The 576,716-nt window shown below is 38.2% G+C and overlaps 4 protein-coding genes, 1 long non-coding RNA gene and 1 pseudogene across 6 annotated transcripts in view; 5 read left to right on the top strand and 1 right to left on the bottom strand.

Annotated features, from left to right (window-relative positions):
* The first annotated feature begins 124,682 nt into the window (after positions 1-124,682).
* Positions 124,683-508,557, top strand: LOC131675251 (target of rapamycin complex subunit lst8). 2 transcript variants are annotated; one of them, XR_009303023.1, is made up of 7 exons: positions 124,683-125,200; positions 265,592-265,744; positions 314,895-314,956; positions 347,535-347,685; positions 428,589-428,788; positions 489,283-489,518; positions 507,863-507,995. XR_009303023.1 is itself a non-coding variant. In XM_058954158.1 (7 exons), exons 1-7 carry the CDS (start codon positions 125,078-125,080, stop codon positions 508,191-508,193), a joined length of 957 nt encoding a protein of 318 aa, XP_058810141.1. In that variant the 5' UTR covers positions 124,686-125,077; the 3' UTR covers positions 508,194-508,557. The 2 variants fall into 2 exon arrangements, 1 of the variants encoding a protein (XP_058810141.1); XM_058954158.1 differs by lacking the exon at positions 489,283-489,518 and adding an exon at positions 508,069-508,557 and having other exon boundaries at positions 124,686-125,200; positions 507,863-508,005.
* LOC131675253 (uncharacterized) lies at positions 126,057-140,352 on the top strand. The gene is made up of 4 exons (XM_058954160.1): positions 126,057-126,359; positions 139,666-139,744; positions 139,810-139,976; positions 140,216-140,352. Exons 1-4 carry the CDS (start codon positions 126,347-126,349, stop codon positions 140,302-140,304), a joined length of 348 nt encoding a protein of 115 aa, XP_058810143.1. The 5' UTR covers positions 126,057-126,346; the 3' UTR covers positions 140,305-140,352.
* On the top strand, positions 198,120-198,851 carry LOC131675254 (uncharacterized). The gene is made up of 3 exons (XM_058954161.1): positions 198,120-198,243; positions 198,309-198,475; positions 198,715-198,851. Exons 1-3 carry the CDS (start codon positions 198,170-198,172, stop codon positions 198,801-198,803), a joined length of 330 nt encoding a protein of 109 aa, XP_058810144.1. The 5' UTR covers positions 198,120-198,169; the 3' UTR covers positions 198,804-198,851.
* LOC131675252 (uncharacterized) lies at positions 258,787-259,377 on the top strand (annotated as a pseudogene).
* A 20,823-nt stretch (positions 508,558-529,380) lies between the features above and the next one.
* Positions 529,381-530,905, top strand: LOC131675275 (uncharacterized). Its single transcript, XR_009303029.1, has 3 exons — positions 529,381-529,828; positions 529,894-530,005; positions 530,765-530,905. It is a non-coding gene; the product is annotated as an uncharacterized LOC131675275 (long non-coding RNA).
* A 45,437-nt stretch (positions 530,906-576,342) lies between these two features.
* LOC131675293 (piggyBac transposable element-derived protein 3-like) overlaps positions 576,343-576,716 on the bottom strand; it is a 1,149-nt gene continuing 775 nt past the window's right edge. The window contains exon 1 of the mRNA XM_058954222.1: positions 576,343-576,716. This exon is cut by the window's right edge and continues 775 nt beyond it. Within this exon, the coding sequence (XP_058810205.1) occupies positions 576,343-576,716 (374 nt within the window).

The raw sequence follows: 576,716 nt of genomic DNA, 5'->3' as shown, positions 1-576,716 counted from the left end.
TGAGAAAAAAGAGCGTACACGCTATCGCGATCCTGTATTAATACACATTGGCGTCTTTTCTCCGCACTAATCACATTTTCTTTAGCTACTCCTCCCACCACTAATTATGATCGTCTTATGCGCGCGACAAAATCAGTGCTGTCGCGTAGTCTCGCACCCCCCCCCCCCTTCTCCCAAATCTTCAACCAATGACCGAAGCGCGGCAAGTGTTTCCAAAAATGAATAAAATTCGAACGCCTCGCAACGTTACGTCATAGTTATTTTTTTGGTTGGAAAGTCAACTTTGGTGAAGGAAAATGTAGCGCGAATACAATAGTTAAGTGCGTGATCGAGTTCTGCAGCAATTGTTTGCGCCAGACGATAGGCCGTGGCAAGACGCATTAGAACAAGCTATGAAAGCATTTGGCGAGGACAGCGATCTTTCCGAAGATGAAGTCTTCGGCGTGAATGAAGCAGCGGGGGACGAAGTCGTGTAGCAGCCGCGAACACCTTCGCCGAGAAGAAACGGCGATGACATCCACAAAGCGGCAACAATTCGGATGCCACTGACACCTCCACCTACAATATTATTATTGTAAGTACCTATTTTTTTTTAATTCTCTTTTACTCTCACTCTCTCATCCTGTTTTTTATAATATAAAGAACAAAATCATTTAAATGTAAATAGATATGTTCTTATTATTATAAAATTTTATATATAATTAACTAATAACACAATTATATTTAAATTTTATTAATTTATCAATATAATGGTATTAGTTATACATAAATTTTTTATAATAATAAGAGCATATATGTTCTTTACATTAAAAAAGAGGTTCTGTTCATTTTTTTCATTGAATAATATTGTATTATTCGTTATATAATATGTATGTACGTGTGTATATGAGAGAGAGAGAGAGTATTTCCAATTTCAAATTTAATGTCCCTTTCTCTCACGTAGTTAAAATTTCTTGTTTTGTTTTTGGATCGCGTTCTTTTTTTTACGATGTCTGGTTTTCGTCGTCGTAGTCATTATCGGCATAGTACACTGTTACTCTCACAGTTTTATTATACAGGGAATTTCAGTACAAATACATGTATTTCCTATTATAGCAGGCATCGGTCGCCACTTGAATTACTGCCACCGTCTCCAAGCTCGCGATCGCTTCCAATGGTGAATGTGTACGTTGAATATTGTTATATATAGATAGATGTATGAATTGATTTTTTTTCAATTAAAGAATCTTTTTTTTGCAGGTCTGATGACGACGACGACGTGGAGATGGTCTGTCAGGTAATTGTCTCGCGTCGACCACCACCACCACCACCACCATCATTACGACACGTGACACACGTCGACCTGGTGACGCCTCGAGCAGTACCCGTGATCATCAACATCACAACGCCACAACAGCCGCTCTTGGTGAACTTAGTTTCACCAGAGATACAAGAAACGCCCTGCCGCCAACGAGAACAGGTATGATTTTTTTTCTCTTTTCTTTTTTTTCTAATCAGCGGTAGTATGTTCTAAGTTTTTTTCATTTTTTGTTGCAGGTCGACGATCACGACGACGACAACAACAACAACAACAACACCATGCCAGTATGCGAGGGCTGGGAGTGCGTATACTGCGCCGCTGGTCGCTGCAGTCGACAGCCGCAGTGGGTGGAACCACTACCGCAGCGCGGCAGCAGGCGGCACGTCAATCGGAATGGGCCGGTCAGACACGTGGTGCGCAGATTATTTACATCGAGGTCGTGCAGTCCCGAAAGTTCCCCCGCTGTGCGCCAGCTTTCTCCATCGCCATCGCCAGCTCCCTTGAACCACCCGTCCGCGGAATCACCCACAACGGCACTCATGCAGAATCTCCACATCACGGGGAAAAAAAGTGCCTGTTCGTCATGGACGAAACGGTCGACGGCGCTCTGCGATATAAAATTGCCAAATTTTTCACCGCTGATCACGACGACGACGACGACAACGACGACGAAGACGACGACGACGGCGATGATGATGATGATGATGATGACGATAACTAAGCGTCAGTTTTTTATAAATTTTTATACATTTTTTGTATTTTTATGTACATTTTTTATATTTTGTTGTATTTTTTATATAATAAATAATTATTAATAATAATATGTCTTTTTTTTATTTCAGCGATCAGACACGCACACACGCACACACACACGCGCGCGCGCACACACATTGAACATAAAAAAAAATTGTTATTATTCGTTATATACCAATTATAATAAATATTTATGTACCATATTTATTATAATTAGTATATTTATTAAAATTTATTGTATTAGCGCTTGGGCCCTCCCCAGCAGCAGCCGCCGGCGGCGCCGCCGCTCCCCACATATCAATCGTGTAGCTAGTATACACCATACGGTATTGCTCGTAGTAACAGTGGCTGTAGCTCTAGCGGTAGAGCATCGGCCTGCGGATCCGGAGGACGCGCGTTCGATCCCCCGATCCGTCCGTTTTTTTTCCGATAAATTCAAAAATTTAACACACACAATAAAAAATCAAAACTCGTAACACAGAATGCGCTCGCGTATCGAGAATACATTAGATCACGAGGAGAGAGAGAGAAGGAGGAGGAGGGAGGGGGAAGTACAGAGAACGCACGTTGCGTCAGAACACATCAGCACACAGTGCATAGGAATTAAATTAGTAGGCTGGGAGAGGGGGGAGTGCGTAGAACGCACCGGTATAACTCAGTAGGAGGAGGGGGGAGGTGAGTCGATAATGCACGGGCCGATTAGTAAGAGGGGGGGGGGGGTGAGATGAACATGCACACACCTCAACTCACACGCTTCAACTCAGTGAGCTAATACCCCTCTACGTTGAGGCCCCTCTGGTTTACCTACTTAAGCATTATAATAGCGTTATAAATGGAATTTTCCACGTGGGAACTGACTTCAAACAATGCGATTATTATAATATGCTTAAACGAGATAATCACTGGTTTAAAGTTGCTAATTTATACGTCAATAAGAAACAATGGCTAAAGTGCGCTAAGGGTGCCTATATACTTTTCCTCCGCGAAATTCCTAGCTCAAAATATATGAAATAAGTCTTTTAAAACACGATTAGTCTTTGCATTATATTACATAAAAAATAAGAATGTTAGTCAAATATGCGCATGATAAATAAATATATATTGTAATGTAGTAAAACATTTTTAGAAGATAACAAGACAATTACATAAATTTAGAAAATGAAATATCAACTACAGAAAAAACGCATAAGGATCAAATTTCATTTGAACGTTTTTTTAATGAATTATGCATTTTTTCATACATTTTCCATGGACCTAGTCCAGTAAATGAAATCTCCCCCCCCCCCCCTCACATCTTTCAAGAAAGGTTCTTCTGTAGGCGAGTAGGCATGAGGATTATACAATTTTTTTATTATACTTTAACTTCTTCTTCAGTAGTTTTGCATGCAATCTTGGTTTCTGTGAACAATTTTATTCCAGACTTTTTTATTGAATATAATGCTGTAATCATAAGAACAATCAAATTGGCTCTAGTGGTAGAGCGCTAGCCTGCCAATCCAAAGGACTCCGGTTCGATTCTCCGGTCTGTCTCTACATTTTTTTCAAAAATCGTTACTATTTTCTACTCCCGCGTTTAAAATTTCCAGATCAGTTTTATATGAAATTTCATATGAAATTTCATATGAAAATCACTATAAAATTCATATAAAATTCATATGAATTTCACATAACATTCGTATGAAATTCATATGATATTCACATAACATTTTCGGACAAATTTTATATGTTATTTATGTGAATATCATATGGATATCATATGAATGTTATGTGAAATTCATATGAATTTTATATGAAATTTCATATGAAATATCTACATATATATTTGCTTAGCTTCATCAGAGAAATATGTTAATTGAAAAAATACTCAATTTTTAATACATAGTTTTTTCATTTTTTATTTTTCTAAAAACATATAAAATATAAAAAATATAAAAAACAATCAATAATGTACCATATTAGGAAGTTCAGTGAGATACTGATTAGAATTTGCAGTTACAAAAACGGCAATGCTCTCAATATCGTCTGTATTCAACATAGAAACCTGTTCATCAATTTTCATAATTTTTTTGATTTTATCACACTTAAAAAATTCATTATCAGTTTGTATAATGTTACATAGAATATATTCTCTGCATTTTTTTTCGTCGACTATGTACTCTAGAATTTTTGCAAAATTACCGCATTTCATTTTTACAAAAGAATTATTTGATCGATTTTCGCGATTAATCTTTGAACCAAACAAGCAATTTTTTTTTATTAGTCGATGATATGATTTTGTATGGGTTTTAGAAAGTTTTTTTAATTGAATGAACTCATATTTCGTATACGATGATTTCCCAATATATATGTTTTCCCCTACTTTCACTGTTTTTTGTGTAAATATTTTTTCTAATGACTGGACAAAATCTAATACTGGTGAGTCTTTGAATTTCTTTAAAATAATTTGTTCCAACGAAATTGAACTATTTTTATACTCAAGTCTACGGCACACTTGATGCAAGACTCCTCTAGCTGTTTTGATCGTACGTAAAATTTTCCCATTACAGATTCAAAAGGGTAACCGTGATGTACAAAAAGTGGTCCTCAATTTAAAACGCTTTCAGGAATATGCAACAACTGATGGACAAGTTGTACATTTCTCCCATTCTCTCGATTTCCAATTTTTTCTTTCATCTAAAGAGCGAGGTAGTCGAGATATTTGCTTTGGCGCTAGAATTTTTTAATAGTATTTCGTTAATAAAGGGAATGAGACGCTTAAGAGAATATGATTGTTTTGTTTCGTCAAATCAATAGTACGCAAACTGTTTACAAATTCCTAGAAAGATGCAGTGCATCGCATCAGGCACAAATCTTGAAATGATATTGAACCATAAAAGATGAATAAGGGTTGATATTTCTCGCACGCCTTTCATTGACACTGGGGAAAACGCTGATACTTTACTCATTAAATTATAAATTTCTTGAGCCGTGCGATTTTGTGGTTGATTTTCGAGAAGTACATATTTGATAACTTTTTTTTTTAGTTTTTACAGGTTCGCCTGGGTGAACACCAATTACAGCCGTAACGGCCATTGAATTGAATAACACCTTGCATTGGTGCTCGCGCAATCGCGTCGACACAACAACAAATTGGATAGAGTTTAATAGTTTTTACATTGCCATTAATTTTACAATGGATTCCTTCAGTATTCATTGAATGAATTTTTTTAATAAACGTCTTCAAAAAATTATTCATATTTGGCTTACTTTTGTCAAACCATAATCCGCTTATTATGGTATTCTTATTTCTTTCTGCAATAGGAAGTTCATTTAGTAACATTTGAATGGGCCAAATATAGAACAATTAGTACTTTTAGAAGTCGGCGACCCATCAGTGTTAAATATACTTGTAATAAATGTCTTTTTTTCATGAACAGGCAATGATTCAACAAATTCTTTATAAAGTTTTCCGTTATAAATATCTTTGGATATTTTGTCACGCTCTTCTAAATTATTCATTAGCGTAGTATAATATTCATGATTTTTTTCGATTAAAAACTTAACTTCTTTTTCAATATTAAAAATAACAAAATAATTTACGTCATTGCCTTTCACTGAAATTCTCTGTTGGCATTTATCACAAAATACATAATTTTCAATAGGACTAAATTTACGAAGATAAATACAACACTTATTACACACAGCGTGATATTCAGCATGATCTTTACGCCTAAGCATCTGATCTAACTTATAACGCGTGTCAGGCAAAATAGGAGAGCTTACAAAACTATTTATCATGGAGCATATATTTTCTATACAATTAATTGGCAATTCAAAATGATCAGCTAATTTGGTAATAGCAAACATCATTTCTGTAGTGGATACAGCAAAACGAACATTCGACTTTTTATTGAAATCACAGTTTTGCAATTTGTTTTCAAGTTCAAGATCTTCTCCATTCTATCTTTTTCCAAAACTCTTCTTCACATTCAAAATCATCCTCGAAATAATCAGTGGCAAAAAAAGACGGCGTTGATTCCAATTTGTCTTCAGATACCTGTAACACAAAATATTTTAAAATTCAATTCATGCTATTGACACCTCTGTTGATTAAATGTAAAATATAAAAAAGGAAAAAATTATTCATTGTGTATATAAATCTTAAATTCATTAAAAATGTGCATGTAAACACTGATAAAAAATTCCAAAATGGAAAACTACATTTTATTCACATTACAAACGCATCAGTGAACTGATTATTTGTTTATTTAGGTGGCTTCTTTTCAATAGACATTTTTTGTAATTTCTTTCTAGGTTTTAATAATTACTCACGAATTCATCATAATACATAACTCCTATTGGTTGCTCATAGTTTTCCACATCAAACAATTCACGTTCAGTCTCCTCGTTAGACGACTGACTTGTATATCCTATGATATTATAATTAGAAAGTGCAACAGCGCACTGATCACTACTTTGCTCATAAGTTCCTGCTGATTTTGAGTTTTGAGTTTCTTTGTTTTGAAGTGCATGCCCATGTTAAATGTTATGTACAATAAACTGATAGCATTCCTATAATAAGTATTTATTATATTCAAACATTATTTCATAAAAACTATGAAACTTTACAAACCCTGTTGTTACTGTCCTCCGAACTGTCACTTTCACTGCACATTTTTCTTTTAGCATCGTACTTCGTTGATCTGGGAGGACTGGTACCTGATTTAAGATAATGTTTATATTTTCTGGGCCGTGACATTTGGAGAGCTAGTTGTCCATTCAAATGTAGAAAACAATCAATATACACTTACAAGATATTAGTGAACTATGCAGTGAATAGTAAATAGTATATACTTGACCAGCGGTTTAAGATTAATTGAGAGCTGCAATTGTGTGTCCGGCTCAATCTGAGTTTATATGTATGTAATAGCAATGAATATAGACGTTTAATTAAGCGCCTATATTCGTTAGTAATAGTCCCGCGATGGAAATTTTTTTTAACCTTGATCACACAAATAAAAATTAGTGTTATAATTTGTTTTTATCTAAAGCATACTGTCATACAATAGTCGCAATTGCAATATGTAAAAAATATAAATACGTTTAGTTAATAACTAACTTGTAGGTTATCAACACGTACTTTCAGTTATTTACAAATATCAAGAGTCACATACGCATTTCTTATTCTTGTAATTCACTTTGGTAGTATTACGCTATTGTTATCAGTGGTCGAACGTTCAGCACTGGTTTCAATTATAAATTATAATTCGTAATGTATATATATAATAAAGATACACGTGTAAATGAAAATTATTATCATTATTTTAAAGATTAATTATTTTTAATTAATATTTTCGTATATTTTATAAACTTTAGTATGATTGAAGAGTATTTGTTTTCAAGTGAGGATGAATTGGAAGGTGGAATGGTTGCAATCAAAGTAAGTATCAGCGTGATGGGTTACCTCTTCTTTGTTTCTAAAATGTAGACACGCGTGTATATACAAATTAATTTTAAGTTCATTAGTTATAGTTATTGTTTAAAATAATTATATTTATTGAATAGTTAGAACTGTTAGTAGTACTAACTCTTAATAGTACTAATAACAATTAATTAAATGTTAAATAATTAATTAACATGACAGGCACGATTACTCATGCATTAGCCTATATGTATGAGGTTATGCAATTTGCGGTTTTGCGCATAAAACATATTCAAAGCTTGTTACTAAAAAATTACGAGGATTATGAAGAAGATACAACTTATTTCTATAAGCATCCAGGTTCGAAAAGACAAGATGAAATCAAAATTTTTGAACTGGGAGGTAAGAAAATTAATAAATTTTGAAAGGTTCAATTTTTATAACCTATAAAACATTATCATGCCAATAATGATTTTTTTTAGATGAGAAGTCAATGCAAGATAGTTTAAAAAAAATTAGAGCACTGGTTTTTTCCCATGCCTTGATAGATGACGTTGACATTGAAGAATTAACCGTTATTCACATTAACAACATCCATGAATTTTCTACATCTAAACCTAAATATAAAAGCAACTTTGAGAAAGGAACATTGTATACGTATATTGATCAAGATGGAAGTAAACGAAAAGTATACATACTGGCCATCGGAGGTAGAAAATTAATTAATTTATTCGTTGTTTTTTTTTTAGATTACTGAGTTTTGACTGATTAGTGTATTATTTATTGTATTTTGGTTTTTTTAGATGAACGTGAGATAATCAGTATACATACGGAAATACAAAAAAAAGTGCATTTACACAATGCAAAATCATTATATGCTTTAGTAAGATTTGTCAAGGATGATGCTGTACACGTCATCAATATAGATGATATCGAAGGATTCATTTTAAACAATAATACTTTAGATTTTAACAATGATGTTGTATATCAAAAGAAATACGATGATGATGAAAGCGAGGACATACAGATTTTAAAATTAGGTGGTAAGAAAGTTAAAACCATTAGTTTCTGATATTGCACTGTTAATATAATTTGCAATGTATTGCTTAGTGGAAATCTTAATATATTTTTAGACTTTACAACTTGTGCATCGGCTATTGATATGTTCAATAAAATTGAATTTGCTTTGGTGTGGTGTATAAAGCAAAAGATATATGCAGTTCATAAAATAATAGATATAAAGGAGTTAAAAAACCAAGATGACTTATCACATACAGACTTCGACAAAAATAAAATATACAGTGCTAAACTGAAGGTCGAAAATACTACTTACACAGCAGTACAAATTCTAGCTTTAGGCAGTATATATTGGATAAATTTGATTACATATGATAACTTGATATCATACCTCATTAATTTTCTTTATTCTTAGGTAAACAAGTCTTGGAGTTTAAGAAAAAACATGCTCAAAAACGACTGAAGAAAAAAGTTTTTAATTCAAGTGATGTTGATGCCATAGAAAAGATGATAACTGATTATTGCAGCAAAAACGAGGCGTTTGACAATTTTATGGAAGACACAGATTCTGAAGAGTTAGCAACAAATCAAAGCAATACAAAACAAAAAAAAAATAAGAAAAGGCTATCAAAAATATCATTTTTATGAATAGTTTCTGAAACATAAATGATAAAAAAAACTAAATGTAATTGGACTTATTAATTTTTATTCTTTTTAGGTGAAAAAGAGTAATAATGTTATTGATACAGATGATGAGGAAGAAGATAACGAAATATTGTTAAGAAAATGCAATGCTTTGATAAACAAAGAACCAGTCGTATGCTTTTCGGATAACAATAATGTTCATGATGATTTAATTGATAATAATAATAGGGCAACGAATGCATCATACGAAGAGCCAAGAGATGTATTCCATCTAAGACAACTCTTTTGTACAGGTATAGCAAAGAATTTTTTATTCTAATTTTGAATTTTACAATGTAAATAGTAATTATCACCTATCAAACAATTGTTCTATAGGTAATCAATCGACTAACACAGCATATAAAAATGGGTTGAAGAAAAGAAGATCAAATGAATCACACCAGACAGCTAAAAAATCCAGAAATTACTTTCTCCCAGTTCCACTAAAACCTGGTGTGGGGATCTACAATTCAATCTTTTCTAGAAATGATGACAAGCATAACTTTTCATTAATAGATTGGTCAGATGATGATTGCGGGGACACTCCCAATCACCATATATTCAGCTCATTTGCCGAGGAAAAATCCGAAGAGGAAGAATTGAATGGGGTAGTAAGAAATCATGTCTTATATAAATATTTAAAGTATCACTGACTAAAGTATAATTTTTTTTCAGACTGTCAAGAAAATTAAGAAAATCCATTTAGGTTGGAACGTAACCATTCCTAAGAAAACTTGGCAATCTTTAAAAAAAAAAAGATGTGATGAAATTTGTCAAGGATATATGTATACCTTTATGGGGATGCAACATTGTAAACAGATGTCTCAAGAAAACACCATACTTGCAAGTAATTGATAAACCAAGAACGATAGTGAGCCCATCTAAATTGAATGCTATTACTCATAAGTAATCTTATCTTAAATACCTAAAAAATAGGTTTTTCACAATTTTACTTACCGTAAATTTTTTATTCGTTAGAATGTGTAAAATATTGGATATATGTCAAGCATCCAGACTGGCTAGAGGATAAAGATATAGATAAATATTTAGAAAATATTTACCCTGCCCTGACTCAAAAAATCAATGGAGAAATTCAAAAGTATAAATTAGAGACAAAAATTAAGTAAATTATTATTTATTTTATATGAAACTAAAACGTTCTGTCAATTATTAACTTAGTAAAGTAAACCTTTTAAGTTATTATTTATTTTATATGAAACTAAAAAGTTCTGTGAATCCTTTTGTAAATTATTAGCTAAATTAATAAACCTTTTTCTAATAATACATTTTTTAATATTACCAATAATTTCATTTCTTGTTTATTATTTTTATCATATAGATCTAAGCATTTCTATTTCAGATAACCAGACAAATACATATGTATTTCATATGAAAATTAATCTAAACTTCATATGAATTTCACATAACATTTATATGACATCCATATGATATTCACATAAAAAACATATAAAATTTGTCCGAAAATGTTATGTGTATATCATATGATTTCCATATGAATGTTGTGTGAAATTCGTATGAATTTTATATCAATTTTATATCAATTTTCATATGACATTTCATATGAAATTTCATATAAAATTGATCTAGAAATTTTTTTTTTCAATGTAGCAAGTAAATTGACAATAATATATATTTATAACTTTTAAAAAAAATACATTTGAATTTAATTAGACTGAAAGCACTAGGTATAGGGTCCCTAGGGACTAGAAGCTCGAGGGACTAAGAGCCCTAGAAACCTTCCTCAAAAAATTATAAACAATTATTAACATTAATAATAATTAAAATGGAAGGGTTAGGCCGGGGAATCAAACGGTTAAACCAGGGACCCCCCACGAATATTGTTAATAATAATTGTTAACATTAACAATTATTATTAACATGAAGGGGTTAAGCCAGGGGGGGCCAAAGGGTTACGGACCCCCCGCAGGTGTGCTGGAACATACATTGCTATACTACTGCTGTTGAATCAATTTTTCAATCTTTTTGAGTTAGTCACGATCCGGTAGGTATATATGAATTAATGAAAAATAAAATATATCTGCAGTCCACCATAAGCTTCTGTCGACTATCTTGTGCTTTTTCTTGAATGTGACTGAGCTTCCATTGACAGACTTCTGTTTTTCCTAAAGTTGAAATGAAAAAAAAAATTGATAATTGACTGGCGAAGGGCGGCGAAACTTTTTGTTTTCTGACGCTATATATGTATATTATTATGTAATTTATGTAGATTACTCTAGAAATGAATAAATAAATAAATAAAAATAGTTACCTCGGCTCCAACTTCCGTTCTTTTTTCCAACTCTTTAATTCTTTCTTCTAGGTAAAGGTTCTTAACCTGTAACCTTTCGTTGATAATTCTGTAGGTTTCCAGTCTTTTCTGTTGAATTTCTAAAGATATTTTAAGTTTTTCTTTACTACTACGGAGGCTTTCTATTTTTTTTTTCTAGCGCACTGATCGTTTCATTGTCATTACTTCTGTTACCATATTGGAATACCGGTGGTACCATAAGAGGTGATGTGATTATGCTCTTTGGGTTTTCATTTATTAAATTTGTGTCCAGCACAAGTGTTTCGACATGTTGAAATCTTTCCAAGATGTCTTTTTGCCCATCTTTATTACATTTCTGAAATCATTAGCAGTATTATAATATTGTACAGTAAAAGACATATTTTAAGAAATGAAATTCAAGTTGCAATTATACAGATACTGATTTTCAGATAATATACGTAATTAGTATTCTGTATAAGCAATTTCAAAGCGCCAGAGCGGACAGAAACGAACTAGGCGAAAGTAAGTTTAAGTATCCAGTAGGCTATCCGAAAATAATATTTTTATGATCGTCACATTGCTTAACATAAAAATGAAGGAATTAATATTTACATGCCCTATCATAACTTTCGTTGAAATATCAACAGACTTACTTTCATCCATTCATATTGATTAACGACTGCTGTTACCGTTGAGGTCGCATATAGCTTATTTATTTTCAGTAGGAAAATAAATAAACACCAAAAAGAAGTCTCTAGAAGTAATAAAATTATATAGATATTCAACTCACAAACTGCTGATGTTTGAAATCTTTATGAACGTTATTAGTCCTGGTATTTATTTTTGTAATTTTTTTTGGTGGACTATTTTTTGGTTGACTATCCTCTTCTGATAGCTGATCATAATACTTATTAACGACGGTATTATTGATAATATTGAATACACCTCTTTTGTTTTCAAACTCTTCCATCTCGGAACTAGTAGTGATCACTAAAAATAATCATTATTATTATTATAATGGAATGAAAATCTTTTTCATTCCATCATTCATCCAGCTTCATCCTCAAAAACAACAATACTAGGATAATTCAAGAAATATATTTCTCACACAACGTGCGTAAAGTTCGATTTTGCACATGCTTTTCTGTGTGCAAAGCCGTTGGTTTTCGCACGGTCGTCGTAATACGGAACTGCGCATGCGCAGTAGTCTACTCTGGTTTGAAGTTGTAAGGCGAGCATCTGGCTGACACACAGTTAGTGTTGTTAGCCAGTCACCAGCGAACGCCACAGCGTACTATATAAAAAACGACTACATACTATGTTACGTTTGACAACGAATATAAATGCTTATAGAAGAACAGTTCTTACGGCGCACGTTTTAAGCCGCTAGGTAACCTGAGAGTTAGTGAGGTGACCGAGCTACCAGCGGGCGCTGACATCGCCAATGTAAAGAGTTATACTATATTACAACTTCGATTCGTTAGTGCAGCCTGGGTCCATGGAGACTACATAGAGGAGACGAAGCGCGCTATTCCTGCCTGTGTTGAAGTCCTCCAAGGTGCCTTAGAGGCCGAGCACCCTCTAGCGGTGACTGCCGGCGCGTCGGTAACTCGACGCGCGCTATCGCATGGTATCTGGTCGGCGTTACCGCCGGTATAGTAGTACCCGCAGAAAGTTCAAACACAAGCTCTGAAACTCGAGTGCCCTGTACTCTGCGAGTTTACAACGCCAAGACGCATTGGACCAAGCTCTAAACCCCGAGTGCCCTGTACTCTGCGAGTTGTACGCGCTCCAAATTTCAAATCACATGCACCCTGTACTCGGCGAGTTAATAACGCCAAGACGGGTCGGACCAAGCTCTGAACCCCGAGTGTCCTGTACTCTGCGAGTTTACAACGCCAAGCCGGATCCGACCAAGCTCTAAACCCCGAGTGCCCTGTACTCTGCGAGTTGTACGCGCTCCAAACTTCAAACCACAAGCACCCTGTACTCGGCATATCTTACATATTTTCGCCATTTTTTATCGTAATGAAAATCTGAAAAGTACTATGACAAGCAAGCAGAAAAAATAATATTTTTTAAACAAATATGAATTTATATATATATGTATACATTAAGATAAACGCTCGGATAAAATACATACTCGTCTTCTCTCAAATAGACTCAACCTCTTTTGTTCAATAATTATGCTTAAACTATACATTTTGGATCTTTTCTATATATGTGCTTAGCCCGGTTAGCTGTGGACGATCCGCGCCGCAAGCTGTAATATCATTCTTCATGATATTTTTGACCGATTCCAGCAAAACAGTATTAATATATCAGATATTTGTTGTATAAATATTCAAAACTTGAAAGTAAAAAATTGACTTTTTTCTAGTTATATTAATTTTACTCGTTAATTATGCATTAAAACACAAATATGTATTGAAGTAAAGTTTTAGAGTGGCCAATTTGCAATCGACTTCTCTAGTTGAAATGTTTTATGTATTATTTTCCGCGTTCACAATAATCGCTAAAGTAAAAAAAATTAGAAAAGAATGGGTACCCAGGTCTATCCTTCTATAAGCGTCTATACATATATACTGGTTTATATATAATTTAAATCATCTACAATAAGTTCCATATCTATACTTAAATTAATACACTGGTAGCTGATACTTTAAATTTCGAATGATATATATCATAAACTACAAGAAACAAATCACATATATATATTTGAACTATCATTCCTTCAATAACTTATAAAGTAGTTTATAATATCATTCAAAATTTAAGATTCAAAATTAGTTACCAGAGTATTAATTTAAGTATACGTATCAAACTTACAATAAGTTTGATACGTATACGTTTGAACCACAATGGTTGATTTAAATTAGAATATGAAATAAAATTATTAATGAGTACTCTTGTTATTATTTCAGTCAAGTGTTTGATTGAAAGCTCATACATACAAGATTTTATTCAATAATTTAAAAAGCTACAATTAATTCAAACAGTATTTTTCACTTAAATATCATTCGTATAGAATATTAGAGATTTTCTTTGAACACCTAAAACATGAAGAATACATTGGTAGTTGATACTTTTGATATTTTTAATTTTGATACTTTAAATGAAATTAGAGATTTCCTTCGAACACCTAAAAACTGAACAATACATTGGTAGTTGATACTTTTGATATCTTAAATTTTGATACTTTAAATGAGATTTCCTTCGAACACCTAAAAAATGAACAATAAATTGGTAGTTGATACTATACATTTCATTTAAACATGTAATCAACATTGTGTATTTCTTTTTCAGATATTAATGCCATGAAATATGTGAGATTAGATGCCTCTAATCAATCTGAATTAAATGCAGGAAATCGCTTAGTAAGTTAACAATCAAGAATTTTTTTTATTATTTTTTTTATCAAGCTTCAGATCTACATAGATCTATTCGCTGGGAAATTAAAGCATATTTAGTGCCTACTTTCGCTATTTACTAATAATGTTTCTTTTGTTGCAAATGTGTTTGCTTTGATAAACAACTAATTGTAATTATTGGTTTCTATGTATAATAAAATATATATGTATTGTAACAGGCTGCCTCTTGGCCGCAAACCCCGGGTAATAATAATCATTAATACAGCCAGACGGTGCACTGTTAACTGTGTGCTTCTAGCACACTTGCTCACCTTGTCCCAGTGTGCGCCTGCGCCGAGTTTTCTTACCGATCTAACCTGGGTTCGCGATCTCTCCGCAAGGGGCGCTGCTGCGCTAGCTCACCAGCGCTCCGTCGGTCACTGCTGACAACTCGGTTGGCGGGCAGCTTCTCCTGTTGCTTCCGTGATTCGTGCTGTACTACCGGCGCGTTCAAATCAAACGTAAACAATAACACCGATATCGAACAAAGGGAAGACGAAATAATAAGAGTGTTTCGTATTGATCTCTAACCAATTTATTTACTCAGAACGTATATAAGGGAGGGATTTCCCGAGAGACTTTTGCACGCTATTCCGACACAGTAATTCGAACGGGGAGAGAGAGAGAGTATATCTCGCAGACGTCGCGGACTATTTGCACGCTCGCTGACTATAAATACACCGTGCACGCTGCGCGAGATCGCACGCTAGACAAGATTAAAAAATGCTGTGCACCTACCGCTAAATCTACGAGGATATGGTGGCCAACCATATCCGATTAAATTAACTGACGATGAACTGCCTCTGCAACTGCTGCTCCGCTGATGTTACGTCGCCGCTGAAGCTGCCGAGGTTGAGCTCGCAGCTGCCGAGGCCGCACACGTTCAGCAATGTGCGCACTCGGCACTCCACTCGCAGCTGTTATTACCGATGTCGGAGCCACACACGTTGTGCAGTGTGTGCACTCGTTCCACCGTACCGATTGTTGTTGACAATTGTTGATGCACACGTTGCGCAGTGTGCACACCCACCTCCACACTCACTAACAATGTACATAACTCCCTGGATCTCACTCAGAAACAATAGAACACGTCGTTGCTTCTGACTCGTTAACTACGATGTAGCCGGACTGAAGGACACAGTCATACTGGCTAGCTCACTCTCCCCTCCCGGTCATTGCCCCTTACGCGCCCTCTCGCTCTCTCTCTCTCTCAAACCGATCGCGGCTGTTACGCTCAGCCACGCTTAGTAGCCCACGCGAGTCCAAACGATTTTCGGCAATCGTTGCAGTATATAAAAGTAGAGTAAAAATTAATGCATACATTTTTTTAGTAAAAATAAAATTTAGTAAAAATAATATATATATATGGGTAAAATTCAAAAAATTGCTAAAATGACATTTTTTAAAAATGAAAAAAAATTTTTTTAAATTTTACTTTACATCTTTTTATATGTTTATATATATCATAAATAAAAAGAAAACAAGAATGGGCGAGCTATTTTTGAATTTTTTTAAAAACGGCGGCGTAAAAAAGTTTTTTAATTTCTTTTTTTTTAGAGTTTCAAGTTTAAACTTAAATAACTCAGGAACGACTTGATGAATTTAAAGAAATCCAACGGCATTCGAAAGGTACGGGTAAATACTATTATTTTCTGCATTTTAAAATATTTTTAATACTTTTTACTTTATTTTTTTGCAGTTACAATTTTTTACTCAGAAATTTTTACCATAAATAAATAAAGTTAAAAAATTATAAAATATACTATGTAATATTGAAATACATAAAATTGCAGTATTTGCTGTCGCCTTTAAAATGCCGTTCAATTATTTCAAATTCATCAAACAGTTCTTGAAATACTAAACTTTAAAAGCGTGACACGAGGATATTTATATTTCTTTTTTTTATTCAATGCTGTTACTTTGTAATCGATACATTGTGACGGTAAACGTCAAATTAGCGCTGATTATTTAACTTAATTGCTGTCTGTGAGGGCAGCACCTCCCGGGGGGACAAAATAGGTAACGAAGGAATTCGGCACGCGAGCAGACGGAACGCGCGCAATAGAATTTGAACCAATGAAGCTTAGTCCATCATAGTGTCCGCCCGCCTTCATTTTGAGCTACCGATTCACGTGCCGTAAAATATCGAAACCCGACGAGAACGACAAGTGCCAGCTAGCTGTGTCCGCTGATCACGAGGAGCTGCTCGTCTGCAGAGGAAAGGGAGCACGTGCCATCCAAAGAGTGTGTGTGTGTGTGAGGTTTCGCCATCGAGGGCGAAACCACTCCGTGCGCGCATTCGCGACTCGCGAGCAAAACAAACAATACAAAAACTGTTCCGTGCTGTGCGACTTGTCGTGGTTTTCTCCGATCGCCTGCAAGTAGAAGGTAAGCTGGCCAGCTTAATTTCGCGATCGCGATCATATGAATAATAATTTGATTCTAACATTCGATGCGTGCATGTAACAGCGTCTCTATTAACAAAGAACAGCGAGCGTACCGGCAAAGCGTGTTGTCGACGAGTGAGCGTTCATGTAAACAAACGCGCGGGCCGACCTTTTGTGAATTTTGAGGAATAATAAAGGATACCATTCATATTACTAACAAGTGTTTTTCGATCCGCTTTTACCTCATAGCTTCCACTCATTTTAGTATAGGTTATTAACAATTATTGGTTGACTGACGCATACTTTCTATACATGCTCTCTGTTTCGTGAACTGAGCATAATTAATTACGCGCGTCCCTTTAGTGTGATTGCGCGATTTAATTAATTAAACGGTTTTACCCCGTTACAACATATAATAATAATATATACTTTATAGTCATTTTCAAGCTCTTGGCGTGTACTTTCTTTTCCCCGCTACTCGATCGCGGTAATATTTTTTTTTCGTAAAAAAGTAAGCGTGATACGAGGACATGAGAAAAGGTACGTTTTTTTACGATCTTATTTAAGTGTATTTTTTCACCTAACATACAACTTATCATACCAATAACCCCTTCAATTGATAGAAAATAAACAAATGTTAATATTTAAAATCATTTAGCATTGAATTTTTGACTTCTTAAATATTTATACCATAAAATATCGAAAGCGTGACACGAGGACAAAAAAAAAAACATAACTTTAAGCTTAATTTTGAACACTATTTATTAAGTTATTGCATTTCTGCACCCCACCATTCGATTCCTTGTTGTAAGACCTTCAAAAATCATTGTAGTAGATTTTTAATAAATATTTATTTGAATACATTTTTCTTTGAAAAACAAATACTTCTGCGCGCACGACGCGTGATACGAGGACATTTTTGCTTGTTTTTCGGTCATGCAGACCAAAATTAGTGTTTTAAATAATGTTTTAGTATCTGAACAAGTTGTTTAGGGTTGTTGTTAACGAACTATATCAAGTAGACATGTGGATATAGTTTCCATAAAAAACTTAGGGCCCAAAAACATGTATTTACAATTTTTTGAATTTCACCCATATATATATATATATTGTAACAGGCTGCCGTTTAGCCTATAATACCTCTTGAACGTACCTATATAATGACTAAACGACGCCTAGTTATCTATGTGCTCGAAGCACATCAACCTACCTTGTCTTGGAGTGCGCCTGCGCAGAGTCCGTTCGCTACTCCGAGTTGGGTTCCCCCAACTCGCCGCTTGGCGGCGCTGTCGCCCTTGCTTAGTAGCGCTCGCGCGGCCGCTGCTGGAAACTCTGTTGACGATTCCCGTCTACCGGTATCCGCGTGATCCGTGCTACGCTACCGGCGAATTCGAATCGAATGTAAACAAATATAGACGCGACCTCCGGACGAAGGAAAGACTAAATAACGATGACTAGATTTAGTAAAGATTAACGTTCACTTTATTCATGCGATTCAATTACACGGGGGATTTGCCGAGAGTCTTGCGCACGCTAGCGCGAATGACAATATACGCTGTATGAGAGAGAGAGAGAGAAAACCCGTTCGCCGCGAACTAACCGCTCGCACGCAACAATTAATCCCTTCGCGCACGCTACGCGGGATCGCACGCTATTAACAATAATAGGGGAAGGTGCACCTACCGCGAGATAGTAGAGGATACGGTGGCCAACCGTATCCGATCAACAAGCCGCTGAAAAGCTGCTTCGCTGCTCGCTGCACCGCCGCGATTACTGTTGTTTCTGTTGCTGTTGCTACTGTCGCTGCTACTGCTGTTGCTGCTATTGTTGCTGCAGCTATTGCTGCTGCTATTGCTGCTGCCAGCACACCGTACCAAAGTTCGCACCTCTGTCCGATTTAGCACCACCAAACGAAAACGCGTTGAAGGCACGGAAAAGGGTTAGCTCCACGATACAGGCGGACTGAGTGACACAGTCATACTGCCTGTTGAACGCTCCCCTCCCGGTCATTGCCCCTACACGCCCTCTCTCTCTCGCGAACCGATCGCGGCTTCTCTCGTTCAGCCGCTCATTAACCTCGCGCGAGTCGAACGATTTTCGGTAATCGTTGCAATATATATATATACAAGGTATCAAATAAGTAACGGAACAAGGCTGTAGCTTTTTAGGTACAGATTATTAGACCAAGGTCAAGGTCATTCCTTTAGTAACTTTCAACGCGGAATCCGATGGTGACCTTGGATTTGACATTGAGATTGACCTTCGAGGTTATTTCAAGGTCAACTTTGTTTTTTTAAATGGGACCCCCTATTTTTGACAACGGCAATCGAAAGAGCGGAAAATTTTACGTCCAAAACGGTATTTTAAAATTTTTTTTCATGGCCTTGAGAAGGTCGATTTAAGGTCAAATGCTTGAAAAACTGCCTAAAAGCGTTTTTTTAATTTTTAAGATATCGAAAAATGACCTCTACAAAATTTGTTCAGAACAGAGTGGGCCACCCAATGCACCAAAAACCTTTGACCTTTAACCTCATTTTGAAGGTCATTTCAAGGTCGAAGTGTTTTTTGTAATGGAAACCCCTCTTTTTGACCCCGGATTAGCTAATAGCGCGAAATCCGACGTTTGGATAAGGTATTATGTTGAGTTTCGATTGATCCACGACGTTCATCGCTAAGGTCATGTGAAATTTAGATCCAATATTATTCGCGAAACATTTACAAAATGTTTCGGGCTAAATTTATTAAATTCTACTGAGAGCATGTTACAGTGACCTTATCTTTGACCTTTGATTGTTTGAATAATAAAGTAACGGGTTATCCAAACCGAAAGTCAAGTTGTTTTAAATGAGGAGCAAGCAGAGACATAGGTACAGTTTTTTTGCCGGATAAGTTTTTTCCACTCACTGCGTTTTGAATGTTTCTTTCTGATTTCGCGCTATATGCGAATCCGAGGTCAAAAATAGGGGTTTCCATTACAAAAAACACTTCGACCTTGAAATGACCTTCAAAATGAGGTTAAAGGTCAAAGGTTTTTGGTGCATTGGGTGGCCCACTCTATTATGAACAAATTATGTAGAGGTCATTTTTCGATATCTTAAAAATTAAAAAAACGCTTTTAGGCAGTTTTTCAAGCATTTGACCTTAAATCGACCTTCTCAAGGCCATGAAAAAAAATTTAAAAATACCGTTTTGGACGTATAATTTTCCGCTCTTTCCATTGCCGTTGTCAAAAATAGGGGTTCCCATTTAAAAAAACAAAGTTGACCTTGAAATAACCTTGAAGGTCAATCTCAAGGTCAAATCCAAGGTCACCATCGGATTCCGCGTTGAAAGTTACTAAAGGAATGACCTTGACCTTAGTCTAATAATCTGTACCTAAAAAGCTACAGCCTTGTTCCGTTACTTATTTGACACCTTGTATATATAAAATAATAACAAAAATAATATATATAGTATTTTCACTAAATTTTATTTCTACTCAAAAAAATGTATGAATTAATTTTTACTCTACTTTTATCTATAAAATCAATTCTATTTATTTTGATTTATTATTAACTATTACAGACCAAATAATAAATTACAATTAACGTTGTACCATACCAACTTATACAAAAAATCTTGAAAATATATTTCTCTTATACTTGTGATTCTTTCAATTAATGACAATTACATGTAAATAATAAATCATTTTTCATTTTACGAGTAAAGAAGAAAATTTCATGATGCATATGATTTTTTTACTTTTTTTTGGAACTGACTACAGGAAATTTTGAAAAAAATTTTATTTAATTTTAAAAAATTTGGGTTTAGTAAAAGGAAGAAAATGTTTTGATCAAAATTTCTGTGATATTTTTTCCCTAGAAATGGCAAGATATAAAAAATTGACTGAAATTTCGAAATTTTCATTGGCGAACTTTCGATTGAAAAAATTAGAAAAACCATTTTGTAAAATAGAAATCAAGGTTGGATTTCCACTTGGATTTCCATATGGATATCTATTTGGATATCCTACCTGGATTTCCAGCTGGATTTTTTCAACAGGGTCCTATTTGTTTCAAGCGGTGCATACTATTCGAAAGCTCTTGAAAATAGGATGCACCGCGAATTTTACAAAATAGTTTTTCTAATGTTTTCAATCGTCGAGTTGAGCGCGCGAAGCGCGCGTGCGATTTTACTAGTTTCAATAAAAACTGTATAGTCTGAAATACAAATCCGTTTGAACCACAATATTTTAATAAGATAGTAACCGGTGTTTTTATACTTTGTACTCGTCTCTCTTCCTTTCACACGCAGCATATATAACGTAAACTTCATGTCACGTCGATCACTGTCCCTTGGATAAATGCGCATGCGCATTTTTGTTAAAATGACTGTTATTACTGTTTTAAGATCGCGAAATTTTGGTCGTGTATGATGAAAAATAGCATACGTCCCTCGGTTAAAAACTAGAGGACATCATACTCGCGTGTTTACCTCTGAGCTTTGCCCGGATAACTCATCACGCGAGTGTAATATAATACTTTCCGATCTAGGTACTTAATATACTATTTTGCAGATAATTATTAATATATAAATGAATCCATGATGAAATTAAAAAAATTGTTCTGCTTTACGTAAATAGTGGCTATCCTTGGATGGCAGCAGAATTAAACTGCTTGCTGAAATTGGAGATTATGTTTTTGTCGAGTATAAATTGTATTTTGCAGTAATATGGCAGGCTCTAACTGATCGTAAAAATTGATAGTTGCTGATGTGCAGATTTTGCGTTGGAATAGGTCGCTGAATGAATAGTCGTTACACAGTATAATTTGTAATAATTGCGAGTTGATTGTAAACGATTACGGTATAACTCTTACAGAAAGTAAAAAGATAAAATGTAACAATTAATAATAGAAGTTGAAATATAAGTAAGTCACCAAATTGTCGGACAGGCGTATACGAATAAAAGAAATCGCTAACGAATGGTACGTAGACGGCGTTACCGCCGGTATGGAAGAGCCCGCACCTGTAGTCTGTACAAGTCCCAAGCACGTCAAAACCCAAGAAGCACAAAATTCGATTCCGTCTCATTATATATATATATATGTGTGTGTGTGTGTGTGTGTGTGTGTGTGTGTGTGTGTGTGTGTGTGTGTGTGTGTGTGTGTGTATGTGTGTGTAATATTTAAAATGATACGGAATTGAATTTTGGCTCGGGTGCTTGGGACTCATAGAGACTACAGGTGCGGGCTCTTCCATATCAGCGGTAACGCCATCCATTTACCATTCGTTAGCGCGCATCGAATTACCGCGCGCCGGTAGTTACTACTAGGAGCACTGGGTCTCTAACAAGGGAAGGCAGGGAGGTGTCCGTCACCGATTTTCTTTAAACTTTGCATACGATTAGAGTATCAAAAAATATTAGACACGTATTTTTTTTTAGCGGCCCATACGGTAATTTAGGTGGTAAAAATGGGATTGCCAATTATAATTATCTACATACGCTTGAAGTGCATAAGTTGGCGAGACGCTAAATTCAAATTATCATATCTCGGTGAAAGAAAAAGATATCTGAACAATTCAAAATTCATTTTGAAAGGAAAGACTCATACTTTAAGATATATTATTTAGTTTGACCGAAAAAAATTATCTTATGATCTTACATAACCTCAAATATGTGTAAAAGTCGTATTTTTTGCACTTGAAAAGATTTACAGTGTTTCTTTTGTAATGTTTTTCGTTCTTTCAAATGGGAAACTCAGTTTTTTGGGTCCAATTCCAAAAACTGGCCCAAATCTGGCTCAACTTGAAAATTTCAAATGGAAACTACTGTTGCTTATGACGGATTCGAATTATGGGGGAAATTACACGTTTAAACGTGATATCAAATTTTACCGAAAAAATTTGTATTTTGAGTCCCAAAGTTGCACCAAAAATAAAAACCTGTGGTTTTTGGGACTTTTTGAATTTCACAAACTTCGCTTGTTTTTGTTTCTTAATTTTTTTCTATTTTTTATTATAACTATTATGCAAATTTTTTTGAAAAATGATTTTTACGCAGTTTCTCTGGCTCAAAAAATAATTTTATTTTAGTTAAAAATTTTTCTGAAAAAACTATTATCAACCAGTTAACAGTTTATCATGATTTCTGTTATTATTATTATTATTATATTGTTATTATTAGGAGATGTATTATTATGAATTGTTATTGATTTTCTTAATCCATGTATTACATTGATGTGCATATGAATATAAAATCTTATCATCAAATAAATAATTTTGTATTTTGACAGCATTAATTATATATATAACAATAATAGTAATAAAAATATTGCAGACACTTTGTTGTTATTCTTTTATTGACCACTGCAAATGCGGAAACTGCGATTGATTAATCATATTGATACTATTATGCGGAAGCAGTGCCGCAATAATTAATCACTGGATATTTTTGACAATGTTGTTCGGTTTTTGTTATCTTTATAATATTATTTTATTTTACTCATAAGGAAAAATATAAAAACACGTTTTATGAAAGGTCGAGTTCAGTTTAAAATTGTACTTGTATCACATAACACCTGTATATATTCAGTAAGTGCCAATGCATTTAGATATACAATTCATATAAAAGATTGTTCATAAAATTGTTAAGACCACTTGAAAATAATTAGTTTTACTATCATCGAAAATTCTGTGCTCAGAATTTGATTGCGTGACTTTTCAAATCAGACTTTTCACTATTCGTACATATTGGATACTATATATATTTAAAAAATGCCTGTTGATGCAAAAGTTGTAACAACCTTACTTTCAATGACATTTGATCGGAGCAATAAAGGCGAACCAAAGTTTTTAATCAGTGACGAAGAAATGCAATTGCACAACATACTTGAGAAAATAATAAGACAGCATGCAGAAAATTCTGATGTTGATGTTCAAGAAGAAACGACATTGTATTTTTGCGATGAAAATGAAATTTATCCAGAAGCTATTGAGTACATGGAAAACGAAGAATCTAAGGATTTTCTAGAAGAATTAAATAATCCATGTGAGCAAGACAAAATTGACTTTAAATATAAAGAAGAAGCAGTAAAGTTTTGGTTGAGTGGAAAAGGTAAGCCTTATTCATTTAATACTGTAAGGCACAAAAACAAACAAATAACTAGCGAGCGACAATTACGACGATGGAAAAAGCAAGTTGAAGCAGGAGGCAGTAGATATGATAAATTATTCAAGATCTCAGAATATGTTTTTAATAATTTTAATGAAGCTATGATATCGAAGATGACTGTACATGATATTGATTTGAAAAGATGGGCTTTACAAAAAAAAGCTGAAATAGCTATGCCTTTGTTCAAAGCATCGAATTGGTGGATCTGGCAATTTAAAAAAAAACATAATATAGTATCTCGAAAAATCACTAAATTTGTTACAACAGATTCATTGAAAAATATTGATGAAATTGAAAATCAATGTGAAACTTTTAGAGTTGAAATTAAACAATTGCTTACAAGATACGGTGCAAGCAATGTATATAATTCTGATCAGAGTGGATTTAATTTGGAGATTCACAGTGGTAGAACATTAAATTATAGAGGACTGAAATAAATTCAAAGCATGGCACAATCACTGTCTTCCTTAACACACGGCTACACTATTCAACCTTTTATATGAGTAGAGGGTAATTTGCTTTCACCTTTATTTTTAGTATTGAAAGAAGCAAGTGGAGACTTTGGGCCTCGAGTTAGACAGATATTATTTACACCAGAAAATGTATTAATACGAGCTTCTACATCTGGAAAGCTTTCTAAACAACTGCTTCAGAAGTGGATGCAAGAAGTATTTTTAAAAAATACTGGGAATTCATCGGTCTTACCTTTAGAAGTTGTACCGGAACAAGTAAGTTTAATGGTAATGACAATACCGCCTGGCACTACAGGTAAAATTCAGCCTTTGGATGTTTATGGTTTTCGATTCTGGAAGAATTTTGTAAGAAAGCTATCTGATTTTATTATTTTAATGCAATACAATATCAATTTACACGAAAGAAATTTTATCATAAAAATGCAATCCCTCGTACATAATCAATTATCTTCTCCGAAGTATCATAATACTTTAAGTATGCATGGCTCAAAAGTGGTTATATTGATAGACCTCCAAAATTTGATAATCCTGTTGAATTTTGCTTTGCCATAAAAATACGTGTCCAATATTTTTCGATACTCTAATCGTATGCAAAGTTTGAAGAAAATCGGTGACGGACACCTACCTGCCTTTCCTTGTAAGACTGTTTGGGGGACTTGGGCTGGAGAATTCTTATACATTGCGCTTGGTCTCCTGTATACAGTCTCCATGTGCTGACATATCGAGACTAATTTAAAATCGCTGGAGTTTAGGGATATTAGCGTCTAACACTTTTTGCTAAGGTATCATGATCCTAGGACCTATGAGTATACGAGGTGTGATCAAAAAGTAAGGTGAATTTTGAAATTTAGCGGGCTACGTCCGTTCGATCTTCGACTTTTTTATTTGGTTATGTCGATACACTCATCTAGAACATACGTTCCAAATTTCAGCTTTGTAGTATGTTTGGTTTGTTTGTGAGAGGCATTAAGGTTAGAAGTGTTTTGCGTGCTCCACGATTTGCTGCTGTCTAAAAACATGGATCAAAGAGTTTGCATTAAATTTTGTGTGAAAAATGGAATCAAATGTTCCAAAACACTTGAAATGCTGAAAATGGCATACGGTGAGTCTACATTAAGCCAAAAAAATGTTTACAAGTGGTATAAACTCTTCCAAGAAGGCCGAGAAGACACCGACGACGAACCTCGTTCTGGACGCCCCAGCACATCAACAACTGATGAGAATGTTGAAGAAGTGAAGAAAATAGTGTTGGGAAATCGTCGAATTACCATTAGAGAAATTGCTGATGATATTGGCATCTCATTTGGTTCGTGCCAATCAATTTTGACGAGTGTTTTAGACGTGAGACGTGTGTCAGCGAAGTTTGTTCCGAAATTGCTCAATTTCGACCAAAAGAAACGTCACATGAGCATCGCCCAAGAGCTACTGAATGACGTCAACGATGATCCAGATTTACTCAACAGGGTTATAACAGGTGACGAAACATGGGTATACGGTTATGACGTCGAGACTAAGACTCAATCGTCCCAGTGGAGGTATTCTGGATCACCAAGACCAAAAAAAGCAAGCCAAGTTCGATCAAATGTAAAGGTTTTGCTTACAGTTTTCTTTGACTGCAGGGGCGTGGTGCATTATGAGTTCTTGCCACAGGGTAAATAAGGAATATTACCTGCAAGTTATGCGCAATTTGCGCGAAGCAATCCGCTAGAAACGTCCGAATTTGTGGAAAAATAAAAATTGGCTTTTGCACCATGATAACGCCCCTGCTCACACATCGTTGCTTGTGCGCGAATTTTTGGCTAAAACCAACACAGTAACGATGCCACAGACACCGTATTCCCCAGATCTGGCCCCCTGTGACTTCTTCTTGTTCCCAAAACTGAAGAGGCCCATGAAAGGACGGCGTTTTGCCACGATTGAGGAGATAAAGACGGCATCGCAGGATGAACTAAACAAAATCACAAAAAATGATTTTTTGAAATGCTTCGAGGATTGGAAAAAGCGTTGGCACAAGTGCATTATATCTGAGAGGGATTACTTTGAAGGAGATAAAATAAAAATTGATGAATAAATAAATATTTTTTGAGAAAAATAAAAATTCACCTTACTTTTTGATCACACCTCGTATAAGTTCAGCCCTCATAGTTATCATCTCCTGGAAGTAGCGACTGTGGCATAATTTATGCATAATTTTTGTTATAATACATATGGCATTATTGTCAATAATTAATAGAGATTGTCTAGGGGGCAAGCAAACTCGCGCGCGAAGACACTTTCGCACGCGAAAATATCACTGGCTCTAGTTCTTTCTTCGCCTACTTTTCGCGTCCGAAAGACGGAAAATTCATTTCGCACGCGAAAACGAGTATCATCTTCCTATGCGTATAAGAGCCTTGACCAGACGTAGAGTAATATATGGCTATTTGGGTTATTTGGATTTTTTTCGCGTGCGAAACGAATTTTCCGTCTTTCGGAGGCGAAAAATAGGTGAAGAAAGAACTAGGGCCAGTGATATTTTCGCGTGCGAAAGTAGCTTCGCGCGCGAGTTTGCTCGCCCCCTAGACAGACTCTATATATTATTACTTGTTTTATTTATTTTAGGACAGTTATCCGGTATCGGAAGATATAGAGGACTTTGCAGGTAGTAGTGATGAAGAAGAAGATTTTAATAATCTATCTGTTAATGACGATGAGATCGACAATAGTAAATATGACAAATTAGCTAATATTTTACGTGATGAACAATATAATATGGTGGATCTTTTACAAATAGGTGTTAGTAAATTGGAAATGATTTTATCCATAATGAATTATTGTCAAAAATATAATATCCCGACTACAGGAATAGTAGATTTGTTCAAGATGCAAAATATGTTTCTTAACAAGAAAATTTTTCCTGAGAATCGGTATCAAGTCGATAACCTATTCAATCCTGAAGGTGGGATTGATTATCACGCTGTATATCCGACGTGTAATGTTTATATTGGAATATTTTATAAAAAACAGCGAACAATTTTTTGTGAAGTATGCGATAAGGACATAAACTTGAAAGATCCGTCGTTTACTAATTATTTTGTGATTATTGATGTGATAAGTAAGATAAGAAATCTGATCGAAGCAAATAGTGATTTTTATATTGATCTTGTATCTCGACGAAACAAAGAACCTACAGTTTATTTTAGAGATATTTGCGATGGTCAGATATATAAAAACTTTGTAGCGTCATTGCCAATTAATCGTAAAGAGTCATATATCAGTGTTACATTTAATAGCGATGGATCGCCAACTTTTAAAAGTTCCAAATATTCCATATGGCCAATACAAATTGTTTTAAATGAAATACCGCAAGATATTCGTAATATGCAAAGCATAACTTGTGCTTTGTGGTTTGGTCGTGACAAGCCAAATACGACATATTTTCTACGTCCTTTTGTTGATTATATCAATGAACTTACGAAAAATGGTATAACATGTCAACTGCAAAATGAAAAAAGAAATCTCTTTCTTTACGCATTATGTTGTTGTGTGGATTCTGTAGCACGGGCACCTATGCAGGGTACCGTTCAATTTAATGGACATTATGGTTGTAATTGGTGTTAGCATCCAGGTGTACGTATTCGCCATGATACTGGATACGCTATGAAGTATCCAATAATTGAGGAATATCCTGAAAGGAGAACAGCAGATGATACATCTGAACTAATGCAAAGATCAGTTGATTTGAATGCACCTATTTTCGGTATCAAAAACGTAACTTGTTTGTTACTTCTGAACAATTTTAACATCATTGATGGATTTCTTCCAGATCCACTGCACTGCGTTGATGCAGGTGTAGCTAAAGAATTTGGCAACTATTGGATGACTTCATCTGGTATGCCGTATTCAATAACGAAGAGTGAAATGAAAGAAATTGATCGATACATAAAAAACTTCAAGGTACCTACACAACTTGTACGATTGTCACGTTCCGTATATAAGCGAGCCTATTGGAAAGCAGCAGAATGGTCCAACTGGATCCTTTTTTATAGTTTACCAACATTGAAATATATATCACAAAAAATTCCAGATTTTTATGTGTATATGAATCACTGGTTTCTGTTAGTTGAAGCATATTACATATTATTAAAAAATGGAGTAAATGTAACAGAGTTACGAAGAGCAGATTTACTGTTGAAAGAATTTATATTCAAAGTCCAAATTCTGTATGGTGAAGACGCAATGTCGTTTAACGTTCATCAACTGCTGCACTTAACTCAAAGTGTTGCTGATTGGGGACCGTTGTATGCGCATAGCGGTTACGTATTTGAATCGGGCAATGGTAAATTAAAAAGAACTATTTATGCAGCCAAAGATGTATTGAGTCAGGTATGTCGGCATGTATGTTTTGAAGAAAGCATTATGATATTACAAAAACATGTTGAAACTATTGAATATTCAACGTTTTTAGATTATGTGAGATACTTAGAAAATGGATTTGTTAAAAAAACTGTCAAGTTCACTTACAGATATTTTGGAAGAACAGTTGTCAATACAAATTTTATCGAAAAGTTTCAGTTACCGATAAATCAAATGAGAGCGTACTTAAAAATGGTTAAGGATGGGTCTTTATTCAAGTCATGTGAAAAATCATTGTATAGATCAGATAATGCTTTTGCAGTGCTGAATAATGGTTGTTTTATACAGGTTCAGCAGTTTCTTGTTAATTTTGAGGATAGAAAAGAGTATACTGCATACAGAAAAATAGAAGTAAATGATGATCCAATATGTAACGAGTTAAACTGCATAAAACAAGTCCTTGGAATGAGCTTAGATATTCATATAACACAAACGAAAAATATAGATAAACTATGTGTTTATTCGAGTATTGACTGCAACGATTACATTTTATCTGTTCCTAACATGTATTGGAAATAAAATATGAATTTATAGCTTTTGTACTTTCCATTAAATTGAATTTTTACTGAATTTCGGAGCTGAATTATTTAATTGATTAATATGATTAACAACCTATATACTGTTAGACCCTTGTTCTTATTGAATATGTATTGAACTTAACTTGTAACTGAACCGCTGAGTACATTTGAATTGATTTAGCTATCCTTGATTCCAAACTCGTTCGGACAAGCCAAGAGACCCCACAACGAAAGGTGCTTCGCTGAGACTAACTCATGACTAACGTAAGAAAAAGACACGCTACTGCTTTGGCCAATAATTACATTTTCGCTCTCGTTTTCTTCACCATCTCATACGATAATTGACCGTGTAATTAATAGGCTACGTACTTTCAGGTATACAGTTCCGGCAGCCATGGTTTGGTCCTAGGAATGGATACAATCGATGTGAACTGACTGAGAAGGCAGACCTACAATTATTACCAAATCGACATATATAACATATAGAAGATTATGAAAACCGTTCGATCCATTTCGATATTCTTAAAAAAATTAATAGAGAAAGACCTAGAACCCAACCTAAAATTTTGTACAAAATCCATATAGAAAGCCACTAACAAATCTACCTAGATTATATTTAAAAATCCATTCCATTGTAGATCGACCGACAAATCCACCTGGATTCTGATCGAAAATCCATGTAGAACAACCAAAGAAATTCATCTGGATTTCGCTTTAAAATCCATGTAGATGAACAGAGAAATCCACCTGGATTCCACTAAAAAATCCATGTGAATGGACAGAGAAATCCACCTGGATTGGGATCAAAAATCCATGTGGATAGACCGCAAAATCCACTTGGATTCTGTTTAAAAATTCATCTGGAATCCTCCTGAAAATCCAGCCTGAAATCCTCATGGAAATCCAGCCTGGAATCCTCCTGGCAATCCAGTTTGGAATCCTCCTGGAAATCCACATGGGAAATCCATATGGAATTCATGTAAAATCCAAGTGGAATCCATATAAAATCCAACTGGATTTCCAGCTGGATTTTTTCAATAGGGATATCATTTTACGCTGGCAAGTTAGAAAATCTACGACGGTTACGGCGGTGACCACCAGTAAAGCATCTTTAGCAACCGAGCAGTATGCATTTGCTTCCCTCAGGCCGCTTCATCATTGAAGTTCCGTCAGACTATCTCAATACTTACCCCCTCCATCGCAGCGCAAAAAGAAACGTAGAGTTTAAGTTATAGCGTCGCAGCTTACAGGATTCAAGGGTCGAGGATATTATGCCACAAGAGTCTGGGGTTATAGCGTCGCAGGTTACAAGTCTCGAGAGTTAAAGAATTAGGGTTTGAAGGGTCTGAGGCTATGGCGTCGTAGTTTATAGTGCTCGGGAGTTTTGGAAATTAGGGTATAAAAGCGTGAGGTTATAGCCTTGCATGTGCTATATATCTGCGCATCCGGGAAATTGGCTATTTCGGGACTGCTAAAATACTTTATTCCAATCAACGATATCTTTATGAAAAAAAAATATATCTTAAATCTGAAATATGGAATTTAAAGGGTAAGGATATAACTTGCAGATGGTTTACTCCGTTTTTAGAAAATTAATTTTTCCGCGTTGTTATGGGACCTCAAATATACCAAAAAATTATCTTTTTTGCCCTTTTAGGTTAGGATATCTAAAAAACCTAACGTGATGGACAAATTCTGACTCTAGATTCGAATTCTACGCAAAAAGTTACTTCGAAAATGATCTTCCGTTGGCTAACAACAATCACAACCCCTTATTTTGCTGATCTTTATGATTATTACAGTTTCTCAAATATTAATAGAATCCAATCACTTGATATAATTTGATGATTTTCAATAAACACATCGATGAAAATTAAATCATTATTAATCATATCTAATTGAAATCACAAACAATATCAAGAAGTAGAATTAATTAAAATACTATTTAATCACTTTTTATAGTACCTTTAAAAATTATCAGTTAATCACATTTTACCTAATACTGTAAAATATATTTCAATACTTTTTGACAGGACATACTGCTAAATCACACTTAGTTCTATATATTCAAATTATTTCTAATGATTTTTAGTTAATTAGCTCTTGAATCATTTTTTTTCTTATATTCAATATATTCCAATAATTCCAATAATAAAAAGAAAAAACTTTCAATTATCTAATCTAATAATTTTTAATATATTCTAATAACTTGTTAGCATTAGAATTTTCCATCATATTTTATTGTATAATATCTCTAAGCTAGCACATATTACATATCATCTTTTGCCTATCGTAATATTTTTCATTACTTATTTAAAATTTTAAAAGGTCTCCAATTGTAATAAAAATTAAAAACGATTAGATTTTATTAAATGTACTGGGGTAATATATTTGGTGGGCTATGTAGTGTTTACTTTCGCGGCCATGTCTCTTCGCTTGCGTACGGATATGAGATATACGGATATTTACTGTTTTAACTCTGTTTGAAAATTTTACTACGTTTTTCTGAGGCTCTTTGTTTGAGCATAGCCAGTTCACCCGACAGTTGATTGAAGGTTTTATCTGATCCTAATAGATAATCTAAATACATTTCAATTTCACTAATTGTCACAGAATGTTTTTCACGCATACTTTTTAATGCATCCCCGAACAATCTCATTTTATCTATTGTTCCGTTGTCATATCTGTATGGGTGTGTGTGAATGTGCGAAAGCGAAGGGTTAGGTGGCGTCACCAACCGGATGTCGGTTTTGGTGCCACGCGGAACGGCTCGCCGCGCGAGCGAGCGGGAACGAGCAGGCATTCTGGATTGAGCTGTCTCTCGGGCGCGTAATTACAATGAATTTCTAATTGTTTCACGACTTAAAACCGCCTCATTAGGGCAAGTATCTGCGATAGCAATATCGTGTTTAGCAACGAATGATTTTTTTTTCTCTCAATCAGTCTTTTTCTCTCTCCCTGCTCTCTCTCTTGGTGTGCGGAGGTGTGCGGCTTTGCTCCGTCAACTGGCAGCTGGAATCGGCTACTCGTCTCACTCCTGTGGGTGTGTGTGTTTTGCGGACATTCCGGTCTCCCGCAGGCTCCACGTGCCGGAAGCGTTATCTGCTAGGTTCCATTGGAGGAACCAGGGAGCCCGTTATTTAAAGTGCTACCGGAGAGAGAGGTTAAGGAAGGCCGTGCGATTCTTGGCGAATTTTTGGCGCAAAAATTTCGCATCTTCGCGCCTGCGCCGATCGACCATAACAGCTCCACCTCGCTGATACCCGCCAAAATTTGAATCGCTCAAGCAACATGAGCGAATTCAAGTGTGTTGTCTGCGGGGAAACGTCAAACCGGAGGCTGAAAAATTGCACGGTGTGCCAGAAGCCACGGCACAGCAAGTGTTCTGGCAACAAAAAGGATGGCCCCTGTGACAACTGCCGAACTGACCCGTCGAAGCCAGCAACAACAACAGCAACGTCGAGCATCGCAGCGCGCAAATCGGCTACTCGAAAATCAGCGGATGGAAACATGAGTGCCGCGCCAATCCCATCGTCAGCGAAAAATCAGGTGAGCAAGTTGCGTGCAAACACCAACATGAGCGTACCAATCCATCGTCGCTCGTGCGCTCTATCTATGCCCTCACCTACGATGGGGCGTGGCCTATCGCCGAAACGAACATCTCGCCCGCCGAGTCGGCCGGCTGGCGATAAGCAGACGACAGTTCGGCTGGTTGCAGGTGAGAGGGCGCCTACCGAAATTCAAGGTGTGTCTGAACCTGTTGCCGCTATTCAGGCGCCTGAATTTGACCAGAGTGTTAACGCGGAAGTGACAAAAAAGAACGATGCGCACAAAAGTGTAGATGAGCACTTCCTAGGGACGCCGGAGCTGCCAAGTATTAATAATATACTGATTCCGGTAAGCACCCTGGAATTATTATTCCAGCGTTTCGATACCATCGAGCGACAAGTCGATGAAGTAAAGGCCCTTGTGAAGCGGCATCCGGAACTGGAAAATCCTCCTATGGTCACCACATTACCTGTGACTGAAGGAGAAATTACCGGTGAAGGGCGCATTGCAACACTAGAGGGCATGATCCGAGATCAGTCCTCGATGGTCAAAGACCTGCAAAAATTATGCGGTACTCTTCTGGAGAGCAACCGCTCTCTAGAAGAAAGATTAATACAAGCTTGTACCAGGTCTGGTGATGTCCGGTGTGCTTGCCGGGTCACCAACATAAAATGCAGCCCAAAGAACGTTAATCATGACAAGGCCAAAGCCAGCATTGACAAAGGGGTTATCAATGTAACACCCGCTTCAAGCTCCAGAGGTGCAGCTTTGAACCTGGAAGGGGACGCAGTGCGGTCTGGTGTGCTTGAGGGGGTTTCGTTACCACAAAGTGGAGGCGCTGAAGGCCATGAGGTCATAATACATGGCCTTCTGGACGAAGCGTCCAACGTTTCCCCTGATGACTTGCGTGGGCTGGCTCTTGCGGCCCTGAAGGTCGTTCTGCCTTCGGTGACGCCAGAGGGCGTGACGAGGGTTAGGGTCTCGCGGCCTCGTCGCCGGCCAGCTGAGGGCGCTGTGGGTGCGGGGGCGGTGAGTCAGGAGGGACAACGGAGAGCAGGGTTATCCCAGCCCTCCTGCATTGTAGGGGTTAGAGACGAGGGACTCTTGCGCGATATAATGAAGGCGAAGCGTGGCATGCCCCGTGCTTGCATTACGACTGAGGACCTAGACAAGGACCTTCTCGGGCCGGAGTTGTCTGCCAAGGTGCCACGGAGGAAATTATTTATTAATGAACTCCTGCCCCAAGCTCAATTTACAACATTCCTGACCCTGAAGCCGGTAGCAAAGGGGCTTGGCTTCAAGTATGTGTGGCACAGTGGTGGGAGATTTCTGGTCCGACGAAGGACAGGAGAGAGGGCGTACGCGTTCGAGACGGCAGCGGATCTGCAGGCGATTAGGTCGGCGTGGAAGTCGACTGGCGGGTCACAGTCGTCAGCGGAGTTGAGCACCGACTCGAGGGGCGCTACGCTATCGGGAGGAGAGAGCATGCAGCGGATCAGAGAGGGCACTGATGTCAACTCGCCAATGGCATGACTCGGGACGGTGAGCACCAGAGATGTTGCATGTCGCGGTGGTTTCCTCAGGGCTGGGTTTCTCAACATTAACTCGCTTAGAGCGCGTGTTGAGAGGCTTCGTCTGTTCCTGGCTGGGGATGCCATCTATCATGTTTTTGGGGTTGCTGAGACCTGGCTGGGACCTGTGGTTGATGATCACATCATACGGGTTCCGGGGTACTCGGTGATAAGAAGCGATCGCAACATTAATGGGGGCGGTGTTGCCCTCTTCATACGTGAAGAATTTAAAATTACAAGGCTGGCTTCATCCGCCACCCAAGGGCCTGGCAAACCGGGAATACCAGAGTACCTGTTTTGCAGTATTGAGACGGGCAATTCTCCTCCGGTGCTTATAGGCGTCATCTATCGTCCGCCTAAGGTGCCCTTGCAGCAGGGCTCGGATCTTTTTGAGGTGTTGAGGGATCTCTGTGGTGATTTCAGTCATAAAATCATCATGGGTGATCTCAATGCCGATATGAGTTCGGGCTCGGATGATGCTCTCTCTATCGCGCGTTTGGGTGGGGAGTTGTCGCTGAGTTTGGTTCGGCATGGCCCGACTCATCACGTGGGTAATTCCCACACATGGATTGATGTCATGCTGACCGACGCATGCGACACGATCACGGACCAGAAGAACGAATTGCTCCCCGAATTCGGTAAGCACGCGATTATTGAGGTCATGATTGACATCCGTGTGCCTTCTCCTTCGGCGGGTAGCTTTACCTATCGCAGCTTTCGTGACATTCGCCCGGATATGCTTTTAGACTTCTTGACACGCTGCGATTGGGCATCTGTTGGTGCTGCTGAGTCGGATTTGGAGGGAGCGCTGGAATGCCTCAACCATAATTTAACTGAGGCCATAAATAAATTTGCATCTAAGAAGACAATATGCCTTAGGAAAAAGTATGCTCCTTGGTTTGGTCCAGAGCTGAGGAGGCTTGTCGACAGACGTGATGCCTCGCGGAGACGCTATAAGCGTACTGGGCGGGCGGATGTCTTGGAGGAGTCTCTTAGGCTTAGCAGGGAGGTCGAGGTTCGTTTGGAACAGGAGCGCCTTAATTTCCTTCAAAATCATCTGTCTAGCGCTCTTGATGAAGGTAAAAATATTTGGAAGGAAATGCGGAACCTCGGCCTCTTGCCAGGGGCGGGTGGGGATGGCCTTCATGGGTTTACCTTGGACGAGCTGAATGACCACTTCGCTGGGGTTTCGGCCTCGCCGCTTGAGGATATAGATAGTGGGATGATTGGGGTTGATGTCGCGGATAAGCGAGGTTTTACCTTCAAACCTGTTGGCATCGATGACGTCATCTTAGCTGTCTCCCATTTTACATCGCAGGCGAGCGGCGTAGACGGGATTCCCCATGGGGTGGTGGTGAAGGCTCTTCCAGTCATAGGTGAGCACCTGAGGTTAATATTTAATTCCTCATTTGCTAAGGGGGAGTTCCCGGGAGCCTGGAAGCGGGCGCAGCTGATTGCCTTGAGGAAGAACAACACCCCTTCCTCGGCCTCGGACTTTCGTCCGATAGCTTTGCTTTGCTTTCTTTCAAAGGTTCTCGAGAAGCTTGCCCATGACCAGATCACGGAGTATCTGAATAGAGAAAATCTTTTTGATCCCCTCCAGGCCGGCTTTAGGCGGGGCCACAGTACTCAGACAGCGTTATTAAAGTTGACGGATGACATACGAATGGGCGTTGACAAAAGGATGATGACGCTCTTGCTGTTATTCGATTTCAGCAAGGCGTTCGACACCATATCACCCTCGAGACTTTTGCGCAGGCTCCGTGCTCTTGGTTTCTCTGGTTCTGCTCTCCAGTGGCTGAGGTCCTACCTCGGTGGTCGTTCGCAAAGGGTTACCGCTGGGGGTGGGGGCTCGGAGTGGCGGGAGACGAATCTGGGGGTTCCACAGGGCTCGGTGCTGGGACCGCTCTTGTTTTGCCTATATGTCGGCGATCTGAAAGATGTGCTCCGTGGACATGAGGTTTCATACCTTTTCTATGCGGATGACTTGCAGATTTATCTGCATATACATAAAAATGAATTGACAAAGGGCATCCGAATGTTAACGGAGGCTGCGAGATTGGTGGCGAACTGGGCCCGGGATTCGGATCTGCGCCTGAACGCGGGCAAGACCAAAGCTATCATGTTTGGTACTAACAAACATGTCAATGACATTTGCGCTGAGGTCTTGCCTGGTGTTGAGGTGCAAGAGGGAGTATTTATTCCCTTTAGTAATGAAGTGACCAGTCTCGGGGTCGTTCTCGATAGCAAGCTGTCGTGGAGATGGCACATTGACCGGGTCGCGGCGAAGGTTTGGAGAGCTCTGTACGGCCTGCGTTTTGTTAGGCCGTGTACTACGGAGCTGCTCCGGCACAGACTGGTGGAGTCCATGGTCCAGCCTCACCTGGACTACTGCACCGTGGTGTGTCTGGGGGCCTCGGCGGAGCAGAGGGAGCGGCTGCAGAGACTGAGCAACGCGTGCGTAAGATACATCTATGGTATCCCGCGTGATGTCTCGGTCTCTTCATATAGGTCGCGGTTAGGTTGGCTTCGCGTGGACGTACGCAGGGAATATTTCATGTCCCTGCTAATGTACAGGTGCTTGACCATGCGCGAGCCTGGCTACCTGGCTGAGCTCTTCATAGGGCACAAGTCAAGGTATCCGGGTAGGGCGGGGCAGGCTGAGCTTAGAGTTGCTAAGGTTAGAACGGAGACGGCTCGCAGGTCTTTCCAGGTGATGGGTGCCCATCTCTGGAACACTCTTCCATCTGACCTGCGGCACGCGCCGTCCCTTAGCAGTTTTAAGAGGGGGGCGCGCGGATACTTTGCGTCATTGAGGGCGTAGGGTGGTACCTCTGGAGTATTTTTATTTGTATTAGATTACTGTATAAATGTTTGTACAGTTATTTATTTTCGTGTTGTAGTGAATTATATTTATTTATTTATTTTTTGTGCTGTTTCGTGTCTGTATGACGAAAACTAGCCTAAACTTTTGACTGCATTACTAGTTATAAGCAAGCTAGACTGTAGTGATAAGAATTATTGTTTCCTCTGGAATATCGAACTGTGAACTAGTCAAATCCTAGTCTATTTATTTTAATGTAATAACTACAATCATAATTTTATTTATTGACTGAGGAACTAAAATTGTAATCGAACTGTGATGAAATGTGATGCCGGTACGGCATAATGTAAACTAAAGCTGTGACAATTACTGTATATATTTATATATTATTGTATTTTATGTTTTGCCATCACGGTGAATAAATTTTTATCTATCTATCTATCTATCAGTAATTTAGCTTTACAAAAAACATCTTTACGTGAACGGCCTCTTGGACGTTCATCTTTGTATTGTCGCCCTTGACGACAAAGCCCATCAAAATTTGTATCGTTGACTGACGGCGATGAAACTTTGGGGATGGTGCATTAGCACCTATCTAATTGGGAAAACTAATCAACATTGGCATTGTATCAAATGTTTGTGAGTGAGTATGTAGGAGCTCCGTCGCGGTTTTCCGCTTATCGTTTCAAACGCCGGCCACGTGGTCGGCCATATTGTTTCCATTGTCTAAGTACATGTGGGCGTGAAATCCTTCGGCTGGTACGTGCGTGCGCTCACTTTGCGATTAGATGTTTTCGCGATCATTCCAGTGTTTTCTTTATGTAAGAATTCAATTGTAGCATGATTTACAGAATCATCTCGTCTTTCTCAATCTAGTGTTGAATTCAATAATTTCGGTTTTTTTATGTCTTCTAAGGCTTTTTTCCCATTACGTGCGTGTAAATTCATTTACTATTCCTTTATTCCTTTCTAACATTTTACCAGTATTGCATAACAAATCGAGTGGTCCGCGATTTTCACTAAACCAATAAAAATAATAGTGACAAGAATACCATCGGCGGTATTTTTGAATTCCTTCAAATAAGAACATCTTATCTTGCGAGATCCACTTCATTTCCAGGTGGAATAATATTATAAGCTTCCCAACAACCGCCTAAAAAATCATGTAGCGGAATACAGTATTCGTCAATCCGGTTGAATGTCCATGTTTTAGCAGGGTAGAAATGAAATCTACGATATCTTTCACACCTACATTTCTCATAGAGATAATTGTAGAATTTTGTTCTGTACACATTGAATCTTATGGAGTTGAATGGTAAATCGGTCTAGTATTGGCAAATGATCTAAATGTCGACTTAGGTGTAAAATATTCCATATTACTACTTTTCTAGTTTTGATTTATTACTCGATCACTTTTTTCATTAAAATTTTATATTGAAAATTTTACGTTTTTCTGATTCGTAACAGGAATTTTGTTTCTTTTTTTATTTATTTCGTCGTCGTTTTGCCAGAGATTGGAAAAATTCTCTTGACTCGTTGTCTGTTATTTCCGCGGTTGATCCAATTATTGGTATCAAATTTATTTTCAATTTGTACTACTTTGTCAGTACGGGTTACTGCTTCTAAAATTTCTTTCGGACTTACATTGCGTTTTGTTTATTATTCTGCAATAAGTAGTAAAAGTAGATCTTGACATGTATGTCTTATTCTCTATCTATATAATGTTCTAAAATTTTTATTAATTTATCTAGTTGTTGTTGTTTGTTGTCTTCTATTTCAAAACCTACATCCAGACGAGCGTGCAGAAATTTTATGCATTTCAATAATGTTGGTTCTCTACTGGTTATAAAATTCGCATTTCCTATGCAGCTTTTTAAAACTATTTATACTTCCGCATTTCGTTTGCATCTCGAATCGGCCACCGTAGCCATGTCTAAAGAGAGAAAAAATAATTTGGCCTAACCCTGACTTACGTTAATAAAAAATACCCGGAGGGGTCCCCAATTGTTACGTCTCACCCAACGATCGCGAATTGACAATAGTTACTCAACCGCGACTATCTCTTTTCGGTCAAGGCGTAAGCGCTTTACTACGGGTACGAGACTAAACAAGAGCAGACTGGCAATCAAACTAAAGCACCGATCAGAAAAGTAAAAGTTAATTAAATACCTGTAAGTTTACTCGTCCTAAAACTTGTACTGCAGAATGGAGTAGGCATAAGACTTTTTCTAATTAATAATAAACCTTCTAAAACAAGGACATTCAACCGGATTGAAAATCCACTCCGCTTCGAGTCTATTTCTAAATCCTACAAATGACAATTTAAATTTATCAAACTGGAATCGATCTGAATACCCTTTAATATTCTTCTATCCTGAAATTAACTATTATAATATGTAAAATTAATTTCGGGATAAAAAAACATTAAATTGAATTAAGATTGGTTCTACTTTAAGGGGTTAGGTCCAGTTGTAAGGATAAAAAAACGCTTTTTTTGTACATTTTTTGTGAAGACGGGTTTTATTATTCATGAATAAATCTTTTTGTACATTAAAGATACACATTTCAAGAAGTTACAGAAAAATTTTTATGTCAAAATGTCCATAATATTAGGAGATATAGTCAATTTGCCGAGACTCCAAAAAAAAAGACGTTTTGCGGTGATCACGATTGCAGCAGTCTGGATCATCTGAAATAAAAAAAAATGAACGAGGATCTTTAGTAAATCAGTTAATGCTCCGAATGGACGAAGGGTTTAGTCATATTTTGATTTTTCGTAACGTGGCGGACGTTCAAAGTCAAATTTTTTTTTTACCCAAATTTTCGTCACTTTTTCGGCTGTAAAAAAAAAATCTTTCATCGTACGAAAAAATCCTTCGTCCATCCGGAGGACAATTATACGCAATATAAGTCGTTAAAATTTCAAGAGGATCGATATAACCGTTTTCGAGTTTCAGTGATCACCGACTTGGAGAACGTGGTTTCGAGAAAAACGCCTTTAAAGTTTTGAGTATAGTTAAAAATTTGCAGATAAAAATTTTTTTTACATACCTATACAGTATCATCTATTCTATCATCCAGGACCATACAATGTACCTTCCTTTTGCTTATCAGCTGCCCCAGCAGCGATTTTCTTCCGTCTCAGAGCAACTCTGGCCTCTTATGCCATGCTCACGCTTATGCCATGTTCCGTCTCCAGAAACTGTTATGTCACTATCTGCTTTTGCACCGTGCATTTCAGCATTTGACGCAATTTCTTCTCTAACCGCCTTTTTCATAAACAATTCTGCGATGTGTTTACTCACTTGAGAAAGTTGATTTAGTATCATGCTGTACGTATTTTTAGCTAGAAACGGTGGCAAGTCCATCAATGCACAAAATTTTGTTGCTCCTTGATAACCAATACCTAATACTCGCATTGCTAATATAAATCTACGATTTATACCATAACTGTGACCAATATATTCACATGATGGTATATATTGAGGCGCGGAACTCTTACACGTCACAGAAATTTTAAATCCAAGGCCACGTTCGCTGACGATGCCAAAAGCCACTGCTCTGCTGCATTTCGCACACTTAACAAGACTCGAAATCATTGAAAAAACAGTCAAAAAATTCAAAATTCTAAATTCAATCGAACCGTCTTTAGGCACATGGTATTCATGTTGATCCTTGAGTTTTTCTGCTACGCACTCGTTCCATTGTCTGAAGCCTCTGCAGCTTTGGGATTAAACGACTGCTTTCTTTTTCTACTTCTTGCCTTATAAACGTGGTCACTTTTTCTTGACTCTCTCGACACTTTTTTATCCATTTTACACTCAAAACATCGAAGTTATTTGAAAATACAGATGCGCCCGGACCGAGCAATGCAACGTGCGTTCAGCTCAAAGTTTCAAGTTCTACTGCTGCGTAAGCAGCTGTTAGCCGAAAATGTACATTAAAATCTTTCAAAATTATACAATAGAGATGTATTTCAATGTAGTACAATGTATTTAAGCTATGTATATGCCAGGCAGGTAAGAAAAAGACCCCTATAACACGAACAACGGTCGAACGCACAGCTGACGCTACCTACCTGTTTTTAAGCACTCGAGGTAGGTGTGTTCTAAGTTGTATATCTCGGTGAATATTGGTCCGATTGGTCTAATAATTTCAGGGAATACTTTCAAAATGTTATACTTTTAGAAAATGTAATAAAAAGAAAATCGATTTTTTGAAAATCATGACTGGACCTAACCCAACCCCTTAATGAATTTCAATTGTCATTTGTATGATTCAGAAATACACTCAAAGCGGATTAGATTTTCAATCCGGTTGAATGTTCTTGTTTTAGCAGGGAAATAACTCGTAGAAATTTAGTTTAAGTATTTATTACTCAAAATAAGTGATACAGAGACTTCCGGAGTCTTTCAAAGTAGAATACTGAGTTCTATCGACAGTTGCTAATGCACCTCTTTTATAAGGCAAAACACATAAAAAGTAGGCTATAAAGGGTTAAACCCATAAGGGGAACGCGCGTCACTAAGAACAAGGTCAAACTTTAATTAGCCATCACTCTAATTGAGGGAATTCCACTTTCATAAAAATAAAAATTTGCCGCTATTATTAGGCCTGACCTGTTCCCAACGTTACCTCCTTTACCTCTTCTTCCTGCACTTCTTATACGTTTTGTAGCTCCTAAAGATTGTTTGTGTTTGAAAAACTGAATATTTATTTCCTCTTAATTTTACATACTTGTGATTGACGACGTATTTTAAGTTTGTATAGTTTGTTTATTAGTTTACTATTCTTTTATTTGTTTTTTCAAAAATACGCGTCCCTCTAAAATCCCTAGAACTGGTCTGCGCACAGTGTCTGCACATTGCACAATGACTCTTGGCAATCATCAGACTCTTATATTGAGATAAATACAGTGAGATAGAACGATTAAGAAATTAATTAATTAAATTAATATAGAACTAAAATTAATATATAGATTTAGTTTTTATATTGTATTAATATACAGGGTGTCCAAAAAGTAACGATACACCTCAGAAATTTTCTAAGCCGGTTTTTTTTTTAACCGGGTGAAGGTTGTTCTTGAAGTAACTTTTTACGAGGAATCCGATGGTATCCTTGGATTTGACCTTGAACCTCATTTTCAAGGTTATTTTGAGGTCAACCTCATTTTTTTAAATGGAAACCCCTATTTTTTATGGCGGAATCGGAAAGAGCGGATAATTTTACGTCCAGATATGTATTGAGGTATGAGGTTGAGGTAACCCCTAGAGGTCAACTAGAGGTCAAAGTATGAATTCTTAAAAATCTCGCGAATTGAGTGGTTAAACAAAACAAACAAAAGGATAACCCCAGGTAACTTTCAGCGGTGCTCTTTAATTTGTCCTTGGACCTCATTTGCAAGGTTATTTTGAGGTCAACCTCATTTTTTTTAATGGGTATCCCTATTTTTTATGGCGGAATCGAAAAAAGTGAAGACTCTCACGTATGGATGAGTTGAGGTTTGAGGTTAATGTGACCTCTAGGGGTCAGATGAAGGTCGAACTGTGGCTTTGTAATAGTACCGGGATTTTAGTGGTACAAGGAAACAAATAAAGGTCATGGAAACCCCCATTTTCGACAGCGGCAATCGAAAGAGCGGAAAATTTCACATCCAAATATCTACTTAGATCATAAGTCAAGGGCGAACTTAAAGTTTAAGGTCAGTCGAAGGTCATCCAAACTTAAAGACGCCCTAAAATTTTTTAAAGTTTTTTTCATAAAGGAGAAGGGTATTTATTTAGTAATTGCCCATCGGAGATCCGTAACCTTGAATTTAACCTTCAACCTCATTATCAAGGTTTTTTCAAGATCAATTTTTTTTACTTTTAGCGTTACCCAGGAACAACGACGTGGACGTAGTAAAACTCACGATCGGGGTGCTTGATTTTCGTGAGTTCCCCTCGCCTATCAACAATGAGTTTTTACGCTTATTTTCTTAATAACTTGATTAGCCGGTTAAACTTTTTAAGGTTACTATCCCATACCTATTCATTGAAAATTTCTCTAACAATTTCACTTGGTTCTATCCTTAGGAAATGTACTATGCCTAACTTTATCGTTTTGAGCTTATTCTTCGGGACAATTGCATTTTCAAAAATTAATATTTAAAAAACCAACATATTTGAAAAGATTTTACCATTCGAAAATCTCCATAAAGCATTAGTGCATTAGTCGGACTGTAGTAGAACTTTTTTGTAAAAGTACTCAAATTATAATTTTCATTTTTTGAAAACATTTATTTGGGTTGCAAACTTTTTGTTTTTAATTCTGATTGATTTTTGAGTAAATTTCGATTCGCTGACTTAAAATGGAACGCCTCACTGAACGAGAAAGAATATCACTTCTTATGATGAGAGGCTGGGGTGGAGTAGAAAGATCTTACAGGGCAGTGAGAAATCTTTTTAATGAGACATTTCGGGTTAATAGAACTCCAATTGCTGTGTCTACTGTTCAGAATACTATTTCAAGGTTTGTAAATTTTGGCCATGTCAGAAATCTACCTAAGTCAGGCAGACCACGCTCAGCAACAAATGAAGAGAATTTATTAAATGTTCTATTATCATTCACTGAAAATCCACATAATTCCATCCGCAGAGTTGCTCAAGAGCATGACATAAGTACATCGTCCGTACATATCATTTTCAAAACAGCAAAATTCCATCCGTTTAAAGTACACCTGGTTCGCAAGTTGAATAAACACGATTTCGATCGTCGTGTTGAGTTTTGTGAAGATATGATGGCACGCATAATTGAAAATCCAAATCTTCCATCAAACATAGTTTTCTCTGATGAAGCAACTTTTCAACTTGACGGAACATTAAATCGACATAATTGCAGGTACTGGGCTGCGGAAAATCGACACTGGATGCGAGAAGATAAATCGCAATATCCGCAGAAGTTGAATGTTTGGCTGGAATAGCGAATAATCGAATTATAGGGCCATTCTTTATTGATGGTAACTTAAACGCTCAAAATTATGAAGAGATGCTTCGTAATCAAATAGTTCCAGCAATTAGAGAAATAGTCAGAGACAACTACGAAAATACATGGTATCAGCAGGATGGTGCTGCAGCTCACTATGGACGAGACGTTCGAATTTACTTAGATGAGGTGTTTGATAATTGGTGGATAGGAAGGAGAGGCACAATTGAATGGCCAGCTAGGTTCCCCGATTTGACGACTTTAGATTATTTCTATTGGGGTTATCTAAAGGATCGGGTATACAAAACTAAACCCCAAAACTTGGACGAATTACGTCAAAGGATCATAGACGAATCAGCTCTCATTCTCACTGAAATGATCCAAAATGCTGTTGATGCTTTTTACCACCGATTAGCTTACTGTCAAGAAGTGAACGGTGAACAATTCGAGCACTTAAAATAAGATGTGCTGATGTAAGATAAATCATACGTGAGAGGCCAGGGGAACTCACGAAAATCAAGCACCCCGATCGTAAGAGGCGAGGGGAACTCACGAAAATCAAGCACCCCGATCGTGAGAGGCGAGGGGAATTCACGAAAATCAAGCACCCCGATCGTGAGAGGCGTGGGGAACTCACGAAAATCAAGCACCCCGATCGTGAAAGGCGAGGGGAACTCACGAAAATCAAGCACCCCGATCGTGAGAGACGAGGGGAACTCACGAAAATCAAGCACCCCGATCGTGAAAGGCGAGGGGAACTCACGAAAATCAAGCACCCGGATCGTGAGAGGCGAGGGGAACTCACAAAAATAAAGCACCCCAAGGGGACCGATTTTACTACGTCCACGTCGTTGTTCCTGGGTAACGCTAAAAGTAAAAAAAATTGATCTTGAAAAAACCTTGATAATGAGGTTGAAGGTTAAATTCATGGTTACGGATCTCCGATGGGCTATTACTAAATAAATACCCTTCTCCATTATGAAAAAAACTTTAAAAAATTTTAGGGCGTCTTTAAGTTTGGATGACCTTCGACTGACATTAAACTTTAAGTTGGCCCTTGACTTATGATCTAAGTAGATATTTGGATGTAAAATTTTCCGCTCTTTCGATTGCCGCTGTCGAAAATGGGGGTTTCCATGACCTTTATTTGCTTCCTTGTACCACTAAAATCCCGGTACTATTACAAAGCCACAGTTTGACCTTCATCTGACCTCTAGAGGTCACATTAACCTCAAACCTCAACTCATCCATACATGAGAGTCTTCACTTTTTTCGATTCCGCCATAAAAAATAGGGGTACCCATAAAAAATATGAGGTTGACCTCAAAATAACCTTGAAAATGAGGGTCAAGGACAAATTAAAGAGCACCGTTGAAAGTTACCTGGGGTTATCCTTTTGTTTGTTTTGTTTAACCACTCAATTCGCGAGATTTTTAAGAATTCATACTTTGACCTCCAGTTGACCTCTAGGGGTTACCTCAACCTCATACCTCAATACATATATGGACGTAAAATTTTCCGCTCTTTCCGATTCCGCCATAAAAAATAGGGGTTTCCATTTAAAAAAATGAGGTTGACCTCAAAATAACCTTGAAAATGAGGTTCAAGGTCAAATCCAAGGTTACCATCGGATTCCTCTTAAAAAGTTACTTCAAGAACAACCTTCACCCGGTTAAAAAAATAACCGGCTTAGAAAATTTCTCAGGTGTATCGTTACTTTTTGGACACCCTGTAGAAAGAAATATAGAAAAAATATAAGATTATGTTAAATAAACTATTGTGACGTCGTGGCAACGACACAGCTCAGGTGCGGCTGAGGCTTAGCGCAGTCTCAGGATTCGTTGTCGCCAGAACTGCAATTTCTCGCCTAAACTGGCGTGGATCACTCATCAAGAAATTGTCTAAATCGAGGGGGAAAGTGCCACAGAGCCTATACTTCCGCTCTCAGATTCCGATCGAAAGTCGTAATCTTTGAGCTAGAAGCACCACGGGTCCTATCAATAGTAGTACCCGGATTTTCTAATAATATTATTACCTGGAGCCTATCAAAAGTAGTCTCCAGCTAATAAAAAAAAGGGGGAAACACGAGCTATTACTTCGCTAGAGAAAAGAGAGAGGAAAGTATAGAAATAAAGGATTTTTCTTATTCGCTTACTGTCTTTTTTTTATTAAGAAGTTTTGTTGAGTTTGGTGTTGGATGTCTTCTCCTTGTTCAATTCCAGATTTATTCTGTTATTTGGCTGCTTGGCTCTCTGCTCCTTCACTGATAGCACAATGTTGAATTTTCTTCTCTTGATTTTTTTTTCACGACTCTGATTTTTTTCTCCACGACTCTGATTTTTTTCTCCACGACTCTGATTTTTTTCTCCACGACTGTCGCTCGAAGCTCGTACATCTCTTTTTATACACTGGGGGTGGCTGGGTGGTAAGTCCCTCTCTTAGCGTCTTAGCTTTGGGAGGAGTGGAGTAAGCGATGATGCTTTCATTGGCCCATTTGTCTCTTCTCATTTTCTTCACTGATTTTTCGGGCCCTAATTGGAGCGGGGGCGTGGAGAAAATCGGAGGAGCGAACGCAGAGGTACAGGCCTTGGCTCGTGAGATGGCTCCTCGAGTACCATTCTCAACTAAGATTTATCCAATAAGCGGATTTACAATAACTTAAAAATTATTCTTTTTTGTAAACTCGATAACTTACAAGCTACTTAGTGCTAGGAACAATATTGTATTAAATTTTTCACTAATCATACAATTCTATTTCAGTTTTAATCGGAGTATTAATACAAAACTTATGTAACTTAACAAGGCGATTATCTCCTAATTTCTTACAATAAAAATCCGTTTAACAATATAGTGCGCGTATATAATAATTTTTTTCTTGGATTTTTCTCTGTTTTTCTTATTTTCTAACTAATCCTAGCTTTGAAATGAGAACTCGATGAGAGGTTTGAGAAGTAATAATTATCCGGGATGTATTGCGATAATGAAACAATTGTATTTAGATAATTTTAATTTTATTTCATTTCAATGGTAAATTTTTGAGCATTCTAAAAGGAGGAAAAATCCGTTGGAAAAGTGGCTTACAGGATGTTAGTCGCAGTTTTATGACTCTCTCCTCTCATCGACATGTTGACACGTGTTAAACACATACAACGGGCTACACGCTCTTTGCATGCGTTTGAGAACGCTGGCTCGGATGCAGTCGCGGTTTTATTGTTTTTCGGGGAAAAATTCTAATAACTTGTTTCGGTCCCCCTCGCTTTTGAGCGACTGTTCTCGTTTCTCCGCTTGTCTTAAATGCTATACAGAAATATTAAAATTTTAAGAAAAAAAATGGTCCGCCGTCACACCCCCACACTAAAACGGTTGCTTAAGGAGCGCAGTGAGGCAAAGTAATCGTTTATTAAGATGTAGTTGCGGAGCATGGTAACCAAGATTTATTAACATTCATTGTCGGGAAAAGAAACTATTGTTAGATTGGATTGAGGACACTGGATTTTCTTTTGGTACATTGGCATCTGCTTCTTGCGTTTTAATCGGTATATAATGGGGCATTTGCATTGGTATGGGAACTCTACTTGTTTCTTCCTGGGGTTTTTCATTTTCTTTTTGCATTGAATGGCCTAGGTGGATAAGGAAAGTTGTGAGGCTGTTCCATATGGCTCCAAAAAGTTGGTAAGACCACCCATAAATGCTATGTAATGCCATACCGTTGATGAAGATTTCTATCACCTTTTTAATTATTTGAATGATAAAAAGGATAGCTATCACTCCTGCGCTGAACGTTCCAAACGTCATGAATTTGCCCCACATTCGATTCCAAGTAGTAAGAACTAAGCGTTCTAAAGTGTCCTCGTTGAGCAATTTATTAATTATTCCTTCTTGATCTCTTATTGCATGTCCTTTGATTTCTCGAGCAACATCGTTGATGACAGCTGATTGTTCAAGAGGGTACATGATTCGATTTAGAAGATCCTGCAGATCTTGTTCAGTATAAATACCACTTGTAGCAAGAGTGGGAATATCTTGATATTTCCATGTCATCTGGGAAAAAGGCTTCAGGATTTCAGGTGTTCTGGCATCTACAGGACGTGGCATGAACTTGTACCAGTTTTCGTTGACATAAAAGTGAGTGGACAGTAAAGCGTTACAATCCACTATTGTTCCTTGAGTCTTGAGTATATGTGTTTTGGGTGTCATAAATTTGGTGACATTGTTATGGACCACTTTTAATTCTTCATAGCATTCGGTCCCCGGTGAAATCTTTACATCTACTGGGATACATTTGACGACATGAACTACTTCGCCAGCCGTTACCGCCATATATCCAGGTCCTTTCATTAAATTGTACGCGAATTGATCGGGTGAATACGTGGCTATTGCTAAAGCATTTTTTAAAATCTCACGTTCTTGCCTACAACGCTGTACAACTACATCTCTGTACAAACTATTTATTTGATTTTTTATGTAACGTTCGACAAATACAAACTTAGAATTAACATATGCGAATATGTCTAAATTACTTAATGATAATTTCTTTGCTACAACAAAGGATGAGACTCCTCTAGTGGTTTCAAAAATGAATAATTTTGGGTGTTCGGTTTGAACAATTTCATACCCACAGATTTGTCTTTTCCCTTTTGCCATTAACGCGAAGGTAATATCTTCTGTTATCAAGGAGTATATGCGGTTTTGGTGCTCGTCTATTATTTTGTTGGCTATTCCTTCATATAATATCCCGTAATGATTGAATTTGCATATGTCTCGTGGTATTGTTTTCCAGAAGGTATTACCTCCTTCCGGGTCTATACAAGTTTCTTCGGTTAATGTACATTTGATACCTGAGCGTAGTTTTACTTGATCATTATTTAAGTCAACTGGTGCAGTGTAATCTTGCACGGTTATTTTCACTAAACCTTGAACTACAACATTCTCCCAGGTACCATACGCATCAGAATATACACCGCCGTTGCAACTACCATCGGTTTTTAGACTACCAGCTAGCGTTAATGGTCGGATTACGGTTTGATTAACTTTAATATCGCGTAATATACGTATTTCATCGAAATATAATGTACCGCTATTAAACAAGTCTGAACAGCGTTTTTGGCTAACCTCGACCATATATTCGTGTATTCCATCTTTAACAGCCGAATTATGGGAATGCATTCCACAGTGAAAGATATGACGTTGTAGTTGTATCTTGCATTGTATCACATGTACTTCCTCGAATTGGTTTAATTGTAATAATTGTACATGGATCTGAGTGCTATTAATTTTTCCAGGAGGTATATCGCATTCTTCTACCTCAAGCAAAGAAACGGTGGTGATGTTTAATGATCGCGCTCCGCAATCGTATCCTATGATGGTTTGGCCTTGATATGGAATGGTAGATAAAATTAGTATGTAGAGTCCAAATTTATTCATACCCATTTTCTGAAAAATAAATAATGTTAATTCCTGTGTTAACTATTAATTACTGAAAAGGTAAACCAATAATTAATTTGGTATGTTTGTTCCTATTTATCTTATTACTATTATTTTTCTGGAAAAAGATATTGTTCATTAGATTGATATTCTGGCCCTGTTCGCGTGGAATACTTTTATTTCCCTCTTTTTTTGATATTGTTTCTCGGTAGGATGTCTATTATTATTTTTTCTTTATATGGGTAGATTGATTAATGTGTGATATTCTTAATCGATTGGCGTGGACAATTTTTGTTGTATTTTTGACTTCAATTTTTATATTGTGGTTAGGCAACATTCCAACAATTTTAAATGGCCTGGAATAATGATTGCCAAACTTGCCAGGTTTAGGTCCCGATTTTAAAAATACAAAGTCACCTATTTTAAAATTCTTTGGATTAATATGTTGGTCATAATACCTTTTAGATTTTTCTTTGGATGTGATTAGATTATCGTAAGCTAGTTTTTGTATTCCGTTCAATCGGGTGACCAGATCGGTAATGTAACCTTTATAGCTTGGTAGCATATCTCCTTCCCGTAACGGGTTACTTGAAGGTAGGCGCGCTAGGCGGCCAAATACTACTTCGTAGGGAGTGTGCTTGGTGCTTTCTTGCACACAAGTATTATAATTGAGCATGGCTAGGTCAAGCCAGTCGTCCCAATTATTGTCAGCTTCCGTATATTGTTTTAGGAATTCTGCAAGCACATGATGGGAACGTTCCAAAGAGCCATTTGATTGCGGTCGGAAAGCCGTAGTTCTTAATTTTTTTATCTTAAATCTTTTCGCAATCCGTGTCATTAATTGACTTAGAAAGTTTTTTCCTTGATCAGTCAGAACCGATTTAGGGCATCCGAAAACACAAATAAATTTTTTAATAAAGGCATCGGCAATAGAGCTAGAGGTAGTGTCATACAAAGGTACAGCAAGACAGAATTTACTTAGGTGATCTTGTAGTGTCAAAATATATTCGCACCCTTTAGGGGTTCTTTTTAGTGGTCCTACTATATCCATTGCTATTTTATCGAAAACCGAGGCACACGTGTCTGTTATTATCATGGGTTGTTTTGTTTGTAAGCGGGTGAGCTTTTTAAGCTGACACTCAAGACATTGTTGGATACGTCGTTGGATATCATCTTTTAAGTTTTCCCAGTAATATTGTTGTCGTATACGATAAAACGTTTTCGAGACACCGCGGTGGCCACCTACAGGAGATTTATGCAATTCGTAAAAGATTTCATCTCGTTTTTCTTTGGGCACGTACTTTATGGTTCCTAAACAGATTATAATTTTAATCCCGGTTCTATGAAATATTTCATCGATTAGGTTTATGCACTCTATCCATTGTAAATTCGCTATAGATTCTGATTTAGCAATACAAATCTCTGTTTGGCCCAAACTAATTAGCAAGTCTTTCAAAATATTTAAAGTATACCGGATATTCTCCCTAATTTGAGTTAAGGATTCAGGATTTTCGTCTCGTATACATAAACCAAACTGGTAATATTTTTTATTTTTTTTATTTTTTTCGACTTCGCCGACTTTCAAGGTTTCATTTAACACTAGTTTGTGATATTTAATCAACTCGCGCGCTCCTTCATCGCAAGGTTGCCCATTTGAGCTTATAAAATAAAGTACATTATTGTTACAATTATGTAAAGGATCACGGATTTTTACGATATTTCTATTCATATTATAAAATAGTTCATCTGAGTCGCAGGATTCATCGGAACTATCATCTTCTTCATTCGCGATTTCTGTATCCTCTGTTGTATCTGTATTTTCTCGATTCAAGTTTTTATCCTCCAAGTTCTGATTTGATTTAGTGACTCTGGTAAGGTCACGTCTTTCTTTTTCGGAATTTAATGAGGATTCGTCTTTTCTGGAGTAAGCTACTGAGTTAGTAGCAGGAGCAGGTATCTTTTTAGGTCTTCCCCTAGGTCTTTTGGTTGGCAAAACTAGTTTTATAGCGTCTTGCATATTTTTTCGCGGTCGGCCCGGGGGTCTCTTGGAAGTCGTAATTTCGGGTGCCGTATTTCGGATCGGTAAAGATGGATTTTCGAGAATTTGTTTCTGTCGTCTCGTAATTACGTTAGTACTAATATATGTGTCTGATTTATCTACCACCAAACTTTTTACCTCAAACAACTTACTTTTTACAATTGTATCAATTAATTTATTACGTTTACCTAATGGAACAATTATGTCGCCTGTGCGCAGTGTTTTTGTGTTTAAATTAACCAAAGCTTTACTTTTATATAGAAGATCATTTCCCATTATTCCCTCTGGGGAAATGGGAAAGTCGTTTTGGACAACTTCGAACCTTGCTGGTAAAGAAAATATTTCGATAATGGTATAACCTATTGTTTCATAGTGTTTTCCACTGATATCTTTTATTATCAATTTATCAGTGGTTTTGACAAGTGCTTCTTCTGCAACAAATCGTCTCTTAATAAGGCTAATTTCAGAAATCGTACTTATCGAAAGCTGTATAGTGCATTCAAATTCTGGATTATATATGTTCATACAGGGTAAGTCATCATTAATTATATTTAGATCTATGCTTCTAATCTTTCTATTCTCCATGAAATGTTCATTTTCTAAAAATCTCAAAGGTCTAACAATTCTCGATGAAATTAAATCTAATTTGTCAAAATCTATTTTTGCGTTGATTTCGTCCAGGAATTTATAACTTATGACACCGTGGCAAGGTAGATCGTATTTATCTTCGATGATGTAGAATTCTATCACATGTCCCAGTATAGGCATTTCTACACTATACTTCACTTCTATATCTTCTGTAAATAATCCAGATAACATAATGTTTTTATTCAAATGATTTAATAATCCTTGAGGGACCACAGCATGTTTCAAAACGTTTATTGAGGTAGTTGTGTCAATCAAAAATTCTAGTTCATTGTTTGTTAAATGATCATTTATGGTTAGGATCAGATTTCTTGGTTCTAATTCTTCGCAACAGTTTCTTATCGTGTTTATCTCTGACATGTCCACGGGATTGCGTGATAATGCATCAGCGGCTGAATTAGAAGACCCAGGCTTGTAAATTATTTTATAATCATATTGTGATATCCAAAATCGCCATTTGTGTACTCTCGTATTTAGGTCGGCTGTCTTAAACCAGACTAAGGGTTGATGATCGGTTATTATGGTAATTGGCCTGTCGTATACATAGGACTTAAAAGCTTTTATGCTTTGCACAATGGCTAAGGCTTCTTTTTCGTATACTTCGTAATTAAGTTCAGGTCCTCGCAGAACTCGAGAATAATAAGCGATAGGACGATCAGAACCTATGGGGCCCTGTGATAAAATCCCAGCTATCGCTATACCTGAGGCGTCAGTTCTAATATTGTATCCTTTTGACAAATCTGGAAATTGCAATAAAGGAGCATTACATAACATATCTTTTAGTTTACAAAAGCTTTCTTCAGCTTTATCATTCCATTCGAATCTTACGTCCTTTTGTAGTAGTTTAGTAAGAGGTTTTGCTATCTTTGCAAAATCTCTTATAAATCGTCGGTAATAACCCAAGAGGCCGAGGAATCCACGAACTCCTTTAACGTTTCTAGGTCTCGGAAAATCTTTTACCGCTTCGACCTTCTTTGGATCAACTTCTAACCCATGTTCACTAATGACATGGCCAAGATATGTAACTTTGCGCTTCAAAAATTTACATTTAGATATTTGTAATTTTAGACCAGCCCTTTTTAGCCGATCTACAAGTAATTTGAATTTTTTATCGTGTTCTTCAATGGTGTCTGCGTAAATTACTATATCGTCCAGATATACGAATAATTCTATTCCTTGTAGCCCTCGAAGAAGTGTATCCATTAAACGTTGAAAGGTAGCTGGTGCATTTTTCAATCCGAAAGGCATTCTTACAAATTCATAATGACCAAACGGAGTACTAAAGGCAGTTTTATGGGCATGGTCGGGATGCATCTGAATTTGGAAAAATCCCATGGCTAAATCTAAGACAGTATAGAATTTGGCTCCTCCTACTTGATCAAAAATGTCATTTATATTCGGTATAGGGTAAGAATCTGCGATAGTTTTCTCATTTAATTCTCTCATATCAAGAACCATCCTGCCATTTCTATCATTAGCTTTCGGAACTATCCAAATAGGTGAATTGTACTCGGATTTTGATTCTCTAATGATACCAGCCTTTAAAAGTTTGTCTATATGATATTTTAATTTATCCTTCATTGCGTGCGGAAACTGATATTGCTTACAATTGATCGCTTGATTATCAGTGGTCTTGATCTCATGAGTAACTAAATCGGTACCCAGCAAGTCGTCACCAGGCAGATAAAAAACGTCTTTAGTTGTATTCACTAGATTAATTACATGACGCTTCTCTTCTTCCTCTAAATAAGTAAGGTCTAAGTAATCTTCTATCTTTGTATTTGGATTTTGATTGTCACTTTCTATTATTAGATCAGCAAAATTGTGTTCGTCGAGATCTTCAAATTCATTGATATCGAGTTCCCGAAACATTCCGCATTCTTCCATAGAGAATGTGTGTTGCATAGTTAGGTTCATATCTTCTTGTGATTTCGAATTTATCGATGTATGCGAATTTCGGTTGATTCCAACGATATTTATTCCAGAGATAGTATTTTCATTCTCTAATATCATAGGTAAACGATGGCAATTCGCAGTGATCGTATCATTTGGAAAGTCAAGTATTGCTCTCGAGTCTTCAAAAAACAAGGATCCTAATATTCCTCCATACCTTATGTCGAAGTCATCTTCCACAACGTGAAATATAGTATACATCCCGCATAAATGGATTTCGGTAGTTCCTAAAGTTGTGTGTACTTCATTACTAATTCCTTTTACTCGAGTTATTTTCGTGTGATCTATTTCATTGTCTTGTGGAACTAAATATTTCTTTATTATATTAATTTCTGATCCTGTATCTAGCAATAAAAATTCTTTACTATCCAACGAATTCAAAATTCTAATTTTCCGACAAAATTTCTCGGAGGAATTTGTCACAGAGTTGAAAATTGTGAAGTCGTGATTAGGTGATACATCATCGATCACTTGTAAATCTAGTACAAGCCCTGGTAATATAAATTTTCTCTTGTAATAGTCTATTACAGCCTGGTTATAAGAGAAATAGTTTGCACCAAATAAACCATCACCTGGCATAGGAAAATTCTCAGGTACTAAATGAAAGTCTGTAGGTATTCCTAATATAATTAGTTGGATTACTCCCAAGGTAGGAATAGGGTTTAGGCCAACGCCTTTTAATAAACGTCGTTTTGACTGATCGATTTGATTCAAATGTTTTCGAGCTAATCCGATTTTAAGTAGGTTAGTCTCAGACCCAGTATCCAACATGATTTTAATTATTTCTCCATTTTCATGTTTAACAGAAATTAAAGGTACCTTTGCGAATACTCTTTTAATTGTGGGGTCGGGCAATTGCTTTTTACTTTGTTCAACAGTAGAAATGACTAATTCATCTTCGGATTCGTAGTTTATTGGAACATAAATATTTTCGTTGAATGTTATGAGTTCTTGTAACATATTATCGTTATATTGTTCAATTTCCCCCTTTTTTATTTCGGGCTTCGCTTCAGAATCAATTTTCAAGATCATCGGAACGGAATGATTCTGAACCTTGAGTGTGTAATGTTCAAAATCTATAGTAGCTTCGGCATCCTCAAAGAATAGTGATCCTAAAATACCTTCATAAGGCATTTCAAAGTTTTCATCCACTATATGAAATATCGTGTTCGTATCAAAGAGTTTTATTTCCGTTGTTCCCAGAGTTTTCTTTGAGTCGTTTCCAGCCCCTTTTATAGTTATAGCCTTTGAATTATCAATTATATTACTATCTGGTATCAATCGTTTTTTTATTAAATTCACTTCGGATCCAGTATCTAATAAAAAGTGTTCTTCGGATCTAGTTGGTGGGTTTTTTATTCTAATTTTTGGGGTGGCTTTTAAATCCGATTTTGTAGTTGCATTATATATGGAGCAAACCTTGGTGTTTACGTAATTTTTATCTATTTCGAAATTAATTTGATTTTGCCTAATTTTAAGTTTATGGTTCTGGTAATCTATTATGGCTTGATTGTTTGAGAAATAACTCGCTCCGAGTATAGCATCTACCGGTATAGGGAAATCATTAGATACTAAGTGAAATTCGGTTTTATGTCCAAACACGGGAAACCAAGCCACTCCTAAGGTAGGAAAAGCTTTTAGGCCTAACCCTTTCAACCAACGACAGTTCGTATCATCAAGTTGATGCAAGTGATCTTTTATTAGGTTAGCTTTCATTATGTTTACTTCTGAACCGGTGTCTAGCATGATTTGAAATTTAAACAAGTCGTTGAAATTGGCATTCACTATTGGTACTCTTGTAAGGATTTTAGTTTCCTTTAAACTATTGGACCGAAAAGCACCTCGTTCTTCTGATTCTCTTGGCGCAGTGGTGTTAAATTCGTCCTCCGAGCTGCGCTTGCCTGGGAAGACACTTGTTCGTTTCCCGATCGTTGCATATTTCCTATCCTTCTGAAGCATTCTGACATCAAATGTCCTCTTCTTTGACAATATTGACATTGCATATCGGATCTATTAGGAGGTTGATTACAAGGGGCCCTATCTCTGCAATTTTTTGCGGTATGTCCGGTTTTGTCGCAAATTTGACAAATTACATTACTTATGGTATTTACTCGTGCTTGTAATCTGCAATCTTTAGCAATATGTCCAGTCCTACCACAAGCTTGGCATTTTAGGTGTGTTTTACATTCGGTTGCTATATGTCCCCTTCGATTACAAATTTGGCACATAGAATTAAATTTATTTCTAGAAAAACAATCTTCCTCTACATGACCCTTCTTATTACAAAGAGAGCATTGTTTCTGATTTCGCACAAATAAACTGCATTTCAGGGCGTTATGCCCTTTTTGTTGACAAATTTGACATTGATCGAATTTCATTTTTGTCGTTAGCTCGGGTTCACGCTCGTTCCTTAAAAGGTTTTGAAGCTCTAATTCATTTTCCATTTTGATAGCTTCCTTTAAAATGGTAAGCATAGTAAGGTTAGGAGGTAAGTGTACTCGTATTTCTCTTTTTAATCCTCGTTTAAAACATTCAAATCCGTTTTCATCAATGGCTTGCTTTTCTGCAATTGATAATTCTTCGATATCTTCTTGCCTTTTTTTTGCTTCTTTAATTTTCGCGGTTAAAACACGTATTCTATTTGCGAATGTCAGCACTTTTTCATGTTCCCTTTGATATTCGTTACCTAGTTATCCTAACAATTGATTTACCGTTTGGGGAGGAGCAAATATGTCTGTCAAATGGTGTATTAGTTCTGAAACTGTGTTGAATTCAATGCCGATAATCGTATTACGGGCTTCCCTTAATAATTTTCCTTTAATTAATTTCACTAGGTCAGGTTCGCAAGCTTTAAGGAGCATAGACCAGGCTTCTCTGCAACCTTCCGTGAATGGTATCCATTGTTCCGAACTTCCGTCAAATGCAGGTACGACCTGTAACGCGTCTTTTAGGTTTATGATTCTACCGGCACTTTCAATTAGTTCAGCGGGATGCGAATTTGTGTTTGAGGGCGATTTACCGTCGAATGTCGCCATTGTAGGTTTATTTACCGTAAATTCTCTTAACTCTTCAGGCGGTTTATTATTTCTTAAGGAGTCATCAGTGTGTTGGTTTTGCTCGTCCGAATTTGTAGAACTGTTTGTTCTATCTAGTTCTAAGTTTCCTAAATTTGAACAAAGACTTTCACTTTTCGCGATATCAGTCGGGGTGGTTTGAGATTCCCTATATTCGCTTAATCCTGGAAATTCACCTGAATGCCTTAGTCCTCCAGTATTACTGCCTATTGTCCAAGCTTGCGCTCTTTTCGCCGCTTGACTACGTGTCAATGGTTTTTCTTTATCGTCACCGTTATTCATGAAGAATCATAAAAAAGATTCTATCGTTTAATGATTGCGTTTTCGGGTCTTTTTCAATTATATATAAAAAACTAATAATTTATTTACCCGTTTAGCGAGTATAACTAAAAAATATATATATATTTTTTTTTGTACTTGTGATCTAGTTCACTATTCCAGCATCTAATATTTTTATTTATTCTTTTATGCTTTACTTATATAAAAAAAAATTTGCTGTTGCGATAAAAATCCCTTTTTCCTTTTTAATTTAGGTTTCGTTTGAGGATAGGGTTAGGTTATTTATAAATAATTTATTCAATTTTAAATTTTATTTATTGTTTTCTTTTTATTTATTTATTTATATATATTTTTTTTTTGAGCTTTTATTAATTGATTTATTTCTTTTTGCTTCTCTGCTATTCTTTTGTCGAGCTTCGTTATTTCTTCTTGAATCCTTTTTTTGCTGCTTTGGGTATTTTGTTTCGCTATTTCAATATTTTTTAGAATTCTCTTTTCCGGCTTAAATAAGTCCCGGTGTAATTTCTTTATTTTTTCCTCACTATATTCTTTAATCTTCTTTTGATTTTTATTAGGGCGATCAATGCGCTCTATGTTGGTTTGATTTTCCTTTAAAACAGTCTTCTGGTTTTCTGACCTTTTTTCGGAATCCGTCCGAGTTCTCGAAAACTTCTAATGCAATCTAGGCATTGCTGGGAATCCTTACCATGCTTGCAAGCTAGATTGATATTACTGGATAATAAAAGATTTATCCTATCATCTAAGCTCGGTCTTGCTTCGTGCCTTGGTCCGCTGTCTACTGTTTCCGTATTTTTCCTTTGTATTTCTAATATCTTGAATATGCGTTGCTCTTCAGGAGTGCGTGCTCCAGGTGTATTAGCGTAAATCCGTGCTATTTGCTTCCTTCGCTTTTTGGAGAAATTGCACCTTTTGCCTTGGATTTTCACTTTTTTTTGAAAAAGAAGAAAAACAGGGACATATATTATTTTTTGTGTAACGATTTTTCTAATCTAATCTATTTTTACTTATTTTCTATGCTAAACTTAATTTTTCGAGAGCCTTTGTTAATTTTTCAATTTTTGTTCTTAAAACGTTGGTGGAAATTTTTTGTTGTGCAATTAATTTTTTATTAATTTTCGCGTGCTTTATTACCGTTCTTATCTGTTTTTTATAAATCTTGTTAATTTTAATTAAATCCACGCAAAGATTTCCTAAACTAGCTATCTGCTCGATCCTATTTTTATTTTCTAATTCTAGTTTTGCGACGCGTGCACTTAAACTACGACCGTTATTATTAATTTTTGAAATGTCGGCACTATGATTATTTACCCTATCTATTACGGTTATTTGATTATCTCTTAACGATTGAATATCCTCGATTATTTCGTCTAGCGTATCAACCGTTTCGTGGGAAAAACTATTAAAATTTACGAACGGGAGCATAATGGAAAACAAATTTTTTTTAAAGTCATTCGCGACGCGGGGAGTGGAAATATTCCATTCGTTTAGTCCTACCGATATTGTGCTGCAAGTTTTTTATTTATCGATGTAAACCTTATTATCTATTCCTGAATTGAGTCAGTGATTTTTTTTCTTTTTAGGACTTATAATCGTTATTAATTTTTTTATTTTTATTTCTTTCTTATATTTTTATCATTTTTATGTATATTTTTTCACTGACGCAAGTCACAAAAAGGAAAACCCTACTAATATCCTTTCCTTAAAAATTATTTTTATTTAAGGAAAGAATATTCCTATAATTTTTCTTGACAGTGATCCCTCCGGGGCCTCCAAAATTTTATGTGACGTCGTGGCAACGACACAGCTCAGGTGCGGCTGAGGCTTAGCGCAGTCTCAGGATTCGTTGTCGCCAGAACTGCGATTTCTCGCCTAAACTGGCGTGGATCACTCGTCAAGAAATTGTCTAAATCGAGGGGGAAAGTGCCACAGAGCCTATACTTCCGCTCTCAGATTCCGATCGAAAGTCGTAATCTTTGAGCTAGAAGCACCACGGGTCCTATCAATAGTAGTACCCGGATTTTCTAATAATATTATTACCTGGAGCCTATCAAAAGTAGTCTCCAGCTAATAAAAAAAAGGGGGAAACACGAGCTATTACTTCGCTAGAGAAAAGAGAGAGGAAAGTATAGAAATAAAGGATTTTTCTTATTCGCTTACTGTCTTTTTTTTATTAAGAAGTTTTGTTGAGTTTGGTGTTGGATGTCTTCTCCTTGTTCAATTCCAGATTTATTCTGTTATTTGGCTGCTTGGCTCTCTGCTCCTTCACTGATAGCACAATGTTGAATTTTCTTCTCTTGATTTTTTTTTTCACGACTCTGATTTTTTTCTCCACGACTCTGATTTTTTTCTCCACGACTCTGATTTTTTTCTCCACGACTGTCGCTCGAAGCTCGTACATCTCTTTTTATACACTGGGGGTGGCTGGGTGGTAAGTCCCTCTCTTAGCGTCTTAGCTTTGGGAGGAGTGGAGTAAGCGATGATGCTTTCATTGGCCCATTTGTCTCTTCTCATTTTCTTCACTGATTTTTCGGGCCCTAATTGGAGCGGGGGCGTGGAGAAAATCGGAGGAGCGAACGCAGAGGTACAGGCCTTGGCTCGTGAGATGGCTCCTCGAGTACCATTCTCAACTAAGATTTATCCAATAAGCGGATTTACAATAACTTAAAAATTATTCTTTTTTGTAAACTCGATAACTTACAAGCTACTTAGTGCTAGGAACAATATTGTATTAAATTTTTCACTAATCATACAATTCTATTTCAGTTTTAATCGGAGTATTAATACAAAACTTATGTAACTTAACAAGGCGATTATCTCCTAATTTCTTACAATAAAAATCCGTTTAACAATATAGTGCGCGTATATAATAATTTTTTTCTTGGATTTTTCTCTGTTTTTCTTATTTTCTAACTAATCCTAGCTTTGAAATGAGAACTCGATGAGAGGTTTGAGAAGTAATAATTATCCGGGATGTATTGCGATAATGAAACAATTGTATTTAGATAATTTTAATTTTATTTCATTTCAATGGTAAATTTTTGAGCATTCTAAAAGGAGGAAAAATCCGTTGGAAAAGTGGCTTACAGGATGTTAGTCGCAGTTTTATGACTCTCTCCTCTCATCGACATGTTGACACGTGTTAAACACATACAACGGGCTACACGCTCTTTGCATGCGTTTGAGAACGCTGGCTCGGATGCAGTCGCGGTTTTATTGTTTTTCGGGGAAAAATTCTAATAACTTGTTTCGGTCCCCCTCGCTTTTGAGCGACTGTTCTCGTTTCTCCGCTTGTCTTAAATGCTATACAGAAATATTAAAATTTTAAGAAAAAAAATGGTCCGCCGTCACACTATTAAAACCACACCACCCAAATTTTTATGCTAGTGTCACGTCGATACAAAAGAAAAAGTACGTGACGAATTATGATAAGTAAATAACGGGTATCGGTAATTTAATTTCCCCTCGTATCAACCCTCCCGGGAACGTTTGTAAATCTATCTAGCAGGATAGATTAGTCTAAGCACGTACTCCATAATATTTCCGCGAATATATTACTCACCGCATATTAATTCGGCGAAAACACAGGAAGGGGCACATCAGCCTATGGTATAAAAAGGCTGGATCGGGATCCGCAATAGTTAGTTCAGCAGTTCAGGGTAATTCAGTTCGCATGGCATACGTTTCGCGTAGTACTCGCTACTCAGAACCGGAGTTATACCCTGCTAAGCATTATAAAAATTGTCTTTAAACAATAAATCTTAAAATCAAGCGCAAACACCTGAGACTGTTTGTAAAAACCTCTTCTGAAATCCCATCCTAATAAGGTAAGAAACTAAGTTATCTACCTAAACACGCTACATATAATAAAGGCGCTATCCCTTTAACCAGCCTCTGCTTAACTCCTGACTAAGATTCAACTTTTACCAAGGCGACAGAATTTTATACATTATTACATCTAGCAGTAGCATCTCCTCGCTTAGACATAACAATTAGGGGCCCCTCATTTCTTGGTAATTAGGATATTATCGCAAAAAAATTACAATGGTCGAAACACCTTACGAACGAAAACTAATTACACTCAAAATACTAATTAAAAAAATTAGCGAATTAGAACCAAACTTTGCAACGAACAGGGAACCTACGCTTACAGATTGTCTCACATATCTACATCAAAGATATCCACCCACCGAAACAAAGCAAAATTAGCCGAGGCGAAGAATTACAAAGATTAAAATATAATTTACAAGACTACATTGATACAAACCCATTGGACTATCTATGTAAAGATGACCTAATATTCGACATCCTTATTGAAATGACTAGTAAAAATTTAAATCCAGCATTTCTCCTTAACGCTATTACGGATATAAACTTTGAAAAATTAAAATGAGATAAAACTGAAATTCCATTACTTGAGCTCATAGAAAATCCAACAGGTTACTAGACAGCAATTGAAAATTCAGACACGTATAACGCGCCCACTACAAACATATCTATGACTAACACACCATCCGCTTCCAAATCACCAGAAATGGCTCATAATAAATCGGAAAAAGTTGATTTCACTCCAACTCGACATTTTGCCACTACAAACAAAACTAATTTTGCAAGCAGCCCATTTACTATGTATTATACGCCGGGGACGTTCAGAACAGGACTAATGGATTCCACACAAAACATAGTATCGCCAGTAAAAAATTTTAGTTTGAAAGACGCTGTTAACTTCGTACCTAAATTCGATGGATTTAACATACCCTTACACTTATTTATCGACAGTTCTCGAGAGGCACGCAGCATAGTCCCGACAATCAATGAAAATGATCTCACCAAGTTAATTAAAATTAAACTAAGCGGTGAGGCACTTAAAAGCGTGCAAGGAAAAACGTTTGATAATGTAGAACAAATGATTAAATTTTTAGACCTACTGTTCGGATCAGCAAAAACTTGTAATCAATTAACAGGCGAATTAGCAACCTTAAAACAAAAACGTGGTGAGAATGTAGTCACATTTTCTAATAGAGTGAAAACAGTAGCTGACGAACTTTTTGAAGCAGCAGTAAGGGAAAATCGTAACTATGCTGAATTTAAAAGTCAACTTGAAAAAGATAAAGTAAAATTCTTCATCCGCGGTTTATATTGGGTCATCAAAGCACGTATGGGGGAAGCCGAAAATTTAGAATTAGCTACAACTAAAGCAATAGAAATTGAACGAGAATTCAACGTACAGGAACCTGAGGAAATCACCGAAACAGTAAAAGCGCTAATCCAACCTAAAATAGAACCGGTTCGATTAATGAAAGCGGAATATACTAACACCTGCCAAATTTGCAATAGGTCAAAACATACAGCTAAAGAATGTTGGTATCGGATACCGCAGAATCAAAATCAGACTCGGCCAACTACGCAACAGCAACGATAGCAGCCCAAACAGCAGCCGTGGGTGGAGCCGCGGCGGCTAACAATAGCACTAATCCCCGCTCCAACCATTAGCCACATTAGGCCGCCCAAAATCAAGTAAAAACAAGCGCCCCAGTCAATTTAAATTCGCAAGAAAAATTGCAACAAACTAATTCTTCGATTTGCAATTACTGTAAAGAAACAGGATACTGGAAGAATGATTGCGAAAAACGAAAACTCAGAAATCAAAAATTACAACAGGCGGAAAAAGACAAGGATTCCCAGACACCGGCGCTACCCGAGAGCCCCTGTAAATACAGCGTCTCAAACATCGTACGCACAAAAAATCATTCTTTTACATTTTAACAGTCAGTCACCCACAATTCAACTTAAAATAAACACAACTAAACAAAAAACTCTCACTACTTAAAATTTCAAGCAAACCAGACGGTGTCCACATAAATATCTTAGACAGATACGAACTACGAGGGATCTCGCAAGAAAGTATCTCGACTTGGGAAGAGTTTCATTAACTTTTCATAACTTTGTACTAGATTTTCACCTAGTATCGGAAAATTTTCCTATATTAGAAAACGGTGTAATAGGAAGCGAGTCATTAAAAGAATACAGAGCGCATATTGATTACGCCAGGAATCTCTTAAAAATTAATGACTTGTTTTTCCCAATTCTCACCGAAAGTAAATCCTGTTACATTGGAGCTATTCCCGTAATAAAAAAAATTAACCAGGCACCCAGCAAGATACCTCTCGCAAACGAAGGGCAGGCACAGCTTGGGGATAACTCCTCGTATTCGGTCGACGACCCTACTAGGAAACTGCTGGACCTAGCGGTCGAAACTCGGAGGACGAACGCACCATTATACAAAACCCATATAAAAAAATGGTCACGATGCCATAAAATAAAATGACATACTGACTCCTAAAGAGTATATACCTCAGCTGTCTGAAAACAAAATCCGAGAAACACCAAAAAAATCAGATTTCGACAATCTATACAACCTGTCAGTTAAGTACCTTTCCGAGAACTCAAAAAAAATTAACTCTGTATCTGTAACCTCTGGCATGCGCAAGAAAATTCTGTAAAACGAATCCAATTTACTCTACGCTTTAAACAAAGCATCAGAAATGATGAAAAAATCAGAATCAGATTATCCGTCAATACAAGAATTAACTAACAGTATTATTAATTATTAAATAATAAAGAATCTGAAATTAATAGCGATCGTGTATACTTGCTCGAAATACTAAATAGGTACCTCGATCCAATTATTATCACAAAGGAACTTACAAAAGCCAAATATAGTTAGTAATGCATTAAATGCATTATTAACAACCCGTTCGATTATTAGAGGAAAAGTACCTAGAGCGCATTGCGCAGCACTGCTTTTTAACCCAGAAACTAATGATCGTCACGAAAGAGTCAAACAGTTACTTCAGTTGATTAAATTGGACAATATCAAACAAGATCAACGAACAAAAATTGAAGAAATCGTCGAAAATTACAGCGACAGATTTTTTGTTAAGGGCGACAAGCTCGGGTACGTAAGTATTATCGAGCACGAGATCTATACTACCTCCGAAGTACCAATCAGACTCCGACAGGTTAGGCACCCCCCCGCAGATCAGTAAATTTATAAATGAACAAATGCAGGAATTGCTAGAAAGAGGTATTATCGAAAAATCAACTAGCGCATATTGCGCACCGGTCTTTTGCGTGCCCAAGAAGAATACGGAAGATGGCGAACCGCAACCGCCGCGCATCGTATTTGACTATCACGCGCTAAATAAAATTATATTCCTGATTATAATTTCCCAGTCCCTCTACCTGTCGACTTATTTGAACGAATGGCCGGTGTACAACTATTCTCATCATTCGATATGTATTCATCATATCATCAAATAAGCATTAAAAAAGAACACAGGCATAAAACGGCATTCCAATGCGAATCAGGCCTATATCAGTTTTTTCGCTCCCCCTTTGGACTTAAAACTAGCGCACCAGTTTTTCTGTCACTAATAAATATACTAGTATCACATTTAAAAAATTTAGTAGCATTTTTCGATGATATTTGCGTATATTTTAAAACATTCGAAGAACACTGCGAGAGCATCATCGAGTTAATGAAACGCCTTCGTGAAACTAATCTGGTCCTTCATCCGAAGAAATTCAAAATTCTACGCCCGAAAATCGAATATCTCGGACATATAATCTCGAAAGACGGACTACGCCCGTGCAACGACAAACTGCACGCAGTAAAAAAATTCCCGGTCCCACCCATGCCAAAGAATGTTAAAGAATGGCTCGGCCTGGCAGGATACTATAGACGATTCATAGAAAATTTTGCTAAAATCGCTAAACCACTTACTATCCTATTAAAGAAACGCCAGCCGTTCGTTTGGACGGAAGAGCAGCAAAAGGCTTTCGAGATAATACGCGATAAATTGTGTGAACCTCCGGTGCTCAGGCACCCGGATTTCGACAGAACATTTTTCTTACCACTGACGCATCCAAAATCGGAATCGCAGGGTCGCTTTCTTAATTTGACGACCAAGAGCGAGAACACGCTGTAGCATACATCTTACATACCCTCACACCTGCTGAAAGTAATTACCCCGCTATCCGACTCGAACTATTAACTATTGTTAGAATTATATGTGCGCTTGCCTCCATACACACTCTGCTTCCCCCCTCTACAGCGCTACCGTCGCAGCTAGTCGGCCAGCAGCGCTACCTTAACTGCTATACGCCGTCGCCTACGATACAGTTTGGTCGCGTTGTCACTTCCCATAGCTTTTCTTTGTTACAATAAAGTTCCTTTTATACTTTTCTACACCTGGTATAGTTATTTACACACACCTGTCTTTGCGATACTTTAAAAGGTTATGGGCCCATCACGCTTCCCCTGCGCGAATGAAAGTGAAAAGTTCGCAAGTTGAAGTGTAGAAAAGGTGAGATGGCTAGCAAAGAGCCAGAAGACTTAGATAAAGGTGCGACGATAGAGGTGTGACATCGCCAAGAAGTTCTTTGGTCGAGAGAAACTGGGAAGTAAAGGAAATAGCTAAATTAAAATTGCGTGAAAAAGAAAATTCGGAAACTTCTGTTGAACAAACCCCTATGGAAATTGATGGTGAGAGCTTAAAGGAGAAAAATAATTCAGATCAGGTGTGTATTGAAAAATTAGGTGGGAATACAGAAAATTCCGAATTGAGTGAAAATGTAGAACCAAAACTTTACGAAATGTCTAACTTCGACGTGACCATCTGGGACCGAAAAATACATGGTGTAGAGGAGATGCCTACAGAGGAAATTGCAGAAGCCGAGTCGGTTTTCTCTGCGGAAAATAAGAGATTTCAGAAAAATAATAAAGCGATGTTATGGCATATGAGGTTTGGACATGCGTCCATTTCTTATTTGAAGGCTTTGCAGAAAAGATTTCCTGATAACAAAGAACTAAACAAAGCAATTTTCAATGAGTCTATTTTAGATTGCGAGGTGTGTCAAATTGCTAAGTTCAAAAGATTGCCCTTTAGGCTCACTCGTACTCGAGCCACAGCTCCTTTGCAAGTGATTCACTCTGATGTGATGGGGCTAATTACCCTGGCGGCATACTCAAAAGGTGGCAAGTACATTTCAGTATTTATTGATGATTATTCACGACTGGCAATGGCATACTCTATGAAAGCTAAGAGTGACACTGGCTACTGTTTTGAAATGTTTGTAAGAAGCGCGCGAAACCTGCTGGGTTATGACGCGAAGGTGTGTTATCTCAGGTCAGATCAGGGCACTGAGTATACGGGTGGATACACGGTAGAGGTGCTACAAAAATTAGGTGCGGAACAACAGTTAGCCTCTCCAGATACTCCTCAGCATAACGGTGTGAGCGAACGCTTTAACGCAACGTTACAAAATAAAATAAGGTCGTATGTGTTCGATTCAAGATTGCCAGAACACCAGTGGGATTTGGCCATGAATGCGGCTGTTTATGCATACAATCGTACACCCCATTCGGCAAATGATATGATAGCACCCCTGCAAAAATTTGCGCCGAATCATTATTTCAATATAAATCAAATAAAGAGGTTAGGTTGCTTGACATATATAAAGGTACATAGAAAGGTGGGTCCTAAATTCAAAGCTGAGGGAAGGCGCGTTATATTGGTAGGCTACACACCCACTAGCTATCAATTTCTGAGACCTGAAGATGGTAAATTTTACGAAAGCAGAAATGTACATTTTAACGAAAAGTTAGTATATGGCGATAAATATGGCAAAGACGAGATTGTGGGTTTGCCCCCTGTTCAAGAAGAAATTAATCAGGAAAAATGGATTGTTGAGTTTGACAATAAAGACCAAAATGAACAAGAAGTGCTAAAATCGGAGGGAGTGACGGTGCGAAAACGAGGGAGACTGAGGAAAATTATTGCGAGTGAGAGTAAAGAGTGTGATCCTGACAAAAATACCGATCCGACAATAAATGATACGAGCTTTGCCAAAATTAAGGTGGGTGAAAATGCTAAGGCAACTGCTTTATTGTCCTGTCCGGTCGAGTATGCGAGTGAATCGGGGCCTAAAACTCAATCTGATGTCGAGCGAGACGAAATATATTATGCTCTGTTGTGTGAAATAAATGCTGATCCGTCTGATTACTGGGAGGCCATGTCAAGTGAGGAGAGAGAACATTGGTTAAAAGCTATGGCTGAAGAGTTGAGATCATTGATTAAAAATAAGGTGTGGTTGATAGTTGACAGGCCATTTGGAATACAAACCATAGATGCAAGATGGTTATTTAAGCGCAAAATGACAGCTGAAGATGAACTCAGATATATGGCGCGGTTAGTAGTGCGTGGCTTCAAGGACAGACATCCATACGTGCTGAGAGAGACATATGCTCCTGTCTCGAGATTACCTTTGGTGCGTTTAATTCTAGCCTTGGCTAATAAATATGATTTTGAGATGTGCCAATTAGATGTGAAAACCGCTTTTCTCAACGGTTTGTTAGATGAGGAAATATACATGGAGATACCGGAAGGTGCGGGTTTTTCTGAGGAAGAAAGAAAAACTAAGGTGTGTAAATTACAAAAGGCTCTGTATGGACTGCGAGTTAGTCCTAAGAAATGGTATGACCGTTTTACAGATGAAGTGTCCAAAATGGGATTGAACAACTCCGAGGTTGAACCTTGTCTGTTTATTTGGAGCGATGGAGTAAGCCTATTATTATTGCTGCTGTACGTTGATGATATCTTGATGGTGAGCAACAACAAAGATAAAATGAAAGAGGTACATGCGAAGTTAAGTGAGGCATTCGAGATGACAGTGTTAGGTGAGCCAAAAGAATTCTTAGGTATAAGCATAAGGAGAGACAAATCGAATAAGACCATTCGACTATGTCAGGAGAAATATATTAACAAAATACTAAAAAGATTTGACTTCGACAACTCAAAACCAAAGGACACGCCTATGGTCACTACACAAATCTCAAATCGTAAAAGAAAGGTGAGAGAGACTGAAGCCTCCGAGAGCATGATCGACAAAACTGAGACTCCTGAAAATGCTCACAGAGAGATTGTGGGTAGCTTGCTTTACCTGGTGGGTGCGACAAGGCCAGACATATCATATTCAGTGAATGTATTAAGCAGACACCAAATCGAACCAAAGGTGAGCGACTTGGCTATGGCGAAACGAGTCCTTCGTTACTTAAAAGACACTAAAAGTCTGGCTCTGGTATATAAAGGTGAGTCTGAAGGTGTGGAAGGATACGCAGATGCGAGTTTTGCAGACTGCAAGGGCTCTCTCACTACTTGTGGTTTCCTTGTAAAACTGTTTGAAGATACTATTCATTGGCGAACTCAAAAACAAACTTATGTCTCTCTCGGTACTCGGGAAGCTAAGTACGTGGCAATGTGCGAGGCTACTGAAGAATTGCTGGCAACATATAATACATTGAGAATGATAGTTAGCAACCCAGGTGTGTTTTTACCTATGAAATTGTGGTGTGATAATCAGCCAGCTATAGCGACGGCAGAGACGGATGGTGGGAATAAAATAAGGCACATGATAGAAATTAAAGAGCATTTTGTTAAACAATGGATAGCTATGAAGCATATTGTACTTGGTTGGGTCAGCTCTAAGGATCAGTTGGCTGATGTATTTACAAAACCGCTAGCTCGCGAACTACATATAAGTTTCGTGCGAAAAATCATGAACATAAAATGAATTTGTCTAATCTTTAATTGTTTATTTGTTTCAGGCACTATGCGCTAATTTGAAAGGTAAGATTGATAACTAAGGTGCGATAATCAAGGTGTGAAGCTGATCATGATGAAGGCAATCGGGAGGGAGTGTTAGAATTATATGTGCGCTTGCCTCCATACACGCTCTGCTTCCCCCCTCTACAGCGCTACCGTCGCAGCTAGTCGACCAGCAGCGCTACCTTAACTGCTATACGCTGTCGCCTGTGATACAGTTCGGTCGCGTTGTCACTTCCCATAGCTTTTTTTTGTTACAATAAAGTTTCTTTTATACTTTTCTACACTTGGCATAGTTATTTACACACACCTGTCCTTGCGATACTCTAAAAGCTATAGTATGGAGTATTTCACAATTCAGACCTTATCTGTACGGCCGAAAATTCATCATCATTACTGACCATAGACTTTTGGTACATTTATATTTAATAAGTGACCCAAATTCACAAGCAACTCATCAGCGACTATTGTTACAAAAGCTTAATTTCGAAGTCAGATATAAAAAAGGCGCGTCGAATGTCAATGTAGATGCACTCTCTCGAAATCCTATACAGGAAGTCGAATAGCTCAATAAGCATTTACAAGCAACTGGGCAAAATCCGGTTCAAGCACTAGTCTTGACAGCTCAACTAGATGATGACACAGAAAAGCTAGGAAATGCGCACGCCATGACCACGCGACGCGCGAGGGGCCAACAACCAAGTATAAAATACTTGTAAGCTATCAAGTCTCTCCTGCCGCGTCAGAAGAAGAATCCGCCTCCTCAGGAAGTAAACACGCCAGTAACGGAAACCGACTCGAATATTAATTATCCTACTGCTGCTGAAAACACGTACTGCTCCGAAGGCAATAAAATTGGCACACAATATAATACGCATAATGAAGACTCTAAAAATAAACAGGACTCACAACCAAAACAGGATATGACCTCTTTAAAAGACGTGATGCTTGAAGACTCAATCAACTCCCCTACCGAACCCGTGACTTTACCCAATGAAAACATTATCTATTGTCGAGACGCACTATTTATGAAGCGAGACAATTACTTGTACTTCACTGACACCTTTGGTACCCCCCTGGATGAAGGTGCACTCAGTTTATTTAAACATGATAAATTACCACAAATGAACAAATTACAATTAGCCATTCCCACTATAATCAAAATAGGAAGTAAGATGCATTTTATTATCCCAATCCGTCATGAAAATAGAGAGACTACCGACAACATTAGAAATTTTATATACCAGGCACTGAAGCAATTAGTAATAAATTTAACTGAAAATAAAATTAAAACCGTCAGTATAGCCCAAAGTAAAAAAATTGAACTCGTCGGTTTCTTTGAAATTTTACGAATGATAAAAAAATACACTGGGCCCTTCTGAATTCAAGATTATAGTATGTCAGGGACTTATAATTTTCGCCCCCACCGAGCATCGTCAACAAATAATCGAAGAGGCCCACTGTTCAGCGATAGGTTGCAATAGAACTTACAAACGTATCAAGAATAAATACTACTGGGTACATTTGAAGGAAGATGTGCAAGAGTTCATTCAAAAATGCTTACCATGCCAATTGAGAAAATTAAATAGACATAATGTCAAACAAAAAATGATCATAACCGATACCCCGCCGGTCCCCTTCTTTAAAGTCAGCATAGACGTAGTAGGCCGCCTCGAACCTACCGAAACGACAAACGTTTACTTACTTACCTGCATGTGCACGTTTACCAAATACGCCATAGCGGCACCCATGCCACACCAAACAGCTACTACTGTAGCTGATAACCTTATTAAAAAACTAATATGTTCCTTTGGATCACCTAACGTCATACTAAGTGACAGAGGCACTAACTTCACTTCAAAACTAATGAAACGTATTGCAGCTCGCTCCAAAATTAAGCATATTACTTCAACGGTTTATCACTCACAGGCTAACAATGTTGAACGAATTCATTTATCATTAATTGAATATCTAAAAATGTTCACGTCCAAGACCAAAAATTGGAATGAGTATGTCGAATTTGCTATGTTTAATTATAATACAAGCTGGCACAGCAGCCACTAGTTCTCGCCATGGGAACTGCTGTTCGCTCGCAAGCCACGCCTACCAAGCGCAGAGCCCCTACTAGAGCAAGATTTACTACCTACCTACGAAAGCTACGTAGAAAACTTGGTCAAACAATTACATAATATACATGAAATAGCTAGAGAAAAATTAATAACATCTAAAGAAAAAACCAAAATGTAATATGATAAAAAAACAAATCCTAGCAAATTCAAAGTCGGTCAATGGGTTTTTCTAAAAAGCGGCCCAAAGCCTCATAAACTCACAGGCAGTCACTTTGCCGGTCCCTACTTGGTCCTGGAAGTGGGAGAAAAAGAAAATATTAAAATAAAAATAAACGAAAAAGAAACTCGAACAGTCCACGCCAATCGTTTAAAAAAATTGTACATCGAAACAAGTAGTAATTGAAAAATTATGTTTCAGATGAAAGCAGTAATTCTCAGCATCTTTTTCCAACAATACTTCAAAATAGTCACTCCTCTCATAGCCTACGATTGTTTTCAACGTTTTACTAACTTCACTAACTTCTCTCTTGTAGACATTGCTGAATGCGACATTTCTAATCCGATAATCAATTCTACTGTAACTGAAATATCCTTCCTCCAACTTAATGATTTTGCAACTGTAAAAGTTCGTTATTGCAAAATAGAGGTCAAACGATCAGCCAAGACATGCGGTGCGCTCTCTCACGAATGGTCCCCCCCTTTTTCCGAAATAGAATATATTAAGGAAATAACACGAGAAAAATGCATTAAAATGCACTCTTATCGAATAAAGACGATCGGCGATAATATAGTACAAAACTTAATAATAAATCAAACAACCGTACACCCGATAGAATTAGCAGGATACATTGCTCCATACGGCACTTGCACTAACGCAGGAAGTTTCTCCGACCCTTACGGCACATTCAGCAATGTACACGTTACCGGCTATGTTAACGTATCACTCGAAGAAAGATTTAACTCTGTAACACTGGAAACAAATAAAATCAAACTTGAGTCCGGAACTTCTTGTCAATTTACTGAAAAACGTTGCATTGATAGCATATTCGGATACACATTCTGAGACAGAACCGAGTCTTCGGCATGCCAAGCCAGCAAGTATACTAATTTATATTCAGGATCCGTCACTAAAGTAACAGAGATCGTCAATGAACGAAGACCACTTTATGTATTAGATTCTGAGGATATATCTTTTGCTTTCAAAGACCTCGGTAGAATGATACAGTGCGGTTTTGAAATTATTAAAACAGAACACCCGAGATTATTCATATTAGAAAATCGGCTCGGTGAACATTTCATTTCTAACAGAGTTAAAAATATGCACGATCTAGATCTTTTCACTTATGTAAATTCAAAAATATTATTTGTTGAAAAACATTAAAAATCATCTGCAAAAGTTATACCATGACGTACTATTACAGCAATACGAGTTACAAAGAAAGGTTATTACCAATGCATTAAATATTGCCACTCTATCACTGGATCTTTTAGCATATTATTTAATGAGAGAACCCGGATACATGGCCATGATGGCGGGTAAAGTAGTACACATCAAATGCGTACCTGCAGAAGTCAACGCTAGAAAGGCTGAAACTTGCTACCAAGAATTACCGGTCACGCGCGGCGAGACTCCAATGTTTATCACACCTTGTACGCATATAATAAAACAATACGGAACCAAAACTGCTTGCGATACTAAAATATCGGTGATGTATAATAAGTTCGGTGACTCATGGGTAAAAGTTATTCCGGATGTCACTAGTCAAGAAACCCCGCACATAATCAAACCTCAGGCCAAGCAAAGTTGGGAATATAATAGCCCCATAAACACGGAAACAAGCGGAATTTACATATATAACGACATCGAACACCTTCGTACGTTTATAATGTTCCCTACAGAACGGAACGCGGTCCTTAATCAAATCGCGCTCGGCTTCGCTGGAAAATCCAATCTAGCTCCGGGAATTTCCATATCTAAACTACTCTGAATCGTATTGTGAATTCCACGTAGGAATCGATATGGAGCCGATTCATTACCTTCGGATCAGCGAGTGCCGCTGTTTTGGCTATCCTTATGATCTTTAGAGCAATTAAATTTGTCCTTAATACCATTATACATGTTTATGCCCTTCATTCCCTCTATGGCTTTAGCATACACCTACTTGGCGCATTCTGGAATTCTTTGACTAACTTGCTACTATACCTAGCTAGGAAACCTGAAAGAGAAACAAACCCAGACAAGCTAAACAAGGAAGCCCCGCCGGCAATACAGCCCGAAGAGCGAACTGCTATCTTTAAAATCGAACGTGACGATCAACTGACCCAGAAACCGAGCTACACACGGAGACAGATCTACCCAGTATTATCAGAACCAGAAATTCCACCATTAATCAACAAAACATAAAAATCAACAATAGCTATATGTCTGAAAACATGGATCACACAGCTAAAAGAAAATTACTCGAAGACTTAATAATAGAAAAAAAGAGACTATGTGTATCAACACAAATGCAGGAAGAAACCGCAATGGAATTCGGACACAGAATAAATACATATTTACAAAAATACATTGTCATGGGAAAGGCCGCGCAAACGTTCTTATACGAAGTTACAGAAGACGAAACTCAGAGAGAAAAATTGGCTATTTACATTTTTATTAAGGGCCTCAAACATGAAATCAGACGTTACATTTGCTCTTTTACTTTTTACGACAAATTACAAGACGCACGCTTACATGCCATAAAAATAGAAAAAAATCTAATAGACATTAATCTCATCAAAAGAAATTCGATCCGCCCCATATCAGAGTCTTTTAGAAAATAATAACACTGAACATTACACAAAAAAATAACTGTTTTGCATTATTTTCTTTTTTAAGATACTGACAAGTAACTACAAGACATTGCAGTAGCCACCAGCTGCTAAACACCGAAAGATCTCACGTGTTATCAATTTCCTTCCGTATAATCCCACAAAAATGTACAAAAATAACACTAATGAACAATCCCCCCCCCCCCCCCCGCCCCCCCCCCAGAAAAATACCTCATACTAAAAACACATTGCATAACAAATCAAATTTAATGGAAGCAGAAGTTACTTATTATGTAAATAGTAATTTTTTACCTACTTGCACAAATTGTCATTACACCCTACCCGTACAACAACAATTATCATATAACCTTGTCTATGTCAAAATCATCGGCCTTCACAAACCACCATACGCCATACGATGCATTAAATGCACAGACTGCATACATCATGTCGTTCTGCACTATCCCAACCTCGAGCTACCTATAGACTCAATTCCTAAAACACCTTTTCGAACAAAAAATATCCGCACTTTAAAACAATTTCATGAACGCTACTCTAACTGCTTACACATAGCCATGAAATATATAGCAGAGATAAGAGATATCTTTGAGAAATGCACTAACCAAAACACCTCTATACAAACACATTATACCGCTAGTCATCAACGCGACATCCAAGATAAAAATACAATACTCGGCAAGCTACTCAAACCCAGTACTAATTACCCTTCTGACACGCCCCCACGAGTAGCACCGCTCCTGCTCCGTAGAAATTATAACACCTTCCAACCACTAATAAATATTTTTGACCAAATTGACTAAATAGACAGCTGTCAACGCTAGACAAAATTTAAAAAAAAAAAAAAAAAACTCTTCCAGCTAACACCAGCAAAATGCCCTTATCCAGAGTACTTTTCATCGGTCTACTAACTACCGTTATATGCCTAAACCAGCCAACTACAAAGCAATATGATAGTTAACCTGGGATCGCCTTTGAAAAAGGACCTACCATACTATTTGTTCAAGAAAAATGGAATATTATCACCGCGCTCTTGACATCAACTTGGTGCTTAACTCTCATTACAATTTCACCCAAACACTGAAAAAAATATCTTCAGCTTGCAACACAATCGAGATAAACGATTTCATCAAAAGTTCTATATACACAGCCTACGAAGAAACAAAAAAACTCCAACACATCAACGAAGCAGTCAGCACCTCTCTCAACGCGTACGCTTTTGATATACCCAACGGGTGGGCGGGATGCTCTATCATCACCAGACAGCCTCTTACTGGAACATGCCGATAAGGCCCTTGAAGATGTTTTGTATATGCGCGAGAGTGATTTGACCGAACTAATGGGCGAGTATGACTTATCTTATATTACCGAAAATAATTTACAATCAGAAACAAATCTTGCTTTTTAGAAAAACTCGCGTAGATTTCATTACTGGCGCAATGAGCCCAGTATATAATTCTATACACATTAGCCTTATTTTAGCAGAAATTAACGACATTTTACATAAGTTTATTTACATATCAACTGAAGTACGTCAACTCCTGCAAAACAAACAATTTTCTTTCAATCCGCAATTTTTCCTAAACGCGATAAAAACTATCAAGGCAATTACTAATTCAAAGTTGCCAGTACACATGTCAAAAATCAATATCATAACACTACAATAAATTGCAGAAGTTAACGTAGTCTATTTTCGTAAGAACATCATTGTCGAAGTAATTTTTCCCCTTGTCGCAAGCAGCAATACACAGAGTTTCAAACTATATTCACTACCAGTATTTCAGTATCTTAACAAAACTAACCAAATCGCTAAGTTTATTAGACCACAAAGTAATTACCTGACTGTGACAGAGGGAGAAACTACCCATGCATTTGTAAGCAAGGATTTAATTGATAACGAGTGTAAACGTATTTTTTTCTTCTATCTGTGCCCGCGCCCGACTATACGCAAGCCAAACAATAATTCCTGCGAGTTTAGTCTGTTAACATCACCGGAAGAGTCAAATCTTGTATTTTGCCAACTTGAAACTAGCTCTGAAACTGACTACTATCTTATACCAACGTTATAAAATAATGTTTTGCTATACTCAGTGACTCTCAATACTTCCTTTAATGTGAATTGTAACGGCGTAGTACAACCCTTTCCTTTGAATGGCACTGGATTAATACAGATTCCCCAGCTGTGCGAACTTAGAATAAACCACCGTATTTATTTAGGGGCTGAGAAAAAACTAAAGGCAGAAAATTTTGTAATTCCGAAAATCTCTCTGATAACTACAAACAAAATAGTAATAAAAAGCCCAATAACAAATAATAATCAGAACAGATACGAACACTCGGACCGAGCGAAATTATTACACGCGTATTTAGCGTTAGGAGTAACCATTGTAATTGTTATCGCATCCATAATCGCAGTAAGTTGCATACTCTGCGTATATAGAGTGTGTAGTGACAAAGACCGCAAGCTCGAAAATATATCAATGCAAGAACTGAATCAGCCCTTAACTCCTCAAAAAAGAATGATCTGCAAATCTGCACAGACATTACTTGACGGAAAATATCTTAGGCTACCAATCAACTACGACACTCCTCACTCCCCACCCACAGCAGTCCCACTCCAAGAATCCGAAACAACAGACGCTCCTCCAACTCTCCCCACTTTCTAAAATAAAAAAGGGTATTAAAACACTAACATGCCCCCCCCCGTCAGACACTCCATAAACCAGCACGATGAAACGCACAGCAACTACCACACTCGGCCCGCCGCACAAGAAGGCCAATAGATCCTGGATGACGGAACAGGTGTTAAACAACCGGACGTCGACAGCAACTTTCGAACGACTAATTACAAGATGGGAGAACCGGGAGGCCCAAATGAGCATGCAACATCCTGAGCTGCCACTATTGGAGGACGATGGAGGCTGGAACCACCACCAGCTGACGCAGTATATTTTCCAAGAGGCTCATTACGGACACCTGCACCTAAGATTCCTCTTCGAGGAAACCTATGGAGGAGAGGGGTTCGGACGAGCCCCTTTCAATCCATGCCGAGTGTGCGGACAAGAAACCGCACATTTGCAAGGGTGTTTCTTCTGCCGGGCGTGCGTCGCAGCCGCTCAAAAGACCAACAACTGGCCATGGAGGCCGAATGTGTCCGCACGGAGCATTTTATGCTCAGTAGTGCTCCTTGTGCCAGATGTATCGGCAAGGAGGTTTTATGTAGGTTCCAGAAGAGTTTGCAGATTCATCGTTTGGAATTGCTGTAATTCTATCCCACGTCCTTCCTACTCTTAGAATAATTAAATAATAATAATAATAACAGGGTTAGCTTTCACTCGAGGGGAGTGTGGACGTGTCTTGGATGTGAGCGCGAGTTTTGGTGAGAAAGTTAAAGAGGAAAAGTGTTTGAGGAGAGAAATAGAGGTGAAAAGAGCGTGGAGGCGGAGGAGGAGTGGAGAAGAGAGAGAGAGGCCTGGAGAAGAGCAGGAAAAAGCAGAGAGAGAGGAATAAAGAAAAAAAAAAGTTGAGGTTAAGAGAGAAAATCAGAAAGCGGGAAAGGCAGGCAGAAAGGAGGGGCGGTAAAAAGTAAAGGCAGAGACAGAAAAGGTAAGTCAGGGAATAAAGGTGGGATCACGGGTAGATATAGAGAGTCGAATTAAGGCGTATGGGATAGAATGGAAAGAATTGTGACAACAGAAAAATTAGGAGATAAAGGTGGAAGGTTGGATAAAAAAGGCACAGAGAAGGAAAAGAAGAAAAGAGTAAAGGTGGTGAGGGGGAGAGAGAGCGGGGAGGGGCTGAGGGAGAATAATAGAGGAGAAATGAGAGAGGCAAAGAGATGCAAGAGTGAAAGCGAGGGAAGCGAGATGGATGGGGAGGGGGAGAAGGATTGGACAACACGATAAGAGAAGTGGGAAAAAGTAGTGGTGTAGAAGATACAATGGAAAAGATACGGACAGATATAAGGGAATTAAGAGAGGTATGAGAGGAGGAAAGAAAAGAATGGACAGAAATGTTTAAAGAAATAATGGGAAAAATGGAAAGAATAGAGGCAGAGGGGAAAAGAAGAGAAGAAAGATGGGAGAAGGAAATAGGAAAAGTTAGGAAAGAACAAGAGAGAGAGAGAAAGAAGAAAGAAAGAAAGAGACGAAAGAAGAAAGGGAAAAAGCAGAACGCAGAGAAAAGAAACTGCAGGAAAAATGGGGAGAGGGGATGGACCAGCTGGAAGAGGAGTGCGTGAAACTAAAAGAAAGCATAGAAGGAGGAAACAAGAAGCAAAGAGGAAGGGAAATAGGCAATAAGGAAGAATTAGAGTATATGAGAGAAAAAATGGATAGAGAAAATAGGATAAACAATATAATAGTGACAGACTTATAGAGTGAGTTAAGATGGGAAAAGTAGGGAGAGGCAGAGGTCTGGTTAAGGGAGGTACTAGAAATGAAAGGAGAGATAGTAAATCTGAGAATAATAGGAGGAACAGCGGAGAGGGATGATCGGAGAGAAAGATAAAAAACATGTGGCAAATTAGATGCGCTTCATGGGAACAAAAAGAAGGAATTATGAAGAAGAAAAAGAATCTGACACAGAAAAAGATATACATAGATCAGGACTGGACGTGGAAGCAGAGAAGGATAAGAGAGGAAGTAAGAAGGAAAGCGAAAGAAAAGGTAAAGAGTAAGTAAGAAGGAAAGCGAAAGAAAAGGTAAAGAGGTAAAGATGTGGCATAACGGGGTGAAGTCAGAGGAAGAAGAATGGTGCTGGAGCGAGAGAGAGGAAAAATGGTAGGAAAGGGGGTGGAAGGGTTTCGAAAACAATAGGGATAAAAGAGAGGGAGAGGAGAGAAAGGAGAGAGAGGGGAGAAAGGCAGTAAAAATACTATTCTAGAACGTGGCGGGGGTGAGGAGCATGGAAGAAGACGACTGGGAATATGTTAGGGAATTCGACATAATAGGGCTAACGGAAACCTGGGTGAAAAGGCAAGGGGCAAGAACTGGTGTGGAGAAGCAACTGAAAGGGTACAGCATAGAGTGGAGGGAATCAAGAAGGGAAGAAAGAAGGGGGAGAGAAATAGGGGGAGGAATAATGGCGGTAAAAGAGAGGAAAGGGATGAGTAAGGTTGAATGGAAGAAAGATAGGATAAGTAAGGTAATAGTAGGAGAAATAAAGATCGGAGGGAGGGAATACATGATAGCATCGGTTTATATGCAACATGAGAAGAAGGAAAACTATGAATACCTAAGCGAAGAGATAGAGGAGAACAGAGGAAAAACAATAATTATAGGAGGAGACTTCAACGCAAGAATAGGAAACGAAGGAAGAGAATGGGAGACAGAAGAAAACCTAGAAGAAATAAAGGCCAAGGATAAAGTGTTAAACGCAGAGGGAGAAGAAATGATAAAATGGCTAGGTGAAATGGGCTTAGTGATAACGAATGGGAGAAAAGAAGGAGATGAAGAGGGAGAAATAACATATATAGGAGCGAGAGGAATGTCAACGATAGAATATGTAGTAGGTAACGAGGAAGGTGATGAGGCGATAAAAAGGGTTCAAATAAAGAAGAGGGTAAAGTCGGACCACTTATCAATAGAAGTGGAATTAGGAGACAAAATAGTGGAAGAAAGAAAAGAAGAGGAAGAAAGTATGATAGATGACTGAAGCGAAGAAGGTATAAGGGAGTATCAGAGATGGATAGACGCAATAGAGGGAACAGAAAAATGGAAAGATATAAAAAATAGAGTGAAGAACGCAGTTGTAAAAAAGAAGATAAGGGAAAAAAAAGGATAAAAAAAAAGCTGGTGGAGAAAAGAATGTAAGGCAAAAAGGGATAGGGTGATGGCAGAGTTAAATTAGGTAAGAAAAGGGGAAGGAGACAGAGGCAAATACTTAGAAGCAAAGAGAGAATACAGAGAGGAAATAAGAAAAGCAAAAGAAGATGAGGGGAAAAGAGTGGCAGAAGAAATAAGAAAAGATTAGACGAGATGAAAATTCTGGGATAAAGTGAATGGTAATAGGAAGAAAAGAATTGGATTAGATGAAAATATAGGAAAAGAAGAATGGATAAAGCACTTCAAGGAACAATTGGGAGAGAAAGAAAAGGAAGAAAGCAAAGAGGAAGAAACCGAAGACAGCGAAAGAGAGGAAGGTGAAGAAATCAAAGAAAGAGAAGTAAAAGAGGTAATAAAAAAAATGAAAAAGAAAAAGGCGATAGGAGAAGATGGTATAGTAAATGAAGCGTGGGTGGAAGGCACGGAAGGCTTGATAAAAGACATGACAAAATGCTTAAACGGAATATGAACGGAGAAGGATATTCGGAAGAATGGAGGAAGGGAATAATAGTACCAATATATAAGAAAGGGAGGTAAGAAGAAGTAGGAAACTATAGAGGAATAACGCTGATGGATACGGGATATAAAATATATGCGGAAATACTGAGGAAAAAGCTGGAAAGAGAACTAGATGCAAAAGAAACGCTAAGCGATACGCAGATGGGATTCAGGAAGAAAAGAGGAACAATGGACGCAATATATATATTAAAAACAATAATAGGGAAGGAAATAAGGGAAAAAGGAGGAAAACTGTATGTATTCTTTGCCGACATGAAGGCTGCTTTTGACAAGATAAATAGGAAGAAAATATGGGAAATCATGAAAGAGAAAGGGATAAATGGGAAAATCAGAAAAAGAATAGAAGAAATATACAATAAAACAGGGAGTAAGGTAAAAGTTGGAGGAGAAATAATTGGGGAGTTTGAGACTTACAAAGGCGTAAGGCAAGGGTGCCCTTTGAGCACCACGCTATTTAATCTTGCCTTCGCCGACCTGGAAGTGAAGATCAAGCAGGTGCAGGAAGGAGGGGTAGTGATAGGAAGGAAGACAATATGGACATTAGGATATGCAGATGATATAGTGATGATGGCAAAGAGTGAAAGTGGAATGAAAGCAATGCTGAAAAAATTAAAAAGATACCTGGAAGAAAGGGGATTAGAGTTAAATGTAGGAAAATCAAAGATGATGAAATGCAGGAGAGGAGGAGGAAGGGGGAAGGAACAAGAATTCGAATAGGAAGATGAGAAGATAGAGATGGTGAAAGAGTACAACTACTTGGGATATGTGATAAGCAGAAATAGCGGAAATAAAAAGCAGATAAAGAAGGTAGAAGGGAAAATAAATATGGGACTCGGAAAGCTATGGGGGCGCTAGGAGAAAAGCTATTTAGAAAAAACTGGGAGCTAAGGATGAACCTGTTCGATGCTCTGGTGAAAAGCGTGATTATGTATGGAGCAGAAATCTGGGGATGGAAGAGATATGAGGAAATAGAGAGACTACAACTAAAATACATAAAGTGGGTATTAAGATTAGATAGAAACACGCCAAGTTATCTAATACGATGGGAAACAGGAAGACAAGAAATGAAAGAAACAACATTAGAAAGAGCAATGAAGTATGAAAACAAAATAAGAGAAGAAAGAGATGGCTCAATAAAAAAAGAAGCATGGAGAGAATTAAAGAAAGGGGAAAGAAATGAAAAAGATAAAAAGGGTAAGAAGGAGGAGAGAGAGGAAAAACTGGAAAAAAGTAAAATATACAGTGAGAGGGAAGAGGGAGATGAAATGAGGGAAGAGTTTTGGTAAGAAATAAGAGATGAGCTAAAGAAAAAAGATGAAAAAGAACTAGAAGAAAAACTAGAAAAATCAAGATACATAAACGAGTGGAAAGAGCTGGAAGAAGAAAGGAAAAGGTATAGGTTAAAGGAAATTCAAGGAGAGTGAAGAATAAAAGGCCTGCAAATAAGGGAAAGGTTTAGGTAATGAAACGAGAGGAAGCAGGTATTGGGAAAAAGAAGAAAATAAGAGATGCAGAATGTGTATGAAAGAGGAAGAAAATTGGAAGCACATGGTAGAAAAATGTGAAAAAAACAGAAAGGAAGGGGAAGAATGGGAAAAAATAATAATAGGAATCAAAGAAAAGATAGCGTGGATGATGGAGATAAAATGGAAAAGAAGAAAAAACGAAGAGAAGAAAGAAAAAGAAAAGCAAGAAGACGAAGCTGCAAGACCCTAAGGAGAGACGGAAACAGAAGACAGAGAAGCAAGACTCGCAGACACATCTACACACACATACATACACACACATACACACAAAACAGGAACATACGCGCAAACATAAACATACACATGCACACACACACACACACACACACACACACACACACACACACACACACACACACACACACACACACACACACACACACACACACACACACACACACACACACACAATACACGACTAACGGCAACTACACAAGCGAGAGGAAGCAGGTATTGGAGGATGGAGCAAAATGGAAAAGAAGAAGAATCGAAGAAGAGAAAGATAAAGGTAAACTAGAAGATAAAGCATAAGATACTAAGGAAAAATAAATGAGGTTGAGGAAAGGAAAGGCAGAGGGAGCAATAGGAAACAAGAAAAAGGTGTCAAAGTCTTAATAAGGAAAAAGATAGATGAAATGATTAGCAAGAGGGAGAGCAAAAGCAAAGGAAAGGCAAAGGTGAAAAGGCAAAAGAAAGTAATAAAGAAAAAGCTGAAAAGAAAATATGCAAGAAAGAAAAAGAAAACAGAAGAGCGGAAAAGGCAGATCTTGGAGAGAGAAAGAGGAAGAGAAGATTAATCAGAAGAAAAATGAGAAAAAAAGAGAAACAGACAGGCGCAGAAGACAGGGACACAAGAGTTGCAGACACACCTACAATTGCACATATTTATACAACACACACACACACACGCACGCGCGCACTCACACACACAAAACACATACATAATCAACTACACAAACTGGATACGAGACACATATAGCTATATAAGAAATGTAAACCAAATGTAACATATAAGTTGTAAATAAATAAACTAAACTAACTAAACTAAACTAATAATAATAACAAACAAAAAAAATATATATATAATAAGATATAAAAAAGGGGGATATATATATTGTTATAACCACTACTAACTAATGAAATTAAATACAACGATATGTAAAAGAAACTAAAACTTGTATTAGAATCGTTGAAAATAGCGTGTGTATATAATATCAGCTCATGAACACAACTAACTAACTAATAATAATACAGATTACTTAGCAACCAAACAATCACTTGGTAACCAACAAATTGGAACGTATCGAATATACTACAATATATATATATATAAACCAACACAAAAAATATTTAACAAATATGTATGTAGAATGATAAGACACAAAAGAACAGATAACAAAATATATATACTCCAACAAAATAGTTATAGTAGCGCTCGGAGAGCGCTAGACCCTTGCTTTATCAGCAAATGACTCCGAGGGGTGGGCATGTCACGTCGATACAAAAGAAAAAGTACGTAACGAATTATGATAAGTAAATAACGGGTTATGGTAACAAACCGGGTATCGGTAATTTAATTTCCTATCGTATCAACCCTCCCGGGAACGTTTGTAAATCTATCTAGCAGGATAGATTAGCCTAATCACGTACTCCATAATATTTCCGCGAATATATTACTCACCGCATATTAATTCGGCGAAAACACAGGAAGGGGCACATCAGCCTATGGTATAAAAAGGCTGGATCGGGATCCGCAAAAGTTAGTTCAACAGTTGAGAGCAATTCAGTTCGCACGGCATACGTTTCGCGCAGTACTCGCTATCCGGCTACTCACAACCGGAGTTATACTTTGCTAAGCATTATAAAAATCGTCTTTAAACAATAACTCTTAAAATCAAGCGCAAACACCTGAGACTGTTTGTAAAAACCTCTTCTGAAATCCCATCCTAATAAGGTAAGAAACTAAGTTATCTACCTATACACGCTACATATAATAAAGGCGCTATCCCTTTAACCAGCCTCTGCTTAACTCCTGACTAAGATAGCTCCATCGACTTAGCAACCATATCGTCGGAAAATTGAAAAAAAAAATACCCTATCAAAGGATATTCAATGCTCTTTCCGAATATCCTTTCAAAAAATTTTCTCTTCTTATAGTTTACCAGATAAAAAATAAAATTGCAGTTGCTGGCGCTGACCCGTTTTTAATCCCTATCTTGACCTACGGATGAGCAATTCAAAATATGATTATGCCAATCGAATGCTCCTAATTTTCTCTTTCGATTTCTATATTCCTTTTTCAATTATCTACAAACCAAACGGCTGGAATAAATAAACAATAAAATCGTGTTTTGGCTATTGGTATACCCCACTTTCATGACGTACTGCGCATGCGAGCTCTACGTCACCGCTGTCGTCGACCATGATCACCTAACCTTTATGTTTATTTACATACGTGACTGTCGACTGGGCAGAGCTGTCGATTAATTATATAATTAATTAAGGCACTTACTTAATTACTTAAGATTAATTACATAATTAATTAAGGCACTCTGCCTTTAGTTTCGCGTATCGACAGTGTGAGTACTGAATACTGATTTGAGTGCTTTAAATGGTCATTGTTTTTTCATTTGAATCTCGTAACTTTGAGAGAAATATTTTCTGGAGTATTTGAGCAATGAATTTCTCAGTTATTCAAAGAATCAGCTAAACAAAGTTCATTGGCTAATATTTTTGAACTTGCTTATTTTTTTGAGGTAACATTTGCCAATCTATTTAATGAAGATCAGTACTCTAACTTATCTCTCCACTCATATGCATGCAGCTGGGTGAAAGAGAGGAACAACATTAACTGGAGTGCATTTTCAGAGGACAGATCGTTTGAGAGTTGTGCAGCAGACAACAGCGGTGAAACCTACATTAAGTGTTTGAAGAATATGGTGCTTCCAAGTACAAGTACTTGAAAGCATGAGTATATACAGGATTTAACTCACACAAATCCAGGAAATACTGGGATTATGAGTCCTGCGTTGTTAATTGGAGGTAAGATTGCACATTCTACAGTTGAATTGGTTTTGAGCGATTTGGTAGATGGATTGTTTAATTGTATCATTTTAGTGTGCAGTCAGCAGGATGACTATCAATTAGTCAGAAAATTAGGCTGTGACAAATACTGTGAAGTACATAAAGCTATTAATATCACAAAGTAATGAAAAGTGTATAGTTAAAATATTCTTATCAAGTTTGAATAAATAAAAAAAGTTGGAAGAGTATCAATGACTTGTATTTTTGACAATTGCATCCATTTAAGAACAAGAATATCAAGCGAGAAATCAAGATCCTGGCGAATCTGAGGAGAGGGGCCAACATAATAACACTCCAAGTTGTCAAATATCTAGTATCTAGGACAGTAGGATAACAGCGTTAATAAAGTAACACCACGGTACTCATTTCTTTTCTTTTGCGCAATGATTCTATTGTATGGTCACTCATTTGTTTACGAATGTATTCTTGCAGCCACTGGGTATTGACACAGCATGAGTATTATTGTATTTGAACTTGCTTATTATTATTTTGTTTTGGGGGTAATATTTGTTAATCTATTTAATGAAGATCAAAACTTTTTAACTTATCTCTCCACTCATATGCAGGTAGCAGGGTGAAAGAGAGGAACAGCATTATTAACTGGCATGCATTTTCAGAGGGCAGATCGTTCGAGAAACCTAGATTAAAAAGGTAGAAAAAAGAGATAACGACGCCAAGGACAAAGAGAACGGCGGGAAAGCAAAGGGACAGTTCATGTTCAATATCTCTGATGGTGGTTTCACCGAGCTTTACACGTTGTGGCTCAATGTGGAGAAGGCTGCGGTCTCAGGCCGCGAGTACGAAATCTGGCACAGGCGACACGACTACTGGCCGGTATCATCACCCACGGCCATGGTCGCAGGCAAGACATCTAAAATAACCATTATCAACGAGCCCTTCAAAAGGATTTCGGCAAAGGCGATTTGAGCAGGCTCTCGTTATCGAGGAATAACTGCGGAGAGCTGCCTATCTCATCTTTAGTGCCACCAACATCTGAGCAAGGAGAGCTTGTCTGTTAACAAACCTGCCAATGCAGTATTTTAGAAGGTAAAACTTGTTAACATAAACGAGTAGTAGCATTTCTTATATTTGAAAAGTGGATCATTTGTATATTCGATATTGAGACTTTAATGATGGATAATGATGAATTACAATACGATGCTTCATGCTTCATTCGAACGATTGATAGCAATGGAATGTTCGTGGTTTCAGGTGCTCAATCAATTGGAGGAACAGAGAAAGACATTAAAATTGGTAATCTATTTCCAGGGGAAAATTAACTGGGCAAAGCAACATGTAAAAGCGCGGACCGTTAGTGAATGGCAACATTATCTTCGGCGAGGCGGTCGACAAAAAGATTCAACTGACTAGCTGATTACTCACATATTCAAAGCCTACATACAGGTAACTGAAATTAGAATAGACGCTTGTGATTCGAAAACACGTTGCATCGTTATTTCAGGCGCACGCAGCGACTCGTGCAGCAATAGAAAAAACATTCGCCAAATGAATCTCTAGAAGGAGGAGTTATGATAAATTAGGAACTTTGTTTCAAAAATCTCTTCAATCCCCGCTTCACATTCAAGAAATATATATCAATGAATTTTTATTTTCTTTAGATCGTGTTACGTCTGTCTTGGAGTTTCGGACGATCTCGAGAAATGATCCTTCAATACCGAAGAGGTTCCAAGGTGGCTGTGGATCTGTAGTCTTTGTGGCCATCGATGCGGCTAAGCTGAAAGTACCGGAAAACTAGACCTGTCCTGGCATTTCTGGCTCATGAAATCAGTTTGGATTCGATGCACTCAACAAGGAGAGTTTTTTGTTCATTGGGGAAGGTAAAAACAGTATCGATACATCTTACAGCGTGAATAAGCTTCAATTAGATTTAGATACGTATTGTAGAACAATAAAAATTTTTCTCGCACAGCGTGCGCAAAGTTCGATTTTGCGCACGCTTTTCCGTGTGCAAAACTCTTGATTCCCGCACGCTTATCGTAACACGGAACTGCGCATGCGCAAACCCATTCCCGCACGGGGAAATACTTTGCACACGCTAACTGCGTGGGGGAAATACTTTGCGCACGGAGAAAATGCGTCAATGCCTACAAAGTTTAACGAGGGAATACTGGGGAAGATACATTTTTCCCGATTACTGTAATTGGCGAAGACAAATTTTCGCCAGTTACTGTAATTAAGGAAGATAAATTTTCTCCAATGAAAAAAATCTAGGAAAAATCAATTTTATTTTTTATCTCCAGACATATTTATGATTACATTACAGTTATAAAAATTTAATGTAATTTAAATGTTTTTAAATTTAATGTTTATTTAAATCTATTGTATTTGCCAAATTTATTTCTGTAGCACCTTTTGTTTAGACATTTTTGTTGAATTGAAAGGAACTAGAAAGGACAAACGCGAAAGGACAACTGCCAAATTTGTACTGGCAGAATGTTTTCCGTCGGACCTCAAGAACATAGTTTTTGAATTTTCATTTTTAAAAATGAGTTGCGTGGAGTGGGAAAGGACTTCGTTTTCCCAATATTTTTCGCCATCTACATTGTCAATGGGGAAAAAAAATGTTTTGCGTGTTTTTCCACATTTATTCCTTAATTATAAAACCTTCTTTTTCCACCCATCTCATAAATTGAAAGTATAATCGAACTTTTCGCATCTAGTACGAGAAAATAGTATACGATACGCGTGCGAAAAGTAGGCGATCATGCACGCGCGTTACCGACCTCGCTTCGCTCGGTCGGTAACCCTTGCGCGTGCGGGAATCGCCTACTTTGCGCACTTGTATCGTAATGTACTATTTTTCTAGGTGTAACTATGCTTGGATAATGCTAAAAATCGAAGTCCTGCCATGTCTCCGACATTGAGAGTTTTAACGAAGAAATGCTGAAAAGATTTGCAAAAAGGATGTTTTCATTAGGCGATAATGACTCATTTTAAAAACTTTATTATGCATCAGTCTGTCAAAATTAGTTGCATTTGATATGGATGATTGATATTTTAATGCAAAAACTCGCAATCACACTTCTCGCTATCGATCTATTCGTCGATCATCACATACATTAACGTGCAAATGCTTAAGTTGCGCGGCAAAGTTTTGGTGAACGTAGATTTAACTTGTAAATCATCTTTTATCTCGTAACTGTCACTAAGATGGTTATAGCAGTAGGTAAAGTAGTGGCCAGGTACCCTAACGATAAATCCTGCCAAAATTAAATTTATATCTTGAATCATTAATCTAGTTGGAATGTAGGTGTTTGGCAGTTCATAGTCTTCGAAAACTTTGCTGATATCAATCATCAAAAAAGATCCCAATGAGGTTGAACCATATGCTGTCTGCTCTTGTATGCGACATTGTCTGCAGTACAAAATTTCTTCATCAAATAGATTTTCTATGCAATCACGTACGAAATTTTGGCTTCCTTTCTCTGGATAGTTTCTTACATACTCATCGTTTACAATTAAATTGCGCAGTTTCTCTACTCTCTTGTGATGGCAGCGTTTGCAGCGTACAATTTTACCGCAAGACATTTGATTCTTTAACAAGTATGCTATTAGAGTGTTAACGCTGCACTCACAATCGTAATAGATTTTGTTTTTGTTTGTTTGATAGTCTTGAAGAATCAGTCCTCGGTTTTTGTAGAACGTTTGCATGTTCATCTGTCTCGACGAATATCCAGTAATACTCTAAAAAAATAAATTATCCTTGAGATTCTCATCCACGTAATTTTTAAAGATAGTATTACGTTGATAAGCAAATATCAATAGCTCTATTGCACTGTCATACGCACAAGTTTTTGCAAATGTCACCCGTTGGTTATTTATTATCACGGGATCGATTAAATAACCATTTCGCAAATGAGCATGGTACATCGTTTCCATTCCATTGCTAGTAGAATTCGTGGATTCTTTGTAATCAACTTTTAGATTATCGATTAATCTACATTCTACAGGGGTCTTTTTTGATGGTATCTTTTCGTTACTTACATTTTCTTGAACTTTTTCTGTGTTAGTATTGTTTTTACCATCTGCTGAACTATCATAAATGATCAGAGAGATTTCAGATTCTAGTTTGGAAATTTCCTTTTGAATTTTATCTTCATCTGTTTTTTTAAAAATATTCATGAATTTGCAATTGGCTATTTTGATTTGAGGATCGAGAATTCGAGCGTGATGCATAACGAACGTGTGAGCTCCAATGACATTTTTGAGATTGTGTGTATTTTTCAAATCTTTAAAGTACGCCTCTATATCTGCTGAGGTTGAGAATTCATACGGGCTTTGAAAATATTCTCGCATTACCCTTGTCCATGCTGGAAACTGGCTGCCCTGCTAAAAAAGTTCCATTCATTCCTATTCGGGATCATTCATATTCAATGGTAATCAATGAACTGAATGGTTCAATGTTCCGATGACGATTGAAACTGAATGATTTTCAATAATACTTCATGGTAAGCATAACTAATAGTAAAACTTACCATTAAATTTAATAGAATTCAATCTTTCTGAATAATACTTTGTATAGGAATGGTTTCAATGATAATCTATCCAATTGCATTGAATGAATATCAATCACAGTTCAATAAAATAATTAATCAATGATATTTTATTGTATATCTTTCTATGAATTTTAATAATTTTTCGATACAATAATTGTCCAATCATATTTTATGGAATCATATTATATGGATATTAATTTTTATCTAATTACACGGTTGGTCAATAATATCTTATAGAATGGTTTTCCATATATGCCAATATGAGCAAAAGCAATACTGTAACTTTAGCAATATTTCATTTAATAGTTTTTTTTTTTAATCTTAATGATTGGTCAATATAAAAATAACCCAATCGCATTCAATGAGGTATAGTATTCTATAATTTCTTATGAAAGGCAAACAAAAAAATTTCAAATATTTTCAATTGAATATTTTTTAATGAAATCTAATGATTGGTAAATGCAAGTAAAACTCAATCGTATTCTATTGAGAAGTTGTTTGTATAGTTTTGAATAATCCTTGATTCTACAAACTTATCAAATATAATTTTATTCTATAATTTTTCATTAGATGATGAAAGAAAAAATTTCCATAATTGAATGATTTTTTATAAATTTGAATAGTTGTTCGATACTATAATTGAAGAATCGTATCTTATGCTTTGGATATTATAATTTTATATAGGTCATGAATGAAAAAACTCCGGATATGATTGAAATGTTAGGACTTTCATATTCAAAACTATTGAAAATTATTCAACGATACGAGACTTGAATGTTGCAATAACAAACCATTGATATCAATTCAATCAAATTGATTATCGCATTCGAATGGTTTCAAATCTTCGATTTGACCACGAATTTTACCATTGAAATCGATTGGGTAACATACATGAGAAATTTCATTGAATCCTATTGAAAACCATTACTTTAATAGTATATTTTTCTATTGATAATGATTAATCTCGATTAGGAATCAATAGTAATCTATATTATTGGAACCAATAGTATTTAATATCTTGACATTTCTTGTTGGATGAGGAATCATATTCAATGGTCATTTGGAGTGTTCAGATCGAAGATTGAAAACCATTCAGAAATTCTTCAATGGTTTTCAATGGAACTTTTATAGCAGGGTGTACAGAAAATATAAATTTTCTTTTATAACTGGACAATAAAATTCATTTTTATTTTGATCGGTTTCGACGACTTCGCTCTCTTGCTCTATTAATTTAACGGCTTCATCATGTATAGCTTCAATATATTCTCTCACAATATTACTGTCCATGTGCAGAGTTATTTCAACTTCAGTGCTACCCATTTTCATCAAGTTTTCATCATCATCTACTTTTTGTACAGGTTCATCCTTTTCGTTCAAAGATATACCAAAATTTTCCAATTCATCCATTAACCATTCATATTTCAAGTCACATACAGATCCCGCCACCATCATCTTACTTTCAAAAATAATGAATGTTGCAAGTAGAATGTCCCTCACCCCTTGAAGTGTTTGGCATACTGAAGCCAGGGCTATTGTCCTCGTTACAAAATCTGTGAAAGCTTTGTTATTTTTTGCTTTCACACATTTCCAGTTGGAAGGAGATTTTATAATGTGCGCTCTGTCTAGACCCATTAGACACTTCAATGTTGGTGTATTTTTATATCCGAGCAGAATTAATAAACATGTCGATAAATACATTTTGTATTAACAATCATTAAAAGTTTCACTCATGGAATAGAGCAAAGCCAAGCCATCGTCGCAAACAACTTCATTCGGTAAAACTTTTACATTGCTTTTCCACTCGTTCAACCATTGATTTATGACGTTTGTATCGTGCCTAGAGCTTATCATTTGAGAGAGTGGAGCATAACTGTTGTCCACACTCGTCATCAACTGATATAAATAAATGTAACCACTAGGCTCTTCGTTTAAGCACACTTTTTTCACCAGACTACCTGTTGCATCTAGTTTTACAACAGGATTCAATGCTGACAAGTTATTCCACAGGTCTATCTGCTTGTCAAACCAGTACGAAACTCGAAATGGTTTTAGGCAAACTTCTTTGATAAAATGAAATTTGTTCATTAAATGTAAAAGACTTTTCACTGGGTCTTTTGGCCCGGAAATGCCTAAATAGTTTCGTAATCCTTCCGCTTTGACAGTTCTTAGGATTGCTCCTGAAGGTATATCTGGACGTTCCTGATTTTCTGAAAAGCTCATTTGGTCGTGCACCATTTCATGTCTGTAACGGCCAGCTGTCATGTAGACTAACTTTTCACCAGCTCTTTTCCGACGTGCACTCATGAATGGCCTTTTAGTATTATGGTACAGCTCAGTTGTGTCATATGTAAAAATATCGAAGTCAATCCCGTCTTCGTCGCTCACGGGTTTTTTCATGCTTACGCCGTACATGTACATTTTGCAATCTTTTTGCTTACAGTATGCATAAAAATCTATATATTTGTCAGCCCAGTTGGTGTACACTTTTCCGACTTTGAAAATATAGGCACATCTTAGCGGCGTATTATCATAAATATTACATGCTATCACTGGTGTCCATTGATACTTAGGTAGTACTCCCTTTACTGGCTTGATACACTCCCATTCTTTTTTATTGCGGTGAATCTTGAAGTTGAGTGGAGTGAAATTTTGTGGATTCTGATTTGTCACTACAGTTGGGCAGCTAACAATGTCTTTGTCACATGATTCATTATCGCATTCCAATAAACCTGAGTCGTGATCAGAAGATGCGTCAAGCTCAAGAGATTCTACACTACGTTGCAAATGTATCAACGTTTGGAGTTTAGCAATTTCGTGTTCATATTCATGTTTTTTAGAGTCTTCACAATCAACTACATTTGTGGATGGCACTTTTTCTGTCTTCTTCGTCTGTGAATCAACGAAACCTTTTTTTATAAAATATTCCAAAAGATCTGATTTGATACGATTCCTGTTTTTAAAGACATCCAAATAAATACTTTTTATCTGTAATCTTTTCAGTTTTTCATGAACTTTTTTCCAACTAGGATGTAAAAGTTTTTTAAGCGATCCATCGCGATTGAAAATGTCGGGATGTTTTTTCAATATTTTTAATTTGTTCTTCCAAGTTGTAATGTTAATTTTTCCCATTGTATCGCAGAAAAGTTTTTTTGGCGTGCCTAATATTTGTGAAAAAAATACATACATTGTAATTTCATAAAAATCGAACGATTTGTATTAACGAGACATTGAATACCTACATTAAAGTTCGCGGTATCTCTATCGAAATACCTATTATCTACCGTGTAATATAGCCAACTAATTACTTCATTCAAGATTATCAAACCACTATCTCTGTAAATAATATTGTTATTGTAACGATTGTAGTAAAAAACTGCATTTATATTCAAACGATGAAATCATTTTTTCAGCGCAAGATTCATTTCTACAAATTATCAGGCCCTAGACGTCACAGGAATAAAAATATAGTCTATAAGCCTTCTGAAAGTCATCAATGTTAACTTAGTCTTCGTCTTTTGTCAATTTTCAAGTTTTTCGAACATTATATTCGGTGTTGCAATAAAACGAAGTAGACGCTTATAACGCTTTTGTATAAATTGCAAACCGAAATCTATTTTTTATTTTTGAGCACATGATGCTGCTAATATATTTTATGTATAATGCCAATAAAATATACCTATAATTTAAAAAAATTGTCTCAATAAATTAATGATCGTGTTTCCATTCCTCCGTACCTGAAAATTTGAATAACCTTTCATACATATTTGCTGATTTTTTTTATTTTCAAACAACCGTCGTAAACTTTGATATACCTACTTAATTTGAAGTTGATGTAACTTATTATCAACAGCACAGAGATGACAAATCACAATCGAATGATCAAGTTTGATACTTGAAACTGAATCAGCTACGTCAAATTCGTACAGTTCTATTTCATCTAGCAGACAACGTGTGAGCGTGTTGATGCTTGCAAAGGATTGTCACGACGTTCATTTGTTTCGACTCAAGTGGCAGAAGATGTTTGAATCGCTGTCGCCCAGCAAGGCCACAATTTTTCTCTGCTTAAATTACAATCGATAATATTTATCTTAGCGAGGTTACTATCAACGCTATATTCCCTTTTTGCGATATTGCACAATTACAAATTTCTACGGTAAGACAATACTAATCATTTTTTTTAGATTCATTGACGTTATTTTGATAACAATGAAGAAAAGAGTAGGCCGCCCCGCAGCAGTACCCATAGAGACGCTGTTTAATGCACTAATTAAATATGAAATATTTGATTTGACGAATGTTTTGAAGCCAGAAAGTGATCCAGTATGGAATACTATAATAGAAAAGGAAGGATTCAAAATTCATGTTAAAACGTTGTACACAAATGTAAACAGCAGAAGAAAAAGTGAGAAAAAAACACTATTGCAGAGATTGCAGGATCATTTTTTCCGAACAGAAAATAGCGAAAGTACTTTGATATCAAAATTAAATGTAGAAGCGCAAGAATCGAGGAAGAATAATGACATGCTAGATAACTTATATTCTTTGTTATTAAATGCAGAATTCAACTCTATGATTAGTGAAATATGTGCGCGCAAATTCCACATGATCTATTGCTCGCCTCTCCAAAAAGATACGTGGAAACAAATCAATAGAAAATTTGATAATCCGCTGATTTTTACTATATCACGAAATTATATTGAAAAAGTACAAATTTCTAATTATCACAGTGATGACATTTTATTATATTCATTTCTATCTTTGCTTGAAGATGATCTTATACCTATATTCCAAGTAATTTCAAAGAAAACGGACAAAAATTTTATTGAGTATAGCATCAAAGAATGGTCACGACTAGAATTGACTACACCAAGTTCTGTTCTCGTGCCACCTTATCTATCTGCAATAGAAGGTGCTATAAAAGGCTTCAATAGGTGCTCTTTAGAGTTTTACGTTAATCAAATATTACAAAATGATACAAAAGTGAGCATTGCAAATTTTTGTTTCATACGTTTTGATATTCTACCTATTTTGATATATATAGAGACATTGAACAAAGACGATGTTGTTAAAACATTTTACAGTAAATTTATGATCTACTTGAGTTTAATCCAAGATTGGGAAACTTTCAAGTTACAAGTTAGAAATTTATACGTTTTTATGCTGAGTAATCGGCGAAACGATTATTTAATCAATGAGCGAAAAGCTTTGGATGACAGTTTTAATAAAAATCCGAACATTCAAACACTGTATGACAAGTACAACAATATCAAGAAAAACCATAACGACAAGTTTATTAACAGTGATTTAATTAACAATAACAGCTGCTAGTCAATTTATGCATCCTTAAAAGAAATTGAAGATGAAGCCAAAGAAATCTGCAGCCCCTACACGGGTGACTTGCGAATGAGATCAAATACTTGTTATATGAGGATATCCACGGAACTTTTAACTTTCGGGAAACCGCTATGTTTCAGCATGACGTGGAAGTGTTTCATAATTTAAAAAAAAAGTTTCTAGAAGGGAATAATAATAAAATAAGGGTACTCTATTCAATTCATGGTCAAGTGTTATATAACTTACGGGAAAAAATAGAATATGCTCATTTTTAGATAATTTGAAAAAGAACTGCCACATAATTTTTTTTTCTTAAGGCCATTATAAAAATAACTCTTTTCCAAAAAATCTAATAAAATTATTTTACTACAATTTAGACTTGAATAACCCAAAGAAATAGTTTTCACGAGAGTGCCTAGTCTCAGAGTGCGAAAATCAGTTTAAATGTAAAGGAAACTGCATTTTTCAATATTTCAAACAAAATCGGGTTTAGTCGAATTAAAAAAATAACTTTTCCGATAACCGGGTGTAATATTTTTTTTTTCGTTACTCTTCAAAAAACTCTATCTAAATCTGCTTTATTTTTTGATGTGCGACTTTTGAGTAAAAAGTTAGAGCGGTCCAAAATGTGATTACTCTGTTGTCCACTCGGTAGAAAAAATTCGTTTTTTTACTTGCACAATTAAAGTTTAACAGATAAATACTTGAAAGTACTTGCCACTTTTACTTTATAGTCTAAGAAAATATATATCAAAAGATTCCAAAACCAATTTCATATGGGACTGAGATAAGAGCTAACAAAAAAATTCAAAATTTGTGTTCATTTGATCTAAATGAATTCATTATATCCGACACAAATATACAGGGTGATTCAAAAACATATGTAACTAATAATTCCATTCGATTCGTTTCGAAAAATTAATTTAGAATTGTGTTCTTAGTTTTTCGATTAAATAATTAGGTAATTAGATAATTAGCTTCAAAGATCGGCCAATCAGCGCACAGCTTTAGAAGAACGAGCGCTTGGTGGCGAGCGCGGAGCAGTGAGGGGAGGCCAGCGGCGCGCGCCGCCGCTGATTGCAAGCGGTGCTCAACCCAATCTTGCAACACGGAGCTCCCACGTCTACATACTGATATACGTATTCATTGATTGAACGCGTATCAATAAAAAGAACGGTTCAATACCGATTGACTAATAACAATGATGTACGTGAAAGCTTTTGTGTTTATTTTGCGAAATAGGTTATTTAGTATTCGTAATCGTCGAATTCAAACTCGCTGTCTTACTTAAGAATTATGTTCATTTAATGCTGAAAATCGCTGTGATCGGCTACTACATCATTGCCTTTTTTTGCTTTTGAGAAAATTGAGATCAATAGGTAGAGGCGTACAGTGTGTTTCCAATTAGCTTGGTTATACATTTTTTTAAGATTAAGAAATAAAATAATAATAAATAAATACTGACAACCCTCGGCTGAAAATTTCCATGAGGGAAATTCACTCCTGATGTGTCATCACACTTGGAACAAAGTCTCAATTCGCGTGTGCGAGACGATTTACACTAGTCACACACAGGAAATCCATTCTAAAATTTCTCACGCGTGCGAATCGTATCACATCTGAATTGGAGACTACGGGTGAGACTCTAATAGAGCCTATAATAGAAGGAGCTTTAAATCTCCGAGAAAAAACGCATTTTGGCAAGTAGGCGGCTCGTAAACAAAAATACTGTAGCTACGATGGCTTGTAGCAACTCGGCGCCTCAAATCAGGTAAGTAAAATTTGAATTTCAGTAATGATCATTAGTCATGAAATTATTTCCAGCACATAATAATTATAAAGAAAATATCGCAATGCTGAAGACTAGATCTACAATACATTGCGCATTTCTGAAATATTATTATCAATCTGACGAGCAAGCTACAATTATCAAAATAATAAGGATTATTGTAGAACGCATTAGAACTTTAAGTCGTAGTCTGGGAAGCGAAACGCTTTTCATAAAGTGCGTAAATGTGTGTACATCAATTTTTCCACGTTGAATTAAGAATTATAAATAATAAAAAACTGAAAATTATAAAAGTCGTCGCCACTTTTCGGTGAAAAGAAATTCCAAAAACAAATTTCCATAATTTTTTTGAAAATCAATCTCTCGTTGCCCTGTTCCGTATGGTAACTTCATCGTTTAAAAAACCGACATACGAAAGAAGATCCGTAATGATTCAAAGGTGTCAGGCTGCTCGCAGTGAGTAGTGGATGTGGCGAAGGTGCGGATTTTGAGAAGAATAAACGAAACGGGGGATGAGGCTGGGGGGCATTAGGACAGACGAACGCAGTGCGACCTAAGAAATTAGACGGACGGTGGGAGGGATTCGTCCAAATAAGATGGACGAGCGGAAGGCAAGGTGTAAAAAGGCGGACGAGCGGAGGGCAGAGTATAAAAAGAGGTACGAGCGGAGGGCTGGGTGGAATAAGACGGACGAGCGGAGGGCAGCGTCTAAAAGGGCAGACGAGCAGAGGGCTACGTCGATATTAGACGGACGGCGAGAGGGAGACGTCGAAATGAGACGGACGGACAGACGGCTGTGTGAAATAGGACACACGAGCGGAGGGCTGTGTAAAATAAGACGGACGAGCGGAGGGCTGCGTCCAAAAGGGTAGACGATCGGAGGGCTATGTTAAAACAGGACAGACGAGCGGAGGGCTGCGTTTAATAGGGCATACGAGCAGAGGGCTGCGTCGAAATTAGACGGACGGTGAAAGGGATTCGTCGAAATAAGACGGACGGGCAGAGGGCAGCGTCATGAAAGGCAGCCGAGCAGAGGGCTACGTCATAAAGGGTAGACGAGCTGGGGGCTGGGCGGAATAGGGCAGACGAGCGGAAGTCAAGGCGAAATGACACGGACGAGCTGGGGGTACGTCGAAATATGACGGACGAGCTGGGGGCGGCTCGTAATAGAACGGACGAGCGGAGGGCTATGTAGGAAAGGGCAAACGAGCTGTGGGCTTGATGAAATAGGGCAGACGAGCGGAGGGCAGAGTAAAAGGAGACGGACGGGTCGGGGGGCCGTGTGAAACAAGGCGAAGATGCGAAGGGCTGCGTCTAAAAGGGCAGACGAGCAGAGGGCTACGTCGATATTAGACGGACGGCGAGAGGGAGACGTCGAAATAAGACGGACGGGCAGAGGGCTGTGTGAAATAGGACACACGAGCCGAGGGCTGTGTAAAATAAGACGGATGAGCGGAGGGCTGCGTCCAAAAGGGTAGACGATCGGAAGGCTATGTTAAAACAGGACAGACGAGCACAGGGCTGCGTCTAAAAGGGCAGACGAGCAGAGGGCTGCGTCGAAATTAGACGGACGGTGAAAGGGATTCGTCGAAATAATACGGACGGGCAGAGGGCAGCGTCATGAAAGGCAGCCGAGCAGAGGGCTACGTCATAAAGGATAGATGAGCTGGGGGCTGGGCGGAATAGGGCAGACGAGCGGAAGTCAAGGCGAAATGACACGGACGAGCGGAAGTCAAGGCGAAATGACACGGACGAGCTGGGGGCTACGTCGAAATGTGACGGACGAGCTGGGGGCGGCTCGTAATAGAACGGACGAGCGGAGGGCTATGTAGGAAAGGGCAAACGAGCTGTGGGCTGTGTGAAATAGGACGGACGAGCAGATATCTGCATCCTCAAGGGCAGACGAGCAGAGCGCTATGTCAAAAAGGGCAGGCGAACAGAGACCTAGGTCCTAATATGACGAACGAGTGGAGGGCTGCGTCCAAAAGGGCAGACGATAACAGGGCTATGTTAAAACAAGACGGACGAGCGGAGGGCTGGGTGAAATAAGACGGACGGTGAACGGGAGACATCGGAATAAGACGGACGAGCGGAGGGCTACGTCGAAAGTAGACGGTCGGTGAAAGGGAGACATCGGAATAAGACGGACGAGCGGAGGGCTACGTCGAAATTAGACGGACGGTGAAAGGGAGACATCGAAATAAGACGGACGGGCAGAGGGCAGCGTCATGAAAGGCAGCCGAGCAGAGGGCTACGTCATAAAGGGTAGACGAGCTGGGGGCTGGGCGGAATAGGGCGGAGAAGCGGTGGGCTGCATCCTGAAGCCTAGTGTGGCCTCAGAGGAAATGCAGGCGAAGTCGGAGTTTTGTAACAAGCTTAAGACTAGCGCAGACTGCCCTTGCAATAGATTTGGACGGAATTGAGGCTCGGAAAAAAGGGCTATGCATAGTGAGTAATAAGTAAAAACAAATGAGCATCTCTCCGGGGTACATGCGATTTTTGTGTTAATTGTTTGTGGAAAAAATTACAAATAAAAACAATTGCGAAAGAAGAAAGTTTTTATATTAATGTCACGTGTACTGCGTACCCATCCATACTAGCCACCATAAAAATTCGTCGGAAAATGATCGGCGCGTATTTATTTATTTGTAAGCAGAAGATTTAAACCCATGTAAACAACGATGCTTAAAGACGTAACTCGATTTTAGAAAATTAGTACCCGGCATAACAGCGTAAACTCGGCAAGCTTTTCAATTTGAATAAAGGATATGGGTGAACTCATGAAACTAAATTCGCCATCGTATTCTTCGTAAGAAAACTACGTTAAAGTCATGTACGTATATGAGTTGAAAAAAACGTTTCATGGATTGTCTTGGAATTTGGAGGAAAACTTTCGCCTGTGGATCGATCGACGTATGGAATTTGTTTTGTTGATATTCTTAAACTTTCAAATAATTTTTTTAACAATGTGATACGTGTTTTTCAAGTATTATTTATCGCAGAACACTATGGTATAATTTGTTGCAAAACTGAACTGCAAATTACTAGAAACGATAATTCGAATTTGTCAGAAAATTTTTTTGATTTATTAAAGGTTTTTTAGTTCTAGTTCTATTTTTTCAAACTATACAACAAATCTAATTATACCATCGTATTCTATATCTGTAAAAATTACATCGAAAACAGGTATCGAATTGTTATAAATAATTTTAGGAACCCTCGAATATTCTACAAATAAAAGTACCATATACTGATTAACTGAGATAGCAACACAACTCACCCAACATATCATCATATCAACACAAACGAGCTTTTATAAATTGGTGGATCTACCATTCAAAAAGTTCTGTACAATTGATATTTTTTGGAAAATATCAAGTTTTAAACATAATTTCCCAATTTTTTGAACTTTAAACTCGAATATCTCAAAAACACGAATGACGGTTATGGCTGGATGCCACAGAAATAACTGTAGATATGTACAGATACATGTCAAAAGTTTATTAAGAGTAAATGGAGAAGTCAATTACATCAGTCAACGCTTTAATTTTCATGTGTGCATCATTTTCTTTGTGAAATGTTCTCATGTACTCTTTAAAAAGCTCTTTATCGGCAGCTTTTTCATAGAGCTGCAAGTGATCTTTCAGTTCAAACGGATAGCAATTTCTTTTGTAACATTTGTACGAGGTATTCGTGCCATTGTAAAATATTATTTTTAGAGACCCCGCATCAACTCTATCAATTTTGCTGGGCAAAATATCATACGTGCCGTATTTTGCCCATACGATTTGCCCCGATACAAAATCCTTCGTGGATTGACGACCCTTTTTTTTCCTTGAATTTCGATCAGTAGCTGAGGGTGGAGCATCTCTTTCCAGCGGCAATGATGGATTCGCCATGCTTGATGTCTAAAACATTTTTTTTTAATTATTTTAAGGACTAACCAATGTTTCAAACTAAAAAATTTAAGAAAAGCGTGGCAAAGATGAATTTAAAAAAAAAATATAGCTTTGTGTTTGTATGTCCTTATTAGGTGTACAATTGATATTTTGAAACTTGTGACAAAGAAAAACAAAACTTATTTTGAGAATTTGAGCTGAAAAAAGTCCTGAGTCGATATTTTTATTAGAATAGTTTCTTCGCAGCAATAAACAAAGGTCTCAATTTTCACTTCGAGACCGACTGAAACTCTATTGGCATTACTTTGACTGGTTCCGTATCAATGATTCCATTTTCATGAGAATTTGTAGAGAGATTCTCGATTGGTGTATTAGTCCTTAAAGGATTGGAGTTGATCGAAGCCGGCAATTGCATTCCTTCAGGTGGCAATGATTCGTTGTCTAAAGTGTTGTTATCTGAAAGCGACTGTCTTCTATAAAACAACATAAAAACGATCATTGCCTAATAAGTATTATCCTTACCATAATCACTAAAACAATGTTCGAGATGCAGTCCATGGTCGTCAATGAGATGGTTACACGTTAGTGTTTATGCGAGGAAATAAATGCATTTTCCGCGGTCTTTCGTGTTCAACTTCCTTGTAAAAAAAAATCGCTATTAGGCTGAACCAAAAAAAGGGAGATATATGTCGTAGATTCTACTTTTTCATAGTCTTCTATGAAATTATTTTATCAATTTTTTTTCTCAACAAAATTGTAATCTCAAAGTATTGATATAAAAGCTACAAGCAACAGAAGTAAATTAAAATTTTTAAAAAAGCAGATTTTTTCATTAGTAAATTGTTTGTTAACACTTACAAATACGTACATTAATTTAGGAATTTTAATTTTCACAAGATAAAATTATTGAAACGCTTTTATGAATAATTCGGCGAAGTCGGCTGAGGGCACAACGCGTTTATTCATAAAGGCATTTTTAAGTTTTTTCTTATGAAAATTAAAGTTCAAAATTGATATCCGTATTCTTAAAGCGTCAACAATCAATGTGTAATGAAAAAATGAAAAAAATTATTTTTTCTGGAAATTTAGAATACCTATTTGTAGTCTTACGTTTGTTCATTAGTACTTTTGAAGTTATAATTTTGTATGAAGAAACAAAACTACGAAATAAAGATTGTAAAAACTAAAATTTACGAAGAATATTTCCTACTTTTTTTTTGTTCAAGCCATCAGTATTTCATCTTTCACGACCGAATCGAAAACGAGAAACCGCGCGTAGAGACTATTGAGTAATCTTCACTTGACGTCCGGCGTATGCAACTCGAATATCGTTTAGTAGTTCCCCTGATGCCTTACAAAGATCGACCATCATAATCAAAATCAGCGTTGCTGCGCTGCTCTGTTGCCAAAGAACACAACTGGGATACATTGCTCAATGAAGATATAATTTTTCTATGTCTTCTTCTCCCCATACTTAGTATAGGCGATTGCGAAAGACCCGATGTGCTGATTTCACTTCTAACCGCGGTAGCAGATGGTAGAGAAGATGGTATATTAATAGAGCTTCTTGACTTTTTTTTATAATTCTATTTAATATTTATAGGGTTGAAAAATACTCGTGAGCTTACGGATTTATATTGTTTTTAGAAAAATTATTTGGAGGTGACCGGATTCTCTTCCTACTGACTTTTATTAGTGTGGGAGGTGATGGAGGATCCAGAAAATTATTTTCTTTTTGAGCCATATCAGCACTAGACGCACTTGATGTTTCACTGATTGTAAAAAGAGAAAATAATTATAAAATAGAGGAATCATTTTCAGTTATGATTCAGATTATAGTTTGTGTGTATACGTGCGTGCACGCACATAACGAAATTTACAAAAAATTTAACTTTTCTGAAGAATGGAATTGAAATAAATGTTTTTAACGCTAGAGCTTCCGGACTTTTATGCCTTATTGCTTAAAAAATACTCGTAAAAATTTGAAAAGTAACTGGCAACTTTTTTCTGCGCTTTTAAATAAAAAGTTGACACGGGCACGCCCTCCTATACAATTTTATTTTACAATCAAATTGCATACATGATCTGCGATAAGCTGAGTGCTGCTCTACGTTCGCGCCCCTTATATCTTTCTCAGACAAGGCACAAACTCACACACACACACACACACACACACACACACACACACACACACACACACACACACACACACACACACACACACACACACGCGCACGCACGCACGCACGCAAGTGGGAAACTCGAGCCACGGCCGTGTACATACGCAACCCTATCACGCAACGCTCCCGCCTACACTTCGGCTCGTGTCCAAAAGGTTGAGAGCTGATTTGTGCAGGCTGAACACTTTTTCAGGGACCACGAGTAGCCGAAGTTTTAACTCGAGAAGGGAACTTCCCGAGAGTGGAGTCTTTAGTTACTTAACGCCTCGCGCGCCCCATAAATGTCTTCCTCGCGGAACTCACCACTCTCCGGGTGGCCTGGAACTGACGCTAGAGCACAGCCTCGTAGCTCCAAAGCCGCCCCCGTGGTCGAGTCCTGCACCTCCGGGCAACCGTGAGCTGTCCCTAGAGCTATTTCCCCTCGCAGCTCCTGTTGCCCCGAGCTCGATCACGCTGAGCTTGTGAACCTTGCAGCCGAGTTAGGGCAACGACGTGCCAGTACAGAATACTTGCACCCCTGCTCATTTTCAATCTACACACACCGTCCTCATCCCGCACGACTCGGGCTCATGTTCGCTGACCCACACCGCTAGCCGCGGCAGCACAAGGACCTTTGCGCCACCCAGGACGAGAGCAGCAACACCGCCGCCGGAGCAGCAGCGGCGAGCGTAGAATCAGTGCTCACCCTCTCGCTCACCTCCGCGATCGTGTCCGCGTTAATGCCCAAAACCCGGGCGTAACGCAAGGTCATATTTTTTAAAAATTATTAGCGATTTTGCCCTTCTTGAGTCGTTGGTGAGTGTCCGATCATCAAAAGCACCATCGTATTCTACATTAAAAAATACATGGAAATCATCTATCATAAGTTATGAAAATAGTGTTTGATGTTCATGAAATTCAGAATAAGCGCATACCTATCACTTACCAACAGCTGAATAAGGGCAAAACCGGTGAATAGTTTTTAAAAAATAGGACTTTTTTCATTTAAAAAAGGAAAAAATGTAGTTTTCTGTCCCTATAAATGCTAAGCACTAAGGCGAAAAAAGTCCGGAAGCTCTAGTATTGAACATTTTTTTTCAATTCCATTATTTAAAGAAGTGCATTTTTGACAATTTTGAGTGTCTTGGGTGCGTGCTTTTTGCAATTCGTTCCGCGGGAGTGTTTGGGTGCGAGCTTTTTGCAATTCATAAATTGTTACCGATCCTCTTCGACCAGTGAGGGTCCAGCCGATTGCTTCTTTGCCTTCTTTGTTCCCACAGTTCTGTTAAGACATGCACGAATATAATTTTGTATCTGGAGTACATCATCTGGTGTGACGACGCCATGAGAATTTTGAAAGGAGAGGAGTGCATCTATATTTTTTTCTTCTCTTCTCAACCAGTTTCTGAAAACGTTCACCCAAGGATCATTCGCAGATAACTTGCAGCCATATATTTTTTCTAATGCCCACACTGTCTTGTGCAAACCAATATTTCTTGGATCTTGGTTTATGTTATGTTGACTATACAAACTGAAAAAAAAATGTAATATTCACATTACGAATAGGGAAGCTAAGAATAAAGCTTCAGAATTTTCGAAGATTAGAGAAAGAAAACTGTCTGACTTTTTTTATATGTTAAACTTGAAAGTATTCCACGTCAGCATGAATTTTTTCAGTGTTTTTTTCCGTTGAAATATTAATGGAAAAAAATGACAAAGTAAGTTGCTTATATACGGGCTCTTACGAAGAGCAAAATAAACAAAACGAATTGATAGAGTGAATATTATGAAAACCGTCTACGAAGTTAGAATGGCGATTTCCGTTGAAAATCATTATTAAATAATTAAAACGCGAGTGGAAATTATTGGTTGTTCGGAAAGGTGCGCGGGGAGCATAGCGACGCGCGCGGCCAGAGCGGACACCCGGTCCTGCCCATCCCGCGGAACACCATCGAATATACATTAATTTAATATTTAAATTGATGTTCTTTCAATTATTTGTTAAAATTTCGTCTCGAAAAATCATAGATTAAGGTAACAATTATACCTATACATTCATGTTTTGCGTTACATCACAGCCATCTAATTTAAAAAGTTTATATTTTTTAATAAAGATTCCGATGGGACCTTAAATCAGAAACGAAACGTTAATGAATAATTTAGAGTTTTTATTTGAACATCAGGGTTAGCTATCACGACTCAAAGAATATCAATTTAAACACACAACGATGGAGAGTGGAACAAAATCAAGTTTAATTTGTGACAGGGCTGATAGCGATGTTCGCTAACCCTGTGCGCGGAACTCTCCTCGTACGGATATAGCGGCCGAGCGTGGCTGTGGTTAACATAGCATTCACGTGCTCGTGTCGTTGCAGGGCCTGGAGAGGGGAGAGTGCGGCTGGCGGAGAAGACGGCGCGGGAAGGAGCGAGAGCGTGAGAGAGAGAGAGAGCGAGAGAGGAAGAGGAATGGGCGAGAACGCGGAAAGCGCGGCTCCCGCCGCGAGAATTAAGAGAGCGGGAGAGATTGAGGACAGTGAGAGAGTGACCGTACGCTAATAAGGTCACGGCGCGAGATACACTAGAGCACGGAGAAAGACACCCCAGGACGAGAGAAAGAGTTTTGTGGCGAGTCTCCGGCTGCTGTTCGTGCAGCCTTCCCCGGCGATCATCATCAGACGCCTGAGGAGCCGATCCCGGCCGCCAGCTGCCAACCAGCCGCCGCCGGTGATCCAACGATCTCCACTACCGGCAGGACTGCGATTTCGCCGTCGCCGGCTCTCCACCAGCGAGCCGCGGGAGGGGCCACCCGGTGGGTTTGTTGCATCTCTATTCCGCGACTCTCTCTCACGTACCAGCTTTCGCCCGGTGTAGCGCCGCGAATTGAATTGTAGCGATTGTTAGTTGAGCGAATCCGCTCCTAAATGTTATACACTCGCCGCGTATGATAGTTGAGCGTATTACGCTCCTAGTCGCCGCCTGCTGTCGCGTTCTGTGGATTGAGCGAACGCGCTCACCATTATTTTGAGGGTGCGAGTGTATGTCTGCGCGAGTGCAAGGGCGTATGCGTGTATTCGGACACGGGAGATTGTGCATTCGCTCACGCACTGCACTTTTGCGTGCGCGCGTGCGTGTGTGTGCCTACGTATGCGTGCGTGTGTGTGTGCGCGCGTGTGATAAGATTTTACTTACTTTTGCGTGATCATGCGTGCTGCAATACTTATATCCAACAGCCATACTGGTTTTTCAATGAATCCTCTTACACCACCATGTGACACGAGGAATGATCCCAGACAAAGTGTATCTTGTATAGACACGTGAGAACTTGTAACAGCCTTTCTCAATAGCACTAACTGACTTGCACTCATCAAGTCCAAATTTACATACTTGTCAAGATTGTTTGTCAGAGCAATTTTAAGTTTTAAAAGTTGGTCGAGATGTCTGTGAAAATATAAACTACTAAACCTTCCTTCGTTCTTTGACATGACGTTAATGAAAGTTGACTATACCACTTTTAGCCTACTAAAATTATTTCAATTACCGGTTTTACTGCGAAAGTTGTTATGACAGATGTTGAAAATATTTACCCGTTGCCACTGTTGATACCTGTTGCATTAGTTACGAATACATAGTTTTAAGTAACATCGTAGCAACGTTAGTAGTTCTGCTAATTATGGAACCTGTTTACGGTATAATATATATGCGCCTGGGTGTCCGAAGCGTCTGTGGTTCTCGTGTAGCGCGGCTGCATCGCACATGCATCACATACGCGGAAAGTTGTAAGGGCGAAAGCTCAAAGGCGAGCGACGCCTCTGCGCCGGACTTATTTCGATGTTTGTGTTCTATTTGGTTGTAATTTTTATCAATAAAGTTGCCGCATTTAAAAGGCTTTTCCCCACTTGTGACTGGGGTTTTTATGCCGGCTAGGTGCGGTCTCTTCCCTAATCCATGGGATAAAAAACTGCGACTCTTCTCTGTATATAGAACCTCTAAACAACATACACTTCCTTGATCCTACCTAGTACTCACTCACTCTTTCTCTCTCTTCTGCATATACTATTAAAGTTGTTCAGAACCAATATTGCAAGCTGGAAATAGTGTTACAAATTTTTATTTTAAACGATATACAACTCGATATACAAAGAACAGGGGAAGCTTGAGAATAAAGAAGAAGACCCTTAAAAAACGATTTTTTCCTGAAAAAAGCCTAGAAAAGCTATTCATATTTTAATAACCAATACATATATTATGTGCCTAGTTGTTTTGCGAGTCGTAGCTACAAAACTGCAGAACGTGTGGCACAGAGAAAGAAAAGCGTCCTAATTAGCGCGTGGAGTGATGCGCGTTTGCAATTAATCAATAATTATAATTTTTTTTTTAAGTTATTACCTTTTTTCAAATACATTTTTCTCGTAGCTTGACCGTATGGGTTTAAACAATTTTTATACCATCTTGTTCCCTGTACTTTTCTACAAAGACATATAATTGACATCTCTTGGCATTTAATAAACAACAAGCCTGCAATAAATAATAAACCGAAGCGCCTCATTCGTACCGACTCGCTGCGAGCGATGTGGCTATGACAGGCTGAGGTCAAGTTACTGATTACCTAATTATTGAATCGAAACTAACACAATTCTACAAGCAATTCTGAATTTATTTATCGAGACGAAACTAATGGAAAGCTTTGTTACATATGGTTTTAAATTATCATCTATCAATGAACAAAATTTGAACGACACACGACAATGACATGCCTGTCGAAATAAAAGTTTAAAACCATCATCGTCGTTCGCCGACTGACGCTGAGCCGTTACTCCCGCAACCTCCAAGTTTACTTATGCGAGTTATTGTCAATGCTTTAATAATTTTCACGTTATACTATAATATTTTGGTACACAGTTAGGACTTTCCATACATGTCTATAGATGCATAAATCAATGGATAATTTTTTATTCATGTTTTATTTTCACGAGACTATAACTTTACCACGTTATGTCATATTATTTTTTCGTTAATTAATTGGAAACGTGTGTAAAACCTTGACCTGTGAGTCAAATAATTTATAATTAATTTTCTTGCAAGAAATAAATTAATTATTACGGTCCTGTGAATTATTCGCTGTCATGTTGATTTTTCCATCAAAATATTTTCATAAGCCAGTGAAATATCCTGATGTACGTCAACGGAAAAATAAATTGTGATTGTTATATAAGTGATGCGGGCATATCACTGTACAATTGATATGAAGTAATTCAACTCTACATTTTTAGCCACACCCACTGTTCGCGAGGTTATTTTTAGTCGATTGGTTTCTTCTAAAGAAATCACACTCGCCAGGAAATGCCGATTTGATCGAGGAGTGATAGGGTCGCCGATATGAGAGATGTCACCGTCGTACAGAACACTCAGATTTATTCACCTTTACTTTTATACAATGAAGAGAGTATAATTAAATAAATGAAAACACTTTCCCGAATTCGCGAGATCACACGGAGATGACAGAAGGGCTCTCCCGTGAGTATCACCCAGATGCGAACGCGAACCGCGATCTCCTCGCCAGACTAAGAGGCTTCCAACCTGGGGACGACAGCGCTGATTGACACGAGCAACCAGACAAGTCACTGTCACATCAGGTGAGCAGGCGCCAGGGCCGTCACGAAGATGAGCAGGGATAGTTGCCGGAGGAGTCGTTGTGAAGCAGATGCCGGAGCGTTCGCTGGTTGTTCGACCAGATCTCAGGGGAGAAGAGGGGGCAAGCGCTGCACACCCCAGTGATAGACACGTCGAGAGCTCACTATCACCGCCGTGTCGAGAGCCGGAAGTAGAGATGACCGATCCGTTGGTGATCAGGAACAGAACTGGCTGGTCAGCTCTTTTGTCTCTCAGGCATCAACTCTGGTGAGCGCCTCGACGCCGTCTCCTACTCCAGTGAATGGGTCTATGGAAGGGGTACCAGCGTTACTCCCACCTCTGCGATCGCTGACGAAAACCATCATGCTCGCTGAGAAGTGCTGCTCTCTTGAAGTCTACAGAGAACGTAGTAGCCTGTTTGCTGACGTCACCAGGCGAGTTGGAACAAGTAGCAAAAATAGGAATACAAAAAAAGAAAACAAAAGTGTTATTAATTCATTCAAAAACAGGAAGCAAAACAGAAAACAAGTTTATGGACAATCGTTGACCCTTAGGTGAAACCGGTGTAAATTCTCTTCGAGTGACGTCACGACCTCCTGTTATGCAGTAGGCCAAAATAAATTTGGGCAAAACTGACCTTGCGACGTGCATTCCGGCCCGAACACCCACTTTAGCCAACTTATTGTATTATAGTGTCCGTTGCGGTCAGGCTTCATAGACATTTCATTCCTACTCGCCTGCGTGTCGCTAACGCGACACTTGATATGTGTAATGTTGACACGGTAAGGAACTTGTTCGGGTTGAGGAGTGAAATGACGAAATTAGTAAAAGGCGAATTACAGGTTTATTACCAACAACACAATCAATAATACAAAGATAAAGCTAACACTAGGTACAAACGTATTACAGATTTATTACGAACAAAAAACAACAAGTTGCTGCAGACAACTATCGCACGAAAAAACGACGCTAACCTGCCTGGGCGAAAGGTCGAACGGTTCTGCCTGAATCCGCTGAGCGAGTCCAAAAAGAAGCATATAGTTTTTTCCCTCTCCCGCTTTCTCGTTAATTTTCCTTCTCTCGCGGCTCAAGGGCCGCGGGGCGTCGCTTGTTTTCGCTTTGCCGCCAATGATGGTGTTTTTCAGCCTGCTGTCCTGCTCGCGTCACGTTTCACGATGAGTTTTCGAGAGGGACCCACGGCCCCCGCTCTCAACCTTTTCAACCTTCGAGTCTTTATCTCAATGTGAGATTTGGAAATACACGTTTCCGATCTTCTGGTTTGATTCGCAAGCTAGCATCAATTCTGGCGATGCGTATGCTTAATCGAGCTTGATGGACAGCGGCTTTCGCACACGGGTGCAGGTTTCCTATTTGAACAATTTAAAGTTTGAGGATCTCAATGTCTCGTTTGATTAGTTCTTTATTATAATTAAAATCGACTCATGTCAGCGCGCATCACGCAGAATCGCTCATAACCCGTTTAAACTCGCCACTCGACCTCTCACAAATTTGAAATTCTATGGTGCTTATCCTTAATCTTAATATTAATATAGCGTCGCTGGCTTACAATATTTCTTATGACTATAGAAATTCAACGTCACATTTCTTATCCGATCCGTAACATATTGTTTGTAAAAGGAAACTAGTCGGAAAGGTCTTTGCGCGTCGGGAAGGCCCGCGGAAACCTGAGTGAAAACATGTGCGCTATCAGCGGTCATCGTCGGGTCGGATTTTCTTGCAGGCGCTACTCTTAGGTGAGGCTGTAAATCATTCTTAGGCGCACTCTGCTTGTTTTTAAAAACGTTTCCCACAGATTTGGATATCGGGTGATTAACGGTTCGAAATGCGGTTGCGCCTTGGTCTAAGAAAAATATATCGCGAACGGGCATTCTGTAACTAGCGCGTGATTTTGATTCCGACTATTTTCCTCACTTAGCATACGAACGCGTAAATACTTAGTCATCCGGAACAGAACTTACAAACCAAAAAATTTCAAAATTCAAGAAAGAATTCAAAAATGACCATGGAGAGACGCATTTGTTTTTGTCTTCATTTTTTTCTAACGAAAATCAAGTTGTATGTCGACGATTACGGCACGAGCGCGACTTCCATCGTAGGCAACAGAATGGCTGGTCAATTCACGATTGACGAGTACGTCGACATGGTGATTTATTTTGATGAGGCTGGGCCTGGGCTTGGAAGATCTCGACGAGCTGCTGAACTATGGTCGGCACAACACGGAAGGCCAGTTAACCCCCGAACCATCGACACCACAGTTCGGAGGTTAAGAAATACTGGTTGTGTGGCGGTGACGAATGCAGATGGAGGTCGTCCACGCGAGCTGCGAAATCAACTGCATGAGCCGATCGTTGAAGTTTTCGAAGAGGACCCGACGAAGAGTTTGCGTGTAGCTGCCCGTGAAGTCTCCGAAAATCTAGGAGTCATATGTTCGTACAGTATGGCACAAAGAGTCATGCGGGATGATGGACAACACGCATATCACTACAGAGCCGTTCAGGAACTTCGTAAGTTATACATGAAAATATAGATTTCTTTTATTATTTTATGGCTGTTACTGCAGTTTTGCTTCCTTGAAGAGGAAGCATTGTAAAGGGTTTTGTCAAAAAATTTTTTTTTTCGCTCTAACTTTTTTATTTCTGCAGTTTTCGGGTCGATTTTTTTTATTCGATAGATGTAATTGTTCTACACCGAAATAGAACGATCATTTAAGATTGTAGTTGAACTGGAATTCGTGAGAAGCTTTCAAAATCGTTTTTTCAGGTTGTCCATTTTCATTTTTTTCCAAGTTCACTTAATTTAGAAATAAACGAATCGAAATTTCTTGGAAAATTTTCCTGCAATTTCTCGAATCAAACCTTAAACTATGAGATGAGTTTTTTGCAGTAGTTTAAGCTTTTTTGACCAAATGGCAAATAGGCAAAGTAGCTATAGTCTCGAAATCAGCTCAGAAATCCGTGTTTTTTTCTTTTCCTTTGCTGTCATAAATTTGTCAATTATCCCAATAGATTGTTGGCAAATTGATCGACACGAAAGATCTCAAGCTTCATTGCATTTTATTACCATTCATTTTTCACGGAGATCACCTGACCATCATTTTCAAACCGATAGGAGTAACTTCGTCGTTTTGTTTTTCTAGTAATCTTTGATGACCATGAGTTAGAATGATTTTTATAAGAAATAAATGACAAAAAAAAGTAGGGTTACTTCTTTCGATTAAGTTATAAATAGAATAGTTTGTTTGATAACTTATTTAGTTTTGGTCTGTATCTTAATAAATTTAAAACAATTCGGCCGAAAAAAATTTGAAAAAAATCCATTTTTAATTGTTTCATAGAAAGTTTATTCAAGTTTTGAAGTAGTAGTTAGTTTAAAATAACCTACTATAGTCTAAAAACAGTTTTACTCAAGTTTAATTTACAAAAAACTTAATTGATGAATGCATTGGATTTTATAGGAATCTGTTTGTTAAACTTGGATTGCCTACTTGATTTTTCTTTCTTCAAAATGATCCATGTCTATTAGAAGTTTATGAATTTTTTTAGAAATTTGGGGTATCAAAAGACGTATATTCAAATAAAATACCTCGGCTACTTTACTTTAAAAAGTACACATTTTTTAGCTTTCAAGCTAAACTCTTATGTAAAATTCTAATCAAGAAATTTCGTTAATTCGCATTCATAGAATCTCTCAATTTTTCTATGTAGCATAGATGGTTATTTTGAATATTACTTATACATTCTCAAAACAGATGAAAGAGATGCCCAGAACCGTATTGCGTTCTGTCAATTCTTGCTGAATGAAATAGATGCTGATCCAGGCTTTATGGATCGAATTCTCTGGACTGACGAATCAACATACGTACGGAAGGGAATATTTAATCAGCACAATGAACATCAGTGGGCTCATGAAAATCCGCATGTGGCTCGGGAAGGTAATTGTTTTGAATAGTTAAAGACCCCATATTCTAAAAAAAATCATTCCCATGAAAATTTTCCTATGCGTGTGCGTCTTCTATTGAAAGAAAATTTATTTTTAGGATACGCTTAATAACAAACATTTTTTAAGCATTTTTCAAACACTTTTTCTATACCCCCTGCACGAAGACGCGACTCTTCGCATACTTCAAAAAGCAATGGTACTCCAAGTCGCATCTTTGCGTTCAGAAAACCGAAAATGTTAAAAAGATATATCTAAAAATGTATATTATTACGAGTAGAATAAAATAGTACATTATGCAACGAGTGCGCAAAGTAGGTGATTCCCGCACGTGCGCGATCACTTGCTTTACGCACAAGTTGCGTATACTATTTTTCCTACTAAGTTGCGCAAAGTTCGACAACTACAATTAAAAATGAAGAGAGGGTCGGTCAAAAATTCATAGTCAAAATACTTACGTTAATACTTATCTATAAAGAAGATGTTTGTATACATGGGGTTTCCCCAAGTTTTCCCCAAGTTTTCCCCGAATGTTTTCCCCAAATTTTTTTCCCAAATGTTTTCCCCGCACGCGAACAGAAACGAAGTACTACACAAATTCTTCTACTACATTATTTTTTATTGATATTAATATTAATCGTTACATTGCAGTTATTGAATTGAAATGGCATATTTCGCAAAACATCTAAATCATTTATTATCACATTTCTATTAGATACTGCAATGGGCTCCTCTTCATTGACTGCATTTTGCTGTTTCCCAAAAGTCATTTCAGGACTTGCATCTTAATTAGGGAAATTTTAATCGGATCAGCAGTTTATTTTGGAATACGAGGTCTCCGTACCGGGATCCGGCCGTGAATTTGTCATTGGGTACGTTAGTTATGATTTATAAAAAAAAACAGTCTACGATCTCTAGCGATTGGCAAAAAAATTTTTCCCTATCGAAATAAAATTTGTATTTATAGGTCTATAAACAATTATTAATGAAAACGTTATTTAGTTCGTTCGAATTGCTTTTTCAGTTTATCCACATGGAGGTCCGTTTCGTGGGTGAATATATTAAATAAATATAGCGATGATTTAAGTGTAAAGGAAAACTTGATGTTTTATTAAAATTAGACTAACTACTACAAATACTTAATAGTAGAGACTTAGTCTACGCAAAGACCGCGCATCTCGCAGAGAGTAGAGATGTAAGCGTGTCGGAAGTTCTAGCGTGAGTGACGATTCACTCGTCATACCTCAGCGAAGACCCTTCCCTTGGGCATGGGGGAAGGTAAGTCCCACCCACGAAGTCCGTGAAAAGGGTAGCTGAGGACCAACGGGAAAGCAGGGTGATGAGACGTGTTTTGTCGCTAACAATAAGGGATTAGCGAGAGCGCAAAGCAATTTTCATTTATTGCGGGCGCGCCATAAAAATCGAAATTCGGCGCGGCAGTTAAGCGGCAGCCGCGCGACAGCTGAACTAAATTATTTTATTGATGCTGAGGAAAAACTGAAAGTTTTAACCAAGTAGATCAATAGATAAAGCACGTCCGCCACATACATTTAAACAATGGGACGATAAAGTCAAAACTGATTCACAGTTCATACATTATTAGGAGTATTAATCTAAATCACGAAGAAAATGTAGTTCGTATATGCATCTATAAGTGCGAAAGACTATTTAAGAGCAATAATTTTTTGTGAAGCGAGATGTTCATTCGCCGTTTTTAAAAATTATCATGCACTGATACTTTATTTCGTAGTACGAATGTATACAATTCCTCACGTATTTTTCAGTCCAATTTTCCTTTAATAGCCTTAAGATTGTGGGCACGTAGAAGAGAAAAAATGAAACAGAACAAATGCAATCATAAAAGATCAAAATATTAACATAAATATTACTTTTTCTAAATAATATGGTTAAATTATCAAACTGCAATTCTTTGTACGGTATGACTCGCTTCGCTCACGTTGTCTCAAAAAACACAATACGACATATACGTGGATAGGAGACGTCTTGCGTCGCCAAACGTCTATCAAAATGTGCTATAAACTGGAAAATTTATAAATTTTGTTCATTATTTCCAGATCGATTTCAAAATCGGTTTTCAGTCAATATGTGGACAGGCTTGATTGGTAATCAAATTATTGGTCCGGTACAACTTCCAAACCCACTAAACGCTGTAAATTACCTTGAGTTCCTGCAGGATATACTTCCAGGATTGCTTGATGGTGTGCCAGAAGAATTGCAAGAAAATCTTATTTTCATGCATGACGGTGCACCAGCACATACTGCTGTGAATGTTAGGAATTATCTTGATCAGGTAATTATTATAGTATACATTTGTAACAGCATGGGCCTTCAATGCCAACAATTTCGCTACTATTACCGAATTATTTAAGGGGAGGGTAAGGGAGGCGGTGTATTGCTCCTAGCAAAGCAGGAAAGAGAAGGTGTAGACTTAATAATTTCACACACTCGACTTCGTTAATCTACCGTTTATTACAAACACACTACCTCGAGTGCCGACGAGAATACAAAACTACTTATCATTAATAATACGCAAAACTTACACTAAATGAGATGACCGGCACGTTAGCGCCATGTCACCTCATTAACCGACTCAAACTAAATTAAGTGACGAAGATACGTTGCGCCGGCTCGTGAGAGCCTGGCGCCGCACACAAACCGCGAGACAATGCCGAGGGAAATAGAGAGAGAAAAGAGAGGAGAGAAAACTAAACCTGACCAAAAGGGTGATGGCTGCTTGGCAGGTGGGCTGCAGGTGAGGTGGCTAGCGCGAGACGTAGCCCAGTTCTCGTTGTCACGGCTCTCACACTCTTTCTCGGGTTCGAGGCAAAGAAGATGACAATTCCACCCAGTGCGGCCGATCTCTCTCGCGTGCGCCGATCTAGTAACGAGTGCGTGCGAGTCGGCTTCTCACGCCTTCCCCACCACTGTCCTCCTAATCGACGGCACGCGGCACACGGCCGCGCGCCGAGCCTCACCAAACTACATATAATTTCTTTCTCTCTCTCTCTCTCTCTCTTACTCTTGACATATCTTCCCTTTCGCTTGCTCGCTGCTTGCCTTTTCTCCCTCTCTCTTCTAGCTGCAATACTAGAAAGAATAAAGGCAGGCATCAGACACGTAAAATAACGTGCGTCCGATGCCAGCCGTGCGCCTTTGCCTAGGATGGAGGGGGAAGCAAGCATACGGTGCAGGCCATGACCAGCCTACACCGTCACACATTGTTGTTGGAAATATGTAAAAGCATCTCACCTATTTTGCTCTGCGCATGTGCGTGACTACACGTCTCGCTCTCTCTTGGCGGCTAGCGGCGTTGCCACTCAATTCGTTCTAGTCTCTTCCGTGACGCGGACGCCAAAGGCTTTCTCTCGAATAAAGCATTTCTTTTCTACAACTGCTTATTTACTTATTCTGCCTGCTTTACCCTTCCTTACCAAAAATTGTATTACGCAATTTCTCCTAATGAAAGTCTTAACGCTCTGAAATTTCATGTAGGATAATTTTGTCGTGGCTTTATGCCAATTATTTGCTGAAGGGAATATTGCTCTGACTTGAAAGGAAATTTAATTACTTTTATATTATTCTTTATAACAAATATAAAAGTCGTTCTAGCACAGATAGCCTTATGAAAATTTTCTACTTTGTATCATACTTGACGAGTTTTATTTCCGTCGCTCAAAGATTCTCAAATCTCAATTAAAATCCGCTCTCCTCCTCTTTCCCTTTTATTTCAACTCTACTTTAAATATAAAATTTTTTAATCTCTTCGTATGTTGCCAGTATTTTGATTACTCGTACTACTTCAGTCTACAGAAGTTTTAAAACCAACACGGCTTCATTAGTATACTTCGGGGAGCATGTGAGAGTGCATTCACATTACAGCGCTAGAAACCAAATATGTATATGTCTGTACTTGCACCTGCATGTACAACTGTCGGCTAGAAAAATTGGTTTCATAACAAATTTTACGCAGGTATATTAAAATCACTTATAAAATATTTTAATTCTTCAAGGTATATGGCGGCCATTGGATAGGCAATAATGGTCCAGTACGCTGGCCAGCAAGATCTCCTGATTTAAACCCATTGGATTACTTTTACTGGGGGACATCCAAAGAAGCAGTTTACCACAATGGCGGCCTCAATGATCCAAATGAAATGATACGAAGAATTCAACATCACGCCCAGCATCTAGAACCCGAAAAAATACATGCAGCTACACATCAGATACGACGTAGAGCTATTTTGTGTATTCAGCAACAGGGGGGGCACTTCGAACAATGCTTGGATGGTGATAATGGTGGTAATGGTGATGATGGTGGTAATGGTGATGGTGGTGGTAATGGTGATGATGGTGGTAATGGTGATGATGGTGGTAATGGTGATGATGGCGGTAATGGTGATGATGATGTTGTTGAGGAGGAGGACGAGAATGGTGATGATGTTGATGTTGATGGCAATGATGAAAATGGTGATGATGATGATATGAACAACGATGGTGAAAATGATGGCAGCGAAGACGGTGAGGCTGATGATAGTATGGATGAAGATGATGACGACGTTGGAAACGATCCGGATTGGGAGATATGAATTGACATGTTTTTTATATTTTTTCTTTTCTACTAAGGTTTTACTAAAAACTAGTAGACGAAATTCGAATAATTCGATAAAACGTTATAGTCTGTGTAAATAAAGATGATTTGTTATATAAATCTGTTTTTTCAATCATCTCCCTTAGCTGTTTTGGTTGTTCTCAATACGGGCCTCAATTATTTAAATTTTCATACACCACTGAGTTCATCACAAATAGTTATGGATAAGTGGACTTATGAAAAATTTTTTCTAGAATTGAGGTAATTAGATAAATAATTAAAAAGAAGAGTGATAATTTACTCGTTCAACTTCTAAAACTGGAATCAAGACAAATAATTGTGGGTGAGGTGACAGAATGTCAACTGACGAAAGGTTAAATAAGCGTAGGGTGGTGAGACCGTTATCGTTATTCTACCTTTTTTTCCGCTCTCGTCCTTCCTTTCCCATATTTCCCAAAACATAGACTACGTCTAACTCTTGATCATTAACACTTATACCACAGCTTACCTTTGATCTGTTACATTACCTGTTCCGCCCGTTGCTTTTGTCTTTTCAATATTATCTTCACGTCTTCTACGGCTAAACCAGGCCACACTATGCTCCTTTGCCTTTCTACCAAAGTCCATGTTTGACTCTGACTCTTCTATGAAGCAGCACTGAGCACACAGCCCTCTGCCCGTCCGTCTTATTTCGACGTCTCCCTCTCGCCGTCCGTCTAATTTCGACGCAGCCCTCTGCTCGTCTGCCCTTTTAGACGCAGCCCTCCGCTCGTCTGTCCTGTTTTAACATAGCCCTCCGATCGTCTACCCTTTTGGACGCAGCCCTCCGCTCGTCCGTCTTATTTTACACAGCCCTCCGCTCGTGTGTCCTATTTCACACAGCCCTCTGCCCGTCCGTCTCATTTCGACGTCTCCCTCTCGCCGTCCGTCTAATATCGACGTAGCCCTCTGCTCGTCTGCCCTTTTAGACGCTGCCCTCCGCTCGTCCGTCTTATTCCACCCAGCCCTCCACTCGTACCTCTTTTTATACTCTGCCCTCCGCTCGTCCGCCTTTTTACACCTTGCCTTCCGCTCGTCCATCTTATTTGGACGAATCCCTCCCACCGTCCGTCTAATTTCTTAGGTCGCACTGCGTTCGTCTGTTCTGATGCCCCCCAGCCTCATCCCCCGTTTCGTTTATTCTTCTCAAAATCCGCACCTTCGCCACATCCACTACTCTCTCCGAGCAGCCTGACACCTTTGAATCATTACGGATCTTCTTTCGTATGTCGGTTTTTTAAACGATGAAGTTACCATACGGAACAGGGCAACGAGAGATTGATTTTTAAAAAAATTATGGAAATTTGTTTTTGGAATTTCTTTTCACCGAAAAGTGGCGACGACTTTTATAATTTTCAGTTTTTTATTATTTATAATTCTTAATTCAACTTGGAAAAATTGATGTACACACATTTACGCACTTTATGAAAAGCGTTTCGCTTCCCAGACTACGACTTAAAGTTCTAATGCATTCTACAATAATCCTAATTATTTTGATAATTGTAGCTTGCTCGTCAGATTGATAATAATATTTCAGAAATGCGCAATGTATTGTAGATCTAGTCTTCAGCATTGCGATATTTTCTTTATAATTATTATGTGCTGGAAATAATTTCATGACTAATGATCATTACTGAAATTCAAATTTTACTTACCTGATTCGAGGCGCCGAGTTGCTGCAAGCCATCGTAGCGACAGTATTTTTGTTTACGAGCCACCTACTTGCCAAAATGCGTTTTTTCTCGGAGATTTAAAGCTCCTTCTATTATAGGCTCTATTAGAGTCTCACCCATAGTCTCAAATTCAGATGTGATACGATTCGCACGCGTGAGAAATTTTAGAATGGATTTCCTGTGTGTGACTAGTGTAAATCGTCTCGCACACGCGAATTGAGACTTTGTTCCAAGTGTGATGACACATCAGGAGTGAATTTCCCTCATGGAAATTTTCAGCCGAGGGTTGTCAGTATTTATTTATTATTATTTTATTTCTTAATCTTAAAAAAACGTATAACCAAGCTAATTGGAAACACACTGTACGCCTCTACCTATTGATCTCAATTTTCTCAAAAGCAAAAAAAGGCAATGATGTAGTAGCCGATCACAGCGATTTTCAGCATTAAATGAACATAATTCTTAAGTAAGACAGCGAGTTTGAATTCGACGATTACGAATACTAAATAACCTATTTCGCAAAATAAACACAAAAGCTTTCACGTACATCATTGTTATTAGTCAATCGGTATTGAACCGTTCTTTTTATTGATACGCGTTCAATCAATGAATACGTATATCAGTATGTAGACGTGGGAGCTCCGTGTTGCAAGATTGGGTTGAGCACCGCTTGCAATCAGCGGCGGCGCGCGCCGCTGGCCTCCCCTCACTGCTCCGCGCTCGCCACCAAGCGCTCGTTCTTCTAAAGCTGTGCACTGATTGGCCGATCTTTGAAGCTAATTATCTAATTACCTAATTATTTAATCGAAAAACTAAGAACACAATTCTAAATTAATTTTTCGAGACGAATCGAATGGAATTATTAGTTACATATGTTTTTGAATCACCCTGTATATTTGTTTTGAACTGGAATAAGTGCTCATCGCAAATCATTTCATGTGTTCATATGTAAACAAACATTTTGAGTGTCTTCAGCTTGAGTAAGCAGAGCACGCGGTCAGTTGAACGTAGGTACTAGCAGGCGAATGTTCTCGATATTCATACTGAATATTTATTTCATAATGAAAGAGAAGTTTTTGAAAAAAGTTACAAATGGATTGCAAAAAAAACGAAGATGAGCTGAAAAGAGTGAAAAGAGAAAAGACTAATGAAAAGAGGCAGCTGTTAAAAACTAAGCAGGAACTACAAAAAATTAAACTTCAAAAATTCAATCGAGAGAAAACTAACATCAAATATGACACGTAAGTAGTTTAAAATATAATATTACTTGTTGCCGGATAATTATAGATAAAGTTTATATTTTGCTCAAATGCTTCAAGTGCACTTTTAATTCAATGCAGTTTTTTTAGTTTGATTATATTTTCATTATTCTAGTTTCCATTCTGGTATAAATAATGGAGTGTTGGAAAACAGTGCAAGTATTAGCAGTTGCCTCCGGGAAACCAAACCAGTAACTTATTTTAATCATCGAAAGCGTAAATCTTCTACAATAAATGAAACTCCTGCCCAAAAAAAAACTGCACATACTTCTTATACTCCTGATTCTGTTGATAATTGTGATAATTATGTGAACAAACATGATTCAGATGAAGAGCTAAATTCTTGCATTTCTCATCACAGTGGTTGTTGTGAATTTATGAGCGTAAATTCAACTAACAATGTAACACAATGTTCTTCAGAATACTCAAAAAAACTAAATATTGAACTTGGTAAATTAAAAACTTCTTTGAATTGTGCCAAAAATAGAGAAAGAAGACTCAGAAGAACTATTATCGAATTACATAATGTTATTAAAAAAAAAGAAATCAAAAGTCAGAAATGGAAAAATAAATACTTCAAATTGCTGAAAAAAAATTCTGACGAAAACAATGATGAAACTAACAAGAACGTAAATTATATAATGAGCAAAGGAGAATCTGAAATATGTAAAAGCTTAATAATAGGTGAAGTCATCAAATCACAAATACTAATTAATAAAAAATAGTGTAAAAATGAAAAGGATAAATCCATGTATGCTCAGTTGATATCGGGTAGAGTCGCAAAAAAAAATAAGTGTGTTAAAAAAATGAATAAATATGTCAGCAGTTATTATCAGCGAAAATTCTCAAGATACAGTAAATTAGTTTTTAGTCGCTCCAATAAAAAGAAGACAATTAAAACTGAATTAATCCGTAAGATCATATGTGATTTTTTTGAAAGAGATGAAAATTCATCAGTAGCTCCAGGTAAAAATGATATTATATCAAAGAAAGGTATCACTAAAACCAAACGATTTTTGACAGATACTCTCGATAATTTGTATAAAAAGTTCCTTAAAGAAGAAACTTTGAAGATAGGTAGGTCAACATTTTTTCGATACAAACCGTTTTGGATTCTAAAAAAGAAATTATCTGCTCGAGACACATGTTTATGCAAAGTACATGCGAATTTTGATTATTTATTACAGAAATTATTCTATCATTCAATTGTCGAAACTGCAAATGCAAATATGTTTATTAAACGTATTGTATGTGATCTGAATAGTAAAGCATGCATTTATAGAGAGTGTTCAATATGTAAGAGAAGAATTGTTAAAAGAGCTGAAAATAGACAGCAGTCTTATTACTATAAATGGGTTACTGACAAAGAAAGTAGAATAGGCAAACATAATAAAACTTATGTTGTTAATATCACTAAAAAGACTAAAATAGAATGTTCAGTTTCTAAAATAATTGAAGATTTAAATCTACTGTTACCGTCATATTTGAAACATGTTTACAATACAAGCCATCAGATGAATTTCTTTCACATGATAAAATCTAACTTGAGAGCAAATGAAGCATATGTTATTATAGATTTTTCGGAAAACTATGTATGTAAATACGCAAGCGAGATACAAGCAGTACATTTTGGTGCCTCTGCAAAACAGTTAACTATGCATACTGGGGTTTTCTATTATAAACGATCTAATGGCGACATTATTTGTAAATCATTTTGTACGATATCTGAGAGTTTGAGACACGATGCAGCGGCTGTGTGGGCTCATATGCAGCCAATTATTGCCTTGATAAAATCGGTTGTACCGGATGTAGAAAGTATTCATTTTAGGAGCGATGGGCCTACAACCCAATATAAGAATAAAACAAATTTCCAACTATTTCATCATTTCTGCAACAAGCTCAAACTCAAGCGAGCATCCTGGAATATCTCGACGCCAGGTCATGGAAAGAGCAGTGCCGATGCTATAGGTGGAACAATAAAGCGATTATGTGATGATCATGTTTTGTTAGGAAACGATATTACTTCAGTCAAAGATATAATAACAGCACTGAAAAAAGAATCGAAAACTAAAATTGAAACCTTTGAAGTAGAGTTATGTGATATTGAAGCTATAGACTTACTCGTTAGATCTGATTTAAAAGCAGCTCCAAATTCAAACCAAATCTTTCAATTGTTGTGGAGTGAAGAAAAAAAAGAATTATTGTATTTAAATTATCTTTCTTGTAATACATGTTCTGAAAAACTGCCATGCGATCATTATGCTTTGAAACCTCAAAGCTGGAATTTATCTCCCTCAACAATAAAAAGAGAACTAAAGAAAAAACCAAAGAAAGTAGCGCCTAAGAAGAGAAGCTTGTAAAAAAAATGATTTGGTTATATTTTATATTGTTATTTTGACGTTATATAAATAATATATTTATTTATAAGATTTATAATATATTGATATGTTTCGAAAATCATTTTTGAATAATAAAGTGACAGTTATTGAGTTTAAAAACAACTATACTATCTCATTGGAAACCGTAATCGTTAAAGTGAATAATTTTAATTTTTAATTTTTTTATTAATTTTTTTAAAAAAATAACTATTTAAAAAAATCGTGAGCACTATTTTTTTCTTCCTTTGTGGACATAATACTGTACAAAAAATTTTTGTTTAGAGTGTGCTATCAAAAAAAAAAATTTTTTTTTTCTTTCCCGAAAGTTAAAAGTTCCGTGGATATCCTCATATCGGCGATGACATGGCAAACGCTTTCACAAATTTTTTATCTTTCTATTCTTTCTGGACAAGCATTCACTTCAAACATGACTTGATTAACAGCTTCACTCAATTGCAGTCATCGATAAAATATGATGAATTTATGAATGATTACTTCACCGTTAGTATGGCGAATGATACAGATGTGAACGTATCAAAGGCAAGAAAAGCAGTTTCAAGTGGTTTGAGGGATGATAAAGGTTCTCCTTCAAAACTTACTATTTCAGCTAACAACCTTTTCACAATGAAATTGGATGATTTCGTCATTTCACATTCTGAACTTCTACAACAGAAACTTGTGGGAAAATTCGAGTTTGAAAAAAAATGCATGCTAAATCGATGAGAATCCTTCAGAGGACTCTAAGGAACCATTCTCATCGATTTAGTTTGTTTAAAAAATTATCCCACCCATCTCTCTTTAGATAACACGTCGATACTCTGCACTACCTGTAGGCCAAGCTCGCTGCTCGTATGAGGAAACTTGTGGGAAAATTCGAGTTTGAAAAATAATGCATGCTAAATCGATGAGAATCCTTCAGAGGACTCTAAGGAACCATTCTCATCGATTTAGTTTGTTTGAAAAATTATCCCACCCATCTCTCTTAAGATAACAGCTCGACACTCTGTACTACCTGTAGGCCAAGCTCGCTGCTAGTATAAGGAAACTTGTGGGAAAATTCGAGTTTGAAAAATAATGCATGCTAAATCGATGAGAATCCTTCAGCAGGCTTTAAGTGGGGATTCTCATCGATTTAGTTCGTTTCTGAAAATTATCACCCACATATATGAGTATAATACGTAACTCTTTGATAACTGGAATACTCCAAACTATCTGCACAATGAATTTGCCCCTCGTATAAGAAAACTGCTGAAGAAAATTGAGATTCTACAAATGCCTTTATTTATAGGAATAATAAATTAGCAGAAAAAGTAATATATTAAACTATACGAACGCCAGGATAAATTATTTCAAACGTAAGCCCATCTGCTTAGGGTGTCATGGCGGCGCGCTCGCGCATGCGTATGACTGCATTTGATGGCCGTATCATTTAACATGGAATAATTTATTAATTATTTCTGAGGCTACGGTTGAAGATATTTAAAAACTAATGATACCAATCGAAAGAGAAAATTAGGAGCATTCGATTGGCATAATCATATTTTAATTGCTCATCCGTAGGTCAAGATAGGGATTAAAAACGGGTCAGCGCCAGCAACTGCAATTTTACTTTTTATCTGGTAAACTATAAGAAGAGAAAATTTTTTGGAAGAATATTCGGAAAGAGCATTGAAAATCCTTTGATAGGGTATTTTTTTTTTCAATTTTCCGACGATATGGTTGCTAAGTCGATGGAGCTGACTAAGATCCAACCTTTACCAACGCGACAGTATTTTATACATTATTATGTCTAGCAGTAACATCTCCTCGTTTAGACATACCACTAGCTGTTCCGTCTCCTTTATACAATATCTATAGTATAATCAAATATTTTAATTAGTATATCTAAATTAAGTTGATCGAAAACGAGCAATTCGCTGAGCTTGTGAAACGTCATAAGGTACTTATAACATCGTACAAATGAAAGAATGAAAACTGAGTATAAGTAGTACTGCATCAGTAAAGAATATGTATGAAACAGACATTTTAGACAAAAAATGTATAAATTGATGATTAATTAGAAGATTATTTTTTAGTTAGTTGGTCATCAATTAGGTTATTCATTCTGAATAATTGTAAAAATTTATTTTCTTAACAAAGTTGAAGTTGATAATCGAATTCATAATTATAATTTATAATTAAATGATTGATAATTAAATAATGATCGAAACAGAATTCCATAATAGTCATGTAATTCTTGCCACTGGTAGTTATGATCATACTATTAAAATTTGGCAAGCACATACAGGGATTTGTCAACGTAATTTACAACATGCTGATTCTGTATCCTTTTTTATATGAATAGAGTGTCAGTGAATACGGATGATCAATATTAATTTATGGTGATCAAGGAAGGTTAAGCTATAATTAAAAGTCAAGTTTTACTTTTTTTAAACAGAATATTGTTTGTTTTATAGTTTGCATAATATATTATACTTACTGAGTTTCTAGTTTGTACAAATTCATATATTTTACTTAAAATATATTTTTTACAGAATATATTTTCAGCGTATCATAGTTGCTATGAAGCATATATACTTAGAGACAGATATTGGATAAAAAATTATGTATATATATATATATGTAGTATAAAAATTTTGGTATATTTGATATTTTATCAAAAATGCTTTGGCAAGATGTTTTTATTAAATTTGTAGTTAACTGCAAATTTTGATAACGTGATAACATTAAAACTAATTATTAGCTACTTGTTATCAGAAGGTTTTAGTCTTATGGCAATGGAATTTATTCAAGCTGAAATTCTTCCATTTATATCAATGAAATCATATTGTAGACCAATTTTTTTATAGACCTATTATCTATGTATGCTTTTGTAACTTCCTTACTATTTATAGCCTAAGATTTCTGTAAAATTGACAAGGATGCTATAAATTACTTATAAATATTTTCAGAAATAACAAAAATAGTATTACTACTATGTTATTATGTACGATCCCAAAAATGGATTATATATGTTAGTATCATATACAATTTTTCATGATCTATGGCATATTGTGGCTATATTATTATTTATTTATGTATTTAGTTATTTATATATAAAATGTTCACAGCATGCATTAGTGCACTTTCTTGACTGAAATCACTTTTGACTAAGAGTAAGCCCCCTTTGTTATTTTTATTATTTATAGTTTAATGTAGTAGTGACTTTGAAATAGTTTGAGCACTGACTAAACAATTATTTGTGAGAAAAGCTACCTAACATTTCAAATAGTATTGGTGGCATTTTGCAAAGTAGATTTTCTATGAAAATATAAAATTTTCCAAGAATAATTATAAGTGTTTTTAAAGGATTACAATCATTTTATTAACCATATCAAACTGTAATATAGTGATCTAAATATGAAATAACCTTGAGTAATAACCTCTAAACTATCTTACTTTCTTTGATTATAAGAAAGTACAGTACAGATGACTATTCGAGGTAATACTTTATAATTTTGAGACTATCTAGGGGGCAAAAAATTTGTGTGGAAAACTATCTTCACTTGCAACAAATTATTTCATTTCCACAAATTTCTTCCTCCATCCCATTTCATGTATTAATAGTGGAAAAGTGTTTAATACGTAAAAAAGTTTTCTAGAAGTTTTTGTATACACAATCCTTGTTCCGCTTTATGAATTTTGTTGATATTATTTTCGGGTACGAAATAATGAAGGTCACTTTCGCATGTGAAAAAAATATTAGTTCTTTATTTATAATTAACACAAAAGAAGTTATTACCGCTTTATCTATCATCAATACTCTCCTAAAAATATCAAGTAAGTTCTTATGCAAGTTCTTACATAAGTTTTTACGTAAGAACTTATCAACAATTTCATTTAAAAAAAATTTGTTACTTATTATTTTTATTATTGTAGTAATTTGACACAAACTATATGAATGTGAAAATAATTTCTCTCCACAATGACAACTAAAAAAAAGATTAGAGAAACCAAAGATATATAAAATGTGCATATATTTGAAATACGCTTATAAAGTAAATAATTTAAGGAAGTGATCAAGATTAAGCTGATTAATAAAGATTATATTGAAATACAAAAATGATTTATTACAGTTACAAAATCATAAAGTAATAGCGTGAAATAATATTCAATTGATTATAATTATTATTTATTCTGTACAAAAATAATGCAAAAATATATTATATTTAACCATGCGCTATTATTCATAAAAAATAAGCATAAGGTATTTTAGTAAACATTAATATTGCAATGTATTAGTAAAATAACAAATTTGACAATGGACAAATGTATTCCTGTTTATTCACTTCCATATAAATACCAACAGTTTTTATAGTATATAATAGTTAGTGAATTTTCTATTCTTGCAATCCTACGAAGCGCTTGATAATTATTAATTAAATTATTCTGAATGGTGCAAATAATATTATATAAAGTATATTCTTCTTTATTATGATGATCAATAATAAATTGATTGATCTTTAAAAAACATCCGTTGACCAACTGAGCAAAGGCATTATCTGAGCGTTTATTAACTTTTAAAGACGATGAGTATAAACAATTGTCTTTGTGCATTCTTTTAAAACATTTGCTTGCTTCTGGTAATTGATAATTATTAGCCATATTGAATTTTATCGAAACAGCTTTTCCAAAGTATGTTATTTCATTAATTTTAATATTTTTTTTAATTTTCAACTTCAATTATTGTTTAAATATACTTTCACAATTTCTGGAGCAGTGGAAAAAATTTTCTTTTCCAAAATTAATGTAATGTGATTAACATTAATATACCTTAGAATTTGTAAACTTACTCCATATGCACAATGAATGCCTTGTAAAATATAATGGTTTCCTGCTTCGAAAGAAAAAATGGAATGTGCTCAAAGCTGGCCTCAGTTCACAACATTTCTTGCAAGGTGCAATAGTGCATGAATATTAGATGTCATATCAGTAATTCCAAAGTTTTTTTGAGTTTTAAAAACGAATTCTTAGAGCATTTCATCTGCTTTGTGTGCAATACTAACTTTAGTTGACAATATTAGGTACAGACTCGCAACAAATAAAGTCTAATAATGAATTAAAGTAGGCGATAGGACTAATGAAAATATTGGTGCACTAGGATATAATATCCAGTTTTCCCATTCTCTACATTTTCAGAACTTATAATCACTCAAAGACCTTCTTAACCGTGAAACCTGATTAGGGAAATTTTATTTTTTGTAACAGCAACTAAATAATATTCAAATCTTGATTTTGAAATAGAAGATTCGTTATTTGCTGGCCAACTCCTATCAAACTATTGTGCATGTAATCAGGACCAAATCTTTTTTCTATTATATCAAATTTTTTCAAGTACATGAAAAGAGAAGGATGTTTGATCCTATCAATAGGTTTGTAATCATCGTCTACAGATTTTTTCATATACTCAATTGTAGATTGAACGTTTCTTTGACGAATATCATCTAGAGCATCTTCACCATACGCAGAATATTTCATGCTACCCGCCCATTTACCCGGATGCAAACATCAGTTGCATCCGAATTTTCCGTTGAATTGTTTTATTCCTTGAATTTGTGCTCTTGCGACTGTATCTACGCAAGTTCTTACGTAAGTTTTTATGTAAGTCTACGCAAATGACTAGCGTGTATCCTTTTATCTGCCTCACCTCTTCTTTTATAGTACATGTTGTACCTTTACTTACTTTGTTATTTATCATGTCTACAAAACTGTCTAAAAATACCATGATGTTAGGTTTTGTTTTATTAAACCATAATCCACAAGGGATCAAGTTATTAAACCGTTCTTGTGGGGGTATTTTGTTCACCATTAAATATATAGGTTATAATGAGGAAAGGGTAGATTTGAAAGGAGAAGCTCCATCGGTATTAAATATTGTCGATACTGTGACGTCGGGGTCACTCTCAGGTACGCTTGGAGTAAGCGTAAACTCAGGGTTGCTCTGATTTGGCTATCGTGTAACACATAAGCTGGGATGAGCAATATTGTTGCGTGGAGAAAACTGTATGCTAGCGCGGTATGTAATAATCAAATGTTATTATGAACACACCAGACTCACGCTTAATGTGTTCTTAAGGGACTTTAATGAAAATTCACCAGACTCACGCTTAATGAATTTCCAAAAAACGGATTGCTTAAAGAAAGAAAAGGATAGCCAGATATAAGGTTTTAATTACTTTTATTTTATTTAATTACTTATTATTAAGGCTGCGCTCTCTCTGCTCATTAACCTCTTTCTCTCTCTTTCTCTCTATTCTGGATGTAGTTGGGTGACTTCTTGATTGAATTTTGGCTGACTTCTTCAAAATTTTCTTCTCTGATGCTTCCTCCAGCACTTACTCACTGGTAGTCACTTCTTATTAGGCACTTCCTGGTACTCACTCCACTCCTCCAGTCTTATACAGAGCTTTTTATAAGCAGTGGGTGGTTGGGTGGAAATTTCTTTCCTCAGGCCCATGAAGCGATAACGGCCAAATTTTGTATTGGTGGGAAATTTTCTAATCATATCTAGGATTTCTTTATTGGTCTGTGGGCGTGAATTTTCAGAGAGAGAAAGCCCTTTTTAACTTGGGCCCTTTTCTCTAGATGGCTCTCGGAGTGCTACTTTTAAGAGCAAGAGTAACGCTATAGTTTATAATTACTTATATAAAATCGTACTAAACTTAGTTAATTTTAACGATACATAGTTATTATTACAATAATTCAATTATTATAAATATTTAGAAAAATCCAAAACTTCTACGATTTATTATAAAATGCATTATTGTTCTAATATAAAATTATTTATTGGTTATTTGGTGACTAAAAGATGCGCATTATAATAACTAACAAAATTAATTAAAATCTATTTAATATTACGGATATTTTCTTAAAATTCGGTGGGAAAAAAAGATAAATTGCATTTTTATGGCCCCCTTCCATTATGAGCGCGATAACGCTTCGCGATGTATACGCGATGATCGTAGGCTCCTGTCAACATATCCGCGTGGGACAAAGCAGGATAGAGCGTCGCAGGCTCGGGCCACAATCAAGTTTTATATAAACTCTTTATCTCGAATGCTTTTTCATCGTAGGAAATCAGGAAAATTCCCGCTCCGTTCTTGATATTTATTTCTATTGATTAATATTGAAAAAGAACTAAGTTACGGCTGGCCGTTACAATACATATTTGTGTTTGTCTTCATCTGGTAGGGAATCCACGAACTCATATTTTTTACCGTTATAGATATCTTTTATGATATTTTCCTCATTAGGTCGGTGATTTACAATATAATCGTAATAATTTTTGTGACAATCTAATAATTCTATTATTGGAAACGATGGATTAATTATTACAAATAAGTATTCTCATGCTAAACCAGAAATATCTACAGATTTGTTGCATGTTGTACAAGTTGCGTTATCCTCAAGATCTTCTGATTGACCTAAGTATCCATTATACGTCAGATAATCCTGCTAGAACAAGAACATTCAACCGGATTGAAAATCCAATCAGCTTCGAGTCTATTTCTGAATCCTACAAATGACAATTTAAATTTATCAAACTGGAATCGATCTGAATCCCCTTTAATATTTTTCAATCCTGAAATTAATTATTATAATATGTAAAATTAATTTCGGGATAAAAAAACATTAAAGTGAATTAAGATTCATTCTACTTTAATGAATTTCAATTGTTATTTGTAGGATTCAGAAACAGACTCAAAGCGGATTGGATTTTCAATCCGGTTGAATGTCCTTGTTTTAGCAGGGAAACTGTATGAAACTTCACATCATTTTCATTATTGAAAATCTAACTAATTTTGTATTTTGATTATGGTAAAATAGGTTTTTCGAAAATAGAATTGATTAAGGTGAGTACCTTGCAAGGGAAAAACTCATTAGCTACGGTACGTCACAGCTATGCCCCGTGATTTTGAGTCCTATCTCGGTTAAGGAAGCCGGCGCTAACTCCCATAAACTCAAACTTTAAGCGAATGGCCGACAAAAGGAAATTAAAACACATCATACATTATTTTCGTATATATATGTATATATATATATATAGTGGGTTTCGACTCGGGGAAGGGAGTGGACGTGTTTTGACTATAAGTACGAGTTTTGGTGAGAAAGTTAGAGAGAAAAAGTGTTTGAGGAGAGAGAGATATAGGTGAAAAGAGCGTGGAGGTGGAGGAGAAGTGGAGTAGAGAGAGAGAGAGGCTTGGAGAAGAGCAGGAAAAAGCAGAGAGAGAGAGATAAAGAAAAAAAAAAGTTGAGGTTAAGAGAGAAAATTAGGAAGCGGAAAAGGCAGACAGAGAGGAGGGGCGGTTTGAATTAAAGGCGGAGACAGAAAAGGTAAGACAGGGAATAAAGGTGAGATCACGAGTAGTGATAAAAAGATTTGTGACAACAGAAAAATTAAGAGATAAAGGTGGAAAGATGGATAAGAAAGCCCAGAGGAGGAAAAGAAGAAAAGAGTAAGGGCGGTGAGGGGGAGAGAGAGCGGAGGAGAGGGGCTGAGGGGATTAGAGGAGAAATGAGAGAGACAAAAAGATGCAAGAGTGAAAATGAGAGGAGCGTGATGGAAGGCGAGGGGGAAGAGGGATTAGACAACACGATAAGAAAAGTGGGAAAAAGTAGTGGTGTAGAAGATATAATGGAAAAGATACGGGCAAATATTTAAGAGAGGTATGGGAGGAAGAAAGGAGAGAATGGGCAGAAATGTTTAAAGAAATAATGGGAAAAATGGAAAGAATGGAGGCAGAGGGGAAAAGAAGAGAAGAAAGATGGGAGAAGGAAATAGGAAAAGTTAGGAAAGAACAAGAGAGAAAGAGAAAGAAGAAAGAAAGAAAGAGACGAAAGAAGAAAGGGAAAAAGCAGAACGCAGAGAAAAGAAACTGCAGGAAAAATGGGGAGAGAGAATGAACCAGTTGGAATAAGAGTGCATGAAACTAAAAGAAAGTATAGAAGTAGGAAACGAGAAACAAAGAGGAAGAGAAGTAGGCAATAAGGAAGAAATTGAGTATATGAGAGAAAAAATGGATAGAGAAAGTAGGTTAAACAATATAATAGTGACAGACTTAGAGGGTGGGTTAAGATGGGAAAAGAAGGGAGAGGTAGAGGACTGGTTGAGGGAGGAATTAGAAATGAAAGGGGAGATAGTGAATCTGAGAAGAATAAGAGGGACAGCGGGGAGGGATAATCGGAGAGAAAGAGGATAAAAGATGTGGCAAATTAGATGCGCTTCATGGGAACAAAAAGGAGGAATTATGAAGAGGAAAAAGAAGCTGGATCAGAAACAGATCTTCATAGATCAGAACTGAACGTGGAAGCAGAGGAAGATAAGAGAGGAATTAAGAAGGAAAGCGAGAGAAATAAAAAGTAAAGGTAAAGAGGTAAAGATGTGGCACAACGGGTCGAAGTCAAAGGAAGAAGAATGGTGGTGTGGTGGAGCGAGTAAGAGGGAAAAATGGCAGGAAAAAGGGCGAAAGTGTTTCGAAAACAATAGGGAAAAAAGAGAGAGAGAGAGAGAGGAGGGAGGGGAGAGAGAGGAAAGAGAGGCAGTAAAGATACTGTTCTGGAACGTGGCGGGGATTAGGAGCATGGAGGAAGACGACTGGGAATATGTTAGAGAATTTGATATAATAGGGTTAAGCGAAACTTGGGTGAAGAGGCAAGGGGCAAAAACGGGTGGAGAAGCAACTGAAAGGGTATAACATAGAGTAGAGAGACTCAAGAAGGGAAGGAAGAACGGGGGGGGGGGAATAGGGGGAGGAATAATGGCGGTAAGAGAGAGGAAAGTGATGAGTAAGGTTGAATGGAAGAAAGATAGAACAAGTGAGGTAATAGTAGGAGAAATAAAGATCCGAGGGAGGAAACACATAATAGCAACGGTGTATATGCAACATGAGAAAAAGGAAAACTATGAATACCTAATTGAAGAGAGAGAGGAGAACAGAGGAAAAACAATAATTATAGGAGGAGACTTCAACGCAAGAACAGGAAATGAAGGGAGAGAATGGGAGACCTAGAAGAAATAAAGGCCGAGGATAAAGTGTTAAACGCAGGGGGAGAAGAAATGATAAAATGGCTGGAAGAAATGAGTTTAGTGATAACGAATGGGAGAAAAGAAGGAGATGAAGAGGGAGAAATAACATATATAGAAGCGAGAGGAATGTCAACGATAGATTATGTAGTAGGTAACGAGGAAAGTGATGAGGCAATAAAAAAGGTTTAAATAAAAGAGAGGGTAATGTTGCATCACTTACCAGAAGAAGTGAAATTAGGAGATAAAGTAGTAGAAGAAAGAAAAGAAGAGGAAGAAATAATGATAGACGACTGAAGCGAAGAAGGTATAAGAGTGTATCAGAGATGGATAGACGCAATAGGGGGAACAGAAAAATGGAAAGATATAAAAAATAGAGTGAAGAACGCAGTTGTAAAAAAGAAGATAAGGGAAAAAAAAGGATAAAAAAAAAGCTGGTGGAGAAAAGAATGTAAGGCAAAAAGGGATAGGGTGATGGCAGAGTTAAATAAGGTAAGAAAAGGGGAAGGAGACAGAGGCAAATACCTTGAAGCAAAGAGATAATACAGAGTATTTCTTACATAAAAATAAGAAATGCGAAAGAAGCTGAGGGGAAAAGAGTGGCAGAATAAATAAGAAAAGATAAGACGAGAAGATAATTCTGGGGTAAAGTGAATTGCAATAGGAAGAAAAGAATTGGATTAGATGAAAACCTAGGAAAAAAGTATGTTCTAGACGAGTGTACCGACATAACCAAATAAAAAATTCGAAGATCGAACGGACGTAGCCCGCTAAATTTCAAAATTCACCTTACTTTTTGATCACACCTCGTATATTGCTATCAAGATATTGAAACGACAACCCTTTATTGTTGTAATAAAAGCTATTCTATAGTTTTATATCAAGTTACTTTCAAAAAATTGTCCCGAATCAATTTAATTTGTCCAATAACAAAAAGGATGTTGAATAATTTTTTCAAAAATTATTTATTAACCATTATCCAGCATTATGCACGCATTTAAAAATAAAAATGCAAATTTCTTATTCAATGTGCGAATTCAATTAATAACCATATATATTGGTAATTTTACAACTTCAAACAGAAAAATAACATTTGCATTGAATATCTTGAAAATATTTGTATTTTTGGAAATTTTAATCATCAAACCATATTAATCTAAAAAAAATATATTATTATTCAATATTATGAATTTCGACTATATTATTTAAATGTTTCACTCAAACATATCTATATACTAATAAATTAAATGACCGCAGACATGTCATATTGAAGAACATGATTAATGATAAAGCCTACTGTGTATTACGCATGCTTAGTGGAAGAATAATTAATCGTCAATGAGTTGATCGGTTTGGCAATAGTTAATGAATGTTGAAAAACAAAAATTATTCATTATAGTTTATGTTATTTAATAGAGCAACATCGATCGGGTCAGAAGAAGGAAAAAAAAGTTTTGCGTATGTAATTTTTTTTATTTTTCAACATAATCTCCTTGAAGGTCGATACATTTTATTCGGCCTTCCAGTTTTTTTAAGCCATAAAAAAATATGATCTCTGAAAACCCTCAAAATAGGCATTTGTTTCGGCGATGACTTCTTCATTCGACATGAATCGTTGTCCGACAAGCCATTTTTTGAGGTTAGAAAATAAGAAAAAGTCACTGGGAGCCAAATCAGGCGAATATGGTGGATGGTCCATTAATTCGAACTTTGAATCGTTAATTTTTGCCATCGAAACTGCACACGTGTGAACTCGAGCATTGTTTTGAAGAAAGAAGTATTTTTTTTGTTCAAGTGAGGACGTTTTTCTCTAATTTTTTCTTTCAGCTAACCTAATAATGACGCATAATATTGTCCAGTGATCGTTTGACCCTTTTCCAAGTAGTCGATGAAGATGATTCCATACGCATCCCAGAAAACCGTGGCCATAATATTTCCAGTTGACTTTACTGTCATTGCCTTCTTTGGGGCTGGTTCTTCTGCGGCAATCCATTGTTTGGACTATTCTTTGATTTCAGGAGTGTAGCGGTGTACCCATGTTTCGTCTACAGTTACGAGTCGACGCCAAAAGTCTTCCGGATTACGACAGATGTGTCAAAAGAGCCTCAGAGGTGACCACGCGAGTTTGTTTGTTTTCAACAGTGAGCAAACGCGGCACCCATCTGGCTGATATTTTTTTCATGCAAAATTGAAATGATTGTACCCTTTGATACCCCTGTGGCCTCAACTAATTCTCACAATTTGAATTTTCTATCACTCAACACCATATCGTGGATTTTGTTGACCATTTCAGGCGTACTAGCTTCTACGGGGCGTCCTGAACGAGGTTCATCTTTTGTTGTTGTAGGGCCGCATTTAAATTCATTTACCGAGTTATAAACAGTCTTAGACACAGGGGCAGATTTGCCATGAACGGCGTTCAACTCAACTGTGATTTCTTTTGGTATAAGGCCTTTCAAATGAAAATGTTTTATAACCGCTCGAAACTCTGTTTTTTCCATTTTTCAAATAAACCAATAACTTTTTTTTTAACCAACGCTCACAAAAAATTGACTTAATGAATCGAGCTGAAACTTTGTACGATATCTAGTTAGTAATATTGCTTGCCAAAATCATCATAATTTAAGCGTGACGAGCGCCATCTCTTGGATTTTGTAAAGACTTGTTGACCCTCCCTTATAATAACAGAGGTATTTGAAGTCTTCAGTCATAGTAATAGTTAATATTTATTTTTTTAAGAAAAAACTATAACGGAGTAAATAAATCTGATTATATATTGAAATAAACAAATTGAAATCTGTTAATTACAATTTTTATTTTTAATTTTGCATTTTTAATCTTTAATTTTTTCACACGATCATTTATAATTCACTATTCAAAGGCGTAACAGTATCTGCAGGTGCTATGTTTATACATTATTTATAAAAAGCCAGAAATAAATATTAGTCATGTGACAAAATTCTCTCGTTACCACCAATTCTTGTTGCGTGGGTCAGTGAGGCGCTTTCGCTTACGGCAATTGAGGGAGAAAAGAGAGAAAAGGTCTCAAAACAAATAACACAAAGACAAATTCAGATTAAACTTACAACCTATTATTACTAACAGTTATTCAAATTAAAATATGTACGAGCGCGAGATAATACAGAATTACCAACTAACTGACTAAGAAACGATTTAGCGTAATCGCGAATAAATGTATCGCTGTCTTTCTTAACTAAACAATTAATCACGCACTTATCCTATTTACAAACTTACTTAAAAATTACGTAAAACCTATACTGGATGAGTTGTCCGGCACGTGAGCGCCTTGACAACCCATAGTCCTATAATTATACAAACTAACCGTAACAGTAAAAGGAAGCAATATAAAACTAAAATTAATGTAATACACTAACGAGCGTACGTAATTAAGTAGCCGGCACGTGAGCGCCTCGCTACCTATCTGCACGCGTTTATCAGTCGTACCATGGGAGAGAGAGAGAGAGAGAGAGAGAGAGAGAGAGAGAGAGAGAGAGATTCAAGACAAAGGAAACTCGACCTTTCTGGGCGCTGGGCTGCCAACCAAGTGAAGGAGAGTTGTCGCTGGCAAAGCTGGCGTCCTGGGCCTCTAGTGAAGGGTCACCGTAATCGACGCAGAAAAGCCGTTGCTGCAGGCGACGATAACTCTTTGTCTGGCTAAGGACTGCGACCTTGGGCTCCTTTTACTCTCTATCCTACTAACTATCCAAAACTGCACTGACTCGCGCACGTATTTTTTCTCGCGTTGACCGTCTCGCGGTCGCTCAGCGGTGCTCGCTCCCATCCCTTCTTGACCTATTAGTTAGTTGGCAGGCGACGCGCCGCTTATCGGTCGCGTGTCGCGCGCCTGCCTAACCCTGCATAGGTCTAATGCTCTCTCTCTCTCTCTCCTTCTCTCTCTCTCTCTCTCTCTCTCTCTCTCTCTCTCTCTCTCTCTCTGCGCTCCTCAACTTCTCGGCCCGTTCTTGGCGCTAAAACAAAAGGCCGAATGTTAGGCGCATATTTTAATGCGCCCAACGTTGGCCACCACGCCTTGTCGAGCGGAGAAGGATGGAGAAACGCAGACGAGAAGCTAGCACACGGCCTGCTCTCGTCACAGTCAGATAAGTTCAATATTTTTTAAGTTATTTAATGAATGACTGACCTGAATGAATGTCTAGAATACTTTGTGTGCCTTATACTTTTTTTCATGATCAAGTTGCTATAGCTGTTTAAGGAGAAGAAGTAATTTAAGTGAAAATTGTTGAAATAAGGGCGTTCATGCCCACTTCTGCTTGACTCCCCCCTCTACCTTCGCCGTCGTGGCGGCGCGCAGCTCGGCGCAGCTCGCCTGACATTGCACTGTCCGTGCCGCACTTTTTGAATGAAGTGTCTCCTATTAAGACGCCTTCCTTTTGTACTCAATAAATATCTTTTCTACAGATTTAAAGCTGGACTGATTTATTTTTGAATCGCTCTGCGTTGTGTTACTGACAGGTTATGGCCTAGCACGCTTCCACTGCGTGAGTACAATGAATAGTGAAAAACGTTCGCGAGTGTTTTCTTATACCAAGCAGGGAGAATAAAATGCCAAACGGTGAGAAAGAAAAGCCACAATTAAGTGGCAGTGGCGAGACTTCAAATGGTGGGACAAAAGAGGTGAACAGCAAAGAATCACGTAAGTATTTACAAAGAATAGAGAATGTTGTAATATGGCGTATCAGAAGTAATGACTTAAAGAACAGAAAAGGTGCGCGATTTGTCTATGTAAAAGTTTGATTCATAAAAAGGTTAAAAATGAAAAAGAAAACTTGTAAAATTCGATTAAAAGTAAAAGAAAGAATCCAAAGAGACAAAGTGGTGCGAGAACATTAGTACGTCATATGTTTGACTTTTGGAAAAACAAAAGCGCGCGAGCTGTGACAAGTGCCGGCCGGCGAGCACAAGCGCGTGGCGCAGCAGTAAAAGAGAAAAGATAGATAGAGACAAAACTGCAGCAACTATGGTCACGTGACACTTGAGTGCAAGGAGTGTGCTATATGAGCAAGAGAGAGAAAGAATATACACGATGGTGAGTCAAGTATGTTTTTACCTAACCGCGGACGTTCTTGTGCTTTCCGATAAAAGTCCAACAAATAAAGGAATTCGGGAGAAACAAAAATATTACTGAAAAGATAAAAATACAACAAATGCAAAATACAAAACTAATCAGCGAAATAAAATTTCATAGCAGTCCTAATTCAATCTAAACGAAACTCACGGAGACGAGTTTTATCCTGCCTGCTGATACTGAATTGGGCACTCTCAGACTTACAAGCGAAACGTGACAAAACTACTGTACTGGTGAGTTATTTATAAGGTGTGAAACATCAATCGCCATATGGCATATATGTGTATATGTGATACATTAAAACACACCTGTGAAGGATCTATGAAATTCTAATAAAATATTCGAAAATGGTTCGTGATTGATTAAGTACACACATCTGACATTTAGATTATGTATTTGATTAAATCGTGACGGAAGCAGAAAGTTTCGATGTTCGAAATTTAATGCTCATCCATCTCATTCTCTTAACCAGTCATGCGTGTCTGTGACTGCCAACTGATCTTGAGATGCACGTCCTTGGCAATACACAAATATTAAAGTCTATATGTTTACAGTAAAATAGAAGTTTCCCGAGCTCATCGAAGAGAACTGAAAGCTGCTGAAAAAATGGCACGAAGCATACATAATCGAGGGTACCGAAGCTACACTGTCAAGGACTACTGAAAATGAATCACCTGTGTGCACCGAGCATGCAATGGAGATTGAGAACACAAACAATGAAGGAGAGCAAAAAGATACGGATGGTGAGGTTACCGGTAACAAATAAGATGAAGATGGTGAGGATGGTGCGAAAGAAAGAAAAATTGCAGACAAGCTCGGTGCACTAAAAATTGATCTTGAAAAAGGTAAAGGAAACCCACGTCGTCCTCTTATATCTAAAACGAAGGTAGTTAAATACGGGGATAGATATCATTGGACAAATTTAAAAAGATATAATAAAAGTGAAATTAATTTATCAAACATTAATGATGGGAAATCTGTAATTAAAATTAAAATCAACGATCCAAGCGCTCAGTTGGCCGAATGGAAGACCTTGGTGTCAAAGTCAAAGTCATTAAGTGGACGACAGAGAGAGGTGTTAGAAAAAGAGAAAGAGAGAGAGGCGTGCGTGCCCCACGCAGGTTTAGGCAGGCACGTGACGCGTAACCAATTAGCGTATTGGTCGTGCGCCGCCTAATAAGTAGGTCAAGTGGGGAGAAAAAAAGTGAGCGAGGAAGCTGTCGATTACGGAAGCGAGCGAGCAGTCAGACGGTTCTAAGTCGGTCAGCGGTGCAGTCAGTGCAGAGTACAGAGGTAGAAGTCAGCCAAACACGCACACGCCAAGGAGCTGAGACGGAGAAGGCAAAGGACAAGTGCCTTTCACCAACATTTTTTTTATGCGTAGTATGTGTTAGTGACACCGTTGTGTTCAATAGAATTTAAGGCGTGTTAATCTTCGTTGTTCGATAGTTTAAGGTTTTGTAAGTTGCGGTAATAATAATAAGGTAAAAATTATTTAATGATATTTGAAACGTGATTTTAATTGTATTTCTTGACCTTTCCCTTCCTCTCCTTGATTGCGAGTGCGCCTCACTTATCCACCTTTGAAAATTGATAACGATGCGAATTTCGTTACAGACGTAATGGGTCCAATTACACCTGCGAGTTTTCCCAAAGGTCATCAGTACATTTCTGTGTTCATGGACCACTTTTCAAGGTTAGTTATGGCTTATTCCATGAAAGCAAAAAGCGACACGAGTCATTGCCTAGAGGTAAAAACAGGAGCAGTAGAAATTTGCTGGGCTATGATGCGATGGTGTGTTATCTCAGGACCGATCAAGGAACCGAATATACGGGTGGATACGCGGTAGAGGTGCTTCAGAAATTAGGTGCGGAACTGCAGCTAATTTCTGAAGTCCTGGCCCCACAGGATACGCCAGAACATAACGGTGTGAGTGAGCGCGTTCATCTTCAAAATTTATAACACCATTGTTTCTGCCTTTTTGGACTTTTTTGATATTGTTGCTTGATTTTTTGCTTAGCTGTACAATTAATGCCATTTTGTAGAGATCATGTTTTATTTCTTTTGCTTATAGCGTTTAAGTTTTTTTTCTTTTTTGTATATTTTCTTGGCTGATAGAGCTATCAGACGAGTAGGATAATTGTAATTTATATGTTCTGTTTTTAGGAATATTCAGCTCACTTTTGCTGTCAAGTGAATGCAATTCCTTATTGACTTCTTGTTCATTAAGTTTTTCAAGACAAGATTCTGTATAAGAGTCACTCAAACTTTTATGGTCTGACGTCTTATTTGGTACATATTTTGATCCAGATGTTCCTGATTCTGATTCAAATTCTTCAAAGTCGTTGTCAGATATCGTTTCCTAAATTGTAGAAATTGAAAAATAGAACAATGTTGGAACAATACATTTTATCTACTTCATACTTATGAAATTTTTTATTAAAACTTTTAAACTTAAATGAATATCAGGTATTTAAGCCAATAAAACAATTATTGCAATATTAAAACTTTTTAAAACTAAATTTTTAATCTATAAAAAACAATCTTAAAGTAAAATTGTTAATCTGTAAAATCTCAGGATCGTATATATTCAATTCAAAGCTCAAATAATAAGTTACGTATTCTCAGTTATGAAGTGCGATCATGACCATGGCAAATCCAGACAAAAGAATTTCACTAGAATAACGAGCATAGATTTTAGATTGTCATTTAAATTGCATGAACAATTACAGATTTGGTTTTGCATATGACGTTAGTCCATGGCTGAGTTATTGCACGAAGAAATCATTGGACCTGTTAGACATTCTAACACGGTGTGAGCAGCTTTATATTTTATTACATTATTAATAGGTTAACTATTTTAATACCATGTAAGCAGCGTTATATTTTATTTATTACGTTATTTCACTATTTCACGTCTGAAAATGCAGTTGATTATAATTGAACTTTAAAGAAAACAATGAATGCAAGAATTCTATGTAACTTGGATGATTTAACGAAATTGTTGAATGTTGATTGTTAATTTCTGGGGTATGGATCAATTAATAAATTAATTGATAGCCATGTTTCATAGTAATAATAATATAAGAACGATTATTTATTGAAAATTTGTAAAGATTACTATGATACAAAATGATTACATATTTCACTTATACACTCACGGAAATGCTCTCGCTTGTTAGCTATATGGCTTAGTATATTCCTACAGATTATATCATACGTACACTCTATACAGGGTGATTCAAAAATATATGTAAGTATGGATACCGTTGGATTCGTCTTGAAAAGTTATTCAAGACGCCATTATTAGTTTTTTTCCGATAATTAGGTAATTAGATAATTAACTTGAAAGATCGATCAATCAGCGCGCGGCTAGGTGGGCTAGCCAGCGCGCGTCGCGGCTATATGGAAGCGGTGCTCAACCTTGATGCGCGACATGAGTTCCCCAAGCCGACAGACTCATATTCATTTTATAGATCGAGTCCTATCGATTGATCGACAATAATATAAAATTATGAGGACGCACGATTAAGTGACAAAATAAATAATCCAATTATAATTATTTCATAGACCATGTAAATATTGTAGCATCACATACGCTTTAATTCATGCGAAAAGCAGCGCCCAAAAGCCAGATTAAAATGATAAATTTGTCAATGTGATTATTCGCACCAAGATTATGGTAATTACAAGACTGCAATCATGTAATTACGTCACTTGTAGAGTAATGTTCTTGGGGTTGGATTCTGAGTGTCAGGTTAATTTTTCGACTAGCCTGGAGAAAAATTTCAGTTCCTGAGAAAATTTCTCCCCGAAATACTGGAAAATTTCTATTTTCGTTTTACGGCCGTTAAGATGAGTCTAGTAAAATAATGTTAATTGAATAAAATATGTTACGTGACAGTTTTGATGTCTTTTCAAAACGGCCACGTGTTAGACCGTTTTTAGCTCCGAGTGGTCCTGAATCGGGCGAATTGAACCTTCAGTACGGTACCCCGACCGTGTCAGCGAATGGATCGCGTTTTTGCCGATAATATCCGAAATTCGTCCACACGAGCGGTAAGCGAGAGTAATGGGAAAAAAGGGGGGGGGGGCTCGCTGGTTTATTAAAATGAACTTACACGGGTACGTAGGATAGATTTATATATATTTTGATACATAAGATAACACGTCTAGTAATGATATCGCGCTACTATCTAGTTCACGATTTATTAAAGAAATGTTCTAAAATGCGCGGTCGGTCGTCCTTACACACCTGGTCCCGGTACGCAAACAAATGGATTCACCGAAAGGGGAACCTTGAATATGATAAGTAGTAGTGATAAGTAGTAGAGAGAGAAAAAAAAATACAAGGAAGAGATTTCGGTTTATCGAGAATAGAGGCCGGAAGTACTCACTCTGTTGTTTTGGTCCGAAATATTGTTTGGTTCGTTATGTGGGTAATCACTCCTTTTGAATTCGGTTAGATTAACTGGTCCAATATATATTTCTTTTATCCAATAATATTCCAATACGAAATAAAGTGAATATTGCTATGATTTTCGTTTACACAAAATTGTTAGAAATAATGGTACTCGGTATTTCGAATATTTAATTATAACTCTTATATTCTCAAACTCTTAAATTATAGATTTAACTTTAGTAGGAAAATTGCAGGCTTCTTAGTCGAGCGCTCACTCCTGACTGATTAATTCGCTGGCTCTGCTTTCGCTGGTTTATTATATAGCCTTTGTCCCTAGCATACCGTCTCTCTCTCGCGCATATGCTTTAGACGTTTACGCTTCTCGTAGTGGCTCGTCTTACCTAGCTAAGCACGCCGACTGCAGTATGCTGTCACAGCATGCTGACGCAGCGTGAATCAGCCTCTGCCGCTCATTCCCACCGAGTCGTGCCTACGAATACTGCTAGCTATACTGTGTCCGAACGGAAATCCCGAAAGGAAAATATTATTCGATAGTATATAATTGTAATATAATAGGCCGTCACGTAACAAAATAATATTCATTTTAAGCTCCGAATTAAATCATAGTATTTAAAACTAAACAAATGTTGTAATTAATATTATAAAAAAAAACTAAATAGTGTTTTAGCAGCCATAGTAGTTTCATAATAAATCAGACGAGTTCACAAATAATTAATCATAAGATTTCTGTATTTTTGCGTGATATAAATTTATTATTGATTTCCTAGTCTTAAGTAACAATGTTGAATTGCAATTAAGTACTGCGACAAACACCTATTTGCTGAAATTAATTAATAATTATTGATAATAAGAGGACTTTTTCCAGGACTTTTTCGAGGACTTGTTTGAGGACTTTTTCGAGGACTTTTTTGAGGACTATTTTGAGGACTTTTTTGAGGACTTTTTCGAGGACTTTTTTGAGGACTTTTTTGAGAACTTTTTCATTTTGAAATATGATATTTATTTTCAAAATTATTTTCGAACATCATTTTGACATTTTTTAATAACTATACTTTTATTATTTTATTGACAAAATTAAATACTTATTATATTGCTATACTTTTTATAGCTAGTTATTTTTATTTCGGTTACGTAAATTATTACACATTTTGGTGAGTAATTTTCTGTAATCTTCACTCACGAGCCTTCGATCTGCTGCCAATTGATTACACAGGTTTACAAAATAAAAAAAGTTGATGCCTATTTGACCAGACCATATAACTTTTATGTATTTTGATGCGCTGAACACGAATCCGAGGTCCGTTGATCTCCATCACGTCAGGTTCAAGGTTTTTCGAAGGTCAAATGTATTTAATACAACGGAATTTAAAATTTGACTACGGATTCGGAAAGAGCGGGAAATTTTACGTTCAAATACATATTGTTGGTTTTTTCCAACATGACCTTTGAAGGACATCTAGAGCTCAAACAAATAATAAATAGACCTTATTTGCTTTTTATCCATATGAACTTGTTTTTGAGACCTCCGATGGGCTTCTATTGTATACTGTCATGTATCTTTGTATTCTGAATACAAACCTGGAATCCATTTGACCTCATCCAGTTAAGATCAAGGTCACTTCAAGGTTAATTCGTTAATTTTGCACAAAAAAAACAAATATAACCCTAGTCTTTGAACCCTGGTTGCTTTAACCCTCGAGTCCTGCATCTCTGCGTGACTATAACCCTTTACTCTCAACCTCCGATCTCCATATCTTAATTTTTTCAGCCCCGAGCCCGGTAACCTGCAACTCTACAACCCCGACCTTCACATCCTAATTTCATGAACCCCTGATGCGATGAACTTCGATCTATATCGCGAAAGGCTTTTGAGCGTACAGAGGCGAGGGGCCTTGAGGACATCTAGCGCATACTGGACGGTCTCGAGGGAAGCTATTCTGGTTGTCGATAGTGTAATCCCCGTAGATCTTCTTACTAGGGAGCGCAAGAGGATCTATGACAGAAGATTAAACGAAAATAAAGTAGAAGTAGCCAAGGAGGAGAGTAATAGAATAATAGAAGTATGGCGAGAACGGTGGTCGAGAGATGGTAAAGGCGTATGGACGAGAAGCTCAATTCCCGACATTAGGGCGTGGATGGAGAGGAGCTTCGGAGAAGTGAACTTCTACCTTACGCAGATGCTTACGTGCTATGGGTACTTCAAATGCTACCGGGATTCTTCGAATAGTAAAGTAGAGAACAGGGTTGTAGATAGGAGGATTCGCTTGCTTTTTACCACTGCATAAAAAATCTCGAACACGGCATAGCAAATTCTACACGCCCCGACCTTGATATTCTCGAAATCGAATTGAAATCCAATCGAAATTTAAGATCTTCTAACTTTCTAAAGTCAGTTAAAGGTATGAAAATCAGGAAATCTCTGAAATTTATATTAAGTATTTCAATGTCATGGTGAAACAATCATTTTTTATTATAATCTCATGGAGGGTACTTCTTAACATAGAGGTTTATGTCTCTTACTCTGTTAAGCCACCACTCTTCAATGTAAACGTGCTTTCTTGCTAGGTCTACATCTTTCATCGAATGTTCTTTTCAGCGCTTTTCTCTTGTGCTTAACTGAAGTATCCCTCTTATGGTTCCAGCAGTAATCTGACATCATATTGACATCCCAAAATCCTTGATAGTGCCTTTCCATCTCTTTAATGTCTTGATGAAATCTTTCACCTTGCTCTTCACTATAATCTCCTAGATTTTCTGGAAATTTGTCCAAATGAGAATCTAAAAAGTGGAGCTTCAGACTCATGAGACATTGAACAGCTTTGTGGTTTACGACCAAGTCGTTGACTATTTCTTTATAATTTTGATCTCTGTTGTTACCTAAAAATTTTGTACAAACGTCAATAAAGCTCTGCCAAGCTTTTCGTTCATCTTCTGACATTATTTTCGGGAATTCGAGATCTTTTATGAGTTCTCTTATTTGAGGTCCATCAAAAATTCCCTCTTTGAGTTTTGCTTCGGATAACTTTGGGAATTTCAAGAAGAGACATTGAAAAGCTTTACTATCTCTTTTCTTTAAAGCTTTTACCAGCTGTTTAATCAAGCCTAATTTTATATGAAGAGGAGGCAGTATTATTTTATCAGGATCAACCAATTTATTGTATTTGAGATTTTTGTTTCCTACAACAAAACTATCTCTTGCTGGCCACTCCTTTACATCATAATGCTTTTCACGAGCTCTGCTGTCCCATTCACATAGAAAACATGGGTATTTCGTAAAACCAGATTGTTGTCCCAAAATGATTGTGACAACTATTAAATCCGTGCAGATTTTCCATTTATACAACTCGTAATTAATTTTATCAAGTAAATATTCCATATTCAAGTAATTTTCATCCATTGTCGTAGAGTGAGCCAATGGAACAGAAGCTAGTTTATTCCCATTGTTTAGTAATACAGCTTTAAGGCTTCTCTTAGAAGAATCAATAAATAACCGCCATTCTTTAGGATCATGTTCAACTCCAAATGTTCTAAACAACTCGTCTATATCACTACAATATACCAAAGAACCACCTTGAACAAAATATTTTCGAAAAGGCTCAATTTTGTTTCTGTAGTATGTTTCTTTTGTTTTTTTGTGTAAACAACCTTTTTCTTTCAGCCGTGATGCCAATAGTTCCGATTGCGCTTTAGATAGCCCTAAATCTCTTACCAAATCGTTGAGTTCACTCTGATTGAACTTTGAAGGGGTTATCTCGTTACCCGTTGTACTAACATCACAATCAGTTTCTTCGTCATCTTCTTCGTAACATTCTCGGTCATTCATTTCATCATGTTCTGCGTCATCTTCTTCTTTATCTTCTTTGTCATTTTCTTGGTCCGTGTTCCCCAAAGATTCTGTAATGTTTTCATCACTTATATCGATTTCCATTGCTTCATCTTCATCATGACTGGTATCGCTTACTAAGACTGGCATTGTGACAGACAAAGTAGTTGTGTAAAGCACAGATCGAATGTTTCTTGAATTAAATCCAAATTTGGTGTTTATACAAAAATAGCAATCATTATCATGATCTCGAGGTGCGCGCCAAATCATAGGCGACGAAAATATCATTTGTCGCTCTCCACTTTTCGAACGTCTTAAACGTGAATCGCAAACTCGACAGATGAGTTTTGGAATCCAGGGTTGGTTTAGATCCACATCAGTGGTTTTAAAACACTCGTCGTAGATCATGCGAAGTTTCTTAGAGAAAGAAATTAAGTTTCTATGAACGTTGTATAGTATTTGCCGCACAGAACACAGAAACTTTTTGAGCACTCATCCATTTTTGCAGATCATAAATCAAGTCCTGCTGTATTTGTACAAAATAACTAAATAAAAACTGGAGAAATCGCTGCTGCACCGGATATCCAACTATCCTGAAAAGGACCGTCGGACGGAGCCGCTGCTGCACCGAATATCCAACTATCCTCAAAAGGACCGTCGGACGGAGCCGCTGGTGCACGCTTATAGTTTATAGGACTCGGTTATTAAGGAAAATGTAGTATTAGGGATTGGGTGTAAGATGTCTCAGAGTTAAGTGCTGGCGAGTTAAGAACATTGAAGTATGGGGAATCGGGTCTTAGGATTAAGTGCTCGGTGGTTATGGAATTGGGGGTATGAGGGATTGGTTCAAAGCGTTTTAAGGTCAAGTTCTCGGGGTTTTAGGAAATTAGGATGCAGAGGTCGAAGGTCATAGAGAGTTGCAGGGCTCGAGGGTTAAAGCAACCATGGTTCAAAGACTAGGGTTATATTTGTTTTTTTGTGCAAAATTAACGAATTAACCTTGAAATGATCTTGATCCTAACTGGATGAGGTCAAATGGATTCCAGGTTTGTATTCAGAATACAAAGATACGTGACAGTATACAATAGAAGCCCATCGGACGTCTCAAAAACAAGTTCATATGGATAAAAAGCAAATAAGGTCTATTTATTATTTGTTTGAGCTCTAGATGTCCTTCAAAGGTCATGTTGGAAAAAACCAACATATGTATTTGAACGTAAAATTTCCCGCTCTTTCCGAATCCGTAGTCAAATTTTAAATTCCGTTGTATTAAATACATTTGACCTTCAAAAGACCTTGAACCTGACGTGATGGAGATCAACGAACCTCGGATTCGTGTTCAGCGCATCGAAATACATAAAAGTTATATGGTCTGGTCAAATAGGCATCAACTTTTTTTATTTTGTAAACCTGTGTCATTGACGAATCCTAAAATGCATAAAGGTGGAAGTATAAAATCCAATATTTTCAGAATTCAACATCTACGTAATACTCCATTGTAGATCATTTGCGGGATTGCCGGTGTCTTTCCTTTACCAGTTGGGATCATTTTGAGAAGCTCTTCTTTTTTTATTATTAGCTTCATTAACTGGGTTACCATCTTATGGCTATCTGTCCCGAATTTGGTAGCCACGTTTTCCAATTCTTACTTAGCTATGTAAATGTTAGAACCTTCAACTAGTGGTATCTATGAAATTTTTTGATCATAAATAAATGTATTAATATGTGCATATGCCTGTAAACTTACGTTTCAAGGATAGCACGAGTAACTGCGGTGCATGTAAGTTCGTGCGTCTTATATTACGCGTAGTGTAAGTGATGGGCGTACACTGCCGTCCATATTTATTTGCCCACCCAGAGAAAAAATTACATAAAATTAAAAGTTTTGTTACTAAGGAAGTATTCACCCTATCGAAGCCTCCGGGAGCTCATTTTGTAGGTTCTGGCGAGTACTTTAAGATACATGTCCTCCCGAATCGATTAATAATTTTTTTCCATGTTTTATCAAGACATAAAGGTAAGTAAAAAATCAAAAATTTTTTGCCCACTTTTAAGTCCGAACATTTTTATGGGAAAAATTTCCACGATAAATCTAAAAGGAGTATTTCGAAGCTTGTTCGAAGAGCTTTCGAATGCGAGGTAGCAGGATGTTTTTTCATAATTAGCTTAAAAGTTACAGACGTTTGAAAGAAAAAAAAACACTTTTTTTCGAGAATTATTATTTTGGTACCATCTACTCGCATGGAAAAACTTTACTCGGAAAAAACGTGTAATTTGTAGCGTAGAATCAACCTAAATTTTCTCAGATTTATTTCGTAAAATTTTTTTTCCTACATTTTGGAGTCGATTATTGTACGACTTTGTGGTATTCCATGAATGAAAAAATCGTTATTTTTATTTTCTACGGTTTTTCAATTCTTTGAAGCCGAAAGCAATCTAGGAATTTTCATAAATACAGCAAGAAAATTATCACAAAAGGTTTTTATCATCTCTAAATTACAAAGTATAAGTAATATAAAATCATATCCAATGAATCAACAACGTTGAATTCTTTCGGAATCATAAAAATAAGATAGACTCTAAGAATTGGTCACTTCACTTCAAGCGTAATTCAGCTTTGTTTATAAACATACGATGACACCGTGATACTCTAGGTAAACTCAGTTAATAAACTGCCAGTTCATTCATACAATCTCTTTAGTCGTCAGCATGGGAAAAACTGCGAATTTATCAATAGAGAGCCGTAGTGAGATCGTGGCTCTTCACAAAATCGGAAAGAGCAATAGGGATATAGCTAAAACGCTCAAGTTATCACGGCGTACGGTTGATTATAACGTAAAAAAGTTTTTAAAATTTGGCACAGTGACCACAAGAAAAAATGCAGGCAGACCGAGGAAAACGACGAAGAAACAAGATGATAATATAGTTCACTTGAGTACTCGAAATCGCCGCCTAACAGCTGTAGAATTATCATCAGAAGTAAGTAAAAGTATTGGTAAATCGATTAGTGTCACTACAGTCAAACGAAGGCTCGCAGAAAAAGGGCTTCATGGAAGAATAGCAGTCAAAAAACCACTTTTAAGAAAAGTAAATGTGGCTAAGAGATTGAAATGGGCCAAAGAGCATAAGGATTGGACTGTGAACGATTGGAGGAAAGTATTGTGGAGTGACGAATCGAAATTTGAAGTTTTTGGTTCAAAAAGAAAAGTTTATGTTAGGAGGCGCAAGAATGAGAGTCATTCTCGGGAGTGCATTGTACCTTCTGTCAAACACGGTGGAGGATCTGTGATGGTTTGGGGATGTTTTGGAGGGTCCAGAGTAGGGGATTGCATCCGAATTAAAGGAATATTAAATAAAGAAAAATACAAAAGTATACTTCAAAGGAACGTAGTGCCTTCTGGAAGACGTCTGCTCGGTCCCAATTTTATTTTCCAACAGGACAATGATCCGAAACATACCTCGAACATTTGTAAAAATTATTTGGAGAGCTTGCAGAACCGGCAAATACTACAAGTCATGACATGGCCTCCTCAATCACCTGATCTGAATCCTATTGAATTATTATGGGAAGAACTCGACCGAGCAGTACGGAAAATTTGCCCTACGTCTAGAGAACATTTATGGACGATCCTGCAAGAAGAATGGAAAAAGATTCCAGCTTCCACCTTGGAAAATTTGATCCTGAGAATGCCAAGAATCTGCAAAGCAGTTATCAAGAACAAAGGTTGGCATTTTGATGAAAAAAACATTTAATTACAGTATTATAATTTTATAGTTCAATCAAATTCAAATAGATAATTTTTTGTGAGATTCTCATACTGTTATGTTATTAGGAGTGACTTGACTGTTTAGATGTTTCTCTTAATATTTATATATACATATATGTATTATTATTATTACTATTATTATTATTACTACCAAGAAACATGAATTTCTAAAGCTATCAAAACGTATGGATTGATAATTTATTTATTTATTATATTTATTTCGATAATGGACTAATAAAAACTGAATATTTGATATTTTCTATACTATTGATTTTTTTATTGTTCCTTGTTAAGAAAATGATCATTTCAATCTATAATAAAGTATTCCAGTTATTACAGAATACCACAAAGTCGTACAATAATCGACTCCAAAATGTAGGAAAAAAAATTTTACGAAATAAATCTGAGAAAATTTAGGTTGATTCTACGCTACAAATTACACGTTTTTTCCGAGTAAAGTTTTTCCATGCGAGTAGATGGTACCAAAATAATAATTCTCGAAAAAAAGTGTTTTTTTTTTCTTTCAAACGTCTGTAACTTTTAAGCTAATTATGAAAAAACATCCTGCTACCTCGCATTCGAAAGCTCTTCGAACAAGCTTCGAAATACTCCTTTTAGATTTATCGTGGAAATTTATCCCATAAAAATGTTCGGACTTAAAAGTGGGCAAAAAATTTTTGATTTTTTACTTACCTTTATGTCTTGATAAAACATGGAAAAAAATTATTAATCGATTCGGGAGGACATGTATCTTAAAGTACTCGCCAGAACCTACAAAATGAGCTCCCGGAGGCTTCGATAGGGTGAATACTTCCTTAGTAACAAAACTTTTAATTTTATGTAATTTTTTCTCTGGGTGGGCAAATAAATATGGACGGCAGTGTATGTGTGTATGTGCGCGCGCACGTGTATGTGAGTGTGCGTGCGTGCGCGCGCGCTTGTATGTGTGTGTGTATGTGTATGTCTTTATTTACGCGTACGTGCGTATCAACGTGTTTGTCATTGTATTTCTGTGAGTCTTTGTCCTTATGCGTCATAAATGTTTAGTATATACTTTGCTATCCCCTGCTTCGCAAGCTGCGACCTCCAGCCTCAATATGTCCTTTAAATCGTGTAATTTATCTTTTTTATACAAGAATAGAGAGTGCCATAAGTATTTATAATCTAATATGAAAGATGAAATGATGCAAATCAGACTATTTTATTTAATTCCGTTCAATGGTAAATTTTAAAGCTTCTTCCAAAGAGGAATTTCGGTGGGAAATGAAATAAAGATCAAATTTCTATGGCCCACACTCTTATCGGCGTGATAGCGCTTCAAGACACATACGCGATGATCGGAGGATCCTATCAACACATGCTAATGGGACAAAGCAGGATAGAACATCGATTGTACGGGCGGGTATACGCAGGCTTGGGCCACAATCCAGATTTACATAAACACTTTATTCCTGATGTGTTTTCATCATGGAAAAAATTAAAAAACCCTCAACGAAGTCCTCAAAAAAGTCCTCAAGAAAGTCCTCCAAAAAGCCCTCCGAAAAGTCCTCTTATTATCAATTATTATTAATAAATTTTCGAAAATAGGTGTTTGTCGCAGTACTTAATTGCAATTCAACATTGTTACTTAAGACTAGGGAATCAATAATATATTTATATGACGCTAACGGGTGACAACTCGCGCGAGGCGAGTTTGTCCCGTGCGAAGGCCTTTCAACAGCCGAGCGGTCTTTGATTTGGGCGGCAATCAGGCTCTCGGGCACCCCGTCCCGTTCGCGCGTCAATGGGATATTCGATCGGATGTATATATCTATCCGTAATCGGTTATATATAAAATAAACAATGGGGAAGCATATGGATATACTCGAGTGTGTTTAATAATACTTATAAAATTTATTGTTTAAAGCTCGAGTTCATGAATAAATGATAAAGCGAGAATAGAAAAAGATATAAATAAATAAGCGCGTGCCCTTCGCCTCGTATTGTCTATGATTTATAAGCAATATGGTACTCACTTATATTTTTTTAAATAGTGTTACTGACGTTCGATCCTTTATATATTAATATTATTTCCTATTCATATGGTCCTCTCTCCTTTCTATTTTCAAGCGGATCGTATGGTCCGTTATATGTATGTGTATTATAAATATGTGTCCAGTGGATTAATATATTCTCTTCGGTCCTAACAGCATGAACAAATTTCCTATATAACGGTTGTGTTTCTTGGGCTTTCTATTAACACTAGAACTCTGCTGACGTAAACTGAACTAAAACTTTCAATTAACTAAAAGAATGATATCGAATAACACGGACAAATCAAACTAAATTTATATTTTAGTCGGCGAGATAAACTCTATAATGCGGCCTACTTGCTCTGGCGCTCAGTCCTGACTGACTAATCCTCTCCCGTTGTTCAGCATGCTGCAGCAGCGTGTATCAGCTTCTGCCGCTCATTCCCACCGAGCCGCGCACACGAATACTGCTAGCTATAGTGTTTTATTGCTATGTTCGAACGGGACTCTCGAGAGCGAAATCTTAATCGTAAAATATAATTATAACATAATGGAACGTCACGTAACATCCCTCCTCCCTTAGAATCGTTGCCGTCCTCGGTAACGTTTTGGGTCCAATTAGGGTAGTACAGGAAGAAAATAATAATATACATAATAATGATAAATAATAATAGTAAAATAATATAAATGGTCCTCTTTATTGATATAGGAGTACAAACAAAATAGTTAATGGAAGGAGGAAAAAACTCGTCAATTTGGTCCAATCTTTATTTGCGCAACACAAGTTGGCGGTTATCCTGTTCGGTTGTTAGATCTAGCCCCTCTAAGTCTTGTAGACAGGAAGCTTGGTCCTGGAGTAACAAGATTTGGTCCTTTGGTTTGGTTGAGGGAATTTACAAAAACAAGGTCAGCTTGTTTATGCTATCAAAGGGGGAGCCGTTGTAGTCGTAGGTCCCTAGATTACAGTCTTGCAAATGTTGGTCCCAATTGGAAAGATACACTGCTCTTCCACAGAACCAATGCGTTCTCAACACATTTCTGTTTTGATATTGGCAAATGGTCTTATGTGCTTCCAATTCTGTTTTGGTAATATAGTGTCTCCAGGCACTATGATAAACGTACATGGACCTGTTCCGGAGTTTGGCTGTCACATGTCGACGTGGCGAATGTTTCGCCTTATAACGTCTATTTAAGTTACTTAATGCCGAAATGACACTCCAACTAAATACGTATTTGATTACTTCCCTAGGCCCGCAAGAACTTTGCAATGTTTTAATATAATCTACTGTTCCAAATTGTATGAAGTCGTCGTGGACCCGCTGTTCTGGCCATAGTTTACCCTATTTATCGCGGTGCGGTATGAGGAAATGCAGTCGTCGGTCGGCGTCATCCTCCTTCGCATAGGCCGGTGTAGTTGATCGTGGCGTGAACCCAATTGGGTCCGTTGTTTCCTCGTCTTCGTCTTCCGAAGAATGCTCATCTGTAGTATAAGGTGACCATTCCTCTACGGTACACGGGAAGAATCTTAGTATCGCCGCAAGGTAATCATCCTCAAGAAGAAATTCTATAATGATTTCTCCATAATGTGAGGAGGATGGGGCTGCTATCGTTGTAGTAGAGCGTATGGTCCCCACAGTATTAAATAATTTGATGACCGCAGCTTCTTGTTGAGGGTCATCAAATTTGATTCGAATTGCAGTGGAGGAGTCATCTACTGGTGCCACAGCACGGAGGCGAATTCCGTTAATTTCTTCCATCCTAAGGTAGAAATATGGTCCAGTTAGTTGCATGGTCGAGAGGAGAAAAAAAAAGTACAAAGATTTAAGACTAGACATAAACAAGAGTGAAGAAATAGGTCAAAGATTAAAGAGTTATGGGTCCGTTAAGTAAAATAATAATAATACAATTGAATGGTTTAATAGTTTTTATCCTACGACTTATAATTTATACAGCTGATTCGAAGTATCTTTTATCTTCAGGGTCAATTCCTGTTATCACGTCTTCTTCCGTTCGGTCAATTCGTCGGGCTTTTTGTAAGGTTGCCCGTGGATTAGGAGTAGGGTCCATTAATTTAATTTCCGTGAGCGTAACAAGATCTGTAGAGGGTTCATTTTTGTCTAATCCTATGTTAGGTCGGCTTGTTTTGGTAGAATTCACCTTATACACTCTTCTCACTTCTGATTTAGGTTATTGTCTTTTCATTTCTCCTTTCCTGAGTTTATTTTGGTGCTGCCACCTGCAGGCAGTATCGTGATCCTCATAGATTGATGCGTCTATCCATTCGTCACAAAGCCAGTGGTGCCGAGTTTCATCACTGTGGTCCCATCTTCTTTTCCTTATGTCAGCATATCTAGCGCCGTAAATAGGGTCGCATTCTTTTAAGGCTGTTGCGGCATCAGCAGCTTTGTAATACTGAGCGTAGCCTATAGCAAGGGCTCCTTTGTTATCTCGCACCACTTTATGATACACTAAGGGTCCGAATTGTACGAAGTGTTGGAAAAATGAGATTTCCCTATAACTCTCTTCGATTGTCCAGGGAAGTCGACAAAATAATCGGGTTTTCTCCGTGGCCCTAGAATCGTTTGTTCGCAAAGGTTTCGGTTTTCCAATACGGGCACGATTTATCGCGCTTATGTTCCAATTTTTTATTTTTCTTGCTTCAACTGCATATTTAATCCTAGTAAATTTGCAGAGAATAATTCTTGTACTGTTGTTTGTGAGATTTTGTAGTGAATGAAACTCCTCTATGGGTCCGATACTCTCTAATGATGTCAAGAGTTCGCTCAGCGGCTTATGTTTTAAGTACCGTATCTTGATGCAAGTCGGGTCTATTATGAAGTGCTCGGACATGTCACTCATGACGATATTGGATACTGAAACAAATGATCAATAATTTATTGATTAAAAAAATATTTACACAGACTCCGCTGTCTGGATTTGTAAACCCGAAGAATTTTCAGATTTTATCAACGGATTAGGTATAGTCGCGGTGGGTTTCGGTTTCTTCGAGGGTTGAATGTGAAGGGTTTCGATTTGAGCTTATTTCTTAGATCGTTCTTCAGATATCCGGGCAGGCGTTTGCTTATTCGTAATCAGTCCGAAGCTATGAAGAATTGATCTGCGTCGAGGGTCCGGCGTATGCATGTGAGGTGATTCGTGTACTATGGTATTATTTAACGCTTTCGTGCGTACGATGCAACATTTATAAATTATACTGATAATATAATTATTATGATTAGGATATTAATACTGAACTCTCCATAAATTAGTCCTGATTGCGTTGTTGTGATTTTTTTATGATTTCTTATCATTTGCGTTATAACGTGTGATAAATCACTCGTTATGTCTCTCTTTCTCAGACGACCATATTTATTTATGTACATATATACATATGTATCTATATTCATTATTTAGTATAATCCTAACTTATGTACAATGCTTAGCAGTAGCAGCTGCAGCGGGCAGTAGAATACAAGGTAAGAAAGAGAGAGAATATAAACAATACAACGCGAAGCAGCAAGAGAATAGACTCGCGTAGGCTTAAACTGAGTATATGCTCATGTGCGAGAGGGGGAATGAGGAGAGACTGTCGCGCTATACGAACTGATATATGTTCGGCAGAAAAGGTGAGAGAGTCGGGAGCTCTTCCGCGGGAATAGCTCGTTGATCGTGTCCCAACGGGCACGTGTTCTCGCCGGCCGGCTTTCATTTTGTAGTTCAACAACTCTTTTTCCAATCTCAACTTGGTCTTGAGGTATCTCGAAAAAGAGACATTTGATGGCAAATCGTGCATCGAGAGAGCTGTGTGAGAGAGTGCGTTGAATTGAGTGAGTGCAAGGCCGTCGCCAGGTTTGCTACGTTCAAGAGCCAAGCGGGGTTCATCCGAGGCTCCGTCGTTCTTTGTAAGTACCTTCTCGTATCTACTGTCTCTCTCTCTCGCTAGCTTGTTACTCCCTCTCTCTCTTTATCGCTGCGCTGTACTCCTTGTAAACTCTTACGTTATATAAACACCATTTTATCTTATATGTGCTTTCCTCTTATTTACACCTAACTCTACTGCCTCTCACGTTCACCCGTCGATGTATTAATACGAAGATTAGTTGCTTGATCCACGACGCTCCCGCGGGCCTTGAGGCATAACTGGACATCCGGGCATAGCTTCGTGCGGCTACTGCACGCCCGCAACGAGCTGCATATTATATCCTTCGTTCTGTCGCGAAATAACGCGGGCAAGTAACAACCCCGTTATAGCGTCTTTTCCATAATGTCGCTTAATGTTTTTTCTTGGCTGGTCCAGGTTTCAGCTTGTGGAGTCCATTCTTCTAATTTAATATCTGTTTCAGATAAGTAGGTTAGTGTCTATTAGCTAAAGATTCGTTAGGTTAAGGGTTAAGTTTGGTTGATATAGGTAAACATTTGTATTGTCTTTGCCCAATTCCGTAAACAAGGTCGCATCCTTGGTATAACAGGTGCACCCCGGGGTAATTCTTAGTATTCCTACCCCTTGTATTTCGGTTTTTTGGTCCACTTGATTCGGGCAGACAATTCGGACTGTATCTTGTTGGTTGGCTGAGTATATCCATGACACATCCGTTGATATATAATTCCAACTGGTAATTCGTTGTATTCTCAGAACTATGTCACAATGGTATAGTTCATGACTGGATGGTTGTAATAGCAGTCCTAGTTCGCATTTACTATTTAGATTAGTATCTAAAACAGGTCCTCCTACTAGACACATAAAGGTATAGTGTGTTCGCACATAACTTTGCAATGAATGGTGGTCCATTTCTATATACTGTTTTTAATCCGAACTTAATGCCAAGTACGGGTATTCGTGTCTAATATAGTATGCAGATTTTCCAGTTGAGCTCGGTGATTGCGGTATCAATACTGAGTGCAGAAGGTATAGATTATAGTAATTTCTGTAAACTAGAGGTAAATGAATGACAATATACAGGGTGTCCAAAAAGTTCTGGGACACCCCAGTAAATCCTGAGATATAATTTTTTCCGAGGAGATTAAGGTCATTCCTGTAGTAACGTTGAACGAGGAATCCAGTGATGACCTTGGTTTTGACCTTGAGCATGACCTTCAAGGTCATTTCAAGGTCAACTTTTTTTTTTCAAATGGGAACCCCTATTTTTGACAACGGTAATCGAAAGAGCGGGAAATTTTACGTCCAAAACGGTATTTTACAATTTTTTTTCATGGCCTTGAGAAGGTCGATTTAAGGTCAAATGCTTGAAAAACTGCCTAAAAGCGTTTTTTTAATTTTTAAGATATCGAAAAATGGCCTCTACAAAATTTGTTCAGAACAGAGTGGGCCACTCAATGCACCAAAAACCTTTGACCTTTAACCTCATTTTGGAGGTCATTTCAAGGTCGAAGTGTTTTTTGTAATGGAAACTCCTATTTTTGACCCCGGATTCACATATAGCGCGAAATCAGAAAGAAACATTCAAAACGCAGTGAGTGGAAAAAACTTATCCGGCAAAAAAACTGTACCTATGTCTCTGTTTGCTCCTCATTTAAAACAACTTGACTTTCGGTTTGGATAACCCGTTACTTTATTATTCAAAAAATCAAAGATGACCTTGAAATAACCTTAAAATGATCTTGAAGGTCAAAGATAAGGTCACTGTAACATGCTCCAGTAGAATTTAATAAATTTAGCCCGAAACATTTTGTAAATGTTTGGCGAATAATATTGGATCTAAATTTCTCATGACCTTAGCGATGAACGTCGTGGATCAATCGAAACTCAACATAATACCTTATCCAAACGTCGAATTTCGCGCTATGTGCGAATCCGGGGTCAAAATGAGGGGTTTCCATTACAAAAAACACTTCGACCTTGAAATGACCTTCAAAATGAGGTTAATGGTCAAAGGTTTTTGGTACATTGAGTGGCCCACTCTGTTCTGAACAAATTTTGTAGAGGTCATTTTTCGATATCGTAAAATTAAAAAAACACTTAGGCAGTTTTTCAAGCATTTGACCTTAAATCGACCTTCTCAAGGCCATGAAAAAAAATTTTAAAATACCGTTTTGGACGTAAAATTTCCCGCTCTTTCGATTACCGTTGTCAAAAATAGAAGTTCCCACTTGAAAAAAAAGTTGAACTTGAAATGACCTTGAAGGTCAAGCTCAAGGTCAAAACCAAGGTCACCACTGGATTCCTCGTTCAAAGTTACTACAGGAATGACCTTAATCTCCTCGGAATAATTATATCTCAGGACTTACTGGGGTGTCCCGGAACTTTTTGGACACCCTGTATGTCTTCCTTTCTCGCTGGATCGCGTAAATGCTGGAAATTTTAATAATTTCTTCAATTCGGAGGTGTTCGGTTAGAATTGGGAAATTGAGGTCCGTTACCATGAATTTGATATCATTTGCTATCTGGCGCAACATGTTAGAATCTATAAGGTCCGGATATATTTTGCCCCTTTTCAACGCATTAATAATTTCAAGAAGTTTTTCCGAGCTTTTGATAAATGATCTAATTTTGCCTCTAGCATTCTTCCAAGTGAATGTACTGAAATCATGTATTCCAGTCGGGCATTCTCATTTTCTAATTTCCTGAATTTTTGTCATATTTGGAGGTTTAAATTATAAATTCTGTCCCCGTGGACGTCCATCGTTTTATATAGTTTATCCATTCCTGTGTTAATTATATGGGTCCTATCATTGAAGAGTTTAGTGATATCTTTTTGGTCTGCATATAATTGATTTATGTTGGCTTCTATTTTATCAGTTTCGTCAATGGTCACTAATCCAAATAAACTATGACTCAGTCTTCCTATGCCTTCAAAAAGTACCAGTATTTTTGGCCTGATATTTTTAGGTCCTTGGACATCGGGTGGCTGAATATGTCCCATGTTCTCAAGACCTCCTTGAATCTTGATTCGTATTTGTTCAAGAGCGAATGTCTTCAGATCAATGTGATCCTTGCGGATTATATTACTGCAAGTTTCCTCATTGAGATGCCCAGTACAATTTTGTAGTAGAAGCGTAGGTCAATTATAGCAGTGGTCTTCGCCAGGAACAAATTGAGGTCGATGGATATATTCCAATCTGGCCTCTTTATTCTCATTGGATCTATTCTTTTGTAGTAAATTCCTGGGTTGCTGTCTAACTTTTCTATAGAATAAGCTTGGGGGTCCATAATAGACGGGGCGAATACGTAGAGAAAGGAAAGTAAGATTAGATACATATTAAATGAAAGGAAGTATATTAAAAGAAATAGTACCTGAAAGAACAGCACAAAGTAAATAGTATAGACGAAGAATATAGAACAGATAAGATAAGTGAGTAATTGAATTTATATAGCTACGCCTGAAGCTTAAGTTTATCCATATGCTTCCGTATTGTTTTTCCATTGGGTAATTCTAATAAAACGTTCTTATGATTTAAAATTTCGACGATTTTTAGGGATTTTTTATAATACTTATCGGCCTTTCCCACCCGAGGTTCGTTTAATATCCAGGCGTAATCACCGACTTTCCCTTTAAAGGGTCGAGCGTGTTTATCATATTGGTTTTTAGATTTTTCCTTTTCACGAATTGGATTATCACCCGCCGCTATCTTTAGTTCTGTCAATCGTAAGACTAGATCGCGTAGGTATTGGTTATAGATCCCTAATTTTTCCTCTCTAGGTATCTTCATGGGGAAACGAGCGATTCGTCCGTAAACTAGTACAAAGGGGATGTAACTAGTTCCATTATGTATTATATGTAAAAACCGCAAAGGGGGTTAACCAATCCCAGTCGTCAAATCGCCCCGAATATATTCGTAAGAAATCGATTAATGGTGCATGACTTCTCTCAAGAGACCCATTAGTCTGACGTCTATGTATAGTATATCCGGACGTTGTTAAATGATGAATTTTGAATAAGTGTAATAGTGATTCTACAATCTCCGAAAGACAGCTTGTCCCGCGATCTGACAATATTGCTCTAGGGGCACCGAATTGGCATATTAAGTGTCTGGCTAATGCGTCAGCGATAGTGGTTGCTCTAAGGTACTTTATTGGTACTACAATTAAGTATTTGGTCAGATTGCATTGCATGGCCAGCAGGTGAGAATTTCCACTAGGAGTGGTTCGTAATTTTCCTACAGTGTCTATCGATACCTTGTCGAACGCCTCGATTGGTGTATCCGTAATTAGCATCGGTTCCTTAGTCTTGTGACGATCAATTTTCTTCTCAAGACAACTCGGACATTTCCGTACGTAATTTAATATGTCCTTTCGTAGTCCTGGCCAATAATATCTTGCTCGAATTTTCTGGTATGTCTGGTTAATACCCTTATGGCCACCCACTAGGCTGTCATGTAGTGTTTTAATTATTTCCGTCCGCTAGTTTGCCGGTGGGAGAACCATGTTCCCATAACAAACAATTACTTTTATAGGACTCTTCTCAAAAATTCTTATTAATATTTCAGTTAGTAATCCAGGTCCAAGGTCATCGGTATAGTCCCCTCGTCTATCAATCCGAAAATTTACTATATTTCTTTTAATCAGTATCTTCTTTAAATTTTTAAGTCCGACTTTTATAGCCTCTATAGTAATGGAGTCATTATATCTGTCTTTTATGACTACAGAGAAAATATTATGGTTTTTATATTTGGTCGTTAGTATTTGTCCGACCTTAGGTTTCAAAGATTTCATATTGCGTAGGTCTATAACCCCAATTTCACTTAATAATTTCGAGATAGCAGTTTGGTCATTACAGTCTCGTGATATAAAATGTACAATGTTATCTCGTTGATAGGTTAAACATTGTTGGCTCGTGCTTACATTATTTTGTAAGATATATTTTGCAGGTCCTATTGAAGAATTTCCGCTCCTGGTTTCACTGCTTGAACTTGGGTTCTTATAGTCTTCCGGTCTTCAATATTGATTAATTGGTCCTGTTGGCGGTAACAAGAAGAATAATTCATCATCTACGGGTGTTTTTGAAAAGTGTAATTCTACAGGGCTCTTTTTTCTAGGATCTGACTCTTCGGGTATACCCTCAAGCCCTTCGAATTTTATCATAAGTCGAGGTCCTTTAACCATAGGAGTACTTCTAGTTCCCGGTATTCCTGTTTTAATAGTTGGGGTTACTGATATCTCTCGATATCGTGGCTGCCTTAAAGTTTCTTCAGCTTCCTTAATTCTTTCGGAACTTGCTTCTTCAGTTCTATCCGAGAGACGTTGATTTTCATCTTCATCCGGGCGATCTGTGTCCGAGCCACTGTCGTGTTCTAGGTGAGTTTCCATTAATTTTTGCGAATCTTCCACTAGCTTCGTTATCCTATTCGCCATTACCTCATCAGAATAATTTATTTCATCATATGGGTCAAGCCTCCATAGTGTCTCTTGTAGTTCTTTGGGAGGGGGAGGTCTCCATCTGAGAAATGAGAAGGCATTTCTATGGTTCGGTTGTCTCGCGCAAGGCCCATGTCGTCCCAATAGTACGATTCATTATGTAACTTTTATGTCTTCGCAAACTGGCTTCGAATTTTTCTGCTGATTTCCACACTTCGTTTACCGATAAACTAGTCCTCTGTGTCGGGGCTCATTCTTCGCATCTTTTAGTAGAACTTTCATTTTCTGTCAATTCATCGTGTTCTCCAGAGTTCCCGCTAGTTTGAGGTCCATTAACTTCTAACTCTATTCGTTTAATAAATTCCGATTTATCACTCTGAACTTCATCACTTGAGTTGTCCCCTTCCGTTTCGGTTTCCTTTCTCAGCCCACTATGTCGCGGATCTTCTATCGGCGGTCTGTCATCCGTACTGTCTTGGACATTTTTTGGATCTTTATCCTCCATCCTAGTTAAGGATAACATCCTCAACTATCCTAGTTGGGGGTCCCCGAGAGAAGCTTGCCTGTTTCAATCCGATCTCGCTATCAGAATCCGAAACACTGGCGCTAATGTTTTCCCTTTCCAGTCGATCTAAAATATCCTGTACCCGTTTGTGTCGACCACTCGGCAGATATTGTCCAAAAGACGAATCTTTAACGGACTCGTTGCTATCGACCTCCTTCATGGCAACTTCGATAGCAGATTCATCAGTCGACGTTACTCCTTCTCGCTCTGTAACTTTAGGCGGGGTTTCCTTGTCCGATTCACTAGTTTTCAATCCGAAATCATCTATTGCCGCATCCGATGTAGTTTTTCATAACGCCTTTAGCCTCTTGGATAAGGGTTTATCCTTGTCTAATTTGGCCCCTTTTTCAACCTCCAATTTAAGTTTGGAAGTGCCGGGTCTGGGTTTATTCGGTAGTCGGAGAGTTTTTTCTGCGGTTTTCACAGACTTCTTGCTTCGAGTTCTTTCAGCAATGGTACTGTGATCTAAATTTGGTTTTTCTTTATTCGTCTTGGCCCCAGCAGGCCTTCCTCTTGTCCTTGGTTCGTTCGAGATAGTATGATCCCTCCTCACTTTACCAATCATTCCCGTGGCTCTACTTTCTCTTTCTCATCAGTTTCTTTTCCTCCAGTCTTACGCTTTAGCATCATTACCTGAATCTTCGGGATATTTTCATTCAGCTCCTTTTCTTTCTGAACCTTTTCGTTTAAATACTCTTGCAAGTTAATCGGGTTCCTTGAGAGTGCATCTGCGTTGCAATTTAATTTCCCGGGTTTATACTTGAATGTATATTGATAGTCTGTGAATTTAAACATCCACCTCATTAGCCTTTGTTCTGGGTCCTTGCGATTATACATAAAGTTTAAAGGTTCATAATCAGCAATCAGGGTAAATTTCTTGCATAAGAGATAAGGTCTAAATTGATTCATCGCGTATAAAACTGCAACACACTCCTTTTCCGTGGTAGTATAGTTTCTTTCCGCTTTATTCAACAACCTTGAAAGATACGCTACAGGCCTTTCATGACCATCCACTTCTTGTGATAAAACTGCTCCTATTGCATAGTCCGAAGCATCTGTGGTTAAGGTAAAGGTCTTTTCAAAATCAGGAAAAGCTAGGATAGGAGCCTCACAAAGCATTTGCTTCAGCTTTTCGAATGCCTCTTCCTGTGACGGTCCCCAGTTATATGCTTGGTCTTTTTTCGTTAAATCATTAAGAGGCTTGGCTATCTTCGAGTAGTCCTGGATAAAGCGACGGTAATATCCGGAGAGTCCAAGAAAAGATCTGACACTTTTCACTCCATTGGGCGTTGGAAATTTCTTTACGGCCTCAATCAATTTAGAGTCCGGCTCAACTCCTTGCGCACTAACAATGTGTCTCAAGAATTTTACTTCTTGACATAGGAAATTTACCTTGTCTGGTTGTAAGACTGATCCTGCATCGGTAAGTTTTTCAAACAATTTTCATACTTTAACTTCACGTTCGTGTAAATTCTTAGCGTAAACTATCACGTCATCCAAATACACTAACATTCCTACGTTCAACAGTCCTCGCAGCAACGCATTCATCATTCGTTGAAAAGTAGCTGGCATTCTGATATAATGAAAATGTTCATCAAAAATTGAAAATGCCGTCTTCTCCCTGTTCTCAACTCTTAAGGAAATTTGTTGAAATCCACTGATTAAGTCAAACGTCGAGAAATACTTCGAACCTCCCAACTGATCTAGAATATCAGCAATATTAGGTAAAAGGTAGGCATCACCAATAGTCTTTTTATTTAATTCTCTAAAGTCGATAGTCATCCTCCACCTTGGTGTGCCATCACTCGCCGGGCTCTTAGGGATAATCCAGAGCGGCGAATTATAAGGTGAGTTAGATTCTTCGATTATTCCTTCCCTTAAACGTTTTTTAATTTGCTCCGATATAAATTCTCGGTGCACAGGAGGATCCCTATACTGTTTGGTATTAACTGGTACTTTGTTCTCTAAATGTATTTCATGTTCTATCAAGTTAGTACATGGTAAATGTTCTCCAGGGAGTAAAAACACATTCGGATATTTCTTCAATAAGCGTTTAACACTCTTGAGTTCATGCGAGCTAAGGTGTTTTCTTCTAATCAATTGCAATAATTGATTACGCCGTTTCTCGGATTGATCCATAGTCCGTGGTCCCTGAAGGCTACCTTTCTGATCTGAATTCGTGTCACTAGAGAATTCCAATTTGTAATATTCAAATGGAATAATTTCCTTTGGGTCCACTTCTATGGTTACTTCTCTCACATGGATATTGATAGCCATAATCTTGCAGGTCTCATGATCATTAATGACTATGCCTTCCCCAAGAAACACTTTTTCGTCGGCTACATTTATTCTAGTTAAATACCCTTCTGCGAGCGTACTCTTCAGCAAATTAATCTGTATAACTTGACAAGTCCTTGGTGCTAATATATATCGTACCGTGCCAACCGCTAGTCTCTTTTAGCTATCTGTAATCTTATTACTCGCATTAGGTAGGTCCACTGCAGTTTCAATATTCGATATTTCATCCTCACGAGCTCTAATACTCATTGTTTGTATCAGATCATCTTGTAATCGGTCAATGGGAACATCATTCGGTAAGAACGGTATCGGGTTCATTACATCACTATTTACCATTAGGCTGTTATGATAATACGAAATCACTGCGCTGGTGTCGATCAAATAATCTCTGCCTAACATTCCATCCTCTTCAATAGAAAAATTGTTCCCTACTATGTGGAATTTTGCGGATTTTCCATTAATGGTTAATATTGCCGTACCTATGGTCGGAACGGTGTGTGCCGTAATACCGCTCAAATTAGTGACCACCCTCGGATCAAACCTCGTAGTTCAATTTAATGCACTAAACTTAATTAAGTTCACGGCTGATCCATTATCAACCATGAACACGGTCCTTTTTTTACAGGTTTCTGGTATGCGAAACCTTACTCTTGTTGGCGCATAGATCTGATTATTTCCTGTGCCAAGTCCCCAATTTGAGGCAACTGCGATGACTGGTTCATTAACGATTGCGGATTCCTTAGTATCGTCATCACTTTTGCCGGAGGTACTCTCGGTTTTTCGGCCCCATCCGTGTTTAAATTATTTGCATTAGTCTGTTACTGGTACTTTGGATTAGGTCTAAGCTCACCTCTTTGCTGCTGGTCATAGGCTATTGTTCCATAACATTTTCCAGAGGGATGGTGATACGAGTCTGTATCCGGGTTATATAACCGTCCTGCATGCGGTCCATTATCCTAATAATTTTTGTAACGAGGCTTCCAGTTCCTATTTTGGTACGGTCTCTGCTCTTGAAATCGATTCTGTTGCTGTCTTTTATTTCTTTGTGCGAACAATTGTTGAATTTCTGCGGGTAATTCCTCCCACTCGTTCTCTAATTGTTTCTCTTAATCATTTTGTTGGTCTTGTACGAAGTTAACATTGAGGCTGCGCAATAAATTTGTCCATTTGTTAGGGTTCAACTCCCCATGCCTTGCCCTTGACTTATTTCTTGTTTCTATACGCAATGCTTCTTTATAAGCATCCTCCAAGGTTTTAGGCTGTTTAATGTCCACTAAGTCTCCAATTTCTTTTGGCAATCCATCTATGAAAGACTTAATAGTCGAGTTGCGCATTGGAGTCATCATCGTCTCAGTGTACTCTTCTCCGTGCTCTTCTTTCAGCGCATTCTGTGCACAGTTCAACAGAATGTTTATCCTGTCGTGAAAGTCTCCAACAGTGTCCCCTTGCTTCATACGCAGACTATGGATTTTGGAATCGTAGTATGCGAAGTCTTTGCAAGGTGCGAACCGTTCCTTTAAGATTCTGATTAAGTCATCAACTGCTTTAATAGATTCTCCATCAATGTAGTCACGTGTGGGTCCTCGTAGTTTAGCAATTATTAACCGGACAAAATTTTGTTCCTGTGTATCTGTTATTAATTCTCTTCCATTGCAAATATCCTGGATGAAGTCTTTAAGCGGCACATTTTTTCCATCGAACCCTGTAATTCCTTGTACTATATTCTGTAGGGTAAAACTGGCCGACATACTAGTCAATAAATGTAAAGTAGCAAACTCCATTTTGTTATGGTCCTATGTACGTTGCTATCTTGCTATGTATCTTGCTTTCTTTTCCATATAAGGTCGCACTAAATTTTCCCCGCAGTAGTTTATAGATTATATGTGGCTCAGGGTCTCATTTTTATTTTTAATATTGCAGATAAAAAAAAATAAAATAATAATAAAAAAAATAAATAAAGGCGACAACACAATAAAATTTTCCGTTGTCAATAAAAATAATAATAATAATAGTAATAATAATTCCTAACAAGGTAATAATTAGTCTATTAAATTATTTGAATAATAATTAATCAACTAATTATTCGCGATCAATTTACTAATCAATAATTTAATTTAATTATTCAAATAATAATTATTAACAAAATACTAATTATTAATAATGTAACAGGCTGCCGTTTAACCTGTAATTTCCCTTGATTATACCTATTTGATGGCTAAACGACGCCTAGTTATCTATGTGCTCGAAGCACATCAACCTACCTTGTCCGAGAGTGCGCCTGCGCAGAGCCTCCTCGCCAATCCGAGTTGGGTTCCCCAACTCGCCACTTGGCGGCGCTGTCGCTCTTGTTTAGCAGCGCTCCTGCGGCTGCTGCTCGAAACTAGGTTGGCGATTCGCTTCTACCGATCTCTGCGTGATCCTTGCTACGCTACCGGCTTATTCGAATCGAAAGTAAATAAACGCGACCTCCGGACAAAGGAAAGACAAAATAACGATAACTTAGTTTAGTAATAACTATCGATCACTTTATTTAATTAAATCAAATACACGGGGGATTTGCCGAGAGACTTGCGCACGCAAACACAATTGACAATACGCCTAGGTGGGAGAGAGAGGGAAAATCGCGACCGACGCCAACTAACCGCTCGCACGCAACAAATTATCTCTTCGCGCACGCTGCGCGGGATCGCACGCTAACAACAATAAAGGGAAGGTGCACCTACCGCGAGTTAGTTGAGGATACGGTGGCCAACCGTATCCGATTTACAAGCCGCTGATAAGCTGCTTCGCCGCTCGCTGCACTGCCGCTATTACTGTTGTTGTTGTTGTTGCTGCTACAGTTGTTGCTGTTGCTGTTGTTGCTGTTGCTGCTGCTGCTGTTGCTGCTGCTCTCGCCGCACTCAGCACACCACACTCAATTTCTCGTCTCTGGATCTCGCACCACCAAAAGAAACGCGTTAACGGCTCGGAAAACAATTTATCTCGACGCAGACGGACTGAGTGACACAGCCATACTGGCTACCGAGCTCTCCCCTCCCGGTCATTGCCCCTACGCGCCCTCTCTCTCTCTCGTACCGATCGCGGCTATTCCGCTCAGCCGCTTATTAACCTCCGCGAGTCGAACGATTTTCGGTAATCGTTGCAATAGTTAATATTGTAACGGGGTGAATACCGTTTAATTAATTTATCCGCGTAATCGTATCGAAAAGCGCACGTAATTACCTATGTTAAATACGAAAATCGGAGGACGGGTGTCAGTCAACCAACTAGCTACAAATACGAAAAGAACACTTCGAAAGTACTGTTAATATCACATACGAGAACTTTTATTACCTCTTAACATTACATCGTATTCGGCCCGCGTGTTTATGTTTACATGCCGAGCGCACGACAACAACGTGCAGTGTCAGATCGCTCGCCGCTCTTTGTTTGCCGAGATGTTACATGTATGCTTTTTGTTGAATCGAGGGATTAGTCGTGTAGCAATTATATCGTGACCGCAAAATTAAGCTGGCCAGCTTACCTTTTCTTTTTTTTTGCAGTCGTGCGAAGAACGAAAGAAACGGTTCGCACTCTCGTTGCGGGAAAGTCTGTCTTTATTACGAGGAAGCTCGCGTTTTCGGTTTCGCCCTCGCTGGCGAAACTCCTCACACGCGCACTCTCACACACACGCTTTTCAGGCAGGCGGAGGCACCGCTGTCGCAGCTCCGACTCGGCTCGTATCGGCACTCGGGAAAAGCTCGGGAAACGTCAAGAGTCTTGGTAGCGCAGCTCTGCGATCGGGTTCTAATCCTTGACTTTTGGCTCACGTATCGGTAGCTGATTCTGCACTTTCGGCTAAGCGTGTCGATGGCGGATCCTTCACTGGTTCGTTTTCAATCGCGCGCGTTCCGCCTCGTCGCGTGCCGAATTCCCTCATTACATTTTTTGTCTACCGGTAAGTGCTGCCTCCGCAGGCAGCCACTAGGTTAGGCTATTAGCGCTAATTCGACGTTTACCGTCACAATATATATACCTACAATAAAAAGGGTAAAATGGTTAAGAGAAATTTAATAGCAGGATGGTACGGTATAATGTCAAGTATCAATCCCCTATTAGAACAGAATAAAAAAAAATAAATTCGTCTATTTCACAGAAGGGAAATATTTCGCAAACGCGCACATCAAATTTCGAAGGATCGTTCATGAATTAATATTCCAAAGAAATTTTGCTAAGCCGCGTTTAAAATTTCACGTTGCCAATACTAGTTGGTCAACTAACCACAAAATGTGGGAACGGAAGAAGCACACACCCGATCTTAGAAGCAAAAACTCTAATTATGCTCACGCGACCAAAAACGAAACTCCGTTGAATTCCGGAGCGTCCGATCGCCTGAAAACGTTTTCCACGTCTCCGGCGTGGCCTTTTGCCTGCTGGTGAAACGAGCGTCTTATTCACCCGTATCGCGTTTCATCAGCACAGGAAAGAAGTTATATTTTTCTGATCGCAATTATAATTAAATATAACTTAAATATTACATAAAATTGAAGGGAAAACAATAAAAAAAATATTAATAATAATGATAATGACGGCGGATTAATTAATATGTATCAATATTAATTAATACGCGTCAACATATACTAACACTATGTAACAATATATATATTTAACACACTAGACAACACGTATAGTCTATTAATACCAATTACATTAATACACGTGCTAGCCAATATACATATATAAATCAATATGAAATAAATTTATTAAGTTATTCAATAAATTAGTAAAAATTTTATCAACGCGAGAGAAAAGCGAAAAGATAAAGCCTGAGTAACCACGCTCTGCTACCAGTTAATGGATGACAACTCGCACGAGGCGAGTTTGTCCCGTGCGAAAGCCTTTCAACAGCCGAGCGGCCTTTGACTCGGGCGGCAATCAGGCTCTCGGGCACCCCGTCTCGTTCGCGCGTCAATGGGATATTCGATCGGACGTATATATCTATCCGTAATCGGTTATATATAAAATAAACAGTGGGAAAGCATATGGATATACTCGAGTGTGTTTAATAATACTTATAAAATTTATTGTTTAAAGCTCGAGTACATGAATAAATGATAAAGCGAGAATAGAAAAAGATATAAATAAATAAGCGCGTGCCCTTCGCCTCGTATTGTCTATGATTTATAAACAATATGGTACTCACTTATATTTTTTTAAATAGTGTTACTGACGTTCGGTCCTTCATATATTAATATTATTTCCTATTCATATGGTCCTCTCTCCTTTCTGTTTTCAAGCAGATCGTATGGTCCGTTATATGTATGAGGGTGGTCCGATAAGTACTTAGCCTACAAAAGAAAAACGAAAATTTTGGAAAAGTGGCGTTTTATTTTTCAACATAGTCTCCTTTTAGTTCAATAGATTTGGCCCAGCGATGCTCCAACTTCTTTAACCCGTCTGAAAAATACGTTTCCTCGAGGTCTGAAAAGTAGGCTTCCGTGGCAGCGATTACCTCCTCATTCGACTCAAATTTCTACCCGGCGAGTGACTTTTTCAAGTTTTGAAACAAAAAGAAGTCGCACGGGGCTAAATCTGGAGAATACGGTGGATGGGGCAGCAGTTCGTAGCCTAATTCGACCAACTTGGCCATGGCGACGGCGGAGGTGTGAGCCGGTGCGTTGTCATGGTGGAAGAGCACTTTTTTCTTCGCCAAATGGGGCCGTTTTTTCTGCAATTCGACGTCGAATCGGTCCAATAATTCGGCATAGTACAGCTCTGTGACCGTTTTGCCCCTCTCCTGGTACGTAGTCGATGTAGATCATACCTTGTGAATCCCAGAAGACGGTGGCCATCACCTTTCCGGCTGATGGGGCAGTCTTCGCCTTCTTCGGAGCACTTTCGCCGGGTAAAGTCCACTGTTTCGACTGTTCCTTGGTCTCTGGTGTATACCAGTGGATCCATGTTTCGTCGACTGTCACGAAACGACGCAGAAACTCCTTCAGATTGCGCTTAAACAGCGTCAGACATTGCTCTGAAGTTGTCTCACGGTTGCGCTTGTTGTCCGGAGTGAGCAAACGCGGCACCCATCGCGCCGACAGCTTTCTCATGCCCAAAATTTCATGCAGGACATGACCCACGCGGTCTTTTGAGATGCCTACGATCTTAGCTATCTCGCGCACCTTCAATCGTCGATCTGCCAATACGAGATCGTGAATTTTTGTCACGTTATCCTCCGTGGTAGCCGTTTTCGGAGCACCTGGACGTGGCTCTTCAAAAATCGACGTGCGACCACGTTGGAACTCGTTAAACCAATTTTTGACGGTCGCCATCGAAGGAGAAGAGTCACCGTACACAGCATCCAAGCGCTTTTTGATTTCGCTGCGCGATTTCCCTTCCAAAAACAAGAATCGACCGATACTGCTCTTTTTCCATTTTTCAAAAATCAACGGACACACTTGCTTTCACACGCTCTCAAAAATAAACTACAACTCCGATCCGGCTGAAATCTTGACAGTAACCATCGAGAATGTTGTGCTACATGATAGAATATTTCTTTTGAGTGGCGCCATCGGGCGGTGAGGCTAAGTACTTATCGGACCACCCTCGTATATGTATTATAAATATGTGTCCAGTGGATTAATATATTCTCTTCGGTCCTAACAGCGTGAACAACTTTTCTGTATAACGGTTGTGTTTCTTGGGCTTTCTATTAACACTAGAACTGTGCTGACGTAAACTGAACTAAAACTTTCAATTAACTAAAAGAATGATGCCGAATAACACGGACAAATCAAACTAAATTTATATTTTAGTCGGCGAGATAAACTCTATAATGCGGCCTACTTGCTCTGGCGCTCAGTCCTGACTGACTAATCCTCTCCCGTTGTTCAGCATGCTGTAGCAGCGTGAATCAGCTTCTGCCGCTCATTCCCACCGAGCCGCGCACACGAATACTGCTAGTTATAGTGTTTTATTGCTATGTTCGAACGGGACTCTCGAGAGCGAAATCTTAATCGTAAAATATAATTATAACATAATGGAACGTCACGTAACAGACGCAAAAATACAGAAATCTTATTATTAATTGTTTGTGAACTCGTCTGACTTATTATGAAACTACTATGGCTGCTAAAACACTATTTAGTTTTTTTTTATAATATTAATTACAATATTTGTTTAGTTTTAAATACTATGATTTGATTCGGAGCTTAAAATAAATATTATTTTATTCATTTAACATTATTTTAATAGACTCATCTTAACGGCCGTAAAACGAAAATAGAAATTCTCCAGTATTTCAGGGAGAAATTTTCTCAGGAAAATTTACGCAACTCCAGGCTATTCGAAAATTAACCTGACACTCAGAACCCATCCCCAAGAACATCACTCTACAAGTGGCGTAATTACATGATTGCAGTCTTGTAATTACCATAATCTTGGTGCGAATAATCACATTGACGAATTTATCATTTTAATCTGGCTTTTGGGCGCTGCTTTTCGCATGGATTAAAGCGTATGTGATGCTACATTATTTGCATGGTCTATGAAATAATTATAATTGGATTATTGATTTTGTCACTTAATCGTGCGTCCTCATAATTTTATATTATTGTCGATTAATCGATAGGACTCGATCTATAAAATGAATATGAGTCTGTCGGCTTGGGAACTCATGTCGCGCATCAAGGTTGAGCACCGCTTCCATATAGCCGCGGCGCGCGCTGGCTAGCCCCCCTAGCCGCTCCACGCTCACCATGGCCTTTAAAGCTGCGCGCTGATTGGTCGATCTTTCAAGTTAATTATCTAATTACCTAATTATCGGAAAACAAACTAATAATGGCGTCTTGAATAACTTTTCTAGACGAATCCAACGGTATCCATACTTAGATATGTTTTTGAATCACCCTGTATACATGCACACATACATACATCATGCTGCGAGCGTACATCTCGCTTGTAGCGCACTTTCATATATATACTCTCGTACACATACATATACAGTATACAAATTACTGTTATTTCAACACACCTCCTTAATTTTTTGGAGTAAATAAATTTAGTATCAAGTTTTTTTTCGGAATACAATTAATCCATATAATTTTAAGAATTAATTAACAAATGTTGTACCGTAATATATTTCAAGTTATATATGTAATTCTTAAATCATAATTTTTTTTATCTTTTCAAATTTAACTTGAATTTCATTTTCTCAAACTTATTTTTTCCTAGAGCTTTTGTAAAAATATCCGCTAAATTCTTTTCTATATCTATTTTTACAATATCAATTTCTTTTTTTATCGTAGTATTCATTTACAATATGATAATGAATTTCAATGTATTTTGATCGTTTAGTTAAATTTCCATATTTCGCAATGAGTACTGTACCTGTATTGTCTTCATAAATTTTAATAGATAAATCGATTTTTATCTTAAAATCATTTATCAAATCATTTATAAATTTTATTTCGCTAACTGCTTCTGATAAAGCTACATATTCTGCAGGCATAGACGACTTGGCCACGCTGTTCTGCTTTTTTTTGTTTTCCAATAAATTACATTTCTAAAAAATCTAATCACAAAACCAATTGTTAATTTTCTATCTTGTGTATCGCCTACCCAATAAGCATCTACACAGCAATCCAATATTTTGGCTTTTAAAGGACCCCGCACAAACATTACGGAAAAGGACTTTCTGTCGAAATGGTTCAAAATTTGGGTAGGTAGCCAACATCATGTAGATCAAAAGTCTCCATGGGCGCATCGACCGGCTATGACTAGGTTTCGAGATATGATGCCTCAAATGTAGGCCAAATGATGGATTTCTAAATTACCGGTAACGTCTGCGTGATCAACTTTTAGTATGCATATGTTGATACGCGCACCCATACAAATAACACAGCAAACAAATAAAGAATTATTAATATATGTATGCATATATATATGCGTATATATATATATATTTTTTTTTTTTTTTTTTTTTTTAAGGGGTTGGGTAAAAAATCTTTTAAAGACCAGACGGCCATTGTTGACGAAGCCGTCGAAACGATCTCGGCACCAATGTGCCGTCTTGTGTCGGAGTCTCCAATATGTGGTATACCGACTAAAAACCCTTCGTCCTACGGCCATGTTATAACGCATAGCCGCAACACGAAATTCCCCTGTCGACTTCTAGCACCCACCGGTACTCCTTTTCAGTATTACTTCGGTGGGGCCTGTTCTGATCCCGAAGGATCCCTCTTCGTTTGCTGTGATTCTCAGCCCATCAGTCTTGTAATCTCTTCAGTCTCTTCCTCGCGTTTCTCTCTCCTTTTCTTCTTTGGTCTTCATAGCTCCCCTAATAAAGGTAGCTATATGGTCCCATCTCTCTCGCGTCGTCAACATGGTCAGTATCAGGTTGTCCTTCGTTATCCGAGTCAATCCTAGTTCTACTGTCAGTCTTTGTCTCTCACATTCGTTTGCAGGGCACTCAAACAGTGTGTGCTCGGCGTCGTCCTTTTCTTCTCCGCAAAAAGTGCACTTGCTGTCTGGACGAAACCCTCTCTTGGCCCGGTAAGCTCCAAAGGATCCATGTCCACTTAGTGCCTGGGTGAGGTAATAGTCAACCACTCCGTGTCCTCTGAGTACCCATTCTCTTAGTCTTGGAATGAGCTCGTAGGTCCATCTTCCGTCTTTTGTTGCCTCCCAATTCTGTTGCCATCTTATCAAAAGTGTTTCTCGCGCTTCTCTTCGTATACGATTCCTCTCTTCCTCAGAGAGGTCTCCATGTCGCTGCCGTTGTTCCTCTTCGCTCTTCCAGATCTCTCCTCTTTCTATGGCTAACAGTCTCACTGGAGGTACTCCTGCCAATACATTCGCTGCGTCCCTTGAGACCGACCGCCATGCGCTGATAATGCGTAGGTTCATCTTATGCTGAACTGATCCCATATGTCTGTCTACATCCGCTGGCAAGGCCCGTGCTGCCCACGTAGAGGCGCCATACAGTTGGATGGAGTCCACCACTGTTGACAGTAATTTTCTACGTGTTGGCCATGGGCCTCCTATATTAGGCATGATCCTCATGAGTGATGTGCAAGCCATCGATGCTTTCGTTGCTGCCTGCTTGACATGGTGTTTAAAAGACCACTTGTTATCTAGCCATACTCCTAGGTATTTTATTTCACTCTTTAAAGGAATAATTTCTCCGTTTATTATAAACTGGGGAGGGTTGAACTTTCTTCTCCGCGTCACTAAGATAGCTTCACATTTCCGAACCGTTAGCTGTAACAGCCTGTTAGCTAGCCACTCAGCGATCAGCTCCAGGGCTTCATTTGCAATGACCTCCACCTGCTCTACCATTTCTGCTACCACAAACAATGCCAAGTTATCAGCAAACCCAACTAACAATGCTCCATTAGGTAGTTTCAGTCTCAGTAATCCGTCGTACATACATATCCACAGGAAGGGTCCCTTTATTGATCCCTGCGGCACTCCCGCTGTCAGGTCGATAGTTATTCTGCCGTTTTCGGCAATTATAACTAGTGTTCTATCCTTCAGGTAACTATCCAACATCTTCAGCATATAATACGGCATCTTTTTCTCTTTTTCGAGAGATTGGTATATTCGCTCCCAGCTAGCCGAGTTAAACGCATTCTTGACGTCCAGGGCTATTATAGCACAGTACCCCCCTCGATCTGGCAATTTGTAGAGGGCTTCTGATACCCGATCCTGTACTTTCTGTAGTGCATGGTGGGTAGACACTCCCTTCCGAAATCCGAACTGGTTTGGAGAAATCCCCTCGCTTTCTTCTCCTGCGATCCATATCTCCATTCTGTTGAGAATGAGTCTTTCGAGCAGCTTCCCCGTTGTATCTATCATTCCCAATGGTCTGTACGTTGAAGGATCCGCGGCAGAGCTTGTTTCCCCCTTCGGTATCAGTACCAGCTTTTGTCTCTTCCACCTGGTTGGGAAGATTCCTTCAGCTAGACATTTGTTAAAAACATTTAGCAGCATCTGAGGGTTCCTGAGAACTATCAATCGCAAAACCTCGTTTGGAATATCGTCTAATCCTGGGCTTTTTCCAGCATTTAATCTTTTGGCTGCGTTCGTCAGTTCCTGTAGGGTAAATGGTTCTCCCGGTGAACCACTTGCTTCTTTTGGAAAGCTCGTCCGAACTTCGCCTGCAGGGAATAATACTTTAACTATTCGACGCAGGCTCGGTTCATCGTTTGGAACGTTCGTCCCGAATGTCTTTCGTAGCTTTCTCATCACTATCTTATACGGTAATCCCCAAGGGTCACGATTTATCGTCTCTATTAAATCCTTCCAACATTTATTCTTGCTTGAGATGATTGCAATTCGCAGAGTTCTTCTGGCTTGTTTATAGTCCTGCTGGTATTCTGACATATTTGGCCGGTTCGCTCTTCTCGCTCGCTGATACTTGCGTCTGCATTTATTGCATTCTTTCCTCAGCTCCGCCAACTCTTCACTCCACCAGTAAGCCGGTTTCCTATGGTATTGTGCTGGTCTGCACGGCATGGACGCGTTACATGCGTCCGTGATGTCCTGCATAAGTCTTTCTGCTGCCTCTTCCGCTGTACATCCCTCCATGCTAGCTATTATGCTAATTTTCTGCCCGAAGATTTCCTTATCTATTTTTGTTAGACTCCATCCTCCTCTCGTTTTGTACTGCTTCCGTGAACATCCTGTAATTTTGACCAATATATATCGATGATCGCTTAATGGCTCCTCTTCTAGCACCTCCCACGATGTGATGACTTTTGTCGCTATCGTCGAGGCAAAAGTGAGGTCCAAGACCGACCTGGAGCATCCTCTTTCGAAGGTGTGGACCCCTGGTGTATTTATCACCGTGAGATTGAGTGTTGCCATCATTTCCTCTAACAGGTTGCCTCTATGGTCTTGGGGCCCTCCCGTCCAAGCCCTTGCTTTGGCGTTGAAGTCCCCTGCCGCTATAAGTGGGCCTTTCCATTTGCTGATTTCTTGCAATAGCGCGTTTATATCTTGCTCCACTATGACATCTGTGGCGTTTGGAGAAAAGTAGCAGCTGTATATGGCCAGCTGTCCTATCGCCACACCTACAAATCCGTTTCCAGCTGCCAGCACTCTTGTGTCTTGGTTCTCAATTTTCCATGCGTATATTGCCGCGTTTCCTCTAGCGTCCCGAAACCACATCACGTCTTGCATGTCGTAATTCTGCTCTGAGATGATGAGGATGCCTGCCTCTCTTTCTCTCGCGGTCTGTAAGGCAAGATTTTGGGCTGCCCGGGACCGGTTGAGGTTTATCTGCAGGATGTTTGTGTTAAGAAGCTCGGCCATTTCCATGTTTCGGATCTAGCTTCTCCCTTGCTTCCTTCAATGCAGCGCACATTGTATCACCCGTCCTATGATTGTGTGGTTTACCTTCCGCTTCACAGGCTAGGCACTTATACGATTTTTCGCATCCTGCCGCTAAGTGTCCTGGTTCCCCACATCTATAGCATAGCTTTCCCTGAATCTTCTTTGTGCACTCAGCCGCAATGTGTCCGTATTCTAGGCACTTGTAACATCTGGTTACCATCTTGTTTTCACGCGCGCGAGCGTAGACCCATCCTACCCTAACTTTTCCCGGTTTCAGGATCTTTTCTGACGCCAGGTCTCTTGGCGCTTTCACGAGTGCCACTTGGGTACCTCTCGGTCCTGTTCGGAGTACTTTTATCTCGATTTGGTCAGGGTCAGATCCTTCTAGGGCTGTTGACAGGGCTTGTTTGACCTCCTCTTTTGTGATCCCATCTTCCAGATCTCGTAGCTCCATCGTCACTGTCGGGACCAAAGCTCTTACACTCAACTGGTCACCGACAGCCGAGCGTATCGCCACACTGATGTCCTCGAGTTTGGAGCCTTTTATCAACTCTAGCAATAGGTTGCCATCCTTTGTTTCCCGCACCTTACCAACCTGGGACCCCACCTGTTCGGTGCTAACCTTTTTTTTAACTTCCTTCAGCATATCCGAATAAGAGATTTTATTTTCTCCATTTGCTCTTATCAGCACTGTTTCCGGCCTTGACCTTGGAAGGTTTTTCCTTGGCGGAACTTTTCTAAGAGTTGGTTCTCCTCTGCCTTCTTGACGTCTTTCTTCTTTCTTCTTAGGCTTTTTTTGCCTTCGAGCCACTTGCCAGTCTTCTTCAGCACGTCCTTGTGGTATTTCTTCCGTCTCCTCGCGGTTGCTCTGGGATTGCCTTCTTACCGCTCTGATTTTCCGGCTAGCCTGATCTGCTGGTATATCTTTGTAGCCTTCGATCCGGCTAACAGCCCTACGACCCTCTGTGGCACTCACCTTGGCGGCCCTACATTCAACAGGAGGACTATTTGCAGGTCTCTTTTTATTCCTATCTTCATCCTCATTTGTTGTCTGTCTCAGCGTATCCTCTAATCTATCTTCGAATACCTTCTTTGCCTCTGAATTTTTTTGCCGCACTTTCTGCAGTCGCCTAAGGTACGACATGGCCGCTTCGTGATCGCTCTTCACATTCTTGTGAATGTTTTTAGCAGGCACTATCACCTTCTCGATAGCAAGCATCCTGTGCTCCAGCGCATTTAAGAGCTCTTGCTCTCGGTTGTCGCCCTCTATTAGCTGCTTCCACAAGCTCACCATCGAGTCTGCACATTGCTGGCCATCGTCCCCTTCTTTTGTCCGTTCCACGTCTTCTTTTGTTGTTTGTTTTTCTTTTGTATCATCCATTCTGATCCCACGAGCAGCTAGGGAAGATGTCGTCGATCCCACGCAGAGCCCCGCATGCTCTGTTACGAGGGAGTTTCGCCAGGTGCTCCCAAGGCTCCGTTTGAGACTCTCTGTTACCCCCGAGAGCCAACAAGGCTACATCGGCACGGGTCGCTTCACACCTTCAGCTTGGGGGTCCGTTACCCTGAACGGGGACCCTTTAACAAGGTGCTATCATCCGGGTCAGATGAGCCTTGGTTTTTTAACGAGGTTGATACTCCTCCCCCTCCTCCTTCCCTGCATCTTGAGTAGCAGGGTCCCGGGCTTGGGACCGGCGGTGGCGGAGTTATGGATATATATATATATATGTGTGTGTGTAGACATGTATATATACATACATATATCTCTCAAAAAATCATATCGACGGCCAGGCAACCGCATACGTGTAGTATTGGGTTATCAACATCATATATATATATATATATATATACATATATATATTATAACGGGGTTTTAGCTCGAGATCTTTTCGGGCTAAATCAGCTATATAAATAAATAATTCTCGCGGATTAATATTTTAATAAAGCGAAGTGCGCTATCCAAGGCCACCCTGTGCGCCAGCGCGAACAGTGCCTGGGTCCAGCTCCATCAGCTTGCCTCCTTCCTTACATAGAAATTCGGCCCGCGGAGAGTGTCGTGAGCTACAGGTCACTTGACGAGAGACAACCTAAAGAGTCTCGCTGCGAAGTGGTTATGCAATAAGGCAGGTGTATCGGAATAAGACACTGCGGATTTTAGTAAAAATGAATCGTGTATTTAGGCACTCGCGAGTATATGCAAGCGCGCGTGTCGACGAAATGTGAGCAGCAGCGAACAAGGCGACAACAAAACGCGACGCGCCGATCTTGTCAGCGACCGAGCAAGATCGGACGACGAATTTGCTTAAAGCGGCTCGAGGCAAGACGCAATGCCGAGCAAAATGACAGAGTGCGTTGGTTTGGCGAAAACCTAAAGTAATAAATGCAACTCGCAAGCAATAGGAGAGAGAGAGATAGCCAAGGGAGAGAGAAAAGAATCGACCACGTTTACTTCTAGCCTACGCTCGCGAGGGTGTTCTCGCTTTTAAGCTGTATAGCTGACGGAATTCCTGTCAGCATTCACTATGAGTCTTCGCTCTTCACTGGCGATATTCGGGCTTGTATAATCGCCACTGCGTACTCGCTTACTCCTCCGTAATCTCTCGTAACGCAAAAAAAGGATGTTGCTGTCAGACTAAGCTAGCGTCCCTACCGGTCTCTGCTCGCATGTCAACTGCTTATTGCGCGCTCTCTTTCTCTCTCCCCTTCGCGATCGCGGTCTCTCCGCAACATCCGCGCTAATGACTATCGATAGTATAGATCGTAGGGCTCGACTCTTACCTTGTTCGCTGACATTTCAACTGCACTACAAATTACAAATTATTATAATGCATGGTAAGGTATAAATATGATTAATAAATAGACTGGCCGCAGGGAGAGAGAGACATAACGAGAATGTGACTCGTTATAATATATAAAGGAAGATTCTTGCTGATAGAAATGGTAAACGAACAATTCACATTAATATCAATCCATTATTGATTCAGATTATTCGGATCTACTATTTCAATATCATTGGGATTGTCTATTTCCATTTGAGCATCCATTATGGTACGTAAAAGTCGAAGCGATGGATAATGAACGTTTCCGTGGTGTTTTGAGTATCCAAGGTACCAGATAACAGCAGCTACGTGACCACAGGTACCTAAAGTTCGAGCTCCTGCTTTGCAGGTACAATAATATCCGTTTATATCGTTATTTTCTTCTTCGGCGTCATATTCTGGATTAAAAGCAATCCATAATTGATGTTTAGTAGCATTTCTGAAATGGGAAAGCAACCTGACTCTTATAAATCCTATTTCGTTCGTATTTGAGTCGATTTGGAAAGTCATGTCTTCTTGTTCACCGTCTTCCTGATCGGCTCTTAAAGAACTGTTTTGTATATAAGAAGGTGCTAAGTTACCTTGATACGTTCCATATGTCAGATAACGTAAATCATCTACAGTTAATTCGGGAAATAGCGGAACATGCTCTGGAATAAGCAGAACCCAGCGCGCTCTTCTTTGTCTTAAATTTTCAGCCTCTACTCTTGCCTGTACTACATTTTCTTCTTCTGCTCGATGAAGCATTTGGTTGGCCAAATCTACGTCTGCGTTTGGCATGGTTATGGGTCCATAGTACTTATTTATAATTGCACCAGCAATGCAAAGAAAGTCAGACAAGTTTGCAGCATGAGACGTTGGTACAGTATTTGAAAATATTTTAAAAATACTTTTCAAGTGACCATTCCGTGCTTCAACAATCTACCTGGTTTTAGTAATTAAACGTGAAGCATTTGCTTCTACAGTTCGAAACTGATTTTCGTTGCGATCTATCAATGGTGGCATCTTCGTAATGAGGCCTGTTTCTTGTAAAGTTTGAATTGAGTCTTGATACCCACGATCAACTATAGCAATATCGCCCTCTTGAAACCAATCCCGCATTCCATTTACGTCTCGATTAAGCTCATTCAAAAGTATGCGAGCATCATTGTTAGCTGCGTTGGAAAAATATGGTCCTTGGATACCCAAAAAATAGCCATCGGGAGCAACAATCATTGATGGTTTAACAAGATGCTTATGCTTATGAACACAATACGATTGACGTAGAACTTGAAAATAGGAACTCTTCTCAATATCTATGTAAGTGCAATCAATGTAAACAATGGCTTTTGGATCTTCTGGCGTAGGATTGTACAATTGGTTTGCAAAAGGTGTGATATGTCTTTCTATGTATTCGTTCCTGGTAATGGCTTCAAATCCAATATTTTCGATACAAAATCTATTTGATAATGATTGTCTGACTGTACTTATTGCCATGCTTGTAGCCTGTCTCGAAGTATAACGAAACATTACACATAAAAATTCGTCACTAAGACCTTGAGTTAACTTGCATAAAAAACAGAGAAGATCCTTTTTGCTAATATACCTGTATCCTCCTGGTATAGGTATTGGATCACAATAAGAAAATAGATCATTAAAATCAACTTTAGTTATAGAATAAAACGTGCGAAACTCTTCGTCAGATACGTCGTGCTCATCTGCGTACCTGCGACGATCACCTTGTTCTATTTCTCCACGCATACCTTCTAAAAATGATTGCAACTCTTGACCATTTATAATGTATGGCCTATTGATATATCTCAATTCGTCTATCTGAGCTTCTGTCAACAATTCTCTATCATTCAAATGATTTCTACAACACACATATTTTCTGGGAACATATATCTTTCTCTTTATGAAAATATGTATCCTACATTCTGATGTCAATCTGTGGATATCATTATGACCATTACATATAAGGCACGATTGAGAAGCAGTCTGTGATAAAACATTTAATCTCAAGCATTGAGGATCATTGGCCATAATCTCTATTTCTCGAAGCATTGTCACTATACAATTATTACACACGCGAGTATTGGGAGTTATCTCAGCTGGTGGTATACCATTTTCATCGCGTCTTGCAATTGCGATTTCACATAGAAGAGCATTGTTATCACCACCAATAAATACGTGGTATCTGACGATTACTACAGACATAACACTGTATTAATGCGCGGAAAGCCATTATTTAGGTGCTTTGATAGGAACTCTCGGAAATAAAACCAAATATCAAAGATTCAACAGGATTTTAAAAAGCTGTACAAAAACAATCACCGCCGTGCAGAGAGTATCTCCAACTATCCTGAAAAGTACTGTCGAAGAGGGAATCACCACCGTGCAGAGAGTATCTCCAACTATCCTGAAAAGGACTGTCGAAGAGGGAATCACCACCGTGCAGAGAGTATCTCTAACTATCCTGAAAAGGACTGTCGAAGAGAAAATCACCGCCGTGCAGAGAGTATCTCCAACTATCCTGACAAGGACTGTAGAAGAGAAAATCACCGCAGTACAGTGAAGATCTCCAACTATCCTGAAAAGGACTATCGAAGAGAAAATCACCGCCGTGCAGAGGGTATCTCCAACTATCCTGAAAAGGACTGTCGAAGAGAAAATCACCGCCGTGCAGAGAGTATCTCCAACTATCCTGACAAGGACTGTAGAAGAGAAAATCACCGCAGTACAGTGAAGATCTCCAACTATCCTGAAAAGGACTGTCGAAGAGAAAATCACCGCCGTGCAGAAAGTATCTCCAACTATCCTGAAAAGGACTGCCGAAGAAAAAATCACCGCCGTGCAGAGAGTATCTCCAACTATCCTGAAAAGGACTGTCGAAGAGAAAATCACCGCAGTACAGTGTAGGTCTCCAACTGCCCTGAACAGGGCTACACATATATATCGTATATATATGATGTTGATAACCCATTAATACACGTATGCGGTTGCCTGGCCGTCGATATGATTTTTTGAGAGATATATGTATGTATATATACATGTCTATATATATGCATACATATATTAATAATTCTTTATTTGTTTGCTGTGTTATTTGTATGGGTGCGCGTATCAACATATGCATACTAAAAGTTGATCACGCAGACGTTACCGGTAATTCAGGAATCCATCATTTGGCCTACATTTGAGGCATCATATCTCGAAACCTAGTCATAGCCGGTCGATGCGCCCATGGAGACTTTTGATCTACATAATGTTGGCTACTTAATCCCAAATTTTGAACCATTTCGACAGAAATTCCTTTTCCGTAAGTTTTGTGCGGGGTCCTTTCTTTTAAATGTTAGTTTCAAATCTTTGCTTAAATATAAATATTTTAATACCCATAATGCATATTTATAATGTGTATCATCATAACAGTTTTAATACTTACTTAAATAGTTTACGCTATAACTTATATTACCTCGTGTATAAGCGTACATATATAAAGTCATGTATATATTAAATTTCGATATTTTATATCACTGGATGCTAATTGCGCGGGTTCCATATTCAAGTTTTGTTCCATCGGTGTATTATACAATATATTATCAATTATTCTATAATATTTTGCTAAAGAATCAATATAATCGCTTTGGTCTAACGTCATTGTTTCATTTTCATAATTGTAATGCGGTACATCTAAGGCTTTTCCTGAGAATGTTGTATTATTTGCAACACCTCAGGCAAGCCATTCCCGTCCCTTGCCACTACGTAACCAGTCGTACAACACGAACACAGACGCGCCCTAAAATAAACATTCAACTTTTTTCATATCCAAACAACAAAACGGGAGATATTGGCGAAGCAAGCTAGACGAACGCGATCTGACGGACACTCAAAAAAAAAGGAGCGCACCACGAAATAAGAGAGCGCACGCACACACTCACTCACGACCACGTGTTGCTGACTGGAGAAAAAGCACGGAAAACTTAACTGGGAAATGCAACGGAAATGCATGTTGATGACACATGCAGATCCGTTACACTCCCAGGCACTAACACTAATACTCGTGAAACACTGACACACCTGGGGCGAGTAGAAAATCGCCGATGAAGTGGCAGTCGGCAATCAGCCGTGTCAGGCTGCCGAACACCATCGGCGACATCCTGAGCGCCACACACTCACAACGATGACCACTAACAAACACCCGGAAACACATCACCTGACCGAAACAGGAGCGCTCCTGGAGGCGCTGCAAAGAACGTTACGGGAACACGAGGTACACGCGCGAGAGAGCGAGCCGCCTTTTTGAAGCGCCGAGACAAACTGAGCATGAGCGAGCGAGACAGACTGAGAGCGAGCGAGATAGATTATATGAAATACATGAAATGATGAATAGAATTATATGTAAATGCGAAGATGAGGGCGCTACGAATGAGATAACTTAAATTATATTATTATTCGCATCTAATTAAAATTAAAATTAAAAATGAACATGGAAAAATACCGAGTTATGAAAATTCGTATGCGACCGACACACTCTTTATTATAGCGAGCGACAAATACTCCGACAAATTTAATTGATAAATTAACCGACGAAATTCGCTGATGACGTCACGACCAATAAGCGAATTAGAATAAAAGTTAATTTCCGTCCGCATAGAAAAATAGATAAGAGTAGGGGTAGATCTTTCCCATCAATTAATGCTAGCCAACTTAGTAGGGGGGTGAAAGAGGCTAAATAGCGACGAAAGTAGGAGAATCAAGGAGGGCGCTGTATCTTTCTAATTTACATACGGACCAATAATGAAATATTCGGAGGGCGCTACCGATACCCGAATTAGCATAACGACCAATAATAGTATTTCTTCTCAGAAAGAGGAGAAGAAGAGCGATCTTTGACTGCGAAAAGCCGATTATCGTCCATTTTGCCGCTGCTCTTCTAGCCAGAAGGAGTTATTGTGCTAGCATTTTCCCACACTAATTTCGCTCGCCGAATCTTGTCGCCGACAACTGTGAGTAGGCAAAGTGCCACTCACTAGTAATAATCGCTGAGTGCGGATGTGGATTTCTTGGTACAATAGATCGTCGCGACGCGTGGATCCGTCGACGCCGGTGCTTCTTGTTTCGAGTGATTCGCGCTGACCTTTCCGCCATTTCTTGGAATCGAACGTGAATGTTAGAATCAGGTAAAAGAAATCGGTGCTTAGATTATTCGTGCTGACCTTTCGCCAGAATCTTAAATTGTCGCGAGTGTTAGAATTATACGAATAAACTCAGTGATTAAATTATTCGCGCTGACCTTTCGCCAGTATATTAATTTACCGCGATTGTTAGGATTAGACGAGTAAAATCAGTGATTAGATTATTTGCGCTGACCTTTCGCCAGTATATTAATTCACCGTGAGATTTAGATGCAAGGAAGATTAAAATTTAATTAACTTGTGCTGACCTTTCGCTTAATCCGAAGTTAATGTCAATGTTCAATTAATCGGAGGGTAATTAATAGTGGCTCAGGTCGCGCTAACTAATTATTCGATTATTAGGACTTATGAATATTAACTAATAATTATTAACTAATTATTCGATTAAATTATAATTATTAACTAATTATTCGATTATTGAAAATCGAACCAGGTAATAATTCTTTGATTGTGTCGCGCTGACCATTCCGTCATCTTCGTTAATCAAAAGCCGATTGAGAGAACCTTAGCTTTTCTATTATTTCATGTCCATGCTATTACGTATAATTATGCAGAATTATACTGACTTCTAATTAATTAGACCACGTGCGTATGAAGGGTAAAATAAGTCAATAAAGAGTGATTAATTTTTCTTTATAAATTTTTGCTTCTTGTTACCCTACCTTATTTGCATGCTGATTATTTTCAGCCGCGAACGGTTATAATCGGATAACGCTGATTCGTTATTTTTCGGTTCCCACGATAGGTGACATACGCGCGAATTCGAACGAACTTCCGACCCGAGGTAGAGTATCATAACCTGAGCTGCCGACATATTAGAAACAACAAGACGGAAAGAAACTAAATTGTTGGACATCGAGGCCTGGAGTACAGGAGTTCGCGAGTATCCATACGTTTGCCCACACTGCGCAGTCGCCCTGAAAGCAAACCGGAGTACGCTGCGACCTAGTTAAACGGTGTTCTGGTGCCCTAAATAATCCGGGATAAAGAGCCAAACAGGCCTTGTGGCGGAAGAGATTCGAGAGCGCGATTATGACCCCCCAAAATTCCCCGCCACATAATTGTAATCAACGTTAATTCCAAGATATGTTTTTATTTTATCCAAATCTTTCATTGAGAATCTCTGTTGTAATTGTATATTTATTTTATTTTTTTTTTCTATATTTTTTCCGCAAATTAATAAATCATCTACAAACAAAATAATATCAATTTTCTCACCATTTTTGTCTTCAAAAATATAAAAACAATAATCGTTATTAATCCTTTGAAAATTCAGACTTAATATAAATTTATCAAAACACTCTTACCAAGCTCTTGGACTCTCTCACAAACCATATAATGCTTTTTCTAATTTGTATACTATATCTGTTTTATCATTATACCCGTCTTATTGTTTTACATATATTTCAGATTTGATCGCACCATTTAAAAATGCCGTTTCTACATCCATCTGTTTTATCAAATAATTGTTTTGTACACAGAATGCTAATAGTAATTTCAGTGTTTGTAATCTCGTCACCGGTGAATAAATGTCTTCTAAAATTTCTTTTTGTTGAAACCCCTTTACAACTAATCTAGCCCTTTTCAAATTATTAGCCTTATTTGTAGAAACTCATTTTAACTCTATTATCTTTTTATCATTTGGTCTATTTACTAATTTCTAAGTTTTGTTTTTATTTATGCAATCTATTTCTCTTTGCATTGCATTTTTTCATAAATCAAACTCGCAACTACTCAACGCTTCGTCATATGTTCTAGGACTATTCGCACTTACGTAATTTACATAAACATAATAGGTCTCACCTTAAACATATCTATCTAGTTTTCTTGTTTCTCTTTTTGATCTACGAGGTGTCAATACTTCCTTATCACATTCGACAAACTCACATTATCACTACTCAATTTTCTCTCTTTCAAATTTTTGACTAATTACTTTTTTCGGACTAAGTTTTTCAATTTTCTCATTTAATTCATTTTCAAACTTATCTTCTCCATTAAAGCCTACTAAAATTTTTTCTTCCTCAATAATGTCAACATGTCTTGCTACTGTTACTCTACCTTTATATAACACTATATCCCACGTTTTCGTATCCGACTAAAATTCCAAAATCAGATTTTCTATCCCACTTACTATCACTCTTTGATTCAGGTGTACTAATGAAAACTTTACTACTATACAATTTTAAATTCTCAATATTTGACCTTTTTCCAAAAAAATATTTCATAAGGACTTTTGATTTGAATTGTATTTGCTATGGTACGATTTTTCAAATAACATACTGTTAAAATTACCTCGGGCCAATATCGAATATTTAAATTTGCTTCCGCAAGTAAGCATCGTACCGAGTCCATAATAGTTCTGTTATACCGTTCTATTGTGCCATTTAATTCTTGTACATAAGGAGGTTACCTGTCCATAAGAATACCTTTCTTTCTTATCAAATTAAAAATTTCATTATTTGTATATTCTTTTCTATGATCGTACCGTATTATTTTTATTTTTTTTCCTCTGTAATTTTCGACTTTATTTATATAATCTAAAAAAACATGAATAATCTTCGTTTTTGAATTTAATTAAACAATAGAACATTTACCATAGTCGTCTATGAAGGTAATAAAATATATGGATCCATCATAACCTGTGTTTTTATGTGGTCCATTTAAATCTGTGTGATCTAATTTTAATATACCTCCCGCTCTACTTCTATCATTCTTGAAGGATAAATTATGCATTTCGTTATGTAAACAAGTTCCACATTAAATAAATTTTTTCTAAATTTTTCGATAAACCGTCTACTAAGTTGTTTTTACACATTCTATTTAGATACTCAAAATTCACATGACTCAGCATTTTGTGAAATTTGTCTTTATCAGTCATTTTGTTTGAATTGTTTACATAATTGCTTTGTTATAGTATAAAACTTTCTAGGACATATCAACTATTTTCTTTCTTAGCTACACCACTAACTTTTCCATTTCTATTGTAAATAAACGATTGGTTTTGAATTGAAACAATTTTCTAATTATCTGTGATTCTCGCATAACTCAATCAATTTCTATGCATCTCTCTGACAAAAAATACATTTGACACTGTTACCCCATGTTCAATTCCATTCACATATAAATATATCAAAATTTTACCAACTTTTGTCACCTTCTATGGTCTACCATCTCCTACTTTTACAAATACAGGTTTTTCTAATTTATATTGTTCAATAAAAAATAATTTATCATTTACGATGGGATCTGAACAGTCATTATCCAGTATCTAATCTATTTTTTGAAAATCATTCATACACGCATTGTGACAAATTTTTATTTCACTCTCATAATTATATTCATTCTCTCTACTTAATTGTACCTATGCGTAAAATTTTTCGTTTCTTCTTGAACCTGTTTCTTCATTGTAGATGTGTCTTGCGTTCGGTTGATACTATCCTTTACCTCTGGACCCATTACCTCTATTACTGTAGCCTCTTCCTTGGCTATTGTTCCTATGACTGTTGTCATACCCTCGGTCGACATTCTTTGAATAACCTTTAGCTGGATAACTGCCACCGTTCTCATGTTTTTGGAATTTTTGTTGTTGTTTTTGTTGGTAATAATCACCTCCTGGCCATTGTACTCTTTAATTAGCACCTCCTCAAATATGGTTGTGGCATTCTCTTCCGTAATGCCCTTGTTTGTGGCACCTATGATACTCAATATCAAGTTTTTTTTATTTAAACGCACTTGCTTTAACATTATCATTATTAGTTTGATTTTTCAATTTTACAATTTTATTACATTTTTATTTTTAACGTATTCACACGTTTTCTCTCGGTTATCATCTAACACATCAATCATATCACCAAAATTACTGAATGACTCCGGTAGTGTTTTTAATAAGTATTGTAATTTTTCACTTTCTGTTACTGTTGCTCCCGCACTTTTTAATTCATTCGTGAGTTTTTCAAGCTCTAAAAAGAAAGCACTAAAATTTTCAAAATTTTTCATTCTCAATCGATCAAATCTATTTCTAACACAAATTTGTAATGCTGTAGATGATTTTAAGTATGGACTGTCAAACTTTTGCATAATTTTAAATGCACTTTTTTCAATACCCACGAACTCTAATTGTTTATTCGATATACTCGAATATATATAATTCATTGCCCGTATATTCCCTTTATCTCACTCATCTTTCTTTTCACTAGTCAGCATTTCACGTGTTGCATGTATTTTAAAGTCTTTCTATGCTAAAAATAATGAAACTCTTTTCTTTTCATTGAGCAAATCTTTACCGTCAAATACGGGAACCTTGATATCGTCCGGCTCCGTCATTTCATTTGAATCCATAACACGTGTGTTTGAGTACGATATAGTACATTACGATACAAGTGCGGGAAAGTAGATTTTTGTCTCGTGTAGCGTTTACACTCCAGCGAGGCGAGGCACATTGGAGCTATAGAGGCGGGTTGGTTCAAAACCACCTAGATGAAACAATATTTAATGGAATTAAAAATTTCTTGAACGAGATTATTGGTAATTCAATTCGTCAGAGATCTAAGAAGCGTTATTTTTGTAAATCATAAACCTTAAGCCCTGAAACCATGAATTCTAAACCCCAAATCCATAACCCCTTAGCTATATAGTCGAACATATATATGTCCACTTCATATCCGTTCCTAAGCATGGTTCCAGAACATGTTTTAGGCAAAATAAATTTAGGATAATCAGAGTCATCTGTCTGTGCAAATATATTTGACTTTAGAATAATTTTCAGGGTCATTTGAAGGTCAGAGTTTTTTAATAGAAAACCTCTATTTTGACACCGAATTCGAAAAGAGCGAGAAATTTTAAGTCTGAAATTGTACTTTAAAATTTCATTTTTCACAAGTGCTCAGAAGCTGTTGCTTTAAATGAGCTAATCTTACTTTTAGCGCTACCCAGAAACAACGACGTGGACGTAGTAAGGACTGTTTCCTTTGGGGTGCTTGATTAAAGTGAGTCCCCTCGTCTCTCACTGTTTGGGGTGCTTAATTAAAACTAAAAAGGTTCTTCTTGTAATCATAATTTACCATTATTCCAATATTAACATATTTTTTGCAGCCTTATCTATTTTAAGTTTAGTGTTTTTCATTTTGTATCTCAAACTAGAGATGTATGGATTAGATGAAATAGGTAATTTATGGATCAAATCGGTATTAGTGACGATTCTACTATACTTTCTTGTATTGAACTTTCGGTAATGCTTCACGTCCTTGTTTCGAGATTCCTGAGATTCTTCAGACAATAAACCTATTGGAGTTAGTGTAAAATGGTCAATGATTTTATCTCCATGATAAAGTATCTTATGCACAGATGCTGGCAAATAGTACCAATTATATAAATTTATATATAATTGTAAAGTTTCTTTTGCATAAAACTTGAATTTCATGGTGTCAATTTCTATACCACATGCAATAGTTTGTAATATGATTCCAAATCTGACGATTAATTGTTTGTCGACACCTGTTATTTGGGATGCCAAGTCAGGATCACGAAAAAATCTTCTTGCAGTATTACCGTCATTGGAAGATCCTGTCCCTTGTTTTGGGTAATCTATAAGTAAACCTGTTTTATCTTTGAACATTTTTTGGATCCTAGTTTTAGCTAATTTCGTTTGTTCTTTTTCTTCAATCGATTTTGCAGCCCACTTGCAGAAATCTAATCTATATGCTATATGAAGAATACATTCCATAAACCGTATCCATGCATGCAAACTTGATAAGCCATATTTAAAATTATCAAGTATCTCAATTTTTTTTGATAACTCATTCAAATTATTCATTTGTGATGGTGTTGCTTTACATATTACACAAGATGCGGATGAAAGTGTATCTGTTAATGTCTGTACGACTTTTCCATCTATCATAGTTAGATGTAGCGAGTGCTTTACATGAATTTTTATACCAGCAATCTTTAGTGACGTTGGTGATAGAGCGTTGATTTCAGATTTTATTCGAGGTACTTTATCACGAGTGTTCTCTGGTGTTTCTTTGATATATTCGAAACTGATAACTCAGCAATATCTAGTCGAGCCAGATTGTGGATTAGACCAAATTTTTTTTCTTAAATTTGGTATATTTTCTTCTAATGTAAGCGGTACCATAGAGATCATAAAAATACTACTGTCTGATATAATGCCATCAGTAAATTTTTGTTTATATTCACTCTGATCAGAAGCACCATCATATCCCCATTTACAAGTCATTATAAGAGATACTTCAGTTACATTTTTAGATATGAGAGAAATAACAGTAGGTATTTGTAGTAACCGCTTACATGTATGATCTAATAAAGCTTGCAAATCAATGGAAACGTGTTTCTCAGTTATTAATATACTTGAAGGTACAGGATAGCATTCTGCTTTTGCTTCTGCAAGCTTTTTATAAGGTATAAAAATATCTGCATTCTTTTCTTTAGATCGTTTTCGAATCGTATCATACTGCCACCGAGATAACTTTGTATCCTCAATAAGAGCTAATGATTCAGTTTCGGTAAATGTAAGTAAGTTGCATTCTTTATTGTTTAAAAGGCATTCAATAACATGTATTAAATGTTTCTTTCCAGAATCTCTTAAGTTTTTATAAAAAGCCTGTTTTATTTCTTTTTCTGAATAACTTTCAGACAGAAGTAGTATTTTTCTGCGCTTAGTAGATTTAGAACTACCTTCGTAATTATCTAATGATGGTCTGCCACCACTTGGGGCACCCTTTTTAAGATCAATAATAACATTTTCTGATAACCACTGGCAATTTTTATTTCTAAATACATTTTCTTTGTAAAATGCAGAAGATAATTTCATTTTGAAGATGCGCAGAAAACTAAAACTAAGTTTTATTTTCACGCGCGATAACTGTTCTTCGTCCAAGTCAGGATAAATCGTATTAACATAATTGATTAAGCAATCAACATTTTGTTCATTTTTATCGACTTTGAACAATACGTCACATAAGTTTAAGTGGGGTAGAGTAAGAGATTCCATTTTAAATTATTAAGTGTGATGTAAGTGTGATGTAAGAATACTAATAATACTGCAAGTATGCACAAGTCTTTATTTTTTTTAAATACACTAAAATTAAAAAAAATGGGCTCTCGAATGATTGTGATGAATGAATGTGATGTGAATGATTATAGATAATACAATACAAATATGACTTATAAGTATTACTAATGAATATTACTAATATTAAAGGAAATTATTTAGCAAATTTTAACTTATACGTTATATGTGGGTAAATTTTTTATACATCTTATTCTTATTGATAACGACTACTGTTATTCCATTTCATTTACAATTTGAGTTACTTGAATTTGACATATTCAATTGTGCTTGTTCTAATTATAAAAATATTATTTTATCTATAGTTTTTTCTTGTAATATAACTGATTTAGGTTTGTAAATCGATCTACTCGCAATACATTATAATAAGTTGTGTACTATAGAAAGGAAAATAGACAGCCATATATAGTTGTTTTAGATTTTCACCATAAACATAAAACAGTAACTTTCAAACTTTCACCATTATAAGCTTCAATGATGTAGAATAAATTGGGATTACAATTTATTGTATAAGTATTTGAAATTACAAGATTAAGAAATTTAAATTTATAATTGACACAGAGCTTACATATTGAAATCTGTTATTTAAAAAAAAAATGATGAAGTCAGGATAAAAAGACATAATGAAGTGCAATGTGTTAAATGAATTCTACGAGAGAGAGAGGTTTGTGGGTTTGTGGGTTTGGGGTTTGTGGGTTTGAGGTTTGTGGGTTTGGGAGTTTGGGGTTTGGGGTTTGGGGTTTGTAGGTTTGGAGTATTGGGTTTGTGGATTTGGAGTATTGGGTTTGAGGTTTTGGGTTTGTGGGTTTGGAGTATTGGGTTTGTGGGTTTGTGGATTTGTGGGTTTGAGGGTTTGGATTTGTGGGTTTGGGTTTGTGGGTTTGGTGTTTGTGGGTTTGGGGGTTTGGGGTTTTGGGTTTGTGGGTTTGGTGTTTGTGGGTTTGGCGTTTTGGGTTTGTGAGTTTGGAGAATGGGTTTCGTAGCTCTCTTCCATATAGTAGCCGAATTTTATCCAAATACTTCCGAGCATGGCTGTGGCTACCGAACAAAGTAACGGTAGCAACCAACGGGGACTTCGTCTGGAGATAAGTGTCTACGCCCGAGGTTAGGTATCGGCGGGAGGATTGCCGCGGTGAAGACGCTCGTGATTGCCGATGTGGGCAATCTCTTAGAAAATTTCAATGCGTTGCTAAAGTGTGCGCCATTGCGTGGCGCAGCGGCAACTTTCTCGCAGCTCGCGCATTTGCGCACATATACGAGGCGAACCTACAACCGTGCCCGGCGTAGCCCTCATAAAATCATACCCCGTTTCAGTAGTTTTACCCCGCTTTACGCAAGGTTGCTGTGCTTTCAGATTTTTGATTTCCATATTTGCAACCGTATTCAATACGAGGTCTGTCCGGAAAGTATCGGGCCTACGTTTATATCTTCGCTCCATAGTGTTCGAGCGACCTCTACCGGACAGAAACGTCAACAGTAAAGCCTCAGGAATCTATTGGTTACTTATTGACACCTGCCGGACGTATAGTTCATGCGCAGCGTGTCTTTGTTTACAGTGCGTTTTTGAAATGATGCAAAAGGCCTTTGAAAGCGAATGTATGAGCAATACTCGAATAAAAGAGTGGTATAAACGGTTCAAGGATGGTCACACTTATGTCGATAGTGATTCTCGTTCCGGCCGACCATCGACGACAAAAATCGCAGATAATATTGAGCGGGTGCCACTTGCAATCAAACAAGATCGTCGTATGACTGTGCGACAACTAGAAGAAGACCTTGGGATACCAAAAACTATCATTTCAGAAATTACAACCGAAAATTTAGGAATGAAACGCGTGTGTGCGAAATTCATCCCAAAATTGCTCACAGCAGAGCAGAAGAACATTCGCTTAGAAATCGCTCTGGACAATCTGGAAATGGTCAATAATGATGATAATGTGCTTAGAAAAGTTATTACAGGTGATGAATCATGGGTTTATGGTTATGATCCTGAAACAAAACAACAATCTTCACAGTGGAAGCATTCTGAATCACCAAGACCAAAAAAGCACGTCAAAGTCGGAGCAATGTTAAGTCAATGTTGATTGTTTTTTTTTCGATTGTGAAGGTGTTTTACATCACGAATATGCACCAACAAGTCAGACAATCAATAAAGAATACTACGTTCAAATTTAAAACGTTTGCGTGATACAGTATGAAGAAAACGGCCGCACTTTTGGGAAAGTGTGACTGGATTCTCCATCACGATAATGCGCTAGCGCATTCATACAATCTTGTGCAGCAGTTTTTGAGCAAACACAATATCGCATTGCTTCGACAACCTCCATACAGTCCCGACATAGGCCCCTGGTGACTTACCCACGTGTTATTCAATCAAGTGGGGATTACTTTGAAGGATGCCACCCACCAGATGATAAAGAATAAGGCTAGCACGAAAATATAAAGGTAGGCCCGATACTTTCCGGACAGACCTCGTATAGTAGTTGCTACAATCTTTATTTATTCGAGCTTTGAATTTTCATGTCGTTGATACTAATGATTGTGATCGAAATATCACATTTGTTTATGTTCAACGCAATATTTTTTGATGAATTGTTTTATTTCAAGATCAATATTAAAAATATCGTTTTTCTTCAAAATCAGCTATCTACAATATTTTTTATTGAAAATGCAAACTTGGTATATTGTAAATAATTTGTACTTACCTTCGCTCATCTTAAATAAATAAATGTGCAATCAGTCTATGTATAGTCGTTAAATTAAGTCACTGCCTCTATAAGTTAAAGGCGCAATTTTTATGGATTCTGTATAATAATTGTATAATAATAACATTTGTGTTATATGTTCTTTAGAAAGTAGCTTTCACATTAACCTTTGTATTTGTTTTTATCTGAATTAAATGACTGAGTCCCATCAATTGTGGGGAAACCAACGCCACCTCAATCATATCATACGATTCACAATCATATATCGCATCACTGCATGTATATGCGACGACGGGTGGTGACACGCGTGGTTGCCATGTGACAGACACCTACATATGTTACACATGTGCTATCGCCTATTTCTTAGCATTGGCGCATTCTTCAAAGTTCATTGTCCAAGTAGATATCCTACAGAAAACAAAACACTATCATTTTACAGCTTTGTGTTGTCTTCTAAGGTACTAAGGTACTGACTAAATATTTGTTCTCATAGAAATTTATTGTATAAACATGGATGGAATAATGTTTAATATTAAACAGAAATTTTGAAATTATGAAGATTTTGACAATCAACTTGCGAAATATTAACAATCAACAGGTTACAGAATGGTAGCTATCGACAGTAAAAAAAATAAAGAAGGTTTCGAATTTTTGTACAAAGTCCTCAAATGGACCAAGTCTGGTACTGCGAACAGCGAGAGTAAAGGTTACAGACATTAAAGAGTAATAAATTAAAAGATAATATTTATTTTTTGCCTATGGGTAAACATTTACATATTTTGGCAACGTAATTTTTCAATTTGTTTTACATCATCTAGATCTCAAAAAGTGAACTGCCCTTTTATTATATGCATCAAAATAACAAAAGATAAAAAATCTTTAGTGATCAGCCAATTATATTTATTGTACAATCATATTGCAGATGTGAGTATTATATTGTATCTCTTTTGGTGCATTAAATACGTTATATTTATACTGTTATATCTGTTTATTTTCAGTATGATGTATTAAACACTACTGATGGTAATAACAAATCTTTGATGTAAATGTACAATTTACTGAAAGCAATAAATCATTGGCTATATGTTCAGAAAACAATAACTCTTATGAGATAAAAATGTTCATTAAGATATATAAAATGTTTAAATATAGTATTCTCTGCTACAAATTATTAGCCAAACTTGTTAAATAAATTAATTTTATAGTAAAATTGCACAGTATACGAGGTGTGTTCAAAAATTAAGGTGACTTTTCAAATTTCACGGGGAACGTACTTTCGATTATCGATTTTTTTGTTTTGTTATGTTGGTAAACTTTTCCCGAACATCTGTACCAAGTTTCAAGTGAATAGCATTTTTTGTTTGGTTGTGAGAGCCGTAAAGGTTATAAGTGTTTTGCATGCTCGGCGATTTCTTGCTATCGAAAAATATGGATCAAAGGATTTGCATCAAATTTTGTGTAAAAAATAAAATAAAGTGCTCCGAAACACTTGAAATATTGACGGTGGCATACGGTGAAACTGTTCTGAGTAAAAAAAAGTGTTTACAAGTGGTACAAACTCTTACAAGATGGCCGGGAAGATGCCAATGACGAGCCTCGCTCTGGACGCCCAAGCACGTCAACAACTGATGAAAACGTTCAAGCAGTGAAGAAAATTGTTCTGGAAAATCGTCGATTCACTATCAGAGAAGTTGCTGAGGATGTTGGTATATCGCTTGGCTCGTGCCATGAAATTTTTTCTAACGTTTTGGGCATGAGACGTGTGTCAGCGAAGTTTGTTCCGAAATTGCTAAATTTTGACCAAAAGAACCGTCGCATGAGCATTGCTCTAGAACTGTTGAATGACGTCAACGACGACCCAGAATACTCAAAAACGTCATAACTGGTGATGAATCATGGGTATATGGTTATGATATCGAAACCAAAGTCCAATCGTCCCAATGGAAGAGCCCAGATGAGCCAAGACCGAAAAAAGCACGCCAAGTTCGATCAAATGTCAAAATTTTGCACACTGTTTTCTTCGATTACCATGGCGTGGTGCATCAGGCGTTCTTACCATTTGGACGTACAGTCAATAAACAGTATTATCTTGAAGTTATGCGCCGTTTGCGAGAAGCAATACCAAGAAAACGCCCAAAATTGTGGAAAAACAATTCATGGCTTTTGCATTACGATAATGCCCCTGCTCACTCATCTTTGCTTGTGAGAGATTTTTTGGCCAAAAACAAAACCACAATCGTGCCTCAGCCACCATATTCACCGGATTTGGCCCCATGTGACTTTTTCTTGTTCCCAAAACTAAAGAGTCCTATGAAAGGACGGAGATTGGCAACGATTGAAGAGATAAAGACTGCATCGCTGGAAGAGCTCAAGGCTATACCGAAAAGTGCATATGAGAAGTGCTTTGAGGATTGGAAAAACCGTTGGCATAAGTGTATTATATCTGAGGGGGTTTACTTTGAAGGAGACAACATAAATATTGATAAATAAATAAATATTTTTTCTTAAAAATACAACGTCACCTTACTTTTTGAACACACCTCGTATAATTTGTTTTTATACTGGGACATTGAAAGTAATATAATCTATTTTATAGGTCTTCATTTGTAACGCTTTGTATTTTGTGGAAATAGACAAAATATCCACAAAAGAAAATGTAACTGACACTGAGAACGGATATTTAAGCATAAAAGACGGTTATAATGGTACAGATAATCAATATGAAAATATAAATTTAATTAACGTTCCCAAAAATAATGATAAATAAGATATTAAGGTCATTGGTGGAAAAAATGATAATGACAACAGAGAAGAGAATCTAAATGAAGTTGATAACAATGACAAGAAAATAGATACAGTCGAACCTACGGCACTGCACGCTTTCGGGAGTAGCCGACCCAAGGCACTGCACGCTGGCGGTAGCCAATCACAGCGCTGAGCCAGGTACGGGCATATGTAGCACTAAAAGAGCCCCAAAAAAATTTTCGCGCAATTGTTCGTAGTTGTTTAATTAAGCAGGATAATTTTTTTATTTAATAGAACAATATTGGATTTTGTCGGCATTAAAATAATTCAATTAAAATTACTTTTTTTAGTTTTAATAAAAAATTTGAAAAGTTGAATGAATAAAACCATTTTAAATACAAAAATATAGGAGTTAAAGCTCGGTAAAGAGGGCCCCCCCGGTGGCCAAAATCAACGATCCAAGCGCTCAGTTGGCCGAATGGAAGACCTTGGTGTCAAAGTCAAAGTCATTAAGTGGACGACAGAGAGAGGTGTTAGAAAAAGAGAAAGAGAGAGAGGCGTGCGTGCCCCACGCAGGTTTAGGCAGGCACGTGACGCGTAACCAATTAGCGTATTGGTCGTGCGCCGCCTAATAAGTAGGTCAAGTGGGGAGAAAAAAAGTGAGCGAGGAAGCTGTCGATTACGGAAGCGAGCGAGCAGTCAGACGGTTCTAAGTCGGTCAGCGGTGCAGTCAGTGCAGAGTACAGAGGTAGAAGTCAGCCAAACACGCACACGCCAAGGAGCTGAGACGGAGAAGGCAAAGGACAAGTGCCTTTCACCAACATTTTTTTTATGCGTAGTATGTGTTAGTGACACCGTTGTGTTCAATAGAATTTAAGGCGTGTTAATCTTCGTTGTTCGATAGTTTAAGGTTTTGTAAGTTGCGGTAATAATAATAAGGTAAAAATTATTTAATGATATTTGAAACGTGATTTTAATTGTATTTCTTGACCTTTCCCTTCCTCTCCTTGATTGCGAGTGCGCCTCACTTATCCACCTTTGAAAATTGATAACGATGCGAATTTCGTTACAGACGTAATGGGTCCAATTACACCTGCGAGTTTTCCCAAAGGTCATCAGTACATTTCTGTGTTCATGGACCACTTTTCAAGGTTAGTTATGGCTTATTCCATGAAAGCAAAAAGCGACACGAGTCATTGCCTAGAGGTAAAAACAGGAGCAGTAGAAATTTGCTGGGCTATGATGCGATGGTGTGTTATCTCAGGACCGATCAAGGAACCGAATATACGGGTGGATACGCGGTAGAGGTGCTTCAGAAATTAGGTGCGGAACTGCAGCTAATTTCTGAAGTCCTGGCCCCACAGGATACGCCAGAACATAACGGTGTGAGTGAGCGCGTTCATCTTCAAAATTTATAACACCATTGTTTCTGCCTTTTTGGACTTTTTTGATATTGTTGCTTGATTTTTTGCTTAGCTGTACAATTAATGCCATTTTGTAGAGATCATGTTTTATTTCTTTTGCTTATAGCGTTTAAGTTTTTTTTCTTTTTTGTATATTTTCTTGGCTGATAGAGCTATCAGACGAGTAGGATAATTGTAATTTATATGTTCTGTTTTTAGGAATATTCAGCTCACTTTTGCTGTCAAGTGAATGCAATTCCTTATTGACTTCTTGTTCATTAAGTTTTTCAAGACAAGATTCTGTATAAGAGTCACTCAAACTTTTATGGTCTGACGTCTTATTTGGTACATATTTTGATCCAGATGTTCCTGATTCTGATTCAAATTCTTCAAAGTCGTTGTCAGATATCGTTTCCTAAATTGTAGAAATTGAAAAATAGAACAATGTTGGAACAATACATTTTATCTACTTCATACTTATGAAATTTTTTATTAAAACTTTTAAACTTAAATGAATATCAGGTATTTAAGCCAATAAAACAATTATTGCAATATTAAAACTTTTTAAAACTAAATTTTTAATCTATAAAAAACAATCTTAAAGTAAAATTGTTAATCTGTAAAATCTCAGGATCGTATATATTCAATTCAAAGCTCAAATAATAAGTTACGTATTCTCAGTTATGAAGTGCGATCATGACCATGGCAAATCCAGACAAAAGAATTTCACTAGAATAACGAGCATAGATTTTAGATTGTCATTTAAATTGCATGAACAATTACAGATTTGGTTTTGCATATGACGTTAGTCCATGGCTGAGTTATTGCACGAAGAAATCATTGGACCTGTTAGACATTCTAACACGGTGTGAGCAGCTTTATATTTTATTACATTATTAATAGGTTAACTATTTTAATACCATGTAAGCAGCGTTATATTTTATTTATTACGTTATTTCACTATTTCACGTCTGAAAATGCAGTTGATTATAATTGAACTTTAAAGAAAACAATGAATGCAAGAATTCTATGTAACTTGGATGATTTAACGAAATTGTTGAATGTTGATTGTTAATTTCTGGGGTATGGATCAATTAATAAATTAATTGATAGCCATGTTTCATAGTAATAATAATATAAGAACGATTATTTATTGAAAATTTGTAAAGATTACTATGATACAAAATGATTACATATTTCACTTATACACTCACGGAAATGCTCTCGCTTGTTAGCTATATGGCTTAGTATATTCCTACAGATTATATCATACGTACACTCTATACAGGGTGATTCAAAAATATATGTAAGTATGGATACCGTTGGATTCGTCTTGAAAAGTTATTCAAGACGCCATTATTAGTTTTTTTCCGATAATTAGGTAATTAGATAATTAACTTGAAAGATCGATCAATCAGCGCGCGGCTAGGTGGGCTAGCCAGCGCGCGTCGCGGCTATATGGAAGCGGTGCTCAACCTTGATGCGCGACATGAGTTCCCCAAGCCGACAGACTCATATTCATTTTATAGATCGAGTCCTATCGATTGATCGACAATAATATAAAATTATGAGGACGCACGATTAAGTGACAAAATAAATAATCCAATTATAATTATTTCATAGACCATGTAAATATTGTAGCATCACATACGCTTTAATTCATGCGAAAAGCAGCGCCCAAAAGCCAGATTAAAATGATAAATTTGTCAATGTGATTATTCGCACCAAGATTATGGTAATTACAAGACTGCAATCATGTAATTACGTCACTTGTAGAGTAATGTTCTTGGGGTTGGATTCTGAGTGTCAGGTTAATTTTTCGACTAGCCTGGAGAAAAATTTCAGTTCCTGAGAAAATTTCTCCCCGAAATACTGGAAAATTTCTATTTTCGTTTTACGGCCGTTAAGATGAGTCTAGTAAAATAATGTTAATTGAATAAAATATGTTACGTGACAGTTTTGATGTCTTTTCAAAACGGCCACGTGTTAGACCGTTTTTAGCTCCGAGTGGTCCTGAATCGGGCGAATTGAACCTTCAGTACGGTACCCCGACCGTGTCAGCGAATGGATCGCGTTTTTGCCGATAATATCCGAAATTCGTCCACACGAGCGGTAAGCGAGAGTAATGGGAAAAAAGGGGGGGGGGGGGCTCGCTGGTTTATTAAAATGAACTTACACGGGTACGTAGGATAGATTTATATATATTTTGATACATAAGATAACACGTCTAGTAATGATATCGCGCTACTATCTAGTTCACGATTTATTAAAGAAATGTTCTAAAATGCGCGGTCGGTCGTCCTTACACACCTGGTCCCGGTACGCAAACAAATGGATTCACCGAAAGGGGAACCTTGAATATGATAAGTAGTAGTGATAAGTAGTAGAGAGAGAAAAAAAAATACAAGGAAGAGATTTCGGTTTATCGAGAATAGAGGCCGGAAGTACTCACTCTGTTGTTTTGGTCCGAAATATTGTTTGGTTCGTTATGTGGGTAATCACTCCTTTTGAATTCGGTTAGATTAACTGGTCCAATATATATTTCTTTTATCCAATAATATTCCAATACGAAATAAAGTGAATATTGCTATGATTTTCGTTTACACAAAATTGTTAGAAATAATGGTACTCGGTATTTCGAATATTTAATTATAACTCTTATATTCTCAAACTCTTAAATTATAGATTTAACTTTAGTAGGAAAATTGCAGGCTTCTTAGTCGAGCGCTCACTCCTGACTGATTAATTCGCTGGCTCTGCTTTCGCTGGTTTATTATATAGCCTTTGTCCCTAGCATACCGTCTCTCTCTCGCGCATATGCTTTAGACGTTTACGCTTCTCGTAGTGGCTCGTCTTACCTAGCTAAGCACGCCGACTGCAGTATGCTGTCACAGCATGCTGACGCAGCGTGAATCAGCCTCTGCCGCTCATTCCCACCGAGTCGTGCCTACGAATACTGCTAGCTATACTGTGTCCGAACGGAAATCCCGAAAGGAAAATATTATTCGATAGTATATAATTGTAATATAATAGGCCGTCACGTAACAAAATAATATTCATTTTAAGCTCCGAATTAAATCATAGTATTTAAAACTAAACAAATGTTGTAATTAATATTATAAAAAAAAACTAAATAGTGTTTTAGCAGCCATAGTAGTTTCATAATAAATCAGACGAGTTCACAAATAATTAATCATAAGATTTCTGTATTTTTGCGTGATATAAATTTATTATTGATTTCCTAGTCTTAAGTAACAATGTTGAATTGCAATTAAGTACTGCGACAAACACCTATTTGCTGAAATTAATTAATAATTATTGATAATAAGAGGACTTTTTCCAGGACTTTTTCGAGGACTTGTTTGAGGACTTTTTCGAGGACTTTTTTGAGGACTATTTTGAGGACTTTTTTGAGGACTTTTTCGAGGACTTTTTTGAGGACTTTTTTGAGAACTTTTTCATTTTGAAATATGATATTTATTTTCAAAATTATTTTCGAACATCATTTTGACATTTTTTAATAACTATACTTTTATTATTTTATTGACAAAATTAAATACTTATTATATTGCTATACTTTTTATAGCTAGTTATTTTTATTTCGGTTACGTAAATTATTACACATTTTGGTGAGTAATTTTCTGTAATCTTCACTCACGAGCCTTCGATCTGCTGCCAATTGATTACACAGGTTTACAAAATAAAAAAAGTTGATGCCTATTTGACCAGACCATATAACTTTTATGTATTTTGATGCGCTGAACACGAATCCGAGGTCCGTTGATCTCCATCACGTCAGGTTCAAGGTTTTTCGAAGGTCAAATGTATTTAATACAACGGAATTTAAAATTTGACTACGGATTCGGAAAGAGCGGGAAATTTTACGTTCAAATACATATTGTTGGTTTTTTCCAACATGACCTTTGAAGGACATCTAGAGCTCAAACAAATAATAAATAGACCTTATTTGCTTTTTATCCATATGAACTTGTTTTTGAGACCTCCGATGGGCTTCTATTGTATACTGTCATGTATCTTTGTATTCTGAATACAAACCTGGAATCCATTTGACCTCATCCAGTTAAGATCAAGGTCACTTCAAGGTTAATTCGTTAATTTTGCACAAAAAAAACAAATATAACCCTAGTCTTTGAACCCTGGTTGCTTTAACCCTCGAGTCCTGCATCTCTGCGTGACTATAACCCTTTACTCTCAACCTCCGATCTCCATATCTTAATTTTTTCAGCCCCGAGCCCGGTAACCTGCAACTCTACAACCCCGACCTTCACATCCTAATTTCATGAACCCCTGATGCGATGAACTTCGATCTATATCGCGAAAGGCTTTTGAGCGTACAGAGGCGAGGGGCCTTGAGGACATCTAGCGCATACTGGACGGTCTCGAGGGAAGCTATTCTGGTTGTCGATAGTGTAATCCCCGTAGATCTTCTTACTAGGGAGCGCAAGAGGATCTATGACAGAAGATTAAACGAAAATAAAGTAGAAGTAGCCAAGGAGGAGAGTAATAGAATAATAGAAGTATGGCGAGAACGGTGGTCGAGAGATGGTAAAGGCGTATGGACGAGAAGCTCAATTCCCGACATTAGGGCGTGGATGGAGAGGAGCTTCGGAGAAGTGAACTTCTACCTTACGCAGATGCTTACGTGCTATGGGTACTTCAAATGCTACCGGGATTCTTCGAATAGTAAAGTAGAGAACAGGGTTGTAGATAGGAGGATTCGCTTGCTTTTTACCACTGCATAAAAAATCTCGAACACGGCATAGCAAATTCTACACGCCCCGACCTTGATATTCTCGAAATCGAATTGAAATCCAATCGAAATTTAAGATCTTCTAACTTTCTAAAGTCAGTTAAAGGTATGAAAATCAGGAAATCTCTGAAATTTATATTAAGTATTTCAATGTCATGGTGAAACAATCATTTTTTATTATAATCTCATGGAGGGTACTTCTTAACATAGAGGTTTATGTCTCTTACTCTGTTAAGCCACCACTCTTCAATGTAAACGTGCTTTCTTGCTAGGTCTACATCTTTCATCGAATGTTCTTTTCAGCGCTTTTCTCTTGTGCTTAACTGAAGTATCCCTCTTATGGTTCCAGCAGTAATCTGACATCATATTGACATCCCAAAATCCTTGATAGTGCCTTTCCATCTCTTTAATGTCTTGATGAAATCTTTCACCTTGCTCTTCACTATAATCTCCTAGATTTTCTGGAAATTTGTCCAAATGAGAATCTAAAAAGTGGAGCTTCAGACTCATGAGACATTGAACAGCTTTGTGGTTTACGACCAAGTCGTTGACTATTTCTTTATAATTTTGATCTCTGTTGTTACCTAAAAATTTTGTACAAACGTCAATAAAGCTCTGCCAAGCTTTTCGTTCATCTTCTGACATTATTTTCGGGAATTCGAGATCTTTTATGAGTTCTCTTATTTGAGGTCCATCAAAAATTCCCTCTTTGAGTTTTGCTTCGGATAACTTTGGGAATTTCAAGAAGAGACATTGAAAAGCTTTACTATCTCTTTTCTTTAAAGCTTTTACCAGCTGTTTAATCAAGCCTAATTTTATATGAAGAGGAGGCAGTATTATTTTATCAGGATCAACCAATTTATTGTATTTGAGATTTTTGTTTCCTACAACAAAACTATCTCTTGCTGGCCACTCCTTTACATCATAATGCTTTTCACGAGCTCTGCTGTCCCATTCACATAGAAAACATGGGTATTTCGTAAAACCAGATTGTTGTCCCAAAATGATTGTGACAACTATTAAATCCGTGCAGATTTTCCATTTATACAACTCGTAATTAATTTTATCAAGTAAATATTCCATATTCAAGTAATTTTCATCCATTGTCGTAGAGTGAGCCAATGGAACAGAAGCTAGTTTATTCCCATTGTTTAGTAATACAGCTTTAAGGCTTCTCTTAGAAGAATCAATAAATAACCGCCATTCTTTAGGATCATGTTCAACTCCAAATGTTCTAAACAACTCGTCTATATCACTACAATATACCAAAGAACCACCTTGAACAAAATATTTTCGAAAAGGCTCAATTTTGTTTCTGTAGTATGTTTCTTTTGTTTTTTTGTGTAAACAACCTTTTTCTTTCAGCCGTGATGCCAATAGTTCCGATTGCGCTTTAGATAGCCCTAAATCTCTTACCAAATCGTTGAGTTCACTCTGATTGAACTTTGAAGGGGTTATCTCGTTACCCGTTGTACTAACATCACAATCAGTTTCTTCGTCATCTTCTTCGTAACATTCTCGGTCATTCATTTCATCATGTTCTGCGTCATCTTCTTCTTTATCTTCTTTGTCATTTTCTTGGTCCGTGTTCCCCAAAGATTCTGTAATGTTTTCATCACTTATATCGATTTCCATTGCTTCATCTTCATCATGACTGGTATCGCTTACTAAGACTGGCATTGTGACAGACAAAGTAGTTGTGTAAAGCACAGATCGAATGTTTCTTGAATTAAATCCAAATTTGGTGTTTATACAAAAATAGCAATCATTATCATGATCTCGAGGTGCGCGCCAAATCATAGGCGACGAAAATATCATTTGTCGCTCTCCACTTTTCGAACGTCTTAAACGTGAATCGCAAACTCGACAGATGAGTTTTGGAATCCAGGGTTGGTTTAGATCCACATCAGTGGTTTTAAAACACTCGTCGTAGATCATGCGAAGTTTCTTAGAGAAAGAAATTAAGTTTCTATGAACGTTGTATAGTATTTGCCGCACAGAACACAGAAACTTTTTGAGCACTCATCCATTTTTGCAAATCATAAATCAAGTCCTGCTGTATTTGTACAAAATAACTAAATAAAAACTGGAGAAATCGCTGCTGCACCGGATATCCAACTATCCTGAAAAGGACCGTCGGACGGAGCCGCTGCTGCACCGAATATCCAACTATCCTCAAAAGGACCGTCGGACGGAGCCGCTGGTGCACGCTTATAGTTTATAGGACTCGGTTATTAAGGAAAATGTAGTATTAGGGATTGGGTGTAAGATGTCTCAGAGTTAAGTGCTGGCGAGTTAAGAACATTGAAGTATGGGGAATCGGGTCTTAGGATTAAGTGCTCGGTGGTTATGGAATTGGGGGTATGAGGGATTGGTTCAAAGCGTTTTAAGGTCAAGTTCTCGGGGTTTTAGGAAATTAGGATGCAGAGGTCGAAGGTCATAGAGAGTTGCAGGGCTCGAGGGTTAAAGCAACCATGGTTCAAAGACTAGGGTTATATTTGTTTTTTTGTGCAAAATTAACGAATTAACCTTGAAATGATCTTGATCCTAACTGGATGAGGTCAAATGGATTCCAGGTTTGTATTCAGAATACAAAGATACGTGACAGTATACAATAGAAGCCCATCGGACGTCTCAAAAACAAGTTCATATGGATAAAAAGCAAATAAGGTCTATTTATTATTTGTTTGAGCTCTAGATGTCCTTCAAAGGTCATGTTGGAAAAAACCAACATATGTATTTGAACGTAAAATTTCCCGCTCTTTCCGAATCCGTAGTCAAATTTTAAATTCCGTTGTATTAAATACATTTGACCTTCAAAAGACCTTGAACCTGACGTGATGGAGATCAACGAACCTCGGATTCGTGTTCAGCGCATCGAAATACATAAAAGTTATATGGTCTGGTCAAATAGGCATCAACTTTTTTTATTTTGTAAACCTGTGTCATTGACGAATCCTAAAATGCATAAAGGTGGAAGTATAAAATCCAATATTTTCAGAATTCAACATCTACGTAATACTCCATTGTAGATCATTTGCGGGATTGCCGGTGTCTTTCCTTTACCAGTTGGGATCATTTTGAGAAGCTCTTCTTTTTTTATTATTAGCTTCATTAACTGGGTTACCATCTTATGGCTATCTGTCCCGAATTTGGTAGCCACGTTTTCCAATTCTTACTTAGCTATGTAAATGTTAGAACCTTCAACTAGTGGTATCTATGAAATTTTTTGATCATAAATAAATGTATTAATATGTGCATATGCCTGTAAACTTACGTTTCAAGGATAGCACGAGTAACTGCGGTGCATGTAAGTTCGTGCGTCTTATATTACGCGTAGTGTAAGTGATGGGCGTACACTGCCGTCCATATTTATTTGCCCACCCAGAGAAAAAATTACATAAAATTAAAAGTTTTGTTACTAAGGAAGTATTCACCCTATCGAAGCCTCCGGGAGCTCATTTTGTAGGTTCTGGCGAGTACTTTAAGATACATGTCCTCCCGAATCGATTAATAATTTTTTTCCATGTTTTATCAAGACATAAAGGTAAGTAAAAAATCAAAAATTTTTTGCCCACTTTTAAGTCCGAACATTTTTATGGGAAAAATTTCCACGATAAATCTAAAAGGAGTATTTCGAAGCTTGTTCGAAGAGCTTTCGAATGCGAGGTAGCAGGATGTTTTTTCATAATTAGCTTAAAAGTTACAGACGTTTGAAAGAAAAAAAAACACTTTTTTTCGAGAATTATTATTTTGGTACCATCTACTCGCATGGAAAAACTTTACTCGGAAAAAACGTGTAATTTGTAGCGTAGAATCAACCTAAATTTTCTCAGATTTATTTCGTAAAATTTTTTTTCCTACATTTTGGAGTCGATTATTGTACGACTTTGTGGTATTCCATGAATGAAAAAATCGTTATTTTTATTTTCTACGGTTTTTCAATTCTTTGAAGCCGAAAGCAATCTAGGAATTTTCATAAATACAGCAAGAAAATTATCACAAAAGGTTTTTATCATCTCTAAATTACAAAGTATAAGTAATATAAAATCATATCCAATGAATCAACAACGTTGAATTCTTTCGGAATCATAAAAATAAGATAGACTCTAAGAATTGGTCACTTCACTTCAAGCGTAATTCAGCTTTGTTTATAAACATACGATGACACCGTGATACTCTAGGTAAACTCAGTTAATAAACTGCCAGTTCATTCATACAATCTCTTTAGTCGTCAGCATGGGAAAAACTGCGAATTTATCAATAGAGAGCCGTAGTGAGATCGTGGCTCTTCACAAAATCGGAAAGAGCAATAGGGATATAGCTAAAACGCTCAAGTTATCACGGCGTACGGTTGATTATAACGTAAAAAAGTTTTTAAAATTTGGCACAGTGACCACAAGAAAAAATGCAGGCAGACCGAGGAAAACGACGAAGAAACAAGATGATAATATAGTTCACTTGAGTACTCGAAATCGCCGCCTAACAGCTGTAGAATTATCATCAGAAGTAAGTAAAAGTATTGGTAAATCGATTAGTGTCACTACAGTCAAACGAAGGCTCGCAGAAAAAGGGCTTCATGGAAGAATAGCAGTCAAAAAACCACTTTTAAGAAAAGTAAATGTGGCTAAGAGATTGAAATGGGCCAAAGAGCATAAGGATTGGACTGTGAACGATTGGAGGAAAGTATTGTGGAGTGACGAATCGAAATTTGAAGTTTTTGGTTCAAAAAGAAAAGTTTATGTTAGGAGGCGCAAGAATGAGAGTCATTCTCGGGAGTGCATTGTACCTTCTGTCAAACACGGTGGAGGATCTGTGATGGTTTGGGGATGTTTTGGAGGGTCCAGAGTAGGGGATTGCATCCGAATTAAAGGAATATTAAATAAAGAAAAATACAAAAGTATACTTCAAAGGAACGTAGTGCCTTCTGGAAGACGTCTGCTCGGTCCCAATTTTATTTTCCAACAGGACAATGATCCGAAACATACCTCGAACATTTGTAAAAATTATTTGGAGAGCTTGCAGAACCGGCAAATACTACAAGTCATGACATGGCCTCCTCAATCACCTGATCTGAATCCTATTGAATTATTATGGGAAGAACTCGACCGAGCAGTACGGAAAATTTGCCCTACGTCTAGAGAACATTTATGGACGATCCTGCAAGAAGAATGGAAAAAGATTCCAGCTTCCACCTTGGAAAATTTGATCCTGAGAATGCCAAGAATCTGCAAAGCAGTTATCAAGAACAAAGGTTGGCATTTTGATGAAAAAAACATTTAATTACAGTATTATAATTTTATAGTTCAATCAAATTCAAATAGATAATTTTTTGTGAGATTCTCATACTGTTATGTTATTAGGAGTGACTTGACTGTTTAGATGTTTCTCTTAATATTTATATATACATATATGTATTATTATTATTACTATTATTATTATTACTACCAAGAAACATGAATTTCTAAAGCTATCAAAACGTATGGATTGATAATTTATTTATTTATTATATTTATTTCGATAATGGACTAATAAAAACTGAATATTTGATATTTTCTATACTATTGATTTTTTTATTGTTCCTTGTTAAGAAAATGATCATTTCAATCTATAATAAAGTATTCCAGTTATTACAGAATACCACAAAGTCGTACAATAATCGACTCCAAAATGTAGGAAAAAAAATTTTACGAAATAAATCTGAGAAAATTTAGGTTGATTCTACGCTACAAATTACACGTTTTTTCCGAGTAAAGTTTTTCCATGCGAGTAGATGGTACCAAAATAATAATTCTCGAAAAAAAGTGTTTTTTTTTTCTTTCAAACGTCTGTAACTTTTAAGCTAATTATGAAAAAACATCCTGCTACCTCGCATTCGAAAGCTCTTCGAACAAGCTTCGAAATACTCCTTTTAGATTTATCGTGGAAATTTATCCCATAAAAATGTTCGGACTTAAAAGTGGGCAAAAAATTTTTGATTTTTTACTTACCTTTATGTCTTGATAAAACATGGAAAAAAATTATTAATCGATTCGGGAGGACATGTATCTTAAAGTACTCGCCAGAACCTACAAAATGAGCTCCCGGAGGCTTCGATAGGGTGAATACTTCCTTAGTAACAAAACTTTTAATTTTATGTAATTTTTTCTCTGGGTGGGCAAATAAATATGGACGGCAGTGTATGTGTGTATGTGCGCGCGCACGTGTATGTGAGTGTGCGTGCGTGCGCGCGCGCTTGTATGTGTGTGTGTATGTGTATGTCTTTATTTACGCGTACGTGCGTATCAACGTGTTTGTCATTGTATTTCTGTGAGTCTTTGTCCTTATGCGTCATAAATGTTTAGTATATACTTTGCTATCCCCTGCTTCGCAAGCTGCGACCTCCAGCCTCAATATGTCCTTTAAATCGTGTAATTTATCTTTTTTATACAAGAATAGAGAGTGCCATAAGTATTTATAATCTAATATGAAAGATGAAATGATGCAAATCAGACTATTTTATTTAATTCCGTTCAATGGTAAATTTTAAAGCTTCTTCCAAAGAGGAATTTCGGTGGGAAATGAAATAAAGATCAAATTTCTATGGCCCACACTCTTATCGGCGTGATAGCGCTTCAAGACACATACGCGATGATCGGAGGATCCTATCAACACATGCTAATGGGACAAAGCAGGATAGAACATCGATTGTACGGGCGGGTATACGCAGGCTTGGGCCACAATCCAGATTTACATAAACACTTTATTCCTGATGTGTTTTCATCATGGAAAAAATTAAAAAACCCTCAACGAAGTCCTCAAAAAAGTCCTCAAGAAAGTCCTCCAAAAAGCCCTCCGAAAAGTCCTCTTATTATCAATTATTATTAATAAATTTTCGAAAATAGGTGTTTGTCGCAGTACTTAATTGCAATTCAACATTGTTACTTAAGACTAGGGAATCAATAATATATTTATATGACGCTAACGGGTGACAACTCGCGCGAGGCGAGTTTGTCCCGTGCGAAGGCCTTTCAACAGCCGAGCGGTCTTTGATTTGGGCGGCAATCAGGCTCTCGGGCACCCCGTCCCGTTCGCGCGTCAATGGGATATTCGATCGGATGTATATATCTATCCGTAATCGGTTATATATAAAATAAACAATGGGGAAGCATATGGATATACTCGAGTGTGTTTAATAATACTTATAAAATTTATTGTTTAAAGCTCGAGTTCATGAATAAATGATAAAGCGAGAATAGAAAAAGATATAAATAAATAAGCGCGTGCCCTTCGCCTCGTATTGTCTATGATTTATAAGCAATATGGTACTCACTTATATTTTTTTAAATAGTGTTACTGACGTTCGATCCTTTATATATTAATATTATTTCCTATTCATATGGTCCTCTCTCCTTTCTATTTTCAAGCGGATCGTATGGTCCGTTATATGTATGTGTATTATAAATATGTGTCCAGTGGATTAATATATTCTCTTCGGTCCTAACAGCATGAACAAATTTCCTATATAACGGTTGTGTTTCTTGGGCTTTCTATTAACACTAGAACTCTGCTGACGTAAACTGAACTAAAACTTTCAATTAACTAAAAGAATGATATCGAATAACACGGACAAATCAAACTAAATTTATATTTTAGTCGGCGAGATAAACTCTATAATGCGGCCTACTTGCTCTGGCGCTCAGTCCTGACTGACTAATCCTCTCCCGTTGTTCAGCATGCTGCAGCAGCGTGTATCAGCTTCTGCCGCTCATTCCCACCGAGCCGCGCACACGAATACTGCTAGCTATAGTGTTTTATTGCTATGTTCGAACGGGACTCTCGAGAGCGAAATCTTAATCGTAAAATATAATTATAACATAATGGAACGTCACGTAACATCCCTCCTCCCTTAGAATCGTTGCCGTCCTCGGTAACGTTTTGGGTCCAATTAGGGTAGTACAGGAAGAAAATAATAATATACATAATAATGATAAATAATAATAGTAAAATAATATAAATGGTCCTCTTTATTGATATAGGAGTACAAACAAAATAGTTAATGGAAGGAGGAAAAAACTCGTCAATTTGGTCCAATCTTTATTTGCGCAACACAAGTTGGCGGTTATCCTGTTCGGTTGTTAGATCTAGCCCCTCTAAGTCTTGTAGACAGGAAGCTTGGTCCTGGAGTAACAAGATTTGGTCCTTTGGTTTGGTTGAGGGAATTTACAAAAACAAGGTCAGCTTGTTTATGCTATCAAAGGGGGAGCCGTTGTAGTCGTAGGTCCCTAGATTACAGTCTTGCAAATGTTGGTCCCAATTGGAAAGATACACTGCTCTTCCACAGAACCAATGCGTTCTCAACACATTTCTGTTTTGATATTGGCAAATGGTCTTATGTGCTTCCAATTCTGTTTTGGTAATATAGTGTCTCCAGGCACTATGATAAACGTACATGGACCTGTTCCGGAGTTTGGCTGTCACATGTCGACGTGGCGAATGTTTCGCCTTATAACGTCTATTTAAGTTACTTAATGCCGAAATGACACTCCAACTAAATACGTATTTGATTACTTCCCTAGGCCCGCAAGAACTTTGCAATGTTTTAATATAATCTACTGTTCCAAATTGTATGAAGTCGTCGTGGACCCGCTGTTCTGGCCATAGTTTACCCTATTTATCGCGGTGCGGTATGAGGAAATGCAGTCGTCGGTCGGCGTCATCCTCCTTCGCATAGGCCGGTGTAGTTGATCGTGGCGTGAACCCAATTGGGTCCGTTGTTTCCTCGTCTTCGTCTTCCGAAGAATGCTCATCTGTAGTATAAGGTGACCATTCCTCTACGGTACACGGGAAGAATCTTAGTATCGCCGCAAGGTAATCATCCTCAAGAAGAAATTCTATAATGATTTCTCCATAATGTGAGGAGGATGGGGCTGCTATCGTTGTAGTAGAGCGTATGGTCCCCACAGTATTAAATAATTTGATGACCGCAGCTTCTTGTTGAGGGTCATCAAATTTGATTCGAATTGCAGTGGAGGAGTCATCTACTGGTGCCACAGCACGGAGGCGAATTCCGTTAATTTCTTCCATCCTAAGGTAGAAATATGGTCCAGTTAGTTGCATGGTCGAGAGGAGAAAAAAAAAGTACAAAGATTTAAGACTAGACATAAACAAGAGTGAAGAAATAGGTCAAAGATTAAAGAGTTATGGGTCCGTTAAGTAAAATAATAATAATACAATTGAATGGTTTAATAGTTTTTATCCTACGACTTATAATTTATACAGCTGATTCGAAGTATCTTTTATCTTCAGGGTCAATTCCTGTTATCACGTCTTCTTCCGTTCGGTCAATTCGTCGGGCTTTTTGTAAGGTTGCCCGTGGATTAGGAGTAGGGTCCATTAATTTAATTTCCGTGAGCGTAACAAGATCTGTAGAGGGTTCATTTTTGTCTAATCCTATGTTAGGTCGGCTTGTTTTGGTAGAATTCACCTTATACACTCTTCTCACTTCTGATTTAGGTTATTGTCTTTTCATTTCTCCTTTCCTGAGTTTATTTTGGTGCTGCCACCTGCAGGCAGTATCGTGATCCTCATAGATTGATGCGTCTATCCATTCGTCACAAAGCCAGTGGTGCCGAGTTTCATCACTGTGGTCCCATCTTCTTTTCCTTATGTCAGCATATCTAGCGCCGTAAATAGGGTCGCATTCTTTTAAGGCTGTTGCGGCATCAGCAGCTTTGTAATACTGAGCGTAGCCTATAGCAAGGGCTCCTTTGTTATCTCGCACCACTTTATGATACACTAAGGGTCCGAATTGTACGAAGTGTTGGAAAAATGAGATTTCCCTATAACTCTCTTCGATTGTCCAGGGAAGTCGACAAAATAATCGGGTTTTCTCCGTGGCCCTAGAATCGTTTGTTCGCAAAGGTTTCGGTTTTCCAATACGGGCACGATTTATCGCGCTTATGTTCCAATTTTTTATTTTTCTTGCTTCAACTGCATATTTAATCCTAGTAAATTTGCAGAGAATAATTCTTGTACTGTTGTTTGTGAGATTTTGTAGTGAATGAAACTCCTCTATGGGTCCGATACTCTCTAATGATGTCAAGAGTTCGCTCAGCGGCTTATGTTTTAAGTACCGTATCTTGATGCAAGTCGGGTCTATTATGAAGTGCTCGGACATGTCACTCATGACGATATTGGATACTGAAACAAATGATCAATAATTTATTGATTAAAAAAATATTTACACAGACTCCGCTGTCTGGATTTGTAAACCCGAAGAATTTTCAGATTTTATCAACGGATTAGGTATAGTCGCGGTGGGTTTCGGTTTCTTCGAGGGTTGAATGTGAAGGGTTTCGATTTGAGCTTATTTCTTAGATCGTTCTTCAGATATCCGGGCAGGCGTTTGCTTATTCGTAATCAGTCCGAAGCTATGAAGAATTGATCTGCGTCGAGGGTCCGGCGTATGCATGTGAGGTGATTCGTGTACTATGGTATTATTTAACGCTTTCGTGCGTACGATGCAACATTTATAAATTATACTGATAATATAATTATTATGATTAGGATATTAATACTGAACTCTCCATAAATTAGTCCTGATTGCGTTGTTGTGATTTTTTTATGATTTCTTATCATTTGCGTTATAACGTGTGATAAATCACTCGTTATGTCTCTCTTTCTCAGACGACCATATTTATTTATGTACATATATACATATGTATCTATATTCATTATTTAGTATAATCCTAACTTATGTACAATGCTTAGCAGTAGCAGCTGCAGCGGGCAGTAGAATACAAGGTAAGAAAGAGAGAGAATATAAACAATACAACGCGAAGCAGCAAGAGAATAGACTCGCGTAGGCTTAAACTGAGTATATGCTCATGTGCGAGAGGGGGAATGAGGAGAGACTGTCGCGCTATACGAACTGATATATGTTCGGCAGAAAAGGTGAGAGAGTCGGGAGCTCTTCCGCGGGAATAGCTCGTTGATCGTGTCCCAACGGGCACGTGTTCTCGCCGGCCGGCTTTCATTTTGTAGTTCAACAACTCTTTTTCCAATCTCAACTTGGTCTTGAGGTATCTCGAAAAAGAGACATTTGATGGCAAATCGTGCATCGAGAGAGCTGTGTGAGAGAGTGCGTTGAATTGAGTGAGTGCAAGGCCGTCGCCAGGTTTGCTACGTTCAAGAGCCAAGCGGGGTTCATCCGAGGCTCCGTCGTTCTTTGTAAGTACCTTCTCGTATCTACTGTCTCTCTCTCTCGCTAGCTTGTTACTCCCTCTCTCTCTTTATCGCTGCGCTGTACTCCTTGTAAACTCTTACGTTATATAAACACCATTTTATCTTATATGTGCTTTCCTCTTATTTACACCTAACTCTACTGCCTCTCACGTTCACCCGTCGATGTATTAATACGAAGATTAGTTGCTTGATCCACGACGCTCCCGCGGGCCTTGAGGCATAACTGGACATCCGGGCATAGCTTCGTGCGGCTACTGCACGCCCGCAACGAGCTGCATATTATATCCTTCGTTCTGTCGCGAAATAACGCGGGCAAGTAACAACCCCGTTATAGCGTCTTTTCCATAATGTCGCTTAATGTTTTTTCTTGGCTGGTCCAGGTTTCAGCTTGTGGAGTCCATTCTTCTAATTTAATATCTGTTTCAGATAAGTAGGTTAGTGTCTATTAGCTAAAGATTCGTTAGGTTAAGGGTTAAGTTTGGTTGATATAGGTAAACATTTGTATTGTCTTTGCCCAATTCCGTAAACAAGGTCGCATCCTTGGTATAACAGGTGCACCCCGGGGTAATTCTTAGTATTCCTACCCCTTGTATTTCGGTTTTTTGGTCCACTTGATTCGGGCAGACAATTCGGACTGTATCTTGTTGGTTGGCTGAGTATATCCATGACACATCCGTTGATATATAATTCCAACTGGTAATTCGTTGTATTCTCAGAACTATGTCACAATGGTATAGTTCATGACTGGATGGTTGTAATAGCAGTCCTAGTTCGCATTTACTATTTAGATTAGTATCTAAAACAGGTCCTCCTACTAGACACATAAAGGTATAGTGTGTTCGCACATAACTTTGCAATGAATGGTGGTCCATTTCTATATACTGTTTTTAATCCGAACTTAATGCCAAGTACGGGTATTCGTGTCTAATATAGTATGCAGATTTTCCAGTTGAGCTCGGTGATTGCGGTATCAATACTGAGTGCAGAAGGTATAGATTATAGTAATTTCTGTAAACTAGAGGTAAATGAATGACAATATACAGGGTGTCCAAAAAGTTCTGGGACACCCCAGTAAATCCTGAGATATAATTTTTTCCGAGGAGATTAAGGTCATTCCTGTAGTAACTTTGAACGAGGAATCCAGTGATGACCTTGGTTTTGACCTTGAGCATGACCTTCAAGGTCATTTCAAGGTCAACTTTTTTTTTTCAAATGGGAACCCCTATTTTTGACAACGGTAATCGAAAGAGCGGGAAATTTTACGTCCAAAACGGTATTTTACAATTTTTTTTCATGGCCTTGAGAAGGTCGATTTAAGGTCAAATGCTTGAAAAACTGCCTAAAAGCGTTTTTTTAATTTTTAAGATATCGAAAAATGGCCTCTACAAAATTTGTTCAGAACAGAGTGGGCCACTCAATGCACCAAAAACCTTTGACCTTTAACCTCATTTTGGAGGTCATTTCAAGGTCGAAGTGTTTTTTGTAATGGAAACTCCTATTTTTGACCCCGGATTCACATATAGCGCGAAATCAGAAAGAAACATTCAAAACGCAGTGAGTGGAAAAAACTTATCCGGCAAAAAAACTGTACCTATGTCTCTGTTTGCTCCTCATTTAAAACAACTTGACTTTCGGTTTGGATAACCCGTTACTTTATTATTCAAAAAATCAAAGATGACCTTGAAATAACCTTAAAATGATCTTGAAGGTCAAAGATAAGGTCACTGTAACATGCTCCAGTAGAATTTAATAAATTTAGCCCGAAACATTTTGTAAATGTTTGGCGAATAATATTGGATCTAAATTTCTCATGACCTTAGCGATGAACGTCGTGGATCAATCGAAACTCAACATAATACCTTATCCAAACGTCGAATTTCGCGCTATGTGCGAATCCGGGGTCAAAATGAGGGGTTTCCATTACAAAAAACACTTCGACCTTGAAATGACCTTCAAAATGAGGTTAATGGTCAAAGGTTTTTGGTACATTGAGTGGCCCACTCTGTTCTGAACAAATTTTGTAGAGGTCATTTTTCGATATCGTAAAATTAAAAAAACACTTAGGCAGTTTTTCAAGCATTTGACCTTAAATCGACCTTCTCAAGGCCATGAAAAAAAATTTTAAAATACCGTTTTGGACGTAAAATTTCCCGCTCTTTCGATTACCGTTGTCAAAAATAGAAGTTCCCACTTGAAAAAAAAGTTGAACTTGAAATGACCTTGAAGGTCAAGCTCAAGGTCAAAACCAAGGTCACCACTGGATTCCTCGTTCAAAGTTACTACAGGAATGACCTTAATCTCCTCGGAATAATTATATCTCAGGACTTACTGGGGTGTCCCGGAACTTTTTGGACACCCTGTATGTCTTCCTTTCTCGCTGGATCGCGTAAATGCTGGAAATTTTAATAATTTCTTCAATTCGGAGGTGTTCGGTTAGAATTGGGAAATTGAGGTCCGTTACCATGAATTTGATATCATTTGCTATCTGGCGCAACATGTTAGAATCTATAAGGTCCGGATATATTTTGCCCCTTTTCAACGCATTAATAATTTCAAGAAGTTTTTCCGAGCTTTTGATAAATGATCTAATTTTGCCTCTAGCATTCTTCCAAGTGAATGTACTGAAATCATGTATTCCAGTCGGGCATTCTCATTTTCTAATTTCCTGAATTTTTGTCATATTTGGAGGTTTAAATTATAAATTCTGTCCCCGTGGACGTCCATCGTTTTATATAGTTTATCCATTCCTGTGTTAATTATATGGGTCCTATCATTGAAGAGTTTAGTGATATCTTTTTGGTCTGCATATAATTGATTTATGTTGGCTTCTATTTTATCAGTTTCGTCAATGGTCACTAATCCAAATAAACTATGACTCAGTCTTCCTATGCCTTCAAAAAGTACCAGTATTTTTGGCCTGATATTTTTAGGTCCTTGGACATCGGGTGGCTGAATATGTCCCATGTTCTCAAGACCTCCTTGAATCTTGATTCGTATTTGTTCAAGAGCGAATGTCTTCAGATCAATGTGATCCTTGCGGATTATATTACTGCAAGTTTCCTCATTGAGATGCCCAGTACAATTTTGTAGTAGAAGCGTAGGTCAATTATAGCAGTGGTCTTCGCCAGGAACAAATTGAGGTCGATGGATATATTCCAATCTGGCCTCTTTATTCTCATTGGATCTATTCTTTTGTAGTAAATTCCTGGGTTGCTGTCTAACTTTTCTATAGAATAAGCTTGGGGGTCCATAATAGACGGGGCGAATACGTAGAGAAAGGAAAGTAAGATTAGATACATATTAAATGAAAGGAAGTATATTAAAAGAAATAGTACCTGAAAGAACAGCACAAAGTAAATAGTATAGACGAAGAATATAGAACAGATAAGATAAGTGAGTAATTGAATTTATATAGCTACGCCTGAAGCTTAAGTTTATCCACATGCTTCCGTATTGTTTTTCCATTGGGTAATTCTAATAAAACGTTCTTATGATTTAAAATTTCGACGATTTTTAGGGATTTTTTATAATACTTATCGGCCTTTCCCACCCGAGGTTCGTTTAATATCCAGGCGTAATCACCGACTTTCCCTTTAAAGGGTCGAGCGTGTTTATCATATTGGTTTTTAGATTTTTCCTTTTCACGAATTGGATTATCACCCGCCGCTATCTTTAGTTCTGTCAATCGTAAGACTAGATCGCGTAGGTATTGGTTATAGATCCCTAATTTTTCCTCTCTAGGTATCTTCATGGGGAAACGAGCGATTCGTCCGTAAACTAGTACAAAGGGGATGTAACTAGTTCCATTATGTATTATATGTAAAAACCGCAAAGGGGGTTAACCAATCCCAGTCGTCAAATCGCCCCGAATATATTCGTAAGAAATCGATTAATGGTGCATGACTTCTCTCAAGAGACCCATTAGTCTGACGTCTATGTATAGTATATCCGGACGTTGTTAAATGATGAATTTTGAATAAGTGTAATAGTGATTCTACAATCTCCGAAAGACAGCTTGTCCCGCGATCTGACAATATTGCTCTAGGGGCACCGAATTGGCATATTAAGTGTCTGGCTAATGCGTCAGCGATAGTGGTTGCTCTAAGGTACTTTATTGGTACTACAATTAAGTATTTGGTCAGATTGCATTGCATGGCCAGCAGGTGAGAATTTCCACTAGGAGTGGTTCGTAATTTTCCTACAGTGTCTATCGATACCTTGTCGAACGCCTCGATTGGTGTATCCGTAATTAGCATCGGTTCCTTAGTCTTGTGACGATCAATTTTCTTCTCAAGACAACTCGGACATTTCCGTACGTAATTTAATATGTCCTTTCGTAGTCCTGGCCAATAATATCTTGCTCGAATTTTCTGGTATGTCTGGTTAATACCCTTATGGCCACCCACTAGGCTGTCATGTAGTGTTTTAATTATTTCCGTCCGCTAGTTTGCCGGTGGGAGAACCATGTTCCCATAACAAACAATTACTTTTATAGGACTCTTCTCAAAAATTCTTATTAATATTTCAGTTAGTAATCCAGGTCCAAGGTCATCGGTATAGTCCCCTCGTCTATCAATCCGAAAATTTACTATATTTCTTTTAATCAGTATCTTCTTTAAATTTTTAAGTCCGACTTTTATAGCCTCTATAGTAATGGAGTCATTATATCTGTCTTTTATGACTACAGAGAAAATATTATGGTTTTTATATTTGGTCGTTAGTATTTGTCCGACCTTAGGTTTCAAAGATTTCATATTGCGTAGGTCTATAACCCCAATTTCACTTAATAATTTCGAGATAGCAGTTTGGTCATTACAGTCTCGTGATATAAAATGTACAATGTTATCTCGTTGATAGGTTAAACATTGTTGGCTCGTGCTTACATTATTTTGTAAGATATATTTTGCAGGTCCTATTGAAGAATTTCCGCTCCTGGTTTCACTGCTTGAACTTGGGTTCTTATAGTCTTCCGGTCTTCAATATTGATTAATTGGTCCTGTTGGCGGTAACAAGAAGAATAATTCATCATCTACGGGTGTTTTTGAAAAGTGTAATTCTACAGGGCTCTTTTTTCTAGGATCTGACTCTTCGGGTATACCCTCAAGCCCTTCGAATTTTATCATAAGTCGAGGTCCTTTAACCATAGGAGTACTTCTAGTTCCCGGTATTCCTGTTTTAATAGTTGGGGTTACTGATATCTCTCGATATCGTGGCTGCCTTAAAGTTTCTTCAGCTTCCTTAATTCTTTCGGAACTTGCTTCTTCAGTTCTATCCGAGAGACGTTGATTTTCATCTTCATCCGGGCGATCTGTGTCCGAGCCACTGTCGTGTTCTAGGTGAGTTTCCATTAATTTTTGCGAATCTTCCACTAGCTTCGTTATCCTATTCGCCATTACCTCATCAGAATAATTTATTTCATCATATGGGTCAAGCCTCCATAGTGTCTCTTGTAGTTCTTTGGGAGGGGGAGGTCTCCATCTGAGAAATGAGAAGGCATTTCTATGGTTCGGTTGTCTCGCGCAAGGCCCATGTCGTCCCAATAGTACGATTCATTATGTAACTTTTATGTCTTCGCAAACTGGCTTCGAATTTTTCTGCTGATTTCCACACTTCGTTTACCGATAAACTAGTCCTCTGTGTCGGGGCTCATTCTTCGCATCTTTTAGTAGAACTTTCATTTTCTGTCAATTCATCGTGTTCTCCAGAGTTCCCGCTAGTTTGAGGTCCATTAACTTCTAACTCTATTCGTTTAATAAATTCCGATTTATCACTCTGAACTTCATCACTTGAGTTGTCCCCTTCCGTTTCGGTTTCCTTTCTCAGCCCACTATGTCGCGGATCTTCTATCGGCGGTCTGTCATCCGTACTGTCTTGGACATTTTTTGGATCTTTATCCTCCATCCTAGTTAAGGATAACATCCTCAACTATCCTAGTTGGGGGTCCCCGAGAGAAGCTTGCCTGTTTCAATCCGATCTCGCTATCAGAATCCGAAACACTGGCGCTAATGTTTTCCCTTTCCAGTCGATCTAAAATATCCTGTACCCGTTTGTGTCGACCACTCGGCAGATATTGTCCAAAAGACGAATCTTTAACGGACTCGTTGCTATCGACCTCCTTCATGGCAACTTCGATAGCAGATTCATCAGTCGACGTTACTCCTTCTCGCTCTGTAACTTTAGGCGGGGTTTCCTTGTCCGATTCACTAGTTTTCAATCCGAAATCATCTATTGCCGCATCCGATGTAGTTTTTCATAACGCCTTTAGCCTCTTGGATAAGGGTTTATCCTTGTCTAATTTGGCCCCTTTTTCAACCTCCAATTTAAGTTTGGAAGTGCCGGGTCTGGGTTTATTCGGTAGTCGGAGAGTTTTTTCTGCGGTTTTCACAGACTTCTTGCTTCGAGTTCTTTCAGCAATGGTACTGTGATCTAAATTTGGTTTTTCTTTATTCGTCTTGGCCCCAGCAGGCCTTCCTCTTGTCCTTGGTTCGTTCGAGATAGTATGATCCCTCCTCACTTTACCAATCATTCCCGTGGCTCTACTTTCTCTTTCTCATCAGTTTCTTTTCCTCCAGTCTTACGCTTTAGCATCATTACCTGAATCTTCGGGATATTTTCATTCAGCTCCTTTTCTTTCTGAACCTTTTCGTTTAAATACTCTTGCAAGTTAATCGGGTTCCTTGAGAGTGCATCTGCGTTGCAATTTAATTTCCCGGGTTTATACTTGAATGTATATTGATAGTCTGTGAATTTAAACATCCACCTCATTAGCCTTTGTTCTGGGTCCTTGCGATTATACATAAAGTTTAAAGGTTCATAATCAGCAATCAGGGTAAATTTCTTGCATAAGAGATAAGGTCTAAATTGATTCATCGCGTATAAAACTGCAACACACTCCTTTTCCGTGGTAGTATAGTTTCTTTCCGCTTTATTCAACAACCTTGAAAGATACGCTACAGGCCTTTCATGACCATCCACTTCTTGTGATAAAACTGCTCCTATTGCATAGTCCGAAGCATCTGTGGTTAAGGTAAAGGTCTTTTCAAAATCAGGAAAAGCTAGGATAGGAGCCTCACAAAGCATTTGCTTCAGCTTTTCGAATGCCTCTTCCTGTGACGGTCCCCAGTTATATGCTTGGTCTTTTTTCGTTAAATCATTAAGAGGCTTGGCTATCTTCGAGTAGTCCTGGATAAAGCGACGGTAATATCCGGAGAGTCCAAGAAAAGATCTGACACTTTTCACTCCATTGGGCGTTGGAAATTTCTTTACGGCCTCAATCAATTTAGAGTCCGGCTCAACTCCTTGCGCACTAACAATGTGTCTCAAGAATTTTACTTCTTGACATAGGAAATTTACCTTGTCTGGTTGTAAGACTGATCCTGCATCGGTAAGTTTTTCAAACAATTTTCATACTTTAACTTCACGTTCGTGTAAATTCTTAGCGTAAACTATCACGTCATCCAAATACACTAACATTCCTACGTTCAACAGTCCTCGCAGCAACGCATTCATCATTCGTTGAAAAGTAGCTGGCATTCTGATATAATGAAAATGTTCATCAAAAATTGAAAATGCCGTCTTCTCCCTGTTCTCAACTCTTAAGGAAATTTGTTGAAATCCACTGATTAAGTCAAACGTCGAGAAATACTTCGAACCTCCCAACTGATCTAGAATATCAGCAATATTAGGTAAAAGGTAGGCATCACCAATAGTCTTTTTATTTAATTCTCTAAAGTCGATAGTCATCCTCCACCTTGGTGTGCCATCACTCGCCGGGCTCTTAGGGATAATCCAGAGCGGCGAATTATAAGGTGAGTTAGATTCTTCGATTATTCCTTCCCTTAAACGTTTTTTAATTTGCTCCGATATAAATTCTCGGTGCACAGGAGGATGCCTATACTGTTTGGTATTAACTGGTACTTTGTTCTCTAAATGTATTTCATGTTCTATCAAGTTAGTACATGGTAAATGTTCTCCAGGGAGTAAAAACACATTCGGATATTTCTTCAATAAGCGTTTAACACTCTTGAGTTCATGCGAGCTAAGGTGTTTTCTTCTAATCAATTGCAATAATTGATTACGCCGTTTCTCGGATTGATCCATAGTCCGTGGTCCCTGAAGGCTACCTTTCTGATCTGAATTCGTGTCACTAGAGAATTCCAATTTGTAATATTCAAATGGAATAATTTCCTTTGGGTCCACTTCTATGGTTACTTCTCTCACATGGATATTGATAGCCATAATCTTGCAGGTCTCATGATCATTAATGACTATGCCTTCCCCAAGAAACACTTTTTCGTCGGCTACATTTATTCTAGTTAAATACCCTTCTGCGAGCGTACTCTTCAGCAAATTAATCTGTATAACTTGACAAGTCCTTGGTGCTAATATATATCGTACCGTGCCAACCGCTAGTCTCTTTTAGCTATCTGTAATCTTATTACTCGCATTAGGTAGGTCCACTGCAGTTTCAATATTCGATATTTCATCCTCACGAGCTCTAATACTCATTGTTTGTATCAGATCATCTTGTAATCGGTCAATGGGAACATCATTCGGTAAGAACGGTATCGGGTTCATTACATCACTATTTACCATTAGGCTGTTATGATAATACGAAATCACTGCGCTGGTGTCGATCAAATAATCTCTGCCTAACATTCCATCCTCTTCAATAGAAAAATTGTTCCCTACTATGTGGAATTTTGCGGATTTTCCATTAATGGTTAATATTGCCGTACCTATGGTCGGAACGGTGTGTGCCGTAATACCGCTCAAATTAGTGACCACCCTCGGATCAAACCTCGTAGTTCAATTTAATGCACTAAACTTAATTAAGTTCACGGCTGATCCATTATCAACCATGAACACGGTCCTTTTTTTACAGGTTTCTGGTATGCGAAACCTTACTCTTGTTGGCGCATAGATCTGATTATTTCCTGTGCCAAGTCCCCAATTTGAGGCAACTGCGATGACTGGTTCATTAACGATTGCGGATTCCTTAGTATCGTCATCACTTTTGCCGGAGGTACTCTCGGTTTTTCGGCCCCATCCGTGTTTAAATTATTTGCATTAGTCTGTTACTGGTACTTTGGATTAGGTCTAAGCTCACCTCTTTGCTGCTGGTCATAGGCTATTGTTCCATAACATTTTCCAGAGGGATGGTGATACGAGTCTGTATCCGGGTTATATAACCGTCCTGCATGCGGTCCATTATCCTAATAATTTTTGTAACGAGGCTTCCAGTTCCTATTTTGGTACGGTCTCTGCTCTTGAAATCGATTCTGTTGCTGTCTTTTATTTCTTTGTGCGAACAATTGTTGAATTTCTGCGGGTAATTCCTCCCACTCGTTCTCTAATTGTTCCTCTTAATCATTTTGTTGGTCTTGTACGAAGTTAACATTGAGGCTGCGCAATAAATTTGTCCATTTGTTAGGGTTCAACTCCCCATGCCTTGCCCTTGACTTATTTCTTGTTTCTATACGCAATGCTTCTTTATAAGCATCCTCCAAGGTTTTAGGCTGTTTAATGTCCACTAAGTCTCCAATTTCTTTTGGCAATCCATCTATGAAAGACTTAATAGTCGAGTTGCGCATTGGAGTCATCATCGTCTCAGTGTACTCTTCTCCGTGCTCTTCTTTCAGCGCATTCTGTGCACAGTTCAACAGAATGTTTATCCTGTCGTGAAAGTCTCCAACAGTGTCCCCTTGCTTCATACGCAGACTATGGATTTTGGAATCGTAGTATGCGAAGTCTTTGCAAGGTGCGAACCGTTCCTTTAAGATTCTGATTAAGTCATCAACTGCTTTAATAGATTCTCCATCAATGTAGTCACGTGTGGGTCCTCGTAGTTTAGCAATTATTAACCGGACAAAATTTTGTTCCTGTGTATCTGTTATTAATTCTCTTCCATTGCAAATATCCTGGATGAAGTCTTTAAGCGGCACATTTTTTCCATCGAACCCTGTAATTCCTTGTACTATATTCTGTAGGGTAAAACTGGCCGACATACTAGTCAATAAATGTAAAGTAGCAAACTCCATTTTGTTATGGTCCTATGTACGTTGCTATCTTGCTATGTATCTTGCTTTCTTTTCCATATAAGGTCGCACTAAATTTTCCCCGCAGTAGTTTATAGATTATATGTGGCTCAGGGTCTCATTTTTATTTTTAATATTGCAGATAAAAAAAAATAAAATAATAATAAAAAAAATAAATAAAGGCGACAACACAATAAAATTTTCCGTTGTCAATAAAAATAATAATAATAATAGTAATAATAATTCCTAACAAGGTAATAATTAGTCTATTAAATTATTTGAATAATAATTAATCAACTAATTATTCGCGATCAATTTACTAATCAATAATTTAATTTAATTATTCAAATAATAATTATTAACAAAATACTAATTATTAATAATGTAACAGGCTGCCGTTTAACCTGTAATTTCCCTTGATTATACCTATTTGATGGCTAAACGACGCCTAGTTATCTATGTGCTCGAAGCACATCAACCTACCTTGTCCGAGAGTGCGCCTGCGCAGAGCCTCCTCGCCAATCCGAGTTGGGTTCCCCAACTCGCCACTTGGCGGCGCTGTCGCTCTTGTTTAGCAGCGCTCCTGCGGCTGCTGCTCGAAACTAGGTTGGCGATTCGCTTCTACCGATCTCTGCGTGATCCTTGCTACGCTACCGGCTTATTCGAATCGAAAGTAAATAAACGCGACCTCCGGACAAAGGAAAGACAAAATAACGATAACTTAGTTTAGTAATAACTATCGATCACTTTATTTAATTAAATCAAATACACGGGGGATTTGCCGAGAGACTTGCGCACGCAAACACAATTGACAATACGCCTAGGTGGGAGAGAGAGGGAAAATCGCGACCGACGCCAACTAACCGCTCGCACGCAACAAATTATCTCTTCGCGCACGCTGCGCGGGATCGCACGCTAACAACAATAAAGGGAAGGTGCACCTACCGCGAGTTAGTTGAGGATACGGTGGCCAACCGTATCCGATTTACAAGCCGCTGATAAGCTGCTTCGCCGCTCGCTGCACTGCCGCTATTACTGTTGTTGTTGTTGTTGCTGCTACAGTTGTTGCTGTTGCTGTTGTTGCTGTTGCTGCTGCTGCTGTTGCTGCTGCTCTCGCCGCACTCAGCACACCACACTCAATTTCTCGTCTCTGGATCTCGCACCACCAAAAGAAACGCGTTAACGGCTCGGAAAACAATTTATCTCGACGCAGACGGACTGAGTGACACAGCCATACTGGCTACCGAGCTCTCCCCTCCCGGTCATTGCCCCTACGCGCCCTCTCTCTCTCTCGTACCGATCGCGGCTATTCCGCTCAGCCGCTTATTAACCTCCGCGAGTCGAACGATTTTCGGTAATCGTTGCAATAGTTAATATTGTAACGGGGTGAATACCGTTTAATTAATTTATCCGCGTAATCGTATCGAAAAGCGCACGTAATTACCTATGTTAAATACGAAAATCGGAGGACGGGTGTCAGTCAACCAACTAGCTACAAATACGAAAAGAACACTTCGAAAGTACTGTTAATATCACATACGAGAACTTTTATTACCTCTTAACATTACATCGTATTCGGCCCGCGTGTTTATGTTTACATGCCGAGCGCACGACAACAACGTGCAGTGTCAGATCGCTCGCCGCTCTTTGTTTGCCGAGATGTTACATGTATGCTTTTTGTTGAATCGAGGGATTAGTCGTGTAGCAATTATATCGTGACCGCAAAATTAAGCTGGCCAGCTTACCTTTTCTTTTTTTTTGCAGTCGTGCGAAGAACGAAAGAAACGGTTCGCACTCTCGTTGCGGGAAAGTCTGTCTTTATTACGAGGAAGCTCGCGTTTTCGGTTTCGCCCTCGCTGGCGAAACTCCTCACACGCGCACTCTCACACACACGCTTTTCAGGCAGGCGGAGGCACCGCTGTCGCAGCTCCGACTCGGCTCGTATCGGCACTCGGGAAAAGCTCGGGAAACGTCAAGAGTCTTGGTAGCGCAGCTCTGCGATCGGGTTCTAATCCTTGACTTTTGGCTCACGTATCGGTAGCTGATTCTGCACTTTCGGCTAAGCGTGTCGATGGCGGATCCTTCACTGGTTCGTTTTCAATCGCGCGCGTTCCGCCTCGTCGCGTGCCGAATTCCCTCATTACATTTTTTGTCTACCGGTAAGTGCTGCCTCCGCAGGCAGCCACTAGGTTAGGCTATTAGCGCTAATTCGACGTTTACCGTCACAATATATATACCTACAATAAAAAGGGTAAAATGGTTAAGAGAAATTTAATAGCAGGATGGTACGGTATAATGTCAAGTATCAATCCCCTATTAGAACAGAATAAAAAAAAATAAATTCGTCTATTTCACAGAAGGGAAATATTTCGCAAACGCGCACATCAAATTTCGAAGGATCGTTCATGAATTAATATTCCAAAGAAATTTTGCTAAGCCGCGTTTAAAATTTCACGTTGCCAATACTAGTTGGTCAACTAAGCACAAAATGTGGGAACGGAAGAAGCACACACCCGATCTTAGAAGCAAAAACTCTAATTATGCTCACGCGACCAAAAACGAAACTCCGTTGAATTCCGGAGCGTCCGATCGCCTGAAAAAGTTTTCCACGTCTCCGGCGTGGCCTTTTGCCTGCTGGTGAAACGAGCGTCTTATTCACCCGTATCGCGTTTCATCAGCACAGGAAAGAAGTTATATTTTTCTGATCGCAATTATAATTAAATATAACTTAAATATTACATAAAATTGAAGGGAAAACAATAAAAAAAATATTAATAATAATGATAATGACGGCGGATTAATTAATATGTATCAATATTAATTAATACGCGTCAACATATACTAACACTATGTAACAATATATATATTTAACACACTAGACAACACGTATAGTCTATTAATACCAATTACATTAATACACGTGCTAGCCAATATACATATATAAATCAATATGAAATAAATTTATTAAGTTATTCAATAAATTAGTAAAAATTTTATCAACGCGAGAGAAAAGCGAAAAGATAAAGCCTGAGTAACCACGCTCTGCTACCAGTTAATGGATGACAACTCGCACGAGGCGAGTTTGTCCCGTGCGAAAGCCTTTCAACAGCCGAGCGGCCTTTGACTCGGGCGGCAATCAGGCTCTCGGGCACCCCGTCTCGTTCGCGCGTCAATGGGATATTCGATCGGACGTATATATCTATCCGTAATCGGTTATATATAAAATAAACAGTGGGAAAGCATATGGATATACTCGAGTGTGTTTAATAATACTTATAAAATTTATTGTTTAAAGCTCGAGTACATGAATAAATGATAAAGCGAGAATAGAAAAAGATATAAATAAATAAGCGCGTGCCCTTCGCCTCGTATTGTCTATGATTTATAAACAATATGGTACTCACTTATATTTTTTTAAATAGTGTTACTGACGTTCGGTCCTTCATATATTAATATTATTTCCTATTCATATGGTCCTCTCTCCTTTCTGTTTTCAAGCAGATCGTATGGTCCGTTATATGTATGAGGGTGGTCCGATAAGTACTTAGCCTACAAAAGAAAAACGAAAATTTTGGAAAAGTGGCGTTTTATTTTTCAACATAGTCTCCTTTTAGTTCAATAGATTTGGCCCAGCGATGCTCCAACTTCTTTAACCCGTCTGAAAAATACGTTTCCTCGAGGTCTGAAAAGTAGGCTTCCGTGGCAGCGATTACCTCCTCATTCGACTCAAATTTCTACCCGGCGAGTGACTTTTTCAAGTTTTGAAACAAAAAGAAGTCGCACGGGGCTAAATCTGGAGAATACGGTGGATGGGGCAGCAGTTCGTAGCCTAATTCGACCAACTTGGCCATGGCGACGGCGGAGGTGTGAGCCGGTGCGTTGTCATGGTGGAAGAGCACTTTTTTCTTCGCCAAATGGGGCCGTTTTTTCTGCAATTCGACGTCGAATCGGTCCAATAATTCGGCATAGTACAGCTCTGTGACCGTTTTGCCCCTCTCCTGGTACGTAGTCGATGTAGATCATACCTTGTGAATCCCAGAAGACGGTGGCCATCACCTTTCCGGCTGATGGGGCAGTCTTCGCCTTCTTCGGAGCACTTTCGCCGGGTAAAGTCCACTGTTTCGACTGTTCCTTGGTCTCTGGTGTATACCAGTGGATCCATGTTTCGTCGACTGTCACGAAACGACGCAGAAACTCCTTCAGATTGCGCTTAAACAGCGTCAGACATTGCTCTGAAGTTGTCTCACGGTTGCGCTTGTTGTCCGGAGTGAGCAAACGCGGCACCCATCGCGCCGACAGCTTTCTCATGCCCAAAATTTCATGCAGGACATGACCCACGCGGTCTTTTGAGATGCCTACGATCTTAGCTATCTCGCGCACCTTCAATCGTCGATCTGCCAATACGAGATCGTGAATTTTTGTCACGTTATCCTCCGTGGTAGCCGTTTTCGGAGCACCTGGACGTGGCTCTTCAAAAATCGACGTGCGACCACGTTGGAACTCGTTAAACCAATTTTTGACGGTCGCCATCGAAGGAGAAGAGTCACCGTACACAGCATCCAAGCGCTTTTTGATTTCGCTGCGCGATTTCCCTTCCAAAAACAAGAATCGACCGATACTGCTCTTTTTCCATTTTTCAAAAATCAACGGACACACTTGCTTTCACACGCTCTCAAAAATAAACTACAACTCCGATCCGGCTGAAATCTTGACAGTAACCATCGAGAATGTTGTGCTACATGATAGAATATTTCTTTTGAGTGGCGCCATCGGGCGGTGAGGCTAAGTACTTATCGGACCACCCTCGTATATGTATTATAAATATGTGTCCAGTGGATTAATATATTCTCTTCGGTCCTAACAGCGTGAACAACTTTTCTGTATAACGGTTGTGTTTCTTGGGCTTTCTATTAACACTAGAACTGTGCTGACGTAAACTGAACTAAAACTTTCAATTAACTAAAAGAATGATGCCGAATAACACGGACAAATCAAACTAAATTTATATTTTAGTCGGCGAGATAAACTCTATAATGCGGCCTACTTGCTCTGGCGCTCAGTCCTGACTGACTAATCCTCTCCCGTTGTTCAGCATGCTGTAGCAGCGTGAATCAGCTTCTGCCGCTCATTCCCACCGAGCCGCGCACACGAATACTGCTAGTTATAGTGTTTTATTGCTATGTTCGAACGGGACTCTCGAGAGCGAAATCTTAATCGTAAAATATAATTATAACATAATGGAACGTCACGTAACAGACGCAAAAATACAGAAATCTTATTATTAATTGTTTGTGAACTCGTCTGACTTATTATGAAACTACTATGGCTGCTAAAACACTATTTAGTTTTTTTTTATAATATTAATTACAATATTTGTTTAGTTTTAAATACTATGATTTGATTCGGAGCTTAAAATAAATATTATTTTATTCATTTAACATTATTTTAAAAGACTCATCTTAACGGCCGTAAAACGAAAATAGAAATTCTCCAGTATTTCAGGGAGAAATTTTCTCAGGAAAATTTACGCAACTCCAGGCTATTCGAAAATTAACCTGACACTCAGAACCCATCCCCAAGAACATCACTCTACAAGTGGCGTAATTACATGATTGCAGTCTTGTAATTACCATAATCTTGGTGCGAATAATCACATTGACGAATTTATCATTTTAATCTGGCTTTTGGGCGCTGCTTTTCGCATGGATTAAAGCGTATGTGATGCTACATTATTTGCATGGTCTATGAAATAATTATAATTGGATTATTGATTTTGTCACTTAATCGTGCGTCCTCATAATTTTATATTATTGTCGATTAATCGATAGGACTCGATCTATAAAATGAATATGAGTCTGTCGGCTTGGGAACTCATGTCGCGCATCAAGGTTGAGCACCGCTTCCATATAGCCGCGGCGCGCGCTGGCTAGCCCCCCTAGCCGCTCCACGCTCACCATGGCCTTTAAAGCTGCGCGCTGATTGGTCGATCTTTCAAGTTAATTATCTAATTACCTAATTATCGGAAAACAAACTAATAATGGCGTCTTGAATAACTTTTCTAGACGAATCCAACGGTATCCATACTTAGATATGTTTTTGAATCACCCTGTATACATGCACACATACATACATCATGCTGCGAGCGTACATCTCGCTTGTAGCGCACTTTCATATATATACTCTCGTACACATACATATACAGTATACAAATTACTGTTATTTCAACACACCTCCTTAATTTTTTGGAGTAAATAAATTTAGTATCAAGTTTTTTTTCGGAATACAATTAATCCATATAATTTTAAGAATTAATTAACAAATGTTGTACCGTAATATATTTCAAGTTATATATGTAATTCTTAAATCATAATTTTTTTTATCTTTTCAAATTTAACTTGAATTTCATTTTCTCAAACTTATTTTTTCCTAGAGCTTTTGTAAAAATATCCGCTAAATTCTTTTCTATATCTATTTTTACAATATCAATTTCTTTTTTTATCGTAGTATTCATTTACAATATGATAATGAATTTCAATGTATTTTGATCGTTTAGTTAAATTTCCATATTTCGCAATGAGTACTGTACCTGTATTGTCTTCATAAATTTTAATAGATAAATCGATTTTTATCTTAAAATCATTTATCAAATCATTTATAAATTTTATTTCGCTAACTGCTTCTGATAAAGCTACATATTCTGCAGGCATAGACGACTTGGCCACGCTGTTCTGCTTTTTTTTGTTTTCCAATAAATTACATTTCTAAAAAATCTAATCACAAAACCAATTGTTAATTTTCTATCTTGTGTATCGCCTACCCAATAAGCATCTACACAGCAATCCAATATTTTGGCTTTTAAAGGACCCCGCACAAACATTACGGAAAAGGACTTTCTGTCGAAATGGTTCAAAATTTGGGTAGGTAGCCAACATCATGTAGATCAAAAGTCTCCATGGGCGCATCGACCGGCTATGACTAGGTTTCGAGATATGATGCCTCAAATGTAGGCCAAATGATGGATTTCTAAATTACCGGTAACGTCTGCGTGATCAACTTTTAGTATGCATATGTTGATACGCGCACCCATACAAATAACACAGCAAACAAATAAAGAATTATTAATATATGTATGCATATATATATGCGTATATATATATATATTTTTTTTTTTTTTTTTTTTTTTAAGGGGTTGGGTAAAAAATCTTTTAAAGACCAGACGGCCATTGTTGACGAAGCCGTCGAAACGATCTCGGCACCAATGTGCCGTCTTGTGTCGGAGTCTCCAATATGTGGTATACCGACTAAAAACCCTTCGTCCTACGGCCATGTTATAACGCATAGCCGCAACACGAAATTCCCCTGTCGACTTCTAGCACCCACCGGTACTCCTTTTCAGTATTACTTCGGTGGGGCCTGTTCTGATCCCGAAGGATCCCTCTTCGTTTGCTGTGATTCTCAGCCCATCAGTCTTGTAATCTCTTCAGTCTCTTCCTCGCGTTTCTCTCTCCTTTTCTTCTTTGGTCTTCATAGCTCCCCTAATAAAGGTAGCTATATGGTCCCATCTCTCTCGCGTCGTCAACATGGTCAGTATCAGGTTGTCCTTCGTTATCCGAGTCAATCCTAGTTCTACTGTCAGTCTTTGTCTCTCACATTCGTTTGCAGGGCACTCAAACAGTGTGTGCTCGGCGTCGTCCTTTTCTTCTCCGCAAAAAGTGCACTTGCTGTCTGGACGAAACCCTCTCTTGGCCCGGTAAGCTCCAAAGGATCCATGTCCACTTAGTGCCTGGGTGAGGTAATAGTCAACCACTCCGTGTCCTCTGAGTACCCATTCTCTTAGTCTTGGAATGAGCTCGTAGGTCCATCTTCCGTCTTTTGTTGCCTCCCAATTCTGTTGCCATCTTATCAAAAGTGTTTCTCGCGCTTCTCTTCGTATACGATTCCTCTCTTCCTCAGAGAGGTCTCCATGTCGCTGCCGTTGTTCCTCTTCGCTCTTCCAGATCTCTCCTCTTTCTATGGCTAACAGTCTCACTGGAGGTACTCCTGCCAATACATTCGCTGCGTCCCTTGAGACCGACCGCCATGCGCTGATAATGCGTAGGTTCATCTTATGCTGAACTGATCCCATATGTCTGTCTACATCCGCTGGCAAGGCCCGTGCTGCCCACGTAGAGGCGCCATACAGTTGGATGGAGTCCACCACTGTTGACAGTAATTTTCTACGTGTTGGCCATGGGCCTCCTATATTAGGCATGATCCTCATGAGTGATGTGCAAGCCATCGATGCTTTCGTTGCTGCCTGCTTGACATGGTGTTTAAAAGACCACTTGTTATCTAGCCATACTCCTAGGTATTTTATTTCACTCTTTAAAGGAATAATTTCTCCGTTTATTATAAACTGGGGAGGGTTGAACTTTCTTCTCCGCGTCACTAAGATAGCTTCACATTTCCGAACCGTTAGCTGTAACAGCCTGTTAGCTAGCCACTCAGCGATCAGCTCCAGGGCTTCATTTGCAATGACCTCCACCTGCTCTACCATTTCTGCTACCACAAACAATGCCAAGTTATCAGCAAACCCAACTAACAATGCTCCATTAGGTAGTTTCAGTCTCAGTAATCCGTCGTACATACATATCCACAGGAAGGGTCCCTTTATTGATCCCTGCGGCACTCCCGCTGTCAGGTCGATAGTTATTCTGCCGTTTTCGGCAATTATAACTAGTGTTCTATCCTTCAGGTAACTATCCAACATCTTCAGCATATAATACGGCATCTTTTTCTCTTTTTCGAGAGATTGGTATATTCGCTCCCAGCTAGCCGAGTTAAACGCATTCTTGACGTCCAGGGCTATTATAGCACAGTACCCCCCTCGATCTGGCAATTTGTAGAGGGCTTCTGATACCCGATCCTGTACTTTCTGTAGTGCATGGTGGGTAGACACTCCCTTCCGAAATCCGAACTGGTTTGGAGAAATCCCCTCGCTTTCTTCTCCTGCGATCCATATCTCCATTCTGTTGAGAATGAGTCTTTCGAGCAGCTTCCCCGTTGTATCTATCATTCCCAATGGTCTGTACGTTGAAGGATCCGCGGCAGAGCTTGTTTCCCCCTTCGGTATCAGTACCAGCTTTTGTCTCTTCCACCTGGTTGGGAAGATTCCTTCAGCTAGACATTTGTTAAAAACATTTAGCAGCATCTGAGGGTTCCTGAGAACTATCAATCGCAAAACCTCGTTTGGAATATCGTCTAATCCTGGGCTTTTTCCAGCATTTAATCTTTTGGCTGCGTTCGTCAGTTCCTGTAGGGTAAATGGTTCTCCCGGTGAACCACTTGCTTCTTTTGGAAAGCTCGTCCGAACTTCGCCTGCAGGGAATAATACTTTAACTATTCGACGCAGGCTCGGTTCATCGTTTGGAACGTTCGTCCCGAATGTCTTTCGTAGCTTTCTCATCACTATCTTATACGGTAATCCCCAAGGGTCACGATTTATCGTCTCTATTAAATCCTTCCAACATTTATTCTTGCTTGAGATGATTGCAATTCGCAGAGTTCTTCTGGCTTGTTTATAGTCCTGCTGGTATTCTGACATATTTGGCCGGTTCGCTCTTCTCGCTCGCTGATACTTGCGTCTGCATTTATTGCATTCTTTCCTCAGCTCCGCCAACTCTTCACTCCACCAGTAAGCCGGTTTCCTATGGTATTGTGCTGGTCTGCACGGCATGGACGCGTTACATGCGTCCGTGATGTCCTGCATAAGTCTTTCTGCTGCCTCTTCCGCTGTACATCCCTCCATGCTAGCTATTATGCTAATTTTCTGCCCGAAGATTTCCTTATCTATTTTTGTTAGACTCCATCCTCCTCTCGTTTTGTACTGCTTCCGTGAACATCCTGTAATTTTGACCAATATATATCGATGATCGCTTAATGGCTCCTCTTCTAGCACCTCCCACGATGTGATGACTTTTGTCGCTATCGTCGAGGCAAAAGTGAGGTCCAAGACCGACCTGGAGCATCCTCTTTCGAAGGTGTGGACCCCTGGTGTATTTATCACCGTGAGATTGAGTGTTGCCATCATTTCCTCTAACAGGTTGCCTCTATGGTCTTGGGGCCCTCCCGTCCAAGCCCTTGCTTTGGCGTTGAAGTCCCCTGCCGCTATAAGTGGGCCTTTCCATTTGCTGATTTCTTGCAATAGCGCGTTTATATCTTGCTCCACTATGACATCTGTGGCGTTTGGAGAAAAGTAGCAGCTGTATATGGCCAGCTGTCCTATCGCCACACCTACAAATCCGTTTCCAGCTGCCAGCACTCTTGTGTCTTGGTTCTCAATTTTCCATGCGTATATTGCCGCGTTTCCTCTAGCGTCCCGAAACCACATCACGTCTTGCATGTCGTAATTCTGCTCTGAGATGATGAGGATGCCTGCCTCTCTTTCTCTCGCGGTCTGTAAGGCAAGATTTTGGGCTGCCCGGGACCGGTTGAGGTTTATCTGCAGGATGTTTGTGTTAAGAAGCTCGGCCATTTCCATGTTTCGGATCTAGCTTCTCCCTTGCTTCCTTCAATGCAGCGCACATTGTATCACCCGTCCTATGATTGTGTGGTTTACCTTCCGCTTCACAGGCTAGGCACTTATACGATTTTTCGCATCCTGCCGCTAAGTGTCCTGGTTCCCCACATCTATAGCATAGCTTTCCCTGAATCTTCTTTGTGCACTCAGCCGCAATGTGTCCGTATTCTAGGCACTTGTAACATCTGGTTACCATCTTGTTTTCACGCGCGCGAGCGTAGACCCATCCTACCCTAACTTTTCCCGGTTTCAGGATCTTTTCTGACGCCAGGTCTCTTGGCGCTTTCACGAGTGCCACTTGGGTACCTCTCGGTCCTGTTCGGAGTACTTTTATCTCGATTTGGTCAGGGTCAGATCCTTCTAGGGCTGTTGACAGGGCTTGTTTGACCTCCTCTTTTGTGATCCCATCTTCCAGATCTCGTAGCTCCATCGTCACTGTCGGGACCAAAGCTCTTACACTCAACTGGTCACCGACAGCCGAGCGTATCGCCACACTGATGTCCTCGAGTTTGGAGCCTTTTATCAACTCTAGCAATAGGTTGCCATCCTTTGTTTCCCGCACCTTACCAACCTGGGACCCCACCTGTTCGGTGCTAACCTTTTTTTTAACTTCCTTCAGCATATCCGAATAAGAGATTTTATTTTCTCCATTTGCTCTTATCAGCACTGTTTCCGGCCTTGACCTTGGAAGGTTTTTCCTTGGCGGAACTTTTCTAAGAGTTGGTTCTCCTCTGCCTTCTTGACGTCTTTCTTCTTTCTTCTTAGGCTTTTTTTGCCTTCGAGCCACTTGCCAGTCTTCTTCAGCACGTCCTTGTGGTATTTCTTCCGTCTCCTCGCGGTTGCTCTGGGATTGCCTTCTTACCGCTCTGATTTTCCGGCTAGCCTGATCTGCTGGTATATCTTTGTAGCCTTCGATCCGGCTAACAGCCCTACGACCCTCTGTGGCACTCACCTTGGCGGCCCTACATTCAACAGGAGGACTATTTGCAGGTCTCTTTTTATTCCTATCTTCATCCTCATTTGTTGTCTGTCTCAGCGTATCCTCTAATCTATCTTCGAATACCTTCTTTGCCTCTGAATTTTTTTGCCGCACTTTCTGCAGTCGCCTAAGGTACGACATGGCCGCTTCGTGATCGCTCTTCACATTCTTGTGAATGTTTTTAGCAGGCACTATCACCTTCTCGATAGCAAGCATCCTGTGCTCCAGCGCATTTAAGAGCTCTTGCTCTCGGTTGTCGCCCTCTATTAGCTGCTTCCACAAGCTCACCATCGAGTCTGCACATTGCTGGCCATCGTCCCCTTCTTTTGTCCGTTCCACGTCTTCTTTTGTTGTTTGTTTTTCTTTTGTATCATCCATTCTGATCCCACGAGCAGCTAGGGAAGATGTCGTCGATCCCACGCAGAGCCCCGCATGCTCTGTTACGAGGGAGTTTCGCCAGGTGCTCCCAAGGCTCCGTTTGAGACTCTCTGTTACCCCCGAGAGCCAACAAGGCTACATCGGCACGGGTCGCTTCACACCTTCAGCTTGGGGGTCCGTTACCCTGAACGGGGACCCTTTAACAAGGTGCTATCATCCGGGTCAGATGAGCCTTGGTTTTTTAACGAGGTTGATACTCCTCCCCCTCCTCCTTCCCTGCATCTTGAGTAGCAGGGTCCCGGGCTTGGGACCGGCGGTGGCGGAGTTATGGATATATATATATATATGTGTGTGTGTAGACATGTATATATACATACATATATCTCTCAAAAAATCATATCGACGGCCAGGCAACCGCATACGTGTAGTATTGGGTTATCAACATCATATATATATATATATATATATACATATATATATTATAACGGGGTTTTAGCTCGAGATCTTTTCGGGCTAAATCAGCTATATAAATAAATAATTCTCGCGGATTAATATTTTAATAAAGCGAAGTGCGCTATCCAAGGCCACCCTGTGCGCCAGCGCGAACAGTGCCTGGGTCCAGCTCCATCAGCTTGCCTCCTTCCTTACATAGAAATTCGGCCCGCGGAGAGTGTCGTGAGCTACAGGTCACTTGACGAGAGACAACCTAAAGAGTCTCGCTGCGAAGTGGTTATGCAATAAGGCAGGTGTATCGGAATAAGACACTGCGGATTTTAGTAAAAATGAATCGTGTATTTAGGCACTCGCGAGTATATGCAAGCGCGCGTGTCGACGAAATGTGAGCAGCAGCGAACAAGGCGACAACAAAACGCGACGCGCCGATCTTGTCAGCGACCGAGCAAGATCGGACGACGAATTTGCTTAAAGCGGCTCGAGGCAAGACGCAATGCCGAGCAAAATGACAGAGTGCGTTGGTTTGGCGAAAACCTAAAGTAATAAATGCAACTCGCAAGCAATAGGAGAGAGAGAGATAGCCAAGGGAGAGAGAAAAGAATCGACCACGTTTACTTCTAGCCTACGCTCGCGAGGGTGTTCTCGCTTTTAAGCTGTATAGCTGACGGAATTCCTGTCAGCATTCACTATGAGTCTTCGCTCTTCACTGGCGATATTCGGGCTTGTATAATCGCCACTGCGTACTCGCTTACTCCTCCGTAATCTCTCGTAACGCAAAAAAAGGATGTTGCTGTCAGACTAAGCTAGCGTCCCTACCGGTCTCTGCTCGCATGTCAACTGCTTATTGCGCGCTCTCTTTCTCTCTCCCCTTCGCGATCGCGGTCTCTCCGCAACATCCGCGCTAATGACTATCGATAGTATAGATCGTAGGGCTCGACTCTTACCTTGTTCGCTGACATTTCAACTGCACTACAAATTACAAATTATTATAATGCATGGTAAGGTATAAATATGATTAATAAATAGACTGGCCGCAGGGAGAGAGAGACATAACGAGAATGTGACTCGTTATAATATATAAAGGAAGATTCTTGCTGATAGAAATGGTAAACGAACAATTCACATTAATATCAATCCATTATTGATTCAGATTATTCGGATCTACTATTTCAATATCATTGGGATTGTCTATTTCCATTTGAGCATCCATTATGGTACGTAAAAGTCGAAGCGATGGATAATGAACGTTTCCGTGGTGTTTTGAGTATCCAAGGTACCAGATAACAGCAGCTACGTGACCACAGGTACCTAAAGTTCGAGCTCCTGCTTTGCAGGTACAATAATATCCGTTTATATCGTTATTTTCTTCTTCGGCGTCATATTCTGGATTAAAAGCAATCCATAATTGATGTTTAGTAGCATTTCTGAAATGGGAAAGCAACCTGACTCTTATAAATCCTATTTCGTTCGTATTTGAGTCGATTTGGAAAGTCATGTCTTCTTGTTCACCGTCTTCCTGATCGGCTCTTAAAGAACTGTTTTGTATATAAGAAGGTGCTAAGTTACCTTGATACGTTCCATATGTCAGATAACGTAAATCATCTACAGTTAATTCGGGAAATAGCGGAACATGCTCTGGAATAAGCAGAACCCAGCGCGCTCTTCTTTGTCTTAAATTTTCAGCCTCTACTCTTGCCTGTACTACATTTTCTTCTTCTGCTCGATGAAGCATTTGGTTGGCCAAATCTACGTCTGCGTTTGGCATGGTTATGGGTCCATAGTACTTATTTATAATTGCACCAGCAATGCAAAGAAAGTCAGACAAGTTTGCAGCATGAGACGTTGGTACAGTATTTGAAAATATTTTAAAAATACTTTTCAAGTGACCATTCCGTGCTTCAACAATCTACCTGGTTTTAGTAATTAAACGTGAAGCATTTGCTTCTACAGTTCGAAACTGATTTTCGTTGCGATCTATCAATGGTGGCATCTTCGTAATGAGGCCTGTTTCTTGTAAAGTTTGAATTGAGTCTTGATACCCACGATCAACTATAGCAATATCGCCCTCTTGAAACCAATCCCGCATTCCATTTACGTCTCGATTAAGCTCATTCAAAAGTATGCGAGCATCATTGTTAGCTGCGTTGGAAAAATATGGTCCTTGGATACCCAAAAAATAGCCATCGGGAGCAACAATCATTGATGGTTTAACAAGATGCTTATGCTTATGAACACAATACGATTGACGTAGAACTTGAAAATAGGAACTCTTCTCAATATCTATGTAAGTGCAATCAATGTAAACAATGGCTTTTGGATCTTCTGGCGTAGGATTGTACAATTGGTTTGCAAAAGGTGTGATATGTCTTTCTATGTATTCGTTCCTGGTAATGGCTTCAAATCCAATATTTTCGATACAAAATCTATTTGATAATGATTGTCTGACTGTACTTATTGCCATGCTTGTAGCCTGTCTCGAAGTATAACGAAACATTACACATAAAAATTCGTCACTAAGACCTTGAGTTAACTTGCATAAAAAACAGAGAAGATCCTTTTTGCTAATATACCTGTATCCTCCTGGTATAGGTATTGGATCACAATAAGAAAATAGATCATTAAAATCAACTTTAGTTATAGAATAAAACGTGCGAAACTCTTCGTCAGATACGTCGTGCTCATCTGCGTACCTGCGACGATCACCTTGTTCTATTTCTCCACGCATACCTTCTAAAAATGATTGCAACTCTTGACCATTTATAATGTATGGCCTATTGATATATCTCAATTCGTCTATCTGAGCTTCTGTCAACAATTCTCTATCATTCAAATGATTTCTACAACACACATATTTTCTGGGAACATATATCTTTCTCTTTATGAAAATATGTATCCTACATTCTGATGTCAATCTGTGGATATCATTATGACCATTACATATAAGGCACGATTGAGAAGCAGTCTGTGATAAAACATTTAATCTCAAGCATTGAGGATCATTGGCCATAATCTCTATTTCTCGAAGCATTGTCACTATACAATTATTACACACGCGAGTATTGGGAGTTATCTCAGCTGGTGGTATACCATTTTCATCGCGTCTTGCAATTGCGATTTCACATAGAAGAGCATTGTTATCACCACCAATAAATACGTGGTATCTGACGATTACTACAGACATAACACTGTATTAATGCGCGGAAAGCCATTATTTAGGTGCTTTGATAGGAACTCTCGGAAATAAAACCAAATATCAAAGATTCAACAGGATTTTAAAAAGCTGTACAAAAACAATCACCGCCGTGCAGAGAGTATCTCCAACTATCCTGAAAAGTACTGTCGAAGAGGGAATCACCACCGTGCAGAGAGTATCTCCAACTATCCTGAAAAGGACTGTCGAAGAGGGAATCACCACCGTGCAGAGAGTATCTCTAACTATCCTGAAAAGGACTGTCGAAGAGAAAATCACCGCCGTGCAGAGAGTATCTCCAACTATCCTGACAAGGACTGTAGAAGAGAAAATCACCGCAGTACAGTGAAGATCTCCAACTATCCTGAAAAGGACTATCGAAGAGAAAATCACCGCCGTGCAGAGGGTATCTCCAACTATCCTGAAAAGGACTGTCGAAGAGAAAATCACCGCCGTGCAGAGAGTATCTCCAACTATCCTGACAAGGACTGTAGAAGAGAAAATCACCGCAGTACAGTGAAGATCTCCAACTATCCTGAAAAGGACTGTCGAAGAGAAAATCACCGCCGTGCAGAAAGTATCTCCAACTATCCTGAAAAGGACTGCCGAAGAAAAAATCACCGCCGTGCAGAGAGTATCTCCAACTATCCTGAAAAGGACTGTCGAAGAGAAAATCACCGCAGTACAGTGTAGGTCTCCAACTGCCCTGAACAGGGCTACACATATATATCGTATATATATGATGTTGATAACCCATTAATACACGTATGCGGTTGCCTGGCCGTCGATATGATTTTTTGAGAGATATATGTATGTATATATACATGTCTATATATATGCATACATATATTAATAATTCTTTATTTGTTTGCTGTGTTATTTGTATGGGTGCGCGTATCAACATATGCATACTAAAAGTTGATCACGCAGACGTTACCGGTAATTCAGGAATCCATCATTTGGCCTACATTTGAGGCATCATATCTCGAAACCTAGTCATAGCCGGTCGATGCGCCCATGGAGACTTTTGATCTACATAATGTTGGCTACTTAATCCCAAATTTTGAACCATTTCGACAGAAATTCCTTTTCCGTAAGTTTTGTGCGGGGTCCTTTCTTTTAAATGTTAGTTTCAAATCTTTGCTTAAATATAAATATTTTAATACCTATAATGCATATTTATAATGTGTATCATCATAACAGTTTTAATACTTACTTAAATAGTTTACGCTATAACTTATATTACCTCGTGTATAAGCGTACATATATAAAGTCATGTATATATTAAATTTCGATATTTTATATCACTGGATGCTAATTGCGCGGGTTCCATATTCAAGTTTTGTTCCATCGGTGTATTATACAATATATTATCAATTATTCTATAATATTTTGCTAAAGAATCAATATAATCGCTTTGGTCTAACGTCATTGTTTCATTTTCATAATTGTAATGCGGTACATCTAAGGCTTTTCCTGAGAATGTTGTATTATTTGCAACACCTCAGGCAAGCCATTCCCGTCCCTTGCCACTACGTAACCAGTCGTACAACACGAACACAGACGCGCCCTAAAATAAACATTCAACTTTTTTCATATCCAAACAACAAAACGGGAGATATTGGCGAAGCAAGCTAGACGAACGCGATCTGACGGACACTCAAAAAAAAAGGAGCGCACCACGAAATAAGAGAGCGCACGCACACACTCACTCACGACCACGTGTTGCTGACTGGAGAAAAAGCACGGAAAACTTAACTGGGAAATGCAACGGAAATGCATGTTGATGACACATGCAGATCCGTTACACTCCCAGGCACTAACACTAATACTCGTGAAACACTGACACACCTGGGGCGAGTAGAAAATCGCCGATGAAGTGGCAGTCGGCAATCAGCCGTGTCAGGCTGCCGAACACCATCGGCGACATCCTGAGCGCCACACACTCACAACGATGACCACTAACAAACACCCGGAAACACATCACCTGACCGAAACAGGAGCGCTCCTGGAGGCGCTGCAAAGAACGTTACGGGAACACGAGGTACACGCGCGAGAGAGCGAGCCGCCTTTTTGAAGCGCCGAGACAAACTGAGCATGAGCGAGCGAGACAGACTGAGAGCGAGCGAGATAGATTATATGAAATACATGAAATGATGAATAGAATTATATGTAAATGCGAAGATGAGGGCGCTACGAATGAGATAACTTAAATTATATTATTATTCGCATCTAATTAAAATTAAAATTAAAAATGAACATGGAAAAATACCGAGTTATGAAAATTCGTATGCGACCGACACACTCTTTATTATAGCGAGCGACAAATACTCCGACAAATTTAATTGATAAATTAACCGACGAAATTCGCTGATGACGTCACGACCAATAAGCGAATTAGAATAAAAGTTAATTTCCGTCCGCATAGAAAAATAGATAAGAGTAGGGGTAGATCTTTCCCATCAATTAATGCTAGCCAACTTAGTAGGGGGGTGAAAGAGGCTAAATAGCGACGAAAGTAGGAGAATCAAGGAGGGCGCTGTATCTTTCTAATTTACATACGGACCAATAATGAAATATTCGGAGGGCGCTACCGATACCCGAATTAGCATAACGACCAATAATAGTATTTCTTCTCAGAAAGAGGAGAAGAAGAGCGATCTTTGACTGCGAAAAGCCGATTATCGTCCATTTTGCCGCTGCTCTTCTAGCCAGAAGGAGTTATTGTGCTAGCATTTTCCCACACTAATTTCGCTCGCCGAATCTTGTCGCCGACAACTGTGAGTAGGCAAAGTGCCACTCACTAGTAATAATCGCTGAGTGCGGATGTGGATTTCTTGGTACAATAGATCGTCGCGACGCGTGGATCCGTCGACGCCGGTGCTTCTTGTTTCGAGTGATTCGCGCTGACCTTTCCGCCATTTCTTGGAATCGAACGTGAATGTTAGAATCAGGTAAAAGAAATCGGTGCTTAGATTATTCGTGCTGACCTTTCGCCAGAATCTTAAATTGTCGCGAGTGTTAGAATTATACGAATAAACTCAGTGATTAAATTATTCGCGCTGACCTTTCGCCAGTATATTAATTTACCGCGATTGTTAGGATTAGACGAGTAAAATCAGTGATTAGATTATTTGCGCTGACCTTTCGCCAGTATATTAATTCACCGTGAGATTTAGATGCAAGGAAGATTAAAATTTAATTAACTTGTGCTGACCTTTCGCTTAATCCGAAGTTAATGTCAATGTTCAATTAATCGGAGGGTAATTAATAGTGGCTCAGGTCGCGCTAACTAATTATTCGATTATTAGGACTTATGAATATTAACTAATAATTATTAACTAATTATTCGATTAAATTATAATTATTAACTAATTATTCGATTATTGAAAATCGAACCAGGTAATAATTCTTTGATTGTGTCGCGCTGACCATTCCGTCATCTTCGTTAATCAAAAGCCGATTGAGAGAACCTTAGCTTTTCTATTATTTCATGTCCATGCTATTACGTATAATTATGCAGAATTATACTGACTTCTAATTAATTAGACCACGTGCGTATGAAGGGTAAAATAAGTCAATAAAGAGTGATTAATTTTTCTTTATAAATTTTTGCTTCTTGTTACCCTACCTTATTTGCATGCTGATTATTTTCAGCCGCGAACGGTTATAATCGGATAACGCTGATTCGTTATTTTTCGGTTCCCACGATAGGTGACATACGCGCGAATTCGAACGAACTTCCGACCCGAGGTAGAGTATCATAACCTGAGCTGCCGACATATTAGAAACAACAAGACGGAAAGAAACTAAATTGTTGGACATCGAGGCCTGGAGTACAGGAGTTCGCGAGTATCCATACGTTTGCCCACACTGCGCAGTCGCCCTGAAAGCAAACCGGAGTACGCTGCGACCTAGTTAAACGGTGTTCTGGTGCCCTAAATAATCCGGGATAAAGAGCCAAACAGGCCTTGTGGCGGAAGAGATTCGAGAGCGCGATTATGACCCCCCAAAATTCCCCGCCACATAATTGTAATCAACGTTAATTCCAAGATATGTTTTTATTTTATCCAAATCTTTCATTGAGAATCTCTGTTGTAATTGTATATTTATTTTATTTTTTTTTTCTATATTTTTTCCGCAAATTAATAAATCATCTACAAACAAAATAATATCAATTTTCTCACCATTTTTGTCTTCAAAAATATAAAAACAATAATCGTTATTAATCCTTTGAAAATTCAGACTTAATATAAATTTATCAAAACACTCTTACCAAGCTCTTGGACTCTCTCACAAACCATATAATGCTTTTTCTAATTTGTATACTATATCTGTTTTATCATTATACCCGTCTTATTGTTTTACATATATTTCAGATTTGATCGCACCATTTAAAAATGCCGTTTCTACATCCATCTGTTTTATCAAATAATTGTTTTGTACACAGAATGCTAATAGTAATTTCAGTGTTTGTAATCTCGTCACCGGTGAATAAATGTCTTCTAAAATTTCTTTTTGTTGAAACCCCTTTACAACTAATCTAGCCCTTTTCAAATTATTAGCCTTATTTGTAGAAACTCATTTTAACTCTATTATCTTTTTATCATTTGGTCTATTTACTAATTTCTAAGTTTTGTTTTTATTTATGCAATCTATTTCTCTTTGCATTGCATTTTTTCATAAATCAAACTCGCAACTACTCAACGCTTCGTCATATGTTCTAGGACTATTCGCACTTACGTAATTTACATAAACATAATAGGTCTCACCTTAAACATATCTATCTAGTTTTCTTGTTTCTCTTTTTGATCTACGAGGTGTCAATACTTCCTTATCACATTCGACAAACTCACATTATCACTACTCAATTTTCTCTCTTTCAAATTTTTGACTAATTACTTTTTTCGGACTAAGTTTTTCAATTTTCTCATTTAATTCATTTTCAAACTTATCTTCTCCATTAAAGCCTACTAAAATTTTTTCTTCCTCAATAATGTCAACATGTCTTGCTACTGTTACTCTACCTTTATATAACACTATATCCCACGTTTTCGTATCCGACTAAAATTCCAAAATCAGATTTTCTATCCCACTTACTATCACTCTTTGATTCAGGTGTACTAATGAAAACTTTACTACTATACAATTTTAAATTCTCAATATTTGACCTTTTTCCAAAAAAATATTTCATAAGGACTTTTGATTTGAATTGTATTTGCTATGGTACGATTTTTCAAATAACATACTGTTAAAATTACCTCGGGCCAATATCGAATATTTAAATTTGCTTCCGCAAGTAAGCATCGTACCGAGTCCATAATAGTTCTGTTATACCGTTCTATTGTGCCATTTAATTCTTGTACATAAGGAGGTTACCTGTCCATAAGAATACCTTTCTTTCTTATCAAATTAAAAATTTCATTATTTGTATATTCTTTTCTATGATCGTACCGTATTATTTTTATTTTTTTTCCTCTGTAATTTTCGACTTTATTTATATAATCTAAAAAAACATGAATAATCTTCGTTTTTGAATTTAATTAAACAATAGAACATTTACCATAGTCGTCTATGAAGGTAATAAAATATATGGATCCATCATAACCTGTGTTTTTATGTGGTCCATTTAAATCTGTGTGATCTAATTTTAATATACCTCCCGCTCTACTTCTATCATTCTTGAAGGATAAATTATGCATTTCGTTATGTAAACAAGTTCCACATTAAATAAATTTTTTCTAAATTTTTCGATAAACCGTCTACTAAGTTGTTTTTACACATTCTATTTAGATACTCAAAATTCACATGACTCAGCATTTTGTGAAATTTGTCTTTATCAGTCATTTTGTTTGAATTGTTTACATAATTGCTTTGTTATAGTATAAAACTTTCTAGGACATATCAACTATTTTCTTTCTTAGCTACACCACTAACTTTTCCATTTCTATTGTAAATAAACGATTGGTTTTGAATTGAAACAATTTTCTAATTATCTGTGATTCTCGCATAACTCAATCAATTTCTATGCATCTCTCTGACAAAAAATACATTTGACACTGTTACCCCATGTTCAATTCCATTCACATATAAATATATCAAAATTTTACCAACTTTTGTCACCTTCTATGGTCTACCATCTCCTACTTTTACAAATACAGGTTTTTCTAATTTATATTGTTCAATAAAAAATAATTTATCATTTACGATGGGATCTGAACAGTCATTATCCAGTATCTAATCTATTTTTTGAAAATCATTCATACACGCATTGTGACAAATTTTTATTTCACTCTCATAATTATATTCATTCTCTCTACTTAATTGTACCTATGCGTAAAATTTTTCGTTTCTTCTTGAACCTGTTTCTTCATTGTAGATGTGTCTTGCGTTCGGTTGATACTATCCTTTACCTCTGGACCCATTACCTCTATTACTGTAGCCTCTTCCTTGGCTATTGTTCCTATGACTGTTGTCATACCCTCGGTCGACATTCTTTGAATAACCTTTAGCTGGATAACTGCCACCGTTCTCATGTTTTTGGAATTTTTGTTGTTGTTTTTGTTGGTAATAATCACCTCCTGGCCATTGTACTCTTTAATTAGCACCTCCTCAAATATGGTTGTGGCATTCTCTTCCGTAATGCCCTTGTTTGTGGCACCTATGATACTCAATATCAAGTTTTTTTTATTTAAACGCACTTGCTTTAACATTATCATTATTAGTTTGATTTTTCAATTTTACAATTTTATTACATTTTTATTTTTAACGTATTCACACGTTTTCTCTCGGTTATCATCTAACACATCAATCATATCACCAAAATTACTGAATGACTCCGGTAGTGTTTTTAATAAGTATTGTAATTTTTCACTTTCTGTTACTGTTGCTCCCGCACTTTTTAATTCATTCGTGAGTTTTTCAAGCTCTAAAAAGAAAGCACTAAAATTTTCAAAATTTTTCATTCTCAATCGATCAAATCTATTTCTAACACAAATTTGTAATGCTGTAGATGATTTTAAGTATGGACTGTCAAACTTTTGCATAATTTTAAATGCACTTTTTTCAATACCCACGAACTCTAATTGTTTATTCGATATACTCGAATATATATAATTCATTGCCCGTATATTCCCTTTATCTCACTCATCTTTCTTTTCACTAGTCAGCATTTCACGTGTTGCATGTATTTTAAAGTCTTTCTATGCTAAAAATAATGAAACTCTTTTCTTTTCATTGAGCAAATCTTTACCGTCAAATACGGGAACCTTGATATCGTCCGGCTCCGTCATTTCATTTGAATCCATAACACGTGTGTTTGAGTACGATATAGTACATTACGATACAAGTGCGGGAAAGTAGATTTTTGTCTCGTGTAGCGTTTACACTCCAGCGAGGCGAGGCACATTGGAGCTATAGAGGCGGGTTGGTTCAAAACCACCTAGATGAAACAATATTTAATGGAATTAAAAATTTCTTGAACGAGATTATTGGTAATTCAATTCGTCAGAGATCTAAGAAGCGTTATTTTTGTAAATCATAAACCTTAAGCCCTGAAACCATGAATTCTAAACCCCAAATCCATAACCCCTTAGCTATATAGTCGAACATATATATGTCCACTTCATATCCGTTCCTAAGCATGGTTCCAGAACATGTTTTAGGCAAAATAAATTTAGGATAATCAGAGTCATCTGTCTGTGCAAATATATTTGACTTTAGAATAATTTTCAGGGTCATTTGAAGGTCAGAGTTTTTTAATAGAAAACCTCTATTTTGACACCGAATTCGAAAAGAGCGAGAAATTTTAAGTCTGAAATTGTACTTTAAAATTTCATTTTTCACAAGTGCTCAGAAGCTGTTGCTTTAAATGAGCTAATCTTACTTTTAGCGCTACCCAGAAACAACGACGTGGACGTAGTAAGGACTGTTTCCTTTGGGGTGCTTGATTAAAGTGAGTCCCCTCGTCTCTCACTGTTTGGGGTGCTTAATTAAAACTAAAAAGGTTCTTCTTGTAATCATAATTTACCATTATTCCAATATTAACATATTTTTTGCAGCCTTATCTATTTTAAGTTTAGTGTTTTTCATTTTGTATCTCAAACTAGAGATGTATGGATTAGATGAAATAGGTAATTTATGGATCAAATCGGTATTAGTGACGATTCTACTATACTTTCTTGTATTGAACTTTCGGTAATGCTTCACGTCCTTGTTTCGAGATTCCTGAGATTCTTCAGACAATAAACCTATTGGAGTTAGTGTAAAATGGTCAATGATTTTATCTCCATGATAAAGTATCTTATGCACAGATGCTGGCAAATAGTACCAATTATATAAATTTATATATAATTGTAAAGTTTCTTTTGCATAAAACTTGAATTTCATGGTGTCAATTTCTATACCACATGCAATAGTTTGTAATATGATTCCAAATCTGACGATTAATTGTTTGTCGACACCTGTTATTTGGGATGCCAAGTCAGGATCACGAAAAAATCTTCTTGCAGTATTACCGTCATTGGAAGATCCTGTCCCTTGTTTTGGGTAATCTATAAGTAAACCTGTTTTATCTTTGAACATTTTTTGGATCCTAGTTTTAGCTAATTTCGTTTGTTCTTTTTCTTCAATCGATTTTGCAGCCCACTTGCAGAAATCTAATCTATATGCTATATGAAGAATACATTCCATAAACCGTATCCATGCATGCAAACTTGATAAGCCATATTTAAAATTATCAAGTATCTCAATTTTTTTTGATAACTCATTCAAATTATTCATTTGTGATGGTGTTGCTTTACATATTACACAAGATGCGGATGAAAGTGTATCTGTTAATGTCTGTACGACTTTTCCATCTATCATAGTTAGATGTAGCGAGTGCTTTACATGAATTTTTATACCAGCAATCTTTAGTGACGTTGGTGATAGAGCGTTGATTTCAGATTTTATTCGAGGTACTTTATCACGAGTGTTCTCTGGTGTTTCTTTGATATATTCGAAACTGATAACTCAGCAATATCTAGTCGAGCCAGATTGTGGATTAGACCAAATTTTTTTTCTTAAATTTGGTATATTTTCTTCTAATGTAAGCGGTACCATAGAGATCATAAAAATACTACTGTCTGATATAATGCCATCAGTAAATTTTTGTTTATATTCACTCTGATCAGAAGCACCATCATATCCCCATTTACAAGTCATTATAAGAGATACTTCAGTTACATTTTTAGATATGAGAGAAATAACAGTAGGTATTTGTAGTAACCGCTTACATGTATGATCTAATAAAGCTTGCAAATCAATGGAAACGTGTTTCTCAGTTATTAATATACTTGAAGGTACAGGATAGCATTCTGCTTTTGCTTCTGCAAGCTTTTTATAAGGTATAAAAATATCTGCATTCTTTTCTTTAGATCGTTTTCGAATCGTATCATACTGCCACCGAGATAACTTTGTATCCTCAATAAGAGCTAATGATTCAGTTTCGGTAAATGTAAGTAAGTTGCATTCTTTATTGTTTAAAAGGCATTCAATAACATGTATTAAATGTTTCTTTCCAGAATCTCTTAAGTTTTTATAAAAAGCCTGTTTTATTTCTTTTTCTGAATAACTTTCAGACAGAAGTAGTATTTTTCTGCGCTTAGTAGATTTAGAACTACCTTCGTAATTATCTAATGATGGTCTGCCACCACTTGGGGCACCCTTTTTAAGATCAATAATAACATTTTCTGATAACCACTGGCAATTTTTATTTCTAAATACATTTTCTTTGTAAAATGCAGAAGATAATTTCATTTTGAAGATGCGCAGAAAACTAAAACTAAGTTTTATTTTCACGCGCGATAACTGTTCTTCGTCCAAGTCAGGATAAATCGTATTAACATAATTGATTAAGCAATCAACATTTTGTTCATTTTTATCGACTTTGAACAATACGTCACATAAGTTTAAGTGGGGTAGAGTAAGAGATTCCATTTTAAATTATTAAGTGTGATGTAAGTGTGATGTAAGAATACTAATAATACTGCAAGTATGCACAAGTCTTTATTTTTTTTAAATACACTAAAATTAAAAAAAATGGGCTCTCGAATGATTGTGATGAATGAATGTGATGTGAATGATTATAGATAATACAATACAAATATGACTTATAAGTATTACTAATGAATATTACTAATATTAAAGGAAATTATTTAGCAAATTTTAACTTATACGTTATATGTGGGTAAATTTTTTATACATCTTATTCTTATTGATAACGACTACTGTTATTCCATTTCATTTACAATTTGAGTTACTTGAATTTGACATATTCAATTGTGCTTGTTCTAATTATAAAAATATTATTTTATCTATAGTTTTTTCTTGTAATATAACTGATTTAGGTTTGTAAATCGATCTACTCGCAATACATTATAATAAGTTGTGTACTATAGAAAGGAAAATAGACAGCCATATATAGTTGTTTTAGATTTTCACCATAAACATAAAACAGTAACTTTCAAACTTTCACCATTATAAGCTTCAATGATGTAGAATAAATTGGGATTACAATTTATTGTATAAGTATTTGAAATTACAAGATTAAGAAATTTAAATTTATAATTGACACAGAGCTTACATATTGAAATCTGTTATTTAAAAAAAAAATGATGAAGTCAGGATAAAAAGACATAATGAAGTGCAATGTGTTAAATGAATTCTACGAGAGAGAGAGGTTTGTGGGTTTGTGGGTTTGGGGTTTGTGGGTTTGAGGTTTGTGGGTTTGGGAGTTTGGGGTTTGGGGTTTGGGGTTTGTAGGTTTGGAGTATTGGGTTTGTGGATTTGGAGTATTGGGTTTGAGGTTTTGGGTTTGTGGGTTTGGAGTATTGGGTTTGTGGGTTTGTGGATTTGTGGGTTTGAGGGTTTGGATTTGTGGGTTTGGGTTTGTGGGTTTGGTGTTTGTGGGTTTGGGGGTTTGGGGTTTTGGGTTTGTGGGTTTGGTGTTTGTGGGTTTGGCGTTTTGGGTTTGTGAGTTTGGAGAATGGGTTTCGTAGCTCTCTTCCATATAGTAGCCGAATTTTATCCAAATACTTCCGAGCATGGCTGTGGCTACCGAACAAAGTAACGGTAGCAACCAACGGGGACTTCGTCTGGAGATAAGTGTCTACGCCCGAGGTTAGGTATCGGCGGGAGGATTGCCGCGGTGAAGACGCTCGTGATTGCCGATGTGGGCAATCTCTTAGAAAATTTCAATGCGTTGCTAAAGTGTGCGCCATTGCGTGGCGCAGCGGCAACTTTCTCGCAGCTCGCGCATTTGCGCACATATACGAGGCGAACCTACAACCGTGCCCGGCGTAGCCCTCATAAAATCATACCCCGTTTCAGTAGTTTTACCCCGCTTTACGCAAGGTTGCTGTGCTTTCAGATTTTTGATTTCCATATTTGCAACCGTATTCAATACGAGGTCTGTCCGGAAAGTATCGGGCCTACGTTTATATCTTCGCTCCATAGTGTTCGAGCGACCTCTACCGGACAGAAACGTCAACAGTAAAGCCTCAGGAATCTATTGGTTACTTATTGACACCTGCCGGACGTATAGTTCATGCGCAGCGTGTCTTTGTTTACAGTGCGTTTTTGAAATGATGCAAAAGGCCTTTGAAAGCGAATGTATGAGCAATACTCGAATAAAAGAGTGGTATAAACGGTTCAAGGATGGTCACACTTATGTCGATAGTGATTCTCGTTCCGGCCGACCATCGACGACAAAAATCGCAGATAATATTGAGCGGGTGCCACTTGCAATCAAACAAGATCGTCGTATGACTGTGCGACAACTAGAAGAAGACCTTGGGATACCAAAAACTATCATTTCAGAAATTACAACCGAAAATTTAGGAATGAAACGCGTGTGTGCGAAATTCATCCCAAAATTGCTCACAGCAGAGCAGAAGAACATTCGCTTAGAAATCGCTCTGGACAATCTGGAAATGGTCAATAATGATGATAATGTGCTTAGAAAAGTTATTACAGGTGATGAATCATGGGTTTATGGTTATGATCCTGAAACAAAACAACAATCTTCACAGTGGAAGCATTCTGAATCACCAAGACCAAAAAAGCACGTCAAAGTCGGAGCAATGTTAAGTCAATGTTGATTGTTTTTTTTTCGATTGTGAAGGTGTTTTACATCACGAATATGCACCAACAAGTCAGACAATCAATAAAGAATACTACGTTCAAATTTAAAACGTTTGCGTGATACAGTATGAAGAAAACGGCCGCACTTTTGGGAAAGTGTGACTGGATTCTCCATCACGATAATGCGCTAGCGCATTCATACAATCTTGTGCAGCAGTTTTTGAGCAAACACAATATCGCATTGCTTCGACAACCTCCATACAGTCCCGACATAGGCCCCTGGTGACTTACCCACGTGTTATTCAATCAAGTGGGGATTACTTTGAAGGATGCCACCCACCAGATGATAAAGAATAAGGCTAGCACGAAAATATAAAGGTAGGCCCGATACTTTCCGGACAGACCTCGTATAGTAGTTGCTACAATCTTTATTTATTCGAGCTTTGAATTTTCATGTCGTTGATACTAATGATTGTGATCGAAATATCACATTTGTTTATGTTCAACGCAATATTTTTTGATGAATTGTTTTATTTCAAGATCAATATTAAAAATATCGTTTTTCTTCAAAATCAGCTATCTACAATATTTTTTATTGAAAATGCAAACTTGGTATATTGTAAATAATTTGTACTTACCTTCGCTCATCTTAAATAAATAAATGTGCAATCAGTCTATGTATAGTCGTTAAATTAAGTCACTGCCTCTATAAGTTAAAGGCGCAATTTTTATGGATTCTGTATAATAATTGTATAATAATAACATTTGTGTTATATGTTCTTTAGAAAGTAGCTTTCACATTAACCTTTGTATTTGTTTTTATCTGAATTAAATGACTGAGTCCCATCAATTGTGGGGAAACCAACGCCACCTCAATCATATCATACGATTCACAATCATATATCGCATCACTGCATGTATATGCGACGACGGGTGGTGACACGCGTGGTTGCCATGTGACAGACACCTACATATGTTACACATGTGCTATCGCCTATTTCTTAGCATTGGCGCATTCTTCAAAGTTCATTGTCCAAGTAGATATCCTACAGAAAACAAAACACTATCATTTTACAGCTTTGTGTTGTCTTCTAAGGTACTAAGGTACTGACTAAATATTTGTTCTCATAGAAATTTATTGTATAAACATGGATGGAATAATGTTTAATATTAAACAGAAATTTTGAAATTATGAAGATTTTGACAATCAACTTGCGAAATATTAACAATCAACAGGTTACAGAATGGTAGCTATCGACAGTAAAAAAAATAAAGAAGGTTTCGAATTTTTGTACAAAGTCCTCAAATGGACCAAGTCTGGTACTGCGAACAGCGAGAGTAAAGGTTACAGACATTAAAGAGTAATAAATTAAAAGATAATATTTATTTTTTGCCTATGGGTAAACATTTACATATTTTGGCAACGTAATTTTTCAATTTGTTTTACATCATCTAGATCTCAAAAAGTGAACTGCCCTTTTATTATATGCATCAAAATAACAAAAGATAAAAAATCTTTAGTGATCAGCCAATTATATTTATTGTACAATCATATTGCAGATGTGAGTATTATATTGTATCTCTTTTGGTGCATTAAATACGTTATATTTATACTGTTATATCTGTTTATTTTCAGTATGATGTATTAAACACTACTGATGGTAATAACAAATCTTTGATGTAAATGTACAATTTACTGAAAGCAATAAATCATTGGCTATATGTTCAGAAAACAATAACTCTTATGAGATAAAAATGTTCATTAAGATATATAAAATGTTTAAATATAGTATTCTCTGCTACAAATTATTAGCCAAACTTGTTAAATAAATTAATTTTATAGTAAAATTGCACAGTATACGAGGTGTGTTCAAAAATTAAGGTGACTTTTCAAATTTCACGGGGAACGTACTTTCGATTATCGATTTTTTTGTTTTGTTATGTTGGTAAACTTTTCCCGAACATCTGTACCAAGTTTCAAGTGAATAGCATTTTTTGTTTGGTTGTGAGAGCCGTAAAGGTTATAAGTGTTTTGCATGCTCGGCGATTTCTTGCTATCGAAAAATATGGATCAAAGGATTTGCATCAAATTTTGTGTAAAAAATAAAATAAAGTGCTCCGAAACACTTGAAATATTGACGGTGGCATACGGTGAAACTGTTCTGAGTAAAAAAAAGTGTTTACAAGTGGTACAAACTCTTACAAGATGGCCGGGAAGATGCCAATGACGAGCCTCGCTCTGGACGCCCAAGCACGTCAACAACTGATGAAAACGTTCAAGCAGTGAAGAAAATTGTTCTGGAAAATCGTCGATTCACTATCAGAGAAGTTGCTGAGGATGTTGGTATATCGCTTGGCTCGTGCCATGAAATTTTTTCTAACGTTTTGGGCATGAGACGTGTGTCAGCGAAGTTTGTTCCGAAATTGCTAAATTTTGACCAAAAGAACCGTCGCATGAGCATTGCTCTAGAACTGTTGAATGACGTCAACGACGACCCAGAATACTCAAAAACGTCATAACTGGTGATGAATCATGGGTATATGGTTATGATATCGAAACCAAAGTCCAATCGTCCCAATGGAAGAGCCCAGATGAGCCAAGACCGAAAAAAGCACGCCAAGTTCGATCAAATGTCAAAATTTTGCACACTGTTTTCTTCGATTACCATGGCGTGGTGCATCAGGCGTTCTTACCATTTGGACGTACAGTCAATAAACAGTATTATCTTGAAGTTATGCGCCGTTTGCGAGAAGCAATACCAAGAAAACGCCCAAAATTGTGGAAAAACAATTCATGGCTTTTGCATTACGATAATGCCCCTGCTCACTCATCTTTGCTTGTGAGAGATTTTTTGGCCAAAAACAAAACCACAATCGTGCCTCAGCCACCATATTCACCGGATTTGGCCCCATGTGACTTTTTCTTGTTCCCAAAACTAAAGAGTCCTATGAAAGGACGGAGATTGGCAACGATTGAAGAGATAAAGACTGCATCGCTGGAAGAGCTCAAGGCTATACCGAAAAGTGCATATGAGAAGTGCTTTGAGGATTGGAAAAACCGTTGGCATAAGTGTATTATATCTGAGGGGGTTTACTTTGAAGGAGACAACATAAATATTGATAAATAAATAAATATTTTTTCTTAAAAATACAACGTCACCTTACTTTTTGAACACACCTCGTATAATTTGTTTTTATACTGGGACATTGAAAGTAATATAATCTATTTTATAGGTCTTCATTTGTAACGCTTTGTATTTTGTGGAAATAGACAAAATATCCACAAAAGAAAATGTAACTGACACTGAGAACGGATATTTAAGCATAAAAGACGGTTATAATGGTACAGATAATCAATATGAAAATATAAATTTAATTAACGTTCCCAAAAATAATGATAAATAAGATATTAAGGTCATTGGTGGAAAAAATGATAATGACAACAGAGAAGAGAATCTAAATGAAGTTGATAACAATGACAAGAAAATAGATACAGTCGAACCTACGGCACTGCACGCTTTCGGGAGTAGCCGACCCAAGGCACTGCACGCTGGCGGTAGCCAATCACAGCGCTGAGCCAGGTACGGGCATATGTAGCACTAAAAGAGCCCCAAAAAAATTTTCGCGCAATTGTTCGTAGTTGTTTAATTAAGCAGGATAATTTTTTTATTTAATAGAACAATATTGGATTTTGTCGGCATTAAAATAATTCAATTAAAATTACTTTTTTTAGTTTTAATAAAAAATTTGAAAAGTTGAATGAATAAAACCATTTTAAATACAAAAATATAGGAGTTAAAGCTCGGTAAAGAGGGCCCCCCCGGTGAGTGGGCTACTAGTGACGGTACTGCGCAGCGTGCAGTTTCTAGGGTATAGAGGCGCGCAGTGATTCGGGCAATGCAGTGCCGAAGGGTGCAGTGCCGTAGGTTCGACTGTAGAATATGTTTAGTATCAAAAAATAATGATGAAACAAAAGATAAAGTCGTGGAAAGAACAAAAAAGATAATATAGAAATAAAATAAAACATGATAAAAAGATCAAAGAAATAGAACATAATAATGAAAATACCAACATTTGTACTGAGAGTACAGTAATTGAAAAAACTAGAGGACTACTTAAGGGACCAGCTGAAACAGCAATTGGATTGCTATTAAAAAAAGATGTCAGTTGCATATGAAGACTTACTTGATAAAGGAAAATTACGAAAAAACTTATCATGGTTACAGTTGCCATACATTGTTGAACTACTTTTGAGGAGTGAAGCTAAAGTTCCATATTCCACTGATTTAATAGATAAGTTAAAAAATCTGACAAGTGATTCATTTTTATCAGAAAAGATTAACTTTGATAAATTGGTAGAATACTTTTAACCGTAAGCATTCCGATTTAAAAAAATTGCAATTATCAAGTTGAGAAATGAGCAAAAATATACGTGTAAGAAATGCAGCATATTAATTATGGAAAATCAAACAAGTATTGCTTGTAATAGTTGTCTAATTTGGTATCACGTTGATTGTGTGCAAGTAAGATTAAGTAAAAAATTATTGTCTTCAAAGTGGTTCTGTAATTTCTGCACAGAATAAAACATCTACCATTACATAAATATATTTATAAATAATGTAGTACTTACAATATTTAAAAAGAAAAGAATTTCCTGTAATAAGTACTCTTTCACTTATAAATAACCTTATACTTTTTCATGTATAAAGATGGTAACCTTTTACCTTGGTCAGTGCCATAAAATATCTACAAAGATTGTTGTAATTTTTCACAAAATTATTTTATTACCATTTGACAGTATCTGAAAGATGTCCGATTATAATATATAATAAAATTATTTTCATTAAATAAGTTGAATGAAAAGTACCTTTATACAGAAATATTCCTCTTGTTGAAGACTGACTGTCGTTGCAATTTTATTATTATACAACGAGATGTTACAATAATGCCATGTAACAGCATTACGTATAACACTGATAGTATAAACATTTCCTTAGACCGAAATTTCTTGCAAAACTAATCAAATCTAAGTGTAATGGAATTCCATTACTCTTAGATTAATTAGTTGCTTAACTAATTAGTTGCTTAAGTATGATCCTGTTAAAACTAAATAGCATGCGTACCAAAAATTTGACAGCTAATCGATGATTTATATCCGGGTTTCTGGAGGATCTGTGATTAAGGTCTGAACTCTTAACAGCAACAATAACTTTTCCTTGTAAATATAGAAAGTATACAACTTACCGAAACTGAACTGCAATATCAAATATATCTTAAGAATTAAGGGGTATCCTGTTTTGTAACGTTAAAAAAATCGATGTTTTTTTATTGCTTAAATCTATTCCTTATATGTATAAGAATATACGTATATCCTAAGTTATAGTCAGATTCTCAATATTTCCGAAGATATAACATTAAACGCAGCGGGGCATCGAGCAAGTGCCAGTGCTCAGTTAGACCGAAACGTGCGTGCTCCTCCCCTCGTCTCTAAACTCGAAACTATATACCTGAAAAAGTTCAGCAGCTATTCGAAATAATATTTTGCTTTCCCAGAAGCATCTTTTGAACCTTGGTATATGTCATATCGGTATATAATCTGTGTGTACGTGTTTTCTACAGAGCTGTTTGTGGCGTAACGGTTGGTTTTGCTCTGACTACTGACGAGTGCGCTTCAATATAGTCATGTCAAGTTATCCGAAAAGTGACAAATCGAGTAGAAATCGTGCTGCAAAACCACGGAAACGAAAATTCTATGGTAATCAATTCACAACAGAATCAGACGATACAGAGTGCAACATAAGTAGTACTAAGAGAAAATTAGCCACCGCTAGCACCGAAAACATCATTGTGCATCCAACTCACTGCTATCGAATAATCGAGTCTGTCACATTATTTTTTGCAATTTCTGATATCGTAATTTGCAGATCTTGCAAACAAAATATAAAATTTTCAGAGAGCGGACATCGAGGCTTAGGTTTCAAAATTGTATTATCGTGGATGTGTAGTCATCGAGAAATAAATTCAGGACCGTTTATAAGCACTGGATTCGAAATAAATAGACGAATTGTTTTTGTTATGAGGCTTTTCGCTCTTAGAGGAGAAGGTATCAATGTATTTTGTGGACTTATAGATATGTGTCAAGGTTTAGCAAAATTAACATATGATCAAATTGTGCAGCATTTATATACAGTGTCAAAATCAATGTTCAAAAGTGTTTGTGAAAAAGCTGTCAAAGAAGAGAAAGAAAAAAATATAGAACATGATAAATCTGCTGATTGTTTGAAAGTTTCTGGCGATGGATCCTGGAAAATTTTGGAGTAAAGTGTACGAATTACATCGGCGACAGTGATTCGAAAACTTTCAATGGTATGGTAAAAATGAATCCATATGGTGATGATTGCCCTGTATCAAAAAATGAGTGTGGGACACGTACAAAAGCGCATGGGTACTCGACTCCGAAATAAAAGGAAGGAAGAGAAGCTTGAAGAAAAAAAGCATCTAACAGAGAGTCTCATAAAAAAGTTGACAATATATTATGGTTTGGCAATTTGAAGGAATATACATTCTGTCCAAGATATGAAAAAAGCTGTGATGGCAACGTTAGATCATTATTGTTCAAATGATAAATCTCCTCATCACGAGAATTGTCTGACAGGAACTAACAGCTGGTATGAATGGCATAAAGTCGAAGCTACGAATCGTCTTGCATCTTTCAAACATTCTGCTCGATTGATTGACGAAAAAGTGGAGGAATATGTTTGTCCAATCTAGGAAGAACTTTCGAATGACAATCTCATGACGCGATGCTTAGGTGGATACACGCAAAATTCGAAAGAATCGTTCTACTCCACTGATTGGCGCATAACTACGAAACATCTCAATTCTAGTCAAAAAATCGTAGAAATTGCTGCGTACATGGCTGCAGGAATTTTTAATGAGGGATATTCATCAGTTCTGTATACCATGCAATTACTCCATTTGAAAATTGGCCAGCAATGTAAGATGTTTGCGGATAATGTCGACATACAACGGATTGAACGAGAAAGACGACATTCGACTCTTTTCACTAAGAAAGCTCGTACGGACCGTAGACTTGAACAACTTCAACGAAATGAGTTCCATGAGGAATCTGAAGGTCTATCGTATGGCACAGGAATAGCTGATTAGCGAATTATTGCCGTAAGTAGTCGAAAATTAATATTTTTCTAGTTCATAAACTTTAAAGCGCTTTTCCTCGAGTTTACGTTTTTCTACTTTTTCTAAACTGGCGGGCGTGTTTGCAAAAAATATAAATAAGCTATCGTAACGATACGAAGTTTTTTAGCTTCAGTTTTATCTACTCTTCTATATGAACCAAAAAGATTTTTAAAAATAAGTTTCTAAAAGACTTTTTCAGCATATTGAAGAGATTCTTTTTTCTCTGAAAAAGCACTTTTTGCTTCAAATTTGGAAAAAATTTTAAATTTCACAATTTCTTCGGATTTTTCTTGGTTGAAATAGAAAATACATGTATGAAAATGAAATATTTTTTTGGCTTTCTGTTTCAGATCAAAATTGAGAGCTCTATCACTCCCGACAATAGGAGACTCGGATTATGGATTGCCCAACAAATTTATCTAATAATCGGCTGCATTTTGATATTTTTCTTTAAAAAAATTTTTTTATAATGTTCAATTATATAATAAAATATTCCTAAAATTTTGCTGGAGTTGATTATTTTTTTCTATCTTAAAACAATTTCCTAAAAAAATGATTTTTTCAGGCCTTCTAAGGCAGGAAACCCCCTTAATGAATTTGTCCTATAAATTTGCAATATTTATTCTATAATTTTTTCACGCCTTTCTCTTTTTGTGGCTTAAAGGCTTTTTTCACGTTGAACAACTATTATATTAGCAAATTTTCAAAAAAATTTTCTATGCAAATATACAAGTTGCAGATTCATGTTAACCTGTAAATAAAATATAGAATTCACAATGCAACGAGTTTTTCATTTTGACTTGAATGAAATTGAATAAATTTTAATAACTTATTCAATAAGATGGTAGCATAATTCTTTTCACTGATAACTCTACTGAAAATTACGTTCAAAATAGTATTTCTATTCAATTTGTATAGGCCAAGTATACATTTGCATTCATTAAAAAAATATAACCAATCTGTACTAGCAGTACTCTTGTAAACCATAGAGCATGGACTCATGGAACGAGTCACTGAAACGACACAGTGACATTTTCTCTATGTAGATAACTCTCTCTTTTTCACTTCTCGGATGAAATTAGCTCGCGGTCGTTAGCGCAAGAGCACATCTTTTTTAATAAAAATGAGATAAATTATTAGTAACGAAAATTAATATCCTTGTTTGATGAAAGAGTCGTTTGTAATTTTTTTGTAAATCAAAATTTTGAAAGTTAAGTTTTTAAACGCTGAATTTTCAATCAGTCCAGTCTGGTTAGCTTAAAATATTCATTCAACAATAATATAGAGAATGATAATCCATCATCTCCACATGATTTTAAGCTGTACTACGAGGTGTGTTTAAAAAGTAAGGTGAATTTTTATTTTTAGGAAAAAAATGTATTTATTCATCAATATTTATATTGTCCCCTTCAACGTAATCCCCCTCAGATATAATATACTTGTACCAACGTTTTTTCCAAGCCTCGAAGTACTTCTGGTAAGCACTTTCTGGTACAGCCTTGAATTCTTCCAGCGATTTTGTGGTACCTCACATGAACTTTATTGAAAAAGTGCAATCAAGAGTAGATATTACTACAAAGAAAGACGAATTGATCTTGAAATTAACCTCCAAGGTCAGGTGAAAGATCAACAATAAAGGCTAGAAAAAAAATTGATCTTCATACGATCTTGGAATTTTAATAGACCCTACATATAATACGATATTTGAACGTAAAATTTTCCGTTCTTTCTGAATTTGCGGTTAAAAATTAAATATTATATTGGAAAAAACAAAGTTGACTTTGAGATAACCTTGAACATGATCTGCAAGGTCAATATGCCACTCGGCATTGGAAAGCTTTATTTTTTTTAATGAATTTCAAGTATTTTTAACAATTTTTTAAGTTACAAGAAAAGTGGGCAGAGGGGAGGTAACGTTCAGAATGAATGCCCCATATACGAAGTCTGTTTAAAAAGTATCGCGAATTTGGTATGTTTTGTAACGGGGTAAAACCGTTTAATTATTTTAATCGCGCAATTATACTAAAAGGACGCGCGTAATTATGTATGCTCAATACATAAATCGGAGAGCATGTAGAAACGTGCGTCAGTCAACCAGTAAGTCCTCTAATCTAGGAAAAGTGAGTGGAAGCTATATGAAATGAGCGAGTCGAAAAATACTTGTTAATAACACGGACGGAGCCTTTTATTACCATTCAAACACTACGTAAAGTCGGCCCGCGCGTTTGTTTACATTGGCGCTCGCTCATCGACAACACGTTTTGCCGGGACGCTCGCTGCTCTTTGTTATTAGAGTCGTCGCATGCACACTTCGAATGTCGGAAATTAATAATTAATCATGCAACCGCGATCGCGAAATTAAGCTGGCCAGCTTACCTTATTATTGCAGACGATCGAAGGAAACTCAGAGAAATCGCACAGAGCGGAACAGTTTTATTGTTTATTTCGCGGGTCGCGAGTTCGCGCACGTTATGGTTTCGCCCTCGATGGCGAAACCTCACACACACACACACTCTCGTCCTGGCCTCGAACTGATAGCTGCTTGGCACCTTGGCGGCTATAATCACGGATAACTGGCTGTTGCTGCTTTAACGTGTTGATGTTGACGACACGTGGATCGGCGATAGCGATAGCGAAAGCGGGCGGACTCAACGATAGTCGAAGCTTCACTAGTTCGGTTTCAATCGCGCGCGTTCCGTCTGTGCGCGTGCCGAATTCCTTCGTTACGAATTTCGTCCCCCCGGCAGGTGCTGTCCTCACAGGCAACAATTAAGTTATATTATCAGCGCTAACTTGACGTTTACCGTCACAGTTTTCAAAAATTATTTATTTATTCATGAATATCTATTTTATCTCCTTCAAAGTAATCCCCCTTTGATATATGCACTTGTGCCAATGTTTTTTCCAATCCTCAAAGCACTTAAAAAAATCATTTTTTGTGATCTTGTTCAGCTCCTCCTTCCATGCCATTTTTATCTCCTCAAGGTGTAGCGTCGTCCTTTCATGGGCCTCTTCAGATTTGGGAACAGGAAAAAGTTACAAGGGGCTAGATCTGAGGAATACGGTGGCTGCGGCGCCATTACTGTGTTGTTTTTGGCCAAATATTCGCGCACATGCAACGATGTGTGAGCAGGGGCGTTATAATGGTGCAAAAGCCTGTTTTTGTTCTTCCACAAATCCGAACATTTCTGGGGGATTGCTTCGCGCTAATTACGCATAACTTACAGGTAATATTCGTTATTGACCGTACTACCCTAAGGCAAGAACTTATGATCCACTATGCTCCTGTAATCAAAGAAAACTGTGAGCAAAACCTTCACGTTCGACCGAACTTAGCGGTCTTTTTCCGGTTTTGGGTCATGCGGCAGCTTCCGTTGGGATGATTGAGCTTTGGTTTCCACATCATTACCATAAACCCATGATTCATCACTAGTTATGATCTTCTGGAACACATTTAGATCGTTACGGACCGAGTCCAACATCTACTGAGCAATGTTAACGCGATGCTGTTTTTGATCGAAATTGAGTCGAAATCGACTCATGCCCAAATCATTGGTTAAAATAGAATGGCATCAGCCAATCGATACGTTTAGATCCTCAAAAACTAGTCTAACGGTGATTCGATGATTGGCCAATACTATTTTCTTCACTTTATCAATGTTTTCGTCTGTTGACGTGCTCGAGCGCCCGCCACGTTATTCGTCGTTCACATCTTCTCGGCCCTCTGAGAACATATTGAGAGAATGTACCACCGATAAATGTTGCTTTGATCCAAGGTAGCTTCACCATATGCCACAGTCAACATTCGGAACGCGTCCGCGTATTTTATTTTGTTTTTCACACAAAATTTGATTCAGATTCTTTGATCCATTTTTTAGAATAAGTAAAAATCGAAGACGAGCCAAAACACATCCAAGCAAAACAGCTGTCAAAAATTAACTAAACATTTAAAATGGCCGATCTTGTCAGCACAAGTAAGGGACACGAGTACCAACATAACGCTACAAAAAAATCAAAAATCAAATTTACGTAGACCGCGGATCAAAATTCGCGATACTTTTTGAACAGACTTCGTATATGTCTGTAATAATATTTGTATAAGCGTTACATATAACAGATACCATTGGTCGAGTATTCAACACCATAAACAAAATAATTTATACCACTATAATATTTAATTGAATACAGAAATATAATTTTGAACATCATGTCATTAATACCAAAAATATGACACCACTATATCATATTGATGACACCCAAAATTCAATTAAAATTAGAAATATATGTACAGTGCCGCTTACGCACTTTTACCCCCCCACGGGCAAAATCAGTCTAACTTCAAAGTTTTATATCCCTGGTAGAAATTAACGTACAGAGACGCGCGTGGGTGCGTTTGAAAGGTCTTTCGGAGAGATTTCAAATGATATGATTCACGGTTGCCATCGATTGTTTTTTTAAATTTTGCAACAATTATGCAAAATTGAAAATTCTGAAATTTTTTTATTATTTTTGACAATTAGCCAATTTTGGAAAAAAAATCGTACGAAAATTTGAAGTACACCATTTTTTAGCTATTACCAAGCCCTATCTGAATCACTCATCAAAAATTTATTTTCGTCAAATATGACGCGCGCACGGACATTTTTTCCTGGAAGTGACAGTTTTTTTCAACATTTTTTATCTCCATCAAATTGTAACAATCGAAAAAAATTTATAGGAGAAAAAATGTTTGTTTTTTCACGTAGAATACTGCAATAATTTTTTTTTTGGTTTTTCGAAAAATTTTTTTTTTCGGTTTTTATCAATTTTTTTTTCTCACAGTCGGTACGCTAAAAAGATGAGAAACCACAAAAAAAAATTTTTTTCCACCCATTCAATAATACTACATAACAAGTATCGTAAATTACATAAAAAAGAAATCTTTTTTTTTTCGACCTTGAAAAATAATTTAAACCGAAAAAAGAAATTTTTCGAAAAACCAAAAAAAAAATTATTGCAGTATTCTACGTGAAACAACAAACATTTTTTCTCCTATAAATTTTTTTCGATTGTTACAATTTGACGGAGATAAAAAATGTTGAAAAAAACTGTCACTTCCAGGAAAAAATGTCCGTGCGCGCGTCATATTTGACGAAAATAAATTTTTGATGAGTGATTCAGATAGGGCTTGGTAATAGCTAAAAAATGGTGTACTTCAAATTTTCGTACGATTTTTTTTCCAAAATTGGCTAATTGTCAAAAATAATAAAAAAATTTCAGAATTTTCAATTTTGCATAATTGTTGCAAAATTTAAAAAAACAATCGATGGCAACCGTGAATCATATCATTTGAAAGCTCTCCGAAAGACCTTTCAAACGCACCCACGCGCGTCTCTGTACGTTAATTTCTACCAGAGATATAAAACTTTGAAGTTAGACTGATTTTGTCCGTGGGGGGGTAAAAGTGCGTGAGCGGCACTGTAAATTATATGCAAAATTAATTAAATTTAGGTAAATTATATATTTAATAAAGTGATGTATTAAAATTTATTTTAAAAAATCATTTCATTTTTATATTTGATACTCCAACGGACCCTGCATTAGGATTCATCGGATTCAGCGACACATGAAACTTGTGGGTATCCTAATCTTATCAAAAAAATAAAAGATATCCTCAATTTGACCTTCAAATGACCTTGTTGGAGACCTGGTAAGACTGAACGGATATCAAATTTGTATTCAGTGACTCGAAATACTTATGAGTATCTTCATTTCCTCGCTAATCAGCATTAATTAAATAGTAATTCAAGAAATAACTATTGTTTCCCGATCTGACCTTCAAATAACATTATAAAATATTTTTACCTCGAGTGATACACTATATTCCTATATAAAATTGAATGTTGAATTTAATGTTGTCTTAAAAATATTGATAGAATCATAATTGAATAATTCACAATAGAATTTTGAAAATTTATTACGAAATCTCTAGGTTTGCGCTGCTATATTGGAGCCGCCATTTTTAATTCTTCAAAGTCACCACAGTGCAAATGAAAGTAGAGCATAAGGCGAAATTTTGAGCGCATCCATAATTTTTTTGGTGTTCTTCATTTTTGAAGAGACATTATCCGTTTGACGCGGATTGACCCAAATATACGTTAACATACATGGAATATTGAATTCTTAATAGTATTATTTTTCTCAGCAAGTTAATTCTCTGGCAATCACTCCGAATAAAAACATAATCGCAGCAGCTGGTTATCAGCACATCAGAATGTATGATTTAAATTCTAACAGTACTAATCCAATCATCAATTATGAAGGAGTTTCAAAAAATATTAGTGGACTTGGATTTCAAGTAAGTGATAATTACAGATTTGATGTTTTCTTTACATATAAACTTTAAGATAGTGTAAATTTAACTTACAAACTTTGATTTTATTTCAATGAGCGATATAAATAGAACATGTTTCATGTAATAAAACATAGAAAAAAATTTATTTAACCAATAATGTAATTGGTTTTTTATTAAAAATAACAGAAAAGAATTTATATGATGTTGAAAAGTAATTGGATAAAAACTGTTGAGAGATCATTAAATTTAAGTTCCTCGCTGATTTTTCCGAAATAAACTTTGCTTATTTTACTATACTTTCGTTATACTCTCATTTAGCAGCAATTCTTTTCAAGTTCAAATATCGTCAATTATCACCAAATAACAAGTAATTTCACATATTTATTTACACTGCTTGTCAATTGCTTTTGTCTAGCCTTTTGCATAAATGATCCATTGATATAGTGATTGAGTCTTTTCCAATAAGTTAGTCCTGTAGCATAAATTAATCCATAGCGCGGAAACATTTATTGGTATTGTAAATTTGAGTTACATTTAGAAAAGGATGTGAAGACTATGTCGTCAACAACTGTTTGGTCTTTATTTTTTTTGCAATTGTTTTTTGCAATTTTCCTTACCTGGGTCTCATCCAGGGCCAACCCTTCATCCGTCATTCCCAACTTTGAAAATCTTATGCGCAGATTCTACGAACCCCAGCCGTCGTTTTCGCTGTTGTTTGGCACTGACATGGTTACAATGTTACGTCCGAATTTTACGTCTACCGCGGTGTTTGCTCTTGCCGGTTTCATGCGGAGATCATCAGACGGTTGGCCCCCGCAGCACCGTATTTTGCCACCATCCAAATCATTTCGCAATTCAAGTACGTTTGGAACGTTTAGTACATCGTACAATACGGTAGAAGGAGGTAATATAGTCGGCAATTGACTCGTCCTCAACCTAAGTGCGTCGGTGTAGCCGATCATACACATATTTGCGGTCAAGTCTGCAGTAGAATTGTTGAACATCGTCTTCAAAATCCGCGAAGTTATTCCATTCACTGTTGTTCTTGATGAATCATACCGTCTCTCCACATAATTTCTCCTTCATAGAACTTGTAGAAGCGTAGGCACTTCCACAACTTTTCTAGGAAGTGTTCGGTAATGGATTCTCAAAATATTCAGTCCCTAAGCTCGAAACAACCCTGGTTCCTTATTATTAACATTGTGTCCTTTGTTATTTTAATTGCCTCCAAAAGTTGTAATAAATTTCGTTATTTTTTTTCTTTTCATTTTGCTATTTTTCATAACGTTAATTTCAACCTCGCCAGAACAAGGACCTGCCTTTGATTAAATCGACTCGATAAACTGCTGAGCACGGATTCCTAAACTTAATTCTGACAACCAAAAGCTTTCAAATCCAAACAATACATTACAATTTGCCTGACCTACAACACACACTAATCCAACGGTGAGACTTATGTAAACGCTTCAATCACATAAGTGATGTGTTCGAAAAAAAAAGCACACGGAAATAGATGCCTGGTCGCTTCAAATGAATTCGTACCAAAGTGCCCACGGTCATCAATCGGTGAACTCACTTACGCTACGCCCGTAATCCTTGAAACTGGATATTCACACAATGGAGAAATGTATTGTTTACTACTCTATCATTTGGTGAAGAATCCATTATGATATGAGGCGGAATATCAATGGACCATCAAACTAATCCGGTAATTCTTCCACCCCAGGATTGACAGTGATACGTTACATTAACGAAGTTTTATGTTCTTATATGATTCCCATGAGTCGACGAATGGGACATAATTTTATCTTCATGCAGAATAATAGGCACCCTATCTTGAGAGAGTAACTAGTCATCTTGCTAGTAGTTCAGGTCAGATCTCAATCTTATTGAGCATGTATGGGACATGATGGGAAGGAGGCTACGTAACTTAGAGAGAGCTCCTGCAACTCTTCTAGAGCTTCAAATAGTTTTAAATAAAATCTACCATGAAATAACTCAAGATTTTGTAAGAGCATGCATAAATATGCAGAAACAAATAGAAGAGGTTATCCGACGCCGAAATAGCAATTAACATTATTAAATACTTTTCCTTTCAAAGTTTTCATTTCCATATTAAACAATCAGTTTTATGTGACAGACCATATATACAGGGTGAGTCGTTTTAATTTTTGGACCCCAATATCTCAAATTCTATGCATAGTACAGAAAAATAGTTCAGACAAATGTTGCTCAATACCAAGGAGACCATATTTTGGTGACCTTAAATTCGACCTTGAATATGATGGGTCAAGGCCATTCCAAGGTCAATGTTTTTTTTAAATGGGAACCCTTACTTTTTATCTCGGATTCGGATTTTGCGTTAAACTCTACGTTCAAATCATGTAATATGTGTGGGGTCCAAATGACCCCCCACTCCACCCCAAAGTATTTTCAAGATCAACCTTACTTTTTTAATGGAAACCCCTATTTCTCATACCGGGCTTAGAAAACGCAGGAAATTATTCGTCCGGAATAATATTTGAAGATTTATTTGCGTGACCTTCCGAGGGTCATTTCCAGGGCAAAATTTAAAAAAGTTGGATAATGAGTTTTCTGACGAAGCAGTCGCATTAAAAGTAGCTTTCTAAGACATATTGAGAAGTTATTGAGGGGTTATTGAGGTATTATTGAGAGATTATTGAGAAGCGTTATTAAAGGGTTGACTTTCACGTTTGGGGTGCTTGATTAACGTGAATCTCCTTTCCTCTCACGTTTGCAACAATTGATTTCATTAGTCACGGATAAACTATTCAAAGTTTCCTCCACTATTTTCAATATACAATAGTATTCGTCTTTAAAAGTTATCCACAGTTTTAAGCAACATCGCTCGAGGGATAGCTTCACAAGTTATTCGAATTCTGTGCCTTATATCGTCTATGGTCGTGGGCTTTAGAGCATAAACAACATTTTTTAAATATCCCCATAAATAATCAGACGATGTCAGAGCTGGAGAGCAAGCAAGCCATTCAACTGGGCCTTGTCGTCCAATCCATCTGATTTGTAATTTTCATTCAAAAACTGACGCACAATGAGTGAAAAATGCGCTGGAGCACCATCATGTTGAAACCACATTCTTACTCGCGTTGCTAAGTCTTCTAATAGTCTCGATAGGTCCCGTAGCAACTCTTAGTAAGTATGTCTATCAACGTTTACGATAAAAAATAGCGTCCAATCAAATAGTCATTACTACTCCGCACCATACCATTAGACTCCATCGATTGTGATGGTCCAAAGTTCTATACCAGTAGGAATTTTCGTCCGATCAGTAGTGACAGTTATGCCTATTGAGCTGTCCATTGCTGTGAAATATAGCTTCATCTCATAAAAGTACATATCGACAGAAGTATGGATCATCGTCTATAGTTTGCAAAGCCCATTGATGGAAATTAACATGTGTCAAAAGATGATGTGGTCTCAAGGCTTGCCGAAGAGTAATGTGATAAGCGTGAAAGCGATGAACTCTTAAAATTCTTGAGATTGTACGTTGTGGAATTCCTGTTTCTCTTTCAATCTGTCTGGTACTAATATGTGGATCAAGATGAACAGCTGCTAGAACAATCAATACTCGCACGTCATTTCAGACAACTTTCTTATTATTATATCAGTAGGATGTCTTCGGTCTCGGTACCGTTCAGCGTACAGTCTCGATGAAGCGGCATAATTGTTATGACATTCCCCTGAAATCATCATCATATCGACAATTTCAGTAGGCGTATAATTTGCCATCTCTATTGAGTATGCGTCCACAAAATAACTCAAGGACTTGGAACCTTAACTTTATAACGGTGTTCCTGCTCAGCTTCGCTCGAGCGGGACACGCTATATAAAAGTAACCGCGGAAAAGTAGGTGAATGGCTCTCCAGAGCAGATCGGCACTCCTGCACCGAACGTCCTGGGTCCAGCAGCTCAGTTGCCTCCTTCTCGAGTCGAAAACTTGGCCCGCGGAGAGTGTCGTAAGCTTTCGTGTGACAAGGCGCGACAGCCAAAGAGAAGCTAAAGCGCGTAATCGCATGTACGACTAGGAATCGAGGAAAATGATAGACAGCAAAGGGATGAGTTCAATTCATTTATTTAACAAACAAACGGTAGCGTGATTCGCACGCAGTATAAGCGGCAGCGTGGATGGTCTCGCGTCAAATTTCAGTGCAGCCGACGAGTTGCGCACACGCTACGCAGCGAGGACTTGCACGCGCACGCCCTGTTAAGAGCGGTTAGGCACAATGGCGACGGCTAACCGGCGCGCACCGTTCGAACGAGAAAACAACGTCGCTTGCTCGTGTCGGCTCTTTAGCCGGTCGAAATGTCTCGGTAACTTGACTGAGATGGAAACGGCAACCGCACTTGCTCGTTGTAAACCGGACGAAGCGACAGTACGCGTATAACGGAATCCTATTCGTAGGCCGAACGAAAACAAAAAAGAAATAATCAACCATGCGGAAAAGTATCGATGAGGATACACAGTTTAAGCAACGCAGGAGGAGAGAGCCGTAGAGAGAGAAGCCAAGTTAACAAACTGGTACTTACAGTGCTGAAACGGACGAGTCGCTCTATAGTTAATTCGTGAGTAACTCACGGCGCGCTCGCCTATAAAGGATTGGGTAGTCGCGTTATCGCTTCTTGCGTTCACGCTTTTTCTCCCTGCCGCTATCACCGAATGTTCACAAGACTCTTCGGGAACAACGTTGGCGGTTGTCACGTGTGTGGCTACTTAACTTAATTGCTCTCTCCGGTAATTAGCGAGCTTGCGTTGCCGGTTGCTTCTCCGTTGCCGGTCGGAAGCAGACTTACTTTTTCTTTGTTACCGCTCTCTCTCTCTCCTCGAAGGGGGCCGCCTTTCAGCGGGGTCCGCGCCGCGAGTCGATATCGATGATCGATCGATAGTCGCGTCACTTACCCGTTCGCTGACGTCCACGCTGTAATTACTTAAACACGTTTACATGATAATTAATTATTATTATTTGTTGGCTTCCTGGGAAGAGAGAGGCATAACGAACTTACATGCCGTTCGTTATAACTTACATATGTAATAATCTGATCAAATTTCAATAATGAATACAAGATTTTAGAAAAAAGTAATACCAATCAGAAACTTTCTAGTTTATAATTATGAAAGTATTATGCATGACTTTGCGTATTAACAATATTACTGGCAAATTTTTCATTCCTCGGAATTTATTATTTTGCAATGCATAACTAGAAGATATTTACATCTACATTTTTTTGCATTGATTAATTTAAAATTAAATAAATTTAATTAAATCTTAAGTTCTTTTAAATGAAACCGATAATTTTCAATTTATTCATCTTTCAAATCGAACACGGTTAAACAGCTTCATATGACTAATCACATGAAGAGAGAGGGAGGGGAAAAGAGGAGCAAGATAATACGAGAGGTAGAGTAGGGTGAGGGATGAGTAAGCGAGGGGGTGGAAAGAAGAGGGTGAGAACAGGAAAAGGGGAAGGGATAGGTCGATTTTTTCTTATTTGAGTTACTTTCGAAGTCGACAGTGTCACACTTACTTTCACAGCGACTGCTTCGTTAGAGAACGTAAAAAAATACTGTCTAATTTAAAAAAATTTTGCTCTTGAATTAACTCTCTGAACATCACGAAAAAAAAAACCTTTGAATATTATTCCGGTCAAATAATTTTCCGCTGTTTCCAAATCCGGTGTGAGAAACAGGGGTTTCCATTAAAAAAGTAAGGTTAAATTTGAATAATTTTGGGGGTGTGGTGGGGGTCATTCGGACTCTATTAATATCCCATCATCTAAAGGTACAATTTCAAGTAGAATTCAAACCTGTGACGAAGAATGAGGGGTCCCATTTAAGAAGTACGGTTGACCTTGAAATGACTTTGGGGGTGGGGTGGGGGTAATTTGGACCCCACACATATTACATGATTTAAACATAGAATATAACGCAGAATCCAAATCCGAGATGATCTGAAAAGTAAGGGCTCCATTTAAAAAAACATTGGCCTTGGAAATGACCTGGACCCATCATGTTCAAGATCAAATTTAAGGTTACTAAGATATGGCCCCCTTGGTATTGAGCAATTTTTGTCTGAACTATTTTTCTGTACTATGCATAGAATTTGAGATAAGGGTGTCCATAGATTAAAATGACTCACCCTGTATATACATATATATAAATATGGTCTGTATATATACACAGAGTTCGTCTGCTACTTTCGTTGCGTCAAGACCAAGACCATAGCGAGAAGATATTATGGTCAGCAGCACACGTGTACGCGTGTTGGAAAGAGAGATTATGGGAAGAAATGAGTGAGAAGAACCGAATGCGCACTGCAGCGATAGCATACTGTAGTCAGCATGCAGACCGGGACAAAGGCAGCGATTAGAAAAGCGCGAGAAAGAGAGAGACAATGTGAAGAACAGGGAGAGTGAAACGGAGTGTATACGGTATTAGCAAGGGGCAAGATTGAGTTAGTCAGAAGTGAGCGCTCAAATAGTAAGGCTGCATTTTTATTTCCTCTGACATTAATTTCGTTCCGCATAGTCATATACATACACACGCGCGCGCGCGTAACATTATTTCTCTTTGTAATAGATAGTGTGAGGCGAAATTATACCTATCTTTTTTGTTTCTCTCTATTTTATTGTATATGTTATATGTTATTTTATGAGCATAAGTTATACCCACGTGTTTACGTACGAATTTGACGATTATTAGTTGATATGGACCCTGTCCTTTTAGATTATTAAATTAATTATTCCCGATTTACGTATATTTATTAACGACAAGACATAAAACGACAATTTCAGATATATTCATATGTGTTTCTCCGATCACCATGTTTATACTTAAATTCCTCCTCGACCAGTGACTTTGATGTTTATTGCTTAGTTAATAGTTACTAATAAAATTTAAGTGCCTGGACCGCAATATCCTGCGATCCTCTCTTCCCCTTACAATCAAATTTTCTACAATTAAAGCGCGTGCGCGGGGCGGGGTGCCCGTAGAGATTATTATTCGCCCGAGTCTAAGACTCCACTCGGCTGTTAAAAGGGTCTACATTTCATGAGGCGAATTCGCTTCGCAGGAATTTGCACTTATCACAGGGCTTGGAGTCACAAAATACTGTGAAAATAACAAGTCAAAGAATCCATAATTTATGTCATGTTTCACATTATCAACCCATTTCAAGGCGACTATGATGCGATGGCTGACCAGTAATCTTCCACGGTAGATATTGAATAATGTTGATACTGGCGATATTTATTAAAAATGAACAAATAAATTACAAAAGGCATAAATCATTAAAAAAATCATAAATAGTTGATTTTTGTTAAATGCTTGTTGAAAAACTCAATTTACTGTGGTTTATGTAGTATTAAAAAAAAGTTACTTGTTCTTGATAAATGAATACGTTTAAAACGCGTAATGAAACGAGAAATGACTATTATATAGGTCATTCTTTGTGAACCGAACTTCTCACCCTTTCTAAAATTGGTGATGCCCAAAAAAAATCACGCTACAGCTCAAAATTATTCTTTTCTCCTCTAATTTATAGCACCTTATGGCCTTTTCTAAAAATTAAAAATGGTAGACTCGATACGGTGACTAAAACTTGAGATGCTCCTAAAAATTTTCTAAAATTTGAAAATATCTTGTCTAATTTAAAAGCTATATTTTTTTGAAGTCTGAAATGAATTTAGCGTCAAATTTCACAAAGCAATATGGTATTGCGCTCCAGATCAACCTTTATTTTCAAGGTCATTTGAAGGTCAATATCTACATTTTAATTGGACATCTATTTGTAACTGGATTAATCATCGTACTTGTATGTTAGTAGTATAGCAATGTATGTTTCAGCTCACCTGCGGATGCGCCGTAACCCTTTGGTTCCCTGGCCTAACCCTTCCATATTAATTATTATTAATGATAATAATAATTATTTATAATTTTTTGAGGAAGGTTCTTAGGGCTCCTACTCCCTAGGGATTCTATACCTATTGCTTTCTGTCTAATTTAATTAAATGTATTTTAAGAAAGTTACAAATATTATTGATAATTTACTTGCTCCATTGAAAATGAATGAAGTGAAATAAAATGAATAGAAAGCGACGATTGAAAAAAATGAAGAGACAGATCGGAGAATCGAACCGACATCCTCTTGGTTGGCAGGTTAGCGCTCTACCGCTAGAGCCAATACCACCTGTATCTTAAAGGATGCTTAATGTGTATATTAGCTACATGCGCATACATTTGGTATAGGGCCCGAGCTTGCGGAGGAGGGGAGGCGCATGCTGTCTATAGTTCTAACTTGAGGATGCGATTCTATAGTGTTAGTAAACGTGTGCTCTCTCTCTCTCTCTCTCTCTCTCTCTCTCCTACGCTCTAGCTAAGCGTGGACCACGGTGCGCGAAGGTGAGCTTATGCTGTCTATAGCCAATGCGTGCTCTCTCCACGAAGGGAACTTCACTTAATACCATAGCTGTTTCCGTGAGAGTGTTAGAGACTACGAGTGCAGTCGCTCGACTGTCACCTCTTTGAGATGATCCTCCTAAACATCTCTACTAGGAGAGAACCTTATTTTCATCCGTTCACCCTTTCTTGCAATCGCAATGATTATTTTATTATTTAAATAAATTCGCATTTTATTATTTATTTAATATTTATTATTTTTTAATTAAACATTGAGTAGAGTATACTTTGTCTATAATCTTTCTGTTCAATGCCTGACATAGCTATTTTTAAATATTCAGTCGAATTTTTATATGAATTATAGTCGTCTGTAAATCTTTCGACTGTATCGATCCCTTTTGATTTTGCTTGTTTTTGTCTTTCCATCATCCAATCGTATATCTTTTGTGTATTTACCGCAGCACATACTATATTCTCGCGATTTTGACTATGATGTATGCATGATGATTTAAATTTAAGACTTAAATCTTCTAATCGTGGACATCTCATTTCAGTTTCGATATCTAAAATCTTTCTGTAATTAAGAAAAAATAATTAAATTCGAATTTAGAATTTTGTATTATTATATATTATTTGAACCTACTTTTCTGGAATAATTTTTTTGAGCCATTGCTTCTTTTGTAATCCTTTCACATAAATATTTCTACAATTATGTAAATGACTGCGTATAATACAATTTGAAAAATTATATGGTAAAATACCATTTCTCCATAATATACCTATAAAATTGATTATATTAAATTTTTCAAATAAAATCAATGTTAATTAACGATAATAAAAAATAAATACCACGATGATGTAATTCCAACCACTTATTCACACTTTCATATTCAATAGGCGGTTTGAGCCAATGATATGGAGGTTTAAAAAGTAGTTCTGTAGGTGAAGTATTAAAACATACTGGTAAATAGGCAAACTCCTTACAAATAAAAATATTATTAGGACTCTGAAAGCCTTGAATATTTAAAATATAGTCCATCTTAGAGTATAAATCCAATTATTCTCTATGATAAGTGAACTGAATCGTATCTCAAAGCAATAATGACTATATTTTTATTCGAAAGATCTATATATAAATCCTTTAATACGAAATTAATAAGTTGGAGGGTGCTACAGTCGGTTCACCCTCACCCTTTCGTTTTAGCTATCCCTTCCATATACTACCTACAGAGATAATAGTCTTGCTTGCAGCGCCCTCACTTTGTAGGCAGCGCTCTCAGTTTGCTGACAGCGCCCTCACTTAACCTTTATAAGCCGCTTCGGCCTAGCAAAAGAGCGCAGTCTCTCGAGACAGCCTGCGAGCTAAGCTTGTCTTACCTTACTCCATCTGCAAGTAATTTCTCAGTAGTTAGTTGAATCTTTATTGATTTGTTCAACAAAGCAATATTAATTACCAACTGAAAACGAGTTCATTTTAGAGCTGTTCACTACCCTTTCCATCATTTCATTATAATAACCCTTTATACAGCTGCAGACAAGTGACTCTACAAGACAATAAAAACCAGATAACTAACAACGGCACTTCTATTGCCTATTTTGAAGAACCAATTAAAAATTTGTGGAAAGCTTATCATCATTCGGACGATTTAGATGTAGACGATTGCATTAGACGGCGAAATCTAGCAATTAATGCTATAATTTCAGTTAATGAATTTATAAAATTTTACCTGATTTAAGTAGAGCAATTCGACAAAGGTGTCAAACTTGTGCTTGTCATTTGAATTTTATTGAAGTCAATTTAAGTAAAACTATAAAAGTTGGTGGAAGTATACATCCATTAACAGCTATTCAGGATGAAATTCCAGGAGATGGAGTTGTTTGGAGGCCAATTCATTCAGCCTTTGAAAATCGAATTAGTACAGTCTGTATAGTTAATCAACATCATTTAGATATAAAAACATTTCTAGTTGCTACAAATCAACTTTTACAAATTAAAATACCTCAATTTCTTGCTATCCATAATAACTTGAAAATAAATACAGAAATGGCATCACAATTTATCATAAAGAAAAATCAAGAAGATATTCACATCAAGTACTTCAATACAGAAAATGTTTGCATTTATAAGATTACTGATCTTGATAGATGGTTTCAAAATAACGTTAAAGATATTATACCTAAACAAATCGAAGAATTTTAAGAAAGACTGTCAGGCTGGTCGTTAAAAACTATTGTTGGACTCACTATTAATATACGAGGTGTGTTCAAAAAGTAAGGTGACTTTGTATTTTTAAGAAAAAATATTTATTTATTTATCAATATTTATGTTGTTCCCTTCAAAGTAATCCCCCTCAGATACAATACACTTATGCCAACGGGTTTTCCAATCCTCAAAGCACTTCTCATAAGCACTTTTCGGTATAGCCTTGAGCTCCTCCAGCGATGCAGTCTTTATCTCTTCAATCGTTGCAAATCTCCGTTCTTTCATAGGTCTCTTTAGTTTTGGGAACAAGAAAAGGTCACATGGCCAAATCCGGTGAATATGGTGGCTGAGGCATGATAGTGATGTTGTTTTTGGCCAAAAAATCTCTCACAAGCAAAGATGAGTAAGCAGGGGCATTATCGTGATGCAAAAGCCATGAATTGTTTTTCCACAATTATGGGCGTTTTCTTCTTATTGCTTCTCGCAAACGGCGCATAACTTTGAGATAATACTGTTTATTGACCGTACGTCTATATGGCAAGAACTCCTGATGCACCACGCTATGGTAATCGAAGAAAACATGAGCAAAATTTTGACATTTGATCGAACTTGGCGTGCTTTTTTCGGTGTTGGCTCATCTGGGCTCTTCCATTGGGACGATTGGACTTTGGTTTCGATATCATAACCATATACCCATGATTCGTCACCAGTTATGACCCTTTTAAGTAAATCTGGGTCGTCGTTGACGTCATTCAACAGTTCTTGAGCGATGCTCATGCGATGGTTCTTTTGGTCAAAATTTAGCAATTTCGGAACAAACTTCGCTGACACACGTCTCATGCCCAAAACGTTAGAAAAAATTTCATGGCAACTTCTCTAATAGTGATTCGATGATTTTTCAGAACAATTTTCTGCACTGCTTGAACGTTTTCATCAGTTGTTGACGTGCTTGGGCGTTCAGAGCGAGGCTCGTCATTGGCATCTTTCCGGCCATCTTGGAAGAGTTTGTACCACTTGTAAACATTTTTTTACTCAGAACAGTTTCACCGTATACCACCAACATTTCAAGTGTTTCGGAGCACGTTATTTTATTTTTTACACAAAATTTGATGCAAATCCTTTGATCCATATTTTTCGATAGCAAAAAATCGCCGAGCACGCAAAACACTTATAACCTTTACGCCTCTCACAACCAAACAAAAAATGCTATACACTTGAAACTTGGTACAGATGTTCGGGAAGAGTGTACCAACATAACAAAACAAAAAATCGATAATCGAAAGTACGTTGACCGTGAAATTTGAAAAGTCACCTTACTTTTTGAACACACCTCGTAAATAAGTACAATCCATTTAAGCCATGCTCATATATACCATTACCGTCAAGCTTAAATGATAAAAGAGCCTGTGTTAATGTTAAAAATGAAGACAATGAATGTTTTAAGTGGGCTGTACTTTCATGCCTTCATCCAGTTGAAAAAAATTCAAACAGAGTAAATAAATACAAGCCCTATGAGAATGAACTGAATTTTGACGGTATAAGCTTTCCTGTAAAAACAAAAAGTATACCTAAATTTGAGAAGTTGCATAATATAAAAGTAAATTTATATGTACTTAAAAAATATGGATCGAAATATGAAGTCTCACCATGCTATATAACGAAATTAACCCTTTCAGGGGTGGGTACCAGTATTTTGACACCCTATTTTTTCTCAATTTTTTCTTTATAGCTTGAATAATCTGAGCTCTAGATCACTTTAATCTTTTTTGTTTGAACACTGGATGCTTGGGAAACAGGTTTCTTCGGACAAAATTCGGAATAGCACTATATATAATTCTTTATAAACAATAAACAAACAGAAAAAGGAAAGATTTTTAATGAAATTCGGTTTTGAGCTCATTTTACGACTAAATTTGCTGATATTTTGTATTCGGGGGTTTCCCAGGTCGCTGATTACGAATCCAGTATCAGATTTTGGAAATTTAAAATGGCGTATCCAATATGGCGGCTTTGTCGCAAGACAAGTTCACAAAATTCAATTATTTGAGCTGGTATCTATGTAGGGGTTTATGAAGGTGCTGAATACAGCCTGATTGTAAGGAAAATTCACAAAATTTTGTTATCTTAGTTGTTATCACTTGTTTTTGAGGTCGCTGATGATGAAATGAGTCTTGGGTGTAGAAAACCCAAAACGATGGTTCAAATATGGTGGTAAAGTTTTCATAAAATGTACTTATTATTATGTATTATTTTTCGGCTAGATATTTGATTGCATCCGAATTATCCCGATAGGATGGATAAAATTATTTTGATGACGATTTTTAGTATACTAGAAAAAGAATATCTGAGAAAGAAAAAACAAGCTTTCATGTATGTGAAATTTTGTCCGTGTTAGAGATCACGTTTGAGTGGCGGGCTAACGGTCATAATAGTGTGATCCTAGTTTTCACTTTGTATTGAATTTTCTTACTGATTAATTGAATAAAAAAAAACAAATAATTTTGAATAAAAAAATGTGTGATTCTGAAGAAGAATATGAAGGAGATCAAATCCCATCAGACGATGAATCTGTCAATGGAAATGACATAAGCGGTGATGAAGGTTGTGACCTGAATGTAAACTCTGAAAAACATTATGAGAATGATTCTCGTAGGTTCGAAAACAGTAAAATTTCATCAGATGAAACTTGGTCAAACCAATCTTTACCTTTCTATAACTTACCTTTCACACAGAGCGTTGGGCCAAAGAATATTCCTGATACTGTCAGAACACTTGGGGATATTTTCTTGATGCTCTTATCGGTAGAAAATATCGAAAACATGGTTCAACAAATATATCTATATTATCAACAGAATAAAATTAAGAATGACGTTCCTGTGACTGGAGATGAGACAAAGAAATTTATTGGAGTGAACATAATTATAGGTGTCAAACGTTTACCGTCTTATCGTGATTATTGATCTTCAAATCCTCAGTTGAATGATGCTTACATAAGCTCGTCAATGCCGGTCAAAAGATTCTCTTTTCTGCTTAGTAATTTGCATTTGAATGATCAAACTAAAGAACCTAAAAAAGGAGAAGCTAATTTCGACAAATTATACAAAATAAGGTCATTTATTGCCAGAATTTCTGAAACTTACGAGGTGTGATCAAAAAGTAAGGTGAATTTTGAAATTTAGCGGGCTACGTCCGTTCGATCTTCGACTTTTTTATTTGGTTATGTCGGTACAATCGTCTAGAACATACGTTCCAAATTTCAGCTTTGTAGTATGTTTGGTTTGTTTGTGAGAGGCATCAAGGTTAGAAGTGTTTTGCGTGCTCCACGATTTGCTGCTGTCTAAAAACATGGATCAAAGAGTTTGCATTAAATTTTGTGTGAAAAATTGAATCAAATGTTCCAAAACACTTGAAATACTGAAAGTGGCATACGGTGAGTCTACTTTAAGCCAAAAAAATGTTTACAAGTGGTATAAACTCTTCCAAGAAGGCCGAGAAGACATCGACGACGAACCTCGTTCTGGACGCCCCAGCACATCAACAACTGATGAGAAAGTTGAAGAAGTGAAGAAAATAGTGTTGGGAAATCGTCGAATTGCCATTAGAGAAATTGCTGATGATATTGGCATCTCATTTGGTTCGTGCCAATCAATTTTGACGAGTGTTTTAGACATGAGACGTGTGTCAGCGAAGATTGTTCCGAAATTGCTCAATTTCGACCAAAAGAAACGTCGCATGAGCATCGCCCAAGAGCTTACAGATTTTTCCCGTGATTTTCCTAGAATCGAAGCGCATTTATTTAAAAGCACCATAGCTCGCTCGTGCTTACCGTTCCTTATTTGGGAATTGTATAAGAATCACGTTGCTAAATACTGGAGACACTAAGCTGACGATAGAAAGTTTAAATTGAATAAACCTGTCAACTTTACCCTAGTCTAAAAAGGAGTACTGCATGACTTATTGTTAACCTGTAACTTCATGCTTCTTTATTTTACTGCATCGCGCATCAGCGAAGTTAAGAGTTAGGTAAATAATACAAAGAGGAGTACGTAACAGCATGTCAGCGTTCGAAATTCATTGTACGTGTGCCTAATTACAAAGTTTAAAATTTGTTCGTTGTTATTAGCGTTAAGTTACGTGTGCCTAACCAAAAGGTTATTCCTGTTGTTATTAGTTTTATACAATATAATTATACAGATTGTTATTTAATAAATCGGCTCAATTTTATACTACTCGAATTACTTTACTTATTCCAATAACCTGCTTCCTCTGTCTATCCGACCTTGAGTATTATTCAAAAGTCCCCAGAGAATAAAGGAAGTTAGTAAATACGGAGGGGGGGGGGGGGGTCAATAAGTCTTTACAAAAAGAAGGAAAAAAAAGTTTTGCGTATGTAATTTTTTTTAATTTTTCAACATAATCTCCTTGAAGGTCGATACATTTTATTAAACGGCCTTCCAGTGTTTTTAAGCCATCAGAAAAATATGATTTTTGAAAACCCTCAAAATAGGCATTTGTTTCGGCGATGACTTCTTCATTCGACGTGAATCGTTGTCCGGCAAGCTATTTTTTGAGGTTAGGATACAAGAAGAAGTCACTGGGAACCAAATCAGGCGAATATGGTGGATGGTCAATTAATTCGAACTTTGAATCGTTAATTTTTGCCATCGAAACTGCACACGTGTGAACTCGAGCATTGTTTTGAAGAAAGAAGTATTTTTTTTGTTCAAGTGAGGACGTTTTTCTCTGATTTTTTCTTTCAGCTAACCTAATAATGACGCATAATATTGTCCAGTGATCGTTTGACCCTTTTCCAAGTAGTCGATGTAGATGATTCCATACGCATCCCAGAAAACCGTACCAAAAGTCTTCCGGATTACGACGTATGCGTGCCAAAAGAGCCTCAGTGTTGACCACGCGGGTTCGTTTGTTTTCAACAGTGAGCAAACGCGGCACCCATCTTGCTGATATTTTTTTCATCCCCAATTTTTCGTGCAAAATTGATATGATTGTACCCTTTGATACCCCTGTTGCCTCAACTAATTCTCGCAATTTTAATCTTCTATCACTCAACACCATATCGTGGATTTTGTTGACCATTTCGCACGTACTCACTTCTACGGGGCGCCCTGAACGAGGTTCATTTTTTGCTGTTGTACGGCTGCGTTTAAATTCATTTACCCAGTTATAAACAGTCTTAAACACAGGGGCAGACTTGCCATGAACGGCGTTCAACTCAACTGTGATTTCTTTTGGTATAAGGCCTTTCAAATGAAAATGTTTTATAACCGCTCGAAACTCTGTTTTTTCCATTTTTCAAATAACCCAATAATTTTTTGTTCAACCAACGCTCACAAAAAAACGACTTAATGAATCGAGCTGAAATATTGTACGATATCTAGTTAGTAATATTGCTTGCCAGAAACATAATTTAAGCGTGACGAGCGCCATCTTTTGGATTTTGTAAAAACTTATTGACCTCCCCTCGTATCTCCGAAATGAATTGGTTATGAATGTACATTGTTTATTCACAGTTTTATATTTACATCGTGAATATACTGATTCTAATCCAAAATTCAAAGTTAAACTTTTCAAAGTGAAAATTATTCCTATTTACTCGGCTTCCACATATCGAAGATGGTTCTACGTAAAAGTTCTACAACCTCTGAAAACCAAGACTGAAAATGATCAAATACAGAATCCAGATTACTCTCTTGGCTGTGTAACTAATGTAGTTGTCAGCTAAGACAACGCAAGGATCAGTTCATTCATCAGCCAACATTCGAATAAAATGGACCGCTACCCTTCAGTCAAGTATTCTCGTCTTCCCCAAGAAGATCCAGATGAAAACAAAAAAAAATCTACACCAAAATAAATCACTTCCAAATATTCAGCCAACACTAGTCATTTTCCAGAACAAAAAGGCTACCAACAGTTCGACAATGAAAAGAAGAAATACAAATGATCATGTTACAGAACTTGTATAAGTATTATAATATAATAGCTATGTATACTTTTTATCAAATAAATGTTTTTTTTTTATTTTTAAATGTATTCAAAATTTTGGTAATTTTTTGTTGATTTTTCAATAATAATAAACCTAATCCTACGGGGCATGCGGACGAGTAGTACACCGCTAAATCCGGAACACTCCACGAGATATACCGACTGGGCATCATGCCAGTACGCCGTCGTCGATACCATTAATCATATATTTTTTTTAATTTCACTCTTATCGATCGATCATCGGGGGAGGAGCATGGGGCCTGGGGGCATCATCCATCCACGTCGATAACTACCGACCGGCGGAGCCTGCATATCGGAACATACACACAACGATCGGCTATAATGCAAACCGTCGATAAAAAATCTGCCGATAAAACATCCCATTAGTCAATAACACGTGATTGATAATGTTACCGACTACTGGTAAGGAAGAAATAAAAACTCGCATGGTAAAAGTGGCTTAGAACCCTTATAGCCTATACTACTCGTACAATATCGGAAATTGCATATCTCAGAGTAGTGACCATTCCAACAATTTATCTTAATGTAATATAAAGTTTCTAATAATTAATTGTATATGCTGAAGTAGGAATCAGTTCGTCCAGGATAGGCCCTAATACCGTATGAGATAAGCCATTTTGATGGCAGATTGTTTTGCCTTAATTTTTTTACTGAACTTTATTTGAGAGGATAGTCATCTGCATCTTACTGATTTCTCGACGATTTCGCGCTACAACTGTGACACTTAATTGTGAATTGGTAACATATTAGTGGTAGTACAACGACAGAAAGGTATTTTGAAAACATGGAAACAGAAGCTGAAATTAATTTTGGTGAGTAAATAAAAATTATGTTTAATCCAATAAATTATCAATTTCTTATATCAAATCGTTTTAGGTTCTATCTTTAGTTAATAAAGAATAGTTTTTCTAACCCATTTATAAATAAAATCCAGTTTTGTGTTAATTTTGCTACAAATTATTCAATTTTAGCACAATATTTTCTTGAAGTAAATTAACTTAGCGAGTGTTTGGCCAATCTCAAAGATTAAAATGCTATGCAATTAGGTATGTATATAGATATATATGTATGTAGATATATATATATATATATATATATATATATATATATATATATATATAAACAAATTATCAAATAAAATTATATATAATAATTAAATAAATTTTAGGTTCTTTGCGAAAAGGTTTTGAAACACATCAAGATGGATGGATGTCAATGATTCTGGCATCAATGACGCTGTTTCATCTTGTACTCCATCGCAAAGAACGCCACTAAGTATCGAACAGAATGCTGTATAGCATGGTACTAAAACCCTTTTTTGTCAACTGCTGCTCGATAGAAGTATTGTTACGTATATGATTAATTTTCTTTATTTAAAGTAGCTTTACTAATAACTGGTTAGAATATATGACTATGCATGGATTAAAGCGCTACGCTTATTCAATTTGCGCGTAAAGAAAGAATGGCTACTGTAATTGTTCTAATTATTATTTCTTGAGATATAGGTAATAACTGAATATTTTTTTAGATCTTTGCCACCAGTATCCCGTTGAAGAAGGAGTTTATTTAGATTTGGCTGATAACTGGACCGGTGCTTGTTATTTAGCAGCATATGCCCGTGATAAGAGTAATGGACATTTTGATACAAATTTATTGAACCCATATTCCAAAAAACAAGTTATAAAGGAAGATTCTGATGATGAAGAATTGGGTGACGTAGATTTATGCAATTTAATTACTAAGAACGATAATCGGTAAAAAAAAATTTTTAAACTAGCGAAAGTCGCTAATATAATAGTTAACAAGCATTTGAGTCAGGCATTCGGAAAATACAGAATCGTTCGTTATTAATTTCAAAACTGGGCAGAGCAATTGGAAAAGCTGTTTCCACTGTTAGAACCTGCGTCGTTATGGTACAGGAAAAGTGAAACATGCAAATACAAGTATACAATCACTGCTCGTGGTTACCTTTTTGACAAGTATAGGCAGTTGACAGGTTTAGGCATTCAAGTGGGATTAGTTGAAAAACGCAAATATCTTATCGTTGAAGGTATAGTATATTTTTAAATACACACACACACATACACGCACACACACACACACACACACACACACATACACATATATCTAAAAAAATATTAAATGAATAAATTAATTTTTTTTTTACAATTTTAAATAATATAATTCACAAGATAATAAAGTAAGCCTATTAATCCAATGACTATTAATTTCGAACCCGAATGTTCATTCTATCTTGAAATACAAATGTTGTTTAATATAAAAAAAGTATTAAAATTTCTCATTAAAACTGCTCAAGTTATATTGATAAAATGTAAGTAGTGATTTTAAAAAAAGATATATTATTAAGTATCCAGATTTTACATATAAGTGCACAGATATTTACTATAAGAAACATTTTTCAATAAAGTTTTATTTGAGTAATTGTTAGACGTATCTTTCTTTTAATAACTACATCAAAGTTTAGTTGATTCTTGGTAATACTTTCCACTGGCAATAGAAAAAACAAAAATTATAACAGTTACCTGGAATACAATCCTTTACCAACAAAAATGCAACCTCCTGAAAGTAGTTGGCAGCTGGATAGATTTCAATCACATTGGCAAGGCCTCTCAAGTCAAGTTTATATTTATTAATGTGAAACAGGGTGGTTATCTACTAAAAATGAGAAATTTATTTAAGTACGAACTCCCGCGATGCAGAGCTTACCACCGCTCCGTTAAACACGTATAGTTATACGTGTATTCGCCTTTACGTCTGATGATTTCGTTTCAATGTCTTCTTTTAAACCAAGTTGAACTCACCTTAAGTCACTTGACTTGTGACACTCGATCTATCTTAGGTGTGACTGACTTTATGCCTAATTCGCCTAATTCCCTAGATAAAATCGGATTAAAACCTAAGCCTTTATAGATCGATTAAGCTAATAGGAAACGAAATGACGTAAACGGCGAATAAAATTAACAAAATTTAATCCATAAAAACTATAGTCTTTTATGGGCCGAAAGACTAACGCACGCTAATAAGATTCACAATTAATTATTAATATTCGGTGAGAGAGAGAGAGAGAGAGAGAGAGAGAGAGAGAGAGAGAGAGAAAGAGAGAGAATTCGGAAATTGCTGCGAAAACTAACGCTCGGCGCGAATACAAAAATTTAAGATCGTGATTGACAAAATACTTACGAAAGTATTTTGTCGCGCAATAATAAAGGAAGGTGCATCTACCCTGCGGTGCAATTACGCTGATCAGCCGTAATTATTGTTGAAGAAAATCAACGGTCGATGCTCCTCTAATTGGTCAGCTGCGCTGCCTCGCTCTCCAGCCTACTGCTATTTGCTGCTGCTTGCTACCGCTATAATGTTGTTGCACTCACGCACGTAAAAAATAGTCCCAGAAAACGGCGAAACAAGTTGGCGGTATTCTCGGGAAAGTAGCTGAGGTTTAACTGCCTATTTTCAATTTCTCGCGCGCCCTCCTTCTCTCTTAATCGTTCGAACTAACACGCGAGTAAAAGAATCGCGAACGGATCGATTAATTGAATCGACTACCGTTGCAAATGTTATGTTTGTAAAAAAACAAAAAAATTATCACTCTACCTTAAACAAGACATAGCATTTATTTATCTTCCCATCATAATTAAAAATTAACTATCAAATTTGTAAATGTTAAAGTTAACCTAAAAATAATAATTTTGGCATTCTACGTATAATTTATAAATAATTGCTAATTAGCACATTTTTTATATTTATTATATTTTAAAACAAAATCAAGAAAATATTTATCATTTGTAAATAGTAAACTAACATGAAAGAATTGTAAATTAATGCTGATTGATTATTAAATTTGTAAATAATGTAATAAATAATATTGTTATGTATGCGAACCAAGAAGATCAAATTATACAATTTAATAGATTTTTAATAAGAGAAAATATATTCTATACAATGAAAATCTATTTTACATAGTTATGAAAATATCTTACCAGAAAAAGTCAGAAAGACATGATAGCACTTCTGCCGTCTCTTGCCGTTGTCTTCTGAAATATGACTAATCCGAGTTATTCTTTTAGGGTCGTTACGGAACGATTCTGACACCACCGAAAGGACACGTCTTTCTGATATGACACGCACCACTGCGCAGCTATCCATGCGCAGGTCACTTTTGTAGGGATATCTATAAGCCTTACAGTCAGTGAATAGTGAACGCTACCGCTCAGCACGCAAAATTTATTTTATATTAACGAATTATTTTATACACGAACAAACAACCGACAATAACGAAACTCATTGTGCAAATGAGAAACAATATAATGAAATAGTGAGTTTGTCAAATGTTAATAAAATCTAATCTGGATGCCCCGCTTTTACGAGCCGGTAAAGACAGCTTTCAGCAGGAACGTGAATGTATTTGTACTAACCCCGCAAAGAAAAATATTTTAATCTTCAAGTAATTAGTGAACCCCCGAAATTACCATTATTATCTAATCATCAATTATTGTGTAGATTGGTGAAACAGATATCAAGATTTAAAAGTAAGTAAGAATATTATCTCTATAACTACTTGTATATACTGCAACGATTGCCGAAAATCGTTTAGACTCGCGTGTTACGCTCAGCCGCGATCGGTTTGAGAGAGAGAGAGAGGGCGCGTTAGGGGAAATGACCGGGAGGGGAGAGTTAGCTAGCCAGTATGACTGTGACCTTCAGTCCGGCTGCATCATAGCGATTGAATTCGAGATCCCAACGTGTTTTATCGTTTTCTGAGTGAGATGCAGGGAGTGCAGCACATAATTAGTGAGAGTGGAGCGAGAGGAGTGTCGAGTACGCGCACTGCTAAACGTGCGTGGCTTCAGCAGCTGCTAGAGCAACCTCGGCAACATCAGCAGCAGCGAGTCAGCCCCAGCGTAGGAGCAGACGCAGAGGCGGTTCGTCATCCAACAAGTTTAGAAGTATACGGTTGGCCACCATATCCCCTTCGATTCCGCGCTAGGTGCACAGCACTATTTATTCTAATTAGCGGGCGATCCCGCGCAGCGTGCGCGGCGAAATTATTATAAGCGTGCGAGCGAATAGTCCGCGACGATCGCGAGATTCACCCTCTCTCTTCCCGATTAAATCGTCATTCGAAATAGCGTGCGAAAGTCTCTCGGCAAATCCCTCTCTTATATACGTTTTAAGTAAATAAAGTGATCAGAGATTAACACGCAACGATCTCATTGTTTTGTCTTCCCTTTGTCCGAAAGCGGTGTTATTGTTTACGTTTGATTCTAACGCGCCAGTAGTTCAGCACGAATCACGTAAGCAACCTACGAAGCTGCTCGCCAACCGAGTTGTCAGCAGTGGCCGACGGAGCGCTGCTAAGCGAGCGCGCCAGCGCCCCTAGCGGAGAGATCGAGAACCCAACTTAGATCGGTAAGGGAACTCGGCGCAGGCGCACACCGGGACAAGGTAAGTTAGTGTGCTTACAACACATAGATAACACGGCGTCGTTTGATCATACGAATAATTATATTCGCTAGGGATTAGAGGTTAAATGGCAGCCTGTTACAATACCTACGAATAAATTATGCCATGAAAGGCCCCATTTATACTTATATTATATATTTTGTTATTATTATAATTATGATGTGATAATTAAAATTTCTTACAACTTTTATTAATCTGTTTTAATGCAATTGTATAAATAGTCAAAATCAATTTATAGTTCTAATTACCATTTATATTAATTATTCAGTTTCATATAAATTTCATGGTTTCATTTCCAGATTGCTACATAATGGCTTATAATTTGGGTCGGTTTGATCATACTATTAGAACATCTAGATAAACTAGACACAATCGACGAAGAAGGAGACAAATGGATACATCGGAATCAGATTCCAGAGTTGAAAACAAAACTGGCAGAATGAATATCAAGATTTTACATATTTAAAATGTATAGTTTGTTAATTTTCTTTAGCTAAAGCCTCTCTCTCTCTCTCTCTCTCTATAAATATATATATATATATATCTGTTTGTCTCTCTGATTATCTCTATTTTAATAAATAGATCATTTCAAATCTAAAGAAAGATATTTCAAATATCGAGTCAATTTTGTACTTATTTAATCGTTTGAAAAATCCGTGCAAAGTCAGAGAGATGGCGCTAGTAGTGCGTATCAAGGTTATTTTTAGTTAGTGGCATATCTTGGAAGAGCACACACCAAGTTTCAGCCAGATCGGCCAATTACTTTGCGTTTTACATTCGTTTCAATCAAAGAAATCGAGTGGTTGTAAAAAAATGGACGAAAAAGAATTTTGTGTATTGATTAAACATTACTTTTTCAAAGGCAAAACGCCTCAAGAAATTAAACAGAAGCTTGATAAACATTATGTTAATTGTGCACCTTCGATTAGAATGGTTTATAAGTGGTTTCAAAATTTTCGGAGTGGCCATATGAGCACAAAAGACGCTGAACGTTCTGGACGCCCTGTTGAGGTTACCACTTCAGAAATCATTGATAAAATCCATGATATGGTGATGGCTGACAGAAGAGTGAAGGTGCGTGAGATTGTTAGTACTGTAGGCATCTTGAGCGAACGGCTACATAATATTTAGCACCAACATTTGGACATGAAAAAGCTATCCGCTAGATGGATACCGCAATTGCTCACGATTGACCAAAAACGAGATCGTGTGAAGTGTTGCAAGAATGGTTTGCAGCTGTTCCAGCAAAATCCGCAAGATTTTAAGCGTCGTTTCATCACTGTAGATGAAACATGGATACATCACTACACTCCTGAGACCAAAGAACAGTCTAAACAACGGGTTACCAAGGGGGAATCTCCTCCGAAAAAGGCGAAGACAATTCCTTCGGGCGGGAAGGTTATGGCGACTGTCTTTTGAGATTCGCAAGGAATAATCTTCATCGACTATCTGGAAAAGGGTAAAACCATTACAGGCGAATATTATTCATCGCTATTGGATCGTTTGAAAACCGAGTTGCTAGAGAAACATCCATGATTGGCCCACAAAAATGTCCTCTTCCACCACGACAATGCGCCAGCTCACGCCTCAGCAGTTGTGGTCGCAAAACTGATGGAGACAGGGTTTCAACTCATTTGACATCCCCCCTATTCTCCAGACTTGGCGCCGTCGAACTACTATTTGTTCCCTAATATGAAAAAATGGCTGGCGGGGAAAAGATTTTATTCAAACGAGGAGGTGATTGCAGAAACGAATGCCTATTTTACAGACTTAGACAAACCCTATTATTTGGAAGGGATTAACAAACTAGAGCAGCGTTGGATGAAGTCTATAAGCCTAAAAGGAGACTACGTTGAAAAATAAAAAAGATTTATTAAAAAAATCAAGCAGTTTTTTTTTTGCACGGTTTTTTCAAATGACCCTAGTACATCACATCTTTAGGCCAATCAAATGTAATAATTGCTATTTCATTTGACGAAACACAATCAATAGAGGCTGCATTCTTCATCATTCTCTTATAGCATGCATAGCATTATTTTCTAAAAATATTACTTTCTTGAAAAATATAATCACGTTAGTTCCTTTTTATAATGACGTTATTCACAGCATAAAATATTTTCAAATTACTTATTTAACGCTGCTAGTCCCTTGTTGTTTAAGGAGCAATTTTGAGATAATGCCATACTTCTTTTAACATACTAGAAAATTCATTCTATTAATAAATACGTAATATAATTTTTAAGGGTCACCAAAGAGTAAATGTACGTGAACAGCTGCTCAACCAGCAAGATGATGACGACGCGAGCGATGATGATTTTATCGAGTATCGACATATTCTGGAAGAACAAAATCCAAATACACCGCAGAATCGTTTACATGAAATGCTTAATAGTGAAGATGTACATGATATCATCAATGTTATAGTGAATGTATCGAAAGCCGAGATTTTTTAGCAGTTTTAAAGTTTTCCTTAGTTTATAAATTGCCGCAAACTGCTATAGCAGATCTTTTCAAGATGTTAAACATATTTTTTGATACGACAGTTTTACCACAATCGCGTTATCTAATTGATCAAACGTTTAATTTAGAAGATAATGTTAAATATCATGCGCTGTGCCCTATCTGTATGAACTACGTTGCACAGTTTCATAGGGAACAGGATCATCGAGCACGTTGCGAGCTTTGTAATTTAGATTTTTGTTGAACAGATCTCACGTACAGAGATTTTTTTTGCATGATTAATCCGGAGAATGAAATTATTCATTATCTTGAAAACAATTAGGGTTATTACAAATCTATAATTGAAGCAAGAGCAGATGATTCATAGGATATAATTGGATGTTACAGTGGTTTGCTGTATAAAAAATTAAGAAATTCCTTACCAAATAACCGAAAAGATCAATTTATAACTGTAACGTTTAATACCAATGGATAGCCTGTTTTTGAAAGCTCTGCCTTTTCGGTTTGGCTTATACGAATAATAATAAATGAGTTACCTTTCAAAGTAAAAACATTGTATCCATTAGTGTGCGGTTTGTGATTTGGAAGAAACAAACCGAATATGAATATATTCTTAGATCCATTTGTTTTGCAAATGAATATACTCCAATGCAAGGCCTTACTTAGTTTAAAGGATATTTTGGATGTAACTGGTGTTTGTATCCAGGTTATTACATTACGATAGGAAGAGGCGGTAGCATTAAGGGGGTATCCCTCAATAGATCGCAGAAAATCGACGAAAACTTTGGGAATTTTTTAAAAGAAAACTGTTCAATATTTTTTCATGAAATTTAGACTGTGTTTTATTGAAATTTTAACAACTTAGAAAAAATTTTTTTTAGAGAAATATTGTAATAAACAAATGTGCAGTACTCGTTCAAAGTTATAAACTTTTTTTTTTTTTCCTTTTTGGCGGTTCAAATCCTGGCTTTCCAATCACTCTGAAACATACAGAAAACATTTTTTTAGTTTCATTAGACATATTTCTCGTCGATGAACCTAAATTTATTGCTCGGAAAAATTATTTAACAAAATGGCGGACTTTTAAAAAAAAAATATATTTTTTTTTTTATTGTTCATGCAAAAAAGCGGTTAACAAACAATATTTGACAGAATTTTATAGGTACATCGACGAGATTATTTAATTTCCGTTCAAATGGTATTTTTTTTTTTTTTAAGTTGAAAATTCGCTGAGTAAGAGCGCCCGCCAAATCGACAAATCGAAAAAAAATGATTCGGAGATAAACGCGTTTAAAGTTTGCGGCAGGCGAAAACGGCATTTTTTTTCATACTCACATCGAATAAAATTGGTTTTCACTCAATCAGCAATACCAGCACCATAAAGGATACCTTCTTCTTCATCATACTGTTGATTTGACTTCGCAGCTTTTAGTTTTTTAGCAGTCCTAGCTACTTTTGTGGATTCTTGGCTGCGGATTTCTTGACGCTTCACGCGCTCATCGTCAGCGCTCTTCGCGTAGTTGGCTGCGGATAGCCCGGTCTTGAACTGCAGCGATTTCATAATTCTTAGTACACCATAGAATCCGTCATTGAAGAGTACAGCAGCTGTATGAGCGGCAATTTCAACAGTTTTTGGCTCACAGTGTAAATGCTTCGGAGCTAATCGCCAAATGACTGAGTTGAAACTTTCGTTTGCATTTTGCGTGTAGCCACCTAAGCATCTTTTCAATAAATCATCTTTCGATAAAACTTGATAAATCGGGATTAAATGTTTTTGTACATCTGGGTGTAGTGGAGCTGGATGCTCATAAACATCCTACTTGCTCGCCTTCTTCAGTTGAGAATTGATTACTGCGGAAAGATCTTCGTCTCTTTGCGGCACGATAGCCTTCTTCTTTTTCGCCCTTAGGATAACTAGTACTCATTTTCAAATTGTGAAAACTAGAAACACGATGCTCACTACCCAAAAGCCGAAATAAAACTGAGCAAACTGTAGTAACGGTCTCCCAAACGAATCCCTACCTTTCCCCAGAAATCTTTGTACCTACTATGCTACACCTAGCCTGACCCTGTAAACGAACGTACAGTTTATACAAAGGAAGATCGAGAAACATCTAATCCATTGTATATTATAAGTAGGAAGCGAACTGCAGCGCACCGCCCAGCGGGGCGCCTTGCCGCTCGAGCGCAGCTGCCTACCTGCTCTGCGCGCCAGAGTTTCTATACGAAAATAGCTATAGCGGCTGAACCGCTCTGAATTTCGGTCCAATATTTTAACAGTACATTCTTGAAATGATGTACTTTCGATCTATGCAAAAAACAAAAAAGACTTTTTTCATCGATCTATTGAGGGATACCCCCTTAAGTATATATTGTTACACAGTATTACAGTTCCGTCCTGTATTATTATAAACTTGGATTCGCCTAGAAAGACGTTAGTTGGAGTGCTCATCCTCATACCCACTGCCATTCTGATTGCCGAGTATTGCAGTCTTTCAATCTTATCTTTAAGTCCCTTTTGGGTGGGGTAATATATAAACGATCCATAGTCTATAATAGGCCTAATAAAACTTTTATAGAAAGTTAGGAGGGTTTCCGGATGAGCACCCCACCTGATTCCTCTAAAAAATTTAACGATGTTGAGTGATCGGTTGGCTTTTTCTAAAACGTGTCGAATATGGCGGAGATAGTTAAGCTGATAGTCAAAATATATACCGAGAAACTTTGCGTCACTAGAAGAGGTGATGATTTCGTTGGTTACTGATATTTCTGATTCTCCGGGGTAGTTATTGTCTTTATTAAAATGGACATATTTCGTCTTCACGGGGGATACATCTAAACCGATTAATCTTAGATTATTCTCAATCTGGATCAAAGCTTTTTCAAAAATGAGTCTCCCAGATACCGGATTTTTTGTTCTAAGATATAAGGCAATGTCATCCGCAAACTGCAAAACGCTGATATCTGGGCACAGATCATCAAAGATATCTGTAACATATAGCACATACAAAAGGGGGCTCAAAACCCCGCCTTCAGGGAGGCCTTTGTATATAGACCGTGGGTTATTTACGTCGTTTTCAGAGAAAATAGACCGTGAATAAGTGAGAAATTTGATGAACTTCAAGACTTTAGTAGAAAAACCTGCATTGGCGAGTTTGCTTAATAGTATGGAGCTATGTACTTCGTTATATGCATTGCTGATATCAAGAAATATCGCGAGGACATGCTCCTTGTTATCTAATGCATCTTCAACTTATAGTTTGAATGTGATCAAGTTATCTGCACAGGATAGACCGTTTCTAAATCCTGTTTGGCTAGCCGGTAAAATATAATTTTTTTCAAGCCACCATCGGAGTCTATATGATACTATAAGTTCAAAAATTTTGCAAACAGAGGATGTGAGAGCTAACAGTCTAAGGCCATTGCCACACGATTTTTCAACAAAATGGATATATGTGTCGATCTAGCAGTTAGGGTATAAGTCGTTGGCATACAATTCATTCATAAGATCAAGCAGAATTAAATGATATTTAATAGGGAGATTATTAAGAACTTCATAATTTATTCCATCCATGCCAGGAGCTGATTTGTTATCGCGTGAGTTCAACGCTGTATTGAATTCGGTGTAAGTGAAAGGCTCATCGAAGAAACTGTTGTCGTTTGCCTCCGGAATGGCTTTAAGATCAGATGGAACCCATTCTGGACATATGTTATTCAGCAATATTTCAATTTTATCAGTTTTCTTATTGTACTCTTCAAGACTAAAGGGTTTGACTTTGGTCCATTTATTTTTGAGTAATTTAGCGATATTCCAAGTGTGAGTCAAATTAACATTAAAATTGATATTTTCAGTGAATTCACGATAGCTTCCATTTCTTTTTTGTTTGAACAACCTTCTAGCCATGGCTATCCGTCTTTTATACTCAATCCAGTCTGCATCGTTATTAGTAAATTTCCACTTCTTGAAAGTTGCCTGTCGAAGACGTTTGGATCGTTCGCATTCAGAGTTCCACCAGGGTACTGGATTTCTGTGTTTTTCTTATCAACAGTTTTTTTAATGGGTGTGAATCTGCTAACTGTTTCTTTCAAAATATTAACAAAATAATGATACTTATCTAGTGTATTAAGTTCGACAAATTCCTTGTCCAATAATTTGTCGTAGTCTTTTAGTAGAGAGTCGTGTACCAAGTCCCAATTTGTTCATTTGGGCTGTATTTTGAACGTTTTCTGATAATAGTATTCTTTTTCTGTGTCAAAAATTATGTATATCGGGAAATGGTCAGAGCCTTGAGAGTCATCACATACTCGTACAAAGAAATTATGTGCTATGTTCATGGAACTAAAGATAAGATCTATATTGGAGTCAGATTTAGGAAATTTATCGTATCGAGTGATAGTATTGGCATTGTGTAAATAAAGATTGTGTTTTTCGGCTTGATCATATAGAAATTTACCGTTATTATCTGTTTTTTTGCAGTTCCAGTACATATTATGGGAGTTAAAATCGCCAAGTAAAATGGGGTTCTTACTTTTCTTAGTGATACTCATAAGAGTGCCCCACTCATCGTCAGTTAAATTTATATCAGGAGGTTTGTAACAGGCTATTAAAAATAACGGTTCTTTTAGGTTAGTGATTTCTACTCCACATAATTCAGTGAATTCGTTTATTTGATCAATATTAATTAAATTATAATAGAGCTTTTTTTTAATCAAAATAACAATGCCGCCACCAGTCTTGTCAAGGCGGTCTAGCCTAACAGTATTGTATCCTGCGAAATCAAAATTATTGGCGTTTTTGAGCCACGACTCGACAAAGATCAATATATCGTGTTCTGATATTAGCTTTTGAATCTCTTCTTTTTTGTTGAGTACGCTACGCGCATTCCAAAAAAGAATTTTCTACTGAAAGCTCTCAGCGTCTCTGAATATCTAGGATCACTATTAAAAAGTATGTCACGAGTATTATAACCGATCGAAAAAAAAAAGTTAACGTACTTAAGAAATGTATTAGAAGTGTACTGTGTATAGAACATTTAATTAAAGTCAATGAATTGCCTAGTCTATACAACCACGATTACTCTATTATGAAAACTGTCATATTCACAGATATCGAAGAAGGGCAGAAATTACTAAATAGTGAGAAACCTAATGAGCTATTCGCAGAGTTATTCGACAAAAGAGATTCAATTCAAATTTTTACTAATGGAAGCAAAAGAGAAACTGGAATGTCCGTAGGTACTGCCTGTATATGCACTGAATTAAACGTTATTAAAACACGTAGTGTCAACAGTAAAGCCATAGTATTCACGGCGGAGTGTATGGCAATTGTTGACGCTTTGGATATTGCACTGTTACATACCAATCGTAATGTAGATATTTTTACCGATTCCCTAAGTGTTGTTCAATCTTTGAGTAATATTAAAAATAAAGTAGATACCAATCCTTATTTATTGGATATACGAGCCAAACATATAGAGTTCTATCAAAACAGCACAGGAAACAGCACTATAAGTATCTGTTGGATACCATCACACGTTGGAATTAACGGTAATGAGATTGCTGATGAAAACGCCAAAAAAGCTACGCAACACCCTCCACAGCCCCATCTTTTGCCATACACTAATTTGAAATCTATATTTAAAAAATTAGCTATTGTTGAAATAAATAAGTCGTGGTTATGAAGAAATAAGAATGTTTTATTTAATAGAAACATGTATTTTAATTACAAGAGGTGCAAGCCTCATGCTTGCCGTGCTGTTCTTACGACGGTAGACTAACTGACAGAAGGAGAAAGTTTTGGAGACGGCGGGCGACTGCCGGCTCGCGCACCGATAGCGTGATGCACGCGGGAGGGGATGAGCATGTGTCGAGCTTGGGCTTGCTAAGTAAGTCCGAGCTCGAGCTCGACGGGCTCGCGTTTACAAGCTATCTGTACAATATGATATGTACTTTTACAACACGCCTTCTTACATTTATATTGTACATTTCTTATTGCTAATTTACATTTAGTAATTTTCTTAATTTTATAAATTTCTCTTTACATAGACTTTTCGTTAGTATGTCTGCAATATTTTTTTTTGTTTCTATTTTTATAATGTCGATCACACCTTTTTCATAGTTTTCGTTTACATAGTGGTGTTGCACTTCGATGTGCTTGGAATTTTTTGTAAAATTTCCGAATTTTCCTATAGCTACTGCACCTGAATTATTTTCGTACATTTTAATTCGCTCTTTTACATTTATATTAAACGCATCTTCCAGCAAATCTTTGACAAATAGAATTTCAGTTACAGCATTAGACAATGCGACATATTCAGCGAATGTTGAGCTTTTAGTTACAATTTTCTATTTTTGTGTTTTCCAATAAATTACATTTCCGTACAACCTTATAATGAATCCAGTCGTGGATTTTCGATCAATGTGATCTCCCGCATAATCTGAATCAACCATGCAGTCAAGTTCTTCATTTATTTTGTTAGTATAAGTTAATTTTAAATCCTTCGTTTTATATAAATATTTTAATATTCTTAATGCATATTTAAAGTGTCTGTAATCATAGCAATTTTGATATCTACTTAAGTAATTTACACTAAATGCTATGTCAGGTCTTGTGCCTGTACTTATGTATAAAAGTTCTCCAATTAAATTTCTATATTTTATGTTTTCATCGAGTTCTGTAGCTTGTTCGAGCTTTAAATTCGTCTCCATTGGAGTGTCATATAATTTTACGTTTTCTAGGTTGTATTTTTCGGCCAATGATTCTATATACTTTTGTTGGCATAGTGTCATAGTGCTTTTGTTTCTATTGTGTTCAATTTCGATTCCTATGTATGTTTTTAATTTTCCTATATCTTTCATTACGAATCTTTTCATTAATTGTAATTTTATTTCTTTGATTTTATGTAAATCTTTATAACATATTATTATGTCATCTACAAATACCAAGATGTATATAGTATTATTGCTTTCTTTGTTTACATATAGACAATAATCGTGTTTACTTCGCACGAAGTTTAACTTTTCTAGATATTTATGTAGCCTTTCGTACCATGCTCTGGGGCTTTCTTTGAGACCGTATAGAGCTTTCAATAATTTGTACACTTTATTTTTGCCAATTTCATAACCCTTTGGTTCATGTACATACACCTCTGACTTTACTGGACCGTTTAAAAACGCCGTTTCAACGTCCATTTGTTCAATATACAAGTTGTTTACGCAACAATAACTTAATAAAATTTTTAGAGTTTGCATTTTTCCTACAGGTAAATATACATTCTCCAAGGTTTCTCTTTGTTGAAAGCCTCTTACTACTAAACGCGCTTTATACGAATTATCGCCTTTTCTCTTATAGACCCATTTTACGTCAATAATTTTCTTATCTTTAGGTTTGTCTACAATGATCCAAGTTTTGTTTATATTTAGGCTTTCTATTTCAGAATTCATAGCCTTTTGCCAATTTTTATGGTCGTTTGATTTTAACGCTGTAACGGGGTTCTTGCTACCCCGTTAAGGGTGATGCTAAGTAGCTACTCGACTTGCGGGTAACTCGTTATGGGGTCACTCGAGACTCAGCCCAGTGGCTCAGATATGCCCCTTGAAGGCACCCTTACCTTCGGCCCGCGTAGAGCGTCGTAGGTCAGGTAGCAGCGGGCGGTGCGAGCCAGCGCGCGTATATCACGGGAGAGGGAAGTGCTGAGAGGAAAGACGCAGCGGTCAGCAGAAAGAGTGTTTATTAAAACGAAGATAACAAGGGAAGCATACAAGTAGCATTCGCAGTGAGAGAGGCAAGCGAGAAGCAAGCGAGAGAGAGAGAGTCTTATGACCGAGCGGGCACTTACATGACGGGTTCGCAGTAGCCTCGGATTTACTCCTGACACGCGCAGGTGTTCAGCCACGAGGCAGTTCTCTCAGGCTGATTGACAATTATCTGCACGCACGCACGCACGCACTCTACACCCTCGGTCCTTATCGACGAAAAATACTAGCTGCGTAGCACAAGGCACTTATTCGAAGGCGGGCCGCAAATTGTCGCTCGCACGCGGAAGGGGTCCCCCTCTCTCGCGCTGCCTATTCGGCAGCGGCGCGTCTCAGCCAATTAGGTAAACGTGTGCAACACTCAAGCGTCCACGCACTCACGTACACGCGGATCTCTCTCTCTACTCGGTGCTCTCTTACTTACCTCGTGCCGCATCCACAGCTGCGGCAAGACAAAATTACATAAATAGAATATAGGTACATAGAACATAGGTTGTTAATAAATTATGATTGGCTTAAGGGGAGAGAGAGACATAACGAGACTCGGCTCGTTATAACGCCTCCTCAAATGTATTCGGTACATTTGCGTTTACATAATTTACATAGATAAAATGTGTAATCGGATCACCGTATCTCTGAACGGGACTTTTCCTTCGATTTGATATTCTTGGAACCGTTAGATTTTTATTTTGTTCTATAGGTACATTTGTTGGATTTTCAGTTTCAATACTTGTATCATCGTTATTTACAATTTCATCATCGTTATTATTACTTTCATTTTCAATATTTTCGTCTATTTGTTCATTCTCGCTATCTAGATTTAATTCAGTATAGTTATCATTTTCAATTTTCTCTAGGCAGATTAATTCCTTACCTTCTTCGATTATGTTTACGTGTCTAGCGTTTATTATTTTGTTATCAATAAGAACTCTATAGCTATCGTGATTGTAACCTACTAATTTTCCTATGTTGGATTTATTATCCTATTTACTATTTCTTTTTACTTCTGGATTTCTTACAAAAACTAAACTACCATGAATTTTCAAATGTTCTACGTTTGGTTTTTTGTTAAACATTATTTCAAAAGGTGTTTTGTTTTCTACAGCATTCGCTATTGTACGATTTTTTAAACACGATACTGTTTTGATTATTTCGGGCCAATATTTAGCATGTATTTTAGCCTCTCTTTGTAAACATCTGCCCATGTCCATCGCGGCTCTATTAAATCTTTCTGCCACTCCATTTAATTCATGGACATATGGTGGGCAAGGTATTAGTTCAATTCCTTTATCTTTTATAAATTTAAAGATTTTGTGATTTAGATATTCTTTTCCGTTATCACATCGTAATTTTTTAATTTTTTTGTTTACTTGATTTTCGACTAAATTTACATAATTTTCAAAACAATCAGCTACTTCAGCTTTACTTTTAATGCAATAAATTCTACTGCATTTACTATAATTATCAATAAAACTTAAAAAATACTTTTCTCCACCGTTGCCTGTGGTACTATGTGGACCGTTAAGATCCGTATGAATTAATTCTAAAATTTCATTTGCGCGATTTCTCTTGTTTTGAAATGGTACATTAGCCATCTTACTTTGTGTACAATTTTCGCATTTCATTTCATTATTTTGTAATTTTTCTGGTAAACCGTCAAGTAATTTTTCATCAACTAATTTCTTTAAGTATTGAAAATTTATGTGGCCTAATGCTCTGTGCTATTTTTCTTTATTTGTTATTGGGAGTACAAATAGAAAATCGCCGTTTTTTCTAATAATTTGAGGTTTTATTGTAAAAAACTCGTTATAATCTCATTCTTCAAAATAATTTCCATCCTTAGTCACAACTTTTTCCCATCTTTCTGGCAGCTTCTGAATTCCTCTTCGAAAAAACTGTTCGTCTTTTGACGTGATCCACGAATCGATCCAATTTTTGGTTTCTTCGTAAGAACGAAAGTGCTGTTCGGCCAGGTCATGCGTCATCAGTCGGAACAAGTAGAAATCAGAAGGGGCGATGTCAGGAGAGTACGGCGGGTGCGATAGGATGTCCCATTTCAAAGTTTCCAGGTATGTTTTCACGACCTTGGAAACATGTGGCCGAGCGTTGTCATGCAGAAATATGACCTTGTCGTGCCTTTCCACGTACTTTGGGCGTTTTTCCTTTAACGCTCGACTCAAACGAATCAATTGCGTCCGATAGAGGGCTCCTATGATGGTTTCGCGTGGTTGCAGGAGTTCATAGTAAATTACGCCAAGCTGGTCCCACCAAATACACAGTATCAGCTTCAAGCCATGAATGTTTGGTTTCGCTGTCGAAGTTGATGCATGGCCGGGAAGACCCCACGATTTTCTCCGCTTTGGGTTGTCATAGTGTATCCACTTTTCATCGCCGGTCACAATGCGATGCAAAAAACCCTTCCTTTTTTGCCGTTGGAGGAGTTGTTCGCACGTGACAAGACGCCGTTCGATGTCCCTCGGCTTCAGCTCGTACGGCACCCAACATCCCACTTTCTGGATCATTCCTAAGCATTTTAAGCGATGGGAAACGGCTTGCTGAGTTACGCCCAATAAATTCGCAAGTTCCTGTTGCGTTCTGCAAGAATCTTCATCAAGCTAAGCCTCCAATTTCGCATCCTCGAACTTTTTTACGGGTCCGGGACGATCCTTGTCATCTACGTCATACTCGCCATTTCTAAACTTTTGGAACCATTTCCGACACGTTCTTTCACTAATACAGCTGTTACCATAAGTTTCTACAATCATTCGACGCGCCTCAGCTGCATTTTTTCCCGAATGAAATGCAAAAAGCAACACTTCCCGCAAATGTCTCCTGTTCGGCTCGAATTTTGCCATTTTTGCGCACGAACAAAACAAAGCACAGTAAAAATAGACAAACGAGGTGATGAAGAGTTGTTGACAAATGCCTCAGCTGGCTATGTAACGTTTCTGTTAACAATTTTTTACCGACGTGCAATGCTGACGCCACCTATGGGAAAACGGCGGTTTTCTATTTGTACTCCCAATAATTTTACGGAATTTGCAAAAATGTTTTTCTCAAAATCTTTATACATAAAGCTTTTCATTAAATATAAACCGTTTACTTTTGCAGCTTTTGCTACTAGTTTTCGATTGTTAATATAAATCTTTGCATTTTGATTTCTAGATACAATAGTATTATTTACTGTAATTTTTGAGAAGCTTAATAAATTTCTATTTATTCCATTAACATAGTAAACATTCTTTAACACAATTTCATTTTCTCCGTAATAAGTTTTAAAATAAGTTCTTATATTTCCTAACTTAGTAGCTTTTAAATTTTTGCCGTCTGGCATTTTTACATCAATTGGTTTATTCAAACGAAATTTTCAAAATATTTATCGTCATTTACAATATGGTCAGTGCATACACTGTCCAATAACCAATTTATTTCATTACATTTTTCTCTAAGCCCTGTTACATGATTTATCTGAATTACATTAATTTCGCGGTCATTTGGATTAGCTCTACTAGACTCGAGAGTCATAGTAGGGACTAAGAAATTTGTTTGTTTACAGCCGGTTACCTGCTTTGCTTTTGTGTGTTTGACCTCCGTCAGCCAGGTTTCCGATGAAGTGTCCTCGTAGGCTTGTTTTGTTTCCCGGCCTTGTTGACTTGTTGCTCGGCCTCGTCCTTGGCCGCGGTGATAGCTGTTTGTTGTGGGATACATGCTTTTAAATTTCTCCATTATCTCGAGTGTAGTTTTGCAATCTCTAATGTATTCTAACTATTTATCGGATATCGAACCTATCACGATAGTTTTTGCTTTTCGGTCATTTTTGTTCCACGTTGCTTCTGCATCGTCTCTTGTCCTTTCTCTTGTAGCTTGATCCTTACATTCTTTATATTCGAGAATGTTTAATATTCCAAATTCCCAGCTGGAATAATTTGTACCGTCAAATACTGGAATGTGTACGTCGTCTATTGACTTGGTTGTCTTCAGCACGTTTTTCAATGTTCTCAGAAACACTTTTCTTATGTGATTTCTTCTTTCCTTACTTAATTCGAAGTTTTCACTGATTTCCTCTGGTTTCTCTAGTTCATTTTTCTAATCTGTTTCACGATCAACTGACTTCTTAGCTTCTTCTTTCTTTGAGAACGTCATAAATTTCTATTTTGTCTTGCGTTATCTAAAAGATAAACGCATGGCAAAAGGAAATTTGAAAACTTCTAAACCACGCTCTGCTACCATGTTGAAATAAATGAGTCGTGGTTATGAAGAAATAAGAATGTTTTATTTAATAGAAACATGTATTTTAATTACAAGAGGTGCAAGCCTCATGCTTGCCGTGCTGTTCTTACAACGGTAGACTAACTGACAGAAGGAGAAAGCCGGCGAGTGACTGCCGGCTCGCGCACCGATAGCGTGATGCACGCGGGAGAGGATGAGCATGTGTCGAGCTTGGGCTTGCTAAGTAAGTCCGAGCTCGAGCTCGACGGGCTCGCGTTTACAAGCTATCTGTACAATATGATATGTACTTTTACAACAGCTATAAATGAAACAAGAAACACTATCAAAGAACAGGGGAAACATAAAGGGCAACACTATTTTTTGTTTTATTATCAACCCACTGTAAAACCTTGGTATCAAGGTTTAAATTTAAGTAGGACATTTATAGTCACACTATGTAGGGCCCGCAGCGGCCATATAAACCTCAACGAATCTCTAAATAACATTAATTTGGTTCCCGATACGAAGTGTACATGTGGCGCAGATACACAGGACCTCAATCACGTTATATGGCAATGTTCTAAATTTGATATTCAAAGGGCATGTTTGTTGAAAGAGTTATCCAAGCTTAAACATCATCCACCATTTGACGTTAAGACCTTTATATTTTCTCCTGATATTGAAACAATGAAAGTAATAAATGTATATTTAGATAAGTGCGAACTTCAAATCTAATATCAAGATATTGTGATAACCATATTTTTACTCAACCAATGTATTATTGACTAACTAAACAATTACTACTATTCCTATGTAAAGTACTAGATATAATTAAATCTCCTGTAGCTAAATAACTTTTGTAAGTTAATAAAGCATATATTAAAAAAAAAAAGTATATATTGTTAGAGAAACCAATAAATGAAAGAAATCATGTGGATACTGTACGAGATGCACGACTGGCCGTTGATACTGAAGAAGCTGTTAATGGCGTTGTTAATAAATCGGTGCTTACTCGTTTAACTCAGTTCGATGTTATAGCTGATTTCATTTCTGATTCTATGTATTTCCTTGATTTAGAAGTTGGTAAGCAATTTCTTAAATACTGGATTGATTCTAGTTACATGCCTTACTCATTAACAAATGCTGAAAATTATATTAGTAATCTTGATCTTAGGAGTCGTCCCTATAAGATCAAGATTACTAATATAATTATCAAACATCAGGAGTGGAAAAAATTAACAATAATTTATAACAAATGCTGAAATTGATCTTATCGATAATATGCTAAGAACCTTAACAGTTCCTAGCAATCTTATGCGTAATTGTCGTTCTATAAAAGACAGAAACTATTGGAAAGCGAAGGAACTACAAAACTGGATTCTTTATTACAGTACTATTGCTCTTTTTATAATTCCCCGAATGAGGTGTTATGCTATACACTGGTCTTACTTGGTGAGAGCTTATCATATTATGTTATAAAGTAACATAAGTCGAAATGAAATAGGTGAAGCACATCGTTTATTGAGAATATTTGTTGCCTTAACTGAATTTTACAATTCCAGAAGTGCAATGACGTTTAACATGCATCAATTGCTCCACGCGACACAAAGTGTTATTAACTGGGGTTCTTTGTACTGCAATTCTGGATATGGTTTCGAGAATGGCAACGGGGAAATTGTAAATATGATAAAGGCGGCGAAAGGTGTTTTATATCAAATTGTTAGAATTCTTAGCATTATCAAGAGCGATTGGATACTAACGAAATTCATGGTGCAACACAATCCCGATTCAGACATTCTTAATTATGTTCATTATTTAGACGTGAGGGAATGCTCAAAAGTATTACAAACTGATATTGGAAGGTATTTTGGTAAATTTTATCGGCCAAAACCGCGATGGGTAAGAGAACTAAATTTAACCGATGCAGCTATAGTTTATAAAAAACTTGTAAAGATGGAAATTACCTACTTATCATGCAATACAATAAGATTAAGATTTAATAATTCATTCAAAATGATGACAATTTTAGTGAATTTCCCATTAATGGAATAACAACTATCAATCAAGAAATGAGAGCTATCAATACCAATACTTTAGACAAAGTTTGCGTGTATATGAATTGTAATAATGAAAGATACGTGAGTCCCATTCCGAATGTATACTCTTATTGAGGAATGTATATTTGTATTACACAACAAAAATTGTATTTGGAAAATAGTAAATATTATTATCCAACAGAATAAACTATATTAAATAAATAAACTTTTTACATATACAGAAACCAACGTTATTTTTTAAGACAAGTTTGATTCGAAATAATGATGTTACAAAAATAGCATCAATTTTCGTAAATATTATATTGTACGGAAAAAATGACGTTATTTTATTCACAATAGTAAAAATGCATGGACAACACGTCACTTTCCGAAAAGACGTTATTTGCGAGCATAAAATGACATCATTTTATGAAAATACGTCATTCGTAGAAAATTAATGACTTCATTTTATTCGATTGGAAATAAGAAATTGGGAAAAATGACGTCATTCTATGAAAATACGTCATTCGGAGAAAATGAATGACGTCATTTTATTCGATTGGAAATAAGAAATTGGGGAAAATCACGTCATTTTGCTTCAGTCAAATTTAATTTTAAAAAAATGACGTGAATTTTGTCCCAAATCCTAACATGACCAATGACGTTAAAAAATTACGTTATTTTTCAACGTCATTATTTTCAAGAGGATCTACCAATATCGAAAGCTCTATAACAATTCACATTAGATTCGCCAATCACCTCGGAATAAATGCTAATGATCTTGTCAGTGTCTGGGAAAGGATCGTACATGTTGAAAAAATTAAGTATTTTTACTAAATCTTTGGCATCTCTTGACATACGCGAAACAGGATTGTCTACGCGTTGTTCGGAAGATGAAAACGTTATGTTGTAGAATAATTCCATAGTGCTTCCGACTTCTAACACAGCGACTCGCGATAGAATCCATTTGGCAATAACGTTTTCAGTTAATCCGCAATCGTGGGTTAATCCTCCACTACATTTCATTACGCGCATAAGAACCTGCTGGATTGTCATGTCTGACCAAATTCTCCACCAAAATCTGTTAGAACGCCTAATTGTAAAGTATCCTTAAATGCAAAATTTGTCATATTCAATTTCATCTATTATATTTTCTAAATTCAACATTTGTTGTGTATATCACAGGCACGCTTTCGCGTATAAGTGATGGCCCGACGCAAAAAAAAACGTTATCATAAGTAATACGGATTCAATGTATAAATTAAAATTAGTTGACCTTTCAGGGTCGACGTATCGACACAATAAGGAAATTAGTTTAAAATAAAGAACCCATAATTGGGTAGTGGGACATAATCTTCAATTTTGCTAACAGTAGCAATAAACTTATTGTTTACATTTTCTATTATCAGATCCAACAAATAATCATTCATACTTTCATCTTCCATTTTTTTAGACCATTTTATAAATAATTTTTTTCATCATTATCAAGTTCAACAGTTGAAAAAATAATCGAAGTTAAAGCAGCTTGCACTACTCTTACAGCCCTTGCGAAAGTATGACCCGTTAACGCTTTATCTGAAGATAATTCCGCATAAATTGTGTAAAATACTTCTTGGAGACCACTTCCCTTCATGATTGTATTTATCGCGCCGTGAAAGGACATGAGGAGATGGAAACCTCCGAGTCTAATTATAACAGATAACAAATTATAGTGATCCTGTTCAGGATCAATAGAAGCAAGGACTTCATTCACCTTCATATAAAGGGGTAAGTCAAATGTCACGAAGCAGTGAATTTGATTATTTTTATTTGCTCTCAGTCTCGCATCGATTAAAGCTGTTAAAATTGAAGTGTGATTACTGGGTGGCGCTTTAATAAAAGGTAATGGAATTACTTTTGACGTACAAAATGCACTATTAAAATTATGGTATTTGTTAGTAAACCCTTGCTAATTTGAAGTTTTAGTCGGATCCGCGTGCTTACCGAAAAAAGACATAATTTCTATAGGTTTAATTTTAAACGAAAAATCAGCGCCATGATCCAATCCCGAACAGTTACAGTATTCAATTTAAAAGGGCAATTACTCTTAAAATTAGTCAAAGGAATAAATGCCGACGTGCTGTCAATATTTATTTTCGGTAATTCCCCTTTTAGCCGAGCAATTTGGCTTTTACAAGTTACGGATGTTGATGGTGTTACACACATTATTCCCCCCGTATAATGGAATGTATTTTTCCCATCAATAGTAGCCGTATAATGATCTGCGTTAGCATACACAAATTGTAAATAGGAGTCTCAATGATGTCGAAATGTTTCTGGGTTATTTACGATCGAAGATTCAAACCGAACAGTTTCTGCATATGATGCACACAGGCCTATGTTACTCAAACAATCGATCAATCCTCGCGCTGCAAATTTTGTGTGCATCATGCTTGACAAACCTAACAATATGGGCGAACAAAATGGTCTCGGCCGAACAGACGATATTAAAATATGTGCTGTTGTAATGACTCTGTTATCCCATTTTTTCATGAACTCGTTTTTTGATTTACGTTTATGCGTTTTCATAATGACATCTAAAAATAACTTAAACGATTCAGGTATATCAACTGTTACTTTATTGAGAAAATCAGACGGGAAATGGTATTTTGTTATATCAAATGCTATCGCGCGGATATTTTGAAGGATTATATGGGCTGCCTTTTCCACGATTCTTTTCTTTTCGCCTTTCTCATCATTTTGTGTTTGAGTATACCAATGCTCTTCAAGAAATTTACCTAACGTTCTTTTAAAGCAGATAAACCTATCGTTATTTGAAGTATGTATGACAATATCATCTCCAAAATACTCAAGTATTTAAATAGAAATCACTAATAGAAAATCACTGATTTTCTATTCGATCTACTCTAGGTAAATTACTTTTTCCATGGAGTTTCGTGTACTTTTTAAGCATATCTCTCATTGAAAATTGGCACTCTTCGCCGTTCTGAACGATTTGATCAATAATAAATTTAACTATGCTAGCCATACCCTCGCTAATGGCGCACCCTTAACATTATTTGTCCTATATAAATAAAACTTATTCTGACAGATAAGATGATAATACACTTTGTTATATACATAATAATCATCGTCGAACTCTTTCAACGGATTCAGTCGTGCGTAAATCATTTTATTTAATTCTGTTTTCGGATGAACTTTTAGTTGTTCTAAAATACTATCAACCGTCAATTGTTTCGACAGGCGCCTAATCACTAATCTAGATACAATAGTCTTTAAACAGAAAAAGCTATTCTTAGAAAAATCAAAATTTCTCCCTTTTCCTATGCATTCTCTATCTTGTCGTCGCGATTCCTTTGAGGTTTGCAAAGCTAATTTGATATTAGTATCTCTCGCATACATCACTCGGCAAACTTGATGCACGGTTATCTCTGTGAGATCCTTCAACAACTTATCTTTTTTATCATTTCCTTTCTTACTTGTCTGAATTAAAGTCTCGATGCCACGTTTCTTGACAGAACATGTTTTTGCACGATGCAGTAATTGGCTTATCGCACAACATACAATTGTCATCCAATTGTTTCTTTTATGTATCTTTTCACTCTGATGCGGGTTTGAAGTAGCTGAAAATAACATTTTTATGTTAATGTTGATCGTGAAATTATTGATTTATAAATTACATATAAAACTATTATAAAAAATTTTAGCTTGCATTATCAGACGTGGACGCTTCGTTTACTCGCCGCAAGATTGATCGTCATGACTAAATAAAAAACAATATTAATAGTCAAAATTGCAGTCTGGTATATATAAATTATTTATAAATTAGAACACGTGTAAAATATTGTTTATATATTTACCTGTCGTTGTAGGACTCTTCTGCACCACTGTTTTCATTCAATCCACCTTCGTTAGATTCCATTTTCACACGCCACGTGACAGAAACAGCTTCGAACTCTGACTGAGAAAAACGACCGTTGACGCTTCCTCTTCCAAATAGCGGAACGCAATTTTTTAGTAATTGTTTCACTGCGAGATTTTTTATACGTTTTCAGTATACTCATGATGAAAATGATTAGCAACACAGCTCGTTTCAAACTTGAACAGAATAGTAACGACTACGCAAAAACGACCGTTGACATTGATTCGCTTCCTCAAATTCCAAACGCAGCTGGACCCGACTAAGAAATGAAAAGAAAGGAAAGTGTATACAGGGTGTCCAAAAAGTTCCGAGACACCCCAGTAAGTCCTGAGATATAACTATTTCCGAGGAGATGAAGGTTATTCCTTTAGTAACTTTGAACGAGGAATCCAGTGGTGACCTTGGTTTTGACCTTGAGCTTGAACTTCAAGGTCATTTCAAGGTCAACTTTTTTTTTTCAAATGGGAACCCCTATTTTTGACAACAGCAATCGAAAGAGCGGGAAATTTTACGTCCAAAACGGTATTTTAAAATTTTTTTTTCATGGCCTTGAGAAGGTCGATTTAAGGTCAAATGCTTGAAAAACTGCCTAAAAGCGTTTTTTTAAAAATTTTTAAGATATCGAAAAATGACCTCTACAAAATTTGTTCAGACCAGAGTGGGCCACCCAATGCACCAAAAACCTTTGACCGTTACCCTCATTTTGAAGCTCATTTCAAGGTCGAAGTGTTTTTTGTAATGGAAACCCCTATTTTTGACCCTGGATTCGCACATAGCGCGAAATCAGAAAGAAACATTCAAAACGCAGTGAATGGAAAAAACTTATCCGGCAAAAAAACTGTACCTATGTCTCTGTTTGCTCCTCATTTAAAACAACTTGACTTTCGGTTTGGATAACCCGTTACTTTATTATTCAAACAATCAAAGGTGACCTTGAAATAACCTTAAAATGATCTTGAAGGTCAAAGATAAGGTCACTGTAACATGCTCCCAGTAGAATTTAATAAATTTAGCCCGAAACATTTTGTAAATGTTTCGCGAATAATATTGGATCTGAATTTCACATGACCTTAGCGATGAACGTCGTGGATCAATCGAAACTCAACATAATACCTTATCCAAACGTCGGATTTCGCGCTATGTGCGAATCCCGTGTCAAAAAGAGGGGTTTCCATTACAAAAAACACTTCGACCTTGAAATGACCTTCAAAATGAGGTTAAAGGTTATAGGTTTTTGGTGCATTGAGTGGCCCACTTTGTTCTGAACAAATTTTCTAGAGGTCATTTTTCGATATCTTAAAAATTTTTAAAAAAACGCTTTTAGGCAGTTTTTCAAGCATTTGACCTTAAATCGACCTTCTCAAGGCAATGAAAAAAAATTTTAAAATACCGTTTTGGACGTAAAATTTACCGCTCTTTCGATTGCCGTTGTCAAAAAAAGGGGTTCCCATTTGAAAAAAAAGTTGACCTTGAAATGACCTTGAAGTTCAAGCTCAAGGTCAAAACCAAGGTCACCACTGGATTCCTCGTTCAAAGTTACTAAAGGAATGACCTTAATCTCCTCGGAAATAGTTATATCTCAGGACTTACTGGGGTGTCTCGGAACTTTTTGGACACCCTGTATATACACGGTGACCCATTTTAATCGCCGCAGCCGGATTACTCGGAACCTAAGCCAGATAGGGCAAAATGGTTATGACAAAAGTTGTAGAGAGCAAAGAGGGCAACACAATAGGGCTAACGCTTTTGACCTTGCACTTCTACTTCAAGGTTATTTCAAGGTCAAAGTATTTTTTTTAAGTAGGAACCTCTATTTTTGACATCGGATTCGGAAAAAGCGGGAAATTTTACGTCAAAATGGTGTTTTTTCAAAAGGGAATTTCAAGGTCAAATGCTATAAAATCCTATGATTGCTATTTGCTAGCCTTTTCTCATGAATAGTAACCCCAATATTACTACGAGCTTGAAATTGTTCACTTTGAAAAGATTTTCCTTACTTTTAGCGTTACCCAGAAACAACGACGTGGACGTAGTAAGGTTTATTTCCTTTAGGATGCTTGTTTCACGTGAGTCCCCTTGCCTCTCGCGATGGGGTGCTTGTTTCACGTGAGTCCCCTTGCCTCTCACTAACCTTGAAGCAAGTGTTCGAAATGACGACCATTTGCTTCAAGACACATTGTCAAACGCTTTTGAAAATGGCGACCGGTGTTCAACAAAGCTTGCCTCGGAATAGCAGCGCATGCTCGACGAATCCTGTCCTGTATATCTGCTCTTGTAGTGGGTTGTTGCCCAAATACAGCATTTTTTAAGTACCCCCATAAATAAAAATCTGGTGATGTAAGATCGGGTGAGCAAGCAGGTCAGTTAATAGGACCTCCTCGCCCAATCCATCTGATACCATTGTGTTCATTCAAAAAAGCCCTCACGATTCGAGCAAAATGTGGTGTTACGCCATCCGAAAACGTTGAACTTCTGCACTGAACGTTGAACTTGAGCACGTTATAATATTTTTTTTTTGCAAATTCAAAATATAGATTTTGAAGAGAAGATCGTATAGTTTCCGTAACAATTCTCAAAATTGAAATAACACTGTCTAATTTTAATGGAGAATTGTCCGAAATTTTCGCCTTAATTTGTTTAAACCTTAATTACGCGGAAACCAAACGTTGCACATAATCAGGGTTTAGCGCACTCAAAAGTACACATATCCAGCTACTATAGTTTCAAATCTCAGCTCTTTAAGTTCCAAATTAACGGAGATATAAATTTTATAAAAAAAATGAAAATTTCCCCGTTTTTTCAAATTTTTTCAGCTTCCATATAAAGTTAGAAAGTCACGCGACAGCTCACTGTCTTCGTTATTCTATTACCTACAACTTTCGTATTGATACCGTAATCGTTGCTAGATTATTTTCGGAGATATACCGAAAAAAACAAAAATAAAAGTCATTTTTAGCATATATTTGTTAATAAACAAATGATCTGACAATATTTCAGAATTTTAAAATCTGCCAACTTAAAGGGCGCAAAATTATCTGGACGATGGCACTAGTGGTTACCTATTATATTTTGCATCAGAAAGCCCTTTTACTGAGAGCTAGGTTGCTTGACCTAATTAAGACAGAGTTCAGCTACTCTTGAGTGAATATACTGTAACGGGGGAGGTTATCTGAAAAATGGAAAATTTATTTAAGAACAAACTCCCACGATGCAGAGCAAACCGTCGCTCCGGTAAACACGTATGATAATACGTGTATTCGCCTTAACGTCAGATGATTTATCCTAGTTGTCTTCTATTAAACGGAGTTGAACTCACCTTAAGTCATGTGTCTTGTGACAATCGTTGAGTTTTAAGTGTGAGCGACTTTACTCCTAATCTTCTTAATCCACTAGATGTAATCGGATTAAAACCTAAGCCTTTTTCAATTACTTAAGCTACTAGGAAAATTAAATGACGAAAATAGCGAATAAATTTAACAGACTTTAATTAATAAAAATCACTAGTCTTTTTAGGGCCGAAAGACTAACGCACGCGAATAGGATTTTACAATTAGTTATATTCGGTGAGAAAGAGAGAGAGAGAGAGAGAGAGAGAGAGAGAGAGAGAGAGTAGATTCGAATTCTACCGGGAACTAACGCTCGACGCGAATACAAAAATTAACGCTGACACGATTAAACAAAATACCGAATGTATTTTGTATCGTATATAATGACGGAAGGTGCACCTACCATGCAGTGCAATTACGGTGATCAGCCGTAATTGTTGTTGCAAAAAATATCAACTGCCGCAGCCCCTCGATTATCAGATTATCAGCTGGGCTGCCTTGTACTGCCTCTATCAGTTGTAATCTGCTGCTTCTGTTTCGCTGCTTGCTGCTGTAATTTCGTCGTTGCACACCCGCACGTATTTGTCACAGAGAAACTTTATTTTTGGCGAAACAAAGTGCAAAACACTATTCGGCGGTAAACTCGCGTGAACAGCTGAGGCATAACTAACTATTCAAAAGATCGCGCGCCCCCTCTCTCTCTTAACTGTTAGAACTAACGCGCGAGAAGCAGAATCGCGAACGGTTCGATTAATTAAATCGACTACCGTTGCAATACTCAAAAAATTTTAAACAGCCCTAAAGGAAACAACTGTTTATGAATCTACTTGTAAATGTCTACTTGTTTATTCACCAATTCCCTTTTTCTGTAGAATTTTATGCTGTTTGTCAAAGAAAAAATGATGATTTTTGCTATTTGTAAGATTTATCTGATTCCTTCCGGCATATCCTCATTAATTATTAACGTGTATAAATATTATCGGCGGAAGAACGATTTAAGGTATGTTGAAATCGAAGAGTTCAACTTGTCTTTCTTCACCAATTATCCACATGATATACGTAACTGTTGAGATATTCATTCGAGATTAGGTTCTCAATTTCATATTAATTATTTATATTTAATAAACCAAATAAAATTTCAGAGGTGTGTCAATTATTATTGAATTATTATTATTAAAAATTGTTATTGAAGAAGTGTATTATTATCCAAAGTTGAAGAAGATTAAAATGTAATATATACAATGATTGTGAATATAAAATATAGTGGCTTAATTGATATTTTACAGTATGAATAAATAAAATATACAGTAGTGCTCAAAATTGTAAGGCACCCCTGATTTCGCTTTACAATTTTAATTAGGATTTTTAAGCTTCACAGAGCCTTGGAGGTTTGAATTTTCTAGTAGTCATTCCCATTATTTTTTTTGAACCAAAATTGGTGTTTTTCTAAACAAAAAACGTCAATCCGATGCAAGTTTGATCCACTATAAAATTATCATGCAGATTTGAATTTAAAAAGTAATATTTTTTTAAACAATGAAATATCGTCGATTTCGTTGCACTTAAAATACACTACAAATGTTGTATCAGTATATGACGGCATGATTTTTTTTCCTCATATTTCTTCAACTTTCAGCTTCAACTGATGAAAATTTCAAATGGCTATGTATAAAATTGTTTAAACCACACAAAAATAACGTCTAATTTTCATATTTGAAAATCACTAATTTTATTGGATTTAAGGCCAATTTTTTTCAAATACCCCAGTCATTTTTAAATTTACTGTACACAAATTGCAGGAAAATACATTTTCTATTCGTTTTAAACCAATTGGTTTTGAAACAAAAATATTACAGATATTTCAAAATTTTCTTTACGATTTACAGAGGTTAGTAGAGGTTTGGGAGTCGAGACACGAGACTTCAAATTCTTTTCAAGCAAAGGCCTGTCGACTGTTAGTCTGGATATTTTAACCTTTAATTCTAGATCTAATTAATTTTTAATACTATTTGCTGTTATAGTACGATTTTGTTTGGCTTTTTAAATGATAATTCTACCAATTCAAGAAATTGTTACGCGCGATCTTCCTGTATTTTTCTTATTTCTCACCGTCTTACTTTTGTGGTAAGCTATAATACTATTTTGTACACAACATCTACTTACGTTCAATAATTTAGATATTTCAGTCTGGTTCTTATTTGCTTTGAACAAACCGATAATTTGCCATTTTTTTGTTTCGGGCACTGCTTTCCTCCCCATAATTATTTTTTGAATAAAACCTACAAATTCATTAATTGCGTTGACAAAAAAAATAATAGACGAACATAGAATACAATATGTCACACTTACCTAAATTTTTTATCGTACGAAATAAACAAGCTATGTAACAATATCAGAATTATTGTTATAAAAATGACCTCACTTTTGCGGAAAGATGAAGCACGACGTGATCTACAAGGATCTGAAGGTAGCATTCTATGACGTTTCCTCTTTAAATACCCAAGGATTACAAAAATTTCATAAATATGTAAATAAAATTTTGGAATATCTATAATATTTTTGTTTCAAAACCAATTGGTTTAAAACGAATAGAAAATGTATTTTTCTGCAATTTGTGTGTAGGAAATTAAAAAATGACTGGGGTATTTGGAAAAAATTGGCCTTAAATCCAATAAAATTAGTGATTTTTAAATATGAAAATGAGACGTTATTTTTGTGTGGTTTGAACAATTTTATACATAGCCATTTGAAATTTTCATCAGTTGAAGCTGAAAGTTGAAGAAATATGAGGAAAAAAAATCATGCCGTCATATACTGATACAACATTTGTAGTGTATTTTAAGTGCAACGAAATCAAAGATTCTTCATTGTTTCAAAAAATATTACTTTTTAAATTTAAATCTACATGAACATTTTGTAGTGAATTAAACCTACATAGGTTTGACATTTTTTTGTTTAGAAAAACACCAATTTTGATTAAAAAAAAATATTAAGAATAACTACTAGAAAATTCAAATCTTCAAGGCTCTGTAAAGCTTAAAAATCCTAAATAAAATAAAGCAAAATCAGGGGTACCTTATAATTTTGAGTACTACTGTATAGTAAAAATGACACTTTTTACGAATATTTTACTCTAACAATAGCGATGCATATCACTATATTTTCAGTTATCGATTGAGCAAGAAGCTTTTATCTACTTAGCAGTGACAAAAATCTTTTTATCAAATAATTTCTTTCACTTATTCATAAATTACAATTTCAATAATTACAATTTATTCAATTTAGTTCGTTTAAATATTATAGGAAGATGGAAAATGGATGTTTACTAGTGGAGAAGATTGTTCGGCAAGAATATGGGATTTAAGGTATGCTTCGTAATCATTATTATCTATTTTCAATTATAAATGGAGTGGCAGGAGATTCGCCGCTGCTATTATGTATACTCCTGGTCAAAAGTCTTTGCCCATCCAAACATAAAATTACTAAAATTTCTAAGTTTTATATCTGAGTTAGAAATCAATTTACAGAGTTGAGCGGGGGCTCATTTGAGAGATCTTTTTAAATTTTTAAAAAATATTTATATCACAATGATGTTAAATAATTTTTCCTTAATCCTATCATAAAAAAAGAATTTTTTTTTTCAAAAATGTTTGCTCATCTTCAAGTACTTACCGTTTTGCGAAAAACATTATAACGAGTGAAATTGTAAACTCGTTATATCTCTCTCTCTCCCTAGTAACGATATGTAAATATGACACAATCTTCCGAACTTATCTTACGTCATTATGAATTTATTATGTTTGTATCCATTTATTATCTATGTCTGCGTATGTAATTATCCTTCTGTATGGATGTAAGGTAAGTGAGACAAGAGAGAGATGCGAATACGCGGGACACTTCCGTGCGCGACCGCGAGGCGCGGAGAGAGAGAGAGAGACTTAGTCGCGCTTTAGCGAGTGACCGCGCGCACTGATTGACTCACTAAAGAGAACGAAATCGAGAGTCGAGCAGGCGACACGCTAGAGAGTTACTGTTGTGCGGACTTGTGAGCCAGCGGATAGATTTCTTTGTCTCGACGACTTTCCTTGCTGAGACCACGGTTGTGACCCAGCGGTTCCCTTTTCTTCTTCGATCCTTGAGCTTATGCCTTTGTCCAGAGGAGGATCGCGACGTCGCCTGGCCCCGTAGAGGATCCACGCTCGTGAATCGTAGCTGGTAGAGCAGGACTTCGTTAGAAGAAGCCGAGCCGCAGAGTGCACGTGGTGCCCTGTAATTTGTGCGTGCGCGTTGACACAAACCGTGCGACTAGGCTGCATATCTAGAGGACGAGCACCGTCATTGTAAGTACCGGCTTGTTGGTTTACTCTCTCTCCCTATTCACTCTCTCAGCGTACTCTCTCCTTCCTTCCGACCGCTCATGTCAACTCTTATTGATTAAAATACCTTTTACCGTAAGTTCCTTTCTTTTATTTAACCGTGTCCCGTCGCCTTTTTCGAACGTACCGCTTTTTCACGTCTACGCCCGCTTTTGAACCTTCGATTTTTGCGTTCATTAGCTAACACTACGAATCTGCGCGGATCCGGCTGTCCCATCACCGGCGTGACGAGTACCAAACCTGAGAAGACGGACAGTCCAGGAGGCTCCAGACTTCGCTCGGACATTCCTCATTTATCATTCATTTACTATTTCTTTATTTTTTTATATTGACGGGGTAAACCGGGTTAAATCCCCGTTATAACATCATAGAAAAATTAAAAAAAAGATTTTGTAGCTTTTTTAAAGCACTTTCATAATTATTGCTGCAAATTTTTTTTATACAAATTCATGTTCTATGCATTTTTTTCAAAACAATGTTAAATTTCAACTCTTCGTATCATTGAGCATTTGAATGGAACAAAAATGTTTATTTAAAAAAAATACTTTGTTTTGTACAGAAAGAATGTAGAAATTTTTTAAGAAATTAAAAAAAATTTTTTTGCCGTTTGTTTTTTTAACTGATATTGGTGTATCGCGAAAATGCATACTAAACCAATCAGCAAAGTTAAGCAGCATCGAGCACGGCTAGTACTTGAATAGATGACTATTTCACTGTATATAAAAAAATAATATTAAATGTAAAAGAATAAGGAAAATAAATCAATTAAACAAAAATTGATGAGAAAAAGTCGAAATGGCACAAAAGCCCCATTTTATTGATGAACAAAAAGAAGAAAAACTAATAAAAAAGAAGAAAAAAAAAGAAAGGCAATGCTAACAAGTGACGCGTACAATGTAGCAGATCGTTGCGATGTTGCGTATTGCGTAAATCATGCACTCACTATACAAACAGTACGATCGTGACGCAATGCATGCGTGGAACACACCCTTGATTGAGTGGGAAACGTGTTGCATTCAATATGCGCGACCACGTAAGAATAAGAAACCGATCACTCCCCTACAGCACACAGCATGCAAACACATATGTGCAGTTTGTGGGCGCACCGCAGTGGAGATCGCCGTAAATGTAGTTGAGTTATCTCGAAAGGACAACTCTGGCTTTGTGCAGCCGAAGACGATGGTGATAATCAGAGGAGGTTGACTCGAGTTTATGTGATTGCAATAGCCAATAATGCGTTACACATGGCTGCTATAGCCAATGAAATGCAACAGATGTCCATATACACACACACGCGTGAGAGACAAGCACAGACACACAGCATTTTGCACAATCGCAAACACGACACACACAAAAATGACGGCACGCCACTTACGCACGCATAACACAAGAACGACAACAAGAAGCACACTATAGAGAAACTATTGATGAAAATGTCTGCTCTGTTACTGACTGAAAAGGTTGCGCCATACCTTTTCTAGAAAAAAGAAAGAAAACATGGGTGGTTTTCTATGTGATGTTACAGCTAGAAACTGTAAGCAGTATCTGACAAGTTTTACAGGAATGCATGAAATGATTGGAATTGGCATCCGTCAGTGCTGCCAACCACTCTCGTGCAAATTCGCCAAACTCAGTCGATAAGCTGGACAACGGAATAGCTTGTTTTTACAGGTAACAAAGTGAATGAGAGATATCGGGTATGTAGTTTCGGTGTTTACACAATGTGTCAACTCTATTCTTGTCTTAATACATATAAATACAATATTTTTAAACTTTCCTATTTATTTGTTTAATTTAAATTTAAAAAATATATGGAAAATTCTAATTTGCTTATTTTCACTTCCATTGCGACTACGACTTGTGTTGTATAAACATCGAAACTATACACCCCATAATTCCCACTCACTTTGTTACATGTAAAAACAAGCTTATCAATAAACAAAATCGTATCGTCGAAACCTACATCAGTCTCTACACGATCTCAGTAAAATCCAAGCAGTTAAAAGAGTGATTTGAAAATGAAAGTTGCTTCTGAACCTTTGTCCAAAAGCGCATAAGTGCGAGTTTGCTTGCCGTCCGGGATGTTCACCTGCGCGGTCACGAGGAATATTAAGCATTCATTACCCATAGCGTTCGTGTTGCTAGCGTTGACAGAATCCGCTTCTCTTGCCAATCTGCACGACGTACCATTACACTTGCAGCGGGCTCATCACTGGTTTGCTGTCCTTGACTGTCGTCCCCAAGGTACTACTCTCAACCGTGCCCGAATTACTACCCTTAGCCGCACCCGAAGTACCGTTCTTTGCTCCGCGGTAAAGCAGGGAGTGCTCCTTCAATTTGTGCCTGCCAAGACAATTGAAGCACAATCTCAACTATCACGCGTGGCTCTGATATTGAGAGAGGTAGAAACACCTTGTTTATAGTCAAACACGTATTGTAGAACCAAGCACATAGGGTTTGCCAAGTCGGCGCATAATTTATTCCCACAAGCGTGACGTCCTTTACCAATTTAGCTGTATGTCTTTCAAGAAAGACTTGAGGTATTGCTATTTAATAACGTCCTTGAGCCGCGGTACTTCGTGCACGAAAGAGATAAAGATATCTTTGAATCTATCCCAGTCTTCGTACTTTCTTGAGAAAGTATGCAAATCAAGTCGTGGCAGTTTTGCCGTCATATATCATCACAATCCTCGTCATCGCGCGCGCGTCGCGTTCCTCGAGGACTACGCTCCTCTTCATTCTGCGCCGTCGGTAGTTCGTCAATTATGGTCAGCAGCCAGTCAAGCGTTTCCTCGTGGATTCGATTCACAGCTTCGAACTCGTTTTATAAAATGTACGGATGAATTTCTGCATCGGCACGCAATAAACAATTTCATGGTGCGTTTTACGAAGCGCCTTCCAGCAATCTTCGAAGTTACGAATACGCGTTTGAAGGATGGTTTTTTTTGAGAGTGATGGAGTCGCGTTCGCGCATGCGCACATTGATTGCTTCGATTTCGTTGCTGCGATACCGCTGGAGCGTTATTAGTTGATTTAAAGATGCACGCATAATTATAATGAGCTTGGTTTAAGCAATACAAATATATCACCGCGTGGTGGACCTCGCTCGTAGCTACGCATACAAAGAATATAAATCTTCTTACACATAATTTATAAACAGCATAATATAATAGCTACGCATTATAAGTAAAATTTGAATCAATTGCAATATAATTATACACAAACTTGATACTGAAAGCCTGATTGATAGCTATATATCTACACAATCCTCATCCGGGGCATCATGTTTAGTTTTATCAAACTTATATGAAAGAATAATGCCAATGTAATATGTCTCACCTGGATTGAGTTTGTGATAAAATCATAATATTAGGGATTTCAGGTGATTGCGTGATATGTACAAATAAATAAGCAAGAATTGATGAGTAAAATGGTAAACTTTAATTAACTTAATAAATAAATTTAAGATTCAGCCAGCATAAAAAAACCTAGTTGTAAGTGGGGGTAAAACCATTTAAATAAAATGAAATACAAAAAAATTACAATAAAGTCGAAGTAAAATTACAATTAAATAAATGAAACATAAAGTACTATATGTAAAGGTACTTCAAATTGACAACATACAAAAATCAGTCTGAAACCACTGCATAACTCGCTTACTTATACTTGCATACCGCATAATTAGATTGAATGGCCATTTAAAATAGAGTCGCTAGCTTATCAGCTTGAGGTAGGCACAACACAAGAGATTGAGAAAGACGAAAACCTCTCCTGCACGATAACGCAACGCCAACCTAGCTTTAACGGGGACAATCCTCGCTAACGTTTCTGTTTAGAAGGATTCAACGGGGGAAGTGCAGCAAAGATTGAGATGCTCCAAAAGGAGTAGCGCTTCCTCTGTTAAGGGCACTTCTGCCCTTAGCCTTTTGTAAAAGCATTGCTGGTTGTTTTGAAAAGGTACACATCTACACACACACACACACGCACGCAACAGTGTTACAAGCACAAGCACCGACACAAGTATCAGAGAACTTAGTCGCATTATAAATAATCATTTCTCACAAAATACAATGTTTTTATGAATCAGAATTTTTTTTAAATGAAATTCATTTGGAATGAGTTAATAAGAAACAAGACTCGACCTGTCGTTATTGTAGATGGGCGAGGTAGAAGATGAGGCCAAACCTTTACTTTTCATGTTTATAAAGCCATGATGTCATAACTATTTACCATGGATTTATCGATTTGAGCAAAAAAGAAGTCAGCCACACAAAAAAACTAAAAATGAGAGAAAAATTGGAAAATGCAGGCCGAGGCCTGAACACGCTGCATTCTCGGGTTGGGTTCTGGCGTCAGCGATTCATGCTATTAGTGCTGAAGCAAATAGACGCGCACAGCAGTTTGCGGTTTGCAGATATACACAAATTTGATTTATAGCTATATCTTGGGATTGCAAGTTGTTTGATCAGCTTGTCCTTCTCAGAAATTTGAGATGACCTACAAAATAGAAACTTTTCGGACAATTTTCTTATTCTATTCAATGATATATTTGGGACTCGCTTTTTAATAAAATAAATGGAAATAAAATACAACATAATTATATATATTATATTTATTATCCGATTTTTTACTGCTTTTGTTGATATTGTTAAAAAACAAATTGACACATATAGTGGAATAGCAAGTTCTGAATAAGATAGTGCACTAAAAAGGTATAATAATGACTTTGCAGTGGTTTTCTTCTTGAACCATTATTATTATTCAGAATAACATCAAGCTGATTTAACATACATCTGCGGATCGACTCACATTTTATTGTACGGAACATGTAGTTAGGTGCCTGAAAATTTTAGCATATTTCTAGCCTACTGTGTTACCGTGATAGCATATCGGTGTTTTTCGCGGCTAGTTATTCTGACCTCCGTTGGGGTAATGGTATTTCAACCTGCCATGTCCTTTCATGTGACAGTTACAATAAATACCTTGGAATGCGAATCTTTGATCATCTCCAGATCTTGGGCCTTTCTGGTTTTGCCAACATCTCATGCTCCGTATTAGCCATTGCGCCAGCATATATTCTACTAATCCCGATGGTGGAACTGTCAAACTGCACGGTATGATGTGCTGTAACTCTCGTTACCTTTTCAGATGGCGAATGTATAAGACTCTTTATTTGTCTCTTCTATGATGTTTCGTTTCAGTATAATGGCTTCGATTATAATGCTGCGTGGACTACTCTTAAATTTTTTGGTCTTGGTCTTGGTTAAGACATACCGAGCATTCATTCCGCTTGTTTGTGGATCTATTCCACTTTTGAGGCGAGCAAAGTGATAATTTATATCTTCAAATATCTATATCACTGTTTTTTGGCCTAAGCCTGTACATGATCTCTACGCGGAGGCATTAAGCATACGAGGGTGGTCCGATAAGTACTTAGCCTCACCGCCCGATGGCGCCACTCTCGCAAAAGAAATATTCTATCACGTAGTACAACCTTCTCGATGGTTACTGTCAAGATTTCAGCCGGATCGGAGTTGTAGTTTATTTTTGAGAGAGTGTGAAAGCAAGTGTGTCCCTTGATTTCTGAAAAATGGAAAAAGAGTAGTATCGGTGGGTGATTCGATTCTTGTTTTTGGAAGGGAAATCGCGCAGCGAAATCAAAAAGCGCTTAGAATCTGTATACGGTGACTCTTCTCCTTCGATGGCGACTGTCAAAAATTGGTTTAACGAGTTTCAATTTGGTCGCACGATGATTTTTGAAGAGCCACGTCCAGGTGCTCCGAAAACGGCTACCACGGAGGATAACGTGACAAAAATTCACGATCTCGTATTGGCAAATCGACGATTGAAGGTGCGCGAGATAGCAAAGATCGTAGGCATCTCAAAAGACCGCGTGGGTCATATCCTGCATGAAATTTTGGGCATGAGAAAGCTGTCGGTGCGATGGGTGCCGCGTTTGCTCACTCCGGACAACAAGCGCAACCGTAAGACAACTTCAGAGCAATGTTTGACGCTGTTTAAGTGCAATCCGAAGGAATTTCTGCGTCGTTTCGTGACAGTCGACGAAACATGGATCTCCTGGTATACATCAGAGACCAAGGAACAGTCGAAACAGTGGACTTTACCCAGCGAAAGTGCTCCGAAGAAGGCGAAGACTGCCCCATCGGCCGGAAAGGTGATGGCCACCGTTTTCTGGGATTCACAAGGTGTGATATAGATCGACTACCTGGAGAGCCTTACCTGCACCCTTAAATGCTTATGTAGTAATTAACGAGCCTCAGCAACGACGACTACTGGAAGAAAACAACAGCTACCAAAATCAAGAAACGGATTTGAACAAGACGACGAGTCAGAAATAGAGGACGAGCAGCCGATGAAAGCGCAAGGTATACACTGCCGTCCATATTTATTTGCCCACCCAGAGAAAAAATTACATAAAATTAAAAGTTTTGTTACTAAGGAAGTATTCACCCTATCGAAGCCTCCGGGAGCTCATTTTGTAGGTTCTGGCGAGTACTTTAAGATACATGTCCTCCCGAATCGATTAATAATTTTTTTCCATGTTTTATCAAGACATAAAGGTAAGTAAAAAATCAAAAATTTTTTGCCCACTTTTAAGTCCGAACATTTTTATGGGATAAATTTCCACGATAAATCTAAAAGGAGTATTTCGAAGCTTGTTCGAAGAGCTTTCGAATGCGAGGTAGCAGGATGTTTTTTCATAATTAGCTTAAAAGTTACAGACGTTTGAAAGAAAAAAAAAACACTTTTTTTCGAGAATTATTATTTTGGTACCATCTACTCGCATGGAAAAACTTTACTCGGAAAAAACGTGTAATTTGTAGCGTAGAATCAACCTAAATTTTCTCAGATTTATTTCGTAAAATTTTTTTTCCTACATTTTGGAGTCGATTATTGTACGACTTTGTGGTATTCTGTAATAACTGGAATACTTTATTATAGATTGAAATGATCATTTTCTTAACAAGGAACAATAAAAAAATCAATAGTATAGAAAATATCAAATATTCAGTTTTTATTAGTCCATTATCGAAATAAATATAATAAATAAATAAATTATCAATCCATACGTTTTGATAGCTTTAGAAATTCATGTTTCTTGGTAGTAATAATAATAATAGTAATAATAATAATACATATATGTATATATAAATATTAAGAGAAACATCTAAACAGTCAAGTCACTCCTAATAACATAACAGTATGAGAATCTCACAAAAAATTATCTATTTGAATTTGATTGAACTATAAAATTATAATACTGTAATTAAATGTTTTTTTCATCAAAATGCCAACCTTTGTTCTTGATAACTGCTTTGCAGATTCTTGGCATTCTCAGGATCAAATTTTCCAAGGTGGAAGCTGGAATCTTTTTCCATTCTTCTTGCAGGATCGTCCATAAATGTTCTCTAGACGTAGGGCAAATTTTCCGTACTGCTCGGTCGAGTTCTTCCCATAATAATTCAATAGGATTCAGATCAGGTGATTGAGGAGGCCATGTCATGATTTGTAGTATTTGCCGGTTCTGCAAGCTCTCCAAATAATTTTTACAAATGTTCGAGGTATGTTTCGGATCATTGTCCTGTTGGAAAATAAAATTGGGACCGAGCAGACGTCTTCCAGAAGGCACTACGTTCCTTTGAAGTATACTTTTGTATTTTTCTTTATTTAATATTCCTTTAATTCGGATGCAATCCCCTACTCTGGACCCTCCAAAACATCCCCAAACCATCACAGATCCTCCACCGTGTTTGACAGAAGGTACAATGCACTCCCGAGAATGACTCTCATTCTTGCGCCTCCTAACATAAACTTTTCTTTTTGAACCAAAAACTTCAAATTTCGATTCGTCACTCCACAATACTTTCCTCCAATCGTTCACAGTCCAATCCTTATGCTCTTTGGCCCATTTCAATCTCTTAGCCACATTTACTTTTCTTAAAAGTGGTTTTTTGACTGCTATTCTTCCATGAAGCCCTTTTTCTGCGAGCCTTCGTTTGACTGTAGTGACACTAATCGATTTACCAATACTTTTACTTACTTCTGATGATAATTCTACAGCTGTTAGGCGGCGATTTCGAGTACTCAAGTGAACTATATTATCATCTTGTTTCTTCGTCGTTTTCCTCGGTCTGCCTGCATTTTTTCTTGTGGTCACTGTGCCAAATTTTAAAAACTTTTTTACGTTATAATCAACCGTACGCCGTGATAACTTGAGCGTTTTAGCTATATCCCTATTGCTCTTTCCGATTTTGTGAAGAGCCACGATCTCACTACGGCTCTCTATTGATAAATTCGCAGTTTTTCCCATGCTGACGACTAAAGAGATTGTATGAATGAACTGGCAGTTTATTAACTGAGTTTACCTAGAGTATCACGGTGTCATCGTATGTTTATAAACAAAGCTGAATTACGCTTGAAGTGAAGTGACCAATTCTTAGAGTCTATCTTATTTTTATGATTCCGAAAGAATTCAACGTTGTTGATTCATTGGATATGATTTTATATTACTTATACTTTGTAATTTAGAGATGATAAAAACCTTTTGTGATAATTTTCTTGCTGTATTTATGAAAATTCCTAGATTGCTTTCGGCTTCAAAGAATTGAAAAACCGTAGAAAATAAAAATAACGATTTTTTCATTCATGGAATACCACAAAGTCGTACAATAATCGACTCCAAAATGTAGGAAAAAAAATTTTACGAAATAAATCTGAGAAAATTTAGGTTGATTCTACGCTACAAATTACACGTTTTTTCCGAGTAAAGTTTTTCCATGCGAGTAGATGGTACCAAAATAATAATTCTCGAAAAAAAGTGTTTTTTTTTCTTTCAAACGTCTGTAACTTTTAAGCTAATTATGAAAAAACATCCTGCTACCTCGCATTCGAAAGCTCTTCGAACAAGCTTCGAAATACTCCTTTTAGATTTATCGTGGAAATTTTTCCCATAAAAATGTTCGGACTTAAAAGTGGGCAAAAAATTTTTGATTTTTTACTTACCTTTATGTCTTGATAAAACATGGAAAAAAATTATTAATCGATTCGGGAGGACATGTATCTTAAAGTACTCGCCAGAACCTACAAAATGAGCTCCCGGAGGCTTCGATAGGGTGAATACTTCCTTAGTAACAAAACTTTTAATTTTATGTAATTTTTTCTCTGGGTGGGCAAATAAATATGGACGGCAGTGTAAGTGTGAGCAGCCAATAGATTATCGCGCGTGATAATATAACAAGCGGCTATATGAATGAAAATAAGAGCACGACAATCAGAGACATTAATCACGCTGTTATGGAGACCTTGCGTGTGTTTAAAGACGCTTCTGCGAATGAAAGTGGGTCGCGTTTGAGTAGACGGTCGTTGTTCTTAAAAGAATTACCTGAGTTCACTGGCGATTCACTCGAGTTGATAATCTTCGAAAAGGGGTATCGCGATTCGACGAAAGATTTTGAATACAGCGATAGTGGTGTCATCGATCGCCTGCAGAAAGCAATACGTGGAGATACAATGCGGAAACAAAAAGCTTTGTTGGCCACTGTACAATTTAGAATTTAGAAAAGAATTTGTAGGCGCGTTATTCTTTGGCAGCATGGGAAAATTCCATCAATTTCGGCACTGGACTTTGGAGGCTCGTGAACGTGACTGAAAGCGTGCAAAACTTTCACAAAATTTACAGACATAAAATATGAGTGAGGCGCAGTAAGACCATTTCGGTCTAATGTCTGTCAAAATAGGCCGACAACGAGAAAAACGATGGGGAGTGTTATTTACGTGCATCATGACGCGCCTGTACATCTTGAACTGGCAAGCATCTAAGTGCAAGCTCAACTATCATGGTGATATAAAATTGAGCATCTGGAGAGCGTTTTACGGAAAAAATCTTTAGCGATAACTGTACTAACTTAGGATCGAATTGAAAATCGCGTCACTTGTATTCTTGTCATACATGACTGAGTTTTATAACTCCTCTTTAAGAGCTTCACCTTGTCTACTACTTCGAGATCTAAGCATTCTGCGACACTTTGAACAAATGACATCATCTGTTTGGACAAAGTAACTGTACTTCTTATAAAAATCTTATTCTGTTTCTTAGCAAAGTCTCTCTAGGAATCGCTGCGCAAGTTTAATTGATACGCTCTATCATGTTTGCCCTAGTTGTTAGTCGTTCCCTGAAAATGACATTTTTTACGAAGCCCTATAAATAAAAATCTGGAGATGTCATGTCTGGTGAATTAGGAGGCCCCCATTGTCCTGAACAATTTTTCTGTATGATGCTAACGTTTCCAGATTTTTGGTTGCGTCGATTAAAATGAGTCATCTAGTATAAAAAAATGATAAAATTGATATTGAAGAGGTTGCCAACTATCTTATTAAAGATAGCACAGAATGCAAGGCATGAAAATTAACTTATAAGCAGTTATTTAATGTGTCAGGGAGTACAAGCAGTGAATCGTAATTTGAATCATGATGAGGCTCCTGTCAAATTTGAAAAAAGCGTGCCGGTAGTAAAAAAACAAAGATAAGTAGAACTAAATATATTTACGATTTAGCTTTAGTCACATTGCTATCAACAGCGCTTCAGACTTAATGTGGACTTTCAGGACACATACACCTGTCACTACGATTCTGGGATTCCGGGATGCACACCGGCTACTCCAAGATCACTAAGTCCCAGGAGAAGGGACGTCACCCCACCGGAAGCCCTCCAAAGAAGAGGAGGTGAAGAGGATCCGGAAGAGTATGGGAGATCCGCACCTGTTCGACAGAGGAGTCGAAGCGGATCATCTGGCACCGGTCCTCAACTATCCTCAGGACTCTCCACGACCCGACATGTTGGAAAAATTGTCCGCGGATGGAAATTGAGGTTTGCGGACAGTAGGGCACAGAGCTTGGATACGTTACTGTTAAGGTTGGAAGATCTGCGCGTGGGCGCAGGGCTAACTGATGACGAAGTACTTTGTTCTGTATCAGAGATCCTCGAAGGTAACGCGAGGACCTGGTACGATAACAATAAGTACCAGTGGCTCGGTTATGCCGAATTCGTCACCGATGCCCGGGGTTGGTTCGGCACTAATACGCAACAGCAATAAAGGCTGTTGCAGGAAGCCCAGAACCGGTTCCAGGGTGAGGATGAACTAGTGCGAGACTACGTATCCAACCTGGTGGCTCTCGTAAATGGACTGGAACCACCAATGCCCTTGAAAAGGTTATTAGACCTACTCCATGCAAACCTCCTTCCAAACTTCCAAATTCAGTTGCGTCGGAGCGAGATGAAGTCAATACGCGAATTCAACAGGAGGGCGACCGAGGTACAGAACACCTTATCTTACGGTCGTCGTCCACGTGTATTCGCCGACCCCAATTAGACGATCTTCCCTCAGCACGCCTACCAGCCGAGTAAAAGAACGGCTGGTAATAAATCCCAAACCGCTGCAATGGCCAGCAAAGGGAAGGCGCGTGTGAAGAAGGAGGCAGATCCGCAGTGCGGACAGGGCGTGGAGAACCCTGCCAGGAGGCCTACCGAACAAACATCGGTATCGGCTACGCAAACTTCCACTTCTGATAAGAAGATGGAAGAGCGTCTGGAGGATCGAGCGGATGTTGCGCAAGTTGGCCAATGAGAAGCAAGGCAGCCCTCTAGAACAGCGTAAGAGCCGATGACGTGGGGGAAGGAAAAATTCTCCTTCTCCCAGGTCTCCTGGCGAGTTGCGAGAAGGACAGCGGCGAAAGATCGGTTTCACCAAGCCTCTCCAGTGTTCCGCTTGTGGCAAACTGAGATTTAGTCGTAAATTCTGCCCAGATTACAACAAGGAAAACGGCAAGGAGAGCGAAGAGAAGAGGTCATCTTCGCGCCTCCAGTAGATTCGACCTCTCGCTGCGGGTCGCCGATGGAAAACAGCAAGTTGTCGGCGACCCAGGGATCCAAGCAGGTCCTGGAAGGACATCAAGAGAGCCCAGGGCCTAGCGATATGTTGAAGCAGAAGGCGATCGAACCGGATGCCAGCCCTCGGCAGAATAGAGGAGTGGTCATTCTCGAAGGACGAGATGGCCACATACAAATTGCGGAGGAGGGGGAAGACTCCGGGGAGAGCCTCTCCACACAAAAAACTTCTCTGCCGATAGGATCCACGAGTAGAAGCAAGCCCACCGTCGTCGCAGCAGCGGAAAGGATAAAACCGCTGAAATGCACGACGAAGGGAGGCAAAGATGTGACTGGTGGATATGACCCTGAGGATGAGACCAGGTGGTGGTTGCGGGTAGACATAGGTGACTTTAAAATTAGAGCATTCTATGATACCGGCGCCTCATCCACGGTCATGAGTCAATTAGGGCTGAGATTGGCATCGGAGATGGGACTCGGATTGAATGTGACCAGAGCGGGCGATGCAAGGCTCGCTGATGGGCGCCCATACCCTATAATTGATCACGTGATGTTCCCCTTTAAAGTAGGAGGAATCACGAAGGAAATCAGAGTCGCCATTACGCCACTGCTCACGGACGACTGCTACGTAGGCGCGAACTTTATAAGAGAGTTCCGCGCAGTTTTGGATCCCGACGAGGATGAATTATGGCTTAAGGACGCCCAGGTGAAATTACCAATGGAAGTGGCTGGAATTGATGGTACGGCATTTCTCGCTCCGGTAGGACTGTGGGAGGCCACGGAGACACAGCTGAAGGAAATAGAAGACCTTGTTAATGGATTGATTCCTGACGGAGGTCAGGCTTTAGGCTATGCCGTGGGGGTTAAGCACGAACTAGATGTTGGAAATGCTCGACCCATCAACCAGAAATACTACCCAGTCTCCCATAGAGTGCGAGAGGAAATGCACGCGCTGGTCAAAGATATGCTGGAAAAAGATGTAATCGAACCAGCGACCAGCGGATGGTCAAGTCCAATAGTAATGGTAAAGAAGGCTGATGGAAAATATAGGTTTTGTGTGAATTACCAAAAGATAAATGCGATTACCAAACCTGATGCCTACCTTTTACCATATACGAACGACATCCTAAGACGGACAAGGGATGCAAAGTTCATATCTACTCTGGATTTGAGCAGTGCGTACCATCAAATTCCCCTAAAGGAAGAATCGCGTCCGATATCAGCGTTTACAGTACCTGGATTGGGGTACTTTCAATTCAAGAGAATGCCCTTGGGACTGTCATACGCAGGAGCGACATTCCAGAGGTTGATGGACAAGGTGATAAGCCCGGATATGGATCCATTCGCTTTTGCTTACCTTGACGTAATTATGGTTTCGTCGTCCTTTGAGGAGCATAAGCGGCACCTAGAAATGGTATTAAAGAGAATTCTAGGTGCGGGCCTAACCATCACAAAGCCAAAAGTTACTTCTGCAAGACGGAAGTCAGGTACTTTGGAGTTCTTGTGAACCAGGACGGAGTAAGACCAGATCCAGAGAAAATACGACCGATATTGGAATATCCAACACCCCGGACTGTCAAACAGGTGAAGCGATTCATGGGAATGACCTCGTGGAATAGATGTTTTATACCCGACTTTGCCATGATCGCTGAACCTATAAACCGCCTGACAAAGAAGAATGTACGTTTCTCTTGGGAGGAGGAGCAGGAGCGAGCTTTCACGAGGTTGCAGGAGGCGATGACTTCCGCCCCAATACTGCAATCTCTCGATCCTAACGGTCAGTTTACACTGCAAACTGATGCCAGTGACAGTGGGATCGGGGCGGTCCTCACGCAGGATGTCGATGAAGAAGAACGTGTGATAGAATACGCCAGTCGATCACTCAACAGCGCTGAGAGAAATTATACGGTCTCCGAAAAAGATTGCTTGGCAGTGGTATGGGCTATTGGAAAGTTCCGGCCGTACATTGAAGGGATCACTTCAGGGTCATCACGGATCATAGTTGCTTGAAATGGCTCCACAATTTGAGAAATCCCACAGGATGACTAGCGCGATGGGCGCTAGCATTGCAAGGCAATGTCTTCGATATTGAATATCAAAGCGGTCTTAATGTGGTGCCAGACTCATTGTCTAGGGCCTATGAGGAGGAGAGGATTGAAGTGAGTGCCATAAATAGTCGGCCGGAGACCACTGACGCCTAGTATTAGCAACAATACCAGGAAGTATGCCAAGACCCACACTCTCACCCTACTTGGAAGGTAGTGGGAGGGAGGCTGTATCATTATCAGCCTGATGAGGACGGTGAAGGGTCCATCGACAACGACGAAGCGTGGAAGCTTGCGGTGCCCAGGGAGAAAAGGCACCAGGTGATTCAGGAGGTCCATGATGCTCCTAAAGTAGGACATCAGGGACGAGAGCGTACTTTCTCCAGGGCTAGGTGCTTGTACTACTGGCCTAAGATGTATGATCAGGTCAGGGAGTACGTAAAGAGTTGCCCTGTCTATCAGCAATGCAAGGTGGAACAGAGAGCACCTTGTGGGCTCATGGGTCGTAGACAAGTGTCATGACCCCGGCAGGTGGTGGCCGGTGATATCACTGGTCCATTTTCCAAAAGCTCTCGAGGTTTTGAGTACATCTTAGTCTTTGTAGACTTGTTTACTACCTGGGTAGAGTGTGTTGCAATACGCAAAGTCAATGGAAGGACAATCGCAAGGGAATTACACGAGAGGATTGTCACCAGGTTTGGCGCGCCAGAAGTATTCTTGTCGGATAATGGAACCGAATTCAAGAATCAGGAGGTCGATTTATACCTCCAGATGAACGGCGTCCAGCGCGCCTTAACTCCCGTGTATCATCCCCAAGCAAATCCCACAGAGCGAGTAAACAGGACACTCAAAACCATGATCACGTCTTACGTAAGCCGTGATCATAAGAGCTGGGATGAACACCTGTCAGAGTTCAACTTCGCGTTGAACTCGGCAACTCATAGCGCCACGGGATATAGTCCTGCGATGCTCATGTTTGGGCGTCAGCCGATATCTCCTTTGACGTTCAGAAGAACCCAAGATCAGCAGGCCCTTGAATGTTCGGAGGGTCAAGCTGTGGTGGATTGGGTTGAACATATTGAGAAGCTCCCTAATTTATGGGAGAGGGCTAACTCCAAGTCAAAGGAGGAAGCTGCGCGTCAGGCAGCTTATTATGACCGGAAGAGACGGCAACCCGAGTTTAAGGTCGGAGATTGGGTTTGGAAGAGGAACAGGATTCTCTCTTCGGCTGCCCAAGGCATTTCAGCCAAATTGGCGCCGAAATATGCCGGTCCGTACGTGATTGAAGAGGTTTGTGGTTCCAACACGTACAGATTAGGCAATCAGCTGGAGATCCTGCCCAAGCTCTTCCATGTCAAAGACCTTAAGCCGTACTACTGTCCGGGTGAGGATGAGGAAAGCGAGGAGGTCATCGATTCTCATGAGTCGCAAGTTGAACAACCGTTGGAGGCGAACGATTTCGCGAACGCGTGCGAAGATCCGGGGAGAGATTTTTCGGATAGCGAGCGGATCGAATTAGCAGCCCCCACGGCCGTAGATAAGGATCCCACCGAGACGTCGGATATACCGGTATCTGCCCCAACCAAGAGAGGTCGAGGTCGACCTCGAAAGGTCCTAGAGACGGTCACCGGTCCAGTAAGAGGTAACAACTCTCCCATGAAGGAAACTAGAGGGAGAGGTAGGCCTCGGAAAACCGTGCCCGTCGTCAAAAGACGGTTGGGCCGATACCACCGAACGGTGACCGACGAGGGCCAGGACGTTCCCGCAAAGAATCGCGAGGGAACGTATAACTCGGTGGGATGCGGTATATATTAGGGTTTTTCTTCGCGCAGGGAGTTTCATCCGAGATATTTTGTTTTGGATGTTACAAATGGACCGGAGAATCGTCGTCGAAGAAGAGACCTTCGAGGTGGTCACGCAGATGCTATTAGATCTGCAACTAGGCCCTGATGCGACTCAGTTAATTGAAAATCTGCGGAACTTCGCCAGGGTCCAGTTGAAGGGGACCACTCGAAGGGAGCGTCACAATGCTTCGGTGGCAGACGTTCTTCGGGACTCATCGTGGGTCGCCCCAAAGAAGGCTTCCCGGGACGCTTCGACGCAGACGGAGGACCAGGACAGTGTCGAGCGTCTCAAGTCCACAGTGGACCAGGGGGTGCAGACCCTCAAGTCCCGCGTACCCCAGATGTCGGACAGTGCGAGCCAGTGCCCAGGACCCAGGGAAACCTGCGGGGCATCGCACTGGGTCTGCAACCACCCCCGCATCCCGGAGCAGCCTACTCTCCTCCTCGACTTCAGACACGTACGTCCGGGGATCAACGAGGTGGAGAGTGCCTGGTGGTTCGCTCAAGAGCTCCAGTCTCAGATGCAGGCGCACCTGAGACGCTTCATGAGGCGCTAGGGTGCAGAAGAACTGCTCGGGGAGTGGGTAGAGATGGCTCAGCGTCAGAAGGCATACGGAGATGCCTTGCTGCCGGTGGACAAGGGACAGGAGTTCCCCGCAGTGCTCCAGCCACCGGTTCAGGAGAAGAGATCCCCGGGAGCTACTGGCGCTGGACCAATGCTTACAGTCCATGTGGACGGGCGTATGGCTCCAGATACCACAATCGTGGTCAGGTCACAAGATGGTTGTGCGACCACCACGGTGGGAGGCGTCACTATTACCGCCTCCCAGGGAGTCAGCGCCCAGTAGTCCCCTCTGACTGCTTAGCAGCCTACATAAGATGGGGAGGCTGCGCAATCTCGATCGCAGCTGAGGGGCTGCTATATCTGTGGGGAGCCTGGGGTGACCAACTCCCAGCGGTGTCCGAAGAAGGCTACACACTGGCGCTACCCGAACTATCGAGCGCCTGGTGTAGCCAAACGATGATGTAGGCCCCGGAGGGCAATAAAATTAGCCAAAATAAAGAAGGGAGTTTGTTATTTGATCCTTTTCCTTCTTTATTTTTTCAGGTTCCTGATGGCGGCGAATCGCGGGTATTCGTCCTGCCCGGGTAGTCAGGACTTGGAGGGGGTTGCAACGGTAGTCGATTTAATTAATCGATCCGTTCGCGATTCTGCTTCTCGCGCGTTAGTTCTAACAATTAAGAGAGAGAGGGGGCGCGCGATCTTTTAAATAAGCAGTTACGCCTCAGCTGCTCACGCGAGTTTACCGCCGATTTGTTTTTCGCGCTTAGTTTCGCCAAAATAAAGTTTCCTTGGGATAATTACGTGCGTGTGTGCAACGACAGTATTGCAGCAGCAAGCAGCGGTGCAGAAGCAGTAGATTGCAGCAGATAAAAGCAGATCGAGGCAGCGCAGCTAATTAATCGAGGGGCAGCGGCAGTTGATAATTTTGCATCAACAATTACTGCTGATCACCGTAATTGCACCGCATGGTAGGTGCATCTTCCGTCATTATATGCGATACAAAATACATCCGGTATTTTGTCTAATCGTGTTAGCGTTATTTTTTGTATTCGCGTCGAGCGTTAGTTCGCGGTAGAATTCGAATCTTCTCTCTCTTTCTTTCTCACCGAACATAGTCAATTGTAAAATCCTATTCGCGTGCGTTAGTCTTTTGGCCCTACAAAGACTGTAGTGATTTTTATTAATTAATGTCTGTTAAATTTATTCGCCGTTTTCGTCATTTAATTTTCCTAGTAGCTTAAGTAATTAAAAAAGGCCTAGGTTTTAATCTTATTACATCTAGGGGATTAAGAAGATTAGGAGTAAAGTCACTCACACTTAAAACTCATGGAGTGTCACAAGACACGTGATTTAAGGTGAGTTCAACTCCGTTTGATAGAAGACAACTAAGATAAATCATCTGACGTTAAGGCGAATACACGTACTATCATACGTGTTTAACGAAGCGACGGTTTGCTCTGCATCGTGGGAGTTTGTTCTTAAATAAATTTCCCATTTTTCAGATAACCTCCCCCATCATAGTGTTTTGTAGAGCTTTCAAACTATATGAAATACATATATGATTTTTCTTTTTTTATGGGTTGTAAATAAATAAAATCAATTTTTTCCGTTTTTTCTCTCAAACTTTGAAGTGATGTATTTTTGTGGGAACTTATCGTATAAGAAAACTAGATATATCATTCAAAAGCTCGTTTGAATAGCAACAATATTCATATGCGGGAGAATGTTTTAAACTTGTTTTCCACGAGCTACATATCGTTTTACAAAAAACTAACCTTTTTATAAAATTCGTTGTATCTCTGAAAGTTGCAATTATAAAAAAAAACTTTCATGAAAAAAATGTTGCTTTTTTCAAAGACTAACTACCTGTCAACTTGAAATATAAAAAAAAAACGAAAATTTTTTTTTAACGAACAGTTACGAGTTTTCTGTGATAATTAAAAAAAATGTTTAATTTATGTATTTGTTTTGTTATAGTTCATTATTAATGTTAAAAATGTTCATTGTTTTTACATTACAAGTTAATAGACAGTTAAAATTTGAAAAATGTAACATTTTTTACTATTAAATGTTTTTTTTATAACCATAACTTTCAAAGATACAACGAATTTAATAAAAAGGTTAATATAAAATGATATGTAGCAACTAAAAAATAAGTTTAAAATATTTTCTCACAGATGGATTTTTTAGCTTTTCAAACGAGCTTTTGAATGATGTATCTATTTTGTCGTCCGATAACTTCCCGCAAAAGTACATTGCTTTAAAGTTCGAGAGAAAAAATTGATTTTATTTACGTCACACAATCCATAAAAAAAGAAAAATTTTATATGTATTTCATATGGTTAAAAAGCTTTACAAAAGACCTTTAAAATAATATCCCGTTGGTTGCTCTAGCATGTTTTGGAGCCGAGATATGAAACTTTAATGTTTTGCTTATTTTCGTTTAGGATGGGAAAAAGTCGTCCGACGGCACTGTAAGTTCGTGCTTATTGGATATCATATTAAATCAAATGCGTTTGATAGATAATAATAATCATTGGCAATATTTGTTGAAACATTTAGAAAAGTTTTAAAATAGCGTAGTTAATGACTTTAACTCAAGATCTTGCAATGTAGCCGTAAGTGAATGCGAAAGCAAGAAAATAGTTATAGCTACGACATATGAAATGAGAACTAAAGAGCTTCATACACTACGAAAGAAAAATGGATGAATGGATTAAAATTGATGCAATTATAGCTGCGCATATAGATAATTGGGACGATATTACGTACATCTCTAAATATAGTATTTCCATAATTTTAGGAGATGTTAGTCAAAGAAGAACATGTACTAAGAGACGAATGGGCAAGTTGAGCTTCACTTTATGTAATATTTTATTAATGTCGTACTTACTGAATGGTCACTGACAATTATTCGTCCTAAACTTAATATTGAATCCTAATGGAAATAATACAGTCCAAGATCGAGCTATAGAAGCATTCAAGTACTTCATTGATCATTCAAAAAGCTCATTTAAATAATAAAAGATAAAATATAAGAAAAATGGGAAATTATAAATCGTCTGTATCAGTGTATCATAAATGATGCCTATATTTGCGGATCGTACGTTATGTACTATTCATATTGTCTTGGATATAATCAAGATTTTAATACATCGTTTAACCTAGATGAATGCAGGCTAAAAGTAGCACAAGATTGTAACGGTGCCGGTTGGTTTTGACCTGCACCGTGCGTCCCTTATCTCTCTACCATCGGCAAGGACTCATGGCGGACATCTGGCGCATAGTTTTACGTGCCTGATGCTAGCCTTTATATTTTCAGCATTGCTTTACCGCAGCAAGAAAGAAGAGGAAAGAGAGAGAGGCAGCGGCATTGGTCAACAAGAGCGCGCAGTAATATGCGCTCTTATAAGAGAGAAAAGGAGAGAGAAAAAAAGAGAGAGAAAAGAGAGAGAGAAAAGAATGCGGCTATAGTGCAGGCAGGCGCGTGACACTGGCCGCGCTTGACGGTGCCGCGTGCCGCCGATTAGGCAAGTGAGTGGGGAGAGCGTGAGAAGCAGTCTCTCACGCACTCGGAAGCATACTCGCGAGCAGTAAAAAGTTGCCCACAGTAGAGAGAAGTGTACAGACCCCCTGCAGTTAACAAGGAAAAGGCGAGGAAACCAAGACGGCAATAGTAATCTGCCCGGGTCCAGCCTATCACTTCCAGCGAGCCCTTCCAGCCACAGATTTGCCTACAGGACCGTATCACCATCACCGACAAGGCGCTATATCGGAAAGAAATCTACATACATCAAGTCGTTCTCTAATCTCTCTCTCTCTCTCTCTCTCTCTCTCTCTCTCTCTCTCTCTCTCTCTCTCTCTCTCTCTCTCTCTCTCTCTCTCTCTCTCTCTCTCTTAAATTTTCATCTTACGGCTACTCGCGGCTTGTGCGCTATGCCAGGCTCTCACGGGCCGGCACAGCTAGTTTAGTTATTTAAGGTAATTTAGATTATATCAAGTTGGTAGTGAGATGGCAAGGCGCTAACGTGCCGGCCATCTCCTTCGGCGATCAGAGATTGTCAGTATAGTTAGATAAGGCGCGCGATAGAGTGACCGGACTGTTAACGCTCAAGGTAGCGTGTTATAATAAATGGATTTACCGAGATAAAAAGAATAATCATCGTGTTCACCCTTTCTCTTTACCTTGTTAGGAGCGACACACCGCCTCCCTTACCTTTCCCCTTTTTAAAAATTGGTAATAGCAATAGATTTATCGGCGTTGTAGGCCGACCCTATTACAAGATAAACTCTTCTTTTCTAGAAACATGGTAAACACATACATGTATTGCTTTACACTAATTAAAAATAATTCAATTGAATGCCAGTATTGTTATCATTAAAGCGAAATGCGATGTTTAAAAAATACTAATACGGATACAGATACAAAAGAAATACAAAAAAGCCTACATAACAAGAACAGACAGAAAAAGAAAATATAAGGAAGTAGAAGACAACGTTCGTTTGCCGACTTTGCAAAGTACAGCATATAATTTGATCACGAAACGTTTGTTCATTATCAAGATTTTCTGATATAATTTTCTAATTTGTTATCATCAGATTTAGTCTTGGTGAAAATATAAGAAAAACAGATCTTGAACGGTTGAGTGGAGAAGACATTGATTTAAAAACAGGATTGAAAATACTGCCACTCATCACTTTGTTATTTCACTGGAAAAGCCTCTAGAAAGGCTTGTGAAAACGCCACTGAAAAAGCCTCTGGAAAGAGTATTGGCAATACCTCTGAAATTCTCTTAGTTTCGCAGCAGGCACTGTTTGTTGGAGGTGAATCTCTATCTTTGAAGACTAGAATGCTTCAGAGAGATCTGAAACTGATGGAGCTGTTAGAATTAATGATCTGAATGATCCGGTGTACTGATCTTTATACTTTTGCTTAGAGCGCTCAAAGCGCTGTTTTTTCCTATGTCACATTTTGGAAGAAGGGACAAGATGGTCCATAAGAAGTCGCCCTCTGGTGAGTTCTGAGATCAGTTCTGGGTGAATTTATGGCGTTAGAGAAGATTTGATACCAGTTACTACTTATAATCCAAAATATAAAGCAAGTATCATTAATAATCGTGTTATGAGTTAACACGAAGCAAGACCCGACTTATTTAAAACAACAATTTTTGACAAAATTTAAAACTATGTAGCCGTCTCTTTAAGTTTTGTACGGCCCGATCCTGATTTTTATTAGTTATATGATGATTTAACGATAAAAATAAGTTTAAAAAGTGGATTATTGCAGAATTAAGTTGAAAAATTTATTTTTAACATCAAGAAGCTAGATTGGAACAGTTGGTAGGTTAAAAGTGATCGAATGCCTAAAAAATGAATTTTTATTCGGTTTTTCATGTTTCGCGACTAACAAAAATAATTACGATAAATAAAGCTTATTTTTCTGAATTATACTACTGTGGGCAAAAAGTAAGGTGAATTTTCAATTTAAACTTCGCGGGCTTAACATTTCGGGCTAGTTCTTTTTTTCTTGAGTTGGTAGGACTGCGAATGACATCTGGGACAAATTTCATGTCAATGTCATCATCAGTAATATATTTACGCTTGTGTTTACCAAACGACCAAGAGTGCATGTTTCGATTTTTACAATGTCTGATTTAATTGAGCAAAGAAGTGCCATCAAATTTTGTTTGCAGAATGAAATTTCGGCTGCGGAAACGTTGAGGATGTTGCGGAAGGCCTTTGGTGATTCTACCATGTCGCAGAAAAATGTTTATAAGTGGTACAAAGACTTCAAAGAGGGTCGAGAACGTGTTGATGACTTGGAGCGCTCCGGACGACCATCGACGTCAACAGATGACCAACACGTCAATAAAGTGAAGGAATTAGTGCTCGAAAATCGTCGGTTGACTGTTAGAGACCTTACTGATATGATCGGAATATCAGAAGGATCTGTGAAAACAATTTTGAAAGACCATTTGGGCCTGCGAAAAGTCAAATCTCGTTTGGTACCGAAAACGCTCAATTTCTTGCAAAAAAGTCGCCGCGTTGATGTGTGTGAAACAATGCTTTCTGACTATCAGGACAAGCTCAAATGCATGATTACGGGAGATGAGACTTGGATTTATGCTTACGACCCTGAAACAACCGACCAATCAAGCGAATATCGTGCTAAAGGCGAGGCCAGACCGAAAAGAGCACGTCAAAGTCGTTCAAAAATCAAGGTCATGATGACAGTTTTCTTCGATTTTCGTGGTGTGGTGCACTATGAATTCCTTCCACCCGGCCAAACTGTTAATAAGGAATATTATTTGAGCGTTATGCGTCGTTTGCGTGAAGCAATTCGTCTAAAACGACCAGAATTATGGGCCAACAACTCTTGGTTTTTGCATCACGATAATGCACCATCTCACACTGCACTCGTTCTTCGTGACCATTTCGCCAAAAATTCGACGCATATCGTTCCGCAACCACCGTATTCGCCTGATTTGGCTCCGTGTGACTTCTGGCTATTCCCAAAACTCAAGAGACCACTCCGGGGAACGCGTTTCGAGTCGATTGAGGAGATAAGAGCTGAATCGAAGAAGGCGCTGATGGCTATACCGGAAAGGGACTATTTGGCATGTTTCGAGGATTGGAAAAAACGTTGGCATAACTGTATTTTATCGGGAGGGGATTACTTCGAAGGGGATGACATTGATGTAGAAGAATAAATAAAGATTTTTTATTTTACAAACAAATTCACCTTACTTTTTGCCCACAGTAGTAAAGTTTCGCTATTATTTTCTCCGAAGGCATAAGTTTTCTGAATCAAGGGACTTCGTTTACAGCGGTAAGGGCGTCGAAAACTAAAGAGGTAAGGGTTTGTGGATTAGGGAAATTAGGATTTAGCGTCTTCGAATCGCAGGATCGAAGATTCCTATGTTACGAATCTTAGAATGTAACGTCTAGGAGTATTGTCGTCGCAAGGTTCTAGACTCGTGGGTTTAGGAACTTGAAGGACAGCTTCTCGGGTCATTACGTCGCAGGGTATGGAGTTCTAAGATTTTTTAAGACGTTTAGAATTAGCAAAGTTAAGCATTTAGAATTTTTCTTAGAATTAAATGTATTTCGTTAATGGTTCGTAGATGGTTATTTTATTTCGTATAATTCGATTTTTTTTAATGATCAGAAAATTCAATTTTGAAAATTTTATTGTAAGTTATTGTTTAAACAAATGAAATTTGCAATACTAATGATAAATAGCAATTCAATATAATGTTCATTGAGTTTTGTTAATAAAAATATTTGTGAATAAGGGCTGAGAAAGTTGTTCAACCATTCCAACTCATTGGCTAAATGGCCAAAATGCCAAATTTCAATCGATGATATCTCAACGAAAAAACAAGATTTTTCAGATCTGAGCAAAGATTTTGAAAGGTTAAGAGTTCTTCTTTAAGATACCGTCGACCGATTAAAAAAAATGTATTGAGTGTGTTACATAATCTCAAAGTTGGCCAAAACAGTGTTTTTTGCACTTTTAGGTTAGGATATCTCGAGAACTTGGCGTGATGGCTCCATTTTGATGTCGGATTCGGATTCAGCGCATCAGAAGCCTTCGGATACACAATCACAGTTCGAGGTTTTTTCCATTTTGAAATTTTGTCGGCCTGTGTAATCCATGCAAAAGTGATACCTTTCGTCCAATTTACGCGTCATCATGATAGAACTGGACTATGCGCTTTTGAACCTGCGAATAATGCCCATACGAAGCATTTTGTGAATTTGTTCATGCATTTCCTGCTCTACTCTGTGCGACACAGAATAATAATTTTGCTTCATGGTAAGTGCGCTTCCAATGTCGATAACTTGCTCTATCCAACTAGTACAACTTAACTGGATACTATCGAAATTGGACAGGAGATTGATAGATAGGCAGGAGATAGGAGCATCAGATGCTCTATTAGCTGACATTCTTTCTGGGTAGCTTCTTCTATGCCAAGTGAAGCAAGTGCTAGTTACTTGTTGGTCTGCACGGAAGACAATATCGCAGGGATAACTTCCTCGCTATCTCGACTCTAAGCGTGTTGGTTTCAACTCGGTCACGCAGAATTTAGCGAGAAAAGTTAGCTTCTTTATACAATGGCGATAGTAGCAGAAACACGTGTGCTCAATCGCGCATCAGGGACAGCTCTGCCTCCCTATCTTTGGCGACGTCTATGCGAACCGCGAAAAGTTAGCAGCGCGCGGCCCTTACTCTGTCGTCGGCTGAGCTAGGCTGTAAACGAAGAAAGCTTAGTGAATACATAATTTATCATAGATTTATTTATCCTAACGCTGGAAGAGAGAGATACATAACGAGAGAGACATATCTAGCCTCTAGTTATATCCTTAAGATATTTTTTTATAGCATACGGAATTATTAAATATGATTATATGTTAGCCACCAAGGGTTGGCATTACTGCTCACGTATTCCGGTAGCTGCCTCCTCTTCTAAGCTAATCTAGTCTGAATACCTTTGGGTTTCACGGACGTTCGCGCTACAGCTGACATTCTTGGAGCTTCATTTATGGAGATCCATGACTTACAATAATAAACCATATACGTTCACGATCTACTGGTGCATTTATTTATTACAAACGAAAATAATATTAAGATTTTAGCTACTGAAAAAAATACATTATTTTTATAAAAACACTCAAAGCCATGGTAAAAATTATAGTATAGAAAATCTTGGAGTACTGTTTCCAAGAAGATATATTCAGTTTTGAATTCCAAACAGAATCAGGTTTTCAGAGCTGATATTAAAAACTAAAATGAAAACCGATTATTTGCAACGAAGAAAAAATGTATATTTTAGCTTTTGTGTTTTGTATTTGGAAATTTCATATTATAAGTTTTTTATCAGGCTCAGTTTATTTTAAAGCTTTTTTATTGGAGTTTCACACCTCGTTGAATTCTTTGGACTGCGACTATTTTTCGCCGGAAAGCAAAATTTGCAAATTTTTTATATTTAGTTTAGGTCAGCTGAAACATATGCAGGAGAGTGTAAACCTATTACTATTTTTGTTTTTATAAAACAGTTGACTATAAACAAAAAGAACAGAAGCTTTTAACGTGTTTTGATTTTCACTCTGTAACTTTTTCCGTCTTACTTCTTCATCATATTGAATCGTCAGAAAATTACGATTGGGCCGAAAACTGGGATGAATTTGAAAAAGAGGACTACGTACTGGATGAGAAAGTTATAAGTACTTTTAATTAGTGCTAATTGATTGATTTAATCGAAGATTTAGGACTTTGAAAATGAAGTGCAGAGTTACTGACATAGAGATTAATGAAAATAAACTTATTATCATCTAAAGGGTTTGAACAGATATACTACAGGAAAACACAAAAGGAAGAAGTGTTGCAAGCATGCCACTCATAAATGTTTAGTTGTTATTGAATGAAATATACGACGATTCACGCGATTAGCGCAAGGGCGCCAGGCACTGAGGGGAAGTGAGGGAGCAGTGCCTCTCCTTTAGATATGGCTAGCTCTAATATTGAAGAGCGGGAGCAGGTTCCTGTGAATTTACCTAGAGAAGATGGGATAAGGAACTGGGGATTGCATACAATTAAATGTCTATCATAAAAATTAAAGTAAATGATAATTGTGAGATTTATTATAGATTGAACAAACAACTACTCGTTAATTAAATTAGGCAATTAATCGTGATGGTATTCGAACAAATAATACCGTGATAATGAGCTTCGACTTACTCATTTAGTTCGACAGCTAATTAAACAAAAGATTTCAAAATTGTAATTTTAGAACTTTGGCTCTCTTCGGCTTGACCGTACGATAGTCAAGCCAGGCATAGAGGAAAACAAAAAGATTCTAATAACGCGAGGTCACTTACAATCGCTAATGATATAATTGATTCGCCGATAGTCAAATTTCCATTTAGAGTAAGATTTGAGTCACACACATGAATGATTGAAGCAATTTAATAAGCATGAACTGACTGTTACCTTAATTGCTTACAAAGCTATGATAATTCACTTACTGATACATGCTCGCTGATTAACACAGAACAAGACCTTTGACGGTAGGTGATTATTTAGGCAAAATAACGACAAACAATGAATTGTAATCACTATGATTGAATGAGGCACACTTTAGCCAATCAAAGAATGAATTTGCAATACAATTTCGAATGCCGGAGAAAGCGTTATTTCGGCGCAGTATGATGAACGCGGGTTTAGAACGTCCGGCGTTGACCGCAGCCTAGAACTCTCTGCCGAATTCCTTTTCTTCTCCGTCTTTGCTAGCATTGCCCCTCCTCTCGTTGTACTTAGCTTCCGAGTGGGCTTGGTAATTGTTTGTGTGTACTTGGTAAGTGTGTTGTAAGTGTGGTGTGACGTCATATGGCCTTGACTCAGGGAAACATGAAATAAATACAAAATATGAAAATATCGTGTGACCTGTACTTTGTCAAATACGTCGCGAGAGCCAATATTACTCATTGCGCATGAGAGAGTCAGCAGCGGTCAATTAGCCTACCGCTGCCTGATCTTGTCCCATGTTACAAGGGTGATACAATGGTTCCAACGCTTTTCCAATTTTTCAATACCATGTTTATAAAAAAATTTATCTTTCGCTTCAAAATAAGCTTCAGTTTCAGCGATGACCTCCTCATTTGAGCCAAATCTTTTTCCCTGCAGCATTTTTTTAAGATCAGCAAAGAGCCAGTAGTCACTGGGGGCTAAATCTGGCGAGCATGGGGGGTGGGGAAGCAGATCAAAGCCAAATTCGTTCAATTTTGCCATTGTTTTCATCGACTTGTGGCAGGGTGCATTGTCTTGGTGAAAAAGGATTTTTTTTCTCTGCATGTGCGGTCGTTTTTTTGCGATTTCCTCTTTCAAACGCACCACTAAGTCAATATAATAATCACTTTTGATCGATTTACCTTTTTCGAGGTAGTCAATGAAAATCACGCCATGCGTATCCCAAAAAACTGACGCCATGACTTTGCCAGCTGACTGCTGCGTTCTCGAACGTTTCGGACGGCTTTCGCCAGCTGTGCGCCACTCAGATGACTGCCGCTTCGACTCTGGAGTATAGTGATGTATCCATGTTTCGTCCATGGTCACGTAACGACGCAAGAAATCTTTTTTGTTGCGAGTAAATAGCGATAAACAGCTTTCTGAATCATCGACTCGTTGCTGTTTTTGTTCCATCGAAAGCAATCGCGGCACCCACTTGGAAAAAATCTTTTTCATGCTCAATTTTTCATGAAGGATAGTAAATACACTTCCATATGATATCTGTGTCATCTCAGCAATCTCACGGAGCTTCACTTTACGATCTTTCATTATAATTTTTGTCACTTCACTCATATTTTCCGGTGTAACGGCTTCCACAGGTCTACCCGAGCGTTCCGCGTCATTTGTGTCGGTACGACCACGTTTAAACTCGGCAAACCACCGACAAATCGTTGCTTTTGATGGACAAGAGTCCGGGTAACATTTTTCAATCCATTGTTTCGCTTGCACGGTGTTTTTATCCATTAAAAAACATTGTTTTATCAGAACACGAAACTCGGTTTTTTCCATTTTTTAAACAAACTACAAAACGACTTTACTCCAACCTCGATAACTCAGCTGTTTCTGGTCCGATCGACTTAAAATTTTGACACATTTCAAGTAAAGGTTAGTACTCTAGAAAGACGTGGTTACTGGTTTACTACGAGCGCCATCTCTGGGTTAGTCTCGGGACTTATTGATCCATGTGTTAAGACGTGATCGATAAAGTTCATGATACTGTAGTCACCGTCGTCGATTGAAAATGCGTGAGACTAATAAGGCTCTTAAAATTTCAGTAGGATGCACATGAAACATTTTACATGAATGTTTGGGCATGAGATAGTTGTCTGCATGATGGGTACTGCGCTTACTCGCAGCTGATAACAATTGAACTCGTGTGGTTGCGTCTGAGCAATGTTTGAGCATGTTTCAACATAATCCAAAGGAGTTTTGGCAACGCTACTTTACTGTTGATGAAACATGGATTCATTATAATACGTCAAAAACGAAAATTTAGTCGAAAATGTGGATTGAACCAGATGAATCTACGCCAAAAAAAGCAAAGATGTCATCATGGAAATAATTTTTTCGAACTTAATTGGTATAATATTAGAATTACCTTCAGAGTGGAAGAAATATTACAGGAGAATATTATGCCTCCTTATTTGACCAATTTGATGCCATATTGAAGTAAAAATGGTCCCATCTGGCAAAAAAAAGTTTTTTTCCACCATGACAATGCACCATATCACACGAGTTGCATTGCAACGGACAAAATTATTTGATTTACACTGCGGAATACTTCCTCATCCATTTTATTCTTTAAATTTAGTTCTTTCTGATTTAATTTTTGTTTTCTGATATGAAAATTCGGCTTGCGGATAAAAGATTTTCATCTAACGAAGAGGTAACTACTGCGACAAATAAGCATTTTCAGAAGATTCATAAAAATTACTTTTCAGAGGGCATAAAAAAACTTGAGCACCGCTATAATGAAAGTATAAAGTTAAAAGAGAAATGCATTGAAAAATAAATTGGACTTATTTAAATAAATAGTGTTTTTTTTTATTTAAAGCCACAGACTTATTGAATGACCCTCGTAGTTAGGATCCAATTATACAACCCAATTTCTTTGACCTAAGAATCCGGTAACCTGCTGGTTTTCAACCTCCGACCCTCTCAACCTAATTTCCTCAACTCTCGATCCCGGTAACCTGGTAGTTTTCAACTCCCGACCCTCACCATAAGAAAAATACATTAACCAATTTTTGTCTGCAGGAAAAAATTACAACCCGTTGTACCGGTCCTATCTATGAGCTATTTTCTTATTTCGCTGAATCACTGCAACCCGCTAAACTCATCAATCTGTTGGCATCAATTAGCATATTAAACGGTGCCACCATCATATATTATTTAATTGTCTTAGTACCGGGGTCAAATTTTATGACCATATAAGGAGCGTGACGTCATATACTTATAGATATAATAGTTTTTGTTATTTTATTAAAATATGTTAATCAAGAGTAATTTTGATGAAACAAAGCATTTTATATAGATTTTAGGGCATAGATTTAGATTATAATAATTTTAATTGCGTTTAATTATTAAATTATATTGAATTTTAATATGCAAATTTAATTTGTTTATTACATTGTAAATATCAATTATTGTAATAAAACAAATACTTTAAATCCGAAATAATTATTTAAGAAACATGAGTAAGAATTCGTTTCATTGATAACAGCTTAGTTATTACTGTTATCAATAAATAAACAATTAATAATTTTTTTAAACAAATAACTGTATATAGATCGAAAGCATTAATTTCTTACATAACAACGACATTTTTATAATTTAATAATCTTTATCAACTAATTTAATATTTGCATTATTCAATTTTACAAAAAACCGTTACAAATATGAAAATTTATGATAATTCAAATGTTATTAACTAATTTAAGTATTTCTTTTTAGAAATTACTTCTACAATTGATAAACTATTAATTTATGTAAAATTTTATTGTAAATATTATGCTATTACATTATTTAACTTTATTAGTTAATAACTTTTGAAGATACTATTTGCTATAATTGTAAATCATACTAAAATGATCAATAACTACTTTTGTAAAGTTTACATGTTTTAAAATTTCAGTATTACTGTTTATTCACTTGTAAATTTAGAAAATTCATTTCTCAAAATTGTGTAAACAAGACGAAACGAGCTGTCCTGCGAAAATAGGAGGGAAAATCTGTGTATAAATACGCTGATTTTTGCATAGGTTAGCATTCACTCCTAGCCTTGCAAAGTAAGCACATGAGATTGAATAAACTTGGCTAACACCTAAGTTCTTACTCTCATAGTGGTTAACTGAGCAAATCCTCTCTTTTCCTATTGTAATTTGTGCTAGACTCATAGAACACTTCGCGCTATGAGAAACTTGGGCTGAATTACATTCTTTATAAGAAAGACTTAAGCTCTGCTTATGGGACACTTCGCACCATAAGAAACTAGAGTAAAGTCTATCTTTTCCTTGAAATCTCACTCATATAATCATATATATATATTATTTATTATTTTATTTCATAGTAATAAATAGAATCATATTGAAAACGAAACAAATTCTTATTCATTAACGCGACAGACCACGAGAGTACGAACTATAATATAAATAATAAGTGGTACGAATATCACACCGTACAAAGGGATAAAATACAGTATGACTAAAATCTAATTACAATGTTTTCAATAAAAAATGTTACATAATTTATATTCGATAATGTTCTTTTAGTTAGAAAATAAATAATTTTAGTTACTATGAAGAATTATATTAAATAATATATTTTTTTTAATTTGTTCCTAGAAATCTGAATAAATTTATCCTAATCTGAAAACTAACTTTGCTTTATTATTTATACGAATTGAGAACGTTATAAGCCTTTTTTGACTTCTGCATGACCTTAAGAATTTAAAAAGATTTAAAAACAAGTTTGTTACAACATGTCCCTTCCAAGTCGAGTAGCTTTTGTTTGAAACGCAAATTAAATGTTACTATTAAATGTTACTAATTATCGCATAAATTAGATAGATAAAATTGAGCTTCATATGAATTTAAAGGGACAATTGGATCTGAACTATATTACCTCGTCTCAACGAATCGAGAGTCAAAACTAGTGGTTCCTATTCCAAAAAAATAATATTGTCTTTGAAAGAACCTTAAAAATGACCTTCAAGATTACAAGCAAGGTCATTAGGATAAGTCCTCCCTGATATTAAGTAACTTTTGTTTCAAACATGTTTCGCTACCCCAAACCTTTTTCAAGAAACCTGACTAGATAAGTTAAAATGAGAAACCCTGTATATCTAAACATAGAATTTCCCGCCATTTTCAAATCTGCAGTCGGAAACTCTATTGTTCGAAAATTGAAAAATTGACCGTCAAATGATCTTTAATGTGATATGCTGGAAATTAATTTAAGTTAGTTTTGGTTTGACAGGTCAAGATACATAAAATTATCTAAAGAGAATGTTCCGTTCTGATCGTATTTTATATAACCCTGTATTATTTTGTTATATTTGAACGTATTTAAACTACGATATCATCAAATTTCATTGACAATCCTACTTCTAACCAGTCCTTATTTTTGTTTTATTTATAGATCTAGTACGTTTCAGTGTCAAAGAATATTTCAAGTATCAGCTCCAGTTAATAGTGTTGTTCTGCATCCCAATCAGGTAGAATTAATAGTTGGTGATCAAAGTGGAGTGATTCATTTATGGGATCTTCGATCAGATCGTAATGAACAACTTGTGAGTATTTTAGTATTTATTTTTGATTTTTGTCTCGTAATAATAATGATATTATGACAATTAAAATTGTACTTTTAGATTAGCATACAAGGTTTTTGAATGTCCGGGTAACGAGTTTAAAAATAACTGGTCAATTGAAAATTAAAAAAAAATTTATATTGATAGTTTTCCAATCAAAGAACACAAAGAAAATCTTTTTATCTACCACAGATAATGAAAGATACCGTTTTAATCTGCTCAAACTTTTCTCCAGTCGTTCAAAATGGATACATCATATTATGATTGTTCACGCACATATTCATTGTTTTGGATATACAGGGCATAACAAAAGTACCGAAACGGTTCTATATTTTTTCGGATAAGGTATTTTTGGAAAATATTAGAGTCAGGTCTTTTGTAACTTTTTGCAAGGAATTCAATGGTGACCTTGGATTTGACCTTGAACCGCACCTTCAAGGTTATTTCAAGGTCAACTTTTTTTTCAAATGGAAACCCCTCTTTTTCATAGCGGTAATTGAAAGAGGGGAAAATTTTACGGTAAAATATTTATCGAGGTCCAACGTCAAGGACAACCCTTGAGGTCAAATAAAGGTCAAACATGTGTTGTCAAGCACCCCGAAGGGAACAGTATTTACTACGTTCACACTGTTGTTCCTGGGTAATGCTAAAAGTAAAAACCAAAACATCAGAAAATTAAGTTCGTGATTAGTGATCCCAAAAATCATTGTACAAGCTGTATTTTCAACGATACTGATACCATGGGGATGTGATCTTTATAATTTATAAATTATCACAGCTTAAAATTTTTCATTGCCGATATCAAAAATAGGTGTTTTCCTTTGAAAAAAATTTGTCATTTATACTAATATACTAATATACTAATCCTGCGACATTTCCAGATATTTGTCTAACAACACATGTTTGACCTTTATTTGACCTCTAGAGTTGTCCTTGACCTTGGACCTCGGTGCATATTTGAACGTAAAATTTTCCGCTCGTTCAATTGCCGCTATGAAAAAAAGTAGACCTTGAAATAACCTTGAAGGTGAGGTTCAAGGTTAAATCCAAGGTCACCATTTAATTCCTAGCAAAAAGTTACGAAACACCTGACCCTAACCTTTATCAAAAATACCTTACCTGAAAAAATACAAGACCGTTTCGGTACTTTTGTTACGCCCTGTATATTAGATTCATTATAAAATATTATCTTAGCCTCTGCTGTCACGTATAAGAAATTAGACCTAATCAAAACCTTTATTGTTAATTTGGTGATATTTTTACCTTTTTTGCAATAAGTTTCCGCTATTATTATGTCTGTTAGTAACAATTTCACTTTATTTTGTGATCGTTAGGTCTAATATGTTTTTTTTTCTATGTCACTGCACAATGGCAACCCACTGCGCATCCCAAAAATAAAGAAAAGTGCTATTAAAACTCAGACGCTACCTCACATATACGGCAAGATGTGTTAGAGCACCTGATCAAAGTTGTTACCATACAACAAAAGCACTTTTCGAGTTGAATTCGATGCGCTGATCTTAACCCATTAACGACCATGACAGTCGATTTTAGACTAACTTTTCGTAGCTGAATTTCAGGTACTCAACGAAGTAATAACTGGGTCCGACATATCAATCTTTATGTATTTTTGTCTGCTGAATCAGAATCTGGGCTCGAAATTCGAAAATTTCTATTGCAAAAAAAGATATGGCGATTTTTTTGCAGAAAAATCTGAATAAAATCGCATTTTCAAACTTTATGATTTTTTTTCAGGCAGAAATCGCATGAATTCATGGTGAAATCATCAACCATCAGTGCACAAATTTGTTGAAGTTTAACGATAAATTTTTACATATATGTATTTTTCGCCAAAATGGCGGCCAAAATGCAAAAAATTGCATAAAATCGCATTTTTTGTTCATTATTTTTTTTCTCGAAAACTAAAGGATTGAACAAAAATTGTCTGAGAATAAAAATGTCTTAAAATTGATCAAGGAATACTCTCAAATTTTTTCAGATTTTTTTGAGACAATTTTTGATTTTTTGAAAAATGCTAAAACCAAATTTTTAAAAAATGTTTGCAAAAAATCTGAAAAAATTTGAGAGTATTTTTTGATCAATTCTAGGACATTTTTATTCTTAGAAAATTTTTGTTTAATCCTCTAGTTTTCGAGAAAAAAAATAATGAACAAAAAATACGATTTTTTGCAATTTTTGCATTTTGACCGCCATTTTGCCGATAAATTCAGATATGTAATAAATATCTATCTTGACTCTACAGTGATTTTTTATTCTTTGCATAACCCAGAGATAACGGCGTGGACGTGGTAAAAAAATGTCTCCTTCGTGGTACTTTTTTACCGTGAGTCCCCTTGCCTCTCACTAGTCGGGGTGCTTTTTTACCGTGAGTCCCCTTGCCTCTCACTAGTCGGGGTGCTTTTTTATCGTGAGTCCCCTTGCCTCTCACAAGCACCTATATTTTAGTGCCTTTTTTTCATACACGAACTGCAAAAATATAATTGGCAATCACTACACAAAAGGTATGTTCTTACAGGACAATGAGAACAACTTTTTTGCTTGCTTTCTCTGATCGTTTGATGTTTACTTTGATTTATTTTACCATCATGAATATAACTTTTAGCTATCGATATAGCGAAGTCTTTTGTTCCAACTTTATTTTCATTATTCTTAGCAGCATTGAATATAACAACAGAATTTGTAATGGCAGCCTGGATGAGCCTGATGAAGACTACCCAAGTCCATTTCTTTAACCGAATACTAGGCAATAAATTATTACAGTGTCCATCATGAACATCGACCCCACCCATGTACTGATTGTAAAGGTGAAACGCTTGTGGGATTGGTATCTCAATTTTTGCCTTTTCGTTCGAACTATATCTCCTTAGTGGTTCTAATGGAGTGACCCCTGCTGATGTTGATAATATTGACACTAATTTTGAATCCATTACAGTAATATCGTTGATCCCACTGTTTTTTTCATGTTTTACTGCATATGTACCACGTGGAGATTTTTTATTGACGACATTTTTTTCATTGATACGATTTTCTCTAACAGTTCCAGTGCATCTCAATTGTAATTTTTTCAAATGTATAACAATATCTAAATTTGTAAAAAAGTTGTCAAAATATACGTGGTACAGGGGAATTTTTCCAGGAGCTGTCATTTCGAAAAAAGGTTTCAATAAATTCATAATTACACGAGAACCCAATACACATTTCGCTAATTTTTCTCCTACTACAGAATTTTTTCCGCAGTATAAATCGAAATTTAATAAATATCCATCAGCAGTGCAAAGACCCCAAAATTTAAGTCCAAATCGCGTAGGTTTTCCGCGTATGAATTGCTTCAATGACGTTTTAGCATATGATTTGGCCATCATTTCATCTATTGACAGAGCAGTTCTCCAGAAACCAAACTTCTGAATATTTCTTTGAAAAATTGTCATCAATTCACGAACACGCCACGCCTTATCGTTTGAATTGTTATCTTTAGCCTTCGAGTACTTCAATTTTGATTTTATATTTTCAAACTTAGATCGTGACATTGCGGAAGCAATTATTTGCCAAGGCAAGAAAGGGTCTGTCGACCAATAATCTCGCTGACTTTTTCTTTTATTGAAAGAAGTGATTATAATAATTCCAATGAATATATTCAACTCAGCCAACGATAAATTTAAACCATTTTCTTTGCATGCATCGATAATATACTCCTTCATTTCAATTGAAAAAAAAATATCAAAGAGTTCCTTTGGCTCACTCTTTCGTATATTATTTTTTGCTCTTTCTGTCAATAAAATTTTATCGGTACATTTATCGGAATATGTCCTTTCACCATCTACCCAATCAAATACATGTTCATTTTCTAGCTTCGCTTGATCTTCTTGATAATTTTTTGAAACTTTCTGCTAAATAATTCTCGGTAATTTTGCGTCAGAATAATTTTCAGAATCAGAATCAGAGTCACCTGATGAACCGGAATCATCTGCATTTGGTATCAAAACCGTTTCATCATCGTCTGAGGTTTCAACCTCAGAATCAGAAGAAACAGATCGTCTCGTACGCTTTTTTGACATTATTATGAATGTTATTGTGACGAACTATTCAATTGAAGTATTTTACTTGTACTATGAATAATAACTTTTTTTGCCCAATATGACAAATCGTATCTGAGGACTACAATGAATACATAACAAATATTGAAATTTCGAATGTACATTGACGAAAAAACATTTCAAGATGGTTGATTAATTTTACTAACACATAAAAGCAGACCAATTCGAAACGTTATTATCTAATGCCAGCAACAAGTGTCCACCATTGGAAAGTGCATGTAATCAAGTTCAACAATGTTTTTCTCAAAAACTAAAGACTTACATGAAAATTGCCTAAGAATAAAAATGTCTTAGAATTGATCAAAGAATACTCTCAAATTTTTTGCAGACATTTTTTAAAAATTTGGTCTTAGCATTTTTCAGAAAATCAAAAATTGTCTGAATAAAATCTGAAAAAATTTGAGAGTATATTCCTTGATCAATTCTAAGACATTTTTATTCTCAGACAATTTTTGTTTAATCCTTTAGTTTTCGAGAAAAAAAATAATGAACAAAAAATGCGATTTTATGAAATTTTTTGCATTTTGGCCGCCATTTTGGCGAAAAATACATATATGTAAAAATTTATCGTTAAACTTCAACAAATTTGTGCACTGATGGTTGATGATTTCACCATGAATTCATGCGATTTCTGCCTGAAAAAAAATCATAAAGTTTGAAAATGCGATTTTTTTTCAGATTTTTTTGTAAAAAAATCGCCATATCTTTTTTTGCAATAAAAAGTTTCGAATTTTGAGGCCAGATTCTGATTCAGCAGACAAAAATACATTAAGATTGATATGTCGGACCCAGTTATTATTTCGTTGAGTACCTGAAATTCAGCTACGAAAAGTTAGTTTAAATCGACCGTCTTGGTCGTTAATGGGTTAATTTTGAACTTGTTATAAGTAATAATTAAGTAATATTTAGCAAAATTTGAATTTACAAGTAGAAATCACGATGAATTTTGCAAAAAATAAATGCAATATGAATTTAAGGGTGTTGTCTAGTCGGGTACTTTGAAAAAATCGATTTTTTTTTTTTACATTTTTCGAAAGTATATGTATGTAAGATTATTGTGTTAAATTTTTATAAAGATCGGAGCAGTATAAGTGTATTTTTTTGAAGCTCTGTGAATTACATCGCTGATCACGATTCCACGCGTGTTCAAGAAGCAAATCGCCACAGCTTGAATACTTCCAAAGAGTCTAGAACAGCGAGAAAAAAGGCTAGATTGGAAGAAAATCAAGGTTTCGATCAATCAGAAGGTACTTCATACGGTGCAGGCATTGCAGATTAAATTTTGGTAAGATATTTTCTATATTTTTTGTTTAAAAAAACTTTAAAAACGCGTTTTTCTCAAAACAACGTTTTTTCGGACCTGCAACACGATTTCTCCGGAACCAGTGGACCGATCCTTTTGAAATTTAGACCACATATTCTATACATAATTATCCATGAAGTGGACCACTTACAAGTTATAATTTTGATTTTTACTATTTTTTTTTCCAAAAAAAGCCAAAAAAAAAGCCGTTTTTTTCAACTTTTCACATTTTATTAAGTAAAATCCACAAAATTAGCCAAAACTTGATAATTATGGTCCATTCTGTAGCTATTATCATACCAAATCTAAAACACTTTGATTTTTTTGTTTCAGATAAGCCGTTGCTGAGAAATCATGTTGCGACTAAGCTGTCTTGAAATTACCGCTTAATATTCAACTACGTATTTCGTACAATAAACTTGAAAAAAATGAATAAAAAAAAATTTTTTTTTTGGAATTTAAGATCTAATTTATTATACCTATGTATTTTTATATCCATATCTTTCATGATCTACTCAAAAAAAAATTCCAAAAAATAGCAATTTTTTTACACCGCCGACTAGGCAAAACCCTTAAATATTGCACAGTAAAATTAGCATCTTAATAAAAAGAAACAAGAATTTGACAAGTTGATAATAAAGTTATCAATAAATAATAAATTTATAATTTATTTAAACATTTAAAATTACGGTGCCAGTTAGCGATCCAACTGTACTATTACTTGTAAAATTATGAAAAACGATTGTTATCTGATTATCGATTTTATATTTGCAAATATAATAATATATTAATGATATAATATATAAATAATTTGCCACTTTGTTTAATTATATTAATTTAATTATATCATTCAAAAATTCTGTGGATTAGAAATAAATGTTTGGTGTCAACAATTCCTATGATTTTATTTTAAATTTTGTCCTATTCATTTAATTCATTTAATTCATTTATACCTTCATAAGACGATTTTTTCCCGAAAAACGATTTATGAGGGTGGTCCGATAAGTACTTATCCTCACCGCCCGATGGCGCCACTCTCGGAAAAGAAATATTCTATTACGTAGTACAACCTTCTCGATGGTTACTGTCAAGATTTCAGCCGGATCGGAGTTGTAGTTTATTTTTGAGAGCGTGTGAAAGCAAGAGTGTCCGTTAATTTTTGAAAAATGGAAAAAGAGCAGTATCGGTCGGTGATTCGATTCTTGGTTTTGGAAAGGAAATCGCGCAGCGAAATCAAAAAGCGCTTAGAATCTGTATACGGTGACTCTTCTCCTTCGATGGCGACTGTCAAAAATTGGTTTAACGAGTTTCAATTTGGTCGCACGATGATTTTTGAAGAGCCACGTCCAGGTGCTCCGAAAACGGCTACCACGGAGGATAACGTGACAAAAATTCACGATCTCGTATTGGCAAATCGACGATTGAAGGTGCGCGAGATAGCCAAGATCGTAGGCATCTCAAAAGACCGCGTGGGTCATGTCCTGCATGAAATTTTGGGCATGAGAAAGCTGTCGGCGCAATGGGTGCCGCGTTTGCTCACTCCGGACAACAAGCGCAACCATGAGACAACTTCAGAGCAATGTCTGACGCTGTTTAAGCGCAATCCGAAGGAGTTTCTGCGTCGTTTCGTGACAGTCGACGAAACATGGATCCACTGGTATACACCAGAGACCAAGGAACAGTCGAAACAGTGGACTTTACTCGGCGAAAGTGCTCCGAAGAAGGCGAAGACTGCCCCATCGGCCGGAAAGGTGATGGCCGCCGTTTTCTGGGATTGACAAGATGTGATCTACATCGACTACCTGGAGAGGGGCGAAACGGTCACAGGGCTGTACTATGCCGATTTATTGGGCCAATTCGACGTCGAATTGCAGAAAAAACGGCCCCATTTGGCGAAGAAAAAAGTGCTCTTCCACCATGACAACGCACCGGCTCACACCTCCACCGTTGCCATGGCCAAATTTGTCGAATTAGGCTACGAACTACTGCCCCATCCACCGTATTCCCCAGATTTAGCCCCGTGCGACTTCTTTTTGTTTCCAAACTTGAAAAAGTCACTCGCCGGGCAGAAATTTGAGTCGAATGAGGAGGTAATCGCTGCTACGGAAGCCTACTTTTCAGCCCTCGAGGAAACGTATTTTTCCGACGGGTTAAAGAAGTTGGAGCATCGCTGGGCCAAGTGTATCGAACTAAAAGGAGACTATGTTGAAAAATAAAACGCCACTTTTCCAAAATTTTCGTTTTTCTTTTGTAGGTTAAGTACTTATCGGACCACCCTCGTATATTATAAAATTCAGCGTTTTTGATGAATTTTTTATATCACAAACTTTTCACTTCCTTTACGCGATTTCGCAATAAAGCTTGTTCAAAGTTTGTGCAAATTTGCGAAAACAGCGTTGTGGAGGCAACCTATTGTAGAAAAAGGCCTTTTTTCACGAGTATAAATTCGTTCGTCATTGCAGAAAGAGGGATTCCAATCTATCCTTGCCTAGCAGCGCGGGCACTATACAAGTAAAATAAAGTTTCAACTATTCCTTGAGATTGATTTTCATTATTCAGTGGTTAACCTTGCTATTCTCCTCTCCTATATAATAGTTTTAGAGCTTAACTCATAAAACATTCTTTCTTATGAAAAATAGTAGCCTTAGATTATGTCCTGTCACAATCATATCATTACAGCCTAGAATTTCTGCTAAGTTTTTGTTGCGGCGCTGTTTGGTTTTTCCTAGATAGATCCGGCAATACTTAACAGAATTTCAAACGCTATATCGATGTGACGAACTGTGTCGAATCAGACTATGTTCGTTGCTTGACAATTGAACTCTATTGTAGTTTTCGAAATACACTTACTCTCTATTGCAAACCACGAAGGACTGTTATCTTTCCAGCTTCAACTTTAAATGGTGAATTTTCGGAGGTTTTAGTAACGATTGTTAATGTTCATATAAGAATACTTTAATCGATACTAGTAAGCTATTTTACAACTACTATTTTTATAATTTCGATTATATATACTTTCGTAAAAATTAAAAAACTTAAAAAATTTCCAGTTTTTATGTGATTTTCAATAGGCTGTGTTTCGGTATAAAATGGTCGTGCAGAAAATAAAAAAAAACAAAGATCTTGAAGCTTGAAGATTTTTGTTTTTAGATTTTTTATAAAAAATCTTTGATAGTTCGTGTGCAGGTCTAAAATATCTTGATTGAAATCTTGCGGATGTTGTATATAACGGCAATTACATGAGAGCAGCAACTAATTCTTCGTATGCCATCGGGGCATTCACAGTAATGCTATAAAATTCCAGCAGAGCCAATTATATTCGGCTTATAGTGAATATAGAAATTATAAGTTGTGCATTTAACGTGCTTCGATCTTATTTGAATTTTAATAATAAGGACACGGTATTTTTCTATTTCTTTAAGCTTCTGCAGTCAAAGAAATCCGCAAATGAGTATAAAAACGTTATTTTCTTCGCACATGAGTTTCTGTAAATCACTTTCATGCTCATATAATATTTTTTCTGAAATTTTAGCATTGTTTTCTGTAGCATAATAAGGACCTAATACGTATATGTAATAATAATAACGTATCCATCTGTAATATGTTAAATATCGTGAATAGCTTACATAAAGGACATTTTTTATTGGTACTCATTGTTGGAACTTTTTTGATGATTTATATAAGTTCCATCTGCAACTAAACCAAGATTACCTCATTTACATTGTGGAGAATTTGCCACTTTTTAGCCGAAACGCATAAGAAGTACGTTTTTTTCAAAAGTCTTTAGAATTGATTTTAAAAATGTTGTTGATGGTAGTCAAGTCCAAAAATGGAGCTGATCATTTCATTTGAATTCTCTGTACGTAATCTGAATAAAAAAACCACAAAACACACCAATGATTGTTAATTTTTATAATTTACATGTATTTACAGTTTGTCATTTGTTAGACATCATCTAATTAAATATCGTAATTTATAATTTATCTGGTACTTTTTCCACTCTCGTATTTCTTACTTCACTCCGTTACGATAGGATCAAAGGAAAAAATAAAAAATTAACATTTATAAAAACAAATCACTTTATTAAAATAAAATAAATAAGGTCGCGCTTAGTGTTCGGATTTGATGGTTCATCTGGATAAAAACAGCTTCTTTTCCAAATCAAGCAATTGACTGTAAGGTATATACTCACAGCTACTTTTCCATTCTGCTAGTTCCGCCCATCTCGCCTCTTTTTACAAAAGAAACATGTCAGTAGTTAGTTCAATAAATTCTGAAGAAAACACTATTTATATAAATAGTCAACACTTGCAAATCTAAATTAAAAAAATTCAGTGCAAAAAAAATAAAATTGTAAGATGAAAGGTGATGAAAGTCGCGAACTATAACTATTATTAACGTCAGTATGGATACATCGATTAAGATAATAAATTACTTTTAGGGGAGAGCTGATTAGCTGATTTATTATTTATAGATTGAGGAAAAATTATGGAAAACCTTGGAAATTTTGGAAGACAAGTATTGATAAAAAATAATGAAGGTTAGGACTTCAGTAATTATCTCCGAGGTATTCCATGGTGATCTTAGTTTTGACCTTGAACCTCACTTTACGAAATTCGCAATCTGCTCGAAATTTTGTATTTAGGGGTTCTTAGGGTCACTGAAGAAGATTAAGAATAACAACATTTCAGTCATTATGAGATTTTTGAAATTTAAAATAGCTGATCGAATGCAGCCTAAAGTGCTGTCAAATAATCGTAAAAATCCAACTAAATAACAAATGAAGTTGAGTAAAATCAGCTTAATATTGTTATATAAAAAAATTATTAAGTTATTTAAGAAATTTAAGTTGAATAAGATTGGATTTAAGAAACCGAAGATAATGGATAAAATATATAAGGTATTATAAAAAAAATTCTTTAACTATAAATTATTGTAAATTAAAACATCTTCATGAGTTTTTTAGTTTGTTTTACCATTTGATTTTCAACAAAAAAAACTCCTTACTTTTGTCAAAATAGAAATTATCTTTATGTTAAGGTAGCTCGATAGTATTTTGAAAAAATATAAGCTTTTCGTAAAATTAGGACCAAGCAATAAATAAAGTTTCAGACATTTATTTTCGTGAAAAAAATTTAGGGTTTTGGACCAAATAGTTATGGAAATGCGTTGCAAAATAATTTGCTTTTAACAGGTGTTCTCATGGGTACCATTACTTCTTTTGCTTTGTACAATAACACGCATTATACCAGTTTAATAAAAAAATTAGGAATTATAATTTTATTAATCAAGATTGCGATTATGCAAATAAATATGTAGGTTTTGGTCCAAAATAACAACATAATAATTATTAAAGTTAGCGAGCAATATGTTTTTCACAAAACTGTATGCCTGATACGTATGCGCGGCTAAACTGTGGAAATTTGACAACGCTGTACTGTATTTCAAATTCATAAAAGAGTTTGATATAATATAGAGTGAATTGTGGGCATTGAATCGAATGAAAGAACAATATGAAAATAATATTTTATTTTGTTTTGCATTTACAATAAACGTTATAAATATTAAATTATTATAATAATTTTTCAATAGTTTCAGTTCAACTGAAATGCTATCTGAATTAATCAAATATCACAAACTTATGCTTAAGGACTTTGAAACATTTGGAATATTAATGAAATTAATAATAAAGAAACTAATAATAAATTAATAGAGAACGACAATCATTCTTGAATCACGATAAATTGCAACGTTTTTCATATGATTATGTATCGTAAAGCACAGGAATGTCTAAACGTACGGCACTTTTGTTAAATAATAGGTTAATATATGAAAAGTAATTAAACGAATGAAAATAAACATGTAATTTATGAAAAAAAGTAGAATTAATTGTTTGTTAGTTTTATCAATTCTGATAATTGCTGAGAAATAGTCTGGATAATTTTTAGAGTGCGGGTAATGCATGGTTTGTCTTCTACATTTTCACTAAATAAAAATGACACAGCTTTGTATCCTCCCGTCTCATAAGCTTTTTCAAGAATTATACCAGCTTTCACAAGTCTATTTCTCATAACTGATGACATATTCAGACTTTCAAGGGATTTCTTTGGCTATATCTTTCATTTGTTTAGCGTTAATAATGGCACTAAAACTTTGGCAATCGTTATAAATATAAATACAATCTTTAGATAATTTCTTAAACAAACATTAACACATCATTTAACATATTATGCGCTATTTTCCTTTCATCTTTCTTCAAATATTCCTCAACTAGTGACGGTTGACTAAAAGATTTCTTTTCTTCACGTCTTTCTGGTAATAATTTTTTCAAAACATGCAAACTGTCGCAAAAACCTTTGTGGAAGAGGGGATTTCGGGGGACGTAGGCCTCACCAGCGAAATCGCAACCACAAATTCTCTTTAGACTAGGTTTCTCGATTTATTTTAGAAGGGCACCAGATCACCGCTCCAGCCTACGATGATCGTCGGGAAATCGGGTCTAAAATCGAAACCGTCAGTAGGTTTACCCACCATGCAACTGCGCAAAGCGGACAAAGTTATTCCAAAGCTTTCAAATTTGAAACAACTTCAGAACCCCGACGTTATTCAATCTCATGAACACCTCTTTGATGTCGTTTCACTGCTGTAGTCTTCTCTCAAAATTCTTGGTTCGTGTTGAGTGGGTGTCAGGCAGCTCAGCTTCAACTCCTTCGTCTCGGGTCATAGTTCGTCGAATCGCATACGCGTATGTACCGTGCGGAAAATTAAATGAAAGACTTGCTATAAAATCCCGTCCGCGGCTGAAAATAAATTAGCATGCAGTGGGAAACTGGTCAGCGAGGAGAAATCACTCAGCAACTGTATCAAATCACTTGGTCTTTTATTTAACCTATCGTCTGTACATGAACGTTAGACAATAGCGGAAGGTCAGCGCGTTTCGGTTTGTGAGCTTAATCGCGACGACGACGGATCTACGCGTCCCGGCGAATTAACTACGACACGTTACGTCTACTTCCTATCTAAACGCGATGACAAACGGCACTTTCATTACTTTCTTGGAATTAACTGCGGTTGATTTCCAAGATGAAAGTCACACACATGAAAATTCCAAGGGGGATCGGCTTCTGAACTGTCTTCTCGACTATTCAGTAGCAAAATGGACGAGAAACAGCTTTACGCGGTCAAAGATAATTTTTCCTCTCCTCTTTCCGAGAAGAAATCCGATTATTGGCCGATATGCTAATTCGGATATCGGTAGCGCCTTCCGAATGTTTTGTCATTGGTCAATATGTAAATTAGTAAAGTACAGCACCCTCATTTTATCTCCTACTTTTGTCGCTAATTATTCTCTCTCACCCGCCACTAAGTCAGCTAGCATTGATTGATGAGAAAGATCTTCCCCCATTCTTATTTATTTTTCGATGCGGACGGAAATTAAACTTTATTCTAATTCGCTTATTGGTCGTACGTCACCAGCGAGTTTCAACAGAGTTTCGAATTTCATCAATCAATTTATAAATTATATCGTCTGATTGTTTGGCGCTTATTAATACATTTAAGGGATTATAGCGGCCGCATACAAGTATTTCTAATTTTATATTTTAATATGTTCCATGTCTAAGTCGCATCGCTAAATTATTTGTAGTGATAAAATAATTGTAAGTCGGTCTTATTTTCGTAGCGCCCTCATCATCGCATTTGCATTTGAATCTGTATAGTACTTATTTTTGACGGTCTCTGAAGCGCCTCCTGGAACGCTCTCTTTCGGTCGTGTGATACAAGTGTGTGCCCGGGTGTTGTGTATGTGTTTCCAGGTGTTGTCAGTGATCGGCAACAGTGTCAGTATGTGTGGAGCTCAGGATGTTGCCGATGGTGTGCAGCAGCCTAACACAGCTGATTGCCGGTTGCCGCTTCATCGACGATTTTCTAGTTGCCCCAGGTGTGCCAGCATCTGCAGAGTGTTTGTGTCAGTGTCTGGGAGTGTAAGGGATCTGCATATACCGCTATCATGCATTTTTGCTGCACATCCCAGTAAAGTTTTGGCGTTTTTCTTTCCAGCCGGCAACACGTGGTCGGGAGTGTATGTGTGCGTGCACTCTTTGTTTCTTCGTCGTGCGCTCCGTTTTTCAATCATCCGTCGGATCATGTTCTTCAACTTGTTACGTCGTTTTCTCGGATATGAATAGGCAGATATGAAAAGAAATTAGTGTCTGGATTAGGCGCACGTAAGTTATAATTACCCGGCTGGTTACGGGGCGGCAAGGGACGGGGATGGTTTTCCTGAGGTGTTGCAAATAATGCAAAACTCTCAGGAAAAGCCTTGTAATGTACCGAATTACACCTTTCACAATCATTTGAAATTCTTGCAACAAACCTACAGAAGCAGCTAATTTAATTAATCTTGGTGTGTCAAAACTGAAAAAAAGAAAATTAATGGAATATGCTATTTTTCAAAGCATGATGCCTTCATAATAAGTACTGAAAGTTTTTGTTACCTTTTACCCTTGTGTTCTACCAAAATAACAAGTTTGTTGAGGCGTTTCAAAAAGTATAAAAAGCTTAAAAATGTTGGTCTTGGACCATTCGTAATTATTTCCTATTTATGAAGATGCATTTTACCATTCACTATAGTTATACCAGTAGCCTTACTGGCTTCTGGATTCATATCTTTTTTTGGCGTAATATATACATCAAATTCAAAATTGCCATGTACCGCTGCAATCTTATATACAAAATGTGATTTTATTCGATCTTTCTTTTTTCACATGCAAACGCCTTCTCTTTGCAGGAATTTCTTTCCTTCTTTCAGCATCGTTTAACAATTTTTTTTGTTTCCTCTTCCGAAAAATTGGAGTGTATTTTCCTGGTGATAAGCTGAATTTGGTATTTAGAGAAATAACGTATTCATATCCAATATTTTTTTGACAGACTGAAATGGCTACTCTGAAACAGTGCGATTCAGAGCCACCATAAAAATGAGACTTAGGATGCTTCGAACAAACTGTGTGATTCAAAGATTCGTTCGCTTGACTGGATTTACATGGACCAATTTGAGCTGCATTTTTAATGTAAGGTAGCAGAATTTTTTCCAACTGATCTTTTAAATTAGTATTTGATAAACATTTTCCATCCTTAAAATACTTATAAGTATGAAAGCCATCTTCATTCCCAGTGCAAATTGATAAAGCCGACTTTACTTTCCCTTCATTGTCTTTATTTTGTTTGATAGCCAAACTACACATTTTTGAAAAGCATTCTCTGATATGTGCAAGCATCTTCACATCATACAGCTTACTGTTATACGTTTTCTTTGTGTGATTAAAATCAGAAAATTTTATTATTGTGTACGGTGATAATCTTCTAAAAGCTACGATCGCTGAAAAATCGTGATCAGCAATAATAATTTTAATTCTACATTGCTGGTGAATTAGATTTTCGTTTTTTAAGACGAGTTCAACTGCCATGTCAGCCTCCATGGCTTTAAAAAAACTTGTGTGCATTCGGTGGCTTCCGATGGGCGTGGGTAGGTCCGGAAACTATGTCCCGGCAGCCAGCAGTTGAAACAACTGCAGGCAGAGGGGTCCACGGTTAGGTCTGTCACTATTGACCGGAGATTCCCAAATCCGGCTCCCACATCCCTTTGTCTGCTCTTCCTATTGGTCTAGGTGCGAGGAGGCTGTGGGCGGGTGGGGGGTCCTGGTTCCTCATGGAAGATTGGCCCCGGGTCTACGGCACTTTCCAAGTCTTCGAGTTGTAGGTAACACCGTGGGTTATATCTTTAACGTCGGCCATTTTCGAAAGAGGTCGGTTGATGGGTGAGTCTGACTCCTCAGAGCTCTCGGTTACGGTCTGTTCCATGGGTCTCGCGTCCGTTGTCGGTCTTTCACGCCTGTTGCGCCAACTCTCTATCTTCTCGTCCTCTTCCTTCCATTCTAAATCCTTCTTGCAGCCCTTTACTGCATGTTGTTGGCTCGGGGAAGTAGCGGACACTTCTGCTCCCCTGAAGCCTCGTTTCCTAGGAGCCCGGTATGACGGCTGCTGGAGTTCTAGCAGAAATTAAACGGCGCTTCTGGTAGCTTGCATACCTGGCAAAAAGTCCCTCTTTGCTCTCGCGGTCGATCATTCGAGAAAAGGGCAGTTCTCTTTGGACATTGTCTGGCCATATGTCCTAGCTCGAAGCAGAAATAGCACATTCTTTTCGGGCACCATTTATAATAGTATTCATCAGGACAGGCTCTGCATATCTTTGGTCTAAGGGGGTTTGGTTTGGTTGGGGCTGCTGAGGGTTTCCGGAAGGTCGCAGGGGTAGAATCGATGGCTGTAGCCATCTAGACTCATACCCTTGATTCACCTGGGTGGCATTTGGGTTCATCGTGTTGTTCGAGGTCGGAGCTGGAGCGGTTGGATGTACCGGTGGCAATCCTAAATACTGGTTAGGATTTACCGAAGACATTACTTGCGCAAACGTCTGCCAGGAGGCTCATTGGGTTTCGTGACCACACTGGCTTTCGGGCTTTTGGCTTCTGGTCCTGCTCTGACGTCGGGTCAGGCCGAGTCTCACGGTCCTTATTCAGCTTAAGCTTATCAGTTCAAATGGAGGAGACTTTAGCTGCTTTCTTGCTGGTCTTTGATGCTACTGCCGGAAATCACGTTTTGCCTGACGGAGGGTAATACTGGTCTTCTATTTCTTCGAGGTTCTCCCATTTACCTCCGTAGTGAGTCAGGTCGCTGAAGTGCCGTATGTGCTTATCGGCCATGTATTTGCGGTAAGCCGACAGCGAGTTACGTTGGGCGATCTTTATTTGACTCAAAGTGGGCAGCGGATGTTTAAAGAAGCTTGAGATGTTTCGGAAAGCAACCGGATAATCTGTGATGGTCTCTCCGGAAGCTTGCGACCTACGTCGCAGCTCCTCTTCCACATCGTCGTCGGTCAGCCTACGGCCATAGTGGTCTCGAAATGCACGCTTCAGATTCTTCCAACAGTGTATTTCCCGGAGCAAGCTACGATACCACGAGGCAACCTCTTTGGTGAACATAGCGGATATTACGTGTAGCAGATCCTCGCTAGTCATCCCAGTTCGGGTTTTGACTTCCTCAATCTGGCCTATGAATTCTTCGGATCCATCCGTACCGTTGTACTTTATCTTCCGGCTCTTTAGTATTCTTATGTTCCTCAGGTCCCGCCTAGCCAGATCATACTCGACCCTATGCCTATGTCGAGATGAATACTGTCTGTTGGGGCTGCTCCGCAAGTCGTCTGAGTATTCAGATTCGCTTGTCTCGGAAGCATCATGCTCTGGTCCTCGCCAGTGATCGCGGTCGCATCTGCGTTGGAGCTGTGAATGGGCTTCGGTGGGCTTGTGGGGGCGCATTGAGCTATCCCGCTCACTGCTGCTGTCCGAGTCGGAAGACAGATCTCTACTCCGATGAGAGTAGGTTTGAATCGTTTTGAACGTTGATCGGCTCTTCTATGCCCTTTTGCCTCCCGCTTAAGTCGTTGGCCGTGACTCTTGTGAACGCGGCGTATTTCATGCTTTGGCGAGTCATGGTCATAACGATGAGTCTTCCTATAATGTCGCGTAGAACTCTGATTCGCTTGCTTCGACTTGGATTCGGCCGGACGTATTGATTTAGTTAGCTGTCGCGTATACCGTTCAGGTCGGTTGCTGTGTCTATCAGTACTTGGGCCTGAATTTGCCTAATAGACGTGCCTCCGCCTAGGAAGGTCTGACGTCGGAATATCCTTGTTCCTATCCCACTTGCCGAATCATCTGATGACTCCGAACTCAAATCACTAATCAAATGGGCGATTAGGCGAGAAAACGTTTTTATTTGACGGAGCGAACTAGGAGGTCGGTCTGCACTGCAACTCTGTGGCTTATTTCGCAATATCCTGATCTTGTCCTGATCATGTCTAGTCAGGTCGCTCTTCCGATTATTTTCTCGCTCAGCAGGCGCCATTACGTGATCCTCGCCCCGTAGCTGACGCAGGGATCGGTTCAGGTCAGCCACTTTGAAGAACTTCTCATCTCGGCTAACCTTTCGACCATCCCTTATGGCCCTTTCGTCGTTGTCCGTCCTTTTCCCTGTGCGGCCTAATTCGTCCAGATCAGTAGTTCTCTTCTTGATTTGAATAGTTCGGCGGATAGCTCCTGTTTGTTCTGAAGATCCCAGGTCTTTGCGCTATTCAAGGGTCCGGTCTGCTGGCGGTGATTTTCGAAGACTCTTGCCCTTATTTGCCGGCTATTTTGAGACAGCATCAGCTCTTCTACTCTTGAGGGCCTCATTGCCAACTGCCGCATGCTGCGTACGCTTTGAGCGTCTCAGCTTTTCCGTCGGATCAGTGGCATCACTCTCCGAAGTGAGGCGTCTGCAAGGTCGGGCATATTGACTTTACCGGGCAGTTTAACGGGCTGGTGGACCCGAGGTGTCTTTGTATTCGGTCGATTGCTTCGGTCACCGTCGCTCTCCACCGTAGTCTTTGATAACTTAGGCTTAGCGCGACTTCGTCCTTCCGCTGCCACGGACTCTGATTGATGTATCTCAGCATCGCTCCTAGTATCCACCGGTCGGCCATAAGACAGAGCAATAGATTGGAAACATGCTGAGGTGCTAAGATCGTTTCATCTTCAGGTCCGGCTGTATTCACTCCTCCTGTAACCGATGTCGTAGGTATTCGAGGCGGTCCATATCGGGCAACGCAGCTATTGGAAGTCCGAGGCGATGCATTTCTCCGTGTACCTCATTCAAAGTCATCTCCTTGATAGTCACGACTATCTCTCGTCTTATGGAAGATTTCATCAGGATGCCCCATATTCGGACGTTATCTAACGGCATTTTATCTGGTCCTGGGAGAGAGAGACAGCCACAGGCTCTTATTGTTAGAGACTGAGTATCCTTGCTGTTGTTAGTTACCATACTGCGGTCAGAGCACTAAGCACTGTCGTCTCCTGGGCTAATATTGAGTCCAGCTTCGCTATTACTGAAGGGATTAAGTCTAGTCGAGACTTATTACTGGGGTTTACGATCGCGAGGTCATTCAGTTTCCGATGGTCAAGCGTATCCCTACTAGCCAGTTCGACTGGTCAATAATCTGATTTTTACTCCACCACAGGAGCTACGTCCAAGCGGGGTTTGCTACCCGGGACAGAAAGTTGCAAGGTCATACGATCCCCAGTGGTCAAGCTCCTGTTCAGCGACCAGCTCAAGGCCGGATAATAAGCTGATTTCACTTCCCCCCTCAGCGAAAGGCAAAAAGGTCTAGTAAAGTAAAATTACTAGGTCAACCCAAACAACAGGGATTTTCTTCACGCCTGCCCCCGGACAAGAGGTAACTGAAAAATATATTCTTTCTCCACTGTCGACCTATACTCAGGTCTACTTAGCCCCCTTGGTTTACCCGCAATTATATATATATATAACTTTAAAATTTTAATGCATATAATTATTTGTATTATTATTAGTTATATATATATATATTAATAACTAATATATACTATAATATATATAAACTATAACATATAATAAATAAATCAGTCTCAATTATTCGCCAATTTCGCTTTTAAAAATGTATTTGTTTCGCAGAAATATCGTCGGATTTGCGGTCGCGGTGCGCCACATGGTCGCTCGGTAATCAGTCATCACTAATACGGGTTGCTACGGTCCGATGGCGCGGGCCCCACGTTGGGCGCCACTTGTGACGGGGGAGGGTAGGGAAAAACCAATTTATTTTATTTCTTCGGCCTCCATGGCCACCAGCGGCGCAGTCAGCCAATGGTTGCAGCTATGGTTTTTGTCTCGGGCGCCAGCTACCGTCCTCGCGTTAGGAGGACGAGTAGCGCTGCAGACCGGCCGGCTCTGGTCGCTGAAAGTTGGAAAGCTTGCTGTCTTCTCCGCACGCTGGCCTCACTGGCCACCTAGAGGTGTGAGAAGGATAGCGCAAAATCCTATTTAGCGTGCGGAAGAAAACGCGTGCGGCAGCTAGTCAAAATGTCGGGCACGGAAATTCCTTTCAGCAGCGGGTCGTCGGAGCGGCGGCTCAAGTCGTAGCGATCCAGGGCAGTGAGTAGATGAACCGGTCGCGCGCACAAAATGGCGTCGATGCGTCGACGCGCACTTGCCGGTTTCACGCAGCCCGATCGCAATAGCTACGGTGGAATACGGAAATTTGATCGAGGTTGAGTCAGAAAATACACTTATTAACGGGAATTCTTCTTTATTAAACACATGATCAGTTCCCCATCAACCCAAGCTCGGTCAAGTCGTAGGTCGCGAGGGAGGAGAAAAAGGGGAAATAATTAATGGCGTCTGGTCGTCGCGTCCCCAACAGAGTTCGGGTTTCCCTTCGTTCGCTACAACGAATCTACCCACGGCGGTCTATCACGTCCAAATTCCCTTACGAGGTTCGCGAATGGCGCACCGCAACGCGACCACGGTGGATGCGGCTCAGGGCGGAAAGCGACAGAAAAAGGAGCGCTCTTTGAAAGAAGGCCATGGAAAAACCTCAAGCACTCCTCAACGTGCGGGTCGATTGGTCGACGTCGCGGAACTCGCGAACGAACGATCACGCATCAATTTCGTCAATCCGCGGTTCAAATGGCGATCTCGTTAATGCGCGGGAAATTTCAGTGATCGCGTGAAGATCTGGCGGTACTGGTTCGTTAACGGCGGTTGGGTTTGCGAACAAGCGCAAAATAACGAGAAGCGAGAATAAAAGGTACTCACTCATGAACGCCCGCCTTCTGATACCCTTTTTGTCCGGTCTTTGTATATTTGTTACTGCCGCTAATTGATATCTGCTGCTACTTCCTTTGTCCGGTCCTTGTTAAGGGGGTATCCTCGTGTAAATGGCGAAAAATGAATGCGATTTTTAGGATTTTTTTTTTGAAAAAACTATACAATATTTTCATTTGAAATTTGAACAGGTCCTCAACGTTTATTTCACCATACAAAAAAAAATTTTCTTTTCCAATTATTACAAATAGTTGAAGCTTAATATATTATTGAAGAGACACACAATTTTTTTTTTTTTCGTTTTGTGCCACGTTTAATGACCGCTGTATCAATCTGAAACATACCAAAAACATTTTTTTGTTATTATAGTACGAAAAACTCGTCGATAAACTACATTTACGATTATAAAAAAATTTACTAAAAAAATGGCTGACTTTTAAACAAATTAAGAAAAATTTTTTTTTATTTTTATTGCAAAAAATGGTGAAATAATAATGTTTTTCAAAATCCTTTTAGTTTGTCGACTAGATAATTAAATTACCTTTAAAATGATATTTTTTTTTTTTCGATACGTTAAAAATTCGCGGAGTAATCGTCGGCAGAAACTCGAAAAATCATTTTTCTAGGAAACCCGAGAAAACGCGTTTGCAATAAATCAAAATTTCTTTTTTCATATTTTCACTTTCAAAACCATTTTTTGAATTTACCTGCAATGCCTGGTCCATAGAGCAAACCTTCTGACTTTTCTAAGTGCACATTTTCCGCTGCAGTTTTCATTTTCTTCAATAATCGAGCTTCTTTTGAGCAACTCTCACTTCGAGCATCTTGCCGCTTAACTCGCTCTTGGTCCACTGTTTTCGCATAACTGGCTGTAACGTTACCGACTTGCAAATCTAATATCCTCATCATCTTCAAAATGCCTTTGAATCCATCATTGAACACTACAGCAGCAATATAAGCAGCAATTTCAACAGTTTTAGGGCCAGAATGTAAATGTTTTGGAGCTAGACGCCACACGAGCGCGTTGAAACTTTCGTTGGCGTTTTGAGTGTAACCGCCTAAGCACCTTTTCAATAAATCTTCTTTCGAAAGATCTTTGTAGATTGGTAATAAGTGCTTTTGCAAGTCAACACGTAAAGCTGGAGGATGTTCATATACATTTGCCCCTACAAGGCGTGATGATTGCCACCCGCACCAGCTGTCAATTCCAGGATGGCAATTTTCGTGCATTGGATTTTCATCTGTAGAGCACATGTGATAATAAGTTGACATTATGGCTTTCTTCATATCTTCAACGGAGTCCACGTTCCTCCTTATTGCTAATCCGTAATAATTAGTCAACTTTGTAATTAGTGCATCTGTGAGTTTACCCTTTCCGCCTAATTTTTCAGCTTTTTTCAAATTGCGCAGTCTTGTTCCCATTCTCTTTTGCACATGGCCAATGCACTCACATTTAGTAACTGTATAGGCATCACCGTAAGGATTTTCGTTCAATATGGCTAGAAATGTCTTTGAGTCGCCATCACCTATATAAACTGTATACATTACACCGTGTAATCCTTGTGATCGCAAAAACATTTCGAGTACGGTATCGACCTCCATTTTACCAGCGGAGCCTTTATGATTTGCACTGCACTCATCAGCGTGATTCTCATACCAATCATTATATTCCGGCGTATTTTCTTTATAAGGACACGTAGAGCAACCTTGACAGAGCGTACTTTTCACAATCAAGTCAATAATTTTTCCCGTCTCGTATGCTATCAACGTTGTAACACTAATTTTTGACAAGAAGCCACGCTTCTTCCACGAGCCATCGCCTGATACTTTTAACTCTAGCAGTGGTCTGTTGTTTTCCTCATTTAATTTCTTTTCTTCTTTGACGGCGTTATCACAACTTGTGAGAAAACAAGCCTTCGAGGCATCATAAATATGCTGCAGTATACCATCGTAGGCTTTCTTACTGAGACCTTCGCCAATATCCAGTAAACTTGCAAATAAGTTAATTCCTTTCAAGCCAACACCTAATAATCTCATTACAAATACTATACGACGGTTTATTTCGAATCCATTATTGATGAAGGGTCCTGAATCAACTTTACTTTCACCACACCTACACGAAACAACGAGTTTCCAGCCTATGCCGCCCAGCTTCTAAAAACTTTACAGGTCCTTTGCACGATTTGCAGCACAGCAATTCAGACAATACAGAGAACATAGTCACAAACTCAATGATGCGATACCAGTGCCCATTATTTATTGTGATTTCATCCTCCGATGCCAACGATAATTTTCTTGCACTCGCACTGGCACCTTACGGTTCGCCTGTTTCAGTTGTAAAGCGGTTTCCATAAAACTTTCTTTTGCGCTCTGATGCACGATATCTTGAGCCTTCCTCGCCCTTCGGATACGAAGAAGATGACATGGTAAAACGTGCAGACTTGCTTATAACTCGGAAGCCACGAGAGAACTGAAACAGCTGCAGTAATCGCGCCGAAACTAGCAGTTCGAAAGCTATACTCTACAACCTCATCTCAAAAGTATACTAGACATGAAAAACGTTGTATACCTTTGAGTCCCTACTCGATGGGGGGCCTTTGTGTTAGAGCGCTCACCTGTTTACCTGCTCCGCGCGCTGACGGACCTTTCCGAAAATGGTCATAAAATTTAAACCGCTTAGAATTTTGCTCCAAAATTTTAACAGCATACTTTTGAAAGGTTTAACTTTCAAAATATGCACACAAAAAAAAATCGATTTTCTTCGCCATTTACACGAGGATACCCCCTTAATCTGCTTTGGCCACTAATTGATATCTGTTGCTACTTCCTTTGTCCGGTCACTATCCTTCATTAAACTCAACTGCGCTCTGTTTCGTATAACGGCTCCACTGCTACTGCCGCGGCGTCTCGCGGCATCGCGGCGCTTCTCCTCGATTACCTCCCCTTACGGTCGCTGGTTTTTATCTTATTGGTCCAAATTGTTGTAAAGTCGATTATCAGCGCCATCTATAATAGTATTTTAGCCGGTGCAATTTTATTACTGGTCGGATTTTGGCACCTAATTTCCTTATTTATCGGTTCGATAGCATCGGTTTTACCCTATTCGTCAATCTATCCCTATCCTACTCGTAATTGGTCGATCTAGTCACGCGCGTTGGTCAGTTTCGCATCATTATCGTCTATCCTTTACGCGCATACGCTCGTTAGCCCTACCGATCGCCCCTACATTAGTATCGGTATCATCTATTTCGCTTACTCGCACGCTCTACGTTATCCCCTCGTTCGCGTCCGATCGCTCTCCTATCGATCATCTCACTCGCACTCATATACTCGGTTGCCCGTCTATTGGTCCAGCTAACTCTTCGATCAGTTGTCTCACTCGCACTCAAACGATCGGTTGCCCCTATTTGGGTATAGCTCAAACGCGTCGCAACATGGTCACGGCTCGGCTCACGCGTTAACATCGCGTCCCATTGCGCTGCTTCTCTTGTTCCCAGATGCGCGTTGGTTAATCGTGCGTATGTGTGTATGTTTCCAACAGGCCTTCGGGTGTGCAAAATGGTCGGTCAGTGGTGTTAGTGTGTACGATTATGTGCGTTGTTCCCCTTATACGTTAGCTAGCAGGATCAGCTGATCTTAGCTTTAACCTTTTCCGTCGTCCGGCTTCCTGGGGGAGTGTCGGTCCGGGTTGCTGTGCGTGATAGTGTGTGTCCCGGAGTGTAAGGATCGTGCGCATCAATTTGGGCGGGTCCTGAGAGGTGTCTTTTCGCGATGTCTCGGGGCTAATCGTATGCTCTCATGTGAGCTAATGGGATCAGCTGTTCGGGCGTCCGCGTCCACTTTTCGGAAGGATTTCGCATTAGCCCTATAGGTCGGGCTTTTAGTGTGATGACGCATCATCACAATTTTTTTGTTTTCGATACAGCCTTGTAATTAATAAGAGTTTTCTAGAAAGTAGATAATGTGAATTATTACTTTTATCGGATGACTCAATACAAATTCGACGATAGAATTCTACGATAATCTAAACTTTTTGAGATTTCTTAACCTACAATTGCGTAAAACACTATCTTTTGTTTAGACTTATACGTTATAAACACCAACACAAATATATGCGCTTGTTACCTGTATGAACTAAGTCCACGACAGTTTATTTCAAGTTCGCTGTAACCTACAAACGTTAAAGCTGAGATAGATTAACTTGAGTGCGCTGTACGCAGTAAAATTAAAGCCTAAACAAGTTAACTTAAGTTCGCTGTATCTTTTGAGAGCGAAACCCACGACAAGTGAACCTAACTATGCTGCATCCTAAAGGACAAAATGCATAGTATTTTCAGGTATCTGAACCCATTAAGGACAAGCAGAAAACTTTTTTAATACTTTCTTCAACGGCATTATTTTATATGAAAACTGCTGTAAAATGAATTCAGATAAGTCATTTTCGATGCAAAGTTGTCGGAACTTTCGATTGGCGTACCAGGATTTAAAAACAATGCGTTTTAAAAAAAATTATATTTATTTATTTAACAAAAAACAGTTTAAAAAAAATAATAATCTTCTGTTTGTGGATTTTCTGCATCCATGGAATAAATTGTGAGTCCCCTATAGGATTTTGTGAATTTAAACATGACAGTATCCAATATGGCGGCTTAAAGCCAACATTTTTTTGCTTATTATAGTATTTTTAAATCAAAGAACTTGTTCATGATCAATTTTCATGAAACATAGTGTATGGGGTTTTTTGTGTCGGAGATCATGATCCTTCTATTAGTTTTTGAAAATTTAAGATGGTGGATTTAATATAACGAGAAAATTCTTTTAAAATGAAAAAATTTCAATAAATGGAAAATTAGAAATTTATTATAAAATAGTCTTTAAGCCATGGTTTCACGTTGTCCAGCTGTTATCAAGTGGAGGTAAGCGATTATACTACGAGCCTTTTTTTTACTTTTTATAAAGCTTCTGTATTTTTTTGTATTATTTTTATTTATTTATGTTATTTTTGTATAATTTAATAATGTAATATAATTTGATGGTTTAATACAATTTAATGATGTAATATAATTTGGCGATACAAAAGTGAAAAACACGAGGAACATACATAGACATTGTGTAATCTTTATACATGTTTTTTATTTTTGAAATTTCTGGTAATTTTGATATTTGTTTTGAAATAACTGTTATAGATGAGTGTGATTGCTTAATTTTACTTTTCCAAGGTAATATTTTACAATCTCCATAGCGAATTAGTTTGAATCTTTCTTTTTTCATGTAATTGTGAAGAACAGTTTCATTAACCATTGAAGATTGCATGAATCTCATAAAGATGGGCCACGACCATTTTGTTGTAGTTATGCATGACATTAAATTACTACAATACAAATTATATAAATCAACATCACCCATAAACATATTGTAAATTTTAAAGGCATGTGGAATTTTTCATTTATATCAAATAACAAGGAAAAAATATATATTTACACGCGACAATAATACGCCTGATCGCGTAGCTCATAAGGCTGCCGGGCTATACGCAGATCAGTAGGCACCTCGAACAGAAAGAGAGAGAAAGAGAGAGAGAAAGAGAGAGAGAGAGAGAAATCACAGCACCGACCTTCTCCGTGCTGCTCGCTGTCACTATGGTTTCCTCTTCACGGCGAGCTGGCCGATCGCCTCGCCCTTGCTTCCCTGTCTCCTTCTTGTGCACCTTGCTGCTGCCGTCTATTGTTGCTGTTATTGTAAATTGCAACGATTGCCGAAAATCGTAGGACTCGCGCGAGGTTAACGAGCGGCTAAACGAAAGTAGCCGCGCTCGGTTCGCGAGAGAGAGAGCGCGTAAGGGGCAATGACCGGGAGGGGAGGTAGCAACCGGCAGTACGACTGTGAGACTCAGTCAACCCGTGCGCCTAACCTCCATCCGTTCGAGTTTTCTCGTTTGTTTTCCCTGGTGACATTGCGAGCGTGAGTGCGTGGGTGCGTTAGCAGCAGCAGCAGGAGCAGCAGCGATAACTGCGTTAGCAGCGACAGCAGCAACAGCAGCAATAGCAGCAACAGAAGCAACCACAGCAACAACAGCAACAGCAATAGTTCCGGTGGTGCGGCAAGCAGCGAAGCGGCAGTTTAACAATTCGCTAGTCGGATACGGTTGGCCACCGTATCCACATCGTCCTTGCGGTAGGTGCACCTTCCTTTTTCTGAACTGTTGTTACAATTTTGGCGTGCGAATCCGCGCAGCGAGCGCGAAGAGTTTATTGTTTTGCGTGCGAGCAGGTAGTTCGCGGCATCGCGGTTTTTTTCTCTCTCTCTCGAATAGCGTGTATTGTCATTCACGCGTGCGTGCGTTAGACTCTCGGCTATTCCCCCGTGTAATTGATTTTATTAAATAAATCGTCCCTTGGTTTTTAATTCAAACGAGTTTCCGTTATTGTGTTTTCCCTTTGTCCGGAGGTCGCGCATATTTGTTTACATTCCGATTCGAATTCGCCGGTTGCGAAGCACGAATCGCGTTAGTATCGCTAGACGCGAGTCGACATCCTAGGTTCCGGTGGCGACCGCACGAGCGCTACTAGCGAGGAGCGACAGCGCCGCCAAGTGGCGAGTTGGGGGAACCCAACTCGGAACATCGAAGAGACTCTGCGCAGGCGCACTCCGAGGCAAGGTAGGTTACTGTGCTTCGAGCACACAGATAACAAGGCGACGTCTGATCATTTCTAGGTTTATTTAAGGATTCATTGATTAGACGGCAGCCTGTTACATGGCGCCCAACTAATTTAGGACTCACACACGGGGAAAATTATACAAAAAAAAAAAAAAAGAGAGCAACGCGCGCGAGAGAGAGACGTTTGCGCGCGTGCGTAATAAGGTGCGAGCGGGTAAAATAACGCGTGGCTCGTCCGGTACGTGCTCTGCGGTAGGGGAAAGACGCCTCTCCGACCCAATAATAACTGCTTTTGTGAGCCGAGAGCACACTAACCCCAGGGGTCGAAGAGACGTCCGTAGTCGCTCTAACGTGAAAATAAAAGGTGACTAACTGTATTTGGGTTAACTTTTTACTTTTTAAGTGTTTTATTACACATTAGAGTAAGTAAGTGGGGGTTAGTCACCGAGCGACAGTACCAGCAGAGCGCGCAATTAGGGTGTGTGTAGGGTTAGACTAACTAACCCGGTGGAGCTAACAAACAGTTAGCCTCCACCTATAGGCAGGTAGCTGCGAAGCGGAAGTTCGTACTTCCTTAGACTACGCGATACCTGCACACACCCACAAGCCACGCGTATTGTTGCCTTGTAAATAAAGGCGTAAGTGGGTAGTTGGCGATAAAAATCGCAACACCCCGCTCGCGCCTTGGGCGATAGGAGGCGGTAGTGGTCGAGTAGGAAAACTAACCTCAACCGTCACCCACGCCCCAACATAAGCGTCATGGAGGACACCGCCGACGCGATAACCCGGTGGGCTTCGGAACTGCCTTCGACACAGCTGGACAGATACCTGACGCAACTGGAGTTGCGCACAGATGGTCCCAGGCTGATGCAGGCAGTCCGATTAGCATATTGGTTGCTAGGCGAGTACATCGATCTAGACTTCCAAGGAGCGGCGTTGGATAGGGAGGCCACACAACGCAGGCGACGGAGCCGAGAGAGGTGGCTGGAAACCAAGCGACGGGAGTTGGAAGCAGCCGACGCCGAGGATCTTGTCGCCCATCCACTCATGCTGCTATATAGGGATGAGGCGGTGGAGGCGAACCTGACGCGGACTCTCGCCGTCTACGAGAACTTGGAAGAGGAGAGCCAGAGCGAGATGGGGGAGCGAGAGCCCGCAGAGGAAGGGGGGACCGGCGAGGTCAAGGGGCCCACGGAGGGGGTCGGTAGTGAGCACAAGGGCTCCACCGGATCGCCGGACAGGCGAAGAGCCCGACGCTTCGAAAATGAGGAGCTACAGCCTCAAGAAGAAGAAGAGGAACGGTGCGTAACTGAACGATTGAAAGAAGAAATCGAGCGCAACCGAGTCGGGATCAACCGCATACTGGAGATGTTAGAAAGACACGACCAGGTATGCGCACGGTGGAGCGACCAGGTGACCGCTCTGCAGGTGGAGGTCCAGCAGTTGAGAAACAGGGACCCCACAAATCGACGAACAGTCATACCAGAGCGGCCCCGGAGGACCGTGGACTTCCAGTCCACGTATACGTGCCACTACGACCCAAGGGTACCAGGTAGTACCCCGGAGCCCCAGCGATCGACCCCTGGCGAACCTCGAGAGGCTCCCCAACGGCGGGTGCCTTCAAGGACGGAACAGCCACCGACAAGAGGACCAAGAGACTCCGACAGTGGTGAAGGGCAGATGATCCCAGAAGGATCCGCCTGGTACGACGCCAATGCGGCGTCGGGGTACTACGCGACTCGGGACGCGGGTAGGATTGTGAGAGGGTGGAAGCTGCGGTACTCTGGTACGGCTTCAGAGTGCGTAGACACCTTCTTGTCTAGGCTAGAAGATCTACGCGCGGGGTCTGGGCTAACAGACGGCGAAATCTTGTGCTCGGTATCAGAGCTCCTCGAAGGCGTTGCGAGGACCTGGTACGAGCTTAACAAGCTTAAATGGAGAAATTACGCCGACTTCGTGGCAGGCGCTCGACGTTGGTTTGGGTCGAGTGAGCTTCAGCAACAGAGGTTGCTGCAAGAGGCCCAAGCTCGGTACCAGGAGAAAGGAGAGCTGGTACGAGAATATGCCTGCCACCTCCTCTTCATGTTAGCCCAGCTGCGTCCGCCGTTACCAGAGCAGAGGCAGTTAGATTTGCTGTATGCAAATCTCCTACCCGCCATCCGAATGCATCTACGGAGGAATGCGTTCTCCAACGTGGATGAATTCCACGCCCGGGCGACCGAAATCGAAACCGCTTTGCGGGACGACGAGCGCCCGAGGATCAGGTTGGAGCCAACGTCCACGTTGTACCCCGAGCACATGGGGGTGTCAGCTAAGGCACCACCGCCCCGGGCAGGACCCCGAACGGCGGCCATGTCCAGCAAGTGTCGGGGTAGGGAGCAGCGGCAACCCGAGTCGCCGGTTAAAACTCCGGCCAAGAGACCCGAGGACCGGCCCACCATCGCTGCAACGCAGGTAACAGACCCCATCGAGGATCTGTCGTCGCAGATTGCGACCCTGCGGCGCGATATGGACCGGTACTTTAAGGAGAGGAAGGCTAACTCTCCCAGTCGGCCGAAGGGTCGGCCACAAGAGAAGGGGAGGAATAAAACCCCCCCAGGGTCTCCTGGCCAGCGACGAGAGGGTCAGCGGAGGAAAATAGATTACTCCCAACCGATCAAGTGCTCGTCTTGTGGCAAACTGGGCTTTACCAGAAGGTACTGCCCGGATTGCAACAAGGGAAACGGGCAGGGAAGCGGAGGACGGAGGTGCCCTCCGCGTCCCCAGTAAAGGTGACCTCTCGTCGCGGGTCGCTGGAACGTGGCAAAGGCCTGTCAGCGACCCCAGGGTTCAGGAAGGTCTCGTCAGGGATATCGGACCCCACGAGACCCAGCAGTGCAGCGGCGTTAGAAGCGACAGCGACCGAACAGATGCCTGATCTGGGTAACCGGGCATTTTGTATCCTCGAAGGGTACGGAGGCCGGATTCAGGTGGTGGAGCAGGGGTTTGAGTGGGCCGGAGAGGAGACCACCAGACCCAAAAGCTCCAGGAGACCACCTGACGCTCCGGAGGATACGCCGGCGACCCAGAAACCTGCGGGCGAGAGCACGTCGACGCGAGTAGCGGCTGCCCAAGGCAAGAAGAGCCGTGAAAGCCTCCCGTCCACAGAGGGGAGAGAGGCGGCGAAAGCTCCCCGCAGGTACAGACCCGAGGATGAGACCAGGTGGTGGCTCCAGGTGGGGATAGGTGCCTATAAATTAAGGGCACTCTACGACACCGGGGCCTCATCGACGGTAATGGGTCAACTCGGGCTTAGGTTGGCATCTGATATGGGACTGGGCCTGGACGTCACGCGAGCGGGAGAGGCGAAGCTCGCTGACGGCCGTCCATGTCCCATCTTGGGTCATGTGATTTTCCCCTTCACAGTAGGGGGAATCACAAAAGATGTAAGGGTCGCTATAACGCCATTGCTGTCTGATGACTGCTACGTCGGCGCGAATTTCGTGAGGGAATTCAGCGCCAACCTGAACCCTGATACGGACCAGCTGTACTTGGCGAAAGCCAAAGTGGCGGTACCGTTGGAAGTGGCAAGCGTCACTGGTACGTCGTGCCTCGCACCCGTAGGCCTGGTAGAAGCCACGGAAGCACAGCGTCAAGAAGTGGCTAGCCTCGTCGATGGATTAATTCCAGACGGAGGCGAGTGTTTAGGCTGTGCTGTGGGGGTCGAGCATGAGATAGACATCGGAGACGCTCGACCCTGTAAACAGAAATACTACCCGGTCTCCGACAGGGTGCGAGACGAAATGCACGCGCTGGTCAAGGCCATGCTGGACAACGACGTCATTGAACCAGCAACCAGCGGGTGGTCAAGTCCAGTGGTGATGGTTAAGAAGGCAGACGGCAAATATCGGTTCTGCGTAAATTACCAGAAGGTAAACGCAGTAACCAAGCCGGACGCCTACCCATTACCCTTCATGAGCGACATCCTGCGAAGGATCAGGGATGCTAAGTTCATCTCGACACTGGACTTGAGTAGCGCGTACCACCAGATACCTCTTAAAAAAGAGTCGCGCCCCATCACGGCGTTCACAGTCCCCGGCCTGGGGCATTTTCAGTTCAAGAGAATGCCCTTCGGATTGTCCTACGCCGGCGCGACTTTCCAGAGGTTGATGGACAGAGTGATTGGCCCGGATTTAGATCCTTTCGCTTTTGCGTACCTCGACGACGTGATTATTATCTCGCCGTCTTTTGAGGAGCATAAGCGACACCTGGGATTGGTTTTACAACGAATCCTGGGTGCGGGCCTCACTGTGAATAAGACCAAAAGCCACTTCTGTAAGTCGGAAGTCAAGTACCTGGGGGTCCTGGTGAACCGTGAAGGGGTAAGGCCGGATCCAGAGAAGATCAAGCCCACCATGGAGTACCCAGTACCACGGACGATCAGACAGGTGAAGCGATTCATGGGGATGATGTCGTGGTATCGTCGCTTCATACCCGACTTCGCAACAATCGCTGAGCTGATAAACCGCCTGACGAAGAAGAGCATCCCGTTTGCGTGGCAGCAGGAACAGGAGCAGGCTTTCGAACGGTTACGAGACGCAATGGTCTCGGCACCGATCTTGCAGTCGCCAGATCCCAACGCGCAGTTCGTGTTACAAACGGACGCGAGCGATAGCGGGATAGGCGCGGTATTGACGCAAGAAGTCGATGGACAGGAGCGCGTAATTGAGTACGCCAGTCGCTCCTTGAACAGCGCGGAGAGGAACTATACAGTCTCCGAACGAGAGTGCCTGGCAGTAGTATGGGCTATCGGGAAGTTCCGGCCTTATGTTGAGGGGCACCACTTCAAAGTCATCACCGATCATAGTTGCCTTAAGTGGCTCCACAGTATGAGGAATCCTACAGGAAGGCTAGCGCGTTGGGCGTTAGCACTACAAGGACACGTGTTCGATATAGAGTATCGAAAAGGAGACCTCAACGTGGTGCCAGACGCTTTATCTAGGGCCTATGAGGAGGGGGTGGTAGAAGTGGGTGCCATGACTCATCAGCCGGAAACTGCCGACGCCTGGTACCTTCAGAGATACAGGGAGGTATGCCAGGACCCACATTCTCAGCCTACCTGGAAGGTAGTGGGTGGGAGACTGTACCATTACCATCCGATTGAGGAGAGCGAAGGGTCCATCGACAACGAGGAAGCCTGGAAGCTAGTGGTTCCTGCCGAGAAGAGGCATCAAGTACTTGAGGAGGTGCACGATGCGCCAGCAGCGGGACACCAGGGGAGAGAACGAACGTTCTCCCGGGCTAGGCACCTGTATTTCTGGCCAAAGATGTACGATCAGGTCAGAGAGTACGTGAGGAGTTGCCCGGTATGTCAGCAATGCAAGGCAGAGCAAAGGCCGCCTTGCGGGCTGATGGGTCGTCGAGAGGTCTCGCGACCCTGGCAGGTGGTGGCCAGTGACATCACTGGCCCCTTCCCAAAGAGCTCGAGAGGGTTCGAGTATATTTTGGTCTTTTTAGACCTGTTCACTCGGTGGGTGGAATGCGTGCCCGTACGTAAGGCCAACGGAAGGACCATCGTACGGGAATTGCACGAGAGGGTGGTCACCAGGTTTGGGGCGCCAGAGATTTTTCTTTCGGACAACGGGACCGAATTTAAAAATCAAGAGGTCGATGCCTACCTGTCGAGGAACGGCATCCAGCGCGCCCTTACCCCAGTTTACCACCCACAGGCAAACCCCACGGAGCGAGTGAACCGAACCCTCAAGGCCATGCTCATATCGTATGTGGAGCGGGACCATAAGAGCTGGGACGAGCACCTGCCTGAGTTCAACTTTGCGTTGAACTCGGCAACTGGAATGGGGCGAGCACATGCGCCAGTTACCAAACTTGTGGGAACGCGCTGGCTTTAAGTCCAGGGAGGAGGCGGCCCGTCAGGCGGTCTACTACAACCGGAGGAGACGTCAGGCCGACTTTAGGGTTGGGGACTGGGTGTGGAGGCGGAACCGCATCTTGTCTTCCGCAGCTCAGGGCATTTCGGCGAAGTTGGCACCGAAGTATGCTGGTCCCTACGTGATTCTGGAGGTATGTGGGACGAATACCTACCGCCTAGGTAACCAGCAGGAAGAGTTGCCCGAGCTGATCCACGCCAAGGACCTCAAGCCCTATTTCGGCCCATACTCTGATGAGGACGACGAGGAACCAGGAGGCGGGGACTCAGCACCGTTGGACGAAGAGGAGGGCGTAGGCGACCCGCCAGCGAAGATCGAGGAATCCAGCGAGGATCCGATATGCGAGCGCGTCGCGAATGCAGCCCCCTCGAACGAGCGTGAGAAACCCGCGGCGGCTCCGGAAGTACCGATCGAGGCGCCGGTTAAGCGAGGTCGAGGAAGGCCGCGCAAGAACCCCGCGCGCGAACCTCGGGAACCAGGTGGAGACTACCTGGATGGCAATGCGGTAAGGGGAAGGGGCAGACCACGTAAAACCGCTCAGCACGTGCGGAAGGTGGTGCTGCTAGCTGCCCCCGCAAATGGGCCATGTTCGCGAGGAAAGCGCCGGGGACCGGGACGCCCTCGTAAACAATAGCGCCGAGCGTTACACGGCGACGGGTAGGTTAAGGGCTGAACCTGAGAAACCCCTTGACCCCACTTCTTCTCTTTTACAGATGGAGAGGAAGCTGGTCATCAGTGAGGAGGCCCTCGAGACGGCCACTCAGCTGCTGCTCGACCTGGGATTGGGCCCGGGCGCCGATCGGCTGATCGGCGACTTAAGAAGATTCGTCCGGGCCCAGGTCGAGGCGACCGCTCGAGAGGGCCGCTCACGTCAGCGGGTGGATGACTTCCTCCGGGAAGGCATGAGGGCTCAAACCTCTAGGCCTGTGACCCGGGAAGCATCCACCCAGACCGACGGTCCATCCGAAGAGGGCCGTCGGTCTCAGTCCACTACGGACCAGGGTGTGCAGACCCAAGGGTCGAGCGCGGTAACAGTGGAGAGCTCGACCCAGTGCCCCGGGCCAAGGGAGGCCTGCGGCCGACAGCACTGGGTCTGCACCCATCCACGAGTCCCCCAGCAGGTAGGTCTCGAGAACACCTGGAGGCACGTGAGGTTGGGCCTCCAGGAGCTCGAGAACGCCTGGGAATTCGTCGGGGAACTCCAGCGCCAGGTACACGCACACCTGGGGGAGTTCCTCGACTTCCGAGGCGCCCAGGAGATGCTGGGGGAGTGGGCTCCTGTAGTCCGGCGGCAGAGGGCCTACGGTGAGGCCCTCCTGCGCGTTGACCGGGGGTTGGAGTCCCCAGAGGCCGCGGGCCCGCCGGCAGTGTTGCCACCGGCGGCCCCGACAAGTAGAGATGCGGCCAGGACTCCGGCCAAGCCCCCGACCAAGACCCAACCCAAGAAGGTCTCGGGGGCCCCCGGTGCCGGGCAGGAATTTGTGGTCCGAGTGGACGGGTCGGTTTCCGACCCGACCGTGGTGGTGCGAACCGTAGGGGGACGCACATCCGCCACGGTGGGCGGCGTTACCTTCATCGCCGCCCCGGCGTCAGCAGCCACGCCGCCCCAACAACCGTCCGGAAGCCAGGGCCATGGGGCGGAGCCCAGCCTCACCAGGAGACCGGGCAGGGGCTGCTACATTTGCGGCCATCCCGGCATCACGACGACGTCGAAATGCCCCAACAAAGCGGAGCACTGGCGCTACCCCAGGCACAAGGCGCTAGGGGGCTCCGGCAGGTGACGGGGGGGCATCGGTGGTCCGGGATGGGCCAATAAAATGTATATATTGAGAATAGGATGTGTTGGTTTCTCTCCTTTACCAATCCTATCCTTGGGGCGCGAGTCAATAGGGTAGCTCGATCCGGTAGTTCGAAGCTAGGAGGGGGCTGCAACGATTGCCGAAAATCGTAGGACTCGCGCGAGGTTAACGAGCGGCTAAACGAAAGTAGCCGCGCTCGGTTCGCGAGAGAGAGAGCGCGTAAGGGGCAATGACCGGGAGGGGAGGTAGCAACCGGCAGTACGACTGTGAGACTCAGTCAACCCGTGCGCCTAACCTCCATCCGTTCGAGTTTTCTCGTTTGTTTTCCCTGGTGACATTGCGAGCGTGAGTGCGTGGGTGCGTTAGCAGCAGCAGCAGGAGCAGCAGCGATAACTGCGTTAGCAGCGACAGCAGCAACAGCAGCAATAGCAGCAACAGAAGCAACCACAGCAACAACAGCAACAGCAATAGTTCCGGTGGTGCGGCAAGCAGCGAAGCGGCAGTTTAACAATTCGCTAGTCGGATACGGTTGGCCACCGTATCCACATCGTCCTTAGTAGGTGCACCTTCCTTTTTCTGAACTGTTGTTACAATTTTGGCGTGCGAATCCGCGCAGCGAGCGCGAAGAGTTTATTGTTTTGCGTGCGAGCAGGTAGTTCGCGGCATCGCGGTTTTTTTCTCTCTCTCTCGAATAGCGTGTATTGTCATTCACGCGTGCGTGCGTTAGACTCTCGGCTATTCCCCCGTGTAATTGATTTTATTAAATAAATCGTCCCTTGGTTTTTAATTCAAACGAGTTTCCGTTATTGTGTTTTCCCTTTGTCCGGAGGTCGCGCATATTTGTTTACATTCCGATTCGAATTCGCCGGTTGCGAAGCACGAATCGCGTTAGTATCGCTAGACGCGAGTCGACATCCTAGGTTCCGGTGGCGACCGCACGAGCGCTACTAGCGAGGAGCGACAGCGCCGCCAAGTTGCGAGTTGGGGGAACCCAACTCGGAACATCGAAGAGACTCTGCGCAGGCGCACTCCGAGGCAAGGTAGGTTACTGTGCTTCGAGCACACAGATAACAAGGCGACGTCTGATCATTTCTAGGTTTATTTAAGGATTCATTGATTAGACGGCAGCCTGTTACAAAATGTAACTGTTGTTATTGTTGTAGTTGATGCGATTGTTGATAGTGTGGTTGTTGTTATTGTTGATAGTGTGATATTGTTGCTATTACTATTGTTGCTGCCTCTCTCCTTCGCCTTTCACCAAAATGGCCGCTCGCGCGCACGCACCGCGACACCTCGCCAGTTTCCTCACGCGCACCGGTGTTGATCATGTTTCACTCGCGGTTAGACGCGACCCAAAATTCAATTTTTCACAGCACAACTCTTCCACGCACCGGGCGCGTATCCACGTAATAATCGTCGGCAAGAGGGCGGAAATAAAAAACTCGGAAAACGTTCAGCAAACTTTATGCGCGTGGCGGTCGTTCGAACTCTCAAGCTCAACTACTCAACTCTCCTCACTCGCAACAGCAGAGTGCACGCGCAGCTCTCCTATCTTCCATCCCTCTTTACTCTTCTCTCTCTCTCTCTCTCTCTCTCTCTCTCTCTCTCTCTCTCTCTCTCTCTGGTGAGCACCGCACGCACTTCACATCGGCTCCAGGTTTTTACAGTTTAATTAATATAATTTTGTTGCACCTCTGCGAGCAACTTGTTCCAGGTGATGTGTTGTCCAAGGGGCAGCTAGGTTTGAGCTAGTTATTGCATAATTTGCCCTGGAATTACACATTACCTCAATCTACAGTTGCCACCTAACCTGAACCATCTTAAATCTCAACGGACGTGAATCTGCAGCAGCTACTGGTATCATTTGGCATCATTTTACATTACTTGGATTTCTCCTGCATACCGATTTCCTGCAACATTGGCTACTAAATCAAAGCATCATCGCCTACACACCGCTTCAGTGAGAGAGATACCATCAAAATCGCTAATTTTATTTCATTTTATTTTATTTTATTTTATCTAATTCTCGCCCCGTAACTTGGCAGCGCCCTTGTTAAACTACTCCGGTAGCCGTTTTTGTTACCTTTTTGACTGATTGGTTTTATTTGTAAAATTTGTTAAATTTGTTTCTGTTGTTTCTGGTAGCCATCAGTCAATTTATTGTCAAGCGATTAATTTTAATTATTCTTATTTCCGAGCGTCATTTAGTTTGAATTCCCCTACTACAAATTGTTCCCGCGAATTTTCCCAAATTTCCCACGAATAGTGAAATATCTAGCATTTCATCCAGCCGCAGGTAGGAGTCGCAAATCTCGTTCACTCTTGTTCGCGCCAAATTCTCAATCTACTACACACATATTATCTTGACCATTTCGACTACGTTAATTCGCTCTTTCCTCTCAAGTTTATTTACTTGTTGAGTTTACCGTAGTTCGACTCCCACTTAATCCTCTTAATCTGAAACTTGATTCCTTACGATTTCTTAATGTCAATTAGAGACTGTGCTAAGTATCACCTTCCCTTGCGACGACTAGACAGATCTCTTCTGTGCGGCTCCTGCAATTCCCTTTATCACCTTAATTGTATTTCCCCAAATTCTAGGCCAGTATCGATAACGACTGAATTTATATGTTGTACTGATTCTTCACCTTTCAACCAATTAGTGATCGCCATTACAGCCGCGCTATTCGCCACGCACACCGGACACTCTCTATCTATACTCTTACAGGTCAAGAAATGCTTAGCCTCACCTACTCGGCCATCATTGTCACCGGTAACCAAGCAACCTTGTACTGCGCCTCATCATTCGTCACCTGAAATATTCGTTCCTGCTACCAACGTTTTCGCCGCGAATCAGAATCACCATCAATCGTGGTTGCATTCAATTTCATATCAAGGCACAGATTACTCTATTACCATGGCGGATGCACCTGAGTGGTTCAAGCGAGAGGCCCAACTAAATGCCGGCAGACATCAAGAGATGCGCGATTTGTGGTCTCAATTGCGTTCGGAGCACCAGGTCAGAGATGCTCTCTTTGCTGTCACTGATGAGCCTGAACTTCTCGTCCACGGCCTTCCTTCTGACTATCAGGGCACACTATTCCAAGCAGCAACTTTACTGCTTGTTGCGCTCGGTTTTGGTGGGAAGCACAATCTTCCGCAAATCATACATACGCGTGAATGGAGCCCTTCCTCTGTCTCTCCCCAAAGGACACTCTCGCCCTCTGACCGCTAGCGGCCTCCTGGCACTGTTCGTCGGTCTACTCGCTCATTCGCTTTTGTTGTAGACTCTCCCTCGATTCGGGATAGGATTCTTCGCTTCTCCCCGAAGTTGAAAGAGCCCACCGCCCAGTCAATCTTTGGTACTGGTGGACCTACAAGAGTTTACGTTCCCCCTATAAACGAGGCCGAAGCCGGTCTTCAATCTTCTCACAAAAGTAAGAAAGGTTAGTGCTGAGCTTGGTTATACCTGGCCGGTGGTCCGTAACCTGAGAGTATTCTGTAGGCAGACTCAGCGCTCTGAGCTGATCCCCATTTTAACTGAGGCTGACCTACGTGGGCTCGTGCCTCTCCAACGCGTGACACCGTTTGCTGTGAAGCCACCCTCTCAACAAACTCATACTCATTAAGGACCGTCGCCCTCACCTTCTCTACCCCTTCAAATTAACACAAACCCGGTCTGACATTCACAGAAATGCAACAATTTAGCTGAGTCAAACTCATCCTTCACTGTTGCGCACGTCAATATTAATGGATTAAATGTACCTTCACATTTCTCTCTTCTTGAAGCTGAAGTCCTGGCTGTCCCTTATGACCTAATAGCAATCTCCGAAACCAAACTTAATGAATTTGTATCAGATGATCAAAATACTGGCTGAGTCTGATCCTGTCTATGACAATACTCCTGAATTTATAATTACTAACATTCAACGGAATCACCATAATAAATTACTTTTTGCTGTAGTTTATCGTCGTCCCTCAGCCTCCATCCCCTCCTTCTTCTTTAACTCCATCTCTACTTTTCTTCCTTACTACAATGATACCTTTATCACAGGTGATTTTAACTGTGATCTCACCTCAGATCTTCCACATGTTCGTGCTTTTCGTGATCAGCTGGACTCTCTGGTTTTAAGGGTTGTTTCCACTGAACCTACGCATCATCTTATCTCAACTACCAGAGAAATCACACACAAAACCCTTGATTTATTTATCACCAACCACTCAACTAATATCTTACAGTTTGCTCAGTCTTATTCACCTTTTGTCCCTTATCACGACTTAATCGCTGTCTCAATCTCAGCTACATACATCAAAAATACTATGAAAACTTTTTCCTCCCGTCCTCTCCAACGCATTAATCCCATAGCCCTCAATTCGATAATTTACACTAATCTCTCAGTTTTTTCCTGTAGACCTTTACCTGGCCTCTCATCTTCACTTGATCAGCTTGAATCTATTTTCACTCTCAATGCACTTGCCGCTTTTGATCAGCTTGCTTCACTTCGCAAGATCGCTATCCCATGCAAGAAAAAGCCCTGGATATTTTAGGAGCTACGATCCAAGATGTTCACACGTGATCATCTTTTCCTCTGCTACAAAAAGACAGGTTCCATTGAAGTACTCTTCTAATACTGGTCACTTCGTAATCAAATCTCAAATTCTTTAGACACTGCAAAGAATTCCTTCATTCACGACACCATTCATAATGCAAAGTCTATCACACACAAATGGGGAGCCCTCTGCGACATGAATGTAGCTTCCAACCCACTTCCTTCTCCACTACTCTTCTCCCCTGACATCCTGAATGCTCACTACGTTTCAGTTGCCACTCGTCACTCTGCCCTAACTAAACAAGCTTTCGATGACATAATTAATGCTCCGATATTCGAACCGATTTCCTCTCATTTTCCACAATCCTTCACCTTCTCTACTGTCTCTCAGCGTGAAGTTGAGTCAGAGGTCTTGGTCCTTCGCTCCAAAGGCAAGGGTAACGACGACCTCTCCTCTCAAATGCTAAAACTTGGTCTTAGCTCCCTAGCTCCCCTATTCACACTCATAATAAACCAATCCATCCTCACTTCAGTTTTTCCCTCTACCTGGAAATGCACTATCATTTGCCCTTTCTCAAAAATTAAAGCTCCCCAGTTTCCCTCTGACACCTGGCCTATAGCTCAGCTTCACGAGTTCTCCAAGGTCCTGGAGCGCTTACTTCATAAGCAACTCTTGAACTATCTGGAGACTAGCAATTTCTTCGACTCAAGACAGGCTGGTTTTCGCAAAGGGCATTCTACTGAGACCGTTCTGGTTGGTCTGTTGGAGGATGTCAGACGCGCTGTTGAGATGCGTCAGCTCATGATTCTTGTCTTGTTTGACTTCTCCAAAGCGTTTGACAGTATTCCTCATGACTTGCTCGTCCGGAAGCTGCGAGCCTGTAAACTGGCTGACTCAGCACTTCGCTGGTTTTTTGGCTATCTGTCGGATCGGTTGCAGGCTGTGGTTGATCGGGCTGGCTCATCTATTCCGGAGTGCCCCAAAGCAGCGTCCTTGGACCACTTTTATTTTCCATTTTCATAAATGATCTTCCCAAGGTACTGCATTTCTGTCAACATATGATATATGCTGATGACACTCAAATCTATCATCATTGTTCTCCCTCTGAATTTATTCCAGCCCTCACTAAAGTTCAACTTGATGCCCAGGCAGTCGCGGATTGGGCTTCTTCAAATGGTCTGCAACTAAATGTTTCCAAGACCCGTGTCATTGTTATCGGCAGTGAGCTTTATTTATCCTCTTTACATCTTGACTCCCTCCCCCAAATTTCCATCAATAATATCATTCCATTTTCCTTATCCGTAAAAAGCCTTAGACTCACGATATCCTCATCCTTACACTGGAAAACTCATATCAACAATATACTCAAAAAGATCTACATGAATCTAAATTCACTCAAGTTTTACAGGAAGTCTTTCGCGATTTCCACCCGATCCTACCTTATCAAATCCCTCATCTTCCCTCACTTCACTTACGCTTCTATTGCCTTTCACAACCTGGATAAAACGAGGCGGCTTGCTCTACAAGTTGCTCACAACGCCTGCGTCCATTTTGCTACTGGTTACATCCCTTTTATCCCATCACCTGATATTGAAACCCACGTCACCTTTTATAGACTACGTCTTAGATGGCTCTCCCTTGAATCTCACAGAAACATTTCACTAATCCTTCTTGCTTACAATACAGTTTGTCTTTCTCATCTCTCATACCTTACTACCCATTTCCAATCACCAAATTCTCTTCATATAAAACGTTCCTCCCGCAATCCACCTTCAGCTTTCTCATATCCAGCTTCGCGTACTTCGTTGGAACCTCTCTTTTACAATTCGTTCCATGTATCTGCTAAATTAACTATCCATAACTGACTTTGGCATTTACAGATATAAGGAGCTCAAGTCATGGCTGTTCTCCCTCTTCACGGTCCTGGAACATCAGCACTTCATCCAGAGGGTCACGTCCGAATCCTTATCAAACCTCTCATCCCTTCGAAAATGACCCATAGTATCCCATCCTTTCAACGTCTCAGCCTTCACTGACAGTTCAAATTACCTGCAAACACCTGGTTCCTATCTCTCTTATCTTGTTTTACTTATATTTACTTATCTTATAATTTTTACATGCACATGAATAGTCTTAATTTTTTAACTGTTAACGCTCATTTGATATTCATATTATTGTTGTTTTATTGTTATTATAGCAACTTTATTGTTCTTGAAGCCTACGGGGTTATACCTCATGGCTAAATAAAAATTGTTTAATCTAATCTAATCTAATTTCTCCCTGTGTCTCTTCTCTCGCAACTCGTCGCTCTGTTTTAGGCACTCCTTCTAACCTGCCGTCGCCACCATCACACCTCGAACAGAAAATCCAAACAATGAGAGTGTGCACAACCAGCACACACTCTCAGCTTGGCAAAGCGCGCGGGCATTGGCGAGAGCTCAACAGAGAGTAACGACCGAGCCGTGATTCTCCGTTACAAATAATTATCTAAATATAAATTATATTGAATCAACTTTGCAAGTACAATCGATGATAGTAAAATTTGAACCATCAAAAGTACTATACGGCTTTCTAAAGCACATTTTGGAATTTTAGTTTCTTCACCAGAAAAATCAATATTTGAATCTTTACCACAATAGATGTCGTAGTCGAACAAATACCCTTTCGTACAAAAGTAACTTTCCATTTTTAAATCCCTCAATATTCAGGTTTGTTTTGCATGAAGTGTTGTAAACTTGTGTTACTATAAATTTTAGAATCATCTCATCTACGAATAGTGCGATAAAAAAATATCAAATTGCTGTAGATGCTTTTTAAAAATTTGATCTTCACGAACTTTCTAAGCCTTATCATTGTTATTTTTATCATCATTTTTTTTATCTTCTGGGTTATTCATCTTCAATTTTAATATTATTTTCATAAATTTATCGCCAATCATTGCTAAAGAAACGGCTAGGCAGGCAAGAAGTGCATCTGCGGACCAACAGTCTTTTTTTGTTTTTGTTTGATTGAAGTTTGTTAAAATTAAGGTGGAAACCATTTGAAACTGTTGATTCAATAATATAATTCTTTATGTCCTTGGAAAGAAGAAAGTTCAAATAATTCTACTAAAGATAAATTATGTATCATTTATTTTGTACGATCAAAAAGTAGAATCTCATTTTTAAAAGATTTATTATATTTTTTTTCTCTATCAGACCAACCATAAATATGCTATGGTTTTAATTTTATATGATTTTTTGTGTAACTATCTAATTCTTGACGATATGAGATCTTCCATATTTTTTCGAAGTTATTTGGATATAAAAGTTCTAAATCAGATTCTGTATCCGACTCTTAATCAGAACTAGAATTTTCAGAATCATTCATATTGGCAATATAGAAAGCATTATACCCCCCCTCGACTGTTTCTTCGATCTCAACATTGTTATTGTGCGATCGCTTTTGACGTTTTGATATTTAATGTAATGTTTGAAAAAGTTATTCCATACTCCCTAAAAAATATTTTGTAATCAAACTATTTGAACTGTTATATGAAGAGTAAAACTATTTTTTATCCATTATGATATACGACATAAGGAGTCACGGTAGCTTAGTGAGTAAGAGTCCAGGCTTCTGTGCAAGAAGTCGCCGGTTCGAGTCTCGGACATGTGAAGATTTTCAAAAATGAAATTTTCATATGTCTGTTACCGCGATTCCGGTGGTTCGGATTCCACCATAAACTGTAGATCCAGTCATTATGCGTGTTAAACTTTATTCTCCTACACCAATTAAAAAAGAAATGATCGGGGAGGTGAGTCTGCATATTCATGACTATAAGAAACAAAACTAATGCATACAAAGCTTACCTTTGCAGCGTTCCACGTGGACGTAGTTTTTGAACTAACAACAACAATAACAATAACAATTTTTAAAAATCTCATAAAATTATCACAAACATGATTTCAATAAAATAATAACAATTTTTATTTATTTATTTATTTTACTTCCACAAAATTTCTTGAAATAGCAGTATAATATGATATATCTGATATTGAACAAATAATTTAATATTTTTATACAAAAATAATTACGTAATGGTGTTTTTATCTTATAATTGTTTTCTATAAAAATATCAGACTCTGCAACTTGTTTCCAGCTGCGTTGAACCAGACTTTTAAAAATAAGGAATCAAAATATTTGCAAACAGATATTCACAAAAATGTTCCAATACATAATAATTTTTTAGAATTTTTTTCATTTATAAAATATTTTCCTAATATATTGGATCTTTCATCTTGAATTAGCAAAAACTAATTGCAGATTCGTAATCAAAGACTCAATAAACCCTGATAACTAATTTTTATGAAAATTGATAATAAATAAGTTGTTTTATTCAAAAATACTATAATAAGCAAGAAAACTTAGACTTTAAACTATTATATTGGATTACGTTTAAATTCAAAAAATCGTATAAGGAATTTTAACGGTTGTGGTCCATGCACGCAAAAAATTCACAAATTGAAGAAATCAAAAAGTATATTCGGTACGACAACATCATAAGGAAAAATTTTGTTTTTCAAAAATGATATTTTTGTTAAATGAACAAAAATAATTTTTTAATAATGTAATTTTTTTCAAATTCTGGTTGCGTCAATAGAAATTTGAGACAATCTTACATCAAAAATGTATCATTTCACAATTTTTTCCAGCAGTTTTTATATAAAATATGCTGTTGAAGATGATATGAAAAAAGTGTCCTGCTTAAAAATTAACCCATTAAGAACGCTTAATGGGTTAATTTATCTTGTTTTTAATTTTCGGATTCATAAAACCTTTTCCTTTTCACATTTAGGCTTCTTATATCGAACTATCTCTAGTGCTGTACTTCATCATCTCCATATTTCAAATTCCAGCAGTAATCAAACAACACATTAACATTCTATCAATCTTGATACCTTATTGCCAACCCGTCATCATATGTCTTGATGGAATTTTTCTCCTTACTCTTCGCTCAGATTACCAAGATTTTCGGGAAAAGAATTTAATTGACAATTTAGAAAGCGTACCTTTGAAGTCAGGTTACAACCTAACTTTTTGAAACTGATAAGCATTTTCCTAACGATTACCTCATGATTTTCCACTTTCGTATTGTCCAAAAACTTTTTTATAAGCGCCTTGAAAATGATCCATACAGTTTCCAGGCATTTTCCAAGCATTTTCCATTCTGCTCTAGTGATTTGACGAATCGCTTTATCAATCCTAATTTTATGTGCACACACACACACACTCACACACACATACACACACACACACACACACACACACACAAGAAAGGTAAAAATATGTTTTTTAGATCATGGAGAATTCATGATCTAAAGAGAAGCATATCATGGATTCTTGAGAACATTGAATGACGCTGAGTCAATTGATTCAGATTTTTTCTTAGGCAGGTCCAAATCTTTAATTAAATTATTTAAGAGAACTTGCGTAAACAATTGCGGAGCTTCATCTGAATTGAAATATACACTATCATCGGACTGATGACCATCTTCATCCAGATTTTTTAAAGTGTTGAGAACAGATTCCCATTCTTTGCGGGACAATGTTTTCTTACCAACAGATAATTTCAGTAAAACTGATTTAATAACAGACGAGACGTTGAAATAAGAAATTGAATTTTTATTCTTACCGTTAAAAAGTTGCAGATTAATTACACAAAAATAACAGTCAGTATGATTAAGTGGCTCACGCCACATCATGGAAAAACTAAGAAATGTTATGATTTAAAATCATCCTTATTCCACCGAGCTAATCTTAATTGACGAGAAGTACAAATTTTCTCCGACACCGATGATCTATCTATATTCACGATGGAATAACCGAAATACTTGTGTGCATCTTTGATCACATGTAATATTGCATCTTTGCTTAGGAATAGCACATAATTCGTATATGTAGCAGAATTTATCTGGATCATTTATTCAACTTCGATGAAACATTGCGATAAATTTTGAATAATACAAATAAAGTCATATGGTCTTGAAAACATGGTGGAAACGAAAGTGACAATAAATGTAATGCAGAAATTTCCAGCTATTCTGAGGAGGACTGTTGGAAAAATAAGTAAACTGAGAACGAAAAAAATTCTCAACTGTCCTAAATAGAGTTTTTAAGATAATCACGTCTGACTAACAGTCGTAATGCTGAAACCACCAACTATTCTGTAAAGGATTATTGGTAGAAAGTGCTGCCAGAAGTTAATATAGTAAGTTAATAGAGTCAAATCATCTTAAATTAAAAAAAAATGTTCAGATTTCATATACCCTGCAAGAAGGAGTGAAAGTCAGATCATGATATAGGAAGGCTGTTATCTAGACAATGTTAAGTGCCTTGAATATAAGACCAAAGAGTTTACGCGACATACGAGGGTACAGGGGAATGGATTGTTGAACTATTGAGTTATACAAAATTACAACTCTGCGGTTAAGTCACTCGTAGTAGAGATTAAATTGTTTAGATTTAGCTCTTGTAGGTTACAGCACGATTAGGTTAACCTATCAAGGGTTTATATTATCTGTTTTGTGGAAAAATCTCATTTGTTACAAGGTTTAATGAAATCACAATAGTACTAACTTCAATTAACGATATCTAAAGAAAATATATTTGAACAATTTTAAAAAGGTTTTAAAGAGTAAGATTAATACTTTCAAATAACAGAACCTGTTTTTAGGAAAAAAAAAATTCACCATGTAATATAAACTCAAACATGACGAAAAGCAGTACTTTTTCATATTTAGGTTAGGATATCTCAAAATCCTGACATGATAGAGAAATTCTGCGTCCGGATTAGGATTCAGCGCATTAAAAACATACGAGATGCATTACTGTCCTTGTTGATCTGAGTTATTATTGTGTATGTTACATATTTACATAAATAATTCAAATAAAACATATCGTGATAACCTTATTGGCTTAGTAAAATTTTCTGACTACCGCCCATAATTGGTGGTACTAATATAAGCCAAAGTTGCTCACAGTGTTTCTGTTTGCACTATATACCAGAATTTAAAAAATATGTTTCATACGGCTGATTCACACTTGGAATAAAAAAACCTGTAAGAAATTACAATGATTGTATGTCATGGGGGGAGGGGAGTTACTGGTTTACACTTCCAAAAAATTATTAACATAACATCTACGTAGGTCAGTTATAACGTGTTTACATTATAAGAATCAGACGTCGTGCGCAATATACCAAGTGCGTATTACTAGCTCTTATAAAATTCTATCATTGCAGGCAATAATATGACAGGCCTGCAAAATAGAGAGTTGTCACTGTTCTTTTACAACTTACGGCCATTTCCGAAGTAATTTTTGGATAATGATTCTAGAATCATTATAAAAAAAAAAACTAAGAAATATATCGTATTCTTCCAGGAAAATTGGCCGAACTTTTAAGCTCATGGTGAAACCTCAAAAATGGCAAATTTCCATTGATGATATCTGGATGAAAAAAAATGATATCTTAAATTTGAAACATGGGTTTTGAAGGGTAAGAGTGCTTCTTTAAGATACCGTCAACCGTTTTTGAAAAGAATATAAACTCACGATGTAATCAAGCCTTGAATATGGCCAAAAAACGTGTTTTTTCGACCTTTAGGGGACGATTACTCAAAAACCTGACGTGATGGAGAAATTCTGATGAAGGATTCGAATTCTACGCCAAAAATTACTTCGGAAATGACCCTCAGTTGCAAAAGAACAAAACCTTGCAGGCCTGTGTATTTAATTTAGAATCGCGGATCTATAACACAGGCCGACAAAAAATTTTACCAAGAACCCGAGTATAGTTTTCCGAAGGTTTTTTGCGCGCTGAATCCGAATCCGAGGTCAGAATTACTCTGGTGGCTCCGGTTTTCGAGATATCCTAACCTTAAAGTGCAAAAAACGCGATTTTTGCCTATATTTGAGGTTATGTAGCAAAGAAAAGAAATTTTTTTTCAAAAAACTGTATACATCAAATTAAAGTATGAGTTTTCTTCTTTCAAATGCCGTTGAGTATGCTCGGATATCTTTTTTTTTCACGAAGTTACACAAATTTGAAAATTTCAAATTTTAGGAATTTAAAAAGCACCACACCATTCAGCCCAAGCTATCTAACAAGTAACCATATTAAAGAGCCACTCACTAATTTAAACCAAACTTGGAAATATGACAAAACACTAAAAAATATTGTGAGCATCGTGCTTCTATTTACAAAATGCTCTCTTACGGGTAGAAACCACCCCTGCCAACCCCTAAACAGGCTCACCCATATAACCCTGGGTAGAGCAAGTTTAATTAACTGCTTTTTGATAAAAAAACTCATTTTCTAATCACAGGTATGCGTACTAATATGATCTAGATAGGCCTCATCCCCAAATACCTCCTCAACCCTTTAAAACCAGCCCTCCCAACCCCTAAGCAGGCACACCCACATGACGCTGGGTAGAGCAAGTTAGCCAAGTGCTTTTTAATGAAAAAATTTAATTTTTCAATCAAAAATGGGCGCACACATCTTTACCTAGATATGCCTCATCCTACTTTTATTTTCGACCCTTAAACCCACCTTTACCTTCTCCTAAGAAGGGTAACCCACGTAAACTTGGGTAGAGCATGTTTAATTAAGTACTTTTTGATAAACAAAGTAAATTTTTAACCACATATCGGCTTACTAATTACATTCTTGATATGTCTAATCATTATACGTACACCATTACAACCCTTAAACTACAAGCAAGGTACCCTACCACTGTTCACCTGTATCATGGTGAAAAGGAGGTCAGTTGTGCTACCGCGCAGCCTCTTTCATCCGACCAATCACGTTCTCATCCAAATCGTCGCCATATTAATTTCTTAAACTAAGCCTGTACACCCTAAAATCTAATACTCTAAGCCAACTTTCTTAAATATTCACCATCTCAAATCCACTCACCCCGAAATTCATACACACAAAGAATCGATCAGTGACTTGTTTTTTCTTTTAGGGCCGGGTGTGTAAGCGTGAGTTTCGTTGGCTCGGGATGTGTAGGTTTGAAGTGGTGAGTTTTGCTTGTGTGAGAAAGTTGAGGATCTGTGAATTTAGATGAGGTGTATTAGTTTGTGGATTTTATGATGTTTTAAACTTGGATGTGTACGTGCATATGTGTATGGGCAGCCTCTTGCTACGTGAGTTTAGGAGTATGTGTGGACTAAATACGATACTGTTTTGTAAGAATTTTTATTTGAACTTTTAAAAATTAAAAATGGTTTATTACCGCTCTCAGCCGAAACCAGAGTCACGAAACGTGGACGTGGCGGTATTGACTCCTATCGTTTTTTTTTTGTTTTTTTTTCATTTTTTATATTTTTTTTTATTTTTTTGAGAATTTTAATTTTTTTTTGTAATTTTTTATTTTCTTTTTGTTTTATATATGCTTATTTTTTCTTATGGAAGCGTTCACGTGACCAATCAAACGCTCGTTTAAGAGACTTGCGTCTATGATTAGGCGAGTTGTCGTTTCTTTTAAGAGACCAGGCATAATCTGCCATCATTCGCACAGTTAATTTACCTTGATAACATCGCTCTTGTTGTTTAATGTCTTGATGAAAGCGTTCAACCATCTCTTCACTGAATGCCCCTACATTTTCAGGAAAGTTGTCCAAGTGAGAAAATAAAAAATGCAATTTCATGCTCATTAAACAGCCTAATTTCTGAAAATCCTTTAACATTTTTGTGACTATAGTTGAGTATTGATGATCTCGATAGTTTCCCAAAAAGTTTTCTATAACTTTTTTGAAACTTAACCAAGCATTTTTTTCATCAGTTTTCATACACTTCACAAATTCTTCATCATTCATTAGAGCTCTAATATCAGGACCAACAAAAACACCTTCTTTTATTTTAGCATCCGATAAATGTGAAAATTTAGATTTAATATATTGAAAACAATCACCATCAGTATCTAGAGCTTTCACAAATTGCTTTATTAGTCCCAATTTTATGTGAAGAGGTGGTAGTAAGATCTTGCTTCTGTTAACAAGGCTCTCATGCACAACATTTTCAGATCCTACTTCCCATTTCAATCTATTTTCCCACTTCTTTTTGATGTAATGTTTATCTCGATCCCGGCTATCCCAAAGACAGATATAACAAGGGTATTTAATATTTCCAGATTGTAAACCAACTAAAATATTAATCATTTTGAAGTCACCGCATATCAACCATTGGTGCAAATTGTAATTAATTTTCTCCAGGAGAAGTTGAAATGTTTCATATGATTCTTTAAGCGTACTAGAATGAGCAATAGGAATTGCCGCATATTCATTTCCGTTATGAAGCAATACTGCTTTGAGGCTCTCTGTAGAAGAATCGATGAACAGACGCCAGTCATCTGGCTTATAAGAATAAGATGCTTCTTTATATTCATTAATAAGTCCTTTAATATCATGGCAATATACTAAAGTATCTTCACTCGTAAAGTACTTTATAAAGTTCTGTTCTCTTTTTCTGTAAACAGTTATTTTTGTACCAGGCAATAGCAAATTTCTCTCCTTCAACCTAGAAGCTAACAGCTCAGCTGAATCTTTGGCAAGACCTAAATCACGGATAAGATCGTCTAAGTCAGCTTGATTATAAAGTATTGGTTTTTCATCATCAGAGAAATATTCTTTTTCACTGCTATGCTCACTTTCAACAGCATCAATTTGCTCAACACTACGTGGTTCTGAGACTGTTTGTTGTGATCTATCAATTTTTCCTCTTTTAGAAGGTGTTACGCTTTCTACAGAAGGAGTCTTAACTTTTTTCCCTTTTTTTTTTATTTAATCCTGTTATATCATAAGCGCAAAAGTAGCAGTTTTTATCATGATTTAATGGCTCGCGCCAAATGACTGGCTGAACGATGACATCATTTTTAATATCACTCCATCTATTTAATGTGTTTCGACAAGAAGTACAAATGATTGTGGGTACCCACGTTTTATCTAAATTTGTTATAGCTATTCCATAACATTCTTTAAATTTTCGTTTAACAGTTTCATTAATAGATCTGCGGTTACTCTCTGTCTCAAAATTTCCGCAAACGTAACAAATTTTATCTTTTTTACTTGTACAAGGGCATCTTAAAGACATGTTGACAGAATAAATTATATGTTTCAAATTAAATTAAAGAGTAAAATGTAATTTTATATGTTGGTTTTAGATTTTTTTCATTAAAGTTACAAAAGATAAAAACTTTAACAGCTAAGCATTTGTTCTGAATGAGATGTAAAGATGCCTTTACAGAGTTATAAGAAAGTGATGTTCGATTTCAAGCTATATCAATGTGATGTTCAAATTAATTAGAGTAATTAAGTGATATTAAAATTAAGTAGACAAATTAAGTGATGTTAAAATTAAGTGAAGTAAAAATAAAGTGATCATAAAATTATGGTGATGTTGATCATATCATTAACACAAACCATTTTATCTTTAAAACTTAATCTTTGGACTCTAAATTAAAAAATTAATGCGTAAGTAATATTAAATTAAATTAGACCTGATTTAGTGAAGATGATAAACTGATATCTTTTTCTTTCTAAACAATTAGATTGACAATGATGCAGAAAATATAAAAAGTAATAATCGCATTTACCGGAATATTCACAAAAAAAAAATTTTAAAAAAGGAAACGTTTCAAATTGTTACAATGAGTTTTTATTAAATGAATGTTTTAAAATATATACAATTAACCTTGTTAACATTTAAATATAGTTTTAATATCCTAAAAGTACAATTTAGCCAAATCTGTATTAAAATTAACCTTAACGTTTATTCTAAATTTGTTGAAAAACAAACTATTCATTTCAGTTTCCGACATTCGTAAAATTCAGGTTTATCTATCCTTAAAAAAAACGTGAGGTCAAAGTTGAAGCCTATAAAGGCTTATAGAGCTGTTATAATTCGTTGAGACAAAGGACAGATAGCACACGCGCGAAAGAGGGGAAAGAAACAATCAGCGTGGAGACCCGAAAGAGGCGAAACGGCGAGACAGAATGAGATAGACAGAGTGCGCGCGAGGCGCACTGGTAGATCGCTATATGTTCAAAAAATGAATTAGAGGATGGATCTGGCGCACCGAATTTAACAATATTAATACTTAATACTTAATAAATTATACGGAATTATGGTTCGCGTATATGTTGAATATAAGATTGTATCAAGGCTGGCTGGCTTGAGCTTTCAGAGTTTTGGTTGTAACAATTTACGTTGATTGGATTTGCAGAATGTCCAAGTAATATAATAAAATTTACATATGTATGCCAGTTGGGTAAGATTGAAGGGGTAGTTTTTAATGGTTGTAGCGGTATGTGGCGATAACGCGTACAAAAAATAAGCTGCGTATGTCTATCTGTGATTAATTCCTTCATCGAATTTCACATGATTAAAATAGCTTACCCAGGGTTCTATGATTAGCCTGCCCAAGGGTTTTTAAGGGTTGTACATGTATACAGGGATAAGGCATATCCAGGTTAAGATGTGTATGTCTATTTGTGATTAAAAAATTAATTTTTTCATCAAAAAGGATTTAATTAAACTTGGTGTAACTAGGGTTACGTATATAAGCCTGCAAGGGGTAGATAGGGGTGGCTTTTAACCCTTTTCGGCATACATTTTTCTATTGACTATTCTGGCTTAAAATTTCTTACTCGGGGGTTTTCGGGGTCGCTGAATACGAATCTACAGTCAGAATTTTCATTTTTGAAAATCCAAGATGGCAGATTCAAGATGGTGGATGAAAATCATAGAATTAGCATATTTTTGGTTGGAAATTAGTACTCGGGGGTTTTCGAGGTCGCTGAGTTCGAATATACTACCAAAATTTCATTTTTTCAAATCCAAGATGGCGAACGCCAGATAGCGGATTCAAAATGGTGGAGGATATTTTTTTGAAATCAATATTTCGCTCGAAAAATAGTAACTTGAAGGGTTTCCAAAATCCCCGAGAATGAGTTTTTTTTACCGAAAAGCAGATGATTAATCTTGCTCTACCCAGGGTCATGTGGGTGTGCCTGCTTAGGGGTTGGTAGGGGTGGTTTTAAAGGGTTCAGCAGGTATTTGGGGATGAGGCTTATCTAGGTCGAGATTAATACGCATATCTGTGATTGGAAAATGAGTTTTTTTTATCGAAAAGCAGTTAATTAAACTTGCTCTACCCAGGGTTATATGGGTGAGCCTGTTTAGGGGTTGGCAGGGGTGGTTTCTACCCGTAAGAGAGCATTTTGTAAATAGAAGCACGATGCTCACAATATTTTTTAGTGTTTTGACAATTTTCCAAGTTTGGTTTAAATTGGTGAGTGGCTCTTTAATATGGTTACTTGTTAGATAGCTTGGGCTGAATGGTGTGGTGCTTTTTAAATTCCTAAAATTTGAAATTTTCAAATTTGTGTAACTTCGTGAAAAAAAAAGATATCCGAGCATACTCAACGGCATTTGAAAGAAGAAAACTCATACTTTAATTTGATGTATACAGTTTTTTGAAAAAAAATTTCTTTTCTTTGCTACATAACCTCAAATATAGGCAAAAATCGCGTTTTTTGCACTTTAAGGTTAGGATATCTCGAAAACCGGAGCCACCAGAGTAATTCTGACCTCGGATTCGGATTTAGCGCGCGAAAAACCTTCGGAAAACTATACTCGGGTTCTTGGTAAGATATTTTTGTCAAATTCTGTCGGCCTGTGCAATCTAACATCGTATATATGTGTGTCTATACACTATTAAGATGTGTGGTGTAATGGAATAATTATTTTTTACCTTTAAAATTATAAATATATGACGGAGAATTACGCTATAGCAAATGTTCTGCCGTTGAGCTCTCGCCAATGTCCGCGCGCCACGCTTAGTTGCGAGTATGTACGTGTGAAGTACATGTTCATGATTGTTTTTTTTTCTCTCGAGGTGCGGTGCGATGATGAGCGATAGAGGAGAGCGCAGACGGCGAGAAGAGATGAATGAATGAATGATACCACTTGATTCGTCATAATAGTAAAACATAAAATACAAGATATAAACATAGTGTTCGAGCGACCTCTACAGGACAGAAACGTCAACAGTAAAGCCTCACGAATCTATTGGTTACTTACTGATACCTGCCGGACGTATAGTTCATGCGCAGCGTGTCTTTGTTTACAGTGCCTTTTTCGCGTTCGTCGGATTTTGATATTGTCAAAAATGACTGAAAAACAATATCAACGAATTTGCATCAAATTTTGCTTTCAACTCGGAAAAACGAGTTCGGAAACTATTGAAATGATGCAAAAGGCCTTCGGAAGCGAGTGTATGAGCAAAACACGAATAAAAGAGTGGTATAAACGGTTCAAGGATGGTCGCACTTCTGTCGATAGTGATTCTCGTTCCGGCCGACCTTCGACGACAAATACAGCAGATAATATTGAGAGGGTGCGACTTGCAATTGAACAAGATCGTCGCATGACTGTGCGAGAACTAGAAGAAGATCTTGGGATACCAAAAACTATCATTTCAGAAATTTTAACCGAAAATTTAGGAATGAAACGCGTGTGTGCGAAATTCATCCCAAAATTACTCACAGCAGAGCAGAAGAACATTCGCTTAGAAATCGCTCTGGACAATCTGGAAATGGTCAATAATGATGATAATGTGCTTAGCAAAGTTATTAAAGGTGATGAATCATGGATTTATGGTTATGATCCTGAAACAAAACAACAATCTTCACAGTAAAAGCATTCTGAATCGCCAAGACCAAAAAAAGGACGTCAAAGTCGGAGGAATGTTAAGCCAATGTTGATTGTTTTTTTTATTGTGAAGGTGTTATACGAGGGTGGTCTGATAAGTACTTAGCCTACAAAAGAAAAAAGAAAATTTTGGAAAAGTGGCGTTTTATTTTTCAACATAGTCTCCTTTTAGTTCGATACACTTGGCCCAGCGATGCTCCAACTTCTTTAACCCGTCTGAAAAATACGTTTCCTCGAGGTCTGAAAAGTAGGCTTCCGTGGCAGCGATTACCTCCTCATTCGACTCAAATTTCTGCCCGGCGAGTGACTTTATCAAGTTCGGAAACAAAAAGAAGTCGCACGGGGCTAAATCTGGAGAATACGGTGGATGGGGCAGCAGTTCGTAGCCTAATTCGACCAATTTGGCCATGGCGACAGCGGAGGTGTGAGCCGGTGCGTTGTCATGGTGGAAGACTACTTTTTTCTTCGCCAAATGGGGCCGTTTTTTCTGCAATTCGACGTCGAATCGGCCCAATAATTCGGCATAGTGACCGTTTTGCCCCTTTCCAGGTAGTCGATGTAGATCACACCTTGTGAATCCCAGAAAACGGTGGCCATCACCTTTCCGGCCAATGGGGCTGTCTTCGCCTTCTTTGGAGCACTTTCGCGGGGTAAAGTTCACCGTTTCGACTGTTCCTTGGTCTCTGGTGTATACCAGTGTATCCATGTTTCGTCGACTGTCACGAAACGACGCAGAAACTCCTTCGAATTGCGCTTAAACAGCGTCGGACATTGCTCTGAAGTTGTCTCATGGTTGCGCTTGTTGCCCGGAGTGAGCAAATGCGGCACCCATCGCGCCGACAGCTTTTTCATGCCTAAAAATTCATGCAGGACATGACCCACGCGGTCTTTTAAGATGCCTACGATCTAAGCTGTCTCGCGCACCTTCAATCGTCGATTTGCCAATACGAGATCGTGAATTTTTGTCACGTTATCCTCCTTGGTAGCCGTTTTCGGAGCACCTGGACGTGGCTCTTCAAAAATCGACGTGCGACCACGGTGGAACTCGTTAAACCAATTTTTGACGGTCGCCATCGAAGGAGAATAGTCACCGTACACAGCATCCAAGCGCTTTTTGATTTCGCTGCGCGATTTCCCTTGCAAAAACAAGAATCGAATCACCGACCGATACTACTCTTTTTCCATTTTTCAAAAATCAACGGACACACTTGCTTTCACACGCTCTCAAAAATAAACTACAACTCCGATCCGGCTGAAATCTTGACAGTAACCATTAAGAAGGTTGTACTACGTGATAGAATATTTCTTTTGCGAGAGTGGCGCCATCGGGCGGTGAGGCTAAGTACTTATCGGACCACCCTTGTACATCACGAATATTCACCAACAGGTCAGACAATCAATAAAGAATACTACGTTCAAATTTTAAAACGTTTGCGTGATGCAGTAAGAAGAAAACGGCCACACTTTTGGGAAAGTGGTGACTGGCTTCTACATCACGATAATGCGCCAGCGCATTCATCCAATCTTGTGCAGCAGTTTTTGAGCAAACACAATATCGCATTGCTTCGACAACCTCCATACAGTCCCGACATAGCCCCTTGTGACTTTTGGCTGTTTCCAAAACTAAAAAAACCACTCAAAGAACACCGATTCGATGACAAAACAGCGGTTGAAAACAATGCGACGAGTGTACTTAAGGCAATCCCTAAAAGTGAGTTCCAGGACTGTTTTGAAAAGTGGAAACATTGATGGAACCGTGTTATTCAATCAAGTGGGGATTTCTTTGAAGGATGCAACCCACCAGAATATAAAGAATAACGCTAGTACGAAAATATAAAGGGAGGCCCAATACTTTCCGGACAGACCTCGTATATGGAAATTTCCTTAGTCAATAATTCTAAAATCTGCAAACAAGTAACAAACAAACTTATAAATAAACAGACTAGATTTTGACTAGTGTTATATATTTGAAATTCCAGAGGAAAACATTAATATTTGTCACTACAGGCTAGTTGGCGTATTTCTTAAAACTAGTAATGCAGCCAAAAGTTCATGTACGACTAGTTTACGTCATTGAACACTAAATTGTATAATAAATAAATATAATACAATAAAAACATAAACTATACAACACAAATAAATAAATAAATGCTCCAGTGGCACACCTGCGTGATCACAAAAAATAATTTTTTTTAAGTGCTTCGAGGATTGGAAAAAACGTTGTTACAAGTGCATTATATCCGAGGGGGATTACTTTGAAGGAGATAAAATAGACACTTCGACACTCCGTGCGCAAAGTGCGTCTTTCCCGCACGTTCGGTAAAAAACGTGCGTTGAAAATCGCACTTTCCACACGTCGTATCAAAAAATACGGTACGGCACATGTTCCGGAAAGAGTTTCTCGTCTTGCATGGCGTTTACGCCGGAGCGAAGCTAGGGTGGAAAGGTACACGAATAGACAAGAATCTACTTTCCTGCACTTGTATCGTAATGTACTGTTCACGAAAAAATAAATAATTTTTAAAAACATACAAAATTCGTGTTACTTCTTGAACAGACCTCGTACATATCGAAGATTGAAAAGGAAAGGTTCCAGGCCTCCGTTTGTGGGGTCGGATACGAGAAAACTATGGGAGGGGGGGGGGTCGCGAGAGGAACGTTTTATGTTTGATTGGTTTGAAGGTCAAAAGTAGGTAGCTAGATATGGAGGTTGTGATGTGCAGAACGTTTTATATGTGAGAAAATTGAGTGACATGTTGCGCAGTGATTCCAAGGAGAGCCATGCGAGACGCAACTTGTGAAAAATATAATAACATGTATTTGAATGTTAGAGGATGGAATTAAGAGAATAAAACCTGTTACAAAGCGGACACGTGCATTCTGAGCAGTTTGCAAGGCGGATCGTCTGGTCTTGTCTAATTTTTGAAAAGTAATAGAGCCATAAGTAAAATGACGAAAAATAAGGGTTTGAATAAGGTATTTCTTGGTAGAAATGGCAAGTAATTTTCTATGGAATTTAAGAGAGTTTAAGTTGATGTAGACCTTTTTTAGAACGTTCGAAATATGAATTTTCCAATGTAATGATGAAGTGATAGTTAGCCCTAGAATCTTTACTGATAAGGAAAAGGGGATGATGATATTGTCGACGGAAATTCGAGGAAGTAAGGAAAAGCAAAGGAAAGATGTATAGAGTTCATTCCTGACTATAATAATTTTTGTGTTGGCAACATTTAATTGCAAGCCATTTTGTGCAGCCCAATCAGCAACAGCCTGAGCGTCGAGCTACACCATAGCAAGAGCTTCATGTATATCAAATGGGAAACAGTGATAATAAATCTGAGTGTCGTCAGCATACATCATATATCGGCAGAAATGCAATATTCTGGGGAGATCGTTAATAAAAATTGCAAATAGTAAAGGATCAAGGATACTGCCCTGAGGAACACCAGTCCGGGCACGTAATCATCGCGAGACCGCACCACCTCGATGGACAGCAGCCTGCAATCGTTCAGATAGGTAACTAAAGAACTACCGCAGAGCAGAGTCACCAAAGTTGCAGGTCTTCAGCTTGCGAATGAGAAGGTCATGGGGGATACTATCGAAAGCTTTGGAAAAGTCGAATAATACCAGGATGGTAAACGCAGCTCAACAGCATGCTTGATGTCGTCCAAGAGGCCGACAAGAGCGGTCTCAATTGAATGTCTCACCAGGAAACCAGCCTGCCTTCAATCCTGGATCAAGAATATTATGAGCCTTTAGATAGCGTGAGAGTTGCTTATAAAGCAGACGCTGAAGGACCTTGGAGGACTTACAGAGCTGCGCCATTGGTCTAGTGTCAGACAGAGACTGTGGAGTTTTTATTTTGGATAGTAGACAGCTAATAGTGTTCTTCCAAGAGGAGGGGAAGGTGAAGGTGGCAATGGATTGATCAATTATGAACGTAAGCTGAGGTGCTAGGGAGTTTATGGCGATCTTGAGCACATAAGCAGTAAGGCCATCATAGCCCTACCCTTTGAGCGAAGGGTTAAGACCTCAGACTCGACATCACGCTGCGAAACATTAGAAAAAAGAGAAAGGGACAAGCAGATGCAGAGAAATGGGATCATAAGATGGAGCACGAATGATGTCCTCAAAGCCTTGATGCGTTAATGCAGGGTGATGATTAGATAAAGCTGCATAGTGATCATCAAGGTTATCAGATGAGAAAAAAGCAGTGGGGAGGGCAGAGGACTAGAAGCTATAATAATATCATGGAGAGCTTTCCAATTCAGTTTAATTGATAGCACAATGGATGCTATCATGAATATATAAATTTTTAGCGATGTCAATGTAATTGTAAATAAAGTTAAGAAGAGCATGATATTGATTATGTAAACGTTAGAAGTCAGTTTTTTTGTAGCGTCTGAAGAGTGCGTTACGGGCACGCATTTTCACTCGCAACTTAACGGAAACCCAAGGCCTTTTTTTGCCATAATGCTAACTTCCCGCCGAGAAGCAAGCTCATTGAAAGCTGAAAGAATTGTACCAGTGAACACACTCTCAAGCTGATCAACTGCTAAGGGTGAACTTTCAGGGGGATTAAAAGAGTTCGAGAAACTGATGGTAATTAGAATATTAAGGGCAAATGAATTTATGCGGTGAAGAGAGAGAGAGAGAGAGAGAGAGAGTCGGAAGACAGAAGACAGAAGAGCAAGAGAGACGTGAGACAAGAGAGAAAGAAACAAGTGACAGAGAGAGTAAAAAAAAGATTGGGAGCTGCGCGTGCATCCTAATGCCGATATTTTTCCCCTTAATATTTGCAAGTATGCGCAAAAGGCCGTCATGCGCACTTTTTTCTGTAGGTTTCTCGAGTACACGCTTGATTTGCAGAAGAATTAACTGTGTTTGATCGCGCCCAACCATTTTTTGGCGATTATACCCGGGACCGGGACGCATGTGGTCCCGGCGAGGTGACGCGGGTACGCGTGTTAACGGCCATTGTCACAAGCAGCGTACAGCTAGCGACGAGCAGCAAAGTGCAGCAGCATAACAATAACAATAATAACATCAACACCAGCACGATCACAACAGTAGAAGCCTGCAATGGCTCGGTCGGTAGGGCGACGGACTCGCACCCGGTAGGCCCGGGTTCGATTCCCAGTCCCTGCTGATTGATACAAGCACCACTGAAAAAAGTTTCATGTGCTTTGTTCTCAAACACATTGCAAGCCTCCGTCGCTGATTAGCACTGATGGAGCATAAAGAGAGCGACGTTAAATAAAAAAAAAAAAAAAAAAATCACAACAGTAAATAAACAATAACAACAGCGAGGAGAACGATGACGAGGATAGGATTAACAACTACAATAGCGATGAAGCAAGAGGGCAATGGGCGAGATCTGTACCGTGACTTCTCTCTCTCTCTCTCTTTCTCTCTTTATTGAATATTGCATCGATTTTCGCCGACCTCTCTGGCTAATCTAAATTCATCGTCGCCTATTCGCCGCCTGCTAACTCTTCTGCCTTCCTCGTCACCACCACTCTCCTGCACATCGGCTTGTCTGTGAACTGGACCACCTACTACCCTGGACTTCAACCTTTATTATTACCGCTACGCTTCTTAAATTTACTTCGAGTGAGAGTTATTTTACCTGTGTCTGCATTCGCCGATTATCGTATTGTTTCGGCATCGGTTACCCACTGCATTGTTTTTGTGATCACTTCACCTTGTTTGTTCTTATGTTTTTGCTGATTAATCTTTGATCATGTTATTGTTATTACTCTTGTCTTGTTAATATTTCTTTGATGCATCTTGTTTAGTCTTAACAAATTTGAACATATATCGGTCTCATCGCAAAATTTTCGTTTTTCTGTTGCGAATTTTAATTACCTCGCCTCTAAACCATTAGGGCTTGCGTTTTCCCCGCCTAATTTGAATTTGCTGGCAACGCGCCAATTTTCCTGTCCATTAATGACAATACGCTATCACTTCAGCAGTCACCACTCTTCTGCGCTTGTCGCTGTTGGTCTAATTGCCATCACTGTTACCAGTCGAGTTTTCGCACACGCCTGCTTCTATGTCAAATCGCAATTGTGCTAACTTCGGCCTTTTCCTGTGCAGGTTTGACTGTTCTCTACTCTGTTATTCCTGCAACCTGTTACCACTACAGCTATATTTCACCCAACTTACATTCTGCGATTCCGAACTCTGCCGATTTTGTCTGTTGCGCCAACCGTTCTCTACCTAAAGGTCAACTGCTATCTATACCTGTACCTCACTCTTTGCCACGTCCACTGTTCACTCCCCTTCCATCTTTGCTTTGGCCAAAAAGCGCTTGGCCTCTCCTCCGCTGTCATTACTTCTTCCTGTTGCTAAGCAACCTTGGATACCGATCGCCGACTGGCAGCACGCTCCCTCTGAATTTTCGAGCCATCAATTCAGCGAAGTCTTCACTTCACACAAGCTTTCTTCACTTTGCGTCCCTTACTTCACCAACCAGCATGACCAGTACGTCTGAGGCACCAGAATGGTTCCAGAGAGAGAGACGCAGCTGAACGTCAGTCGACACGAGGAGGTCTGCCACATTTGGACGCAGCTGCCAGCGGAAAATCATACCAGAGATGTACTTTTTGCCATCACTGACGAACCGGAGATCCTTGTGTACGGCCTTCCTCTGTTTTGGCTCTAATTTGAGGGCTCTTTCTTCCACGCCACCACCGCCGTGCTAGTTGCCTTGGTTGGGGGGGGGGGGGGGGGAGTTCATGACCTTCCTCTAGTGATCGGCTCGTGCGATAGATGCCAACACTACCCCTCAGGAGCAGTTCTCGGATCACGGCAACCAACTCAACTCCCGCCGTTTCTTTGCCTTCCTGATAGACTTACCTTTCGTGCGCGACAGAAATCAAATCTGCGTTTTTCTCTGCGTTGGAAGGAGCACTCTGCCTTTACTATTTTTGGGTGCGGCGGTACCTTAAAGGTTTACCTGCTCTCTATCTGGCCCCAGCAGGTCTTCGATCTTCTCGCTAAAGCAAGAAGAGCTAGCGCCAAACTTGACTCTGCATGGCCAATGGTTAAAAATTTCCGTGTTTTCTGTAGAGCTACTCTGCACTCCGATCCTATCCCAATCTTAACCGAGGCCGATCTGAATAATCTCCCCACTTAGCCATCAGAGTCCTTCTAGCAAATTCCAATCCTGATCCCCCACAGCTCATGAATTTCTACATATCTCCTCCGTTCTCGTAAAATAGCCAGGACCCGCTTTGACTCGCTAAAAAAGTTCCTGATCATGCTGCCTCCGATCTTCATCAAGGTCCACATATTTCCATCGCGTACATAAACATCGACGGCCTTAACATCCCCTGGTACTTCTCCCTTCTTGAAGCAGAGATCCAACTCAACCATTATGACTTAGTGGCCATTTCTGAGACCAAACTTACTCATTCAATCCCAGATGAACACCTTTCCCTATCAAATTTTAACTTTTTCCGGCTGGATTGCGAGGGTAAAGGGGGTGGCGGAGTTCGTTTTAATTCCCACTTCGATCTCAAGGTCGAAATCCTCTCCAATTCGTATCCGGCCTTTGATAACACGCTTGAGTTCGTGATAGCTGAGATCCAATCTAGGGCTCACCTTAAGCTGCTCTTTGCTGTTATCTACTGCCGTCTTGCTGCTGCCAGTCCATCGCACTTCTTTGAATCTATCTCTCTTTTCTTCTCCATCTACAGTGATGTAGTAATATATGGTGACGTTGATTCAGACCTCTCCTCCGACCTTCCTCATGTCCTTATCCTTCGTGATTTACTCAACTCTTATGCCTTTCAAATTGTATCCACAGAGCCAACCCATCATGCCATTTCAAGTAACGGCGAAATTATTCACACTATTCTCGACCACTTCATTATTAACTAATTACTCAAGTTATTACTATTACTATTAGTTATTATTATTACTAATACTCAAGTTCTCAACTTCTTCCAATCTCTTTCTCCCTTCATCTCTTATCATGATTTAATTCACTTGAATGTCTCCTTTTCTATTCCCCATAACTCCTCAAAAAAGATAACCTTTCACTCCCTACATCTCATCGCACCTCCTGTCTTGAATGAACAACTAGCTGCAAATTTCAATTTCTCTGACCTCTCTTCTTATCAGTCTTTCCATTCACATCCCTCCTCATACTCTTTTGACCACCTCGAGCGCTCTTTCACTCAGGTTACAACTACCGTTTTCGATAGGCTCGCCCCTGTTCGCCGGATCACCATTCGCGCAATAAAGAAACCCTGGGTTTCTACCGATCTCCGACTCAAAATGCGCGCTCGAGATGCGCTCTTCAATCGTTTCAAAAAAATCCACTCCACCTAAGACTTACTTAAATATTGCATCCTCCTTAACTGCATCTCAAATAGCCTAGACACAGCCAAAAATACGTACATCCGAGACAACATCCATTATGTCTCCTCACTAAAATCTAAATGGAGAGTCTTACACGATCTTGGCTTGGCCAGTAGACGCTTGCCCTCTCTGTTGCTCTTCTTTTCTACTGATTCTCTCAATGATCACTACGTTAGTGTTACAAACTACCTGCCTGCCCTTACCCAGGCTAAATTTAAATCCATTCTACAGACTCCGCTTTCCGACCCTTCATCTCTTCAACCTTTCCCCTCCTTCTCCTTTTCACCAGTAACTTGCCGAGAGGTCAAGTCTGAGATCTCTGTCTTTCACTCATGAGGAATGAGCTCTGACGGTTTCACAGCTGAAATACTTAAGGTCGAATCGAATACCCTTTTCTCCCATCTCATACTCATTTTTAATCGTTCCATAGACACCTTCACTTTTCCTTCTGCTTAGAAACTCACCCTCATACGATCCCTATCTAAAATTAAAGCACCTCAGTCTCTCTCTGATACCAGTCCTATAATCCAGCTTTCCGAGCTTTCCACGGTGCTTGAGTGTTTGTTGCATAAGTAACTCTCTGGCTATTTGGAGGCCCATAGCATGCTTGACAACAGGTAGGCTAGGTTCCGGCGGGGGGGGGACATTTAACCGAGACCGCTCTTGTCGCTCTGCTGGATGACCTGAGACATGCCATCGAATTACGCCAGGTTACTATCCTCATGTTTTTTGATTTTTCCAAGGCCTTTAACAGCATCCCTTATGGTTTCTTTATTCACATAGTGAGAGCCTACAATATGGCTGAGTTGACCTTGCGTTGGTTCTTCAACTACGTATGGCTGATGTGTTGCAAGCTGTCGTTGACCAGAGGAGTTTGGTATGGCGTTAGCTGCACACTTGCACTTAGGGAAGTGTCCCTCAGGGAAGTGTTCTTTGTCCCTCCTGTTGGCTATCTTAATCAATGACCTCCTTAAGGTCCTTCATTTTTGCCGCCATCTCACTTACGTGACAAATGGCCTCTGGCTGAAATTTACTAAGACGAAGGTCATCATCTTCGGCAATAAAAGCTATATCTTCTCCCTTAATTTCAATTCCCTCCTACTAATTATATTTGATGGCTTTTCCATCCCCTTTTTCATTAGCGTCAAGAGCCTTATCAAGAAATATTATATCTCCGATATACCCTAAAAGTATACTATAATTTAACTCTTGGAGGCCCAAAATGGCATAAGCAATTCACTGGTCTTTGATATTTTGTCACTCATGCTATCGGCAACTAAAAAAATTGAGAAATGCATGTTTCGAAAGCTTTAATCGAATAATATATGGGTTATTTTTGGCTATCGATTGACTTATAACCCTTAGGTTACGGATTTTTTTTTAATTTGGCACAATTGTTGTATACATGAAAGTGAGATTTTTCCTAAATTTTGATGTCGATACATTAATTATATCAATAGTTATTAACAATTAAAGAAAAATAATAAAAAAATTTCAAACGGCTATATTTTAAAAACTAATAAAGATATCGAAGTCGGATTTTGTTCAAAATACTTATAATGCCTTAAAATTTCAAAATAATTACAAAATAAATAATAAAAATTATTTTCAAAAGTTATTAACTTTTTGTTCAAACAATTGCTAATATTTCAAAAAGTATATTTCTTTTTTGAAAAATTCTTGCTCCGGTGTGTTCCTGAGGATTTTTGCTATCGAAATCAATTATAAAATTCAAGGGCCCAATATATCGGAAAGCGTAGACTTAATTAAAAGAAGACGCCTCGGCGTAAGACCACGAACACGTTCCGCTGCCGTTGCGACGTACACCGAGGCATTTTCTTTTGATTAGGACTACGCCTTCCGACATGTCGGGCCCTTGGATTTTATAATTGATTTCGATAGGAAAATCCTCAGGAACACGCCAGAGCAAGAATTTTTCAAAAAAAATATACTTTTTGAGATATTTGCAATTGTTTAAACAAAAAGTTAATAACTTTCGGAAATAATTTTTATTGTTTATTGATATAATTATTTTGAAATTTTAAGGCATAATAAGTATTTTGAAAAAAATCCGACTTCGATATCTTTCTTAGTTTTTAAAATATAGCCGTTTGAAATTTTTTATCATTTTTCTTTAATTATTAATAACTATTGATATAATTAATGTATCGACATCAAAATTTGGGAAAAATCTCACTTTCATGTATACAACAATTGTGCCAAATTAAAAAAAAAATCCGTAACCTAAGGGTTATAAGTCAATCAAAATAGCCAAGAATAACCCATATATAAAATTACTGTGAAAAATTATTAATTAAAAAAGAAATAAGTTAGTTTAAAAAAAAGCATGAATCTCTCTGTTTTTTTTTTAATCGAGTTTTGAAAGGTTTTTCCATATGTCATCGATCTGAAATCTTTTTAACCAGTGGAGTAAACGTCTGAACTTTGAGAATCTATTGTTCAAAGTTCAACTTTTCACTTTCGTCTTTGCAAAATTGCGTCAGAACTGCAAAAATTATCTCGATTACGTTTATGATTTTTTTCTTCAGCAAACATATACAAACCGGCAAATTACCAAGAATAAAAAGTTCTTAGAATAAAAAGTTCTTAGAATAAAAAATACGTTAAAAATTTTTTAAATAGTTTCAAGCAACTTTTCAATTTTGCAAGTGGCCAGATTATTGCTAAATAAAAAATTTATTCAAAATACTTCGAAAAAATTTATATGTATTCTTTGACTAATGCCAAGTACTTTTTATTCTTGGAAATTTTTTTCCTAAATCTACTGCTTTCGAGGAAAAAATATTTAAAGATTACAGTAGTCGTGAATGTGAAAATCTGCCCGTCGACTTAGTTCTAATCTCGAGTTGTGGATAGGAAATTTAAAGAAAATTCTCGGTCGCGATACAGGCGTACAAAAAGTCAGAATATCCGTGGCCGATACTGTTAATATTGTCTCCATTTCTGCAAAACTTTCTTTTCACGACCAAGTCGACACTCAATATCCATTTTGTCTGATCATCGCCGCGATTTGATCGATCAAATATACTACGTTAATTTCAAAAACATTGAACATTTTTCCAATTCCATCATGCTATACGTAAATTAATGAATAGCTACAGAAGATCACATACCAAGTACGTATTGTAACGTTACGTTTGATTGCGAGCTGTTTTTATAATTTTTAAACGTTCGATTAAAATTAGATCATTCTTTTTGGGAAAAATGACTAAACGAAAAGTTTCAGAAATTTCGAGAAGGAATTATTCAGAATTGATTGAAGATGAGGATTCTGATGAAAACGAGGATCATGTTATTATTTACAACCTGGAAGACACTGGCTTGGATGGAGATAGTGATGATGCAGATATGTCGAGTAATGGAGAGAGCTTGAGTGATGATAAAAATAGTTCAAATGCTAATGAAGTTTTTATAACGAATGTGTCATACAGATCTATTACTAATAATTACACAGAAAAACAAAAAAAATTGGAACCAAATCATAAGTTCTCATGGAGTAACGAAGAAAAAATTTACCCTCAGGACTTAAAAAATGAGATAATACTGAGCGATACGAAAAAAAAAAGAAAATAACCGCAATGTCAAAAGTACAACTATTAGAACTCTTTTTCTCGAACGAAATTAAAAATTATATTATTGAAGCGAGTAAAAAAATGGCTTGGAATTATCTGAAGAAGAATTGAACACTTTTGTAGGCATATTGTTATTATCATCTTACAACAGTCATAATAATCAAAGAGAGTATTGGTCAAATGATTCCCTTGTAAAGTTCTCTCCGGTTATATCAGAAATGACACGTAATAGATTCAGTGAAATAAAATCAAATATAAAAATATTCGAGACCTACGGATTAAAACAACGTTAACAAGACATGGAAAGTTTGTCATATTGTAGATTTATTTAGGAAAAATATATAACAATTTGGTTTCTTTTCAACAGCTCTTTCAGTTGATGAAATGATGGTTCGATTTGTTGGCCGCACATGTCTAAAACAATATTTGCCTTCAAAGCCTGATCCATATGGAATAAAGTTCTGGACCTTGTGTGGGGCAATTGGTTACATTTTCAATGTAGATATTTATTGTGGCAAAAATAATCTGATCATTGGAATGAACTTATCTTTATGTCCTTTTGACTCCAGAGTTATATTGCAAATGGTGTCTCCACTTTTGTACGATCTTTCGGAAAGAAAATTGTCTACTTATCATCTCTATTTTAACAATTATTTCACCAGTCCAGACTTAGTTATTCATTTGAACAAATATGGCTTACAATCAACGGGAACTGTCCCTAGTGATAGAGTGAAAGAAAAGCATATCTTTGAAAAGAAAGCTCCACGAGGATAATTCAGAGTAAGCCAAGAACAAAATAGTAGAATGAATTTTATTAGTAAAATTGATTCTAAAGAGGTTCCTGTTCTTTCTACAGTAGTTATTACTCCTCTAAAACCAATAGACAGATATTCAAAACCTGATAAAAATAGAATAAATATAGATTTCCCTTCTGCTATTGCTTTGTACAATAAATACATAGGAGGAGTGTATATTCAAGATATTAGGTGTCAGAAAGTTTCTCCTTGTATAAAATCAAGAAAATGGACATATAACATTTTTGTACGAATTACGCAAATGTCAATAGCGAATGCTGTCATACTTTTAAATGTTTACAAGAAGAAAGAGCAAAAAAGAAAAGAAAACAAGAGAAGTGAGTAGAAAATATTTATCGCAATCAAAATAAGGAAATTTTCCATCATACAAGCACGAGACAAGAACAAGAGAATTATGTGATAACAGAGGATGCCGTCAGAAAACTATCAGATTCTGTACTAATGGCGATATATTCTATTTTGTGAAGTGTTTTTCTGAAATACATTCTTAATAAATACATGTGACCAACCTCAAAAATTATGAAAAATATTTTAAAAAACTAACAAAAATAAAAAAGAAATAAAATAAAAAGCAGAAAACGTAAAAAACAAGAGACTATCTATATTCGTCGACCTCCACGTTAACGATAGTTGGACAACGTAAACTTTGTTCATAATTAATAATTATTTAGAGCAATTTCATATATACCATCGAAAAGGGCAAGTTTTGAGCTTTCGAAACACGTCTCTCGATTTTTTTAGTCACCGATAGTGTGAGTAACAAAGCCTCAAATATCAGTGTACCGCTTATTTTGGGTCTTTAAGGGTTAAACGCATTGAAATTTTATAAGAAGTCCTTAGCCAATTCCACTAGAAAATACCTTGTCCAATTCCTCATTTTCCCATATTTTAGCTATGCCTCTCTCGCCTTTCATAGTTTAGATAAATCTAGAACAGCTGCCCTTCAAATAGCCCATAACGTATGCATTAAGTTTACAATTGGTTTTATTCTGTTCATTCCTTCCTTACCATCCATTCCCACGTATCTTTCCATAGACTCCGACTGGATTGGTCCTTCCTTGAATCACAGAAAAACATTACTCTTATTTTACGCACCTACAAAACTGTCTACACTTTCAAATCCAGCTATCTTACTACATATCTTCAATTCCCAAACCCTTTACACTTCAAACGTTCTTTCTGGAATCCTCTCATGGTCTTTTCCTATCACTTTCTATATACAGAATCTTGAAATCAATCCCTCTAACCTTCCTTCTCACCAACCTTCCCCCAGTCTCCCTTCCTTTCAACGTCTCTGCTATCATATCCTCTCCCAACTACCTTCAAATTCCTGGACGTTACCTCAACTTCAATATTCCTCCCTTTAATGCGCCACTCTAATCCTTCCACTGTTATTCTTTCCCTCAGTATACCTTCACTCATTCTACTTACATTCGCTCTCTACTAATTCCTGCAGTGGAATTAGCTTTCGATGGCCTTGGTCTTTGTTGCCCGCTTCCCTACGTGATTTCTGTCATGTCCCTTGACCTCCCTGTTCTTTTTTTGATCTTGCCTCCCCTCATTGCCTCGATTTACACATCTCTTTCCGTTTTTTCAATCATTCCGTTGAGCCTCGTCGCGTGTACCTGACACTAAATTGCTTTATGAGATGAAGTTTGATATGAAAGTGTGGAAGCAAAAGTTTTGAAAGATCTATCAAAAGTTCGCGGAAGATTTTTTTTACCCTTTAATTAAAATTCATTCTCCTTGTCCATTCTTTCTGAGCATAGTGGTTTTTTCTCTTTACTATCCCACAGACAAAAGAAACACGTATGTTTTGTAAAACCTGACTGTTTCCCAATATCAGAGTTGAAGTTTGAAGATCATCTTAAACTTTCCATTGATGTTCCAATAATGTAAATAAAAAATCACTGTAAAAAATAAATTGAGAGGTGTGTAAATTGCCATTCAATGTTATCGAATAAGCTTACAAATAATTATGGTAAATATATTATACGAGGTGTGTTCAAAAAATAAGGTGACTTCTCAAATTTCACGGGCAACGTACTTTCGATTATCGATTTTTTTGTTTTATTATGTTGGTACACTCTTCCCGAACATCTGTACCAAGTTTCAAGTGTATAGCATTTTTTGTTTGGTTGTGAGAGGCGTAAAGGTTATAAGTGTTTTGCGTGCTCGGCGATTTCTTGCTATCGAAAAATATGGATCAAAGGATTTGCATCAAATTTTGTGTAAAAAATAAAATAAAGTACTCCGAAACACTAGAAATGTTGACGGTGGCATACGGTGAAACTGTTCTGAGTAAAAAAAATGTTTACAAGTGGTACAAACTCTTCCAAGATGGCCGGGAAGATGCTAATGACGAGCCTCGCTCTGGACGCCCAAGCACGTCAACAACTGATGAAAACGTTGAAGCAGTGAAGAAAATTGTTCTGGCTAATCGTCGAATCACTATCAGAGAAGTTGCTGAGGATGTTGGTATATCGCTTGGCTCGTGCCATGAAATTTTTTCTAACGTTTTGGGCATGAGACGTGTGTCAGCGAAGATTGTTCCGAAATTGCTAAATTTTGACCAAAAGAACCGTCGCATGAGCATCGCTCAAGAACTGTTGAATGACGTCAACGACGACCCAGATTTACTCAAAAGGGTCATAACTGGTGACGAATCATGGGTATATGGTTATGATATCGAAACCAAAGTCCAATCGTCCCAATGAAAAAGCCCAGATGAGCTAAGACCGAAAAAAGCACGCTAAGTTCGATCAAATGTCAAAGTTTTGCTCACTGTTTTCTTCGATTACCATGGCGTGGTGCATCAGGAGTTCTTACCATATGGACGTACGGTCAATAAACAGTATTATCTTGAAGTTATGCGCTATTTGCGAGAAGCAATACTAAGAAAACACCCAGAATTGTGGAAAAACAATTCATGGCTTTTGCATCACGATAATGCCCCTGCTCACTCATCTTTGCTTGTGAGAGATTTTTTGGCCAAAAACAACACCACAATCATGCCTCAGCCACCATATTCACCGGATTTGTCCCCATGTGACTTTTTCTTGTTCCCAAAACTAAAGAGACCTATGAAAGGACGGAGATTTGCAACGATTGAAGAGATAAAGACTGCATCGCTGGAAGAGCTCAAGGCTATACCGAAAAGTGCTTATCAGAAATGTTTTGAGGATTGGAAAAACTGTTGGCATAAGTGTATTGTATCTGAGGGGGATTACTTTGAAGGGGACAACATAAATATTGATAAATAAATACATATTTTTCTTAAAAATACAAAGTCACCTTACTTTTTGAACACACCTCGTATAATAGTGTTAAAAAAATAAAAATCACTACAATCACTTCTAATTTACTTGTAAAAGTAACTCTGAATGAACTGTCGTTGGATAATTTATAGCATGTTCATTCCTTATGATTAGCTTACAATAGTTTCTTCAACTCTTCAACGCCTTCAACAGTAAGTAAGCCCTCTTTTGCCACTGCTTCTATGATGGGTTCAAGTATCCTTTCATGTTTTTTGAAAGGGTGTCTATCAACTGTTGGCAAATCTAATACACTAAAAAATTTGGTGATATGGGTCTCGACAACACCAGTATAAATACCTGCTCTAAATACACAATACGAATCAACCTCATATACGTAGCATATCATGTAATTTTTATAATAATGAATGTATACCTAATGCTAGTTTAGTATTTATAGCAAATACACTTTTTCCAGTAACTGGATTGTTGTACTCCTCTCCACTTTTCAGCGTATTCATCAGCAAACAATTATGACATCTAATACTGAAAATAGAAGCTGCACCTCTAATAGTTTCTTCAGTGTACTGCAAATCCAGTCTTGTTTTGCATACAGTGCAGTTCATATTTTTTGACATGTAGGGTAAGTCGAAGATACGATTTCCTTGCACAATTGACTGCACGTCTGTAGGATCTAGCACGCGTTTTTTCTTAAAGCCTTTCCTTATTTTTCCACATTCAGTACGTTGTAATAATCGCTTATACTGCTTCTTGCTTGCGAATCTGCCTTTCCACCGATATTTATCACAGTTTTCTTCTTGAGACATTATAAATAATAAATGTTTTGCATGAGCAAAATACGTACTAGAGGTTAGGTATAGGCGTAGCCCTTCCGACTGCCTCGTGCCTCTCGCATATTATGCGCGAAGGCTGACAACCCAAGGGAAACCAATTTCAAAGTATGCGGTGTTGCCAGATCGTCAAACTTATTTTGTACATTCATAACTCAAATAGAAAAATTAAAATTGCTGACTAAAACATATCAGGAGAATAGACTATTGCTTAATATTCAATTTTTATTAATTTTGTCACCATATACATTTTCAAGTGTGATAATACCGAAAATTGAATTTATTTATCTGCAGTTGTCACCACTCACTTCATCCCATGTTACAGCATAGGCGCTTTCCCCTTACTCCAGCCCCCCTCATGACTATCCTAAACCTCCTTAATGAAGTCTGTCACGAAGGTTGTATAAACTTAATGAAATCTAAAATCTTAGCAACAAATCTTTATGTATTCTTAGAAGCTTACTTCATTCGAAGAATTTTTATGGTTATATAATAAAAATAAATAATGATATCACAAAACTATCCAATAAAAGTCAGCATTCCTTAAAATACTCTTATTGGTCCTATATTCTATTTAATCGACGTCCATGATCTTCCAACCATGGAAAACGTTAACATCGCCAGCTGCACAGATGAAATAGCTATATTAACAATTCACTTAAATGCAGCAACCGTTTCTAATAATATGCAAAAATATCTAAATAAAGCCACACTTTGATTTCACAAATGAAGAATAAAAATCAATAAAGTAAAATCAGTTCAAGTAACTTACACCAAAAAGAAACTTGTCCTTCAGTACATATAAACATCCAACTAATACCTCAAGCAGACATAGCTAAATACCTTGAACTGCATCTGGATAGTCGCCTTCCGTGGAGAGACCATATATTGACTAAACATAAACAACTAAATCTACAACTCAGAAAATACTAATGGCTATTGGGCAGACAATCTAAATTATCAATTGTAAATAAATTATTAATACAGGGTGTCCCATTTTAAAGGAACCACCCCGAAATTTTCGACGGTTGGCGTTGTACAAAAAAATTGTTCAGACAACAGTTGTTTGGGACGATGGGGGCAACCTTCCTGTGAAATCTGATTTGACCTTGAGATTCATTTTCAAGGTCATTTCAAGGTCAAAGTCATTTTTTGAATAGGAACCTATATTTTTGATCCCGGATTCGGAAAGAGCGGAAAATTCTACGGTCAGATAACGTATTATGTGTGGGGTGCGGTTAACCCCCCCCCCTCACCTAAGGTCATGTAGGGGTCAAATTTATGATTTTCTTCATCTATGCACAAGGATGATCGGGCAAGAGTAAGGTTAATTGTAATAACCCAATAACTCGATAACCCAAATAACCCAATAATCCAATAACCCGATAACCCCAATAATTTAATAACTCCAATATCCCAAAAAAATTGTAGGGTCAAACAACAGTGACCTTGAGCTTAAACTTCAGGTTGATTTTCAAAGTCGACTTCGTGTATTCAAAGCCTTCATGAGAAGTGTCATTTTCCATTTTGTGGGATAACATGTTATTTCCATTCTTTTTTCTGGTGTGATTCCGGACAAGCCTACAAAGTTTCAACTAAATTGTTTAATAACACTTTTTTAGTATTGTTTATGAGAATAGTGATTCGCGAACAGTCCTTCTCAGGATAGTTCAAGTGTAATTTTCTTAGTCGACTTAAAAGGAGGGAATATGCCGGATTATTTGAGAAACGAAATTGTTGATATTCTGTTGTCTCTCGGGGCATGTCAAGGCCGATATCGTACTGCGGCAAGGTATTACCGCCAAAATTACCCAGGGAGGTTTCACTACCCGAATCACGTGAGAATCCGAATCATCGAGCAAAGAGAGAGACGTCGACCCCGAATACGCAGAAATCGTCATCGCATTATGATGCCGAACAACGATGATCCACGAATTCTCGTCGTTTTAGCAATGGTTGATTTGGATCATCATATCTCGTTGCGTGAAATTCAGAGACGTACTGGAATCCCAAGATCAACAGCCGCTAGATTTTTGCGGCTGTACAGATTTCATCCGTATCACATAACATTGACTCAAGCTTTGATGCCAGATGATCTCCGCAGCAGACTCGAATTCTGCGATTGGGCACAAGCAAGGATTCGTGAAGATCCTGAATTTTTCAGATACCTAATGTTTTCGGACGAAGCTACATTTCGTGGTAATGGGCAACTCAATTGCCATAATAGTCATTATTGGTCTATCCAGAACCCTCATTGGGTACGTCATGTTGATAATCAGCATAGATGGAGCCTCGTAGTTTGGTGCGGTATAATAAATGGTTATCTGATAGGACCTTATTTTTTCGATGGGAATGTCAACGGCGCAGCATATCTTGATTTCCTGCAGAATGAATTACCAGAATTATTTGAAGATGTGGACTTGGAAACCAGAAGACGATTATGGCTTCAACAGGATGGTGCACCGTGTCATCGCTCACTAATGGTTCGTCACTTCTTGAACAAACGACACCGAAGACGATGGATAGGCATTGGTAGTGACATTACTGAGTGGTGTCCAAGATCACCAGATCTGACAAGTCCAGATTTCTTTTTATGGGGCTATTTGAAAAATGTTGTTTATGCACAGCAACCAACAACACGGCAAGATATGATGCAACGCATCATACAAGCTTGCAGAGCTATTCCGCGTCACGTTTTGATGTCCAAGTTGAAAATTTTGAACGTAGAATTCAACACTGCATAAATTTGAACGGGGGTATTTTTGAACATCTTATGAGATAAATGTTTGTGTTACAATCTTGACCATAACTCTATCTGTAGTCAACGTCTTGTCTTGATCGGCTGAGCATTCCCACCTTGCCTTCATTAGCTGAGTAATCAATATCTTCCCTTGACTGGCTGGATAATCAATAGCTTACCTTCACTGGCTGGGTAATCAATACCTTGTCTTCAGTGGCCGGGTAATCGATACCTTGCCTTCACTGGCTGGGTAATCAATACCTTGCCTTCATTAGCTGGGTAATTGATACCTTACCTTCATTGGCTGGGTAATCAATACCTTGCCTTCACTAGCTGGGTAATCAATACCTTATTAATCTCACCCTTGCCGCGGTGGGATGGGGGGGAGGGTGAACCGCTCCCCAACATAATACTTTATCTAAACGTAGAATTTCCCGCTCTTTTCGAATCCGGGATAAAAAATGGGGGTCCTTATTCAAAATATCTATTGGCTATTGAGTTATTGGGGTTATCGAGTTATTGGGTATTCGAGTTATTGGGTTACTACAATTAACCTTACCCTTGCCCGATCATCCCTGTGCATAGATGAAGAAAATCATAAATTTGACCCCTACATGACCTTAGGCGAGGGGGGGGGTTTACCGCACCCCACACATAATACGTTACCTGACCCTAGAATTTTCCGCTCTTTCCAAATCCGGGATCAAAAATATAGGTTCCTATTTAAAAATTGACTTTGACCTTCAAATGATCTTGAAAATAAATCTCAAGGTCAAATCGGATTTCACGGAATGGTTGCCCCCATTATCCCAAACAACTGTTGTTTGAACAATTTTTTGTACAACGCCAACCGTCGTAAATTTCGGGGTGGTTCCTTTCAAAAGGGACACCCTGTATACAAGAGCATACTTAAACCAGTATGAACATGTGATATTTGACTTTGGGGTACACACAACAAAATTAAACATTGATATCATTGAAAGATTTCAAAATGAAGCTTTAACATCTATCACAAATGCACCATAGCTTGTTACAAATAAAATAATCTAAAAGGACGTCGATATAGGGACTGTTAAAGAAGAAAGATAAAATGTACCGGGTTGCAATCCATGATTTAAAAAAATTATTATGGATTAAAAAGATAATTATGGATTGCAACCCTTTAGAGTATAAATAATTGTCATAAAACTGCCACATTATAAAAAACTATACAGTGCCGCTCACGCACTTTTACCCCCCCCACGGACAAAATCAGTCTAACTTCAAAGTTTTATATCTCTGGTAGAAATTAACGTACAGAGACGCGCGTGGGTGCGTTTGAAAGGTCTTTCGGAGAGCTTTCAAATGATATGATTCACGGTTGCCATCGATTGTTTTTTTAAATTTTGCAACAATTATGCAAAATTGAAAATTCTGAAATTTTTTTATTATTTTTGACAATTAGCCAATTTTGGAAAAAAAATAGTACGAAAATTTGAAGTACACCATTTTTTAGCTATTACCAAGCCCTATCTGAATCACTCATCAAAAATTTATTTTCGTCAAATATGACGCGCGCACGGACATTTTTTCCTGGAAGTGACAGTTTTTTTCAACATTTCTTATCTCCGTCAAATTGTAACAATCGAAAAAAATTTATAGGAGAAAAAATGTTTGTTGTTTCACGTAGAATACTGCAATAATTTTTTTTTTGGTTTTTCGAAAAATTTTTTTTTTCGGTTTAAATTATTTTTCAAGGTCGAAAAAAAAAAGATTTTTTTTTTATGTAATTTACGATACTTGTTATGTAGTATTATTGAATGGGTGGAAAAAATTTTTTTTTTGTGGTTTCTCATCTTTTTAGCGTACCGACTGTGAGAAAAAAAAATTGAAAAAAACCGAAAAAAAAAATTTTTCGAAAAACCAAAAAAAAAATTATTGCAGTATTCTACGTGAAAAAACAAACATTTTTTCTCCTATAAATTTTTTTCGATTGTTACAATTTGATGGAGATAAAAAATGTTGAAAAAAACTGTCACTTCCAGGAAAAAATGCCCGTGCGCGCGTCATACTACTGTGGGCAAAAAGTAAGGTGAATTTGTTTATAAAATGAAAAATCTTTATTTATTCTTCTACATCAATGTCATCCCCTTCGAAGTAATCCCCTCCCGATAAAATACACTTATGCCAACGTTTTTTCCAATCCTTGAAACATGCCAAATAGTCCCTTTCCGGTATAGCCATCAGCGCCTTCTTCGATTCAGCTTTTATCTCCTCAATCGACTCGAAACGCGTTCCCCGGAGTAGTCTCTTGAGTTTTGGGAATAGCCAGAAGTCACACGGAGCCAAATCAGGCGAATACGGTGGTTGCGGAACGATATGCGTCGAATTTTTGGCGAATTTTTTGCAAGAAAGTGAGCGTTTTCGGTACTAAACGAGATTTTACTTTTCGTAGGCTCAAATGCTCTTTCAAAATTGTTTTCACAGATCCTTCTGATATTCCGATCATATCAGTAAGATCTCTAACAGTCAACCGACGATTTTCGAGCACTAATTCCTTCACTTTATTGACGTGTTGGTCATCTGTTGACGTCGATGGTCGTCCGGAGCGCTCCAAGTCATCAACACGTTCTCGACCCTCTTTGAAGTCTTTGTACCACTTATAAACATTTTTCTGCGACATGGTAGAATCACCAAAGGCCTTCCGCAACATCCTCAACGTTTCCGCAGCCGAAATTTCATTCCGCAAACAAAATTTGATGGCACTTCTTTGCTCAATTAAATCAGACATTGTAAAAATCGAAACATGCACTCTTGGTCGTTTGGTAAACACAAGCGTAAATATATTACTGATGATGACATTGACATGAAATTTGTCCCAGATGTCATTCGCAGTCCTACCAACTCAAGAAAAAAAGAACTAGCCCGAAATGTTAAGCCCGCGAAGTTTAAATTGAAAATTCACCTTACTTTTTGCCCACAGTAGTATTTGACGAAAATAAATTTTTGATGAGTGATTCAGATAGGGCTTGGTAATAGCTAAAAAATGGTGTACTTCAAATTTTCGTACTATTTTTTTTCCAAAATTGGCTAATTGTCAAAAATAATAAAAAAATTTCAGAATTTTCAATTTTGCATAATTGTTGCAAAATTTAAAAAAACAATCGATGGTAACCGTGAATCATATCATTTGAAAGCTCTCCGAAAGACCTTTCAAACGTACTCACGCGCGTCTCTGTACGTTAATTTCTACCAGGGATATAAAACTTTGAAGTTAGACTGATTTTGCCCGTGGGGGGGTAAAAGTGCGTAAGCGGCACTGTATATATATATATATATATATATATATATAGAGAGAGAGAGAGAGAGAGAGCGTAACAAAAGTACCGAAACAGTCCTGTATTTTTTCAGGTAAGATATTTTTGAAAAAGGTTAGGGTCAGGTTTTTCGTAACTTCTTGCAAGGAATTCAATGGTGACCTTGGATTTGACCTTGAACTAGAGTTTCAAGGTTATTAGAAGGTCAACTTTGTTTTTTTAAATGGAAACTTCTATTTTTTATCCCGGATTCGGATAGAGCGGTAAATTTTACGTTCAAGTCATATACTCGTAATACGTGTGGGGTCAAAATGGCTCCCACCCTACCCCTAGTCATTTCAACCTTACTTTTTGAGTGGGAACTCTCATTTTTCGTCGCAGGTTTGAATTCATGACTTTTGGGGTGGAGTGGGGGTCATTTGGACCATACACATATTACATGATTTGAACGTAAAATTTCCCACTCTATCCGAATTCGGGATAAAAAATAGGGGTTTCCATTAAGAAAAACAAAGTTGACCTTGAAAGGACCCTAAAAATCAAGTTCAAGATCAAGTTTAAGGTTGTCATAAGGTGACCCCCTCCGAACAATATAACTTTCGTTTGAAACATTTTTTGATTACCTTGCCAAGTTTTGAGATATCCTACTGGGTAAGTTAAAATAAGACACCCTGTGCGTGCGTGCGTGCGTGCGTGCGTGCGTGTGCGTGCGTGCGCGCGCGCGTGTGTGTGTGTGTGTGTGTGTGTGTGTGTGTATGTGTGTGTGTGTGTGTGTGTGTGTGTGTGTGTGTGTGTGTGTGTGTGTGTGTATGTGTGTGTGTGTGTGTGTGTGTGTGTGTGTGTGTGTGTGTGTGTGTGTGTGTGTGTGTGTGTGTGTGTGTGTGTGTGTGTGTGTGTGTGTGTGTGTGACAGGGAATTATATCAGGATTCTATTTTTTTAGAGATGGCCAATTCCATCTCAGATCATGCAGAGCTCCCCACACACCTGTCACCAAGCTACTCCAAAGTATTTTTTTATTGTTCTAGGTCAAAAATAAGAGGACCCGTATTTTTTCTTTTTTCTCTCAGATGCATAGTTCCGTCAATAATGCAATCGGAAAATGCACTGCTGAAAAGGGAAAATTGAGAAAATTTTTCCAATTAAATTTGGTTTCCTCAATATTTTTTTTATTTTTCGATACAATTAAATAATTTTTATGTCATCTATAGTAGAAACGAAGTTCTTCAAGTCTAATTTATCAAAAATATGAATGTATGCATTTTTCGGGAGAAAATGCATGTTTTCGAAAAAGTGCATCTTGGAGAAAAAATTGTGTATCTCAAAAAGGCCATAATTTTTTGCGCTCAAATTTTTTTTATATATTCTTAGTACCAATACCTTCAAATCCATTCGATCAAAATTTGCTGTTTTTTCGTTATATCGCTTAAAAAAATTAAAAAAAAAAGTTTTACATTTTCAAGTCAAACGCGATAAATACATTCAGGAATTCATGTTAGCGACTATGTAGGTTAATAACTGAACTACAATAACATGTAACTCAAAGAAAAAGCTCACTTTTATTCAATCATGTCTGCAAGAAATGTAAAATTACACGATCATTTTTTTCTGTTTGAGTTGATTACTTTTACAACTCTCTTCACTTTTTTAGATACAACTTTCACTTTCTTGCCCTTGTTTACATTTTCGTTTTTCTTCTTATGAGTACTTTTCTTTTTTTTTTCATCTTTTTTCACTTCAATCCATGGATGCGCAGCCGTTCGAGCTATAAAACATTCGCTCCTCCCTTCCGAGACAACAGATTTCCACATGTGGCAACGTTGAATACCCTGATATTTCTGGCATTTGTGTCTTTGCTCCATTTGACTACTACGAAAATTGTTTATCTCTGCAGTTTCCATCAAAATCAGCTCTATAGAAGTTGTGTATTTTGATACATTTTCAACAAAACTTTTAGCAGTTTGAATAGCATCAGATTCAGTACTGCGTAAATTATGCACTGTTGCATAATGCTTTACCAAACCACCTATACCATCTACAACACCCTTTCCATGACCAGTAGCAGAGAATATCCATTTTTTACTCATACTTGCATTTAAAAATTCATTTAACTGGAATCTATTTTTGAAATGACTTGCAGCGCCATCAGATACTAAAGTTATAGAATCAATCGAATTTCCATACGTTTCTTGTGTGTATCTAGTTATATGTTCAAGAATTATTTGTATTGCTGCCAATGCATGAGAATAATCATGTTTTAAGTTTTCACTAATTACAGTATAACTCTTTGTAATTCCGCCTATGTAGCAAACAGCAGTGAAAATTGAAATCTGTTTATTCACCCAATGATTCCCTTGAACTGGATTTTTCAAAATTACAGACCAATTCTCAGCAAAATCTATATGCATCAGCAAATGTTGATAATTTAACGTCACCCTTTCTTTCTCAGCTTTGATTTCCATTCGCTGTACCTATGTATTTATCGCGTTTGACTTGAAAATGTAAAACTTTTTTTTTTAATTTTTTTAAGCGATATAACGAAAAAACAGCAAATTTTGATCGAATGGATTTGAAGGTATTGGTACTAAGAATATATAAAAAAAATTTGAGCGCAAAAAATTATGGCCTTTTTGAGATACACAATTTTTTCTCCAAGATGCACTTTTTCGAAAACATGCATTTTCTCCCGAAAAATGCATACATTCATATTTTTGATAAATTAGACTTGAAGAACTTCGTTTCTACTATAGATGACATAAAAATTATTTAATTGTATCGAAAAATACAAAAAATATTGAGGAAACCAAATTTAATTGGAAAAATTTTCTCAATTTTCCCTTTTCAGCAGTGCATTTTCCAATTGCATTATTGACGGAACTATGCATCTGAGAGAAAAAAGAAAAAATACGGGTCCTCTTATTTTTGACCTAGAACAATAAAAAAATACTTTGGAGTAGCTTGGTGACAGGTGTGTGGGGAGCTCTGCATGATCTGAGATGGAATTGGCCAGATACTAAAAAAAGTTTATTATCAGAGGTGATTTTTAAGGGTTCTATTCGCCTCGTAAAAACGCTTCTCCGCCGATAAAAAAATACGTGTCTCTTATGTTTCTATGTTCTACAACATATTACAGTTAAATAAAAATCGAATGTGGACACCTCGTAAGAGTTTCTAGTAAACTAAATATAAAAGATGCATAGTCTATTTATTCATTAAATTTGAAATTCCGTAACGCGCAGGCTCTTTAATTTATTTTTGTAGCTTAAGGAAGCTTAACAGAGTGTATTGCTGAGTACAGAGCTAGTGAATGAGAACAAGAGGAAAAGAGTTAGAGTAGAAAATCTGAGGCAGAGTCACCTTGGTATGGAGAGTACCGTATACGAGCATGTTTCTACAAGCATTCGGCGTACCTGAGTAAGAAATTTTCAGTATACTAAATTAATGGTGAAGAATTTGCAAAGAAAAGATATTATATTTGTTCCGTGGTGTTTCTTCTGCTTGAGAAAAAGATAAGTTTTGGACGACCTCCGTAGCTGCCAGTTCGGAATCCAGGATAGGAGATCTGATATCCATTAATAAGTGTTACTAACAACATATTTCTTACAAGCACGTGATGAGATTCATATTACTCTCTATCTACTTTATTTGATGTGTATAAATGTGAACATTTTGGCTCATGCGTATGGTGTTGACACTTGATATTTTACATATATGAACAATAGGTGGTAGTTTTGGAATAAACCTCTAATGTTTTCTTCCTTTCCTCCTGCTTCAAAGTAAAAAGCTTCAGCTTGTTGGCAGAAATAAAGAACTTAATGCTATTCGAGGCCGTGGATAGCGGCGTATTAAGTGATATATACATATATATTCTCATTTCACATATGATGTTAATAATTCAATATATAATTAACTTTCCATTTCAAAGTAAATAAAAGTATGCATTCTATCCTACTAAATACGCACTATTTGTTTAGAAAGCTCTGCAAACATTTAGCCATGATCAAAAGAGATAAAATCTAAACATAGACTGATATTTACTCTTGTTAATACAGTTTCTTTATGATCGTTTAAAAAGAGTTCTTTATATTTTTTAATTATAATATCACGTATCATAATATTATTTACAGATTCCTGAATCAGAAACATCAATTCAAAGTATTTCTATCAATACTGATGGAACGTACATGGCAGCTGTCAATAATAAAGGCCATTGTTTTATCTGGACCTTAAATGGAATTGTTGCAGATTCTACAAAGTTGAACCCTCGTCACAAACTAAAAGCTCATAAAGAATATGCCCTCAAATGTAAATTTAGTCCAGATTCAACGTAAGAAAAATGTTTATGAGTTCTCTATAATAATGAATATTAAAGATCATACTAATTTAATAAAATTTCTCTTAAAGTTTATTTTATTTAGCATTTTGTTAGTTTTGGTTTACTTTAATATGGAACTTTATTTCATGTAGAAGCAACTATAAAATTTACATGTTGCATCATTTCTCACTATTTCATCTCCACATGTGATTAATTCTCGTATTACCTATTATAACCTAAGGTTAAAATAAGATAATAAAAGGAATATTTCTATGCCTAGCCTAAACATTTAATTTTAAGCCCCTACACTTTTCCATAAATATATCTAATTTTTACGCGATAGATTACTAATACTTCGATAGTCAAACAAACTAAGATAATCCACTTTATGCTTTTTTTTATTTCACAAGATTATTCCTGTCCCGTACAATTATTTATAATTTCTATTATAGTACCCGCCATTGATCTTGAATTGGTAATCCATTTTTCGCTTCGACTCCCCACATACTTCTTAAATATTTGTCGGAAATTTTTTTTTTAAGTATTGGAAAGTACTTGTCAAAAGCTTTATTTTTATTTTTCTAAGTTGTTTTCAAAACTATTAAGCTCTTAAAGAATTTTATTTAATTTTATATTTTTTCATTTTTGTTCAACCATTTGCAGTTTTCTTTAATAATAAAGTTAGGAGAAATCGGAAAGCAGTTTGCAAAGGATTAAAAATATGCCACGTGCAAATATATAAAATATTATATAAATTATTACGTCACATTGTCAAGTTTTCACTGTATAAGTCAATCGCTTAAAATTTTTATTATAGAGTATGAAATAAAAAACACATTTTTTTTCGCAAAAATATATATAATTAGATTAGAATTGTGGCATTATAACAATTGGACTAACGTCATAAATATGTATTATATAATTTGATCTTAAGTATACTTTGTACAACAAAATATACAACAGAAAAACAAATATTTGAAATCTTTGATAATTCAACAAAATTTGGAAACCAAAATTAATTAATAGAATAATGAATTACTTATGTATTCTTAAACAACTATACTTTTGATTCGTCAAGCAATTCTTTTTTGGCTTTAATTATAACTTTACGAATTTTTGACATTCTTAATACTAATTTTTCAAGCACAGATGGATTGATAGAGTTGCAGCTACTTATAAGGATATTCCAGAAATCAAAAAAGTGTTGTTTTGCTTTCTGCTTTTTTCGTATTTGTCGATGTACACTCCTCGTACAAATTAAGGGATCAAAAAAATTTGTCAAATTTTTGGCTGATTTTCAACAGGCGGTATTTCAGTGAGAAATGGTCGTACAGGAAATAAAAAAATTAAGCTGTTGAAGCTTGAAGACTCTAGTTTTCAGTTTTTTTAGTGAAAATTTTTTGGAGCTCCGTATTTCATGCAATCCTTATACAAAGCGCAAAAAAAATTTTATCCAAATTTTTTACAATTTGTTTCTTACTCTACGGGCATGGAAAAATTAGTTCGAGCTACGCCAATACATAGGTCTTTTAGCCTGTTTATTCAGCTTCACGCTGCTATTCGCGGAGCTCCATTACGATCATTTGTCTCCGAGATATCGAACTTTGAATGCAAAAGAATCCTTTTGCATTCAAAATTCAATATCTCTGGAACTACTGGTCGCACAGCGAGTGGACAGCGAATTTCATCATCTACATAAAATTTTCGATGAAATACAGTGAAACGTTAGTAAAGAGAAAAATTTTTTTCCATCTCTAACATTGAATTGAAAAAAGTTAAAAAAAGTGACATTTTCCCCTTTTTTGGTTACTTGACTGTATCTTCAGTAATATGGGCGGAAAAGGTACGGTTAAAGAGAAATTTTACAGTATAATGTCCCCCAAGGAACCCCCTAAATTTATGGAGCGATCGGTTCAGCGGTTTTTCCGGACCAATTGATCAAAATTTATAAAAAATTAAAGGAACAAGGTTTTTGTTCCTTAACTTGAAGCAAACTTTTTAAAAATCAAAAAATTCCATTTTTTTTCGTCTGTTTACACAATTTTGTGTCTGTTTACGATTAATTTTGAAAAAAAATGAAAAACAACATTTTTTTTCAAAAACCAAAAAAACATTTTTCAAAAATAAAAAAAAAATTTTTCCACTGACTATAAAATATTGTTCTCTAGCGATTGATGACCGATTTACCGCCGGCATTAACGTTATCCAAATCATACCACGTGGAGGTTGCTCGATCGGATTTATGCTTCTTTTGTGCTTACGCACGTGTGCGAATGATTTTTGGAAAGAAGAGACCCCGTGGCTCGTTAGCTCCACAGTATTTTACGACTCCAAACTCACTTTCCAAAGTGTTTGTGTGTGTGTGTGTATGTATGTGTGTGTTTAGTATCGAGTATTTCCGCCTCTACTCTGAATCACAGCTTGCAATCGCTGCCGCATATTGGAAATGCAATTGCGGATCATCCGCTGAGGAATCTGACGCCAAACTCTTATCAAAGAAATCTCTAATTAGCTAAAGGGTCTAGCCGGGTAACATAGTCGAATTTGCCCCCGGTCAATTTGGTATAGCTAGTTATATCATCTTATTGCGTATGAAAAATGGTACTGCTCCACCAATTTTCAGGCCCCTAGACCCATGCGCATGCGCAGAATCTCAATTTTTCCTATTTTCGGTTTTTTGATCATTACTCCTTCAATTTTTGTCTTAGAAAAAAATTTTTTTTTCAAATTGTAGAGTTTTTGAAGCCGTACAAAATGGTAAAACTCAAAAAAAATTTAGGCACGAAATTCAAATTTTTTCAGCGCTGTAAAAATTTTAAAATTGAATATCTCAAAAACGAAGACAGACGTATCTCTGGAAAAAATATATTGTATGTATTTTCACTCTAAAAGTATGTGTGAATTTTTTCAGATTTTTAAAATTGGTGGAAGGCGGTCAAAAAAATTAAAAATCGCATTTTCGCTCATTTTTGCATATACCTCGGCTCTATTAATCTGTAATACTTCCAAACAAGCCATTTGATTTCACTTTCACTTACTTAACCTTTTTTCTGTACTATAGGTACGATATAAATTGTATGCAACAAGGTTGGTCAATATTCTGAAACTCTGGTGGGCAAAAGTAGCCTTTAATTCAAACTGCTGGCAAAGGTAGTTTTCGCACAGAAATATTTGCAACAAGAAGTTATTTTTATTCAATCTTTATTAAAATAAGAGCTTGCGATGAATTATTGAAACAAATCAGGTACTTATCGATAATACTGTACACATCCAATGTACATAGGAATAAAAAATTCAACGTATGATAAAAATAATGATAAGTAAATACATGGTCGCTTTCATTGGAGTGTAATAGTTTAATTATTACTCTACAATATTTTAGTCCTAAATAAGCAGCATAGATTCAACATAACTTATAAAATAAAAAACCGATAGTTTTAGATAATAGAAAAAATGATCAAAATGGTATGTATTATTTGTGGAAATCAATTGTTTTGATATTTACAGTTTTAGTAAACAATAAAAAAAAAGATTACAAAAAAGTGGACACTGAAAAAGAATACAATGAACAAGAATACAAGAGTACAATGATTTTCGAATTGACACCGCCAGAGGTCTCTCTAAAGCAAATATCAAACCTTAACTAATTCTTGAACTATAGTCACTAGTCACTAGTCACTGGACACATTTCTACGCACTATCTATAGTATTTTGAATTTGAAAATAATTTCAAAATCTATTCAATACACTAATGAATTCACATTTCAATACACAGATACTTATTAGATCATTACCAAAATGATAAAATAGTGTTGATTGCATTAAAAATCGTATCGACAAGACGGAAATCCATTAAAGGTAAGTTTTTCACAAACATATCTGTAAATTATTATATAGTGTATGCATAACTACATACACAATTTCAAACTAGAATAGTATTTTAACAAACAAATGATTAGAAAGTCTATACAGTAATCACTGAACGTAACATTATAATAAGATTTCCAGAAGATTTTTTTCTAAATTCTAGCCCTTGAGAGCCATTTAAAATAAAATAAAATAAATAAAATAAAGTTCTAATACATTTATAAACTAGTTTTACATAATATTACCTGTTGAATGACCTTAAAAGTAGAGAAAAAATTTTTTATGTTAAACTCATGTACTAAATGTTGTAAATTTTTTATATTTTTCAGACTTCACAATGTCTGGTTCAGCTGAAAAAACGAAACAAAAATGTATTAAATGTGAGCTATCTATTAAGAAAATTAGTGGACCAAAATTAATAGAAACTGATAAATTAGCTAATGAGATAACGTTATTTATTGATGGAAAAGCATCCGTTGGTGATATTTTGTGTAGTAAATGTTTTACAGCAATTTCGTTTTTACAGTTAAAAAAAAGAAAGGAAGATGCATTGAGAAATCAGCCGTTACAAATGGACAGTCAAATATCTGTTAGTTCAACAGATTCAATTTCTTCATCACAACCATCAGCAGATGATCCTAGTTTCGAACCTAAGCTACAAACTAAGGAAGAAGGAGAATGTATTGAACTATCATATAGAAGGCCTATTTCTTCACACAAATATTGCTGTTTTTGTGGAAAAGAATCTCAAATTATAAGCATTCCTTTCAAAGCCCGTAAGCAAGTTTTTTCATCACATCGTATTTTCATTCCTGAAGGCAATCGCTGTTGTCCAGAACATTTGATAAATGGCAAATTATATGAAAATGAGATAAAAAGATTTAGAAAAGCTGCTCGACAATTTGAGTTTAGATGCTGACAAGGAAATTACAGATAGAATTGCTGATTTCAGTCTTCCAGAAGATCGACTTTTAGTTTTTACTGGATTAAATTGGGAAAATTTAATCAAACTACGGGAAATGATGACTTCTTTACGAAATACGGAGATCCGAAGTGTTACTTAAGCGCTAGTTGTCTTTCTTTTCAGAATGCGAACTAGAAATTCTAACAAAATTATTTGTTCGTTACTTGGTCTCTCCCGTTCACAGCAAGTATATGAATTTTCAACGTCAATTATTGCTTCCTTTGAACGCGATGTACTACCAACTCGTTTTGGATTAGGAGCAGTCAAAAGAGAGGATCTGATAAGAGATCATACTACCAGTACAGTTCAAAAATTGCATGGTATAAAAGCTAATACGCTCTTTCGGGTTGGTGATGGTACGTACATTCGTCATCAAAAAAGTTCCAATAACGAATATCAAAAAAAATCTTATTCTGGTCAGAAAAAGGTTCATCTTTGTAAACCTTTCACGATATGTGCAACGGATGGGTTCGTTGTTGATGTCCCGGGGCCGTACTATGCAAACGAAAATGATGCAACTATTTTGGATAGGTTATTGAATGAAAATAAGGACTTGTGCAATTTGCTTCGAGAAGGCGACGTTTTTATTCTAGATAGAGGATTTCGTGACGTCGTGAGTAAATTAGAAGAAAAAAAATATCGAGTATTAATGCCTGCATTGAAAGGTCAACGTAAACAGTTGACTTGCCAAGAAGCAAATTGGTCTCGAATGGTCACAGTCTGTCGTTTTGTTGTTGAAGCTGTTCATGGAATTATAGGTCAAAAGTTTAAGATATTACATCACCAATTAGACAATCGATTACTCCCTCGAGTTGGAACTTATTGTAAAATAGCATGCTTTTTGGTAAATGAATTTGGGAAGAGAATAGTATCTAAAATCTCGTCATCAGACCTGGTGATGGATCGGTTTCTATCACAAAATATGCAGGAAAATAGCCTAGCTGAGCAAGCGAAAAATGAAGGATGGAGTCGAAAGAAAACGATATTCAAAAAATTAACGTCAAATGAGCTCACTGACTTCCCTGAAATGACTGAGCAGGATATTATGGTTTTTTTCACAGGCACATATCAGATGCAACAAGCAATTTCATATCTAGCTGAAATTATGACAGATGATAACAAAATTGATGTACAATATTTGAAACAAAAAGCAGATGCGAATTCTACTGAACAAACAAGCAAATCGAAGGAAGAAATAATAAAACTCCAGGTTCGATCTCGACACATTTCTAGGAAGACTTGTTTCATACACTACAATTGTTTCATAGCATACACACCTAATACTATTGGTTATAGTGGTATAAAAAGGTATTGCTGCGAGTGTGCTAATGGGTTGAGAACCATTGGATGTTGCTCTCATGTTGCTGCAATAATATATTATCTTTCACATGCCAGGTATCTATCGAAAATTGTAAGACCTGCAGAAAAACTCACTAAAATTTACGGAAGAGAGGAAGTAATGCCAGTTATTGAAGAAGATAGCGAAGAAGACTGATTGATTACTATTGATAAAATTTTGATTACCATGTACATTGGATGTGTACAGTATTATCAATAAGTACCTGATTTGTTTCAATAATTCATCGCAAGCTCTTATTTTAATAAAGATTGAATAAAAATAACTTCTTGTTGCAAATATTTCTGTGCGAAAACTACCTTTGCCAGCAGTTTGAATTAAAGGCTACTTTTGCCCACCAGAGTTTCAGAATATTGACCAACCTTGTTGCATACAATTTATATCGTACCTATAGTACAGAAAAAAGGTTAAGTAAGTGAAAGTGAAATCAAATGGCTTGTTTGGAAGTATTACAGATTAATAGAGCCGAGGTATATGCAAAAATGAGCGAAAATGCGATTTTTAATTTTTTTGACCGCCTTCCACCAATTTTAAAAATCTGAAAAAATTCACACATACTTTTAGAGTGAAAATACATACAATATATTTTTTCCAGAGATACGTCTGTCTTCGTTTTTGAGATATTCAATTTTAAAATTTTTACAGCGCTGAAAAAATTTGAATTTCGTGCCTAAATTTTTTTTGAGTTTTACCATTTTGTACGGCTTCAAAAACTCTACAATTTGAAAAAAAAATTTTTTTCTAAGACAAAAATTGAAGGAGTAATGATCAAAAAACCGAAAATACGAAAAATTGAGATTCTGCGCATGCGCATGGGTCTAGGGGCCTGAAAATTGGTGGAGCAGTACCATTTTTCATACGCAATAAGATGATATAACTAGCTATACCAAATTGACCGGGGGCAAATTCGACTATGTTACCCGGCTAGACACTTTCGGAGGTTTGGGTAACTCTGACGCAATCGGCGGCCCAAAATGTCTCAGACATGCTCAATTGGATTGAGATGAGGACTCATTGCAGGATGCCTTAACAACTGAATGTCGTTTCTCTCGAAGAATCGACGAGCGATGTTCGCCGTATGAGGCCTTTCGTTATCCTGCATAAGAATGAATCTTCTCGCGTTTCTCCATATTGGTAATACATGAGGTCTCAGAATCTGGTCGATATAACGCCTGGCATTGAGGTTATCTCGAACAATAACCAAAGGAGTTCGAGATTCTCGTGAAACTCCCGCCCAAACCATTATTGATCCTCCATTGTAAGCGGCTACTGAACGCATCAAGCGTTGTGCATAACGTTCTCCTGTACGGCGCCAAATTCGAGGTCTTCTGTCGTTACCATACAGACAAAATCGAGATTCATCTGAGAAAAGAACATTGTTCCAGTTTCTCATGGGCCAGTTCACATAGTTACGAGCATACTGCAAACGAGCTCTACAATGTGCAGCGGCCAACATCGGCCCACGAGCAGCATTTCGAGCATTCAATCCAGCTTCGTGAAGGCGATTCCCTACTGTTGTTCGAGATATGTTTCGAGGCGGTCTTTGTTGTTGTCGTTGTTGTTGTTGTTGTTGTTATCGTTGATGTTGTTGTCGTTGATGTTGACGGTTGGGGAAGTTTTGGGCGATGATGTTTGCTGGAGCAAAAGGTTCTTGAAGGGCGTGTCGAATGATTGTTTGATCGTCTCGGCGAGTCGTCTCTCGATGTCGGTCTTATCCAGGGCGTCGCTCGAATCGATTTGTTTCCAGGTATCGGTTGTAGGCACAAGATACTGCCGAGGGACTGACACCAAGTCGTTCACCAACCTGCCGATACATATACCCCTCCTGAACAAGAGTTACTAGCTGAGCGACTTCTAGGGCAGATAAATGCAGCCTCGGAGGCATTATGAAAAAAATTAATGTTTACGAGAATCAAGCAGCCGTCAAAAAGTTCTTTAGAATTTACGAAAAGAAAAGTTTAGTTTTGAAAAAAACTGTTCAGTGGTTTTTTACTAAAAAGTCGAAGAGTTTAGAAAAAAACTGTTTTATTTTTATCACGTTTTGGCTTCACAGAAGACGTTAAAAACTTATCGCGCGGAATTTCACAGACCGAGTAATGGATACGCCTTAGGGGTATCAACTTTGATTTTTTTCAAATCAATTTTTTTTAAGCGTAATTGAGGCTTGAATGTATCCATGACCTAAATGAATCAAAATGAGTGACTAATCGATTATTAATTTTTTTTCAGTAAAGAAATTGAAAATGTTATTTTTTTTTCAATTAAAAAAAAAATTTTTTTTTCAAGGGTAAATCTGTCATCAATCACGATGGCTAAAGAACCATATTTTATAGTCAGTGGAACAATTGAAAAAAAAATTTTTTTTTTATTTTTGAAACATTTTTTTTTGAAAAATTTTTTTAGATTTTTGAAAAACTTTTTTTTATTTTTGAAAAAAAATGTTTTTGTTTTCCATTTTTTTCAAAATTAATCGTAAACAGACATAAAATTGTGTAAACAGACAAAAAAAAATGGAATTTTTTGATTTTTAAAAAGTTTGCTTCAAGTTAAGGAACAAAAACCTTGTTCCTTTAATTTTTTATAAATTTTGATCAATTGGTCCGGAAAAACTGCTAAACCGATCGCTCCATAAATTTAGGGAGTTCATTGGGGGACATTATACAGTAAAATTTCTCTTTAACCGTACCTTTTCCGCCCATATTACTGAAGATACAGTCAAGTAACCAAAAAAGGGGAAAATGTCACTTTTTTTAACTTTTTTCAATTCAATGTTAAAGATGGAAAAAAATTTTTCTCGTTACTAACGTTTGACTGTATTTCATCGAAAATTTTATACAGATGATGAAGTTCGGTGTCCGCTCGCTATGCGACCAGTAGTTCCAGAGATATTGAATTTTGAATGCAAAAGGATCCTTTTGCATTCAAAGTTCGATATCTCGGAGACAAATGATCGTAATCGAGCTCCGCGAAAAGCAGCGTGAAGCTGAATAAACAGGCTAAAAGACCTTTGTATTGACGTAGCTCGAACTAATTTTTCCATGCCCGTAGAGTAAGAAACAAAATGTAAAAAATTTGGATAAAATTTTTTTTGCGCTTTGTATAAGGATTGCATGAAATACGGAGCTCCAAAAAATTTTTAACCAAAAAAACTAAAAACTAGAGTCTTCAAGCTTCAACAGCTTTATTTTTTTATTTCCTGTACGACCATTTCTCACTGAAATACCGCCGGTTGAAAATCAGCCAAAAATTTGACAAATTTTTTTGTTCCCTTAATTTTTGCGAGGAGTGTTGTTTGACCCACAATAATTCAATTTGATTTTAGTCTAACGACTGAGGATGTAATATCATTCCTTTAAATATACAATTCTTTTCTTCTTTACTCAAATAGTTTCTATACAGTTTTGAAGAGTACTCAGGTTCATTGTCTTCTTAAAAATGAAATTCATCACGAACTAAACACAAGCCAGACGGAATAGCGTGCCGCTGTAAGATGCTGTATATGTTGTTTTATCCATAATACCCTGTATCTTTTTCAAATTTCTCACTTAATTAGAAGCAAAGCAAACCCATATTATGATACTCTTTTATGCTTGACTGGTGGTATAAAACGCTGTTTAGAAAATCGTTTCCATATTCCGCACGTACTGTTGACGTTTGCTGCCAAATAAATGAAATTTTGATTCGATTGTCCACGAAACATTTTTCCAATCTTCCATTGTCTAATCTATACGAGGGTCGTCCGATCAGTACTTAGCCTACAAAAGAAAAACGAAAATTATGGAAAAGTGGCGTTTTATTTTTCAACATAGTCTCCTTTTAGTTCGATACACTTGGCCCAGCGATGCTCCAACTTCTTTAACCCGTCTGAAAAATACGTTTCCTCGAGGTCTGAAAAGTAGGCTTCCGTGGCAGCGATTACCTCCTCATTCGACTCAAATTTTTGCCCGGCGAGTAACTTTTTCAAGTTTGGAAACAAAAAGAAGTCGCACGGGGCTAAATCTGGAGAATACGGTGGATGGGGCAGCAGTTCCTAGCGTCGGACATTGCTCTGAAGTTGTCTCATGGTTGCGCTTATTGCCCGGAGTGAGAAACGCGGCACCCATCGCGCCGACAGCTTTTTCATGCCCAAAATTTCATGCAGGACATGACCCACGCGGTCTTTTGAGATGCCTACGATCTTAGCTGTCTCGCGCACCTTCAATCGTCGATCTGCCAATAAGAGATCGTGAATTTTTGTCACGTTATCCTCCGTGGTAGCAGTTTTCGGAGCACCTGGACGTGGCTCTTCAAAAATCGACGTGCGACCACGTTGGAACTCGTTAAACCAATTTTTGACGGTCGCCATCGAAGGAGAAGAGTCACCGTACACAGCATCCAAGCGCTTTTTGATTTCGCTACGCGATTTCCCTTGCAAAAACAAGAATTGAATCACCGACCGATACTACTCTTTTTCCATTTTTCAAAAATCAACGGACACACTTGCTTTCACACGCTCTCAAAAATAAACTACAACTCCGATCCCGCTAAAATCTTGACAGTAACCATTAAGAAGGTTGTACTACGTGATAGAATATTTCTTTTGCGAGAGTGGCGCCATCGGGCGGTGAGGCTAAGTACTTATCGGACCACCCTCGTAGACTCTTTTGCTCATGCAAGATATTTTTTACGATTAATGAGTGAAAGAAGGAGCTTATTAACAGAAATGTTTCCATTTAAATTTGCTTTACGTAAGCGGCGTTTTAATTGTTGCTAAACTAACTAGTTGATTCTCCATTAATATTCGCTGTTATTTCAGGAGCAGTTCTTCATCTGTCACGTTTACAAGATACAACAATAAGCCCGTATTCTTTACTTGACGTTTCCGAAGTTTTTCTTTGCGTGGACGATTAGCATTATTTTGTAAATTTTAGTATCATTAACATGCTCAATTACAGAGTCATATGATATTCTAAGTTTATAAAGTTTTTTGAAATTTCAGAATATAGTAAAGGTCCCCGTAGAATCCTTATTGGTAATGGCTTTCGGTTAATTTTTTTGAAACTTTGTAAGATAGTCCTCAATACGTAGAACAAAAGTCTCCATAGACCCAAAGCTCCAAGGATCTTAGTTTAAGAGTGACAGTCGGTCAAAGTCGAACTTTTTTACCCATACGCTGTATAGTGTAAGCACGGGAGTGATGTTTTTATCGGAGATATATAGATATATATAAATATGTATAAACTCATATATCGGTATAGGTGATGTCTACACATGTACATATATATGTATGCGCGCGCGTATGTGTGTGTGTGTGTAAGTATATATACGTTTATTCATTGGTTTATTTGGCTAACCAATCAGCTATGAATAACCCAACAGATTGTTCTGATCACACTAGCGGTGATATATGTGTGTGTGTATATATACAGGGTGTCCTAAAAGTAACGAATCAAGGAAATAACTTTCCAGGTAGCAAAGCTTTTGCGAAGGTCAAGGTCGTTTTAGGACTAACTTTCGACGAGGAATTCGATGGTGACCTTGTATTTGACCTTCAACCTCAATGTCAAGGTCATTTGGAGGTCAACTTTTTTTTTAAATGGAAACCCCTATTTTCGACACTGCTAATCGAAAGAGCGGAAAATTTTACGTCCAAACATGCAATCAGGTCATGACTGAGGTATGACCTTGAGCTTAACCTCAAGGTCATTTAGCCTCTTCAAGGTATGGGTCCACGCCGTTGTTCTTGGGTGACGCTAAATGTAATAATAAAATTGGTGTCAAAAGTAGGGGTTTCCATTTAAAAAAAAAGTTGACCTCCAAATGACCTTGACGTTGAGGTTGAAGGTCAAATCCAAGGTCACAATCGAATTCCTCTTCGAAAGTTAGTACTAGAAAGACCTTGAGCTTCGTCGCAAAAATCCAAGCCTGAGTGGTAGAGCGTGGCATCGACCATACCTTGATGAGGCTAAATGACCTTGAGGTTAAGATCAAGGTCATACCTCACTCATGACCTGAGTGCATGTTTGGACGTAAAATTTGCTTTGATTAGGGTGTCATCAACTTCAACTGGACGACCAAAGCGTTTTTCATCTTTGAGTGAAAAATCACCAGAATAAAATTTGGCAAACCAATTTTAACACTACTATTCTTTTAAGACTTATTGTTGATGGAACAACACAACTTTTTATGAGCTAGCGATGCGTTTTTCCCTTTGCCGAAATAAAAAAGCAAAATATGACGAAAATGTTCCTTTTGATTTTCCATTTTTCAACGAAGGTCAAACGAAAACTACGCAACCGATTAAAAAACTTTTTTTATTGATTGACAGCTGAATTGCCAACTATCAAATAACAAAATCTGTTTTACATTTATACTATGTCTGCAAACGTAAAAATTCAACTAAACCCATTTATGAGTGAAATCCGCAATTACTTAGTTGGTTATATATATAAATAGGTATGTACTCATATATCGATATAGGTGTTATCTACACATGTGTTATATATATATATATAGGATTGCTCCTCTCTTACTGTCCTCACCTCCTGGAAACTTATTTTCAACTAATACGTGTCATACATATATCAACCATTCTTGCTTTTATTACCTAAAAATCGACTGCAGGAGTAGGAACGTAAATAAACATTACTTGAACTCAATTGTTGGAATGTCGTCTGATGGACTATAATATTAAACAAACTAACCTATAACTTTATCTAATTGTAACTTGACAACAAAATCACGTAAAAATTAAAAAAAATACTTACATACGGCATTTTTTAGGGCCTTTCCAAATCTAATTTCCAATTATTCTCTAATTTTTTTAACAACTATAAGTGCACAAAATTAAAAAAATAGAAAATTAAAAAAAATTATTTGAGAGTCTATTGGTTTAAAAATCATCTTGTAACGCAGTCAAAAAAGTTTTGATAAATACATTCCAATGATTTTTTTCAAAAACATTTTTCTCCAAATATTTAAGAAGATGTGCGCGTTAGAACTCGGATCAAAAATAGATTACACATCCAAAATTAACCCATTAAGACCCAGGACAAAAGTGGCAGTAACAGCATCCAACTAACTACGCCATCTTTTGCATACGAGGTGTGTTCAAAAAGTAAGGTGACTTTGTATTTTTAAGAAAAAATATTTATTTATTTATCAATATTTATGTTGTCCTCTTCAAAGTAATCCCCCTCAGATACAATACACTTATGCCAACGGTTTTTCCAATCCTCAAAGTACTTCTAATAAGCACTTTTCGGTATAGCCTTGAGCTTTTCCAGCGATGCAGTCTTTATCTCTTCAATCGTTGCAAATCTCCGTCCTTTCATAGGTCTCTTTAGTTTTGGGAACAAGAAAAAGTCACATGGGGCCAAATCCAGTGAATATGGTGGCTGAGGCATGATTGTGGTGTTGATTTTGGCCAAAAAATCTCTCACAAGCAAAGATGAGTGAGCAGGGGCATTATCGTGATGCAAAAGCCATGAATTGTTTTTCCACAATTCTGGGCGTTTTCTTCGTATTGCTTCTCGCAAACAGCGCATAACTTCAAGATAATACTGTTTATTGACCGTACGTCCATATGGTAAGAACTCCTGATGCACCATGCCATGGTAATGGAAGAAAATAGTGAGAAAACTTTGACATTTGATCGAACTTGGCGTGCTTTTTTCGGTCTTGGCTCATCTGGGCTCTTCCATTGGGACGATTGGACTTTCGATATCATAACCATATACCCATGATTCGTCACCAGTTATGACCCTTTTGAGTAAATCTGGGTCATCGTTGACGTCATTCAACAGTTCTTGAGCGATGCTCATGCCACGGTTCTTTTGGTCAAAATTTAGATATTTCGGAACAAACTTCGCTGACACACGTCTCATGCCCAAAACGTTAGAAAAAATTTCATGGCACGAGCCAAGCGATATACCAACATCCTCAGCAACTTCTCTGATAGTGATTCGACGATTTTGCAGAACAATTTTCTTCACTGCTTGAACGTTTTCATCAGTTGTTGACGTGCTTGGGCGTCCAGAGCGAGGCTCGTCATTGGCATCTTTCCGGCCATCTTGGAAGAGTTTGTACCACTTGTAAACATTTTTTTTACTCAGAACAGTTTCACCGTATGCCACCGTCAACATTTCAAGTGTTTCGGAGCACTTTATTTTATTTTTTACACAAAATTTGATGCAAATCCTTTGATCCATATTTTTCGATAGCAGGAAATCGCCGAGCACGCAAAACACTTATAACCTTTACGCCTCTCATAACCAAACAAAAAATGCTATACACTTGAAACTTGATACAGATGTTCGGAAGAGTGTACCAACATAACAAAACAAAAAAATCGATAAGCGAAAGTACGTTGCCCGTGAAATTTGAAAAGTCACCTTACTTTTTGAACACACCTCGTAATCGGAAAAAAATATCCGTGATTTTTCTTTTGTAATTTGAAATTATTTATAACACAGTATTTAAAAAAATTATTATAAAAATAATTATTTAAAAAAATTGATTGAAACAATCGATTTTACGGAAATAATCATGAAGAAAAGTAATTACTTTTTTTTCTCAAAGTCAATTTATTGATGTAAAATGTAATAAACAATTGCATGTTAGAATAGAAGCGTAAATTTGTCAAACTCCAAGCGAAATTGGAGCCTGATACCTATAACTAACTATGCCATCCTTTATATAATCATAAAAAAAATTGCCCGTGTATTTTCTTATGTCAATTGCAATTATTTATAAATAGTCATTCAAACTAATAATAATAAAATCATTATTTTCAAGAACTAATTGAAGCAATCGATTTTACGAGAAAATCATGAAGAAAACTTCTATAACGTTTTCTTCTCAAAGGTCAATTTGTCAGTGTAATAGCGTACTTCTATTTCGCTTGGGATTTGACAGGATCGTGCTTCTATTCTGGCATATAATTCATTACCGTTTTACATCAACAAAATTAACCTTTGAGATAAAAACATGACAGAAGTTTTCTTCGTGATTTTTTCCGTAGAATTGATTGTTGTAATCAGTTTGATAGAATAATGACTTTTATGATAATTTCTTGAAATAATTTTTTAACCGAATACAAATGTCAAAAGAAAATATACGGGTATTTTTTTTTCGATCATGCAAAAGATAGTATAGTTGAATGCTATCACTGCCAGTTTTGGCTTAAGCCTTAGCGGGTTAATGGCCTATTTTGTAAATAATTTTTTTTTTCTCCTCCATTGAATTTTATTATATTATTTTAATGACATTTTCGTTACACTTTTAGTAATACTGTATAATTTCTTAGCACTATAGCTGAGAATCGGAGAGTGGTTAAGGCAACGAGGTCTGAACCACTCTATATCGACTTATCTCTCCGACTTGTTTTTTCGAGATATTAGATTACCGTACCTTTAATTACATTTAAGGCTGACTATTGATAAGAAATGCAATCATAAAATCGCTTCTGCTTTTCGTTTGGTCTTTTTTCTTGGTTTTTATTCTTTTGTTTTCTCGTGACATTGACTGGTGCTAGCTCTATATGAAAACTCAATGCAGATCATAAATAGATTTTAACGAAGCAGGGCTGGTTAAATGAATTCATAACGCTAGCAAGATTATGTATTACTAGGTATAATCTTTAATATCAGTTTATTATAAAGATTATAAAATAAATGTGCAGTCAACATGATGCCAAATCATCACAATAGTTTACAACTATGGCTGAAAATTAACAGATCTTCACACAAATTTTATTATCGGCTTCTTCAAGGAAGTCCCCTAAAAAGGTCAGAAATCACCAGCATCTCAAGAATAGAGAATTTCGTAATTCACAATAATCTTCCTGAATACGCGAAGGAAATTATTCTATTAGTGGATTTCCGCGTTATCAGTGACGCATTTTATATTTCATTCGAATTCGCTCAACTTAATTTGTCGTTAGCATCAATCTTGCTACTGCTATTTCATATTAGACATATTTTGTGTGTTTCCTAAGTGGAATTTACGATAGTCGTTCAATAAATTCGTGACTTTAAATAAAAAAACATTATTTATTTAAATAATTCTAATTTATTTTTCAACGTAGTTCCTTTTTAATTATATATATTTTTTATATCGGTACTCAAGCTTTTATTATGCCGTCTGAAAATTAATTTTTCTCAAACTCCCAAAATGCTCATTTGTCATAACAAGTACTTCTTAGTTTGATGAAAATCTTTTACCCACAAGCCAAAATTTTATATCAGGAAGCAAAAAATAATTGGAAGGGATTAATCTGGAGAATAAGGTTGATGAAGAAGAAAAAACAAACACATACATACACTGCCCGTCAATCACTTTTGCCATGCTTACCTCAAAATTAGGCAAACTTGAAAGTTTTGTATCTCGGTCGGAAATCATCGTATCACAAAAAACCGCAGGGCATTTTAAAGGTAATTGCAAAAGCTTCCATTTAAGACGTGCAGAGACTTAAAAATGAAAATATGTGTTTTTTACAGTAAAAAAACTGATTAAAAAAATTTCAATTTTTTTAACCTCGACTTAAATCAATGCCAATTTAGAACCAGGCGGTGGAGGGCAAATCGACCTAAGGGGTTCGGAGGGTAATGTCTTTCCCTTTAAAATGAGCTCCCGCGGGGTTCTATCCGATGTTTTTTAACCGAGTTACGGCGTTTTTTGTAAAAAGCAACCTTCTTTTTCCAATCCTCAATTACTTCGACTTACGTACTTTTTGGAAAAAAATGCCAAAGAGAAAAAAGTTTCATTTTGTGTCCAAGAATACGAAAATAAAGTCAAAATAAAGAAATAGAGAAAAAAATTTTTTTCGGTTTTTTAGCGCATTAAAAAAATAAAGAAATTTAACTTTTTTTTTACGCTTAGTTTTAAAATGTCTAGGGACGTAGTAAATCACAAAAAAACTTAAACTAAGCGTGAAAAAAAGTTAAATTCCTTTATTTTTTTAATGCGCTAAAAAAACCGAAAAAATTTTTTTTCTCTATTTCTTTATTTTAACTTTATTTTCGTATTCTTGGACACAAAATAAAACTTTTTTCTCTTTGGCATTTTTTTCCAAAAAGTACGCAAGTCGAAGTAATTGAGGATTGGAAAAAGAAGGTTGCTTTTTACAAAAAACGCCGTAACTCGGTTAAAAAACATCGGATAGAACCCCGCGGGAGCTGATTTTAAAGGGAAAGACATTATCCTCCGAACCCCTCAGGTCGATTTGCCCTCCACCGCCTGGTTCTCAATTGGCATTGATTTAAGTCGAGATTAAAAAAATTGATTTTTTTTTAATCAGTTTTTTTACTGTAAAAAACACATATTTTCATTTTTAAGTCTCTGCACACCTTAAATGGAAGCTTTTGCAATTACCTTTAAAATGCCCTACGGTTTTTTGTGATATGATGATTTCCGACCGAGATACAAAACTTTCCAGTTTGCCTAATTTTAAGGTAAGCATGGCAAAAGTGATTGACGGGCAGTGTACATACATATTTAAATTTACTTGTATATTTATTCTTGCAAGTAACACTACCCAAGTGCCACTCACCGATTTCAACCAAACTTAGCACATCGTTAGAACACTAAAAAATATTGAACTCGTGTTTTTTATTTTTGCGGAATCCACTTTTTAGGGGTAGAAACCACCCCTACCAACCCCTATGCGGGATAACCCACCTTACCCTGGGTAGAGCGAGTTCAATCAACTGTTTTCAATAAAAGACTTAGGATTTTAATTCCAGACAGGTGAATCCACCTTAACCTTGATACACCACATCCCCACAAACCCTCACAACCCCTATAAACCACCCCCAACAACCCCTAAGCCGGCTTACCCACCTAACCCTAGGTAGAGCGAGTTCAATCGACTGTGTTTTGAAAGAATTGAACATCTCAACCAAATATTTTCTGCCAATTTCCCAGCAGGCTAACCTATCTAATCCTACATTTAGCGTTACCCAAGAAGAACGACGAGGACGTAGTAGGTTATTGTTCCCTTTGGGGTGCTAGATTAACGTGAGTCCCCTCGCCTCTCGCGATCGGGGTGCTAGATTAACATGAGTCCCCTCGCCTCTCATGAATGATAGATTTCCGTGTATTCCCTAGCTTTTCACGTATTTCTTGCAATAATGAGGACGATTCTCGTCAGTGATAAAGAAAAAATGCTGTATGCACAGAGGATTAGTACACCAGGCGCATTTTATTATTGCAATAGTATTACATACTTTACAGTAAACGTCAACATTTTTAAAACAAAACTCAACAGGAGTTTGAACCTTTTCTGGTTTTTCTGTAATGTACCCACTTTTCCACCATGCATACTTAAACATATTTACAAATCGCGGTGATGAAAATTGGTTGTGGATTAACGATTGAATTTTAAGGATATTATTTCTTAAATGTAAGTTTATGTCATATCTATTTAAAAGAAATAGATCTAAAAAGTGTTTTAAGAAGTTTTTCCATGGTCAGAATCCATACACGTCTAGTGGTTGTGAAAATCCTGTGGCTCCAGCTGGTATCGTACACACTTTTACTTTTTTAGTCCCTTTGTTAGAATTAGTGAATATTTTTTCTTTCTGTCCAGTCCATGAATCTAGGCACAGCGTACTTTCGTTTCCTGCAATACGTAAAAAAATATCTTCAAACCATTTGATAGTTAAATTTGATGTTGATTTTCCTAAATTCGAAGCATATGCAACAATATTTTCAGCTTTATATATTATTTTTTCTATCATTGGACCAAATTGGCCGTCTTTTTCTTGCAAAATTATTAGTAAAGGTGATTTTAGAGTACCATCGGCAGAAATGATTGGCTGTATTGTATAGCTATGAGTCAATGAATTCAGAGATTGAGCAAGACATTCAATTTTCAAAGTACCTGTAATAGCGAGTATACGACCAGCGTGGGATTCAAGATTGAATCCTGACTGATCCGAATTATAAACGTTGCTTGGTCCTATTCGAGAAATTTCTAATTTGACTTGTTCAACAAACCTTGATGTTGTTTGTAATAATTCTGCTTTATTTGATATTTGCGCTTGAGTAACAAATTTATTTATTTTTCTCGAAACTATACCATTCTTTTTTTTTAATTATGAATCCATTTAACCGAACCTGTAAATAATTTAGCGGATAATTCTATTTCTCTAGCTTCCAAAGCCCATCTTTTCAAATCTATATCATGAATAGGAAGACATTGATCTGTTGCTCTTTGAAAATGTTGAAAAACCTTATTAAAAATGAACTGTAACTTCTCTTTTCTTTCGCCATTATTACTTATTTGTTGTTCCCATCTGCACAATTGTTTTAAATCTTTCACTTTCCTGTATTTGCTCTGAACACTGCCTAAACTTCTCCGCGCCTTGGTTAACGAACGCCAAAAGTTAACAGCATTCATTTTGTACTCTATATCAATATTTTCAGTAACTTCATTCTCTTCTTCAAATGTCTCGTCAGATTCATCTTCCACTTCGTCATTTCCGATCATTAAAGCCTCATCAGCAATTATACTATTTTCATTTAAACATAAGGTATCATAAGTCTCTAAAAATACATCATTATCAATAGCATCTTTTATAATATCAACTATATTTGCTGCAAAAGTGGTTTCTTTATCAGTAATTTTTGACTCTATGTTGTATATTGGATGTTGAAAAGCAAAGTTTAATAGTTTCAAAATATTTTTTGGATTCATAGTAATCCTTATTAATAGCTAAAAACTTACTCAAAATTTTTTAAATAAATTAAAACAAGATAAATTTCAATTGTATATACGATTAGTAAATTAAAAAAACAATAGGTGTAAATAATTTCATAAACGCTTACATATTATCACAAAATTAATGAATAGAATACAAATTTAAAAAAAAAATTTTAATATTTCCGTATATATTACATCGTTTAAAAGAAAATTATAGGGCACACTAAAGCAAAATATTATTTTAGACACTGTTAGTTTTCTATGTAATGCATCACTTTCATATTACTTACAAAGAATAATGTTACATATTACTCCGACAACGAAATCTTAAGTTGTTCAAGAACGCTAATTATAATACTGATTTCTCTGCTGACAAAATTATGAAAAATATAAATTTCATAATAATTGGCAAATCATTAAATAATCTTTCTTTATGATTCAACGGTTACAAGAAAATCAAAAATATTTAGCCTTATATGACAACTCTTACAAACGAACTCAATATGTGAACAAAAATCTATTACGTCCTCGTCGTTGTCCTGGATAACACTAACAATAGCTTAAAAAAGATGGGTTTTCAGGATTGCATATAGCTTTGGAAGATAAAGTAATTATAAGATGATGGAGCAAGCAGATTAAGCTATTTAGAGCCAACGAACTCATTTTCTAATACAAAAATAATTGATTAAACTTACTCCACCTAGAGTTAAGTGGGTTAGCCTGCTTAGGGGTTCGTAGAGATGGTTTATTACGGTTGTGACGGTTTGTTGAGGTAAAGTATATCAGGGTTAAGATGGATTCGCCTATTTATGGTTAAGATCTTAAATTATTTCAAAAAACAGTCGATTGAACTCGCTCTACCCAGGGTTAGGTGGGTTAGCCTGCTTAGTGGTTCGTATGGGTGGTTTATAAGGGGTTGTAAGGGCTTATGGGGATGAGGTATGTCAATGTTACGGTAGGTTAACCTCTCCATGGTTGAGATCTTAAGTTTTTTATAGAAAGCAGTCAATTAAACTCGCTCTACCCAGGGTAAAGTGGGTTATCCCGCATAGGGGTTGGTAGGGGTGGTTTTTACCCCTAAAAAGTAGATTCCGCAAAAATAAAAAAATACGGGTTCAATATTTTTTAGTGTTCTAACAATGTGCTAAGTTTCGTTGAAATCGGTGAGTGGCACTTGGGTAGTGTTACTTGTTAGTCATTATATAGTCCAGCAATGATTCTTGGTTCGATTAGCAATATTAGTACATCTTATTCTTTTAATTTGTGTGCGCTTTCGATTAATTATAGAGTCGATGAAATCTGTTATTGAACTTATCTGAATTGTTGTCACCGCGCACTTGTAGACATTACATATCTCTGTGCAAATCTCGTACTTCTTTCTGAAGCGCTCATTCTTGTCGTTCACGGTGTGTAAGCACACACGTATTTTAGCCTTCACATATTTTGCTTTTCCAATGACACTAGTATGTGTATACGAGGTGTGTTCAAAAAGTAACGAGAATTTTCGTTTTATGAAAAAAATATTTATTTATTCATCTACATTAATGTTGTTGCCTTTAAAGTAGTCCCCTTCGGATACAATACACTTATGCCAACGCTTTTTCCAATCCTCGAAACACTTTTGAAACTCGATCTTTGTAATAGCTTTTAGCTCTTTCAGCGATTCGCTTTTAATGTCATCTATGCTTGTAAAACGACGGCCTTTTAATGTTCTCTTTATTTTTGGAAATAGAAAAAAGTCACATGGAGCCATATTTGGCGAATATGGAGGCTGAGGCATCATTACAGTTTCGTTTTTGGCCAAAAATTCACGAACAAGCAATGAAGTGTGAGCAGGCGCATTATCGTGGTGCAAAAGCCATGAATTGTTTTGCCACAAATCCGGGCGTTTTTTTCGGATTGCTTCACGCAAACGACGTTGAACTTGTAGGTAGTACTGCTTATTGATTGTTTGACCTTGTGGCAAGAATTCATAATGCACTATGTCATTAAAATCGGAGAACACAGTGAGCATAACCTTCACATTCGACCGCACTTGTCAAGCCTTTTTCGGTATTGGCGATCCAGAATGCCTCCACTGGGACGATTGAGCCTTAGTTTCAACATCATATCCGTAAACCCATGTTTCGTCACCTGTTATAACACGTTTTAGTAGTTCTGCATCGTTATTGACTTCATTTAGCGACTCCTGAGCAACTTCCATTCGCCGCTGTTTTTGTTCGAAATTCAACAATTTTGGAACGAATTTTGCTGCCACACGTTTCATACCCAAAACATTCGAAAAAATTTGACGGCATGAGCCAACTGATATGCCAACATCATCAGCGACTTCTCTGATTGTGATTCGGCGATCGTTCATAACCATTTCTTTCACTTTTTTCACGTTTTCATCGGTTGTTGATGTGCTTGGGCGTCCGGGTCGTTCGTCATCTTCAACGTTTTCGTGGCCATCTTGGAAACGCTTATAACACTCATAAATCCTTGCTTTACTCATAGCAGACTCACTATATGCCTTTGTTAACATTTGACAAACTTTACTACACTTTATTTCATTTTTTACGCAAAATTTAATACAAATTCTTTGATCCATTTTTTTTCACAAACGAAAATCGCCGAGCTCAAAAAACACGTCTAACGTTAGCGGCTGCCACTTAAAAAGTAAGCAATGAATATTGCTGAAAATTTTATCGTACTTCAGGGGCATGTGTACCAACATAATAAAAACAAGCGGACTCTCCAAACCCGCGAAATTTAAAAATTCTCGTTACTTTTTGAACACACCTCGTATACGGGTAGGGCGCCAGACGCAGCTACGTCAAAATAGTTGAGCAACAAATGATTGTCGAATACCATTAGTTCATTTTCATTTTCGAGATTGCGTCTGTATATCGTTGCCGGAGTAGTACGGCTAATATGTGTATGCATATATAGTGCCCATAATGTTATTTTTCCAAGTATGTTTCTTCAAAAAATTCCAACATTTTCGGCTACGTTTTGTTATAATCGAATATTTTCTGACATCCGTCTATCTCTAATGTATTTTTAGCACAGAATACTCGCAGTTTTATCGCGTTGATAGTGATTATTGATCGTGGTGGCAAAAAATCGTCCTATATTTTCATATAGCCTCATGTCATTGTGTGTAGAGTCGGTCTACTAGAATGAGTTCGGTTGTTGGTTCTTTCGTCTATGCTCAATTTTTTGGTGGGATTACTGTTCGATCGCTGTGTTACCCTTCTAACGTCATTTGTTATTAAATGAGTATACACAAGGTGAACGATATGAGAAAAGATATTATTTACAAATATGGGTGAGAATTTTGGTTGGAGGGAGAAATACAGAAATTTATTCAGCTGATCGCAAAATAGAGAAAATAACAGTTTCTAATAACTCATGCCGATATTGTTATGTTTCAGGTGCTATATTCTTTTCTAGTTATTCGCTTGTTGTGTAATATTGCTCTTTAAAAAAATTAGTTGCAATGTTGTGAAGCACTTAATAATGTTACGCGATAGCTAGTAGCATTGACATGCTAAGAGTGTATGTGTTGAAACACTCTCGCGCTGACTTTTCTTTATATTAAGATGTGGGGCCATTGGAGGAGAGAAGAAGAACAGAATAAGGGCATAAGTTGAACGCGATGAGCCTGCATTAGCTTCACTTACTTCGCCTCCAATGCGAGCAAAGAACACTAAAAGCGTTTGAGTGGAGATTCGGCTTGTGTATAATTTACTGCAACCAGTGAAATCTCGAAGAGCTGGTCCAGGGAGGTGCTGCAATAACAAAAAGACACGCAAAAAGCCGACGTGGCAGGCACGATGTTTCGGATAATATGCGACAAGTTTCGTCGACGCATTTGTGCATTTTATCTCAGTAAGGCTAGATGCCCCTATCGGCAACAACGGAGCATGTTGATCCTTTCAAAATTAGAAACTGGATACTCTCCAATTTCGATGAGATAGAAAGGCCGCTTTGAACTGACGTGGTTATTCGTGAAGGTCCAATAACATCTTTCACTAGTGACTTGAGTACGTTGCAATCGCGTAAGTATGCGAGGCGCATTGAGCTGGATTGGGAGTATGATGAAGATTTTAACTAGATCATCAAAAAACACTGATAAAATCACATCAGTTCTAATGGTACCTGAAGGAATGTACGTTGGTCTCGACCAGCGACAGCGAGTCAGAAACGTCGAATTCAGAATCAGAGCAGAGTCACATGGTTCAAGGTAGCTTGATACAAATAAACCTCCGAAAACAACGGTTTCACACGAAGACGTGCGTAGGAGTGGCAGTGCGTTTTTAATTAATAATAAACAAGTGGACTGCTTCTTTGAATTAATATTGGAACTAAGCGAAGTCAATCTACAATTACGAATAATCTTCTAGTTATTAGGTAAAAATCAAAAGTCTCAATCAAAAGAAAATCAAATACGAGAAGGATTCTAAAATATAGGTCTAAGATCCATTACACAGGTTTACAAAATAAAAAAAATTCAGGATTACTTGACTGGACCATGTAATACTTATATATTTCGGCGCGCTGAATACGAATCCGAGGTCCGTTAATCTCTGTCACGTCAGATTCAAGGTCATTCCAAGGTCAAATTTGTTTATAACAACGAAAATGAAAATTTGATTACGGATTCTGAAAGAGCGGTAAATTTTACGTTTAAATACATATTTTCGATTTATTCAACATTACTCTTGGAGGTCACCTGGAAGTCAAACAAGTGACAGATAGGCCGAATTTCTTTTCGATTCATTCGCACCGACATTTCAGACGTCCTATGCGCTTCATTCATATACAATCATATATTTTTGTATTCTGAGTACAAACGTGATATATATTTGATCTCATCGAGTTATGGTCAAGGTCATTTCAAGGTCATTTGGGACATTTTGCAAAAAATAAATATAACCTTATACCCACAAACTCCAATTTCCTTAATCTTCAACTTCCTTAATATTTACATATATAAGTTCAGACCTTTACTTCCAATTTCCTTAACCTTCGAGCTCGTAACCTTTCTACGATGTATAATACATAAGTATTATAGTGTCCGGTCAAATAATCCAGAACTTTAATTATTTTGTAAACATGTGTTATTAATGTACCGCGATTCGTTATGAATGAGATCACTAGAAAATACGTACATCAAAAAGATAACAGTAAAAAAAGAAATAATAGATACCAGCAGAAAATACAAAAACAGGATATTTGAACAACCAAACCGTTTGGTGAAGAATTTACTTTATCCAACACCTAGCTTTTCACAGTTCCAAAAATATAAAATACCATTTTTACATTTTCAGCACTTAAATTGCTATCTTCTATTTTAAGTAATGTAAATATGATACAAATAACACAGGTTTACAAAATAAGCAGTTAATTTTATTGCACGAATACAAACAACATATCCCGTAGGTTATTGACGTGCTCAATCCCAATCCATTCTTCGAATTTTTCTAGCATGTAAGGATTTTCAGATATCCTAACATAAATGTGAAAAAAGTACTGTTTTTCGTTATGTTTGAGTTTAAAAAGTAAGGTGACTTTTCAAATTTCACGGGCAACGTACTTTCGATTATCGATTTTTTTGTTTTGTTATGTTGGTACACTCTTCCGAACATCTGTACCAAGTTTCAAGTGTATAGCATTTTTTGTTTGGTTGTGAGAGGCGTAAAGGTTATAAATGTTTTGCGTGCTCGGCGATTTCTTGCTATCGAAAAATATGGATCAAAGGATTTGCATCAAATTTTGTGTAAAAAATAAAATAAAGTGCTCCGAAACACTTGAAATGTTGACGGTGGCATACGGTGAAACTATTCTGAGTAAAAAAAATATTTACAAGTGGTACAAACTCTTCCAAGATGGCCGGGAAGATGCCAATGACGAGCCTCGCTCTGGACGCCCAAGCACGTCAACAACTGATGAAAACGTTGGAGCAGTGAAGAAAATTGTTCTGGAAAATCGTCGAATCACTATCAGAGAAGTTGCTGAGGATGTTGGTATATCGCTTGGCTCGTGCCATGAAATTTTTTCTAACGTTTTGGGCATGAGACGTGTGTCAGCGAAGTTTGTTCCGAAATTGCTAAATTTTGACCAAAAGAACCGCCGCATGAGCATCGCTCAAGAACTGTTGAATGATGTCAACGACGACCCAGATTTACTCGAAAGGGTCATAACTGGTGACGAATCATGGGTATATGGTTATGATATCGAAACCAAAGTTCAATCGTCCCAATGGAAGAGCCCAGATGAGCCAAGACCGAAAAAAGCACGCCAAGTTCGACCAAATGTCAAAGTTTTGCTCACTGTTTTCTTCGATTACCATGGCGTGGTGCATCAAGAGTTCTTACCATATGGACCTACGGTCAATAAACAGTATTATCTTGAAGTCATGTGCCGTTTGCGAGAAGCAATACGAAGAAAACGCCCAGAATTGTAGAAAAACAATTCATGGCTTTTGCATCACGATAATGCCCCTGCTCACTCATCTTTGCTTGTGAGAGATTTTTTGGCCAAAATCAACACCACAATCATACCTCAGCCACCATATTCACTGGAATTGGCCCCATGTGACTTTTTCTTGTTCCCAAAACTAAAGAGACCTATGAAAGGACGGAGATTTGCAACGATTGAAGAGATAAAGACTGCATCGCTGGAAGAGCTCAAGACTATACCGAAAAGTGCTTATGAGAAGTGCTTTGAGGATTGGAAAAACCGTTGGCATAAGTGTATTGTATCTGAGGGGGATTACTTTGAAGGGGACAACATAAATATTGATAAATAAATAAATATTTTTTCTTAAAAATACAAAGTCACCTTACTTTTTGAACACACCTCGTATATTACATCGCGAATTCCTTTTTTTTCCTAAAAACGTGGTCTGACTTTTGAAAGTATTACTCTTATCATTCAAAATCCTTATATAATTTTTCAAAAAATTTTTTTTTCTAATTTGACTAGATGAATTAGTTCTTACTAGATGAACGTAGTTGATTGGCTAATACTTTAGCGGTGATTAAACGCTGACTGATGTGGTTCAAATATGATGATAAAGTTTTCACAAAAATGACATATTGTTATGTATTTCTGCTTGGCTACATATTGAATTACGTTGTAGTTATCCCAATAGATGAAATACCTTTAATGTGGGTTTTTAATATACTAGAAGAAGATTATTTGAGAAAAAATAAATAAGCTTTCATGTATTTGAAATTTTGACCCTGTTAGTAATCACGTTTGAGTGGGGGGGGCTAATGGTCAAAATTGTATGATCATAGTTTTCACTTTATGATAAACTTTCAATTTGATTAGTTGAATAAAAAGTTCAAGCGATTTCGATACATCAAAAGATTTTGGCTGCGATAAAGATTACGTTTGAGATGCGAGCTAACGATTGAAATAGTGTGATTATAGTTCTCATCCTCTGTATTTCATCCTCTGACCCTGAGTTTACGCTTACTCCAAGCGTACCTGAGAGTGACCCCAACGTCATATTCAAATTGATAGTTTATAACGAAATAAATTTCATTTCACTTTTCTTGTAAATGCGATCTAGTGTCTACAGTCCTGAATAAGAGATGCACTTTTTATTTTTTTATTAATAATTCTACCATTTTTGTACATATTTTTATTAAAAACATTTTAAATGAGTCAAAAAAAAATAGGAAAAATATTATCGTGAGTAGATTACAATAATAAAGTTCACTTGTTTCAGATCATTTTTCGAAACATCCTCAAAATGGAGACCCCCCCCCAAAAAATGTTATTCAATATTCTGCAAATTCTAACTAATAATTTACTATGATATACATTGCATATTATTTCTAATGCATAAGTAAAATTAACACACTGTAACGATATTACTTGAATACGTTATAAAAATTAAGTTCGAACTTTAAGATAGATTTGCGAATCCCCGATTTTCAAATTTCCGAAAATAAGGTGTAACGGGATAAAACCGTTTAATTATTATATTCGCGCGGTTACGTTAAAAAGACACGCGAAATTGTCAATGCTCACTACTATTCCGGGAGAGCACGAGAAAGTATGCGTCAGTCAACCGATAATCATTGATAACCTATACTAAATTGAGTGGAAGCTATGTGATATGAGAGAATCAATGAAAACACTTGTTAGTAATGTAAGTCGGATCTTTTATTATCCCTCAAAAATCACAAAAGGTCGGCCCGCGCGTTTGTTTACATGCACGCTCGCTCGTCGACAACACGCTTTGCCGGTACGCTCGCTGCTCTTTGTTCTTAGAGCCGATACATGCACGCATCGAATGTTAGAATCAAATTATTATTCGTATAATCGCGATCGCGAAATTAAGCTGGCCAGCTTACCTTATAATTGCAGGCGATCGGAGAACAACACGAATACCTCGCACAGAGCGGAACTGTTTCTATTGTCTCTTTCGCGGCCCGCGAATGCGCGCACGGAGTGGTTTCGCCCTCGATGGCGAAACCTCACACACACGCACACTGCTTGGCCTTTAGCTGGTGTCCGGATGGCTCCTTGGAGGCAGCTGTCACGGCTATCCGGCACTCTCGATTGTCAGCTGATCTGGCGTATCGTTGATAACGGCACGTGAATTGGCGATTGCGGTAGCGAAAGCGGACGGACACTAGGATGGTCTAGGCTTCACTGGTTCAAATTCGTTCGCGCGCGTTCCGTCTGCTCGCGTGCCGAATTCCTTCGTTACCTATTCTATCCCCCCGGCAGGTGCTGCCCTCACAGGCAGCAATTAAGCTAAATGGTCAGCGCTAATTTGACGTTTACCGTCACAAAGGATATATTTGACAAAGAAAATATATAATTGAAAATAATAAAATTAGTAATTGTGAAATAGTTTACTGGTATATATTGACGCGTTCTTATCTAGATGTCAACAATCCTGCTGAAACCTTTGGAAAGTCTCTACTTGAAGTCAAAGTCGTAAAGATAACAACTTTAATAAATACGCTGAATTTTATGACATAAATCACTTGTTAGGGAAAAAAATCACCTTACCACGAATAAAATTACTTAAATGAATAGGACAAAATTTATAACAAAATCACATGAATTTTTTACAAACAAAATGCCTTATAATACTCACAATCCATTTATCAATTTAGCAGAAGGAATTTGAATAATAATTAAATAACGAATTTGTAAATTAATTCTTTTGCCAATTTAAAATTGGCGATAAGATAACATTTTTTTACTAATTCCATAAGTATGTACAGTTAGATTGCTATTCCACAACGCAATTGCAAATAATTAAATGAATTATTAATTTTTATTTATTGATAACTTTGTTCAAAAATCGGTTATCAACATGTGAACTTCGTTCTTCTCATTCTTTAGATGCTACTTCCGCTGTGTGATATTCAAATTTCCATTGTATTTATTTATAGTAAAATTATCCCTAATTTATGACTTTAAATTGAATTTGGCTAAGAATTATATACTACGTATGAGTTTAGATTAGGGATTAACTGAAATTAATTGATTAAGTGCTTTTGTTGATTGGAAAAGCTTAAAGTTACAAATTTCCTATAGGAAAAAATTGATTTCACATGTCACGTCACGCTCCTTATATAGTAATGATTTTGATCAAGAGTCCTAACATATCTAAACATATATGTTAAGTAGTGTCTTAGTTTTTTTAGCACTTTTCCTCATTTTCCGGTGTGTGGTAGGAGTCTTAGCGTAGTGAAAAACGAAAAAGAAAAATCAAATCTGATTGAAGTGTTGCAACCTCTATTTTTAGCATGTACTAGTTCTGTATGTAATATATAATAAATAGCAAAATTTATTTTTTGGGTGACTTTGAGTGTGGAGATCATCCCATCAAAGTATTTTTCGATCGTTAAAAATAAAACGTTTTAGTTATTTTTCTATGACCTACATGTAACGGTCCTGTCTATGAGCTAGTTTATTAAGTCACTGAATCACTGCAACCAGTTAAACTCATCTATTTGTTTACATCAATTAGTATATTAAAGGGCGCCACCTCACCTATTATTTGATTGTCTTAGTACAAGAGTCTAATTTCATGACCATTTAAGTAGCGTGACGTCACAGACTCATATATATAGATATAATAGTTTTTGTTATTTGAATAAAATATGTTAATTAGACATAATTTTGATATAACAAAGCATTTGTTTTATAGATTTTAGTTCATAGATTTAGAATATAATAATACGAATTGCGTTTGCTTATTGAATAATAATGAATTTCAATATGCAAAGTTAATTTGTTTATTACACTATAAATATTAATTAATAGAAAAATACGAATACTCCATATTCAAAATGAATATCTAAGAAACATGAGTAAGAATTGGTTTCATTAATAACAGTTTAATAATAACTGTTATTAATAAATAAATAATCAATAATTTATTTAAACATTAAGTTGTACATAATAATGATAGCTTTATAATTTATAAATCTTAAATAATTAATCTAGTAATTGCGTTATAAGATTATAAGACCGTTACGAATATGAAAATTTGTTATAATTCAAATGTTATTAACTAATTTCAGTATTTCTTTTTAGAAATTACTTCTAAAATGAATAAACGATAAAATTGTGTAAAAATTTAATATTGTTCTATTGTAAATATTGTAATATTGCATTAATTAACTTTATTAGTTAATAACTTTTGACGATACTAGTTGTAATAATTGTAAATTACACTAAATCGACCAATAACTAATTTTGTAAAGTTTACATGTGTTGAAACTTTAGTATTAATGTTATTTTACTTGTAAATTAAGAAAATTCATTTCTCAAAATTCGCGAATATTTCTCGAAGATTCGAAAACTTCTCGAAGAGAACTCTCCTGCGAAAATAGGCGGGAAAATCTATGTATAAATACGCCCATTATTGCACAGGCTGGTATTCACTCCTAGCCTTGCAAAGTGAGCGCGTGTGATTGAATAAACTTGGCTAATACCTAAGTTCTTTCTCTCATTGTGATTAACTGAGCAAGACCTTTCCTTTCCTATAATTCATGCTCAACTTATAGAATATTTCGCGCTATAAGAAACTTGGGCTGAATTATATCCTTTATAAGGAAGACTTTAGCTCTGCTTATGGGACAATTCGCACAATAAGAAACTAGGGCAGAGTCTGACTTTCCTGGGAACTTTACTTACACTGCCGGTCAGTCACTTTTACCCCCCCTCGAGCAAAATTGCTTGAATTTGGAAGTTTCATATTGTTGGTCAGAATCAACGTACAGAGACGAGCGGGAGCGCATTTGAAAGCTCTTTCCAAGAGATTTCGAATAGTATGCATCGCAAAATTTATGAAATCGGGTTTCTAATTTTTCAATCGAATATTCATCAATGAAAATTCCGAAATTTTTAGTCTATCTTTAATAACTTGCCAATTCTAGGGACAAAATCCCACGAAAATTTTGAGCACAGCACTTTCTTCCTTTTTCCAAACCCTATCTAAATCATTCGTCAAAAAATTTTTTCCATCAAATATGACCCTTGTATGAGAAATTTTTTTAAAAATTGACACGTTTTTTCAACTTTTTATAACTTTGTAAATCAAAATCCTAGAAAAAAGTGTACATGAAAGAAAATGTTTCTTTTTTCACGTAGAATACTGTAAAATTTTATCCATCTTTCTATGGTCGTTCAAAAAAAAAAGTAAAATATTCATCTGCAACGTGAAATTGTCTTCTTGTAAAATAAAAATTGTAGATTTCAAAAACTTGTTATTCCCATTTTTTTTTCCTCACAAGAACACTGTTTTTCAATAACAATAATGATATGACATGATTCAAATGAAAATACATGCTTAATCTGGAAAGTTATTTATTTGAAATAATAACTTTACATAAGTTTCATTAAGTCTAAAACTTGAAGATTATCTGTTGTTTCACTCTGGATTTGATTCTGGCGTATTTTTAGTAGAATGTCATAACATAGAAATCGACAACAAAAAATAGATAACAAAAAATAGACAAAAGTAACCAAATGCGATAGGACGATGAACCAAATTTTTTGCTAAATATCATTCGAAATAAATAAAATTAGAATAAATAAATGCACCGTCTTATAACAATAACACGTAACAATAGTGACTTTGTAATTAACAAACATAAACTTGTGATAATTAGAACTTGTATCACACAAATTAAACTTTTTTCATCAAAGTGCCCTCCTTTATGCTTGATAACAGCTTTGCATATTCTTGGCATCCTTGCGACTAGTCTGTTCAATGTGGTTTCTTGAATTGTTCCATTCTCTTTGTAAAATTTCCCATAAATTAGTTGCAGAGCTTGGGTAAGATTTTCTCACTGCTCGATCGAGCTCTTCCCATAGCAGTTCGATAGGATTCAAATCAGGCGACTGGGCTGTCCATTGCATAACTTTCAATTTTTTTTCTTTTCTAAATTTGAGAGATAATTTTTACATAATTTGGATGTACGTTTTGGATCGTTATCTTGCTGAAACACAAATTGTGCTCCCACTAGTCGAATTCCTGATGTTAGAGCGTGCCTTTGTAGAATGTTTTTGTAACTTTCTTTCTTTAAGATTCCATCAATTTTCACAATATCACCTACTTTTGATCCACCAAAACAACCCCATACCATAACTAAACCACCACCATGCTTCACACTTGGAACTAAACAATCACTATTATATTTCTCACCAACCCGTCTTCTTACATATACTCTCTTTCTACTTCCAAAAATTTCAAATTTTGATTCGTCAGACCACAGAACATTTTTCCAATCAGAAATAGTCCAATTTTTATGACTTTTTGCCCACTGTAAGCGTTTCTTTTTATTTACACATCGTAGAAGTGGCTTCTTAACGGCAACTCGACCAAAAAGTCCTTTCTCTCGCAAACGTCTCTTTACCGTACTCACACTCACAGGTTTTTCTAAATGTCTGTTGACATCTGCGGTAAGTTCAGAGGCAGTGGCCTTTCGATTACGCAAACTTATTCCACAAATGTAGTCATCTTCTTTGGCAGTAGTTTTTCTTCTTGGTTTGCGTTGCCTATTTTCGACACTTCCTGATGTACAGAACTTTTTAATATTATAAGCCACAGTGCGCCTGTCTATTTTCAACTGCTTTGAAATAGCGTGACTACTCATTTGCAGTTCATGAAGGGCAATGATCTTATTACGTTCACGCATTTTTCGATTTTGCCATGTTCACTACACATTACACAAACAGTTGTTCACACTTGGAACGCTCGTGATCGACTAGTTTGCTCATAATCGTAGACACAGAAATATTTAAGAAGATACCACATTTCATATGGTGAGCGTTCTTATATAACTTTATTTGTAAATACCTGAGTATACAGCGTGTTGGTTACCTACTAAATAAGCCTGTGATTACTGGGTGTGAACACACACACGTATACTCACTATCGTTTCCTATACAATATATATTTTTTTTTGCACCGGCTATAAAAACAGCGATGAAAAATAATTGAAAAACAACGTTCTTGAGAGGAAAAAAAATGGGAACAAAAAGTTTTTGAAATCTACAATTTTTATTTTACAAGAAGATAATTTCACGTTGCAGATGAATATTTTACTTTTTTTTTACCGACCATAGAAAGATGGATAAAAAAAAATATTTTTTTTTAATCTGAAAAAATGTTACAGTATTCTACATGAAAAAAGAAACATTTTCTTTCATATACACTTTTTTCTAGGATGTTTATTTACAAAGTGATAAAAAGTTGAAAAAACGTGTCAATTTTCAAGAAAATTTCTCATACAAGGGTCATATTTGATGGACAAAATTTTTTGACGAGTGATTTGGATAGGATTTGGAAAAAGGAAGAAAATGCTGTGCTCGAAATTTTCGTTGGATTTTGTCCCTAGAATTGGCAAGTTATCAAAGATAGACTGAAAATTTCGGAATTTTCATTGATGAATATTCGATTGAAAAATTAGAAACCCGATTTCATAAATTTTGCGATGCATACTATTCGAAATCTCTTGGAAAGAGCTTGCAAACGCGCTCCCGCTCGTCTCTGTACGTTGATTCTGACCAACAATATGAAACTTCCAAGTTCAAGCAATTTTGCTCGAGGGGGGGTAAAAGTGACTGACCGGAACTGTATATTTACATATACATATAAATTTATTTCATATTGACAATTAGAGTAAATTTGAAAAGAAACGAATTCTTACTCATTAACGCGACAAGACCATGAGAGTACGAACTATTAATTATAAGTGATACGAACATCACATACAACTTATCGAAAGATTAATATAATTGGTGAGATTAGGTTGGTGGATTATCTTGTTAGACGTATAACCGTTCCATAAATACGATAACCTCCTATATAGAGGAGAATACACTCAACATGGACGAAATCTATGAGGTATATTTGGCGCTCTAAACACGGCGATGTATAGTGCGACCAAAGTGAGTCCGAATATTTTAAATTAAGGTCGTCGACTAATACCGTCCGGCATTCATCGTAAGTCACTGAATTAGTTAGCGCAGAGCAATAAGCCCTACGACAGTAGTAGATCATAGAAAGAACATTTGAGCTTCACACCTACCCTATTTAACAACGTTACCAAGTGAACGAAGATCGAGTAGGAAATACAAGGAGATATTTCCGAGAAAGACCAATAAGTCTGGTGAATGGATCGAGGTTTATTTTCCACCTATCTTTATTCGCGATAAATGAACCTCGGAAACTACAGAGGAGATGACCGCCTCGCCAAGCGTTCGCTATCCAACTCTCAATGAGTAAAGAAACTCTGAAATGTCGAATCACGATGCCTCCAAAACAACGAGTAGCGAAATAAGGTCGAGGTTGCCCAAAGAAAAGTCTGATCTTCGTAAAGGGAATTTCTTGTGTGAATCGACCAAGAGGTCAAGCCAACGTTAAGACCATCAAACGGTACCTAACAACAGACCAACGTTAATATTAGGCAGATGCCGGTTTTAAGGAAACGGGAGAAAACTTCGGTGACCGCACCGATAAGACTAACCAATAATTCTCTTTGTATTGTGGCATATCTAAGAATCGATATACAAATGGACCACCAGCTGATGACATCATAATCGTCCTTTACCTATGCGATAAGTGAGCGTCTCGCGAAAGTAAAAAGGGTTCGTCAGCTATCGATAAACTTTTTCAGCGAAGTGCTCCTTTCAAGCCCAATGGTTAGGAAAGAGCCCCTATACTGTTTTTTCTTCTCTTCTAGGGCGCTACAGTCGGTGCCAATGGATATGCCATTCAGTAAGTGAGTGGCTCCTGACGTCAATTGCTCGACCCGAACCGATGAGCAGTTGGCCTTATCAGTCGGCCACTACTACTACAATGGACCCATACAGACTTGGAGATTAACCGCTGATGCCACTAAAGTGAGTCACCTAGCTTAAGGTTGAAGAGAAGTGGAGGAGAGATGTTGCAAAGGGGACTTCGAAGGTGGAAAATACACGGGTCTCCATTGAGAATGTGTGTATGTTTCAAAATCAATAATCTGATGAACTTGATGTTCACTAGAACATCAAGTTATTACTAGATGGTCTATATTTGTTGATTGTCAAATTGAAATTTAAAACAGGTATACCAAAGACTGACGGAATAATGGGTTGGGCAGAGCAAATAAAGAAGACAAAGGATTAGCCAAAAAATGAATTTTATTGAGGGAGCGCCTAAGAACACGTGCGAACGCTTACAACTAAGTAAAGCTCAGAAGCAGCGTAGAGACCCAGAGTCAGCCCGCTCGTGAGAGCGGCGCGTAGGCGCAGATGCGACCGAAGTCGAGACGCTCACATACTTTGATATTTCCAACACTCCCTCACGTCGAGACTACGGTATCATCGCAAATAGTATATAATATTAAGTTACTCAGTACGATCTAACGTCACTTTACATACCTACAGGGTGTCCAAAAAGTTCCGGGACACCCTAGTAAGTCCTGGGATATAACTATTTCCGAGGAGATTAAGGTCATTCCCGTAGCAACTTTGAACGAAGAATCCAGTGGTGACCTTGGTTTTGACCTTGAGCTTGACCTTCAAGATCATTTCAAGGTCAACTTTTTTTTTCGAATTGGAACCCCTATTTTTGACAACGGTAATCGAAAGAGCGGGAAATTTTACGTCCAAAACGGTATTTTAAAATTTTTTTTCATGGCCTTGAGAAGGTCGATTTAAGGTCAAATGCTTGAAAAACTGCCTAAAAGCGTTTTTTTAATTTTTAAGATATCGAAAAATGACCTCTACAAAATTTGTTCAGAACAGAGTGGGCCACCCAATGCACCAAAAACCTTTGACCTTTAACCTCATTTTGAAGGTCATTTCAAGGTCAAAGTGTTTTTTGTAATGGAAACCCCTATTTCTGACCCCGGATTCGCACATAGCGCGAAATCAGAAAGAAACATTCAAAACGCAATGTGTGGAAAAAACTTATCTGGCAAAAAAACTGTACCTATGTCTCTGCTTGCTCCTCATTTAAAACAACTTGACTTTCGGTTTGGGTAACCCGTTACTTTATTATTCAAACACTCAAAGGTGACCTTGAAATAACCTTAAAATGATCTGGAAGGTCAAAGATAAGGTCACTGTAACATGCTCCCAGTTGAATTTAATAAATTTAGCCCGATTTTGTAAATGTTTCGTGAATAATATTGGATCTAAATTTCACATGACCTTAGTGATGAACATCGTGGATCAATCGAAACTCAACATAATATCTTATCCAAACGTCGGATTTCGCGCTATGTGCGAATCCGGGGGCAAAAAGAGGGGTTTCCATTACAAAAAACACTTCGACCTTGAAATGACCTTTAAAATGAGGTTGAAGGTCAAAGGTTTTTGGTGCATTGAGTGGCCCACTCTGTTCTGAACAAATTTTGTAGAGGTCATTTTTCGATATCTTAAAAATTAAAAAAACGCTTTTAGGGAGTTTTTCAAGCATTTGACCTTAAGATTGACCTTCTCAAGGCCATGAAAAAAAATTTTAAAATACCTTTTAGGACGTAAAATTTTCCGCTCTTTCGATTACCGTTGTCAAAAATAGGGGTTCCCATTTGAAAAAAGTTAACCTTGAAATGACCTTGAAGGTCAAGCTCAAGGTCAAAACCAAGGTCACCACTGGATTCCTCGTTCAAAGTTACTACAGGAATGACCTTAATCTCCTCGGAAATAGTTATATCTCAGGACTTACTGGGGTGTCCCGGAACTTTTTGGACACCCTGTATATACTTTATATACTTATGACCAGGTTGTTTCTTTGGCTCGTTATATGAAACTTTACTCTTACATATTTAAATATCAAAGTTAACATAAGGAACTCAAACTTCCATACTAAAGTGGTATCAAAAGAAAAGAAGCGAACATAAATCATTTTTCAATGTGCGCCTAAATGAGTTTTTTTTTTTATCATCTTTAACAACTACCATATGCCTTTATAATAAATCCAGTCTTATTTGTCGTAATCCCAATAAAAGTGATTGCCTTGTTTGTCGATATACTGGGTGATTCAAAAACATATGTAACTAATAATTCCATTCGATTCGTCTCGAAAAATTAATTTGGAATTGTGTTCTTAGTTTTTCGATTAAATAATTAGGTAATTAGATAATTAGCTTCAAAGATCGGCCAATCAGCGCACAGCTTTAGACGAATGGGCGCTTGGTGGCGAGCGCGGAGCAGTGAGCGCGCGCCGCCGCTGATTGCAAGCGGTGCTCAACCCAATCGTGCAACACGGAGCTCCCATGTCTACATACTGATATACGTATACATTGATTGAACGTGTATCAATAAAAAGAACGGTTCAATACCGATTGACTAATAACAATGATGTACGTGAAAGCTTTTGTGTTTATTTTGCGAAATAGGTTATTTAGTATTCGTAGTCGTCGAATTCAAACTTGCTGTGTTACTTAAAAATTATGTTCATTTAATGCTGAAAATCGCTGTAATCGGCTACTACATCATTGCTTTTTTTTGCTTTTGAGAAAATTGAGATCAATAGGTAGAGGCGTACAGTGTGTTTCCAATTAGCTTGGTTATACGTTTTTTTAAGATTAAGAAATAAAATAATAATAAATAAATACTGACAACCCTCGACTGAAAATTTCCATGAGGGAAATTCACTCCTGATGTGTCATCACACTTGGAACAAAGTCTCAATTCGCGTGTGCGAGACGATTTACACTAGTCACACACAGGAAATCCATTCTAAAATTTCTCACGCGTGCGAATCGTATCACATCTGAATTTGAGACTATGGGTGAGACTCTAATAGAGCCTATAATAGAAGGAGCTTTAAATCTCCGAGAAAAAACGCATTTTGGCAAGTAGGCGGCTCGTAAACAAAAATACTGTCGCTACGATGGCTTGCAGCAACTCGGCGCCTCGAATCAGGTAAGTAAAATTTAAATTTCAGTAATGATCATTAGTCATGAAATTATTTCCAGCACGTAATAATTATAAAGAAAATATCGCAATGCTGAAGACTAGATCTACAATACATTGCGCATTTCTGAAATATTATTATCAATCTGACGAGCAAGCTACAATTATCAAAATAATTAGGATTATTGTAGAACGCATTAGAACTTTAAGTCGTAGTCTGGGAAGCGAAACGCTTTTCATAAAGTGCGTAAATGTGTGTACATCAATTTTTCAAGTTGAATTAAGAATTATAAATAATAAAAAACTGAAAATTATAAAAGTCGTCGCCACTTTTCGGTGAAAAGAAATTCCAAAAACAAATTTCCACAATTTTTTTAAAAATCAATCTCTCGTTGCCCTGTTCCGTATGGTAACTTCATCGTTTAAAAAACCGACATACGACAGAAGATCCGTAATGATTCAAAGGTGCCAGGCTGCTCGGAGAGAGTAGTGGATGTGGCGAAGGTGTGGATTTTGAGAAGAATAAACGAAACGGGGGATGAGGCTGGGGGGCATCAGGACAGACGAACGCAGTGCGACCTAAGAAATTAGACGGACGGTGGGAGGGATTCGTCCAAATAAGACGGACGAGCGGAAGGCAAGGTGTAAAAAGGCGGACGAGCGGAAGGCAAGCTGTAAAAAGGCGGACGAGCGGAGGGCAGAGTATAAAAAGAGGAACGAGCGGAGGGCTGGGTGGAATAAGACGGACGAGCGGAGGGCAGCGTCTAAAAGGGCAGACGAGCAGAGGGCTACGTCGAAAAGGGTAGACGAGCTGGGGGCTGGGTGGAATAGGGCGGACGAGCGGAAGTCAAGGTGAAATGAGACGGACGAGCTGGGCACTACGTTGAAATGTAACGGACGAGCGGAGGGCTATGTCGGAAAGGGCAAACGAGCTGTGGGCTTGATGAAATAGGGCAGACGAGCGGAGGGCAGAGTAAAAGGAGATGGACGGGTCGGGGGGCTGTGTGAAATAAGGCGAACGCGCGAAGGGCTGCGTCTAAAAGGGCTTGCGAGCCGTGGGCTACGTCGGAATTAGACGGACGGCAAGGGGGAGACGTCGAAATAAGACGAACGGGCAGAGGGCTGAGTGAAATAGGGCACACGAGCGGAGGGCTGTATGAAATAGGACGGACGAGCAGATATCTGCATCCTCAAGGGCAGACGAACAGAGCGCTATGTCAAAAAGGGCAGGCGAACAGAGACCTAGGTCCTAATATAACGAACGAGTGGAGGGCTGCGTCCGAGAGGGCTATGTTAAAACAAGAGTGATGAGCGGAGGGCTGTGTAAAATAAGACGGACGAACACAGGGCTGCGTCTAAAAGGGCAGACGAGCAGAGGGCTGCGTCTAAATTAGACGGACGGTGGGAGGGATTCGTCGAAATAAGACGGACGGGCAGAGGGCAGCGTCATGAAAGGCAGCCGAGCAGAGGGCTACGTCATAAAGGGTAGACGAGCTGGGGGATGGGCAGAATAGGGCGGACGAGCGGAAGTCAAGGTGTAATAAGACGGACGAGCGGAGGGCTGGGTGAAATAAGACGGACGAGCGCAGGGCTGCGTCTAAAAGGGCAGACAAGCAGAGGGCTGCGTCGAAATTAGACGGACGGTGGGAGGTATTCGTCGAAATAAGACGGACGAGCGGAGGGCAAGGTGTAATAAGACGGTCGAGCCGAGAGCAAGGTGTAATAAGACGGACGAGCGGAGGGCTGGGTGAAATAAGACGGACGGTGAAAGGGAAACATCGGAATAAGACGGACGAGCGGAGGGCTACGTCGAAAGTAGACGGTCGGTGAAAGGGAGACATCGGAATAAGACGGACGAGCGCAGGGCTGCGTCTAAAAGGGCAGACAAGCAGAGGGCTGCGTCGAAATTAGACGGACGGTGGGAGGTATTCGTCGAAATAAGACGGACGAGCGGAGGGCAAGGTGTAATAAGACGGTCGAGCCGAGAGCAAGGTGTAATAAGACGGACGAGCGGAGGGCTGGGTGAAATAAGACGGACGGTGAAAGGGAAACATCGGAATAAGACGGACGAGCGGAGGGCTACGTCGAAAGTAGACGGTCGGTGAAAGGGAGACATCGGAATAAGACGGACGAGCGGAGGGCTACGTCGAAATTGGACGGACGGTGAAAGGGAGACATCGAAATAAGACGGACGGGCAGAGGGCAGCGTCATGAAAGGCAGATGAGCAGAGGGCTACGACGAAAAATGCATGCGAGCGGAGGACAGTGTGAAATAGGGCGGATGAGCGGACGACAACGTTAAACAGGACGGACGAGCAGAGGGCTGTGTGCAATAGGACGGACGAGCGGAGGGCTGTGTGAAATAGGGCAGAGAAGCGGTGGGCTGCATCCTGAAGCCTAGTGTGGCCTCAGAGGAAATGCAGGCGAAGTCGGAGTTTTGTAACAAGCTTAAGACTAGCGCAGACTGCCCTTGCAATAGATTTGGACGGAATTCAGGCTCGGAAAAAAGGGCTATGCATAGTGAGTAATAAGTAAAAAGAAATGAGCACCTCTCCGGGGTACATGCGATTTTTGTGTTAATTGTTTGTGGAAAAAATTACAAATAAAAATAATTGCGAAAGAAGAAAGTTTTTATATTAATGTCACGTGTACTGCGTACCCATCCATACTAGCCACCATAAAAATTCGTCGGAAATTGATCGGCGCGTATTTATTTATTTGTAAGCAGAAGATTTTAACCCATGTAAACAACGATGCTTAAAGACGTAACTCGGTTTTAGAAAATTAGTACCCGGCATAACAGCGTAAACTCGGCAAGCTTTTCAATTTGAATGAAGGATACGGGCGAACTCATGAAACTAAATTCGCCATCGTATTCTTCGTAAGAAAACTACGTTAAAGTCATGTACGTATATGAGTTGAAAAAAACGTTTCATGGATTGTCTTGGAATTTGGAGGAAAACTTTCGCCTGTGGATCGATCGACGTATGGAATTTGCTTTGTTGATATTCTTAAACTTTCAAATAATTTTTTTAACAATGTGATACGTGTTTTTCAAGTATTATTCATCGTAGAACACTATGGTATAATTTGTTGCAAAACTGAACTGCAAATTGCTAGAAACGATAATTCGAATTTGTCAGAAAATTTTTTTGATTTATTAAAGGTTTTTTAGTTCTAGTTCTATTTTTTCAAACTATACAACAAATATAATTATACCATCGTATTCTATGTCTGTAAAAATTACATCGAAAACAGGTATCGAATTGTTATAAATAATTTTAGGAACCCTCGAATATTCTACAAATAAAAGTACCATATACTGATTAACTGAAATAGCAGCACAACTCACCCAACATATCATCATATCAACACAAACGAGCTTTTATAAATTGGTGGATCTACCATTCAAAAAGTTCTGTACAATTGATATTTTTTGGAAAATATTAAGTTTTAAACATAATTTCCCAATTTTTGGAATTTTTTGAACTTTAAACTCGAATATCTCAAAAACACGAATGACGGTTATGGCTGGATGCCACAGAAATAACTGTAGATATGTACAGATACATGTAAAAAGTTTATTAAGAGTAAATGGAGAAGTCAATTACATCAGTCAACGCTTTAATTTTCATGTGTGCATCATTTTCTTTGTGAAATGTTCTCATGTACTCTTTAAAAAGCTCTTTATCGGCAGCTTTTTCATAGAGCTGCAAGTGATCTTTCAGTTCAAACGGATAGCAATTTCTTTTGTAACATTTGTACGAGGTATTCGTGCCATTGTAAAATATTATTTTCAGAGACCCCGCATCAACTCAATCAATTTTGCCGGGCAAAATATCATACGTGCCGTATTTTGCCCATACGATTTGCCCCGATACAAAATCCTTCGTGGATTGACGACCCTTTTTTTTCCTTGAATTTCGATCAGTAGCTGAGGGTGGAGCATCTCTTTCCAGCGGCAATGATGGATTCGCCATGCTTGATGTCTAAAACATTTTTTTTTAATTATTTTAAGGACTAACCAATGTTTCAAACTAAAAAATTTAAGAAAAGCGTGGCAAAGATGAATTTAAAAAAAAAATATAGCTTTGTGTTTGTATGTCCTTATTAGGTGTACAATTGATATTTTGAAACTTGTGACAAAGAAAAACAAAACATATTTTGAGTATTTTGAGCTGAAAAAAGTCCTGAGTCGATATTTTTATTAGAATAGTTTCTTCACAGCAATAAACAAAGGTCTCAATTTTTAACTTCGAGACCGACTGAAACTCTATTGGCATTACTTTGGCTGGTTCCGTATCAATGATTCCATTTTCATGAGAATTTGTAGAGAGATTCTTGATTGGTGTATTAGTCCTTAAAGGATTGGAGTTGATCGAAGCTGGCAATTGCATTCCTTCAGGTGGCAATGATTCGTTGTTCAAAGTGTTGTTACGTGAAAGCGACTGTCTTCTATAAAACAACATAAAAACGATCATTGCCTAATAAGTATTATCTTCACCATAATCACTGAAACAACGTTCGAGATGCAGTCCATGGTCGTCAATGAGATGGTTACACGTTAGTGTTTATGCGAGGAAATAAATGCATTTTCCGCGGTCTTTCGTGTTCAACTTCCTTGTAAAAAAAAATCGCTATTAGGCTGAACCAAAAAAAAGGAGATATATGTCGTAGATTCTACTTTTTCATAGTCTTCTATGAAATTATTTTATCAATTTTTTTTCTCAACAAAATTGTAATCTCAAAGTATTGATATAAAAGCTACAAGCAACAGAAGTAAATTAAAATTTTTAAAAAAGCAGATTTTTTCATTAGTAAATTGTTTGTTAACACTTACAAATACGCACATTAATTTAGGAATTTTAATTTTCACAAGATAAAATTATTGAAACGCTTTTATGAATAATTCGGCGACGTCGGCTGAGGGCACAACGCGTTTATTCATAAAGGCATTTTTAAGTTTTTTCTTATGAAAATTAAAGTTCAAAATTGATATCCGTTTTCCTAAAGCGTCAACAATCAATGTGTGATGAAAAAATGAAAAAAATTATTTTTTCTGGAAATTTAGAATACCTATTTGTAGTCTTACGTTTGTTCATTAGTACTTTTGAAGTTATAATTTTGTATGAAGAAACAAAACTACGAAATAAAGATTGTAAAAACTAAAATTTACGAAGAATATTTCCTACTTTTTTTTTGTTCAAGCCATCAGTATTTCATCTTTCACGACCGAATCGAAAACGAGAAACCGCGCGTAGAGACTATTGAGTAATCTTCACTTGACGTCCGGCGTATGCAACTCGAATATCGTTTAGTAGTTCACTGATGCCTTACAAAGATCGACCATCATAATCAAAATCAGCGTTGCTGCGCTGCTCTGTTGCCAAAGAACACAACTGGGATACATTGCTCAATGAAGATATAATTTTTCTATGTCTTCTTCTCCCCATACTTAGTATAGGCGACTGCGAAAGACCCGATGTACTGATTTCACTTCTAACCGCGGTAGCAGATGGTAGAGAAGATGGTATATCAATAGAGCTTCTTGACTTTTTTTTTATAATTCTATTTAATATTTATAGGGTTGAAAAATACTCGTGAGCTTATGGATTTATATTGTTTTTAGAAAAATTATTTGGAGGTGACCGGATTCTCTTCCTACTGACTTTTATGAGTGTGGGAGGTGATGGAGGATCCAGAAAATTATTTTCTTTTTGAGCCATATCAGCACTAGACGCACTTGATGTTTCACTGATTGTAAAAAGAGAAAATAATTATAAAATAGAGGAATCATTTTCAGTTATGATTCAGATTATAGTTTGTGTGTATACGTGCGTGCACGCACATAACGAAATTTACAAAAAATTTAACTTTTCTGAAGAATGGAATTGAAATAAATGTTTTTAACGATAGAGCTTCCGGACTTTTATGCCTTATTGCTTAAAAAATACTCGTAAAAATTTGAAAAGTAACTGGCAACTTTTTTTCTGCGCTTTTAAATAAAAAGTTGACACGGGCACGCCCTCCTATACAATTTTATTTTACAATCAAATTGCATACATGATCTGCGATAAGTTGAGTGCTGCTCTACGTTCGCGCCCCCTTTTATCTCTCTCTCAGACAAGGCACAAACTCACACACACACACACACACATACACACGCACACACACGCACGCACGCACGCACGCAAGTGGGAAACTCGAGCCACGGCCGTTTACATACGCAACCCTATCACGCAACGCTCCCGCCTACACTTCGGCTCGTGTCCAAAAGGTTGAGAGCTGATTTGCGCAGGCTGAACACTTTTTCAGGGACCACGAGTAGCCGAAGTTTTAACTCGAGAAGGGAACTTCTCGAGAGTGGAGTCTTTAGTTACTTAACGCCTCGCGCGCCCCATAAATGTCTTCCTCGCGGAACTCACCACTCTCCGGGTGGCCTGGAACTGACGCTAGAGCACAGCCTCGCAGCTCCAAAGCCGCCCCCGTGGTCGAGTCCTGCACCTCCGGGCAACCGTGAGCTGTCCCTAGAGCTGTTTCCCCTCGCAGCTCCTGTTGCCCCGAGCTCGATCACGCTGAGCTTGTGAACCTTGCAGCCGAGTTAGGGCAACGACGTGCCAGTACAGAATACTTGCACCCCTGCTCATTTTCAATCTACACACACCGTCCTCATCCCGCACGACTCGGGCTCATGTTCGCTGACCCACACCGCTAGCCGCGGCAGCACAAGGACCTTTGCGCCACCCAGGACGAGAGCAGCAACACCGCCGCCGGAGCAGCAGCGGCGAGCGTAGAATCAGTGCTCACCCTCTCGCTCACCTCCGCGATCGTGTCCGCGTTAATGCCCAAAACCCGGGCGTAACGCAAGGTCATATTTTTTAAAAATTATTAGCGATTTTGCCCTTCTTGAGTCGTTGGTGAGTGTCCGATCATCAAAAGCACCATCGTATTCTACATTAAAAAATACATGGAAATCATCTATCATAAGTTATGAAAATAGTGTTTGATGTTCATGAAATTCAGAATAAGCGCATACCTATCACTTACCAACAGCTGAATAAGGGCAAAACCGGTGAATAGTTTTTAAAAAATAGGACTTTTTTCATTTAAAAAAGGAAAAAATGTAGTTTTCTGTCCCTATAAATGCTAAGCACTAAGGCGAAAAAAGTCCGGAAGCTCTAGTATTGAACATTTTTTTTCAATTCCATTATTTAAAGAAGTGCATTTTTGACAATTTTGAGTGTCTTGGGTGCGTGCTTTTTGCAATTCGTTCCGCGGGAGTGTTTGGGTGCGAGCTTTTTGCAATTCGTAAATTGTTACCGATCCTCTTCGACCAGTGAGGGTCCAGCCGATTGCTTCTTTGCCTTCTTTGTTCCCACAGTTCTTTTAAGACATGCACGAATATAATTTTGTATCTGGAGTACATCATCTGGTGTGACGACGCCATGAGAATTTTGAAAGGAGAGGAGTGCATCTATATTTTTTCCTTCTCTTCTCAACCAGTTTCTGAAAACGTTCACCCAAGGATCATTCGCAGATAACTTGCAGCCATATATTTTTTCTAATGCCCACACTGTCTTGTGCAAACCAATATTTCTTGGATCTTGGTTTATGTTATGTTGACTATACAAACTGAAAAAAAAATGTAATATTCACATTACGAATAGGGAAGCTAAGAATAAAGCTTCAGAATTTTCGAAGATTAGAGAAAGAAAACTGTCTGACTTTTTTTATATGTTAAACTTGAAAGTATTCCACGTCAGCATGAATTTTTTCAGTGTTTTTTTCCGTTGAAATATTAATGGAAAAAAATGACAAAGTAAGTTGCTTATATACGGGCTCTTACGAAGAGCAAAATAAACAAAACGAATTGATAGAGTGAATATTATGAAAACCGTCTACGAAGTTAGAATCGCGATTTCCGTTGAAAATCATTATTAAATAATTAAAACGCGAGTGGAAATTATTGGTTGTTCGGAAAGGTGCGCGGGGAGCATAGCGACGCGCGCGGCCAGAGCGGACACCCGGTCCTGCCCATCCCGCGGAACACCATCGAATATACATTAATTTAATATTTAAATTGATGTTCTTTCAATTATTTGTTAAAATTTCGTCTCGAAAAATCATAGATTAAGGTAACAATTGTACCTATACATTCATGTTTTGCGTTACATCACAGCCATGTAATTTAAAAAGTTTATATTTTTTAATAAAGATTCCGATGGGACCTTAAATCAGAAACGAAACGTTAATGAAGAATTTAGAGTTTTTATTTGAACATCAGGGTTAGCTCTCACGACTAAAAGAATATCAATTTAAACACACAACGATGGAGAGTGGAACAAAATCAAGTTTAATTTGTGACAGGGCTGATAGCGATGTTCGCTAACCCTGTGCGCGGCACTCTCCTCGTACGGATATAGCGGCCGAGCGTGGCTGTGGTTAACATAGCATTCACGTGCTCGTGTCGTTGCAGGGCCTGGAGAGGGGAGAGCGCGGCTGGCGGAGAAGACGGCGCGGGAAGGAGCGAGAGCGCGAAGAGCGTGAGAGAAAGAGAGCGAGAGAGGAAGAGGAATGGGCAAGAACGCGGAAAGCGCGGCTCGCGCCGCGAGAATTAAGAGAGCGGGAGAGATTGAGGACAGTGAGAGAGTGACTGTACGCTAATAAGGTCACGGCGCGAGATACGCTAGAGCACGGAGAAAGACACCCCAAGACGAGAGAAAGAGTTTTGTGGCGAGTTTCCGGCTGCTGTTCGAGCAGCCTTCCCCGGCGATCATCATCAGACGCCTGAGGAGCCGATCCCGGCCGCCAGCTGCCAACCAGCCGCCGCCGGTGATCCAACGATCTCCACTACCGGCAGGACTGCGATTTCGCCGTCGCCGGCTCTCCACCAGCGAGATGCGGAAGGGGCCACCCGGTGGGTTTGTTGCATCTCTATTCCGCGACTTTCTCTCACGTACCAGCTCTCGCCCGGTGTAGCGCCGCGAATTGAATTGTCGCGATTGTTAGTTGAGCGAATCCGCTCCTAAATGTTATACACTCGCTGCGTATGATAGTTGAGCGTATTACGCTCCTAGTCGCCGCCTGCTGTCGCGTTCTGTGGATTGAGCGAACGCGCTCACCATTATTTTGAGGGTGCGAGTGTATGTCTGCGCGAGTGCAAGGTATGCGTGTATTCCGACACGGGAGATTGTGCATTCGCTCACGCACTGCACTTTTGCGTGCGCGCGTGCGTGTGTGTGCCTACGTATGCGTGCGTGTGTGCGTGCGCGCGTGTGATAAGATTTTACTTACTTTTGCGTGATCATGCGTGCTGCAATGCTTATATCCAACAGCCATACTGGTTTTTCAATAAATCCTCTTACACCACCATGTGACACGAGGAATGATCCCAGACAAAGTGTATCTTGTATAGACACGTGAGAACTTGTAACAGCCTTTCTCAATAGCACTAACTGACTTGCACTCATCAAGTCCAAATTTACATACGTGTCAAGATTGTTTGTCAGAGCAATTTTAAGTTTTAAAAGTTGGTCGAGATGTCTGTGAAAATATAAACCACTAAACCTTCCTTCGTTCTTTGACATGACGTTAATGAAAGTTGACTATACCACTTTTAGCCTACTAAAATTATTTCAACTACCGGTTTTACTGCGAAAGTTGTTATGACAGATGTTGAAAATATTTACCCGTTGCCACTGTTGATACCTGTTGCATTAGTTACGAATACATAGTTTTAAGTAACATCGTAGCAACGTTAGTAGTTCTGCTAATTATGGAACCTGTTTACGGTATATGCGCCTGGGTGTCCGAAGCGTCTGTGGTCCTCGTGTAGCGCGGCTGCATCGCACATGCATCACAGCTGATATCGCGATAAGTTGGCATATTTTCCCGGCTACCTGTACCGCGTCTGGGACAGGATCAGCTCTGATGCATGTGTTATGCATCAGCACGTCATTGTCAACATGTGTTCGACAACCAATCGTGAGAATACCGACCGTCACCGCGACCAGCGACTCGTGGCTACTGGGCCACGGACAGGGAGACCTGTTGCCGTAGGTGAGGGTGCGACCAGTCCTCAGAAGTGCCTCCAACTACGCGGCTGTTTCCGTTCCCGAGACGTCGGGGCTACACCGTGCCTTATATCTCGGAAACACTTTCTCTATCTCTCTCCCTCTCTCACGAGTCCTGAGGCAAGCGGTAAGTAGACCGGATGATCCACCGGATTACGCGCGGACATACGCGGAAAGTTGTAAGGGCGAAAGCTCAAAGGCGAGCGATGCCTCTGCGCCGGACTTATTTCGATGTTTGCGTTCTATTTGGTTGTAATTTTTATCAATAAAGTTGCCGCATTTAAAAGGCTTTTCCCCACTTGTAACTGGGGTTTTTATGCCGGCTAGGTGCGGTCTCTTCCCTAATCCGTGGGATAAAAAACTGCGACTCTTCTCTGTATATAGAACCTCTAAACAACATACACTTCCTTGATCCTACCTAGTACTCACTCACTCTCTCTCTCTCTTCTGCATATACTATTAAAGTTGTTCAGAACCAATATTGCAAGCTGGAAATAGTGTTACAAATTTTTATTTTAAATGATATACAACTCGATATACAAAGAATAAAGGAAGCTTGAGAATAAAGAAGAAGACCCTTAAAAAACGATTTTTTCCTGAAAAAAGCCTAGAAAAGCTATTCATATTTTAATAACCAATACATATATTATGTGCCTAGTTGTTTTGCGAGTTGTAGCTACAAAACTGCAGAACGTGTGGCACAGAGAAAGAAAAGCGTCCTAATTAGCGCGTGGAGTGATGCGCGTTTGCAATTAATCAATAATTATAATTTTTTTTTAAGTTATTACCTTTTTTCAAATGCATTTTTCTCGTAGCTTGACCGTATGGGTTTAAACAATTTTTATACCATCTTGTTCCCTGTACTTTTCTACAAAGAAATATAATTGACGTCTCTTGGCACTTAATAAAGAACAAGCCTGCAATAAATAATAAACCGAAGCGCCTCATTCGTACCGACTCGCTGCGAGCGATGTGGCTATGACACGCTGAGGTCAAGTTACTGATTACCTAATTATTGAATCGAAACTAACACAATTCTACAAGCAATTCTGAATTTATTTATGGAGACGAAACTAATGGAAAGCTTTGTTACATATGGTTTCAAATTATCATGTATCAATGAACAAAATTTGAACGACACACGACAATGACATGCCTGTCGAAATAAAAGTTTAAAACCATCATCGTCGTTCGCCGACTGACGCTGAGGCGTTACTCCCGCAACCTCCAAGTTTACTTATGCGAGTTATTGTCAATGCTTTAATAATTTTCACGTTATACTATAACATTTTGGTACACAGTTAGGACTTTCCATACATGTCTATAGATGCATAAATCAATGGATAATTTTTTATTCATGTTTTATTTTCACGAGACTATAACTTTACCACGTTATGTCATATTATTTTTTCGTTAATTAATTGGAAACGTGTGTAAAACCTTGACCTGTGAGTCAAATAATTTATAATTAATTTTCTTGCAAGAAATAAATTAATCATTACGGTCCAGTGAATTATTCGCTGTCATGTTGATTTTTCCATCAAAATATTTTCATAAGCCAGTGAAATATCCTGATGTACGTCAACGGAAAAATAAATTGTGATTGTTATACGTGATGCGGGCATATCACTGTACAATTGATATGAAGTAATTCAACTCTACATTTTTAGCCACACCCACTTTAGCCAACTTATTGTATTATAGTGTCCGTTGCGGCCAGGCTTCATAGACATTTCATTCCTACTCGCCTGCGTGTCGCTAACGCGACACTTGATATGTGTAATGTTGACACGGTAAGGAACTTGTTCGGGTTGAGGAGTGAAATGACGAAATTAGTAAAAGGCGAATTACAGGTTTATTACCAACAACACAATCAATAGTACAAAGATAAAGCTAACACTAGGTACAAACGTATTACAGATTTATTACGAAAAACATCGCACGAAAAAACGACGCTAACCTGCCTGGGCGAAAGGTCGAACGGTTCTGCCTGAATCCGCTGAGCGAGTCCAAAAAGAAGCATATAGTTTTTTCCCTCTCCCGCTTTCCCGTTAATTTTCCTTCTCTCGCGGCTCAAGGGCCGCGGGGCGTCGCTTGTTTTCGCTTTGCCGCCAATGATGGTGTTTTTCAGCCTGCTGTCCTGCTCGCGTCACGTTTCACGATTAGTTTTCGAGGTGGACCCACGGCCCCCGCTCTCAACCTTTTCAACCTTCGAGTCTTTATCTCGATGTGAGATTTGGAAATACACGTTTCCGATCTGCTGGTTTGATTCGCAAGCTAGCATCAATTCTGGCGATGCGTATGCTTAATCGAGCTTGATGGACAACGGCTTTCGCACACGGGTGCAGGTTTCCTATTTGAACAATTTAAAGTTTGAGGATCTCAACGTCTCGTTTGATTAGTTCTTTATTATAATTAAAATCGACTCGTGTCAGCGCGCATCACGCAGAATCGCTCATAACCCGTTTAAACTCGCCACTCGACCTCTCACAAATTTGAAATTCTATGGTGCTTATCCTTAATCTTAATATTAATATAGCGTCGCTGGCTTACAATATTTCTTATGACTATAGAAATTCAACGTCACATTTCTTATCCGATCCGTAACATATTGTTTGTAAAAAGAAACTAGTCGGAAAGGTCTTTGCGCGTCGGGAAGGCCCGCGGAAACATGAGCGAAAACATGTGCGCGATCAGCGGTCATCGTCGGGTCGGGTTTTCTTGCAGGCGCTACTCTTAGGTGAGGCTGTAAATCATTCTTAGGCGCACTCTGCTTGTTTTTGAAAACGTTTCCCACAGATTTGGATATCGAGTGATTAACGGTTCGAAATGCAGTTGCGCCTTGGTCTAAGAAAAATATATCGCGAACGGGCATTCTGTAACTAGCGCGTGATTTTGATTCCGACTATTTTCCTCACTTAGCATACGAACGCGTAAATACTTTGTCATCCGGAACAGAACTTAGAAACCAAAAAATTTCAAAATTCAAGAAAGAATTCGAAAATGACCATGGAGAGACGCATTTGTTTTTGTCTTCATTTTTTTCTAACGAAAATCAAGTTGTATGTCGACGATTACGGCGTGAGCGCGACTTCCATCGTGGGCAACAGAATGGCTGGTCAATTCACGATTGACGAGTACGTCGACATGGTGATTTATTTTGGTGAGGCTGGGCCTGGGCTTGGAAGATCTCGACGAGCTGCTGAACTATGGTCGGCACAACACGGAAGGCCAGTTAACCCCCGAACCATCGACACCACAGTTCGGAGGTTAAGAAATACTGGTTGTGTAGCGGTGACGAATGCAGATGGAGGTCGTCCACGCGAGCTGCGAAATCAACTGCATGAGCCGATCGTTGAAGTTTTCGAAGAGGACCCGACGAAGAGTTTGCGTGTAGCTGCCCGTGAAGTCTCCGAAAATCTAGGAGTCATATGTTCGTACAGTATGGCACAAAGAGTCATGCGGGATGATGGACAACACGCATATCACTACAGAGCCGTTCAGGAACTTCGTAAGTTATACATGAAAATATATATTTCTTTTATTATTTTATGGCTGTTACTGCAGTTTTGCTTCCTTGAAGAGGAAGCATTGTAAAGGGTTTTGTCAAAAAATTTTTTTTTTCGCTCTAACTTTTTTATTTCTGCAGTTTTCGGGTCGATTTTTTTTTATTCGATAGATGTAATTGTTCTACACCGAAGTAGAACGATCATTTAAGATTGTAGTTGAACTGGAATTCGTGAGAAGCTTTCAAAATCGTTTTTTCAGGTTGTCCATTTTCATTTTTTTCCAAGTTCACTTAATTTAGAAATAAACGAATCGAAATTTCTTGGAAAATTTTCCTGCAATTTCTCGAATCAAACCTTAAACTATGAGATGAGTTTTTTGCAGTAGTTTAAGCTTTTTTGACTAAATGGCAAATAGGCAAAGTAGCTATAGTCTCGAAATCAGCTCAGAAATCCGTGTTTTTTTCTTTCCCTTTGCTGTCATAAATTTGTCAATTATCCCAATAGATTGTTGGCAAATTGATCGACACGAAAGATCTCAAGCTTCATTGCATTTTATTACCATTCATTTTTCACGGAGATCACCTGACCATCATTTTCAAACCGTTAGGAGTAACTTCGTCGTTTTGTTTTTCTAGTAATCTTTGATGACCATGAGTTAGAATGATTTTTATAAGAAATAAATGACAAAAAAAAGTAGGGTTACTTCTTTCGATTAAGTTATAAATAGAATAGTTTGTTTGATAACTTATTTAGTTTTGGTCTGTATCTTAATAAATTTAAAACAATTCGGCCGAAAAAAATTTGAAAAAAATCCATTTTTAATTGTTTGATAGAAAGTTTATTCAAGTTTTGAAGTAGTAGTTAGTTTAAAATAACCTACTATAGTCTAAAAACAGTTTTACTTAAGTTTAATTTACAAAAAACTTAATTGATGAATGCATTGGATTTTATAGGAATCTGTTTGTTAAACTTGGATTGCCTACTTGATTTTTCTTTCTTCAAAATGATCCATGTCTATTAGAAGTTTATGAATTTTTTTAGAAATTTGGGGTATCAAAAGACGTATATTCAAATAAAATACCTCGGCTACTTTACTTTAAAAAGTACACATTTTTTAGCTTTCAAGATAAACTCTTATGTAAAATTCTAATCAAGAAATTTCGTTAATTCGCATTCATAGAATCTCTCAATTTTTCTATGTAGCATAGATAATTATACACGATGGTTATTTTGAATATTACTTATACATTCTCAAAACAGATGAAAGAGATGCCCAAAACCGTATTGCGTTCTGTCAATTCTTGCTGAATGAAATAGATGCTGATCCAGGCTTTATGGATCGAATTCTCTGGACTGACGAATCAACATACGTACGGAAGGGAATATTTAATCAGCACAATGAGCATCAGTGGGCTCATGAAAATCCGCATGTGGCTCGGGAAGGTAATTGTTTTGAATAGTTAAAGACCCCATATTCTAAAAAAAATCAATCCCATGAAAATTTTCCTATGCGTGTGCGTCTTCTATTGAAAGAAAATTTATTTTTAGGATACGCTTAATAATAAACATTTTTTAAGCATTTTTCAAACACTTTTTCCATACCCCCTGCACGAAGACGCGACTCTGCGCATACTTCAACAAGCAATGGTACTCCAAGTCGCATCTTTGCGTTCAGAAAAAGATATATCTAAAAATGTATATTATTACGAGTAGAATAAAATAGTACATTATGCAACGAGTGCGCAAAGTAGGTGATTCACGCACAAGTTGCGTATACTATTTTTCCTACTAAGTTGCGCAAAGTTCGACAACTACAATTAAAAATGAAGAGAGGATCGGTCAAAAATTCATAGTCAAAATACTTACGTTAATACTTACCTATAAAGAAGATGTTTGTATACATGGGGTTTCCCCAAGTTTTCCCCGAATGTTTTCCCCAAATTTTTTTCCCAAATGTTTTCCCCGCACGCGAACAGAAACGAAGTACTACACAAATTTTTCTACTACATTATTTTTTATTGATATTAATATTAATCGTTACATTGCAGTTATTGAATTGAAATGGCATATTTCGCAAAACATCTAAATCATTTATTATCACATTTCTATTAGATACTGCAATGGGCTCCTCTTCATTGACTGCATTTTGCTGTTCCCCAAAAGTCATTTCAGGACTTGCATCTTCATGAATATTTTGATTGACATTCAATATATTTTGGTTGTTTTCTTCGATTTCTGGAGTTTCTGGAATTACTGTCACACTGTCGTCAGTCAAAACGGGAGCATTTTGCGACGGATTAGCATACTGCGTATTATCGAAGCTGTACCTGGTCTCTTTTTCTGTTTCTTCGAATTTTTGGCGTTTATAAACAGATGACGTTGAAGGCACAGGTGCATAAGATTTACGTTTCAAATTTACCATTGACGTAGAAGGTACTGCACTCGTAATGCGATTGGCAATTTCCTTTTTGTTCGTGATTGAATTTTCGATATATCCCTCGGGGACACTATTAGATTTCCATCTGCCATGTCTCTTCAAAACGGTTATGTCTCCTCCAGCGTCGACTAGAATTGTAGCAGAGAATCGTCGAAATGTATGACCAGTATACAATTTGGGATCCTCTAATTGCAGGTATTTGGCAATTTCACAAGGTATATTTCCAATTGTGTTTATACCAACAGGCTCGTCGATGCATTTTCCATTTCTGTAGGTTAGGAAAAATCTGTTTGTCTTCGCGATACCTATAGCTTCTCTTTCAAGATGGTATTTCTTGAGAATTTCATAAAATTCATCCATTACTGTGAATGATCTCACAATCTTGGTTTTTGTTTTTGGCAATGTCACATGGAAAAACGTACCATGATCTTCCACGTCTGCCATACAAACATTTGTCAATTCATCTCTTCGACAAGCCACGGAAATTCCTACAACGAGTACTGCCTGTAAAATAATTTAAATTCAAATTAATTTTATTTTTTTTTCATTAACAACTATCGTTGACAAACTATTTAATTACATATACATACCTTCATAACTAAATATAGGACATCTGGTGCTTCATTGAGAAACTTTGAAACATCTGATGTGAAAACTCGTGATTTCTTCGGAATATATCCAGCACTTTGTTTTTTCAAAAAACCTATCAGCTGTGCGTACGAGCTAATATCAATTTTGTCGAAAGTCTTTATTGTAGTCTTCAACATTGAATATTTAGACCACAGCGTAGATGAAACATATTTCAATGATAACACAGCCACACAAAAAAAAAGTGGCAAAACCCACAGACCAGACCATGCAGACTTTATGTTTTTGGGGTCCAAAAAAATCGTGATCTTTTTTGTTTCGTCTGTGGAGTATATACTCCTAAAAAATTTCGTCGTGATTTTAATGGAAGCCTCAGAAAAATTCACAAATCATGTTTTCAATTAGAGACGGATGATATTATAAAAGAGTGGACTCCAGGTAGCATCTGCGAACGATGTCGTAAAATGCTTTGTAAATGGGAAAAGACAAAAAAACGTGATGATGTCATATTTATTAGCCCAATGGAATGGTATCAACCAGATGGAAGCGAAGATTGCTACTTCTGCAATACTGAAGTTTCAGGATTGAATAGTAAATCAAAAACAAAAGTGAATTACGCTAAAGTCACTTCTGTAAAAAAAGCTGTTGAAAAATCGAGTACCAATGAAGAGCTTTATGTGCTTGAGAAGTTATCCATTGAATCGGATACGAATGATGGAGATCATAATGACGAAGATTGTGACGACATAAGTGATGACAGTAATGGCAATGCTACCAATGATGTAGGTGATGATTTGGAAGATGAATCCTATGAAAGTGATATTGATGGAAAACTGATGATGATGATGAAGATGATGATATTTTCCTTCCAGCGGGCCAGAAAGACAAAAGCGTAAAGTTATGGTCTCAAGATAAACTAAACGACCTAGTTAGAGAGCTTAACTTACCTAAAGATGGAGCAGAACATTTAGCTTCAGCTTTGAAAGGCATGAATCAGTTGGCAAGTTCTACTAGAGTATCTTTTTACAGAAAAAGAAGCAAAAGTTTCGAACCATACTTTGAAGATATGAATCGTGATGGTGATAAAATAGTATATTGTAAAGACGTAAAAGGTTTAATGAATGAAATTAAACCTAATGTGTATAAAGACGAAGAATGGAGATTGTTCATAGATTCATCAAACAGAAGTTTGAAAGCTGTATTACTGCACAATAGCAACTATTATGCCTCAGTTCCTATAGCGCACTCCACCACAATGAAGGAAACATACGGTAATCTCAAAATTATACTGCAAAAAATTAAATATGACAAGGATCAATGGCGTATTTGTGGTGATTTGAAAGTTTCAGGAATATTGTTAGGACAGCAGTCTGGTTTTACGAAGACGCCATGTTTCTTGTGCTTATGGGATAGTCGAGATCGAGCAAAGCACTATACTGATCATAAATGGCCTGAGAGAAAATCTCTAACTGTTGGAGAACACAACGTTAAAGCTACCCTATTGGTTGACCCTAAAAAAGTTCTCATTCCACCATTGCACATAAAACTTGGTATCATGAAACAATTCGTCAAGGCTTTAGATAAAGATGCTCAGAGCTTCAAGTACTTGGAAAGCAAATTTCCAAGTAAATCGGATGCGAAATTAAAAGAAGGTATCTTTGATGGTCCAGAGATTAGAAAAATGATGGCTGATGATAAGTTTATTAGTTCCATGACCAGCATCGAACAAACTGCATGGCTTAGCTTCAAGGACGTTACCGCAAACTTTTTGGGTAATCGTAGAAGCCCCAATTACAAAGAAATTGTATCTCAAATGGTGGAGAGCTTTAGGGTGATGGGTTGTCTCATGAATTACAAATTACATTTTCTACACAATCATTTGGATAGTTTCCCTGAAAACTGTGGTGATTATAGTGAAGAACAAGGTGAACGTTTCCATCAAGATGTGAAAGTGATGGAAAAGCGTTATCAAGGAAGATGGGATACATGCATGTTGGCTGACTACTGTTGGATGTTGAAAAGAGATTGTAAAACGGCAAAAAAACGTAAAAGAAAACCCTTGCACCGTTCATTCGATGAGAAACGCGTAAGGTATAGCAGAAAAAATTAGATGGCATGACTTTCTGTTTGTTTTTGATGAATACTACACTACCAAGGTGGTGTGACAAAAGTAACCCCAGATTTGAATTCAGCGACCCCAAAAACGTATATATAGACTGGAGAAAATTGATTTTCTCCATTTTTGCAAATTTGACCTTCATTTGCCCTTGACCCCGCGGGGGTGGGACAAAAGTCACCCCAGATTTGAATTCAGCGAACCCAAAAACGTATATATAGACTGGAGAAAATTGATTTTCTCCATTTTTGCAAATTTGACCTTCATTTGCCCTTGACTGTGACGTGGTGGGGCAAAACTGACCCCGGATTCGGACTCAGCGACCCCAAAAACATAAAGTCTGCATGGTCTGGTCTGTGGGTTTTGTCACTTTTTTTTCTTTGTGTGGCTGTGTAATTCATTGAAGTACACTAATAATACTGATTCAGCAAATGATCTTGCATTTTTTGTGCTTCTCCATTTTTTGAATTCATTATACGAGGTGTGATCAAAAAGTAAGGTGAATTTTTATTTTTCTCAAAAAATATTTATTATTCATCAATTTTTATTTTATCTCCTTCAAAGTAATCCCCCTCGGATATAATGCACTTGTGCCAACGCTTTTTCCAATCCTCAAAGCATTTCAAAAAATCATTTTTTGTGATCTTGTTTAGTTCATCCTTCGATGCCGTCTTTATCTCCTCAATCGTGGCAAAACGCCGTCCTTTCATGGGCCTCTTCAGTTTTGGGAACAAGAAGAAGTCACAGGGGGCCAGATCTGGGGAATACCGTGCCTGTGGCATCGTTACTGTGTTGGTTTTAGCCAAAAATTCGCGCACAAGCAACGATGTGTGAGCAGGGGCGTTATCATGGTGCAAAAGCCAATTTTTATTTTTCCACAAATTCGGACGTTTCTGGCGGATTGCTTCGCGCAAATTGCGCATAACTCGCAGGTAATATTCCTTATTTACTGTTCTACCCTGTGGCAAGAACTCATGATGCACCACGCCCCTACAGTCAAAGAAAACTGTAAGCAAAACCTTTACATTTGATCGAACTTGGCGTGCTTTTTTTGGTCTTGGTGATCCAGAATGCCTCCACTGGGACGATTGAGTCTTAGTCTCGACGTCATAACCGTATACCCGTTTCGTCACCTGTTATAACCCTGTTGAGTAAATCTGGATCATCGTTGACGTCATTCAGTAGCTCTTGGGCGATGCTCATGCGACGTTTCTTTTGGTGGAAATTGAGCAATTTCGGAACAAACTTCGCTGACACACGTCTCATGTCTAAAACACTCGTCAAAATTGATTGGCACGAACCAAATGAGATGCCAATATCATCAGCAATTTCTCTAATGGTAATTCGACGATTTCCCAACACTATTTTCTTCACTTCTTCAACATTCTCATCAGTTGTTGATGTGCTGGGGCGTCCAGAACGAGGTTCGTCGTCGGTGTCTTCTCGGCCTTCTTGGAAGAGTTTATACCACTTGTAAACATTTTTTTGGCTTAAAGTAGACTCACCGTATGCCACTTTCAGCATTTCAAGTGTTTTGGAACATTTGATTCCATTTTTCACATAAAATTTAATGCAAACTCTTTGATCCATGTTTTTAGACAGCAGCAAATCGTGGAGCATGCAAAACACTTCTAACCTTGATGCCTCTCACACACAAACCAAACATACTACAAAGCTGAAATTTGGAACGTATGTTCTAGACGAGTGTACCGACATAACCAAATAAAAAAGTCGAAGATCGAACGGACGTAGCCCGCTAAATTTCAAAATTCACCTTACTTTTTGATCACACCTCGTATACTGCTGTATATTTGTGTTTGGAAGCATCTGGCAATGATCGCAAGTTAATTTCTTTGGCAGCTGCAATTAATTCAGGCGGCACAAAATCACTGTCGTTGTCGGAATCACTGTGTCTGGAATCCATGACTACACTTTTCACTCAGAAAATAGCTACTTAGCAAAATAAATGCAAAGCAATAGCAAAACACGTTTTCACAATGGTTTTCACGATGGTTTTCAAAACACTGATCAGGCAGCGCAGCGTAAATATTTTGACAAACAACAGAGGGCCCTTTTCAAAAATGACAGCGCCGCGCGCCGCGCAGGCGCGGCTGTCATTCCCGCACGCTCGGCCAGCGTGCGGGAATGAGGACCTTTGCGCACGGCTACGCGTGCGCAAAATCGAACTTTGCGCACGATAGTAGGAAAATAAACTTTCTTCCAATAATATACGCACATACATAGGGAAATTTTAATCGGATCAGCAGTTTATTTTGGAATACGAGGTCTCCGTACCGGGATCCGGCCGTGAATTTGTCATTGGGTGCGTTAGTTATGATTTATAAAAAAAAACAGTCTACGATCTCTAGCGATTGGCAAAAAAATTTTTCTCTATCGAAATAAAATTTGTATTTATAGGTCTATAAACAATTATTAATGAAAACGTTATTTAGTTCGTTCTAATTGTTTTTTCAGTTTATCCACATGGAGGTCCGTTTGGTGGGTGAATATATTAAATAAATATAGCGATGATTTAAGTGTAAAGGAAAACTTGATGTTTTATTAAAATTAGACTAACTACTACAAATACTTAATAATAGAGACTTAGTCTACGCAAAGACCGCGCATCTCGCAGAGAGTAGAGATGTAAGCGTGTCGGCAGTTCTAGCGTGAGTGACGATTCACTCGTCATACCTCAGCGAAGACGCTTCCCTTGGGCATCGGGGGAAGGTAAGTCCCACCCACGAAGTCCGTGAAAAGGGTAGCTAAGGACCAACGGGAAAGCAGGGTGATGAGACGTGTTTTGTCGCTAACAACAAGGGATTAGCGAGAGCGCAAAGCAATTTTCATTTATTGCGGGCGCGCCATAAAAATCGAAATTCGGCGCGGCAGTTAAGCGGCAGCCGCGCGACAGTTGAACTAAATTATTTTATTGATGCTGAGGAAAAACTGAAAGTTTTAACCAAGTAGATCAATAGATAAAGCACGTCCGCCACACACATTTAAACAATGGGACGATAAAGTCAAAACTGATTCACAGTTCATACATTATTATGAGTATTAATCTAAATCACGAAGAAAATGTAGTTCGTATATGCATCTATAAGTGCGAAAGACTATTTAAGAGCAATAATTTTTTGTGAAGCGAGATGTTCATTCGCCGTTTTTAAAAATTATCATGCACTGATACTTTATTTCGTAGTACGAATGTATACAATTCCTCACGTATTTTTCAGTCCAATTTTCCTTTAATAGCCTTAAGATTGTGGGCACGTAGAAGAGAAAAAATGAAACAGAACAAATGCAATCATAAAAGATCAAAATATTAACATAAATATTACTTTTTGTAAATAATATGGTTAAATTATCAAACTGCAATTCTTTGTACGGTATGACTCGCTTCGCTCACGTTGTCTCAAAAAACACAATACGACATATACGTGGATAGGAGACGTCTTGTGTCGCCAAACATCTATCAAAATGTGCTATAAACTGGAAAATTTATAAATTTTGTTCATTATTTCCAGATCGATTTCAAAATCGGTTTTCAGTCAATATGTGGACAGGCTTGATTGGTAATCAAGTTATTGGTCCGGCACAACTTCCAAACCCACTAAACGCTGAAAATTACCTTGAGTTCCTGCAGGATATACTTCCAGGATTGCTTGATGGTGTACCAGAAGAACTGCAAGAAAATCTTATTTTCATGCATGACGGTGCACCAACACATACTGCTGTGAATGTTAGGAATTATCTTGATCAGGTAATTATTATAGTATACATTTGTAATAGCGTGGGCCTTCAATGCCAACAATTTCGCTACTATTACCGAATTATTTAAGGGGAGGGTAAGGGAGGCAGTGTATTGCTCCTAGCAAAGCAGGAAAGAGAAGGTGTAGACTTAATGATTTCACACACTCGACTTCGTTAATCGACCGTTTATTACAAACGCACTACCTCGAGTGCCGACGAGAATACAAAACTACTTATCATTAATAATACGCAAAACTTACACTAAATGAGATGACCGGCACGTTAGCGCCATGTCACCTCATTAAACGACTCAAACTAAATTAAGTGACAAAGATACGTTGCGCCGGCTCGTGAGAGCCTGGCGCCGCACACAAACCGCGAGACAATGCCGAGGGAAATAGAGAGAGAAAAGAGAGGAGAGAAAACTAAACCTGACCAAAAGGGTGATGGCTGCTTGGCAGGTGGGCTGCAGGTGAGGTGGCTATCGCGAGACGTAGCCCAGTTCTCGTTGTCACGGCTCTCACACTCTTTCTCGGGTTCGAGGCAAAGAAGATGATAATTCCACCCAGTGCGGCCGATCTCTCTCGCGTGCGCCGATCTAGTAACGAGTGCGTGCGAGTCGGCTTCTCACGCCTTCCCCACCACTGTCCTCCTAATCGACGGCACGCGGCACACGGCCGCGCGCCAAGCCTCACCGAACTACATATAATTTCTTTCTCTCTCTCTCTCTCTTACTCTTGACATATCTTCCCTTTCGCTTGCTCGCTGCTTGCCTTTTCTCCCTCTCTCTTCTAGCTGCAATACTAGAAAGAATAAAGGCAGGCATCAGACACGTAAAATAACGTGCGTCCGATGCCAGCCGTGCGCCTTTGCCTAGGATGGAGGGGGAAGCAAGCATACGGTGCAGGCCATGACCAGCCTACACCGTCACACATTGTTGTTGGAAATATGTAAAAGCATCTCACCTATTTTGCTCTGCGCATGTGCGTGACTACACGTCTCGCTCTCTCTTGGCGACTAGCGGCGTTGCCGCTCAATTCGTTCTAGTCTCTTCCGTGACGCGGACGCCAAAGGCTTTCTCTCGAATAAAGCATTTCTTTTCTACAACTGTTTATTCACTTATTCTGCCTGCTTTACCCTTCCTTACCAAAAATTGTATTACGCAATTTCTCCTAATGAAAGTCTTAACGCTCTGAAATTTCATGTAGGATAATTTTGTCGTGGCTTTATGCCAATTATTTGCTGAAGGGAATATTGCTCTGACTTGAAAGGAAATTTAATTACTTTTATATTATTCTTTATAACAAATATATAAGTCGTTCTAGCATAGATAGCCTTATGAAAATTTTCTACTTTGTATCATACTTGACGAGTTTTATTTCCGTCGCTCAAAGATTCTCAAATCTCAATTAAAATCCGCTCTCCTCCTCTTTCCCTTTTATTTCAACTCTACTTTAAATATAAAATTTTTTAATCTCTACGTATGCTGCCAGTATTTTGATTACTCGTACTACTTCAGTCTACAGAAGTTTTAAAACCAACACGGCTTCATTAGTATACTTCGGGGAGCATGTGAGAGTGCATTCACAGTACAGCGCTAGAAAGCAAATATGTATATGTCTGTACTTGCACCTGCATGTACAACTGTCGGCTAGAAAAATTATTGGTTTCATAACAAATTTTACGCAGGTATATTAAAATCACTTATAAAATATTTTAATTCTTCAAGGTATATGGCGGTCATTGGATAGGCAATAATGGTCGAGTACGGTGGCCAGCAAGATCTCCTGATTTAAACCCATTGGACTACTTTTACTGGGAGACATCCAAAGAAGCAGTTTACCACAATGGCGGCCTCAATGATCCAAATGACATGATACGAAGAATTCAACATCACGCCCAGCATCTAGAACCCGAAAAAATACATGCAGTTACACATCACATAAGACGTAGAGCTATTTTGTGTATTCAGCAACAGGTGGGGCACTTCGAACAATGCTTGGATGGTGATTATGGTGGTAATGGTGATGATGGTGGTAATAGTGATGATGGTGGTAATGGTGATGATGATGTTGTTGAGGAGGAGGACGAGAATGGTGATGATGTTGATGCTGATGGCAATGATGAAAATGGAGAAGATGATGATGATGATGATATGAACAACGATGGTGAAAATGATGGCAGCGAAGACGGTGAGGCTAATGATAGTATCGATGAAGATGATGACGACGTTGGCAACGATCCGGATTGGGAGATATGAATTGACATGTTTTTTATATTTTTTCTTTTCTACTAAGGTTTTACTAAAAACTAGTCAGCCTAATAGTAGATGAAATTCGAATAATTCGATAAAACGTTATAGTCTGTGTAAATAAAGATGATTTGTTATATAAATCTGTTTTTTCAATCATCTCCCTTAGCTGTTTTGGTTGTTCTCAATACGGGCCTCAATTATTTAAATTTTCATACACCACTGAGTTTATCACAAACAGTTATGGATAAGTGGACTTATGAAAAATTTTTTCTAGAATTGAGGTAATTAGATAAATAATTAAAAAGAAGAGTGATAATTTACTCGTTCAACTTCTAAAACTGGAATCAAGACAAATAATTGTCGGTGAGGTGACAGAATGTCAACTGACGAAAGGTTAAATAAACGTAGGGTGGTGAGACCGTTATCGTTATTCTACCTTTTTTTCCGCTCTCGTCCATCCTTTCCCACATTTCCCAAAACATAGACTACGTCTAACTCTTGATCATTAACACTTATACCACAGCTTATCTTTGATCTGTTGCATTACCTGTTCCGCCCGTTGCTTTTGTCTTTTCAATACTATCTTCACGTCTTCTACGGCTAAACCAGGCCACACTATGCTCCTTTGCCTTTCTACCAAAGTCCATGTTTGACTCTGACTCTTCTATCAAGCAGCACTGAGCACATCTGCCCTTCACACAAATCTCTATATATCTGACACACTTCTGAGACCGCCCTGAGGTTGACCGCTTTTTCTTACGAGTCGTTGCTCTACCTTCCCATCTTCTTAAACTAAGCCTGCTCCGCCCTATTTTTTGAGACTCTGCTTCGACTAACTCTTTTTCCAAGTTAGAATGGCCTCGTCCGCTCGTCCGCTCGTCCGCCCTATTCCGCCCAGCCCCCAGCTCGTCTACCCTTTATGACGTAGCCCTCTGCTCGTCTACCTATCATGACGCTGCCCTCTGCCCGTCCGTCGTATTCCGATGTCTCCCTTTCACCGTCCGTCTAATTTCGACGCAGCCTTCTGCTCGTTTGCTCTATTAAACGCAGCCCTCCGCTCGTCTGTCCTATTTTAACATAGCCCTCCGCTCGTGTGCCCTATTTCACTCAGCCCTCTGCCCGTCCGTCTTATTTCGACGTCTCCCCCTCGCCGTCCGTCTAATTTCGACGTAGCCCACGGCTCGCAAGCCCTTTTAGACGCAGCCCTTCGCGTCTTCGCCTTGTTTCACACGGACCCCCGACCCGTCCGTCTCCTTTTACACTGCCCTCCGCTCGTCTGCCCTATTTCATCAAGCCCACAGCTCGTTTGCCCTTTCCGACATAGCCTCCGCTCGTCCGTTACATTTCGACGTAGCGCCCATCTCGTCCGTCTCATTTCACCTTGACTTCCGCTGGTCCGCCCTATTCCGCCCAGCCCCCAGCTCGTCTACCCTTTATGACGTAGCCCTCTGCTCGGCTGCCTTTCATGACGCTGCCCTCTGCCCGTCCGTCTTATTTCGACGAAACCCTCCCACCGTCTGTCTAATTTCGAAGCAGCCCTCTGCTCGTCTGCCCTTTTAGACGCAGCCCTGCGTGCGTCCGTCTTATTTTACACAGTCCTCCGCCCGTCCGTCTTATTACACCTTGCCCTCCGCTCGTCCGTCTTATTTTGACGAATCCCTCCCACCGTCCGTCTAATTTCGACGCAGCCTTCTGCTCGTCTGCCCTTTATGACGCAGCCCTCCGCCCGTCTTCCCCATTTTACACTGCCCTGCGTTCGTCCGTCTTATTTTACCCAGCCCTCAGCTCATCAGTCTTGTTTTAACATAGCCCTCTTATCGTCTGCTCTCTCGGACGCAGCCCTCCACTCGTTCGTCATATTGTGACCTAGATCTCTACTCGCCTGCCCTTTTTGACATAGCGCTCTGCTCGTCTGCCCTTGAGGATGCAGATATCTGCTCGTCCGTCCTATTTCACACAGCCCTCCGCTCGTGTGCCCTATTTCACTCAGCCCTCTGCCCGTCCGTCTTATTTCAACGTCTCCCTCTCGCCGTCCGTCTAATTTCGACGTAGCCCACGGCTCGCAAGCCCTTTTAGACGCAGCCCTTCGCGCGTTCGCCTTGTTTCACACGGACCCCCGACCCGTCCGTCTCCTTTTACACTGCCCTCCGCTCGTCTGCCCTATTTCATCAAGCCCACAGCTCGTTTGCCCTTTCCGACATAGCCTCCGCTCGTCCGTTACATTTCGACGTAGCGCCCATCTCGTCCGTCTCATTTCACCTTGACTTCCGCTGGTCCGCCCTATTCCGCCCAGCCCCCAGCTCGTCTACCCTTTATGACGTAGCCCTCTGCTCGGCTGCCTTTCATGACGCTGCCCTCTGCCCGTCCGTCTTATTTCGACGAAACCCTCCCACCGTCTGTCTAATTTCGAAGCAGCCCTCTGCTCGTCTGCCCTTTTAGACGCAGCCCTGCGTGCGTCCGTCTTATTTTACACAGTCCTCCGCCCGTCCGTCGTATTCCGATGTCTCCCTTTCACCGTCCGTCTAATTTCGACGCAGCCTTCTGCTCGTTTGCTCTATTAAACGCAGCCCTCCGCTCGTCTGTCCTATTTTAACATAGCCCTCCGCTCGTGTGCCCTATTTCACTCAGCCCTCTGCCCGTCCGTCTTATTTCGACGTCTCCCCCTCGCCGTCCGTCTAATTTCGACGTAGCCCACGGCTCGCAAGCCCTTTTAGACGCAGCCCTTCGCGTCTTCGCCTTGTTTCACACGGACCCCCGACCCGTCCGTCTCCTTTTACACTGCCCTCCGCTCGTCTGCCCTATTTCATCAAGCCCACAGCTCGTTTGCCCTTTCCGACATAGCCTCCGCTCGTCCGTTACATTTCGACGTAGCGCCCATCTCGTCCGTCTCATTTCACCTTGACTTCCGCTGGTCCGCCCTATTCCGCCCAGCCCCCAGCTCGTCTACCCTTTATGACGTAGCCCTCTGCTCGGCTGCCCTTTTAGACGCTGCCCTCCGCTCGTCCGTTTTATTCCACCCAGCCCTCCGCTCGTCCCTCTTTTTATACTCTGCCCTCCGCTCGTCCGCCTTTTTACACCTTGCCTTCCTCTCGTCCGTCTTATTTGGACGAATCCCTCCCACCGTCCGTCTAATTTCTTAGGTCGCACTGCGTTTGTCTGTCCTGATGCCCCCCAGCCTCATCCCCCGTTTCGTTTATTCTTCTCAAAATCCGCACCTTCGCCACATCCACTACTCTCTCCGAGCAGCCTGGCACCTTTGAATCATTACGGATCTTCTGTCGTATGTCGGTTTTTTAAACGATGAAGTTACCATACGGAACAGGGCAACGAGAGATTGATTTTTAAAAAAATTATGGAAATTTGTTTTTGGAATTTCTTTTCACCGAAAAGTGGCGACGACTTTTATAATTTTCATTTTTTTATTATTTATAATTCTTAATTCAACTTGGAAAAATTGATGTACACACATTTACGCACTTTATGAAAAGCGTTTCGCTTCCCAGACTACGACTTAAAGTTCTAATGCGTTCTACAATAATCCTAATTATTTTGATAATTGTAGCTTGCTCGTCAGATTGATAATAATATTTCAGAAATGCGCAATGTATTGTAGATCTAGTCTTCAGCATTGCGATATTTTCTTTATAATTATTATGTGCTGGAAATAATTTCATGACTAATGATCATTACTGAAATTCAAATTTTACTTACCTGATTTGAGGCGCCGAGTTGCTACAAGCCATCGTAGCTACAGTATTTTTGTTTACGAGCCGCCTACTTGCCAAAATGCGTTTTTTCTCGGAGATTTAAAGCTCCTTCTATTATAGGCTCTATTAGAGTCTCACCCGTAGTCTCCAATTCAGATGTGATACGATTCGCACGCGTGAGAAATTTTAGAATGGATTTCCTGTGTGTGACTAGTGTAAATCGTCTCGCACACGCGAATTGAGACTTTGTTCCAAGTGTGATGACACATCAGGAGTGAATTGCCCTCATGGAAATTTTCAACCGAGGGTTGTCAGTATTTATTTATTATTATTTTATTTCTTAATCTTAAAAAAAAGTATAACCAAGCTAATTGGAAACACACTGTACGCCTCTACCTATTGATCTCAATTTTCTCAAAAGCAAAAAAAAGCAATGATGTAGTAACCGATCACAACGATTTTCAGCATTAAATGAACATAATTCTTAAGTAAGACAGCGAGTTTGAATTCGACGACTACGAATACTAAATAACCTATTTCGCAAAATAAACACAAAAGCTTTCACGTACATCATTGTTATTAGTCAATCGGTATTGAACCGTTCTTTTTATTGATACGCGTTCAATCAATGAATACGTATATCAGTAGTTAGACATGGGAGCTCCGTGTTGCACGATTGGGTTGAGCACCGCTTGCAATCAGCGGCGGCGCGCGCCGCTGGCCCCCCCTCACTGCTCCGCGCTCGCCACTAAGCGCCCGTTCTTCTAAAGCTGTGCGCTGATTGGCCGATCTTTGAAGCTAATTATCTAATTACCTAATTATTTAATTGAAAAACTAAGAACACAATTCTAAATTAATTTTTTGAGACGAATCGAATGGAATTATTAGTTACATATGTTTTTGAATCACCCTGTATGTATGATTGTCGCCGTTTACAATAAAATGGCATCCTCTTTCATCGTATTCATAATCTTCTGGCAGTTTTTTGCTATCATGAGGTTGTTGGTTTTGATTCAGCTGATCAAAGTCATCGCCCAAGTATCTTTGTTTTTCAACGTCTGTAACAGATTAAGCTATATTAAATATCTCACAAGTTAAATGTTTATGTATGTCAAAGGATAAGGGTTTGGTAAAAATGTCAGCTAATTGTTGTTTAGAAGAAACCCATTCAATAATGACCCTTTTCCGTTTTGCGCACTCTTTAACGAAGTGATAACGTACCTCGCTTAAATGTCTCAACCCTACTGCTCCTTCGATCTGTATACACTTTATCGCCGCTAAATTGTCGCACTTTATTATATAGAAATCTATTAATTATAAATAAGTAGCATAACTCTTTGTACATTTGTCGATTGTATTTGCTCATATTTAGATGGCTTTTCCCTACTTATGACTAGGGGTTTTATGCCGGACAAATACGAGCCTAATTATACTTGATAAAATTATAATAAAAATTAAATCCATATCCTTTATTTATTCAATATTCACGCACCATATCCGTATTAATTTTCAAAGAACTTGATATACATGAGATTTATAATTTCTTTCTTATAGGTGATTCGAATTTCTGTGTGGATTATATTTAACTTGGAATTTCTACTAAAGAATTGTCCAATTTGTTTAAAAGACATAAAATAATTTTCTTGATTTTAATTCTGAGAACAAATACGCCTCATATGTGTCGTAATTCATCTTTTTGGTTAGCAAGAATTTTCTAAATATATTCGCGTTAGAATTCTGTTACGTGTTAGTAAATTCAATATTTATTTTACTATTTGAGTTACCTACACTTTCGTTCATTAAACTAACATTTTCTGAGACGTCTAGTGTTAATTGTTACCTGACTTCACTAATAATGAGTTTGGTTATATCTTTAATATTTTTAATGTTACTCGCTTGATCCTTGCATGAGTTTTTCGCCATAGGACTTAAAGGTTTTACCTGATGAGGGGTTGAAGCGGCCGAAGGACCGAAGCCGCGCTTCAGAAGTAGACTTGGGGCACCAGTTTTGTCATCCCCGCCATTGCTTGCCTCTGCTTCTCCATCAGCCAGAGTCTCCTCAGTCTACTTCTTCCTGAATCCTGAAGCTGAGTCCCAGTCCTCCTCCAAGTCCGAGGTGTTATCGAGATCCAATGTGTCTTTGCGAGAGATTTGCAGGGCTGGAAACATTTCTGCGAACTTCACTCTTTTGTCGCCAGGCAATTTAACCTCCTCTATCACTTTTGGTTTGGGTTTTCCCGAGAATTCTTCAGTATGTACTGTACTCGGATTCGCCTCTTCCACGTCATCAATGTGTTGCGAAGGATCGTTCGCCAGTTCGTTTTCGCCAGATGTGCTTGATTTCTCGCCTAACATCTATGATTTAGCCAACATCTTTTCGAGTATGGAGTTTGTTATGTCTTGCGCCTTCCTTAAGTTACTCATATCCGCCTTCAATTCTTCGACACTCTTCTGGCAAGTTTCCGAGGTCGCCAGCGCCTTGAGTGCAGTTGATCTGGGAGAGAACTGGGCTACCGGAGGGGTAGGCACCAGCTGTTTCTTCCGTATCATGATACCCTCGTTTTCAACTTAGGCTAACAGCCAACCTTGTAGAACAGGATCGAGAACGCCTGGATCTGAAAGAAGAGGGCAATTAATACAATATTTATTTATTATCCGCGCCTAGAGTTAGAGGTTTTGCTGTTACTAAACGGATTACCGACACAAGTATTCCGTTTGTAACGAGCAATGTTTTCAGCAAGCCTGGACACAAGTCAAGCATCCAACATTGTTCTTAGTCTATTATCGTATCAGCACAAGGATACAAGGTGACTGATAACGATAAAGACCCTCATAACTATGCTCTTTGTGCTAGTCCGAGGAGTAAGCACCAATCCGCTAAGAACATCAAGCCCTCAAGCTGATGCCAGTGCACTGTCGCCAAAAATGTCATGACATTACCAAGTGACACTCACCAATCAAAATGATGTGTCTACCAGAAAACGCCAGACAGAGTTCTGTCTCGCCATTGCCACGCATGATGTACACTCCTTCCGTGGGATTGATTTCATCAATTTTGTAGTGGTTGATTAACCGCTCCTTTGCCACTCTTATTTTGTTCTCTGTTGAAAGTCAAGGTTTAATTAGTTGTGTATTCAAATGTTTACGCGCACGCGCATAATCCTACATGCCTACATATACATATATGTTTCAGCGCCATTTGCCAAAAGAAAAAGGTTCAAAGTTTTTACGAACGCCTTTGTACGCTTCTCCAGCGGTGTGCGCCGATCATTTTTAGAACCCTTCGATGCGTTTTTTTTAACTGTGTGCGCGCGCAACTCGTCAAGTGCGCGTACAATTTGTCGCGTGCGCGCGCAGTTCTTCTCGGCTCAGCCGGCTTGGCCATATTTGTTTATACGCGTGAGCACCAGTGTGCGCTTTCCGCCATTTTAAAATATTCACAAAGCAACAGGTCGAGGCCTGTTGCATGACGTCACTCGCCCGGCTTTTCAGGAAATTCATTTTTAGGCGCGCGAGTAATGTCGACACTCCCGAATAAAATTCAACACGATTTTCGCGATCATTAGAAAAACCGCTCACCTGATGTTATGCTTGTTTTGCCTTTGGAAAGGTCTGTACCACGGCTGCCGTTTTGATCCTCCATCTTCAGCTTGGCACGCGGTACACGTGCAGTTGCACTAATAATTTTGCACAGTGGAAGCGTGCTGGGCCCATAACCTGACGGAATAATGAGTTGGGCAGAGCAAATAAAGAAGACAAAGGATTCGCCAAAAAATGAATTTTATTGAGGGAGCGCCTAAGAACACGTGCGAACGCTTACAACTAACTAAAGCTCAGAAGCAGTGTGGAGACCTAGAGTCAGCCCGCTCGTGAAAGCGGCGTGCAGGCGCAGATGCGACCGAAGTCGAGACGCTCACATACTTTGATATTTTCAACAAAGACCTATATAGAGATTTTCAAGATAATTTTACGCGATAATCCCAACGAAGCGTGTTGATACGACAATTGTTTCAACTGCCCTGGTTTTAATAAATAAAGCAATGACTTTTCGAAGTTTTTAAACGCTTCCACCACATATAATGACTATAAACAATGGACTATTGTTAATAAAAAATATCAATTGATTTCTGTTAAATTAACTATACAAGATTATGTTGAGCAGTTAAAAAAAATTCACAAAAGATTTCGGAATACGTAATTTTTTTGCCAAGAGTCAAAATGATTTCATACGTTCTGCAATATATAAGTTAAAAGATCTTGAAGTAATAGTAATGTTAGATATCCTAGATAATTACAGCTCTATTATCCAAAACGAGATTCAAGCCCATCACTAGAAATCATTAGCAAGTGACAATATATCCATTTTGCGTTTATAGAAAAGTTTAAATATTATTAGAATTAACTATCTAGTACAACCTGGTAAAATAGTACTAGAATCATTTAGTTATCATATCTAGAAATTTAGATTATAATATTCTTCATAATCAAACTGCCTGGAGTAAGTTCATCGTCACTAGATTGAGCATTGGTAAAAATGAAAAATAGATCTTGGATAGTTGAGTCAAGGTGAGATTGAATTAATACAATTGAATAACGTTCTCACTGATTACTGATGTTTTTGTCCACAGAAAAGCCTCTGGAAAACCCACTGGGAAAACTTCAGGAAACTCTTGGTTTGGCAGCAGATACTGGTAGTTCTAGACGATCTTACCAGAAAAATTTCAGGAAACTCTATTGGCTTAGCAGCAGACACGGATGGTCATAGGTGATCACTCTAACAAGACTCAGGAAAAGCCACCGGAAAAGCCTCAAAAAACTTTCTAGGCTTAGTAGCAGACACAGGTAATCACAGGCGATCACTATTCCTTATTGGAGAGGAGGCTGGAGAGTTTCAGAGTTATCTGAAGATGGCTGAACTGCTAAAGTTAACTGAAAGAATGACCGTACGCACCAGTCTCTGTACTCTTGCTCAGAGCGCATAGAGAGTTCTTTTCCACTATGTCAAATTTTGGAAAAAGAAACAAAGATAGCTCATAATGAGTCGCTGTCTAGTCGGTTTTTAGATAAGTTCTGAGTGACTTTGTGACGTCAGAGGATATCTGATTCTGGTTGCTAGTTAAAGTTTAAAATATTCAACAAGTATAATCAACAATAGCGTTGCGGGTTATCGAGAAACAGGATTCAACTTATTGTTGGCGTCCATGCGAGAGATAGAAGATGAGACTAGTCATTTATACTTAATATTTGTAAAGCTATGACGTCACAAATGGTTTACTATGGACTCCTTAGTTTGAACGAAAAGAAGTTAGCTAAAAAAAACGATGTTGAAGTGAAAATTGGAAAATGCAGGTCGAGTGGCCTGAACAAATGTACATGCAGTTATATTATGTAAGTAAATAAAATTATTTACGTATCCGATAGAGAGCTGCAGCACAGTACCAGAATAAATATAACTTTTTGAATTTGGCACATCATTTCAAAAAGTTTTCAATACTAGCACAGCGACACTTTCTTGTAAGTCGTCATGGAAAAAGCCCATGCGATGGAACTCAAGGAACAGTGAAAAGTTTAACTAGTGATAAGCTAGAAGAGCTAGCATTTAAAGTGTATTATTACATCAGTCAGAGAGTTACATGATTAGATAATATATACTTTATCTTATACGAGTTTCGTGTTGTGCAGAAACAAAAAACACAAAGAAATATAAAACATGTTGATGAAGTATTTTGTGGGGACCAAAATATTGAAGGGTACTATAACTGCTGATGCATTTATTCCACTAATTAAAAAGGATAGTGTAACGGCGGCTTGACAAAAAAAAGGCCAAGAAAAAATAGGTCACACACTTAGCTCATAAATTAGGATGAAAAATTACGTACAGCTGAGTAAAGAAAATTTTTTCCGTGAACAGCAGTTTTCGTCTCGCGTATCTGGTAATTTTCGGATATTTGGAAATGCATCATAATAATCAGAGCGAGTTTACGACCGCGCCATCCGGAGTAGCCAGATTGCGAACATCTTTGGAAAATAGAAATCTACAGCGCACATGTGCATCCTACTCACAATACCGTTATTTTATTTTAAATAATTTATTCTCAATTTTATTAATTTCTTTTAAATTAAGGGAAGCGCATTTGTTTGCAGATGTCTTAAAAATATGCGAGACTTATATATTGCAAGTAGTATTCAAGTAATTAACAAGGACTATTTTTGATTAATAGTTTTTGTTTATTGCTCGGATAGTTTTAATTTTATATATAAATATAAATATAGAAATATAGAAATAATTCATTATATATTCATTAAGATTTTTACTGCGAATTTTATGTGTTTAATCGTTGAATACACTCAACTTTGCGTTAGAAAATTTAAGAACGGCTTGAACGAAAGTTAATGGCTATATTCATTATAATTGACTCTGATATTTTAGTATTTCTTAGGGCTTTTTGGTAATTAATTAAGTGTTAAGACTATTAAAGTCTTGTTTGTTTTCAGATAAATATAATCCTTAACTTTTGTTCTGTACTTTAGTTTTATTATAGATTAAATAATATTTCTGTAAAATTAGAGTACCACACACATAATTGCATTTAGATAAAATTAGTTTATATAATTAAAGATGCAAATAGTACATAGAGGACCATCTGTGTGAAGAGGACCCAAAACACTTGAATGAGGCAACTCCAGCACACTTCGCCCCCGGCCAATTAGGGTTCGAATTTCGTTTACGCTTGAGACACTCCTCAAATTTTACAAACAATTAAATCAAGAAAATTTGAGTTCTTCCTGCCCAAAAATGACAAGGATTTTAGAGTGGGAGTCTCTTGCGAAAAGCATAAAAGGAAGCTCTTTAAGAAAATTAGGCAGTTGTTTTTTCCAGTTCGTTCAGATTTTTCTAGTTTCTCCAATTCGCTCGGTTCGTGCAATTTTTTCGAATTCGTTCAATTCGTTTAGTTCAAGTTTTTTCCAGTTCGTTCAGTCTGTTCAGCCCGTTCAGTCTAATATTTTATAAAAAGGATCTCCGTATGTGTAGGAAAACAAGTATAAAAAGTGAGTAAAAGAATTTAAATAAAAAACTTAAACTCTAACTTCTTTCGATTAATTTTTCTCTAATTTTTAGTTCATTTCTTTCCTTATTCTTTCCTTTCCTAGTTTCGCGTACGGTTTTTCTTTTTTTTAGATAGTTACACTCGATTGCCAAGCGTGTGGTCGAGTGCATATTAGATAGGCTCCCTTTACGTTATTTTATTGCCAAGAGTGTGGTAAAATAACGCGAAGCATTACTATATTGCCAAGCGTGTGGTATGGTAAAGTTTCGATCCTCCGTCGCCGAAAAGAGAATTTTCCGCGATAGTGGCAACGCACGTCCCGGTTATTGTCCGAAAGGATAGACCAAAAAGTGCGCCTGAGAATTGTCTCGTCAACCGACGTTACAATAGCGTAAAAATCCAATTGAAGAACGTTCATACTCTTCAGATTTTGTAATTTACACTGTGGTATAAAAAGATTTAATAACAAATGGAAAATGTTAAAATATTTTCTCCGTAAAACATAAAAAAATAAAAGACAGTGAAAGATTAACACTTTTCATGTGGTCGCAACATACATGCATCAGTCTCCAGCCTGTTGATCGTAGAGAGGAAGTGTAAAACTGGAAATCGATGCGCTCTAATCGAATTAATATTTTTCTAATGCAAAAGAAAAATATGTGGGACATTTTATGAATATAAAATATTTCAACAGTAACCTGAATAGAGATAACTGTTAAATATGTATTAAACACTGTTCATTAAAATCTAGGCAGATAGTGAGCGTCTAGCCGGCCATAGCGTCAATCGGTCTAGCCGGACGCGCTGTACTAAAGAGAAGCGCTCACGTTCATTGCTCTCTACATCGTATCTAATGAATGATCGATCAATTTGAATGTTGAATTTTATAGGAAAATTGACAAGAAATCTAGTGGTGCAAAAATTTTCAAAAAAAAACTTACTTTTTAAGATAAAAACATTTGTTTAAGGAAAAATGTAATAACTTTAAAAAAATATATAAAAATGCACTTTTGTAATTTACTTTTATAGTTCATTAATTTACGCATCTTTTAAAACATTTCCAGTATCGATAGCATTAACAGTTGTTGAGATATGATTTTTTTTACTTTTTAAAATATTTTAATTAACCTTAATTTTTTAGATAACTGCTGTAATTACCTCAAAATTTATATAAAAGTTCTTTATTATATAGACAGTAATCCCAAAAAGTTAAAAAAAAAATCGGTCACCTACACCTTTTAGACTGATTGTAATAGTAGAAAAATTTTAGTGCATTTTTGTAGTCATTATATCTTGGCAACAAGCAATATAATTCTTTCGATTAGTTAAAAATGTAATTCTGTAATTATGACAGTGAGTTGATTTAGACACTATCAACGAATTAATTGTCATTACGTAAATATATTTTTAAGTTTATTTGAACAAATACTGGATAAAGATAAAAGATGAAAATCATCGTAGTATCGTCAAGATTCGAGGACCATTTGCAGCGTCTTAGACAGGCTGAGCCAAATTGGATTCTCGATTGATCGAGATAAAAGCGTCTTCTGCAAAGCAGAAGCTAAGTAGCTGGGATTACTGATCAACCGAGATGAAATCAGACCAGATCTTGAAAAGGTCCGTTCTATCGTGGAGTACCCTCTACTAGGAAACGTTCCACACCTAGAGGCTACCTCGTGGTACCGTCGCTTCTTAGGGAACTTCGCCATATGCTCAGCCGTTGACTAATCTTACAGGAAAGGGACGCAAGTATACGTGGGGACCAGACTAGGAACAAGCCTCCACAAGAATTAATGCACTCATGATCTCCGCACCGTGCCTCGGGCTTCCGGAACCTGAAGGACGATATACGATGGAGACGGAATCTAGCGTTACATGAATCGGAGCCGTCCTAGTCCAGAAAGTGAATAACGACGACTGGGTTATCAAATACGTTAGTAGGGTTCTTAACCTCGCTGAGCAAAACTACTTAGCCATGGAACGCGAATGCTTGACGATCGTATGGACCCTACGGAAGTTCTGCCCCTATATAGAAACTTATCCATTCAAGATCATGACGGACCATAGCAGCTTGAAATGGTTTTATAACCTGAAGAATCCAGCGGATCGATTAGCTCGATGAACGTTACAGCGCCAAAACCATACTTTTGAGATCGAGTATCGGAAAGGAGCTGACAATGTCGTGCTTGACGCGGTGTTGCACGCATTCAAGCCCACGGAGGCTGCGACTAGTGCCATAGACCGATCGAAGAAGGGGGTGGCGCTTGGTATGGAAATCAATTCCAAAATGTCACCGCCAATCTAGAGCAGTACTCTGATTGGAAAGTCGGCGGCAAGGTTATGTATGTCAGACGACCTCTTAGTGACCACCACGAAGATGAGGATGCCTGGAAGTTGGCTGTGCTACCTGAAAACCGTGAGGGGTTTCTATTTGAGCGATGCGGAAACAGCAAGTCATTTAGGCCGGAAGAAAACATTGGCTCGTATCGCCCGATCTTACTATTGACTAGGTATGTATAACGACATCAAGAAGTATGTCAGGAAGTGCCAAGTATGCCAGCAGCGTAAGGTCGAACAGCAGCTCCCACGCGGGTTGATGAAAGACCGGGCATTGTATGTACTCGTTTTCATCAATTTGTTCACACGATTGATAGAATGTGTTCCTATACGCAGCGCAAGCGGCATGATTAATTTGAGATAGTCTTAAATGTATCATTACTCCAGGTGAGGTATTTTAACGCTAAACGAAGGGCCTAAGAATTCAAGGAAGGAGACTAGGTATGAAAAAGAAAACGAGTCCTGTCCAGCGCGACCCAAGGCATATCCGTGAAATTAGCACCCAAGTTCGTAGGCCCTTACGTGATCGTTAAAGTACTCGGAGTTAACTCCTACCGCCTCACCAACCAACAGGAGGAAATTAAGGAATTGGTATATGCCCCAAACCATATTATAGTCATGATGACATACCAATAGAAGACACCGACATGACACGAGTGCTACAGGATGACCCCCTCCCGACCATCGATGGAGCAAAGGTAACGAGCGACCCACCTCTAGCGAGCGAATCGTCGCCCAGTGAGAGCAATCGCGTCGAGAGTGAGAAGGACGCATCTCTATAGAGTCACGTGACGAACTGGAATCGACCACGCTGCCTACGCATCGATCCACCCAACGTAGTTCCATCTAATGACCCGGACGAAACCCTGAGGACACGCAACGAGGTAATAACTCCAACTCCGGCGATTGGAGTTGCGAAGCATCCACGCGAGCGACCTTGCAAGAATATCCAAACCGTCCAAGTGGGAGCGTACTCGCATTATTCGCTATGTTCACCACCATCCGTTCTAAGGAAAAGAGGAGGACAACCCCCGAAAATACCAATCACTAGTGCATGACGCCCTTCGAACGGAGGCCCTGGGAGACCGATGAAAAGGACCATTCCTAGCGACAAAGACCCTGGGAGGTCGAGAAGGCGCCCACCTTTGATACTTAGGAGCAAAATTCTCCTATTAATGTCTAGGAGTATTACAAGATAAAAATCACGGTCAAACAATTCGAACAAGCGGGTCCCACCGTTAACGTGCTGATCCGGGCAGCTCTGCACCTCGTTGGTGAAGCCTAAAAGAAGGAGGAGTAGGCACGGGTGCGAGTCCACGGGGGCTCATCGTCCGTGCAAATTGACAAGGTCGGAAACGAGAAAAAACAGGTCACTTCTAAATCAGTGGGGGTAGTCCGTGAGGATATCTCGACGTTACCAGGGCCACCTGCGGGGGCGATCCCGGCATGTGCACCAACCCAAGTAACCATTACCCCAGATTTACTCGCATAACAAGGTCCCCACGCGCTCGGCAACACCCGCCGATAGGCGCTGAGAGTCTGGAATGGGAGACTAGTGGTCGCCCCAGTCTCGATGTAGAAGAAGGAGAAGACGCGGCCGGCTTCCAGGTCGAGGAAAAACCTTAAGGGGTTCTGCCCTCACTCTTATATCTTCAATAAAATGGTTAAAAATAATCGACTCCTCACTGTATTAATTCTTATCCTGTCTTGACGTAAGAGCGCGAATGACTGGGTCGGTTCGAAACCCTACTGGTCCAGACTGGAAGGGGGTTGTAACGATGAACGTTACGTCCGCGTGCTCGTCTCATCAGAATAACTGCCCGCGAGGGGCAGTACCTACCAGGCATACAGGCAGGGCGCGCGCCGCGCACAAGGAGAGAGAGGGAGTAGGAGTGAAGTGATTCGAAGAGAGAACTCTCGAATGTATACACCTTGCCAGTTTTTGGTTAGCTGAAAGACACTTGTTCAAGACAACGCGAGATGGACGCCGAATTCTTGAGCGAGCTACACAAAAACGAGAGTCAGAGAAGAAAAACTAAGAGAGAAAGAAAGGACTCCAGTGGATCGATCCGCCCCCAGGAATAGCCGACTACACTAGCGACCGATGATAACCTGAGAATCGCGCGCGAATGAGAGCAAAATCTACTAGGTAAGCTGACCAGCTTCCCGCAATATGTTCGCGTGTTAAAAGTTAAATCGGCGGTTGATTTTACGTGAGATCATAAAGCGAGTAGAGGTAATCGCGCGCGTATCGCGAATCTAGCGTAGGCGAACGTTCGTTGCGTGAACGAGGCAGCAGACAAGATGGTGGCGCTCATGGCCACCATGCACTATATTTAGCTTCCGTTGCACAGGCCTTACTTTATAATCTAGCACCGCATTAATAAAAGTTGTTAACGTAACAAACATAAACTAACCTATTCATTGACTGACCCTTGAAGAGCGCCCATTCCCGCACTTCGTACACTCACTACCGTCGTACACCTTCGTGCTTTCTCTTACACTTTTAGTTAGCGGAAGTTAGCAATACCGAGCAAACTTAAAGTTGCCTAACAAAAGTAAAGGCAGCAACCAACGGGGACTTCGCTCGGAGGCAAAGGTAAGGTCGTGGTACAAAGATCGACGCAAAGAAATTGTTTGTGATTGCCCGTAATTGTTTGTGATTCCTCAAAAAGCATACAGTGCGCTGATAAGCGTACACCGTCGTGTGATGACACGGCAACGCTCGCGCAACTCGTGTTTCTCCGCATACATGCAACAAGGCATACCTGCAAACCCGTACACGGCGTAGCCCACCAACCATCATACCCCGTTACAGTTTCTATAAATATAATACTCTATTTCAATCATATAATTTGTATTCATTTCTATACAAGGATATTTTCTTGTATCCTGATCACGTGATATTTCTATTTTTACATTCATTGATGTTCTTTACTGTAATATTACTTATATATTTTCAATTACATTTTGTATAAGATAATTAGATAAAGATATATTTTTTCAGACTTTTGGTAACTACTTCAGCTGATCAATGTGCTAAAATTTGGAGAACAACCGACTTTTCAGAAATCAAAATTCTTCAACATGACACTAAGCGATGGGTTTGGGATGTAGCTTTTAGTGCTGATTCGCAATATTTATTCACAGGTTCGTCTGATATTATGAATTATCTGTCTTTCCATGAATTAATAGGTTTCTATTTTTAACTAGGTTCGTCTGATGGTTATGCTAGATTATGGAATATAACATCTGGGAATTTGAAACGAGAATATCAGGGCCATCAAAAGGTTGTGTCTGCGCTGGCATTCAAAGATGAATTACTTTGCGATTTATAATCAATTTATCTGGAATTCAAACACAAACACACACATATATATATAAATGTGTGTATAGAAGAATAGGATATATATATCTCAACTTTGGCTATAGATACGTTAGTGATAAATCACTCATCTGCTAACTTCGCTCCTAATTTAGTAATGAATAATACAACTTCATTTGTCAATTATATTAAAAATTACAAATTTAATATACATTATACTTAAACTACTGAATATTCGTCAACAGAAGTTTTTATTTATATATAAAAAATCTAACATATATATCGACACAATAAATAATGTTTAGTTCAAAAATCTTTCATAAAAGATAATTTCATACTTATTTAAATTCAATACGATTTCGTTAAATATTGCAATACACCACATTATAAAGAGTGTTATGAGTTGGTTATTTAATTAATAATAACACAAGTATTTATTTATTTATTTATTTATGTCCAGAGTAAATATACATTAATAATAATTAATGATATACAAATACATTACATTACATGTAATCCAGCAGAGGAATTTCTTCCTGTACGCTGGTCTGGCATGTTTAATAAACTAAAACTAATACTTAAAACTAATTAATAATTTGTATAAAGATATTCCTAATTTGTTGTTCTAATCCCATGTTCTGTTTAGCATCTGTCTAGCTGTAGTGAAATATCCTGGTGTTGCATTCTTGGTTCTTCTGTAGATGACACGTTCTGTGCTTGTTAATCTTGCTGGACATGTTAGTCCTATTGCGCAAGTTTCTCTATAGTGTGGAAAAATTTCTTTGTGTTGTTTGGTCGAGACACATTTGCAAGTTGAGGTGAACACTATGTCATCGACAACTACAATGTCTAGGTATTGAGGTTGATATTTTAGAGGTGATGCTGAGTTCCTGAAAATTTGTGTTCCTTGAATACTTCTGTCAAAGTTTAACAGGGCTTTATTGTTGCCTAGATAGTTTATGTCTCCATAGGTCATTCTGATACAATTTGGTTGTTCTATCAGTTTTCCAGGGGCTGGCATCGGTTTTCTTGACAGTGCTCTATAGTTATTTTCATATGCCATCTCATCAATAGCATCGAAAACTGTTTCTATAGACATTTTGTTATTACTGTTTATGTTATGTTCTTCGAGTGTGGACTTGGTAAATTTTATTCTGTTAATTTGTGTAGCTGTCGTTGTTTTCATATTATTCAAGAGGCTGTTAGCTAGCTTTGTGATCCTGTTGATGTCTTGTGTTGATCCTTTCAGCATTTTTTCATAGTTATACTGAGTGATTCTTTTGTGTGATCTTATATGAGATAAATTGCAATTGTTATTTGCACAAATAAATGTTCTAATATCTAGTATTAATTTGTTATGGTCTACTGCATCCTCATGGACTTCCGATGTCGGATACAGAGTACCATAGAGATCAATTAATTGTTTTATATTTTTGCAGTTTAATCTATTTGCCATATTGGGTTTCCTTTGATCCATTTTTTAAGTTTGTTTTTCCTTGTTGTCGTGTTGCTAATTGTTTTTAAGTCATTAGGTAGTTTATTGTATAACATAATTGCTCTTACATAACTGTTTTTTATGCTGATAGTTAGTGTTCTTTTTGGGTGTTGGATTGAGGCGAATCTTCTTTTTCTTTCTTTTCCAATATATTTGTCCTTAAAAGTATCATAGTGGAATAGTAGAGATTCCAACGAAAAGCATTGATCTAAGTTAAGTGGGTATTCATGTGTCACAAATTGGTTTTTATAGATTATTTTTAGTAATTTGTTTTGTAAGTTTTGTATTACTTTAATTCGACCTGTGTACGCTCCTCCCCATGCTATAATTCCATAGGTCATTATGCTGTGAAAGAGTGCGTAATAGATCATTTTTAATGTACTAGTATTCATTATTTTTGATAGCTTATATAGGACAAAAGTTAGATATTTTGTTTTTTGGTATAGGATTTGTAGATGTAAATCCCATTTCATATTACTGTCAAAAGTAACTCCAAGATATTTTATGTTTTCGACTCGGTGTATTGGATGTCCTAAGATTTCAATTTTCAGATTTATTGGCGTACTGTCATGATAATTTCCAAATTCCATGTACGATGTCTTGTCTATATTCAAAGATAGTTTATTAAGAGCAAGCCAAATTCCCACTTTTTTTAGATAACTGTTCATATCAGTTTCAGCTTCTTTCCAATTCTTACCTTTAGCTATGATTGCTGTATCATCTGCAAAAGATAGTATGGATTTTTCTGGTAGAATCGTTAGTAGATCATTTATGTATAGCAGGAAGAGTAGCGGACCCAGTATAGTTCCTTGAGGTACACCCATTTTTATTATTTGTTTATCGCTACTTGCATTATTTACCTTCACACATTGTTTTCTATTTGTTAGGTAGCTTTTGATAAGGTTATAGGTACTACCCCTAATACCATAGTTGTATAATTTTTGTAACAGTATCTTGTGGTCAACCGTGTCGAAGGCTTTGGCAAGATCCAGAAAAGTTATTGTTATAGGTTTACTTGCATCTAATTGTTCATAAATGTTGTTTGAAATATAATTTAATGCATGTTTTGTGCTTCTGTTTTTTCGAAAGCCAAATTGATTTGTGGAAAGCAAATTACAGTTGTCAATGAAAGATTGAATTCTTCTATGTATTATTTTTTCAAAGATTTTAGCTATGTTGGAGATTAGAGAAATAGGTCTGTAGTTATTTACTAAATGTTTTTCTTTTGATTTGTGGATTGGTATAATATCCGCTTCTTTCAATGCATCAGGCCAAGTTTCATTAATAATGCACTTATTTATAGCAAGTGCAAGTGGTTTAGATACGTAGTGGATTAATGATTTTAATAATAATGAATTAATTCCATCAACTCCTCCTTTTTTGTTTTTTAGTCTGCCAATTATTTTTTTTACTTCTTGTTCATTTGTATAATTTAAAAATATTGTTTTCGGGTTTATTTTTGGAAGGTTGAGCGTTGCATTTCGCGGTTGTATTATATTATTGCTAAGTTCCGTTCCGATTTCACAAAAAAATGTGTTCATTTTGTTTGCAATTTCTTCTGGGTTGGTGATTCTATTATTTTTGTCCGTGATGTAATCAATAGTTTTGTTATTCTGAGTATTTCTCCCTAGTTTGTTGTTGACAACTGACCATAATTTCTTAGGATCATGTTGCACCATTTCTATGATTTTTTTATCGTATTTTTCTTTTGCTATTGCAATTATCTTATCTAAAATTTTGATAAAATTTTTATAATTATTTTTTTTAATTGTATCGTGAGGATTATTTTTCCATTCAATATATAGGTTTTCTTTAGTTTTACATGAGTTTATTATGCCTTTGGTGATCCATTTTTTTCTTGGCTTCAAGCTATTAATAGTTTTGCTTTTGACATTTTTCTTTTCTGCCTGTTTAAGGAAATATTGAATTTTCATGATTAAGTTATTGATAGATTTATTTGTATCATTAGTTTCACTATTTTCATTCCAGTTTATAGTTTGAGCTATATGTTGAAGTTTTCGGTAATTAATTTGTTTTTTATTATGTGAGTGATTTATGCTTTTTGTTTTGTTCTGCAACGCCATTATTAGAGGATAATGGTCATTGAACGGGGTGTTGACGTTGAAAGTTTTGTATGCGTGATTTTCCATTTTTATAAAAAAATTATCTATGCATGTTCCACTGTTGTTGTTGTCCAGCGAAGGTCTGGTAATCGTATTAAATCCTGGATGGTGTCCTTTTTCCATTAACATTTGCAAGAATTCTTGATCCCAAGGGTCTTGACTTAAAATGTCGCAGTTGAAATCGCCTATTAGTATTGAATTTTTTTTCTTTATGTGTTGAGTTATGTATGTTTTGATTGATTGTATGAATTGTGGTTTGTGTAGGTCATGTGATCTGTATATAGCCGCTAACAGTATAGTTTTTTCATTTTCTAACTGTATTGTAGTTTGTAAAATTTTTAAATTTTGTATTTGAATTATTTCTGTTGATTCAATTATGTCGTCTCTGATGTAGGTCACAACGCCATCAGCCTTGTTAATACTACTATTGTTATAGTACATACTGTATCGTTCAATATTGAAGACTAGGAAATGTTGTAAATTCCATGTTTCAGTACATATTATAACACTTGGTTTTTTTTGTAGGTTGTTTATAAATGTTAGAAGTTTGGTGTAATTGGCATTCAAACTTCTGATATTGACACAGATAATAATTTCCTTTTCTGTTATTATGTGCTCATTTAATTCGTCAGTGTTATTAATAATAATTTCTTTGCTAATATTTTCATCGATGGGATGCATTTTTATTTGTATTTCGTATTGTTGTTACCATGTAAGTTGAGCGAGGATATGGAGGCTAATGACGCTAATGATGCGCCGCTTGATAGAGCAGGACGCGCGTTAATTGTTGGTTTTTCTGCAGCCGAGCGTTCTATTTTTCCGAAGTAGCGTTGGTGCGTTGGCATTATCGGATAGTCTGTCATTTCAATGTATTTGTTTATTTTTGTTTTTAAAATTTCACAAGATTAGCTGTCAATTGCACTGTGTTGAGTATCAAATTTAGTTTTGTATTTAGTATTGTGGTATGTGCAATTAGGACATGTTTGTGTTTTATTATTACATTGACTACCAATGTGATTACCGCCGCATTTGTAACACGTGGCTTCATTTTTACATCGGCTTCCACTATGTCCAAACCTAGCACAGTTATAACAAGGGCTTGTATTTATAATGTCATAGACTTTGCAGTTTTGGCAACCAACAAAAAGTCTGCTTTTATTCTCTCTAATGTGTTTGTACAAATTAGCTGATACCTCCATTATAACTGTCATAGTTTGCAATTTCTCATTAGTGTATGAGTGTATTACTTTACCTTTGTCATCATAATTGTGGAAATTTCTTTGGTTTATATCTGACTCAATGTCTCGCATATTTTGAGTGAAAGATTTGCTGATGCCAGTAATTTTAACAGTTGGTTTCCTAATTTGCTCTTTTTCAATTTTAGCAAACGTGTGTATTTTTTTGTGTAATGTTTTTTCTATATTGTTAATACTCTCTTCATTCATGCAGTTAATTATGATAGTATCATTATTTACTATTTTAATTTTTTTTGTTTGTATTGTTTTATATTTGATCAGATAATGAGCTACGGTATTTTCTAAATTAGTGGTATCATTTTTATTAGTTCGTTTGATAATAAGTCTTGGTACTTTTTTTGGCTTAGGCTTTGGTAAACTCAATGTTTCAGCATATGAATTTTTAAATATGTTATTTGGTTTATTTTTCTTTTCTTTTGTTAATAACTCATTCCTATTTTGCTTTTCTTTGATGAGTAATTCATTTAGTAATTCATTTTTTTCCTTTGTTTCTTTGTAGAGTTCTTTTAATAAGTTATTTTCAGCTTTTAGTTGTTATATTTCATCTAATTCACTTACTTGTGTTAAATCCATATGTTCATCGTTATCATTCATTATTTGTTTCTCATGCACGAGTTCATTTAGTATTTCTTGTTTTATTTCCTCTCTGCTTACAAGTTTGAACTGTGCTATGAAAGCACTTGCTTGTTCACTCAAGTTACCATATGGTAAGTTTGAAGTTAGTGCAAAATTTGGATGTTCCTGGCATATTATGAACGAACTATTTATCAATTTAATTGCATTTCCTGCATTGATTTTTGTTACTATTTCACTCGTATGATAGAAATTTCCACATACTAGACACACAACTGCTCCTACTTTTGTATTTGGGTGACACTTGAAATGCTTATGTAGCGATGATGCGTCAGGCGGTTGCACCTCCGCACCGCTTGACGGCGACATCGCGACTGACATTATAAAGAGTGTTATGAGTTGGTTATTTAATTAATAATAACACAAGTATGTAAAATAAAATATTTTTTTACACCAAGATTACCAGTAATGTAGACCACGAATTTTGTATGATGAACATGAATCCGGCCTCGAAAATGCTCTATCACGTTTCACTTTCGAAATATCCTAACCTAGAAATTCAAATTGCCTAAAGGGTATCCTCCATTAAGATAGTGAAAAAGACACCCGAAATGAATCTTGAAACTAAGTTGTCAGTAGCATTCTACATCGAAAAAGATTAGGTTTGCCGCCAACTGCACCTTCCTAGAGCCTCCCTAGGCATATTATATACGAGTATATATACAAAAACGGTTTATTTCACATTTTATTTTTTTTCTTCGGATCTAAAAATGATATCGACACCGGGTTTCCGGCATTCATATTCCTGGAAAATATAGTTTCACTGTGATTTTTTCCAAGATTACAGACTTATGGGATCTAACCTAAAAAAAACATTTTTAACTTCAAACTCTTTTAGAATTCAACCATATTGAGGTACTGGCACAGAATTTTCAGAATATATTCAAAATTATCTAAGACACCTCCTTCAATTCAAGTCGATTCTAGTGGTGCGCCACCTTCAGAAATGCAAAATAAATTCGTTTTGTAGTGGTTTTTGGTTGGCGCTCTACCAACGGCAGCTTTGGTAAAACTAATGTCACCATCATATTCTACGGGAAAAAAAAACATCAAAAACATGTTCTGTATGACCTCTCTACTATTTTCTACTCTGCGGCAAACAAAAGCATAACAATGGCAGATACGCCAGGCATGCCAAAATGGCCTCCCGCCTCTCATGACTCATACCTTTAAAGCTAATTATCAAAGACTTTATCGATCCTTACATATATTCTTTTGTGATTTTTCCCGTACAATACGATGGCGATATTCGTTTTTCCGTTATTGAGTTTCGCGAACAGCTAACGGACGAAAACCGGGTATAAATCATGTTTTTAGTCGTTTATCAGCGGCTTTTCGCTGTTAGCGCTTCACAAAAGTCAGCTTCGGTAAAAATGACGTCACCATCATATTATATGGAATAAAAGACATTGAAAACATGTGTTACTCCATTTATAGATTTTTTACGACCATCTAAAGAACCCAATGACGCAAAACCGCACTGCTGTTGAACCACGAAAAAATCTATCTTCTCCTCGTCGATTCCCTCATTGCTTCTCAAAAACACTTTTATCTCGTGCTATACGTATGTTTTGCATATCTTCTTCCTAGAATACGATGCATCGTATCGTCGGCATTTACATATCTATAATTAAAAATTAGGTAAAAGTGAAGAAAAAAATTCATTAATCAATTATGTATATTTTGTTATACAGGGTGTCCAAAAAGTAACGATACACCTGAGAAATTTTCTAAGCCGGTTATTTTTTTAACCGGGTGAAGGTTGTTCTTGAAGTAACTTTTTACGAGGAATCCGATGGTAACCTTGGATTTGACCTTGAACCTCATTTTCAAGGTTATTTTGAGGTCAACCTCATTTTTTTAAATGGAAACCCCTATTTTTTATGGCGGAATCGGAAAGAGCGGAAAATTTTACGTCCAGATATGTATTGAGGTATGAGGTTGAGGTAACCCCTAGAGGTCAACTGGAGGTCAAAGTATGAATTCTTAAAAATCTCGCGAATTCAGTGGTTAAACAAAACAAACAAAAGGATAACCCCAGGTAACTTTCAACTGTGCTCTTTAATTTGTCCTTGAACCTCATTTTCAAGGTTATTTTGAGGTCAACCTCATTTTTTTTAATGGGTACCTCTATTTTTTATGGCGGAATCAAAAAAAGTGAAGACTCTCACGTATGGATGAGTTGAGGTTTGAGGTTAATGTGACCTCTAGGGGTCAGATGAAGGTCGAACTGTGGCTTTGTAATAGTACCGGGATTTTAGTGGTACAAGGAAGCAAATAAAGGTCATGGAAACCTCCATTTTCGACAGCGGCAATCGAAAGAGCGGAAAATTTCACATCCAAATATCTACTTAGATCATAAGTCAAGGGCGAACTTAAAGTTTAAGGTCAGTCGAAGGTCATCCAAACTTAAAGACGCCCTAAAATTTTTTAAAGTTTTTTTCATAATGTGCTTATGCAGAATATCCCTAATTTTTCCCGATTTTTAAACTTATAATTGAATTTTTGGCAGAATTTTCAAAATTGTCACTTTAAACTTCGACGTAGATTATTAAAATAATATTAGTTTTTAAAAATACACATCATGAAAAAAAATATATATATCTATAAATATATATACATTTACCAAAAAGTCAAAGAGCGACAAAGTTTAGATCAAATTTTATAACCAAATAATGGGTATCCTTTTCTTTCTATAGATTGTAAGGGTCAGCTAAACGTGCGAGAAGTTACGGGCAATATCAGCGCCGGAATTAGCGATACTTACGGGCGACCGTCAAATTTTCCCCGAGTTTGTAGTAGAGCGCCAGGTAGCTCGGAGGCTACCGGAGGAAAATCGTACCACGACGTGTGAATGTGTTAGAGCTGTTCGACGGCGGTCGGTCCACAGATGCTGGGCTAGCGGTAGATCGAGTGGCAGAGAGCTTCCTCGTTGTCTGATTGGCTGAGCGAAACAAGATGGCGAGGTTTCGGCGTCAGGAGTCGGTTCAGAGATACGTTGCATAAAACGACTAATAAGAATCGAGCTACGCTAGATGGACATTTAATTTTACCGCCTGCGGTGGTATCAGATTGCGATGCAACGTATCGTCTCAAATAAATTTTCAGATGCAAAATACTGTAAATGACTTAATGCTTCAGGTAGCCCGGTGGTCAATATTTATAAGTGTCGCGCCCGCAGCTGAAATTGAAAGTGATGACGGCGTGCCAAGGGATAGGAACGTAGTCAAGATATCGCAAATACAGAGAGTAATTAAAAAAAAATTGAGTCGATTTATTCCAAACAGTTTCCAAGGTGTCGCTAAAGCAAAGTTGAATTTGTAGTCGAAGATGAATGTGCAAGATGCACGACGCGTTCAAGGTCAAGGCCAGAACATCCGTGAGAAAAGTTGGGTCAGGATGAGTGTTTCACTTCTACATCGGTCTACCATGAAAGTTTTTCCGGCGTAATAGTCAGACGCGTAGTTCGCGGAGGATCGCTTTAGACAAGGTCGTGGGTCGGTAAATGCCGGTCAGCGTTGACACATGACTGTCGGAGTCGCGTCGCGAATAACGTCAGATCTGTCAATAGTGTACTTACAACGTGATAGAGTGCGAAGATCAATATCTCGTCCCTCCAGCAACAATCTCTAGCGAGTATATTTCGTCCGAACAAACTAGTATTCACACAATATTGAAACTATGTTCAAGCACAAGAAATACGTCCTATCACTGATACAACAGGCGGCAATATGGATGAGCCGATACGTCTTCTTCGTGCAGCTCGTCGTCTGTCTCTTTTTAATTTTGTGTTAAATTCGGTGATTGGTCGCGGAGAGAAAATCAGTCATTAGTCAAAAATGTTATCAGCGAGATAATTCATTACTACGTCATCACCTCCCCCATAATTCCCCAGTTTTGGTTGGTCAGTTAGAACCGAGTAATAGTCCCGTATAACTGAAATTATTTGATTAGTAGATCGTAGCGCGCGAATCTCGAAATCCAATACATTTATCATACGTCTGTGGAGCGGTCGGTAATCGAACGCAGATCCGTGCGAATGGTATCGAGCGTCATCTACCGTGCGTGGTCTCTCTCGCTATAGTATGCTCGTCGCCACTTTATGGATTTTCTATGCTCCGTGGTCATCAAGCTGCTCAGCTCCGCATGCTGTGTCGTCTGCTGCTCGTTCGCTTCTGAAGGTACCGCGTAGTCTGCGTGTCAGTGTGTATATATACGCGACCTTAGAGTAGCGGGTTATACCGGTGTGAGTGTATGTGCGAGGTGAGAGGGCGCTCGCTTGTCGGGTCAACTCGAGATCGGCTGCTACGCTCAAATGCTAGCTAGCATCCGCCGGCTAGGAAAGTACGCGGAGTCAGCGATTATACATCGTCGGCAGGGGATATCGTGGCCAAATTATGATGCCATTTCCGCATCATAACAATATTTAACACGCAAATATAAAAAAAATCACATTATCTCATATATAATTTGATGTAGTTCCCCCACAATAAATAAACAATAACAAAGTGGTACATGTTTTCGATGTATTTTTTCCCGTAGATTACGATAGTGTTATTAGTTTTTACGACTTACTTAGGAAGTAAGAATAGTAAAAATCCTCTAAAAATCTTTGAAAAATCTTGTTTTTAGCTTCTAGCGCTTTTTCGGTAAACTTTATGATCAAACCAATAATACCATAGTGTTCTACGTGGAAAAATACATTGAAAACATATCATTTATTAGAAAATAATTAGATATGTCTGTAGGTAGTTCTTTGCCAAATTAGCTATTAATATATTGCCCTACACGCGGTAATTGGGCTACTAAAATAACTATTATTTCTGTTCAAATGCCAGTGTTAAATAATATGTTTTTCAACATATAGGATATGTTTTTAGTGTATTTTTCCACGTAGAACACAACGGTGTTATTGGTTTTATCATAAAGTTTACCGAAAAAGGGCTAGAAGCTAAAAACAAGATTTTTCAAAGATTTTTAGAGGTTATTTGCTATTATAGCTTTCTAGGTAAGTCGTATTCAAAAACTAATAACACCATCGTATTCTACGGGGAAAAATACATTGAAAACATGTACCACTTTATTTTTTATTTATTTTGGGGCAACTACATCATATTATATATAAAATGATGTGATTTTTTTATAATATTTGCGTCTTAAATATATAGAAGTAAAGGGATACCCATTCTTTGCGACATTTCTTTCGGAAGCTACTGGAATAAGATACATTTTGATGGAATAAAATTTGATCTAAACCTTGTCGCTCTTTGACTTTTTGGTGTATATATATATATATATATATATATATATATATATATATATATATATATATATATATATATATATATATATATATATATATATATATATATATATTTGTATATACATTTTTTCAAAATGGTTATTTTGAAAAACTAATATTATTTTCATAATCTATGTGAAAAGTACATGTTATTTGATGTATATATGTATATACCTAACATGATTCCTTCCTACTCAAAAAAATTCATGAAGTTATACAAGTTTTCAAAAATTTCAAAAATTGAAATTTTGAAATTGCTGCCAAAAATTTTGATCCGGTGAACCGACGTGAAATCGCCCATATATATATATATATTGTAACGGGGTATGACCGTTTAATAAATTATGTCGCGCGATTACCTGGAAAAGACACGCGAAATTGTCAAAGCTCACTGCTATTAATACGGGAGAGCATGAGGAAGCATACGCCGGTCAACCGATTATCGTTTATAACCTAACTGAATTGAGTGGAAGCTATGTGAGGAGAGAATCAACGAAAACACTTGTTAGTATTATAGATCGGATGCTTTATTATCTTTCTAACTCACAAAGGTCGGCCCGCGCGTTTGTTTACACGCACGCTCGCTCTTCGACAACATGCTTCGCCGGTACGCTCGCTGCTCTCTGATATTAGAGCCTTACATGCACGCATCGAATATTAAGATTGAATTATTATTTATGTAGTCGCGGTCGCGAAATTAAGCTGGCCAGCTTACCTTTTACTTGCAGGCGATCGAGGAGCAACAACGGGTACTCCGCACCACTCGACACAGTTCTGTTATTGTTTCTTTTTTTGGTGTTCGCGAGTCGCGGACGCACGCACGCACTGGTTTCGCCCTCGATGGCGAAACCGTTCGCACTCTCTCTCTCGTTCTCGTCCCTGGCTCGCAGCTGGGCAGCCCCTTAGCGGCAACACTCCTGAATCACTAGTTTCAGCTGTTTTTTTAAGGCGTGTGTATGACGAGGACACGGGAATTAGCGACGATAGTAACGATAGCGGGCGGACTCCAGGATGGTCTCGGCTCCACTGGTTCAAATTCGTTCGCGCGCGTTCCGTCTGCTCGCGTGCCGAATTCCTTTATTACATATTTTTGTCCCTCCGGAAGGTGCTGCCCTCACGGACAACGATAAGGTTAAGTAGTTAGCGCTAACTTGACGTTTACCGTCACAGCCCCCTTCCAGTCTGGGCCTATAGGGTCCTCGACGATGATTCAGTTAGCGCTATACTTTCCGAGGAGGAGATGAGGAAGGATAATAAAGGATTATAGTCCGAGTAATGTTAAATTTACGTTTTATTGGACGACAGGGTATTGTATCGGTGGTCCTGCCCACGGGGGCAGGACATCATCACCTAGTTAGCCTTGGTGGTAACTCCTGGCCTTGGTCGTCCAACGGAGGTCGGCCGCGCGCCTCCCACCCCAGTCTCTCCTGGACCAGGTCGGCGTGTTGTCGCACGCGTGGGCAGCGGTCCGTACGGGTCACCCCGGGGTAGTGGCACACGTTGCACCCCTCCCACTGAGCGCGGGAGAGGGTGCCCCGTGGGAGCCCTCGCTCACGGGGGGTCAGAGGCAACCCGTTCCTACGGTTCGGGGCGGACCACAATGGTCTTTCGACCGTGGAATCCGCACCTGAGGGGCCCAGGACCACATTAATGTGGATGGGCCCCGTTGCCTGACCGCTTTGGCTCCCGTCCACATTGACCACCAGGGTCACCCCGCCTTCTTGCGAGCCCTGGTGCGGCGTGATCCCCGACCTGGTTTCCGGGGCCGTTGTTCTGGCGCCGGTGGTCGGAGACTGGGGGAGGTTCGAAGGATCGCCGCTCGCCGGGCCCTCGATGGCCTGGCGGAGGCGTTGTTGTACCTCTCTTAGGGCCAACGCGAACTGGCGACGGCGGGACACCACTCTCTCCCAATGGTCAAGGTCTGTTGGGCGGTGTCCCGCGGCTGTGTACGCATCATATTCGGCGTACACAGCCCGCTGGAGGGCGTTGAGGGTCGTCCATCCTCGCTCGACCTCCCTCAACCCCTCGACGATGTCCTCCCAGGTCCTTTTGCCAGAGGGTGGTGCCTGGCTCGGGAACCTGGGGGGCCAGCTCGCGTCGGGGGCACCCTCTTCCGTTTGGGTGCCCACTGATACCGTGGGGACCCTCATAGGGATGGGTCCCTTTGGTGGTCCGGATGGTGGTGCAGCGTCGCTCCGCGTGATGCCGGGTGTCGTTGCCGGCGTTGTGGGGGTTTCCTCGTCCGGGAGCTCTTCTATGAGCACGGATGACGAGCTCTCGTGAGCTCGCACCCGTGCTCGCTCCTCTTCCTCCTTTTTCTGGGCAAGTAGGTGGAGCGCGGCCTGAACCACCCCCTCGACGGCGGGACCTAAGTCCAGGCCGATGAGGGCGGCTGCCGCCTGCTCGAACTGATCGAGGGTAATCTGCATCCTGTAAATGTCCGGCGAGTTAGTACCCCAAAAACAACTTTAGATATCGAAGGTGGGCGCCTGTTCGGCTGCCCAGGGCCTTCGTCGCCGGAATCGAAGGTGGGGTCCTTGGCGTCGGTCTCCCAGGTCCTTCGTTCGCCGTGTATCATGCATCCACGGTTGTCGCTTTCGGTGGTCGGCCCCTCTTCCTCTTCACGATGATGGGAGGAGGGGCTCGTGTCGTTTGTCGATGTTGTGTGGTGTGTGTAGTTCGCGCGGACTTACGAGGTCTTCCTCGCGGGCGCCTCGTCGGGTTAGTAGGAGGGATATCCAGTGGGACTCGGCTGGGGGGATTACGGCGAGTACGGCGAGGTGATTTCGGAGTTGTCGCGTCGTCATTTCGGAGTGTATTATCTGAGGTGTCGGCGCTCCCGTTTCCGTGTATCGGTGTATCGCTCGCGTTAGGCGGGACGCTCATCGCCTCGACTCCCTCGGTGGCAGAGGTCTCGTCGTCATCTCGCGTTCGAGGCCCATTTGCCGGTATGTCGTCGTCTCGTCCATAATAAGGTTTGAGGTCCTTAGCATGTATTAGCTCTGTGACCTCTTCCTGTTGGTTAGCGAGGCGATATGAGTTGGCGCCGAGTACCTTTGTGACGATAAAGGGGCCAATGAACTTGGGTGCTAACTTCGCGGAGATGCCCTGTGCCGCGCAGGACAGTACGCGGTTCTTTTTCCACACCCAATCACCTTCTTTGAACCTGTGGTCCCTGTGTTTGGCATTGTAGTACTTAGACTGCCTCAGGGACTCATCCGAGGCGCTCTCGTGAGCTTGTTGAATGGCGGAACGGCTCTTCTGCATGTGCTCGTTCCATTGTCCGATTCGAAGCAAACTCTCTTCCTGTTCGGCGAGCTCGTCCATCCGTTTCCGGAGAGTATTCGGGGCTCCCGGTTGTCTACCGTAATTGAGCATGGCCGGACTAACCCCGGTGGAACTATGGACGGCCGTATTCAGCGCGAACATGAGTTCGGGTAGCGCTCGGTCCCATTCCCGATGATTCCCCTGCAGATACGACGTTATCATCGTCTTCAGGGTACGGTTAACCCTCTCCGTAGGGTTAGCCTGCGGGGTATAGGTTGGGGTGAAGGTTCGTTTTATCCCCTGATCTTTCAGGTACCCGTCCACCAACTGATTGCGGAACTCGGTACCGTTGTCAGACAAGAAGATCTTGGGTGTGCCGAAACGTAGGATTATTCGTTCCCGAAGTTCCTTCACGATCGTCTTGCCATTAGCACTACGTATGGGTATGCATTCGACCCAACGTGTGAATACGTCGATGAATACCAAGACGTATTCGTGCCCTCGTGGGCTCTTTGGGAAGGGTCCGGCGATGTCGCCCACGACCACTTGCCAAGGCATAGACCATGTTCGGTCCTGCATGAGCCCGCGCGGTGGCCGTTGCTCGACCTTGCACTGTTGGCAGACCTGGCACTTCTGGACGTATCCCTTCACATCCGAGTACATTCCCGGCCAATAATAGGACTGGGCGACACGGGCGAAGGTCTTCTCGCGTCCTAAGTGTCCTGCTGTCTCTAGGTCGTGATTTTCGAACAGCACCGCTTTGCGTTCCTCTGGGGGCACGACGAGTTTCCATTCATCGCCATACTGATCTCCTCCTGGATGGTCATAATTCGGCTTTCGGTGATACATCACCCGGCCGACAACCTTCCAATTCGGGTATCGCTCTGGTTGGCCCTCGACGCGTCGGAATTGATCCGCGTACCAGGCGCTGTCCCTTGGCTTTGGCTGGTCCATTGCGCCAACCTCTGCCTTCGTGGGCTCGAAAGCGCGTGATAAGGCGTCGGGCAATACATTGTCTGCCCCCTTTCGGTATTCGATCTCGAAAGTATGGCCTTGAAGTTGTAAGGCCCATCGGGCGAGACGTCCAATTGGATTCTTCAGGTTGTATAGCCATTTCAGGCTATTGTGATCAGTCACCACCTTGAACGGGTACGCTTCTATGTATGGGCGAAACTTTTGGATGGCCCACACGACCGCCAAGCATTCGCGCTCCGTAGCTGAGTAGTTTTGCTCAGCCGGATTAAGGACTCTGCTAGCGTACTCTATGATTCGGTCGCCGTCTCCTGCCTTTTGTAACAGGACGACCCCGATTCCGGTAGCGCTAGCATCTGTCTCCAGCACGTACTGCCCATCTGGTTCTGGTAATCCCAGGCATGGTGCGGACATCATGAGTGCCTTAATTTTGGCGAAGGCTTGTTCCTGTTCCTCTCCCCACACATATTCGCTCTTTTTTCCTGTTAACTTCGTTAACGGTTGAGCGTGCGTGGCGAAGTCGGTCAAGAATCTGCGGTACCACGAAGCTACCCCCAGGAAGGTGCGCAGCTGTCGCACGTTTCCCGGTCTTGGGTACTCCATGATAGAGCGCACCTTTTCAGGGTCTGGCCTGATCCCTTCGCGGTTGATCAGCAGGCCGAGGTATTTGGCTTCAGACTTGCAGAAGACACTTTTCTCTCGATTGATCGAGAGGCCGGCTTCGCACACCCTGTCCAATACGGTTTTTAAGTGTCGTAGGTGATCCTCGAAACTGGACGATACCACTATGATATCGTCCAAATAGGCGAAGGCGAATTCGCCCAGTTCGGGACCGATCACACTATCGATCAACCGCTGGAAGGTGGCACCGGCGTACGAGAGACCGAACGGCATCCGTACGAACTGGTAATGTCCCAGTCCGGGTACGGTGAAGGCCGTAATCGGTCGAGACTCGATCTTGAGTGGGATCTGGTGATACGCGCTACTGAGGTCGAGCGTAGATATATAGCGCGCATTTCGCAAACGCCTTAGTATATCTTGCATAAACGGCAAGGGATACGCATTCGGCTCAGTGACTTTATTGACCTTTCGGAAGTCAATACAAAATCTGTATGAGCCGTCCTTCTTGCGTATCATGACCACTGGGCTCGACCAACCACTGTCAGCTGGCTCGATTACCCCTTGGGTCAACATTTCCCTTACCAGTCTATGCATTTCTTGCTCGACCTTGTGCGATACTGGATAGTAACGCTGTTTAATCGGCTTCGTATCACCGACCCTAATCTCGTGCTCGATGCCTGCCGCACATCCCAAGCCCGTCGGGGCTCGGGATAGGGCCTCGTTGATGGTCTTCTGCAGCATGGTCTGTTGTGTAGCCGTAACCTCGGCTAGTCCGATTGTGGCTAATCTCGGACCAGCCTCCAAACTAGCTACTTCTAGCTCCATTTTGGCCTGCGATCCCTTGAACAACAATGTGTTATCGTCTGGATCAAGTACCGCTCTGAACAACCTGACGAAGTTCACTCCTAAAATACATTCTTCGACGAGGGTAGGGAGGATGGCTACTCTCGTCGGCATCGTCAATCCTCCCACGGTGAAAGGTAGCATAGCGTGACCGACGATCGTTAACTTACGACCGTCTGGTAATCCTGCTGTTCCCGCGTGGGTGGTATCTAATCTGACGCCTAGCACAGTCGCTATTTGTAGAGCATTACTACCCATGGCTGTGGTGGAAGCTCCCGGATCATAGAGGGCCCGTATTTGGAAGTCCCCTATCTTCACCGGTAGCCACCAACGCGTCTCCTGTTCCGGGGAATATCGGGGAACAGTTTCGACGGCTCCACAGCTTTGCCCTTTATTCGTTATAGCGCTAACCATTGTGCTCTTGCGTGGTCGAGTGACGTTACTTGTCGTCCGAGCCCCTTTGGTTCGGACGATCGGAGTTTCCATGAGGTTCTTCTTCGACGGTTTACTTGCCTTAGCCCGTGCCCCCGAGGGCGTGTGCGATCCGTACGTCACCGCCTCGGCCGGTCTAGGGTCTTTGGCTTTACCAGTGTCGAAACCTTTCTTCTCCGAGCGCACTCTTCCGCCACGCTTATCTTTGGCGTCAGCAATGGAGTTCTCGTCCTCGACGCCCAACACGCTCGCTGTTATCGGCGTGGGCTGTGTTGGCGGAGGCCGCGAGATCTCTTTGACGGGGTTTGGGTTATTGGATGAAGGAGTGGGATCAACCCCACCTATCCACTCCTTTGCTCGTTTCCCTTATTACACTGGGGACAGAACTTCCTATAATAACCCAGTAGGCCGCACTCGGCACATTTAATCGGCCCAGAGAACTCTCTTCCTCGTTTACGGGGAGTCTCCGGCCTTTTACTTCGGTCCTCGGAAGTCGAGCTTTTATCGGTGCGGTTACTCTTCATTTCCGCCGATATTTCCTTAAGGGATAACAGGATTTGGTTGAATGCGTCGAAGGGTGGGACTTTCTTTTCACCATCGACGGCTTCCAGACTCGGGTTAGGTGCCGCCCCCGGGGGCGTCGGTGTGTAGACGACCTGGTACGTCACCTTTTCGAGTACCTTCTCCATGCGTTCCAATCGATCGCTGACTTCCGGTTTATCACCGGACATGGAAGCCACCTTCCCTTTACGAGCCTTGCTCGCGTCGGTGCGGGGATGATATGCCATCTCAGGATACAAAGTCGACTGAGGGTCTGGCATCGTCCGCTCCATCCTCCGCTGATGCAAGTTGTGCTGGGCCGTCATGGCCAGGACGTTTAGGGTTCGTACGGAGTCCACTTCTGATCTCCGTATTTGGCTTTGGATTTCCGGTAGGAGGTTGGTATGAAGCAGGTCTAGCTGACTTTCGTGCGTCATCCTGGGGTTTAGCCGACTCATTAGGCCCATCAGGTTCGCGATATACACGTTCGCGGGTTCGTCTGGGCCCTGATATCGGCCTTGTACCTCTTTGATTAGACGCTGCTGCTGTTGCCTGCTGGTTCCAAACCATACTCTGGCGTCTGCCTCGAAATCCGCGAAGGAGAACCATTCATTCCTCATTGCCTCGAACCATACAAGGGCAGGACCGGTGAGCAACTCGGAGACAGCCGTGAGCATCTCGTCTTCCGTGAGTCCAGCGCTGCTCCTCGAGTTTTCTAATCTCGTTAGGAAGGTGTCGATGCTCGCGTTGCCCTCTCCGGAGAACCTGAGCTTCCATCCCCTGACGATGCGGCCGACGTCCCTTGTTGTGGATAACGGGCTTGACGTCTGTTGGGATGACCACATGCTCGACGGGTGGTTGTTCACTTCAGCATTAACTCCACCGAGTTGATGCTGTCCACCCTCTCCAAAAGGGGGCGTTCGGCGGGGGGTCCTGTCGGGGGCCCCCGTGGGCCTCAGGCCGGGTCCGGCTGGAGTGCTCTGGGGTAGCCTTGCGTCGTAGTGGCATGTGAATGTGTCCTGGAATGCGACGCTCCTACGCGTGTTTTCGGGTTGCGGTTCCTCATTGGAACTGTTTGACTCGTCTTGCCGCGTACTTTTGTTCACGGCATTTTCCAGTTCCGTAATCCTGGTTGCTAGGTTGTTCATGTGTTCCTGCACCCTGACGTTGGTCTGGACGATTTCTTGAATTACTTGGGTAAGGTCAGACGCATTTCTATTTCGCGATTCTTGGACCTCCCATTTCCTCTCATGTTCCCTGCATCGGAAAATGAGGTCTTGTATCATAATTGCGAATGCCGGCGGGAGTTTAAACTGGTATCCTTCGTCAGTTGTTATAGTAATTTCTTTATTACTGTTAATTTTCTCTCCGCTGTCCAGGGCATTCGCGATGTTTATCGCGGTTTTTTGAACCCGCGATATTACGTCCGCACTCTGTAGTAATTGGGCTAGCGGGTGTTCTCCTTCCTGCTCGGATGCTGTGTGTTCCTGGCATAGGGACACGATTAGCTCCGAGCGTAGGGCGGCTCTTCTGGCTGGACTGCTGTTTTGGTGTTCGGCTTCCGCGAAATCTGCTGCGGAATAGTCGCCGAGTAGCCAGTTGTGCAGTCTGGCAGCTCTCGAGAGCTTGCTCCCGCTAGTCTTGAGCTCCAGCTGGTCGAGGTATTCTTCTATCTCCTCTTCCTGGAGCGTCCATACCCAATTCTCTACTTCAGTATGAGTGCGGTCCATGATTTGCTGTTAGGTTACTTGCGGTTGAATTTGTTTGTAAAAATACAGGTATTATACGCGCGTGCGAGTGTTATATTAAAATTCGTGCGCCGAATTGAAAAATAAAAAAAAAATTTTTATTTGCCAACACTGGGCTTGATCTAGGGCGCTTAATGAATTAATTGCCGAAAGATTCTTTGCTCGTAAATGCGCAATATAATGATCCTACCTATCAGACGTACTAACTGTTTGTTAGCACGGCTGTGTGAGTTAGTATCTAAAATATTGTAATGAGCGTTGTGCGTAAACACCAATAACCGCAGACAATAATATTAAAAAAAAACTATGCTAACACGATACAATGTCGAACAAAATTATTCAATTGAATTAATCCCGTTTGAAAATTGCCGGTGTTAGTTTTTCCCCGGGCCAACGGGTATAATATTATTTGCGGCAATTTTCAAAATTCGTTGGTGTTTACGTTCTAGAATCTTTCGGTCGCACTCGCACGCGTTCACAGGTTTTGTTTACAAATTTTCGCCGCGGCGGGCCTTCGCAAGCTAGCTAACAGGTATTGTTTACACTTGTGGCTTTCGGTGTCGAGTGCGCACAACAACACTTGACTGCCACCTGAGCTATTGGTTGACCGAGCGCGAGGTTAATGTTAAGAACCGGTGTTTTGCACAATCAAAAACACCGTAGGTTCTTTGACGTTGGGCGCCATGTAACGGGGTATGACCGTTTAATAAATTATGTCGCGCGATTACCTGGAAAAGACACGCGAAATTGTCAAAGCTCACTGCTATTAATACGGGAGAGCATGAGGAAGCATACGCCGGTCAACCGATTATCGTTTATAACCTAACTGAATTGAGTGGAAGCTATGTGAGGAGAGAATCAACGAAAATACTTGTTAGTATTATAGATCGGATGCTTTATTATCTTTCTAACTCACAAAGGTCGGCCCGCGCGTTTGTTTACACGCACGCTCGCTCTTCGACAACATGCTTCGCCGGTACGCTCGCTGCTCTCTGATATTAGAGCCTTACATGCACGCATCGAATATTAAGATTGAATTATTATTTATGTAGTCGCGGTCGCGAAATTAAGCTGGCCAGCTTACCTTTTACTTGCAGGCGATCGAGGAGCAACAACGGGTACTCCGCACCACTCGACACAGTTCTGTTATTGTTTCTTTTTTTGGTGTTCGCGAGTCGCGGACGCACGCACGCACTGGTTTCGCCCTCGATGGCGAAACCGTTCGCACTCTCTCTCTCGTTCTCGTCCCTGGCTCGCAGCTGGGCAGCCCCTTAGCGGCAACACTCCTGAATCACTAGTTTCAGCTGTTTTTTTAAGGCGTGTGTATGACGAGGACACGGGAATTAGCGACGATAATAACGATAGCGGGCGGACTCCAGGATGGTCTCGGCTCCACTGGTTCAAATTCGTTCGCGCGCGTTCCGTCTGCTCGCGTGCCGAATTCCTTTATTACATATTTTTGTCCCTCCGGAAGGTGCTGCCCTCACGGACAACGATAAGGTTAAGTAGTTAGCGCTAACTTGACGTTTACCGTCACAATATATATAACAAAAAAAATGAAAAAAATGCTAAAAGAATTTTTTTTTATTTTTGATAGCACTATTGAATTTGTCGGGAAATACTATATTATACATATTATTTTCAGCCCCCTAAGTCATTTATAAAGGTAGGCTGAAATTTCACGTGTCCCCGCCCCTCAAATGTAGTAAAGCGCCTTGCAAAGAGCAAGAAATTACAAATCCAATGGTATTATATAGTTTTATGTTTAGAAATAATAGCATAACTTAAATAACACATACTTACTCGTAGCAAATTTTAAATTAAAAATATGATGCTATACGGGACATGAAACTCTTCTTAAAAAACGGAGTTGGCGTTTCGAAGCAAATCGTGGAATCTTAATTAATTTATACTACTAACATAATGGTAACCCATTAGAGGGCGTTAGAGCGCGAATATTTGAGTTTTGAAAAAAGTCCGATATTGGGTACAGTTTGATATTAGGTATACTGACCTCAATAGATAGTATGGCTAAAATAACTTTAGCATTATTATTTTTATTATGCTGTGAGTTGGTTTTTAATTTGTACTATTTGTATTATTTATTGAACTATATTCATGGTATGACTTATTCCTAGCTTGGTATCCCTATAGTTGAGTTGACTCTTATCGAACTCATTTAGTCGCATCACATTCATTCACTAATAATCAGATTTTAACCGTTAGATAAATGAATTGATTCCCTTTGAATTCCAGGTACTTTTTTTTAAAAGCAAAGGAGGCGCTGACATACATAGGTTTATTTACAATATTCTACCCGCTGCTATGACTAATAAGGTAGCAAACAAATACAGCTATGTAGGGCACAAGAAGAAGCATGCATTTAAAGATTTGCCGTTGTGCACAGTTATATACAGTGAGTATTATACACGGATTATTTCTGATTGTTTTTCTGAATTATATAGAAATATATTCTTTTAGAATCAGTGCGTCATCTATTTCCATCATCACAGGACGAAGAGATTCGTTCAAGAATCAGTAGCTGGTTAGATTAGTCTGGCACAAGACTCAAGAGGGAATCAGACACTGAAGCGTAAGTATTACATAGTATATTACTTTACGGGTCACCTAAGTAGTTCTCTTGTGTACAGAAAGACTGATTACCGACAAAACGTTAATAATGTAATCTTCCCTGAGGGTTCACCATTGCCTTAAAGCAATTTTCATGTTCCACGCGTGATTTCCAATTTCAAAATTACCTTTTTCATAGATATCCGATATTAAATACACTCATTTTTGCGTATCTAAAAAATATAGTATGTTTGAAAGTGGAATAGTTCGCGCTAGATTTGTCCAAATTGATCATGCGATAGCTCTTTTAAGCGGTTTTAAAATAAGACCATGGGTAAAAATTAAGAATTTTACCAGAAGTTACGTTTATTCGTGCTTATCTGTTCGATATTCGGTCCTCGAAAATTATTTGCAATGTGCTCCAAACCACTCCTCGTAATGAGAATATGCCCTCCAAGTAGTGTATGCCAACCTTTAATTAAAGAGTACTATTGTAATCATTTTTAAACTTTTCGGAAACATTTATTGATTATCTATGTGCGTCAGTAGCTTTATTTTTTGAATTTCAGTCCTATAAATACATTTTGATGAATTCCATTTTATATGCTATTTTTTGTCGGTTATGCCACCGTGATGCCATTAAAATTAGAACGCCTTGGGGCATGCTCAAGCGCGGCCTATGTGCAGATTTAGGATATATAGTGCTATAATATAATGAATTCTAGTACTTCAGATACCTATAATTTGAATTGTAATGAATAATTTTATATATAAATTTCAGAGCCGGTTCCAAAAAACGAAGAAGAGATGTAAAATATTACATCGATTTAGAGGAGAATGTAGCAGAAGAAAATTCAATGAATGAAGAATAAACTTTGTAATTTTAACTTTTTCATGTACTATTAATATAAGTAAGTTATTTATTAATAAATGAGAAACACATATTTATTTCTTGAACCTAAGAGTGAATTATTTCAATCCTTTTTTGCCGTTATATTTTAGAAATAGATCAGGAAATATTTATAATAAATATTTAGAAATGTATATGAAACGTTTTCTTCTTTCAGCGCAGTTGTCGGAAACAATTCCATATTTTTTTTAACACGGTGCGTGAAGTGGTGACTGTACGCCTTCATATCAGGAAGCACAAAACTGCATGGACAGCCTGGCAGAACAATACTGTTATATTTTATGAAATATATCCGAAATATTTCATGAAATAATCCAGGAATCTCTATCATAACTAAGCTGGAATATTTCAGGAAATGTTACAGGAGTATTTCATGAAATATATCCGGAACATTTCATCTAATATTTCTAGAATCTTTGAAGCAATTTAGCAGTAATATTTCCTTACAATACTTCTGGAATATCTCATCAAATATTTTAGGACTATATCATGAAATAATCCGGAACAATATCATGAAATATATCAGGAATATTTCACGAAATATATCCGGAACATTTGATCTAATATTTCCGGAACCTTTGAAGCAATTTAGCAGTAATATTTCATACCAATACTTCTGGAATATCTAATGAAATATTCAGTGAGTATATCATAAAATATTCCGGAACAATATCATAAAATATATCAGGAATATTTAACGAAATATATCCGGAACATTTGATATAATATTTCCGGAATCTTTGAAGCAATTTAGCAGTAATATTTCCTTCCAATACTTCTGGAATATCTCATGAAATATTCAGGGAGTATATCATGAAATATTCCGCAACAATATCATGAAATATATCAGGAATATTTCATGTAATATTTCCGGGATACTTCACGAAATACTCCCACAATCTTTAAAGCAATACATCAGTAATATTGCATGAAATAATCCAGGAATGTATATCGTAACTTAGCAGGAATATTTCATGAAATACACCAGTAATATTTCAGAAAATATTTCCGAAATATTTGAAGCAATATATCAGTAATATTTCCTGCAAGATATCCGTAATATTTCATGAAATATTTTAGTACGGTTTGTGTGGCGGACATTCCCATATTTCTGAAATATTTCATGAAATGATCCAGGAATGTATATCGTAACTTAGCAGGAATATTTCAGAAAATATTTCCGAAATATTTGAAGCAATATATCAGTAATATTTCCTGCAAGATATCCGTAATATTTCATGAAATATTTTAGTACGGTTTGTGTGGCGGACATTCCCATATTTCTGAAATATTTCATGAAATGTTTCATCAATATTCCTAATTTTTCATGAAATATTTCAGAAATATTTCGGAAATATTTCATGCTCTGTGGGTTGTTGCTTCAAAATCGTTATCTCTGAATAAAGTTCGGATTTCAGGTTCATCGAAAATTCCGGCGCTTAATTTGGCATCAGACTTATAACTGAAGACTTGCCCGAGATATTCAAAGCAACTTCCTTCCTTGTCCAGAGCTTTAACAAATTGTTTCATCAAACCAAGCTTGATATGCAGTGGTGGTATTAAAATTTTGCATGGGTCGACGAGCGGTTCATTCAGAATATTCTCTTTTCCTGGATTGAAAGATATCCTGGATGGCCAAATTTTCTTTACGTAGTGATTTTTTCTATCCCGACTATCAAACAAGCACAAAAAACACGGATGTTTTGTGAATCCAGATTGTTGGCCAAGTAATATCGAAAGAATTTTCAAGTCCCCACATAATTGCCACTGATGTTCTTCATATTTCAATTTTTTTAAAACCATTTCAATATTCGTGTAATTTTCTTTCAGTACGGTTGAATATGCTAGTGGTATAGGAGCATACTTGTTTGTATTATGTAGAAGTACGGCTTTCAAACTACGCTTTGATGAATCAATAAATAACCTCCATTCTTCAGGTTTGTACGTATTTGGTTTGAGTTTATTGATAAGTCCTTTTACATCTGTACAATAAACTAGATCTGAATCATTTTTGAAAAACACACGAAATGCCTCTTCACGGTTTCGATACATACTAACGTTTGTGCCCTGAACCAACATATTCCTAGGTTTTAATTCTAAAGCTATGAATTCACATTGTTCTTTCGATAGACCAGTACTTCTAAAAAGATCACTGAGATCTTGTTGATCAAATTTTTTCACATGGTGCTTTGCTTCATTAAAAACGTATTCCTCTGAACTTTCCTCTTTAAATTGACTGAACGTTTCCTCCTCTGACATACTTTCATCCATGTTAATTCCGATTTCACCTATAGAGTTGTCAACATTTTTTCCTGAATTCACATCAACTTGTACGTTATTGGATCCGATAGCAAAGCTATCTCGTGACTCGGCATCTTCAAAATCTTCGATTGATGCCTTACTCGGTAATTCAATACTACTAACCTCAGGATAAACGATTTGATTTTTGTTTACCTTATCCATACCTGCAACTCTAGTTAAACAAAAAAAAACAGTCTTTTTCATCACGAGGTTCTTTCCAAACTACAGGTGTTGTAAACTTCAGTTTGGTCTTGTCGGGATTCATTTGATAACAATAGAGCATATTGTTACAAGATACACAGATAATATGAGGAACCCAATTTTGGTTTTGATGTGAAATTTTCGTGTTAAAACATGCCTTGTACAATTCTCCTATCCTTTCTGTCACATTTCTTTTATTTTTTGTGAAAACATATTCAGAACATATATAACAAAAGTTATCTGGATGTCCGGTGCATTTATGATAATATTGGTTACCGAATGAGTCTTTTCTGTTGCTTCGTGAAAATCGCAAATAGTAGTTTGCCATAATACTGAATAGAATGTGACCAGCACCTTTAACAAATATTCTTTTTCAAATAGAGTTATCCCATATCGATAATTCACTTTTTTGTACTAATTGCTTCAACTGTTAAAAAATCAGAAAATTATAAAAATGTTTCCAACAAAACAAAAATGCAAAAAAATAGTAAACAAATCTTTGAAAGATCTTCGAATACCATTTTTTCCCATTTTTTTCCTAATAATTCTTTCAACTCTCTGATTTTTATTAATATTTTAGAAAGAAATATTAAGTAATAACTACATTACCGGTATATTTGATTAATTAATCGTTGCTGAAGCAAAAGTTCCTCAAAGACTTTTGAGTACAGACGGGCTTTAATAGTTTTAATATTGATATATAGTATTTTTTGTTATAAAAATTATGCTGTGATATTTCTCAATAGCGTATAATATAAATTTGTGAACAAATAAATGCTAAAATGATATAAACCATGAAAAACTCTTATATATAGCTGACTGTTGAATGATAGTTCAGGAGCTGCCGTATGTATATTACGTATGCTTTTCTGTGCTTGTAAACCGGCGTAATAGTTAAAGCGTGGCACATGTTACGTTGCATGCGAAATTAATCATTATAGCAAGAGTGCATTAAGCTTTGGTTTATGAACAAAAATACACTGGGATATAACAAATTTTTAAGCATGATTCTTCGAAATTTTTTTTTAAATAAGCTCAAGATAGTATCACAATGGCTTCCTGATCAAAAATGAGGAAAAAGACACAAAAAAATCGAAAATAGTTCATTTGTCCGTCGAAAAGAGCGCTCTAGCAGGATGCAGTGCTTTATAAATATATTAAATAGTTAGGTTTTTTTAGAAACTTTTTCACGCAGAAGTCCCGCAGAAGTTCCTCTTCTTACTTGTTCGGGCCAGCGTACACCTCGCTTTGACTCCGACGATGGATCCTGGTGGGCGAGCATCATAGAGCTTCATATTTAGAGTTACTTAGTCAAGATAGATTTACATTTATAATTGTAGCCAGTAATGTAGCCAGTAAATTCAGAAAATGAATCTGCTGTTAAAATACCGATTTATTTTCTATCGCAACTTCTAAAACCACAAAAAACACGAAAAATCCATAAAAAGAAGATTTTTCAAATTTTCGCAAAATTTTTTAATGGTCTTACATGGGTTACATATTCGATAAAAAAATAACTGGAACATGGTTTTCGACGTATTTTCAACCGCAGAATCTGAATCCGTTGTGCGATTATCGATTGAATGATTCATTTTTTAGAAAACCGCAAAAAACACAAAAAAGTCATAAAAAAGAGGTTTTTTGCGTTTTTCTCGAAAAATCCCTGCGGGACCCCCTAATATTATTGCATTTTTGGATTCAGCGTCGAAAATTACATAGGAATACACCTATGCCGTCAGTTGTTCAGACCACTTTTTTTTTTGTGGGCCTGTGTTATTTTTTCGCAAATAACAAATACTTCTATTAGTTAATTTAACTGTAGTTATTACGTAAACAAAAATTACATGAAGATTGCTTTGGATGTTTATACTTAATATCATTAAAAAAATAAAATTTTGTTGTTTGCGAAATATAATCATTAATGTGTTTTATATTATAATGATGCTTGTTATATCTTAAAGTTTTTCAATGAATGAAATGTGCAATTCAAATTTCATAAAAAAACTTAATGCTTGTAAAAAATTTATCTTATATACATGTTTTGCAACGGTAGTCGATTTAATTAATCGAACCGTTCGCGATTCTGCTTCTCGCGCATTAGTTCTAACAGTTAAGAGAGAGAGGGGGCGCGCGATCTTTTGAATAAGCAGTTACGCCTCAGCTGTGAACGCGAGTTACCGCCGATTTGTTTTTCGCATTTTGTTTTCGCCGAATAAAGTTTTCTTTGGTAAATTACGTGCGTGTGTGCAACGACAGTATTGCAGCAGCAAGCAGCGGTGCAGAAGCAGCAGATTGCAGCAGATAAAAGCGAATTGAGGCAGCGCAGCTGATAATAGAGGGGCAGCGGCAGTTGAAATTTTTGCAACAACAATTACGGCTGATCACCGTAATTGCACCGCATGGTTGGTACACCTTCCGCCATATTAAGCGATACAAAATACATTCGGTATTTTGTTTAATCGTGTTAACGTTAATTTTTTGTATTCGCGTTGAGCGTTAGTTCGCGGTAGAATTCGAATCTACTCTCTCTCTCTCTTTCTCACGGAAAATAGTTAATTGTAAAATCCTATTCGCGAGCGTTAGTCTTTCGGCCCTACAAAGACTGTAGTGATTTTTTATTAATTAAAGTCTGTTAATTTTTTCGCCGTTTTCGTAATTTAATTTTCCTAATAGCTTAAGTAATTGAAAAAGGCTTAGGTTTTAATCCAATTACATATAGGGGATTAAGAAGATTAGGAGTAAAGTCGTTCACACTTAAAACTCAACGAGTGTCACAAGACACGTGACTTAAGGTGAGTTCAACTCCGTTCGATAGAAGACAACTAAGATAAATCATCTGACGTGGAAGTTTGTTCTTAAATAAATTTCCCATTTTCAGATTTATCTCCCCCGTTACATGGCGCCCAACTGGTATTAAGACCCGTTTAGTGCGGATAGGATTGTGCGTCGAAGGTAATTGACGCATGAGAGAGAGAGAGAGACGATTACGCGAGCGCTTAGGAAGGTTTGAGCGGGTGGTAGCGCGAGATCGTGAGCGGTACGCCCTCTGCTGGGGAAAAAACGAAATCACTTCGAACTTTTTACTTAAAAAATTGTTAAGTTGATTCTAAAAAGGGCCGAAAGCGATAATTTATATGTAGGTCGAAGTGATTTCAGGTCGTGGAGTAATCAGGTGTTAACCTATTTTAGACATAGTTTGGTGGATAAAGGGGGGTTGGAAGCACCTGAACGACGATAAAAGCAGAGAGCGCGACCCAAGCGTGCAGTCCAGAAAATATTAGCCAAGCGGAGCAAGCAAACAGCAGGCTCCGACCTTAGGTAGGATATTTTTATAATATTTATAAATAGTTTGCGGAGACTGCTCGCGCTCATAATCTCGCGAGTTTGTGCCTTATAAAAAGGAGGCATTAAGGGTAGTTACACTAAATAGTGTATACCCCGCTCATACCTTGGGTGATAGGAAGCGGTAGTGGTCGATTAGGCCGATAATTTCAAACCTCGACCGCATCCTACACCCGTGCGGAGGCAAGATGGCTCTGTTGTCAGCTCAGATCGACAATTGGGCATTAGAACTGACCTCCGCACAGTGCGAAATCTATTTGGCGAATTTAGAGCTGTGCAAGGATGGAAGTGTCATCCAGCAGGCGGCTAGGCTTGGGAGATAGTTGCTAGGAGAGTACACCGTCACAGATTTCGAAGAGACCACGCACAGTAAAGAGGTGGCGGGGCGCAGGAGGCGCACCCGATAAGTGTGGCTCGACACAGTCTGTGACGAGTTGGAAACCCATAGCGCAGACGAGAATAGCGGCCATCCCCTAAGGATCATCAATAGGGGGGGAATATCCTTGACAGATGTGTCAAGGACATTGGACTGCCCGGATGAGGACACTGAGGGTGAAGCCAGCTGCCAAGAAGAGGATGAGCTCATCCAGAAGGCCCTACGCACCAAGGAGCAGGAGGAGGGGGAGAGGAGACGGAGCAATCCGGATCTAAGGTCGCAGGAATCCTACACACGGAAGGAACCTCAGGAAGAATTATCTTTGAGTGAAGCTTTCCGGGAAATAGAGTACCTGAAGGAGGGAGTCGACCGCAACCCCAAGCTGATTGGTCGAATCCTAGAAACCTTTCAGACTCTGCAGGGAATACAGGTGTGTGCGGAGCGCGAGGCACAGGACATGCGCCTACGAATACGAGAGCTGGAAGACGCAATGCATGAGATGGCCAATGCTAGCCGTTCTTCTCATCGCGACTCGGTTCAACCGCGCTCCGGACACATTCATCTGTTACTACGATTCTGGGATTCCGGGAAGCACACCGGCTCCTCCAAGACCACTACTCAGCAGAAGGGACGTCACCCTACCGGAAGTCCTCCGTAGAAGAGGAGGTGAAGAGGATCCGGAAGAATATGGGAGATCCGCACCTGTTCGACAGAGGAGTCGAAGCGGATCATCTGGCACCGGTCCTCAACTATCCTCAGGGCTCTCCACAACCCGAGATGTTAGGAAAATTGTCCGCGGATGGAAATTGAGGTTTGCGGGTAGTAGGGCACAGAGCGTAGATACGTTTCTGTCAAGGTTGGAAGATCTGCGCGTGGGCGCAGGGCTAACTGATGACGAAGTGCTTTGTTCCGTATCAGAGATCCTCGAAGGTAACGCGAGGACCTGGTACGATAACAACAAGTACCATTGGCTTAGTTATGCAGAGTTCGTCGCTGACGCCCGGGATTGGTTCAGCACTAGTACGCAACAGCAACAAAAGCTATTGCAGGAAGCCTAGAACCGGTTCCAGGGTGAGGACGAACTAGTGAGAGACTACGTGTCCAACCTGGTGGCTCTTGTCAATAGACTAGAACCACCAATGCCCTTGGAGAGGTTATTAGACCTACTCCATGCAAATCTCCTCCCAAACATCCAAATTCAGCTGCGTCGGAGCGAGATGAAGTCGATACGCGAATTCAACAGGAGGGCGACTGAGGTACAGAATACCTTATCTTACGGTCGTCGTCCACGTGTGTTCGCCGACCCCAACTCGACGATCTTACCTCAGTACGCCTACCAGCCGAGCAAAAGAACGGCTGGTAATAAATCCCAAACCACTGCAATGGCTAGCGAAGGGAAGGCGCGTGCGAAGAAGGAGGGAGATCCGCAGCGCAAACAGGGCGTGGAGAACCCTGCCAGGAGGCCTACCGAACAAACATCGGTATCGGTTATGCAAGCTTCCACTTCGGATAAGAAGATGGAAGAGCGTCTGGAGGGCATCAAGCGGATGTTGCGCAAGTTGGCCAATGAGAAGCAAGGCAGTCCTCCAGAACAGCGTAAGAGGCGATGGCGTGGGGGAAAGAAAAATTATCTTTCTCCCAGGTCTCCTGGCGAGCGGCGAGAAGGACAGAGGCGGAAGATCGACTTCACCAAGCCTCTCCAGTGTTCCGCTTGTGGCAAACTGGGATTTAGTCGTAAATTCTGCCCAGATTGCAACAAGGGAAACGGCAAGGAGAGCGAAGAGAAGAGGTCATCTTCGCGCCTTCAGTAGATTCAACCTGTCGCTGCGGGTCGCCGAGGGGAAACAGCAAGTTGTCGGCGACCCAGGGATCCAAACAGGTCCTGGAAGGGCATCAAGAGAGCCCGGGTCCTAGCGGTATGTTGGAGCAGAAGGCGATCGAACCTGATGCCAGCCCTCGGCAGAATAGAGGAGTGGTCATTCTGGAGGGACCAGATGGTCACATACAAATTGTGGAGGAGGGGGAAGACTCCAGGAAGAGCCTCTCCACACAAAAAGCTCCTCTGCCGATAGGATCCACGAGTAGAAGCAAGCCCACCGTCATCGCAGCAGCGGAAGGGAAAAAACCGTTGAAAAGCACGACGAAGGGAGGCAAAGATGCGACTCGTAAATATGACCATGAGGATGAGACCAGGTGATGGTTGCGGGTAGAAATAGGTGACTTTAAAATTAGAACACTCTATGATACCGTCGCCTCATCCATGGTCATGGGTTAATTAGGTCTGAGATTGGCATCAGAGATGGGACTCGGATTGAATGAGACCAGAGCGGGCGATGCAAGGCTCGCTGATGGGCGCCCATGCCCTATAATTGATCACGTGATGTTCCCCTTTAAAGTAGGGGGAATTACGATGGAAATCAGAGTCGCCATTACGCCACTGCTCGCGAGTTCCGCGCAGTTTTGGATCCCGACGAGGATGAATTATGGCTTAAGGACGCCCAGGTGAAATTACCTATGGAAGTGGCTGGAATTGATGGTACGGCATTTCTCGCACCGGTAGGACTGTGGGAGGCCACGGAGACACAGCTGGAGGAAATAGAAGACCTCGTTAATGGATTGATCCCTCACGGAGGTCAGGCTTTAAGCTGTGCCGTGGGGGTTTAGCACGAAATAGATGTTGGAAATGCTCGACCCATCAAACAGAAATACTACCTAGTCTCTGATAGAGTGCGAGAGGAAATGCACGCGCTGGTCAAAGATATGCTGGAAAAAGATGTAATCGAACCAGCGACCAGCGGATGGTCAAGTCCAATAGTAATGGCTTATGGAAAATATAGGTTTTGCGTGAATTACCACAAGGTAAATGCGATTACCAAACCTGATACCTAGCCTTTACCATATATAAACGACATCCTAAGACGGATAAGGGATGTAAAGTTCATATCTACCTGGACTTGAGCAGTGCGTACCATCAAATTCCTCTAAAGGAAGAATCGCGTCCGATATCAGCGTTTACAGTACCTGGATTAGGGCACTTTCAATTCAAGAGAATGCCCTTCGGACTGTCATACGCAGGAGCGACATTCCAGAGGTTGATGGACAAGGTGATAAGCCCGGATATGGATCCATTCGCTTTTGCTTACCTTGATGACGTAATTGTGGATTCGTCGGCCTTTGAGGAGCATAAGTGGTACCTAGAAATGGTATTAAAGAGAATTCTAGGTGCGAGCCTAACCATCAACAAAGCCAAAAGTCACTTCTGCAAGACGGAAGTCAGGTACTTGGGAGTTCTTGTAAACCAGGCCGGACTAAGACCAGATCCAGAGAAGATACGACCGATATTGGAATATCCAACACCCCGGACTGTCAAACAGGTGAAGCGATTCATGGAAATGACCTCGTGGTATAGACGTTTTATACCCGATTTTGCCATGATCACTGAACCTATAAACCGCCTGACTAAGAAGAATGTACGTTTCTCTTGGGAGGAGGAGCAAGAGCGAGCTTTCATGAGGTTGCAGGAGGCGATGACTTCCGCCCCAATACTGCAATCTTCCGATCCCAACGGTCATTTTATACTACAAACTGATGCTAGTGACAGTGGGATCGGGTCAGTCCTCACGCAAGATGTCGATGGAGAAGAGCGTGTGATAGAATACGCTAGCCGATCACTCAACAGCGCTGAGAGAAATTATACGGTCTCCGAAAAAGAGTGCTTGGCAGTGGTATGGGCTATTGGAAAGTTCCGGCCGTACATTGAAGGGCATCACTTCAGGGTCATCACTGATCATAGTTGCTTGAAATGGCTCCACAATATGAGAAATCCCACGGGAAGACTAGCGCGATGGGCGCTAGCATTGCACGGCAATGTCTTCGATATTGAATATCGAAAAGGGGATCTCAATGTGGTGCCTAACGCATTGTCTAGGGCCTATGAGGAGGAGGGGATTGAAGTGAGTGCCATAAATAGTCGGCCGGAGACCACTGACGCCTGGTAATTGAAACAATAAAAGGAAGTATGCTAAGACCCACACTCTCACCCTACTTGGAAGGTAGTGGGAGGGAGGCTGTATCATTATCAGCCTGATGAGGACGGTGAAGGGTCCATCGACAACGATGAAGCATGGAAGCTTGCGGTGCCTAGGGAGAAAAGGCACCAGGTGCTCCAGGAGGTCCATGATGCTCCTACAGCAGGGCATCAGAGACGAAAGCGTACGTTCTCCAGGGCTAGGCGCTTGTACTACTGGCCTAAGATGTATGATCAAGTCAGGGAGTACGCAAAGAGTTGCCCGGTGTGTCAGCAATGCAAGGTGGAACAAAGGGCACCTGGCGGGCTGATGGGTCGTAGACAAGTGTCACGACCCTGGTAGGTGGTGGCCGGTAATATCACTGGTCCATTTCCCAAAAGCTCTCGAGGTTTTGAGTACATCTTACAAGTAACCCTACCCAAGTGTCACTCACCGATTTTAACCAAACTTGGCACATCGTTAGAGCACTAAAAAATATTGAACCCGTGTTTTTTTATTTTGGCCGAATCCACTGTTAAGGGGTAGAAACCACCCCTAATAACCCCTAACCAGGCTAACCCATCTAACTCTGGGTAGAGCGAGTTTGATTAATTATTTTTTCACAAGAAAGTTAACTTCTCTACCTGGATAGGCTAACCCATTTATAACCTGATATAACCGATCCCCATAAATCACTATATCCCTTATACACCATCCCTATCAACCCCTAAGCAGGCTAACTCACCTAGCCCTGGGTAGAGCGAGTTTCATCAGCTGCTTTTCTATAGGAAAATATAGATCATAACCAGAGAAAGGTCAACAAAATTTTACTTTGTAATAAAACTTTTGTATAAAAAATGAGTTAAAACCTGTAAATTTCTGTAACAGGCCGCCTCACGCATCAGTGAGCGTCTCCGATGTCTATCTCATGCTCGACCCCCACAGCACAGCCTAAACACTCGCCTCCGTCTGGAATTAATCCGTCGTCGAGGCTAGCCACTTCTTGACGCTGTGCTTCCGTGGCTTCTACCAGGCCTACGGGTGCGAGGCACGACGTAACAGTGACGCTTGCCACTTCCAACGGTACCGCCACTTTGGCTTTCGCCAAGTACAGCTGGTCCGTGTCAGGGTTCAGGTTGGCGCTGAATTCCCTTACGAAATTCGCGCCGACATAGCAGTCATCAGACAGCAGTGGCGTTATAGCGACCCTTACATCTTTTGTGATTCCCCCTACCGTGAAGGGGAAAATCACATGACCCAAGATGGGACATGGGCGACCGTCGGCGAGCTTCGCTTCTCCCGCACGCGTGACGTCCAGGCCCAACCCCATGTCTGATGCCAACCTAAGCCCGAGTTGACCCATTACCGTCGATGAGGCCCCGGTGTCGTAGAGTGCCCTTAACTTGTAGGCACCTATCCCCACCTGAAGCCACCATCTGGTCTCATCCTCGGGTCTATACCTGCGGGGAGCTTTCGCCGTCTCTCTCCCCTCTGTGTACGAGAGGCTTTCACGGCTCTTCTTGCCCTGGGCAGCCGCTACTCGCATCGACGTGCTCTCAGCCGCAGGTGTCTGGGTCGCCGGCGTATCCTCCGGAGCGTCAGGTGGTCTCCTGAACGGGACCTCTCCTCTCTTTTGGGTCTGACGGTCTCCTCTTCGACCCATTCAAACCCCTGCTCCACTACCTGAATCCGGCCTCCGTACCCTTCGAGGATACAAAATGCCCGGTTACCCAGATCAGGCATCTGCTCGGTCGCTGTCGCTTCCAACGCCACCGCACTGCCAGGTCTCGTGGGGTCCGATACCCCTGTCGAGACCTCCCTGAACCCTGGGGTCGCTGACGGGCCCCTGCCACGTTCAAGCGACCCGCGACGAGAGGTCACCTTTACTGGGGACGCGGAGGGGACCTCCGTCCTTCGTTTCCCTGCCCGTTTCCCTTGTTGCAATCCGGGCAGTACCTTCTGGTAAAGCCCAGTTTGCCACAAGACGAGCACTTAATCGGTTGGGAGTAGTCTATTTTCCTCCGCTGACCCTCTCGTCGCTGGCCAGGAGACCCAGGGGGGGTTTTATTCCTCCCCTTTTCTTGCGGCCGACCCCTCGGCCGCCTGGGAGAGTTAGCCTTCCTCTCCTTAAAGTACCGGTCCATCTCGCGTCGCAGGGTCGCAATTTGCGACGACAGATCCTCAATGCGGTCTGTCGCCTGCGTTGCAGCGATTGTGGGCCGGTCCTCGGGTTTCCTGGCCGGGGCTTTAACCGGTGACTCGGATTGCAGCTGTTGCCTACCCCGAGGCTTGTTGGACATGGTCGCCGTTCGGGGTCCTGCCCGGGGCGGTGGTGCCTTAGCTGACACCCCCATGTGCTCGGGGTACAACGTGGACGTTGGCTCCAGCCTGGTCCTCGGGCGCTCGTCGTCTCGCAAAGCGGTCTCGATCTCGGTCGCCCGGGCGTGGAACTCGTCCACGTTGGAGAACGCGTTCCTCCGCAGCTGCATACGGATGGCGGGCAGGAGATTTGCGTACAACAAATCTAGCTGCCGCTGCTCTGGTAACGGCGGGCGTAGCTGGGCTAACATGAAGAGGAGGTGGCAGGCATATTCTCGCATCAGCTCTCCTTTCTCCTGGTACCGGGCTTGGGCCTCTTGCAGCAATCTTTGTTGCTGTAACTCACTTGACCCAAACCACCGTCGAGCGCCAGCCACGAAGTCGGCGTAACTCCTCCACTTGAACTTGTTAAGCTCGTACCAGGTCCTCGCAACACCTTCGAGGAGCTCTGATACCGAGCACAAGATTTCGCCGTCCGTTAGCCCTGAGCCCGCGCGTAGATCCTCCAGTCTTGACAAGAAGATGTCTACGCACTCTGAAGCCGTCCCTGAGTACCGCAGCTTCCATCCTCGGACTATCCTGCCCGCATCCCGACGCCGCATTGGCGTCGTACCAGGCGGATCCTTCCGGGATCGCCTGCTCTTCACCCATGTCGGCGTCTCTTGGTCCTCTCCTTGGTGGCTGTTCCGTCCGTGAAGGCATCTGCCTTTGGGGAGCCTCCCGAGGTTCGCCAGGGGTCGGTCGCTGGGGTTCCGGAGTACTTCCTGGTACCTTTGGGTCGTAGTGACACGTGTACGTGGGTTGGAAGTCCACGGTTCTCCTGGGCCGCTCTGATATGACCGTTCGTCGATTGGTGGGGTCCCTGTTCCTTAACTGCTGGACCTCCACCTGCAGGGCGGTCACCTGGTCACTCCACCGCGCGCATACCTGGTCGTGTCTTTCCAGCATCTCTAATATGCGGTTTATCCCGACCCGGTTGCGCTCGATCTCTTCCTTTAGTCGTTCGGTCACGCACCGCTCTTCCTCTTCTTCTTGAGGTTGTAGCTCCGCGTTCTCGAAACGACGAGCTCTTCGCCTATCCGGCGATCCGGTGGAGCCCTTGTGCTCACTACTGACCCCCTTCGTGGGCCCCTTGACCTCGCCGGTCCCCCCTTCCTCTGCGGGCTCTCGCTCCCCCGTCTCGCTCTGACTCTCCTCTTCTAAGTTGTCGTAGACCGCGAGAGTCCGCGTCAGGTTCGCCTCTACCACCTCATCCCTGTATAGCAGCATGAGTGGGTGGGCGACAAGATCCTCTGCATCGGCTGCTTCTAATTCTTGTCGCCTGGACTCCAGCCACCACTCTCGGCTCCTTCGCCTGCGTTGTGTCGCCTCCCTATCCAACGCCGCTCCTTGGAAGTCTAGGTCGATATATTCGCCTAGCAACCAATACGCTAATCGAACTGCCTGCATCAGCTTGGGACCGTCTGTACGCAACTCCAGTTGCGTCAGGTATCTGTCCAGCTGTGTCGAAGGCAGTTCCGAAGCCCACCGGGTTATCGCGTCGGCGGTATCCCCCATGTCGCTTATGCTGGGGCGTAGGTGACGGTTGAGGTTAATTTTCCTAGTCGACCACTACCGCCTCCTATCGCCCAAGGCGCGAGCGGGGTGTTGCGATTTTTATCGCCAACTACCCAAATACGCCTTTAATTGCAAGGCAACTATACACGTGGCTTGTGGGTGTGTGCAGGTGCCGCGTACTCTAAGGAAGTACGAACTTCCACTTCGCAACTACCTGCCTATAGGTGGAGGCTAACTGTTTGTTAGCTCCACCGGGTTAGTTAATCTAACCCTACACACACCCCCATTGCGCGCTCTGCTGGTACTGTCGCTCGGTGACTAACCCCCACTGAAATACTTTAATGTGTGTGTAAACACTTAAAAAAGCAAATAGTTAACCAAAATGCGATTTGTCACCTCTTTTATTCGTGTTAGAGCGACTCCGGACGTCTCTTCGACCCCTGGGGTTAGTGTGCTCTCGGCTCACAAAAGCAGGTGTTATTGGGTCAGAGAGGCGTCTTTCCCCTACCGCAGAGCACGTACCGAACGAGCCACGCGTTACTTTACCCGCTCGCACCTTATTACGCACGCGCGCAAACGTCTCTCTCTCCCGCGCGTCGCTCTCTCTTTTTGTGCAAATTCCCTCGTGTGTGAGTCCTAATTTAGTTGGGCGCCATGTAACAGGCTGCCGTTTAGTCTGTGATCTCGTAAACGTACCTTTATTTAAGACTAGACGACGCCTAGTTATCTCTGTGCTCAAAGCACAGCAACCTACCTTGTCTCGGAGTGCGCCTGCGCACAATCTCTTCACTATTCCGAGCTGGGTTCCCCCAACTCGCCGCTTGGCGGCGCTGTCGCCCTTACTAGTAGCGCTCGTGCGGCCGCCGCTGGAACCTAGGTTGCCGATTCCCGCCTACCGATATTCACGTGATTCGTGCTACGCTACCGGCGAATTCGAATCGACTGTAAACAAATACTGACGCGACCTCCGGACAAAGGAATGACACAATAACGACTACTTAATTTAAAGATTAAGAACAAAACACGCTAAATGAGAGAGAGAAAAAAAACCGCGATTACCGCGAACTAACCGCTCGCGCGCAACAATTAATTACCTCGCGCACGCTGCGCGGGATCGCTCGCTGCAACAATAATTGAAAGGGGGAAGGTGCACCTACCACAAGAACGATGAGGATACGGTGGCCAACCGTATCCGATTAACACGCTGCTAATAAGCTGCTTCGCCGCTTGCCGCACCACCTCAAATACTGTTGCTGTTATTGTTGCTGCTGTCGCTGCTACTGCTGTTGCTGTTAAGGCTGCTGCCGATATTGCTGCTGCTACCGCTGCTGCTGCTGCTATTGCTGCTGCTAGCACACCCACACACTCAAGTTCGCAATGCTCAGCTTCGCACTTCGCACCGGGAAAACTTGGAACGGCTCGGAAAAAGGTTAGCTCGACGCTGACAGACTGAGTGGCACAGTCATACTGCCGGTCGGAGCCTCCGCTCCCGGTCATTGCCCCTACGCGCTCTCTCTCTCTCGCGAACCGAACGCGGCTCCTCTCGTTTAGCCGCTCCTTAACCTCGCGCGAGTCTGACGATTTTCGGTAATCGTTGCATTTCATGGAAATAAATAAAACTGCAGCCAACTCGTTGGAAGTAAGCTTCTTCAAATAAAATGTTCATTCGCAAGCTTTTTTTTGTAACAACGACATATATATACTTTTCTTGTATTATCTTTGTATTTTTTTTAAGGTTTAAAAAGTTGAAAAAAATCTTTTGACCTCAAATATCTTGAGAATAACAGTAACTGTGATTTGAAATTACTTTTTGAAGAACCGTCGACATTAGCATGACCCAATGTGCACCGCGTGGAGGTTATCGATCGAATTTTGCACATCATTTGGCCATGAAAAGGGCCGTTTGGAATTTTAAAAGATTTTTTATAGTAAGTGGAGTTCGTTTAAATATCATAAAATTAGTGAAGACAAAAGTAACACGAAACAATAAAAAATGTACTATTATTTAAAATATAAAATATTCATAGTGAAATTACTATTATTATTTTAATATTTATGTGGAATTAACGTATTGCTTACAATAGTGTGGTTTATCGACGTTGTCAAGAGCAAAAAAGTGGTTTATACAAAGACATTTGGTGCACCATGCACATGTGACAATCCCAAATAGCATACAAAAGTGGCATTTAACATCAGTATGTTGAAAACAATACTGAACAGGGGTTTGCCAACTATTTGGTTTTTCAAGTACGTAACCACTTTTGTACCATCCATATTTGAACATGTTTGTAAATCGTGGTGAAGAAAACTGGTTATGCGTAAGAGATTGTAATTTTAAAATGTTATTACGTAAATGTAAGTTAATGCTAAAATTGTACAACATAACTATATCTGAAAAGTTTTTTACAAAATTTTTCCAAGGTCTAAATCCATAGACATCTAAAGGCTGTATCATTCCCGTCGTTCCAGCAGGTATAGTTTTAATTTAAATATTTTTCATACCTGTATCCAATTTTTCAAATACTTTTCATTTTGTCCAGTCCAAGAATCTAAAATTAACAAACTATCCGTATCAGCTGCAAGTAAAAAACGTTTTTAAACCATTCAGTTACAATATCAGATGTTAGTTTTCCTGATTTTGAAGGTAAAACATAAATATTATCTGCTTTATAAATAGTAGATTGTACCAATGGTCCAAATTTACCATCAGGTTCTTTTAAAACTATTAACAAAGGTGAGTGTAGTTTTCCATCTGCTGAAACGATTGGCTGAATTGTATAACTATGTGTTAAAGAATTTATCGACTGTGCTAGACATTCTACTTTTTGGGTGCCTATGATTGATAAAGTACGGCCAGCGTGAACCTCTAGATTAAACCCTGATTGGTCAGAATTATAAATATTTTTTTTACCTCTTGCTTCCACTTCTGACCATACCTCGTCTACAAATTCAGAAGCTGCTTGTTTCAATTCGTATTGATTTGTCAACTGTGCAGTAGTAACAAACTTATTAATTTTTCTTGAAACTATTCCATGTTTCACTTTAAAATTATGCACCCATTTTGGCGACGCTTTAAAATATTTTGAAGCTAATTGTACACTTTCTTTTGCCAATAACCCCCATCTTTTTAAATCGATATCATGAACAGGTAAACGATTTTCAGTAGCATTATTGAATTGCTGTAAAACGTATTTTAAAATATTGCGTAACTTTTCTAATCTGGATCCTCCTTCTTCCATTTCTTTTTCCCATCTGTACAGCATTCTCTCATGTTTTACCATCTTAAAATTTTTCTTTACTGAATCCAAACTTCTCCTTTTTTTAGTACTACTTTTACGCCAAAAAGTAACTGCTCGTTGTTTATAATCCAAATCGACATCCTCTCATTGGTCAGAAATTTCTTTTTCTTCATAGTCATCGAAATCTTCTTCTACTTCATCTTCCACGCTTATAGCATTAGCTTCTACGCTATCATCATAGTAACATAAAGTTTCATAATTTTCAACAAAAATTTTAGTATTCGATGAAACTTTTATTAGGTCTGTTAAATACGAAGCAAAAGATCGTTCTTCATCTGTTATTTGACTTTGGATATTATATGCTGGGTCATTAAATGCAGAATACAATAAATTCAAAATATTTTTTGGGTTCATCAGCATGGTGGGCTATTTGAATTATTATTGAATAAAAAGAAAGAAAAAGATACTCGTAAGTTATCAAATTATTTATTCCACACGGTTCTTCTGTTTCTCTTTGAATTTATTTCTTATAAGTTGATATAAAAAATGATAGTAGATAAATTTAAATTATGTTCTGTTTTTAGTTGGTATAGGTATTTTAAATGATGCTTAAGGTTGACGTTTCGATATTATTCCTTAGAATCAATTAATATCATCTGATTGCGCGTAAACTTAACCCTGAAGGTACATACAGGACTAAAATACCCGGATGTAAAATTGAAAAATGTGTGAAAAATTCACTTTTGATCTTGTAAATCTCTAAATATAATATTTATACTTTAATAAAAAAATGTTTGTCATATTTCCAGAAAAATTTACTTTTGTTAAAAAATATTATATTTAATAAAATATAAAATATATTTAAATTTAATAAAATAGAAAATTAAATCAAGATACGAATTGTAAAAAAGACCGTAAATACATCCACAGTGTACCAAACTGAAGCTTTAGGATAGTACACCTTAAAGGTTAATTTAAATTAAGTTTTTTATATTTTTTATGTATTGAAAGATAGAAGCATTTTAATACTTGGAAATTGATAGGGGCGGTTTATGAGGATTTAACGGGTTTTTTAGGATGAGGTACATCAAGGTTCAGGTTGTGTTGGCCTATCAGTGGTTATGATCTTAATTTTTTTACAGAAAAGCAGCTGATGAAACTCGCTCTACCCAGGGCTAGGTGAGTTAGCCTGCTTAGGGGTTGATAGGGATGGTTTATAAGGGATATAGTGATTTGTGGAGATCGGTTATATCAGATTATAAATGGGTTAGCCTATCCGGGTTGAGAAGTTAACTTTCTTGTGAAAAAATAATTAATCAAACTCGCTCTACCCAGGGTTAGGTGGGTTAGCCTGGTTAGGGGTTATTAGGGGTGGTTTCTACCCCTTAACAGTGGATTCGGCCAAAATAAAAAAACACGGGTTCAATGTTTTTTAGTGCTCTAACGATGTGCCAAGTTTGGTTAAAATCGGTGAGTGACACTTGGGTAGGGTTACTTGTTAGTCTTTGTAGACTTGTTTACTCGCTGGGTAGAGTGTGTTGCAATACGCAAAGCCAATGGGAAAACAATTGCAAGGGAATTACACGAGAGAATTGTCACTAGGTTTGGCGCGCCTGAGGTATTCTTGTCGGATAATGGAACCGAATTCAAGAATCAGAAAGTCGATTCATACCTCCAGACGAACGGCATCCAGCGCGCCTTGACTCCCGTGTATCATCCCCAAGCGAATCCCACAGAGTTAGTAAATAGGACACTCAAAACCATGTTCACGTCTTACGTAAGCCGTGATCATAAGAGCTGGGATGAACACCTGTCAGACTTCAACTTCGCCTTGAACTCGGCAACTCATAGCGCCACGGGATATAGTCCTGCGATGCTCATGTTTGGACGTCAGCCGGTACCTCTTTTGACGTTCAGAAGAGCCCAAAATCAGCAGGCCCTAGAATGTTCGGAGGGTCAAGCTGTGGTGGATTGGGCTGAACATATGGAGAAGTTCCCTAATTTATGGGAGAGGGCCAACTCCAAGTTAAAGCAGGAAGCTGCGCATTAGGCGGCTTATTATGACCGGAAGAGACGGCAACCCGAGTTTAAGGTCGGAGATTGGGTTTGGAAGAGGAACAGGATTCTCTTTTCGGCTGCCCAAGGCATTTCAGCCAAATTGGCGCCGAAATATGCCGGTCTGTACGTGATTGAAGAGGTTTGTGGATCCAATACGTATAGTGCTGGCAATCAGCGAGGAGGTCATCGATCCTCGTGAGCCGCAAGTTCAACAGTCGGAGGAGGCGAACGATTTTGCGAATGCGTGCGAAGATCCGGGAGGGGATTTACCAAGCGAGCGGATCGAATTAGCAACCCCCGCGGCCGTAGTTAAGGATCCCACCGAGACGTCGGATTTACCGGTATCTGCCCCAACGAAGAGAGGTCGAGGTCGACCTCGATAGTTCCCAGAGACGGTCACCTGTCCAGTAAGAGGCATCAACTCTCCCATGAAGTAAACAAGAGGGAGAGGTAGGCCTCGAAAGACCGTGCCCGTCGTGCAAAGGACGGTTGGGCCGATAAACCCGAACGGTAACCGACGAGGGCCAGGACGTTCCCGCAAAGAATCGCGAGGGAACGTATAACTCGGTGGGATGCGGCGTATATTAGGGTTTTTTCGCGCAGGGAGATACATCCGAGATTTTTTGTTTTGGATGTTTCAGATGGACCGGAGAATCGTCGTCGAAGAGGAGACCTTCGAGGTAGTCACGCAGATGCTATTGGATTTGCAACTGGGCCCTGATGCGACGCAGTTAATTGAAGATCTGCGGAGCTTCGCCAGGGTCCAGTTGGAGGGGACCACCCGAAGGGAGCGACATAATGCTTCGGTGGCAGTCGTTCTCCGAGACTCATCGTGGGTCGCCCCGAAGAAGGCTTCCCGGGACGCTTCGACACAGACGGAGGACAAGGACAGTGTCGAGCGTCCCAAGTCCACAGTGGACCAGGGGGTGCAGACCCTCAAGTCCGGCGTATCCCAGATGTCGGACAGTGCGAGCCAGTGCCCAGAACCCAGGGAAATCTGTGGGGCATTGCACTGGGTCTGCAATCACCCCCGCATCCCGGAGCAGCCTACTCTCCTCCTCGACTTCAGACATGTACGTCTGGGGATCAACGAGGTGGAGAGTGCCTGGCGGTTCGCTCAAGAACTCCAGTCTCAGGTGCAGGAGCACCTGAGACGCTTCATGAGCCGCCAGGATGCAGAAGAACTGCTCGGCGAGTGGGCAGAGATGGCTCAGCGTCAGAGGGCCTACGGAGAGGCCCTGCTGCGGGTAGACAAAGGACAGGAGTTCCCCGCAGCGCTCCTGTCGTCGGCTCAGGAGAAGAGAGCCCCGGGAGCTACTGACGCTGGACCAATGCTCACGGTCCATGTGGACGGGCGTATGGCTCCAGATACCACAATTGTGGTCAGGTCCCAAGATGGTCGTGCGACCGCCACGGTGGGAGGCGTCACTATTACCGCCTCCCAGGGAGTCAGCGCCCAGCAGTCCCCTCTGACTGCTGAGCAGCCTACACAAGATCGGGAGGCTGCTCAATCTCGATCGCAGTTGAGGGGCTGCTACATCTGTGGGGAGCCTGGGGTGACTAACTCCCAGCGTTGCCCGAAGAAGGCTGCACACTGGCGCTACCCGAAACATCAAGCGCCAGATGTAGCCAAACGATGATGTAGGCCCTGAATAGAAATAAAATTAGCTAAAATAAAGAAGGGAGTTTAATCTTTGGTCCCTTTCCTTCTTTATTTTTATCAGGTTCCTGATGGCGGAGAATCGCGGATATTCGTCCTGCCCGGGTAGTCAGGACTTGGAGGGGGCTGTTACGGTAGTCGATTTAATTAATCGAACCGTTCGCGATTCTGCTTCTCGCGCGTTAGTTCTAACAGTTAAGAGAGAGAGGGTACGCGCGATCTTTTGAATAAGCAGTTACGCCTCAGCTGAAAACGCGAGTTACCGCCGATTTGTTTTTCGCACTTTGTTTTCGCCGAATAAAGTTTTCTTTTGTCAATTACGTGCGTGTGTGCAACGACAGTATTGCAGCAGCAAGCAACGGTGCAGAATCAGCAGATTGCAGCAGATAAAAGCGAATTGAGGCAGAGCAGCTGATAATAGAGGGGCAGCGGCAGTTGAAATTTTTGCAACAACAATTACGGCTGATCACCGTAATTGTACTGCATGGTAGGTGAACCTTCCGTCATATTAAGCGATACAAAATACATTCGGCATTTTGTTTAATCGTGTTAACGTTAATTTTTTATATTCGCTTTGACCGTTAGTTCGCTGTAGAATTCGAATCTACTCTCTCTCTCTCTTTCTCACGGAAAATAGTTAATTGTAAAATCCTATTCGCGAGCGTTAGTCTTTCGGTCCTACAAAGACTGTAGTGATTTTTTATTAATTAAAGTCTGTTAATCTTATTCGCCGTTTTCGTAATTTAATTTTCCTAGTAGCTTAAGTAATTGAAAATGGCTTAGGTTTTAATCCAATTACATATAGGGGATTAAGAAGATTAGGAGTAAAGTCGCTCACACTTAAAACTCATCTAGTGTAACAAGACACATGACTTACGGTGAGTTCAACTCCGTTCAATAGAAGACAACTAGGATAAATCATCTGACGTTAAGGCGAATACACGTATTATCATAAGTGTATAACGGAGCGGCGGTTTGCTCAGCATCGTGGGAGTTTGTTCTTAAATAAATTTCCCATTTTCAGATTTATCTCCCCCGTTACAGTTTATAGTCGTGTTTGTTGATACAATGTAACAGTTAAAATGATTTTTATTTTTAATAAAAATGTTAGATGTTTTACAGATGAAAAGTGTTCAGACGTAATACCACTTGCTTTAACGTATCTAATAAATAATGGCTTTTATATTTTCCATGTGTGTAAATGAATCCTTTCCTATTTTCTTTAATTTAAGCTTTTATTCGGATTTCACCTTTAATGTCGTATTTTGTATGACATCTATTGTACATTAAATGTTTCTAAAAATGAAATACAACAAAACATTATTTTTACATTTTGTATAATTATAATTTTAATTACCTTTTTCTTATTAAATCTCAGTATTATACTACATTATCATAAATGAAAACGCTTACTTTTTGCATAAAATAAATCGAATTTGAGAATACGTAGCAAATAATTGAATAAAAGCTATTACGTATGCATTTATATTTAACAAGAGAAAAGGTTTATCTATATCATTATTCCAACGAATCATCATTTAAAAATCGAAAAAAAATTCTAGAACTGAAATCATGAATTGAACTGCTGGTACATAGTGAAATAATTTTTAGAGACCCTTTTCCAGCGGCAACGCTGGGCCAAATGGTCTGAACTTAAAGACATTTAGTAATAACTAAAAGAAACACTAGATTAAATAAATCTTGAGTTATGAATAACGATGAAGAAATACTTCGTGTGTCATTATTATATCTTTAAAAACAGCAAAAAAATAATTTACGCACTGAATATATCATATTGATCATGGCTAGAATAAAAAAATTAATTGTACTTCTAAGTTTTAAGGCAGGTCAATTCTACAAAGTCCTTTAACAATTACAATATATAAACTGAATATATCTAAGTATATATCTAAGTATAATAAAATAGAACATTTTCTGATTCATGTATAAAAATAATCATTAGGTATCTATTCAAAATATTCATTGCGATCTGCGCAGGCACAAAGGTATATAACGTGAACAATCGGCTACATTCGCAATGAGAAAACCATTTGAAAATTATTAAATCTAAAAGTATGAAATTAGTATTAAGAATATTTTCTATTCACAACCGAAATCCGAAAATTAATTATGCATATCTTTAGCTAGAAATGAAAGAAAATAGTTAATATAACGACATCTAATTTTTGAATAAAATAATAATCTAATTTTTGAAGCAGCAACTATAAAAATAATTAACGACGATTTCAATTCCATTATATTAAGTGATTTGAATGGAAAAATTTCTCTATTTTTATAATGCCTACAATTATGACTCGAAAAGTTGGAATCGAGTGCATAACTTGCATTGAGAAAGCCATAAATTAAGATCTGATAAAAAAACTATTCGAATTGCAGACTCTACAGAAAAACTATACAAAATAATGGAAATACGGCATCTACAAATGTTACTAAGAGGAAAAAAAATGACTAGCTGTTTAGAAATATATTGAAAAATTGATTAATTTATTATATACTTTTGAATATAAAAATAAAAAAATGCAAACATGACCCCAAAACCGGATTATCATGACGAGACTCAGACATGGTAAAATACAGTACTTCTAGCGGACAGCTAATAAGAACATTTATATCTCATGAGTAGTCTTGAGATGTGTCAATTAGTCCTCAAATGTGATAAAAAAATTAGAAAAGGAGGAATGCTCCAAAGCAAGTTTCAGGTGCAGTTTGGTAATAAATTTTGCTACTACCAAAACCTGGTTCTGAATCATAAGAAATGCTCTCAAACAAGACCATACGGTTCTCTCTGATAGATACTACCAGAATTCCCGAACATAATGATAACAGTGACATTTTACGATGTAAATATATTTATATCTTCTAAATTAGAGTGGTGATGTAATTTATGATTTTTTAAAGCGGAAAATGATATCAAACGTTCTAATTTTGATCTGATCGCGGCAGATAGGAGCAACACCGGATTATCACGACAAGAACTTAGAGTTTGTAAAAAAGCCAATACCTGTAGTGAATGCTTCGTAAAATCTTTTTCCAGCTCATGATAAGCCTTGAGATAGATATAATTGTCGATCCGTATGAAATTCATGTACATCACCTAGAAAAGCAGGAGTATGCTTTGAAGCAAGTTTTGGGTGTCGTTAGGTAATAGATTTTGCTAGTACTAAAAGCTGGTTCTGAATCATGAGAAATGTTCTCAAACCAAACTGTTCTCTCTGATACATACTAACGGAATTCCCGGATATATTGATGAGGCAGTATCACAGTGAATGTCTGCGATGTACATAATTTTATGTCTCCTATTCTAGAGTGGTGATGTGAATTCTGATTTTTCACAGCGGAAAATGATATCAATAATTCTAAATTTCAATTTTACACGGCATATATGAGCCGCACCGAATTATCACGACACGAACTTCAAGTTATTAAAAAAACTAATACCTGTAGTAAGTGCTTCGTAAAATCTTTTATTCAGGTCATGATATGCCTTGAGATAACGCGAGCAAGACCATACGGTTCTCTCTGATAGATACTACCGGAATTCCCGAACATAATGATGAGGCAGTATGACAGTGACATTTTACGATGTAAATATATTTATGTCTCCTAAATTAGAGTGGTGATGTAATTTATGATTTTTTAAAGCGGAAAATGATATCAAACGTTCTAATTTTGATTTGATCGCGGCAGATAGGTGCCACACCGGATTATCACGACAAGAACTTAGAGTTTGTAAAAAAGTTAATACCTGTAGTGAATGCTTCGTAAAATCTTTTATTCAGGTCATGATATGCCTTGAGATTACGCGAACAAGACCATACGGTTCTCTCTGATAGATACTACCAGAATTCACGAACATAATGATGAGGCAGTATCACAGTGACATTTTACGATGTAAATATATTTATGTCTCCTAAACCAGAGTGGTGATGTGATTTATGATTTTTGAAAGCGGAAAATGATATCAATAATTCTAAATTTCAATTTTACACGGTATATATGAGCCACACCGGATTAAAACTACACGAACTTAAAATTATCAAAAAAACTAATACCTGTAGTGAATGGTTTGTAAAATCTTTTTCCAGCTCATGATAAGCCTTGAGATAGATAAAATTGTCAATCCGTATGAATTTCATCTGCGTCACCTAGAAAAGCAGAAGTAAGCTCTGAAGCAAGTTTCAGGTGGCGTTTGGTAATAGATTTTGCTACTACCAAAACCTGCTTCGGAATCATGAGAAATGCTCTCAAACAAGACCAGACTGTTCTTTCTGATGTATTTTCAGTGCATTCCTACAATTTAAATAATCTTATGTCTCATGTACTAAAGCGGTGATGCCGTTTTATGTTTTTATGATTAATATGTCTCATGCATATGAAATCATCAGATACATATATCTAACAACATTCCCAAGTTATAAATTATAAAATAGGTAATCATTCACATACAATTCCAATGATTACTATTCGTTAGTAATTTATTAAGGTTTCTTTTATCTCATAATAGTTTTTCAGTCAAATTGATTTATTATTATTTGTAAATTACGTTAATTTTTTGAGTATAAGGTAAATAATTTCTGACTTATTTGATTGACAACAAATTAATGAGTAAATAGCCTATCGTTTAGTTTATTGTATTTTTATTTGCTGCTTAGATTTGTTCAACTCTTGTATGGAGCGTATATCACTATTCGTTGTTTAAATTACGATACGTTTGTTTATCTCTCATTCAAGTTGATCACATTTACTCGGTTCAAGACATTTGTGCAAAATTACTCGCATAACGCTACGTTTTGTTGCTAATTATATTTTTCAATAGTTATCAACTATTCACGTTGTCATTTATGCATAATCGTAAATAATAATTTATATCGTTTGCAAATTTATATATCATTAGATCACGTAATGTTCTAATTTGTCATTCACATCAAGCAAATAATATCATAGGTGAAAAGGTTGTAAAGAGCTTGAGAGTTCCTTTACCTATGATGTTTATTTAATTTTCGCGTTAGAAGCTACTCTAATTCGTAGTGTCGGTATGCGCGAATGCACGCGAGGTCATTGCAGTCGGGCGTATGTGTTTAAACTCTCAACTCTTGACGGAGGTTCGGATCATTACAAACTACTCGTACTTAACTTCATTTAATACGGGGTTATAGCAAATTGGCCCTAACCCTTACACTGTCGCAATGGATCTTAGATCAATCCGTTAAATCGTAAAAATTATTTTCATACTGATATTTAATGTTGATCATTTTTGATGAAGTGACTAATCCTATTTTTTTCATCTTTTTTTTTGTAATTGTATTTCTATGAAGTTCCATATCGTTCATATAATATTATATTCTTGTTTAGTAATTCTAGCCATATGAAAAATAGTTGATTGTTACGGTCATTGTAATCATAAATTTATTTGCGCACGTTATAAAACATTCGGTTTTTATGAGACATTCTATTGAAATCTTTGATATTTGATTTTACTTTAATTAAAATGTAGTACTAACAAACTCTCCAAACTACCTATGGCAATTCGAGGATTCTCCCCAAACTAACCTATTCCGTAATAGCACTTTGAGGAGTACGTCGAACTGCCAAAGATCTCCACGAACTAACCAATACTGCGAAAAATTCTCGCCAAAGTGACCGATTCCAATATATATATCGCAATTGGTCACTTTGGAGAGTTTCCTCATTTTCATATATAGAACTTTCTATAACATAGTTAGGTCAATTACTATTAGCATATAATTAGATATGAATCGATTTCGCTATATATGGCTTATTAAGTAAGATATTGCTTATCTATGAATCATACTGTCATACCGAAAACAGGCAGTTCGAGGAGGTTGAATTTGAATCCCACTCGGTTCAAACTGCTTGAAGTTGGCTGCCACTAATACAATAAATCAAATAGTTGAACTAAAAATAATTGAATCAATAGATACGTAGCTTTACATTTTTTATCAATACACAAATACCTTATGTAACATATTTCATCATATAAAATGAACCCGATGATTAAAATGCGCATAAGTTTTCAAAAATAATTCGGAAACCCTTGAAGAAAAAGCTACTGTTTATTACCAACTAGATTTATGAAAATATATAAAAGAGAAAATGTTATGTTGATAATACAAACGTAAAAAACGGAATCACTTGACCTCAGTGAATTTAGTAATTTTGAAAATATTTTATTTTTATAACTATGTCAAATATACAATTAGAATGTGAATTGACTAAGAAAATTGGGATGAACAGCTGGGCTTTAATGCAAGTTGACGATTTGATGAAATTTCTAATTCTAGATCCATTTATGGGATTCTTTTATAAAAAAATTCACCCTTATAATAATTTTTCCCCTGAAGATAAGTTAGCAGTAGAAAAAATAATTTGCAAACAAACTATTTTAGATGTAAATAAATTGCAGGATTTCGAACAATCTATCAAGACACTTTTGAATAAGCGAAATTTATATTATAAGTTCAATATAAAATTTAAAACATGGGTGAATGAGTCACTCAGATTTTATTTGAAAATTATTTCAACTACATCTCCAGTTATAATAGAAAGTTGCAGTAGATACCAAAGCGAAACTAATGGTTTAAAAATTGTTGCAAAATGTGATATTAGCAAAGATACTAAGTTGAGATGTCTATCAGGTATTTATAAAGAAATAGATCCAAAAAGAGAAGCTTTGTTAAAAGAGAGAAACTTGAATTTCTCTATAATTCATAGTATAAGAATAGGGAAACCTTTTCTGATGTTGGGTACTGCTGCTATTGTGAATCATGACTGTAAACCCAATTGCACATATTATACAATTTCAAAAAGTTGTCTTATAATTGTAACTGTAACGGACATTAAAAAAGGAGACGAATTATTCTGCTACTATGGGCCCAATTACTTTGAAGATAATAACAAAAAATGTGAATGTGTCACTTGAGAAGTTGAAGAATATATATATATATATATATAATTTTCTTTTTTATTGAAAAGCATTGTATACATTGATTACATAATCTCTTGTTAATTTTGAACTAATTTTTTAATATCACCACTAATTGGATTATATAGTACAATGCGATCGTGTAATATTAAGCAGTAGGCTGCAGTATCTTTAGGAAAATCAGTCCGAGTTTCAATTTCTAGGCGAACATCGACTGGTGCGCTTTTTAATGTTTCATTTTGTTTGGAGCAGTCTATAACTATTAGCGGCACTTTATTAATGAAATATTTTTTATTGAGTAACGGCTCGTTTTCTTTACCATAGTAAGCGTTTTGAAAATTCGTATACATATGGTAGAGAACAGTATACTGATTTTGATTGATATTCAAATTGAGATTTCCGTACGGATAGCATTGTGAATTGAGGAATAGCTTCACATTACTAATATTACAATGATCAAAATTACTAGAATTAACACTCGCTCAACTTTTACGTTTAGTTTGAAAATCTAAAATAACAAAGCGAGGCTTTTTCAATTGATTGGAAGTCTTAACATTCCAAACATGCTTTGATGTACGAGGTAATTTTTGATACTCATACATTTCCCAAGTACGATAACTCATTGTAATTGCACGATCTCGTCCAATCTGATTGAGTAATTTGATTTTTTCTTTGTCTGCAGCCATCACATATGGCATCAACCATTCAACTGTAGCTAAATTAATTTTTGCTTTTTTTTCTGAAGCAGCAGGATTCCCTATTGCAGTACTTAAAATAGCATTCAAATCATCTATTGATCTTGTGAGAATAAGTTCATGCTTGACATTGACTAAAATTTTCCAATAATCTTCAGCAAAGTCCATCAACATACTGAGAAGGATAGTCACATAAAAAAACCTAGAGCATTACATATCAAAACTTCATTGTTATCACCATTCTATCCAGCATTTTCAGCGATAGAGCTCTGACATGGATTGAGTGAAAGCCAGTTTTTCATGAGGCTCGTTAAGCCTACATTTTTCACTTTATCAATTTCAATAGCATTTATGTCATGTCGTATTTCCTCAAACAAATGACAGAGGGCGTTGTTGACTAAAAAAGTGTTCTCCACTGGCGTAGTACCGTCTGGCTTGGACAACCTATCACAAATATGAATCATACTGCGTGATGGAAGCAGAGATAAATCTTGATGTTGAATTGCAATATGGATTTCATCGCTATTATTGAAATATGATAATGAATAAGGCTGAAGCGCATGAACTTCATAATGAGCTATAGACTCGTCGAAAGCGACAGCTGAATGAATGTCTAGAATTTTCTCCATATTGTTGTTGTTTTATACAGCACACTAATATGCACAATATTTTCTTCCACGATTTTCGACGACTTTTAGTCTCAAGCTTCTCAGGAATTGAATGTTCTGAGATGTGAGCGGTCTGATAGGTCGCTGTTGCTGATTGACATTTTTGTCTTTTAATATAGCCTCGACCGGTCTTTATATTGTAAATGTTACCCATTACTAAGATATGGTCTTTATATGTACTCGCACTGTGATGACTTCTTCTCGAAAGTTAACTAGTTTTCCGTCTTGATCAACTATACGAATTTGAAAATGATCAATGCTTCTCACATTAAGCAGCGACTGGAAGGTAAATGACGCGAGAAGGAACTTTTATAATCTTATATCCAGGTGGGACTGCTGGGAAAAATTCATATATAGTATGTACTTTGCGATCGTTTTTGTACGAGGTCTGTCCGGAAAGTATCGGGCCTACGTTTATATCTTCGCACCATAGTGTTCAAGCGACCTCTACCGGATAGAAACGTCAACAGTTAAGCCTTACGAATCTATTGGTTACTTACTGACACCTGCCGGACATATAGTTCATGCGCAGCGTGTCTTTATTTACAGTGCCTTTTTCGCATTAATCGGATTTTGATATTGTTAAAAATGACTGAAAAACAAGATCAACGAATTTGCACAAAATTTTGCTTTCAACTCGGAAAAACGAGTTCGGAAACTATTGAAATGATGCAAAAGACCTTCGGAAGCAAGTGTATGAGCAAAACACGAATAAAAGAGTGGTATAAACGGTTCAAGGATGGTCGCACTTCTGTCGATAGTGATTCTCGTTCCGTCCGACCTTCGACGACAAAAACCGCAGATAATATTGAGCAGGTGCGACTTGTAATCGAACAAGATTGTCGTATGACTGTGCGAGAACTAGAAGAAGACCTTGGGATACCAAAAACTATCATTTCAGAAATTTTAACCGAAAATTTAGGAATGAGACGCGTGTGTGCGAAATTCATCCCAAAATTGCTCACAGCAGAGCAGAAGAACATTCGCTTAGAAATCGCTCTGGACAATCTGGAAATGGTCAATAATGATGATAATGTGCTTAGAAAAGTTATTACAGGTGATGAATCATGGGTTTATGGTTATGATCCTGAAACAAAACAATAATCTTCACAGTAGAAGCATTCTGAATCGCCAAGACCAAAAAAAGCACGTCAAAGTCGGAGCAATGTTAAGTCAATGTTGATTGTTTTTTTCGATTGTGAAGGTGTTGTACATCACGAATATGCACCAACAGGTCAGACAATCAATAAAAAATACTACGTTCAAATTTTAAAATGTTTGCGTGATGCAGTAAGAAGAAAACGGCCGCACTTTTGGGAAAGTGGTGACTGACTTCTCCATAGCGATAATGCGCCAGCGCATTCATCCAATCTTGTGCAGCAGTTTTTGAGCAAACACAATATCGCATTGCTTCGACAACCTCCATACAGTCCCGACATAGCCGCTTGTAACTTTTTGCTGTTTCCAAAACTAAAAAAACCACTCAAAGGACACTGATTTGATGACAAAACGACGGTTGAAAACAATGCGACGAGTGTACTTAAGGCAATCCCTAAAAGTGAGTTCCAGGACTGTTTTGAAAAATGGAAACATTGATGGAACCGTGTTATTCAATCAAGTGGGGATTTCTTTGTAGGATGCCACCTACCAGATGATAAAGAATAACGCTAGCACGAAAATATAAAGGTAGGCTCGATACTTTCCGGACAGACCTCGTAAGAGCCTGTAGTAATATTACACTCTACGCGTAAAGCGTTGACTTTGAGTACAGTGACGGATAAGTCAGAACTATGTGTTTCGCTTTCAACGAGCGTGCGTCTAGTGAAGCCTAATATTGATCCAATAAAATCTTCTGGTTTAAAATGTATTTTTTTACTGCACTGAATAATACTACGTAAAGTATTATTATTTGGTTTCAGGCTAAACGATATACCTTTAAGTGCTAATGCTTCTTTGAGAAAGCTTTCAATATCTTCTACTTCGTAGCTACCAGTCGGTAAAGTGGTAGCTTCTTGACTTCAATGTAAAATTTATTATAACCAACGTCAATGTTTGGTATTGAATTCAATGTTAATAGCTTAACTAGACCAAGAACTTATTTTTTGTTTGGTATCAATTCGATCGGTGGAACATAATATGTTTCGAGTATGGATTATGTTTCCGAGAGACTCAATGTAAGTGTATTCTCCATGACAGATTCATATCAAATGATAGTCATTCGTTGAATGAGAATTTTTTATACTAGTTGACTTTTCTATAGTTTGTTTGAAAGAAATTTGATGGCACTAAAGACGGACAATACGACGTGGATAACAAAAGAATTTCTAATATAGCTGATCCTCAGGAGAGTAACGATGCTTTAAACTTACGAACTTTGCAAAAAACTAGTGAAGCTAATGTTACTACGCTTACGACTACAATAAATAATCTTAGAAAATCTTTAAATACAATAAGAATAGAATTACGAACGTATCGAGAAGCGATTCAATATTTACAAGCAAATAATAATAATGATAATAATAATAAGGAAAAAGAAATAAAGATTACGCCGTTTGACTTTTTACATCAATTTTAACAAATAGATTAAAAATGAAACATCAGAGAGTGGTGGATGAGTTACACAAACCAGCACGACGAAACTATCCTCGTCGAAAAGTCGATATACGTGGAATAGATGAGACGTGACAAGCTGATCTTGTTGAGATGCAAAACTATTCTAGAGAGAATAAAGTTTTTTGCTATCTATTAACTATTATAGATACGTTCTCTAAATATGCTTGGGGAGTTCGAGTAAAACAGAAAACTGGTGCATAGATGTCACTAACGCAATGGAGACAGTATTATAAAAGGGACACATTCCTAAAAATCTCCAAGTGGATAGAGGCAAAGAGTTCTACAATACAAATTTTCAAAGTCTAATGAAAAAATATAAAATAAACCTTTATTCTACTTATAGCAATCTTAAAGCATCAATTTGTGAACGTTTCAATCGAAAACTCAAAAATATTATGTGGAAAAAATTCAGTTTAATAGGAAATTATAAGTGGATTGACTATCTCCCCAGTTTAATAGAATCTTATAATAATCAAAAACATAGCACAATAAATATGAAGCCTAAAGACGTGACTAAAGAAAATGAAATGCAGGTCTTGACACGATTCTCTTACCATCATCGTCTTTTCAAAAAACCTAAATTCCAGGTAGGAGATAAAGTGCGTGTGAGCAAGTCCAAACACGTTTTTGAAAAAGGATATACACCTAATTAGTCTATAGAAATGTTTACTATTCATCGTATTTCAAGAACTAAACCTGTAACATATCACCTACTAAATTGTCAAGAAAATCCCATTGTTGGTGATTTTTTATGAGCAAGAACTACAGAAAGCTATGTATCCTGATATCCCTCTTGTAGAAGAAATTCTCAGAAGACGGGGTAATGAAGTCTTCGTAAAATGGCTTGACTTTGATAATATTCATAATTCTTGGATAAATAAGGAGACTATAAATCAATGAATTATAAATATAAATTTATATGTATCTAGCTTGTATTTAAATAAATAGTATTGTTTTCATTTATAAATATTGCATTGTTTTTTTTTTATTTTAAGGATAAGAGCCCAAATCTTCGCTCTTTCCTGTGAGATACTTCCATCTTTATATTCGACACTAGTGAGTCCATTAAGACAAGTCAAAACCTGCTTTAATAGAAACACTAATGACTCATTTACCTCTCCAGAAATTAAATTTATATAATACAATCTTTATTGAGATATAATAAGATTGTAATAGAGTCGGCTTGCAACGCCTATGCACCTATCGCTATTACCAATTATTTAGAAGGAGGAGGGCAAGGGAGGCGGTATATCGCTCCTGACAAGGTAAAGAGAAAGGTGGACGCAATAATCATTCCTCATATCTTAATAAACCCTTTATTACATCATGCTACCCTGAGCATACAGTTCGGACATTCAACGCGCGTCTTATTATCTACACTACAATCTACGATCGCTAAAAGAGATGGCCGGCACGTTAGCGCCTTGCCATCTCGATACCGACTCGATATAATTTAACTTAGGCTAATAACCGAACCAGCCGCGCCGGCCCGTGAGAGCCTGGCGCAGCGCACAAGCCGTGAGTAGCCTTAGAGTGAGAATTAGAGAGAGAGAGATTAGAAAATTTCGATGCAGGGCCTCGCCGAAGATGGTGATGGCGTCTGATTACAGGCAAATCTGTCCGTGGTCGGAAGAACTCGGTGGAAGATTAGCTAGATCCGTAGCCGATACTGATGTCGTCTCGGTTTCCTCTAATCTTTTCTTTGCGGTTGACTGCAGGGGGTCAGCACACCTCTCTCTGCTAATGGCCACTTTCTACTACTGGTCGCGAGTACGCTTCCGAGTGCGTGAGAGACTGCTTCTCACGCTCTCCCCACTCTCTTGCCTAATCGGCGGCACGCGGCACCGTCAAGTGCGGCTAGTGTCACGCGCCTGCCTGCACTAATCGTATTCTTTCTTTCTCTCTTATCTCTCTCTTTCTCTCACTCTCTCTCTTTCTCTCCTACAAGAGCGCATAGTAACAGGCGCTCTTGCCGACCAATGCCATTGCCTCTCTCTATCCTTCTTCCTCTTGCTCGTTGCGGTGGCGATGCTGAAAACATACAGGCATGCATCAGGCACGTGAATTATGTGCTATAGGTCAGCCATGAGTCCACGCCGATGGTAGGGAGAGATGGGGAACACACGGTGCAGGTCGAATCCACCGGCACCGTTACAAGATATACAAATACATTTAAATAATAAATTGAAATCGATCACATCCATGACATTGAATAAATAATGCATATTTTTGAACTCTATCAGAAAGATCAATAAAAAGATCAAAATGATGAATTATCGCTCTTGACATTCGATTCGGTAGAACAATTTCGAACTCACAATCGAGTTCAAGAATAATTCGAGATTCATCTTGCCTCATGTATGTTATTAGATAATTCTGATCTTCATGCAATTCATAATGACTCTTTTCAGGAAGTATATTGAAAAGCTTCATTTCAATGTTATTCAACATTTCAAAATTTATCTTGCTGTAGGTAAAGAGATCTAGAATGTTACGCCTTCTTCTTCTACTACTGCTTCTACTACTACTTCTACTACTCCTGCTGTCACTGCTGCTGGTGCTGGCGCTACTGCTTATGCTGCTATAATAGCTACTACTCAATTCTTGAGACAGAATGAAGCTCTTCGAGGCTCACTGCTCTTTTAAAACCTCTTCCCACTACTTTGGTTTTCGAGCCACCACAACTGCCTCCCTCTACTTTAAATTAGATTTCCATTTTATTTAACATATATATAGTGTGATGATTTTTTAATATAGGACCAAGCATTCAATTCATCATCAATATACGTTTCTTAAATAATACTCGTGATATAACTTTATTTAATTCGGCAATACGTGTTTGGAAACGTTCGTGATCTCGTGCTATCTGCTCCCAAATACCTTTTCTAGAGTCTTTTTCTTCGTATGGAAGATGATGTATTTTAACTTTCTTCGCAAACCATACATGCTTAGAAGAGGAGCGAGATCTCCTGTTGTCTCTTATAACTGGCATGGCTAAGCTTCTACTACTTCTTCTTCTTCGTCTTCTTCTTACCGCTGCTTCGAACAGAATGGGCTTCCTATTAAAATCTTATCGCTATTTGAGAATATAACCCCACTACTATGCTTTTAAAGCAGCCGAAATCGCCCCCTTCTCTCTTTCTTATTTATTTATTTATTTTTTTTTGTTAGGGAATAGTGAGAGCCCCAACCATCGCTCTCACCTGTGAGGTACTTCCACTACTAACATTGCTTAAGAGACCTTTCCACTAAGTCGAAACTAGCGGAAAGAACGCATTAGTAATTACTTCAACCTCTCCAAAAAAAAGGATTTGAAGGAATAATTAAATTAGGATTAAAGACATGATTAAAATTTTAAATATAAATTTATTTACTATATATGTATATTTAAACATTATACTAATTTAATTTTTAAATTCAAAATTCGAGCCTTCTCGATGATGTAAAAAAAATTCTTTTTTCTCTATGGTCTCGTACAATTTTGTAACATCTCTTCATCTTTTTTTAACGCTAAGCTTACTCGCTTCGGTAGAAATATCTCATATTCCATGTCTACTATTACTACTACGCTAAATCCGTAATAAGTATTTAACCATCTTAATTTAGTAATCATGTAGGTACAGTTATTTTTTAACTGTGACATTGTCTTTCTCGGTAAGAAAGGTGATTTTGCGATGTTATTGATTGACGAAAAATCCATTATATAATAAAAAAATAAATCAATCAATAATTAATACTACTAGGATATAGTTAGAGAGCTATATAAGGAACTTAATTTTAAGAGAAACTCTAGAACTGGAAGAGGAGAACGAGGAAGAGACTACTGCTGTTGCTTCAAGCTGCTGCTGAATAACTGAAATGGACTGAGGTGTGTTCTCCGTTTTGTACCATGCATTCCCTCTCTGAGAATTCGAGCCGCCGTCATTTCTCTCTCTTTTCGCCTTATCCCTACATGAGTAATTTCTCATATGATTCCATTGCTCTACTCCTCCGACTTCAATCGCCATGTCTCTACTCTGTCATTATTCTATCCTTAGTCTTTTCCTAATTAACCCTTCTTCCTCCCCACTATTACTACTCTATCCTGAGCGACTTCTATCGGAGGTTGGAGGAAGCTTACAATTTTCTTGAGGAATTTCTTCCATTTCTATGATCTTTCTCTTCCTTCGTTGTTCCGCACTGATGATTTTAAGCTTTGACGTTTCAATAGTTTTGTAATGACCCCATGGAAGTATATCAGGATTTTTATCGAATATACATCGTTTATTATCATATGGACTTAGTGTTCTTTCCGTTATTACTTGATGTAATACACTTCGTATATTGCATTGCTCACGCATAATAATTTCTAATTCCAACAAACATTTTCTATAACCTTCATGATCTATTGTTTTTGTGGCAGTATGTGTATTTATGCCTTTTGCTTTCTTTATTGGTTGATGGTTTTCCATTAGTATACTATACATTTTACTTCGAAGCCCAATGAATTCTTTCATTATATTACCATTGTATTCATCTTTCATAATACCGAGAACTTTTTTATTAACTAATGGCATATTAAACTGATTATTTTTTGAGTAATCTGATGTATCAAATTTATTGACATCTTCTTTCATTATTTCATATATATCAACATCTTGAAATTCATACACGAGGCTATCTGTATCAGTATAAAGTAATTTAGCTTCATGAGCTAGTCTTTCTTTTATGTAGCCATAGTGGAAGTCATACACTAATGTTTTTGAGAGATCGAGCATATAAAGTCCAATATATATTGGTTTTTTAATACTAATAGACGTCCATGATAACTATATTGCTACTACATTTTCATCAAAGATTGAACTATTACGAAAGTTGGGTTGGGCGATCCGTGCTTCTGCTCCATATCTATCACTCCATGCACTAATTAATTTAACGTCTTTTCGCTTTCTTGCATCCTCCATAGTCTTTTCGTATACTGCATTAATCATGAGTTTATAGAATAACTTTTCAAATTCATTTTTAGCTTGTTTTCTTTTTTCCGTATTCAAATGTACATAAGTTTTAAGCCACTCTGTCGAAGGGCCCACTGGCAGACATACAGGTGTCATATTATCGCGAAAACTTAACACCTTCATCGGGCGGCTTCTTTCTGTCCCAGAACATACACATATCCCTTATACATTGGCGACGCATCTTCAATGCATAAGGTACATCGATTACCTTTTAGATACTCAGCGGAAGGTGTCAAAGATACATCAAATGCGTTTTAGACACTCAACATGGGGTTTCATTCTGTCGAAGGGGTCCACTGGCAGACAAACCGCGGGAGGTATCTAAGGTACATCAAATGCGTTTTAGACACTCTTACGTGACGTTTCATTGTGTTATAATTGTATTTTGTCGAATAATATTTCGCTCTCGAGATTTCCGTTCGGACATAGTATAGCTAGCAGTATTCGTGTGCGCGACTCGGTGGGAATGAGCGGCAGAGGCTGATTCACGCTGCGGCAGCATGCTGGGACTGCATGCTGCAGTCAGCGTGCTTAGCTAGGTCAGACGAGCCGATACGAGAAGCGTAAACGTCTAAAGCATATGTGCGAGAGAGAGACGGAATGCGAGGGACAAAGGATATATAATGAACCGGCGAAAACAACGACCAGAGATTAGTCAGTCAGGGCTGAGCGCTAGAGCTACTAGGCCGCATTATAGAGCTTATCTCGCCGACTAAAATATAAATTGAGTTTGATTTGCCCGTGTTATTCGGCGTCACTATTCAGTTAATTGAAAGTTTAATTGAGAGCTTCAGTTCAGATCACGACCGAAGAAAATATCTTAATCCACTGGACACAATTATAATATATATACATATAACGAACCATACGATCCGCTTGAAAACAGAGAGGAGAGAGGACCATTAAATAGGAAATAATATTAATATATAAAGGACCGAACGTCAGTAACACTATTTAAAAAAATAAGTGAGTACCATATAGTTTATAAATTATAGACAACGCGGGGCGAAGGACACGCGCCTATATTTACTTATATCTTTTTCTATTCTCGCTCTATCATTTATTCATGTACTCGAACTTTAAACAATAAATTTTATAAGCATAGTCAAACGCACTCGAGGGTATCTATATGCTTTCCCATTGTTTATTCTATATATAATTGATTACGGATAAATATATCCGTCCGATCGAATATCTTATTGACGCGTGAACGGGACGGGGTGCCCGAGAGCCTGATTGCCGCCCGAGTCAAAGGCCGCTCGGCTGTTAAAAGGCCTTCGTACGGGACAAACTCGCTCGCGCGAGTTGTAACCCATCAGACACTCAGCATAGGGTCTCACCTTATCACTATAAAAAGGTGTCGCGGGAGTGTGATACCGCGACACCTTCATCGGACTACCTCTTTGTGTCCCAGAACATACACATATCCCTTATACATTGGCGGCACGCGCGAGGTGTCAAACCAACATCAAATGCCCCTTAACACTCAGCATGGGGCCCACTGGCACGCGGAAGATGTCAAAGGTACATCAAATGCCTTTTAGACACTCACCATGGGGTCTGACCATAAATTAAAAGGTGTCATTACCTTCAGACCTTCATCGGGCGGCTCCTTTGTGTCCCAGAACATACACGTATCCTTATACATTGGCGGCATCCTTTGTCGGCACCTTTGTGTCCCAGAACATACATTGCTTATCTACTCGCGACATATATGTTAGGGCATAATGAATTTTTCTCTAACGCGACTCTCTGTTGCTCTCTCTTGAACTTTTGAATACCGGGCTCGCTAAAAGCTAAAAATGTCTCGAAAAGTAGTATTAGGTTTATTGTTTCACCAGCAAACACATCGATATAAAATTTCTTATGAGCTTCGATAAGGCTTTTCAGTTCGCTTGTTACAACAAGAATAATAAAATAGTCATAATATGATGAATCTTTCAAGCTATAATTTACCGAACGTTCCATATATATATAAACATGTTCAACATTTTAAACATATCTAAAATTCCTGTGCTTGGAATACGATATTTAAATTTCAGAACAGAGCTAATATAACTGCTATTTTACTAAAGGTTATAGATAAGTTCAAAGGCTCGTTAACTCGTTCATTATGTAAAACCTGATCTAATTTATGATAATTTTTTATTTTATTGAAGTTTTCTTCATTCATGGATATATCGGCAAAATTTTCTTCATCACTAGTATTATCCAAATAGTTTCCTTTGTCAAAGGGAATCTGTTCATTACGCTATATTAAAAAAATTATTCAAAGTTATCTTTCTATGCATACAAAACTTATATGATTAATAGTCAATTAATAATATTATATTGTTAATTAGGAATTAGATTAGGAGATGCAGTATAACATTCTTGACAGTGTCCGATGTCAATGTACCCATTGACCCATTAAAACTCGGGCTGAAACTAACCGAGATAGCCTGAAACTAACTATTGTAACAATAGTATAGCTAACAAAAATTATCCGTATTTTTTCTTTTGACTTTTAAAATTGTGTATGAAAGGTTATTTATTCAAATTATCAACAATTATTTTATTTAAAAAAACTAATTAAACCAATCAATTTTACAGCAAAAACCATGTCGAAAACCTATTCTACGATTTTTCGTCAGACTCCATTAGATGGGTATATTAATCGTTATAAACAACTAAAAAATTTAGAAAAAATTTGTTATTTAAAAAATTGAATGTATCAATCAATTTTACGGAAAAAAGACGAAAACCACCTTTCCGTTTTTTCGCTGAACTCAATTTATTTGGCGTCAACTCGGTGTAAACTTTTTTATCTTGAAATAGTCATTTTGAGGTGTGATTGTTTATAACGATTTTACACCCAAAGAATTGAGTTCGACGGAAAAACGCTAAATAGGTTTCCGACTTTGTTTCTGCAGTATAATCGATTGGTTTAATTAATTTTTAAAATAAAATATATTTTGAAAATATGTTGAAATAACTTTTTATAAACAACTGTGAATGTTAAAAAAACATGGGTAATTTTTTTAGGTATGCCATAGATGCAATATTTACTTTGAGACTATCTCAGCTAGTTTTAGATTGAGTTTTAATGGATTAATGTGTAAAAGAACTTTTTTGTGCAAATCGGAACTACCCTGACAGAAAAATAATTTGTACCCCTAACAAAAAACACATACTAGCTTTGTCTTGATTTGAATCATCCAAAAATTACTATTATTTAATTTATATTCCTTTCAGAAAATGAAAAAAAGTGAAAATAACCAGATCGTTAAAAATCATAGTCCTTCCAGAAAAATGTTGGATTAAAAAAAAATTAATCATATAGACAGTTTTCTTTTAATTTGTATCATTCAAAACTTGCAGATTTTTTATTTTTACCCCTTAAAATAACTAATAAAAATAAGATTTCCTTAAAGCCATTCAAAAACGAGATTGAGCGTATTGTCTGCGCATGCGTGGTGAAAAATCGCGATTCTGACATGAAAATATTAAAAATTTATAATTCAGATAAAGTAAATACTTTGTTTTTAATTTGTACCATTCAGAAAATGCAACTTTTGTATTTTAATTTACTTAATTTTTCGAATTCTTAGGTTGCTAGGTTTATATACGTAAAGGAAACAATAAATGTTCCGTTGTCACATCTGTATGTGTGTGTGTGAATGTGCGAAAGCGAAGGGTTAGGTGGTGTAACCAACCGGACGTTGGTTTTGGCGCCACGTGGAACGGTTTGCCGCGCGAGCGAGCGGAAACGAGCAGGCATACTAGATCGATCAGTCTCTCGGGCGTGAGCTCTCTAGAGAAATACGCGTAATTTCAACGAATTTCTAATTGTCTCGCGACTTTAAACCGCCGCATTAGGGCAAGTATCTGCGATAGCAATATCGCGTTCAGCAACGGGTGTCTTTTTTTTTTCTCTTAATCAGTAATTTAGCTTTACAAACCACATCTTTTCGTGAACGGCTCCTTGGCCGTTCATCTTTGTATTGTAGCCCTTAACGACAAAACGCATCAAAATTTGTATCGTTGCTTGCCGGCGACGAAGCTTCGGGGAAGGTGCATTAGCACCTATCTAATTGGTAAACCAATCAACATTAGCAACGTATCAAGTATTTGTGAGTGAGTGTGTAGGAGCTCCGTCGCGGTTTTCTGCCTATCGTTTCAAACGCCGACCACGTGGTCGGCCATCTTGTTCCCTTTGTCTAAGTACATGTGCACATGAAATCCCTCGACCGGTACGTGCGTGCGCTCACTTTGCCATCAGTTGTTTTTGCGATCATTCCAGTGTTTTCTTTATGTAAGAATTCAATTGTAGCATGGTTTATGGAATCATCTCGTCTTTCTCAATCTGGTATTGAATGCAATAAATTGGGTTTTTTTATCCCTTCTAAGACTTTTTTCCCATTACGTACGTGTAAATTGATTTACCATTCCTTCATTCCTTTCTAAAATTTTACCACTGTTGTATAACAAATCGAGTGGTTTGCGATTTTCACTCAACCAATAAAAATAATAGTAACAAAAATACCATCGGCGGTATTTTTCAATTCCTTCAAATAAGAACAATTAATTTCAGTTTCTATAGGAGTATAAATAGAAATGTTGCATTTTCTGAAGAATATAGTACAAGTTGAAAACAAGCTATTTACTTTATCTAAATTATAAATTTTCAATATTTTTCTACCAGAATGGCGATTTTCCGCGTAAGCTTCTGACCTAAAGATATATCATGATAAAATTGATTTTTGTATTTGGGCAAGTGACAATAAAATTTAAAAAATTAAGAATGATCTTCAAATTCAATAGCAATCTAAACTATGCATATAAGAACACAAAAACTTGGTCCCTATTTTCTTGAACAACTGTTCTGAAAAGAAATATATCGTACAATCCAACAGCCAACAATTTTTGAGTGGTTCTATTATTTATTATTATTTATTTATTATTTTATTATTTATATATTTATTTATTATTTTATTATTTATATATTTATTTATTATTTTATTATTTATATATTTATTTATTATTTTATTATTTATATATTTATTTATTATTTTATTATTTATATATTTATTTATTATTTATTTATTATTTTATTATTTATATATTTTGCAACGGTAGTCGATTCAATTAATCGAACCGTTCGCGATTCTGATTTTCGCGCGTTAGTTCTAAGAATTCAGAGAGAGAGGGGGCGCGCAATCTTTCAAATTAGCAGTTACGTCTCAGCTGTTGTGACAAGTAGATATCGCCGAAGTTATTTGCACTGTTTTTTCTCGCCGACTAATAGTTACTGGTCCATAATAATTACGTGCGTGAGTGCAACAACGAGACCTACAGATTGCAGCGTTTTGGTAGCAGCAGATTTGCAGCTGATAGGTGGTACGAGGCAGCACAGCTGATAACCTAGGACCGGAGGCAATTGATATTTTGCTGACATCAACAATTACGGCTGATCACCGTAATTGCACCGCAGGGTAGGTGCACCTCCCTTTATTATCGCGTGTCTAAATATATTTATTATTTTGTTCAGCCGCGTTAGCGTTGATAATTTTGTATTCGCGCCGAGCGTTAGATCGCGCCAATTTTCGTATCTTCTCTCTCTCTCTCTTTCTCACCGAAAGTTATTTAATTGTAAATCCTGTTCGCGTGCGTCAGTCTTTCGGCCCGATAAAGACTGTAGAGATTTTTATTAATAAAATCTATTAAAATTATTCGCCAATTTCGTCATATAATTTTTCCTAATAGATTAAACAATTGAAATAGGCTTAAGTTTTAATCCGATCATAGCTAGGGGATTAAGTGGATTAGGAGCAAAGTCGATTACACTTAAAACTCATCGTGTGTCACAGGGCACGTGACTTAAGATGAGTTCAACTCCGCTTGATCGAAGACAACCAAGTTAAGTCAGCTGACGTTAAGGCGAATACACGTATTAACATACGTGTTAACGGAGCGGCGGTTTGCTCTGCATCGTGGGAGTTTGCTCTTATATAAATTTCTCATTTTGCAGGTTTATCCCCCCGTTACAATTTATTTATTATTTATTTATTCGTTGTGATTTATATGAAGTGCTGACCGACTCTTTTTTTTTTGTTTGACAACATTTTATAAAGTACAATTTACATGATGTTGTTAGAAGTGCAAGAAATCTCTGGACTTATCAAAACACTTTACGTGGAGATCCACATGACAATATAAGTGGATTTTCATTGCATATGGAAAATGAGGTATTTAAGGATTATAGGAATGTAGGAATATATTACTTTTCAGCCAGTAATTGCTACATAAGAAAATTATTAATCTTTCTTCTGACTGTGTATAGATAAAGTTTATGTAACCAAAATGCAACTTGTCTATTGGCAAAAGATCAGAGTATACTCCTAACAATATTAAACAAAAGTTTTAATATTATCAGTGGGATCCTTTCAAGATCACGTGACGTGTACGAGTTGAAACCGGAATGTTTATGTCAAAACTCGTTTTTTCACGAATACTTCAAGAGAATCAATATGGATTAATCAATTACTGATTATAAAATATATTCCATTATTGTTTTCACCGTCACATTATATGACTTATTTTTTTTATAATGCATAATTTACATGTTAGAATAATAGAAAGTCACATGGTTCATAAGGTAATATTTTTAACTAACAAATCACTTCTTAAACATAGATCACTCATGATTATAGACTGATTTATTGAAATGTTGGTAATTTGGATGAAATTATACACTATTTATTTTGTACATAATGCTACTGTTATGTCTAGACGAGGAGATGTTATGGCTAGACGTATTAATGTTTAAAATACTGTCGCGTTGGTAAAGGTTGGATGTTAGTCAAGATTAAGCGAAGGTTGGTTAAAGGGATAGCGTCTTTATTATATTAATTAATTAAGTTACAAGCTACAACACCTGGAATTTAAGATTTCCGCATGAAATATATTTAGATACGACGACTTTTCACAAAATGGTTATAATCATTTACCTCGCAATAAATAACTTTTTTACAAGTATTTTCAGTATAAGTCTCAGTACATTTCATTGTTAAGATTTCAGAAGTCAGTGATTTAGTCTTAACCCATTAAGTCCCAAACGCACAAAATTTTAACGTTGACTTTGACCGCGCATCATTTTAAAATAAACGAGGGACTTTGAACTCAAGGCACATATACTTATGTTTTTGAGGTCGCTCTTTCGATTAGCGGTCTCGAAAATTCCGAAAAATAACGTTTAACCTATTATTTTTCAACAAATATAAAAAAAAATGCACTTTTTGAACTCGGATTTTTTTTTCAAACCTAATTTTAGCAATGTTCCGAATGTCTAGGCAACTTCTAATACAGATAAAAGGTGTTCCCGATACTTGCACTTCAATAATATGCATCGAAACATTTCGATATATAGTGTTATCCAATTCAAAATGGCGTCCGAAAGCCCAATTTTTGTTTTAAATTCCACAGATTCTTTTCTCGAAAACTATAGACTTTCATAAAAATTTCCTAAGAATAAAAATGTTTTAGATTTAGTCAAAGAATATACTCAATTTTTTTCAGATTGATCCGGTACGATTTTGGATTTTTCAAAAAGTCAAAAAATCGAAATTTCGAAAAACGTCCTTTAAAAATCTGAAAAAAATTGAGATCATTCTTTGATGAATTCTAAAACATTTTTGTTCTTTCCAAAATTTTATAAAAGTTTATAGTTTTTGAGATAAAATTCTGTAAAAATTTTTTGTCGTAAACGTCCCTTTGCCTTTATTTATAATAAAGTTTCCCGATTCTTACCGCGAGGAGGTGGACGATTGAGAGAATCATGTTTTCTTTTTTTTTTTTAATATTTTTTTTGTTTTTTTTAATTTTATTTATTTTGTTTATTTTTCAATTTTATATTTTTTAGAGAAAAAAACGCTAATCATTAGTATGATTCTTTTCAAAGCATGGTTGACAATAATACGAGGAACACGTATTACAAAATTTTCTTGTTCGTGTCTTGCAGGTTTCAATACTACACTTTCTTGGCAAGAAATTTTTTTCTATTGTATGCTTACTTCGTTTTTTGGATTTGTTCAAATACGTTTTACTCACACTTATAGCAAAATCTTTTGTACTCATTGGAGCTTTCTTACCTTTAGTGCAGATATTATATAATACGTTAGCATTGACGAGAGAAGTTTGTATAATTCTTAAAAAGATTACCCATATCCATTTCTTAGACCTTATTATAGGTTGTATGATATTACAACGTTGATCGTGCAAATTAACGCCGCCCATAAATTCATTATAATTTAGAAATGCTCTGGGAAAATCGAGATCTTTCTTTTGCTTTTTACCTTTTTGGCGACGTTTCACAGCACCTAGTGGTGTTATTCCAGCAGCAGTGGTTAAAACAAAGATAGGTTTAGAGTCCATTACGGTTATGAAATTCATGCCGCTATGTTTATCATGTTGAACGTCATACTTTCCTCATTGTATTTTTAATAGCAACTCGGTTTTCTCTAACGGTACCCGTAGCGTGTAATCCATATTTGTTCAAATGAACAAGAAGATCTGGACTCGTAAATAAATTATCGAAATATATGTGTAATCGATCTCGGTTACGCAGATGTACTGTATTTATGACAACTTGAAGCAGATTTATTACTACGTGACTACCAAGGGCACAATTAGATAATTTATCATCCTTATTAGAAGATTTCCTACAATATATTTCAAAATCGAAGAGGTAGCCACTGGCACTACAAAGAGCCCACAATTTTATTCCGAATCTTATTGGGTTTCCCCTTATGAATTGCTTCAAAACCGATCTGCCGAAAAATTTCACCATCA

The sequence above is a fragment of the Phymastichus coffea genome, unplaced genomic scaffold (genome assembly GCF_024137745.1).
Source record: "Phymastichus coffea isolate CEN01 unplaced genomic scaffold, Cenicafe_Pcof_1.1 PCOF00018, whole genome shotgun sequence".
In the NCBI taxonomy this organism is placed as follows: Eukaryota; Metazoa; Arthropoda; class Insecta; order Hymenoptera; family Eulophidae; genus Phymastichus; species Phymastichus coffea.
This window is presented reverse-complemented; position numbering and strand designations above follow the sequence as displayed.

Bases quoted from the DNA above. Each gene is read 5' to 3' on its own strand.
- LOC131675254 (XM_058954161.1), top strand. From the start codon at position 198,170: ATGGGTCCAATTACACCTGCGAGTTTTCCCAAAGGTCATCAGTACATT. The intron at 198,244-198,308 runs GTTAGTTATGGC...AGGTAAAAACAG, and splicing joins TTCATGGACCACTTTTCAAG to GAGCAGTAGAAATTTGCTGG. The intron at 198,476-198,714 runs GTGTGAGTGAGC...TTCTGTTTTTAG, and splicing joins GGATACGCCAGAACATAACG to GAATATTCAGCTCACTTTTG.
- LOC131675253 (XM_058954160.1), top strand. The intron at 139,745-139,809 runs GTTAGTTATGGC...AGGTAAAAACAG, and splicing joins TTCATGGACCACTTTTCAAG to GAGCAGTAGAAATTTGCTGG. The intron at 139,977-140,215 runs GTGTGAGTGAGC...TTCTGTTTTTAG, and splicing joins GGATACGCCAGAACATAACG to GAATATTCAGCTCACTTTTG.
- LOC131675251 (XM_058954158.1), top strand. From the start codon at position 125,078: ATGATCGAAACAGAATTCCATAATAGTCATGTAATTCTTGCCACTGGT. The intron at 125,201-265,591 runs GTATCCTTTTTT...TATTTTTCTCAG, and splicing joins ATTTACAACATGCTGATTCT to CAAGTTAATTCTCTGGCAAT. The intron at 428,789-507,862 runs GTAAGAAAAATG...ATATTTTTTCAG, and splicing joins AAATTTAGTCCAGATTCAAC to ACTTTTGGTAACTACTTCAG.